The sequence below is a fragment of the Pempheris klunzingeri genome, chromosome 20, assembly GCF_042242105.1.
Source record: "Pempheris klunzingeri isolate RE-2024b chromosome 20, fPemKlu1.hap1, whole genome shotgun sequence".
Lineage (NCBI taxonomy): Eukaryota > Metazoa > Chordata > Actinopteri > Acropomatiformes > Pempheridae > Pempheris > Pempheris klunzingeri.
The window spans coordinates 10,518,199-11,094,914 of NC_092031.1; the positions used below are offsets into that span (position 1 = coordinate 10,518,199).

Below are 576,716 nucleotides of genomic sequence, written 5' to 3' on the forward strand. Positions count from 1 at the left end.
GGGTCCAACGGAATTAATGAGGGCAAAGACGGTGCAAAGGGAAAAAAGAAAGTACTCCCTTGAAATTATCCTCTCTCTTTTATTCTTAGGTTTAGAGGAAAAAAAATTTGCTACATGCATCTCACAGTGAAGGTACAAAATGTGCGGAGAATGATGGTTTAAGATTTGGTGATGGAGTTTTAACACTGTATGTGAGGATAAAGGCATTTTACTCTATACTTTTCATTTCCCACGATACACTATATCCATAGGCTATAAACACAAAAGAAGATCAACTTCACCGTTTTGAATTATAACAATGGCCATGAGGTTTGTGGATGGAAAAGCACAGCAGCATACGAGCCGAGTACATTTCTTTATTTATGCCTCATTTACGTCAAATTCCGTATCTGAGTTTCCTTCCTTTCAGGTTTGCAGTGACTGCTGGCAAGGTAAGTTCTACAGGACTTACAAATGGGTATTACTGAGATTTCTTCATCACTGCTCTGCAGAATGAAACTATCTTGACTCTATGAGAAGGTTTTTATGAAGATTAAAATGAACCAAGGCAGCTGCAAAGCCAAGATAAAATTACCATGAATAGAAAATATTTAGGGGTCTAAATACATGCAGTGACTAGACAGAATTCACTACATATTTCACTGAATTTTCAGACGTCTCCAGATTTACATACTGTATTTACTCTGCAGTGCAAGACCACAAAGAGAAGGTGTGCAATACAAATGAGTGTCAAAGTAAATTCGGAGTAAAAAAGTAGAGAACTATAATGAGCCTACAGGGCACTAGGTCTCACTGAATGGTTTGATGAGCATGAAAATGTTGTGAATGATATGTGCTTTGCCCTTCATAGTCACCAAATCTCATCCCAATTGCAAGACTGTGGGAGATTATAGATGAATACTATCATCAAAATATCACATAAGGGAATATCTTTTTAGGAAGATTGGTATTCATTCCTCCAGTAAAGTTTCAGATGGAGAATCTATTCAAAGGAGCACTAAAGCTGTCCTGGAGGCTCATGGTAGCCCACCTCGTTTCTAAGAAACCAACCACTATGAACACTCATTATATTACTGTCCATCCACAGCATTGTCTTTACAATTAGGATGCATGTTTGCATCATTGTCTGCTCCTGCTGTTTCGGATTAATTATTATGGTGAACCCACATTTTTCCTGGGTGACATCATAAAATGGTGGTAGGAGTCAGGTGTTGTCGTCTAAAGAGGGACAAAGCCCACATAGGGAGAGGGGCGGGGTGGATGGATAGGGCAAAAACAGGATTTTCACCCAGGATGCTGCTGTTTGTTCGCCTATGGAGCCAAAAGTCAGGTTATTTTAACTTACATCACATGCATAACATCACTTAGGTAACATAAATGTAAGTTTCGTCACATACGTGATGTAGCTCGACTTCTGTAACTAACATACTTATTTTAACCCAAAGTTTGATCTTTTCCTATGCTTAACCAACTACAACCCTTAACTTAAGTTTTCGGAATGTCTGAACAGAGTTTTTTCAGCTCTGGTTGAACCTGACGGAAGTGAGTTCACTGCGAACATGAAAAAAAAAAAAGATCATCATCAATGGAGCGCCAATATCAGAATTTGTCATGGTAAGAGGGAAATAAAAGGCAAAGTCTCCATTTTAAACCAATGAGCGCTGAGATATTGATGTACAATCCTGAGTCAGAGCAAAGAAAAGTGTCAGTAAGTTAATACAGTAAAGTTTTATTCAGTGTTGTCTATTAGCTCATCATTTACCAGACTTATATTTCCATAATGGATGATAAAGTAGTGGAAATAGTGGATGGTGTATTAGGACATAGCCTACATTACATTTTAAATATACTCGCTAGTTTCAATCTGACAGGGGCAAATCACAAGGGCCAGCAACTGAAAATGAAAAATATAGTTGAAGATTTAAAAATATATAGATCAAAGGCATAGAGACAATTATTGTAAGCTCACAATCTGATGCAGTAATAATGTGTTCGGTGATCTCCACTTGAAAAGGTGTCAAGGTTTAAACACAGATTTTTAATTTTTGACATCTATTTGGATCGTGGCTCAACAGCATTCAGTGGCTTTTTTTTCCCGCTACTTCAGCTAATATAGCAAAATGCTGTTAAAACACAACTAAAAAACCTACTTTTAAATTACACTCTGCAGCTGCACCACAATCATGCTCAATCAGAAATATTAACACGTAATCTCCAATATTATCGGAATTATGTTTGATCTGTGCGACCAATCACATCATGAGTGATTGAGATAATTATTCTTTGATCCTAAAGCTTCATACTGGTTTTTACAATTTAAACTGAGATTGCACATTTTAGTGGAACTGCTCTAACATACTGACAGCTGTCTTTTATACGTAGACTCACTGTTATTAAAAACAATGATAAATTCCACTTGCAAAAAGGACGTGCTGTGGTTTTGTTCTCAGCTGAGGCTTGATGCTGTGTAATATTTGAATGTGAGGGCAAACAGTGCTGTTCAAAGACAAGAGTAATAGCAAACAAAAAAGATAAATTGCGATTACCCTAAGTAACAAATATCCACCCAGGATTTCGACTCTGGCATATTGTTAACGTCTAATTACTGCACTTTGATACACACTTTGATATCGGCTAAATCGATGAGGAAATAAAGCAGTATGTCTGGCTCTGTAAGATGGAGGAGAGGGTAAGGTACTTCTCTTTCTGGACCTGAAAACCCAGAGTTTCAGAATTTTCACTAAAGCTGCTTTAGGCCCTGATATGTTACCCTAAACCTAACCTTCATCACCTCATGCCTAAACCTAACCAATCTAATGCAGGTCACAGAATCTGATGGAGGTCACAGAATCTGATGGGTCACCAATTGCAATGTAGCATCAGCACATAAGTTAAACACCGCCACACTGTAATGCAGTGTTAAGAGATCATAGTCATTTCCTGTATTTCTGTGAGATCAAGTCGACAAATTCACAAAATGACCAATTTGAAAGCACACCATAAAATATGACACATTCGTCCTGGACAGGACTGAATTGCAGTCAAATCTAAAAGTGGAAATGATGATATTATGAGAGATTCCTGTCAGCGCAGTCACTTCCTAGTGTGGCACTAATGAGAGGCTATGTGGATTTGAAAGAGAAGGGATCAGTGTTTGATCACAGCTCGCACTAAACGCTGGAAACACTGTTTGAAGCCCCACTCGAAAGAGTACCAATCTCTCCCTTTGCTGACTTGGTTCTCCTGCTGTAAAAGTGAGCCAAGACACTAGAACACACACACTTGCAGCCACAGTGGTTTGGTGAGCTGTGGCTGTTACTTTAATCGAGACTCAGAAAAGGAAAACATGGGCCGCAGCCAAGGTTCAGTCAGTGTCAAAACATGGCTGACGTCATTGTCACATTGTTACTGGGATTATCATCATAAACATTTTTCAGAAGATTACATTTTTGATCCAAAAATGGATTACCTAAAAATCATGTGATCACTTTGTACATGTGAAATTTTGCAGCTGTGTGAAGAAGTATGCAGATTTTACAAGCAACACACTGATTTTCAGGTAAGAGGAGATTTTTCTATCTATAACTCTATATTTTGATTACCACTGTTAGAATTATGTAACAGTGGGACTCCATGTGTTTGACAGGAATGAATTATTTGCTATAGTTGGAGAAGTGAGAAACACAAAAATTCAGGGAGTTATAAGTGTGGTCTCCCAATGTCAGTAGAGCATCGTAACCCACACTTACCAAAGGCATGGTGTGAGAATAGTGGGTCCATTTGTGGACACCATTGGAGGATGCTGACTTTGTGAGGGGGCTGCAACACACTTGAGCAAGGACAACAATGACGATGATTAAAAAGTAAGTATTCTCATTACCTGAAATGAGCCAGGTTTGTAGGAGGTGGGCCTTGTAGCCATTTGATTAATCCTCACTGGTGTTAACTCTTTTATGTTTCCCGGGAATGGCGCACACACACACGCATACATACTGGCCTCCCTCGCTCAGTGTGAGACGAATACAAATGTGCCAGAGGTGCAGGGGGACAGTGAGGTTCCCCACCAGATGGCATGGAGATTATGAGGACAGCAGGCCAGCATGTGTAATGCAGCACAACCAGAGTGGATGTCTGCTAACATCTCTCACCAGCTCCCCTCGACGTGGGATATCAGGTGATATTTAACATATCCAGTGACTGTGTTAATACAAGTGGCAATTTCTTTCACAAAATGAAATATGATTTGTTTGTGCTTCAGTGACAACTGCTGTACTCAGCCGACATGAGTACAGCATATTTATCAGTTCAAGCGGGGTATCCTAGTGTACAACCCAACCAGCAAACGCATCAAAGGCAGTGAAATAATAGGCAATTCTGTGGGCCCACAATGCACTGGTACGGCTTCTTTCTAACACTGATAAATGTTTAATGTGGTAGAAGTTTATTTTGTTTTTCTTGCTGCCAGCCTCATCCACTATATGTCTCATCTCAAACAAAAATAGAAAGTTGCATTAACTCTACCAGCTGCTCTGTCCAGTGTGGGAGGAGACGTGGGATTCTTTGTGTAGCTCCCTTAAAGCTGTTGGATCCTCATAGTGTTAAATAGTTGAAAGAACTGCAAGAGAGCAATGGTTTTAAGGGTTATAGCAATGCTAGCGGATTGGCTGTAGGGAAGGCAGGCGGCAAATATATCACAACAGTCAAGAGAGGGTCACAAAACTTAACCGATCTTGTGTCTGCACTGTCTGAGCTTTTGTGGCTACAGCTTTTCATACAAGAGGTTTCTCCTTGTAGGACTCTTGAAGAATTGTGCTTTTGACAGCTGACTTTTTCCCCTTTTAAATTCTAATATAGCTGCTTTGAAAATATCTCACTGTGACATCCCATTACACTCAGTCAATTGCCTATGCCAATAAGACAAGGGCTCATTTTTCCATTAGTATCACTTGCAGTATATGTCATATAGTGTTGGATTTAGATTTAGAGGGATTAGTAGGACAATGCACTGTAGTTAACATGTTGTTAGTGTATCAATAGAGCGATTCAACACTTCCTAACAATAGTCAATCTGCTCTATCCTGCTACAATACTGCACAGACATTGTGGACTGGAATCAATAAACAAATGATTACTAACAACAAAGAACGTGAATAGCTCACAGTGCTGCCATCACAGTGCTCAGTGTGGCACAACAAAGGAATATCACATAAATGTATCTGATCATTTGTTCTCTTGTTCAGAACTCCAAGACACAACTCTTTTAAATGCTCGCACTGTTTATCAAGCACAACGTAATATACAAACGTAGGCGTCTACATAGAAATGCACTGGATGCCTCAGAAAATGTATGATAATTTATGACAGTCAAGTATGCTTATTTTTCATAAGGTTTCTGAAACCACGCAGCAAAAACCCCATGCATCTTGGAACATACTCACATCATTAAGCACACCATTAAGAATCATATTTCTATCATTTTAACTATAGGCCAGCTCAGACATATGGACGAGTGAGAACTAATTAAAACCCTGTAGAATTATTTGGCTGTAAGGGTCTCATTCCTTCAGGTTCACATTTTGGAGTTTTTGCGACACCATGTTTTACCACCTTGCAAGCAGGAAATCTTGTGTGACTTGTTTCTGAAACACTAGAATCTACTCATACACACATCACTAAGTGATATAAAAGGCAGCTCATGTCTTAATTCATTCTTAACTTATTAAAACTGACTGTCCCACCATTGTTTTCTCCTCATGAAAATGAAAATGTTGAAAGCAAGAGCAAAGCATGCAGATCGTTTGTGTTGACCAAAAACAGCTGTAGTAGCCATGTCTGCTAATGTGTTTTTTGATCATGAAACCATGAAATCTATTTGGTCTAGTGGGACGACAAGTATCATTACATGAGACCTTTAACTGTTTGCCCTGTGGCTTAACTTGTCCTGTGCTTAATGACTCATTAGGTGGTAGGTAAGCCAGGCTTGTGCTATGTAGTGCAATTTTCACTCTGGGTGTTTATGTCAGTGAAATATAAACCAAACACGAGCCTCTCTCCATCATCACTGTGAATGCTTACATGTTCAGGGTCAAATCCTGCTGACCTTTATTGTAGATAACAATGTTTCCCTTCCTGTGTATTTTCTAAGTTTAATGGTGCTCAGTTACATGTCATCTTTGACCCAACGAGCCAAAGACATACAGTATAATGAGGACCAGATGCCTCGCAAGGATTGCTGTCAAAAGGGCTCTGTCTGGTATACAGTAATGATACTGGCACAGCCTGCTGGTGGACCAAACAGGTGAAAATGGGTCAGAAGCTATGTCACCTCCAGCAGTGTTGTTTAATGCCTTGAGAGTGTATAAAACAGACAGCATGTGCAGGACTGCCATTGACAACAGGCTGGATCAATAGTAAATAATGAGACAAATCTTTTCCTAGTGAGCACAGCGACATAGATGGATTCAGTGTACTACTTTAGGATGAAGATACTTCTTAATCTAAATGTATATGCTTGCAGAATGCTTTATTGTCTATTATGAGTATTTATGGTCATTGTTAAACAAAGCACAAACTTTTTAATGTTCCAACTGAGTGAAAATTTGAACTACATGTGCAAAATGAACACAAAGACAACAGATTTTCCGGTCCGAAAAAATCTTCTTTCCTCACAGAACAATCCTCTAAACTCGACTAAACTGCTGACACAACACATGTAAACCTTCAGGGAAACTATGATTGCTGGGGCATCCACAGGCCAAGGCCCCCTGATCCTCTGGGACCCAAGTCAGCCTGCAAGACAGAATGTGGTCCTGACCTCCAACTCCGTTTTGCACTCTGCTATAATCACGATGTTCCCCATGCACAGGCTGCCAAGATACACACTTCGGTGTTCTGCTTTGAAGGGATAAGTTAATGCGTCCATTGACGGTACATTTTACATTTTTCCAAATTCTGTAAGATTTTGTCAACAATCATATTAATGTCAAGGCTGCTTCAGTTCCATTTTTAGAATGTTGGACAATTCAATACATTTGAGACTAAAACTACCTTCTTGAATTATTGAGTCGTGAGAATTGTGATCATGGCTTGATCTCAATTTTAACAATTTAGCATATCAGAACATCAATATCATGACAGTGCATCTGCATTTTGCCCTCATGTGTTGGCATAATGTTAACATATTTAGAATATTTGATCTTTGTTGTTATAAAGGAACAGTTTTGGAGACATATTGGGAAATACGCTCATTTGGTTTTTGCAGAGAGATAGACAAGAAAATCGACACCACTGTCAAATCTAACACTACAACCAGTCACGCAGTTAGCTGACTGTAGCTTAATGCTAACCCACGAGAAGCTCCTGAAGTCTCCACTGGTTGCCTGTTAACCTCAACGAGCTTTCAGGACTGCTTCAAGCCAAGAAATAGTCCACTGCATAACCTCCCTAAAACAGCAACTTGCTGTTTTACAAGTCAGTGTTAAGCAGTTATAGCATGTTTATTAGGGAGCTTTTGGGGTGCTGGTAGGCAGATTCTTTTACCTTTAGGCAGAACTAAGCCACCAGTTGCCCACTTTTTACACTCTGTATGCTAAGATAACAGACTGCAGGATTTAGCCATATAATTACTGGACAAACATGAGAGAGGCATTGATTTTCTCATGTATCTTGCAACAAAGCATAACAAGCAACTATGTAAAACGGTTGTTTAAATATTAATAAGGGCACCACTGCCGAACTGTTGCCTTTTTTCTTTCTTTTTTTTTTTTTTTACACACTAGTACAGCTGGTGAAACTGTATTGCTTTGGCAGGCGGAGTCTACCTGGATTAACTACCATAACTTCACCTGCCCTGCATTGTCCTGATTACTCACCAGCTGCTCCCAATTGCTCCGGCTTGTTTAAAACAGAATCTCCCGACACCTGTTGTCAGTATGTTCGGTCCTCCTGTCAGTCTAACTGGAATTCACCTGCTCTGTTTCTGATAACCATCCTGCAACCTAAATTCTACCAACAGCTGCTCTTGCTTGTGCCTTCAGCCAGTTTTCTCCAGTCCCCAGTCAAGGGGTCATCTGTTTTCCTCAGTTCTGATCACTGGTTAACTAGTACCTCCAATCTCCTCAGTCCATCCGCCACTGCAGCCTGCTGATCTTCAATTTTCCACCATGCTTATCTGCCTTAAAGCCTGCATGTGTACGACATGAAACATTTCCAACAATTTTTGGGGACTCTTAGCGGCAGTCTCAGAACCACTGGTAGACACCAATGCCATTACTCTAACTCCTTCTTATCTAGCCCTGGGAATGTGAGGTTGAATTAGCTAAGGGCAATGGACATGCTGCAACAATTTTAACCAGTGTAGTTTATTTTCTACAACAAATATCAGAATAATTTAAAATATGCCATAATTACCAAATAAAACTTGGGCCTATTGGTCCAAAATTATTAACTTATAGAGAAGAGAGGAGTGAAAACACTCATCATTTACATTCAGGCATTGCATTACACTTTGAAATGTATAGGAGAGATTGAACCTAACAGATAATTAAAGTGATTTTAATTCTAATCTATAATCAGTGGTGTGGCTGGACTTTTCATTTTTATATTTGATAACTGACTAAACTGAATAATTCAGCGTGCTTGTCCAGACTCATTTGATATGAGAAAATGTTACTGTATCAAAGTATTACATTATTATTGCATTAGGCCATTATCCGCTTTTGAATGCAACTTTGCCTTTGCTGGAGGAAAAATGATTCTGCATTGAACTCCACAGTGATGACCAGATTTTCAGGGGTTTTTTAGAAAAATATGTACTCGGCTGAAAATTGGTTTTATGTGGCTGGGTGGTCAATTACAGTCATGATGCTTAAAGTAGGTCAGACACAGGTCTGGAGGGGTGTAAAGAGGGTTCATCTCATTCTCACCATCATAACTTGAAAAAGACAAAGTGAGTGCGAGAACACGTTACTGACACCTTTTTAGGTTGGTGACGTGGCCGCTGTTGCACTGGGCCGAGCCCAAGAGAGCTGAGAGGGAAAATCATGCAGAATCTGTTTGTAAAAATTCTCCAAGTGTATTGAAAGGTCTCTATTCTTATTATTGTAGGTCAGCAGGAGGGCAAAAGGCCTGATGGCCACTTTTAAACTCCTTTTATGAGTTCCATGTGTGCGTGTCAGCATTACAACCCTTCTCCCTCCCTCTTCAAGTATTTGTGAAAGAATTCCATCAGATGAGCTTCTCATTCAATCCCCCTAAGAGGGATCAATAGGACAGATGTTGCTCCTTTAGAACAAGCGATATTAGTGAAGATGAATGGTAGGATCAAAAGAAAAGCTTAAGCACTGGTCATATCGATGGATGTAAGAGCCCTGCAGTCCTGGACTCCAGACCTCATTGTAGTTGTATTAAGGTTTCTGTGAGCAACCTCAGTTTCCCACATGGTTGACAGTGATGTTACATGTGCGACACAGAACAAATTGCTGTTTGTCAGCAAGAGGAATCACATCCTGTGTAACAAATTATTTAGTAATAAAGTGCTGAAATGCACTCCTTGAATTGACCAATAGCCACGGAGTACTTAAAATTAAGTGCAAATGCAGTCCCACAAGAGGAAGACAAGAAATCAAGCCGTTCATGCACCAGCTGGATATGTTGCTTTTATAAATAAAGCACAAGCCAACCCTGAGACCCTGTAGCGTGAACTACCTAAGCTGTTCTCTTTTTCTAGGACTTAAAAAGCCACTACAACGGCAAATCAATCAGTCCAGGAGAGAGAGCAGCGGATGCCACTGTGCGTGAACTGAGGGCAATCAGATATAACCCAGATGGCACCATAGAATACAAGCTGTAGCACTGTCCCACATGGAGCCTCCGCCATTATAGTGGGATGTGGCACTCACCCAGCAACACAGCCAACACAAGTCACATCACTTTGTATGACTGATAATTTGACATGTTTGACCCTCACGACACCAGCCAAACGGCTAGTGGTTTTCAGAGCCACTATCCATTTTAACGTGACATAACATTTCAAGGACACTCAAAAAAATAAAAAAAATCCATTGCACGTTTAGCTTCTGATACAGTCATTTCTTTTCTAAGCTCCTCTTTTTGTTCAGTAGATAAATATTTAAACTGCAGGGACTTCAGAAAGGGCACTGAGTGATAATTCTCTTACATCTCAGATTTAGACACATTTTACACTATAACGCAAATTGTTCATTATTTTATTATCTTTTATGGAAGGGGTAGAAATCACATTCTTAAAAACTGCCATGTCCCTTTTAACTTTCCTTAGACACTCAGTTGCTTATCTTTTTTATTTGCTGATATACACTGTAGTACATTTTATTTGAATTACACTATATAACACTCTTTTTCTGAGCACATTATCATAATCTTATTTTTTACATCTCTCTAGGTCACTGGCATTCAGGTTTTCTATTACTATTCCTCTCATATATGCCTCAAATGCCTCCCATGTAATCTTAATTGGTAGAGGGTTCAATATTTGCACTTTGCTCAATAAGATTCGGTATGCATTGAAGAAATTTCACACGTTAAATATAAATAAATATATATAATGTATCTGATTCATTCTCCAGTTCCAGAAGAGTCATTACATCTTATCTGAAATAGCGGGTTTTATCATTAATTTTTCTTCTAGCCTTCTTCAGCCTGGGCCTGATATGATCTATTTAGCTGTATGTTTTCTTGAGGGTGTGAATAATACATGTGGTCTAGACGTTGTGGTTTCGTTAGACTCCGTATATCCGCCAATTAATTTGTATAAGAAAAGTCACGTTAGCAGGTTTACCTTCCTACTTTTACAGGAACTTTCATGTAGTATGTTCAACAAATGACATCAAAATCCTTCTGAAATACAACACTTTTCAACAAATAATTAAAAAATCTAAATTAACAATAATCAGAAGGAATCTCAGTATGTCTTCCTCCCCCAGCGTTATTTCGAAGCCAATCAAAGAAGCATTGGATTATATTTCTTTTTGACCTCTGTTGTGTTGTTAAAGACTTTTTCCAAGTCTTCCTGATGCTCCATGTCACAGATGGTCACGGCACTGCAGTGATGCCACAAGGTTCACTGGGTGGGATATGAAGAGCTGGTGGTTGCGAGTTTGGTTGTAAGCACCGACTGTTCCTCTGCTTCATCCAGGCTGTGGTTCAAGCCACACTGAACGGCAGAGAAGGGAAACAGAGTCTAGGTCTGACTGGTTCTGTGTCCTCTTCCAGAACACACTCATCTTTAAAATATTCATAAGGGTGGTTATAGTCTCGCCTCTTGCCTAGTGTCAGCTGGGATTTGCTCCAGCCCCCCGCAAACCCTTAAGGATAAATCGTATTGGATAAGGAATGAATGGTTATAGTGTCTGCATCTACCACACCTGCTCGCCTGGTGTTTAGGCCAGCAGGCATATCTGCAAAGCATTTAATTTTCTTCCCCAGTAAGCCTTCAGTCCAACCCTGTGATCTTTGAATGTTGAAAACAACGTCCACCGGTACAGTCAGAACCCTCTTGCTTTGAATTCAGTATCTCTCATCTCTGGTGTGCACCGCCCACATCAGCATGAGAAGAAGTTTGGCATCGCCATCAACAAAGTCTTCAGGTTCAAACTAGCAGAGCTGCCCTCTCAGGGTATTTTTGCTCCTGTTGACCAGCACGTCTGTCAAATCCTCAAATATGACCCCAGATGGAGCCGTGTTTTTCTTCTGAAGCCTGGTAGGTTCTGCCACCAGAGCAATCTGAGCCTTGGAAGAGCTGATGTGCCAGCAGAGCCTGTTCATATACTGGCATGCCCACCAGCACTCTGATGGGTGTGTAGATGCCTCTGCTCCCTTCAGTGAACATGAGTTTGAGGTAGATGTATTTCCATTTCTTTCTAGTCTGCTATGATTTGGCAGGAACTATTGCACTTTTTACTCAACTACATTCTTTAGTCAATTTTAATTCCTTGATACTTTGCAAAGTCAGATTAATAATACAGAATACAGTGTACTGTTTTGAACCGAGCAGGATATAAATTAATAAAATGTAACATTGCAGTGAGTACACACAAATTCATTGAAAATTATAATCCAATAATATAATGTGCATTATACTTCAATGGGCCATTCCACATAATTAATACTTTCACTTTTGGTGCTTTAAGTATATTTTGATGCTAATACATTTATGCTTAGTTGACATCGAGGTGATCTAGTTGTCATCACATGATTTGAATATGGAGTTTCAGTCACATGATAACAGGTGGATGATCGTAACCCCTGTCCAGCCACTAAGTCCTAGTTAATGACTTTGACCCCAATTTGATTACCAGAGCCATTGATTCCCAAGACTGACTCAGTCCAACATCCTGAACTCATTTTGAGATTTAAAGATGAAACACAACATCAGATTAGTTACAGAAGAAATGTTCTTTTTCTCACGTAATCACTTACACACCAACTTTGCCTAAGAACAAATAACAGAAATACAGTGCCAAATGAAAATTATTCATATGATTCAGTAATTAGGAGCAGGGCTGTGTGTTTTATTCTGGCTAAACTGATGATGCAGCAGTAAATGCACCCAAGTAAGGGTTCACATTTTATGTTCTGGCTGAAGCAAATTCACAAGAGACTTTCTTCTGTCTTTGAAGTACTGAAGTACTGGCTCAGACTTTAAAATTAATAAATGGATAACACTGGGAGAGGGGGGGCTGTTAAAGATATTCCTGCTTCGTAGTTTACAGAGTCAGACTTGCAGATTTGAGGGTTGTTTTGTCTGTTCGGAGACATGTGAAACTTGCCCATTATAATTGTCCCCAATACTTTTAGTAGAAAATACAAAAGGTGAAGTTTAATTTCTAGGTATAGCAATTCTTTTAGAGATTAAACATTTGAATGTCCAAGATACTTATGGAATAAGCTTATCTGTACATTAACTTGAGAGTAGTGTATAGTTATTTTTTTAGTAGTATAATTATTTGGGGCATGTAAATCATTGCTATAAACTCAAGTTGGTAGAAAAAGCTGAGTATAACCTGTTTGATTATGATCTAAATGTACTCTGAATATGTAACTTTTCTTAGTCTTGTGACAGAATAAGTTTCTGATCATATTTAGGAAGAACTCTTTAGTATTCAAGCACAAAATCCTTTTTTTCTCAAGAGTTCTACCCAACACTGGCAATATCCTGCCATTACAATATCCGTAGGGGTTATTGACAAACCTGAAAGAGAGCAGCATGTGTCTGTTTTCCAGAGGAAACTCAATTCTTGTCCTGGAGTCACACAGATGAGAAGCGCATCAAAACATGTGTGGTATGCAAAATGACTCCTAATGCTATATTTCAGTTACTGGTTAATCTACAGCTGACAGCAGCTAGCCCACCACACCCATCACAGCTCACTGCACTGATTTTGATCAATTAAAAAGCCACCATGCTCACATTCTGAAAGCTGATCTGCTCTGCTGTGCGTACTCCTGCTGCACACTAAGTGGGCTGCTGTGCAGCGTAAACATGTATATTGTTTCCATCTGGACATTGCTTATCAGAGGGATGGCCACAAATAGATTTCACATGATAGGTGTTAGGTGATAGGTGATAGGAATGGGCCCATGATGACCCATAGAAAATTCCATGTGACATTAGAGTGACATTGCTTTATCCTCCATGCATGGCTTGTATTTGGGATATCAGCAAGGCCATATGGTGGACACCTCTAGAAAATAGAAAAGCTGGAGCAGCTTCTGGGATGGGTTTCTTATCAATATTCTCTCAGATTGCACAACTATATAGAATGAACCAAGATAAAAATCACAAATCAAATTTGGATTCAAATTCCAGCAGTCTGTACGAAATCATTTGTCAGGCAATCAGTGTACATCCATCAGCATCAGCATCATCAAGTTCACAAGTACCTATTAAGGTAGGTTATATGATCACAGTGAGAGCAGACATGCTAAATAACAAACACTCTGTACATACTATCATTCACTCTGATTAGATTTGCTCGCATATACGTCAGCAGCATGACTAATTTATACACAGATCAGTATTCAGCATCAGTAAATCCACTGAAAGAAGTACATGGTACTCTGATCAGATCTGGGAAAAACAATATTTGTGTGCGACTGGAGCTACGCTTGAAATGGTATGTTTGCAAAGACTGATATGTTCTGATCCTTAACACCAAACATCAACATTGTACATGCTGACACTCTTTCTCAATAAATCTGTTCCTACGAGCTGTCACACTGCAACGCCTTTAGATGTAGTGCTACTCCCATACAGATCACCATAGCAACAGGTGGATGGTATGAAGATATAACATCCAGCAGAAGGTGTAAAGTACACCTACTCAAGCAACACAAGTACAATTCTGAGGTATTTAGGTTCTCCTTGAGTAATTCCTTCATGTGAACCTCAGCACCACATTTCACAGAAAAATATACACGTTTGACTTATGACTTGACATTATGTTACTACCTGCAGAGCAACACTTTGACACAAAATGATTGCCTCTTGAAATATGAAAGGTTCAATCAAACAGTATATGAAATAGTTACTTCCATCTGGTGTGTTACAACAACAAAATGCTGCTTACACTTGAATTTGTTGATACTTTAAACCCCCCAAAATGACCAGAAGTAAGTATGTTCATTTCTGATACCCATAAATCCGGCTGCTGCTGCTGCTACTAATTCTAAAATCAATAAGTAAACATGTAAAGCAATTTTTGATGGATTAGTGCATAATTTTTGACATGTTGAGAAAAAATGCGTACTCACTTAAATGAGAAGATCGACATCAAACTGCCATTCTGATCTATACAGTATAAGAAATACAAAAATATTGTTCTGTAACTGCTGCAGCTGACAGTAACATTGTAACCATATTTCATCCAAGCCTCCAGGAAGCTCATCAGGCTTTGAAGCCAATTTTACATAGTAGCCAAACGGCACTTACAGAGACTCCCACATACAGACAGTTACAGCAGTCAATGGATGTTATAAGTTATAAAAGCATGTAATATCTCCAAAACAAAGAAAGTTTTATTGTTGCTATCGATCTAACATGGAAAAAGCTATTGCCATTGACAGAATGAATTTGTTTGGTTCACGTGGATGGAGATAATTGGCTAGACCTTTACAGGAATATGCAAGTGACAGGGAAGCTTATCAGCAGTGACAATGGAGTTTTGTGTTCTTGTTTCTGGTCCTTGTGCAGAGGCCATGATGCTGTAGTCATAATTAGTCATAATTCCCATTTGTGTCATGGCTTGTACTTGTGGAAACAGACCACGTTAACTTATAAGATGAATGTCACGGAGAACAATGGAAAATTCAATTGATCGGCATCCCAAAATACAGTAAGTAGAACTTGATGTTCTTTATGTATATAGGCCATGATTTTGTAGTTAAATCTTTACTGTTAAGACCTAGCCTCTTGATTATTTAAAAAGAAGGCTTTAACCCTTAATACAGAAGGAGTAAGAAAAATATGACAAAACAACTGAAGAACATTTAGAGGTAAAGCCCACATCATGGCCTAGAGTGCAGCATCTCTATTTAGGCTGAAGTCTCTTTCCTGTGTCAGGTGTTGAAATGCCCTTGTCACATTAAGTGGCAGATCTCAGGACACTTAACATTCCTCCCCACCCCCTTGGCAGATGCAGTGCTTTTAATGACATTGTCTGCTTCCTGTCAAGTCAGCTGGGGGCTGATATGAGGAAAGTCACCTGTGGAAGGACAGTGGAAAGAAAATGTCTTGAAGGGCAGCACAGGAACTCTGCTGGGTTCTGACTTCAGTGTGAGTGCTACACTGACTGTAGAGCCTAATCAGTGCTGAAGCACGCTGCACTGCACTGCACTGCACTGCACTGGACAGCACTGCACAGACACTTAACCATAAAAATTTATGGCTGTGCATTTTGCCCGTCTGTGTGTTTTCTCTAACGTATGCTCAGTGTTCTTTTAACTGGCCTCATAGGAATTATTCCGTCACATGATTGAATAGTTTATGAAAACGTCCAGAGGGAAATCTAAAAATCTTTTCATCTGAGATATAAAAGGAGAAAATGTTCAGAAAGGAAGGTACTTAACTAGAAAATTGGTAAGAAAGACAGAGAGGGTTGAGGTTGAATCACAGATGTGTGTATGTGTGCATGGCTGTGTGCGAAGATGCTTGCACATAGCACCCACTTCACAATTCAGGTGTGCTTTGCTTGCTTAAACTCTGGTCAGTTTAATCTTCAATTCAAATGAATCTGCTCCCCTCAGGCACTTGTCTCACCTCTTTCTGTCATTTCTTTTTCTCTTTAATTTCCTCTTGCTGGTCATTTTTCACAGAGAATTTTCTACAAGCTTGGAAAATGTCTGCCAAGGTAGGGCAGAAATCTGGACAGGAGGGATGACGAGATGAGAGAGGAGCTGGTGGTGAGAATCCCATATATATTAGAGCTGACACACTAGTGACCACATGTGGGTACTAACGATTACCTGCACTGAGATACTGCCTCTTCGGTCTAAAATGGTGGAACTGTGTTCTTGTACATAAAGTTTTGGAAAAAATTAAGAATTATGTGGCATGGTAAATATTAATCAAAGGGAAGCCATTGCCATAGCCATTGCTGGTTACTTTGACATAACTACACAGACCTTTACATTAACGATTTTGACGTCTTCAGGACTGTCTCATCTTGATACCAGTCACAAAACACAGCAATCTTCACTTTGCTCTAGGGTTTTTTTTATGCATTTGGTCTTATCTTTAGCAAGTAAAACACCTCCTTAGTTTAAAAAATGGTTAGATGACTGATTTAGCCAAGCCTGAACATTCTCATGGCTGTATGAGGGACGTACCAAGCTCTTCAACTGCTGAAGGCTTAATATGTTCAGCAGATAGTCTGTAACTTTGTCTGTCTGCTGTTTGGTGCTAAGTAGGTATCATCTTTGAGGGTTTTGGGGGCTTTATTCGCTGCCTGCTGTGGCTGAAAATGATGCTGATAAAAGTGAAACAGAACAAGAGCTCAGGCAAACTGTGCAGTTGGATGATAATTCTCTGTTGGGTTCACGTGAGCAACACCCCTCACATACGAATGGTCATGTAATCCATTATTTATATAAAAATATTGATTAATGCTGCTTTAAAGCTGAAAATTGCTTTAGTGCAAAGATTAGCCTTTTAACCCCACAGTCATTGTTGTTAAAGTGGAATGTGCTTGGCTCCAGCAAAAACAATGTATAAAGTGTCACTAACCTAGAACTTAATGTACTGGACTGCACTATACAGTATATTCCACTTTAATGGGATTTTCTTCTCCCATATTAGGTCTTAGATATCTATCAGTTAGCAGAAGCTTTATTTATCTGTGTGTCATGGTCACAGGTGTAAAACATGTAGAGAATAAGGTTATTTCTGATTTATTATTATTTAGCTGTAAGATGTCAAGACACAGTCAACCTTTCAAGGACTCTTGGTGTGTGCTAGAAACTTAAAGCTGGGTTAAAGAAAAGACACCATGAGATGAAGGGACAGAGTGGTAAGAGCTGTGTGTGTGTGTGTGTGTGTGTGTGTGTGTGTGTGTGTGTGTGTGTGTGTGTTGACACTAACTAGCCTATTCTAGGAAAATTTCAAGGAAAGGAAGTTCACAGTTACATTGTCATCATCTTTTCAAACTGTCTGAATATCATGTTTTCAAAAATCAAATTTGATGATTATTGTTGAGGTGTAAATGAGCAATGGTGGGCTTGTGAAAAGTAAGTGAAATTTTGTTCATTTGAAAGCTATATTCAGGCAGGTGAGAGACAAGTGGACAAACATAAGAATAAATCACCAACAGTACTGGCATATGCAGATCACTTTAGAAACAATCTGTTATTGGTATCAAGAATTGTTTTATGCATTGTCATATGTCATGTGTTGCAATGTGTATATATGCAAATTATGTATAATAATTAAAAGCGTTAACAGCAGTGATTCACATTTGTCACATCTAGATCGCCTGACTGGTACTCGAAAAATTCATTAAGGGTTAGCAGATCTTCAATTAAGACCAGAGATTGAAATGAGCCGATTAGCACAGCGTGATCAGACATTTGACTCCTTTGACTTCATGTTGTTCTAAGATGTTTTTGTTTTTTTGTAGGGATTTATTCAGGCGCTGTAGGTATTATGCTTCATATCTGTGAATAAAAGATTGTAAATTAGTGTATTTCATAAATTACACTAATAACTTTAATTTGCTGATTATGTAACTTTAAAAAGTGTCAACAGAAAACAATGTTAATCCACACTTTTTCATTTGTTATAGTGAGAGATTATTTTCTGACAGCAAACCTAACTGACAGGTTAGTAAGCAAAAGGTAAAAAATTCAGGACTTTCTTAGTTTTATCACAAACCACATTTCTTCCTCTGTGCAGCCATCAATGGCTCCTGACGTGTGGAGACCTATTGGACTCTGGAACAGGTGCAACAGGGGATCTTATTACTGAGTTTGAAAAAAGCAATCATTCAAATTATTTTCAGTATCTATGTAAAGCAAAAAAAAAATCCTATGATCCTTCACTGCTTCATTTCAGTAATTATGATGGCAGTCACTTCATTTTTTTGTCTCTCTGCTGGTTCCTGCGTGGCTAGAATGAGGCTTCCAATACAAGACATAAATGACTAAATGAAATGAAGTCCATTAATCTCAATGAATAGCAGATTTTTGTATCCACAACAGAATTGCTCCCAGCACCTCAGTGGTGTTAATCTTTCTGATGATCTTTTCCATCCTGACAAGATTCAGCATTGACAAATAGGAATTCAAGATTGATGTAGAGGGAGTGGAAAAGTCATGCTGATGAAGAATATGCCACTGATGACGTGAGGTGGAAGTAGACCCTGCCAGAAAGAGTGTTAATGATGAAAATACCATTCCCTGCTCAGGGTTTAAACTGCTTTTTACTGGGTCTGAGATAACACAAAGCACAATTTAACAGCACAGTCAGTAGGAGAATATAAAACTGCTGTTCTATCAGGTAATGACTCTTTAACCCATCAGTTCACCTTTAACCTCATCAGTGTCTCAGAGAGTAATTTCCAATGTAGGGGATGAATGTGGTGGTTCATATTTAACCCACAACAGAATTTCACAGCTTCCCAAGTCATTCTCCATATAACCTGATTAAACAGCACATCCTCCTATCAAAACAACAGAATAGGTCAAACTCCAATGAGTCCCAAAACGGGACATATAGCTGTTTTCATCGCCCTCTGTAGGACGGATTGGGACCAACCGCAAGCGAGTTAACATTGTGAAAAGGCCACACGTTGGCCAAGTTTAGACACAACACTGCTTGTTTAGAAAAATGGTAATGCTTTTTGGGTGAAATTAGTACGTCAGTAAGGGAAGTCAAGTGAAGTGAGTACATGACGTTAATATTAATGGTTATGTTACATAATGATGTAAGTTGCATCATGATTTGGGGTAAAATAAGTTGTTAGTTGTAGAAGTTATGTTACAAGCATGATGTCGTTTCAGCTTATGTTAAATTATGTACGGCAGTTGCAGCAATCTCCTTGGTGAGAATGCTGTTTTTAATCCATCCAACGAACCTGACCTCCTCCCTACGTGGACTTTGTTGGTTGTTGTCTCTGATTTTCGATGTGAGGCCTCTGGTCAGTCGCTTACTGTCATTGCTTTTGAATGACAGTAGAGTAACGTTTATTTCACATACCCTAACCCAATATTGGAGCTAGCCTTCGCTAAAATTGCTCGGCAAATATTAGCCACTGTAGCCAGTCCACAAACATGTTTATTAGTAGAGCATGATCATGAAATACATTTTATAAAACTCCACATTATGGAACATTAATCGAGCATATGTATGGAATATTATTTGTTATTCATTACCATAATTACTTTGAATTAGTTAACAGGTTGCTACCATCGTTGTATCATACATGCACACATAATCATTATCAGACTATTTGAAGATAGATCCTAGTGAGAAAACACGGAGACGTCTATGCCAATAACATCTATACCAGTAGAAAACAGCTAAATATTATGCCACAGCAAGAGGAACTGGTTACTTATTCAAAGTATTTATGGTGAATAATGAATAATATAGCATACATTATGTACTGCAATATGGAGTTTTACGCTAAGATGATAGCAACCAGGTACTCATCATTAAGTCATTGTTAACACTCACTAGATATCATGAAATAAGCTATGAGCTAATGAGCTCATGTTAGGGAACAAATCAGAGGCGCACTGAAAAAATAGAAGTTCGACAAAGTGATACATCTGACTTAATGTTTGTACTGCATCATCCGACTTCCTTTGCTGACATCTTAACCAGAGGTCACCTGCTTAAACATTGTTCTTTTTAACCACAATGAAAATCAACCGTTTTCATTATGAGGACAGGCTGCTATTAGAGTAACAACAGAAGAGGATTGTGCAGTTTAAATCAAATATACAGAGAGTGATTCAAGGGCTCCAGATAAGTATCAAAAGTGTGGTGATTTAGCTATTAGATAGTATAACGTTGGCTCTGTGCTGGTGCTCCCCACAATTCATCTCTCTACACATCATGGCCGATCAGGTGTATAATCAATTAAATTCCACCAAATGTTTGGTTAAGGGCTAAGCCAAAAGGAAATGTTTGATCTAAGCAGTGAAAAATGTAAATATTGATTGATCTTAAGATTTTGATGAGTACACAGAAATTAATCTTGAGACAGAGGCAACACTGGTGTATAAAGTTTTCCCTGCATACTAAAAATATGTCAGAGTGATAAATATTATTTAGGTAAGTGGTGCATCTGGTTGGGAACACTGATTAATTAATGAGGCGACAAAAAATTAGTGGACAGCAAATTTGGTAATCATAGAGAAGAAAGGACAAGAAAAGTGGTGCCAATCTGCTTTAGTAAACATTACATAGAAGATATACAAGACAAATATGTTTGGCTTGGTTTTTATTTTATAACGTTCTAATATATTTATTTAACACAACATCAGACCTCAGAGAAAAATAAAGTTCTCGACTTATTTTCAGTGTCATCCCTCATGTTTTTAAAAACGGGCAGTTAATGTTATGACCGAAGAAATCCATATTGTTTGTCAAGGCTAAAGGTTTAGAATACAAAACCCAAATTCCGGTCCTCTCTGGTTATTCGTGATTCTTTCGACAATAACCAGCTGCTTAGGTGCTAAGGCCAGCTGCTATGCAAATGTGATGAATAAGTCAGACAATGTTTCAGACTGCATAATGTCATCAACAGCTGTAAAAGTTATCCCTTTGCAAAACTTCATTACAATTTTGTTGTGTTGTTCTGATGTAGACATGTAATAGTGTTGATGATCATGTGAAATAATTATATGGAATTATATGAAATAATTGTGAGTTTTGCTGTCTATTGACGCTTATGCCGAAACTATATTGGGTTTTTTTTTTTAAATCATTGTGGATAAAAAGGAAAAAATTCTGAAGTGTCCCAAAGCTGCCACATTTAATGGATGTGTTTAAATTCACATCCACTACCCTGCCTCTTAAAAATTAACCATCCAGATGGAGGAACTATAACTAGCAATTTAAGCCAAGAACACCTGAACAATACAATGAACAATCAAAATTCAAAGAATAATTTTTTCCTCTCATATCGCATGCTTATTTTTTATGCTTAAAGCTTGAATTACAAACTACACACAAGCGTGCTTGCATGGACTCCAACCCACACCTAATTGTCCTCTTTTGTGCCACTATCAGGCAGACTAACTGCTTTAAATTCACATTCCCTGCCACACACGTTCATGTAACCCTTCGGGTAAGACACGTAAATGAAGTTGGCTAAACTTTTAATCCTGTAGCTGTGATATGAGTGCGTGTCAGCGCACACAGCCTCCACAATCTTTTAAACAAGTCCTGTGCACTGAGAAGACAGCAGAGTTGTTAGAGTACATGGGAAGACAACGTCAGCCACAGAACACAGAGGAGGAACACAAAAAAAGATCAAATAAAATATCTTTTTACTATTCTTCACTGAAGCCATCTATCTACACCTATGCACTTTAGCCTAGGATGCGTTAGTTCTAGCTTGGTACTGGTGTTACAAATGCAACATGAGGCAGCTACGCTCACAGTTCATCCAAGCGTTATCAATACGTGAGCAATAGCGTTACTGGTGTGGTGCATGAACAAATCATACTCGAGAGACTTTGTAATCCACTTCTGGTTCAGTATTTTCATACCTGGTCATAAAGCTCCTGCTTAAGAAAACCCAGCACATAGTCACAGTGATGTAGTCAAGGCCCTCTGTACATTCTTGGCAGCTGGCCAATTAGTAATGGTAAGTCAGCACACAGACCGCCTCAAATAAAACGACAAGTCAAGGGATACGCAGATTTACACTCATCACAAATTCAGCTGACCTGGTGAAAGACATAGAGAGATGAACTTATAGCTAACTGAATACTGATTTCCATAATGCTGTGTCCATGAGACAGCAGCTAATTTACTGCCTGCTCCTCTGGTTCAATCAGGTATAGGAAACATTACATGTCTGCACAAAGGCGGCAATGATTCCAGTTTCTTTATTTGATGTAACCTGTGTATAGTTGTGTTTTTCGCATTTATGATCAACGATTGTTTCTTAATGTCATCAAACACCTCAGTATCACTTCTACAACAAAGCAGAATTAATTTGAATCGACTGAAAAACAAATGTTAAACTACATGAAAAATGCATAGGAATGTATTGGATATGCTGATGCACCCCTTTAGAGGTTAAAATAGATTGATTAAATATTTCTCTGGTGTTTTGCGCCTTCTCATGATGATCCTTCTTTGTTCCTCCATTTAATGAGGTGTTGTGAGCACAATGCAGCCTCAGAGAGCATCAAAACTGCAACAATCTCATTTGCATGACAGGTGTTGGTAATTGGGCACAATGTTGCATGCGAATCACCGTAGTGGTTTGAGCCTTTCTCAATGCACGCATGGAGTTCAGTTTCTTCTCTACCGTTAGGATTGTGGCCAAATGGCTGACCAACAGTTTTGCTACACTGTTCAGACGGGGAGAGGTTTGGCAGAGGAGAGGGTTTAGAGGCCTCAGTGATTGTGGAAGACTCACCAGACATGACACTCTGATGTAGATGATTCATTCTTTACACTAATGATGTCGACTGCTCAAGCTCTATTTCGTCTCTGGTAAGAATCTTACAATAATCTTTCATCCTCTTAAAAAAGAAAAAAAACTTTGCCTCAGAGAGTTTTTTAAGATAGATCACCATTCATACGACGTGAGATTATCCACTGCAACTTTGCAAAGGAGAAAAATGTTGTTAAAAAGAGGGAAAAGGGAGATGAAGAAACGTCGAAGGTCCTTAGTTCAACTTTCATATGATTAAAGTTGACTCACCTCAGACAAAGAGAAAAAAAAAAGCACTGAATAAAGTGTGAAGGTGCCGGAAAACCTTAGATGTCTAATCTCTGTAGAAAAATGCTTCTCCTTAATATTTGATCCTTGGTCTTTTGTCATATTTCAAGGTATTTAACTTCAATTTGTGTCAGTGAACAGTGCGATTGTCTCTGCAAAACTTCAAGAGTAAGACCACATTTCTCAGTAGTCAGGATTTGCCAATTGTGCCAATGTAAATCGCTCTTTTTTAACTGCCGACAGGACTGTTGATTACAGATGCCATTTACTTGACTCTCAGCTCTATTTCTGTGCTGCTCATTACAACTGTTGGGGAGTAATACAAACCATAGAGTAACTGGGTGCTGAGGAATTTAAGGACAGTCCTGAGCTAAAACACACCTCAGAGTTTTGTAAGTTATGAATGTGAATATCTTGTTTTACTCTCACACAAAACAACACGGCTAACTTACCATTGCAGGTGTCGTAAATCAGTGCTTTTTTTCGTCTGATATATTCTAACAGCCCCGGAATGCTATTTAACACTATTAATTATATGAAAGTCATATTGTTATAATAGTTTTTCATGCAATTTAACTGTCAAATTGAGGTCACTTTGGCCTAAACTTGTGTTCAGTGTACTATCACTCAGAGTAGAGGCTGAACATTTCAACCTTTAATCCAATACTTTTAGTTTTTGTACCATTTATCACTTACTTTTAGCTTACTATTTTTTATAATTTATCCATGCTTTTTAACTAACTATATGTCCATTTATCATCACTTTTACCACTTTCTTCACCATTTACTTTTAGCTTTTCATCATTTACCACATTTAGCTAATTCAATGTTTATTCATTACTTTTTTGATAGTTTTCACGCTCTTTAATTTGCAACACATTGCATAATTATTATTTTTAGAAGTTTAATCTGTTTGTAATGATTGTGTGATTTAATGGAAAACTCCAACAAAGCTACTGAATGGACCTTTTGTTGACACTGTTTTTCCTGGCATGAATAATTTGACTGTCTATTTTTGTCACCCCAGTTTCTGTGTTTTGGTTTTGCTAATTTATGGTCCCTCTTATTTTTGTGATTTGGAATTACTGTCATTGAATTTGCCTTGCATTTTTGCACTTGTTTCCAGTAAAGACTTCAAAGTTCAGCTCCACAGTGTATGCAACCTTCATTAGAAGAGAGTTTAGCTCACTGCATAGCTGCACACTTCAAAAATCAACATTCATTTGATCTTTATCTCTGTGTTGTGGCTTTGATCGCATCTTAGAAATACAATGCTGTTACACAGTGGACCTTTAAACCTTGGCTCTTAATGCTAACCAGCAATTGTATGCATGTTTAATTGTGTGGCGGTAATTCAAAAAGAATTACCTCATACCGATAAGGCAATACATATATTCACTAACAATCCAGCGGAAGCAAGTTACAAGGCTGTTCTGGCTGGTTTTCACGCTGTATGGAACTAGAGGAAGCATGGTGGCCTGCTGTCACCAGGAGAGACAAATTCATTGAGCAGTATACTTTTTATGTTATTGAAAAAAAGTGATTGACAAAAAAGCAATAATGTGAAGAGGGAAGCAGGAAAACAGGGGACACAAATGCAGATAACGAGGCAGAGCAGATGCACATCAATAGATTCTATTGTAAAAATAGAGGCAGGTCAGGGTCAAGCCCAGAAAAGCAGTCCAAAAAACAGGCAAGGGTATCCAAAAGAGAGCAGGCAGAAATCCAAAGTCAAACAGGCAACTGATCAAAACAGGCAGATGCAGTTTTACTCCAGGTTTCAGATAAACAGAATGATCAGATCAGCAGCAGCTAGAACACAAGCACATGACATGCGTCGTAATTCAATAATCAGGTAGAATGAAGGAAGTAGATCAGGATATGTATATGTTGTGAGTGGCTGATGAGGGAATGAGATGCAAGTGGAGCGTGGGTGGGGAAGGCTGTGTAACTGCAGGGCAGATGTGTAGAAACAGGTGTGCAGATGGGTGGGGCAGTCAGGTGATGGAGAAAGAAGGCAGTGACAGACTGGGAATGAAAAATGGTCCTGGGCTTTATGACTCAGACCAACCCACCAAATCCCCTCAGTGATCCACCGCCACCCACACAGCCTATGCAACACTTTATGTAAACAAGATTGCTTAACAATATTTATAACAATAACTTAAATAAAATAGATGTAAAATATAGCAAGGGCAATGTGTTGCTCTTAGTAGGAGGCTGACTAGAGAGAACACATATTGGCACAAAGGTGGCAAGAATCTCTGGAACCATGTGCCCAGCCAAGGAAATAATAATATTAATAACCTTTATTTGGATAGCACCTTTCATAGATAACACATAACAGAATTTGCTGTTGAAAAGACTAATGAGTACACAAGTCATAGAAGAAAATAAAAAATAAACATATTTCCTACCTTTTGTATTTTAGCAACTTCTACATCACAGACTTTTCGCACTTTTGTTGGTGGTGGAAACTAAAAAAACACATCTAGGTCCCTTCACCTAGAATAATTGTGTGGCTGTGGCTCATTCTGTGAACTGTAAACTCTCTTCCTCAACCTGGATGATAGATTAGTATAAATTAATGTATCATTATGACATTTAATATAAGTAGAATGTTAAAATAAAAGTATAATATTGATATAATGTTGATATGTCCGTTGTTTAATGTTAGCATATTCACATAATTTCATAAAACAATAGTATCTACCACTAGCAGTTTAAGAAACACACAACTAACATTAAAAAAAGTGTAGGTTTTGTTCTTTTATTAAATCCTTGTCCAAGAAAAATGATCCATATTAGTCTTGCTTTGCCCTCTAAAATAATGGTAAATGGACTGAACTTGTATGTCTTGTCCTTCCGACCACTCAAAGCGCTTTAACACCACAGTAACATTCACCCTTTCACGCACCATTCATACACTAATGGTGACTAATCATTCACACACACAGTCACTCATAAACATTCAAACATAGCAAGTTTGCTGTTTTTTTTTTTTCATTAATGTCCTGCTGTGATCGGTTGGTTCATGAAAATCAACGCCATGAGAAGTTGAACGTGTTTCAACCAAAGGCAACCGATATGGCTAAACAGCCAAACCTAAACCTTTGTCTAATCCCTGTTGTCTTCTGTCTTACCGCTTCAGCTGCACTTGACAGTTGAAATGGTGCTGCTGGGCTCAGCGGGTCGCTCTCTGTGCCCTGCTGCCTCCAGGCTCACTTGACTGAGATGACTGACTGCTAACGGCACTAAATGAATAATTTGTTATTTTATGAATGTACAATGGGGCAAAAAAGTACTTAGTCAGCCACCAATTGTGCAAGTTCTCCCACTTAAAAAGATGAGAGGCCTGTAATTTTCATCATAGGTACACTTCAACTATGAGAGACAAAATGAGAAAAAAAAAATCCAGAAAATCACATTGTCTGATTTTTAAAGAATTTATTTGCAAATTATGGTGGAAAATAAGTATTTGATCAATAACAAAAGTTCATCTCAATACTTTGTTATATACCCTTTGTTGGCAATGACAGAGGTCAAACGTTTTCTGTAAGTCTTCACAAGGTTTTCACACACTGTTCCTGGTATTTTGGCCCATTCCTCCATGCAGATCTCCTCTAGAGCAGCGATGTTTTGGGGCTGTCGCTGGGCAACACGGACTTTCAACTCCCTCCAAAGATTTTTTATGGGGTTGAGATCTGGAGACTGGCTAGGCCACTCCAGGACCTTGAAATGCTTCTTACGAAGCCACTCCTTTGGGATCATTGTCATGCTGAAAGACCCAGCCACGTTTCATCTTCAATGCCCTTGCTGATGGAAGGAGGTTTTCACTCAAAATCTCACAATACATGGCCCCATTCATTCTTTCCTTTACACGGATCAGTCGTCCTGGTCCCTTTGTAGAAAAACAGCCCCAAAGCATGATGTTTCCACCCCCATGCTTCACAGTAGGTATGGTGTTCTTTGGATGCAACTCAGCATTCTTTCTCCTCCAAACACGACAAGTTGAGTTTTTACCAAAAAGTTCTATTTTGGTTTCATCTTCTGGATCATCCAAATGCTCTCTGGCAAACTTCAGACGGGCCTGGACATGTACTGCCTTAAGCAGGGGGACACGTCTGGCACTGCAGGATTTGAGTCCCTGGCGGCGTAGTGTGTTACTGATGGTAGCCTTTGTTACTTTGGTCCCAGCTCTCTGCAGGTCATTCACTAGGTCCCCCCGTGTGGTTCTGGGATTTTTGCTCACCGTTCTTGTTATCATTTTGACCCCACGGGGTGAGATCTTGTGTGGAGCCCCAGATCGAGGGACATTATCAGTGGTCTTGTATGTCTTCCATTTTCTAATAATTGCTCCCACAGTTGATTTCTTCACACCAAGCTGCTTACCTATTGCAGATTCAGTCTTCCCAGCCTGGTGCAGGTCTACAATTTTGTTTCTGGTGTCCTTTGACAGCTCTTTGGTCTTGGCCATAGTGGAGTTTGGAGTGTGACTGTTTGAGGTTGTGGACAGGTGTCTTTTATACTGATAACGAGTTCAAATAGATGCTATTAATACAGGTAACGAGTGGAGGACAGAGGAGCCTCTTAAAGAAGAAGTTACAGGTCTGTGAGAGCCAGAAATCTTGCTTGTTTGTAGGTGACCAAATACTTATTTTACAGAGGAATTTACCAATTAATTCATTAAAAATCCTACAATGTGATTTCCTGGATTCTTTCCCCCCATTCTGTCTCTCATAGTTGAGGTATACCTATGATGAAAATTACAGGCCTCTCTCATCTTTTTAAGTGGGAGAACTTGCACAATTGGTGGCTGACTAAATACTTTTTTGCCCCACTGTATTTATTTACCCGGGACAGTGCACGTTAATCGACATTTAATTTTCCACATCAATGTAAATGTTCCAGAGTTAGCTAATTGGCTAATTTTCATCTGTACTCCCTGGGCAGGTTGTTACAAATGAATGGCCTAATGTTATCAACAAGCATTACAGTAAAACGGTATACAACACAACACATAAATACATTACAAAAGTAAAAAAAGAGGAGGAGGTATGAGTACTCATGATTGCAAGATTGCTGTGTGCCATCTCTTACATTTATGTTTAAAAGTGAGGTAATTAGTGTTCCCTTAATTAAGTAGGAAGACTGTTCGAGTAGAGGGTGGCTCTGACTGAGGAAACTGTTTGGCCAGACTTGCTATGTCTGTATTGTGCAGCACAGTCCCCGCTGCTAATTGCCCTCATGAACTGATTCTGTGCAAGTTGTGTAATTTGCTAAATGTTTAACACTATCAAAATGAAAGAAATTGTACTTTGGTACTTTGCTTTTGGCCTTTTCTCTTTCTGTTTGTCCATCTTGCTCCACTCCACTATTTATTCATACATCTATTTATCCAAACATACGGTGCCCTTAAAGTGCCGAAAGGTGGTATTTTTTATCTTGGTCAAACAGGTTATTTTCTCGCGAGCACAACATAATTTACCATAAACTCATATGCGTGGCAACATAGAGGAAAGAAGGCGGCCTGGCAGAGGTGACAGGAGAGGAGAGACAGAAGGAGATAGTGACATTAACTCAGCGGTAGGGTCTTTTTAGAAAAGCAAAGCAAAAGTTAGTATAAGTATAAGATTTACTGGATGCTTTCCTCATATTCTTCCACATAAAAACTATATTCAAAAGCAAACAATTGTATAACATGTATCATGTTCCTGTTTTGGAAAATACTGTATTTAAATTCAGCAGCATCCCTCTAAGTTTGATGAGTTGTGTCACAATGTGGACTTGACTGTTTACAGAATGATCATAAATTTGCATCTGATTATTCGGTGGGTAAAAAACAACATGAAAATAAAGCAGTTTTTTCATACAGAAAACATGAAATCATTCCCAGACACAAAATGACCATTTTATAGCTTTTAATGTGACACAGGTAAATGTATAATTCTGTACAGTGTTTTTAATTTGTTTCATCAAGGATATCTTGAGGACTAGTGATACAAACTCAAATGAAATGTGGATCTTAATATTTGAGTCTAAGCTGAGACTTACTTCTTGGTGATTCAGATTTGACTCAGCGGGGTGCGTGCAGCACTCACACACAGGGACACAATATAACTTTCTTTATTTAATTCCCACGCCGGCAAAAGTGTAATAAACTCTCAAACAGTGTGTGCCTGGGTTTTCGGCAATGGAAAGCGGAGCAGTTCATTAGCCTTATCTCCGTTAAATTTGCCCACCATGGAACAGCATGGGGAAATCAAGCCTGGAATCCATCTGAGTTGGGCTTGGCAGGATTTGGCTGTTTATTAATTACATTTTGTAATGAGCATTTCTGTTGAACATGATTATTACACTGGCGGGATAATGGCTGTTTATTTTATGGCAACACAAAAATATCCATCCCAGTCCTTTCCTAATGTCAACGGGTGGAACATTTAATCAAGGGTTTCGAACAGAAGTTTTATTTCTCCTTGAAACACCGAGACCCAGGGAATATCTATTAGGCCGTTAATAGATTGCAAACTCATGGTCTGAGTCACATCTCAATCTTTCCTGCTTTCTCTCACCCGGCTCTCTTCCACGCTGCCTCATTGGTGTGTACAGTGGGTCATAGCATACATGGCTATGGCTGGCTCCGTGGAGGGTGAAGAGCAATAATTTAATCATTAGACCAAGGAGGTGCGAAATAAGACTCAGGAGTTCACAAGGGCACATGCAAAATGAGGAGGCGTGGACGCAAATGTTTCTTGGAGAAGGATAAACCAATGTCATACAGACATTCACAGAGGGGGAAAAAAACTTAAATATTTAATAGCACTGTCCTAAATAGTGTGTAATCATTTCAGTGTTGTTTCAGTCCTAGTTCTTCAGTTGATGTTGCATGGTGAGCTTTTTTTTCTTTTTTTGTTGTGATTAGCCAGTAAAAAGTCATTCAGGCATTGAGGGAGAAAGTGATGGAGGGAAGGGAAAGATGTGAGAGCAAAAGCGATGAAAGCGACGGACAGAAAAACGGAGTGTGAGATGATGGGAGAGAAAGCTGCACCGAGGTAAAAGAAGAAGGGTGAGAAAGTGACAGGAACGGAAAACAATTATTTATTATAGTTATTATAGCACCTAGCTCCGCGCATTTACTTCCACTAGAGCTCCTTTATAACGCTTTGTTTTGTTAATGTTCATTGGAGTGTTTAATTGTTTTGTATTGCATTTATTCTAGATCTTATGTTTAATAAGGCCTGAAGATGCACCTAAATGACAGGATTATGAATGCGCTAATTGATGTAAATGAGTAGTGATGACCTGATTTGCTTGATTAATTAAATCCTCTGTTTGCTGCTTGTGTTCTTTGTAGTTTTCCGGATAACATTTTCCTTTTCGCATAAATAAAACATTAATTACAACACTAATTACGGATTTGGAACATCTTTGGGATCCTTACGTTTAACCCCTGACCAGATGCCAGTAGCCACAAGTGATTCTTATTAATGAATACAAGAATGTTAACAGCACCCAGCAAAACATAGAAATTCAATAAATGAATAAAACACAAGCATTTTTTTTGACAGTAGATCTGGTCTTCCACACTTGTTTGCAGTACATCTTTTTTCTAGTTACACATTATTCAGAATTATTTAGTTAGTTATTTAGTTTTTTTAATTATTAAGACCCAAAATATTGTTAATGACATCATAGCAATGACATCATTCCATCATAAAAGTATTGTGCATAGTGTAAACTAGGTTACTTGTCACTTTTATGCTGTGTTGGCCAGTTTTTACATTATTCGATTTTACATCATGTGTATTGTAACAAACACAAACACAGCATCCCAAACAGAAATCTGCCATGTAAAGCCATCAAACACTTTGGCATATAATTGTCTGTTCATGCAGAGCCTCGCAACTTGGAAGAAAGGAGTTTAAGAAAATAGGTTTTCAGTCTCTTTAAGGTTTCCTGCTTAGGCAAAATAGTGTCAAACTTTAAAAACATGCAGAGATAATCAGCCTGGTGTGCAATGTGTACTCCCGGTCAGAGAGAACCGCCTGGTCAAGCTGGGAAAGAAACAAATATTTGAAATAATAAATGAACAAAAAATTGAGAGCCGTTAAGGATGCTCAGTCATGCAGACAGGAAACGTCAGCAAATTAATAGAATTGTGCAGCTGCGAAATGTAACATCCTCCCTCATTTTTCGGGCTGTGCAGGCAGGCCACTGATCTGTAGGTGGATTTCAGCAGCAAAATGAAGTTTGAAATTTGCCATAGTCTGTCACAGTTGTGTCGATGTCACAGTCGATAGAGTCAGTGAAGTCTTTATTTCCGGAACACCAGTCTGCCATCTCGTTCTTTTATTCGCTTAAGCGTGAAAAAACACAATTTTGTTTTTAGTTCAGACACAGCCGTACATGTTGTTGTCGATGTGTATTCATGGCGAGCACTACCTGATGTGCCACTTCAAAGTGTTTGTAAACATCTGGAAATTTGTATGAATCTTAATGAAATATTAACAGCTTATGAATGTCATGTTGTTCTATGACGTCTTGCTGCTATGATTACTGAAGCACTGCCGCAGGGTTGCGCATGCTGTTAATGCCCAAATCTCTGTTTTGCATTAGTGTATTTTTTTTCTGTGTAAGATTTCCAAGTTGATGTTGTTCTTCTGCTTTTTTCTGTTACTTAACTTAATCCTTTGCGAGGTCACAGCAGGCAGCAACCTATCCCAGCATATGGGAGTGGAAGACATCATGCATAGACTACCTGTGCCTCAAACCAACCTCTCCTTAATGTGTTTTGAATGTAGGAGGAAAATATAGCAACACAGGAGAGCAGGCAAAACACAACTGTTTACCTGCTGCAGCCCAATTTCATTAAAGTTTCATCTGAACTGATCTAATCAAGGTGATTTGGCTTAGACATTATGGCTCTCTGCAGGGCATAAAATCTCTTGCTCTGATAGACTGTGTGCTCAGTGCAGTGCAGCGCTAATGTAAGCCATGACAGAAGTGCGCCTCGCACAGGTCAGCGACCCAACTCCAAGCAATAGGAGCATAGCCAGGCGGTGATGCAGGGCAGCAGGAGGTCTGCTGCAAAGTGGTAGAGCTGCTTGTGCTCTGCTGATGATGCGGACATGGCTCACCAGGAGGCTGATCCATGAACCAAGCCCCTCTGAGAGCCAGGCAGCTCTGCGAAGCAACGAAGACATGGTGAAAAGGAGGAAACATTTTTAACATTTTACCGTCCAGATAGATTATATATAGTCTTTCTACAGGTTTCATGCCTGATTTCAACTGGTGGTAGATTACTTGTCATGCTGTTGTCTCCCTGCAGTCTTTAATTAGCTAGCTGCACAAGCGTGTTTTTGTTTTTTGCAGACTCTGGAGCTTCGGTGCTCCATTTCAAGGAGTGCTCTCCATGTCTCCATCTCTCTTGCTTTGAATGTACAAGAACAAAATGCATCTTGGGATGCCCTTTGCCCAAGTAGGCCATTACTGGGTCAGCCATGAGACGACCTCACACTGATTCATGTTGTCGCTCCTCAGCTAGGAGCTACTGCTGAGCAGGTCAGTGAACCAGAGTGACTATAATTGCATAATAGTTTTACCAATTTTCATGAATTTACTCATTTTTGACTGTAACACTTATGAATAATTAGCTAGTGGAGGCTGACAGCTGCAATAATGGAAGATAGTGACAAATTAAAATCAGAGGTTAAAGGCACAAAGGAGCTTAGCATGTCCTACATATATAATCTGAAGTCTTTAGGTTTTGGCATCCAATTAAACTCAATTATATTGGCCAGACTTCCATGCATGAGTCCCATATTTATTCCAATTAAATTTCTTAAGTACTGTGTATACAACACTGACAACACATGAAAAAATGCAAAGCCAATTTTTACTTTTGATATGAACGTATTACAGATCACACAGTTCACAATTGTCAACAACTATCTACACCAAGGCCACTGACAAGAACACTCTGCTGCAAGCCGTTTTCATCTGAGGCATATCAAATATGGTCTGCCTCTTTGCCAGTTTTACAGATTGAAAAGAATTTGTTCCTCTAGTGAAGGATTTGAGGCAAGGTCGGAAGAACTTAAAAACAAGCTTTCAACAAGATGTTACTTTGGTACAATGGATTGATTGTGTTTACAACGAAGCCTGAGAGAGGTCTAGAGAAAATCTAATGCAGCCTGTGAGTAAGTCAAATAAAAACCATTCATGTGTTTTTACTATAGTTTTATACCTTTCTCGGATCAAATCAAGTCCATAATATTGAAACACTGGCATATCTTGCCCTCTAATGAATGCGAGGACGATATTTTCAAACACTACCGTTGAATACTAACAAAATCTTTAAGAGCTTTTTAGATTTATCAGATTTGCAAAGATGCTCCGCAGACCATAAAAGCCCAGTGAAATACCATTTTCAACATAAAGGAATTGAAGTATTGCATTCAGGCAATTGGTTGGAAATGCATTAGGTGTGCCACTAGTGGAGTTATTTATGTGCTTAAATGCCCCTGTGGCTGAATGTAGCGTATGTGGGGAAAAAAAGGTGACAAAAACTTGCACTTAAGAAGACATGAAGGCAACATTTTCTGGAAAAGAAACATGCTTTTTACAGGCAGAGAATGAATTCCCCAAACAATCTGGGTTTAAAGGAAAATACTTTTGGATGAATTAATTTTGCTCACATTAACAAATTGACTTTTGATTGTTATTACTGTGCATATATCGATCGAGAGACATTTAAGAGCTGCTATTGATTTATTTGACACGTTTTCTTGGCTTCCACTCTGATCCTATAAGAAAGACCATGCCATTAGAGGATGAAATGTCATACCAGTATCAACTGCAAAGTACACCACCTGACTCGCTAAAGCACACATGTGATTACTAAGATGCAAAATGAGGACATCAAGGTCAAGTCTTGTGTTAATTCTGCATTTTTTTCACACCGATTCATTCAGGTAGGGAATTATCATTGGTTTCACAATTGTTGAGAAATAATGAAACTCCCGGGCCTGAACTCCAATCCTGTATTCAGCATTATTCAAATGTAAGCCCGGTGTATTTTATGCAAAGTAATTACACCCTAAAATTCATCATAATTAGCCCGCATTATTCCACCATTATCCTTTCCTACAAGAGGAAAACGTACACCTCAGTCTCATCAGTCTTTCCCTTACTGACTCTCTTCACCTCTGGCAGCACACACCTGGAAAAAAACCTATGATTAATGTAGGCTCAAGTACACACACACATGCAGCCGGTGTCTAAAGCACATTGCTACATAGTGAGTGATCATGTTTAGTGTGCACATTCACAGTTTGTGCCACTGTTAAGACAGAGTGAGAGCTTAGACACACCAAGACACTTAAAGAGAGTGACACTCTGACCCAGAAAACCTGCTTGATGTAACATTACACACACTTATACATAACATTAATATACACTTAGGTTTCATACTTAATTATTGAAAATATGGGTCCAATGTTCTCAGCACAACCTCACCTACAATATCTTATGTCCCTTGACAGTGCGCTGGATTGTTTGCTATTATCAAACACCACACAGGATATCCTCTGAAACTAGCAGCATGATTTATTTAATAGTCTTTTAATGTGCTGTCTTCTGTCTGCAAAGGTTGTTAGCAGAGATGCAGACACACCACAAACCAGTCTGGTTGGACAACCCGGCGCTCCTCCATGTGTTCGCTTCATCTAATGCAACTGACAGTCCGGTGAGACTGATTAGTGGATGAAGACCAAGAACAAAGGCAGAAAGACCAACTTCCTAATTAATTTAATTGTTAAAGTTATAGTAAGTAAAGGGTAAACTGTCGAGTGGCGGTATGTTAAATTACCCCTGCTGAGCACTAAGCTATGTTTCCTGCATTGCTCCGCCCAACATTTTATGTTTCGAGACACCCCGGGTTACGTAAACAGACGCACCCAACCGCGCATCACGGATATGACGTCAACGCGCTGTAATTCAAACTTCAGGAAACGAAAGTCAGGAGGAAACGGTCTGTTTGTCACAAACGGACTAGTTTCACAGGATATCTTCACCTCGCTGCATTTGTAAGTGTAAAATATTTAGTGTTGCGCCAGTTTTCATATTGTTCTTTGGAAATGGACTGTGTGTAATTAAAAAGACGTAACGTTAGTTTATTAAATGCTGCCAAACTATAGGCAGGTGCAAAGGTGTATGTAACGTTCAGGAACTGTCTGTTTTATTACCGGTTTGAGCTGTTTAATCGATATTTCTCTTAAGCTAACGTTGAATTACCTCGGAGAATGAGGATAAATGATGGTGAAATGCGTGCGGATAGATGTGGCGTTAAAAATTAACGTTAGTTTTCAATGACTGGAAGTGAAATATCACACACATGTACACATTTATTTTCCCGTCAATTTACGCGAATAATTTGTAAAGCCTGTTGCATTATTTACTATTCAGTAGCACTAATTTCTATACCAGCATTTTTGAATTTCAGTTGGGATGTTTCAAGTAGTGTTTTGAACCTTACCTTCAGTTTGATTTTTTTTATTGTTCAAATGATCTTAGACAAAAAACATCTGAATTTTACATTCATAAACATCAGTCTTACATGAGTGTCTAATGTCTTGTCATGTCCTCATAAAAGTCTGGGCCACAACACCAACAACAAAGCAGCCATGACATCTAAAGGTGCCAAGGAGACCATCGTCACAAGGTTGGGTTTCAAATCCAGCAGCTCTGCCTCCAAAGCTGAGGCGGAGCTGGAGAAAGTCAGGAAGGAGAATGCTCACCTGCGGAGAAAGATTGATGAACTGGCCAAACGCCACATCAAACCACCCGACTCAGACAAAAGCAAGTTGCTGGAGGTAAAGGAAATTTTCTTGTCAGATGTATTGAGGAAGTGGAGAGTTAACTTCAGAATTTCTTGCATATCTGTCTGTCTCATGGCTGTTTTTTTTTTTGTATTTTGATGTGTATATGGTATCCTGTGCTGATCATTTCAGAGGATTCTTTCCCTTGAGACGCTGCGAGAGAGAAACAATCAGCAACTGCTTGTTAAAGAGCAGGAACTTGAAATGCTGAGACAGCAGCTGACAGCTAAAGGAGGAGAGGTGTGTACACATGACTCATCCCTGCAGAAATGTATGGTTAAAATTCACTTTTACGGAGGCACCCTGGCAGAGCGTGTACCATAAAGACTGAGTTCATATCCTCTTTGCTGCAGGTCATTTCCTTTCCCCCTCTTTCCTATAATAAAAAAAAATCCCACTTACAGTAAACTGATACAGATGATATCCATCTGTAAACACGGACACACAGATCTGGACATCTTGAGGGAGCAGTTTTCTAACCGTGATGATGAGTACATACTTGTGTCATTTAAGCCTACTCCTGAACTGCTGAAGATTTGTTACACTGATGGCATTGTATTGGTGGTGGCATATGTATTGCTGGAAGCTGACAAATGTCAGAAAGGGGAAAAAAAATCATACTAGAGAGCTGCCACGAAAACAGCTATGGGGGATGGGTTGGAGAGGGGGGTAGCTTCTATGCCATTTTGACAGCAGCTCAACTAAGTTTAGACAGCAAGCAAAAACTGTATAATAACACATGGTGTGTATGCTGTCCATTTAATATTTCTAAATCGGCTATCTTTCACTATAGTGGGTCTGTGTTTGCATTAGAATTCATGGCCTTACTGTTTATGATACTGCTGGGGAATTGGATGCTATCTGTGTGAGGATGTTGCTTATCCCTGTGAAATGTCTTTTTTATTGTTACAGAAATCATTTTCTAATTTAGGCCAATCAGAACGGCATCAGGCTCAAAAACTTGGAAATGGCATGCTGGTAAAAGGAATATCAGCAATTTGTTTTCCCAGACATTGTGATTTTGTTATGTCATTTAATCACAATTTAAAAGCACGCCTCTTCCTCGTTAACTTTAATCCCACAAAAGTGCTAAAAGCAGAGCTGCCCTGTGATCGGCGCCAGCAGACTGGCAGCCATGTGATGTCATTTGTGTGAAGTAGATAATTGCTTGGAGAAGAGCAGATTTCATTAGAAAACTCTCTGCATGAGCAAAAGTTTTAAAAAAACCAGGTCGACATAGTGGTTGTGAAGGCCAGTCAAGTGTTGTGTATTCCAGGTGGTAGCATCACTGCAGACCCAGCTGGAGCAGCGGAGGAAGGAGGCTGAGCAGAGAGACTTGTTGTTCCACAACTTGTCACAGGAGACGGAGAACCTGAAAAACCAGCTGGCCAGTGTTTCTGCCCGCTGCCAGTCCCTGCAGACGCACGTGGAGGTAGGTTGATCACCTCATCGCCTCCATAACCGTCCAGATGTTCTCATTAGTTGGAAAAGTTTGCACTGCTATTAAAGTTTGTCTCCTTTTCCACACAACCAATTATCTAATTGAGATTCTGTGATAATGTAGTTGGCTTTAAAATGTGTCAAAGCGAGTGCAGGTCATGCAAAGTGTTAACAGTATCATAACGCTGATAAAGTGCTTAGTTATTGATGACCTCATATTATATATAATTTTACTTCAGGATTTTGGTATGAAGATGTTTATTAGAATTCCTGACGAAAAAAAGGTAATTTTATTTATTTTTTTGTCAGAAATCATTGAACAAAGTTGGCTGAGGTTTTATTTATTCTATCTATTCTGAACCAGGATTAAATCACACCCCTCTGTCCTCTCCCTCCCGTTCTAATACCTTCCATCTGAGAATGGTTTTGCTTATCTGCACTGCTGATGCAGCAGACAGTTGTGTTGAATTATAATATTTTTGACAAATCAAATCCTGCTCAACAGATTCAACAGACCGCATTCGCCTCTGGTTGGGTTTTTGAATAGTCATGGCACCTGTTGAGACCAGTACCTTGTGCGCATAAGATCTGTATCATGTTCACCGTCACTGGTTTATTGTACGGTTCAACAGAATCTGGGTTTTCCTTGAGTCTTCTCCCGGGAGACGTGTTTGGAAATGCAGATGCAGGTATTCTTATGTCCACTGGGTGGCATTGTCTGACCTCTGATTGTTTTCCTCAGCTGCTGACGTTACCTTCTCGGTGGAACAGCCTTTCTCACCGACATTGCTTCAGATGACAGAACACAAATGCACACGTTATTCCGTGGTATTATTTCAGCAATCAATACAATAAGCCATCACTTGCAGTACTTTTGTGAAAGATGAAATATGTCCAACTTGCGCTTGCCTCGCATTTCCTTCACCATCGTCGATCGATTTCCTTATCAAAAGGCTGCACTGATTCCCGGTCAGCCGTTTGATGCTTTGAGCCCAGCAGGCCCTCACTGCACTCTTAGGAGCGGTCATCAGGATTCTCTTTGGCTTCTGGAAGGACCAAGGTGGCAAAATCACGAGTAAGGACTCCAACAATTCGGACTGCTGAAGACTGCGAGATCACATACCAATGGGCTTTTTGGGTCCTGTAGTGAAACTCAGTTCACTGTAGTTCAAACTTGATTCCTTGAAGAGAAGAATCTGCCTAACTTTCCTGATATTTAGTTTTCTCTGGAGCTTCCCCCAAATAGAAGGAGGGAAACTCCAAGCCTGTTCTCTTTTGATGCTTCTAAATAGTTGTGACTTGAACCAAAAGAAAAGAAAAGTTTAAAGAAGGTGAAGAGGAGATATTAACAAGAAAGGCACCAATGCAGTTTTTTTTTTTTTTTTTAAGTTCCCTTGTTTTTGTTCCTCATAAAGGTCACCACAAAGCTGGAAGGACTGTTTGAATCTAAATGCTTTCAGGTGGTTTGCATAACTCCTGTTTTCTAGTCACTACTTATAGACTCAAGGTTAGAAAGTATTAAAATGCACAGTATGTACTGAAATGAATAGGAATACTTGATACATGTGGACATTCTGTCCTCCTTTTATATGTCAGTGTCTTTCAGGTCCCATTGCAAGTGCATGTCCTTATCTCCATGACTTAATGGTACTTTTCCAGGAACGCTCTCCACTCCCCATGCTCTTGGCTTAGCTCCTTTCGCATTACTAGAAATAATCTGACCAACAGACCCTGACCCATGCTTTCCCTTGGTCCTGGACTCACAAAAGCTATTAGCGGGCTTAGCTCATTGGACATAACGTTTAAATCCATCTGGAAAAAGTTGACAAGCTCATGATTCTTGTCTGGTAGCGCATGAGCTCAAAAGGCCTTAGCGCAGAGATGATAGTTTAGATACGTGTGACTGTGTTTACACTTTGGGTAAGACCTGTTGACCTCTGGGTCAGGGGGTCAGAATTATGAGATGAGTGGCTGCCTTTGAGGAATGGATGCAGAGGAACTGGCCCTAGGGATGGCGTTCTAGGTCATGTGTCAAGTCGCTGAAAAAGTAGTACATGGACTGATCACTTCCTCCAGTGTTAGATGAATAATTTAAACCAGCAAGCCTACGAGTGAGCTTCAAGCCTGTGGCAAGCCTACTGTTTGTAGTGTCTGCCGAGGTTTTGCCCAGAAAACTGATGGCAAATAGCAATATTAATATTGTAAAGTAATAAAGTATTTCAGAACAACTTCATTTGTCTTGGATTTATGTCAGACAGGTCCCAAATCCCCCAAAGCCTTCAGTTCTGCCGTTTTGCTTGAACAGCATTATGTCTAGAATAACTATGTATAATAACAAAAAAGGCACAGTGGTGCATAGCATGTAGTTCTTTAAATATTAAAGACTTGCTAATTACATCCAATCTTATTGTTTCATTTATACCAGTCTTACTGAAAATAACTGTATTTAGTGACAGGTAAATCAGAAGTATTGATGCCAACACTGCATGTCAGACTTTGGCTTATTTCAAAACAGTTTTTTCTCCCTACAGAACGGACAGGTACCTCCTGCAGACTTGGCGTTGGTACAAGATCAACTGAGAGACGTGAGTCCAGTCAATTATTTACTGTGTGTGTTTCTGCGTGCCCGTTTGTAACGTAGGTACATACACTCTGAAATATCTCGCCCATCACCCAAGTATCTGAAAGCATTTTACTTTATTAGACTCTTTATTTTTACTAGACTTTATTAGACTGTTCAGATCCAGGGTGAATTAGATAATCCTCTGACCTTCATTCAATATTTCCAAGATACTTGGGTCCTTTTTTATGTCCAACAATGAGACATTTAGAATTCCTTTTTTGAATAAAACATTTTCATTATGTTGCATGAGTGAAAGCCGTTTTTCTACTCTATCCACATGGTAGTTTTGTCACACAACCAAACTCCTGTCATCTACACACACACACAAAAATAAGAAAAACAGGATCCCCCCCCCCCCCTTGAATTGAGCAACACTAATGTCTAAATACACAGAATACAGTAAGTCATTGTAGGGGCTGTGTATCTCATCACCAGGCTCTTGAGAAGAACCAGCAGTGGCTGATGTACGACCAGCAGAGAGAGGCCTACGTCCAGTCCGTCCTCACCCGCACGCTGGACCTGGAGCAGCAGCTGGCCCAGGCAAAGCAGCAACAAACCAAACAAGAGGCCAGTTCAGATGGTGAGAAATGCAGGAGGAATTGTAATCATGCGCTAAGTACTTGAAATGTTAAAGTAATTAAAATGAGCTTAACAAACAGTTTGCGCTCAGATGCATACAGTATGCGAAAAGGGGAAATTAGGAAAAAAATATGCAGATTGATTCAGATAGTATCTTTTTTTTTAGTCACAACATTAAACATTAACAAGGCGACAGGCTTTGAGTAGGAACAGGAGATCAGAAAGGATTAGGTAAGTAATGATCCAGCACTTAGAACTGTTTGGTTTTGGCCATTAAATGGCAAAAATCTTACATTTGGATTGCAATGAATATCTTAGATTAGCTTCTTAATTTGCTTACTACCTTTTCTCATCGTAGCTCCTGCCAGCTCAGCAGCACCAGAGAAGGACATTCAACTGAAGAGCCACTATGATCAGTTGATGATGGAGGTGCAGAAAGACCTGCAGAGCCAAAAAGATCAGGTCACCAGAACCCAACAGGAGCTGAATGCACAAAAGGAGCAAGTAAATACAGCAGGATTTCTTTTAATTACTATTTACTCCGTTCAACTCATTTTCCAGACTCCTGAGACACCTTTGAGTGTCCCTATTAAAGTATGTTTGCGCTGCATCTGTAAGCAACTGGACCCCAACCCCAATACAGTCCTGCATTCTTTAATTTGAGGCATTAAATTGTAGAAATATATTGGAGAAAAGATGAGGCAGACGGTATACAGAATTCTGAAATTTATTTTTCCTGTGGCTGTGCAGACCTCGATGGCTCGGGCTGAGCTGCAGTGTCAGAAGGAAGAAGTCGCCAGGCTTCAGGAGGAGACGTCAGCACTGCAGAGGAGGTGTGAGGACAAGTGCAGCGAGCTCGCGTCCTTTCTGAGGAAGTACAAAGACAAGAGCAAAGCGCTGGAGGAGGCCAAGATGGAGCTTCAGGCAGAGAAACTCAGCAACAGGTAAAGCAAATACGTTCTTGACCTAAATATCAAATAGAGGTGGCTCTCAGATCAGCTCTGTGTCGTATTTTAAAATGTGAACATCCCACTCCTTTGTCCTTGTAAAGAGCCATTTCCAAATGTGCTAACAATAGCAGCATACTACAAACTTTGCATTCAGACATGAAGTGAGTGAGGAGAGAAAGGCATCGTCAGAGCGGGCAGACAGGCTGAGAGTGGAACTGGACAGTATGGACATCAGACTGGAGGAGGAGAGGAAGAGATCTGCTGAACTCCTGCTGCAGGTAACACTCACATTCACTGTCATGTAGTATCATGAAAGTTATCCACTCCATATGTCAAAGCTCTATGATCCCTGAAAGGGAGCCTGCATTTTTAAAAAGGATTGGAAATGTAATCCATCAACAATTATGTCATAAATGGCAAAAGCTCAAAACATATCTGAGAATATTTAGATAAAATCCCATCGTATTTGAATAGAAAATGATTGCAATGCATCACTGGGTTTTACTGACAATTTGGCCTTTGCAGGTAAATATGCTGCAGAAGTCTCTTCTGAGCCAAAACGAAGAACCGAGGAGAATCACAGCTTTGGAGCAACAGGTAACACTGTGTGTTTTTGAAGAAAAGCGTTCACACAAGCAAAAATCAAATAGTGAAAAACCTGCATCCCAGCTGGGGCCAGCAAAACTAAACGTTACAGCATGTAGTGTGTAGCACACACAGTTGTAACTATACTATAAGTTTTTTTTTAAAGCAGTGAATTCCATACTGATCCCACTTGTGCAATTTAAGTACAATGAGCTCTTGGCTCTCTCCTTCTCATACATTTCTTCCTCTCCCAAGATCCAACTCTCTGCCAAGGACTTTGAGAATGAAAAGATTGATCGTCAGAACATGCAGCACCAATTGCATAAGGTGCTGAAGGAGCTTCGCAAGGCCCGAGATCAGATTAATAAACTAGAGTCTGCTGTAAGTGCACTTCATAACCACATGTTCACTGGTCAGAAATGCAGCTTCAGTCTGTTAAGTCAGTCGCAAACAACGGCTCTCACTGGCTTTCTTTCATTCATTTCATTTTCTTTCATTTCATTCACTCTTCTTCCATTCTGTGTTCCAGAAACAGCCAAATGCCCGTTTCTCAGAGCCCAGCTCCTACAACAGCCTTGAGTTTCAGCGTCTCACCATCGACAACCCTCCTGGTCCCACGTCTCCGTCTAAAGTCACCAGCCTCCTGGATGAGAGTTTCCTGGAGTGCCCAAAATGTCGGGCCCCCTATCCCACCAGCCGCCACAGAGAGCTCCTGGCACACATTGACTACTGCTTTGACTGAGCTGGTAGAGAGTATAGATCAGTCCCAGCCTGGGTGTCAGGACCTCTCCTCACCCAAAGGGGCAACAAGGTAGGGAATAAGGAAAAAATGTGGGAAAAAAACCAAACATTTATGCTACACACACTTCTTTCTCCAAACCGTTTTCAAATAAAAGGGGGGGAAAATCACCATTTGATTAACCTAGTCATATTGGCAAGCCGTCTGTGATAATGGCTAATAAGTAGATATTGGTTCCTTTTTTAATGGGACATAAACCAAAAGAGATGGACAGCACTAGACTAGATCCAGTCAGGGTACTCTAACACCTGCCTGTGTTAGAAGGAAGAATCTGAGAAGCCAAAACCAGGCAGGCTTAGACTACCTGATGTGTTCCTCTTTGAAAAACAGCACCAATTCCACAAACACAGCACACAGGCGAGCAACAAAGGTGAGTGAAATATATTTTTTTAAAGTTATCTGGAAGGCTCCTAACCTTAGTCTTCATTTAATGTAAAGTGGCATGAGACCTCATGCAAAACGATTTCTTAGAAATACTCCTGCTGTCATAGTGATCACTGGATCCACATTTACGACACATTCAGTAACAGGACATGCACACGTCTGAAGCATGATAGTGCTTCAGACATGTGCGTGTCCTGTCCTGTCCTGTCCTGGCAGGTTTATTTAATCGCTACAAAAGGCTGAAACATAGTGAATCTTTTTTTTTTTTTTTTGTCTTCTCTCCAAAAGATATGCAAATGATTCGTTTGCCTCAGGGTGGATTAAGGTCAAAGCTGCCCGAAGGCCTTAATTCATAGCAAATACACAAGTTGGGTCTTTTTTTCTATACATATATAAATGGAAACCAAGGGACGTTCATAAAATGCTGCATGTTTGATCTCCAATTCACCTTAAAACAAAGCACTGAAAAGTCTGCTTCATGCCAAATGAGTTTGACAGTATGAAAAAATAAAAGTGATTCCTTTTGCCCTTATAATGCCATCAGGCCAAAAACTGAGCCAATCGTGAATTGGAAAAGAACTATTATATTCCTTCCATATTTTAATTTCTGGGGTCTCTGTGCTTCATGTTTTTTCATTTTTTCGTGCTATGAAGCTCTTAGGATTCTGTTTTCTTTTTGTGTGTATTTGATGAAATTATTTATTCTTGGGTTTTTATAAGTGAGCTACTGTCTTTTTTTTTAGATAATATAAGCCTTTATTTTCCTTCAGTAAATGCTTGTTGATGTGTTTCTGTGCAGTGGTCTGTATTTATGATGGCCTTTTTTGTACCATGGGAGGTTTTGGGTTTTTTTAAAATAAAAGTTTACATACCTGTCTAATATGTTCCACACTCCCAGTTATTGATACTTTGGTGATTCTATGTAACATTTTCTGCATTTTGACAGTATTCAGCTGATGAACAAAATAATAGGGAAAAATATGTCAGTGTCTTCCGTCTTTTTGCTGGTTTGATTACATTCATATTCAGTCATAATTGTGGACAATCCGTCCATCTAATTTGCCTGTCACATGTTGCAGGCAAGTTAAATTCTTAGTGATTGTGCTCCGTTACAACGTGCAGTGGTGTTTCTCTGTCTGCTTTGTCTCAAACAGCTGGACAAACCTCACTGAGCCACGTGAGTGTAACCATGACCAAGATCTCTTTCTCTAACCCCAACCACATAGTTTAGTAGTTTACACTTAACCACACCACAAACATGCTTCGTCTGGTCACGTAGTTGGTCTCAAGGTGCCAGCTTGTCCGTGTATTCTTCCTTGTTCGAGTGAGGCTCCCTTCCACCTCCACCTTGACTTTTTCAAGCCTGCAGCCCTGTTGAGGCTGGAATGAGATTGTATGAGTTAATTCCTTGTACTAAACTATTTAAGGCAGGGGATTAGTGAAGGTCCTGTTGGTTAGAGAAAGGGGTTAAGGTGCATTTATTCCTGCAGCCTTGGCAATGTGACCAGATAGACAGACACTGCTAAACTCTCATCTTTTAGAGACTTGTTTTGTTTTAACTTAGGCCATGTGACTTTTTTTAGAAATGTGATCAGAGAATTACATTGTTTTGACCAGTATTTGTTGGCCGTTTTGCTGGGTTTTCTTTTGTTTTTTTTTTGTCTTTGATTTATTGTAATCATGTGCTCCAAAGTTGTTTTGCCCTGCCCTATACTGTACAAAAAATGTGCAATAAAGACTTAAATCTCCAAAACAGTCCTTTGTATACTTTTTGCCACATCAGAGTGTGCTTTGAAGCAATTGTTTTGACCTTTTTAAATATACTAAAATATAAAATGTATTAATATGGTTAAAATGATTGAAAATCAGTTTTACATGGTACCCTTAGCATTTATTGTAAACTGTTATGTGGTCAAATGTATATTTCAAAAGCATAGTACTCATGATGCTTATGTTACAGATGATCCACAGTGGAAGAATGAGAGCTGAGCTTGGTGTGTCTTGCCTTTGTGTCGTTCCCTTAACAATACTTGATAATGAAAGGATTAGGTGCCATCAGTATATTCCATTCACCATTAAGCTGATGTAACATGCTCTGATGTTTCACTCTAAAATTGATTTTCAGCTTAATCTACAGAGCAACAAGGTATTAATGTAGAAAACATTTTGTCAGTGTTTATGATGCCCCATAACCAATTAGATTCTCCAATGCTGAAGGATCAGCCATGAAAAATACAAGAATCCACAGTCACGTTATCAGCTCTGCTGGGCTGTATATGTCGCAGTGGTGGTTTGAACTAATTGCTAATGTCAATGTGGTAACATGCTGTTGTTGAGTGGGTATAATGTTGACCATAGCTAACATGCTAACATTTGCTAATTAGGTCTAAAGTGCAGCTGAGACTGAAGGGAGCATCGTTAGTTTTGTGTTAGTTTCGCTTTAGTTACTACTTGAAAAATTAAGAAATCAACTGATTACATTGCATCCTCAGGCAAAAATGAATTAATGTACCAAATTTCATGGCAATCAATTCAATAGTTGTTGAAATATTTCATTCAAAATCACTAATACCAACCTCATGGTCCCACTGGAGGAAAAGTCGGGGAAAGTCATTAGGATTCATCATCTGGGAACCACAAATGTCTGTACAAAATGTATCCAGCAGATGTTGAGATATTTCATTAGAAAGTGAAAACCTGGACTTGCTGCTGGCCCTAGATCAAAGTCAGAGGATCACAAAAGTCATTAGGATTCATCCCCCAGGGACCATGAATATCTGTGCCAAATTTCATGGCAATCCATCCAACAGTTGTCATCACATTTCACAGAATCTGATGGGAGAGCGGGAGGCCCCACTGACTGGAATAAAATCCAGCTGTTTGTGTGCAGATAATCCTACTCCACTCACACACTTCTTTACCACAGCTTTAGGTATTTATGCTTATTTTATGTGTAACAGGTGTGTTACACACTCAAGCATTATTTACTTACATGATAAAGTATAAATAATAAATATATAAATATGTACTGTAGTTCATTCACATTTCATTAACAACTTGTTACTGAAGTTATGTCAGGTGCTGAATCACAGTACAGGAAGCTGTTGCTCATCTCACCCCCATATATATATATTTATATATATATACTTGGATTTTGATGTATTCTGACTGACCGTATCCAAAGGCAAACAACATGAATTGATTATTTGCCATCCAGAAATACAAATACATATTTCAAGGCAATCAAAAATTTAATGAGCCAGCGTGGTATGAATGTTTTATTTCAAAAACTGGATCAAGTATACATCATACAATCAAGGAACAACCAACTATGCCCTTATAGTATATTACTTAATATGCATGTATGAAGGCTTATTAACAATATATGCCTTGCTACAGGATACTGTATGTCATTCAGTGTAAAAGCAAAGTCAGTGACTAGTGAACCTGTTTTTATTTTGTTTTAGTAAACATGGTGGTTATACTCCAAAGCTGCAGTGTTGCTGAGAGTTCAGCTTTACTTAAAAAGAGGTTTTCACAACTGACTATTTGTCACATAGGCCTGAAAAGTTCCAAAAGCTGCAAGGATGTGATATGTGTTTTTCTCACTGGAAGATCAGTTGAAGTTCAGTATCAGAATCGGCTACTTTCTCTATAAATATAGACAGAGACAGTAGAGGAGAGAGAGCTCTGGTGGGAGTCTGTCCAAGACCAGCAGAGGGGCACACAATCCCAGAGGTGGGTGCTTCAAATAGAAGTTCCCTCAGTGTCAACAGGTAAGCTGCTTTCACAGAAGCCTGCAGTGGACAGATGACAAACATTTTACTTACTACAAAATTCCACATGAGCATAAACACACAAAACATGTCAGTCTCACTAAAAACCTTAAATATCAATGCCTTCAAAAAATGCTAAAAAGTCCAAATGAAAATAGTTGTAACACTATTCGTGATTTTAAGCCTGTATTACTGATAAAGGGGTTTCTGAACAATGCCTATCTTACTAATCAGTCAAGGTAGACCTTGATCACGAGTTCAGTCAATCATTGACTTGGTCTCCCCTGACTGAATGATACTCACAAGAGGCATAAACAAAAGTTGAACTCACCGGTGTGTGCAACGCGTCTGTATTTGCCCAGCAAGCAGAGGTCCATCTTCTTTCTGTGGACTTTAACTTGGTCCTCCGGCCTCAGACCAGTTGGATGACGAGAGAATATGAAGGAGTAGCTGTCTAGGCAAGTGCCATCAGAGTCTAGTAGTCTGCAGGAGTAGTGGATGGCATAGTTATCGTAGTCGGTGTCCATCACCCAGTGGTCATCATCTGGGAGCAGGGAGGGGAGGAGAGAAGGGAGAGTGTGAGTGGGGAAGTAGAGTGTAGAATATGTACCAAGCCAAACTGTTACAATGTGTGAAACATGTTTCTTAAACTTGCATGGTAAGTGTAAGGCCAAAAAAGCAGAAAGCCGATCAGATTAAAATAGACATTTTGTGTACGTCTCACATCTGACTTTACTCTTTACTTTGATGTTTGTATATGGCAGCTTTTTTGTTCACAAGATAAAATCTACTGTTTCAGTAAAAATTTTGGTGAATTTTAACATTAAGACAATTTCACTGTCTTAAAGCAACAGTATATATAAACATGGACTCGTCTTGTGTAGAAGATCCCATCACCATTGACTTGTGTTCAAAACTCCAGACTTTGTGCTTAGAAATATGTGATTATCTCTATTTTATAACATTTTAGAGATTGCATGTCACGTTTAAAAGTTTTTTTTACTTTTGAATTCTATGAAAGTGTAGCTTAATGTGATGTCAAAGTTACAATCAATGGCATTCGGACCCCGTTTTCTAGACGCCAACAATCCTGTTTGTATTATGATGTCAGTGAGTCAAGCACAGAAACCAACAAATTCAAGTGAGACATTCACATTAGGTCCTATTATTAATGTAAATGTTCCACAACTTACATCCGGTCTGCAGGTAGGCTGCAACTCCCCAGTACTTCATCTTGAACTTGGCGGGGTCAGGGGTTTCCTCGAAGGTGGCCAACATGTCGGCACACATTTCCCAATTGCTAGAGGTCAAAGAGAGTGGAGGACGTTGGAGGAGGACATTACGTGACAAAATGGAGGAGCATACTGATTTAAGCACAGAACACGTAGTAAGTTGCACAAATTCACAGTTCAAAGTGGAGGACAGATGAGCCTTCACAGTAAAGAACAGCACTCACTTGAGGATGATGACTCTGCCCTTGGCAGTGGCAGTCATTGTGCCGTCTTCCCCGACAATGAACTGGGCCACGATGTTGTCAATTAAAAACAAACCCTCTGGGTCCTTCTTTGCTACAGCATACCATGTCCCTGCATACTGTGAGAAAGAAGTCCCCATCTAAGTCCACTTCAAAACGCAGTGATATTCATTAAGTAAAAGCAGGGACACATAGATTTTTCTTTAGGAAATTAGATTTAACAAGTCTTTGGAGCAGAATTGATATTCCTATATATCTCTGACCAAAACACTCTGAAGATAATACTACCAAGATACCAACATCACCATATAACGTTTTTAAACTTCCAACTCACCCTGTTCCTGTCAAAGTTCTGCATGACCTGGAAGTTGGACACCTGGCAGTCCTGTGCCCAGGACAAAGCCAGCAGGCAGAGGGCCACGGCGTAGTGCAGCATTCTACATCAGACGAAGGGAAAAACAGTCAGTAGGACAGAATTAAAAAAAAGCAGGAGCAAGAGGTGGGGCAGTTTTAGAGATTTAAAGAACAGCAACAGAGGACAGACACATTTGTGAGTCACATTGCCAGTTCATTTCCACTAAAAGTCTTCAAGTCAGGTAAAGTGGAGTGTAATAAAAGTCCACCAAATATTTCCTTACAAGCTATCTGTCAAAAAAGTAATCAAGATCTCTTGCAAAAGCACAAATCATTGACTTAGTAAAAACACAAGACTATTGTCAATTCATACCTGGTTACCAAAATGTGGACTGCTCACAGAGATCCTCTGCTTTTGTGGAGGTTGAGGCCTTATATACAGTTGGCTAGTATTGCATAATAACTTCTGGAGATCTGACCCTCCCCTGTTCTCCCCACAGCTAGCTTGACTTCCATTGGATAAAGATTTACATAACTGCAGGCCCCAGCCCTATTGATTTGTGTGCTCTGCACATTTGGTCGACCATCCCTCCGTATCCCCCCCCCCCAAAAAAAATGTGTTTTCATGTCAGAACTGCTGAGGTGTTCTTAGTCTTATGAAAGCAACCACCAGCAAAACCAAGAGGACCATCTGGAATAAGCTACACAATGCATGTATAGACACAGACACACATTTATCATACTCCAAGGTATACACACACGCTCTGAGAAAACATGGTGGTGAGTTATGCCCCTCGTCATTGGGGCTGAAGTTAAAGCTTCATGTGTGTGTGTCCATTCATGCATAGACACAAGACTCCACTTAACTGTCAGAAATCCCAGCAGTGTGAATGGACTCTGAACGTAAAAATGGATTTCCTTTCCCCTCTCTAAAAAAGTTACAGTTGATGCGTAGGTTTCCCGGCACCATCCAGATGATTGCATCACCTGTTGACCTTATTATGCTGTCAAGAGAGTCCTTTGTAACTCCAAGCACTGTGTTTGTATAAATGGTGGACCAAGTGCTCAAGTCCACTTTCAACAGACAAATAATCAATGTGAAAGAGAGCGCAAAGTCTGCAGTCTTGACCACCAGTCAGTGACGATGGGGTAACGTGTGTGTTATTTCAAAACGCTTGTGCATAGACACATTTTTGTGTCGAGTCCTTCAGAGGTCCAGGGGGACACAGCTTTTAAAATATCAACAACATGAATCAAAAGAAACAAGATTATCTGCCATTAACGTTCCATTATGTTAAAAATCTGTGACTAATCTACATCAAAGAAATGCATCCTGGTGTCTTTGCTTCTAAAACGCAGTTGTAATTTAAGGGATCGATCGGGGATCAATTGTGTATTTTTGTGAAAAATACTGCTACAGAAAGTTAGTTACCGGTTCCTTTGAAACTAAGCGAAAGCAAATGTGTCACCCATTCTGATGTAATCTCGTGTACACAAAAACTCTTCATTTCCTATTCAAAACATGCTGTTTTTTTGCCAAGACCAGGGTCAGAGAGCTTGTGTCAGTTTTCTGACTTGTTCTATTTATTCGGCTTTGCTTAGGTAAAATGTTCAGAAAACCACCTAAACTACTCTCCAACAAAGTCCTGTGTTTGATCTGCCTTAAATCTACCGTGGCTATTTTTTTTTTAATTGCTCTTGTTTTGTACTGAGATCATGTAACGAGTCCTGTGAGGGCTTGGTGGAATAAAAGAGCGCAGTACTGCCAAACATCTGCAGCTTGCATAACCACAGCCCTGGCCAGTCGAAAACAGCACAATCACTCATTCTCAGCAGACATAATAGCGTCTGGAATTAGGCCAGAGGCAGTGCAATATTTCATAATCATGAAGATTGGGCAAGAAACTATATATATCTCACTGCCGGGTTTGTGTTTGCATTTAACATTTGGGGTTTTATAGAGGCAAATGGAAAGCCAGTTTCTTGTTTTGATGGGGTGTGAAACTTAAGTAACTCAAAATCCCAAATGATCCCCTAAAAGCTGAGGTTTGGAAAAAGACGTCAGGGCTAAATACACTGCTTCCATCTGAGCTTTTGGGCTTTAGAGAGGTTAAACAGAGTGTTTTGTCCACCCACCTAAATATAATGCAATCACCAGTATCTCCAGCCTGAAGCACCAAAGCTGAATCAGTACTGTCAACAAGCTTTACAATGACAGCATTTCTGCAGAGTGATTGTATTCTAAAGAGATAGATCGCCCCACTGTAGTTTAGAAACTGGAATTAGCTTGATGAAGATTACACAGTGCTGACCTGGACCAAGTAACTTACATTGCTTGAGATGTTTTTACTAGCTAATTAGTTTTAAATAATGGGAGAATTGTAAATAAGGTTAAGTTTTGGAATTTTATATCCATTGTCTAAAGTGAGGCCATGCAACTGTGCAAGATAAAATACCACATCATGCCTCTTATAAATTAAAAGTTGAAATGTTGTAGTGGCGCAGTCTCACGTGGTCTAGTATGACCTTTGCAGGATAGTGTTAGCTAATGCGAGCAAATTTCAGAAATATTGTTGTGTAACTAATATGGTGTAATTTCACTTGCTCTTAGTCAAGTCGTCTATTGCTGGCATCCTCAAAGCAACTGAATTAAAGGATGCATTTTCTTTTTTTAACCTGGGCCCTATTTTTTTTTTTACATATTTTGAGTTTGAAATGAGTGGTAGATTCAAAACTACTGCAACTGGTTCAGTACATCGCCTCATTCAGCAGCTGCAAAAAAGAGGGAAAATGGCTGTAACGTAATCCTTTGGGGAAACTGCACGCAATCGATGTACGTTCACTAAGTGCTTGTTTTGCCACTGACAGGCTCAGATTGTTGTTCAAAGTGTCTGATAACATTACAAAGAGAATCCCTACAGAGAAAGCCACCAGACGCCATACACTATAACAGCAATTCTGCACAGCGGTTACTGGTTTACCGCTAGCTCAATCAATTAGTTAGTTTGTTTTATTGTGTGACTTTGGTGTTTCAAAGGGTTAGTTTGAATGCAGCACAATATTTCTGTGACATGCAACACAAATAAATGATCGAGGCAGTAGACAAGCCACTCCCTTACTCTCCATGGTAAAATTATCATCTTTGTCAGTGGAGTCTGGTGGGTTTGAATAGCGTGATACCGCTGTTGTTTCTGGGTAAATGGAAAGGATCTTATGGGTCTCTGTCTGTAGGGATCCTTTCTGTAATGTTATCAGACACCTTGAATAGCAATCTGAACCTGTCAGCGACAACAACAAGCACTTTTATTGCACATACTTTAATCTGGCACAATTGGCCCTGAAAGATTACATTTCTGTCATTACAGCCCATTCACAACCCATTCAAGCCGTTTTTGTACCGACTAGTGATTTTGAACTCAAAATATGTAATAAAAAAAATAGGGCCATGGTTTAGAAATGAAGAATTTATTGTGAAGAAAATCCAATGTGCTGTCTTCCTGTAATTGCTATTTGTGGCAACAGTCATCACTGCTCAATAAAAGTATTTTCAATTTAATACGGACCCAAAAGCATGCAAAATGAAAAAAAAACACTTTTTTAGTGCATAAATGTGTTAAAAATTGACACAAAAATGCTTTTTAGAAAAGCCATGAGTGATTCCATTTGGTTAGAAAAGAAACGCTGGAACTAACTACCAAAAATATTTCGATATTCCTCATTAAATTTCACCTGTCTGTCTCTCTGCCTCCGTTTCCTCTTTGAACCCAACCCCTGTGAAAAAGCTGGCTCTAATTTATATCCACTATGCCTCACATCCACACGCCCACAAACACACCTTTTGTAGTTCTCCCTTGTCAAGCTTGCCTTAATCCCCAAAGTAAAAAATAGAGGCCTCCTCGTCTTGCCAGCCTGCCAGCAGCTAACCAGACAGAGCGCTGAGTTAATAAAAGCCGACCATCTTTGTTTAGTTTCGGGCCTTGTTTTTAGACGTCCAAGTCTCACTAATTGGCCAATTTCCAGTTCTAGCACTGATACCTCCATGATGATGGTGATTTAATTAGAGCGCACAGGTAGGCTGCTCACACATTTAGAGTGTCAGATAGGCGGACCATTATGGCTCTGAACACAATCAATGCCAGTGGTTGACAACTATTTCGGTACTTCCTCCGCCATAGCAATGAGGACAGAATGGTGTAGGAGGTTATTTGAGGCTGGTATCAACTGTTTAATTAACAGGTTATGTAAATCAGGATGAAACGTTTAATGTCAGATTGGAAGAGTGGAGTACCGATGTGAGTCCACTAACAGTGGATGTTGAGGTGCTCTTTAAGGAAAGCACTCAAGGGTCCACTGTTGTGGGTTAAGTTGGACTGAGTGTGTCCAAGGTGTCATGGTGTGTGTGTGTGTGTGTGTGTAGTCATACATGGCAATATGGTGACCGTAACAATGAGGTACTGTTGTATGTTTCATCAGTGGTGTCTCCTCTAGTTTTTTGGGGGTGATTTTGTGACCCTGAGCCAGGACAGGAGTCAACTCTCCATCCTCTCCCGGTGTGCACCCATCCTGCCATCTGACCTGAGGACAGCTCTCACTCTCTCCCGCGTCCTCCCTCAAGATGGAGAGGATTGCCCGATATAAAATGATCAGCGTTGGGATTTGCGGGTTAAGGACGCTTAGAGCAGGGGTTTTAATGTCATGACGTCACATTAATTAGCGGCCACTTTGATCCTTTCAGCCTCTAAGCCGCAGTCCGACCTGCTCTGTCTGCCGGCGGACACGGGATGCGTTAGTGACTCCCTCGGGGACCGCGGAGGAGAATGCACGGATGCTACTGATCCACCAAACCCTGTAGGCCACAGCGCAGCTCCCCTCTCCGCTTTTACACCTCCAGGTGATGCTTTTGTGACATAAAAAAAAATATATATATATATATACTCGAGTTCAAAATGGCAGACAAGGGTAGCGTGGAGAAATACCTGGAGAACAACCCGCAGTTCGCCAAAGAGTACTTTGATAAGAAGTTGCGCGCGGAGGCCCTGACAGCCGCCTTTTCCGCACCCGTCGACGTCAAAGACACCGCTTCCTTCAAGGATGTTAACTCAATACAAGAGGCCGCCATCGTCTTCGAGCTGGTCCAGGAGCTGCAGAAGCCGGGGAACATGGAGCAGTCCCTTCACAAAGTGTTTCAGAGGGTTGCCCTCATCTTACAGGCCGACAGGTTGGGTTTTTACTCGTGCCGCGCGAGAAACGGAATACCTGAGCTGGCCACCTGCCTCTTCGACGTGACGCCGACGTCCAAGTACGATACGAACGTGGTCCACCCGCAGACTGAAATCGTCTTCCCCATCGACATGGGCATTGTCGGGCACACGGCGCAGTCTAAAAGGCCGCAAAATATTCCTGACGTCTCAAAGGTGAGAGGTGCTCAGGGAGCCTCCAAACAAGTGTGTGTGTGTGTGTGTGAGAGAGAGAGAGAGAGAGAGAGAGAGAGAGAGAGACCCTGGAAAAAATGAAAATAAGATAAAAATGAACAGAGATGTTTCCCTGTTTCTGCAAAGCTGAACTAGTGAAATTACCTCTATAGACCCGACGGGTCAAACACTGAGATTCCTGTAAATTCTTGTCTTACAAACATAAATTTGTAAACTGGAGGTCATTTTCTGGACTGAAGGCCTCACAAATCGTTGTTTCTAAAGTGGAAGCTGACAGGATAAAATTGGTAATAAATTTCCTCCACGTGTTTCTATTCACTGTACATCTGATAAAATCTTGCTATTGTTGCTTTTAAAATAGGAGTTTATAACTGATTTAGATATTGATGCTGAATCATATTAATGACAGAGACAAAGTTAGTGATACACTACTCTGTCATTAAAAAAATAAAAAAAATAAAACTATTGATGAGGCATGTAGGCGTAAAGGTTTTTATTATTATTATTATTATATTTTATCACTTGTTATTATAAGTATCAGCTTTAGGATGCAACAAGAAATATGAGAAGTCATCTGAATTATTTCTTAAGATTATTGGAGAATATGATTATGTGCTGACTCATCTTGTCAACTGACAAATACAGAATAAATATGACTGCAGAAAGTGAAGCCAATAATACAATATTAATATTAATTACCAAATGAACAACAAATTCTAGTTTTTTTTTATTTTTTAGAGATCAGACAGTATGTTGGCCTTTATTTGACAAAAAAAAAAAAAAAATGGTGTTGATTCTGAATATGAATCTTTCTGAATATGAATTAATGAGTGCATGAAAACACCACTGAGCCGCACAGAATGAAATGAATTGTGAATGTCTTGTTGTACACCAGTCGTGTCTCTTTATATCTCCCTTTGGATTCAGCCAAACCTGATGTGAAGTTTTTTTTTTTTATTATTCTTGATACAGAATACAAAGTTCTGTGACTTTGTGGACAAACAGACTGGATACAAGACTAAATGCATGCTCACTTTCCCTCTGATGGCTGAAAAAGAGTGCCTTGGAGTCGTCATGGCACTTAACAAAATAGGAGCTGATGTGTTCTCTGCAGAGGATGAGGCGGTAAGAAGACACACTTGAACATGCATATTCACTTTTATCCGTAGCGACTTACTGAGTCAGCTGGAGCATTGACTATTTCATAAATTGAACTTGAATTCCACCATTATCATATCCTTATTAGATATTCTTTGTCTTAATAAGTCACGGCTAAAATACACCCTATTTTTCCTCTTATCTGCTCATCATATCCATAGCTCTTTGTCTGCTATTTAAAAAGCCCGTGCTTGAAATTTGCAACTAAATAAAGAATATTGCTGTAATTACATCTTACCAGAGGGGTGCAAAACACTTCCATTATGTCAGTGGGAGCCAATCAGACCTGACTCACTCAATGCGATTGCTTCTGAGCATTCAACTTAAAATAAAAAAAAAAAAAGAGCATAATGATTTAACTGTGAATATGTTGTGTCTGTGGTCTATATCAGAGAACATTCATTACTGTCTCTTGTTATTCAGAAGCCACAAACTCACACTGAGGGACAAAGAATTAACTGGGTCACATGGAAATGATGTTTGTAGGGACTATTCAGGTTGAGTTTCGGTTATAACTGTGATTAACAGGAAGCTGAATAAGAGAGTAAAGAGGTCTTAGGGGAGGATTGGTGGAAATATTGCTCAGGACAAATGCTTTAACTACTTAAGAAGCATTACAATGTCAAATATCTTTGTATTCTTTGTGTCTTGTATATAGACTTCTCTTTGCCTTCACACATTATCTCTATTGGATAAAAGCATGTTGGATCTCCAAAATGTAACCTTAAGTATTTAAGAAAAACACACTTATGTTTATTTAATCACCTCTCACAGGGTTTGGTAATCAAAAGAGCAATGCATCATGTTTCTGTGTAAATCCGTATGTTAAATATGTGCAATTTGCTAAACACAGACTCATGAAGTTTGACTCAGTCGAAAGGGTTTTGTTGTAGTCAATATTGACTGATCTGTCAGATTTTTGCATGTGTGAACAATAGTCTGCGGATAAATACTCAGATATATTTACTCAGATGTAAATACAAACCCACCATATTCATTCATTCATGCAAATGCAGCGAAGTTACACCGTACTTTAAAATGTTAAATCTGCTGTTGTGTGCTGATGAAACCTTTAATCTGATTTGGTCCTTAGCTCTTCCACAAATACATGAACTTTGCTCAAGTCATCGCCCTGCAGCATTACACAGCCTACATGTTCAATGTGGAGTCCAGAAGGAGTCAGGTAAACACAACTGCCGCTGTTTGAAGAATTATGTGGGTGAGAAAAGTGGGTGAGAGTGGATGTGTGATACTGTGATGTTATCCAGTGGAAACCTCCCATCATTAAGCACTGATGAATGCTTTGGGCCCTATTAGTAACCTGTTGGCATTTCTAATGCACTGAACACAGCTCACATTATGTGCCATAGATAAACATTTAATTACCCGCTTTCATGCATAGGTGCTGCTCTGGTCGGCCAGTAAAGTGTTTGAAGAGTTAACAGACATTGAGAGACAGTTCCACAAAGCCCTCTACACTGTAAGGACCTACCTACAATGCGAACGATACTCAGTGGGTCTATTGGACATGACCAAGGAGAAGGTTGGTCTTGCAGAACACATTCAATTTTACAGACAGGATTGAATAGATAGCATTCATGGCTACAGGCGTGAATAACTTTAATCTATTATTGTCTGTGTTTCCTTCCCTCCAGGAATTCTATGATGAATGGCCGGTGAAACTGGGAGATGTGGAACCCTATAAAGGACCAAAAACGCCAGACGGCAGGGTAACAAACTCAATTTTTTTCTCCTCATTAATTCAGTCTTTGTCATTGGAGCACTTTAAATTCTTCTCTCTTCAATGTCTCTATTGTCTGATGTAGTTTGAAGACGATCAATCATTTCTGACGCTTCTGCTTTTTATACAGGAAGTGAACTTTTACAAGATTATTGACTACCTCCTGGAAGGCAAAGAAGAAATCAAAGTCATACCGTGAGCAGCATTAGCTTCATGTTTCAAATGCACTCATACTAATGCAACACATTTTAAAGGACAGCATAGAAAATCAGTGCAAACTGGTGCCAGTGACTTGGGATCAAACTTCATCATCATCATCGTCAAGAGCATTGTTCTCATTTTCTATCTTCTTATTTCAAAATAAAAGTCCAAAGTTAGTTTTGATAAGAATCCAATTTCAGTCAAACTAACAATTCACAAGGAATAATTTGCTCACTCCAGCTCACACAACTCTGCATGTTTCTGTCTTTCTTGCTTTTTCAGTGGTCCGCCTGCAGATCATTGGGCGCTGGTTAGCGGACTACCGACCTACGTCGCGGAGAACGGCTTCGTAAGTCTCTCACAGCTGCTGAAAGGGCGATTCATTATCAGAATCACTAAAATCATTAAAAAATAAAAAGAGAGTGGAAATAGCTTGTGGGATAGGCACAAGCTAGTGGTGTGTATCCGTTTATATGAAGTGACTTTATGTATCAATTTATGGCCCTGAATGTATGATTAATAAGTAATCAACACGTTTTAGACAAAAAGTTTTATCATTGTCATTCATTAAATCCGAACAAACCTTTTATTGTTGTAAGAAGTTGACACACAGCAACTAACATGTATACAGTCAATTAAACATGACTTGTGACTGAAGGTAGATAAACACTGAGGTCATGGTTATTGTAAAGACAGAAATAGCAGTAAAATTTACAAAGTAATAAATACTCATAAAGTTTTTGTCTGCCTGCAGATTTGCAACATGATGAACGTGGCTGCAGATGATTTCTTCACTTTCCAGGTGAGGACACTTTGACTTTCTATCCACATATTGGACACACCATTGTGCCACCTTGGTATCAACTCTACAGCCAAATGCACATAGGCCCACAATAGTTTACACGCCAGAATCAGCTTTATATGCCTGCACACATTAAGGCCCTTCCTTCCTTGCAGATTTTTCATGTTCGGGCGAAATGGAGTCTTGTTTTAACATCGATTGCGTGGTTCAAATATTTAATTTCAATGCCTTTCAGAAAGAGGCTGTGGATGAAGCAGGTTTCATCATCAAGAATGTGTTGTCGCTGCCCATCGTCAACAAGAAGGAAGAAATCGTGGGCATCGCCACTTTCTTCAACAGGAGAGACGGCAAGCCATTTGATGAACATGATGAACAGATCACAGAGGTCAGCAGCATGTGTTCTCTATCTTTTTATGCCCCGTCAGCATCACATAGTGTCATTTAGGGTATCATGTAGTTTACTGCCTGGGTGTAGACGCACTCTCGTCAACAGTCTATACACCGCAGGTTTTCCCCATAAAGTATAAGATTTGTTCTAATTTCTGAGCATTTTTCAGCATAAATTTGCTTGTTAATGAAGGAAAGGTTCTGAAACAACATAATAGAAAAGCTTCTTGAAAATATTTGTCACCATGCTTCTATGAGATTAATTAATAAGGTAGTAACAATAATTAGACATACATTTTCTCTCATTCTCTGTCACTCTCATTGTTCATACAGGCCCTGACACAGTTCTTGGGTTGGTCGGTGCTGAACTGCGACACCTATGACAGGCTGAACCGAATGGAGTACAGGAAAGACATCGCCCAGGAGATGCTGTTGTACCAGACCAAATGCACCACCACTGAGATGCAGTCCATTCTAGTCAGTATCAACTTGGCTTTCCTCCGCATTTTCTCTCAAGAAGCTTACCTTTCATCTCCCAGCATTTGATCAAAAGGCCACTCAAGCAGGAATTAAACGTAGTCAAAGGTTAATGCAGCATGAACAGCTTTTTGAGCAGCAGTCCTCCAACAGCAGCTATTAGAGGACTAATAAAAGGTTGTGGTGGATCACTTAAAGCCAACATTTGAGACGATGACACCACCGTTTACAAGGTTACTCCTTAGAACACTTATCTGAAGTGTTTGAAAATAGAATATTAGGATATTTTTGGATTTCCTGCTTTTTGCCCATGTAGAAATTCATCTGTAAACTGCTGTAGACAGTGGCAGCATGTTTATGGACTGAATATAAATTTAAATTATTGTTCTCTCTTTTAAAAACAGAACACCAAAGAGAAGTTTGACGCGGAGCCCGAAGACTGTGACCAGAAAGAGATGTACAAACTACTGGTATGTTTTGTTTAAACCCACAGGATGATTATTACATTGCAAACACAGACACTGGCAAACCAAATACATATGCGAATAAGATCATTTTCTTTACTTTGAGTCTTGAGTCTGACTTTGTAATCATGTAGTCATCTGTACTTTTAGAGCATTTAATGACTCATGGACGTCTTCTCTATGAATTATGTTGTGTTTTTGTTCAGAAAGCAACCTGCCCGCCAGCTGACAATGTCAACGGTGAGAGCCTGTACCTGTTCTCCTTCAGTGACTTCCCCGTCTCGGAGTTCGACCTCATCAAGGCCGGCATTCGCATGTTCTTTGAGCTCGGAGTTATTGAAAAGTTTAAAGTTCCCGCAGAGGTGAGTTGTGCAGTCAGACACTTATTTGGATCTATCTGCCTTAACAGGGTGCTCTTAGTGGTGCTGACTGCGCACTCCTTACAATCTGGAGAGCATCCCAGTTTTTTTCTGCAAGTGTTGTTCTTGTCCACCTGGAATAGAATTGTATGCATAAGACTTATTATTTTCTCTTTTCTTTTGGCCTGCAAAAGTCTGGGGTTTTGTTAATATTCATTAATATTTTAGAATCCACATAAAATCCATGTGAAATCTGGGTACTTCAACATATGGGAAGAACAGAAATGATGAGCCTAAGGGATGAATGTTCGTAGCATCATCTGTGAAACTTGACAGGCAATCTGCTGAAGTAGATTTGATCGGTAATTAGCCTCTCCAAGCATGTCGCGCTGTCGCTACAAATGTGAGTGATGCCGTGTGGTGTAGCTGTGAGGGGAGAGAGTTTCTTTGGGCACCAGGGGAAAAGCGTCATGGCTCATCTGAAAGCCCTCTGAAACACTCAAACTGTCCATCCTTATCACTTCGTCTCCTCTTTGTCTTCTCTCCTTCCCTCCATTGTAGACACTGACCAGATGGATGTACACAGTGAGGAAGGGTTACCGTTCCATCACCTACCACAACTGGAGGCACGGCTTCAACGTAGGCCACACCATGTTCTGCCTCCTGCAGGTAACGCCCGAGCAATATCTGCTGCATCCACAGCAAACCCCAACACTAAATTAGCTTAATTTTACATCAGAGCTTACTGTGCAATATTTAAGGCAGTACATGTGGTGATAATAATCTATGATTTGTCTCTTCTGCTTACAGACAGGCAGGCTGAGGAAGTACTTCTCTGATCTAGATGCCTTTGCCATGGTGGCTGCTGCATTCTGCCACGATATCGACCACAGGGGGACCAACAACCTCTACCAGACAAAGCAAGTCAAAATCTTTTATTGTGCTTTGTGTATGCAGGGTGTACGTCAATGTGCGTAACCGCTGTGCTGATTTGTTTTCTAATCTTTGTCTTTTTTTCTCCTTAGGAGTGCAGCTCCTCTGGCTAAACTTCATGGCTCCTCCATCATGGAGAGGCACCATTTGGAGTACAGCAAGACGCTCATGGCTGACGAGGTAAGACCCATGGTTTCACAGTGAAATGAAGAAATATCAGACTTAAGTGATGCTTGAGAGACGGCCCACACTCTTCATTGTCTCTCGCAGACCCTGAACATCTTCTGCAACCTCCAGAAGCGTCAGTTTGAGAACGTTCAGCACTTGTTTGACGTCTGCATCATCGCCACTGATCTGGCCCTTTACTTCAAGTAGGTTTTCAGAAGCTGGCAGCAGCCACAGTTAGCTGCAGCTTATCACTGTTTGTCTGTCCACCCGTGTCTTTCTTTTGACTGACTCAGGGGGATTTATGGAATCTGTTTGTGTATTTGCTTAGTTCAACTGGTCTGATTGATTATCTGCTATCTCTCTGTTTGTCCTCACGCAGAAAGAGAACCATGTTCCAAAACATTGTGAATGCCACCGAGCCAATGGCAGAAGAAAAGGAAGCCATTGCCTTTGTTTCCAACAATCCCACCAGGAAGGAAATTATCATGTATGTAACCAATTCAAGCGAAAGATATTACAGCCGTAGGAAATTTTGTCCAGTTTACTTTGAAATATATTTTTCTGAGAAGATGTCTGAAACAGCAGACCCTCGCAAATCATCAGCATCAGCGGGAGCGTGTCATCTTCTCTCCCCCTGACTCTGTGTCTGCCTCTTTCTTACAGGGCCATGATGATGACAGGTTGTGACTTGTCAGCTATCACCAAACCCTGGGAGGTACAGAGCAAGGTGGGTGGCCTTCACAGCCCTGACATGGGCTGATTAAGAGATATATATAGAAAAGCTCAAGGCAAACAAAAAGTACACAGAAAATGAAGGAGTGAGTTTTAGAAATAACAAGTTTTTCATACAGTTTGTTCTACTAAGACCAGCCGACTGGGTTTCACACATTACATTTTTTAATCAGGTTTTAATGTAAGATTTATTACATCAGGAATGATGAAGTTGAAGATGAAGTTATTCACTTTTTTAGAATAATAGTAAAGCATAAAGCCATGACATCAAAAACAGACTGAGTTCAATAGGCCATTAGTGTTACTTTGAGATCAAATGCTAAAAGCTTTGCAGAAGGTCAAGGACAAGTTTCATATTCATAGCTGGCAGAAGATATGTGGTCCTGTTCAACAAACAGACAAGGATTGAAAATATCTTGCGAGTAAACTGTGTGTATTATATGTATGTATTTTCCCATTTCTGAATGCTTTTTTGCTTTTTTGTTTCCCTGCATCGTTCCTCTCCAGGTGGCTCTGATGGTCGCTGCTGAATTCTGGGAACAGGGAGATTTGGAGAGAAACGTTTTGGACCAACAACCAATTGTAAGTGTCATAACCCTCTTGCGCCTTCTCTCGCCTTCTCCTCTGCTCAAATGATTTTTCTTAGGTTTTTCAGGATTGTCTTTCATCTGAAACTCTGTCACTTTCAGCCCATGATGGACAGAAACTGTGCCGAACAGCTACCCAAGATGCAGTGCGGTTTCATCGACTTTGTGTGCTCGTTTGTATACAAGGTAAAGAGCAGCTTCTTCACAGCGCAGATGTACCATTTTTCCTCAGAAAAACAATGAATGGGATTATTATAAACGATGAAGGGGAGTTGAAGATGAATCTTGGAAAAACGGAGTCTGACCTGTGTCTGTGCTGCTGTGTCTGAGAGGGGTGTAACGATTGACTCACAGCTTCTATTTGGTTTTGATTTTCAGCAAAGCGCCATAACAAACACATTCTCTCTACGAGCTGTATTGATTCAGTTCAATTTAATCGATTTTGATACTTGCAGAGAGTGTGAGCTCTGCAAATGCACACTGTAAAAGTAACTAAACTGAGCCATTAGCCTTTACTCCAAGGACCTGGTTTAAAGTGTGGCTTTCATTTTCAAACCATCACTGAACTGTGCAGTAAATACTGATTTGTAAAGCCTGGTGTATGTGTTGAAACTGATGAAACTGTATCAGAAAGGTCTAGTACTTTCAACTCTGTGGTGACAAAGCTCAATTCATAATGCAGTCTAATTTTATTTTTAAATTACCTGATTCATAATCTAGATAATTTCTCATTCAGTCTTGTAATTTATAGAGGTGGTGTTGTAGCTTCAGCCAACTGAGGTTGGGTAACAGAGTGTAAAGAGGTGAACCGGCTGAACTCAGCTGGCCCCAGGAGGAATGTCAGTCAGCTGTTAGTCAGGATGGTATTTGGACAAGAGCATGCACATCCACAACTATGAACATGTGTCCCTGTGGGCATCTGGTCTAAAAGGCATATTGTGTATTTGCAACACCAAAAATGTCTTCCTTGTATTTTCCACTACAGAATGTATCCTGCAAATGTGAGTAGCATGTGCTGCCATTCATGCGTTTTTATTTATTTTCATTTCATTTTACTCATTTATCAGGAGTTCTCCAGGTTCCACAAAGAGATACAGCCCATGTTTGATGGCCTGAACAACAACAGGTCACACTGGAACCAGCTGGCCGAGGTATACAACGCAAAGATGAAGGCCATTGAGGATGAGAAGAAGAAACTGGAAGAAGAAGAAGCCAAGAAAGGTGAAAAAAAAAAAAAAAAAAGGGTCTAGTTGATGGCCTGATAGAAGATCAAGTGTTTAGTGTCAATAATCATCCTGTGCCAATACATCCTTGTTTTTTCTGTGTTTCTCTAGGTGGTGGAGGAGATGGAAAGTCAAAAACCTGCACCATCTGCTAAGCTGCTCCGGTGCTTGGATCTGGACCGGTGCGGTCTGGTTAGGACTAATCTAGGCTACGCTAGCCTATTCTGGTCTGACAACTAGTCTAGTTGGAGCTTTGCTAGGCTTGCTTGGTCTGGTCTGATCTACACCAGCGTAGTTCTCTCTGGTTAGGTGCTGTCCACTCTGGCACAGTCCAGTCCAGCCCCGTTTGGTCTGGTCTGGTCCAGCCCGGCCTACTTTAGTCTAGTGTAGTCAGGTCTGGTGTGCGGCCCAGTCTGCAGTCAGCCTAACTACTCTCCAAGGAGGGAGGAGGCAGATCACCAAGAAGTAACGTTGGGACTCTGACTGCAAGAGAAGCTGTTTGACTCTGAAGATGTGATGTATTTGAAACATCCTCATCCCTCTGCTTCGTACAACACACAGCCACGAACAATTTAAAAGCCAACATATACATGAACAAGAGATATTTTCCTTTAACATAGCAATAACTTCTGACAAATAACATTTCTGACATACATGGTTTGATACAACGGTTGGATACGCTCATGAGCTGTAAGCACATTTTCCAAGTCAAGCTAAAGCACAGATACAAACTCTTTAGTGTAAATGGCTCTAATAGGCTACTGCATGTGCTATATGTGGGGTGTGTACATGCCAAAGCAATAGCTTTCACACTGTGGTAATCAGTTATCTTACAGTAAAGTAGTACTGTAGGCTGCACAATGCACTTAGCTGCTGCTGTTTTGGCAGCGGCAGGCCATGAATGGAGGGTGGGAGAACAGGCACGGACAATAACCACATAACTTTATACTTACTGGGATCTGGGTTTAACTTGTGTTTTTGGTGAACAGATAAAGTAGCGTTCCTCGGGACAAAAGAGCAGGAAACTGCGATCGGAAAGATTGGTTAATGCTGTACAACAAACCTAGAAGCTCAGATACTTCAGCAGTGCTCAATCAACAAGGGCTGATGTTCTCTTACCTCAAAAGGCGCTGATAAGTTGTGTAGGGAATATTTATTTTAATATGCAATCTATCTATAAACGTCTTTTTTTTTTGGATTCTTTGTCTGAGAATTTTGTACTTGAACCGTCTTCACGGATGAAGAGATTTGAGACGAGCTTTGAGAGAGGGCGTTCTGAATCTGGTAAATGTGTTGAACGTGTGCACCTTTGTTGTCACCTTTTAGAAAAAAAAATCTGTAAGCTGTTATCTTTATGTCCAACGACCTGGAAAAATAACAAAAAATATACATAATATAATAATGATAATATAAACACCAGTGTTTAGAGCAAAATTACAATTCCAAAATCGATTCAAAAAAGTCATGAGTTCACATATATATATAGTTTATTGCATAGAAATTGTAAAATGTAAATTGTGTAAACTTCCGAATATCTGAAGCATAAAACTGATTTGAGAAATGTACAGTAAAAACAACCTTTGCTTCTTCTAAGGAGACAAGATTCAGTCTAACAGCTCACGGTAGATCTACCTCTCCTGTAAGACGATTTCATAGGATTTGATTTGATTGCCAGCCAGCGAGGTCCACACAGCTTTAGACTTTAAATACCCTTCTTACAGAGCAGGCTACCAAAGCCTTGTATGTGTTAAAAATGTGGGAGATGCCACTATAGCATCACTGATTGTACGACTGTACCGGCCAAAGTCTGATTTGACGGTGCGCTCTCGCTGCACTTTCTGAAACATTTTTAGCAATGTCCCTGCTGGGTGCAAAGGCGGCTCTGAACTTCCTGTTACGCAATGTCATCTCCTCTAATCAACAGAGCATCAATCAAAGGCACTTAATCCTATCAGAATGGCTTTGGGGCTACTTGGAAACTCCTTTTCTGCTGCTTGGGACGAAGCAAGGTGCTGTTGTGAATACAAGGACCCTTTTGTGAATTACCAAATTATGCACTGTATAACTGTCCCCTTATCCCTATCAACTCATTCAGACATTAGAAATCTGTCATTTGATGTATGAAATTACCTCTACTGTATGTATGTGTCATGAGATGTAATATGTGTAAGCAAATAAAGGAATTTATGGAAGCGTAAGAAGAGAGAATCACTTTTTCTTACCATGAAAACATTGCAGCAAACGCACTTTTGCTCTTATTCACACTCGACACATGCACATGAAGGTTAGAAAGAGAGCGAACTTAAGGAACCCTGGGCTTAGCAGGGACAGCGCTCCGCTCTTAGGCATATATCGTGCACAGATCTTAGAGGCTCCAAAGCTGGATGAGCCTCTGGTGAAAGAGGATCAGTGGATTGGTTCTGATCCCTGCCTGATACAATGTTGTCTGGCTGTGGCTGTCTGCAGACTCCACATGCAGGAAGCTGGACATTGCGTGATGTTTTGCCGTCATTTTTACAGATATACAGTCAATTAGAGGACAATACGCTTCATTCCATGACAGCAGTAAATGGTCCCATTTTAATTTTAAAGTTCATATTTGTATTTGGAGGCCCTACTAGAACAGGTTTACATGGTTTATTTTAATATTCAAAATATTCATTATCTTTCTGAAAGACAACATGGCTGTTGCAGCTGTTTTCAGCCTCCGTCCGAACGCTCTGTTTTAGAAGAACAGAACAATCTGCTTTGTTTTTGCCTTTGACATCTTCGTGTTACCAGGAACAGGCTTTAGAGGGGGAAAAAAAAAACACTGGCGGACAGCGAGATGGGTTCAGGTGGTTTTCATTTGGAGGGGACAGTTGGCCTGCTGAGGGGCTGGAGGAGGTCACATGATCACAGATACACCTCACAAGGGGGGTCAAATCTCGACAGCATGTTTTCGCACACATTTACGAAAAAGATGGAGCATGAGAAAAAGAGAGAGGAGTTGAGTGGTCTGCAGGCACACCAGGGTCACATATTTATGTTATTAAAAACTGCATTTAGCATAATATTGGGCCTTTAAATGAAGAGCAACAGTGCTGCAGTCGTACACTCGAATATGTGTGTAGTTTGAGAGCAAAGATGCTGCTACATGACTAGATGGAACATATGACAAAGGAACACAGCACCAGCTCTATTTTGTGGGACACTTCATCTTGTCAAATTCTGCATGAAAATGACCTTTTATTCTCCAGACATTTTAGGGGTCAGTGAGCATCGGCTGCACCCCCTCACCTCTCTCCACAGGGCTTCACCTTAACATTTAAAGACCCTCCCCACTCAAAAACGTGTATTACTTATTACTTCACTTGGATGTTTCACCTTCACTCTGCAGTGATTCTTTTTTCTCACATCCATCTACTGAAGGAGGAAAGTTTCACTACACTCACCTTAAATCTAAGATTAAGACGTGCATGTCGATCTTGAAAGCCAGCCATGGTCCAGTATGAAATTTACAGGGGTGTGATGTGGAAACTTAAAACCTCCTTTGCACACATATTGCAAATTGACTTTTCTTTGTGTCCAGTAGTTTAACTTTTTTTTTACATGTCTACATATTCATATATTCAAGATTTTCCTTTTTTTGTTAAAAAAACACATGAAACAATTTTGTCCCTTAAAACATGGCAGGAAGTGGAGCTTTAAATTTCAAAAAATTGCTTTTATTCCCAGGAAATCGATAAGGGACGTAAATGTCACGGACTAAATTGTGTATCTCCACCACTCAAAAACAACAGGCTGTTATCACTCAATGTACCATCTACTGCACTTTACCACCTGCTAGCTTGCAATGCAGCGAATCACACAGTGAATGACCTCTCCTGAGAAAGCAGAGAAGAAAGTTACAACAGGACAGAGGACTAAGAGGTGAAGTAATTGTCTTTATTTAAGCCAAGGTCTGTTATCTCCCGGCAACCTCACGCAGCTTCCTTCTCTGCAAATAGAAGTAATGGCAGCGCTCCCTCTGCCCTTGGCCAGTGGGACATCTCAAGCTAATCCTTGTTGTCTTTTTTAAGAGCAGAGAGCTGGACTCATTTTTATTACCACTGATTTCTATTACATTTCACTGAGTTTTTACACACAGGAAACAGTACTGCTCTGGAAAACTTCCCAAAAGTACAGTGTACAGTCAATAAATAAGAGATCATGTTAAGTTTAGGTAAGTCTACAACAAATCACCCTGGAGGTGAAATCTTCCGCTGTGATAGTGGTGCTGTTGGAACAGAGATGCAGACTCTGACGGGTTCAGGGTAAACATCATGATTATTTTCTCTGGCAGTAATGAAACATACAGTCAGAGAAACCTACACACAAGACTCAAAGAGAACATGCTTAATGTCAGCGGCGCGCAGAGGGAAGCGTAGTCACAGCAGGGTTGCAACTGATACCAGCAGTCAAAGGAACATGTCTTCAAAGTACTCATCAAACACCTCTTCCCTAGACAGATAAAATAAACAAAATCACAGAAATGTTAGTTCCTGTCATGCACGGCACTGTCAAAAGCAGCATGTTAAATGCTTTGTATGGGTGGCCCCTGACTAAGTCTGGCAGTACTATGCTTTTTTAAATTTCATTTACATTTTATTGAAGCTCCAGACAATATGGAGTGGTAGAGACCAACATTGGTATAGAATACAAACAAATAAATAAATAGTGGCAGCAGAAGAAATCCAGAGTACTGACAATTTCAACAAAGGCAAACATACCTCAGAAAGACACTTAATTTGGCTGTTATCTCTGGCTTAGCTGAATGTACCAAAAGGAGCGGGTATGAATGTGATACTTGCGAAATCATAAAACCCTGACTGATAAAACCTGGTGCTGCCAGTGCCGAGTGTCAGAAGCACGACCTTATGCGTTTTGTCTTGAGGTCAGATTTTTGCTGGCATAGCACATAGCGCTAGAATAAACACCGTCTCCTTCTGTTGACTTTTTCAGTCAAGTCGTATCTTTCTGAGAGCAGAAACTCAAATGTCAGGAGGAACGTGACAGGCGAAGGTGGGAGGTTTTCGTGCTTTTCCCGACGGTTCAGAGCAGCTTTGTGCAGGGTATCTAAGTGGTCTACATATGGTGCTATATCTGTACCCTGTCTAGGTTAAAGACTGTCTCTGATGGTTTTACAGCAGCTTATTGGATGAGGTTTAATATGAGCGTTAGTCATTAACCTCACCTTGACTTTTCCTCCACAGCGGGGGCAGGTCCTCGCCAGTGGTCGGTCTCTGACCGGTCCTGTGGCTCATCTCCAGCCTCGGAGTCTAGTAGGAGAGTTTCAGAGAGCTGTCAGTTATACACTCCCCTCCGAAAGTATTGGAACAGTGAGGTCAATTCCTTTATTTTTGTTGTGGACTGAAAACATTTGGGTTTGGCATCAAAAGTTGAATACGAGACAAGAGATCAACATTTCAGCTTTTATTTCCAGGTATTTCCATCTGGATCTGATACACAACTTAGAAGATAGCATTATTTGTAACGGAACACCAAATGTTTAGGTGAGCAAAAGTATTGGAACAGATAGACTTCAAATAGATTAAAGTGAAGAAGACTTAATATTTAGTTGCAAATCCTTTTCTTGCAATAACTGCATCAAACCTGTGACCCACTGACATCACCAAACCTTTGCATTCTGCTTTTCCAGGCTTTCACCGTCTCCTCTTTGAGTTGTGGTTTGTTTTGGTAGGTTACTCCCTTCAGTCGGCTCTTTAGCAGGTAAAATGTATGCTCTAGAGCAGTGGTCCCCAAACTACGGCCCGCGGGCCGGATACGGCCCACCTCCACATTTGGCCCGGCCCCCTGAACAATACCAGAGACACATTATGATTTTTTTTTCAGTCTGGCCACACGATCGAGACTAATACACACATAGAACGTGACACTCTATTCCACCCTTCTGCAGTCTGTGCCCCTATCTGAACCCCCCCCCCCAGAAAAACAATCCTAGACTCGCCCCTGTCAAATAGAACGGAGTAATGGCGAAAAGGTTAGGTAAGAGAAAAATTGATTCAGAATGCAGGGTATTTAACCTGCAGTGGACAAACGATTATTTTTTTGTTCAATGCAAAGAAAAGGCTGTTTGTCTCATCTGTCAAGAGGCGGTGGCGGTATTCAAAGAATACAATCTGCGCCGACACTATGAATCCCGTCACAAAGACAAGTATGATAGCTTGCAAGGCCAAATGCGAGCAGACAAACTCTCAAAGCTAAAAAGTGGACGGTTAGCTCAGCAGAATACATTTGTACGCCAAGCTCAGCTGAACCAGTCATCCGTTGGGGCCAGCTTTCAGGTTGCTCAACTGATAGCAAGCAGCAGTAAACCTTTCACTGATGGAGAGTTTGTCAAGAAATGTTTGAATGCTGTCGCGGAGGAGGTGTGTCCCGAGAAGAAAGATGTCTTTAATGCCGTGAGTCTGTCGGCGAGTACAATCACCAGACGCATCTTTAGCCTTTCCATCACTTTGGTAAAGGTTCATCTTTGTCTCATCAGTCCATAAAACTTTGTCCCAGAATTTTTGAGGCTCGTCTCTGTGCTTTTTGGCAAATTCCAGCCTGGCCTTTCTATTCTTCTTGCTAATGAGTGGTTTGCATCTTCTGGTGTGGCCTCTGTACTTTTGTTCATGAAGTCTTCTGCGAACAGTAGATTGTGACACCTTCTCTCCTGCTCTCTGGAGGTTGATGCTGATGTCAACAGTTGTTTTAGGGTCTTTCTTTACAGCTCTCACAATGTTTCTGTCATCAACTGCTGCTGTTTTCCTTGGTCTACCAGTTCAACGTCTGTTAATTAGTACACCAGCGGTTTCTTTCTTCTATGGCCAATGTTTGTGCAATGACTGTGATTGATTTTCCATCTTCTCTCAGCTTCACAATTGCTTGTTTTTCACGCATAGACAACTCTCTGGTTTTCTTGTTGGTTACGCCTCTATCTATAAATGCAGTCTGCACAGGTAAAACCCTAATCTGAAACTGAATGTAGACATTCAGCGTGATTTATTGTTTGAATAATCAATGTAACAGGACACACCAGGGCAACAAAACACACCTGTCAGTCACATGTTCCAATACTTTTGCTCACATGAAAAATGGGTGGGTTCAAACAAAAGGTGCTAACTTCTAAGTTGTGTATCAGATCCAGAAGTAAATACCTGGAAATAAAAGCTGAAATGTTGATCTCTTGTCTCATATTCATCTTTTGATGCCAAACCCAAATGTTTTCAGTCTAATGCAAAAGTAAAGGAATTGGCCTCATTGTTCCAATACTTTTGGAGGGGAGTGTACTTCCAGGAGGGGAAAAACTGGGTCAACCAATAACCCTTCATCAGTTTTAATGTTGTCAAACAGCAGGAACTCATCTGACTGGCTCAGATTTTGCTGAGAGATTTAAGTCTGGAAATTGAGACTTGACTTACATTTGTTAAAAACATATCTGATCAATTAGCTTATGTTCACGTAGCGAACTGAACTAGTTTTAACGAATGTGAAATACCAAATGCCAATGACGGCTTTGGGAGTGATGCATTCATTCAGTTAAGTTATGTAAGGGTCCATTTGACGCTTTGGTGATTTTTTTGTTCAGTCAGTTTTCATACATACATTTACTAACTGGGTAAAACAGGCAGCTAACTTGGTGTCACTGACATCCATGAACCCAAAAACCCCCTGATTCACTGTGAGCCAGTTGGCTTGTGTTAAAGATATGTGGTCGATAGGGGCCCAGCAGCATATTTCTGCCCCCTAACAGAACAATCTGGCCAGGGCCAAGGCAGATCACATAGTGCAAAACAAAAATTATGGGTTAGCCTCGCCAGCTCCCCTAGTTGTGGCCCTGATACAAAGTTCGCCCCCGTTTTCCAGGAGACAAAGCTTCCATAACCTCTTTAGTTCCAAATCCTCCCTGAACTCGCAAATTAAATTATGTTCTAGGATCCGCACATTTAATCAAGTTCAGCCTTCTATCAACTACTTCAAATATGTGTGACGGAGAAAAAGAAAGACAGTGTGAGAGTGTCTGTGGATTCCAGTGCTTGTTGAACTCATTGCCATAACCTTTAGACAGCAAATGTTTTTTTTTTTTGTTTTTAAATGTATATCTCCACCCACCCACCCATCCACGTAGGCCTTGGAATAAACAGAATAGGGACTCGGGGGCAAAGACATACTTCATTTCACGCTGCACACACTGAAGGGCAAATAGACAAGGAGAAATGCAAAAAAGTCGAGAGGAATGAGGAGACAGACAGTTGAGAAAAAGCAGGCCTGCTGTCGGTCTGTTACTATTCACCACAGGACTAATGGATGTGTTTCCAGAGCGGGCTGTCATGGTGTTTTCACTCCACAAGTTTGGAGGAGAGGCCTGGGGGAGTAGATCATAAACTGGCCAATGTGTGTGTTTTTTTAAATGGGGGTGGTACTTCTGTGTGTGTGTGTGTGAGAGTGAAAGTGAGTTATGAAAGCTACCTTTGTCCGAGTCCTGCAACTCTTCGGAGCTGCTGGAAGAGGCGGAGCGATCTGCAGAGAAACAGAGAGCTATAAAATATACTTTAATGAAAAGGCGGTGGTTACAAAATAACGTCAAGACAAAAAAAAAAAAGAGAGTTATATCATTTCTGAGAAAGAAACTTAAACAACGCTGCTCCCACAGGCTGTCACCATCTGATGAGATAACTGCTGTAATTAATGGGGAAGTTTATTTGAGAGGAGAGGAGAGGAGTCTTACCTCTGTGCCTCTTCGATCTCTTCTTCTTCGCCTTCTTCTTCTGTGGCGGCTCGTGGTTCTCCTCCGATAACTTTTTAGTCTTTGTCTTTGCTTTCACCTCCTTCCTCCTACAAACAGAATCATACACTGAACAAACTGTATTCGCAGTATGAAGCAGCCAAATCTGGCACTATTTGGAAAACAACTTGGAAATCCTTCAGGGCCAAAAGCACCTTCAGATGTGCATGAATGAATCCTGGCTAAAGCTCAAATGGATGAAAGCTTTCTATACATTTTGTTATGAAGCCTGCTGGAACACTTTTAAAATCCCAACCAACTGTAAAAAGCCTTGGCATCAAATATCTAATGCCAGACTTCTGAAGTCATCTTTATTCTGATTTCTCTCCATAACCAGATCTATTATCACATTCAGTTATATCAAGATTACATTTGTGAAAATAAAAAATCTGATACATAATCATAACTGGCAAGAAGGTCAGGCAGGAGACAGAGGTTGTGGTTTGAATCCGAAATCTCTGCATGCTACAAAATAATGTGTGTTGATGGTCCATGGTGAGCTGGCCTACTTCTTGCAGACCAGTACGCTCTCTTTAAAATCAATCATGGGCAAAAAGATCTACATTATTAATGTGAAAATGTCGGGTGGAAAGGTGACAAGAATGTGAGCTTACTTGTGGTGGTAGTTGAGTTTGAATGAGCATTCGGGGCAAAGTCCTAGAGCAGAAACAACATGGTATCATGTACAATAATGGCAGCGGAAATGTTTTCATTGTTTTTAATGCAATTATTATTATTATTATTATTAATAGTAGTACAGCAATTATGAATGTGCTATAATATCAATACTTGCACTTCTTAAACTTATTGTTCTTGCATTATAAACGTCACATTAGATTAGGTCAAGGTTAAGCAAGCAAGAATTATTTAGTGTTCATGTTTATAGGGACAGATACAAGTATATAAATGTGTGTAGGTGGACATTTTACTTCAGAAACCTGTTCGATAGTTTTTCCACAAGCCTTAAAATGTATTCATTAATATATTACTAACTTTATTAATTTATTTTAAAAACAAAATTGTTAATGTTAAGAATTAGACATTAGTCTTACTTTAAATGCATGTTGTTACCAAATCTAAATGCTGCAAAAAAATTTAGATAAACTGAGAAAATTGTTCTATCAGAAACATACAGTGGGGTCCAAAAGTCTGAAAGCAAATTGAAAATCTCCAGTATTTTTCCCAAAAGCCTGTAAATAATCCAAAAATTTGAGGATTCAGAAACATTTGAAAACCCACGACTTTATGACATGTAAAAAAGGGGGAAACTATTAATGACAATTCAATTTAATTTTATATGTTTATTTGCTGGAAGTAGATATTTCCTCTTCATTATACATGCCACAACATCTTGTGTTTTTAAATGTTCATGAATTCAACTTTCAACCTTTCTAATTCATGTGAAAATATTCAATAGATGGCACATTTCGATGCCATCTTAGACTTTTGGACCCTGGTGTATGTAACAGTATCATCAACACATCATCTGGAAAGAGAAGAGGTCCAAGGAGAGAACCCTGTGGAACTCCTGTTTTTCTCTGACAGAGAGATGATTTCTCACCGTTTATAATAACGCACCAAGATTCAAAACTTGCTTAGGTGTTTTGAGAAATGTATCCAATAATTCATAGTCATTAATTGCAACAATGTCTCTGCCTATTACATTTCTCCAATGTGCCTTGCTCAGTTCACGCTCCAAGGTCACCAGACATTGTTTCATTACTGTCAAAACATTCAGGACTGTCAAAACATTGAATTTAGAATTAATACAAATTGGAAAACATTTTTAGTTGATGAGGAGAAACAACATGTCTGGATGTGACCTGTTGCACTTGCTTGCTAAAAGAGCCTGTCATTTCTTGCTTGACTGAGTTTACTATGACTGGTGAGTCTTCCAATTACGGTAATTATTCTTAACAGGATTTTCTGCATTATGATACCTGTAGGAGGATTATTATGAGCCGGGTCTTAGACGGAAACCCCCACCAGGCCACAGCCACACACACACATGCGCACAGACACACACACCTAAACCTTTTCAAAAGACTTACTGAGTTTGACCAATGCATTTCTTTTCTCGCCGTGTTCTACGTAGGCAAAATTCACCTCCCAGCTTTTCAGGCCTTCCTGCTGCTCACAGCGTTTGTTTCCACACTGAAACTGACCTGGAGAAGCAGAAAGCACATTTACCGAATTCATACACACATATCAATGACATCTCCAATCACATGATATTTTAGTCATCTGTGTCTTATCCGCTGAAATTTGAAGAAAAGCGAAGAAATTTCTCATTTCTTGATAATCAATTCATATGAGGTACAGATCAAGTGAATGCATAAATCTTCTTGTTTGTAAGTATGATATAGAAATTAGAAAATAATTAAAACACAACAGAATTGGTGCAAGTAGAGGAGAGTGGTTATAACAAAAAGGGAAATTTTATTTTAGGGTTGAGAACCGCAGACAACAAATCAGTCCAAACACTTCAGAATTTGTCGCGAAACCTCCAAACGCCGCTGCCCCCCCTCCATCTATCTCAACACCCCTTCCTTCTTATCCCCCTGCTCCTTCTCATCTCCCTTTCTTCACCTCGCCTCATCCCCTCAGGCCTCTCTCCCTCCAGCCGCTGCACAGCATGCCTATTATCCCTAGAGGAGCTTAAGGTGGAATTGATCTGGTCTCCGGGGGTTCCTCCAGATCGTAGCAGAGGGAGCGAGTGCGTCAGAGCAGTCCATTCTTGGCAAGACATGCTCCTCATTCTGTGAGAGGAAAGTGATGCCTAAGATCAAGACTCAGTAAACATTCGGGTGAAGTGACATTGGCTTAAGGCCACTTGGGCCATAAGAATGACGCTCTCTTCACGTGCTTGATTAGATTAAGGCTCTATGACATTAGAAAAAAGACACTCCTGGCTCCAGTGCTTGGTTGTGATGAGGTTAACTGGGCCTAACATTGCATAGCACTAAGTAAATGAAATCAGAAAATATATGAGCTCATAGCTGAAATTAAGAGGGGGGGGGGGGGCAGTCAATGTGCCAATGCAGCTGTAAAGCAGAATATTGAACTGTATTTATTTTTATTTTTATGGACCAAAAGAAAAATGATTAGGATTTTTATTTGATTTCTGTTGTTGAACACTTAGACCAGTGACTGTGTAAGCCATAAACATTCCATATTATTTTTCTGATGAAACATAATTTCGTCTGATGAACACAAACCGCCACCTTTTTCAGCTTTTAGATTTGCAAGGTGTTAATTCTCCACCTGAAGTGTTAGGGTGAACACTTTTAGTTTGTCAGTCATTTTTGCAATACGAGAGTATAATCCTTCATAACCAAAATGCAAACTACGGCCAGGTTTCTTATTCTAGAAAATTAGCGTGCTAACATTTGCACGTTGGTACTACATAAAAATCAAAGCCTGGGCTAATAGGAATGTCTCAAACACTTGGCATTTTTAAAACATTTAAGAAGCAGTTTTAATGTCTTAAAACTTAAAAAGTGAAGTGAAGTCCCAGTGTATCACTTTAAATCCTTAACGACCGGTCGACCGGTCCTTTCTGACACTACAAGGGTGTGACTTGGGCCAGATCCATCTTCTCAACTCTTTGCCAACATGACGCTATGAGCAGTGACCGGTGCCCGGAGACCAAAGTGAATACCGTCCTGTCTTCATTATCATCAGTGACGTCAGTTACAATCGCACTGGAATTCTCCCATGACACCCTCTTTGCATCACACACTAAACAATTCAATCAAACGCACCTCCTGTATGAACACACGTCAGCTTTTATCTGCAAAGAAAGGAGGCAAAAGCCTGTGCTTTGGCTACACAAAACTGAGCGCCCTTGAAAAAGGTACTGAATTCCCTTGCTGCTGCCGAGAAGCGGCTCAGTGTCAAATATGAATGAATGTAATGTAATATATATTCGAAGGTTACAACATGGTGAGTGTGAATGTGTCTGAACCCTAAGTTACTCGCAACCACGGCATTGGCAGAATGGAGTCAAAAGAAATCCATTTCTGTTCAACTTTTTTTCAAAATAAATGGCAAAAGCTGGATATAATCAAGGTCAGGGCACAATTCGTTGCTGATTTCTGAGTTTTCAGCCCCCCTTGGCCACACATTTCCCATGAAAGCTGAAAAACACAACTAAGGTCGCAGGTGCTGTGCTCATAAAAGTGCCGCACAGAGCATCCCTGCCTCTTATCCCTGCCTTACAAACTAAGCTTTACACATGGAAAAAAAAAGCTCCTGTATGGGTTGTATGTTGAACGTTGTGTTTTGTTGACAAGCAGTGGGTGCCCTCACACATCCCATCAGCCTCACGTGCTCCATGAAAAGAGCTGGCACCGGTTTGTCTGAGTAAACCCGTTAAGTGAGGAAACTCCAGTCCTCCTACGTCAATGATTACTAATGCCACCAGCCAGCGGCCTGAGATCAAGACGGATACACCACAGGACAGATGGCTGCACGATTAACATTCACTGGATGACGTCGCAAGGCAGTGACCTGAGCCAGTGCTCTTTGACCTCTTATTCAATCTCTGAAAACTGTGAAAATTCACAAAGGTCACGTAATTATGAGGCCGGGCCTGTTTTTTGAGGAAACTTTCAGCTTTAACACGTTAAGTTTGCTGGTTATTGTGCGCTATGGGCTATTGCTATTGATTGCAAACACTTGCTCATTATGTAGAAGGCAACTGTGAATATATCCTTATTTCATGAGACCTTATAAGACCAGAGATGTGCCCAAACAAAATGATTTCTTTCTATCCTTGAAGTGTTAAAGTGCGGACCTGATTTAATGCTGCATTCATGTGCGATAGTTGTTGAGCTTATGAATTCAGAGCTGTTTTCCAGCCAACTCTTGATACTCACCAAGCCCTACCACTGCCCCTCCTCAGGTTCGACCGCATTTAAAGATTCTATATGCAAGATCCAGCATCGCAGACCAAAAGGAACAGTTCGAAGAAGCTCGGATCACAACACACACAGACGGTGTGTGGCTGTCGCTGCTAAGGATGCCATGACTCCACTGTATGTTTACATGGCAAATAGCTGTTTGCTGCTACACTAATGTTGTGAATGTTGTATATAGGACTTTTCATAAATCCTCAGCCTGTGGGAAACACATAACGATTCACAATAACTGGCCCCAGGCAGGCTATTCTAATATTGGAAACGTAACTGGCATAAAAAAGCTTGATTCTTTTTCCAATAACAAAGTCCCACCTCTGACTCTGGATCAGACTTGGCCTTTTTATGTCTATTTTTCACATTGACAAGCGGCCCAGACTGCTGACCTGCTGACCAACTGTCTATTTTGCAACTTTCATTTACTCTGCAGCATCTCGTAAGTCTAAATAGACCAAAGAGCATTACATACCACTGAGATCATGTTTTATGTATCCAAAGATCTGCTTTCCCCTCAGTCTCCCCCTCTGTGGACTATTGAGAAATACTCATATTTCTTCATTTCAAAGTTCAACACATTATGCACACTCACAGACAAACACATTAACGCAATAAAAACATAGACATTGGCGGTCTCTGTTGTTGGACTATGCAACTCTGAGAGCCTTGTGGGCTGTGGGATAATGAGCTATCACTTCTAACACTTAAAATACACTCGAGTACTTCGCCGAGGTTGACTTATTTTGCCTGGCACAATGGAGCCCAGCAGGATATCCTTACACAGTACAAATCCTGTCTACAATGGGCTGCAGGCCAGGATAAAGCAACTGTTTAAAGCAAGTGAGAGGTTCTCACCTTTAAATTGGGTTATCCGTTTAATTTTAGTTAAAACAGAAAATGTCGGGAACGCAATAAGATGTGACGACATTCAAACTAAGCAGCCAGGCAAACAGAGGAAAAATCAGACTACAGCGAGTTGAAATATGTCAAAATGTTGTGTTGCAAAGAAAAATCCAAAAAGCAAACATCACCGCAAATAAATAAAAAGTCAGTAAGTCAATGGCTTACCAAAACTATGTCACATGGCAGACTTAAAGCTGGCTCACTCTCCAGCTAACAGTGTCAGTTAAACAAAGGCTGCAGGGATGGGCCAAACCCGATCCCTGCACTGCAAGTAAGAGTGTGGTAACAGAATTTTTTTTTTTTTAAAGATTGGAAAGTTACATAAGCCAAAACCGTACTCCATTTACTTTGACAGGATGCTCACCAAAACAAAACAAAACAAAAAAGAATACTGACCTCAACTACCTCTGGCCTTTGACTCGTCCTGACAGCAAAACTTAAACTCAATTTATACCATCAGGGAACCTCACAGGCACCTGCATGTTTTACACCGCACATGTAAGAAAGAAACGACCTGAACTTTGGTTGCATGACTTACAGGTACATGTGGCACCTTTAAGGCCTGTTTATGGTTCAAAGACTTCCTGGCATTCCCTTTTGCTCATACACAACTGGAAGAATTCATGGTAATATTTCAAAATGTTTCTGGACTAGACAAAAGGGAGGGGGGATGAGCGTGAAGTAAAAGTAAACCTCATTCTTCACGAATTCCTTAAGATGTAGGAAAACTTAAGACTCCTGAGGGAGGATAATGTGTGACTGGGCTCTAGCTGATTCAAGGACGTAATCTTTTCCTTCTCTTTCTCTTTAACTTTCTTTTTTTTTTTAAGGAAAAATATTTCAACCTCTAAAAGAGGAGGCGAGGAATTCATTTAATGCTGCACTTCCTATGTCCCATATCGCACTGTGGCCATGAAAAGAAAGGTCACCGCTCTTTGTAATCCGCCTGATTGGGTGAGGAGTAGTCAGCATTACCTAATACCAACATGACCTGAAGTGCACAAATAGCAGGAGATGATAAGGGGAGGATTTCCAAAAAGGTGTCCGTGGCCGGGCGGAAGTGTGATGCCCCTTAGAAGGAGATATAGGATCAGTTTCATTCGAGCTCAGTCTTGTCTAATTTATCTGTAAGCAGAGAGCAAGCCGGGCCATCTGAACCTGGACTAACAACAAGTGTAACTAAGTGAACAGTAAACCAAGGCTTTTGGTGATGTCTGATCAACAGTTTGTACACATTTTGTATTCAGATATCTGTGTTTGAATGATACTCTTATCAATTCAATCTCAGGTCATATGACAACTCACTTATTCCACCCAGAACTTGCAACACAAACACTTTTGAGTGTTTTCTCTGAACGAGGACGTTGGATCCACCTCACGGGGTTAGATTAGTATTGATTTCACGGGACAGTTTAGTGTCCCGTGCTCTAAAAAGTGCTTAAGAAGTATTTCTCAGGGAATCGTTAATGTACACAAATCACAGACGCGACAGTTTAAGTGAAGTGCCTCTGACCTGATTTAATCCCACTTTCTGTAGAGTATTACTACTGTACAAGGGGTAAACTGTCAGAGACCAGGATTACACTCCCTTAATCTGGAACAATATATTGGCTTAATCAGCTTTCTCAGACGTGGTGTGTATGTTTGCAGGGATGGTGTGTGTGTGTGTGTGTGTGTGTGTGTGTGTGTGTGTGTGTGTGTGTGTGTGGGTGGGTGGGTATGTGTGTGTGAGAGGGTCTGTGTCTGTGTGGCTCAAAGCATATCACTGAGCTGTCATGGCAGGTTTACCCTCCCAGAGTGGCTGATATTGTCCTTCCAGGTAAACCTTTAAATATCTGTCACTGCCACATGAAGAAGCGGTGGACAGAGACAGAGGTGTTTTACTAATCCTCCACAATCATGAGACACAATCAAAGCACTGTCAAACTGTCATGGTAGGCTCTATCACAAGAGCAGAGGCAGATGGAGGTTTGTTTTTGAGTTTGAGGCATAAAGAGGAAGCCAAATGTTGGGTTCAGGCGATCGTTTGCGTGATTCAACACTTCAATCGATGACGGAACGGCACAAACAGTCTCCCAAAGATGGCAGACAAGAGTAAACAAGCACAAATCTTCAGTGAAAGGTCAAATATTTGAAAGGTTTTTGATGCCATTCTGACAAGCCAGTAAACCAAAGTAAAATGAAACGAGCACATTTGTGTAATAGTCTTGTATAATAGGAGCGGTTTGTGTTAAGAAGTATCCACAGTACGTCATCCACTGCTTTATAACTTGTCTTTTTCTATGTTGCCATCTAGTGGAGAAACGTGTGAACTGTTTTCTGAGCATGTTAGTAGGAGGCACCTTAGCTGTGTCCTATGTCTATAGCGCATGCCAATTCTGTACAGAACGTACTGCATACTAACCATCACTGTATCCTTTGCATTGTGGGAGAATAGTGCCCACCAATAGGACACCATCAGTGCTGTATAATATTGGTATGTAGCATGGATTTGGGACATTACGCTTGTCCAATATCTTAACTAAGTAAAGGTGACTCCTGAGATAACAAAAATGTTTTGAGCAATTCTGTATGTCACGACTGAATCTAAATATTATACTGCATAGTGTTATGATTAAGCAGTGTACGCTAAAATATTAAAGAAATAAGGAAACTCAAAATTGCCATACCTTTGCCAGACACAACTTCATTCTCAGTCCGCCAACGGAATCCAAACTGTTGGGCACAAATTTGAGAGGATCCATGTAAATTAGCAAAATCATTTGCAATGAAACAGCTGGGCACACAAGCATAAATTACAGCTTTTTTCCCTTAAATTAATCTTCCAAACCATAACTCAGTATGTGCCATGTCTTTGAATGACCATTAGCTTTTAAAATCATTTGTTGCAGAGGAAGTATTCAGCGTGTCAGGGTCCTAATGCGGCTGCAGCACCCTAATCTCTCCATCAAAACTAATGTTACGCAGATAAAAATGTAATAATGTTTTCTTGTGAATGGATGCTTTGCATACACACTCATGCCTTACATTAAATGTAATTTTGGTTGTATGTATATAACAACAACAGGAACAGGAATGAATCGTCAAAGAACAGATAATGCAGTCCTGAGTATTTCTGCCAGTACCTTTACATAGCTCTCACAGCACGCTCTCTGTCTGTGGATTCATGTGCACGCTGTCACGCCTCAGTTGCCCGACACCACTCATCAACATTTGACTAAACTTGTGGGAATGATGCAACTCGCGCCTGCATTTGCAATAATTAACAAATATGAATAATTTGTGAGGAAATCTGGACTTGTGGAGCAAATTTGAATTCAAGTGGAGTGATTATGTCAGTGCTAGGTCTTAAGTTATGACAGTTTTCATTTTAACTATAGTGTCTCTGATAACTATAGTGCCCACTGGGGTATTGTGTATAATATATGTGTGTCATCTGTTGGAGTCTATTTCGTAAGAGTCTGAGACATCTGTGACTTTGAAAAGATATTTCAGTGCATTAGACCACACAGTGCAGCCATAGAGCCATAAGCGCACTGCACTCGGGTTTAACGTATTGTCAGTTTTAAAGTCTGGCCTCTGACCAGAATGGCCCAGTGGTCACTAGAGGCAGAGCACAGTGCCAAAGCACATCATACTCATTACATTTATCTAAAGTGGACCACTGGTGGTGGAGATTAGTGTCTGGGTTGCGAAATGTTAACCCTGACTCATGGCACCACCACTGGGACCAAATGGATCACGGTGTCTGGGATGGCTGAGCTGTCTGCACTCACTGTGTCATTTCCCTTCTCTATATCCTGCGCATGTGGTAACTTGTGTTTCACCTCATGAGAGATTGTATTTTTATCTCCTAATGCCAGCCTCCTCATGAGATACATCACATATGGCATGTATATAACATAACATATGCAATCATTTGGATTCTGTCATACTGTTTTTAGTGTGTCTGAATGTTTCTACAACATTGAGTTAACCTCATTGCACATGTGCACCTTGTCTGAAACTGGCCTGTTATTTCATTCTTTTAACTGGTGTGACAACCTCTAAATGAACTATTACATTAAAATTGGCGCTAATCATCAGATGACATGTGCCACCTGTTACTGTGCGTGCTGTCACAGTGTTTGATATTAGCTGAACACCTACTGCTGCATTTCTGTTCAATCTGGGCAATGAATCAATCAAATGAATAATTTCATCCACTCGTCCCACCTTGTTTTCCTTGTATCTGCTGAGGTCAGCTATGCAGTACTCTTTGAACAGCTTGTCGTAATACCTCTTGGCAAGGTCTTTTTCCCTGGAACAGAAGAAGTCCAGAAGTCGTGTTGAGCACGGCACAAACTCAGCTAAAACTAACCGATTTTTGTCATCAGGCGCATGCTACAGTGCTTGTGGGTTTGGACTTCCAACATACGTACGATTCCTTTACAGCCAAAACATTTTCAGAAGACTACAGAGCAATAACGAAAAAGCACAGTGTGGGTGATCACCATGTCATGTCCTCCTCATCCTCGTCCCTCCAGAGGAAGCGATGGTTCTCGCGCAGCACGTCGTGATCTTTTTTGTCGTTGGCTCTAAGGGAAGGAGAAGATTGAACGAGAAGGCTTATAATCAGATATGCACAAAAATGATTGCTAGTGTGATTTGTAGTTAAAAATATTACTGGTTGGAAACATAGGCCTGTTATGGTTAACATATTGTCTGTAGTTTTAGCCAAGACAGACGGCAGATGATTTATTGTCAAGTGTGACTGTGAGACACAATACTTACTGAGAGCGTTTGAAGTCTGCCATCTGTCCTCCATAATAAAGTATGTAGTCACTGACGAATTTCTTATGTCGCTCATACTGGAGACACGTGCTTAAGGTCAGTCTCTTTTTAAATGTTAACACTGTGAACTGCTAGAAGAGCTGAAATTTGCCGCAACTATTCTTAGTTTTAATGCCTTTAAATGAGGGCAGCTAAGCACTCAGACCAGCATGAAATGAACACACTCTGTGGGATGGTTATACAATAATTTAATGTATTTGTGAGACGTAATGTATGTATTTTCTTATTATCCGTTTGATCCTTTCACACTGAAATCGAGGGACTTCACTTAAACACTGTGACGAGTCAACTGAAAAAGGATACAGCGTTCAATGATATCAGGTGGGCTCTTCTGTTCCTGGCTTCCTCTCTGAAAAACAGAAAACAGAATAAGCATCATTTTCTAAAAGATGAACAAATACTGGATGATGCGGACGGCATATTTTGCTCATTTTTACCAAAGCATGGTTTAAAAAGAATAGCATGCCACAAGCCCCCCCTCGTTTTTTGAAACATGGATCAAAAGTGAAGGTGACAGGAAACTATTATAACACAAAAGAATTAGGGTCCCATTCGGTTTTATTAGAAGCATAAAATAAAAAAAACACACATCCTGTCTGGATGGTCGTGTGAGGACAATGGGGAAATTCATTTAATTTTGGCAGTAATGATGAGTTTTCAAACATGAAAATTCAAATTGGATTTCTCTCCTAATTGTGTCGTACATCAAGTTCACACAAGTTGCAAACAAAATTTCTGTTTGATTGAGTAATTTCATTTTAACATTTGCAATTCTTATATATATTATCAGAACTGCCATTAATCGCAATGTGAACAGGTAAAATGAGACTACAAAGAAACTACAATTATTTTGACATGAGATATTAAAATATACGACAGAAGTGAGCAGGAATCTCTGCCGGGATTATATTTAAACTAAATGTAAAACTTAATAACTGATATATTTCACTGCAATTCCACAGTACCTGTCAAGTTCATTCGAGTGTAAACTCCGATGGGCCACCTTAGAGTGCCGACCTTTCTGGAATGGCTTCTGTAAGATTTCCTCATCACGTTTCCTGACGAGGTACAAACAAATGAGGGTTAGTGAATGAGGATGGAGGATGTCTGCCCACATCCACCTAGATGTAAGATACTGCAGACTGATGTAAAGATGGTAGAATAAACACTTGTGTTAACCCATTTTAAGCAGCGCAGATACAAAATCCCCAGGAGTTCAGGGGAGCAAAATATGAACAAAATAACAAGCACAATATTGAGCCTTTGTACTTCTATAATGTTTAGTTTTTACCTTTTAAGGCCTCTCTCTGAGGAGCCTTCCTCTCCATCATCATCACTGAAGTCGGAGTCATAGCCGCCACTTCCGTGAATCTGAGGAAACACAGGAACTTATTTGTGTTGGTGGGCTCACATCCGACCACACATGACACACACACACACACACACACACACACACACACACACACACACACACACACACACACACACCTGCAGAATGAGGCATAAGAAAGCAGAGTAATTCAGAGACATGCGCAGTAATCTGTGACAGTTTACACGTTGTTTTTTTTTTAAATCCAATGCACACTTGTCAGGTTAGGACCCATACAATACATATAACAATCACCCCTGTCATCTGCTTCACATGGGTTTACCTACAGAAAGTTTCAGCGCAACCCCTAAATTATCGGCTTTTAGAAACCACGAAGCAGAACATCTGTAAGTTGCCATTTTGTGTTTTGTACTTAAGCTAAAGTATGGCGCAATGTGTCTTATTACCTTGAGCGTAACGTTCGAGTAAAGTTAAGAAGTAACAGAGCTAACCCTGTAGCTTAGCTTTAGGCTAATGTTTCATGCTAACTAGCTAGCCACCAATACACGAAACGCTAAATATTGATAAGATAAAATAGATTCGACTTGAAAGCTACAACACTGGCTACCTTCACGAGGTTATCCATGAGTTTCCTCACTTTTATCTCCAGCAGTCGGAAGCTAATGTTTACAAAATGAACAGTGATGTCGCCTGATGATGACGCAGCACCGCAAATCGCGGAATGATGACGTTTAGTGTAACTTCATGAATTATTCTGGGAGAAAAGATGAAAACAAGTCTTCTCGTCCTTTAACATGAATATTGTGACAGGAGTCGTCGGGGACACTTTGTGATTTCAAGTTAAGATGTTGTTTTTGGTGATTTTAAAGCTGAATACTTTAGATCTCTTTCGGCTACCTTTGTTTTGTTCTTCTCAGTGCATTATGGATAGCCATAGTCATCCATTCATCTATCAACCCATTATTTCCCCAATATATATTGGAGCTCAACCCATCATCACAAAACATGATTTAGTGACTATCTACTGGGGGAAAAAAAGGAAGAGTAAAACATCAAACACCGAGTTTTATTTTTGAAACAAATGCTACAATTACACGTTTTAATTGATAATTCAACGATCATATCGCCCATATCCGCTGTGGGACAATATAGAGAGGATGCATGTAGGCGTTCGACCAAGACTGGGAAATAAAGGGGGTATTTATGGTATGTCGAAGTTGGCTGCAGTCTGGGAACAAAAGTCCAGTGTTTTATGACTTTTCTACGACCCGCTGAACTCAACAAAGGGCTCAATGTGGGTCTGGAGAAGAGGAAGTGAGACACAAACGCTATAAAGACTGCGAATCACTCTCATCCTTTGTTGTAGAAACATTCAGATCAAGTAGAAATATTTATCAACTTCAGTGCTGTGTTATCTCATGTATAATGCATGTTCGGCTATTCCATATAGTATCAGATATTTATTTTCTAGGAGAGAAAGAAATTAACTTTAACTAAAGCTATTCATTTTCGTGTGTTTTTCCTCATGGTAACCTCCTGGTCCCACTTTACCAACCACCTCCTACGCCACAATATTCATGTTTCATGTTTTTTTTTTTTTGCATTTTAACCACGTTTTACTTTAAACTCGTCATCTTTTCGCAGTCACTGTCATTGTTATGGCAAAGCAGGGAAGAAAAGCCCCTGAATGAGTGGGGCAGGCAGGTGCATTTGCATAGAGCCTCATGAATAGCCGCTTCCCATTAACCCTGCACGGCTCAGACGCGCGCATAAATAATAGCTGGCACAGCTGATAAAAAAAAAGCGCACCTTGGGGCCTCTCACCCCCTCTCTCCTCCATCCCTCTCTTTCTTCCCTTCTCCGTCCCTCTCACAGGAATACACGCTTTTATTGTTGTCCCCCCCAACCCTCTTTAATGGCTGCAGCACTCAGTCGAGACAACTTATTTGTAAGCAGCAGACTAATAAGAAATAGACCAATTTTTGAGCAGTCGCGTGTTTTATTTGTACGGTTGAGATAATTTCCCTTTCATGCCAAAAAAAATCTGAGACTGGCCTCAGTCTGTGCTCATGTCCCGTCTGTCCCGCATTTGTAATCCTGCGCCTTGCAGAACGAATCCGCTGGACTGGTGCCTTCCTATTGAGACGCAAGAAGCATAGACACAAGCCTGCATCAGAGCGCAACAACACCAGCTTCACCCATCAAAACAAAAAGAAAAAAAGACAGGAAATTACATTTAAACAATCAGAAGCACTTAATTCTGCCTGTTAAATCAGGGGTTACAAATCGTGGAGGATTTTGCAGAGAAGTTGCATGTGCAGGAGTGATAGTACTCGACCGGGACAGACGGAATGGGATACCCGGGCAGATCAGCGGGAGGATGGAGAGGCAGGAGAGGATGGACGCTCCTGCTTTGGGTCGCCGCTGTCAGCCTGGTTTTAGCAGACGGCCGGAGGGTGAGGCAGCCCAGATGCCCCGTTGGATGCACCTGCACCAAAGATAATGCCCTGTGTGAGAATGTCCGATCCGTGCCTCACACGTTCCCGTCCGACGTCGTCTCCCTGTAAGTGGTCCTGCACCTGAATAGATTTTTATTGTGCTATTTGTTTTGGTGAGCTTTCACGGGGGGGGGGAATCTGTTGAAATATTCTTTCTCTGCCTTTCAGTGTGCTCAGATCTCATCTTTCTTATGGTTTCAGTTAAATTCCCCTTTAATTTGTGTTCTCCGTCCATTTAGATCTTTTGTCAAGTCTGGATTTAATGAAATCACAGGAGGAAGCTTTGTTCACACGCCTGCCCTGCAACTACTGTGAGTATCTATCTATCTATCTATCTATCTATCTATCTATCTATCTATCTATCTATCTGTGTCGAAGAGTCCATGTTCAGTGTTCAAACAATGAGACAGAAGGTCTCCAGAGGACCTGTATTGAGGCTGATATGCAGATTTAAAGGGGGATTCTCTGTAATGGTGTCAGGATTATGCAATAGACCACATGGCTACAGGGACTAACAGCAGGGGTTGGGGAGAGAGGGAGCTGTGTGTGTGTGTGTGTGTGTGTGTGTTTGCTGGAAAGATATGGAAAGGCAGATATAAATAATAGACGTGCAATTCTTTGCCAGAGATGAACATGTATTTTTTTTTTTTTTCTTCCAAAGATAGAGTCAAATTCGTAACATTGTTCTTGGCATCAGTTCTTCCATCAGTGTGGATGTGCATGAAGGCTTGTGACCAGAAGGAGGATAAATTTAAGTGGCTAAAAGTGAATGAGTGGCATCGCAGCCCTCTGTCATTATTTACTGCCAAGGTGACCTGCAGTATCTTAACCCCCATTAGAGTGCCACTAAATCAGTGGGGAGTTTCATTACAAAATCTGATTTTCTCACATTTTGACATTTTAGAATTATAAGATCTCAATGTCTTTTTTTTTTTACAGAACATTTAAGGGATTGAAATGTTCCACGTGCTTTGAAATAAAACCCTGCATGTTTTCACAACACGATTTCACGAGTAGCTGCAGTGAGGTGCACAATATATTACTGTTGTACTCTGTTCATACATTACCGATTTTAAACAGTGACTCAGAAACATGTGGGAAGAGGCATCCAGTTCTCTCTCTCATTCGTTCCATGAAAACAACAAAGGAGTGATCTGTCATTTCCCTGTTTTATTATTTTCATTGATCTTTAACCACGTACCGTGGGCAGAAATGCTGAATGAGTCTGTTCTCTGTTATCGTAACTCTCATATCTTTTCTTCTGTTCTGGAGTTAATGATGTTAATGTTGTTTCTAGGTGATAATAAATCACAACATGTAGCCCAGTAGTGTGAAGACACACTGCTAGATTTTATTTTACTACCAAACAAAATCTTGACATAACAAAGTTTGGGATTTCAGAGCACTTTAGCAAATAGGATTGTACTGTAGCTTTAAATCATACACTATTTTCCCAGTTCTCTTTTCTCTTCACAGATTGTTCACTGCAAATTCATTTGACCTAATTGATGAGGATGCGTTCCTCGGTTTACCGCATCTTGAATATCTGTAAGTATTTGTCCTCTAATTCAATTTCTAAATGATTGATATTCAAATTGCACACTTTGTTTAATAGGAAACAATGCAAGACATGGACCAGTGAACATCAGTCAAACACGCTCCCACTTTCACATTTCAGATCTTTACAGTGCACGTGATAAACATTGGATGCATTGTATTGTGGTACTACCATGTCCAAAAAAATCAGGCAACACTGGCATGCATTCTGGGATTTTAAAGCCCCCGCACACCCATGTTTCACCCATACATGTGTTTTCACTTTAGTTCCCTGATGAGGGGAGGACAACTCACATCTTCATGATGCTTATTAGTTCATAAAGTTAGCTGCCCTCATGCAACGCCCAGCCTATCTCCCCCCAACATCAAGCATGAGGAGCAGAAGACTAAATAGCTGGAATAACTGAAAACACCTGTTTGGTTGTGCTGGGTCTTTAAAGTATAATTCATTTGGACGTTTTTCTCCCTGTATGACTGTAGTGGATACACAGCCCTCCATAACTGCTGTCAACTGCAGGGATTTAAAGGATTACGGTGTCACAATATATTTAATATTTGTGTTGGATTGCTTTTATTGTGTTAATCTATCTAAATATATCAAAATACTAATAAAATACTTCTCATTCACAGATTTATTGAAAATAACAAAATTGCATCGATATCTCCATATGCTTTCCGGGGCCTGAAAACACTGATTCATCTGTAAGTCTTTTGGTCTTTACATCCTCCCTTCCCTCCCTCCTTCCTTCCTTCCTTCCTTCCTTCCTTCCTCTCCAGTTTTAAAATGTATCACTTTATCTTTACCCCTAATCATTATCTTCACAGCCACTTTCACATTATCTGCCTAAGTAGTTTCTCTTTGGGAGAGGTAATGGGATATTAGTATTCAAAGTATTCCAACATAAACTGTGCCTCAGTTTCCTGTTTGCTCCCTCTGTATCACTTTGTCACTGTCTGAAATGCAACGGTGGGCAGAAGTGCTGCTGCCAGTGGTGATTTCCAAGGTTACTGGCTGAAGGTGTCAGCTGGATCGTGTTGCTGAAGGACAGATCTGGGATGTTGTTGTAGTGGACCAGGAAAGCACATATTTGACATAAAATGATGAATGATTTTGTGCCTTTAAATGTCACATAGCTTTATGTTTAGAATATGTACTTGATATGTTTTGTACTTGAATTAACTGATAAGTTCACAAAAGTGACTATACTCTATACTGCTACTGTATCCTCTGGGGACTGCTGTGGGACTTAAGTGAGTGTGATAAGTAATGCGCATCTGTGTTTATGGTAACACTCATTAATAGAAATGACATGAACAAAATCTAGAAAAAGGAAACAACGAAACAGTTTTAGCAAACACTATTTCACATTCCTGACCTGCAAAGCTGTCCTAAACTAAAGATAGGTGAGAACGTGAGTGACCTGTTAGGTCAGGACTAAATATAACTTGTCCTGTAACCTTAAACCAGGAGACCTACAGTGTGTCTCTGAGTGTTTGACCGGTCGTTCCTAACACATTTTGAGTTTATGCTTGCAGCTAAATGCTTGCACACGTGTGCTTCCCATCATGCCTGACTTTGAACTCTCTCCAAACACATTTTCAAATTTATTCAAGCAACACATCCATAAGATGTTTTAGTCTGTTTGATATAGATGTCATAGGCTTGATAAGGATCTGTATCCATGTATGCCTTGAGCACCGATACACATTATTGACAGTGACTTGTCTGATAGGAGCTGTCAGCGAGCATGTAACGATCCACATCAGAGGGATTATTGCTTTGATGACCGTTGCAGCAGATATCTCATTAGTAGTCAGCCAACACAGGAGAATCCCACCAGGACTCTCTGAGAGAAAGCAGTGACCACAATCACACCAAGGAGTGCTGGATGATTTGAAATCAACAACTAATACTCTGAACTAATGATAAAAATGTATATAATGACTCATAGTTAAGTGCAGTGTTAAAAGCATTTGATATTTTGGGAAATACCCTAATTCGTTTTCTTGCCCAGAGTTAGATGAGAAGATCAATGCCACTGTAACGTCTTTATGGTTAGTTTAGCTTATCATAGAGACTGAAGACAGCTGGGAAAAGTTCACTAGTTAACACAGTATATCTAGTTTGTTTAAGCTGTAGAAAAAACACGACAAGTTGCAGTCATATGGGGAGTTTTGTGCCATGTGCAGTGCTATATGTGACTACTGAGAAGTCACTGCTCCGGGCCAAGAAAGTCCAGCCTATATCACCATGTAAAACCACAACTTGTCAATTTCTACATTGATTTTTGTACTAATTAAACATAAGAGATGGGGTGTGTGAGTTTTAGAGGTGGTGCTTTCTGATTTTTTTTTACCTTTGGACAGAGCTAGGCTAGCTGTTTCTACCTGTTTTCAGTCTTTATGCTAAGCTAAGCTAATCAGCTGCTGGTTCCAGCTTTACCAGCTGGAGCCAATCCCAACCATTCACACTCACACTCACACCTAGGGGCAATTTAGAGTCACCAATTAACCTAACCTGCATGTCTTTGGACTGTGGGAAGAATACCCGGAGAAAACCCACACAAGTACGGGGAGAACATGCAAATTCCACACAGAAAGGTTCAAGGTTCAAACCAGCGGTCTGCAGATTCGAACCTGGAACCTTCTTGCTGTGAGGCAACACATGCTGCCTATAATGACTATTAGGATAAGTCAAATCCAACCTAGAATATCCAATCTAGAATTATATCAATTTACAGGAAACAGTTATTAACCAATAATGCTATTAATGTCAACAGCTACAAAGAACATTACTAACATTCGTTTTTTAACAAGTCAGAAAATCATGCGCAACTAGATGGTGGGACAAAGTCCTCTTTTCTTGTTCCATGGACACTTTCAGTTGTTTAACAGAAAAGTAAATTAACCTTTATACAGAGAAATGATGAGTCAGTGCAGTATTAAAGGGTATTTTACATGTGTCATGTACACTAAATACATTATTAAAAGGCACAGGCAGGGCTCCCTCTGGAATCCTGACCACTCCGCTGCTCTATCCCCATCTGTTTGGAGAGTACATTTTTCCACAGACTCAAAGTAAAATGGCCTCTCTCCCTGGAAAATCGACTCTCAAATAAATAATGCAGCCCTCATGAATTACGCTGACAGTTCATTCCATTCACATCTCATTCTGGTTTCTGAGTTCAGTCCCCTGCTTGCAAATGAAATGTCTCCATAGGGCCAGTTTTGGTTGGTAGGTTTTAACTGGCTGGCAAAGATATCATCCACCTGACAGCCTCGGAGAAGGGTAGCACCGTTTCAGTAGGTTTAAAACAGTATTTAAGGATATGAAATATTACCATCCACATCTCCTCGTTAAGGATAATCTTGTGTATAAAATCTGAATGTCACCTTTTTCTTTTTTAACAAATAGTATTCCCCTCCCTGTACTCAATCTTATTGCTCTCTCTGAATTATTAATGATTTTATTCTCTTCTATTTCACCACTTTTTATTGTCAGGGCATTGACATTCTGAGTTGTGCCTCTCTTACATTTGGTTTCTTTTAATCTTGCTGGTATGAGAATGTGTTTGTTGTGCTCCTGCACAACTCAACATGGCTAAGAGAACAGATGAAAAGCCTGGACTGTAACACGATACAGTGACTCAGTGTCTATTACACATACAGAGACTGTCTACGTTTAATTCAATCACTGTGTCTGCTTTTTTTTTCGTTGATCAGGAGTCTGGCATACAACAACCTTGAGACACTGCCCAAAGATGTCTTCAAGGGTATGGATGCTTTGACCAAAGTGTGAGTTCAGTCTGTTGCAGCCCATTTCGGTGGATGTGTGTGTGTGTGTGTGTGCAAAGTCAAACAGTACAGTTTGCCCGATTCTGAAATAGCTAAGTGGGATAATGGAACAGTAAAAATCAAATGTGACAATATTTGGTGCTCTGAGAGATTCACGAGGGAGGGGTGGGAAAGAATTTGTGGCAAATATTCAAATATTGAAAAATCTTCCTTTGTCTTCCTCCACTGTGGGATTAGATACAGTAATATTATAAAGCCATAGTGCTATAAAGGAAAGGAGAGGAATACCCACACCAAAGAGAGAATGTAAAAGTAAGTTGACAGAAAAGGTAAGGGAACAGAGTGAGAAAATAAAAGATTAGTAGCAGAAAAATAACTATTCCCTGCTGAAAAAGAAAGGGGAGGTAAAGATCTAAAGGGAAGGGAAGAGGAAAGCTTGGGTTAATGATGCAGGAATGTCAGGGTAAATCGTAAACAAGCCAATTACAGCAAAAAAAGAACTGGATCCTGGATGTAGTCGCACTGCCACAACAGCTATTCAGACTGAGAGTGGGCGACGAGAAGACGACTCAGGAGATAGGATGCTTGTTGTTGTGGTGGCTTTTCTGGCTCGAAGCCAGAGAGCAGCCAAGGAGGGCAGAGACACACGGCGGAACAGTAAACAGAAACAGAACAGGAACTGGAAATAAGATTATATTAATAAATACAGGAAGTTTCCAATGGAAATGTTAACAATATTAACACATATATTTCTCTGTTAACTGATATCCTGTGCGATCCGTCCGTGCATGTAGGGATCTACGGGGCAACAACCTGATATGTGACTGCAAGCTCAAGTGGTTGGTGGAGTGGATGCACCACACTAATGCCACCCTGGACCAGATCTACTGCAGCGGTCCACCCATTCACCAGGGGAAGAAGATCAATGACCTGCTGCCGCACTCTTTTGACTGCATCACAGCAGGTATCGTCTTCCTGTTTCTGCCCCTCTGTTATGCTTAACAATAGCTCTCAGTTACCAGGTAACCGCCTCACCCCTGTCACACTTGTTTCCTTTCTTGCTGTGTTCTTTCTGCCTGATATTGTGTAGAGACAACGGACAGAATTCATTGTCATCTCACACTTTTCAGAGTTTGCCTCCTATCAGTCGCTGAAGTTTGAGTCCATTTCGGTGGAGGCCTTCACCTTCGGTCAAGATCAGTATGTTGTGTTTGCCCAACCGTTTGCTGGGACGTGCAGCTTCCTGGAATGGGATCATGTCGAGATGACCTTCAGAACGTATGACACCATTGAAAGTGAGCTCATAAACAAGCAAGGAGCAGCGTTAGTTAAGTGTTGATGATTATCTAGATTATCTAGATTGTCTAGTATTAATAATTCTGTTTTGACCTCTTTTCTTGTTCAGGCACCTCCACTGTGGTCTGCAAGCCTATGGTGATAGACAACCACCTCTTTGTCATCGTGGCCCAGTTGTTTGGTGGCTCGCACATTTACAAACGCGACACCTCCGCCAACAAGTTCATCAAGATCCAAGACATCGACATCCTTAAGATCCGCAAACCTAACGACATCGAGACGTTCATAATCGATGGAGAGTCTTTCTTTGTCATTGCTGACAGCTCTAAGGTTGGTGGCTTTTGATTTTTCCAACACTTGAAAGTACTTGAATTACTCAGGGCATAAACAAACATTTCATGGCGTCTAATTTCAGTATATTATGCAGGTGTTTCTGTTATTGTATCCTGTCCCTGTATGCATACTACTACTCTAAACCACTCCAGCCATTCCTTCCCCCTTGTGTCCTTTTCTGCAGTATGTCAGCTTGTGTCTGCTCCTTCTGATTACCCTGGCGTTGCCAAATGTTCACATATGCTCTCACATATGTTTGGGGACACTGAGGTGCACACACTGACCTACACAAGGACACACAGATACACACTCACACACACAGACATTTCCATCTTTGGAAGCGTACTCTAAAATTTGCAGTTTTTATATTTACAGTTTTTGTCATAAAATGTTTTTCTGTTTTCATACATCACAATTGTGGTAAAATGTGGTATTTCTAAACCTAAGCCCTATTTTTATTTATTTATTTTTTTTACATCTTTTGGGTTTGAAATGATCGGTAGGTACACAAAGTTGTGGACCTGGTCCAGTAGATTGCCTCAGCTGGCAGACGTGAATGGCCTGCAAACAACCTCTAATGGCAGTAATGTAATCCTTTCAAACAACCATGTCAGTCAATACATCCACTAAAAGTGCTTGCTTTTGCCATTGACTCTCTTGGTTGTTTGTTTGTATTACACAAATATTGTGCAGGATCCAAACTGACATTACAAAAAAACGAAAGTCACACAATAACAAAAACACTAAACTACTAAACTAACTGATCGAGACAGCGGTACACCATCAACCCCCAAGTTTTTTTTTTTTCAAGGTAAAATCACTGTTTTTCTCAATGGAGTCTGGTGGCTCTGACGAGTGATAAAACAGCTGTTTCTACAAACAGGATCTTACGGGTCTACAAACAGGATCTTAGGGATCCTACTCTGTAGGGATCCTCTCTGTTATATTGTCAGACACTTAAAATAACAATCTGAGTTTGCCAGTGGCATAAACAAGCACTTTTAGGGCATATGCTTTGACATATGTTTGCATTACAGCCCATTTGCAGCTTCTTGCTGTGCTTAAATACTCGACTAATTCCACTTCTTTTTCTATCAATCATTTCAAGCTCCAAATATGTAAAAGTAGGGTCTAGGTTTAGAAATACCAGAGTTGTCCTCTAAGCTCTTAATTACAAACCTATTTGTTACAGTAACTTGTACTTTAAGTAAAATAAAATTTTGTCCACGTTCCTCTCGTAGGCCGGCTCCACTACAGTGTACAAATGGAACGGCAATGGCTTCTACTCTCACCAGTCGCTCCACCCGTGGTACCGAGACACAGATGTAGAATATTTGGAGATCTCCACCAAACCCCACCTGATCTTGTCCAGCAGTTCGCAGAGGCCTGTCGTCTACCAGTGGAACCGGAGCCAGAAACAGTTTGACCGCAGGACTGACATACCGGAGATGGAGGACGTCTTCTCTGTCAAACACTTTCGGGTCAAAGGTGAGACTGACACACACGGTTTATTTTTGCACTGACTAAAACAGACACTGCACACACTGCAAACAACTTCAAACCACATCCTATCGCAATATCCGCTGCATACATTCTACATGTGCTCTATCAGGAAAGACAATGTCATTCTCCACCATTATTCAGCTTTCATTGCTAAAATGAAGAGATTAAGATTAAGGGTCGTGCTGTATGATTAACAGAGGGCTTTGATCGAGGGTCAACCTTTTCTTTGATTCAGTTAAGTTAATAAAAGCCTTTTAAACTCAGAATCTCAGCTGTAATTTATTACACTTTAGTTCCTCATTGCTCAGCATGCCATAGGAATTCGTTTGGAGGTGAGCTGCCATAAAACCTGCCCATAAATCATTACCGTGTCATATTCTCTGTAATTTTTCTTTCTAAAGAGACATCTTAGCTATTAGTGAATATTTGCTGAGTGGCTACTGATAACAAGCTATGAATTATTTGGGAATTACAAAAGCTCTTTTTGTGAGCTTCTCTATTTCAGATCCAGACTTAGTCTCTGAGCGTGTAAACTAAACACTCCCTTGTATCTTTGTCCTTTTCAAAGGTGAGCTGTTTATATGCTTGACAAGATTCATTGGGGACTCCAAGGTGATGCGCTGGGACGGCGCCATGTTCAAGGAGGTCCAGACATTTCCTTCCCGCGGCTCTATGGTGTTCCAGCCTGTCTCCGTCGGCAACTGGCAGTACGCCATCCTCGGCAGTGATTATTCACTGACGCAGGTCTACCAGTGGGACACCAAGAGGGGCCAGTTTGTCCCATCTCAGGAGCTGAACATCCAGACACCTCGTTCATTTTCTCTGGTTTCCATTGACGACCGGGTGTTCCTGCTCGCATCCAGCTTCAAGGGAAAAACTCAGATATATGAGCACCTCATGATCGATCTGAGTAATTAAACCCATCGGCAATTTGGGACAAAGTGTCTACACATTCAAATGCTCTCCTCTGTGATTTTGTTAAACATGTCAATCCCGTTAGAGTCCACCAGCAATTCCCACTTATGTTTTAAAACAAAGGAGAGTTTCATGCAGAAGCTCACACTATCTAAAGAGATATTTCAAATACGATTCACAAACTTAGGTTGGGACAAAGTGGTTTAAATTCATCCACTGGTCATGATCTTTGGGTTTATTCAAAGTCTCTAATGATGATGTCTGGAAACCTGCTGCAACCACTTCATTTTGATAAACTCCTTGCATTTTCATCTCGATTCCTTACTATTTGGGAAAGCCTTATTCTCCATTTGAAAAGCATAATTCCACTCAAAGTGCGAACTGACTATCTTTCAGGAAAAACAAGCTATGAAGTCACTGTTTTTGTCTCTTATTAAACCCTGCAGGTGCACTTGACGTACAGTTTGCTGTATGTACTTGCAATTCATTTCCATACGATGTTCTTATTTCTGTTGTAGGAAGTTTTATTGAAGGAAGGATTAAGAAGTTTTATTTTGCTAATGATCATGCAGTAGTAGGTAAATAGGGAAATATTTGTGAAGGGGCAAAATGTGTTTGAAAAAATTAGACACAAGAATTGTTTGTACTTTAATTTAAGTTTTTAATTTGACAAAGCACTTCAGACAAATGGACTCAGAGTAAAATGTCATTACAAGTGATTATTCAGGATGGAGTGTAAACTACTGTGAGGCACGTGGACGCTGTATGCAAATATTCAGGTTGTCTATGTAGGTTCATCTCACCTACTATTTACGATACTGAAGCTGAAAACATTTCACCATTCATATAGAAGGCTTCTTTGATTTTGTTTCCAAGACATTTTAAATCTCACAAGGCATTGTGACAAAGTTTGGGTTGTTAAAAAAAACCTTGTAGAAGATGGACAATCTCACAAATCTATAGTAATTTTCAGCAGCAGTAACACTGTACTGAACAATGTCAGGGTACATTTGTTACTGCAAAACTGGCGCTTTAAAAAAAAAACAGCAGCCTCCGACCAAATGGAGCAAAAATCGGACTACTTGCTGAGGATTCTGTCTGTTCTTCTAACACAGTATGGCAGCAAGTCAACCTGCGTTTCATCAGTCTTTAGTAGTTTCTTTACACTTAAAGAAGTGACCCGAATACATAAAATGAAGAATCCACTAACCACTGTGAGACACTGAGGGAAAAAAAAACCCGTCTCTGTCCCGTCTACTCTCTGACCATCAGCTAAGCAAGACTGTGTGCATGACACTGACCCTCATGGTGTCGGTTCCTGATGAATGACTCGCTAGAAGCGTCCCACTGTGTCACCTCGCCCTCCCTCTTTCACTGCACTCTTGCCCCTTTTCTCCCTCATTGACAAAAACCATTGTTGTCTTTACTCGGCGACTAAAAAGCCAACCACTGTGCGGCACCTCGTACCTGTGCTTTCACACGGTCCTCTTATTCTGACACAAAGGAAACAGAAACTCTGATAACAATTAACAACTTCACTGACAACAAATTTGCCAAATATTATGTTTACGTTTTTACAATACTGTGTAAAGTAATTTATAAGATACTGCTTTTGTATGTAGAGGGGACCACGCTCGATGTTTTATTTTTCATAGAAATAGAACTTAGTGTAGATTTTGGAAAACAAGGATCACCTCCTTAAACTCTGTGTAACATGCTACTTCTGCAAAACACTATAGGTTCACTTGTGTCTAGTTAGGAAAGGGTATTAGCTGTTCCTTTATCATCTCGCTTATTGTTTTTATGTACAGTAGAAATAAAGTACTAAAATGCTAAACCAGATGTAGTTCTTTTATTGTTGTCAAGTTAGGTTTTATTTCTCACACAGAAAATCTAAATTGGTTAGTGACAATCTTCATTATCAATTTGTGATCAATTTGATGGGTTTTCTTGACTTTAGAGACTTTTCTTCTTCTTGAGCTGAAATTAGAAGTAGCACTGGGTCAGTCAGTGTGTTGTGGGCACCCCTCTGTGGTGGTAAATAGGGGTTTTAACTACTGACACTACTTGTGGATCCATTGTGGATTATACACTCATGCCCCAAAGCCAAATGTAGTTGAAACAGACATGAAATGTTGAGAAAAAAAATCTAAATTATGACTCAAGAGTCATGATTTAGTTCAGCATATGTCCTAAAACCTTATTATTTTCAGCTACAAGACTTAATCATGCAGCATTTTGTCTTATGGCGCACATATTAAGCCCCATTTTGAGCTTCTTACAACGATGCAGACTACATATGTTATCTTTGTTAGTGTGTGCAAGCTGAGCTTTGGTTGGTTCTAACGTGCTCTGCCTCCCTCTGCAATGGGCGTAAACGTCGGGTAATGTTTTAGTTGTCCAGCAGAGTTGCTTTCGGGTTCAGTTCTGCCCCCCTGTGGGTAAAGTAACCACCGCATGGGAGTCAGTATCCTGCCACCAAGGTTAGTCATTAACCTTTCCTCCTCACTCTCTCAGAGCACCAAAGCAGGCGGACAGCACTCTGTCCGAGGCATGCGGTCGCCCAGCCGGCACATCTTACCATGGGTGACTGTAACCGCAGCACAGTCGAGCGGGCTCTGACCGCGGAGGACGACATTACCGTAGTATTTCACAAAGTTGACAGCCATGGCATGAACGGCGGCGACGACCACGACGAGCGCGGCGAGGAGGATGAGCGGACGGCGGAGAGGATTCACCTGCGGAGGAACTGCGGTGTTAATGTTAATGATGATGATGATGAGGAGGAGAGAGAGGAGGAGGAGGAGGAGATGGAGAAAGGGAGAGGTCGCGAAAATTCACCGGAAGGCAGCGAGAAGAAAACGCTTTGCCCGCCGGCGTTTTGCGTCAGAGGGAAGCCCACGTCCAGAGAAGAAAGCTCACGTCAAGGTAGAAGAGCGCACGTACTGAGTTAGTAAAAATTAAAAAAAAGATACGTGTTCCCATCCTCACAGCAGGGCCGACTCTTTATCAACTTTGTTGTGGGAAGGAGATGCAGAAATAAAGTGAAAAGCAGCCAGGGAGCCGGTGACATCCTGCGTAGCCTCGCGTTATACAACCGTGTAACGTCACATATCAGTAATGACCGAGCTGCTATCACGTGTCGGCTATTAGCCTATTGGCAGGGATTATAGCCCCAAGACACATCTCAAGTCACTACACAGTTTTTATCAAGTTTAGGCCCAGATGGTGATGGAATATGTAGAGATCATCTGCAGTGGAAAGGTGTTTTTGTGATTTTATTATTTCAGAATAAAATGTCATTATTTGATGGTGGTTGGCCTTAATTTAAGTTTGATGCCTGGTAATAGTTGAACAATGTTGCACATCTTCCCACTTTACAATGTTAACACCCAATATATCAACAACAGGGTTGCTGAGGTGTGTAGCCGATAAAGATAAACCGATGTAAGCCAGCTTAACATTTGCATCATCATTAAGGAGGATGGATGACTGTGCACTTTTAAAGCATCAGGGTCACCAGGTTTGTAGCGTATTACACATGTAAAAGAAAACAAGTGTAAGGCAACAGTGTTGATCTGAATACAGATCAGCAAAGGAGGTGTGAAATTATAGAAGGGTTTTCCCATTTGTGTCACTCCGTGTGGTTTTTCTTATCGAAGTTTACGAGGAAGTGAGAAATGCACAGAGCATGAGAAGAAGACAGGCCGACCGTAGTGCTGCAGTACAGACGCTCTTTGTAATTCATAGCTCTGCACACATCTTGACTTAAAAAAAAACATAATCGTTATTGTTTACAGACTTTAAGTGGAATGATAAAGTGATCACATCATGCCATCCAAAATTCTCTTGTTCAGGCCAATGACTCCAAGCAAATAAATGAAAACTAAAAGAAGAAATATACTCCAATATGCACATCCATGTCATCGGCCTGGTGCAAGGTTCAGACAACAAGTAGTGTGTGTGTGATAAATGCACTGACATTGTGGCAAATGCATAGAAAAAGCCTGAGTGACCTCAGGTCAAATTTAATCTCACAAGCTTATCAGTTTATTGTCTTTTGCAAATCTTTTCTTTGTGTGTTTTTTTTAAACTGAACTTTTACCCAGGCCACATGGAATTCGATAACACGCTTCAGCTGCGTTGCTCCAATCTTCAATTACTGTGTCAACATAAGCACAACAAAGCAAACAGCATTTTTTTGACAAAACGAGGAACAGCGATACTCCTCAGGGCCCCCTTCTCTCTTTCGCTGCCCTGCTCCCATGTTGTCGCTCCCTCTTCTTTGACTCTCTCCCTCTCTTTTTTTTTCTCCCCCCCCCCCAGGTCCAGAGAAACCAAAGAGATGTCCAGGTATTGGTTTGTTCTATGCTTTCCTGTCCACAGTTTTCTTCTCCATCATTGCCCTCTTGGTGAAAACCATCCAGGGAGTCCACGCCATAGAGATCAGCGCCATACGCTGCTTCTTCCAGATGCTCTTCGTTGTGCCGTTACTCATCTACCACAAGTAAGCACTCAAACATTTCGATTTCCACAATTAGATAAGCTGAAGACTTACACACAGTCTAAGACATTTACTTCTTCTTAGAAAAGCACCCTGGCTTAACAAAATATGACTGTTCAAACAAACACAAGTTGTCAAAATACTGCGAGAAACAGCATGTTATTATTGAATAGTGCCTCTCACATTTAATTATATATTTGCAATATACTCACGTGCCATTAAAAAGCACCAAACTTTCTATTTTTAAGTGTATAAGTGAATAACAGCATATTGTACCATTTTCTCCTCAGTGAAATACATTTAATAAACTACTTTAGAGATGAAAGACTGTGCAAGGTTTCATTTTAAGTTCACTAGAGACATGTGCATGCTTTAAAGATAATTTCCCCAAGGATTTTTTTTCCCACCAGAGGCAGTAAAGGAATTATAGTAGAGTAAATATATAAATAATCCAAAATAACAGAAGTACTAAGAGAAACTATATGAAGGGAAAGAAAACATTGATTCTAATAATCAGTGATTTTACTCTTTGTCTATTTACTCCTCTAGCTTACGATTCACATAGACACAAGACTTGAATCAAAACAAAACTTAATTCCCAAGATCCCACCAGTGTTTCTATTCATTCATTTACCTATTCATCCACCCATCCTCTACATTCCTCTTTGTCGTTTATTCATAACCAGCCCTCTTTGCAGCCATTCATCTGTCCATCCATCACTGCCATCTCCACATGACATTAAATCTACCCATCTGTCTATCCAGCCATCCGATCATTTGTCATCTCTCAGCTCACTTTGCCTCTCAGTTTTTATCCCTCCAATCCTTTCAAAGATTGTCTTCATAACTTCCTCTGTCCGTCAGTCTAATCATCCATCCATCCATGTAGTCATTCATTCATCCATCATCCTCATATCTCTGCTCCTCCAGGACAGGTTTCCTTGGTCCCAGAGATAAACGTATATATCTGGTGCTTCGGGGTTTCATTGGTTCCAATGCCATGATCCTGCTCTTCTATGCTGTTCAGCAGATGCCGCTGGCAGATGCCACTGTCATCATGTTCAGGTGAGACTAGGTACGAACTTAATTGATTGTGGTTCAGCAGATATTATGCAAACACTACAAACAGGTCCTGCCCTCTCTGAATTGTACGCCTGTCACCCTCTTTGTTTATCTCCCACTCGTTCTCATTATTTCCTCTCCCTCATCTCTTTATCTCATGTTCCAACATTATCTTTACTCCTCTTAATTATCTCTCTCTCCCGTGTGCTGTCAGAAATTAATTAAAAATCTGGGAAATTGGATGGAGCCGCATATGAGATAAATCTGTCGAGACAAAAATCAACATTTCTCTTTACCTTTCCCCCAGTTTCCCTCTTTGTTTTATTTATTTAACTGCATCCATGCGTTTATCTCTTTTACTACTGATTACTTATCATAAATCTCATTTTACCCCACAGTAATCCGGTCTTTACCTCCCTCCTGGCCTGGATCTTCCTGAAGGAGAGATGCACTCTCTGGGACTGTCTCTTCACCGTTTTTACCCTCACTGGAGTCATCCTCATCGCCAGACCACCGTTCCTCTTTGGCGAGCATCTGCGTGGCATTGAGGGCAATTACACCAGCCACATCAAGGGGACTATTGCTGCCTTTGCAGGTGATACAATTAATCAGCTTAATTTCATATGGCGCTTTTATGGCAGAGAAGTTTGTTTGACCATAACGAGGAGGAGGTAGGATGTAGGAGAATTTTGTTCAGTATAAAAAGGCTATTATTTTTCTCTGCAGCTACTCAGGCCATAGCTGTGTTCATTCCCCCTGAAGTTTTGTAGGTGCAACTAAATACTCCAAAAAGAGATCCTCAAATGTGCTGACCTCCACAATACGTCTAATGGCATTTCCCCATGGGGAAAAATTGCTGATTTATTTCATCATCTCGAAAAATCCATGAGTCAAGTGCTTGAGTAAAAAATATAAATATCAGTATAGGAAAAACAGTCCAAAATTGCATGTGGAATAGAGGATTGATTCACAAGTTATGAGGTTGTGGTTGTGGATCACACTGATCACCAGAACTTTATTAACTCATGTAATTCCTTGAGGAATTCAATAACAGGTAAGCTGTAGATTTGGAAATATATTGTCCTTTATGTGTCGTGTTCTTATTGATTTATTGTTGTTAGTCCTCTGATTTTGTATTAATTCAGTCTCATATTTTTTGATTCATTTGTAGGAGCTATTGGGGCCGCTTTTACATTTGTCGTCCTTCGCAAGATTGGGAAGAGCGCCCATTACTACCTCTCCGTTTGGTACTATGCTGTCATTGGTTTCATCGAGTGCATCATCACTGTATCCGTCCTTGGGGAATGGAAAATCCCATCCTGTGGCCGTGATCGCTGGTTGTTGATGTTGATTGCTGTCCTGGGTATTGCTGGCCAGTCCTTCCTCACAAAGGCCCTGCAGATTGAGAAGGCTGGACCCGTTGCCCTGATGAGGACTGTCGACGTGGTGCTGGCCTTCATCTTCCAGTTTATTTTCTTCAACCGCGCACCGACCATGTGGAGCCTCGGAGGGGCGCTGTGCGTTGTGGCGAGCACCACTGGAGTAGCACTTAGGAAGTGGTGCAACAGCACTCGCAAGAGCTGAGAAGGAGGAGCAACATAGAATACTTTGGTACAACTATCCTTTTTCTCACCATCATATGTTCTTGGTTTATCCTGTAGTTTACTTGTCATTGACATGCAAACCCGTGAGGAGGTCTGAGCTCTTTGGAGAGTTAAAAGCTGAAATATAGAACGATAATCTAATATGGGTCAGTTATGAGCGAGTTTTAAATTAAAAATTCTGTTCTGTACATCTATACATGTTGATTCCTGAGAGTCAACCTGTGTAATGTATTGTTACACCGTTATTTTTGTGTCACTGAACACATCTCTGAGAGAAACCTTATGATGCCCCAGACCACATCCTGCTCCCTGGAGCGTGCATAGCTAACTGACTGCCTATTTGACAGAGATTTCCTATTTTTTCCTCAGTAAAATGCAGCATAAATGGGACTGAAAGTTGAATTTCAACATAATGAAGCACTTGGATGAAGGATATCCTCAGTCCCATTTCCTTTTTGCTGTAACTTGAATGAAATCGCCAAAGAAAGAGGGTTACTGCACCGGGACCAATCATACTGTGTGTGGTAAAAAAAAAACTGTACATTGCACATTGCATATTTCATTTTATTGTGGTATTGTCTAGGCACCATCGAAGGAGTATCTGCAAAAAATTCTGTACTGTACTATTTGTGGTGCTGACAATCAAACTACGATCCCTCACTGGTCATTCACAATGTTTTTTTGTTTTGAAGACGTTACAAATATTTGAGTCAACAAAACGAAATCTCAAATCAGAAGATCCTGAGCGTTTTTACTTGAAAACATGGTCGTGCTGCAGGATTCTCTCAGGGACTTCCTGCCTAACTGCTTGTAATGCGCAAATTTGAATTACACCTGAATTCATTCATTCACAAAGAATTTATTCCTTTGTGACTGACTTTTCTTCCATCACCCCTGTCTTTTCTGGTGTAGTAAAAAATAATATGCTAATATCTGTTATTTTTCCGAGCTTATAATTTCTAAACAATTTCTTTGAAGTGCCTTAAGTAGGGAACTTTAACCTCTGGCTTCACTTAGTGGAGCTGCTTAGTAACCAGCAGCTTGTACTGGGTAGCTCTCAGGCGTGATTTTGCAAATGATTTTTATTATGAAGTAGGGTGCTTCTGATAAAAAAAAAACTCAACAAGTAATGATTTTTGAAATGCATGTATGACACAATCAAAGCTGAAGTCTGACAGCATTTTATATGAGGCACCCAGGACATGACCCTCATCCCCACCAAGGCCACACCGATTTCTTCATTATCTCAGCAGGAGGCGACTCTCTCACGGCGGCACTTAATGTCATCTTAGATATAAAGCATCTAATTAGTGTAAAAATATATTTTCTATGACACTCAAAGGGGAGTGTTGTTTGCACTCTGCCTTTGCTAGAGGGCAGAAAAAGTGTTAGTAACCTGCCACTATAATCCAACAAATGATGATCATCCAAACAGCTGCACACACGGATGGCTGTATGATGACTTCCTCGACTGATTCAAGGACCCAGAGGAGAAAGACGAGAGCTGAAACTACATCATAACAGGGCAGGTTTTTCATGCCATATGGATGACTTGAACTATTGAAAAAATAGTAACTGAGACTTATAATAATCTTAAAATATATTCTTTTGAAATATAATATTTTGTTGAGTCCGTTAGCACTGAAAGGTTCCACTGTTCTCAGCTCCAGTGTGAATCAAAGGTGATCTTCATGTGTTATTGCTTGTAGGAAATTCCCCAAATACCCTAATTTAAAGGGATGTAGGTTTCTGTGTGTGTTCATTGGTGTCTGGTATAAATCAAACTGTATTTTCAGCATTTGGCAAAGAGTTTCCCACTATTGTGACTGAAGATGTCTTAGCGCAACTGCAGCCCTCTGTTGAGGGAATGTTTAATTGGGTGCAATATAGCTAGAAAAGGAAGGCAATTAGTGCTGCTAGGGTGCCACTTAATATCCGGCAGTTTCTTCCTTGCTATTTTCCACTCACTGCTGTTTCTGTTCTCGTTCGACCCCCTCGTTGAGAACTGTGTCAGCACAGCTGCATCATCGCGCTTGCCGCCAATTATAATTCTTCTTTTTCTAAATGAAACCCCCTTTCACTAATAACTGAACTCTGACTTTGCACATATGACAGTGAGGTATGTTGGTTCCCTTAATTCTCTTCCTTATGAAGGCAAACGTAGTTTCCAAGAGGAATATTTCGACCCACAATAGTCCCACAGGGCACGGCACAGTGTGATATGTGAAAGCTGCACCTTTCTACGCAGGACAAAGCGCTCTCCTATGACACTTAATTTGCTATTTACTTCCATGTAATTTGCTGTGGTTTGAAATTCATCTCCACTGTGCACAAACATTATGCAAGAAGAGGTTAGAAGTTATTCTGATTAGCACAGATATGGTGTTATATTACCAATACCAAATATTAATAACAAATGTATCAGATCATGAAAAGCTACCTCTGATGCTACCCACTGGTTTTCAAGAGAAAATAAAATTTAAAATGAAATATTTCATTTGGATTCAACAAGCCCTGTATCAGCGACAGTATCCGTGTTAACACAAACATTTTACCGAATCTTTGTTCCTAGTATAGAAGACTGTTGTGGTCGTTTCAGATGTTCAGAATCAAATTTTATGTTCTTCTTGTTTGATCTGATTTTTACCCCTCCGAACAGTAGTTTAGTTGAATTGAACGCTGGTAGTGTAAGCACAATGTGTTGTATTTCCATCTTATGGTTGGGTAAACATTTGTTTCAGGACCTATAAGCCTTACAAACCTACTTAAGCTGTTTTTAAGGTTTTTAAACTATGCTTTAAGAGTATTTATTTTACTATTTGTGTAATGTACCACATCAACATATTACATAAGATGTATATTTCTGCACAGTGATTGATTATATTTAGTAAATTATGATTTAATAATAAATTCTCTATTAATTCATAACTCCTGCTGTCTGTAGTCTTGACTTATAATACTTAACAGATGCTGTCATACTTCTGCAGGTCTTTTTTTTTTTTTTTCATGAATCACTTGAGAAATCACACCTCATTACATTTTTCCAACATGACTGAAACTTGTGGAACAGACCCAAACTGTGTGGAGGCTTTGTTTGCACTTACATCATTGTCCCAGAGCCCATGGTGTCACCCCAGCTCCACTCATGAGTCAATAGGTTATTTTTTTTTTTTTACAAACCACTGAGTCAGGTAGCTGTTGACCGCAGGGCTCAGAATAGTACCTGGCTGAGTGGATTTGTGGCCATTGTGTGTTTGTGTGTGCACACGTGCATGCAGCTCAATTGTCTCTGTGAGCGTTACACCTTTGTTTATTCCCCCTTTTGTTTGTAAACAACACACAATTGTGAGGCTTTGTGTGTTCGTGCAGAAAGACTCATTGTGTCCCAATATTACCCGTATCTTGCAAAACAAAGGCTTACAGCTTCCACAGAGGGCGAACTCTTGCTTTTAGAAACCTTGCTCTGGTTGCAGGGTAATTCTTCAGACGAGCACGGAGCTAAGTGAAGTGTGAAAGTGCTGAACTGGAACAAAGCAGCTCTTTGTTGTTGGGTGGAATTAGCGCTAATTAGGACTAACTTGAGGCTAAAGATGTTTTTGTATAAAAATAGGTTTTTGGGTTTCTTCCGCATACGGTTTCAACACGCAGTCAACCATCCAGTTCCATAGTGTGCGATCACCTATCCAGTATATCCATATTGTTAACCCTTTATCGGGCAAGGGACCATATTTGGTAACTTAAGTGGGAGTTCAAAATGCCGCCCCTTGCCTCACCATGAGGCAGTAGAACTACGAGATTTCTCCAAGCCAATCAGTGACAATCAGGCTACATGACAGACCGGCAAGAAACCACATATGGTAACTTCATTGACCTTAATTTTCACCATAAAATTGAATTTTATTTTTGAAAAACTCTGAAAAGTCTTGTAATGACCACCAGTAATGGTCTAGGGTTGAAATTTTTAATTTCTAAGTATTTCAATGAGTGCTCTATAAAGGGTTAAAGGTCACACCATACACATAACACGCTCCAATAATTACAGCAGGATGTAGCTTGTTGATCGTGTGTATTATATGTAGTTGCACTAGTAAGGGTGCATCTGCCATGATCAGCATTATAATTATGAGTGCTTTTATTATTGTATCAGGCATCAGAATCAACAGCAGACACACAGTGGTGTTATGGTAGATCCCCACATATGTAATGAACCCTTACCGGCAGCAGAGGGCAGGATCCACAAAAACAAAGATTTGCTCTTGTTTGCTACCTCACCCACTCAGTCATCTCACCTGAATGAGGCCTAGCCTGAAGTGCAACTTGCTTCTAAGTTTCAACCCACAGAGCAGCGACAGACGTGTGCTGCTTTAAAATGACCATCCATTTATAATAAATCAATATATGTGTGAAACAAGTCGTATTAAGCCTAATATTTCTTGCTGTGTTTCTCTGTATTGGTGAGTGATTTATATCTATCAACCATATAGATTAATATTTTTAAAAAAAACACGCCTTTAATAATGAAACAGAAAAATCAAAGAAACAATGCCAATAGTAAGTAGTTTGTATTGCAGTTTGCTGTTAAGAGGCCCACTTTGGAAGATGAAATACAAATTTGTAGTTGTACTATCGGATAAGGTCAGAGGTGTGTGTGCAAGATAGCCTAACAAGACTGTGTTATCGTTATATCTACAGTACTTTATTCAAATTGCTTGCCAATGCTCTCACACACACATTTCACACATGTAATTTGTGTTTCAGATAGGCCTGGGCCTCTCAGTATGTGTGTGTGTGTACACATGCTGAACACAGCAGATTTGTACCTTCAAGCTTCAAGTCTCTCTGCTCACTCACCTACAGTCTGTTTTACATGCATAGTAATCAGCTCCTCTTTCCTTCGCCTTTAGTACCTCTTTGTAGATGTAATTTTGCAGTATGTAAAATCAGTTGTTATGGGGTGGTAAAAAAATAAGACATGCTGAGATATTGTTGATGCATGTTATTTCATGTCTGCAACACTGCAACAACAGCTCTGCCAGGGGCATAAGACTTAAGAAACAACTCACTAAAATGCCATAATCACTAGTAAGGAGGACCTTAAGCGTGTCACTAAGACCATAAAATGCAAGATAATGCTGGGGGAAAATACCCCAACCGGCTTCTCTTTTATCAGCGAGCTGGGCATTCCCAAAGGTTTGCGCGCTCCTGGGTGGAGGAGAGTTGGAGGAATGGAAGGGTTGCACATTCCTGCTGGATGGCATCAGACTTCCCATCAGTGGAGCGGGAGGGAATTGGAAAATAATCCCTCATTTTCCAGGTTGAAATAAATGAAGCTAGAGGCTGTGAGGTGGAAAAGTGCATCTCTCTCTCTCTCTCTCTCTCTCTCTCTAGCACGTGCTTTCGGTGTCCAGGGGGCGGGGCGGCGGTGCGTTCAGAGGCAACAACAGCAGCCTAACGTTCAGAAAAATAACAATAAGAGCATTTGCGCAACCAGGACAGCAGTGAAACCACATGGCAGGTATTTGCCTTTTTCAAGCCAAATCAACATAACATTGCAAGACTTATCACAATTATTATTTATCTGCCTATTTCTGCCTGTCCTGGGTAGAAATCTGTCTGATTAAGGTGAGGCACACTGGGAGATAATGGGCCAACTGATGGAGGATGAGGTGTCAACCTGCACTGGACGCAGTTACACGGTCAAGTAGTCACAGTTATTTCTGCGATTGGCCTCTGAGTTAAACCAAAAAGGCGGACATATAAAGTCAATAAAACACTGATCTCATTAACTTTTGTGTTTGTTGTTAATTCCTGAGTAACATAGATCATTTTGGGATTGAGGGAACATTGTATAGGATACCCTACATAAAGTGGATGACTGTGCTTTTGCAGCCAGACATTCCAATGTGGTGACACACACACACAGTGCACACACACACACACACACACACACAGTGCACACACAGTGCACACACAGTGCCACAAAGTAACCCAGAGCCGCAGTTATTGTCCTCCTGTCCGCAGCTCAGTTGGCTACTGGGAGCAAGAGATGCTGCATTCCGGTGCTGTCGGATATATCGCTATTAGGATTAACCCGTTATGAAACACCCATGACAAGAGAATGATTAAAATATCCATTTATCCAAAACTGAATTGTGCCTATAAGTAACTGGACTGATCTAATGTGCATTGCATATCTTCTCCTCCCACCCACTGCAGTGCACACAGCAGACTATACATGGAAGCTGCACTATATGCTCAGAAACCAGCCACCTCTGCTATGATGTAACAATAGTAACACTAATAATCTGATCCTAGAGTATTCTTGGTGTCAGCTAATTTGTTGTAATTTAACTATTTGGGATATTCACATAATAAAATAATTAAGGTCCCCTCTGCAAGACGGAGGCACAAGATTGGGTAATAGTGTAAGACCCACCTCAGTAGATACTGTATTCTAATATCTGAATTTGCAACATTTGCAACTGATTAAAGTACTAAAAACACACACAAAGTAGAATGCAGTTTCTTTTTTTGCCAGGTTGGTAAATGACACCGAGCTCGTGGTATCTGAGTGACAAGCCTGCAAGATTAATAAATAAATGTCATTCACTGTTCAACTATTTTACTACTGTAATTTCCAAACTGGTGTTCCACTACATTGGCCTTAATGCTCCAGAAAACGTGTCACGGGCCTTGATCCATAATGCCAGAACCTGCAGTAACCTGTGCTGATTTTGGAGTGCAGTATTCCGAGGAGCACCTGAAGGCATCAGTAAAGAGCGGTTTCCCCACCGAGGCGCGAGCGCTGCAGTCAGCGCTAACTTCATGTGCTGAAGTCGGTCGGTGTGCGGAGTTTCCACTGAGGCTAACAGCACTGGACAACAGCGGTCGGTAAGTTTGCGCCACCACATCCTTCAGACTGCAGCGCCAGTGTGCGTTTAGACACCTTTTTGTCTTCACGGGTCGCGTTTGCACGAGTGTGTCCGGAGTGCGGTTTGTTTGTGGAGCTTCTCAGAGTGTCTGTGACCCCAAAGCTGCTGAAAGTCCAAAAGTCACAGCAAATCAGCCTCAGAGCGGCGTTTTGTCCTGAAACTTACTTTTACCGAGTTGGTACGTTTCGTCTTTTTCTCTTCCTACGTTTTACAACCTCTGTTTTCCTGCTCTCACTTTGAGGTGCAGTGCTGCTCATGAAAGTTAAATCACCATCAAGGTTAATGGCGTTTATTGACTATTTATTGATTATTAGGTTGTTAGGTTGTGTGCTGGTGTTGTTAGTTTGACAGCGCAGGCCTCTGTTTACATACAGAGTCCCTGAAGCATCCCCTGGAGACTGTGACCTTTGACCTCTCTGCAGCCTGTGGGATGCAGCAGTGAGGGTTGCTTTAAAGTCAAGAGGTTGATCAGGGCCAAATGGAAATGAAAGGCTGTAAAAAATACAGATCAGACTAATCAGGAGCCAGATCAGAATCACTAACAGAAGTGCATGGGCAGCTTGGGAAACGTGGTCCATATGACAGGGACACACTGAAATGATAACAGGGACAAAGGGAGAGGCCACAAGGAGATGAAAACACTTGACCTTAACCTAATGCTCTGGTTGACGTGATGTTGACAGTGTTTTTTTTTCAGACTGGATCGTGTTTGTGTTGCACATGTTTATTCACCTTCCAGTCGTTATTCGTGCTCCGACATCATGTCAGTCGGAGAGAGGGTGTGGTGATGTGTTGTGGTAGGAATATGGAGCAGCGTACAGGGATGGGATGACTGGTTAGACTTGTTGTTTTTAAACCTGCTTTTCTCCGTGTTCGTGTTCAGCGGTGGAACAGCTCCAGTGTCGACGCAGTTTTAGCTGTGCGTCCGGTTTTGGAACAGTGTGCCATAACTGACCTTTGACCTGCTCGTTTTGGTACATGCTTATCAAGCTTCTGCTGCCCTTTGATTACTTATGCTTGGAAATTAAAGTTTTCCTATTGAGTTTTTTTTATATAGATAAAAAAGCCACTAAAAACCACGAGATGTATCAAATGTTCTGAACTCATGTCAGTTTAAAAAGTATTTTTAATCCTGTGTGATTACTAGCGCTCTTCACTTTCTCCTGGTGAATTGCTACTATGCATTGAATTCTTAAATTCAGTACTCTAATACTGTTTTTCTGGTAATGACGTTCTATCAGGTTTCCCCCAGAGCTATTCCCAATAACATATCCTTGTGCATTTATTTCATGCTGGCTTGCATACAGTTCAGACAACATGTTTAAACACGAACAGATTCTAGGCAACGGGAAAAACACTGAATAAAGCAATTACTGTAAGTAATCATCCAGATATGTAAACCAGTTCCCATGCATCGCAGTCCACTGGCTGCACGGTTGAAACCTTAGCTCCAACTTTAATGTGGACTTATTTTGACTTTGGCTCTGCAGCAACTGGGAATTGATCGATTAAGTGGCTGAGCGGAGGGAGTACTGTATTGAAATCTCGGTCATCGTTAGGTTGAGGCATATGTTCCGTGATTGCCATATGCTCACGTAATATTTAGTCTGTCCTCAAACAAGATCAATGTTTTATTGGAACAAAAAATTGCTGATTGTGCAGACCAGAGCTTTTTGATTTTAATCGGCAGCAACAAGACTGTTGTTTGTGATATGAAAACTCTTAACCGCTGGCCAAAGGGTCCATGTGAAGGTTTTGCATCGTTTGCTAAGTGTGATATGGGCAAGGCTCACCATTATTACTACTGGGTGGTTCACTTTTGTTATGCCTTAACACACTTTCTGTTGTTATAGACACACACACACACACATGTACACAAATACTGGCACACGATCCATTTTATTCTCCAAGTTCAGCAGTCACTCTCATTTTGAGTCATCCTCTTTTTCTCTATCGTTAGCACGCACACACACACGCACACACACACATCCACTGTGAAAATCACCTCTTCTTGAGTCAGCCTTCTCCTTCTGTTGTAACAGTAATGCACACACATACAGATACACACACACACACACACACACACACACACACACACACACACACACACACACACACACACACACACACAGAGTCTCTCTCTTTTTGTGCAGTTTCCACTGGAGTCTCTCTCTGCCCTGCCCTCTAATCAAAGCCATATGTTCTCCAGGTCCCATGCATAAACGTCTGTTCTGTTTGCAGCACTGTTCCCAGTGTAACCAGCCTCACACTTTATTACTGGCAGGAGGAGGCTGTGCTGAAAATGAAAGGTGACCTGCACAGGATTGCAGGTTGATGTTTCGTGCTTTTAGCTTTCCTTCCCTTTTCTTTTTTTTTTATTCTTTTTTCACAGTTTGATACAAATCACCATCATGTCCACGGTGATAAAAGTTAGTAATGGGAAGATGGTTTTCTCACACTTTTATCCTTCATATTCCCTGTTTCACATGTAGTTATTTCAGTATTTATGAGCTCTCCTGGTGGCTGGTAGATGGAAAGATATTTCAGTCGATCGTCCCTGATCATTCCTGACAGATCACAGATTTTTTTATGTGTGTGTAGGTCTGTGACGCCTCTTCAGATTAATCAGCTGTCACTCTTTATTATTAAGTCTTTCTTTGTCACGAGGCCAAAATGGGGCTCAAATTTATTAATCTAAGAATCACTGCCAGGTCGGCCTCATTATATAACCACGACTAATGTAAACATACCCAGCACTCTTGTTATGTGGGGACGCACCACAAACCAGCATGCAGCTCATTATAGGTCCCAACCTGAAGATTTAATAATACATGCTTTAGATTCCCCTAATAGGGGGGATGCCGTCCTGTTTATCTGGTTATGGATAAGGTGCAGATTCCTTTCAGCTGCATTTTCTTCACAGAAATGTACAGGCCTGCAGATGGAAAGCTGTTTTCCATCAATTCTTACCCACTTGAGCTGTGATTCTCTGCCCAAAGCTGGCTGGGTTTGATCCTCTGGGTTCGGGCCAAGCTCTTTGAATTTTCTCAGACTTGAATTAAGATAGGATTCAAGGCACAGTTTAGATGCCTCAGTTGTAAAAAGTGACAATTAACAAAGTATAGAGAATGTAATTACAGTTTTTACCTAATCTTCTGATATGTGACGTTTGGTTGGTTGCCATGATTAATTCAATTGATGAATGTATTTCGGATACAAATCAGGTGACTCATTAAATGCTGCAGTTGCCGAGGTTCACATTGAAACGGAAACCACACCAGATTTATTTCATCTAGGCCTCGTCCACTTTTCTCTCAGCTAGATGAAAACTCTGCCTCCCACAGTCATTTTGACAAGAATGCAAGAATCCAAATTAAGATAAGATTTATATATGGGGAAGGTCAGAAATATTCACAGGACTTTTTTGTTGTACATCTTCCCCTCATATTCTAAAGCAAGTTTTTTTCCCCTGCTGCACTGCTCCCTCCCTTTATCTAGGTCTTTGCACTGCATGTTAACATTCGTCACTTTCTGCAGCCAGTTTAAGGAATGTGATTCTATTGTAGTCATATGATGTGTCTTTTCTTCCCTGACCCCCTGTGTTTAAGGGGGGGGTTCCTTTACATGAAGAGTGTGTCAGTATACTGAGGATTGAAAGGGAACGGTGAAAGGTTTTGTGTTACTTGATCTCAGAGATGGCTCTATGCCACATTTTGATTTCCGATCCAACTCAACAAGACGGAGTATCTACCTACATTTAAACAACCAGATCCACATTATTCTGTGGATTATTCCTTTAATAAGCCATCGACATGCGCTCTGGTTTGATTACCGAGACCATACCTAAGATCATGATGAGTGTCCGAAAGTCTTCTTTACCGGTTACTGTTGTTTTCACATGTTGTTTCGTCTCTTTTTGCCAGCTCACTGTAGCTATATGATATACAGTTTTGTATTTTCATAATGTTCCAGGAATACTTGTGAGTAGTTAATATTTGAATGTAAGTTTATCTTCTCCAATTGCCAGTGCAGTGATTTTGGCAATATTAGTGTATCCCTAGTTGCATTAGTTGTGTAACGTGTAATGTTCTTTTGAGCGGATTGTTTTATCCTTATTTCCCCTTGTTGCTAGTAAACACATTTGCCTACTAAAAGGATTTTTTTTACATAATGCATGGCAAGTCACATCTGTGTCCATAACGAAGTGAATTTTTGGCCATTTCTCTACAATAACAGTCACCGTTTTGGCAACTCCAAAGTGTTTTTGCGGCTGAAAAGAAAGTCTAATTGAAATCTGTCTTTTTACTGCGTGACTGCTTCTTTGCAGTTGGGTGACACTAGTTGGAGTGTCACTCTATTGTGCTCACACTGCATGCCCTTTTTTCTTTTTTTTTTTTGTGTGGCCCCTACACAACAGAAAGGGGGATTCCTTCTCTCCCTGACCTGCTTATTATGCTGCTGGAATGCTAAAGATCCAACGCTGAATCTTAGTGTGGAGTAGTTTGGAGGCTCAGGAGGAAAAGTGGCATTTCAGCTCGGTTCGAATCCAACTCTCATTTTACACTCTCTTATTTTCCTCATCCAATGACTGTGTCGTATCAAAGTTAGCTCAGGAATAATCGTAAATGTGAAGCGTAAAGGTTATTACCAGTAATTCATGGTGCTGCTTTCTACCTCACTGATTGAGCTTTTCTGTTCTTGAGCTCCATGCAAAGTTGGACCTAATCACATACCAGACCATGAGTCATCGTTTGGATGAGTTGTGAAATAATCCCTCATGAATGAACATTAGAAAAAGGCTTTTATGAGAGAGAGAGAAGGCCCCCTGTTGGGGGGGGTAAACAATGATTTAGGACAGGGGCTCACAAACTGATCCAGTTCTGAGACTCATTAAAACAAATTGTCACTCATTTTGATTGACTAAAGGAGACAAAAGGGTATTACGCACAATGGGCGTTAGTGTTTAAATCCATAATTTCAATATCAATTTGGCTAAATGTCATCAATCAGTTATGAGCACCTTGATTTTATAATTGTATTTTCACTTATGCGTTAAAACTCACCAGTGAAACTTCACTGATGTGTGAATGTGTATATCAAAGCAAAATGACTATTTCATGGTGTAACTTAAGAGTTTTGCTCCAAAACAAAATACACTGTACATCATTTGAACTGATGTATGACCGTTTGGAAATAACCTCTTTTTAAGATGAATGAGGGAACAACTGACACGCTCTCAGATACAAAAGGAAAATACACACTTCTTTTGTTAACCATCTGATTCTGATTATATCCAGTTTCTTCAGGACCGTCAGAGGTGCTGAGATCATCCCCCTTTTGCTTTCATCAACATGTGTTACACTTTATTGCAGCACAGAATATATTGGATCTTATTAAAAAAAGAGTACCCAACAGTTCTCTTTTAAAGCACGATGGGCAGACAGCAGTCTGTCCTGAATTCACGAGGTTTTCCTGCAGTTTAGTTTTTCTCTGCTTCTTTTTTATACAAACTTTTTAAGGCCGTACAGCCTATGTTCAAATATTTGCCATTTTGGAAAGAACTCATTGCTTCAAGCATTTTGCAATATTTTTTGTTATTAAGTGTTCTTTTTTTCAAACAAGATCTAACATGCAAATTGAGTTTTAGAGGGACTGGTAGGGGGGTTGTTTGCTTTGGACAGAAACAAGTTAGCTGTCTCCCTCCCTATCAAACTACTAAACTGCTGTAATTGAGAAATAACCATCATTCTTTAAAAAGACATCCTTGTTAGATCAAGATAAAGTTATATGATTTGGGGCAGAAGCCATCCAGAAACCTTTCATCAAATGAAACATTTGTGGGTGTCACTGCAGTCAGTCAGATGACTGTCAAGGTGAAACATTTATGTTATCGAATTAGGCACAAACTGAAACCCATCCTGACTGGCTGCTGAACTTGCAGACTGACTTTAGAGGGCCCATCCTTCATGTCAGTCTTTGTCTCTCTCTCTCTCTCTCTCTCTCTCTCTCTCTCACTCACACACACACACACACACATCCCTTTCACTCTGTCTCTGTCGCTCTCTCACTTGACAAGAAGACAGCAAGCAGGGAACCGGAACTGGAAAAGCTGGAGCATTAGATTTACAGAACTTTTTACAAGGCTTGTTGCTTACAGAAATGTAAGTATTGTCGTGAAATGATACCAGAGTACTTAGATTTTATACCACCGGAGATACTGTCTAGGAAAGGAAGCCTGGTATAGCCTGGCCATGTGGTGGTGAATATTGTCTATAATACAACAAGTGAAGTAGAAGTGATTGAGGGTTTTCTTGGTCAATGCACTCCTCACTCTGAGTGACCTGGATTTCCTGTATGTGTGTGTGTGTGTGTGTGTGTGTCTGTCTGCGTTTTTGGCCCAAGGCTGAGATTTAGACTGGAAGAGCCGTTTGCTTTCCTGGCCAGGGTCACAGTTCAGCTGATAACAAGAGCCACTTTGAACTGTGTTTAGTTTGAGTGCGTGGTTGTTTTTAAAGGTTTGCTAACTAAAGAGATTCTATAATTGTTTTTGATCAGCAGTTTAGATAACCGCATTGCTGGCCTGTTATGTGCTTATGGCACTGAGAAGTCCGTATTTTACCATTTCATTCGCTATTTCTGTAAATCATAAAAACTGAATACAGTCATGACTCTTGAGGACAAACACGAAATGGATAGCTGCAGCACATCTATATCAAACCTTACTTTAAGTCTGCACATAGTAACCACATAGTGGAAATGCTATCCTGCTGCTAATTTCAGAGTGTTTTTAAATTAGCTTGATGGCAAACACAGCTGTCTATCATGCCCCCAAGCACATGGCTTCAGGATTTAAAGCTACAGTATTCAGCTTCTTGCCCGTGGTAACCAAAATGTTATGCTAGTACCTCCCTTCTCACCCATAATGGGACAGGTTCATGGCCTAACACGTGTCAGTTTGTGTCCTCAAATAACACGATAATGTGACAGCTAACATCTGCACAGCCGTAACATTAGCTTAAGCAGCAGATGATGAACACATATGGCTTCCAAATAGAGATGTTTTGATTTGTTTGTTTTTAATGTGTTTTATTTCACAATCATTTTTTAATTGCGCCCCCTCTCAAATCGTAGTAATTGTTATGACTTGCCTGTACTGTGGCAGCTAATCTCTCTTTTATAACTATGGCCAAGCTCAGTGGCAGGTTGTTGTGCATAACAAATCTTACATACTAAACTTGATTCAAGCTGTTCTAAAGATAGGCATGTACACGCAGGTTGACAGAAAGATAATAAAGTGAAACAGTGGCCATTTATGATGTAATAAAAAAAGGTTACAGTTTCATGTGTAGCAGGAAAGGCCACAACGAGGATGGATATTGCCTTACATGTAGTAGCTGAACGTTTTGCCTGTACTTCTTACAAGCTTTTGATAAATCTAGTTAAACCTGTTAGTTGGCTATGACACACACAGGTGAGATTCTTCCGGTTATGGATCAGAATGGGCTCTCAGCATCGTGAAGTACTCAAAAAATGCAATCCGACATGATTGCCAATAACTTGTTGATAGGCTTCTGAAATGTGCCATGATACTGAGCTGATACTCAGCTGCAAAGATTTTTCTCACAAACCTTCAACAGTGGAGGTGAAAAATGTTCCCCGTCATGTTTTGTCTGAGGTCTTGTGAGAGAGCTCAGTAGGTCAGAAGTCTTAAGGTGTCTGCTCTTAGTCAGCAGCATAACTCCAAGCTCACACAGTTTCAGTCAGAGGCATATTGTGCAACTGACACACTGAAATCTGTTTTTTTTTTGGGCTGACATACTTCATGTTTGTGTCTTAACATTTGGCTTTTGCTTTCGTTTTGACAATGTCATCATTTTGCAGCGTTGATGTACTGAAGGTCATTGTAATGTGTAATATTCATTTTTCAATGTGAAGGCAGGAGTTGGTAAAAGAATTAGCTGTTTTTCATCTAGTGGTTTTGCATGTTTTCCATGCCAAATACATTTTTTATTAGCTGCATTATATTGACCATTAAAGCCTATTTTCTATAAAAATGCTACTCCGAAATTTCATTTTTTATTAGACATTTATGAGTTTCTGGGAAATTCTGAAGCTTGGTGGCTCAATCTTCTTAAACTGTTTCAGCTACTCCAGTAAAACAATAATGACGTCTAGTGATCAATGCAGTTCTGTTTTGTTTGTAAAATGTGCTGAATTCAGTTGATTCAAAGTGCCATTGGAGATGTGCAGAGCAGCACTCTGACATTGAACAAAATGAGCATAAATCAAGCAGATCTATCTCTAAATGCCCCTCCAGCAAAGGTTATATTGTTTGAGCAATCAAATCAGTGTCCCCAACAGGCTACAGCTAAGCTGTAAGGAAGTCGTCTGAAGGTTAGATCTCTCTGAGTGCTTATGAATGGGGCACTTGTCTGTTTCATCCCTTTGGCTGAAGTTATGTCTGTGTGAATGTAGCACACGGCCTTGAAAAGAGGCTGCAGACATCCAACACAGACACCGTGGTGTGTGTGTGTGTGTGTGTGTGTGTGTGTGTGTGTGTGTGTGTGTGTGTGTGTGTGTGTGTGTGTGTGTGTGTGTGTGTGTGTGTGTGTGTGTGTGTGTGGGGCGAGCATGAGAATGTCTTGACTTCTTGATATACCAAAGATCAATGACCTGAGCCCTCTCCTCCCTATCTCTCTCTCTCTCTCTCTCTCTCTCTCTCTCTCTCTCTCTCCCACAAACACACATACACACACACACACACACTAAATGTGTAACTGGTCCTCCCTCTCTGGGTCGCTCCCACATTCCAACTGTGGCCCACGCATCTTGGCAGAGAATTAAGGGCTGTAGTCATTCTAATTGTGAGGTTTCGGGCACTAGTATTTTGGATTTATTCATTGCTGGCCACCATGACGATACCAGAACCACACAATTAGTAAGCGTGCATGTTGTGGCTGAGCATGTCTGCTATGATTGCATTTCATGCAAGCAGGGTGCATAACTAGTCCCTGCCCAGCTCTGATTTTATTCACCTACCAGTGTGCTAGATTGATATAGACAGAATGAGTGAAATTAAATCCATTTTTTCTGAGATATTGGATTAAAGACATGGTTTCCTATTTATTGTAGAGCTGTGTGTGATGAAATCCAGCTACTGAAAATGGATGGTTTGTTACCTTTTCTCTTTTCCAGCTGGCAGTCTGCTGAGTGTGCATAATAGTCCTCTTTTTAACAGTATGTGCTTTCATTAAAGACGAGCCTCGTATTTCAGGACTGCTGCACAATATCAAAATTGTGATAAATTGCCTCGATAACAGTAACGAGTGTTTCTGTTGGAGGAGGAGGGAAGTTTAGGGGGGTAGCAACGTTTTTATAAAGTTTGTACATATTGACTAGTTTTGCAAATGTTTCTTATCGTAATCTAAGTTCTTTTTGTTTCTTGTCTTTTTTAGGACATCTAATACCTTTTTATTGATAGTAGATGGCAGGCTGTTAATTATTGGTACTTGGTGTTGTGGTGGTGATATGACTTTTTCCACAGTGTTAATCCACCCTATTTGTCTAAGACACAACATTACTGAAGAGTTCAATTCAACCTCTGAGAGGTGATAGCTCAAACAAACTCAGTTATTTAACTATACCAAGCAGACAATATGTCATATGCTTAATACGTCGTCTCAGGAAATGGGGTTTATAGTTTTATTCTTATTGCCCCAGAAAGTTGGTAGTTCTGATGGGTGCTGGTTCACTCCCTCATTTTCCCCTTCCAGCTAAAATGTAGTATTTGTTGTTTCAGTCGTTTCGGTCACAATGGCTCATGCTCTGTGCTGTGATTTAGTTGAATAGTTATAGATAAGAAAGCTGCTGTGATGAAAGAAGAGCGCACAGAAGGAAATGAGAGAACATTGGAATCTTTGAAAGTTAGTAAAATGTGTTTCTCATGTGTCTTTTATTTTTTTTGTCCATGTCTCGTTTTGTATTTACTCAGTGTTGAACTTTCTCGCTGCCTCACCCTGTCCTCTTCGAATATGCCTTAATGAGATGGAAATGTGAATTTTTAAATTCTAGTGACATTATTTATGAAAACCAGGTAAATATTGATGTTTTCTCTCGTTTTCTCTCTCTCTCTGTCTCTCTCAGGGCCTGCAAGTGGATAACTATGCCACAGATTCATGGTAGGAGCAATCGGGGCTAGTGCACACAAGCACACACATGGCCTTGTAAGCAGTGACTGTGAACTGTACTATCAAGGAAATTCCTCAGTCCTCCAGGGTCGCCTCCGTGGGTTCTCTATCTGGTGGTTTGTACAGCTGCACAAGCTTCTGTTTCCACAACACAAACACAAAACACACACAGAACACACTCTGTATGGACGCTGAAGGAATGTTTTTCCCCAGCACAGGCCTGCTACCATGGCGGCACACTGAAATTGGAAGATAAGCTTAGATCTGTTGTATAGCATGACCTGAAGTGGATCTCTCTCATCACCTATGTAAGTATTTTGAACTGAACTTAAATAAACTGATGATCATTGACAATTTAAGTATTATGTATTGTATCATGCATCATTCAATCAATCAATCACAAGGTGAATCTGCAACTGAAAACTTTGCTGAGTAGAATTTTCTGAATATCTGGAAGAGAAGAGATCGAATGAACGCTCCGTTCAGCGAAAACTGCACTCACTATCATTAGTCATGTAGACCAGCTGAGTTGTAAACATGAGAATGCTGCCACCGTACACAATATGCAGGTTTTGAAGTCTGCAGATTTGGTTTCCTCAGCAAATTTCATTTCCTCTTGTTCTAAGTAGCTGCTAATTGAGATGAGATGAGACAGACGTCACTTCTCAAAAGCTATGAATTAAGAGAGTCTTAGACAAATGTATTTGACTGTTGCTTTCATCACAGATAGGGTATAATAAAAAACAATTCTAAGTAAAAGAATACAGTACTTATAAATCCTGCAGTTCTTCTAAATACTATTAGGTTTAAACTCCCCTGCATAACTGTCATCAATTATTTTCAAAGCTAACAAAACAAAGGATAAAGCAAGACGCTCCAGGCAGACGTGATGGCTACCCAAGAAAATCAGACACAGGTGGGGGCTGTAGTCCTGGCTCAACGTGCTTCGACTCCATCCACTGGGAGCAGACCCGGTAGAGAAGCCAGGCACGCAAATGACAGCCAGGAAGTATGGCGATACTCTGACCAGTTGTGGCAGTCAAAGCAGCGGAGCAGTCCCTCCCTCCTCTTATATAGGAAGTTGTCGTGTGACAGTGGAAAGGGGACGATTTTGGATGAGGAATGCGAGTGTTTGGAATACAGCTCAAAAGTGTTGAGTACTGAAGAGAAACCTTATCCAGAGCTGTCTACTGGCAAGAGAATTGAAAGAATAACTAACTCAGTTACTCCGATACCTGGGAAAAGTTCAGAGGGATCTCCGTGCCAGCTGGATACACCAGGAGAGGGTGTGGATGCAGGCAGAAACAGAACTGGCAGCACCCGCTGCTCCTGCACCACCTCTAGCCCTTACACGAGTCCAGACATCTATTGTTCCCACAGCCCCAGATCCAGTCCGAGCCCCAGCTCCAGCCCTGTTCACACTCCTTGCCCCAGCCCCGGCCCCTCTCGGCCCAACCAGCGACACATCCGCCGCAGCAGCCTGCCTGTGTCTATGCTGGCTTTCCACAAGGTAATAAAGGAGGAAGCTGCGAGCCCTTTTTATGTGCAATTTGTATTAATTTAGCTGCTACACCGAGGCTGTGCTAAGTGTTCTAAATTTTCTATATTTCTAGCACAAGATGAGAAAAACAAACACTGTAATATTTACAATGGAAATGTAATGTAATGCTTTACCCCATTAGACAAGCCTATTCAAGGCACTTCTAATTTAGCTGTACAGAAACATCATTAAGACAATTTTAATTTGCCATGTCCTCTGCTTCTAGACATCACCCTGCCTCTCATCTCAGTGCAGTCCATCCAGTGAACCGAGCTCTTTGGGGTCATCACCCTGTAGTTCCCCCCTTCCCAACCACCGACAGCATCACCAAAATGGACATGCGCCCCGGCACCATCTCAAAGATGGCTACTCGAGTTTGGAGAGGCTCAACCGAAGGCCCAGGGTTAACAAATGCTCCCTGGAGAAACTATTCCTACGACGGGCCTCTCTTGAAACCATGAGGGCAACCATGGAGAACTATGAGAGGTCATCTTCAGGAGTGACCAGGACCTGCAGCAGGGGCAGCAGCAGTGATGAGGGGGACGGAGAAGGTTTCCTACACAACACAGAGTTTATTAGGAACCGTAAAGAGCGTTCCACTGTCCTGGTGAGGCGCTACTTCAAGAATAACCAAAAGGTATTTACATGCAATATTTCTTTTTTTTAGCATTAATTTGATATCTTAAACAAATGTATTCCGTCGTAGCTGTTTATTTATTATCCTTTTATCACTCTTGACAGTGTTCATCATTTATATTGTGCTTCAAAACAATGAGACATACTGAAATACTTTTCCTCTTTCCATAAGGTGACCAAGTCAGTGTGTACCGGAACCAGAGCGATTGTCAAGACCCTGCCGTCAGGACGCATCTCAGAGGAGGTCTGGGAGGTGGTTGTTTGTCGCAGGACATGGCAGCCCAGCAAGAAGGATATATGGCCAATTGTGATGCATGGTTTGGGTGAAGAATTCCGAATCTGCAGGGAGATACTGCGTTTTGTTGGAGTTAAGCTACAGCAGGTAAGGTGATGGATATGCAGACTCTTTGGGTATAGATTTCATAAGTACGTTTTAAAAGTTGTGGAAAGCGTAGATTCAGGGCAGCAATGCAGTCAGTCTCAGGGCTTGAATAGTTTACCTTTCACACCCAGGCTGCTGTTAACAGGCTCCCGTTAAGGGAGAACTGTACTCGTGTATCTCAGAAGGAATTTGAGTAAGTCTGCAGTGTTAATCAGCACAATTAACATGTTTTCCATAGTCGTCCTCAGCCAAGGGTTATTAAGGTTGCCTTTTTACAAGTTAAGGAAATATGTTGCAATGGGAACTACTCAGTCTTTATGGTGTTCAAGGCCCAACATCACTGACGTTTTGGCTCAAGCTTATTCTTTAAGCGCCTTCAAATGACGTGGAATTTCCACAGATGATAAGGCATTGGGTTTAGATGTGGTTTTCCTTTCAAACTCTCTCTTCTCTGCCTCAAAAAGAAGTGCAATACTTCATAGCTGCAGTGGCACAAGAGTATTTACGACTTGATTGATTCTTTGTTCAGTGGAGAAAAATTGTTCTTGGCCTTTGCTTCCCTGTGTTTGGGTTGAAACGTTACGCCTGTTATGCATGAAAGATGAATAATTTGTTCAAGGAATATGTTAATAGACGAACACACTCACATCCTAAAAAACACATACACACAGGCTCTTTGTTCAGGGTAGGCCCCTGCTACGGAAAAATGATTTATTCTCTGTTAGTTCTGCTCCCCGTATTACTGACAGACTGAATGACTGAGCCTTCTGTGCGTGTGTGTGTGTGTGTGTGTAAATGGACTGAGCAGAGTTGGCATCTGCATTGAAGTTGCAGCCATGGAAACTAGAGCGAGGGTAAATGAGCAAGACAGAGTGAGAAAGTTAGAGAGAGTGATGGAGGATGGAGAAAAAAGAGATGGAAAGAGACATTGCCGCATTATTATCAAGTTTCCAAGCAAGGGAGAGTGATTTTACCAACCTCTCGCAGGGGTCGTTCAATTTGAGCAACCTTGGCAGCCGCAATTCAACCTTTCAGTAGAAGGCGTTTTGTCTGTCATAAGCCATGCTTTTCAGTCAGGGAGGTGCAAACATAAGAAGTGTGAGCAGACTAGGAATCAGCAGCATCACACAGGACGCTCTCCTGATGTTTTTTTTCTTTTTCTTATCTTATTCCTCCTCTTCCTGGAAAAACGCAAAACACATAGAGACGCAGTTCTCAAGGACACACATCCACCAAATTACGCAAGGCCCAAGTTTATTCTATTTTAATGGCAAATAGGATATTGTGTTTCTCTTTACTTTTCTGCTCTACGGTAGTTTAAATTCCAGTTATACTGTGTATTTGTAAGTTTATTGATACATCAATGTTAAAAAGCGCTACATTTACTACAGCTAACTGTCATTTCCACTGTGTCAACGTCAGCCATCATTTTAAACTGCATTGTGAAGTGTAGTTAACACTTTGGATTTTACCAGGAGAGTTCACAGGAGAAATAAGATTGAGTACTTTTAATTCAAATCAGGTTTCTACATGTATTGAAAGAGTAAGAGTGTGTGGGCACTTGACTGTGCATGTGACTTTTGTTTTATGTATCACATTTTTATGACGGGATGTTGTACTGTATATGTGTGTGCATAATATGCATGGATACGTATTTGTGTTTTTTATGGGTTCATGCATAGCCACAACAGAGCCAAGTACTGTCTAAAGTTTCTCACGTGTGGAGGGGGGATTGTACGCTCATGCCACACAAAAACACACACACACTCATACTCATGTGCATGCCGCACTGTGGTTTCTTACTTTGCCAAAGTGTTTTTATGAGTCCTTTGTGGTTGTAGAAATACGGGCTGAGTTAAGTCCAGGCAGAGCTGCTTTAATAATGAGCCCATTGAAAATGGGGGAGCTGCCAGCACTTCCCTTGTCAAAACACCATCTGAGCTACTCCTGTGAGGGGTCACCAGAGAAACCCAGAGAACACTGAGCAGCAGTGAATAAGTAGAGTTGTAGCGGAGTTGTCATCAGGATCATAAAAAACTATGAACACATCCCATTACAAACAAATGGGAGTCATGCTGTCGAAAACTTGCAGCCGCAAAGAAACATTATTGTTATTATATAATATTTTCTGTATATGTTTGTTTTGTATGTAGTTAGAAATATAATAATGGATGATCAGCGAGTACACAACATTGGATAAAAACATAAAAACAACAAAACAAAGAACCCCCTCCCCCCAGTCTTTTATACACACACAACCGTACTTTATGGTACACAGGCCCCCTATATGTGGCATGTCAGCCTGACTCTGCAGTTATCATGTTGAGGAGTTTTCTCGAGGTATCCTGTGGCCCGTGTGTTTATTGCTACAACTAATGAGGCGAGCCAAAGAACACAGGAGTATATGAAGGAGGGATTGGAGCAGGGCAACAACGGCAAGGAGAGAGAGGGGTGGAGAAAGGGGTAACACACTGGGAGAGAAAGAGGGAGAAAATGAGATTTTAACAGTGGAAAAAGAAGAAAATCTGCCATGGAGGCGAGAAACAAAGGGGTGGTCGGGGGGTGTCAGGCACCGACTATTTGCGTAAGAATAGGGAGAACGACAGAGCCGTGAACATATGTTTTATATAAGTTTTTACATAAGTCCATAATGGAAGATGAACATGCTGGAAAACATACAGGAGAGGGGGGAAAAGGACTTTTACTTTCTCTTAAAGAGTTTTATATTATCCAGGGCAAACCACGAATTCTGAAAACTGTGAGAAGTGTTTCTCAGGATAAATATTGGAGTCAGGGAGGGAGTGCAGTAGAAGGTTTTTCTTTCATTTTGCTTTTCTCTCATCTACAATGCTGTATTTTCCTCCTCGTCCCTTCTGGAGCCCTGCAATGGAGTCATATATTTAGCTGGGCTACTCAATCAGAGGACACTGTGCTTGAAACCAGAGAGAGCACATGATATTATGCTTTGTATTTGCAGCTTAAATGGTATCCATAACCCCCAAAAAGATGGATTTAGCATGAGAAATTGAAAATAAATTGACAGTGTTCCTATTAAACTTTGTCAGCTAATTCACACTGCGCGCAAGTGCCAGGGATGTAAAGAAGTGTTTCATTAGTTTGTGCAGATTAAATGGTGAAACACTCACATACGCACACACCTGGCCTCGGGATCAAACGGTGTCTGAAGCCTGAATCATTTTATTGTTTTCCTTTGGGGAGTCTACCAATTAGAGTCCTGCTGAGCCCTTTCATTTAGTTCAAAGTGGTGTCAGGCTAAGTGGTAAGTGACCAAACACACACAGGCATGTACATACACACTTAAACGCTTTTTTAACCTAGAATTTTTCAGCCGAGTGGGAGTGGAGATGAGAGAGGGATGCTTGTAAATATCTCGTCTTCCCATTGCCGGGATTGCAAATAGTCTTTGGGGACAGGAATACATTGCTCCCTTGAGGGACGCTCTGTGCTTTCCTGTTTCCCTCAGTGTGTCTTGTCATAACTGGATTTAAAGTCTGAATGTTGCCAGTTCAAACCCAGGAATATCTGTGCTGGGAAAGTGAGTCAAAAATATCTGTTTGTTCTTGTGTTGCTGTTGGAGTTATAGTTGAGATAACACTTTCCAACTTTTGTTTCTACCTTTTACCAATGCATCTGAGAAAAACCTCTGAAATAGGACTTTCCAACGGGCTGTTAATCACATGGGATGTCACCCCATTACTTTTTATGACTACGACTTCTTGTATGTCATTTGTTATGTTTCTTCTTGTACAATGGGTGGAGCTCGAAAAATGCAGATCACCAAAAACGAGTTGTTTCATTAGGTTTGATTCGCAAAAACAACAGTCCTGACCGCATAGATAATTTCCTGTCTGGGTGGATTGGTAGAGGAAGAGAGAGTGAGGTTATCAGCTCCTCTCTCTCTCTCTCTCTCTCTTGCTGTCTCTCACCCTTAGAGACACACACACACACACACACACACACACACTTAACTCTGTTGCTCACTCAGTCTCCCATGTGGTTGCTGTGCTGCTGGTGAAAATAACAGCCACACACACACACACACACACACACACACACACACACACACACACACACAATATCTCTAATCCCCTTTCATTTTTTTTCTTTCAGTTTGAAAGTACAAATATTAGAGTGCTTTTCATGTAAATGTAAGTAGCAAAGATATCCCTCAGCACTCTGTTGACTAAAGAAGCTGGTTTGTTAAACGTTGTTTATACTAAGATTAATCCTAAGAGTGCTCGTTGAGTCAGTGGTTGCCATTGAATATAGGGGAATGCCAGCCACTGAAATATCAAAGTAAGCAAATTCTCTGCCTTTCTCCATAGCCAAAATCGAAATTGAGTCTCGTCCCAAACCCACTCCGTGATGCACCATATATGAATGAACTGAGAATGATTGAAAACATGACTCTAAAAAGCTCCAGTTGATTTTCTGGAACAAATTTGATAACCACCCATATGTCTGTGGCTTTTGTCAGCGTGACGTGCAGTGCTGCACTGCAGTGCTGACTGATGGTGTCTAGCTTTGGCACCGGGACATTTCTATTCAGCATATTGACTGGGCTGTCCCAGACAATAAGATAAAAATGCAGCCTGCGACATGTGGTAATTGTTAAACTCATTCTTGTTTGCATTATTTTCCCTTTAGCCCTTTGCTAGTTCAATAACCATGCCTGTAAAATGGATCATTATATTTAAAGGCCGGTCATTTAGGAGCTCAGGTAATAACTTCAGCAAACACAGGCACATCTTTCTAATTTGCGCTCGTTTCAAAGGTAGCGTTTTAAGATGAAACGTCCTGCAAATATCCGCTTCTAAGATATCCATTCTGTGCCGTTGTCATGAGGTGACATCGCAGTGATTGGCTTTCCAGGTAATTGCTTCAGTAAATGGACTGCTGCGCTTCTTTGTTAGGGTCATCAGACAGCGAGCGTCAACAGTTTTCTTCAAGTGTATATTGGCACAGAGAGAGAGAGAGAGAGACATAGGCCAACAAACATACAGTCCACATGCACAATGGACTTATTTCCTTCGTGTTATGACCTTATTGAACGGATCTAAGAGTCACTGGCCTGCAATGCGAGATGTTAATACATGTGCACGACACACACATACAAACACTGTTAATTAACGCTCAACTGATATGGTTAGAGATACTAAAGATGCTGAAGTGAATGAAATTACAATTACAATCACAGTTTGTGGTATTGGAAAGTGACAAATGGCTTCACACAGCTGGAAGTGTAATGTAAGATTATGAGAGACATCACATCATAATGAGTACTCACACTCACACACACTACATGCTATGACAAATTACCCTCACCAAGCTCAGAACCTGAGATGTTCCCAACCAGCCGCTTGCTGTGTGTACGCTGTAATACACTATGGAGGAATTGTCTTGATAATAAAAGCAATCAGAACTAGATGAAGCCAGGCTGTGGTAGGTGTACATAGGTTGAGCATGGCGTGTACACTTATGCAAGGTGAACTGAGGTTAAGCAACATTGCGGCTTGCCGGTGTAGTGCAGGACAGCTACTGTTGGTTTTTGTGTGTGTGATCAGCACGTCAACATTGTGAATCAATTAAGCAACTTTAAACTGAATCGTTGCAGTGGTGTAGCATGGCACCGCTCTGATTTGAGAGTCTCTGGCCTGGACGATTTAAAGATTGAATCATTACAGACCTCACACTACCAGGTTGGTGAAGGGCCGAGGCTTAAATAAGTTATGTATTCATATAAGAAGTTCTTTCTTTGATTGCGTTCCAAGATTGTAAAATACTGTGATTTTATTAAGCTCTTTTCAAATCTGTATCTCTTCTTTCAGATTTCTCTTTTTATTACCAAAGAGCAATGCACTAAACTAACTGGAAAAATAAAAAGCAACAAATAAATACAGATTTTACATGAAAAAGATAGATCAGATTCAGTTCTGGATTATGATTGAAATATTGCTATTTAAACCCCACACACACACACACTCACACACATACACACACATACCCTCCCTATATGTCACACACATTTAACCTTGTGTCTAGCACACTCAGGTTGTGTGTGTGTGTTGTGCCACTATAAAGGAATGTGCCGAGCATGCCACTCTCTCACCCAGCTGGGTGTTGCAGTTTAGCCAGAGATTAGAGTGTGTGTGTGTGTGTGTGTGTGTGTATGGGTGTATGGGTGTGGGTGGATGTGTGTTGAGCCACACTCTTGTTTAGGCAGATGTCTGCTTACTCAGAGAAGGGGTAGGACAGCAAATATCTAGCATGCCTTTGTAAGGAGTACTGTTTTTCATGGTGACAGTATCTTGAACAATGTGACCTCTCCGCTCTTTAAACATGGCGAGGCTCCACTCTCAGCTCCATCACTGTTCATTCGTTTGCTTGAATCCGCTGCACTGGAGGCTGCTGCGCTTGTTTTTGTTGAAACACATTCCATCTGTTTGTTTTCGTGGAGTGACAGAAGGGTGTCAAAATTGCATGTGGGTGTGTTTTCGCTTCGTGGGGTTTAACTGTGTGTGTGTGTGTGTTAGTTCAGGCCTCTCTCATCTGTGTGATATTGTGGGTAATTGCGCTGCTCCAGAAACTGTGAAAGTGTCCCTACAGAGATCGAGAGCCAGGGTTGTTAAACTGTGGGTCAGGACTCGATGCAGAGACACACTCTCCTAATCAGTATTCCATAGCCTACACATGTCACTGTTTGGATGATGACCTTTGAAAGGCATCATTATGTGGCATTATGTGGAATTTCATCCAAATCCACAACACAAACTTTAATTACTTCCCTTTAGGAGCACAGACGATATGAGAAATGTAAACACAAGCACACACACTCAAACTTCCTGTCATGGTGACTAACTGTCTAACTTCTTTTGACCTCTCCCAGTTTCATCACCCTCATATGACATAGCTCCCTGACTGCATGGTCATGTAATCACACTTTTAAGATAACCCATTAATGTCACTAACACTTACCGGTTTAATTTAGAAAAGAGCACTTAGATGGAAATTGACCAACAATGTTCCCAAAAACGTATTAAATGAGAGCATGAAGCAGTTGCGGGTCGTGCTATTATTGTTGCACTCAAAGAATAACACAATTGATGTAAAAATGGCCTGCTACCTCCCCTTCCTAATGCTTTGACTCATAATTTGAAAGGTCAGCCAGAGGGGTTTTAGCCAAAATTAAATCCTTAAGCTTACAGGATGCTTTGCAGTAATAGTTTTAATTGCATGTTCTTTTGTGTTTTTGTGCAGGAGCATTAAAATGCACTGCCAAAGGCAACGTCAAAGCAGAGTGTTTGACAAACTCACTAAGAAATTATGCCTTAGTGTAATCCTAAAGATAAATACAGTGAGCTCAGGCGATGGGGCTCGTCTGACTAGTTTTGAGTAACAGGTTTCAAGATTATCTTTCAACCTTGGTGACCAGCATCTGGTCCACTGAAGTGCCGATGAGCAGGGCACCCTCCATCAACTAAGACCTAAAACTACAGTGTGCACCCACTCCTTAGGCTTTGATTTGGATTGGCAAACATGACTTTAAAGGCTACTTCTATTTGGTGAAAAAAAATCTAATAGACATAGGTATAATAAAGGTAGAGAGTAGAATTGAATTGGTGTGAATGGTGACATACTGTATGAAAAGTCAGCCTGTGGTGCCATCTAGTGGAGAATATTTAATGCTGCAGATGAACTTGGATGGCTGAAAATTGCACAATTACTTTATTTTGTGTCATTGTTAATTGAATATCTTTTGGATTTTAACTGTTTGTTGGACAAAGGATCAAATGACAGTGGTCACAGAAGGCTCTTTGAAACTGTGATTTTGATGATATCTTTAAAAAAAACCCAACTTTTTTACAACATATTGTACTTTGGCTTTTGCTCAATAAACACTTTAAAAAAATTTTTTTAATCTGTAATCTTCCAGTCGATAGGAGCGAGGTTTTACTTGTCTTGATTTAAGTTGACAGATGCAGTGGTTGTTCCTGCATATCCACCAGAGGGCAGCACACTTTTTGAAATAAAACGGGATCAGCGGTTTTTCTAGAATTGTCCTGGAAAATATTGTGCTGTAATATGAACCCATGCTTTTATAAGCCACTCCAAGCCACAGTGTCTGTGTTCAGTGGTTGAAAATGTGCACTGTCACAGACCAGGACAAGGCCACATCATACTGTATCATTCTCTTAATTAATATTGATTGGGGGACTTCCAAAGGGAAATAATGTAATAAGTGTAGTATAATACTCAAATCTGGCTCTCATTACTGGCTCAGGAGGCCGGTCTCATTAGCTGGGTATTGATCAAAGAAATGCAAAGCAAAGACGGAGGGCAGGCCAGCTGTTTGCTTTGTTCTGAAGATCACTTTGATGTCAACTGGGCATGAAACAGATTAATTTTTCCACTTGATTAGGACTATTCAATAGGACATACTGTATTCATTTAGACCTGTGACTGTTGCAATTATGCGTGTGTCCGTGTTTGAGGTAACACTGCATTTACTGGTTACAGAAGAAATTCCCAAGACTTTTGTTTTCAACAGAATTTGAATCTTTGCTAAAAACGATGAATTCAGTTTCTTCCTGGAAAGATTTGTCATGTGATAATTCAATATATATTCATTACTATAACTTTTATCTATTCTCTCTTCATAATTGTGCGTACATTTAAGAAAATGTGAAAGGCAGGTGCACCCTCCAAATAGAAAATTATATCTCCAAAAGGAAAAAAGTCTCAATTTCACACTACATGTTATTAGTGACCAGTGTGTGATGTGTCAACAGAGAGCGCCTTGGTTCATGTAATGGTGATACACAGTTTGTTGCGATAAACTGCAAGTGCTCGGGGCTACCACTGAGTGAACCGACTTAAACAGAAAAGCTGCAACACTTGTATTTGATAAGAGGTTGGCATAGAAACGCCTACCAGAGCCGAGCTAATAACGAGGATCAAGCGGCTGTACCTCATTCTCTATTGGTGTAATCGCCCCACAGGGTCACCTGCCTCCATGAAGAGCCAAGCTGGAACGTGGTCATTGTTCAGCCATTATAACACATTTTAAGGTGATTTCGGCTCAGTTAGACATAATGGGGCTTTACACAGGAGGGGACAATATGGAGGTTCCTGTTTTACTTCACAACAGCCGCAGTTTAGTGTTTTAGCCTGTAATTTACATAAAGGGAAGCATTGTAAGGACAATATCACATGTTGCACATAAGATATCAATATCGATCTGAACAGTTGTCATTGGAATTCACTGGAGTTCGACAAGACAATCCCAGCTCAAGGTTGACTTACTAGCTTTTTACGGAGCTTTCAGGCACATCACATGTTTACCATCAGTGGGTGGGGCTTGCTCGGTTGTCATGGAGATGGATTTGTTTACATCACTTGTAATTTTTTCTCATCCATCTTCAGAGTTGAGCATAAAAGTTCAGTCTTGACCACAGACCACAGTAGCTTGACAAACATTAGCAACTAATAGTCCACTTACTAGCTTTTTCCCAACTTTTCAGCCATATAGAATGGTTTTAGAAAGAAAATAATAATGGTGGATTAAGTGGGTCCATATCCACTTGGCTTGTAACATAACACAATGCTACATTAAAATGTAAGAGATTACATTAATTAACACGCTTTTTTTTTATGCATTCTTATTTATTTTTTATGCATTTTTTTCTTGCATTCATTTTTCACAACACAGTGTGTTCCACCACTGTATTATTTTCTTCTTGGAGTATTTTGTAGGCTACTGCACAGTTTAATTGGGTCACTGGGGGAAAGGTTTTTGCACCATTTCCTGACTTCAACCTGGAAGAACAAGTTGTACAACAAAAAAAAACAAGAACGGCGTTGTATTACAAAATGTAATAGCATTCTCTCTTTTGATTTTAACATGACTGTCTTGTAGCAAAATGACCTCTACCTGTCTTTGCTTGTCTGAACACACTCACAACTGGATGTCTTTGGTAGAAATTTGGATCGCGGAAATATATACGTGACTGATGCTGGCTTTGACAAAGATGCTCCACGGGTCGATTTTCAGGTCGTGCGTAATCGCTCCTAATCAAAACACAGAAGTCTTATTTGAGTTTTGTCAGATGTTGTTTACACACTGAACAGGCTCCTAGACGAGGATCGATCGAAATCTTGTATACCAGTGTCTCACCCCTCTGTGTGTTTAGAGTGTGCTCTGATAGAATCTCCCGTCTTCATCTGGGTTGTGATGGGCCTGTTGCCTTATAACCTAATATGGGGGTGCCCTCTTCATTAGGAAGAGATCTGTCTTTTCCCTTCGCTCCTGTCTGTCTCTCCTCTGTCTCTTTGCTCTCCATCTCTCCATCTCTTTCTCTCTATCTCTCCTCCTTCAGCTTGCTCTGCTGAAGTAGAAATCTCTCTCACACTCCCTCTCTTCCTCCTGCACTCCCCCCCCCCTCTCTCTCCCCCTCTCTTTCTCATGCTCTCTCTTGCTCAAGCCTCCTTTCTCACTATTGTAAGTGTACACAGACTAAGAGGGATTGGAGCTTGGCGCGTTTTCTTCTTCTCTCTTCAATATATCAGCCCTTTCTTTCCTACAGTAAGTAGACTGTTTACTACAAGTTCTTGTTACACTTAGAGAAAAACTTTCAGCCTCGAGCATCTTTTCATTCATTGTAACGAACAACACTTGTTGTTCATAGTCATAGCTCATAGTCTGATCAGTGTTAGAGCAGCGAGATTTGCTTGAGTTCATTAAGCTGAGTGTGTTGTGCAAAGTTGAACACAGAAAGTACTTGATGGTGTAGCGCTGTGAAAAGACGCTTGAACTACACCTGTAGGTCAACTTGAGAAAAAGGAAAAATGCAAACCAAGTTGTGCAGAAAGACATTTCAGACCCAGACCCACACCTAACGTAGTACAGTAACAGTAGCGGTAACTCATGTGATCCTTCGCATTGTAAATCTCCATAACATTCGAGCAAAAACAGTCATGCAACAAGTCTTTTCGTGTGTAGGTATGTATGTAGTATCAGGAGTTCTCTAATGCCTAGAACTTTAAGGGCTGAATTCATCAGGCTTATCTCTGGCTGTCTGACCGGGACTGTGTGCCGTTATGAAGGAGAGTGTAGCGCCTCGCTGTAGTATGACATCATGAGAACTGTAAGTGGGGGAGTGTGGTGGTGTGGAGGGGTCCCTCTGGGTGCTCTGGGTAATGGGCTCCAGGTTGTTTCGGCCCTCAGGATGACCCCACTCTTTTTTTTTTTTTTTTTTCTCTCTCTCTCAGACTCTCTAACTCCTCTGTCTTAATTCTTCTCTGTTACACTTCCTCTGGTATCTGCTGGTTTCTGTTTCCTTTTCCTTCATTAACTAGCCTTTCCCTATTAAGGATTAAAGCTAAATTATATTTCACCCCATCAGTTATGATTACATATTACTCACCGGCTACATTGCAGAGATTACAGAGACAAGGACTCTACTAACCAGCACAAGCCTTTTACTCTCTAGCCGTCGATATTCCTACAGCAACCAGATGTAGATCTGCAATCACGTGGATGATTGTAACAGAGTTATTGTTGTTTATCTTAAGTTTGACTCCGAAATGACTTTAGAAACCAATACAATACGCACGTTGCTTTAATTAATCATGCTCTTTTATTGTCTATGTGTATAATAACAGATTCCTTAAACTATGAACATAAGACCAAGGCCCAAAAAAGTAATAAATATGAGCTCATTAGGAATTCTATACAGTAATAATGATGCATAATATATGATAATATCTAATATTATTGTCTAATCTCCACAAAGCACATAGAAACATTATCCGCTGAAATGGTGACCTGGCATCTGACAAGTGTGACCAGGCACAACTTGTCATTCCCTTTCTAGTCTCTGCTCACTCTGTGTAAATCAGATTAGTTAGTCCTTTCCTGTAAATGCGTCTTTTCTGTTGCACTTTCCCCTCGTTCTCTGCTGTCTTTTCTCAATGAGCAGCAAACGTAGCCACCGGATGATAATCTGATGTTTTCATCTTCCGTCGTGCTGCCTATCTCAGCTAAACAATGTGCAGTGTGAGTGTTCTCCTGTCAGTTTGTAATAAATTGAGTGAGTTTGTTTTTTGAGTTTCCCCACTGCTGTTTACGTCTGTGCGACACACACACACACACACACACACACACAGACGCATTAAGTACACACAGTAATGCCTTAAGCGTGTTAAAGGCGTGAAGCAGTGCTCGGGAGGTGGGCCCAGCTCTTGGATCTTTGGTGAAACAGCTCCTTGTGAAATTCAACAGGGGATTATGATTCAAGTCACCCCTGGCCTCCCTCTCAATTTCCTTTGTCGTGCTCCTCTGTGTTTTTCTCTTCTCACCTCCCTTTTTAATCTTCCCTGCTGCGCTGTCCTTTTTCATCTCCTTTCCTCTCCCTCATGTATTTTTCACCTCCTCTTCTACTCCATCTCTTCCTCTAGTCTTCATTCTTCTCCTGCTGTCTGTTGAACGTCTCTTCCTGTTTTGACACACCTACCTCTCGGTCTGTTTTTTTTCTTCATCATCATGTCATTCCAATCTTTTCTACCTCTGTTGTCCATCCTCATTCGTTTTCTCCCTCCTCCCGCTCAGCTCCACTTATTCACTCATTTTCCTCTCCATCCTAATAGGAAATCAAATGTGTGTTAGATAAGTATACATAGGCTTTGAGATCTCCTCATTTTAATAATATAGAATTTCTATTATTTTTTCATGTTAATACTGTTCCTGTTTGTATTTATTCAGGCTAAATGAGCAGTGAATAGAGTCTCCCAGCTACTGGGAATCCCAGAGAAAAGTCTGCCCTAAAACTTTTGGGGGTTCCCAAACACCCACACGCTTGCAACACCCAGATTACATGTGCAGTTCAGTATTGCATGAGTATAACTCCTCGAAATGTCAGCACCATAATCCACCCTCTGAGCCACAGAGGGCCTGATACAAGACGTGAGTCACACAAGAGGGGTTTTCTTTCCAGGCTTAATCTGTAAAAACAGCAAACTCCACCGCTGTCTGTGTGATAACCAAGCGCATCTTATTTGTTAGTTTTAATTTTCTTCTCTCTTCTGTGGAGGTTCGCTGAGGTCATTTCTCTCTTGTTTGTCTTCTTCGCCTTCATTCAGACATTTCTTCTGTGTCCATCGGAGCAGATTTTGCTGTCTCACTGCAAACAATTCTGGTCTCCAGTTCGTTTTAATTTGGTTGACAATGCTGAATCTCCCACAAAGACGTTTTGTAATGCATTGAATCAATCCCAAGCATTGGCAGAGTTTCAGGGAAATTGTTCTGTTTGTGTTGAATAAAATGTGGTCATGTTCATGTGTGTGCAGCTTTGGCTGTGCATGGTTTGTGTTCATCTCTAAATGTCCTGTAGGTGCTTGATTGTTGCCAACCGTTGCTAATTTTCTCACCTGCTTGATTTCAAAATTCCTCATTTAATAACTTGAATTTTATTTGGATTGTGATCTTCTTACTAAGGGGACGTTGTGTATGTTATCCCACAGTGTGCACTCTTCTGTCTTATTCTCAGCAGATTCTCAGACATCAGACTCCTCTAGTCTAAGCAACACTGACTCGCAGACTAGAACTGCATGGACCACCAACACACACGCACATACACTATATTCACATACGCTCAAAGTACATAAATATATTAAACACATGTGTATACACAGGCCGAACAAGTGCACACACAAATAACATACATGTATACAGATAGAATCTGTATCTATGTAACTAATCACATTTTTTTTTTGCCTATGAGCTTGTATATAGAAATGAGCATTCAGTCAGCAGTGAGACTGTCCAGGCTCAGGCTGCAGGGAAGCAAACATTACCTTGTGGAGACAGAAACGGCTGAAGGTCAGAGCAGAACAGGACAATGCAGAGAGGCTGTCTGTTTCTTGGTGATGCAAGCCAGGATTAGGAGTCGGTGGGATAAAGAGAGAGGTGTGCTCTTTGTGAGTGTGCACGCAACGAATCACACACAATGCATATAGAAATAGACACCAGTGACTGAAGGCAGCACGTTTGAAGCACCTTTTCACGTGTTCAGCCTGCGAGGTAGGGCGTCTGCTTCGCCTGTTTGCATGTGCTTGGTTGATGCCTTTTGATTTAGTTTACTCTGTCCGGGGTGGGCGGGGTCAGAGTGTCCGGGTGCTGAGATACCAGAGCTGCTGAACATACCTGGCTCCTCAGCGACAGTCGATTTGAACAGACTCGTCGCGTTGGGTGGGCAGGAGCTTTTGTCGGCTCCATTTTCACTGCACTGAAGCAAACACACAGTCCAAGAGGTATGAAGGATTTTAGGAACATGGGACTGTCTCAGACCTAAATCTCCCACTGATTTACCATTTTTCCAGAATGACCCAGGCGGTGGATAGGTGCAGCTGAGTTTTATGGAGTTTATTTTGCTCTGCCAAAATCATTTTTTGCCAGGCAGGAACACGGAAAAGTAATGTGGAGGAGAGTTGATTATATGATCACTCTCTAAGTTGTTAATACTTTCAAATGTTATTGTTATTGGTATAATGTATATGTTGCTACAATATGTTTTATGTTCAATGTATCTCAACACAATCCATTTCAAGAAAACAGAATTGTGATTTTTAATTTTACATTTTTAAAAAGGAGTAAATAACAGCTTTATTTTGGCGATTTGCTGTTGAATGTTATTCATAGAGGAAACGATGATGTTGCTTTTACTTCACATTCAAATGGCCTTGCGCTGAAAAATAAGACCTTCAGTCTTTAGCTGCGGATCTTTTTAGGGAGGTGGAAAGACATTTCATGGAGTGTGAAAATTAATAGGAAATTATGCAACGTCCCGCAGCTTCTTCATGCTGTTCTGAACCCTTTTTCATATGCTCTGTTGCATCAAACTTTATGTGATTTTAGTTTCATGTACTATGAAATGAGGCACATTTCTACAATGAGAAACTGTTCCCAGGCCAGGACACTTGAATCCTGTGCAGTCTTCCGGAGAAAATCCACCCACGTATTATAAATTAACTTTTTAAGATCAAAATAACCAGCACACTGACGTATGGTAAAAGTGACCTCGGACTACAGACCAGAATAACAGAGTTCTTTTGACACTGACCCCCTGGTGACCTCAGCTAACCTCGACCCTCCAGGATGCTTCTAAAAGTAGAATTCAGTCGAAACGATGTATTTCTATTCCTTGAATGTCAGCTTCGTGGGAGAGTATGTGGGAGGTGGCAGAGTACTGTTGCAGTGATTTGTCTAATCCCATGTGAGTGCGTTAAATTTCATGATATCATTACCACATTAAACTTTGTGGCCTTGTGTGTGCATGTGTGTGACACAACGGCATCAGTGGGAGGGAGAATGTGCTATACAGTCTTATACACCATTACAGCACTGGACAGACAGCTGGGGCACATTGCATCGTGGGACCTCTGCCTTGGAGTACCAGAGAATGCTCAGAGTAATTGAAGAGGACTGTGTATGTGACTGAGGGACAGAGAGTGTTAGCGTGGGGAGAGGGCGTCAGTGTGGGAGTATGTGAGTGTGTGTGGTGGGCCAGAGACATCAAAGTAGAGAGGTCGGGAGGTGGTTGGATTTCAGGGAGACAGCCTCTCCAGTCTCCTGTGTGCTCATACAGTGCATACTGTATGCGTCTGGTATGATATACATAACGGCACGGGCATGAGTCAGACTCTGTGTGCATGTCTGTGTTTAAGCATGCGAATGTGGGTCTTGGCGTGTGTGCGTTCCAGCTCAAAGTTCAGTAGATCTGTGTGGTGCCCCACAGCGCTCCTTGCTAATCCTTTCCCAGAATGGCTGTTGCCAGGCAGAGAAATTACCCAACAGGGCGCTAATGGGCAAACTCATTGATAACTGTAGGTTACATGGACCGATTGTCCGTAATGTGAAAGTCATAACTTGTATGCACATTACTGCTGTGTGTCTTTATAATTACCTCAGTGACAAAACTCATCACCTCCTCCAGAGTTGTGGGTGCTTTATTTATGCTTAGATATAAAGCTTCTGTGAATAAATAAGAGAGGGTTGTGTGGGATATTATAAGTAAAATTAAAATGTCCTCATCACTCTGCTGTATTTACAATATGGACTATAGAATTTTGAAAGAGGAGTAATACTTTAGAAGTTACTGTAACTTACTGTAAGTGGAGCTCAGTCCGTGCAGCTGCCTTGTTATAATTTACTTTCACTGAGCTCAACCCATTGGCGCGGTATAACTGGCAGTTGACTCATACGGCCATAGTTCTGCTAACTGGCTGAATGGCAAGATCAGTACTGGCAGTATTAGCGCTGTGCCTTTATGAGGAAGGATAACACAGTGGATATATTGGTATTGGATGACTTGTACCTGTAATTGAGCTGAAATGCAATTATCACCCTCATGCCCGATGCGACTGTGGCTACATTAAACAAAAGAGTCCTTTTGTGTCTGCCTGCCTGCCCACATCCCTTGATGATGATCGTGATCTTTTTTTAATACTGAGACTGAAAAAGCATTAGTGTAAATAGACAGTTTCACTGATTTATTTCATTATTTCCCTTTTAATGGATTTCAATGTCAGTTAATAGCTTGCGGCCTCACTCCCCCACTCACAGCCTCACTCACTCACTCATTCCCTTGTGCCTTTTAATTTTTTATCCTCTACCAAACATTTTCATTCAGTCCTGTTATTTGTGGATTCACTTGTCTAGGGACACCTGCGAATCAGAATATCAGAGACTGAAACTTTTTTTTTTTTTTACATAAACACTCCACTCTTTGGGCTGTGCAGACATTTTTGACTATAATTTTCTGCGTGCATATATACACATACTACTTGTATGTACAACAAGAAAGTCTGTCCGTATGTCCCTGTTGTCGTGGAGTTTGAAGATGAGTTTGTTTATTTGTGTGTGTGTGTGTGTGTGTGTGTGTGTGTGTGTGTGACGACAGCTGCCCTGTGTCCATCAAAAGCAGCACCACATTCCCTGCAGTGTCCTTTGAAGTCAGGCTCTCTTTTACTTACATACACACGGCTTTTTCTGCTTCATTACTCACTTGTGTCAAACTCCTGGTCTGTGGGTTACAGTACCTTTACAGTCTGAGGAGAGTATATTCTTTTCAAATATCTTCATGTTATCTCATGCGGAGAAACTGACTTTTACATGTTATAGTAATTAAAGTGAAAGGATGAACATCAAACAAAAGTTGTCCCTTTTAGTAATCGTGGACTTTTTAATAGTTTAATCTGTTTCTTCTGTTTCTCAACTTCAATAACACAGCAATAAAGTGTTTTTCTGCTGCTTCATTACTCTTGGTTTCATTGTTTCAAAGGAAACTTACGAGGCAACAATATCAAACAAGATGGGAACAAATTGACTGATGAAAATGAGATGACAAAGTGTTAATGGTTTTATTTGTTTTTTTATTCAGACTGACTCCTGCTACTGAGGACTGAGCCTAGAGGAGTGATGGTTTGGAAAGTGCAAATGCAAAGTCCATATTAGCGGTTCTTTAGGGCCGTTTTAGGTTACTTATTAATTTCCATTGATATTTCTCTAGCTTTGATACTCATCACTGAAATATTCAGGCAATGTGAAATAGGACAGGACATTCTCTACCCATGATCCTTTAGGTTTTATTTGTTTATTAGTAACAGGAAAAATAGAAAATAATTGACTGAAAAAAATGCCCATCTAAATGTAGAGTAAATAGTAGAGGCATGAGTGCTATGTATGACCCCGGCCAAGTCCACTTCTTTTGCCTTTAACACCATACTAAATCTGGAAAAATACACTGTTGATGTAGTAGACTTTATGTCTGTTCAGTGGACATGCACAGTCTCTGGTGCTGATAAAAAATTGGGTCTTTTACCAGAAATGTGAGTCAGTGAATGTGCCGGAAAAGGAAAGAAAAAAAAGAGAAGCTATTAGTCTGAATGTGTTTAATCGTACTTTTTTTTTTTCTTTTTTCATTCTCATAATGTTTTTGAAAGTTTTGGCTTTAAGTTTGTCGCAGGAATGCAGGTCAATACAGTGTGTGCCTATATGTGTGTGTGTGTGTGTGTGTGTGTGTGTGTGTTTTTGTTCTTGGTGTCTCACCCTTTCCCTCGCTGGCTCCCTCGCTCTCAAAACGTGCAGGCTGGTATGTCTTCTTTCCCTCGGGATCACCCAGATCTGACAACAGCTAGGCCTACACCCCATGCAGGAAACCCATCCCACTGAGACAACTAGCTGGCCATGTACCATGTGTATGTTTGTGTGCCTGTAATGCCATGCCACGCTGCTGCCAGCCAGCACTTAATACAAACAGGACATTTTCTTAAGAGTGAACACAGATTCGAATGTACTTAAATATGAGAATTCACACCATAAGCGCTTGGTGGCCTTCATCTACCTACGTCCTGGCAATACAACGAAGCAGTGCAGAAGGACACTGCCACTGATGGTACATTTTCTCATTAAACTTGTATTGTACTCATCACCCACTCCGTCAACCATATTGATTTTGTCCAATTTTGTAATACCCAGCCCCGCTGAAGGCATTAGCGCCCACTTACAGCGCCAAAAAAATGTTGCCTTAATGGCTTTTCTCTGAAATTTGTGCTGGGAGAGCTCATCTGCAGGTTCACTCAAGGACAAAGAAACGAGCCAATTGTTTTGGATAAGTGTTTCCTTTTATGTCAGATGGATTTTGTTCCAGGAAGAGTGTGAACTGAAAGAGGAGGAGGCTTTCCTTTAAGGTCAAAACGTTCACCCTGTTAAAACTCTTCTCTTCTTTCTCCCTTGCCTCCAACCTTCTTATTCTCCATCTCCCCATTATTCTCCCCCTATATACCTACGTAGCTGTTTGTCTGGCTCTGAAGCTCTCTGTCTGGATGGATCCCCTTTTCTTCCTACCTGCTATGTGCCTCAGTGGTATTTCTCTCTATTACTTCTTTCTTTTCACGCTTTGATTTCTGTTCCGTCAAGAGGAAATTGCTTCCGATAATGACTGCAGCAGAGGAGCAGATGACAATGACCTCTGATTCAAATGTTATATAACAGCCTGAGAGGATGAAATTCTGCAATGGATGAAATGGAAGAGGAAAGGTCTAATGTCACTCTTTCATCTTAGTTATTCTGTTGATGCATACTTGAGGGCTGTTAAAGCGCTTTACACTGGATTTTACTGTTATTTTCTAAATGCAACTTTTATTTAAAGCCCCCGTAGCATGTGCAGACTTTTGCAAATAAATGACTTTTTTATCAATGACTTCAACAGATTACCAACTATGCGCAGGACAGAGAGGAACTCAACCTGATTCATCCTGCCAAAAAACTCCTGCTGTCTTGCCGTGGATGTGTGTGTCTCAGGGAGTCTTGTAGGCCATCGCACACTGTCAGCACCAGCTCAGTGTGTTGTTATCCTACTCATCCACCTCGGTTTGTAGCCATTTTCTTTTAATATGTTTTTTCTAGTCGTGTTAAATAACTACACCCATTTGGTCATGTGATTAAAAGATTGGCCTTGAGATGTTAAATTTGGTACATTTGTTTTGTTATTATGTTAATATGTTTGTTGTTTATTATTATCAGTTAAACATTTAGAAAATGAAGTAAAGGTAGCCGATAAATAATATCAAAGATGCTAGGCCTTAGGTAGATGCTAGAAGTGAGCAGACAGTTGAGTAGCCATTTCTTTCTGCCTTTACCGTGATGAAGCAATCATTAAATGTTCAGATTAAAGGCAAGCGTTGCTTTCTCGTTCCCACTTCTCTCTAGGTTCTATCGTGCTTGTGGCCAGAGGACGTCGGTGTGTTCCCTGCTCACTGGAGCCCTACTTGAGGCCACAGCCGCCCTCGGTGCCCGCACCACACTACCCTACCCTCTGCCTCAGGGCCCCAACAGCCACGCCGTGCTTAAAGGTGGGTGCTATACTTAAGCGTGGGTGTATTTATTGTTTAGTACAGTTTTGTTGTCTCATATATAAAATCTGTCTAAGCAGAGGCTCTGGGCAGACAGCCGGTATCTATTTGATTTTGAGGAGAAAAGGTTCTCACTATTCCCCTGTGGTTTACTGCTCCGCTCTTCCTCTCTGCTCTTTTCCCACATGGTTCCTCACCCACAGCGGGGCTTTGGGTCGGTATGAGCACGTCTGAAGTTGATCCCAGTGGTTGCCCTTTCCTTCTTACTTTCCTTTTTATTTCCTTTACTCTGCTGTCCTTTCTCTCTGCTCATAACACCCTCTCTCATGCATGTTGTATGTCACCCGTGTGTCTCTCTCTCTCTCTCTCTCTCTCTCACTTTTACTCTCCACATGACTTCATCATCCAACCAGTCGGGGTTGTCGGTCAGTTGCTCAGCTGGTTACGGTCTGTCTACCTTCTCTACAATGATGTTACGTATGACTTAAATGTAAGCCGATCCTGACATTAATTTCCACTGGCGCGGGGCCAGGGGACAGGCTGTCTCTGGCAAGATCAAGGAGACTCACACACACACACACACACACTTCACACACACACACAAACCTGAAGTTTCATATATGTTTTTTTGAGACTCATCATATTCATACTCATCAGAGAAATAGCAAAACTTTATTTTTTTGTTTACTTTTGAGAGACAAAAAACATTCACAGACACACACACATACACACACACACACACATATATACAGGCAGAGCGCATATCTTCAACATGACACCATGTTCTGTTCTAATGGGTGTTGCAGGAAACACACATAGCAGCTTAGAAGTCTTGGCAGGACTATGATTTCATAAGCGCTCACGCATACACACACACACACACACATACACACGGCATGATAGACTCCCTGTCTAACTTTCTCTGTCTCTGTAACCTAGTGCCAAAGCTACCCAGATACTGCACATGAACACATTACCTTCTAAGACTTAGACCCATTGCAGCATCTTTTCTGTTTTTAAAAGGTTATCTATTCCTGATTTGCCATTCACATCTGCCTTTGACACTCATTTGAATGAGAAAGCAGCATCCAAAGACACCAGTGTCCCTGACATGTACTGTAGTTTTGCTGTTTTGATTCCCTTGATAAACTAAAATGAGTGCTGAGTTGAAAAGAATCAAACAAAGGAGTAGAGTTTTATCTAAATAAATACTCGACCTTTCTACAAATTTCATTTGAAGTTGCGGTATAGCTTTTCGGAACGTTGTTTATAAAGCTAAATTAATTATCAGATGTCATAAAAGACACTTCATTATCCTGAGGCTTGGTGAAGGTCCAACTGAAGTTTCAAATTTGGATAGTGTTAGTGTAGTTTTTGCTCTCTTACCATTTAAGGTATTGTTCCTCTCTTCAGTGTTTCAACACAACAACCTGCTCTTATTCTGTCATGCTTTTGTAATAAAGCAGTCTCTCAATCTAACTCGTTTGAGTGAGTTTAAAATGAAGATAGTTTTTAATCTAACAGAACATAAAACCCCTAAAACTTGGCAGCATTCTTAGAATATCAGTGTAAATGGTAAATACAGTAAAGTACGCTTACATAGCGCTTTTCTACAGATAAAGTCTCCAGGATGTTCCTTGTGCCTGCTCAGTATAGAGACATATCATGAATTTTCGGTTCAGTTTTTACCAGCTTGGGCTAGTTTCTCATACAGAATCTAAGTATGTATTTGCCACATCAAACTGACCAGGTTTGAAACAGACATGGGACTTTAGAAACACCACCAATCAACCACCTTAAATCTGTTGAAGTGGTCCACCACCTCTGGAAATCAAAGGGTTTTTTTTTGTCCTCTCTGGTGAGGAGGGGTCAGCTTTGTGTCACCTCCATAGAAAAGCTTCTGTGTTCTCTCCCCATACATTTCCTCTCCTCCTTTCTTTTTGCCTTTGTCCTCGCAAAGTGAAAATGCACCTGCCTTACAAAGGAAAAGAGTGAAACCTTTATTTTTTTCCTTCCTCCTCTTACTTTCTCTCTGTATCTCAATCCGAGAGCCAGAACGTGTCCCCACTGTTCTTGCTGATATTTTTGTACGACTGTTCCTGTAATTTTGATCTTAGTTGAAAGTTATCGTCATCATCATCAGCTTTGCATTGTAAAGAAATCCTTTATTCTCTGATATTCTTGTCTGTATGCTGGATTGCAATTGCACATCACAGGTAAAATTTCAGATGGATTTGTGTGTTAAGGTCATAGTATTGAATAATACTTCACATGAAAAATGTTACCTTTGGCAAATGCTCTTCACGGTGTGTCGTATTTTATATTTATGGAGTATGTAGTTAGCAGTTTGACAGAAAGGATCTCGCTATCACAAGATACAGATCTCGTAATTATGTCTTGACATGCAAAGTAAAGAGATATAGAGGCCATGATTATGAGAAAACATCCTCAATTGTTGTACTTGGTGAATGCAGCGCTTGTGTATTCCTACTCCTATCCTGTCCTAATAAGGTATAAATTCTAGATACAGTATAGCGTTAGCAAAACTAGGGCTGAAAGAATAATTCAGTGAACTTGCTCAGTGGCTCTGGCCCAAATGCTTTCAAGGATTACCAGGATAATCACTTGGCCAACCTTGGTTTATTCTTAGGGTTTTAATGTGAGTGGTGAGAGGTGGAATGTTTTTCTAGACCTCCTCTTCGTGCCACATCCACTGTAATGATCTGAAAGCATTTCGCTGGTTCCTCTGATGCATGTGAATGATTTATGTTTTTCTGTAGCATAGCGATCATTTGGTTTTTGGTAGCAGGTCAGGAGGAACGTTTTGCAGATGGTAAATGGCATTTTGCAGGTTGAGTTGGCACATGTCTGGGTCAGTATGACAGGCTTTTGTTGTGAGGGTAAACTGACACCCATAAAGACAAATACTGGTGTTGGGGAAAAAATGTCAACTGGCTAAGACAAGGGTAAGTTCAAGGTGGCGTGTGTTCCACTTAAACACGGGTGTAGAGACACAGAGAAATAGAGAGGACATAAATCTTGGCTGAGCATGTAAATAATTAGAAGCAGTTGTTTTAGTTTCGTTGAGTTTGTCTTTGTGAAACGATTGAAGTCTGATGGCCGCCCAGTCCATGTCAGCCCAATCACTGTTGATGATTGAGGCTTTGGCAGCAGTTTTCACCAAAGCGCAATATGTGTGAAATATATATGTTTTAAGGATGTTTTGTGTTGGCATGGGGAGGTCTATTTAACTGACTGTGTTTCTGTTTGAATCCGCTTCTGTTTTAGCATGTGTAAATGTGTTTGTTCATATATCTATACATATACATCATCATTTAATGTCACCACTGGCCATTAGACAGACAAGCAGTAAAGTTTGCACCACAAAGCGATTAGTTTGACAAAAAAAAAATCAAATATGGTGAAAAAATGCTTCGCATTCTCATGTTTCAAATACTCAAATAAGAGAAGTTGCTGCCTTTGGAAGACATCACTTTTGTCAATCATAGATGAATCCATAATAACATAATCATTGGTTGCCTGCCTAGAAGAAAGTCAAACAAAATATTAATTTGTTCACTCATTGGGTTAACTATCATATCCGCACTGCAAGGTTGAAAGACAAACAAAATTACAAGCTGACAAAATTGACAATGACATTTATAAAAAAAAGATAGAAAAACAAAAAAAAAACCTATTATAATGAACAGTTATAAGCAGCACATCAAATTGAAGAGTATAGCCACTAACAACACCAAGCAAAACAATTACAACATGGTAATTTAACAAAACAGAGAGTTCACATAATAACCAGCTCTGATAGGAGAGCTAATCACAGCTCAAGCCACGGCAAAAACATTAACAAAATGAGTCAAATGATACATTTCAGCGTAAAATATTTGTGTCTCCTCTCTGTTGCTTCCTTCATTGGCACAGTATACGCAGTTGTAGTTATTTACGTACAAAGAAAAACTGTACTGAAAACCACTGGGATTTGGCCATATTCATGTGAACTATAAATGGGAGTGGTTTAAGTGCTTTTCTGACCTTGTTTCCTTTATAGCACTATTTGCTGTACTGCTAAAAAGGAAGTAGGCAGCTCAGTCATAGGCTGCCATCTTTCTAGCTCAATATTGGTGTTTCTCTTTCTTCCTCTCAGTTGTCATTGTATATTGTGTTGCCCCTGCCAGCTTTTAAGACCCATTGACAGCAGATGTGGTGGGGAATCAAACTGGAGGGAAGTCTCAAGGATCTCAAGAGCATATATTGTTAACATGCTAAAAATACATTGTTTGACTGGACTATGATTTTTTTCCACTTGTGAATTACCACATTTTTCCAGTATATACTGTACAACTGTACTGTGTATATGCATGAACTCTGGTGAAATCAAATGGATGGAAGTTTTGTTTTGTAACACGTTCTCTAAATGTAATGATACTGTAGCTAGCATCTAGCACTTAGCATGAAGCTCACTGCAGAAAATGTAACTGAAACTGTTACTTTCAATTGTGTAATACTTTCATGTACATGCTGAGTAACAAACATAGGGGAACTTGCTTTATCCAACTTGCATTTAAATATATACAATATACAATCATTGTAGGCCTGCCACTAACAATTATTTTCAGTGTTGCTTAATCTTTTAATTCTACTCTAGATTAATTGTCTAGCACATGTCTATATTGTGCCCGTACACCTCACTGTGACTTTACTTCTAATATAATGGGAAATGTTATCTGGTTTTCCAAAAATATAGAATTTATGGCATTTTTTATTCAATAATTCTGTGTAAAACAACTTGTTTCTATAGTTTCTATATTATGGCAGTGTGTGTTTGTGCAGTGGGATTGTGTGGCTGCTCTAACTCTAGCGCATGGCTGTGAACTATGTATGGTGAAGGGTGGGCGGGAGACACAGGGAGAGAGAGAGAGAGGGAGAGGGAGAGAAGAATAGTGAGTGTCGTCTAAAGAGAGATTAAGGACTGTTCGCTGACAAGGGAGGGGAGAGAAGGCAGGTGAGGGAAGAAAGAGCAATACAAACATCAAGATCAGTGTGAGTTAGAGGGAGTTTAAGGTAGGAAGGGAGTGAGGGAGAGAGAAATAGAGAAGAGAGGGAGAGAGAGGGAGAGAGCAGCTGCAGGAGAGACTGGACGCGACAGGCTCAAATGTGGACAAGTGTACCTCGGCCACCCCGGCACTGAACTGTCAGCGTGACCAGCTGTATCTAGCAACCATGAAGCACTCTAACAGAATGGACTTCAAACTGATCAGTGAGTAGAGGAAATGTGAGTTGCAGAGCGATTGCTGGTGTCTTCACACCGCTGAGTGAAATTGTAACTTTATTGTTAATGGTTTTGAATGACAGAGTAGTTTATTAAGTAAGCCTTTCTGAAATAGGAACTACTGTATGTTCTCTACTGTGGCCAGCACTTAGTTGTTATGCGTATGAGAACTCAGGGGGTACCTGAGCCGTTTGTTTACATGGTAATCAGGAAATCTGATTATAATAGCAAGCGATTTGCTCAGCTGCATGTTGGGTATAAGACATGACATATCAGTGAGATTAAAATCAGATCTGGTGATATCTTACAAATCTTTGCATAGGTTTCAGACTATAAAATGTCCACCGGTTATAGGTATTGATAGTCAGATTCTCACTTGATTACTGAAGTTTCATTAGTAGTCATTTTAAAAACTGCAGAATCAATGTCTTGTATCTGTTTTTCTCTGTCTGATTGGTGCCAAATGCAGGCTAACGGTTTCAGCACACATCTTAAATGTCTTGACAGGACTTGTGGTCTTTTGTGGTTGAGTTCTACCTTTTGCATCCTCTTACATTCTGTGTTTCAATTTATGTTTTACTGAATCAGTTTTTTTAGTGGGAAGTTTTTTATGTTGCTCTCCTTACTGGCGAGTAAACTCACACCTCAAAGAGTGTGACTCAGGAGTTTTTCTGTGAGGGTCAGCTGCACCAGCATGCTCTTATGTGCCTCGTTATTCGTTTTTTGCTTATTTCTGTTTCCTTTATATTTTACATACTGGATTGCAAGATTTATTCACTCAAAAGACATTTTCCACCAGCTCACTGTGATTGTAACTAGGATAAACTACATGGGGCAGTAACATTGGAATTGAATTTAAAACCTTAACATTTGATTTGATGGGTGATTGAGGTACAACCTTCATACCAGAAACCTGACAGAGTGACAGACAAGAATTGTTGGGTCTCTGGGTCTATTCAATGTGAAGTTACCCAAAGAATGAATGTCATATGGGGCTATGGATATGTTAAGACTGCAAGGATATAGTAAAACCTTACAGTAAAAAACAAAACCACCAAAATTACCCATCTGATTTGTATGAACTCACTGTGAAGTTACACGGAGAAAAAGTTTAAAGGTTTCTTTTCTGCAAACTGAATGGGCCTCATTCACAGAACAGTTTGACCTGATGCCTCTTTATAAAAAATCTCAAAATGTACTTTCATGTGCCTGAAGTATGTGATGTGTTTGATGTTTTATTTGAATCTTTGGTTTCATAACAAGCAGCCTTTCGCTTAATCAGTTTGATATTTTTATCCTGGTTTTTGTCGTAGTCCTTGTCACCAATGAAGAAAGGTCAGAAGAACCTAAATGTCATATTTACGTCTACACGTGGTTCCCTGTGTGCATGCCGTGTGCTCATCCGACCCAACAGGGAAACTCCCCATGATAAGTCAGTGTTGTCAGCCGTCAGACAGATCAATGTTTATTGCTTCTGCTGCTGCTATTTGGCTGGATCTGTGTATTTGCCTGTGTCTGTGTATTAGTAGTACTTAGACTATTTATTTATTTTGCTTATGTTTGCTGCTGTGCATGTGTTAGTTTGTGTACTATTTGTTGATTTTTACTCACACAATTGCGTACAGGACCGTACTTGTATGTACTCTCATGTGAATGTGTGTGCATGCCAGTCAGGACTGCGTAGGTCAAGATGTTATTCTATTATTTACTGCATGCTATTTATGCCTTGGAATCAAAGCGAGGCACTATCTTTCTGCTGTGGTCTAAAGGGAAACGGTCTGATGCTGCTGTGTTGTTGGAGTAATTATATTGTCCGAATATGGCAGATTTTAAAGGGACATTTTTAAGGTGTATCTCCTGAATATTTTATGACTTTGATTTTATTTAGAAACCGAGTTACACTTGTGGTGATGCTTATACTGCTACACTACAGTAGATCAGATTTCGGATGTTATTATTGTGGTGAGGGACAGTTTAATCCACATTTGTGGACATGGGTGACTCTTCCACTCAAACCCAGAAAGCAAAAAAAGATTGTCGATGTTTTGAATACAAAAGATTTTCAGTGTAAGATGATAATTATAGATTTACACTAAAGGCTAATTTATTAACAGTCCTTTGACTAGGGCTGTTTATGCTGCACCTGTTTGACTGCCCTACATACTCCATGGGGAGAAGTTGTCATCAGCTCTAAACGTGTTTGAGAGAACAGCTCACATATGTGTGTACTTGACTGGCAAAGAAAGATGGCAGGGTCTGTGTTCAAGGTTTCTGTCCTTGAACAAAACAAATCTGAAAGCAGCGTCAGGATAAGATTTCACCTATTTCCTATGATATTAATAAGTCATAAGTACAGTATAAATGATTTAGCTATTGGCTGGCTTTAGATAATTCTAAATGCACATAATTTTTGGATGTATGATGATAGATAAAGGGGCGGTGATGTCAGATATGTGGTCAAAGAATCCGATCATGACGGTGTTTTTCAGGCCTGAAGTTCATTTATTTAAACAACATACATATAGGTGTGGTTTTATGAATTGCACTGATGCAAAAATCTGTTTACAGGCTGTAGTTTAAGTTCCAAATCTTAACATGCATATTGTCTTATTCTAAATGAATAATGAATTATTTTCATTTTGATCAGACATCACACTCGACTCTAAAATGCTGTTTTTGCTACATCTACTGAACACGCACACACCTACGCAAACAAAACACACACACTTCTCACTCACCTGTATTTCCTGGCTCTCTTAATGGCATGCTATTTCTTAAAACATAAATGTCGTGAAAATGGTTAAAAAGGATGTTCAGCTAATCTACTCCATCCACCGCTGCATTCACCAAAGGTTCCATTATGTTCGCACACACACGCACATTTGCATGCCATACACACTCACACATACACACATGCATGCACACCCACAGGGTGATGATGAAACCTATGCATAAAAATCATGGGGACATCATGGTAAATTAGTCCAGGGTCTCACAGTAGAAGTGCTGCATACTTCATATCTCTATCTATATAATAAGTATATCAGTGTTCCTCACTCTAGTGTTTATTATCTCAGAGGCCTAAATCTCATGGGTCCCCAACAGATTATATTAGATACACTTATCACCATCAGTGCGATCCAAGATCTCGTTCCATCCAGTCTTCGGTCACAGTGTTTATTTATTATAGCTAGCTGCTGTCATTACTAATATTGGACAGTTTGCATGAGGCTTTGCAGGCAGAAGTTGAGGACATTATGAATACTGCACGATAAAGCAATCACTGAATTGTTTAACAATTTTTCTAATGATTTTTATCTGTTTATTCTAATTTGGGACCCATTGCTTCGACACTAAACCGTGGTTTACGACAATGTAGGTCTCAGCTTTCAGAATCACAAAATGATGCCTCTCTCATATCTTATGGTGTGGAGTTTTCTTTTTTTCTGCGTTCATGCACATTGGCTTTTAATTAATTCTTTAGAATTTCTTAAGACCTTTTTGTCACTGCCTGGTCTGCCTGTGGGTTTCCTTGTTTGAAGGCTGAATAAATGAATGATTGAGGCCTCTGCATGGTTATGAAATTCATATCACCGGCTTGATGGTGTCTCCATTTCCACTTCAGAAGCCTAGCATTTAAAAACAGGTCTGGGATAGAGATGAAGAGCTATTGGTTATATGCTTCTGAGATTGAAGATCTTGTAGTTAAACTGCACGAAAACCTTTGTTTGTTTCTAATAAGATTAAAACCCACAAGTTATGTCTCGTATTCTTCCACTGTTTTTAACGCAATGAAATAATCTACACAGAGTAGTAGTAGTAGTAGTAGTAGTAAAGTAAAAGTACCAGTGTTTTATGGAAAGCCAAGGAGCAAATACGAAGGTTATTTTATAGCGTGTATGCATGCCTGTGCAATGCAACAGCGAAGAAGAGAGGAACTGACACAGATGTAGTGAACCAGATGAAAATTTACATCTTGATGGTATTATGTGTACTGTAGGCTACTGCATTTTTCTTTATATATGTGATTGTTTTATATGTTGCAGCTGTTTTCTACCATAGCCCCTGTGTGGAATGACATGTTGAGGAGGTGCAGTATTCATGCATAGTGTTTTGCTGTTGCAGTGATAATTTTGTCTAGCATGCAACTTTCCTTACATGCTTTATACTCCCAGGACATTAGGCTCTCTGACACACATTTCCCTTCTTTAATTGTTTTTATTCTGTTTTTCATTTAATACAAATATCTCTATGAAAAATGTGCTCCAGGTCTGGACTGTCTGAACCATCCTTCATAACCTGCAGTCTGTCGCTCTGTGGGACATTTAAAGGATTTAGTGGATTATGCTGTCTCTCTAACTGTGATGGATAGCTCACACCTGTTGCATAGTGTAAACTACAAAATTTCCACTTATTTCCACTACTTATCCTTTCCTTCCTCTCTATCTTATCTCTGTCCTATCCTATCTGTCTTCTGCTCTCATTCTCCGTTTCTCTTTCTCATATTTTTTTCATGCTTGTGCAAAGAATTTTTCACTGATCTTGTCTCTGTCCAAACAACCTTTTCCTGCTTTGTCCTTAACCTAGTCAAGTTTATTTCTTTTTACTTTCTTCTTTTTTCCCTTCCTTTCTCTCTTTTTTGTGTTCTCAACTGTCTCTTATACTCAGTCTGTCTATGTTCATACACACACACACACACACACATACACACACGCCGAGAGTTCATTGCAGAAGCTGTGAGGCCGGATCTACAAATCAAACTGTGTAAATAAGTGATTTTTTTTTTTCCTGCAGAGAAGTCACTGCTGTTGCCATGGCTACCTGTTGCACATCTCAGGAGTTACCAAGGACAACCTTTAAGTGTGTGTCTTCTTATGTGTATTCATACACTATTTTGTGTGTGTGCAGGAGGGGTGTAGGTAGGTTTCTATGTGTCTAATAGTTCACAATGACCAGACAGAGTCTGTCTAATTCCTGGTGTTCAATCTATCTCCTTGCCTTCATGGTATTGTACTATAAACATTGTGTAACTCCTGTGTTTCACACACTAACTGACTTCTCTGTCATACAGTGCAGATAAAATGAAAAATTAATGAAAGCTACAAATGCTTTATTCACATGAATATAATTTTAGAGCTGATAGCAAAATATGCTACCTGGCTGGCACTTCAGTTTCGTTATTACTGCCTGCTCACCGCAATGTCCCTGCCTCAATAGAAGGAACTTTTTAGGAGGCAGAAACCATGTTCCAGTGATTAAAATTTACATATCTGCGATCAAAATGCAGGTGAAATTCCTCAGAGTCCTTCAAATGATTCCTGGCAAAGCTCCTGCACTGGAAAGTTTATGTGGCACTCATCCCGACAATGTACAGTATGTCTACCTGGCAGCTCCAGCACCGGCAAAGAAACTGTCCATTAGTCCTTTGTTAGCACAGATGAGGACGGGTTTGCATATGTGTGTATGTGTGTGTGCGTATGTGTGTAAACAGACAGACTAATGGACCGGACTGAAATCCAAACACAGGAACTGGCAGGTGATCAATGCTGTTTACTTCTAGAGGGGGAAGTGTGCTGGCTCCTCTTGGCTGGTCGAGGAGTAGAGAGTGTGTGGTATGCAGGGACCGATGGCTCAGAAGACTTGAGATATTCAATTTAATCCTGAAACAGCGGTGCACATTTCATTGAGGCTTAAAGCTTTTACGGTGGAAGGAGGTGAAAGGAGTACTGAAGTAGATAATGTCTCATTTTAAAAGCCTCCTCTCCCCGAGTTCTGTTCTCCTTCCATTCCTTTACTTGTATAAGCAACAGCGGTCTCTGCTGTCATTGTGTAGTTGATACTAGTGAAGGCAACTGTTTCTCCCCTCTCTCTGTCCATTAACTTTCTCCATATTCTCTTCATCTCCTCACTCTGTTTTTATGTGTTCAACAGCCTTTTCCTCTTACTGTGTACAGAAAATATCAGCTAGATGGTGCAAAGCAGGATCAGTAATGTAAAACGTATGATGTCTCTCTTCTGTCTCTTGCTCCTCTTTATCCGTCCATCCAGAGCGTCAGCTGGCCAGCAGTATGAGCAGCAGCAGCTCTCTTCCTCCCAATGTCACTGGGATCAGTAAGGACCTGGCAGAGGTGCGCCACCTTGTTCAGTTCCCAGAGGAGATCGCCTGCATCCTCACCGAGCAAGAGCAGCAGCTCTACCAACGGGTGGGAGGAACTCACACTCCACACACAAACAAATATTTGGGTCAAAAAATGTTTATCGGTTTTAATGTTTTTATGTGCTGAGTGGATGTTACTGTATAACACAAGAGGCTTGATTCCACAAAGACAAATATTTATGTTGGTGGCTCAGTTAATGCGAGTGACGTTTTCTAAGCCAGGGGTCTAGCTGATGCTCACAAGCACAAAAATTTATAAAAATTAACACGTCAATGCTGATAAAATGTAGCGTTTTATTGTGTCAGATTGAGCTGGACAAATTATTTCTGATGGAAGATGGAAAAAGATGAGGAGAAACGATTAGACCAAAAATAGAGTTAATAGAAAATAGAGTTTGGTAATAATAATTCACCCAACTGGTCCTTCATTGCCGTGTCTGTGTGCAGGTCTTTCCCTTGGACTACCTCTGTTTCCTCACCCGAGACCTGGGCAGTCCCGAGTGTCAAGCCAAGCGCCACCCGAACCTCAAGGCGTCGCTGTCAGTGCCCGCCATGCCTACACAGAGTGCTCAGCGAAGCAACGCTGTGGAGGACCTGGTAGCACGCTTCAATGAGGTGAGGAATCTGCTCATATAAGATGTGTGTATGCTCTCTCATAAACATACATTCATACTCAAATGTGTGTGTGTTGAATTATAATGGAAAGAATACAATACCGTCATATCCTGATTGCAAAAATATCAATTTTGATGCAAAGGAACAAAGAAAAACAGCAAATCCGCACAGCTGCAACCTGCAAATACTTGACGTTTCGAAAAAAAGTGGTCAATTATCAAAACAGTTTTGATTAGTTAGCCCTTTTTCTGTTGTGACTTTTTGAAGTCAGTAGTTGTATTTCAGCTTTGTTGGCTGCGAGTCATTACTGTGTATCTCACAAGCTCAGTTTTTACTACATGATTTAAATCTGGATGAGATCACTGGAGAATCCGTGATACCAATCAGCAAACTATGTGCTGTTGTTTAATGGTGTGACTCCTTAATGCCTTAAAAAAAACTTTTTCAGTTATATAGAGTTGTTATTCGTGTTGAAAGAGGGCACTTCTCAACTATTGGGAAAAGATTGATAAAAGCAGTGCTCGTCCTGATTTGATGAGCGTGTTGAGTGCCCTTTAGTGACCTCCCCTTAATGACGTCATCAGTGATTGCTGGTTGACATGAATGTGAAGGGTTGAAAAGCATAGCAGGCCAGTAATTGTTTTCCTACAGCTGGGTTTGCCTTGTTGTATTTGCCGTGCGAGTCATATCAACTTATCAGCTCGTGATTGAAGCACACACTGCACACTCACAGTGGTGTAAGTTGGCTAAAGTTACTCTCCTGGGCCTGGTGTCTTTTATGGTGAGTGACTTGGAGAATAAACAATCACAGATGATGTCATCTTTAAGTTGCATGCTTTTCACATCAGCTGGTTTTCATTTAAGTCGGCAAGAGGAGAGACGCTCAAAAACATAGTTTCTCAAATGTGCATTGTAACCATATATGGGCACAACGCAACAAGAGTCAAATGACAACAGTGTGTAGACACTGATGGCACTGATGGCACTCTGAGAAGAAGATGAGGTACTGCTGTGTTTTGTCTTAGCTTCGACTGTATGCCATCGTTTGGATACTCCTTTGTGATTCCAGACACTGTTATAATACATATTTATATAAGAAATATGTTAAAGGATCCTGGAATTTTTGTTACATTATAGAGAATTCTGCTTTTATTCTGTAACAACTCCAACAGACCATTATTGGCACTGTTGCAAAGAAAATAAAGTATTTTGATGATTGATTAATTTATAAATGATTTTAAGCAAAAATTCATGCATTTCAGCTTCTCAAGAGATTTTTTTTTTTTTCATCTTTATAAAAAATTTAAATATTTGAGACATTTAAGACGTCGCCATGGGCTCTTGAACTTCTGAATCATGGCACTTTTTGCCTGGCTGGGGCCTTTCTGTGAGCATTTTCCCCCTGTGCTTGCGTGGGTTCTCTCTGGGTACCCTGGCTTCCTCCCACAGTCCAAAGACACGCAGGTTAGGTTAATTGATGACTCTAAATTGCCTATAAGTGTGAGTGTGAATGTGAACCTTGAAATGAATGAATGAATGAATTAAATTATACAGACCAAATAGTTATTCAATTTAGCGTGAAAATAATCATTAGTTAAAAAAAATAAATAAATAAACAATGCAGCTCTTACAATAACTAACTCTTTACTGTATTTTGGTCTCAAATTGACTTTTTTTAGGTATTTAATGTGGGAAATACACTTCAAGTATGCTTTTTAAATAAGCTATGCTCCAAAATGAGATAAAAATTACTAAATTACTGATCTGGTTACGAACTGTCCACACCACCCTTGACTGATATTTTTATGTTTCGGGGGCTTATGTCTCTCCTCACACTTCAAAGACAACATTTTGTAAATTTAAATATTTTTTTTTCCCTAAAGTATTTAATGATTTCAACCCCTGTTCTTTTTCAAGCCATGTATGGGAGTGAAAGATTATGCAGTTAAAAAGGATAGCACGGCAAGAGAAAATTTGGAGGCAGGGAAGGGTGAGCAATTTGGGCCCCTTTGTGTCTGTCCGGAGTGCTTAGTTTTGACAGGGGGAGTACAGTGTGTGCTCATGCGTTGAGTTTGTAATAGTTCTCTGTCAACCTTGGTTATGTAATTCATGTATCAAGGAGAAACTGACCCTCATAGTTCAACTAATAGCACAGATGGAGACAGACAGACAGATGGACACACGCAAACATCAAAGGGGTATCAGTTTGTGCCTAGCTCTGGCTCTGTGTGTGTGTGTGTGTGTGTGTGTTTGAAATCTAGTCAAGCTGCCATTGATAACACCTATGCTATGTATGTAAGGGAGACTGTTGTTTGAGGAAACTTTTTGCACGATGCTTGTGTGTCCTCGTCTCCTGTTTGCTCTTTTCTGCTCCTTTGCACCCTTTTACGCTTCGTCTATGCATAGCATTTCCTCACATCCCTCTCTATTATCTCTCACACACCACACTGAGTACACACTTTCGCTATCTGGAATATCAGAAGAGACGCCAACTCTGTACAACACCCTGATCTGTGATTCAAAAAGCTACTTTGCAGACCGTTAGAGTGGTTTACATGGTGACTGTAATTCAACCCAGCTGTTGACTAGAAGTGACTGATAGCTGATTTTCACACCAGGTGCACACATCCTGGCATGCACAGAGCAGAGAAGCAGCAGATAAGAGACTGAAGCCATATAGAATAAGCTCCTGCACAGATGAAGCATAATAGACGCTGCATCGTCACCAGCTCCAGCAGTGAATTTTCTCTCTCTTTGTTTCTTTGACAGAATTTCTGACCGTTGTTAATAAAACCAGCCAATGAAAAGGCAATTTTCTTAAAGGAAAGAATGATTTTAATATTTTTGTGTCAATGTGTGGAGAGTGGTTAATTCAAGTTATAGAGGATGATATTGAATTTTTTCTTTTTTTTTTACCGATACGCAGCAGAAAAGGTGTAACAAAGGTCCCAGAATGGAATTGAATGGGGGGATTGTGGTTATACAGTTAGTAATCTTAACCATTATACCTTTACTACACCGTTATATCCCATTTTTAGTATGGAGGGTCATGTTACACTAAAACCTTTGCGAGTTAAATGACACACTCTTCATGCTTTACTAATGAGAAAGTTTACTCAAATGATCAGTGCAAATAGAAGCTGACAAGTTCACATTTAATTCACATGTTTAGTTGATCTCTCTGCTAGGGACAGTAGCAACAGTGATTATGTAAGATGCTCCGCCATATTTGCTGTAGTTCTGATCATCAGCTTTAACATTTCCTCCCTTTGATATACTATTACATGGTGGTCAAGACAACAGTCTCACCACAAGGTTCATTTAATAGCTGTTCTGGAGCTTTTGCTCATAACACATGATCATCTTCAACTACAGTTCCATGATAAATAGGTGAGCTCCAACTGCTGATGAAGATGATGTGATATAATTGAGAGCTCCAAAACAACCACTAAATGGATGGTGAGATTGTTTTCAAGGATGTTTGAGTGACACTCAATTGCATAATACATTTTGCAGGATGTAAAGTCCGTGTTTGTTAAATCAGTGATAACAGTTAAGAGGAGACAGTTAAGTTTTACACTGTAACCCTCCCAACCCTCTGCCCTCAGCTTGCCTCTGCTTCCGTCACACAGGAATGCATAAACTACTGTGCTTTCACTCTTATTGGATAGGCAGAAAACATGATACTTAACAAACCATAACACTATTAACATAAGTGAGTCTGACAAACAAAATTTAGCATTTTTGGTTGCATGTGTTATGCAGGTTATCTGCACTTGTTTCTGAATTAATCCACTGAAAGATCAGAGGTGATATGGGGAAAAGAAGGGAATTTCAGAATGGAAACAAAAACTCCACCTGTGAAACTGAGTACATTGTTACATGTTTTCGAGTATGTGTGTGTGTGTGTGTGCGTGTGTGTGTGTGTGTGTGTGTGTGTGTGTGTGTGTGTGTGTGTGTGTGTGTGTGCGCGTGCGTTTTGTGGCTTTATTTAGTCCCTGTGAAGTCAGCCTGTGGTGGGCTTTACAGATCCTTACATAACCCAGTAATAGATCTCTGGGCCAGGGGGATGTTTTTACTGCCTGTTAGGGGGTTAGGGAGTTTCAGTCGTGTGTGCGTGTGCTTTTATGTGTGTGTGTGAAAGCATTCATGAGGCTCTAACGCATAGAGACACTAACGCGAGAGAGCAAGAAGCTGCCAGATTGAAATCTGATCTTTTCCTGTATTGTGAGTTAGTGTGTGTGTGTGTGTGTGTGTGTCATTCGCAGAGAATGTAAAAGGAAACTGACCGTGATACATATCTAGCTCTTCTTTTGAGGGCAGTGCAGAGAGAGATAGGAGTGCAGACTGAGCGCAGATAGGTATCTGATCTCATTTTTCAGTGTGTGTGTGTGTGTGTGTGTGTGTGGCCAGCTGGCATGGCTGTGTGCATATATTGCCACTTTCAACACAGCTTGCCATACCAGAATTTAAAAGAGGCGACATGGGCACCAGTCATACCACACACAATGAGAGTGTCAGCTGACCTTCACTTGGCTGTGGACCTTGTCTCCTGCTCGGTTTAACACACCTAATAACGGCCTTGTAGTAACACACTAGCACACTTACAAGCCATCTTGTGATTTGGCACATGAAGTCAACTTTCATGAGAATTGTCCAATAAGAAATTTTCTCTACTCACGAGATGCTTTATCATAAGAGACGGCTCATTTTGCCATGTTAAAAATAAATGATATATTTATTTTGAATATTAGAAATGGATGTAAAATATATTTTAATAACAGGTTAATGGTATGGCCTTTTTACCAGGTACGACTTGTCTGTGTGTCTTGGGTGACAAAGCTGGCAGAGAACAAGGCTGGAAGAGTATGTTTGTTCATCATCTTTAACATGATAGTAACTGTTAGTAATATTGTATGTATAACTCTGTATGAACAGGTGAGCTCATGGGTGACGTGGCTGATCCTGACAGCGGGGTCCATGGAGGAGAAGAGAGAAGTTTTCTCCTACCTGGTCCATGTCGCTAAATGCTGCTGGAACATGGGAAACTACAACGGTGTCATGGAGTTCCTGGCTGGACTCAGGTTTTAATTCACTCTCAGACACTGACTCAAATGTGCTCACATACTCTACACAGAGATATACAAGTTAGTTTTATATGTTTTTTGTTGACACATAATATCAGGTTTCACTAATTTACGTTTGAGACTTTCTTTGCCCTCCAGGTCCCGCAAGGTGCTTAAGATGTGGCAGTTTATGGACCAGTCAGACATCGAGACCATGAGAAGCCTCAAGGACGCCATGGCTCAGCACGAATCTTCTTCTGAGTACAAGAAGGTTGTGACCAGAGCTCTCAATATCCCAGGATGCAAGGTAGGTCGCTGTTTATTCAGGTGACCTTTGGTTATGGTCTAATTTGTTGTAAATTACCATTTTAAGTCAGTATCTATTTGTTTCATAACTATAACAGTTCATATTATTTCTGACTAATCTGACCACAGGAATTAGAATAATAAGTAAAATCCATAATGGGACGTGCTTTTCTCTTTCCTGGCCCTACACAATAGGTGGTGCCATTTTGTGGAGTTTTTCTGAAGGAGCTGAGTGACGCGTTGGATGGCACAGCAAGCATCATCAGCCTCAAATCACCTCCAGATAATACAGAGGACTCAATAGAGGTACAGCAAACACGCACAGGCGTTTACAAACACACCCTCGCATCTCAGAGAACTGATTCAAGCAGTAAGAATCAGACATCACGTCAGTGTAATTCATCCTACTTTGTTTTGTCTGTCCTCTCTCTAGTTTGTGTCTGACTACAGTGGCCAGCACAGCTTCATGTCACGGTCTGGTCCAGATGGTCTACACGTCCCAGAGAAAGAAGCAACTGTCAGCAACATTCTTCAGATAATCAGGTGCTTTAAAAACATGCTTTCCAAAAGTTAAGACTTTTAAGAGTTAAAATGTTTGACACGCAACAATCTTCTGTTCTTCACTTTGTGTCTGCTTCAATTCCCACTGTTTGCGCCACTTTCAGCCACTCACCATTTTCTTTTGATCTCCTCAGATCTTGTAATCGCAGTTTGGAAGCTGAGGATCCAGATGAGGCCAGCACCAGTCCCTCTTCTACTGGCCCATCACCTGCGTCCAGGAACAACTCCTTCAGGGACCGCTGCCGCAATCAGTTAGTACCCTTTATTTCCCTCTTTTTGTGTGACACATGAGCTTTTTTTTTTTTTTACAGTTCGTTTACCCCAAAGACAGAGACAAGCTAATGAGACATACAGTAGAGTATCAATTGGCACATTGCATGTGAACCAGTTCACTGACCAAGACACTGGGAAATTTGTGTATCAGTTGATCACGCACTGCAGTTTACTGGTGTTAAACTGCGCTTCTTCATTTTGGCTTCTTGTCTCAGTTTTTTTGTGTGTGGTGTACAGGCCAAGTCTTTCATCCTGAGTTATTCTCTGTAATATGGATTTAATATGGATTTGAGGTTACTATATACCCAGTCTCAGTTTGATTATCAATAAAAAAGATGTCTTATTACTTTACAAGCCTCTTAAGTGTGATGTTAAGGCACCCTTAAACTATTTAAAATTTTTAAGGCAGACTGGAGACATTGTATTGTTTGACCCTGTGACCCTTCCTGTCAAAGATTCTTTATTTTGTTTTAGTTTGTTCACAGATAATGACTCAGCCAAAGTAAAAGAAAATGGTCTGTTATATACAGATTTATATCAGAACTATGAATGCTGCCATGCTTTGAATGGTTGGCATGGCTGGTCCCTTACTCTGGAAGAAAAACACACTTCCTGTGCTTCATCACTAGTTCGTAGTAAGCACTTTTTGTACAGGCTTTTGTGGACAGGCTACCACGGAAGTCTCTCTTGGAAGAATAAAGACAGCTGCTATAAAATGGACTAATAGTAGTCTTACTGTTCTGGGTCATTCCAATATTCTTTCACAGCACAATTGTCTTTGATAAACACTGGCGAAAGATGATGGGTTTGCAAAATAACACATTCGCAAATTGTTATTGAGATGAGATGATGTTCACATAAACTCCTGTGTCAAGATAACAGGTTGCTTTCCTGTTAGAACAGGAAGGAGCAGAGCTCTGGTGTGTTTCAGCACGCTGGTGGCAGGTAGTTAATAGCCCAAACTGGAATTTAGTTGTTAGAAGTGTTGTTTGAAAACTCATTTCATTTCAATCTCGGCCTGTAGTGTTTGTATTACGGAAACCTGGGTTATCTTTCTGTGTTTCTGGACAGTTTTCTCTGACTCTGAGTTATTATTTCATGTTAGAACTCCAGATAACGACTCTGTTTCATTTTGGCAAATGGTATGATGTTCATTTGTCTGTAATGAGATGCAGATAAATATTATCTGTCTTCAGAGGTTGAGGAGTTCTTTTCCTGTGTTCCTGATCTTTCCCACTTGTATCCTCTTTTTGCTATATTTCTTCTTCCTTCTGTAGAAACCTCTCTGTCCGCTCTTTACTTACACACACTTTCCTCCCCCTCCTTTGTCCCTGTCTCCCACTCTAGTTCCCATTCATTTAGGACACCACCAGAATCGAACCGTGTCTTGTAAGTGGTTATAAGATTGTCAGGGGTTTGGACATTTAAGTTGGAGTTTGAGTAGAAGCTTGTTCAGTAGTCAAGGAATGTGCAATGACAAATGCATGATGCTTTTTTTGCTTATTTAACCTATGCACTACAGTACACAGCACATTTTTGTGCTGTCTATCTGTAGATGCAGGTCATTTCTTACTTTTGACTGGACTTCAGTGAATTTTCTAAATAACTGCTTTTGCTGCAGTAGTTGAAATTGAGTAGAAACTACTTGAAAAGTAGAAACTGGTGCATTTGCAGACTCCCTTGGAAATCAGTAATTTTGGTTTTAAAATGTTTCCTTTGCTCTTGGAACCCAACTTCTGCCCATCTTCAGATTCATGGTGGGGGATTTGTCGGATTCAGAGAGCGACTTGTCGTCTGAGCCAGCCGTGAAAGAGGTTGAGTTTCAGGGGACTGAGGAAACGCACAGAGCTTTCAGCCATGGCACCGAGCTCATTCCCTGGTGAGAAACACACACAAACACACACACACATACACACAGTTAGCACAACAAATACCTCACTTTTTGTATTTTCTTTTTCTAGGTACGTGTTGTCGCTACAGCCAGATGTTCACCAGTTTCTGCTGCAGGGTGCTACAGTCATCCACTACGACCAGGACAGCCACCTCACAGCTCGCTGTCTACTGCGACTGCAACCTGACAACGCAACACTCACCTGGGGTAAATATTTGTGTGTCCTTAAAAACATTTCTATATTATTTAAATGACGTGGGTATCTCTTCTGCTGAGAACTTGCCTTCATAAAAAATGTCAATAAAACTATTCAGTGTCACAAAAGCCTTGTTATCTGGTGTTTGTATCATTCAGTTGTTGTATTTCCTTAATATATATAATTTCCAGGAGCGAATCAATGTACAATCAATCCATGATTCAATGATTATTTACAATAAGTGCGGGATTTTGTTTAGGTGAGTCTGTAGAACTGCTAAGATTTACTTTTGCCATTGTTACATTTAAAGATGAGTATGTTTATATCTCAGGGAGACATTTCCTCTTTCATTATTACTTTTTAAACAAATGGAAAACAGGTCATGACAATGAAATATCATATTTCCTGTGTCCATCATTATGCTTTAAACATATTGTAAAAGGTTTTATCCACAGAAGATAAGCACCATGTCTTCACACGCACAGTTTAAACTGGTTGTAAAGTTGCTTAATTTCCTATGAGGTTGCTACATGTCAAACATATCGTTAACGTGTTGATTTGTGGCAGGTAAGCCTCAGAGCGGAGGGGCTTCCACCACAGAGACACCTCCTGGATTAGGACAGACCGTAGCGGTTGGACTAGCGGAAGGCCTTTTGGATGTGGGAGTGATCAAGGTTTGTTGAAAAAAAAAAAAACAATATTTATCTGGTATTTACACTGTGAAAAGACTAATCTTTAGCCTTTTAATCTAGTGTAGAAATTTGTGTTGCATTTGTTTTAACACAAGTAAAAAATGTCTACATGGATTTCTCAAACCTGCATTGGAAGAATATTAAGATTGCACTCATAACATTCAAAGCATTGTGTTTATTTGAATGTGCAGGCAGTGTTTCTGGGTCACCAGGGAGTCGATGTTCATGTTGTATGTTTGCAAAACAAGCTGAGCCAGATGACGGTAGAGGAGAACGGTCTCAGCCTCCTCTACGGTCTCAGTACCACTGACAACAGGTTAGTGCCCTTTCACTAACAGCACTATTCTTTGAAATCCACTGCTCATTGAAGACTAGTTCATTGTACATGTCTTTACGTAATGTATTAACCAATCCTCTGCCATTAGACTCCTGCACTTTGTGGCCCCCAACCACACGGCACAGATGCTCCATAAGGGCCTGTCAGAGTTGGTGAATGCAACCAGGAAATATAAGAAGTTTCCTGACCAAAGGTTGCAGTGGCTGAGGAGGCAGTATGTCAGTTTGTATCAGGTAAACTCTGAGCTGGATGATGTTTCCTTGATACTTTTCTTCAGTGTCTGGGGCTGAATAGCCTTCAGCTAAACCTCACCTATTTTAACCTGTGTATTTGCTTCCTTCCCTTCATTCTAATCCCCCTTGTCTGCATTAGGAGGATGGCAGGTATGAAGGCCCAACACTGGCCCATGCCATTGAGCTGTTTGGTGGGCGAAGGTGGACGATGGGTACAGGTGGAGTGGAGAAACCTGCCTCCCAGAAAAACAGCCCTCTGAGCATCAATGACAAAACCAAGAAGAAAAAGAAAGTCCTTGTCAGGGTTAGTTGATAAAAAAAGGTCTGCTTCTGTATCTGTCATTGTGCCTTTCACAGTACATTCAGCTGAGACTCTGCTCACAATGAGCTCGCAGGTAAAACTTCAGTGTCTATGTCAAACTGAATTTTACCAACAGGTATCCTTGTGATCTTTTATTCGCAGTATTCATTAGGTCGGTTTGCTTTACTGTCGGCCTAGAAATAGACTGAATTTCCATCATTAAACCGGTCTGACATGATAAGAGCCCTTATAGAACTCTCTGTTCGCTGCTGTTTTCTCTAATAATACAACTGTTTACACACCGAACACAGGGCGACAGTGGGGATGCCACCGATGACGAGATGGTTTCCAGGAAAACACGTAGCTGTAAGGAGGGCCTGTACCGAAACGGACCAGAGTCTGACAGCATTGACCAAGAAGATCCAGGTAACATTTTACGGATGCATTAAGAATCCAAAATTTGTAGATGTATGCCAAGTGAGGATGTAGCTTTATTATATTAAGTTACTAGATTAGATCAATGTGCTTTTACTTTGTGTGGAAAACCCAGCAAAGATATTTTAGCAACCCAAAAGACCACAAGAAATAAAAAATAGAACCATCATCACAGGGCATTAAGATGTAACAGGTCATTTCCTATGGTACTGTACAGTCTGTATGATTTTTATTTACCCTCTGTCCTCTTTGTCTCCATAGAAGACAGCTTCCCTGGACCTTTCTCCCTCTCATCCAACAAAAGCCCTGGATTGCTAGCCTCTTCTTCCTCCTCCTCTTCTTCCTCCAGCATGGCGGGGTCCACCCAGTCCCGTCCACAATCTTCACCAGTCCTCTCAGGAACTGCCAAGTCGCAGCCCGGGTACGCGCTGTACTGTATACCAAGACTGGAGGGGTGAAATTCTGCCTTTCCCTGCTCACTTAGGCTGAGATATTTTGCCTTTTTTTTGTGGGTTGTAGGGCATGGAGCAGCAGATCGTGGCACGGCCGAGGTAAAGGCTGTTTCAAAGGCTTCCAGAACCTCATTATTTCTGACAGCACAATGAGCTTCATAGAGTTTGTTGAGCTCTTCAAGTCATTCAGGTAGATACCAATAATTATTCTACCAGATTTTATTTTTCCAGATTCACATACCATTCGTATATTTGTTTTATCTTGCCAAACATCGTGGATCAAACAGATTCTTCTGGTTATATGTAATCATGATATGTGTATATTGTATATGTTCTGTTCAGCATTTTTTCCGTCACTCTCCCTCTTTTTATTGAATTGTTGTGTTCTTATCAATAGCAGCTGAAGATAAAACAAATGCCTCTCGAGGTTATCATGCCTAGAACATTTTCTAAGGGTTCTTGTCTTTATAATATTTAGCTTCTATCATATTTTTCCCTGTCAAATAAAAGGAAGCAATGTTTTTCCTTGATAAGCAATGGATTATTCTCATACCAGTCCTCCTACATTTCTTAGATTGTTGTGCATCTGCTGCCCAGCAGTTTCCATTTAAATTCCACACTTGCAGATAAGATGGAACCACAATACTCCAGCAGATCAGCCTCTCATAAACGTTGCTCATTTTCTAAAGATGGTTCCTGAGATGTTTGTTTAGCTGTCTGACCATTGTCTGTGCGGTGTCTAATTAAAGTTTCAATTGCAAATCTAACTCATGAATCTCAAACATCTCTTGCATCAGTTTATTATCACAAACACTGAAAAGAACCGATAGAAGGTACAGCAAGAAAAATTATAAACAAAGTATAGATAAATGCAATAAAAGTAGATGCAATTGACTGAATTTGTGTAAGTTAATAAGTTGAAGTTAAAAAAAAATCACCTTTATTTAGTCTTCAGTAAGGCTTTAGGACATTTTATGATTGAGTTCTTAGTGTAACATAATGTTTCTGCACATATGTGTCTGTGGTGTAAAATTGGAATAAGATACTAAAATGGATTGTCTGTCAATCTAAGGTAGCTAAAATGGGTCTATATTCTCCTTTGTGTTGTTTCCTCCACAGTATCCGAAGCAGAAAGGACCTGAAGGAGCTGTTTGACACGTATGCTGTCCCCTGCAGTCGCACAAGTCCGGAGTCTGCACCTCTTTACACCAACCTCAGGATAGACGACAAAGACACAGGGCTACAGCCAGACCTCGGTAAAAGAACTAACAATTCCAAGCATTTACAGTATATAATGTTAGCAGGCAAAAACATGTGCACAAGCACCGCATTATTCCTCTTTTTTGTTTCTTCCTCCGTCTCGCCTAATCTCTCCCCTTCGTCTCCAGACCTGTTAACCCGTAATGGTTCTGATCTTGGCCTGTTCATCCGGACGAGGCAGCAGATGTCTGACAACCAGAAGCAGATCTCAGACGCCATCGCAGCAGCCAGCATTGTGACCAACGGGACAGGAGTGGAAAATGCATCACTAGGCGTCTTGGGATTGGCCATACCTCAGCTCAACGACTTTCTAATCAACTGTCAGAAGGAGCACCTGAGCTACGATGAGATTCTCAGCATTATACAGGTAGAGTCTGGAGCCTGGAGCTGCATCTATTTCACATGAACTGGATGGAGAGATGGTGGAGAAGGAGGCCATATACTGTATAGATTTGTGAATTCACCAAAATGAATGAATTCTAAATGAACAGAAAAAGGATGACAGAAACCTGAGACACAAGGAAAGCAAAGAGATCAATGTGGTAATTTTCTTCTCTTGTAGAAATTTGAGCCCTCATCAAGCATGAGACAGATGGGTTGGATGTCATTTGAAGGCTTTGCAAGGTAAAAATGATATTCACACCAAAACACAATTAAAGTAAATACTGAATCAATAATTCAAATCAAAATTACTGTACATACTGTAATAAAAAAGTGGCAAGATCAAATTTTAGATAAAACAATAATTTCCCTGTGTTATGAACTGAAGTGTCTGAAGTACAACATTTTAATAAACATATTGGTGATTACTTGCTAATTGTAATCAGTGCAGTAGCTGCATGCGTTGTTATCTAACCATCTCTTTCTCCATACCAGGTTCCTGATGGATAAGGAGAACTTTGCTTCTCGTAATGAAGAATCCCAGATAAACCCAGAGGAACTACAGTACCCTCTGTCCTACTACTACATTGAGTCTTCTCATAATACCTATCTGACGGGACACCAGCTCAAAGGAGAGTCCTCTGTTGAGCTGTACAGCCAGGTAAATGAGCCCATTTCAGTTTACATAGTATTTTAACGTCTCATTTGGAGCCATAACTCTTATTTTGTATGTTCATGTCTGATCATTGAATGTGATTTTTCACCAGGTGCTACTACAAGGCTGCAGGAGCGTCGAGCTGGACTGTTGGGATGGAGATGATGGCATGCCAGTTATTTATCACGGGCACACACTCACCACTAAGATACCCTTTAAGGTTAGAGAGCCACATCGCCAAACACAATTGCACTGCTGTAGGATGTATTGGTTTTGACAATCGTAGCCCAGGCAGGAATGTGTGTTTCAATAAACCAAACAGGTGACTTTTTAGAACACGTATGAGCTGACCTCCGTTCACCAGCTGGTTACTCTTGAGGGCCACAACAATACTATTCATCTTATGTAATCGCAGCACCTGTGTTTTATTTGATGTTGTATCTAAGGGCTGTTTTAGTAAATCTCATTAGTATCACTTTCCATTGAGTTTTATTAACTTTTATTTGACTTTGACTGCTCTTCCTAAGAATTGAATCTCTCCCATGATCCCCCAGGATGTGGTGGAAGCAATTAACCGGTCCGCATTTGTCAATTCTGACATGCCCGTCATCCTGTCCATAGAGAACCACTGCTCTCTTCCACAGCAGCGCAAGATGGCTGAAATATTCAAGGTATGATAGCAGTTATGTCTTTATAATTTTCACACGCATATTGCAGCTATGACTTCACTTATCAGTGTGTGTATCTATTTATGTTTTCCATCTGTGGTTAATTTGTTTCTGATGTCGCTGGTATTTAACTTTTAAGCGAGTCATAACAGAGACACAGAGAGTATTTTGTCATTCATGTGCATGTCCCAGATCACATGAAGCTCGAAATTGCTTTTCACATCCCATAGTACTACATTTTCAAGATGGCCCCTCAATCTGCACACATAGCGTTTCATTGGGAGACTGAACACTAAAATTTAATAGGTAGTTTACATGAGCACAGATGCCGCTTTTACAGCACTACCATGCAGCTACACCTTCAGTCTAGTCTCTAGTACAACAACATGTTATCCTCAGTGGCACCATAGCAGCACTTTCTGAGCAAGCAGTACTCCACTCATTTGTTTCCTTTGCCCAGATTTTGCTGTGGGCATTGGAACTGGCAGAGCTCCAGCCAAAGGCTTGCTTTTCTAATCTTCAGGTTACAACTGTCCCTTTCTTCTTCTTTTTCTTAAGTTATATACCATGCATATCTGGGCATGACAGATGCATCATGGAATATCATCTTGCTTTCATCTAACAAAACTTCCCAGCATCCTATCCTCCCTAGAGACTTCTGACTTCTGAGTGGCTTGATAAAGCAAAGGCTTTCATGTTCAGACAGCTCTGTGCCTCTGGCTATCTTACATCACCATGGACTTGTTTATTTGGAATGTTGTTTTGGGTTGATAAAACTTCTTTGATTTTCTTCTCCCCCTCTCATTTGACATCACGCTCTGGTCAGATTATTGGAAATCATTCACTGATGTCTGTCTGTCATGTTTGAATACTGATTAATCAGACGGTGTGTGGGGAACGTCTCGTGACGCGCTTCCTCTTTGAAAGTGACTTCAGTGATGACCCTCACCTGCCCTCGCTGCTGCAGCTGCGGGGGAGGATCCTCCTCAAGAACAAGAAGCTCAAAGCACACCAGGCGCCGGTGGACATACTCAAACAGAAGGTAGAGAAGAAAGATGGACTTCCTCTCCACGCATATAAACACTTATATACACTTATGTACATAATTTATATCTCATATAAGCCGTCCTTTAAATGGCTGTTGGGTACCATCAGTACAATAAGCACTTTTACATTTAGCACATTTTTGCATGTAACGCTGGTCATTAGAGTGCTCTTACACATAAATAATAGATGCTAATGTGCTCAAATGTCCGCCCCATTACACCATTTTCACTATATGTTTACCTCGCACACATAATGTGCTACAAGACAAACGATAGATTCTCTGCAAATAAGAACTTGTATATTTACAGTTAATGGGTAGATATAGATCTTACGTCCAATACAGGTACATCTCTGTAAATATTTTAGTGCGCACACATTTTTTTTTTTACATGCACTTACTCCTTCTGTTCACTTTTTTTTTTAAACAATATTGAAACCCTTTCTCAGGCTCACCAGCTGGCCCACATGCAGGCACAGGCCAGCAATGGATCACCGGGGGTTACTTCACCTGGCAACCACACCAACGAGGAAGAGGAGGAGGAAGAAGATGAGTACGACTACGACTATGAGTCTCTATCAGATGGTAAGGAGAACTGCAGTGGGGGTTTGCGACACTTCAAAAGCACAAACCTAACCTCGGCTAAAATACCACATACATTATACGTAGATTCTTATGTTGTAACGCTTGAATCACTTTCGGATCACCTTTATTCTGTCTCTCTTTTTTAACACTTGAGTCTTTGTTTAGGTTGACACTTTGTTCTTACTCTCTTCCTTTCCTATTTTATCTTGCCCGTTTTCCACTTAGCTGATGTCCTCACAGCCTCTACTGCCTCGTATGGCCTGGAAGGTAAATGCACGGCTCTGATGCACTTCTCTACGTACCAGTGTTTCCATCTAATTTTGTTTTGCTGTGGCAGCTGGTGGTCTGTCACTGATTGATTTTTATCGTCTTAGAGTGCTGCATGTAGCTATTGAGCCTGTAATTGGAAATTTGGTTCCTTGTTGCCAATCTATTTGCTATCTACCGCTGCAGAATAACTACAGAGGAAACACTGGTATGTAGATGTGCACAAGTGATCTGCATCATTGCTGTAGACTGTTTCCTGTATGTGCCCGCATACTTTAATAGCTGCTAGCTTTCTGCTTTTTGTATACGTCAGATTAACTTCTGCTGTACCGTGGCTATCTATCATGCACTTCACTGGTACCCATCAAATCCATTTGATGGTAAAAATTATTTTAAGTTGTCTTGTTTGACAGTTTGAGATTTAATTTTGAGAATTAATATGCTAACACTGAGGGTTTTGCTGATAACTTCTGTTGCAAGACAGCCTCCCATACTCTCTACTGTAGCTACATTTTGACAACAGCATGTTTAGACTGTACTTGTGCCATCCAAGTATTTTAATCACTACTAAATTGTTATCAGTGGGTGGTTTCTGACATCAGGAGTGTTTGTTATGATGTATACTTGTTTTATCACCATTATGCAATTGCAATAACAGCAAGTGTAACTTAACTCCCTGCTCACTACATCAGTTTTTCTCGTGCCATGTGCCAATGGAAGTGACGTTTGTAATATGCACTCTGTGTATCCATCACTCAACTATGAACACTGTGTTTAGAATAACATCGATATGTATTTTTTGAGCTTGTGTTGTCTTTGTGTGTCTTAATGTTTGGCCTGCCTGTTTGATACGGTACTGCGAGCTGCAGTATATTTGCCACATGGTTAAACAACCATCCAGATTATTTAGCTCTATAAATGCAGTACAGAGTCAGGGCAGGTTGGGACCATACTGTCTACGTCTATATTGGCTTCTCTTGAAAAATATGTAATTACAAATATTGTGTGTGGGTGTAGAAGAAAAAAACAAAAGAAAACATTTTATTCACTTTTAGCGGTCTTTTAACAGTATGCTGTCTGCATGAGCTGTCTTTCTCCCACAAACACATCACCTCCCTTCCTCCTCCCCTCCATACTGTATTTGTCTCTGACCTCGCCAGTGGCTGGGCAGGCTCATCAGGGAAACAAAACAAAGCCATCTGGTTTCTCAGGCCCTACACTGCCCCCACACTAAACAACAGTCCAGGGGAAACTACCCTGTCCCGCTCCCAGTCCCAGCATTGCTCTCTCCTAATTCCTGCCCTCTGCTTGTCCCTGTCAGAAGAACTTACTGGTCATAGACCTTTCAAAAACCACTTCTCCCATCTAAACTTCATAGAGTGGTTCCGTTTTGATACATACTTCCTACCTAGCTCACTAAATAAACTGCACTCTGCCTTCCACTGTCTTCATCCCCCCCCCCACATGCTTTTACTTTAACATCAGCTGTCCCAGTAAATACAAACAGTTGAGCACTAAACTGCCAAGTCGCCACCATCTCTTTTTTAACAGTAGCTCCCTCCGGTCACAGTCTGGTCAAACTCCCATCTCTGGCTACTGTCTACAGGATGACAGTCAGGGTCAGCTCTGCTGCCAAATGCTTTTCAAATGAAGAGATTCCATATGTCAGAAATTAAACAAGTGATAAAAAGCTTCTGCATTTTCAAGCTGATATGTTTCTTTGTGTGTTTTTGGCTGCGACTGATGCGTAGGAGGAATGGGAGCACAGCGAAGAACTTCCCTCTGTCGCTACTGTTTACAGTTGACATTGCTTTGAATATCAATACGGAGGGGCATTTGTGGGGTTTGGCCTGGGAATTTGCCCATGGGGTCTGCAAGTAGCAAGGGATATGGATAGCTGCTTTTCACTTTATAATTATCCTGAAAATGTCCCCACTTGTCCTCTATTAATATTATTATTATTACTATTATTATTAACAAACACGCTATAACTATGTCACTATCCTGTTAATATACTGTGTGCGTTCATGTATGCATGTATATACTATATATTCTATAAATATAAAGATTTCATTCAGATGTATTCGTTGACATCAGAAGTAAAAACAAAGAGCAAAGTGTAAACCATGAAATTGATAAAAAGGGGAGAAACACCACGGCTGAATGCTGAAGCTTTGAGCTACAGGTAACTCCAGTTGCCACTCAATGCTCTGACTTTATTGTATTAACAAGAAAAACCAAACTCCTCTCTTGAAATACGTAAAAATAAGTCAGCTTTTGACTTTGCATTTCAAGAGAGGAGTTTGGTTTTTACAAGAGGTGAAATTCCCAGATGCTAAATTTACATCGACTCATATGTGTCTCATTGGTGATTTAATGTGCTGTATATCATGAGCAACTGTCACACCGGCTTCAGTGCACATTTTTATTTAGGAGATAAATATTAAATCCATTCATCTTTGTCAGGCCAGTTTATGCCTCAACTATCTTGGGTAGCTATGCTACTATACATATGGTGGGCTGGACTTACATTCATTAACAAATATGTCCTTAAGGAGAAATAAAGCTTTAAAGAGAGGTAGATTTGGTTGGTTTGTTTGCTAGATTGGCAGGTATTTCAACCTGTATGAGCATTATGACACTACATCAGTGTTTTCTGCAGTTTGCATATGATTCATAATAATGCTAATTTTCTGCAGCACATTCAGCTGTTTGTTTTTGACACTTGACTCACCCACAAAACATTTCCTGAGGATGTGCGCTCTGTCAGACACTTCACTTAACTGTATTTTCTTAACAGATAACATCCTGGATGACAAGCCAGAGGGGAAGAGCTCAGCAGACAAAGAAGAGCACCCTGCTGATGAAATACCAAAGAGGATGAAGAAGTCTGATAGCACTACGCAGAGCAAAGGAAAGGTAGGGAGATACAGTATGATGTAAAAGTAATGTGAACGGAGGTTAAGTATGTGCCCTTACCACTTTGTTCCTACTCCGTTCTGCATGTGTTTCTATTAAGTTCTGCCCCTACTCCGCTCCGTCATTGTCTCTCTGAGTAATAGTTTCATGTCCTGTGTCTACCTGCACATGTAGGTGTTTGACATGGAGCTGGGCGAGGAGTTCTACCTCCCTCAGAATAAGAAGGAGAGTCGACAGATTGCCCAGGAGCTGTCCGACCTCATCATCTACTGCCAGGCTGTGAAATTCCCCGGTAGAGAATATTTGATCATTCAGTCTCTTTGTCAAATACACTTCTTTTGTGTTTCTTTGCTTTTCATTTTAAACATAAATTTTTCAGTGTTTCTTAATGTTCCTCCTCTTTTCCTTCTCTCCTTCACAAATTCTTTTCCCAGTGCAAATCCCAAGTGATTTATTCTCTGTCAAAATCTTTCTCCCTCTCCTCTTTTACATCAAACATGTCATCATTATGTCCTTTTTACAGTCTTGCCCACCCTAATCCACTCCCATGTTATATTTAAGAGGTCAAACCTTTCCCCATGTTTTTTGAATTTTTTCATTGCAAGACATTTAATATCCCAGCGTAACTCACCATTCCTCTCCCACACAGGACACCCACTGAGATGATGAATCCCTTTCTCCCCATGGGAGAGATATGGTTACCTCATTGTGTTGTCAGTCCCAGAGCAGTACAACAACAACAACAGAGTTGTTATATACTGTACATTAAGGAAGTGTTTTTGGGATTTCCTGGTGGCTGAGAATAGTTCAAATTTGACCCAGGCCCTTTATCACACCACCGGCCTTCCAGTCTTCCAGTTTTAATAGTCTTGCTATAAGCTGATGTGTGAAAATGAGAACTTGTGAAAATGCTCTGTGTTCAGCAGTTCAGGATGTTTGATCTTTGTCTACCCTCATAAAAGTTCTCCCATTTTCTCTTTATTGGGATTTGTCTTCATTCCATGCTACCACTAATCTCACTTATTTTTTTGTCCCTTAAATATCAACCTCTTATCTTCCCTTTCCTCCCTCGAGTGTCCTCTTCTCCACTTGTGTCCTCTTTTCTCTGCATGACATTTGCCCTTATAAACCTGCCCATGTTTCCACTGGTATTTTATTTGTTTACTGTTTCCAGGGACCAGAGATTTGAGAAAGAGAAGACAGGGCAAGTGGCCCAATTCTGACAGACAGCAGACTGGTTACTGCTGTGTGGTTGCAGGCAGAAATGCTACTTCTAAAAACTTGCCTAAAAACATTTAAATCATCTTAAGTAGTTCTCACCATTCAGAGAATGCATGGCACATTTGTCATCTCAGACACAGTGCTGTGAAAAAGTATTTTCCCCCTTACAGATTTCTTCTGTTTTTGCTTTTTTGTCACACTTACATGTTTCAGATCATCAAACAAATTTTAATATCATACAAAGATAACCTGAGTAAATACAAAAAGCAGTTTTTAAATGATGATTTTATTTATTAAGGGACAAAAGCTGAAACATGTAAGTGTGACAATAAAGCAAAAACAGAAGAAATCTGTAAGGGGGCAAATACTTTTTCACAGCACTGTATGTTTTTGGAAAGGAGACACAGGTTTGACACCAAATAAAAAAAGAAGGTCAGTATTAACAGTAGTTAAATGTGTTGTATGCAGCATTTAACAGCCTTTGCAAAGACGATTGGAAGCATCTAGCTGCATCGAAGCTGCATTTTTCATGTTATTATACCGATTTCTGGCAAAATCTGTGGATTGCTTTAAAGAACTAAAAGAGGTTTTCTTTTAGGCCAAAAATATATTTTTGGCCAGCATTTCTGCAAATAATACAAACTTAAAATCATTGCTATTAGGTCTACCCTTCTGCGCTAATTGAAACAAATGCCCTTGGAGTGATGCCTGGCAGGGAGACGACCAGCTTCCTTATTATGATAGAAAGTGACAGCATTAAGGGAAATGATTTCCGGAATTTGAGAAACAAATTGAGTCAGATAAAGATGACATCATTGTGGTGTCTCCAGTCTGTCTGTGTTGCACTACTGACAACTTTCTTTTCTGTCTGCCTCTTGTGTGTGGGAACCCAGGCCTGTCCACGCTGTCTCCAGCCGGCTCTAACAGAGGGAAAGACCGGGGAAAGAGCAGGAAGTCCATATTTGGCACAGCTCCCGCTCGCAGCACCACAACAGGGGAGGTGATGACACAGAGTCGCACCTCAGGGAAAGGTACGCAGGGCCTAGAGGTGGTAATTATTAGTATTAGTATCTGGAAAACAAAGATATATCAATATATGTATTTTTGCTTTATTTTTTGTATGTTTCAGAGATATACTAAGCCAATACAGGACTCCCACATTCTAAACCCATCTATTGTTAGTTGGTTCAAAGGTGCAGATTAAAAGTGGTGCAACTACATGTGGAGAATTTAATTGGATAAGCAGCCAAACACTCACTACAGTTCATAGCAGGCAAGATATGCAATAAAATGTGAAATATAGAGGAATAGAAGATAGAATTAGTTATGGCTGTATTTGAGCTAAAGAATACAAGGCTGTAGTTATAAATGACATAAGAGCTGCAGGACTAAAAACTTTACACGTACAAGGTGAATGTTAAATCTGTTTTAAAATCTGTCATTTTGACCCTAAATATTCAGTTATTCAGCACCAATGAAAGTTAAAGTTTGGGGAAAATTATTTTCATGATATTTATCAAGACTAATTAAAATATTACTAAATCCTGAGTGTTCTTTTTTTGTCTTCATGTCTTCAAGCTGATAGAGAACAACAGGCTCTAAATGTCTCTCTCCCCTCCCTCTAGGTGGCACCGAGCGGCTGAGCTGGGAGGAGCAGCAGACGTCTCCCGTCCTCAACCCCCCCACCTCCCTCAGCGCCATCATCCGCACGCCCAAGTGCTACCACATCTCCTCCGTCAACGAGAACGCAGCCAAGCGCCTGTGCCGGCGTTACTCTCAGAAGCTGATCCAGCACACAGTGTGCCAGCTGCTCAGGACTTACCCAGCAGCCACCAGGATCGACTCAACAAACCCAAACCCTCTGCTGTTCTGGCTGCACGGCATTCAGCTGGTAGCCCTCAACTATCAGACCGATGGTGAGGACAGCTTTAACAGCACTTTCTATGACTTTGTGTCAATCACAAGCAAAGATTTTTATTTCATTATATTACCTAGTCCCAAATAGTGGTTAGTGGAAGATAAAGGAGAGATGACTGAAGAATACATATCTTCCCCCCTTTGTTATGCAATTGAAAACATCTCCAAGGCCTCTTCTAATCTTCACTTGTACAGCCTTGAAATTTGCTGAAAGGCTTTAAATCAATGGTGAGCTAATGCAGTGTTTTCCATAGAGAAAAAAAGACCAAGAAATTTTTCTCTGTTTTTCACTCTGTTTCTTTTCTCCTCGTATTCACTTCATGTCTCACCTCTGTCTCTGCTATTCAAATATTTTTTTTTATCATTTGGAATCAAAGTTTAAAAATTATGATCACCCATTAGTGTGCAAGAAGACACAGTACATGGATTCAGACTTAGAAGTTTTCTTTCAGTCTGGTTGACCTACTTGACCTACCTACAGAACAAATTTAGCAAATTGGATAACCATAAGGTATAGAGCTTATTGATTATAGTTATTTATGTGCATCACATTTGACTCTTTAATTCCGTTTCCTCAATCCCCTTCCCCTCTGTCTTTGTTTTTTCCTCAGACCTGCCGATGCAGTTGAACGCAGCTTTGTTTGAGGCCAATGGCGGCTGCGGCTATGTGCTGAAGCCGGCAGTACTGTGGGACCGCAACTGTCCGCTCTATCAGCAGTTCTGTCCGATGGAGAGGGAGGTGGAGAAAATGAGCCCCGCCATCTATTCCCTCACTGTGAGTTAAGACGACTTTTGGAGCAGAATGGAAGACCCTTAGTAGTTTGTTCTCTGCACTTTCATCCTCAGTCGTTTTGATCCACATTTTCAGCTACCTATTCTTATATTTTCTTACCTTTTATACTGTCAGTTTCAAGTTCAGGTTGCATTAATTTTCCTGAGTATGGAATCTTAAATCATATCATAGTTGCATTTGAAAAGTGATTTGCAAATAATACTATTTTTTTACAAAAAATGTAAATGCAGATTTAAAAGTGTTCTACATATTTATAGATACACACACACACAGACTCCTAGGGACTTGTATTAGATCCATTAAGGTGTGTTTGGACAGTTTTACTGTGATGTGCTCTGTATGTGCTTTCATTATTTGACAGCAATGAAGACCACCCAGTTAGTTCCATATAGCAGTGAATTCCTCTTTCCTCAACCTCATAAAAGCTCCGCTTTGCAAAATGTCCACACTTTGTCTCCACACTTTATCTTTGCTTTTCATCACTAAGACAAGACATGTTACTGTCTTTAGCTGTGTTAAAAGTGAAACTGGGAAATAAAACAGTTCAAAGTGTATTTAATTTGCATAAAAGTGAAGAGCATATTGTAAATAACAGAGAACAATTTGTTGACACGAAGGTCTAATAATCCAATTAAATAACAGCTTGAATTGATTTTAGGAAGTACACCATGTTCATAATGTTGCTGCTGAAGATTCTGAGTCATCTGAACTGTTTATCCACTGACATTCATGATCATCTGTGAGGCTCAGATTGTCTTTTCCAAAGCACTCAGAGGCAACATGAACACTGATCTAGTTAAAAGCAGCAGTATAAACAGAGGGATGATCTCACACTCATAAAACCTGTGTGTGTGTGTGTGTGAGAGAGAGAGAGGGAGAGAGACTGAAAGAAGGTATAATAATGTCTTTGTTGGCAGGTCAGAGTGACTTCACTGACTTGGCTCAAGTGAACTGAAAATAAGCTGGATGTAGTGATGGTGGATAATGTCACAAGAATAATTAACTGCAAGTGTTCATACATGCTGTGACTGTTAATCATCACACCTCCTCTGTCCCCTCAGATTGTCTCTGGTCAAAATGTTTGTCTGGGTAACAGCGCTGGCAGTCCCTGCCTCGAGGTGGACATTCTGGGCATGCCCATCGACAGCTGCCACTTCCGTACCAAACCCATCCACCGCAACACCCTCAACCCCATGTGGAGCGAGCACTTTCAGTTCACGGTGCACTTTGAAGAGATGTGCTTCCTGCGCTTCGCCGTAGTGGAGAACAACAGCTCCCAGACTACTGCTCAGAGGACTCTGCCTCTGAAGGCCCTCAAGCCAGGTAGGAGTCTCACACACAACACATGTAACGCTTGATTGATCTAAGCTGTCTGAAAAAGCACTTGTAAATATTAAAGCATGTACAAATCAATGACAATGTCTGCAGTGAAAATATGATCCAAAAACACTCAGTACACGAGTGAACCCGTGTTCAATGCTCAAATGCATTCAATTGAGAAAAACAGTAAAAATTGTCTGGATTGCAGATAATTCAAATCTTTCATAGATAAATAAACATATAGATAAATAAATGTAACTGAAGGTTTTATCAACTTGAGCCGCTCTCAACACCAGCAGAGGTCTGTGCCTGCCTGTTTTTTTTTTTTTTTTAAATGAGCCCATTCAGTGTTAAAACATTTTGAATCAGTATTTAGCTTCTTCCTGTCTGTGTCTCAGGTTACAGACACGTCCAGCTGAGGACACAACATAATGAACCTCTCGAGGTGTCCAGCTTGTTTATCTACAGCCGCAGAACAGAGGAATGTCCCACAGGGGGCGCTACTCCCTCATCAATGGTAAGACTTGTCATCAGGGACTGAAGGGCTTGGGGCTTTGATAAAGCACCTCCACTATACTTTAAAAAACCTCTAAACCTGCCTTGCGATACTTAAAATATATGGAGCCTGTCTAATAAAGCAGAAAGGTCATGACAGTATGTTATATAATCACCACTCCTGCTCTCTACACAGCTCTTCAGTTCAGAGGAGACACGGGCGTCGCAGCAGCACAGGGTGACGGTGTACGGAGCTCCGGGCCCTGAGCCCTTCACTGTGTTGTCCATTAGAGAACAGACGACCGCCAAACAGCTGCTGGACATGGTTAGCTGTTTAGAAATAAAGATTTGTGATGCTTGAATAATGTGATTGCAGCCCGAGCAGATTTTTCTCCATCTCTTGAAGATTTTTCATTGGTCACGTAAGGTTTGCTCCTCCCACTTCCCCCGCAGGTCGTAGCATCCACAGGAAGCCCATCAGAGTACTTCCTCTGTGAGGAGAAGGTTCCCCTGTTGAAGGAGCGCTGTGAGGTGAAGCGCTGTGCTCAGTATCGTCCTCTGGCGCCCGAGGAAGAGGTGGGCCGACTGGTCTCCAGCTGGAACACAGAGGAGGGATTTGTGGGGAGGATCTGCCTCAAAACAAGAGAAGAGGTACACACAGAGAGCACAGACACCTACATTTAAACTGATCCCAGAGCGGATATTATTACTTTTAAACTCTATAACTGTTGCCTCCACCAAAAGTACTTGATACACACTTTTTGTGGTACCTATAAGGTAGACTATGGCTCCCCCTTGTGTTTGTCTTGTGTAACTGAGTTAAACTTGACAGAAAGGCATAAGAGGGACAGTAGCCACACTATAAACACAAATATTTATAGGTAGAAACATGCAAGAAATAGTTTCTTGCTTGAGACACTGGTGCTGGTTTACATCCGGGATTCTGCTCCATATTTTTACCTTTACTCTGTGCTTTTTTTTTCTCTCTCAGCACTTAGTTGAGAAGAACACGGCGCTGGAGGGAGAGGAGGAGGTGACTGTGGGAGGTAGAGAAAGAGCCGGAGGGGGAGGAGGGGGAGGAGGAGCAGAGGACGACATGTTCTTCGTCCAGATCCACGAAGTGTCTCCAGAACAGCCTCACACTGTGATCAAAGCCCCGCGCTACAGCACTGCTCAGGACATCATACAGCAGGTGAGGAGAGTCAAGGACGCGACACTTAAGTTTTACAAGACGTGCAGACTCACCTGAAAGTGGGTTAATTTGTTTTCCTGTACACTCTCCATCTCGGCCAGACCTTGTCCAAGGCCAAGTATTCCTACAGTATCTTATCCAATCCCAATCCATGTGACTACGTCCTGATGGAGGAAGTGACCAAGGACGCTGGCTCCAAAAAGTCTTCCACCGCCAAACCCCTGCAGCGGGTGCTGCTGGATCACGAGTGTGTCTATCAAGCTCAGAGCCGCTGGCGGGGCACGGGAAAGTTCATTCTTAAACTCAAAGAGCAGGTAGCTCTAAACATGGTTACTGATTTGCAAAGCTAATTTTTTATTTTTTATTTTTATGTGCACTCCTGTGAGCATGTCATTGTACTTAACTATTCTGTTAACATGCTTTTTATTCACATCTCAGTTAACCCATGTTGTTCTGTATTCGCCACTGCGTTTTTAACACCTGCATGATGGACTGTATGTGCTTTTAACACGTAGCTGCTTCCCTTGTTCGTAGCATTTTTGTTGCTGTATGTTTGTGATTTATGTGCAGAGTGAAGCGTTGTCTGCTTTTCTTGTTCTATTGCTTGTGTGTTCGTCGATATTTATTTTATTTATCATCCTTTCACACTCGAGGCCTTTTGTGCTGACACATTTGTAAATAAGAATGTGTTTAAATGAACCTTGCTTAATAAAGGTAAAGTTATTTTTTCAAGATGTGCTTAGTTTTTTCCTTTTTCAATAATCAATGCAGAATGAATGAGGAAAATTATTTGAGAAAATAGATCGACAAAACAGAAAAACATTAAAGCAAAATGAAGAGTCCGTGTTACGGATTGAAATTTATGGTTGGTCAGCCTGTATCTCTCTCAAAAACTACCTGCACATTTCCATCTGCTCTTTATGCATTTCAGTAACAGGAAGTTATTCCTCCTTACAGGTGGTGCGGGAAGACAAAAAGAAAGTGATTTCTTTCGCCAGCGAGCTGAAGAAGCTGACTAGCCGCAGCCGCAGCATGACGACTGGCGGTGGAGTGGACGGTCCTGCCCAGAGTAAGGATGATAGAGCTGCATGCTGTGTGGCTCTGACAGAGCTCCAGGAGTGAGGCTCACAGTCTGCCTGCTGTCTGTGCATGGGAAGGCAACGGAGGTACCGTATGTTGTCTCTAACATCTAACAGACACATTCAAGGTGCCACTCTGTTTTTCATTAATACAACTGAAATACATAAAATAAGTACATTGTGTGTTGCATTTCTCAACACTGTAATTTAGCAAGCAGGTTATGTGTGATGCAAGTACAATGTGGGAAACTAGACATGAGGAGGATTGGGGTAAAATCTTCAACATTTTTTTATCATTTCAGGGTCCTAACTTTATTTAGTGTAATCTAAAGTGTTTAGGTATTGTCTGAACCTCATGAAATTAATTCAAAGCCCTTATTTCTTTCGCTATGACGAGGTTATGCTGAAATGAGACTTTTCTTTCTTGTTTTATTGTGACTTTATCCTCAAAAGCAGTGCAGTGGGCCTAAAACTATGACAAGGGGAAGCCTCTGGAGATTTTAGGAAAACAAATCCTAAAGATTGAAAGGACATACAGTGTATGCAGGGAGCACGCAACTCTGTATGACTTGTGTTTGTAGAAATGTTTTCAATGTAATCTAACACTTCACTCCCAGAGACATTTCATCCGTTGTATTTAACAGATGGACTCACTTTGCAGTGTGGCAGCAATTCATTATATTAGTGATGTGACTAAATGTGGTGTTTTTGCTTTCCGCTGTCTTTAAAGCCCAAATCTGTAATCCTCTGCAGGTTATCTGTCTGCAGCTGCAGGTCTGAAGGCATGGGTGGCAGAGGGCAGGGTAGGGGCGGGAAGGTTCCTACAGGTCTCCTCCACCTTCTCCTCCTCCTCCTCTTCATCCTTTAGGGGGCAACTCCAACCTTTCCACCTGCCCACCTCCTCTCTGATCCCCCCAGCCAGGAAGTTTCACCTCCTCAGGAACTGGAAGATCCACAAATGATCCAGAGAGAGAGACGACTTGGGTTGACTGCTTGTAAACTTGGAGGATTCTCATTCCTAAGAGAGGCGACGATCCTACGCATTGTGGAATTCTGAAGAAGAAGTCTGATCCTGCCTTATGTGAGTTGAACAAGTGGGGGTACAGGATTCAATCCAAGCCCTGTACATGGGTTTGGTGACAGACGTTCAGCCCTTTTTCTTGGTTGAATGATGGACAGGAGTTTCACCCAGTCAGATTTCTCGATTGGAAATCCCACCCAGCGTCACTTTAGTGCAGTGGTGTCCATGTGGGTGAGTCGCTCTGGCTCGTCTTGGTTTATTGGTTGTATTGTGGCTCCACAGGGAGTCCAAGGGCAGCTGTTTTTATTAAAGTCCTCAGATTTGTAATCAGGGACACAAAAGCAGAAAAAAGCAGTCCATGTCTTACCAACAAATAGGGAGAATTTGTCAAAAAAAACAAAGGAATACTTCCTTGAATCACATTCGAAGGATGAAGACGTTTGCTTTTAGATGTGCCGGTTTTTTAATCTCCCAACAATTACAGCAGAAGATAATAAGGAGGGCTGCAAAATGACCCCTGATTGAATGAGTGAACCACAATTTGTCTAAGAGCTGATTCAAGTGCAATTCAAATACGGCTCTGCAAGAGATGTCCCGTGTCTTAGCACGGGCTTCTGGTTACTGTTGGAAAAACTCAAAGTAAGTCTATAAACTATTCCCCTTTTCTGGTATCACACACAGAAAGCACAGAGCAGATGGAGGGAGATCTGCTCAGAAAAATAGAAGGAGAGATGCAGGGGAGTGCGAGGGCTGACAGCGTACTCCTCTGCTTCTCAGGTGTGGGCTAAGGGCATTGCGAAGGAGGCTGACAAGCTGGCTTGTTTGGTTCTTTTCTTACTGTTTCACAGTACTGTAAGGGCACATTACGGGGCAGTGCAGATGGGCTTCGCTCACAGAAAGAGGCAACAAAGTGAGACAACCCATTCAGATGTTCTGCATCGAAAGCAGCAACACTTTAGGCCGTTTCTTAGACACTAATGTCTCTGCCCTAAAGGTGATAATACATCAACGGCATTATAAGGCAGCGTAGGTGTGCAAGAGGCAGCTTCTCATCACAGTGTTGATAAAGTTGCCCCTCTACGTTGCCTTAAAATGTCGCAACACAACCTTTATCTTTTGGTTAATGTTGTAGCTGTGTCTCTGAGGAAGGTCTGTGGCTCGTTTCACAAAGTGTTTTAGTTCTGTCATCATCCACAAATAGTCACATCCACAGGCAAGTTATACATTTTTGAAAGTAAGAATTATACTGTACATTTATAGTTATTTTTATCAATGAATGCCACCAGTAACAGGGATAGGGTTTTTGATGGTGAATCCTTTCCCATTTTTTACTTTGAGAAATGTAAACATGTTTTTCTTTTTGTTCGTTAAGGCAGAAAAGTAAGTTGTCGACTGGCCAAACAAGGCATTCACAAAAATAAACTACTGTATTAAATTGGCAAAATGATTTATTTTTTTGTCTGATGAAAGAAGTAATTAAGATGACAAATCTGACCAGACCTTCCAACTTTTGATCCACAGTTTCGGAAAATATTGAGCTAATATTTATGCTAATTAAGCTAGTGCTAATATTAAAGCAAAGCTCAAACAGGAAATATTTCCCTCAGTGTCATCCTTTATTTGAACAGTGATGATTTTAGCACTAAGATCCTTTGGAAAAACAGCCACGTCTTCTTCAAACAGCATTTTGCACATTTGTTTTTCCTTTTGCTGTCATTTTCAGTGTTTTTCTGTTACTGTCTGATAAATGACAGAGTTGATTGTTGTGAGATGGTCAAGAAAACAATTTTGTTATATTATGATCATCATATTTATTACTGTTAATTTCAGCCCAGTTGCGAAGTTAGTTTTGAGGAAAGCACAAGGTAAATGTTTGGATTGCTTTAGTAACTCTGTCAAACTTAAACGGCTACGTAGTCCAAGTCCAAACTTGAAATTCCATTCACAAAACTATTGTTGCTGTAACAGCAGAATGATTTGAAGGCCAACGTTTACGGCCCTGATTTTGAATGCAGTATCTTTATAGATAACTCGTACTGATTGAATGTCAATGAGGCTTTTGTTTATTTATACTCACTGCTCATTTCAATTTTCTTTTTGAATTTACTAAAACTTGATTTATTGAGGGTCATTTTCTCCTTTTCAATGCTTGGAAGTGTAACATTTCTATATTTTTCATTTTATTTAATTTTTTTTAATGAAGTTTAGATTATTTTCTTTCTTCAGTCTAGCGTAGTCACACTCATGAGGATCCCACTACGTGAAGTGAAGAAGAAATTATAGTGACAATAAGAGACAGAACTCTTCAACTTCATGTCCAATATTAAAAACTAAAAAAATAAAAAAATCTGTTTTGTCTAACTAAAAGTCTTCTGAACTCACTACGGTTACAAATAAATGATACAACGTTACACTTGCAATTGTCAGAAGCTTTTTAAAACATTCAATGTATAACATAAGTATAATGTTATTTAAAATGTTTGACTTTTATTTTGTAGCCACACTCCACAAAAAGGATTGTCCTTTATTGTCCTTTTACTTTCACTTCTGTCTTTCAGTAAAACTTTGCTCAGTGCCAAGTAATGATGTGTAAACTTTAGTGCAATAGTGAAGTTCTGTCACTTCAACTCTTTAGGTTTTTAACTCTTATTTTTAACTTTCTGACCTTGACTGGTTTAAATTTGTCAAAACTGACACGCAAAGATGATGTTTTATCGGCGGTGAAGCAGCAGGACGATCCTTAATGGCGATTAAGGTAGATTTGATTTTGATCCAAGAAGCCACAATGCTATGTCAGTAACAATGAGGCTGGTTCAACAGTCACTGTAATCCTGTACTCCAGCTTTTGTTGTGTAACATGATTATGCAAAAGGATTTCATTAACTACCATGCTGGGTAAAAGTGGTATCAGCTGATATAACTATGTGAAACCCACACTGACTTTAAACAGAAAGGGACATTTTCTGTTCTGTGTTGTAAATCTGTAATCCGCGAGTGCTTCATCACATCTTATTTTTCAGACAGAGCTGTTCCTTGTTTTCCTTCTTTCTAACCTGTAGACCTCATTTCTGAATGTAACATTTCTTAACGTGTTGAACCTGAGACAAATGTTATTTATTTTAATGTGAAGCCCTGGTTGGCAATTATCTGTTCTTGTTGTTGTTTATGTATAATTTCCTGTAAGTAGTTTTAAGTGTTTTTTATTTATTTCAATATGTGGGAGAATAAACTCTCCACTGCTCTAAATTTAGTCAAACTTATTTAGAAATATTTTACTTTATTTGTAAAATATTCAGTATTCATATTTCTGGCATGTTATTCTGCAGTACACAGCAGCATCTTTTAATGCCTTTTATTTTGTGAGTTTTCATAAATGTGGACAAAAGCTGACAATTTATCAAATAATGTTTTTGAAAAGACTTTGATGTACTCATTATATCCACTGAATATGACATATGTATCTGCTGACTGTGGGCTGTGTTTCATCTTTAGCACTCTGCTCCATAGGATGTGCAGTATACCCTTTAACATCCACTATCTGTGTCATGATGTGGCTGTCAAGTGAACATTTGTCTATTTACTTGAATTTTTGAATGGATGAACATTGGTGGATTTGTCATGTATCATGATCACAATAAAACTACAAATATGTAACAATGTTGCATGTTTTGGTTCAAAGTGTGTGAATCTTTCGGATGAGGAGAAACAAAAAAAAACAAAAAATCTTTAACAAGACCTTTTGTTGTGAGTACAGATCAGACAAATAAAGTCACAATATTGGCAGTTTAGATTCTGATGCATGTAGATTATACAACATGAAGAATTTGGATTCAGGAGGACATTTGGCAACTTCAGGTGTTGCCTAATTGGACTAATTGGACATCTGGAGGTGTTTTGCATTATTACACTCGTCCATGTTGCTGTATTTTTCCAGACTGCATTTTCTGCTGGAGCAAATGGAGCTACAGTACGGTTGCTCCATCAGCCGTGTTTGAAATCACGCTTTATTTAACCATTCGTAGCAAATCAGTCCCACTAAAGAGTCGATATCTAGACCGCTTTGTCAGATGACTCTATGCTTTTAGTCCTTATTTTGCATTCCTCACAGCTTACTTTTCTAAAAAGGTCGGATACATTTACAATACTGAATGATTACAGAGGACAGCTCACCCTGGCACCACTTAGATCCAGGCCCATGTTACACTGTCATAGCTTATTGGGACAATTGAATATAACAATGATTAGCTGTAATGTAATTAGTTTACACTATGATGAGTCAAAATGTCTGCTGTGTTAATAGACCGCTACAGATGCACCACAAGCAGGAATGTTTGTGCTGCTTATTTCTTTATCTGTCACATAAAGAAATAAGATAAATGCCTGCCAAAACTAAAAGAAAACTGCGTAACCGTGTCTTTACATTTGTTGTTAACGCAGCCCATCAGCAAACTTCATATCCAAACTGGTGCAAAATGAAACAAAAAAATAAAGTAATGTGCAGCTAAGATGAAGCAAACATTATAAATCAGCTTTGTTTTTTGGGTGAAATGTTCCTTTCAACATCATTTCAGCCACTAATCAAATGTTTAGTGGTCGTGTCATAGATTAATGAGCCCAGTTCAGTCTACCCTCTCCTCCGATAAAGCACAGTGGACTCAGGACTCAGTGACATAATCAGCTCATTTAGCAGAATCAATAACAGCGGCTCAGGCGTGCCCTTCCTTCCAGAAACCGTTTAAAACATTACTCTCCGGTACAGTCGGCTAATTCTGGGTAATAAGGAGCACTCGGTTTCAAATATCACCGCCGCTGTGGCACCCTCTGTTGAGTTCCTTAATGCAAAATTATACAGTTATCAAATTAAATGTGAGACTTTTAAAACCTGGTAATTCTGCAGCTTAATGGTCCGGCTTCTTTCAGACTTCAAATAAAACAATTAACTGTAACTGTGTGGTTCACAATTAAAAAGTTCTCCCACCTTTATCTTGACAAACTTTGATGCCGGAGAAAGATTCACGTGCTCTGTTAATTGGATCTCGTCTCAAGGGATCTGGTGGGATGAGGGAATTTAAAACAACCTCGTCAGTCCAAGCAATGAAAAACAAAATGCTCGTGTCTTGCCTAAGATGGAAATATAGTGAAAACTTTTGAGTTAGAGCTTTTATCTGCCTCCTTTTCATCTGCTTTTCTCTTTTACGGCTAACTGGCTTTCTATATCTCAACAACAGGAACTCATAGTTAAAATGTAGCTCTCAGCATTGACTTTTTTCAACCAATCGTACTTGATCTCATAAATACTTTTATAAACTGAAATTGGAGCAATTGTGGGTGGCTTGTGGAAACAATTTGATGTTTAAAAAGCCTTGGGCATATTAAATGTTTTTTGGAAAGTACACTTATTCGCTTTCTTGCCGAGGGTTAGATAGCTTGGGGTTATGTCGATACAGCTAACTAGTCTGTATGGCAGATATGTAGCTGCAGCTAGCATCCTGTTAGCTTAGCATACAAGACTACACGCAGCTATGCTGGAGCAACAATGTCACCTCCCCCCATGTTAAAATAAATGTTGTTACATTTGCACAGGTGTTGGTAGGTGGATTTTGTTACCTTTGGACAGAGTCAGGCTAGCTGTTTCCCCTGTTTTCAGTCGTTGTGCTAAGCTAGGCTAACCGGCTGCTGGCCAGCAACATACCGAGTCAATCTTCTCATCTAAAAACTGCAAGAAAGCAAAAAGCAAGAGTGTAGAGGACATGGTGACATTTAGAGTCTTTTCTAGCCGTAGTCATGTCTTTTTAGTTCTAGATAAAAGAGACAACACAGCACCAAGTTAGCCAAACTCCACGTTTAAATGGATGAAATAGTTTTTTTATTTGGATAAAGTTTGCCAAGCAACTTGACAAAGATAAAAAGGCAAGTTGGAACAATACAAGACTTCATGTGTCAATGCAAAGTGTCAGGCAAGTTCAAGATGAGTCGCACCAGTGGCCGTAATACTGAATGAAACAAGTGCGGTTCCAAACAGAGACACCAGTCGCTTAAAGGGCCATAAAAAGTTCATAGACTTTTTCCTCAAGTTTCCTTCATTATCTCTTAGCAAAGTAGAAATATAACATATAGGTCCGGTTTTCCAAAAGGTGCTGCAGCTCTGAGATCAGTTGGGCTCAAGGGATGCTCTGTCAAAAACACATTTTAATGAGTAAACTGGCATACAACCAATTAGAAGCCAAATTACTTGTTCTTTTTTAAAATATATTTTTATCTCCCGGCTCTCATTTTTAAACTAAAATAAATTCCTTTAGTCTATATGTTACATCTTAATGAAATTCAGTTTGAATACCAGAATATGCTAATTCATCATTTAGCCGAGTACAAATCTGTTAATTAGATTTCTTTTAATTGGATTGGAGCATCCCCATTAGTTCCACAACTAATGAACAGAAATGATGTCTGAGCGCTTTAATGATCTTGGCAATAAGGAGTGAGCACAGTGGAGTCACGATCAGTCAGAGTTTGGTCATAGGTATGTGAAGGCTGTTCCACGGGCCCATCCATAATTCTTCCTCGTCTGATTGCGTTCTGTCGCTCGGGCACTCCATCGGCTCCCTCATAACGAGTCCGTCGTTGCTGTCGTCTACCGTCGACTCTTTCTCGTCTTCTTTCAACTCATCGCTCTCCGCCGCGCTCTGAGGCTGCTCTGTGTCGCCCTGTGCCGATTTGAGTAGGTTCAGTTTAGGTGCTACACTTTCGGTGCCCGTGTTGCTGGTGCTTGTCGACCCTAAAGAAACGCTGGATTGTCGAGCGTTGAACACATTCAGCGTTTTATTGTTATCAGGGTTTGAGAAAGAGGAAGTGGCCGTCGCAGAGGTGGCCATCCCCGAACTTTGGAAGGTGCGCAGCGTGTTGCAACCGACTTCTGTTCTGGGGCTGTTCAGGGGTACTCTTTCCTCCAGCGTGGCAGCCATTTTGTCTAGTTTTTTAAAGTGCTTGGCCAGCCGTGAGCTGAAAACAGGCGACGTGAGTTTCAGGTTGTTGTTCGTGTTGGTGTGTGTGTGTGTGGGACCTGTGGCATTTACTGAACGTCGGGTGCGGATGATGGAGCCATTCTGGGCCACGTAGATGCTGCCGTTCACGTTGGCGTGGCTGTTGAGGGTGGAGGTTAAGCGGCTGCGTTGGGTCTCTGGCATGCTGTCCTCACCAGTGGAGCTGGTCTCATACTCTCGGTCCACCACCAACTTGATCCGACGTTTTTTGCCATGCTGGATAAACACACAAATAATATATCATTACACTTCTGACACAGTCTGAGAGAATTCAGTGGTGTTCTTTAAGAACGATTCCCTATTTGATCTTCTATAGACTTTAACTTCAGAAAACACCCACTTGATGTGACTAACTGCTGATGACTCATTTTAGTCTCATTTTATTACCTTGTAAGACGTTGAAAAATGATAACATCAAAAAAATAAAAGAGGGTGCAAAATAAAAATAGCACTTTCATCCACACTGCAAACACACAACAAAGCAAAGAGCGGTCAGTGCATCAGTGTTTACTCCAGATTTTTCATTTGGCAGGACAGCGATTTAAGCATACCTTCAATCATGTGGTGTTTTTGAAGACATCCCACATATTAATCACCATATTGGTTGTAAGTCTTTATAACAGAGGGCAAAAAGCACACCGACTGATTCACAGCCCTTGATTGTGAGAACAGACTAACGTCTCAGCAGTAATGTGTCTTCATCAGTCACAATGGACAAAGACATGGAGACAAACAACATGTGTAGACCAGATTGTCATTGGATAAGTGGTTGAAAGGGGGTTTCAAATCGAATGGATAATGAATCCAAGGCAAACCACGGCTCTGCAGTGCCATTAATGTTGGAAGGAAAAGGTTTTACCTTACCAGCGGTGGTGACATTTAGGGTTCACACTCTCAAAACAGTGGAGTTTAGGGCCTTAATGAAGAACTGAATTTGTCATGTTTCCTCTAACTTGGATGCTGTGCTGTTTTTACTTAACTGTGAGAGAGGTCTGTGTTGTAACGTTTCTGACATGGAGTTGGGGCTGGGGCAACTCCCACCCTTAGATTCATCATCCAATAGATTTGAAACCCTGTACAACCAATTATCCAATGAAAACAGTACGTCTGTGTATGTTGTTAGCCTCAAGTCTTAGTCCATCACAATTGCCTTTGCCGTCCTTGAGCCGAGAAGCTGGAAGCTGGCTGAGAAGCCCGTTTCTACTGTATGACCATTTGTTAGGACAGAGTAAACACTGCTGCACACCCACACACACACACTTTGGAGGGAGAAAAAGGCTGTTGTGGCAATAACTCTTTTTCCTTTCTCCATTTAATCTCGACACTATGGAAGAAAGAATATGTTCGCCACTAGAAAGAAAACATGTTTTCCTCCTGCAGATATCAGGTACAGGAAGAACTGACTGATACAGGAAAATGACCAATGAAAAAAGCTTGAGCAACAAGTGCAGCGACGAGAGGTCAGTGAATAACAATCTTTGAGCTGCATAGAAATAACGCGGAGCCTTAACAAATGTCAGCTGAGGAGAAAAAGCTACGGAAGTAGACCAGTCGACCACCTCCAGAGTAACGGAGCTGTTATGAAGGAAGGCGAGGCGGGCAGGGAAAGGTGAGAGGAGACAGGCTGATTGGAAAAAGGGGATTAAAGATACCAGCGGAAGAAAAGAGGCAAAGAACTACAGAGCGAAATATTCTGAGAGGGCAGCGGAGGACATGCAGGCAATTTAAACTCTGAATGTAAATCACACCAAACAGGGAAAAAGAGAGAGATTACAGTAATAAATTCCACCCAGGAATGACTGCACACCCAATCCAGGCATTTTCACAGAGATCTTACGCGGTGGCAAAGAATTTAATCTTTGGGCTGCTAAGGTGTCATCTGCATTTCAATCAGCCGACTCATTTTCCAAATCCCCCTGTTCTTCGTCCCCTTCTTCCTCGCCATGGCTGCTGCCTCCCTCCTCCTCCTCCTCCTCAGTGTCCTCGATGATGGGTGACAGGTCATCCGAGGAGTCGATGGCCTCCGAGCTCACGTCTGATTGGATGTGGCTGCTGGATCGCCCACTAGACTTTCGCGATCCAGCGCTTTTCGCCTCTTCCTCCCCTGACTCCTCATCTTCCTCGCTCTCTTCTTCTATTGTTTCGTGTGAAGAGCGGGAGTGTCTGGAAGTCTGGGGCCTAGACTTAGAGTCAGTCGAGCCCGAATAAGTCAGACTTTTGGAGTTGCTGCTGCTGTTTGTGGGGTGGCTGCTCCTTTCTCTCTTTAAGTTGGCACTTCTTCTACCTTTACTGCTAATACTGCGGCTACTGGCAGGAGTCTCACTAACACTACTTTTTGAACGTTTTCGGCTCGAGTCTTTCCCTTCATCCTCACTCTCTAATCCCGACCCCTCTCCCTCCTCATCTTGGCTTCCACTCTCCGACTCTCTGTCAGTGTCGGGAGCTCCCTCTTCCTTTTCTGTTTCGGACTCATTTTTTTCTGTTTCTGTGTCGGAGTCGGTCTTGTCTCGCTCGGCTGTAACAGATGAGCTAGGGCTACTTGCTTCGGAGGGACTAAATTCTGATGCAGACTCTTTGCTGCCGCTTCCTGTTTCTGAATCGCTGTTGTGAAATGGTTTTTCTCTCCTCCACCAGACCTCAGGGGACCTATTCTCCTCTCCTAACCCCCTCTCCCACCGCCTCCTCTCCTCTCCCACAGCTCGTTCAGACACTGATGCAGAAACACTCATATCTCCTACGGAGCCATACATCTTCCTACTGTTCTCCCAGCTTTCTCCATTGCTCCAATGTTCGTCCCCCACCCTGGCGGGTCCCTGGAGCCTTCTGGTGAGGGAGATAAGACTTAGGGCCTCGCTCAGCTTTTGTTTCACCGGCGGGGGTTTGCTGGCTTCAACAGACGTCTGGAAATAACTCCCGTCGATGACCATGCTGCCGTCCGGACTGACAATGTGGCCGGTGGAGGACAAGCCTGGGAGCTCTCCCCTACGCTCTGGCCTGACGCCTTCTTCTCCTCCAGCAGCATCTCTCATCCCATTGTTTGTCACGCCACCTCTGTGGCTTCTTCCCCAAGTTTCCATTTCTCCTCTGCTTCCTCTTTCCCTCCCCCATTCTGTTGCCTCATCTCTTCCTCTCCCTTTGTTTTCTTTTGTCCCTGCTTCGCCTCTCTCAAATCCCCTTCCCGCTCCTTCCCCCTTTCTTTCCTCCACTCCATCTCTGCCTCCTCCTCCCTCTTCCACTGGCCTGACTCTGGCTTTATTCCACGGCGGGTGGATGGCAGGAGGTTGTCCAGATGTTTTACTCCCAGAGGACAGCAGTGTGCTCCCTCTCATCGCGGCCTTCAACCTGGCGGCCGCACTCGAGCTCTTGTTCTTTGGGTTTATGCTCGTACCACCCTCTGACGGTTGGTTTTTGTCCCCCTCAGTTCTTGGGGCTCCTGGGGCCTTTCTTGAGGGCGGTGGAGGATGAGGAGGTGGAGGACGGGGCTGAAGGTAGGTGGGGTGTGGGGCTAATCTACCTCTTTGAAACTGTCTCCGCACCTGTTGCCATGATATTAGTCCAAAACCAAAAAAGAGCATTTAGGAAAAAATAACAACAAATAATACACTGTTAATGTCAGCAGTCACATAAGGAGGACTTTCACCTTGTACCACCTATTCAGTGAAACTGCTAGCAATATAAAGAACCTTCAGACTAAAGTTACATGACATGAACGTGTCTTAAATAGCTTTTGTGGTGTTTTTCAAAGAATGCCCTGTTGTAAAAACAATCCAGGAACAAGACATGGCACAGTGATTTTGGAAGGTATGCTCATTTTCTTTTTTTCACTGAGAGTGAGATGAAAAGATCTTTGGTCTTAGATGCCATTCAAAACAACACACAACTCGATGTGTCAGCGGCTAGCTGTGGCTTCGTATACTGTACCCTATACAGGCATGAGACTCAAATAACTCTCAGCAAGGAAGCCAATAAGCATATTGCCCAAAATGTTCAACTTTTCCTTTAATATGATGCCGTGTCTCAACCTTCAAAGCAGTCAAACAGTCTAGTAGTGTGCTAAAGTTTAAAAGACGACATGCTGTGCTGCATTTTAAAGGGTTTAAAGATCAAAATTTTGTCAATTTGTTTGAAAATAAGCATATCAGAACCAAAGAAAATGCTTCAAATCATGCTAGTGATCACTAAGAGAGCATTTTTTAAATACTTTTTGCTTGAACTGTACTTTAATTCAGCAATTTCACATTGCTGTTTTGCCTCCATTAGAATACTGTGCAAAATCTACTATGCAAAATCAGTAAATGTCTTTGTGATGGACATGGATGCTGGTACTCGCCTGTGCTAGTAAATATGTATTGGTGTCTGTCTCTGCAGTAATTTTCTGTGTTTACCTCGCCGTCAGACTCCTGTGGGCTGTAGTAGTAGCTGCCGTCGTCATCAACAACAACTTCTCCATATTCATCGTAGAGGCCGGAGGGTGAGATCAGTTTCCTGCGACTACCGTACTGAGGCAGGTCATACCTGGACAGAGAGACAGGCAGACAGGAAAGCATTACAGAGCATATAATCAAGCAATAACCAATAAGAGGCTGTGAGGAGCAGAAATTGTTAATTCCCAATTCTTCATTTCACTACTATTGATACGTTTTTAAACAAAAACAAAAAAAATCAGTAGTCATTTTTGAGTAATATATAAACGGAACGGGGTCAGTAGAAACCTTTATGTTGGGGAACTAAGGAAGTGATATCACTGTATGGTCTCCTCAAAGCTGCCAGACTCCATTGACAAATCCAGTCAATCTACCTCTCAGAACATGGGATTCTACAGCTGCCTGTATATATCTTGTGTTATTGTGCGACTTTGGTGTATTATTGACCAAAGTGCATTGACCGGGACAGTATAACTATAACACCCTGTGCGTTCTACTAAGCAAAATAGCTGTTTCTGCCAATGGAGTCTGGCGGCTTTAAAGAGAGCATTCCCAAATGAAAGGGACCATCTGACAACAGCAATATAAAACAATATAGGGACTATATAGTGAAAACATTCTAAATATTGTATACACTTAAACTGAACTCAAAATACATTTTATTGTTGCCCCCGTCCACAGCAGTACATAGCTTAGCACCCCCTGTGTGGGGGCCGATGTTTGCTTCTCCAAACTGCAATTTACTATAAGTAATACACCAACTATGAGTAAGTACCTCATATAAATCCACTGCAAAAAATCTGAACTATCCCTTTAATCGCAAGACGGGCACTTCGTTGCCAGGAGACAGTTTGTTAGCGGGAAACAAAAGATTGATTTCCCTCCCTTTTTGTCTCCTTTTGTTGCCTGTTGCTGGGAGCGCTGCCCGTCTCCACAGGCCAGAAACTGTTGTATATCACCACCTGGGCTGCATGCCCTGCAGCAAGAACCTGGAGAGCCAGTGGGTCAAAACACACATCTTTTCAAATGCTATCCTGGAAACCATATGTCCCTGTGCGATTAAAGAAACAAATCAGCTGGAAGTCCTTTGGAGCCGTACAGAGAAGTTGCCTTGTTTAATCACTCTGCTTACAGTCAACTGGTGGGAGAAGCTGCCCTCTTATTACATTAAGAAGCCAAGTAATTAACAAATGGAGGGGCCGAGTGGATGGCTGATATGTTTGGGTGAGAAAAAGGGGAGGTAGAGGTGAGAGGAGGCAGACAACAAGCGAACAATGGCGAAGGCAAAACAAGTCAGGCATAAATGTTACACCATTATAATCCTAAGAGTATGGCCTCTGCAAGCTAATGTAATTGGTCTTAACCTCCCACTAAAACCTGCTTATGGGATTTAACAGTTATTAACCCACAGAGTCAAACCGCACAGACAATAAAATTACTTTAAGGCAACCTTCCTTACATTTTCGGCCCTCCTCCATTTTCTCTACCTCCTTTCCTCCCTTTTTTTCCTTTTCCAACTTACTTTCTCACTCCTCTCCCTCTCCATGTCTCCACTAGGGGGCATTAACAAACTGGGAATCAGTTCATGCAGTTAAAAGTTGCCTGATCACTGACATTACAGCCAACACATGATGGTGTGTCCCTACAGTGCCTCCGTGTGTGTGTGTGTGTGGTCTAAAACTGGGTCACTGGCCTCTTTCAGGTGAGTCTCCAAATGCTGAATGAATGATGAGTGTGAGGACGTGTGATCACATTCACACAGTAAGGGGCCTTGGCATCACAAAGAGTCACTGGATGAGAAGATAAACCCCATTTTTTTCTGCCAAACAGAAACTAAATTGTTTAGTTTCCTAACTGCCAGCTTGAATTAATCTATTTTATAGTTTAAAAAGAAACATCAGAAAAAATTAGGACATTTTTGTAACTTGCACACCAATTTCTGGGCCAGCACACCCAAAGCAAAACCACAGTTTGTCATTTTTTCACACTTTATCCCTATTAACAGATTAAAGAAACGAGATATAAAGATTTAATTAGTGAGCTTCGGGGGAACGTTGTTACCTTTTGTCAGACCTGGGTAGCTTTTTTTCCCTGTATCCACACACTCGCTAAGCTAAGCTAACTGGTTGTAGCTTCATACTTTACATACAGACACAAGTGTGGTATCAACCGAACTCTTGGCAAGAAAGCAAATGTGGAACCTTTCATATAATATGTTTTTCTCCTTTGTAATGAATATCCCGAGACACCTTGCACCCTAAAACAAGCTAGACATGCACATTTCTCCTCTTCTCATCTTTTTGTTCTCACCTTTGTCCTGTTTCTGTTCACAAAATGAAAACTGCATCTTCAGTGAGCCGATAATGCCAGAAAAATATAGAATGAGGAGAGTGAAATCTATGTGGGTGCCCTAACTCCGTACCTATCAGCTTCATGACAGTCACACTGCTCATCACCCACGCCAGTAACGATTTTGGAAAAGCAAGATTTAATCCCTTACTCCGTGGCGTGTACGGGTTGAGTATTTTACTCTTAACTAGAGGGCAACATGTATTTTGTTGTTTTTGTTTTTCTTGTTTTTTTTCCACACATGCATCAAAACATCAGACCTGTGCAACAAATGGTTCAAGTTATTTTCTGCATCTGTACAAATCCAATCAGAATCATGCCAGTGGCACATGGCCTCATTCCCACATGCAGAGAAAATCCCATTTTGGTCTCATCTTTTGAAGACAGATGAAAGGAAAGGTCAAAAGGTTATGATCCGTCCTTCCAAATGGTTTCTAAATGGACTACCATTGCCATGGAATTAAACACTGGAAGAGCCATTGTCTCCATCTCAAAAAAAACAAAACTCACTGAACTCTGAAAACTTTGTGTTTGTCCTGAGAGGCGGTTTAGCATTTGTTAGCATTGTCGTTGTAATAATCCCACCTTTCATTTGCAACCGGGACAAAGAGAATGATTAGATCTGAGTCCCACCGGGTCACAAAGTCTGATTTCCTGCTCCTGTGTACGCACAGAGTCAGACATGAGTTTGTGGATGTTGCTCTAAGCCAACAGCATCTGGCCCATTGTCTGCTTCCATGGCTGGCTGTCTGATTAGCTGCTACAGTATGGCAATGCTAGGCAGGGAGAATTAGTCGCGTGCGTGTGTGTGTGTGTGTGCGTGTGCACGCGTGTGTGTGAAAGAAAGAATGAGCAAGAGAGCATTTCTGAGTGAGTGCATGAGTGAGTGAATGAATGTGTTTGCCATGACAATTTATGTGTGTGTGTCTGTTACTGTGTATTTATGAGTGAGTGTGGGTGAGCGCATAAAATCAAGTTCCCGGGAGTCTGCAGCTAAAATTATAAAAATTATACAATGCATCACTGATGGCAGGCTGGGTGCAGAATAACACACACAGGGAGGGATGCTATAAGTCTCCAGAGGTCTTATTCATGAAAGCTTTGATCTAATGTGTGTGTGTGTGTGTGTGTGTGTGTGTGTGTTAAATGAAGTGCCATTCCTATATAGTAATTCTTGTTTTTTCCAACAACAGGCATCACACATGCACATTACATGCACACGCACACAGACTTTGAACAAAGTCACTGTAAGATCTGCCAACTCCTGGCCTCCCCTTGTTCAAAAACACACAAACCATACATGACTGGAAGGAAGGACTGAGCAGGAAGGCTGGTTTGAGGCAGGTCACCGGTGTCGACATTTCACAGTAGCCGCTATACTGTGTGACTGGCAGGATCAGCTTGATATCAAAGCAGCTGCCACAGGGCTGACATGAGGCTCAGCAGGATAAAGTGCACACGGTGAACTCCAAAGTATGTCAGAGTAATAGGTTTCATCGACGTTGTAGTGAACCCTGTCGGCCACTTCTAAAGGTTAAAGATCACAGATGAAAGGTAGTGGAGAGGGGCTGTAGTCACTGCCTTCAGCATTTTTTGTACAGTGTGTGACTATTGGTAAATACATAATCTATTTCTATCTATAAATATATATGTATGCAAAATCTCTGATGTAATAATTTCAATATTGCTCACTATGTGACACTGCTTTTACTTTTTCTTTTTTTATGAACCAAAGCAAAATTTGTCAAACAATAACAATATGTAATCATATCGGCACAATACGAGTCAGTTTAACGTCAATAATGAATTAAAGGTGCAGTGTGTAGGATTTAGTGGCATCTAGCTGTGAAGTTGTGGACTGCAAAAATGTAATATCTCTTAGCTCACAGCTCCCTTTTCAAATGTCTAAGAGAAGCTTCTTTGTCTTCCAGCTGGTGCATTTGTGTAAATTCAAGCTGCCACTTCAGTATAAAAGCGGAAAAGGCTCCGTCTGAGGACCCCTTCTGTAAGTGGTTATACACGGTTTATTCTAAGATGATGAAAACACAGCGATTCTTATTTTCAATTACACACAACTGAAAACATAATTAGGAAAATTATATTCCATTCCTGCCAATAGATCCGACATCCGTAAATCCTACACATTTCACCTTTAAGAAATCAAATTAGAACCCAGCTGTATATATGAAACATACAGTATGTGTAGATTACAGAAAAGCAATGCGCGCACACACTATATATGTACAAACAGGCAATATGTAGGATGTGCAGGAAATTGTCCAGACAGAGAGACATACAAACCCTTGATCGTAGTTGTAATAATCCTGCGTGTAGTAGTCATGGCCGGGGTCAATGCCAGATTCCATTGATAACTCCTGTTAGATCGACAGACCATTATCAGCAGCTTTCCACATATACACACAGAGATACATGCTGTATGATGCACTAGTGCACCCACACAAATCTGTCAAACACACGCACATATACACTACTCACAAAAAGTTAGGGATATTCAGCTTTCAGGTGAAATTTCAGGATGAACCTAAAATGCATTCTAAACTTTCCAGGTGAACTTAATGTGACCTTCTCTAAACCTTTGAATGCACATGTCCAACTGTTCAGTGTTTCAGTACTTTTTGCACAAGTTGCTGTTCTCTAACAAGAAGCTTAACAGCAACATTCACAACAGGTTTGATCCATGAATCCACCAATACATTTCCTGCTTCAGTTAGAATTGGTATTTAAACAGTCCTCCTCATCCTGCTGTTCACATTCTGACATCATGAGACCAAGACGACACCTAACAGTTGATCAGCAGCACCTCAACACTGGAGGCTTCAAACAGGAAGTCCTCAGACGGAGGTGTTCACTGAGCTTAGAGGGTCACAGAGTGTCATCAGGAGGTTGTAACAGTGATACAGAGACTGGAAGAGTCACAGAAAGGAGAGGAGTGGACGTCCTTTGGCCACATCCCAATTTATTGAGACACTGAAAATTTTTTGTTGTGGTATACCCACCACTGTTGTTAGATTTTCTTTCAATAAATTGTTTAAGATGAATAAAATTACCATTGCATGCTTCTACTTAAATGCCCTACTTTCATGATATAATATCACTGTAGCATTCACTTTTTACATTTTCCACATATTTCACCTGAAAGTCGAATATCCCTAACTCTTTGTGAGTAGTGTATATGCATTTAAAACACATCCCTCGTGAGAAATTGTACTTTTTTTCACCTCTGATTACATTGACAGCACTGATCCTCAAGCTCGAGCAGAAACGCATGCAGACAGTAAAAGAAGTATTCAGAAAAGAGAGACAGAGTACCTCTGGTCTGAGAAGAGAAGGTCGGAGAAGTTGCTGTGTCTGCCAGAGCGAAAGAAAAGTGGCGAATGACGAGACAAATTAGGAGATAGGAGATGATGTTCCTCATTCAATATCGCAAGAACGCAGACGATCCTGTCTAAGTCTTGGTTTTCATTTGGTGTTGCCAATCAGTTTTGTTGGAGCAGGTATTAACTTCAATTCAGAGTGAATATCACTTTGGAGCTCAGTTTAGCTAAAAATGCAAACATTAAAATGTATGTGCTTGTATTACATATTGAACAATGAACATCTGGTAAACTTGCATGTCTGCAAACTGTTCTGGAATAAAGGTCCATTTATGTTTAACTGTATTCTGCACCACTAAAAGACAACTTTGTGGATTTTAAAAAAGATTGGTTGACTTTCTTTCATCTTTGTTTTTGTGTTTTTATATTCCAATAGCTCCGACAATGGACTGCAGAGGTCTTAAAATGGAGGCAGTCAATTATTTAGACACAATACATTATAAATACAAGGCACTGATTACATGCTGTTCTATCTTGATTACACCAACCAGAAGAGAGTCAAAAGAGCAGAAAACATTGAAGGGCACCACTCAACATCAGAGCAAAAGAAGAAAAAGTAAATATGAATCATGCAGCCAAATAGCATGCACAAAGAGAAAGACACCAACCTCATGTTGTCCATATCCGCGCCTGAAAGATCAAAGGGAGAAAAAGAAAGACCACAAACCAACATTACAGAGGAAACCTGTCATTATACATAATCCTTCTGATGCAGACGTGTGTTTAATGCATGTCAGCACTTTGCTGTGCATTTCCCTCACTGCAGAGGAAATGGGGTGTTTAAATTAAGACCTAGATAGAAGTGGCTGCACACGTATTGCAGAATTTAACCCAGTTTCTAACAAGACAGCAGGAAGATGAGACATGTAAGGATAGGTGGATGTATGTGGGTTTTTTTTTTAGATAAATGCAGACGCAGGGAGGGCGACATAAGAGAGGAAGAGACTAAAGGACAACACAAAAATGCAAAAGCTGAGAAACTACAGTAAACAATCCGTGGACCGTTATGCACGGTTAACTTTGTTGTCTTATTCTGGTAAATATTCTGATTATGGCTTCCTAAGTAGACAATATTCACACCTCATTTACAACCCAAATGAGCTCATGCTATTGTCGACAAAACTGTAGATGGGGTTTGTCAGTTTTTGCCAAAAACAAAAATTAAACCCTATTTCAATTACTCTGTAATTTGTGACTAGTTTAATAGGTGGCATGTTTTATTCATGAAAGATACTGAAATTTGAACACACTGTTTAGCATAAATCTGTTACTGTGCTGGTACACACACTCTCAACTTCAGCAAATAATTAACAGATGTCAGTTTGAGTTTAGTAGCACTTAACAATCAAAAGAATCCTGATGGGTGTGGTGAATGGTTGACCAGCTGGTCAGCATGAAAACATTTACTAAACCTTCATTCTCCCTGTCGAATTCACTCTGTCTGATATTTTGATGAATAAAAAAGATTCCCCCCCTGAAAGTTAAAGTTAAAGGGTTACTATGAACTGAAAGAAAGAAAACATGCAGTCAAACTAAGAGAAATATCAAGACGTATATATAAGATTATCATAAGGTTTCACAGGTGGAGATGTGGTAATGTAGTCATTATCAGAGCATCTCCAAACCAAAATTGTGTTCCTATTAATTTCAGTTCTGTCAGTATTTTTTTTTTTTTTTTACAGCCTGCATGCTCTTCCACCAGAGAAGATAGCACGATGCTTTGAATAAGCAGTAAAATACTGTAACATTACAGCGGCCCCAAGCAAAATGAAATTCTAAATATACGACCCTTTTTCCTGTGAGACGGGATCCTTCATTCAGTCTGGCTGATTTTTGTAACCATGAAGGCACTCAGACAACCTTTGCTCATGTTCTGTTCATCCATAAACACTGCTGGCTTAGTTTGACATCAAGTGAAGATATAAAGTTTAAAAAAAGATGCTCTCAAGTACATATCAGAGGGGCATAATTATGTCAGCAGGGGCTCTAGCCTATATATATATGAATGTATGGCCATGTGTAGCCTATTATATCTTTACTGTTACATGTAAATTATGATATTTACATGCAACATGATATAAATGTTTTTGTCTGACAACTGGCCATTAACTTCAACTTTGTGTGTAACTATGGTGCTAGAGCCAGGCAGTTAGCTTAGCTTAGCATAAAGACTGGAAACAAAAGGGAGCAGATAGCCTAGCTCTGTCTCAAAATAAAAAAAAAACCTTATAACCAATCTCTTAAGCTTCATAATGAACTCCTGTTTCTTTAATATGAACAAAACTCAAAATGTATGAATTAACTAGTGGCAACTAGCTGGCTACCACAGGCTAGCTCTTTCTCCAATTGTTTCCACTCTTTATGCTAAGCTAAGCTCCTCATCTGCCGACTCTGGCTTCATTTCACCACGAGATCGGGGGCGAGCCAGCAGCCAAGTTGATGATGATATGAACAAAATGAGCCTGATGCAGTTCACAGAACTGTTCTGAGAAACAAACTGCAAAGAAAGACACCAAGACATCAAGAGGAAGGAGAACTGAGAGAGACAGTGAGGCGGGAAGACACAGAGATGCTTCAAACAGTGAGAGAAAAACAATGGCTAGAAAAAAAGGTGGGAGAAAAAAAGCCAAGCGGAAAAAAACAAAGACATAAATAGCAGACTAAGAAAAATAGCCAAAAATCTCTCTGTGGATGCGTCTTAACTATGTTTTCAGCAGGACGTAATGTCATGTGAAACCAAGGTAATGAGCTGGCCAAATGAAGATATATCACAGAACAACAAATGGTTATTTTTAGAGGTCACAACAGATTCTCCTATATTACCGTTATTGAAGTGCAAACACACAGGCACACGCGCAATTTTTTAAACCACTTGAGCGTTTCATTAAATAAATTCAAATGAGAATATAACCCCTGAAACACACACACACACACACACACACACACACACACACACAGACACACAGTTGAATGATAAATGGAAGCTTTTCACTCAGCATCAAAATGCAGTTTTGAATGAATGGGTATGTTTCCTACAGACAAGAATATCTGGTCAAATAAAGGATGGGTAGATGTAGTAGGCGACACACCAGTGGATGAATAGATGAGGTTAAGAGGGTGAATGAATGGAGGGATAAATGGATGAATAAATAGATGAAAAGGCAGATTTTTGGGTGATCTACAGGTTAGACTCAAACAATCCTTTTTTTGCCATCACTGAGTGTGTAAATGTGTGTATGCTCTTCAGATTATAACTGCCAGCGGTATGTGCCTGGCATTGTGTAATCTGTGTTTGTGTGTGTGTCAGTGTGTGAAGATAAGTCTATCTCTTTGTCCTTGTTGCTCTAAGAGACACATTATTAGGTCCTCTCGAGACAAAAACACACTGACAGCTATCTGATTTCTGTCTCACACACACACACACACACACACACACACACGATTGACTCTGGCTCTTTGTGTCCTCTCCATCTTGTTGCGTGGTGTGTATTGGAAACAGAGCGACAGGAGAGAAATATTATTAGCTTTTACAGAACACACAGACTATAAACCCCAATAACACTCTCTTCTTCTCTCTTTCCTATTTTCCTGCTGCATTTTGTCTCTCACTTCTCTCTCAGAGAGCAGCTGAAAGCTCCCTCACCCTTTGCACTGTCACTCCTCCACTCATTTGTAACTTCCTTTTGCTCCTACCTGTTTCACTCTCTCTGCCTATTTCAGCCTTTTCTATCTTCAAAACCTTTTCTCTCTCATTTTTGTACATTCTCTCATTGTGGTTGCTTGCTATGCAGAAAATAACCAGGTCTCTCTTCACATTTTCAGAATAAACCCGTTTGAAGGAAGGAAAACCATCTCAAGTAGGTGCTCCTTTGTGCTGCAAATGTGGTGAGAGACCAGGATCACTGCAGACAAGTGGCCATGTTCCAGTTTAAAACAGATTTATTTTTATAAAGCACTCGTGATATATAATAAACTTTATCATGCGTTTCTATTTTGCATATGTTAAATTTTTAGTGGATACTCACACTTCACATATTAGTTCACATATGAGTAAGTGATACAATTTAGGTTTTATTTTTCAAGTTTTGGCCACAAATTCTATTGGTTATGACACTAATCAAAGTGAGATCTGGGAACATGACAACATTGGTCTGATGAGGCAAGAAACACAGAGGTCAAATAACAAAACAAGACTACCGCCATGCTAGTAGCTCTGTGAGGCACACTCATTGAGCTAAACTGCTGCTGCATCAGCATGCTAACATGCTCACAGAATGCATGCATGCTAATATGTCGCTAATTTGATGTTAAGCATTTTCACTGCCACAGTCTGCTAGCATGCTAATATTGCCAATTAGCACTGAACATAAGGTACAGTTGATAATGACCATTTTGACCTGATTATAGCCAGTTAGGCACAGTGATTATAATTCTTCCTGAGGGGATCATCTGTGTCCCAGATTTCATGACAGTCCATCTACTAAGTTGAGACATTGCACTCAAGACAACAGATGTCAACCCTAATGATGGCCACAGAAGACAAGTGAGGTGCTCCAAAATCATCAGGATACATAATCTGGATACCATGAATTTTGTGTCAGTCCATCAAGTTGATGTTGAGATATTTGACTGGTCAAGTAAAAAAAAACAACTAATCACCAAAGTCATTAGGACTCTGGTCACCCTGGATATCTGGACCCAATTTCATGCCAAACCATTCAATAATTGTAAAGATGTTTAAACCTGGACCAAAGTGATGGATTGACATAACCATCCCAGCCACACTGCCAACCAGGCAACAGTTTCGACATGTCATCTAAATCACGTTATCTACTGTAAATCACTTTACGTAGATGTCAAAGTGAAAGTAAGCACACTCAAAATGTTTAAATAATTTGTCATGGCAGCAATCTCAGCAATGAACTTACAATGTTAATACTGATAGAAATGGTTGCCAAAGCCAAATAAGATGAACGTTTTAATAAACCTGATGTATCCTTTAAGATTAACAGAGTTGCTCAGGTGACGTTTAATATGTAATCTGCCTACGAGAATTTGCTGCTTCAGATTTCCCATGATAATCTTTGCTGTAGGGAGGATCAAACCTGTGACTTCACAGTTACACGACAGCCGCTCTCTTGCTATGTCTTGTACCAGTGTTTTTCCGTTCATTTTCGATTAAATGCCTTTTGCTTTGCTGGATGTTGTGCACAAAACATATTCCCAAAGATGTCAAAAAGATGTCTGTTCTCTAGCAAAAGCACACGATAAGAACTGAAGGAGTGAAAGCAGAAGCTGTCTGTGAGACAATGAAGGTTCACTGAGTGTGTATGAGCGTGTGCAATGACATGCAGCACACTGAGGTTGAAAGCTAATCTTAACATAAAAACATTTCCGACCCAGTCAGATGAAACATTAGCACTGCCTGCAACCTCTTTAATGCAGCTGTGTGTTTGTACGTGTACGTGTTCTGACTCATGTTTATGCCGAAGTTCTTGTGTATATGTGTGTGAATCTCTGTGATAATGCTTTGAGTGTACGGATTTCACCTTTTATAAATTCACAGCTCTACAACACAATGTTTATAGCTTGATCATGATTTTGTGTATTTTAGGAGTGAAAAACATTGCTGAACAACTGCAAAGGCTGCGTTTGTGTGTGTAAAACCAGCTCATTCTGTCCTAACATAACGGCTCTATGGATTTAACTGGCAAGGAAATCCATCAACATATGTAGCTGTGTGTGTGTGTTTATCATCTGACAGCATAAATCCTCTCATAATGTCATCACTTCAGAGACATGACCATCAGGGTTATTTTTATTTGACCGCACATCACAATTTGATCCAATTTTCCAGATACTGTCGGCCCAGATCATTGGTGACATGCTGGTCGTGCGGGACAGACGTGATTCTGTCACTTCATGATGACAAAATGTATCTGGAGACAACTTGTTGAAACCGTGTTGGCGGATGGCAATGAAATCTGCTGCTGACAGTGCTGTATCCACAGGCTCTGGTTCCACATCACAAGTGAAACAACTTGTGATGCTTGCAAGTACATTTTTGGACACCTTTAAGGTAATGTCAGCACTTCAAAGTCTGCCACTTCTCTCCGTATCTGGTTAACGGTATGGATGTGTCATTCATTTTGCTATATCACAGCTATATGCATTTCATCGGAGGAAAATGATGGACCTGACATATTGTACGGGCAGTTACAGATGACATTCCTAGTAACAATGTCACATTAAAGTGACATATGCTTCGCAGAGGTTTATTTCAGCATGTATGATAAGATTTGGTCTGACAAGGCAGAAATTTATGTCAAGACGTGGTGAAATTCTGCATTGCCACCTGATCTGTCATATTATTATTTTTGTAAGTCATTTATGATGCTGGCAAATGTTTTTGCCTCTGATGCATGACACTCAAGGCAATTGCCCTGCATGGAACATCAATAGTACTTGTGTGTATATTTTTAGGTAATTTGTAGAAAAGCGTGTTCTGTGATGCCTTTGGCAATGAACCCCCTTGGATGAGTGGAAACATTGTTAAATATAATACAGTGGTTAGTTTAATTTTGACCCGATGTGGCTGTGTGACCTTCATAAAACAAAGTATCTCATATCTGAGGTGAGTGAAGCATTGTATTTCCTTATTAATATGCAACAAATGTAGGCAGATGCGTACACGACTCCCTCTGAATACTTTCCTGGCACAGTTCCATCAAGAAAAAACAACTGCACAGATGCCGTCATTGTCTTTCAGTAGATGATCCACTTTGCACATTCCCGTAACACTGCTGCTTCACTTCTGCTCCTCCGTGAGACAGTTTTTGAGAAAAAAGCACTGTAAAGATGCACAGCAAATATACAGGATTGGGGTATCTATCTTGATTACTGTACCAGTAACGCTAAAGTTAAAGTGACGCAAGACTGAGGACTAGTTAGTTCTAACTAGGATTATTACTATAGTAGCTACCAGGGATAAATACAGGATGGACAACTTCATTTATGCCATTAAATACATCCAGTATTCGAAAATTTCAATTTCAACTTTTTGGCAAATGAAAATTTTATTGAATACTCTGTCACAACCACATGTTTTATTGAGAAAAATGTTCATGGTCTTTTTGAAATTTTCATATTATTTCCCAAAATACCCGCACAATATCTTTAACAAAGGAAACATTGGGTAAAAGAAGAAATATAACCCTTCTTATATAACCCTAAAAAGTCCATAAAAATTTAGCACATATTGGGAATAAAAATACCACATTACATAAATGTTTCTGAATTTTTTTTTTTTTTTACACCTACAGTACCTACATACTAACATTTGTCTCCTTGGAAAAAAAAAATTATAATTAACGTACCTAACGTATCAAAAATGTTGATCTGCTTGTAGTGGCTATTACATTATCAAACTTTGTTATGAATATGTTTTTTTTATGGCAGCCTCAATTAAGGTTACGGAAACATCTGGTTTAAAACACAAAAAGTCTGCAACAATTTCATTTCAAAACACAATGGGATTGTGGCATTTAGGCAACAAGTGCTTTTGTTGCCTAAATGTAGTTACAGACGGGACTCGGGATTCTTCCTGTGACTCTGGTGCAGCAGAATAATGTAGGGGTTCATTGACACACACACACAAAAAAACACATTGCCTTGGGAGCACCTTGGTAGTCGAATGGTTGCAACACTCTCCACATGGTTGCATGGTCACAACCAGCGACCTTTGGTGCATGTCATTCCCCTCTTTCTCCCGTTTCCTGTCCAACTCTACTGTCACTATAATGAAAATGCCAACCTCCCCCCCAAAAAAAGGTTGCCAGTGAACATAATCAAGCCAGTTGTTATGTTTGGTAGCACAAAACAACTGGGGGAACAATTTTGCAATATATAAATGGAATTTCTGGGACACCAATACTGAGAAAGATACATTAATTGCACATTGACGCAAACTAGTAACAAAGATGGAAAGATGTTTGCAGACGGCAACCTACTGACAGACCAACAGATGGATTATGAAATTGTAGAGAAAAGAACCTGTAATCTTACAGCACGTCTTACAGCACTGAGTAACTACATAGCTGAGAATAATGAGAGTAAATGTGACAGTGATCATGTTGTAACTTTGAATAGTGAAATACTGCAGCCAAACTATCTATACTAAGAAAATACAAAGGCTCCATGTCCAGCAAGGTTCAGTCCATGTTGGCAGGTGTAACATTGCTCTGAAACATTCATTTTCCTTTTCACACCCAGTGTATCTAGAATCAGCTACTCTAGATGTCTAAAGGGTGTGTGTTAAAGCCACCCCCCCAAAAAAAGGTTCACTTCACACAACAGCATATGGGCCCATTAACAATCCTGTGTCTTTCATAATCTATTGTTGACAAGAATGTTGATTACTTGGTGTGGATGTAAAATGTTAATGATTGTAGTCAAACTGAGAGTTAACTAGGAAACATTTTGCCACTTGTAATCATTTGATTTCACTGCTCCCATCTGCAGCCATTGAAGCCAGTTTTCCTCAGTCTTAATTAAAAGACAAGTCCTTGAAATGTTGTTTGTGTAGAAACTAAAATAATGGCAGAGGCAGATAATGAGCGAGCCCTCCAAACAGCTTCTTTGGCGTTGGGGTGGGAAGCAGGCTTTTTAATTGCTCACTGGGTTCACTGCAACGGGAGCACTAATTAAAAACTGGACCTAACCTTTTAACCTGATTACCATTTCATCTTCGTTCTCGTCAACACTCTGAAAATCCTTCCTGTGATAGTCAAAGAAAAATAGTGTAGAATACAGTAACTGAAAGGGGAAGCACTGAATTTAGTTGGGCTATGAGAAATGTGACCTTTCTTGTACTAAGTACCATCATTTGAGAGAAGAAATTCTCAAATGTTCCCGTCCCCACAGACTTTATATTAGGCCTTGTTCTTTTTCTTTCTTTTGTTATGTAGAGAACAGGAAGTCATGTTGGAATAGCACAGCCGTAGCATGATAGAAATCACTAAATCATCACAGCATCTCACTGAGCTATTTTGAGCATCAAGTCCCTTGATAGTTCCATGGCAACTACACAACACTGTTAAGAAATTCCTCTCAGTGTGATTTCCATATCATAAAAGCAAAGGCTAGAGCATTGTAGATTGGGAGGGGAACCGTTTCTCAAGCTCCTCCACGATGGAGTTCATGTTTGGGTTGGGCTGAATCTGTTGAGGTAGAGTTGGAGGTGGAGCTGGAGGATCTTCTCCTCCTCCTCCTGCATCTTCTTTACCTCCCTCTCCTCCCTCCCCTCCTCCTCCTTCCTCCCCTCCTCCTACCGCTGCTGCTAATGCATCCAAGGAGTCAAGAGAATCAAGAGAATCAATGGAGGCTCGGCTCTTCATGACCTTTTTGAGCGGGATCTGTTTCTGATCTATCTGGCTGAACATGTTGGCCACCGACTTCTCAATGTCCGCAATGTTTTGGATGTTCTTTAAGATTCCTTTCAGCTCTTTCCGGGGAGGTTCGGGCTCCACGGGGAGGGGTGGCGGCGGTGCCCGGAGGGACACGGGCCGCAGGGCTGGCAGCTCTGACAGTGATGGGAGGACAAAGGTTGATGGATGCAAGAGCGAGGGCGACAAAGGGGGAGGAAGAGGTGGAGGCGGGGGAGGTGAAGGGGGTGGGGGAAGAGGAGCCTGCTTGTCTGTTTGGTTGGAGTTAGATGAAGCAGGAGGGAGAGGAGGAGATTTTGGAGGTGGAGGTGGAGGTGGAGGGGATGGAGGTGGAGGTGGAGGGGATGGAGGTGGAGGTGGAGGTGGAGGGGATGGAGGTGAAGGTGGAGGTGGTGGCGGAGTGGAGGGAGGATCAGGGATAATTTCTAAGTGGACCTGAAGTCTATCTTCCACACTGTGATTGCTTGTTAAATTTGCCCCGAAGCGCCGCAGCACAGGAGGAGTTGGCTTGTGACTTGGTGGAGGGGTCCCTCCATCACTTTGGGTGACAATGATACTCGGGGGACCCTCTTTAATCTGAGCAACTGAGACATTGTGGGTTGGGGTGTGCTTGTGATGCTGAGGAGACTCTGGGAAGACAGACAGTAGGATATCAGGCGACAAAGATCCTCGTGAATCTCTGTTTTGCCTTTGCCTCATCTCCTGGAGCGCCTGTTGCTCAAACTGCCTGGCTTGTTCTTTGACTGTCAGCTTGGGTTCCAGACTCGGGCTTCCCATTAAGTCTGAATCCAATCCACGGTCAAATCCTGAATCCAGACCTGCATCTTTACTCTCCTTGAACTCTGCCTTTAGTAGCTCCAGCTCCCACTGGATGGGATCCATAACCACTTGGCGTCGCAATGCATCATACATCTCTCTTCTGTGTAATCTTGATGGGAGAGTCCAGCTGTGTCCCCCCCCGGATCCCCATCCACTATCGCTGCCGCTGTACACACCGAATCCAACATCTCCTGCAGGGGAGCTGAGCCTCAGCCAGGCCTCTCGAAGTCCTTTCCTGGAAGGGGAGAAATTCCCAAGAAGGTCTCTTCTCCTCTGGCTTCTTCCCAGAGTTTCTGGACTACTCAAAGTCCCGTCCTCATGGTAGATGGGATTTTTAATAGTCAGTGGGTTTTCGTCAGAGAGAAAGGTGATGTTGGACTCGGACTTAGGCAGGTTGTTGAGCACCCCTCCGTTAGCAACGCACTGGCGATGGGCTGCAATCGCTCGCGTGGCAAAGTCTGAGATTAGACGCTGGCGGTCGGTTTCATCCAAACTGACACCACTCCCACAACCACTGTGGTTTGAAGGGCTGGTACGTGGATGAAAGAAAAATGAGAAAAAAAAAGATGGAATGAAGGAAGGAATAAAAGAACTATAGACAAAATATGAGAGAAGAGGATATAGTGAGTTGTAAAGATGTAATTATATAAATGAGAGCTAAATGAAATGGAGACTGAAAGAAATTTGGATGAATGAGCAGTTATGCATGAAATGATCAAATAAAGTATTCTATAAAGGGGAGTGACAACAGACGGTAACATAAAGAATGGCAGAGAGGCAGATAAGACAATAGAGCTGTTCTTTGATACTTGAAATAAAACGGAGACTTCATATTAAGTGATGAATGAGGGCAGGAATAAGAGGGAATGGAGTTGAGGTAACGCTGTTTTATTTCTGTGCTGTTTTTACCAGAGGGGTAAAAGATGGAATGCTAAAAAATAGTCTCTAGTACGTTTTAAAAGTGGTGTACTACAAAGACGACACTGCATCACGACTATAAACAAAGCCAGATCTGTTGGGGCAGGCATAGACAGCTGTGAGTGATGGAGTTCTGACAGTATGCAGATTTCCTTGCAACAAAAGACTGATTATATCCTCTTCTCTGGTTGAAGGTGCGCTAATTTATGAAAACATGGCTGCCTACTTCTAAGCTGAGGCAGCGTACCAGTTCATGACTGAACTAGAAGAAGCCAGAAACACAAACACCTTCAGCAACACAACTTTGATCTCTGATACACAAAAAGTGCAACTTAACCTGCACATAAAAGAAGAGTAACCACTAACAAGGACAGACACAAACACAAAACTATAGCAAGACAACTGTCACAGCATGACATCAAAGTCGACACGGATGTGAAGCAATTTTCAGCATCCTACTCACTTTTGTCTGTCAGTCATGGGTAAAGGTGGATGGATGAGGACAAGAGAAGATGAACAGATTAATGCATCAGTCAACATGTCAACCGGAAAAGTCGAGTGATGAAATGGTAACAAAGAATGATGTTAAAATGTCCAAAGCTGTGACAGAAAAGAGCTAGTAGAAAAGTTTTATACTGTATAACATTGTAACAAATCATCATGAATAAATTGGGGAACACTGGAATTAAATTTGTTTCAATATGTCAAAATGTCTTTAGGATACATTTGTTCCGCAAAGGTTAAATTTACAAAAATCCAGTCTTGCTTCATTGCGCTGCACTTTTATGATACGCATAGACATTCCTGGTGCTGCCAGATGTTTAATACAATGAAAACTACCTACTGTTGCCCACAGGAAAAAAGAACTTACACACTGAGAGAATTAGTAATTTAGTAATTTTTCAGTAAAAATAAAATATGACAACTGACAACTTTCAGGTCATAACTGAATTGCTTTACCTTCCGTCAGTATGATTATGTTATGAGATTAACAGTAGAATAGTCTAGAAGTGGTCTCAATACCGTTTCATGTAGTTTAGAGTTTTATATATATATATATATATGTATATATATATATATATATATATATATATATATATATATACATATACACACACACACACACACACCCACTGTCAATATTATCAGTTCTTAAGGCAATATTTGCAAAATTAAGCTTTATTTTGTATTTTATTTCATATGCTGGAGTTTTAAGGTGTTTTCTACCATTTAAAAAAGCACAAACAAGCCCAACAGTGGTCAAGTTTGCTGAAAAACAATGTCTGAACAAAATCCTGTTTAAGGCCTGGCCTAAAAAAAATAAGTAGCAAGGCCTATTACACACATTTAGATATTAACAGAACGCAAGTGAGGACAAAAACATGCATTATGTACTGTACTGCTAATTAACACAACTTTTAACTTAACTTTAAAAAAAACACACTTCATTGAATGTGTGGCTAATAAGAAGTTAAAGAACACTTAGTTTCTCATAGGTAATTGAAAACAGACATTAAAACCAAGCCTGTCAAGAGAACAGCCAAAGGTAATTAAAAGGAGAAAAAAAGCCTTGAAAATCAGTCTACTGAGCAGTTTGATAATGGACCTTAATCATGAATGTGCAAACTTTTGCACTTTGCCAGGTTTTATACTCTTTAGGGATTATTTAGTCCCTACAAGATTGCAGTGATACAGAACACACACACACATACACACAAAAGATCTTCCCCACTACAATTAAACATGCTCTGCAGCTTATCAATAGAATTAATTATCGCCCAGGGTGGTCTTTATAAATTACAGGCTGCATTTATTTCAATTATCTCATATCCAAGTTCATTTCCGCACACATTTTTCAGAGGATCGTTTGGGCTGGTTAGTCTTACTGTACCCAAACACACACACACAGTCGGAAATCCCTTGTTGTCACTTGGAGATAGCTCCTACCATCTTGAATATGAATTGCTCTCATGTTAATGGGAGTGTGGAGGCATATCAAGGACAGACAGGAAACCGGTGATGCATGTAATGCTGATAAGGGTTCCTCTCAACTTCGTCTTAACGCTCCAGTAAGGAATTATAAATTAACTATCTTTGCGTTGCCTTGAGTGGATGTGTGTGTGTGTGTGTGTGTGTGTGTGTGTGTGTGTGTGTGTGTGTGTGTGTGTGTGTGTGTGTGTGCAGGAGGTTGTTAAAACTTTAAGACAAAAGTTAACATGATGTCTCTACATACAGCCACTATTAGACTCTTGTTAAACTAAACCAACAAATATCAAACCAGTAGAAATTGGGAAGAAGATTGTACAGAATTTACCAGAGGATGCACAGAAACGAGGGAAGTTACAGTGAGTTTAAAACAGAAGAGGATTAAAGTGCACAATAATAAAGCAACTTTTTCAGTTAGAGTCGATGGACAATCATGTCCTTCAGCACTGATGGGAGTTGAGACGTTGAGAATTATAAAAACAGAAAGTAATTTTGCCATAATCATCAAAATGCTTATTTATATTGCCTCAATTTACTTGCCATGGTCCATGGCATGATTAACAGCACTAGAAATTCAAAAACAAACAAATTGCTTGCAAAGCAAACATTCAATAAACTCATTTAGGCGATCTGCTGTGAAGGCTGATTAAGAAAAAGGTCATTCTTAGAGGATATATTTGGAGCTCATCTCACAATGTTACTGAAAGCCTCCGACTGATGAAAATCTTGTGGTGAACTTGAGAGGATGCACTCAAAGTGAATATTGCTCTGCTGGCAGATCTCTGACCTTCGTTTTATCTTTGGTGTGGTGAGGACACTGGCATGCATTACAACAGGGAAAGTGAATGAATGTCGCTGAACTTTGGGAAGATAAAATTGCAGGGTTTATCTGCGACTGTTAATGCATTCAAAAATCAGACCTTTGTTTGGTGGTAGTCTGATGTGGGGTTACAGGGCCCTGCTTGATTAATCCAAAATTGTGTTGTCTCTACATAATGTTAGCGTCTTTGGCCACTGCAAAATGTGAAACTGGGGCAAGAAAATGTCTCTAGACTGCAAAAAAGCTTTGAGGCCGCACTCACAACAGTCTGGGGCTACTTTAGGAGACGTTATAACTCAGCCGATAAATCCTTGCAAGGGCTGCAAGCTTAGGAGTGATTTGGGAAATTTAATAAAGCAACTCTAGTGTGAAGAATCATCAAGTCTGATTCCATTGAGGGCTTGTGTTTGAGCTGCTGTCACTGGCTGATCAAGAGAAATCTCAGCATGCTTCAATCAGACTTCAGATTTTTCAAAATCAATTTTTCAATTAATAGTTAGAGCAGGATAATCTTTACAAGATGTTTGCGGACAGACTTCACGGGGGTGATACGTGCTGCCATTTTGTGTGAGCGCAGTCTTATCGTTTATCAGTTTGACATGAAACTGGCTGGAGAGTGAACAATTAGTTTAATTGCTGGCCTGTGCTGACAGGCCTTTAAATATGATTGTAGAACAAGTTTGTCGATGTGTGTCGATCAGTGGCCTGAAGAACACTGACAGAGTCCACTTTCCACATTAATATGCTATAGATGGAGTTTATTCTTGGGCTTGTAGGCACTGCACTTTTCATTTCCTGATTGCTTTTGTCAATACTTGATGGTAATGTTTTGTGATATGTTGTATCTGTAGGACTTCCTACTGTTTGTATTTGGATGTGGGGAACTACAGGCCTTTTGAGCTGCATTTCCCAAGTGTGTTGTACGACATAGCACAGGTTTTCTTGTGGTTTTTCTTGTGTCCAACATTTGCCCTGATGAGGGTCTCTGGTCCTCTTGAACGTCAGTATTTGGTTGTGAGAGTGATCAGTGGTCCTCTCCATGTGTGACATTTTATGGCAATAATTACCTACACTATTCTTAAGTATGAAGATGGTTTCATGGTACCCCAAATTACTCCAGATTTAAAAAAGATGTGAAATTGAAAAACATAATGGGTCTTGTGTTTAACACTTGTCTGCGAATAATAGCTTTGGTCTGTAGGCATTAAAAGATATAACTACATTTGCAGAAGTATTCTCTCTAGTTAAAATGTTGGGAAATGTGTTGTCATGTTGCAAAGGAGGAAAAGGCACACTGCCAAAGGCTCAGTTTAACATCCATAGAACTATGAGCTAATGCCTCTGCTTTGGCTCATAAATGTCAATTGCCACTTTCACACTTACATGGCGTTGTCTCCCAGCTCTTCATACAGGTTGTTGGCAGTGCCTCCCCCTGGTTTGCCCGTTGGCAGTGCCATCTGGATACGGGCTGTTTTGGCACACTCTGCCTGGCGTCTGGACACAGCAGAGAGGAGACAGTTAGTTATCTAAAGTTAGACTAAAAATCTGACCTCAGAAGAGGTCTAGGGTGGGTTTAAAACTTCTTCCTTTGTCCAAAAGTCTCAGGCTGGCTCAATTTACTATAGTATAGTCAAATGTATGTGTGTCTGTGTGTATGTAGTTTTTAGCCATTCTAATCTGTCCATCAAGTCACCATTTTGGTCCACACTGAAATATCTAAACTATTGGATGAATTACAATGAGATTCTGTACAGACATAATGCTTCCCAGAGGATGGAGGCTGATGACTTTGATGATCCGCTGACCTTTTCTTCAGCACCACAATGAATTTTGGGTTTCAGTGAAATGCCAATAATTATTAGAAGGATTAACATGAATTTTGTTGTGCAAAGATTTGTCCCACTCAGGATGATATGTTATCACTTTGGGCGATCCCTTTCCTCCATCATCATCACCAGGTCAAATTGTCAGTTTATCTAATAGTTTGGTTTGTCAATGAATACCTGCAAAACTAACGCCTTACCCACCAGTCACACTTGTATTAACAAATTAACAAATGTTAACATGCTAACATACTAAACTAGGATGGTGGACATCAGCATGTTAGCAGTGTCATTATGAGAACATGACTGTAGACTATCCTGAATGTCTGTGTCCCTCTCTCTTGAGCTTGAATACAGAATATAAAACTCTGTGAGTGTATATGCTGAATGGTGTCCACTGTGACCACATCACAATTGCAAAATAATGGCCCACTGGATGGGAACGGCCCCCCAAGCTGGAAACAGCAAGCATCTATTTCTTGACATGCTAAAACTTGCTAAAACACAAGTGGAGAGGAGTCCAATCAATCAATCCAATCAGTAATGTGAGTTATACGGCACAATATAGCCAATGCTTGCTAAGATCAGCCCCTGTAACATACTAAGAATGTTGTTTGTTTTCTAAAAAGTTATGATATTACTTGGCATTAGTATTTTTGTTCAGTCAACTTATTGTGACCTGAACTCCTGACCCCCATGACCCCCCCCCCCCCCCCCCCCCCCCCCACACACACACACACACACACACACACACACACACATCCACTAATAAAAGCATCGGCCTTAGACATTTACTGATTCCATGCTCTTCAGGATTCATTTGTTTGATTGTCCTCTGTCCTCTCTCTTTCACCGCCCTTCCTGATCTCATCCATTTTATTGAACAATGAAAGTCAATAGATTAATCGCAATGAAAGGTGTTCAAGACAGCCGTGACATTAATATTTTAGCACGAAGATATAAAGGCAGTACTCACTCTTTGAATCTGGTGGTGACAGGCAGCACATGAGAGACAGGGAAAGAGAGGAAATGATTAGTGACCATTTGTACCATAAATCACACATTACCTCTTGTTAGTCAGGTTTACTTATTGTAATTTACAAGCAAGTTGGACAATTGGTCTTCATTACAGTCATTTAGCAACAGAGACTTGTGATTAGTATTCTGGTGATTACTGCTGCGTTTTTCTTCAAATCTCCTCTCCTGTCCTCAGTCTGTTGTTATTTGTCTCTTTTTCTCAGCAGGATGAAAAAAGCTCTCTCCAAAATGCACTGATCCAGTTTAAATGTGTGTGTGTGTGTGCACTTGTTTGTGTGTTTGTTTGGGAGACGGATGAAATTAATAGCCTTTCACGGTGGTTAGCTAAACAAACTATTAGAATTGGCACTGTGGGATAGGCTGCCATGCTGGATCGTCGGGGGAAGTGACTGACCCAGGTGAAATGATAAATAGTGCCAAAGGACGTCCTGTGGGAGAGGCTGCCAGCTATGTCTATTTTTCTGAATCTCAGTCTCTACAATCTCTTAAAATGAATTTATGTTTTCTCCACGGCTTGATCTTTGTTGGTGTTCCCATTTAGAACCAAAGCCTTGTTCTTTAGCCTGACTGTTCTGAGGATCCAAATTCGTAGTTATTATAGTTTTGTTTTCCATCAATTTTTTAACTTTATTTTGTTTTTAATTTTTATTTTCAGTTGAGTTGAGTTTAAGTTAGTTTGTTTCAGTTTAGTTGTTATTAGTGTTAGTTTTAGTTCATTATAATATAGGGGGTATTTGTCAGTGGCAAGATTTAATAAGTTCAGAAATGGCATTACAATCCAAACACAACTCTTTGTGAAGGCAGTTGACACCCAGACCTGTAGACATCGCAGTCTCAATAGACAAAACCTCCTCATGCTCGCTGTGTCAACAAATTTTAACAGATTGGCATTTCCTGTATATTCTTATTTTTTTTAGTTTTGTAAGCAAACAATATAGTTCCAGTTAGTTTTCATTTTTCCCTAGAGTCTCATTTTTATTCTTTTTTCAGTTGACTAATGTTTTTTACACTAAGTTTAAGTTTTAATTATAATAACCTTGATTCAAACATATTATAAATAACCGGAAAAGGCTTTAAGAGACAGGATTTATTGCTGAGCTGTTACATTGGTATGCAATCGATTTAATAGCAGCATATGGCGTTTACACTTTGATGGGAGGCTGAGATTTAGTAAGGGCTGACACATTTGTTAATCAGGAAACACGTCTTTATCCTTTAAGCCTATCAGTGGGACATTAAGCACCTACAGCCTCATTCAGTCTTGTCTGTCCTGGATTGTAGTGCAATTTTTATTCAAAAACTCTTAAAAACAACACCACCACATATAATTCATACTTACTGTCTGTAGGTGATGATGACGATCAGTATGGCGGGAACACAGCAGATAATGATGATAACTGCAAGAGCCAACAGCGCTCCCTCTGTGTAGCCTACAGTCTGCACAGCTTTCTTTACACTGGTCACCACCTCAGGGGTTCGGATCTCCAGAATCCGCCCACCAGGAGGGAGGAAGGGCTGGAACTCTTTATTGATGTCCAAGAGTTTACCATCAAGAAACCTTGACATGAAAGAAACAATTATGTGACTGAGACTCCGAATTTTAAACATTAACCCTGTATCACTCAGTGTAAGTGATGCATCCAGCGAGTGTTAGCGCATGGTGGTCTGCCAGCAAGATGTCAAACAGTTAATAATGCAGCAAACCAGCCAGTTTAAAACTAAAATCACACACACACCCACTCACTTATACCGTTAGACTCAGTAGTTGCATATTTAGTAGTTTTCTATTTGTATTTCCTAACTCCTCATCCTCAAAGTAGCTCCCAGTCAAAGTGAGGAGTGACAGAACTTGGTAAGAACTTTTCTTCTTGTTTGGGTGAGCTGCCAGAAAGAATAAGATTGACTTCATCAACTTCTTAAAAACTTGTGTGTGAATGGCAGCGCTCCAAAAAAAATAACTGAGGCCAATTAATTTAGGAATGATTCAATTGCAATGTAATTTAGGTTAGGTCCCCTGTCCCATTTTATTACATAAAGCTATTGGAGAGCTGCCATTTTACTTTTCACGGATTTGTTGGCAAAGTTCTTACTTGTGGAGCTCCTGTCTAGATACGGCTCTATTTGTCAGAGGGTCGATGGCATAAATCATGAGGTCCGACTTGGTGTAGTCTTCCTGCTCCATTCCATCACCATGGCGATGGGGCCCGATGGTTTCCACGACAACTTTTGCTCCTGGTATCTGGTCCTGGACGTAGCGCTCCAAAATGCTGAGGATGAAGAATAATGGATTTTTGATTGATGAGATTGCACTATTGGGACGCCTACACGATCACACACAGCACACACACACACACACACACACACACACACACTGATCCACAAAGATAAACTTACAAACATATAAAGACGAAGGCTTCAGACCCTGGTCACACCATACACACCAAACGGACAACAAAAAAACAATTTTTTTTTTTTATCCTTTCAGCTAGACAGACTCATACTGTGCAATATTGATTTCTGTCCCTCCAGAAACACCTGCTCCCAGCAGGAATGGTCCCACTAAGGTGTGTTTGTGTGTGTGTGTGTGTGCGTGTGCGTGTAAGAGACACAGAGGAAGTAAAGATGGTCAGTACTTTACAACATCATTATCAAGTTATGAGCATGAGGTAAAAGAAAGCAGCAACCTGACAGAGCTGTGGTACAGTGTTGGCCTGTTGGTGCAGAAAGGCCCACTGGTAGAAGTATCATATGAATAATGCAGTTTGTGTTTAGCATTAACATGTTGCCTTTCTTCAAATAAATAATGATATATTTGGTAGACAGAGTTTGAACAGAGATAATTTTACTTAATTCAAGCTAATTCCTGAAACAAGCTGAGCTGCACTGGAGCAAAGTCAGAGTATCTAACGTTTAAGCTGCAACTGTGGTGTTGATAAGGCCATTTTTTTCAAGGCTCCAGCCCCAAATGTTTTGAACACAGCAAGGAATATTGTAAATTACTTGTGTTGGCTTCAAGGGACAGGAGGTGGAGAGGATTACAAAGGATCCAACTGGCATAAATAACAATAACAGGTAACAATTCAAAAATTGGATCCCAAAAAAACATGGAAAACATGTAGTCATGACATACAAGGATGTGGGTTAAATGTTGGATGTCTCAGTGCCACTACTCTCCAATACTGACAAAATAAGAAAAAAAACATGAAAACTGTAAAGATCGATAAACTGTGTAAGAAAAAGCACCTTGCTGTGTTTTTTTTAAAGACCCTGTTCTGAGGTGGTCTGATGCTTGTCCCTGTTACAGTCACAGTGTCGATTCTAGTACAAAAATGACAAGACTGACCACTATGATAAAAACTCCCTGTGGCAGCATTTACAGCTTCAGTCCTTTCTAGGAAGACACACCATAACTCAATCAATATAGAGAAATCGCAGGCTGATATTTAAGATGGCAGGAAATCATGGTTACATTTTAATTTCAGTACTTTATGACCCACTCAAATACACAGCTTTGACTTCACATCTATGACTGAATTGTACATATGGACAGCAGGATGTTTTGCACCTATATCAGTTCTTTTAAATGGCATATTCTGAGAAATTACAATATAAGAAGAGACTTTTCTTAAGATAAGTGGGCAACTCTTTGTCTATCAAATAATCTATTCTATGTAAGCAGAGAGTCAGAGGTGTCCATCAACAGCTATTCCCATTATGTATATATATATATATGTATATATATATATATATATATATATATATATATATATATAAATCATACAGTAAAATGTACGTTACCTGAGCAGCTTGTCTTTGTTTTTCTCCACATAAGTCGGAGGGACGTTTGATACGACCACCTGCATGTCCAGCTGGTTCACGACTGACACCTACACAATAGAAACACTTATTTCTGCATTCAGACCAAACTTAATAATGAAGGTTTTTCAGCTGTGAATTATTTCCCTCACCAGATTGCAGCAATAGTGCCATACAAGTTTGCGTTGGAAAAGATAACATTTCCGATCCAACCATCACTTCAAGTTTCTGACTATTTGAAATCGTTTTCACATTTGCATCTGCTTCAAAGACATTCTGGGAGCTGCACAAATCTCACTGCAGTTAAGTTAAATCATGTCATCCAATTCTTTTTTTACAGAAAATGCAGAATATGAGATGAAACAAACTCCATAGAGGAAAATTATAAACCTGCCACCAAAGCCAAGATTAAATATACACACCACTATCTCCGCTTTGCTGCTGTGTCCTTGACCATAGTTGTCTGTAGCAACCACTTCAAACTTAAAATATGATCTCCTCATGTTGCGGTACATGATTGCTGTCTTCACCACGCCGCTGTATGGTTCGATGACAAAGCCGTCTTTGCTATTTTTAGTGTCTTTACTGGCTGGGGGGGGGATGATCAGCCGGTATATCATAGAACTGAAGTTCCCAGTGTCTTGGTCCAGGGCCTGTACAATGAGGACAGTAAGAATCATTACATGCAGTGTCATTATTATAACCGTTATCACCACATCATCATCATCACAATCACTATTATGATGAAATAGCATCAGCATTATCATCCATGCAAACACTGTGATCAAGTCATTGCTGCTATTATCAGAATGATCAGTTCTCTGATCTATGATGATCATCGTTTGATTCCAGGTGTTTGAGCAGCTGATCAATACGCAGCACTGCCATGTATATTGATAGGCTCATGACTGATAACCTGTCTTGTCTTGTCCAAAAGGCCACATATTAGTGTTACTTTCTTTTTCTCCTGAGGGAAACCTGCTCTGAGACTCTCAGTTCTTATATTGCTTGATGTAGTACTGTGAGTCGGCAGTAGGGGGTAAAGTGGTGCTTTGAGCCTCACACAGGTCTATTCATCAGTTCTGTCATTCTGGCTAACTATCAAGTCTCTCTCTCATTCACACATACATGCAAACCCCACATTCGCATCCAGACACAGACACACACTCAGAGAGACATTGATTTATTGCCGGATCTTTACAAGGAGGACTAGGAGTGTAGACTACAGATTCAGCTCTGAGACACCCACCACATCAAAGGTAACATTGTGATTGCAAGAAACAAAAATATATTTTTCTTTTGGCCAGGGAATAAGGAAATTGAAGCAAAGGGGAAAAGAGCCATAAATATAGAAAGACAAGGGAGTAAGGGAGGTAGGGAGGACTGTGTGAAGAAAAGATGTATAGATCAATTTCTTTGTGTTCTTACTTGCAGAGGTGTGCAGCGCAGTTAGGATAACTATTCATCAGTGCATTAATACCTGCAGTAATACCAACCACCTGTTAGAATACAGCTGTGCATGAATTCCAAGCACGACATGTGCCCACACTGGAAAAGTGACAAAATAAAGGTGTACTTAAAACAGGATACTAAAAACCCTAAATTTAGAGTTGAGTTTACAGCCGTCCTGCAGCACTCAGTTTAAGGGCCTTTTCACTGTGAATATAAAACCATAAAACATGTTGATTTCTTGTATGCTAACATTGTATACAATTACTGTGAAGTTGGGACACTTGACCTTCAACTATCCTCCCCAGTATAATGTGCTTTGACTGATAGTTTAACATAAACAAAGTATGCAAGTGTTGCAAACATTTCAGTGTTTTTTAAAGTCCTTCCCCCCTATTTTGGCCATTTTGACAGGAACTCAACAACAATAACATTTATAAAAGCAACCACCAGTGCTCTGCACACCTCATCCAAAAGCATTTTACAAGATGACTGCATCACTTGGTATGTAACACCTTGCTCATACTGACAACAACATTGTGTAAAAAAATTGCAGGCTCCTCATTAATGTCAATGAAAGTACTGTGAGCTGCCAATGCAGAGCCCTGGCAAAACATGTGGAGGAGGCAACAAAACATGATGTGGCAAGGCACTGATCCGCTCTACTGGTGTGTGGTGCTTTGGTTAGTCTTTAAACTCATGACTATATGATTAAAACTGGACTTCCTGGCTTGTATTCTATCTTCTCACCAGTACTGTCACTCCCACACCGATGCAGTGATCGCATTGTATGAATTGTACTTTTGGTATGAATACCCACTAAAAAGGGAAGGTTGGAATTATTAATCAAAAGGGAAAGGAAAAGCTGGAGAAAAAAAAGGAAGGGTAAATTCCACACCTCTGCATTTGCGTTGGCTGTGGTGGGAAAAGTGGCAGAAAACGTCTTGGGAAGACTAAATGTGACGTAAATGTTACTCAGACGAACAAAACAATATTTGGAGGTAGGGAGCGGGTTTGCTAATGTGAGGCTCATTTGCAATCTAATCAATATCAGCGATCCGGCGTCCTCTGAGAGACAAAAAGACAGAACGGATGCACGTGCACTTGAACACGTACACCCTGCAGGCATGACAGCTCTGCATGAAGCAATACACATGGGTAACAAGATGTAGCCTGGTGCACACACATGCACACACACACAACTCATTAAGGCAATGCGCGTGCTTCAGACAGATGTGATGGAATTAGTCATATTTGAGTGAAACCATTATGATTGAAAATGCGCGTCTCAAACTTTCCCTCCATCTTTTGTCTCTCTCACTCTCTCATCTGTTTTGTGAGTATGCTGCCAGCATCCCTGTCCATCTTTCTAGTTATGCCCCCACTCGAGCTATTCATCCACCCATGAATCATGTATGTTTTTCCTGTCCAGACAGTTTGTCTCTCAGCAGGGTGGAGGTAATCTGTATCTAACCATCAATCCTCTCTTTTCCTTCCAAACTACAGATCTATTGCCTCTCCCTGTGGTGTTTGAACCTACCAGCAAGCCATTAGTTATTTCTGTCAGTCTGTTCAAGTATTTAAAGGGGTCAGATGACTGTAGAGCAGGTTACTGTAAACCAGCTCCAGATAGATGTAGTCATAACACTGAAAATCTGTATGCAAAACCACCACCTCAGGTGTTTGCAGCAGAGGAATAATAATTTGAGATACCACTTTTATGATTGAGAAAAGCACATTTTCTACACTTGTGAAACTCTGATTTTGAATTTGACTCTTTGTTGCATGCACCCCCTTATTCTCTCATCTTTCCTGTCACTCTCACTGTGTATGATCTAATGAAGTAGGAATATCTAAGAATCATCTTAAAAATTGTAATAAAATATTAAAGCACATACTTTTCTGCCGAGGACCCTGCCCGAGTCTCTCGTGGCATCCTGGCTCATTAAAACATATTGCTACTTCTCAGACAGAGGCTGAAAAAGACAGAGTCTGTGACCCATTTTGGGTCCTGGAAGGCATTTTAATAATGTGAGAGTCGCTCAAGTTGTTTACAGTGATACGAAATTCTCCTGGGTTAGGTAAAGAGAATGGGAAACTAAGAGATCAATTAACAGAGAAATAGAGGTAGATGTCGAGGGAGAGACAAAGAGACAGCCAGTTCATTTTTTTACTTACTGGACTGATGAGTATCTTCATTTAAAGCAAACAACACGAATACAAGCGCACAAATCCATAGAGGCAGTGCAAGCACCTTCATATTGAGCTTAAGTGAGCTGTGCTGGAAGCTGTCTTGGGCTACATTTTTGTCATAATACGTAGAGTCTCACATTGAAATCAGGGATGTTCTTTTAAGCAATGATTAGTGACACAAGAGGGGAATAGTAAAAGGAACATTGTAAAATATGAAGCAATCCATGCAACAAGTGACGACACTAACTTTCCCGCCCTAGGGGTATGATGGTCTCAAAGGTCTACAGGTGGATGCTGGGATGGAGGTGAGGCTTTTTAACATATAATATGATCAGCATTAGCAGCGGCAAGCATAGCAACACTATAGCTTTCAGGAGAGCAGTGTGGCAGCAGGCGTTCAGCCAAGATGTTCCATGTCAGTATAGTGGCAACTCGAGTTGGGCTGCCTGAACTGGTGCGTATGCTTCATTAATCACGCTGTATTGTCACATATCTGCACCCCTGCACTTTAATTGTATATGCATGCGTGTGTGTGTGTCTGTACCTGTACTTGCAAGACAGAGGTGAAAGTTTTGGCATCTTCTGCAACCCCTCCGATGTAAAGAGCTCTGGTGAAAACCGGTGGGTGGTCATTCTCATCCTTGATGTCAATTACCACCTTAGCCGTGTTAGCTAGGACACACACATAATTTACACATTATGAGACAATGCATTTGAAAATTACAAGGAGTAATAGTCAAGAGACACATAAAGTGTTTTATACAAAAGGAACAAGCCAAGGTGATAAAAAAACAAAGAAGGACAAACACTGTCAATGATGTAAATCACCTGCAAACAAGAACAGCAACAGCAGCCGTTTAGACCTGCAGATTTACAGGAAAGCCATATCCTTTCCTGCCATATCCTCTGCATGGATTGACATGCATTAGAGGTACACCAGGTATTACTATCTTTGCTTGCAGGTGATAAAATCAACATGTCTGCACCAGAGGTCTAAATTGGTGCTTCTGTTGCTTTCCGTTTCTAGAGGTTGTACAGGTTGGCAAGTGTCTGACAATGATTGAGCAGCCTCTTCTCGTAGAAAATCTGAGTTCCAACCCATCTCCATGAGGTGATCAGCACTCAGAGAACAAACATTAGCAGGGCCACAGCAGAGACACGGAGAGTTAGAAAAGTCCTTGAAAATCTTCTCTAAAACAGAAAAACACAAATACAAAAATCTGTCCTGGGAAATAACAAAAGCTGTTCTAACTTAGGGAAAAAATATTATTTTAATGCGGTACCCCGTTAATCATGGCGACATGCAGATAAACATAGTCTCAGGGCCCTTAAAGGTTTACATAGTGATCAAAAGGTGGGACGGTAGTGTGAAAAATGATTGTTAACTTCACTTGCAGAGCTGATAGAGGAAAACTTCTGAAAATGTGCAGTGAAAAATATAAGGATTTGTCAAATGTCTGGGGTTTGCTGCAGTAGAGGTGACCCCGCTCTGATCTGATTAAACTTTTGAGATACACCTCACAGATTATGACCACTGACAATACTGTAGCCTATATCATGGCCTGTCCACGTCAAATGTCATCAAAAAATAATGCCAGTGCCAAGTTTCAAAATAAAGTTCTGCATCAATATCTACTGTAAGAGGTATTTTGAATAACACACACAAAACGCATAGAGGAAATCTATTTTAAATGTAATTCAACAAGGCTGTACATTGACTTTAAGACAAAACATTGTGCCAATGAGCCTGACATTCATATTTCAGCCGTTGCAACTTGGAATGACTCACATTGAGTCTTATCTGCCCAAAAACAGGGAGTTGTGAATCACACCCACGTAAAACTGCAACACAGTACATCAACCAAACTCTGTTAAAGGGTGAATCATGTGTCAGAAAGAAAGAACAAATCCCAAGATTGTGAACTGCTCAATTCTACTCCAAGAAAAACAGACCAAAAAAAAAATTCACATAAAAAAACTTTGGCACATAGAAACAAAAACAAACAAACATTAATCTCCTTATCTCAAACAGCCAATGGCACACCATACCAAAATGTCTATTTACGATTCCAACCTTCACTTGAGTTAGAAAACCGGATTAACACATTGTTAGAATCCCATTGATTTTGTTGCCTGATTAAAATACGTACCAAAAAGGAATTGAAGGGGATTTGCTAATGACTACAATGATTTGTAGTTTTAATCTCTGCAGAATGCCTAAATTAAAATAGTTGGATGAAATGAGAGCAGCATGTGGTAAACGCTATAATTAAAGAAGAAAGGATAAACCTGGGGAGCTCAGCATCAATTAAGAAGAATGCAGATATGTTTTGAAAGAAGAAAGAGAAAATAGAGAAAGACCAGCAGAGAGAGAGAGTTTAAAAAAGGCAGAAAAAAAGAGACAGGAAGAAAGAAAGATAGAGGGGGAAGAGTTAGAGACTAATTAAAGCCATTTTCACTTCGGTCATAATTTCAATTAAAACCATGGAAACTTGTTCCAGTTGGTCTTTCCTTTCACATGCAACTGAAGGAAAATGCGTTTTTAGATGGATTGGTTTGAGAATAGAAATGAAAGAAAATTAAGACAGAACGAAGAGAAAACTACAGGAAGAAAGACTTAAGACTGCGTTTCAATTACAGCAGGTTCAGCACAATTTAACACTAACTTGGCCTGCACGGATCACTCTGTATGGAAAAAGTTATGGCTTTACAGACGAAATCTTCAATCTTCCCAACTGCATGCTAGCTTTATTTGACAGCTTTGATCACTGCAAACATTTTTGATGTTTGAGAGTTAAATTCTGGCCAGTTGCATAAATGGGTATCTGCAAAATCTGTGACAGCCAATGAGATGCAAAAATGTAGGAGGAGGAGGAGGAGGAGGAAAGGCGAGCATTTTGAAACAGCAACAGTGAAGACAACAAGCTGGTGTAGCATTCAGGTTTGATAGAGAGCCAAGAGAGAGGGAAAAGCTACGTGAAAGGTAACAACAACAGTCGAGGCCCGATAAAACATGTCTTTCTACACGTAGAACTGTAGAGACAAGGAGGAGAGTCGGAGAGAATCAGTACAAGGTAAAAGCAAAAAGAGCTCCAGGGAGCATTAGAGTGTGAGTGACTGAGTGAGACAGAGATAACTGTATGTGCTAGATAGCAGGCTCCAGCCTGTGGCAATTATCTTCACAATACATAGTGGGTAATGCACTGTTATTCATTAATCCTTGTGTGTGTGTGTGTGTGTGTGTGTGTGTGTGTGTGTGTGTGTGTGTGTAATTAGAGAGAAGAAACTCTGTGAAACCCTCGGTGATGTAATCCCACGTCAAAAGCAAGTCGTGTAATCTTCAGAAGAGGAGAGTTCATAAACGCAGCGACACACTTACTCTTAGAGGGAGCTCGGAGGTTCGAGGACACCACTCTCATGGAGTCCGCTTCTACCTTCAGAACGTAGCTGGAATTGGCCTCGTAGTCCAGGGGCTTGGCTGTGGAAATCACCCCTGTTGTTTCATTTAATGCGAACTCACCTGGAACGAGAGACCGAGAGATAAAAAAAAAAAAAAAAAGACAGCAAGAGTGGGGAGGGTCGGATGAAAGAAACAGGAGGCAAACTATATGAGAGAAAGGTCAAAAAGGGACACAGAGGAATAGAGCATTTCTTTATTGTACTTGTACAAAGCAGCACTAGAGAGTGGACAGTTTTATGGTCTATAGTTTTACTGAGTGCAAAGGAGGTAGTTGTTCACAGATGCAGGTATTTTGTGTGTTTGTTTAAATAAGAAGCTTTAGCAAATAACAGGGAAAACAAGCAACCTAACCTGAATCCTCTTACTCCAAGGCTTCATTCACACTTGTCACTTTGAGTGTTTTATACCCCGATACAATCCACATGCAGTTTAATAGTCTTTTGTTTACTCTTAGCCACATCCCATATGAATCTGAGATCCGATGTTGTTTTCCCAGGCTGAATGCAAGCCAAGGTAGACTCTAGGTAATGCACCTAAAGGCTGTTTGATTATGGCTAAAAAACACTGAGAATAACTTGTAGAGCTGTTTAGGCATAACAACAGTTCCATGACAGCTAGCCATAAACTTAAACAGTGCAAACACATGCATGACTCGTGTAGATGGACTAAAACTTTTACTCATCTTCACAGGCTTTCAGGCTTGCACAGATCAGTTCCAGGTCACTGATCGGGGGATCAGATAAATGTTACAACAGCAGATTATGGCTTTTATTTTACCACGTGCCAAAATTGCTGAAGATGCCTTCTTCCAGTCACTTTAATGAAACAGCGAGAAAGATGGGCCGCAATCAAAGAGGACAGACTCTGTTCGTGATCATTTCTACTGTCCCAAGTGTAAACCAAGAGTGAGCAAATTTTACACACGAGTCTTAGACAAATGGATCCATTTACACCTTTTGAGAATCTCACTAGGTTGTTGGTTGCATTTACACCTGAGGCAAGAGGTGTAAATGGGAAGTGATAGGAAGCGATTTTTGTAATTCGAGAAAGGTTTTGGTGGACATACACGCACTGTATACTGGTAAATAACCTAATAAACCCCCATATATAACTTAAATGATTTACGTGAACCAGTTACTTTATGGACAGTCACACCCGGGCTGTGAAGCCAGCTTACTCCACAACTAGAAGCCACAACAGGCACTACTCTGCATATAAAAAGAGTATGCTCACCTCCCTCGTTGCCTTCAATGATGGAGTAAACTATGGTTTGATTGACAGCAGCTGCCATGATGGCTCCCACCGGGGTTCCAACATCAGCCTCCTCGCTCACTGGTGGAAACCTGGGAATGGATCAGTCAATCAATATCAACTGATAAGAAAATTAAATATGTATATGTAGACTGTGGGCTCAAGGGTTGACTGCAATTTGGCAAGTCAAATGCAACTGAGAGCTGTATCTGTCAAACACATCCAACTTTTTTATTCCTTCACTGCTGACAGTTTTCTGTACCTTGACTTCACCCCAAAAGATAAAGTAAGTGTAAGCACACTTACAGAGCTACTTAAAGGATGTTGCAAACGGGTGGGAAGGTGGGGGGAACTGTGTGTAGAGACAAAGTGAGAGTTGGCTGCTGAACAGCAACCTTTTAAAATAGGCAATGAACAAAGTGACTTCAACTTTTGTCACAACATTTAGTTTTGCAGTCTTCTGCATTCATATTTTCCACAACATAAATCATCAATGTCTTGCGGTTGTCAGGCCAACAGTGTGTTGTAGGATGCTGAAGGTCAGTTTGACATCCAAACTGTCAAAATGGTCAAAGCCATTCAAAGCTGTTTTTCACAAATACCACACGCTGATAATGGAAGTTGGAAAGAATAAAGTAATAAAAAAGTAGTTCACTCTTTTCTATATATATTAAGTGTGCTGGCAGTAATTTTTTTTCCCAAGGATAACAAAGACAAGTCCTGCCTCTAGTCTGCTTCTGATTGGCCTGAACCTGATATCTTATACTAACCCTTTCCATGTGACCCTTATGCCTTAACTGTGATTGGTTAATAACGGTTCCCCATGCTTAACCCTAACCAATCAAGGGTCCCCATTCAATAGATGGTGTGATGGGTGGGACCTTCTTTCGACTTCCTATCAAAAACAATTTTGCCCACTGGCAGGCTATGAAATCATGTCATAAATATAGGGTCTGCTTTGGAGAATGTCTGGTCGTAAAAGGGGCTGCAACTAATGAATCTGTCAATCTTCCAATGCCCGAAAATAGTGACGAATAGCCCATTACAATTTCCCTGAGCCCAAGGAGACGATATTCAGTTTACTGTGGTTTGGAATAGAGAAAAGTAATTTTAGAAAAAAATAATTTTAGAAGAATTGTGCTCCATGGAAAAAATACACAAATAGTTGGTTAATCTATTTTCTGTTGATCAACTAGCGTATTAGTCAACTAATTGTTTCAACCCTTAATAGTAATATAAACTTACAAATTACAAATTCCCCTGCCTGGTCCTTTAAGATGATGTACATTATGTTTAGAAAAAACACTGGGGCTGATCCAAAACATTTGGAACAGGGTGTCTGACAGGCCCTATTAGTGGCCCGAGCTGGGCAGTGAAATTAAACCATCAACAGCTTTGAAAGAGAACCCTGGCATGATCTTGTTTTTGTCCACCTGCCTCTCATTGCAAGTGGTGGCCAGTTTTCCTTGCTTACTGCCCTGACAGATTTTCTTAGAATCTGGCAACGCTCAAATTTCCAGCAGATTTTTCTCCATTAAATAAACCCAGTCCAGTCATTAGGCCAGCCGTCACAGCTGGCTAAACATTATAACATGGGCTACCAACTGGCTAAGCTATCAAGTAATCACAACGTGATAAATGGGCCTGTTGGGGAGCGAATGAGACAGACAGAGAGAGAGAGAGAGAGAGAGAGAGATTGTAGTGAGTGTGTTTGTGTAGATGGTAACTTCCAGTCCACTCATTGCTTCTCTAACCACCTGCTTGACTCAAACCCTCCTCCAAGACAATTTGTAAGAAAATATGTCGAGTGAGTATAGATTTAAACGGGAAAGAAAAATAGTTTTTCTCTTCAGGGATGGAACAGTTGAAGTAAATCCTTCATATTCGTATATAATCAGAAAAAAGGAATTGGTTTTATTCATAGCAAATATTTTGGTGTTACTAATAGCATTAATGATGCATAAGCCAGCACGCACAAGACCCTGAAAGCTAAATAGCCATCATTACTTTCATTGTTTCAAGTGTTTTTTCCAATTGTGAAAAGTTAAAAGTCTTCCATTTACTTAGCAATCTTTTTCTTTTTTTGATGCATTTGTGGTAATTTCTACCGTAACTATAGATAGTATATAGTACGGGGCTGCAAAGAAATGATGGAAGAGATGAAGGGTTAACAATGGTCCCTGGCCAAACCTGGCATGTTCCATTTTCATGGTCAGCATCTTAAAACCCTAAGCCAGCAGAATGCTTCTGAAATGTTGAATTTCTTTTGTAATCAGCAAAGTGCCAAACTTGTATCACATACAAGTCTGTGGATAAAGAATGTTCCCAATGTTGAATAAAAAGAAAAAAACATTCACTGATATTCAGTAATAAAAGAAAGAAAATGTTCCTGCTCACATCCATGCACTTTTCAAATTATACTGAATGGCACTGTAATAGGATTCAAGAGGAGAAGCTTTATGAACTCGGCAAACATGTACATGACTGTGTCTCTATGGTCATTCACATTGTGCAGTTGGAGGTGAAAATGAGACGGTGAGGTATTATGTGGTTTAGATGCTGCAGCAGCTGCACAAATGTGGTCCATCAATAAATACGGGCTTGTTTTGTAGTAGTGCAATAACTTAAAAACATGAAGTTACTTTATCTCTATTTATATCTCCTCGTTCCTCCATCTTTCCCTTCACCCTTCCCTCCTCTCCATCCTCCCCCTCGTTCCCTCCGGCTGCTGCCTCTAGCCAACATCCCAGCAGACCTCAGGTACAATTGCTATCCATTCCTCCATCCCTCCCTCTCCACAATGGCTATTTGACAGGGGTGAGGGAGCACAATGGAGAGGATGCCCACACACACACACACACACACACACGCACACACACGTAAGCTGATACACTGGACTACGTGCACACATACAATACAATCATACCGATGCACACGACTACTTGTGGATGGGTCAGAGCACGTTCACAAGTATAAAGATGCACACAAGCCCTCCATGCACGTGTGTAACACATGGCAATATACAGATATAAACACACACACACACACACACACACACACACACACTTCATTAGCAAGCCCGTGCCCCTCCTCCTGTGCTCTCTAATCATTGCTGTCCTGACTACAGCAAGCTGGGCTGATACTGATAACAACTGAAACACACACAGATAACACACTAACTTGCACTACAATACTTGTGAGGACATTGTACTGACTTTCATTAATCCCCTGCAGGCTTACTCTAATTGAAATTTTCTTCATAATTTTAATACCAACCCTAAAACCATCTTTGTGGTCTTACTCCTAAAAAGATTGACCTTGTGGCGAGAAAATTTTTGAAACAGTGTGAACAGATTTTTGTCTGAACAAAGTATTGGGTGGCACACAAGCACACACACACACACACACACACACCAGAAGCACAATTTCAGACTAAAAGGACATAAACCTTAACAGAGCAGAGACACTATTCAGTGTTTAAGCAGTGTGAAGGGATAGACAGACTTATGAGGATAGTGACAGATGTTTAAAATGACACCCTCCTCATTGTGGGTCTCTCTCTCTCATAGCTACTGTCATTCGTTTGTCTCACTCATTATGTTCTTTCGCATTTTAGCCTGTCTCTTCTAGATATGCATCATTCATCATCTACCCCTCATCATTATTCTTTTGTCCCACCACTTCCCCCAACATGCCTGCCTTTCATTTCTCTCTTTCTCTAGTGCAATTCTGGTTTTGTCACTTCTTCTCATGTCTTTCTTTTTCTGCGTCTGATTGTCGACATCCAACAACATATCCTCTGTGGAGAGCAGTGCTTTGGATCTGTTGGGCTCTAGCATTGCCTCTTACTTTCCTCACATGACAGTCATGTCTAATCGACTGCATGGCATACTGTACTTGGCGTGGGAGGCCATGCCTGTAAGACAGCAAAACACACTCAAATAGGTCAAACAACCGAACCGAACGGCAACCGAACGGCAACCAAACAACTTCTATCTTCTCACTTTACGACTTGATCTACTTGTCATGAATCCCTGATTGGGTTTTTCCATTGACGGTTGACAGATTTGTGCAATTTACTTGCAACAGAAAGCAAGACACAAAGTTGTCTCTGTCCAGACTAAACAGCCAAAATATGTAAAAGAAATTACTATAATATTAAAACATGATCGTTGCAGTTTAAAATAGATTCAGAAATCAGACAGAGGAACTGAAGGAAGACAACTTAACAAAATAGACAATAATACATAAAAGACCAACAAGTTGGATCATTGTCCAGGTAATTATTCAGCTCCTCCAGCTGAACTGAACTCCTCAAAAAGATGTTTACATATGATTCTCCGAGCTTGTCATAGCTGTCTTTAAGGAGGTATCCTTCAGTGTTGTTACTGTAGCTCTTTATATGGACTTCCTTTGGTCAGTTTTTCTAACTTGACTCATTTGTGCGTGAGCCATCTGATTCTCCTCTTTCTTCTCCACTGCTTCAATGTCATCTATGCAGGAGCTTTCAAGCCCAGTATAGAAAGTGATATAAAATGTGACCACTTTGCTTGGAGTTGGAATATTTTCGAGCGGCACATCATGACAGCTAGTTAGCTGCCTCAGCTAACAGCAATGACCGCTACATGAACAGTGAAACGACAGCCTGCTGCTCGTTCACACCATCGCTCCATCTTTCACTGCACCTTCCTGCTCCTTCCTTCTCTCCCCTTGCAGAGGGTTGCTAATTGACAGTGGGATTTTCATTAGGAGACTTGAGCAAGGAGTCTTAACTGCCTGAAGTAACACTTTTTTGCAGACTGGCAGGAGTTCTGTAAGTTACTTCTTCTCCCGCTGTGGCCATTTTTCAGAAGAGTATGGCTACAATTTTCAGTTCGCACGTCCCTGCAACTTTAGGAGCTTGTAGAGAATGCTGGTTGAAATCCAAACAGTTTTCTGATAAGGCAGGTGTTGCAACTCTTTAAAATCATGTTTTTCAATCAGTTGCTTTTGGTTTGTTGAGAACACAGCATTAGCGCAGTAGGGCTGTAGTTAAAATGTTGTAGTTGTGAGCCAATATTGTTGATTTTATCACAGTTGCCAGGGCATGTAACTAATGTATTTTTTATTTCTGCTCAGCACTGTCTGAATAATCAAAATTCATTTTCCCTACCCTCTGGCACTCTCCGTCTCTCTAATCCCACATCTCTCTCTCCATTCTGCTATACTGGTTAACACACACACACACACACACACACACAGCCTCTCCATTTTTGGCACTCCTTCTTTCTGTCAGTCACCCTCTCTGGTCTTTACACCTCTCTCTGTATCTCCCAAACTGATTCCCTCTTTTTCCCCGTGTTCTGTCGGCAAGTGTTATTTTCTCTTCTCATGGCTCGCTTCTCACCTTTTGCTTTACCAGTCTCGTTGTAATTGTCAACTGACAGTCAAATGGCTTAGTGTCTCTCTCCAGCAGTCGGAACTTGAGTGGAGCACTGTTGAAGTACTAATACATTAAACATACGCGAGAGAGAGCAGGGAGAGAACGCAGGACCAGCAATATATACAAAGGCTGCTGACAAAAGAAGACAATGAGAGGGAAGGTGATAAAGAGATGAAGACACATGAAACTGGGGTAACAAAGAAGGAAAGTGAATGAAACAGTGAGAGAAAATGTAGACAACTCGTGTGTGCATTTGTGTGTTTGAGTTAAAAGACTGAATCAGGGGGGAAAAAAAGACCTCGACAAGCTGAGTGTGTACGTTTATGTGTAAGCTGTCATTCATTTAACGTTACTTGTGCTAAAAATCATTTGTCCAGCATATCTGTATGTCTGTGCAAGTTTCCATAGATTGATACAATCTTTTCATCTTCTTACAGTGACAGCACGCAAGCTCACAGTTACCTCTGCAGATATTTCCAGTAAAATTATATATGAAACTGTTATGTACCACCCCAATGAATAACAAACACCCTAGCTTTAATTTCACTACATTTTTTGCTTACATCCTTCAGCTACAACCAGCAGTAATGATTTGTTTTCACATCTGTCAACATAGTGTTGTGCATCAAACCAGGTGTGGGAGGAAACACATGACATCCTAATTATTTTGCTGAAACTTTACATGCTGTAGGTATAAAAAAAAAAGGGGGGGGGGGGGACTCATAGTTATAGCATAATTGTAATAAAAATGTAAAGGTTTGCATGCAAAACAAAATGTGCAAAAAATTCTCCTTTAAGTGCAAGATCAGACCTAAAGGCTTTCAGTCTATCATGTTTTACTAATTGTATCTGCTGCTGCTCATATTAATTTGTAAGATCAGTCCAACATCCCTTCCACACTAAAGGCATAAAACAGGTCATCTTTCAAAACCAACAAAAACGAATGCTGTGCGATTTGACAGGTTTGGTTAAGACTGAAGTTACGGTATAAGAAAGCAATGTTAAGCGTTGCTGCTACACAGAATATGAATAGTGGGCTGCTGGGTCAAAGTCACACGTTTTGTTTTGTTGTTCTTTATCTCACACTGTGCTTTCTCAGTCCCCTGTGGAACCCCAGAGAACAGTCTAGGGCAGAGAGTTTAACAGCTACAGCTGTCTTTGTTACTACTGTAAATGCAGTATACACATGGGGAGTTTTTGTGTACCTGGTATATTTCATCTTCTTTCATCTACACATGTGACACTCGTGATACAAAAGAGACTGCAGTGAATTAAACAGTGCATCTCTATCCACCTTTGTCTGCCGCTGTTTGTCAGTTTGCATTTTAAGTAGTTTCAAGGAATCATTTGTTTAGTCCAAGTGTGACTATAATTTCACATCTTTGTGTGTGTGTGTGAGTGAGAGAGATGGAGAGTGAAGAGACTTTAGGAGGTGGTAATGATTTTGCTTGTTATCATCATTAATCAAAGCCAATTCTATTGTGATTCCCCCCTCTCTCTCTCTCTTGAAACCACCCCATCAATCTTCCTCTCTATTCATGATCTTTTGTCCCCATTTTGTTTTCCATGAAAGTTGCAACCACATCTACAAATGAACAATGAACATCCACTTAAGAATAAGAAAACAATGCTGGCGTTGTAGTGTTATGAATAGAACTAAACTGTGTGTGGAGGTAAACTTGCTTTAAACTTTGTTGTCTCCAGCCTTTAATCTGCAGCTTAACAAAAGTCAGCTCTGTTGCCCCAAACCGTTCTCATTCTCAGGTCATCAAATGCTGCCGCTTTGTAGCCCCCTTTGGCGAGTGATACCGACAGCCTAGGCAATCTATCTTTCCTGTGTGAGACCAAAAGTGAAACTGAACTGAAATTTTTTCTAAACCTAACCGAGTCTTGCATGAAACCTAACCAAAATGCCGCCATCTCATGATGTTAAGCACATTTTTATTATTGTCACAATGAAGGTCTGGTACGCCTGTGGCAAGGTCAGGGGACAAGGTGTCAGTTTTTGTCGACCTGGGAATGAAAACCGTTTGGAGTGAAGGATGCTCTGTACGTCAGTATCAGACACTGAAGGGCATGTCAACGCTTTCAGGCAACAACAACTAAGCAAGAACTGACAAGACTTGACAAAATGACTAATTTAAGAGCTGCCAGCTTTTTTTCTTCCTTTGTCTCTGGGAGTATGAAAATGATTCAGTTTTGGTCATTAGGCTTGTGGGACAGTGCATGCATACATCCTGCTTTAAAAAAAAAGTCATCACATGTTATTCGGCTCAGATGTATTCATGCTGGGGAGGTCGACCAACATTAAATGACTTGAACTGAAAAGTAGTAAAAGTCTGTGATAAATTACAGTTGAAGTTCTTGCAGACATGACAAAAATTAATGAATGAGTAACTGTGGCTGCACGTTCCCAGTGGACAGCAGTAATACAATATCCTGTGCACTCAAATGGGACAAAATCAGTACACCTTGTGGGAGGATCTGGGAAATAATGGCTATATTCAGGCTCTGCTCGGTGCTGGCTGAAGTGAATCATAATTGTTCTCCATGTGTTTATATCCACACTAAACTGCGGCTGTATGTCGGTAACCAGAGATCAAGGTCATTTCAAGGGTCACGCAAACCTGCAGAAACAGTTGCGTGGCACCTGCTTTTAAAGACCTAGAGACACTGATATAAGAGGTTTGTTATTTTTCATAGACAAGCAGAAAGACGCTGCAGTCCTGAGCTGAAAGTGAGATAGCTGTCCATCTGCTGCGTCATGCACAATATCGTTCCTCATGTGATTCCTATAGCTAGCTATGCTGAAGATGATATTTTTATTCAAATTGGTTGGAATTCTTGAGCTGTTACTGAAAAGCGACATGTATTTTTTCTGCTTTTTGCATGACTTGGCTGAAATGAGCTTGTCTATGATATCATGCTTTCTAGCTCGTCAGCAGCAGGCAGCAGATGGCAAGAAAAGAGAGCAGGCAGGTTAAAGATGAAAAACATATTATATATATCATATTTACAGTATGTGAATAGATGTCTGTCCACCTGACTGACTACTGACTACAGTATCAGCATCTATCTATAAAGCTATCTGGATGTTCACAGTGTCAGTCTGTATGTCTGTGTATCTTCTCGTCCATCTGCGTCTCAGTGCTTCACTATTCCAGTCTTTACCTGCTTGTCTGCTTGTTTGCTTCAATCTACTTCAATCTGTCAGCCTGTCAGCCCATCTGCCACTTTAAAGACTTTTCTGCCTGTATGTTGATCTGTGTGTGTGCGTGCGTCTGCTGTTCTGTCTGTCGATCAACTTCAGTGTGTTTTTGAAATGGTGTATTCCAGCGCCTCGGCTTTCCGTACTCCCTCCTCTCTTTTTACTTTCTCTGTCTGAAACTCACTCCACATCTCCGAATAGCTTCTCCCCACTATCCTCTCCCAACATCTTCCTCTATCTGTCCTTCGCTCTCTCTTTTCACTTTCCCTTTCACTTACCGCTCTCGTCTCCCAGCTGCAAGCAGTCTTATAAATAACAACACCATGGTTGTTTGCCATTTGTTGTCACAGTCGTAACATTGCCAGGAGCGCTCGACGTGCACTTGCCTGTTTGTGTGCATCAACAAATCAAGGTAACCTTCAGCTGAATCGGTTAGACATATACAGGATTTATAGAGCCACAGATCGGACGTGCTTGTTTTGATGTACATCGGGAGAGGATGCGTTTATCTCATAGTTAAAATGTTTAAGGGCCTCAGGGACTTTATTCATTTTGGCAGAGGAGACGTTTAATTTGATGGAAGATAGTTTACAGCGGATCAAACAGGGTGTTGACTTTATAAACAGACAGGAGGGAAGTAACAAAAGGGGCAGAGTTGAAAATGGACTAAAACCAAATCCTAAGGAGAATACTGCTCTCTACACCTCTAAATAAGTATTAGGATGTGTGGAAAGACATGTAACAATCAGCAAATGTGATTCAAAGGAGGGTTACCTCAGATGGTTAGGGCGAAATAAAAGTAGAAATTAAGAGTTAGTTTCCCCACTGTGATCATTTTCATTCTTGTCTTTGCCATACTCAGCCGCATTTACATAATAATTTCCTCATGACTGATGACAGCTTTATATATCTTAGGTTTCCCACAGCTTAACCATGGCAAAGCCACAATGCTTTAAATGCATAATCTAAAATGCAGAAAAAATATTAGCAACTTAGAAGATTCTGTTGCGGGTGCTTTGAAATCAGAGTCATGTTGTATTTTTCTCTGAATACAGAGAGACAAGAAAGGAGCAACAAAAGGGGCAGAAGTGAGAAGAGGAATAAATATTTTACATCCAAAGGAGAATACTTGTCTCGAGCATTACACGTTAAAAAATGTAACCAAGAAAAAAAACCCGACAACAACAAAGAAACTCGATAAAAAAGCAAGATCCTTGCTCACATTGTTTACTGCTCACAGTTGTATTGTCTTATAATCAGCTTATCAGTCATCTGTAAATCACTTTGAATTTCACTAACGTGAAATGAAAGGTGATATACAAATACATTTAGATTGATTATAATTGATTGATTCTAGTCTAACTAAATGTGCGTGACTTCAAACCTACACAGAATTTCAGATTTGTTTCATCCAACTAAAATCTCTCCTTAAAATTAAGATCATTGGGTCTATAAAGCAAATCAATACTAAGCCCAGCTCAGTGTATCTCACAGCTGAGTGACATTGTCTTTGCAGTTATGCTGTAACACTGCATCAGTTATGCATGCATCTATTGTAAGTCTATAGCTCCTAACAAAAACTGACTAAAACGGCTAAGTTTTCTTGTTATTTCAGCTATGTTGATGGCAGGCACACTGGACTGTTGTCTTTCAGTGGGAAAATAGACAGCTCTGGGTTTGTAATTGTCCAGCTGGTTGACAATGATAACCTGACCTCCTGAGTGTGTACAGTGTATCAGTGTGGAGAAGCTGATAGATACGACCTGATTTACCTAAATCTCCTGCCACAGTGTTGTATTTTATCTCCATCTTTGTAATGACGCAAGACAAAGCAACATATTGCCATCTTTGATCGCACAGTTTCTTGATTAAAAGCAAAGCTTTGATGTTTAGAGGCGTTTTGGCTCTTCACTCTGTCATCACTCTCTAATTTGATTCATTAACAAAGTAACAGGCTATGAGGCATTTTGACAGCGTGGGAGGGATGCCTCCATTCACAGATGCACGATCACACACAGGCTCATACACAAAGAGGACGCGCTTACATGCTCAAATGCTTTGGCATGCATATACAAGCAAGGAAAGTGGTCAGAGGGGTTTGTAGATTTTAATAAGCCTTAAAAAAAGCAATATTTTCTTTCTGTTCACTTAACCTTGTGCTGATAATGGCCACTGGGTACTGATAACTATTCATGTGTATGTGATACTGACTGCATACTAATTCTGCAGGTGCAAGGATGGTCCTACAGTGAGCAAGACAGAGAGAGGAGGAGTGAGAGAGGGTGAAAAACTCTTCTCGACACATAGTTGCTACAACCATTTCACAAACTTCCTCTCTACCGCTTGTTTGCTGTTTTACTAGATTTGAAACCTACGGAGTGAAAGGGCACAAACAGCAGGTCACAGGGCCAGAGCTATGCTTCGCTGGTGTTCAGTCTTGTTGCACTGCGAGCATGTGTGTGTGTGTGTGTGTGAGAAAAAGTGTGTCTATGTCTCAACTCACTCAACTTTCATGCATTCCAAACACACAAAACTTGTTTGATCTTGATAAACATGAAGAAAATGTTCTAAATGTAAATATGTTATTATTCTAAAAATACAACCTGCTAAAATTCTTTTTTTGAGTATGTGATATAGCTTCTTATATTATTAAATAAGTAGAAAATACATTGGCAATTTCCACTTGTGTGGACTTGTTCTGTAAAGTCTGTAGAAATGAGAACAGTTTTGTTTTGGCTCTGTACTGCAGCCCATTGGATTTGAAAATTAACATTGACTATAAAAGGTTAAAGTGCTGACTTTCAGCTATTGTCATTCGATGAACCGTGTAGGAAATAGCAGACCTTTTTATACAAACCCCTGAGGGTAAAAATGGCAACTACAAGTCCTACGCTGCTCACCCAATATAGATATGAACAACCCAAACCAGCACTTTGAGCTCAGCTGTTTCATTTGCAGTTTGCTGTGATCAGACCCAACAAACACGGTCATAGTCATACAATACACAAAGAGTTAAAAGCGTATGCGTACTAATGCATTTCAGATTACACCATTTAAAACAAATTACTTCCCAATCCATTTCCCAATATTTTAAAAGTCAAATAGTAAGTGATTGAATTCTTTCTGGAATGTATAGTGTATGATTATGATTAGCTAATGTAAATATCACTCCTTGTCTGTGAGTATCTTTACAGTATGTTTTCAGAGTCCCTTAAAGACTTTTTACTTGGTCTGGCAATCTGGAGTGAGGAAAAGTTCTCTCAGTGGGTCAGTGGGGGTTACACCAACAAATCTTATTGAATGTCCAGGTTGGTTTAAAGTTTAGTGGTTGACTGCCCGCCTTCCTCTGTTGAGCCCTGAACTGTTCACATCTCATGGGTCCATGTTTTTCTGTTACAACTTCAGTTTTCAGTATGAGATTCAACTCTAGGCACTTTTTACTGCACATATCTTGTCAACAGGTTAGCCTACCAAATCAATCAATCAATCAATCTTTATTTATATAGCACCAATTTATGGCAAATGTCATCTCAAGACACTTTCCATAAAGGGCAGGTCTAGACCAAACTCTTTTGGTAATTTAGAGAGAGACCCAACGATTCAAGAATTAAAAATGAATAATTCAAGAATCCCGACACAGTGGCAGGAAAAACTCCCCTTTAACGGGTAGAAACCTTGAATAGAACCGGGCTCGGAGGCGGGCGGCTTTCTGTCGGGGTCTGTATTGGGTGTTGGTTGGACAAAACCAATCCATCCATCCTTTTTTCTTCAATTTTCTTCTTTTGCTTATCTTGGTTTGGGTCACACGTCAAAAACTTTAAAACTGAAGGCTCAAAACAAGGGTTAGAAAGTTTAAAAAGTTCATTTGCCCTTCATAATGTAACACTTATACAAATTCTTTTCACAGTTTGAGCATGTGCAAATAACTAATTCTGGACTGAAAAAACAACAGGACTTTTAACAGATCCTCCTTTCACTGTCCCTCTCTTCTTCAACACAGGAATCAGTATTACTAAGTTGTCAGTGGCCATTGGCCTGCCTGTTTGAACCATACAGAATCATTAAGCTGCATTAGTGAGCTCTTAAAACCACACTGGTACAATGGTTAGCTTTTATTCAATAAAGCTGGGATAATTCATTCAAAGCTGGCACACTGTACTCGTTAATGTACGTGTGAACACAACATGGAATTACAAGAACAAAAACACACACTAAAAAAAAACCAGACACACAAATGTAAAACTCAAGGCGCACATACGCACACACCCAAAGAGATGTACAAAAGACAACTACTCAGGGAAAGGAGTGTTCAGTGCACAAACATAAAAATGTGTACATGCAGGCTTTAATGTGAACTGTGTGTTGATTAGCAAATAAAATACAAATACACATGGATTCTAAAAAGTACACACTCACATACATGGGCGCACACACCTTTAGCTGGAGGCTATGTTACATATTCATAAATGCCGTATTATATGACTGGCTGACACCTCTCTATCTTGCCTCTAACCCTTTTCCTAAAAATAGAGAGGAGGCTTTAGTCTCTCCGCGTGAAAGACTAACCTTGACATCTTGAAATTTTATCTGTAATGATAGGGAAACATGTCTATAAGTCGCAATTACTCCCAAACAAGCTAATTAGCTTCGAGCTTTTGGTGCTCAGGTGTTTGAATAGAGAACACCAAAGGCAAGTCGAATAAAGATTCATTTCTTCATTAAAATCAGCATCAAAAGTGAGATTTTTGTTTAATTTAATTTCAAACACTGAGTTGTCAGAGAGGCAGGTGTTGTGCTTTGCCGCATGGCCAGACAAAGAGCGGCCTGCACGTACCTGAAAAGCCTATAACAAAGGAACAGACCTGAACAAAGGGCCATAAAATAAACAAGTGCCAAAACTTGTCGGCGTTGCCTCCAATAAACCCAGGTAGGGGGCGTGACCAGGATCCAACACCAGGAGTTCTCATTGGAGGAAAACTCCCCAAATCCACAAGGAACTCCCAGTACAGCCATGACGTCACTAAACGTTTATAACCAGTGAACACCTAAGACACACCGCCTTTTCACTGTAACGTAAAGTTACTACAGGAGCTAGGTAACAGCTTTCCCCCCACACTCGCTGGACGAGCAACCGGCTGTTTTCGCCCCCTTTTGTTTTTTTGGTTTCAGTTTCGTTTTTGTGTCCTTCACCGGACTCATTAGGATCCTGAGGAGAAATGCCGAGCAACCTCACGAACGTTCTTCTCCCTCTGAGTCAACTCCCGCTGTCACACGCGGACCGCGGGCGTGCAGGATTTGTACACACTAATCACTCGCGAAGCGATTGCGAGTTAGAGGCTCGTGTCTGGGCAGAGACAGATAGGATTTAAGTGTGCTACCTTTCTTATAAGCTAAATTGCCGAACCGCCGTGTCCCGTGTTACAACTGTGTGTTTGCTGCAGTTGTTTTGTCTCCTGCATTGTTTTGTGCGTAAGTCCACACAGGGACTTTGTTGTGTTTATAGCCAACACGTGGAGAGTCAGTAACGTGAGTCTATCAGGTCAAAGACCAGCGCCGCTATCGGTTTGCCGATCGAGCCGCTGAGTGATAGACATACGGTTATTGCGCTCCTGTGACGGTTAAAAACCATATTTGCAGTGTTTCTTCCTACTAACCCACATTACATTCACATACATACACGCATTCATTCCGTCTCTTACAGGCACGGTCGGCGCCATTACAGTCTAACTCTAGAGTTCAGACTTGTAATTACAGTCGCCATTACATTTTTAGCAGTCAGCCCCTAGTGTTTAAGCTCGTAACTACCGCCGTTATAACACCAGCATCCTGCCCCTAGTGTTAAGGCCGGTAATTACAGTAGCTATTACACACTCAGTAGTGCCCTGCCTCTAGTGCTCAGGGAAGGGATCTCAGCCTCCACTGTACTCTCGCGAGCTCGTCCGCAATATTGGAGTGACATATTCACTTACGTGATTGCTTCACCACTCTGCGGCCTCCTCCTCGCCCCCCCCCCCCCCCCCCTTTTTCCTTCACACACACACACACACACATGCTGGATGCTTGTATATATATCTTGTTTTGAGTGTTAACAATTTGTACTAATAGCTACTTTTAGATTGTTGAATAGCAGGTGCTTATTTGAACTAGTATGATTGATTACAAATCATTGTTCTTTGTTGAATAAACTCTGTTATGCATTTAAAGAGTAGTTGTTTGTGATTACTGTGCATATAGGTTGTGGTAACAGCTGGTTAAGATAGTCAGTGCTCGGATTCATGCCTTTCCACTCACTTTATAAATGTAAGATAGTGATTTAAATATCAACATTTCGAAGTGAATATCCCTTTTGAGACTGTATTCCAGTTTGTTTGTTTGTTACTGATACCAGGGTGGTGCCCCGATATTATTAATTAATAAATAATTTTTACTGATATTGATAAGTACACTGATAAGTGCTAAATCTTATTGATGATATTGCCAATAACTAAACTTGCTCCATCCAGTGCACAACACAGGTGGGAGATTCTCGCATGATGCATGACAGATGCCATGTAAGCAATGAAAAAGTGACATCACAGCAAGTGCCTTGACATATACACTGCACATAAAACTGTTGCTTTGACGTGTAATGAAGGTAGACAATGTAAGAGCAACAGGAGGATGTAAAACGCAACAAAGTAAAGAAAATCTGCAAGAGGGGATGAAAGAATGGCACACAAAAAGTAAAACAATTAGCCACAAACAGCTTGCTTTTGATTCACTCAAGGTCGGACAGTGTTTCCGCTCCAATCAGTCATTTCGAAACATTTGGGGAAACATCATGTTTAAAAGCATCCTCTTGTGCAATTTTCCTCAAAGTCCTGATAGACGACATAACAAGCAAGCGAGTGGAAGGAGACCAATTCAATGCCTTTAATGTCACTGTGGGGGACAAATGGACATGTAGACAGGCTGATAAAAACCAGCATGGCAGAAAGTGAAAATGTATCGAGACAGGAAGTTAAGAGCTACCTATAATGTGGGAATATAAAGCCACAGCAAGTTATATTCCCATTAACAACAGGGGAGAAAAGGCAGAAAAGGAAATAAGAAAAATGTCTGTATATCTTATGAAAGGTGAAACAAGACAGACAGAATGATGGATCATGATGGGGAAACAGACATAATAGCTGTAGATTAGAGACTAATTTCACATCTGACCTCAGTCACGCCTTCTTTCGACCCAGCCAATCACAGATGGGAACGCCTGATGTGACCCCCCATGACCTCATAAAACAAGCATCAGCTGGAAGAGTTGTAATGATGACTTGAGAGTGAGAGTGTGTCTGCACATGAGGTGAGAGTATAATTCATTGATGGGGTTGAGTTTGTGGTGTGTGAGCGCTGGCTGGGTTTCAACACACACACACACACTGACTGAAAGAGTGTGTGGAGTGTACTTATTGTTTCACAGCTTTGGCAGGGAGACATTTATGCACCTAAGGAATGAGGAAAAACACTTTTTTTGCTGAGTCTTGGATTTAAAAAAAAAAACCAATATTAGACACTAGTTCTTTATGATGTTTTTTAGCTTCGGGCATTTGATGTGTTCTTGTTTTGTAAACAGCTCTCTATGTACTTTTCCACTGCTGGGGGGCATGGTCGGTCACTTCTGAAAATGGCATGCAGAGGAGCTGAAAGGAAATTACATGCATTGGCAAGTCCACCAAACATTGATGGCGGGTCATGGGAAGCGACTCCCCGATGTGCTGCTTTGTGTTTTACATATCAGTTCAGATAAATTGATAGAGATTACTTTTCAGAGATTTTCCTCATTATGGTGCACTAAATCAATACCTAATTACCTACGCAGTGATTCAATGTTGTAAAAAAAAAAAATAGCATTTAAAAATTCAATGGAGGGTTAATACTTCTGCAGACAGTATACATCAGTTCTGTTACTTGGCTGATGACCTTATGACCTGATACACACTGATAGAAAACAATGAAAGCTGAATCCTCAAAGAAGAATCCACTGGCTTCCTTTTCTCTGGCTAGTTTATCTGCTAAATAAAAACTGGTGATTCGCTCTGTGCCAGTTAATCATAATGGTTTCTGTAGGTTTGTGGGTGTGGCAGAGCAGGTGAGTGTCTGCTTCTTTAACCTGTTTCCAGCAGATATAGGAAAAGTGCTGCTTCTGTACTTTGAATGGAATTATGGGATTTGAAACAAACTTGCCAAAGTTCATGCATTTTATTTTTATATGTCTCTAGAATCTGCTTGCTCTAAAGGACGCTATTTGAGTTGTAATCAAAACTGAATTAGGAAAGTAAACATCAATCGTGCAGTTTGGACTTAACACCTTCTGTTTCATTGCGTGCGTGTGTGTGTGTGTGTGTGTGTGTGTGTGTATGTGTAGCATCTGGTCTGAGAAAACCAAATTATCTACTGCACTATAGTGTCATTTCAGTCAGCCAGTTTATAGTGAACCATATTAAGAGGTTTTTTTTTACTCCATCAGAGAAAAGTTAATAATAATGATAGAACCTATCCTTTGCATGTTAAATCTTCTCTGTCCATATTTTAATGACACTCATTAATGCCACATGAAAAACAAATCCTCCATCTTAGTCAGGAGGTGCAACTAGGCACCATCCAAAATTTCACTTTTTTTTTGGTTGGCTGTATGAAATTGAGGTGAATGTGTGTCTCTCTCTATAAGTTTTCCACTCTTGCAACACCTAAATGGCTCATCTCATTTTCCCCAGCAAGTATAAACTGTGTGTGTGTGTGTGTGTGTGTGTGTGTGCGTGTGTGCACGCACACGAGTCGATCTGGAGGAGCGTGTGATATCAGCCCTCAGGTATATTGGTGTTATATTGGTATTGCACAGCTTCTACAGACAGATGTTCCGGTAGTAGGACATTTCTATCTGTTTTTTGGTCAGAAAGCATCATCAACAAGACAAACAACAAGTCTATTACTTAATTTTCTAAGATAAAACACTGCATATCTATGATGCTCTAACAGAAAGCAGGTGTAGGCTTTGTGTCACCATAATGTACCACACTGTACTGTACTTCATCCCTTAAATCCATGAGCAGTTAGCCACATGTAACCACTTACATGGGTCCATAGATAGCAAATCTGGAAGTAGTACAATCATGTACTGAAGCACATTTTATGATACAATCTGAATGTGGCAATTAAACATGAATTGTGTTAACCATCAGCATCTTTCTCACGATCAAGGTTGTTAACAATTCTGCAGTAAAGGTATAATTATTTCTTTCTCCAAGGCTTTCATCACATAAACTCCATTTTACTTATATCACTTATCACTACGAGTTATCTCTCCATTTAGTAGTTTTGAATTGTGAGTAACGGAGTGAGCTGACTTCAAATGGCATGCACATGCACAAAGTATTCACAGAAGAAACATGCACGTAATTAAAAATTCTGAAGACAATGACCAGCTCATGTGCACAATGCATGTAATTTGTGTCCCGGCCCATTCTGAAGAGTGAACATATTTGAGATGTTACAAGAATAGATACAGTAATGCATAAATGAAGACATCAAATCTTTACATACATAAGTTCCTCACACTTCTGTTGCATTTCTGACAGAGCAGCTGCACAATCTGCTTTCCTGACCCCAGTGAAGCATGAATGTGGCATTTCGAACAGGCCTCTGGCATTTGTATTACTATGATGTTCTTAATGTTATCACTCGTAACAGCAGGTGTTGCCATATCAACCAGAGCTGAAATTTTAAGGATTATAATAGCATGTACTCTGTGTGTGTTTGTGTGTGTGTGTACCTGTACTCTTCCTGAGTGAACACAGGAATGACAGAAGGCTGAAGGACTGTGATCTCCACTAGAGTTGTGTTCTCCTTTGCAGGCTCACCATCATCATAAGCCACCACCACCAGCTGTCAATCAAACACACGCACACATACACATACATACAGGTAAAGAAAGAGACACAATATTCAGCAGATATTCACATGCTTGCTTGCAACAGGGTATACTGTGCTCTGTTTATGCCCGCTAACATCGCACTGATATCAGTTCCCACCATTTCACAGTCTGTTGACAGTGGAGACAGCCAAATAAATTGATGCAGCTAATGCATGACAGGCCGATAATAAACCAAAATAAATGTCTACAGCTTTGTTGGCTGCATTCTAAAAGCACATTATTTGCATGGGAATTGGAGAACAGGATGAGTGTGTATCCCACTGGTGTGCTTATTTCTTCCTGCTTAGCCTCTCTTCATTTAATTGAGGGGTAACCACTGTTAACCGGACCCAAAGGAATCTTAATGAGGGACAAACTTTAATATCAAGGCACTGGAATATTGTGTATCCTCCCTCTTATTCACCCATGAAATTGTTACTGATGCTTCATTGCACCTCTTTATATCCAAATAGTAACTCAAGCTTTAACCAGCAACCTGCTAAATGCATAGGTAATGCTTTAACTGCAGGAAACTTACTAACTTTGATGGAAAATATAGTAGTTTAACTCGCTCAACAGGCTTTTATTCCAGCTGCACTGAAGAGGTTGATTGGTTGCTTTTTAGTTGGAGAGCTGTTTCTATCCTTGCACACTTGGTTATGCATTCTCTACTGTTCCAAAAATGTTTTTTAAAAAAACCTCAAGATGTGGTGCCTTAATAACGTGATGGAAGGAGATTAAGAAGAGATTTGCTCCATGTCAGTTGCTCTGTCTAACAGTGTATCTGTCCTTGTGATTATACCTTAGACGGTGTTTATTTCAGTCATGATCCAAACATTGTACACAGCGTTGGACCGATTCATTTTGCTCGAGTTATTGGGAGCAAACGAGGTAGAATTAGTCCCCTGAGTGACATCTTCAGAGGACGCTGAATCCTTGTTGTGTTAATTAAAGCCCAATGAAAAGATGAAATTAGCATGGCCCTCAGCCCCATTGAGGAGTGCAGCTGGGAAAAGGCAGTTTTGGAACTAATAAGCTACTGCAGTATACTTTGTACGGTGGATAGGGATTTATGAGACACCCTGTCCAAAGACACCTTCATGTATACAAAAGCTACAAGTAAGCAAATACAATCTGAGAGCGATGATCAAATACATTTTTAATGACTCTGTTCGTGTGATGTTGTCCCAGTCCTCCACCTACTAAATACTAAAATCCAAAAACATCAAAAGGAAAACAGGGATGCATCATCATCCTCGCAGTAATGATACTTCTATTGGAGTACAGCCCCGGTGTCAATGCGAACAGTTTGAATAGATCAATTTAATCGATTGGGAGTGCTGCATGCTGTATACATTATGATCTACAGTAGACTCACTGCCACATGGTTATGTGTAATACAGTGAATACACTGCTGTCTGAGGGAAGTTAATATTTTCCAGAAGGACTCTTCTTATTGCTGTTTTACTCCATTGTAGATGTGCATGTTATATAATGTCTATAATGCAAGTGTAGGATAAAAACAAAATTGTTTTCTGATTGCAAAACACTTGAACTGCGGAGCTGCTGTTCTGATCAGCGTCATGTAAGTGCACCCTTTACAAAATACGGCATACAACAGAGGTTACCAGCCTTTTTTGCGTGTCTAATACGATGTAGTGTTTACTTGCAGATGCACGTCTGTGAATTGTCTGCAGTTCAATCAAATTTGCCTGATTTTCCCTTCGCAGACTATTGTCTAGTGTCTATTTAATTTCAATAGACACAAAAATAAGCATTGTTTTGTGTAGCACAATTAGTTATTTTCTTATTTACTCCCCAGAAAATCCTGGCAACCCCTTTGTTTCATCGTTTAACCCCTTGTGGGAGTCCAGAACCAAGGTTAGGAACCACTGGCATACGAGATGTTGTATATTATGGATTACTGGTGACCTGGAAGTGTGTGTGTGTGTGTGTGTGTGCACACATACTTACACTGAACTTGAGGTTGGGGTCCTCATTGAGGTTTACTCTGGTTACCACATGTCCCGTCTTTTCTTCTACATCGAATATACTGGCAGAGTATGGAAAAGCCTCCTGGTCTACTTTATAGCGTACGAGACCCGCCGGGGTACCCTGTGGGGAGAACAAGCACACTTAGAATGACAGATTTAGATGAATGTAGCATTAGGATGAAATATATATCGTGCATACTTTCTGGAATGATGCCACCACTTAGAGACTTTTTGCTAAGAAGCATAAAAATTATAAGCATAGTGTAGTAAAGACTGTGTAATGAATGTTACAGTCTATAATATCCAAAGCAATTAGTTTGGACCTCAGAGTCAAGCAGCGTATCCCGGTCGAAATACATATGAAGCCGTTATGACACACACATCTCCACTTAGGATAAATGAGGTCCAACTTTAGGCACTGTAATGATCATGAATTAACCTCTCAAGTGATAATTAATGAGCGGCCATCAGCTGGTATGACTAATTTGACTCAAAATGTCAGGGAACATATACAATTAAATTGTACATGATACCCGGGTTGCTTTATCTTGATTACGGCCATGAATCTGCTATTATACCAACTTTTGTTGTTTATTATACAGTTGCAAAAAAGGCATAGTGCCAGTAAATAGAAAGATATCCAAGGTCATATTTCCATCAAAGACTTAATGGACTATAAGATTCACTGTTCAAGTGTCAGTCTGAAAAAAATCTCTAGAAACTGAATCCATCACAATAGATGGTGCTGTACCTTGTAGGAGTAATGATAGCCTTTAAAGTATGCAGCCTGGACAGTAAAATGTTACTTTTTGAACCAAGATGGCCATTTGCTTAAACCTCAAATCAATCATTTCAGCTGATGTTGAAGAACACAATCACGTTAGTCAAAGGAACAAAGGAACATGGGGCTTTTAAAGAGGCTTACAGGGTACCATTGCCAGTGTAGAAGATTTCACACAGAGATGGCGGAGTGAAAAATAAAATCATGGCTTCTTGAGAAGTAATGCAAAGTCAAGATACTTTTGTGTTTCTGTTTCATAAATATTTATTTGGTGATTTTACAGTAAAATTGCAAATTTACTAGCTGGTTTTTCTGTCGGACAAAGATGAGAGCTATTTTTGACACAGCCACTGCACTTCAGATATGCATTTAAACAAAAGGCTGTAGGACTCAGAAAATCTATCTCATGCTATATTCACACAGTACTAAGACCCCAGAATAAGCATTTCCACAAACTAAAACCTGGGGTAACTGCACCAGACTATCTAATGGTTCATAATGAAACTATCCTTCATTTTACAGCGAGCGGAACAAGCCAGCCTTTATGATAAAGATGTTTAAAGTTAAAAGCCCAACTGAGGTATCACTAAGTGCTACTTTGGGGTAAAAAAACAGCTCCACTGGAGAACGAAGTGCGCTCACACTCAAAACACACACACACACACACAAACCAGAGGCAAGCATCGTTGTCTTGCGCCATCCCCATACACATTTTTAGGAACAGACTGTGAAAAACAGCTTGATTGAATAGCAGCAGCTGAAAATTCTCACCGCAGGGTCAGAGTCATTGGCTATCACTGTGGTTACGATGGTTCCCTTGACAGCATTAGGAGCTACCATGCCTCGGTAGACTGACTGGCCGAATACTGGAGAAAAGTCATTCATGTCCTGGAGAGAGATAAACACAGTAATATGGCTTTGGCATTGTAAACATACAGTACACCAAGCTGTTTTTGTTTTCAAGTAAGTGCCTGAAATTGACTTTGTAGGCACGCTGCTTTTTTGCTTTCTCACCAATTCTTAAATTCAATTTATTTCTTATTTTCACTTCCTGTCTGCAGTCCCTGAAATTACTCACTTAAATCCATTCACTCGTCATGGGTTTGGAAACGTCTGGCCTCACAGAGGGAGTAAATGCAACAGCTGTTAACAGCACCAACACGTAATCCAGGTGACATAACCCCTGAGCCTCTAACCTGATGCTAACAAATAAGTTCTCTAAGATTCTGTTAGAGATTTTGGCTTGGATTTGGAGGAATACTCATTTGTCTGTGACTAGAATAATCACAGCAGTTATTTTCATAATCACAGCAGGTAGCAGCAGGACTAGAAAACAGCAGCAAGTTGAAAAGTGAGAAGACAGAATATATACTTTCTAATTTTCCCACGGGGTGGCTGAATTATGGATTTTAAAACTTGTTTCACAGCTGTCAAAGTGAGACTCAGTCTCAAAACAAGTAAACAAAGATTATGTGAAAAGGACAAGAATTGGCAGCTTATTGCTGTAACCATAACTCATAAAGTCTTGAATGTCAGAGCTTTGTGGAAAAGCCATAACTTTTCTCCGAATGTAGCAAATGTGCTAATGCATGCAAAAACACTGGTTTGGTCTCCGAGTGTCAATATACTGGATACAACTGTATCAGGAACAGCGAGCACTTGCTCTGTAGCCTTGGAAGGAGAAACCAAGCAGGAGAAGCTCCAACGTTTGCTTCTATTAAGGTGATGTCTTTCTTTAACTACAAATATGGGTCTGTAGTAATCAGATGCCAGTCATATTTGGAAGAAGCTTGCCAGTTGGCTCTGCCACAATGCCAGCTTCCACTGAAATACTTTATCACAAAACATTCCCTTAAACAGTGAGCAAAAATAGCGACATCAACCTAACTTATCTTTCTCTGTTCCTTCTTAGACGGACAAACCCACTCAACAACACACGCCCGCACACTCACCATGACTCTGACAGTAACAGAGGCTACTCCGGGAGGCATGGTCCCCTCCGTGTCCACGGCCTCTACCGCGAATGTGTATGTGGGCTCTGACTCAGTCAGCGCCTCGTAGTCCAGAACTTTGAGCACCGACAGCTTTCCTGTCACTGGGTCAACGTGGAATAGCTGAGAGATCTCCTGGTCCGAGCCTTCCTCTCTGATTCGATATGTGAGGTTGGAGCCGAGGTCAGCGTCTATCGCCTACAGAGGTGCAGAGAGAGGAGAGTCAGAGAACGCGAAAAAGAAAGTAATATCATTGCCTTGTGAATTTTATGGCAAGTTGAATTTTTCATATTTGCCAGAAGGACAAGCATCTATAGTTGCTGGAGCTGGTAACACACTGTAGTGTTTTCATTAGCTCCGTGTGTGTGTGTGAAATGCCTGTGGTAGCAACATTTAGAGTCCAGGTCTTATTTTTCCTTTTGTTCAGTTTCTTTGTGTAGTTTGATGGAAAAGTGTTTTTTTTTTTTCTTTCTTTCTTTTACTTACATTTCTACTATAGAGAACAACTATAAACAATTTATTGTCTCAATTTTGATTTGCCTGTGGTTCAAAGTGACAAACGTCAAGTTATAAGTTATTACCTACAGGTATCCATCACCAATACTACACAGTAAAATAGCAGTCTTTAGTAGTAGACAACTTGGGAAAGAAAAGAAAACTAAAAAACTTACTTTGTAAACTAGTTAAATGATCACAGTGGAAAACATGAATAGCAGACATAGAGCTGGAGAAAAACTGTGACTGTTTACATGCTCTGGGCACACATGTTGAATGCTGTGCATCATTCAGTCAGAGTGGATTTAGTAGTGGGTATATGCAACGCAGACTGAGAAATAAGTAGATATATGCTGTATACTTGCGTAAACCCTGCACCACCCCACTGAGTGAACATGCATACACATATAGTCAGGTCAGTAAATTCTTGGTTGCAGAAAGCGCTCGTTTCAACTACACAGTGGAACTCACCTTTAACTGTAGTATGACTGTATCTTTGGGGCTGTTCTCTGGCAGGCTGACATTGTAAGTTTGCTGTTTGAATATCGGGCTGTTGTCATCCACATCCAGAACAGTGACAGACAGTGTTAATCTGGACCGCCGAGGGTCCACTGCACCATCCCAGGCTTCAACGATCAAAAAGTAGTGGCCTTTCACCTTCAAGATGACAGAGAATCACGGTCAAACCTTTGGTCAACACTACAGCTACAAACAATATCCACAGTGTCAACTTCGCCACTGTTCTCCTGCTGTCCTTTGTTTTTCTTTTCAGCTATGACATTCGTGTGAAATCTGAACGCATCCATCACGTCCTCTGACCTCTCTGTCCAGTGGCACCAGAGTTCTGATTGCTCCAGTGGCGTTGATAGAAAACAGCTTCTGGTGGTTGACGAGTCGATAGTGGACCTGACCGCTTCCTCCCAGATCTGGGTCTGTGGCCTAAACACAGACACACAGAAATGACACATACACATGAGCAATAAGAACGGAGGACTAAAGGTTTAAATCCTCCGGTTTGAAATGCATGCACTTCATCAGACTGCCTTTGAGGCACACCATTCTTTTAATTAAAGGGGAATTTCATCTCAAATCAAGTTAAATATGTGTGTGTGAATTAAGGTAAAACTCTTAACATCTTCCAATTTTGTGAACATTTGCAAAGCATTTTTCTTGTGGAATGAAAATATTTGCAAGTGGGTGAGAGGGAGAGATATTGCGGAGTGACTACAAGGAGAGTTATCAGTGCCATCTCCTGCCTTACAGTTTAACTCTGGGTTCTTGTCAAATTGGGATGCATCCACAATTAATTTGTATTAGCTCTGACGATTTCAACTAGTATTTCTAGCCTAGCACCGTTTTATACATTGATCTCCAGAGGCCATAGTGTCATGCAAAGGTGACTGCGTAGATAAGTACTTTCTTTCTCTCTTCCTGTCTGCATGTTTCACACAAAAATTCCAACTTTTTGACAAGGTGGCAAAGACAGACCTTAGTGATCTGCTCTCCCTCTGACATTTCCCGCGGTGTCGGGTCATGTTTTTCTTTCGTTTTTTTCCTTTTCCTCCCCACCTTCATCGCAACTTGTCCAGAGGAATTAAACGTACTTTCCAACAGTAGCGATTGTTAAACTTTCTCATGAGTTAATGAGATAGTGGGTTCAATTTTCACTTGGAGAAAAGGTAGCACAGGATGTCTTCTTTCCTTTGTTGCACTTCTTACTATCTTTCCAAATTCATAGACTCCAATGAAACTCTTGACTCTGTCTCCACATCATCTCTTTCAACTACTAAAATAAGGTGTTGAGGAGGTGACAAACTGCTACCCAGTGTTCCTTTCACCCTGTCGGTTCATCCTGTCCAATCAGCATTCTGAAGACATAAAACAGATGAGACTAGAGCAGAGGAGAGCAGAGCTGAGGAAATATTATTATGGTTCCTGTGTGTGTATTTGTGTGTGTAAGGGTTGCTTACGCTGCTTTTTACTCTACTATATAATTGAGGGTTAGTAGAAAGTGTCAAAAATATATGCCTCACATCTGTTCCTATAGATAACAGTATGAAATCTGTGCATGTGAGTGATGTTATCGGAGCTTGATTAGTAAGGACTTTGCATAACAAAATTAGGATTACTTTGAAGTTAATTAAATGGTAAAAACATGGCCTGCCTTCCAATTAAGGATAATCCATAGGGTACTTGCATGCTGATAATGATCACTGAGGATAAAAACTATGGCAAAATCTATCTGAGATCAAGCTAACATTTATAAGAAGCACAGCCGCTGTGGGAGACGGGTAAAGCTTCAGTGGTGCTTTGAGCCAAATGCTAACAGCAGTATGCTAATATGCTCACAGTGACAATGCTAACATGCTGATGTTTAGAAGGTAATGATTACCATGGTAACCAACGTAGTTTAGCATGCCAGCATCCCTCAATTAGCACTAGAAGTGAAGCTGTGGCTTATTGGAATTAGTCTTGCAGGTATTTGATCATTAACCTAAGGAGTGGAAAAACTGTTTGACCTGATGGTAGAGCTAAATGAAAAGTTAAGGGGTAAACAAGGTTATTAGTATTCATCCTCTAAGGATAATGAATGTTTCACTCTAGTCTAAAGTGACAGACTAAATGCGTGACCGATTGCTTTAGAGTATCATCGCTAGAGTGGCTAAAAAAACAGTGAAAGTGAAACAGTGTAACAACAAAAATGATCCTATATTACAGTAAAACAATAAGGGCATTACGATAATGATGTCCTATGCAGAGGAACTTCTTTTTGGATGATTTGTTTAAGTTGAGCTGTTGTTTGCTATTTCAAGGACAAGGACAATTATGGCACAGGTGAAATTCTACTTAAGAAAAAACATTCTGGTGACAATTCCATCAATGCAGCAGGGAGAAAAAGAAGAAATGGTGTTTGGGTTCACTTCCCCTACAAAGACGGCAGAGTACAGTGTGCAGATGGGGAGAGGTCGCACACATTCAGCACAGAGAAAGTGTTAACAGCTGAAAAGCATCGGTGAGTGGAGTCAGTTTCATTTCGATACAAATGTTGTTGTGGATGTATAAAAATGCTAATATTGAACTACTGGATAACTGAAATGATGGAAAAACAAAACTGCATATGTAACTGACATTAATGCATTATGTTAAACTTGCATCCATTCTTGCTTTCAAATTCCATCTATAGATGAGGACCATGAAATGTAGATGAAATCTAGGGAGTGGACCTTTGAGTCAAGATTGTGTCAACAAACCAATGCGATTTGACTCACAGTATGTATATCATAATGTATGTAAGCTGTAATTTTCACATGCTTTATATAACTGGAACATTATAAAATGTTACTTTAGTAGCACTGCCTGAATTTCCAGCTTAATGTTTTTATCTAACCTCCAGTACTCAATTTATATTCCATTTTATTTGCTGTACTGTGTCAATTCTTGCTGTTGCAGTGACCCATTTTCCCCCAATTTTGGATCATTAAAGTTTCATCTTATCTCACACAGTGACTATTAGGATTAATAGGAATTAGGTTCTTGCCAGTGTTATGTAGACTGTAAGAGAGAAGAATAATGTCTTTTTGGTGTGATTTGTATTCAGTAATTCATCGATATATGGGTATAAAACTATTACTATACTATACTAAATTTAATGGAGCATTCAGATTTTGGATGATTATCTTGGGCTGGTTGGAGAAGCGAGAGAGACGGAATGAAACATGGACAATGAGACAGAGAGAGAGAGAGGGAGAGAGGGGTGAAGGAGGGAGGGAAAGAGGGAGAAAGGAAGAGGGCTGAGGCATGTGAGAAACATAATGTGGAGAAAGAAACAGGAGATATTATGTGAAGTGCAACTCTGTAAGTTTTGTAGATGGAAAAGAGCTGAAACGAATGTAATGACTGTGTTCATATGTTTGTATTTCTACAGTAACATCCATAGAAAGCAGTGTTGTAACTGAATGATATGAATCCTCGCTCTTAAAGCAAAAGTTCGACATTTTGGGAAATATACTCTCAAGCCTATACAGTGAATATATCAAAAGCCAGTTAGCTTAGCTTAGCATAAAGACTGCAAGCTAGAAAAAGTCTCTCTTGACTGTGTCCACGAGTAACAAAAAATGTACCGGTGCCTCTAACACCACGTTCTGTGAATGCTATTTACTCACATAACACTCACTATAATTAAAACATTATAGTATCAATTAGTCATCTTGGCTACTTCAGGAAACTATTGGTCAGAGACAAAAAATAGTTCAGTATATAACCCCTTGGAAAACAGCCAGTTGTCATTTTTACACTTTTGGTTTGGATAAAACGAACAAGATACAATGTGTTAATTGGTGAGCTTTAGAGGGAGCTAGTAGGCGACTTTTGCTGACTGTATCCTTAAGCTGACCTAGCTGAAACTTCATCTTTAATGGACAAATAACCGAGTGCTATCAATCTTCTCATTGAATGCTCGGTGAGAAAGCAAAGAATGCATTTTTCATAATCATTCCGATTATAACCAAAATCCAAAATGTTCCTTTATGTTACGCATTTTTTAGCTGTTACTAAGAGTGAATGTATATTTAGAGTATTCAGACCCCTTGGCTTTTTTTACGCATGCTTTCACAAGTATGTTTTAGCATGAAAAATGTAGCCCTTTGATGTTAATCAGATTGAACTGATTGAGAAAAATTGAAAGAATTATGAAAAGAGCAAATGTTTGATATACGGCAGGGAAAAATTGTTGTCCTTAAAACCTTCCTTTAAGCTGGTTACAGTAAAGATGTCACATCGTTGCATTTTAGACATGATGAAAGGATGAAATCCTTCAGATAGCAGACTGGATTAATCGTCTTGATGTCAAAAATATTGATGTCTGCAGTTCCTGGAGTTAGGTACTGTGTACAGCGTGTGTGCATATGCGAGTGACTCTCTCTCTGCCTCTATCCTTCCTCCTCTATTCACTCTTTCTCGTGTGTCTTATCCCTCCCTCACTGTCTTTCTCACAGTTCTCTCACCATAATTACATTGCCAGCCAGTTAAAAGCCAGAAATACAATAGGATTAATGTCTCAGCTGCGTTACGTCTGCTGCTTTTCAACACACACCAAAAAAAAAAAAAAGAAGCAGCTTAAGGCCTGAAATATACACTCTATCTCTACAATCGCTAGCTCTGCCTTTCGTGTTCGGGTACTCGTACCTCTTTTCTTCCAATTTCCCCATTTTTTTTCTTTTCTCTTTTCATCACTCTGTCGCCTCCACCTCTAATTTCATTCCCAGATACTGTGAGAGAAGTACCTGCAACTGAAACTAAATTACTGAGATTTTTTTTCCTCCATCTCTGAGCACATTTCTTTTGTTCCACCAATAAACCATATAGCCAGGTATTATAACAGTGTGGGAGTCTCTTCTCAGTAAATTACGCATACAGACAAGCCCTCACCCTAGTAGTCTTACTCCTACATCATATGTTAGTGTAGGATAGCTTCTCTATTTGAGTTATTTCTGCTTTTCAACTCAGTTTACTATTAGTTAAAATGTTGTACTCCTCCTGAACTGCACTTCTACATTATGGTGTAAGGTCACATAGGGACACATATATGCACTTCCAAATCACTTCTGTTCACTAAAGATGCATTTTTACCTCCTCTGCTATGTTTTATTGGTATGGTCTATAGCAGTGGGGGTCGGGACCCTCACAAGGGATAGCATGATGAATCTGAGAGGTTGCAAGATGATGAACAGGATGCCAACCAGGAAAAAACACATTTCTGCTACGCAAAATCATGTTTATTTTTCCAGGCTCTTTACTAATTTTTGCTTTTTCATGTAAATTAATGGATAGTTTCACCTCCTCAGGCCGCTAAACAGTGGAAAATCAAATAAAACAAGGAAAAAGGGCTTTTTGGCTAAGCTGGTCACAGTCAGACATATGTGAATAATGATGAGGGGTTGCAAATAGACCTCTCTTCATTTTCAAACCATGTCTCTGACTCATGAAAGTCTGATCGAGAATGCTGCCGTACTCCCTTAACTCTGTCGTCTCCCCTCTTCTCTTTCTCTCCACTCCTTTTAGCTCTCCCAAGTGTCCTCCCATTTCTCTCTGCCACCCATGCATGTCTCACATCCTCCCCCTCTTTCCATCCCTCTCTGCCTCACCAGCAGCGGCAAAACCAAGGTCAGGTCCATTCATTCTTCCGGAAATCTGTTTAATACCTACAGGTAGAGCCCTGGTTTGGAATGAGGCCCAGAGTCGTGCCTTGCACAGCCCGCTGAGGGATCACGCCGTCTGTTTTGGTTTGGAAAATATCCAAGGGTCCTTGGAAGGGAGGAAGTTCGGGATTGGAATACTTTCAAGTGCCCTCTCAAAAAATTAGGGTGGGTTTTTGGATGTTGAATTTGGCACACGCCCAAAGGTCTGAGTGAGAGTTAAACTTTGGAATGCTTAGAATGAAATGTCCTCTTTAAGGATAAGGTTGGGTTACAAACTTGGAATAGAGCCCAATTGTCCAAATAAGGAAGGGGATTGAACATTTGAGTTAAAAGTAAGACCGTCTCAAAATCCTAGAGATGGGTGTACAAGGGCCACATATCTATCTCTGGAGTAGTCTTAGTGTTCAACCAAAGTAGCATGATTAACATTTACAACCTGGCAAAGTGTCAAACTGATCAAAGACCCTCTGACACTGGTGTATAAAGGCTATGAATTAAGCTTGGAGCAAATCCAAGCAAGCATGCAAGGGAGGGAGCATCTTTAAAGATCAGAGCCTATTAACGTGTCAGATTTACCCATGACCCCTGTCTGGGGAATACACGAGTTAGTTATTAAGTCTGGAACAAGACCAGGAGTCTTTGTGATAAGTGGAGATGAGGCTGCTGATGCAGGTGAAAACGTCTCCCACACTGCTGACAGGAGATCATATTACTTACATGTGTGCTACATTTTTAGTATCTTTGTTTTGGATTGCAGTTTATTTGCTTCACATATCTATTTTTTTTGGGAATGTACAGTTTCAGTCATATTCTCCTCTTATACTAATCACCATTTATACATAGACAATGGGAGTGAATGGCGGAAATTAAGACCACAGTAAGCAGGAAATCTTGTAAGAATCTGCCCTCCTTTTCCTGAGAATTCTTAAACCCTCAAGAACACTATTATGCAACTGTTACAGGGAAACGCTAAAAAGTTCATCCATAAAATGTCATGATTATATCCATTTATATGGATCCTCCTTTCAGCTGAAGCACTTTCTTTCGCAAACTTTACATGCTAGAACGTCTGTGACAGTTAAGCAAATGAAAGAATAAAAGTAATTGTTGACATTTTGACACTTTTAGGAAGAATAGTTATTCTACTGAAAAATGAGTGCAGAAATATAAAAAGTGACATCGAAATGAGAACAAACCCCATTTTATCAATAATAATCTGCAATTCTGTATTAAAAATTCAGTTTTTCCCTCAAATCCTTGTTTTTTTCCCCACAAACAAATATGCGCACACACACATGGACACACATTCCTCTGAGTGTAATGACATACAGTCCTAATTACAAAGCTACCAAGGTTTACAGAGTTATGTTAGTGATCTCTGGTCCCCATTGTAAAAGATTATGAGAGCAGAATTTAATTAGAGCCTCTGAGAATCTTGGTGTGCTGTGAGTGTATGTGTGGTAAGAGACGAAGGGGAAGACGAAGAAATGTAGACAAGTCCTCCAGGCACCTTTATAGTTTAGGTAATTATGAATCTTACTCTCAAGGTAGTGACCTTATGTCAGGATCAGAGAAATGACACTTGCAGCAACGCGTGATGATCTGTGCCACAATAACATTAACTGTGTAACTAGTTTCAAACATGCCACCACCACAAGAGAAATAACAGAGACGAGTGTAATCTGTAATTAAAACGCCCACCACAGCGGGACAGCGTGTAATGGCAGATGCTCAGTCAGGAATTATTGATACAGTGAGATAAATTGCAAACTAAATTGAGTTTTTGTTCATGACACAACATTATAGTAACGGATTAGTATGAGGAAAAGCACACAAAAAGCTCACAAACAAATGCACAGTCATGAAAGAGTGCATAATAAACACATTAGCATACAAACACACACGCTCATATTAATGCTGCACTCATACATGTTCACAGACTAAATGCACTTAACCGTGACAACCATCAAACTGAATTTAAAAACATATAGTGAGTGTGTGTTTGCTGCTTCACTGTGCATGTTTTAGAGTGAGTGTGTGAGTGTGTGTGTGTGTGTGTGTGCATCATCCTACCTTGACCTGTCCAACGTAGGCGTTATCCTGCTCCTCGATGACAGTGAGGTTCACTGGCAGTGACGGATCGAACAGCGGGTCATTGTCATTAACATCTGTCACCACAATGTTCACAGTCGCAGTGGAGGTCTACACACACGCACATACACACACACACACAAATACACAAATTTGTGTTAATATTCTGCTCAGTTCAGTAAACATCTGACGCTGAATTCTGCATTGGATTTAACATGTTTGACTATGTGATGGATTACCAGAGTACACAAGTTGAATCCATCTTCAAATTTCACAGGTTTTATTTTACTCCTATCTACTATTTGTCCTTCTCACTAATAGCTCTTATGTAACAAACTAAAGGGCCCATTTTGCTTGCTAATTAGCTGCTCTCTGGTCCTGGCTGCCCCATCTCATTGTGCTTCCAACAACCATTCACTGTAAAAAAAAAACAAAAAAAAACAACAACAAAGATTTCAACAATTTGCGGTTTTGTGTCTTCTGTTGCTGTGTTAAAATGGATATTTGTGTTAAGATGTGCATAATTAGGAAAGAAGAGAGACATGGAAATTGCATAAGAAGATTAGCCAAGGGTCACAGGAGGACGTCTGCCCTGCATGAGAGGTTGCAGCCCCCTCAATCACTCAAATGGGATTGTTGTGTTGGCTCAGTGGGGTGCAGATGCCCAGGCAACAAAAACACCTGCAATACCGTTGAACCAGGCTCAACTTTTGCAGGAGTATGTGCTTACACATATTAGACTGGCTAATGCAGCGCTGTCTGGCAAGGCACTGCATTAGACAGTCTAATATGTGTAAGCACATACTCCTGGTGGTTTAATTCATGATCTGAGCTGCTTATTTCTGCCTCACAAAAATGGTTGCTGCCATGTTAATTTTGCAGAATTGTAAAATCTCACATAATCTGATCTGGAAACTGGACTTCCTGGGTCTTACTTTATCTTCTCATGGTACTTGAGAAAATTGCCTTTACAAAGGACTGTTTTCAGTATGAACACCCGTTTAAATATGCTTGTAGTAGGGATGGGCAGTAGAAATTACACATATACCAAATGACAAGCAATAGATATTGATGTGTGCTGGTACTTAAGCCACTCAATGTCCAATATGAAGCTGCTTGGGGCTGTATACGGTAAACCTTAAAATCTGTGCCAACTACAATGGGAAATACAACAAATTTGATCATCTGAAGAGTTAAAGCAGAAGAACATTGACAATCTATTTTCTATTTTTCACCAATTGTCATTGTTAAACAATTGAGAGTAAGTAAAAAGTAAGTGCAGAGGAGCAGAAAAGAGAGAGGAACTGGTAGGAGGTCACCCATTTCTTAGTTTGACTTTCATGAGAGCAGGTAGAGGGAGGGAGAGAGAGAGAAACAGAGATGTAATATTTGACTCTTAAAGAGGGAAACTGGAAGGAAGTGGTAAATGAAGGAGAGCTAACCGATTCACAACAGTGGAATGAAAAGAGAAAAAACAGTGTGCGAGGGTGTGTGTGGGAGAGTGACAATCACAGAGGTGACAACAGGCTATTGAGGTTGGCAGGGCACATGGTGATGCAAGTAATTTGAGGTTAAGAGCTCACAGTTGACAAAACAGTTTATCTGAATGCCAATATATGTAAAGCAGAATCAACTCTGATATAATGAAAAGAGAGGCTGTGAGCAACGCTGGCAAATAAACAGACAGACAAAGAGAGAGAAAGAGATGCTGCAAGCTCCGTTTTGCATCAGGTAGCTCCAAGCACATAATTTTTGAAAAACTGCACACCTCACACTTTATTATCTTGCTGATACCGTGGCCGTCTGCCAAAGTTTACCACCCACTCCCCTGAAGACACCATATTTTTAAGGTTTCAGCTGTATATTCTACGACACATTGTATGTGGATTTTTTTTTCACAAGAGTGTCCTTGTTGAAAAACAGACTAAAATATGAAAATCTGAACAATAAATCCATGTGGTACATATTCATATTCATGTGACTTTCCTGTGGTAGTACATGGGTGGTAAAAGGTCAAAATGATGAGTAAAATGTGATGTTGGCTTCTTTTAATCCCTGCCTGGCTCGACAATTGCTAAGCTATCACCAGCGATAGATGGGAGTCCACTGATGTCTGCCAGCTTTTAAAAACCTTTGCCAGTATCACAAACCCTAAACACTGAACTGCTTTGCAATTGAAAGATAACTGGCGATATTTTAGTTTTTCTCGTTGCCAACAAATCCTATGAAGGGACTAAATCCACAATGACCTGATTCTTCTAAAAAATACTGCCTGAGCCACCATAGCCTGATATAACATTCCTTTGTGCCACTGTATAATTACAAACATTAGTAAGCCACATTGCTGCATTGGGTGACATGTTCCTTTATCACGATGGACATGGGCACTGTAGTTTATTTTGAGTCAAATACTGACCTGTTGCTGGAAATACTCACTATTGCACCAAATATGGAGTTTAGCATTACTTAAGGAACTAACACACTGGAGGTATAATGAAACAGCTCATTAGCAAATGCCATTTCATGTTAATTTTTACCTTCATTAATATAATTACAGCTGCACCAATGCACGCTGATTCACATACCCATGCCATGACACAGTGCTATAATGTCCACTTGACGACTGACTGTCCTGCAAAGTTGAATCCTACAATGCACAGTGTCCTTACAGTAAAGCTGGTTTACTGCACCAGCATGTAGGATCCTCAATCTGTGGCAGTATGATGGATTCACTGGCCAAATAGCCAATTAGGCACTTTGTAGTCTGACAGTCTCACAACGGGACATTTAATAATAGGGGACACAGATGGGTGTGTACGTGTGTGCACGCATATGAAGACAACCCAAGGCCTTTCAAGTGATGCTGATTAATGGGCCTGTATAAGGCAACTACACCCCAATCTTCTCTTCTCCTTTTTCTATTTCTTTCTCTCCTTGTCTTCCTTTCTGTCTCCCCGTGTAGCTAATACCATTCCTCTCTCACACACCTTCTCACTCTCTCTATTCACTATTCTCCACTCCTCTTTTTTTCCCCCCTCTTGTTCGAAATATAATGGAGTGTCAAGCAGAAAAATGTCCAGACTACTTTTAGCTTTTCTGACTTAAAGACCTTTGGGGCACAAAGATAATACACTAATTGTCAAGGTCCAGAGAGCAATTGACTAAGTATATGTGTGCATGTCTGTGAGTGTGTATGTGTCAAGCCTTCTTTAGAATTGTGTATGAACACACAGTACAATTGTTAAGGTAATAAGAGCCCCCTGAATACCTCTCATCTCTCTCCTTTCCTCCCACTTGTTCTGTCCCTTCATATTGTATGCGAGAGAAGGTCAGAGTATTCAAATCAGTATTTTCTCTCCTCAGAGGGGCCTTAAACTTTACCTTTTGTTTTAAATGACACGTGGGGGACGGAGGTCAGTGAAAACGAGGAGGAGGAGGCCAGGAGGGAGGGATAAACTTCTATTAATGCTGGACTAATAGATGGATGATGAGGAGAGGAGAAGAGAAGAAAAGAGAAGAGAAGCAATAAAGGGAAACTGATGAAAGCCAGAGGAGCAGAAAAGAAGGAAAGAGGGTTGAGGGGAGAGCAGGGGGACTCCATCCGACGTCTTCATTTGACTTTCATGGGAGAGCGGCTCGAGATTTGACTTTTAAAAACGGGGCAGAAGAGAAGACGACAAACAGAGAGAGATAGAGAACGTGGCTCTGGTGACCTGTGATCAATTAGGTAAGTGAGAAAGGGCAAACACTCCTGTAGCTTGGCAAAATTGTTCTCGGAGTGGACTAGATTTTTCTTCTTTTTGCCATTTTATTTATTTACATATTTATTCAGACTGCTTCCACAGTAGGGTGGTGATGCCATCGTCCATCACGTCAGCGGATGCATTTGTCGATAACTCTGTCCCAGCTCATGATAGAGGGGCGGAGCTATCACCGAAGCGTAGCGCTCACTCCACCGGGGAGGAAGCGACTTAAGGGGGAGTCTCTATTCCAAGCTTTTCCCACTGTAAGTCGCCGTTGTTTTTTTTCCTGGCACTTCCATGTTTACTGGTTGATGTCAGTGATTGGCTTGGTTTGGCTCGCCGGGCTCTCACAACAGGACGGGAACACTGAACGCTGCCAAGGAAAAACCTCACCCAACCCACCCACTCCATTCCTCCCCCTCAGAAAACTGATCACACTAGCCATCTAAGTAAGGAGACGCACAAACAAACATAAGCCTGGTTACTGTGCAGAGTCTGTCAGCTGGTCAAATTTCTGTTCTGGCCCCTCAGGTCTGTTTTACATCCTGACCACGACCAGCCTCACTGAACACACTCAATGAGTCAGTGATGGCACAGGGTCTTGGAGCACACTTGCACATCACTGTAGTTTGCGAGGAGAGAATACAAGCCACTGGAGGAGAGCAAACCAAGATTTTCAGCAGGTGTTAAGTTACTCCAATGAGCAACACGTGTATTATATGATCAGTTTTACTGATCTTTTAGATGACAGAAGGAGGTTTACGGGCCACAGAAAATGGTTGTCTGAACTTCTCAACAGCCCCCTAGTATTCCTAGGCAGGCAGCTGTTTTTGGATTTATCCTCTTTTAAGGGTCTTCTTTGGAGCGTTTTGGACCACCTTTAACAGGCAACACAAACATTTTAAGGACAGGTGAGCCTGACCAAGAATAGTTTTTTTCCATGTAGTAATTTGTTATGCTCTTTTTCCATCCAGCCATTTCCTAAACTGCTTGCTCTGTTTATGGCTCTGTGGGTGGCACCTACTGTTTATTACCCATTATGTTTTCTTTTTCCTATTTCCTAAAGAATTTTGCTTACAAAATTATTGTCAGAAATAGATTTTGGCTTTTTATTTTGTTGATGATGGTAATTATGATGATTATTATTATTGATTGAGAAGTGTCACCAAAAAAAGTCCCTCTGTTCCTCTTTTCACATAATGCCACAGCTGTTGTTTGTGGCATTTCACTGTGAAAGATTTAGTTTCCCCTCTCAGCAGCCGCACAGTTTAATTCCACTGGGAATGTGAAACAATTCAAGAAAAGACAACCAGCTAATATCTGTGTGCACTACAGCTCTTTTTCTTACCCCATCTTGGTGTCCGTCTGAGGCTGTGACCACCAGGGTATAATAATCCAGAGACTCCCTGTCCAGGGGCTTGTCCAGAACCAAATACCCTGAACTGGAGAGAGAACACACAGACAGTTCTGTTGACACTAGAGAGTAAATCAAAAAAACACAAGAGAACCAAACAGCAGAACAGAGTACTGTGGTGTAGTTTGCATTGGTTTTCAAGAATTCTGGTTCAGAGGTCAATAATTACTAGCCTTGTTGATCATTGTGCTCATACTTGCAGCCATTTGTAAGTACTTTTTATTATAGCTTTGGTGTCATGGGGAAAATAGGGAGACCTATGTTGTTTTCTCAAAATGTTTATTCCTTTTTATATAACCACTTTGAAGATAACTTGCAGACAGTTGGCAAGCCCAGATAACCACTACATAAATGCCCATAGGTGTAATTTCACTGTGATTATGGGTACTTCTGTGTTGCAGCTCACACCTATCACCTCACCCACAACAATAAGGCGCAGACAGACATGTGTCATCAGAAAACACAATGTCAGGTAACAGTCAGTCCACAAAAAATACAAGTTAAACATGCAAAACAGTATACTAAGATCATATTTGAATACTGAATAATTGTATTGTAAAATAATAGTATGTAACACTGACGTGCTTAAAGGTTTGTAGAGTAACCATATGAAAGAAACAAAACAAGCAAAAAGCTGGAAAGCCAATAATCAGCTCCATGAATCATTTTTTCATAAAGCACATGGTGTGAGTTATTAGTGTGGTTCACTAGTCATATAATCTCAGACTCAAGTTACCCATTTCATACAATTCAGTAATCAAAAATGTCCAAACAGAAGTCAAGAGATAAAAGTCAGAAGTTAGGGCAAATGATTACAGCAGGAGTAAAAATAAGTAAAAGTGCTCTAGAAGATCAACAGCTTCAGAGCAGCCTGTCTGAGACTCCTGACCAATCAAAACCAGCAGAAATCTTTGATGTTGGCCCTGATTGATTACAATTTTTTATTTTCCGAGTGAAGATTTACATAATGATTGAAGTGTTTTTAATATTAGCCACTTTCATGAATTAGAAACCATCTGAAATGCATGTTCTCTAAATATTGACAGTGTGTTTGTAGGTGTGTGTGTATGTGTGTGTGTGTGCGCAGATGTTAAGTGGTCTACGCGGGGAAAGATGCAAAGCTGTTTTTTAAATAAAGTCAGTTCATGTATATTTATGGCTGATTCATGAAAAGCAAAGTCTAAGCAAAGTCTGCGAAACATCGTACACATACTTGGGCATGCACGCACAAACACACACACGTAGTCTTATTTTCTCATTACAGCACAAATTGGGACACATTTTCTTTGCATGCCTACTGCTCTCAAACATCTGCTACGACATGTGTGGAGGGCCTACAGTAAATCCCATTGTTCCAGATGAACCCAAGATAATTCAAATTTATTCACAAACTAATGGCAATAAACTCGCTAAAAGCTCATCTCTTGCATCCCACACTGATGCTGGCCCTTTTACTTCTGTCTTAAAGTAATCTGAATCCTTTGGCCATTAGTGTGTGCTCCATCGATGCCAGCCACCTAGCAAAACAGGAGAATACCACACCCGTTGGGTGCTCTGCTGATGCATTTCTGGAGTATCTAATGCAGCCAAATTCTGTACAAAAGCAATGAAAAATCGCTCCATCCTGTGCCAATATGGCCTGTGTGGCATACTGCACAAGAACACCTTGGCTTGTCTTCATTGTGCCATTATGCAGAAAACACAGCTAAGGGCGCGAAAGACTTTGGCGCATATTGGAAGATGTCACAATGTCATCAAATATTCCCAGAAATAGCTCTTCAATTCATTTTAATTTTTGCTGTTATGAATTTCTGTTCAGCAGATTGCTTTTTATCTTTTTACTTTTAAATCATCACTTGTCTGTCACTCTCGTTCAACTGTATCTCTCTGACGTCTTTTAGATGCATTTTTGCTTTGTTTGATAGTGATAGTAGAGAGAGGAAGAGGAGAGAGGGGGATGACATGCTGCAAAGAGCCCGGGCTGGATACACTGGATTCGAACCCAGTCCGCTGCAGTTTGGACTCGGCCTTGATACATCTTTTACTCTGTCCTTGCCCTGCTCTCTTATCTCTTTTCCCAAGCCTTTCACTTTTTCTTCCATCCTTATAATTCTGCCCCTTCTCTGGCTCTCTGTCTTTCACCACACTTTGTTTCTCTCTCTCCTCCTCCCTCTAGAAATGTAGATAGGATCTTTCTCCAGCATAAGAAATGCATTTTTAATGAGCAGTAAATGAATAAATACAACAAAAGCCCTCAGAGTCTGGATGTGAGTGTGTGGAGAGTATGTGCATGAGAGAATGGGTGTATTAATGTGAGGCCCTTGGCGGAGCCTGAGCCATGAATGATATAGTTATGGCTGCTTTCAGCCACATACATACTGTACATACATACACACACACACACTCACACACACACAGAGCTTATAACTACATACAGACTATAACTACATACACAAGATATAATTTTCACAGTTATTAACACAACTAAGAAAAAAGGGAGTGCTTTAGTTTCTGAAAGTATTAAATTGAACAAGCTCCACAGTTTTTATCAAACATTATGGAAAAGGAAAAGTGTGTGTGTGTGTGTGCACCATTACTTCTGCTGTAGTGCGAAATGTCCTTGAGGGTCTCCACTGCGGATTTTGTAGGTGATGAGGTCCCTCTCCCGATCCACAGCCTTAAGAAGCAAACAGACACAGACACATACGTTCTCACGCATTGATTCTTATTTCCATCAGCAAATTCTACAATTATATGTTTGATACAGAAGTGATTTCTAAGCAAGGCTAAGCACTTCTGCAGCTGCCAGGGGTAAAAGTATGTGAGGAGATTGTGGAGTAGCTCAAAATTAATATGAAAAAATAGAGATTACAATTTGATTTAAAAACAAAACGTCCACATATTGAGTCAGCTGCTAATGAAAACCCCTTAGCGAGTGACAAGTTGAAACTGTAAGCACAAATAATGACTAAACAGTTCAAATAGTTTGCTAAAAGTAATGGAGGCACAGTTGAAATACAGTAGTTAGCTAAAAGAAATGGATAAATGGGCGAAAACATCGAGCTTCTGCTACTCAGTGATAGTAGAAAGCAAAGATGACCAAACTCACCTGAACACTTTCTGATAGATTATGTGAAAAGATTATGTACTGGTATGTACTGTGTGTGTGTGTGTGTGTGTGTGTGTGTGTGTGTGTGACTGAGGCAGCGTGAGTGTACCTGCAGATTAAGCAGTGTTGCTCCAGTCCTCATGGCTTCGCTGATCTCCAGGCTGTATTGCTGCCGGGGGAAACGGGGAGGGCTCTGGTTGTTCGGGGGCAAAACTTCGATGTAGACGGTAGTAATGGATGACCTAAAGAGTGGGGGAGAGAGAGAGAGAGAGTAAAAGTGAAAAGGTAGAAGAGTAAAGGGGCTAGAAGGGGCCAGCCGGAAAGAGTTCAAAGATAGAGAAACAGCCTGTAACAAAGAAGCTTATAGAGGACGAAAAGTGGCAGAGAAATGTTGGAAAGAGACGGGAGGAGAAAAGGAGGAGGAGACGAGATGGAGGGCAGCACAAGTGGATAGTGAGGAAAAAGGCAGTGTCACAGAGGGTGAATGGTCTATTATTTAAGTTAAGAGCGGCTGGCTAGTGTTTGTTTCTTTGCACCTCATGAGTGTTTAACTAATCGATGCGAGCGTGGAGCCAACAACACTGTGAGCTTTAAAGACGGTGCTCTACTCGGCTTCAGGTTTCTATTGTCCTGTCTGACAAATGATCCTGCTGTTTCAATGACTCATTCATGTCAAGGCTGGTGCACTCACCACTGAGAGAAAACATTTATTTTTCTTTTCATTCATTTTAAGTGTAGTGAGTGACACTATCGTGAGAGGGAAGTGTTAGACTATCCTTCGCTGTGCCCTTTATTAAACAGTGTTATGAGCTTTATTAAGCAGCGTGGGATATTTGAAGACCTTCTGAATCTCACTTAAAAGGAGCCCTGCGCTAAAATACGTAAACCTTTCATGTCATAATAGCATTAATATCAGTAAAGTGGTTTGGACGTCCAAATTGTAGGTAAGGACACTTAAAATGTTTCTAGATGGAACTACAGACATAGCAGGCTATAAAAAAAGAGCAGGAAAATAGTCTTAAAAGCAATTAATTAAGCAATTATTAATTAGTGAATAAAGGCAAAGAAAAAGAGGGAAAGAAACATCAAGTTTCTTATTCATAAGGTGATGACACCAAGAGAAATGTGGATTGGTATCTGACGAGAGATTGTTTAACATTGCAACATTACACAGCGTTAATTTTGCCGCCTGCCAAACAGCTTTGGCCGTACAATAAGCTGCATTTTTTAATCAACATGCCACCATAATGACCTGCAACTGACAGAGCTTTTGTTTCCAGTGCTGTAAACAGCTTGTGCCCATTGTTACTTTCTGAAAACAATTGGTTGCCTGGGTCACAGTTGTCATGTTTTCGAGAACTACAGATTTCAACCCTCTGCCTTACATAATTGGAAATAACAACATATAACCGAAACTAGCACTGACATCTGCTGCACCAATTCTTTTAGATAATTAAGTCAAGAATTTTGATCCAGAGGGACTCCTTTCTCAAACGAGCAAGACACAAAAGAGCTGGGACTCTTAATAATAACTTCAAAATAAAAATGCTCCACTGGCAGCGAACACAACCTTCAGGGCACAGGTTACTTTGTGGGAACCACTTTTCTGTCATATATTACACCACTCCTATGAAATAATGCTGATCACTGTGTGGTTTCATTAAAAGTAAATCAGCTTTGGGTTTCTTCTTTTGATATCCTGACCAATCACCTTTGGATAATGTCTAATATGAATGAAAGTACATGAATAGGAAAGAATAGGTGGGACAAGTGAATGAAGAACCAAAATATTTGCATTGATAAAAGAAAAGAGAAATATAGATGCACCTTCAGACCTGTTAAGATTCATCTCATGTCAAAAGGAAAATATCCTTTTCCTCAGAGGTAAAGAACAAAGTACACATTATATTTAATATCTGTATTATTAAACCCCCTTTGACATACAGTTTCCACATATGCACTTTCAAATAGCTTTAAAGTTAGAAAATAATCATATTCAACACTGTATTGGTGTGGAATCTAGTGTATTCATTGAAGCTTTATAATGTTCAAACTGGCTTCAATGTTCAAGGCTTCATGTTCCTCACCAGCAGCCATCAAATAGAAAAATTCCAGGCATCTTACTGTATATGCATTTCCCAAAACGTATTTCACCATATTATCTAATGAAAATTTTGGGTTCACCACTTGAATTTAAAATACAAGTTCTTGGAGTTTGGCAGCCTATGGCAGCGCAGAAGTTTATATTGATTAACCCACCGGTGGGTCAATGAGATTTACAAATTCAAATGTATTGAATTATTTTGCTCCTGCCTTCTCAGAAAAAAGTCTTGATGCCTGATGCTGGCTTACATGAAAACAACGGTGGCTCGCAGAAGATCAACTGGGTGGAAACGTCACACGAGGAAGAAAACAGCGTACTTCTCTTCATGGTCATTGCTCACATGTCATAAATAAGGGGTTGGAAAAAAACCCAGTTACTCCCATTTCCCACTTTTGTCCCCACAGGACAAGACCACAGGGCTTTAGTTTGTGTTCCTACTTGGCGAGAGTTTCAGCGGGGAGAGAAGGGAGAGATTAACTCCACTCAAACTGGATCATCGACTGAAAAAGCCAAAGAACCTCGGGTCTAAACAATAGCCCACAAAATCTGTTTATGTTCACAACAATAAATAAATAGATAAAGGCTGGAAAAAATGTAAGCTGGCAGAAAGAGTGAAAGCCAGTGTTTTATTAAAACAATTCAGATGTCATTATTTATGAAAACCAATTGAGCGACTGGAGATTATTCAGTCGTGGTTTCTACTATGGCTAGGGCCTATTTCTCCTTCTCTATTTCCACCCTGAAACGCTCTGTCTACCAATGGAAGCAATTCCTTCTTTTAAAATGCTTTCTTATTTAACATGAATTATCCATATATAACTCTTCCCACTTGTGCTGTACAGTACACACTCAAATACAAACACACTTCAGTACAGACGAACACTACGTTGCACAACAAATTCTTACAGAAAAAGAATTCTTACAGAGAGGACGCAGAAAAAATGAAGTTGCTCAGTCTTGAAGTACAACACACTCACAGTTAAGGACATGTTTGGTTCTCTTCACATTTGAGTCATCGTTTGGCCCTACTGCACACACAAATAACTTTGTCCTCTCCAGTCATTTAGAGTTATTTGGTGGTCCAGAAAATCATTATTGGGTTAGATGAGAGTTTAACGGAATGGCTTTGTCACTGAGTGCACTTTGCCGTCCTGTTTTTATTTCTCTGAACTCTGAGCATTAAATTGCTGCTTCCTGGTCTACACTGAGTAATTTTTAGCCGTGTTTTTCAGTAAGCTATCTCACGAATGTCTCACGAACCACATACGTTTCAATTTCTTTCCGATTTTTTATGCAGCTCTCTACACCAGACACACAACAGCTCACCATTTATGTAACCCGAAGCTCACTTTTACATGACCAGTCTATTTTTCAACCTATTTATGTGCGGCACTGTGGCTGACTTGACCCAGTGTGGACTACTTTCACTATGGTGTCATGTAGACAAGGGGTTTATCTGCCGCATTTGTCGGTTGGTATATTTCATTTACACTTTATATGCTTCAGACAACTGCATTTTAGCAGAGATGTAGACTTGAGTCTTTAAGCCTTAAAAACTTACCTTACAAATCCATTCAACTAAATTAACTTGTAAAAGACTAATAAAACAGTTGACATGATTACTGCGACTGTAACTTTCTCTCTTAATAGAAAAGGAGGCACTACAACGTCTCATGTTACTACGACAGTTGAACTGTTGACATGCATTTTGCATCACATTTGGTCAAGCACAAGTAACGACTTCTTTAGGGCTACAACTTCAGGACTTGGTGTTGTGACTTGCTTGGGACCACATGTTTTGTCTCCTAAGCTAGCTTGCTAACATTTGTCACGGGTGAATCTACAATCAGAAATCTCCTGTACTTGATGTACAGCAAGCTCGTCATTATTGTGGTTAGGGTTTGAGGTTCGGATGATTCAGGATGATTTAAGATCCCTCCACTTCGCGCCGGCCTCCAGCGTCGCCCTGTCAGGGCTCATTTTGCTATAATGGCCGCCACTCGCTGTACATTATCCTGCTTATTACACGCTTTCAAAGAAATCAACAATTTGAAACAAACTACTGACTTGAAAATTATTTTATTGATTTGAAAATTATCTTATTGCTTCCACTATCACAGCTGCGTCCATAGCAGCTCTATACAGAAATAACAGACCTAAGAATGCCATGATTGACCAATCAGAATTGAGTATTCAATGCAGCTGTGCAATTATATGTAAAAATAATAACAAGTAACTGTAACTGTTGGCTGGCTGCTTGTAAACCATTAAATTGAGTTTTCCATTTCAACACAAGTGTCCTATTGGTGCAGAGGATTTGGAGTTGTTTAAAAGGCGCCTCTGACGGTGCTGGGCCAAGTAACAAAAGTGTAAAAGTAAAGTAAGTGATATGAGTAATATGTATTGAGTAACTGATTACATTTTTTTCAAATAACGTGCCGAACACACTGCTTGCAAAACACTGACAGTACTATCTCCATATTTTACTACATGCAAATTAAGAGTACAGTGCAGCATAATCTCTTTGTCTTGATCTCTATCAAGATTTTCTTCTAATTTCTTATCCTATCTTATCTGTTCTCTCTGGGGCTACTCTCTTTTCTTTCTTACTCTTACAGTTTGATGAAGGTATAAATGAGACCCCCGAGCATTAACGCTTTTCAGTATTCCGGGGTGCATCTATCTAGGCCAGGCAAAAGCACTTCTAATCTGAATGAAACATGTTTCTCAGGGGTCCTTCAACAGTTCCAGCACCATAACACTATATTAGTATTGCAATACCTGCACAAGCTGAGATCCAGAGCCATTAAAACATGCTGTCACTCATGTCTTGTTGATGTCCACTAGTGACAGGATGCACAGCTCATTTTGGGTCCTGACCCATAGTTTCAGGTAGCGGAGATAGATATTGATTTGTTATGCGGGTTATGTTTTCAGCTGAGATAAACAGGGGGTCTGGGGAAATTTGGGGACAATCTGTGAGCCAATCACTGGAACTACTTCAATCTGCTGGTTCACATTCTGTATTGATTTGGCAGCTATGAGGCAGCTGGAGCCGTGTACGAGACCAGGGGGGGAGAGGATTCTAGCTTTTATGGTGACTGACAAACATAGTTGGACAGATTCAAAAACTGCAGTTGTAACAAATAAAATATTTTAATACAGATATAAATAAACCCTGATGATGATAATTGTTGTTTTACACTGTTTTGTGAAACTGGTTTATTAGACACGGTAGATTGATTCAGGTTAACCTGAGGACAGCCTATAAGTCAACTGTTGAAGCAAATTTCATTTGTGCTGTTTCATAAAGCTTTGACTTTGAGAGCCCAAGAGCTGCAAGGTTTCATAGCATTTAATTATTAGTTTTCATAAGGGATGTCCTGAGCCGATCCAAAGGATTGGTTTTGGGCAGATCCAGGCAAACTTCAATGGATCTGTATCAACTAAAATAAAGCTGATCAAAATCCACCAATTAAATGTTAATTTTGTGAGTAACTCCCACTAGAATACCAAATTGTAAAGGACTGGGTTGAGAGTCCAAAAATTTCAGTGCAGTTTCTAGTTATTTTTTGCCTCCACCTCATCATTTTCTGAATGCAAATGACCAAGGACAGACAAAGACGGTGCTAAGCATGCAAAGCAATAGACTACCAGTTGCAACTTTTAATGACTTTTTAAAAATATATTGTTAAATTAAAGTATATAACACAACTTGACCGGATTCACATTGGCATTAAAATTGAAAGGGCAGCATAAGGTAAATTATCCATTATGAGCAAGACAATGTTACTCTTAGAGGGAAACTTTGACGATTTTCAACCAGCTGTTTATCATTACAATGCCAGTAGTGAACAATGCTCAACTTTAATGAACAAAGCTTAACTTGCCCGCAAGTCGCATTTTAAACTACTTTTTAAAATCAACAAAGTCTCCCTTTAATCAGTCTGCCTTTCTCACAGGAGAGGTAACTGCTAACGGACGGGCTGTTACATGCAAAGCTAAAAGAAAAAAATATTTTTCTTTTCCTTTCCTTTAACATTAAACCACGTGGCAGGTGAGATGATTTAATTTGATTACATTTTCATCACGGAAATCTCCACTGTTGTCAGCTGACAGCTTCAATTAAATAAATGACTGTTCACTGACTTCCTCAAGTGTGTTTTAGTATAAAATGCATCAATAATTGAGGGGGTGGATATTCCCCTTTGACCAGAACCTCCTCTAACATAAGTGTACCTGATCCTCGGTATTGCAATGTGCCTCCTTCTCAAACAGTGTTTTAGATAGTCAATCTTACCTATTGTATAATATCTGTAACTATGTCTTGCTTTTGTCCTGTGCTTCTTGTTCAAAGAGCAAGGACTTGGCATGTTCGTCCTTTCTCCAAGGACACTGAGGCGCTAATTTATCTTTTTGTTGAGATATTCCAAAGTGCAAAACACAAAGCACTACACCCAAGTGTGCTTCGAGTATCAGCAAACAACAGGCTTCCGCTCAAGCTGGTGCCATAGCTCAGTTTGTATGGCTTTTGTTCACTGATTCCAGTTTCTTTTTTTTCTTTTAGAGTTTTCCTTATGGTGTTTCTGTATTACACGATATGCATGTAAACTGACTCATCAAAGGAAGCAAACCCCTTTTGATGCATGTTCTTTTCTGACACCTGCAAAGCACGTGGCATGTTCCTACCGAGTCCCTGATTTATGATGTTTCTTGTATGGTGCAGCAAAACACATTAAAAGAATCAAACTCTTTGTCAGTGCAGCTGCTACATCAATCGGTGGAGCGATGTATGGAAGATTGACCATGTTCCAGTGGATGAGCGGTTCAATGACTGGATTCGCTTCTGCTCTCAGATATTGCACGATAATAGCTAAAACGAAAATTTCACAATTTGACTGCTCTCTGACATACTTTAGCTACCCAATCAATACACGGGGAGTTTATAAAATATAAGGGGTATTTTCCATGAAATAGCCCAAATTGGGGAACAGCCTGGGTTTGTGAGTTGGTAAAAGTTATGACTCCTCATTGATTTACTCCATGAAGGAGAGATGAGGGGCTGGAGATGGGAAAACAGGAGGTAGGGAAGAACAAAAATCTACAAAATGTCACTTTATCAAGTCAGTCCTTATCCTTTTGAATGCAACAGATACAGAGTGCATTAAATTCAGTGTCTCTTACCATCTGTGGGATCTACTCTGGGTGTCATGGGTACCTGCTGAAATGCAGACAGTATAATTTTCTTTCCATTTCCCCAGAAGAGGGTAACTAGAACTGAAGAACCCTCTCATTACGTATGATTCTGCTTTACTATTTTCCATCTTCTTCTTTCCTCTCACACTATACCATCTATTTTCTTCTCCTAGACTCGTTTCCTGGTATTTTCCAATATAAATGTGTAATTCAGGATGTATTTCTAAGCATGAAAAAGTACTGTGAAGATGTGGCAAGGAAAGAGAGACAAAGAAAGAGCTCTTGAGAGGAATGTGGAATGTCTGATTGAGTGTGAAAGCTCTGTTGACCATGCAAACCTCAGCTGCAGACAGACGGAGGAAGTAGAGCAATGAAGCAGATAGAGAGAAACCTTTACCTTCTGTGGGGTAGAGGCCCGTTGTCTATGGCCTCCACAGTCAAAGCGTAGCTCCGCCCAACAATGAGCTCCACGCCTGGTGCGACAGTGATGACCCCAGTGCTGTGAAAACAGTTCACTTAGGATTACATCTTGAGACACAGACCTCCATTTGTCTCATCAATGACCTTATAGTAGTTCTCTAGCAATTACTTATCATTGCAGTTTTGATAATGTGACAATTATATATGCGGATTTACAAATCCTATGCAAGTCATTAATAACAACAATACTAAGATCTCCAACAGTACCAAAGACACCTATACGTCCATTTAACTGAGGTATCTTTTTTTCATTTTGCAAGTGGATTTGTGGTCTCATATCAAAAACAAGAACAGCAGCACTGAGCTTTTTTACATTGAAGAGTCCGCTGAATTAATTTAAGGAATACTTCCACCTTTGGACAAATATGCTTATTCATTTCCAAGCCAGGAGTTAGTCTTTACCGGCTGCCTGGTGGGCTCAAGGTTGTGACAAAGCCCAAGGAGTAGTACTGCTTCCTGGAGTCGCCATATAGCTCCCACATTAAAACACATTATACTGGTTTTTTTTTTTAGATAAAGTCAAACAAGATATAACGTGTATCAGAGAGCGAATGCACAGGAGCTGTTAGTGCTGGAGCTGAATGGTGTTGAACTACAAGCAGTCCACTGGTAAAATTCTCCATGTGTCTGTGTAATGCTTTGCATGGATTCAGCTGCCTGCCTGCTTTCCTCAAGTTATTGATGTAATCGAAGAACCCCTGTGTTGAGTTTTTGTAGTAGCAAGATCATCCACTTCACCAGCCATCCACAGTCAATGATGGATAAAAACTAGGTGATCTTCATGTTGGCCAATATCTTTGCGGCGTCAAAGTTAAGTTATTTTTAGGCAGATAATTCTTGGCTTTTATTGTACAGGCTATACCTCAGAAAAAATACGAAGGTCCAGACTTTGGTGGCGTCAATGGTGGCTATGGCTATGCACAGAAGAGCATCTGTTCCATCAGACACGTGTGAAAAAGATAAATCGACAGCTACAGCTGAAACGTATCCTTTGTATGCAAGCTTTTAGTGATACTAGTGGGTGTTTTCATGCTAGCTGTGTCCCGCTGTTTTCAGTCTTTATGCCAAGTTAAGCTTAATGGCTGCTGGCAGTAGCTTCATATTTAACTACAAACATGACGGTCTTCGCGTCTAATTATGGGCAAGAAAGCGTATTTCCCAAAATGTCACACTATTCCTTCAACATTAAAATGACAATCTAAATACTATTACAATTTAGGTGATGTACTTACCTGTTACCAATAAGAAAATGTCCCTGGTCACCAGCTAAGATCCGGTAGGTGACCTGACCGTTGGCACCTGCATCAGAGTCAACTGCTGACAGCTGTGAAGAAATATAAAGTTTAATCCTTTAATAACGTGTGGCAAATACTAAACATGTTAAGAACTGTATTATTAAAGAATAGTGTGTTTGACACTGTACCTGTAACACAGTTTCTCCCGCCATCATATCGGTAAACAGGTTGACATTATAAGAGACGTTAGCAAAAGTGGGAGTGTTATCGTTGGCGTCCAATACAGTTATGGCCACGGTAACTGGAATGCTCTGCTGGACGCCATCTGAAGCTAAAAGCTGGAGAGACAGAGACACACAGAGAAAGAGAGAATTAAAAAGAATGTTTTCTGTATTTTTCTGACAAGACCAAACAAATAAAATGTTCCTTGTTGTTCCTTGTTCTAAATGAGCAACAAAATGTTGCCTTTTGAGAATCCTGAGGTGGGCGGGCTATGTGCTCAATATGTCCTTGAAATCTTGATAGTATCTTTTTTTTTCCCTGTTTCTTTTGTGGTAGAGTTGTTGTGTGCTTTTTTCGATCCAAACCTCTGTATTAGGTTTATTTATGTGTTTTTGTGGGTGCAACTGAAAACTCTTGAAACTCGTAAAACTAATCGGTCCCAGTTGTCTCCTCCATATTTAATTTCCCCAACATGTTTCCTTTACAGTGTTTGTTGTTCCATGCTGCCTTTAATAAACTCATAAAGTCAGATTATAATGTAATGTGTAAAATACAAAAAGAACCATAGACAAAAAAGATTAATCATAATGTCGATGTACCATTACTACCATTTGCTCCGCTTGCTACTTTTACCTTTTTACAGAGACACATCCACTGTTTCATTTGGTAATTTCAGAAACGTTGCAATGTGTCAATGATGATAAGATGAAACTCAAACACTCAAAGATAGGCAAACTGTCTGAGATCGCTTAGCTCCCAATCCAAGTTTGAAATGAAATGAAAAATGAAATCCAATTCTGCATATTTCTGTTATATTATAGTTATGTTATGATTTAATGTCAGCTTTTATCATGATCCCGGTCTCCTTTGTTCTCCACTTGGCACGCAACCTTAGCGTCCATTCTCCCGTATGTCACAAAACCAAGCAAATGTGTCCATTTAAAATGTTGGTTAAGCAGGCCATGGGTACTTTACATTCACAACAAATTTTGTGACTTTTGTTCCTGTTTTGCCCTCTCCTCCAGCGGTGACTCTTCCGTAAAGCAGTTTATACTACCAAATATCACTAAAACATGCATTGCTCCATCTTTTTGGAAAACATCCATAGTGCAAATCAACAGAAACGACGGAAGCTCCTTCACTGATACCAATCTTCTCCACTGGCTCATATGCCAAGAAGATGATTGACTCCTTTAAATGAAAATCATCCTCCATGTCTCATAGCACTCTCTCCTCCTTGAGTTTAATTTCTCCTGCAAGGCTTTCATGATGATTACTATACACCTCTGCCTTTCAATCAATACACCAGACCTTCTGCTTCTCCCATCTATAACTTCCAAATAGCTGTATGCACACAGGAAGGATGCATTAACTTAGACGATATGCTGCACTCCCACACGTGTGCACACGCTCAGAAGCAAACACTGCCAGTGTGACGAGGCTGAACCGGACAGATAACAGACTGCTGTATGAAGTAACAATGCTGTATGTCATATGGGGAAGAACACACAGAGAAATAGTCTGTGCCTGGCAGCGGGCATCCTCTCTGTCCAAGACCAATAAACTGCTGCATTTGACTGCACTGAAATAAAATAGAGAATAAGAGAGGCATAATGGCGGATTGAGAGGGAGAGGAAGAACAAATGAGAGGGGGAAGAATGGGGAAAGTGGACTAGAGGAAGACAACCACAAATAATACGAGAGGCTGATTGACAGGACAACTGATGGAAAGAGGGATAGCAACTACTATAATAAAGTCTTGTTTTCAACTTTTATTTCTGCACTTTTACCACAACAGTAGTTGTAAATTCTGGACTCTGAACACTGTTCCCTATTTATGAAAGGGTATAACTGTAATGCACATAACTTGCATCTCTTTTCGTCTATTCTCTTTCATTCTTTGTCCCTCCTCTCTCTCCTCCCTCCATTTATGCCGCTTCTTTTCTTTTATCTGTAACCTCCTGCTGGCTTATTTCTAAGTCTGTTTTCTCTCCTTTACCTGGCCGACCACCGTTTTTTCCCTGCTTCTCCCTACTTACTGGAAAAAATTGATACCTTGGGCTTGAAATTTTACTGACCCTATAGAGCTACCCATGCACATGCCTACAACTATCCATCTGCCCCCCTCTCCTCCTGTCTTCTTTTCTTCCTCTTGCTTCATTTTTCATTAGATAAGACTCTTTTTCCTCCAAGACCACCGCCACTCCATTTTATCGATGTTCCCTGATTTGAGGGTGAGTTATTCAAATGCATTCAGACTTATCTCTCTCTCACACCCACAGTGTCTTTATAATGCACACAAATGCCACGGCTCTAGAGTACCATGAATGTATAGGAGTCCTGTGTCTCTCTGTCCAGTGGCTGCACCAGGGTGAGATATCTTCTGATTCCAGTAGGAGACACAGAGAAAAGGTGAGAATAGCTGTCCAGTGATAGCTGAAGCTGAGGGTCCCTGGTCTGTTGGAGAGAGAGACGGATGTTTAGAGAAACACAAATGGTGATCTTTTCCCTTTAAGCTTTAATCACCCAAGAAAGGTACTGTTGAATATGTGGGGGGGAAACATGTCTAAACCTGGAAGCTGCCCAGTGCAACCCACTGAGCACCTCCACTGGTTCAATTGAAGGAATACAGTGAGATTTTATAAGACTGGAAGCTTGCCGAACATACTGACAATAATGAAAAGAACAGATAACAAAAGTAGCACATTTTAAGAAGGCAAGAAACAGGTGTTCAATTATATCAGTTTCTCTCTCTCTCTAAGTCTAAATTTGGTTACATATTATTGTATTTCACAAATTAAGGGAAAAGTGGTATAAATATGTGGAGGAACATAACAAATAATGATGCACCCATATGTAAAACAGCTGAGTGCTCAGATAGGAGAAGGTGAATGAAATACCATCTCCTACAAGGTTTTCTTGACATAAAAATTCTCCTAAGGCTGTGTGTGTGTGTGTGTGTGTGTGTGTGTGTATATGTATATGTGATACACTCAGTGATGGAGAGGCAATCCTCATCCAAGTCCTCCCCTGACATTACCCACACAGTCGCTTCTTCTGTGTGTGTGAGTTTCATTCCAGATAAGGCTGGCTCAGCAGGGTAGGGGGGCTGATAATATTGTCGATGTAGCCAGTGTGGATATTGAGTCATAAATAAACACACACACACACACAGACACTCAGTCGTATGCACACATAAATAAAAGTGATGGACAGCACATAAAAGCAATTAGGACTAATCATCGTTGTTGGTACTTAACGCTGAAAGAAAGACCAGGGTTAGCAATATTTAAAATAACTCAATGTATATCAACCACCACAAACACAAACACACACAGACACACACACACACACACACACAGTCTCAAGAACACACAGAAAAACACACATTATCCTCACTAAGCCCATTCCCTGCTATGAGGGCCTTTTAGAAAGCAATGAACCAAAGCTTGTTTTTGTCAAAACGCCTATGCTACATCTTAAACAAACTAAGCTCTTGGGAATGCATCTGCGATAACAATGCTGCAGCACTGTAAATTCTTACATTATCACTGAGAGGCAATTTAAGAGGGAAATGGTTTTACTATCCAGATTCGTGGGGAAATTAGATAGGGCACTTCACACACTGCAAGCAAGGCACAAAGCAGAGATTCACAGTCACCATGCTGCTGGTTTTGTTTACATGGTGATTTAATTGCGGTTGAAGACGGGAACTGGTTTGTTTACACACTAGAGACTTGCATTTCATATTATGGTCAGCTAGAAGTTCCAAGGTGCTTCTTTTCCTTCAGGCCATAATGTAAGGATATACCAGCACAGCGTTTAAGACTGTGGGTTAACCCCAAACAGCGACTGTCCAATCAGAACTTAGGAAATGCCACAAGGAAAGGCAGGCCTGTCAGGCAGCAGTCAATTTCTATGTGGTAAAATGTTTAATGACAATCAATTGCAATCTAAATCAAATCACTTTCAAGCCACCATGAAACATTGAGCAATTGGCATTGAAATTGAGTAAATAAATTCTAGTGAAGATTAAGTAAATACATTCTCTGCTTTATTAACATCAACCAGCTGAGGCTTCAGAGGACTCAGCAAAAAGAGGCAACGGCAGAATGAACAAACTCAGTTGATACCTACAGGCATCTCATTGGCCGTCAGCTATAGAAGAAGTAAATGCAACACATTATATGAGTGACTCCTCAGAGGTAAAGGGCTACAATACAACACACAAAAATTCTTGTGTTTGTTTAAATGTGAGAGAAAAAAAGTTTTCACAAATAACAAAAAATTCATTTTAATTTAATTAATTAAATTTTTTACACACAAAGGCAATGAAGTGATGTGTGTATTAGTATATTAAGGCTTTCAACAATGCTAATTAACATTTGGATAACCTCTTGATTTTTGCAAGAGCTTCTTCATTGTTCTCTGTATTTACAATAACATTATTCTGACTTGAGTGTTACCATTTTTTTTTAGTATTCATCAGTTTACAATGGTTTTAGTCACTGAATTCTGAATGCTCTCCTTACCTCTTCCACGTCGTTATCCAGAGCCACGATGGCCAGCGGTGCAGAGAGGCTGGCATTGCTTGCTATGGTGGTTCCCACTGGTGATGCCTCACTGACGTAGCCATGGTAACTGATCTCCAGGAAGTAGGGTGCCTGGTTGTTTTCATCCAGAACTTCAATTTGGAGGTTGGCAAAAGCTGGCAATGGGTGACCGTTGTCCTGTTCTGCCTAAAGGGAGAAGAAAATAATTGGTTTTTTTGGCTGTGATGTTTCACCTTCTGTACACCAGCCACTACACCTAGTGCTGAAACGCTAGTTAATGATAATGTTTTACATAGTAAGTAATAAGACTGCAGTTAAAGGGGAACTTTGCCTTTTTCAACTGGCTTTGCATCATTATAATATGGATAACATATGAAAAATAATCAACTTTCCTCCATGTTGTCCTCACCCAGTATCGCCACCCGGAGGCACAATGCATTCTGGTTGTTGTAGGTTTTCTAGGTAAGGCCATTGCTCTCTCTCGATTTTCTATGGTCAAAAATATTTGCACCTTTCTACAGCACAGACAACCCAGTTTTGTGAAAATACCTTTCCAGCAGTGAAACACTTCTGTAATGGAGCTCAACATTTTGGGTTTGATAATAAAACAAAGTCTGTGTGCTCTCTTGTATAGAAGGTTGAATTGCAAATGAATTGCAATATTTAGAGAAGTTGAGTTGATAAGTCACTAGTGAGTCACTTTTAGCAGTCTTTTCAATCACTTCAGTCACTTTTTCAAACAAAAACAATTTCCCTTCAGAGACCACATTTTATCAGAGAAAAACAGCAAATCTAGGGTTTCTCTTTGCTATATTTATTTATTTATTTATTTATTGTGAAGTAGACTAAAGCTATAAACAAATAAAACGGTGTGGAGCACAGCTTATACGAAGGTGGGCTTTAGCTCACAGCACTACTAAATCTGCATTTGGACTGAATTCATTTCTGAAGGGGAGGAGGGCTGATTTCAACATGACCTGCACTGGTCAGTAGTTTTAATGCTAGCTGGAGGATATATGTTCAGTGGGGCAAAAAAGTATTTAGTCAGCCACCAATTGTGCAAGTTCTCCCACTTAAAAAGATGAGAGAGGCCTGTAATTTCCATCATAGGTACACTTCAACTATCAGAGACAGAATGGGGGGAAAGAATCCAGGAAATCACATTGTAGGATTTTTAATGAATTAATTGGTAAATTCCTCGGTAAAATAAATATTTGGTCACCTACAAACAAGCAAGATTTCTGGCTCTCACAGACCTGTAACTTCTTCTTTCCTCCACTCGTTACCTGTATTAATGGCACCTGTTTGAACTCGTTATCAGTATAAAAGACACCTGTCCACAACCTCAAACAGTCACACTCTAAACTCCACTATGGCCAAGACCAAAGAGCTGTCAAAGGACACCAGAAACAAAATTGTAGACCTGCACCAGGTTTGGAAGACTGAATCTGCAATAGGTAAGCAGCTTGGTGTGAAGAAATCAACTGTGAGAGCAATTATTAGAAAATGGAAGACATACAAGACCACTGATAATGTCCCTCGATCTGGGGCTCCACACAAGATCTCACCCTGTATATTACTTATACTTATTTTACCGAGGAATTTACCAATTAATTCATTAAAAATCCTACAATGTGATTTTCTGGATTTTTTTTTTTTCTAATTTTGTGTCTCATAGTTGAAGTGTACCTATGATGAAAATTACAGGCCTCTCTCATCTTTTTTTAAGTGGGAGAACTTGCACAATTGGTGGCTGACTAAATACTTTTTTGCCCCACTGTATATGTATTTTCCACCCCCCCATCCCATTAATATTTACTGTCGCAATTATCTACTATTTTACCGTATTATGAACTTGCTGGTCCTCTGGAGCAACAGCCTTTTATTTTGAAGTGAAATTTTCTAGCGTGAAACTGTTTGTCCTTCTACGACTAACATATAGTATTTCACCATTGAAAGTATGTCAAATTAGCCATTCACAGTAACTGTTTGCAATGTATCCATGGATGTAAAAACAGTTGTCACTAAATTACTTTGATACTGAAGAAATCTTAAAACGGTCTCGATTCCCTGCCAAATTCTGAAACCTGTGTTTTTTTTCGATGACTTCTAAGCAGATTCATGGATATTTATTCACTGTGGATATCTCAGACAATGATATCCATGGTCACACTGAATAATATCAATATGTGTTTCATGTCCATGTCTCAAGATTTGGCTGAGTTACACAGAAGTGACTTCCTTTAACAACAGCAAAAGTGGAAGAATTCCATTTTCAATTTCAGTAGAGCAGAACCTGATGTTTGCTTGGTGGTTTAATTCCATTGCCAGCCTAATTGAGACAAAAACACTATCACACAGCATGAAATAGTTCTAGTGCTTTATAATTACTACCATTGAATATGTTTAGGGTAGACTACTTTTAGTTCACAGAAACTAGCAAGCAGGATGAACATTTAGTCTCTATTCAACCTCACAGATTTACTCATCAGCAGCCTATTGGATACTTGGGGGATACTTGGTGTGCATTTAGAAGGGAGTTTGCCGTCTCCAAAAGAAAAATGCTGGGAGAAAATTGAGTCAAACCTCCCCTGTTTGCAGCTCCTGTGTTTCTCACCTTGATAACCAGATCAAATCTGTGGTAGAGCTCTCTATCGATGGGCTTCAGGAGCAGGAGCTCCGCTGTGGTTCTGTTCAAGCTGAAATATTCTGCATAGGTCCCTGGTTTGCCTGAGAGAGTAGGAAACACGACACAGTAAGAACAGAGGAAAACAAAATATACAAAAACGCAGTTGTATGTGTGTACGTGTGAGAGAGAGAGCAGCAGGGGAGGGAGAGACATCAGTAATTGGTATAAGAATCAATATGTGTTTGTCTGGTGGGTGTCTAGGGGGAGTATAAAAGAGATTGGGGGGGGGTGTGGGGGGGTGCATGGCTAATGCTCCCAGTTTTCTCATCTCTGCTCTCTGCAGGTGGGGATGCACAAACACACATACATATATGGTGCTTTGGAATGCTGCATTGCTCAGTGGGGAAATCAAGTAGCAACAACATAGGCACACGTGCACAAGACAGCATGATTCCCCCTGCAGTACATCTGTGGATATCGATGTTTGTCCTTGTGCGCAAGAATCAAGGACTCAGTGAAGATGTGCTCAAAGTTCCACTTGCAACAATTTGTTATTCAAAAAAAATATTGCTGCCCAGAGCAATGACCAACCACTGCTGATGAAAACCATCAGAGCTAAAAACACAATCCTATGACGATGAAGCTTCCAAACCTAACCCTCAACTGCAATTAACTCATTTTTTTTCATTCTGAAATCGTTGTGTGGAGTTTCTGCCCTTTGTGACACTGTCTCTCATAATCCTTACGCAGACAGAGATTAGTTTCACAGGGGGAGGCTGGGAAATGTAATCAAATCTGTGTCAAGTCATGTCAGTAAATTTTACGGACTATGCAGATTCTTGTGAGGAAAAATCCGTCTTTTCTGTGACTGAGCTTTACTGTTACTGTTTTGACTAAAGTTATGGAGCCTTAATGGGCAGATAATTCCATCTCTGTGATTTTGGAAACATCTTATGCTTCGCAAACTGGCTATTAGCATCCTCTTAACAATTACTCTACATACAGTTTAACTCTGCTTCGTTAATCCTGCACCTAAACGTTTAAGTGCCTTCCTCAAAAACCTTATTATCCTTTTCCAACAATCAGGCCCAGGGCTGAGGAGCCGTGGGACCACAGATCTGCAGTTGACAGGATTTGGTTCTGTGAAGCCCTCTATGAACAGATGTGCTGATGTCACTCTGAATCACAGTTATCTCTATTGTTGTAGGTAAATGATGCTATAAAACAACTTTCTCTGTCTTTTGCCAATTAGGGTTATCACAAGAGGACAGAATTTGGGGATTTTGTATTTGTTTTATTTGCTTCAAACATTGAAACTCAATATGCAATGTATGGTATATGCAACTATATATTGCAACAAAGTACTTTTTTGGAGATGTCAATGAAGACACTGTTTGTGGACAGACACAATTATCTGCTTTGAGTAATACAACATATTGAGAACTTAAATTATGGTCCATCATCACATTTTTGCACATTTAACACAAATATTCAATATTGCCTTTAAGAAATCTTGCTCATGGATTTGCAACACTGCTTGCAATGGTTTAAATCTGTGGATGGTACATAAATGTACTTTATCTAACTACTTTATTGCCCAACACTAATAGTCGGAACCCAGAAATATCCAAACATACCAATGAGGATGGAGTAAAGAATCCCTGGCCTGTCAGAGGGAGGTTGTATGTTTCTGTCTTGGTCCACAGCTTGAACGGGTGGAGTCACATTGACAGGATTCACCTTACTCTGGCAACAGAACAAAGAAGAGCATTAGAGCTGAATATCACAACCATTAACTACAAACACAACAAAATAAATTAGTGTTTAATACATCAGGACTAGAAGAACAGGGCACAGTAATTGAGAACTGCACCAAATTGGTGTAACATTTTTACACCAACCATGAAAATGGCACAAGTTTTAGTTCTGTAATTTCATTATAAGATAAGAGTGAAAAACAAAGAAACAAAGCCTGACAGTAGGAAACAGAAAGAACTAAACTAACAAGCAAACCCAAACTTGTAGAACAAATTCAACTTTTCTCCAACAGTGCAGAACAGGGCTCATTTGCGTCATAAGAATAGATCACATCAATCTCTAAACTTTTGTAACCCAGCCTAGTTTACTGATGTGAATCGATTCGGAACAAAAACAGCTACTGCTTAAGGGGAAAAGCCTAAAAAAATGGAAACAGATATTTTAAAATAAATAAAAAATAAAAGAATTTCTTGGTCTGTCCCACTCAGTTGTACTAAGGAATAAAGAAAAGCTTTACCTATGTTATTTATGAGCATGCCAGCAAAGAAAGTGGAAGTTAAACAGAACAATGCTGGAGAATAGAAAAATCAATTGTTGGCAAAACACACTGTGGTATATTTTAAAATCGCACATTATATTCTATGTGCAGAAAGACAAAATTGTCACATCACAGTAAAATGAAAATAAAACAGAAAAATTGGGATCTATTTCTATCATGCATTGTTGTGCCTATAGGTGTTGTGCATTTATTGTACCCGTTTATCTATGTATCCATGTACATACACACACATACACACACTGTATCTGTACGAAGACCCCCAATGGGAGACAGTTTCATGCCAATAGAATAAAATCTACAATTGCTGCAGCTGTAAAATGTCAAGCCAAGCACACCAACAAGACTCCACGTATTCCCTGATGTGCTTGAATGCATCAGCACACATGTATGTACGCTCATACACCTGTCATGGTGCAATACTTTACCTACTGCATCTGTCATGCAGCACTTAAAATCTACTAGCCATCATAGAGCTAAATCTCCTGTTGCCTCTCACTGAGAGAGGAGAGGAGGGAGACGCAGGCAGAGAGGAAGTTATGGCGAGTAATGAAGTGGAGTAAAAGAGGGTGTAAATATATGGAAGGGAGATGAATCTGCCAGGGAGTGAGGGTAAACAGGGAGCAGAGAGAGATGTAAATGCAGCAAAGAAGAAAGGGGGAGTCAGAAAAAGAAAGCTGGGTCACTGAGAACACTGAGATACTTCTACCACAATGCTTATTATTAAAAATGACAATTATTTTACCACCAGAGCTCAACTCAAGATAAATGTATGGAAAATGAGAAGAGACATGATTTCTGACATTAGACAGTATCACCCGCCCTTACATAAAGGATGAGGGCGGTGATGTGGTTTCTGATACTTTAAATAATCACTATCATTAATAATGTGTTTAGACACACACTCAGCCTTTTCAAGATGGTTCTGCAGCAATATTCTTTTTTTAAGCAGTTATTCTTTTTTTTTTTTATGAATTCCTTGAATTCCATTTCCTTCCATGAAATGTCATTGAACAAAAACAGGCTGACAAAGCTGGTCAAGCTGACCAGTAAAAGTGACTGGTAACCAAGAAGCTCCGCTTCAATGCGTTTACTTTAATTTTGTCTTCAAAAATGCTACTTTGATCCTTTACTTTCCTGATCATCAACTCCATGAGGAGTTTCACCTCCTTCCTTCAGACCAGCACATCACAATGCTAAAGAAATACACTTAGACAGATCTACTTTACACTTGTACCAATTGTTGGAGTAAAGACAGATTGATATACTCAAATGTATCACTCCCAAATTTTATACGTTTTACTTGTTTTCTGACTCTAGTCAGAAAATCTAGTTAAAAATCTGTCTTAGTTGTAAGTCTGAACAATTTTATTTTTTTTCCTGATCAGGTATCCCCCCCCCCCCAAAACTTCTAAAATGGACACAGTTAAAGTTAGAGAGTAGGAGAGCCTCTCAAAAGAACTTTACATCATTTATCATCATTTCCATTCAGTCACATGTGAGGCTGATTACTCTTTAGCACCGGGTTTGATGAGTTCATTTAAGTTTTCCCTGAAACATTTAACCTAACAAACAACTACCAGTGTTCAAAAGAAGCCATAATAGTTTTCTGAGTTACTTAATTTCACAATCAGAATATCAATAAATACATTGGTAAATCACGAATAAACAATATAAATGCAATCATCCAGTAGAAATGGTTTCTGAGCAGGACACAGTATAACAGAGTACAGGTTGTTCTTCATGTGCAGGTGTTTGTTAAACAGGTAAAACAGGCTGCAGAGAGAAAACACTACTGCTCTGGCAGTGAGAACTGTGTGCCTTCATTAGTATTAGTATGGCACTGCAGGCAGACTACATTAAATTAGCTGTGATCAGCTGCCGCCGTCATCAGAAATGGACGTGCTTCACGCAACGCTCACGCTCTCCTCGGATGGTTTCCTCACGTCTCTCCATGCACCCTCGATGTGAGGGACTTAAGGGAGGGAGATGTGGATGCAATTTAAGAGACTTGGAAAGCACCCCAAGACCTCACAGCAGCCACAGCTAATGTTAGGAGGACATCACATGATCTTCCTCCAAGACACACAACAGCGTCCTCACGCTCTGGTGACAGTGACGGGGGGGGAGGGAAGAGGGCTGTAGGAAGGGAGGGGTTTTATTTTGTGTGCTGTATAAAATGGTCTAAAACAAAAGTGTTAAATACCAAAGATTTCAAATGTGAATGGTACCGAACAATCACAGCCACTAATTTTTATTTTCATTATCCATTATAAAATGTCCAAAACAATTTCCCAAAGCCCAAATTTTCTTGGCTCATTCCAATTTTTTTCAAAGTCAGACCTGCTGATTCTGTCTATAATAGGACTATAATTGACAGCACACACACGCTTTTTTGTAACTGTGCTTTCATGAAAAACTCAATTGTATGTTCATAAAACTGACTATTGCTCCAGGTTAGTGTGTCATTGTCACTCATAACATCTCAAAATTAAAAAAGAGCTCCATGTTAGACAGGGTGGATGAATGTGAATGATGAATGAGTGTTAATTCCTCCAGTTTATTTTGTCCTTACGGATTATTACATTCACATTTATAGCGTACAACTAAGCCTCCATTTCCATTTTAACTTATTCAGATATTAAGAGAAATATTATTATTTGAAGGGTAAACCTGAAAGATTGATGGTCATGGTTCACTGTTATTTGTTCTTATGATAATACTATTCACTCTCTAACCTGTTCATCAGCTCCTCTTTCTTTTCTTTCATGGGAAGTCCCTGACTCTTTATCTATATGAATAGATGATCTACATTAATTGAATTATATTTTGACAATCAATTGTATTTACAAAAATTTAGCTCCTGGGTCCTCATCTTGTGTTAACTGGATTTTTTTCAAATATCTGAGACCGATCGGCTGATCAAGCTGAAACTCATCTGGTCACTAGCCGATCAGTTGATGTATCCCTATCCCAGTTTATATATTCAAAAAAAGAAAACATTCACATTTGATGAGCTGCAACCAGGATTTTTATTTTTCGGGGGGGAATTTTAGCTTTAAAAAAAGATCAGTTATTTGATTAGGAAAATTGCAGCAACGATTAATTTTCTAACTGACTACTTGACTAATTGATTGGTCTTGATCTGATATTTCCTGCTTTTTTGTAATCCATTGTCTAAGTGTGCTTATTTTGCTGCAATGCTGTAACCTCCAACCAATCAAAGAGAAATACGCACAATTTCAGTCAACCGAGATTTTCTTTGGTTCCAAAGAAAGCTCAGTAATCCACAATTACCATCCTTACTTTGGTAAAACAAGATAACTGCAAAACCTGACCAAACATAAAACTCAACACTTTATGACAAAGGCGTAAAATGTGGACCCCGAAGCAGCTGAGCAGTTAATGTTAAAAGCCTCTTTTCTCACTGGGATTCTGAGGTTTACTGTCAGAAACATGCAGACAGGCACAATCAGGCCAGCCAACTCTGCAGAGTCAGCAGGAAGAATATCAGCAACAGGTACCAGGCCAACACAAATGACTCAGCCACAACAACAGGGAACACCACCTGGGGAAAACTGCCTCTTATATTTACTTGGGAGCTAATGAGCAAATGAGCAGCAGCTGTGTAGGCAGGTGGCTGATTCCAAGAGCAGCGAGGAGATCAATAGTGGAGGGAAAAACCCCCGAGGGCATCCAGTGGTCATGTGAAGCTTTGTGTCAACCACACAGCTAGACAAGAGCACATGGCAAGACGATCTTCTTGGTGCAGCAGAGATATCGCACTCTCCCATCACATAAAAAAAATAACAGATGGCTATTTCCACAGCGCAGCACACTGCAGTGCTGCAAAGTCGTAGTTAAAATGTTAAAACAGCTACAATATAAAGTTATAGCGTATAGTGTTGCACTCTTTGATGCTGGACTCTTTATTCATGTCTATGCAACTTGTAGCCAATTAATTGCCAGACCGACATAATGACACACTAGATGAATGGTCAAGTCTTGGGAGAGTTATTTACTATACTGTTCTACAATCTATTTTTCCCTTACAGCCATAACTTTCGGAGTTGCAGAGGCAGCAACGTTTTTGAAGTGTACGTGTAAACGTGGCCTGACAGCCAACTCCACGGCATAAATGACCAGCATCTTGGTGTTTATGTGTGTGTGTGTGGGAGAAAGACACAGAGAGAGGATAGTTATGTTGGCTCTGAGGCTCTGAGGTTGTCATATCTTATCAGTCTGATTAGGACTCAAACTATTATGGTGCCTTGACTCTCCCTTTCGTTCATTCCTCTCCTCACTTCACCTCCCCATCTTTATTACACCCCAGCAACAGCAGCTCTGTGCTGTCCTTCCAACTTGTTTGGTATTTCCACCTCTGTCATTACATCTCCAACCAAATTGTACATATCTACATATCTACATATCTATCTATCTACATATCTATCTATCTATCTATCTATCTATCTATCTATCTATCTATCTATCTATCTATCTATCTATCTATCTGTTGCTTATTTTATTTCTCTGTTGCTTGCTTATCTTGCCCTGCCTCTGTTGCTGCTGTAATATGTAAATTTCCATCTATGGGGGAATCAATAAAGTCTATCTTATCTTATGCTATCTATCTGTCTGTCTGTCTGTCTGTCTGTCTGTCTGTCTGTCTGTCTATCTATACCGAGGTTCATTCAAGCAGAATGTATCAGAGTACTTATGTTGGATGGCTTCAAAGTCCAGGCTTAATCAATCGAACAGGACCCCTGAGAGACAGCTGCTTTGAATTGATAGAGGTGCATTCAGGCGTACCTAATGGCAGAGATCATGCTGTTGGTATAAACACACATTCATTTAAATGACCTGAAATAGTTCAGTTTAAATATACTGTATTTACATTGGAAAAGAAAAAAGAAGCTTTACTTCTCTTTAGTTCTTTAACTTTTGATTTCATTGAATCTGCTGCTTCCTTCTCTACAGACCAACTACTGTTCAATGAGAGGAGGAGGTGTCACAGAGGACTAATGGGGAGAAGATGAAGACTTGCCTGGCACTCTGTTAGTCCCTCTGTAAGTATGTGTGGGTGTACATCCCAGAGTGAAAACTGTGTAAGGTATAGCCTCGTGCTAACTCTGATACCTTGGAATCATCAAGACGGAGAAGATAGTTATTGCTTACTATGGTATTCTAAATGTTTTCAAATCTTTTATCAAGCCAGCTTACAGACAGAAAAGAAGATGTTGGATACAGTGTTGGAGACGTCAGTCCTTTGAAAGCTGTTCAGTGGAGCATGAAGCCAAAAAGAGTTTGGGTTCTTGGCATAAAAGTACTCGAATCCTCAGCATTATTGGGCCCACAGAGCATGCGTCCAAGTGTCTGGGGCCTGCAGAGCCGGCTAACTTCCTGTTAGCCCTCCACTAACTTGAAAAGGGATAAACATTACGCTTAGCAGGAGGCTAAACAATTAGCAACATTCAACATAGCCACCACCACCAGCCGCCTGCTGTCACAGTAAATCTACTTACCCAACATATGGATGTATGATAATAAGTCTTATAGTATTATCACATCCATGACCCAACAACAAAACACTGCAGCATATTCAAATATGACAGGAAAATGAAGTTAGCAACTTCGTCATGAAGTTCTCTGCATTTCTGAAACACTTCGCCGATATTGACTCGTGCTTCATTGTGTTTATTGTCGGGCTTCCTGTTTGATAAGTCCGTCCTCCTTTGTTGGAGTTACTTTGCATTTAATTTGCAGAAGAAGTACAAGTGTACTTAATAACATGTTAGGGAACAATGCCTCTATTACCAGTGGTCAATTAAGCCATGACAGCGGCAGCATGTACAATGCAAAGGCCCTGCAAATGGCAAAACTAGACATAGCTATTATTCATTTTAAGTGCACTCGAGCTTTTACCTGCCACGACATCACTAAATGTCTGCTGTGAAAAAAGGTCATCAGGTTTCCTAAACATAAGCTTTATCTGACATCTGCAAAGTCTCTCCAACTCCTGTAGTGAACAGGGATCGCAGTCTCATTCAAAGGATGGAAACTGGCAATAGAAAGGAGAAACCGAGCAACTTCAGTTTTGCCTAAAAGATCCCATTTCTCTTTACGGCTGTCATGGTGTTATATATTAAATACTGAAGCATGTGGAGTCAGCAGCAGTTGTGTGGAGTTATTGGGGAGCAAACAATCTTTGTGTTTGATGTGTGTTTTAAACATTATTTTAGATTTGGAAAACCCCCATAACTTTTCTGCAAATCTGTCTTTACCTATTTATTTCTCCGTTTCATCCCCCGCCCCCCCCACACGCACACACCTTTTGATTGTAAACCCTGTCCTTGTCTTTGTACACTTGCTCCTTTTTCAAAACCACAAGGTGTAAAGTTGATTTACTCCTGTTGTTCCTCGCTGTGTCTCTCTCGGCTTTGAGAGGATCGTGTGTGTGTGTGTGTGTGTGTGTGCGTGAGGAGAGATAAGAGAGAGAGAGGTTTAAAGGCAGAGAAAGACTTCCCTCAGTGTGTCTGGAGTATGTGAACATGTGTGTGCGCGCTGTGTGTATATGTGAGTGTGTGTGTGTGTGTGTGTGTGTGCGCATGTGACAGAGATCTCAGTATAAACAAAGAGATGAAGTAGACAATGTCCAGTTAGGCATGACTGCTCTACTGGCTTGACACTGTTATGGGTATGTGTGTGTAGGTGGATGGGGGGGGGGGGGGTGCACTGCTAGCTTGTCACCATCAAGGGTGTGTGTGAGTGTATGGCTGTGTGTGGTAAGGGATGAATGCTCTGCTGACTTGTCAGAGTTGAGGATTTTGCCTGCAGCAACTTTGTCTCATTTACAAAGTGGGATTGTAAGTCGCTCTGGATAACAGCATCAGCTAAATGCCCGAGATACAAATGCAAAATTATATATACAGCTGTGTAAGCATAAATGCATAACAAAGTCGTGCAGACTCACTGTTAAATAATACTTACATACTTATAAAGATTTACAGCACAATCCGTCAGAAATAACACTTTAACTTCGACTTTTTGTGCGAAACAGTCTCTTAGAGTCATGTAATACGACAGCTTTCCTTTTAATTACATAGCTGAACAAAATAATATTAGGATAGAAATTGAAGTGACGTTATCAAACAGTATAGATCATTCTCAGGAGGACATTATCGCCAGGTATCTAACTATAAAGGAAGGAATCTTTGTCTGTCTGTGTCTGACTGCATGTGTGTGTTCTTGAGAAATTTTCTTGAGAACCACTCATCCGATCGACTTCACACCTGGCAGTAGAGAGCTGCATTGGGACCCAATGCAAATCTCGCGGGACAAGTAGGTTTGAACTTTGCAGTGGTCCGAAGCGGGCAATCAAAAAATACGGTGCAGGATTTTCGCAAGATGAAAATTGTAGGAATTATTCCCTTTATGTGTGATTTAATGATATCTTGAAGTACCTGCTGGTTTATTCAGAATAAACACCACGTGAGCAGACCAGATATTAAGCATTTCCTCGTAGATGACTGAATAAGAGGGAGTGAAGCCAAGCACATTTACTGGTGTTGCCATGGATGCACATACAAGGTATGGTGGCTCATAATGACCAAACAGGACATTTGGGCAAATGATCTATAAGAATCAAATCAAAGTGTTATGTTTTAATTCAGATAAGGAGAATGTAATTTTGTTACAGCAGTCTGGAACACAACTCGCCAACTAAAGAAACAGTCCTGAGCAGGACTCGACCTAGCAGGTGTACTACCGAGGACCCAAGTGAGTGCAGTGTTGTGTGTGAAGTCATTTGGATTAGTGCTTCAGTAGAAAACACAGACGTTGGTGGGAATCTATCAGTGCTGTTGTAGTACCAGTGCCTGGAGTAGCTAAAAAGGACAAGAGAACCCCACTATCATAACAGTACGAACAGAGGCCTATCAAATTCCAAGCTGTGGCTGCCTTGACTGCACCCTCACAAAGTTGCTAACTAGAAAGTGTCAAGTGTCAGTGTACAAATTTTTGCTGTTTGAAACTCCACTGATTTATTCTAAACATTTGTGATACACAGTGGGTACGGAAAGTATTCAGACCCCTTCACTTTTTCCACATTTTGTTATGTTACAGCCTTATTCCAAAATGGATTAAATTCTTTTTTTCCCTCATCAATCTACACACAATACCCCATAATGACAAAGTGAAAAAAGTTTTTTAGAAATTTTTGCAAATGTATTAAAAATAAAAAACTGAAATATCACATGTATATAAGTATTCACACCCTTTATTCTGTACTTTGTTGAGGCACCTTTGGCAGCGATTACAGCCTCAAGTCTTCTTGGGTATGATGCTACAAGCTTGGCACACCTGCATTTGGGGTGTTTTTCCCATTCTTCTCTGCAGATCCTCTCAAGCTCTGTCAGGTTAGATGGGGAGCGTCGCTGCACAGCTATTTTCAGGTCTTTCCAGAGATGTTCAATGGGGTTCAAGTCTGGGCTCTGGCTGGGCCACTCAAGGACATTCACAGACTTGTCCCAAAGCCACTCCTTCGTTATCTTGGCTGTGTGCTTCGGGTCATTGTCCTGTTGGAAGGTGAACCGTCGCCCCAGTCTGAGATCCTGAGCGCTCTGGAGCAGGTTTTCATCCAGGATGTCTCTGTACTTTGCTGCATTCATCTTTCCCTCTATCCTGACTAGTCTCCCAGTTCCTGCCGCTGAAAAACATCCCCACAGCATGATGCTGACACCACCATGCTTCACCGTAGGGATGGTATTTGCCAGGTGATGAGCGGTGCCTGGTTTCCTCCAGACGTGACGCTTGGCATTCAGGCCAAATAGTTCTATCTTGGTTTCATCAGACCAGAGAATCTTGTTTCTCATGGTCTGAGAGTCGTTTAGGTGCCTTTTGGCAAACTCCAAGCGGGCTGTCATGTGCCTTTTACTGAGGAGAGACTTCCGTCTGGCTATTCTACCATAAAGGCCTGATTGGTGGAGTGCTGCAGAGATGGTTGTCCATCTGGAAGGTTCTCCCATTTCCTCAGAGTAACGCTGGAGCTCTGCCAGAGTGATCATCGGGTTCTTGGTCACCTCCCTGACCAAGGCCCTTCTCCCCCGATTGCTCAGTTTGGACGGGTGGCCAGCTCTAGGAAGAGTCCTGGTGGTTCTGAACTTCTTCCATTTACGAATGATGGAGGCCACTGTGCTCTTCGGGACCTTCAATGCTGCAAAAATTTTTCTGTACCCTTCCCCAGATCTGTGCCTCGATACAATCCTGTCTCGGAGGTCTACAGACAATTCCTTTGACTTCATGGCTTGGTTTCTGCTCTGACATGCACTGTCAGCTGTGGGACCTTATATAGACAGGTGTGTGCCTTTCCAAATCAAGTCCAATCAATTGAATTTACCACAGGTGGACTCCAGTCGAGTTGTAGAAACATCTCGAGGACGATCAGTGGAAACAGGATGCACCTGAGCTCAGTTTTGAGTGTCATAGCAAAGGGTGTGAATACTTATGTACATGTGGTATTTCAGTTTTTTATTTTTAATACATTTGCAAAAATTTCTAAAAAGCTTTTAAGAAGATTGATGAGGAAAAAAAAGAATTTAATCCATTTTGGAATAAGGCTGTAACATAACGAAATGTGAAAAAAGTGTCTGAATACTTTCCGTACCCACTGTATGTTCATTAGCTGCAGTGCTAATTATTGCTATGTAAAATCCCATTTGATCTGTAATGGAATTAAGAACTACAGTCGATGTGCGGACTTCCTCCGCTATGTTGCTGTTATTTCTTTTTCTTTTGGATGCACTATTTGTCCTCAACTAATTGCTGCAGCTAGCGTTAGCTAGTATTCATTAGTTAGTATTTTTACAGTTAAGAAGGAATTAAGCATATTCTCAAGTCATTTTCAAATTCTTAAGTCAGTGACTAAATTTATGTTTATTGTGATTTCTATTATGCAACTTAACTATAGATTTAACTATAGAATTTTTACTTAAACTATTAGTTTTCTGAACTAATTAGTTTGGTTGATTCAGAATGAAAGTATGATTGTGAAGTCAGAGTAAACTGACTTTGTTGTAAAACAGAAGAGTGTGAATTGGAGCACTGGACTGATTTCAAAAACTCATAAGCTTCACTTGAACTTTTCGTGGGTCCAACCTGCTTATTACCTGGTTTACTGTTAAATACCTGCAGTCAAAATCTACAGCCATATGTTTCTATTTCACTATGGAGACCCATCCTCTTGGCTCCCACTGTCCCTAAATTCTTCAGAGTTTGGTCCAATCCTTACAGAGAACAATATTGTGAGCTGATATTTGATGTTACATTTTTACATCTTGCTCCTCATCCTTTATATACTGAATCGACAAGATGTTCTCCACAACAGCAGCAATACCAGGAAAAAACAAGAAATCATCTGTAACACAATAATGCAACCTTGTCCATAAAGTAGCTATGGTTATCTCATCTCTTTTTTGCTCTGCAGGCCACATTATGGGACTACTAACAACGTCTTATTATTGAAATATGAGTGTTCTTATTCCAGGAGATGCTAATTGCTTCCGAAATCTCATCATTGGTCCTGCTACAGTTCACAGACAGAACAAAGGTACATATTTCTTAAGGCTGTGTCTTTGTCACTCGTAGTTTAACAACTAGTTTTGACACAAGTTTTAAATGCCAAGTTGAATACATAATTGTTTCTTTTTTTTACCTTAACTGCAGGCTATCAAACCTGACACGTTATATTATAGTTGAAAGGTCAGAGTTTTGAATTCTAAACAGTTAAATACGAGAATGAGTTACTTAGCAGACACATACAAAATTGTGAGGATGAGCCGTATGAGATTAGCTGTTTAACCTGAATTCAAGCCTAATGGTGAGTACTGCGAAAACTATGTTATGTCACGAAAGTGCACTAAACAAAAAGGGTAAAACTAAAGACACCGCACATACAAGTGCACACACACATTACCACTGTCTGCTGATGGCAATGAATAATGCAGCAATGCACACAATCATACAGACACAGATAGAAACATGCACCATACAAATAAAATACATTCTATAACAGAGATACATAACAAGTACACACTTACCGGTTCTGTCAGCTCCAGCACATTAGCCCTGTACGTGATAGGACTACAGTCACGGGTGTTTCCCACAAGCGTACATGGTAGAAACATGGGACCCAAGTCATCACCATCCAGTACATCCACAGTAAGAGTGGTGGTGGCTGTACGGCGCTCACTGGGATAGGGGGCTCGGTCCTAGATAAACAGACACAGCTGTTATTTTATTGTTGGATGATACTGCATATATTTGCTTGTTATTATTTAGATATTTGCTTATTGTTATCTTCATGTCTTGAATAGAAAGTGACCACAACATAATCCTGCTAAATATTTTCAGAAAATCAAACCAACAAAGCTGCAGGGAACTCTCACATGCCTTCAAAGAGTGTCTGCTTTTACTGTCTTCATGTCTATTTATACTTCAACATGAGCAGATAAACAGACCTCTAATGCCCTTTTCTATCTGAATTCTAATGCAGTTGTCTGACAGGTGTAATTTAACAAAATAAGCATAGCTTGATTATCTCCATTTTAAAGATAAGTCATGCACATGATTGTTAATTTAAGCTTATGCATTAGTTAAACTGATAATGTCATGCCAACTTAGTCAGCCCAGGGAATCTTTCTACATTTAATTTCCTCCAGCGAATCTGGTTTACACCCGAAGAAAGCTCCAGATGTTTGTTTTGACATACTTGGTAGCATGTACTATAACAAGTACTGCTTTGTTCATATATGTCATTTCAGGACTGTGTAAAGGAAGTGTTAGGAAGTTAGGAAGTACAGCATGATCTTCCCATTTAGAATGAGAGAGACGATGAAGCAAGATAAGCATACTTAAAAAATTACTTCAAATATAAGGCGTGATATCTTTATATATGTTACTATAAATATACTAACTTGTATGTATTAATACAATTATGATAATTATACAATTATCTTTACTTATTAATAACTCAAAATGCTTGTAAGCTTTTTGGGTTTAAACCATATTAAAAATGGTGCATCCAAACAAAGAAACACAGGTAGCTCTTGACTTTTCATCTGAATGACTGGCACACCTGGTGGTCTACCAATATACTCTACTAGAGATGTTTGTACGGTGTAAATGTCTCAGGATTTTGAAAAAACTTAACACCAAAATGCATGTCCTTGATACACTCAATGAAAAATGGATGTGCTAACACACTATCAAGTTTTTATTCAGAAGACAACCTTCAGGAGACCTTAAGCTGAAATAGTTAGGTTTCAGTGAGGCCCTTGTAAAATATCAATACACCCCCCCCCCACAAGAAACACTGAATCCTAGTTAGATATTGAAAAAAAACGCTATTCATAAACTTTTATTTCTGCTTTTTTTCTTACTTTGTAAAGCTGTAAAACTCAGAATAAAATAACCAAATTAGGAAATCTTAGTGAATAAAAGTGAATAATCAATGCAACCATCACATGTCCACCCTTTTGCACATGCAAAAAATTCTCTAAAGATAGTATCTGCAATGTCAAGTTTGTGCAAATCATCTACTTCACATTACATTAAGCATATTAGGCAGCGTAATCAGACATATGAGCACCTGTTTCTCCCGTTTCGCAAGATGTGGTTTTCTGCCATTAAACTCTTTTTATGTTTCACAAACTTGAAAATTGGCCAAACGAGATAAGTAGCATAACACCTTAATTAAACATATACAAAATAACATTTTACTGCCATCTAATACCTGAACTGAGTGTTTCTCTATCACTGCATTACATTATGCTCTCCTTAGTGTCAATCACCTGACAGCAAAAGAAAGACATGAAGGTTTCTGCCAGGAAATAATCTCTTAAAAAAATGGTGCCTCACACGTTTTATTGTAACGTCCATGTTTTTGTGGGGTATCTGCCATAACCAGGGCAGCAATTAATTTCAAGCAACGACTGACACCATAAAAAATGTAATTATATGCTGAATGCATTGCAAAATAAACAGCTAAGAACAGCTTCTACAAAATAACACTTGTGTTGCATTTTGATTCTGAACTTATTCAAACTCTGCCCTTGTTGCAGGCATAGTTTTATTTAATCCCAACATATGTTATTTGCCAATGAAGCTACTAGAAAGGATATACTGTGACATTTTGGGAAATACTATTATTCACTCTTTTGCCAAGAACAACCCAGGAAAAGCACAGTTAGCTTAGCTTAGCATAAAGACTGGAATCTGGGGAAAAGGCTAGCTTAGTTACTAGCTTAGTTTATTTTTACATTTCAGTTTTTGTGCAGATTAAACAAACCTGATGTATTTTCTGATTTATTTGCTGAATAGCTGGTGGTACCTGCATACAGAACCAGGCTAGCTTACTGTTTCCCTTTGCTTCCAGCCTTTAAGCTAAACTATGCCAACTGGCTACTGGTTGTATCTATCATACAGACATTAGAGTGGTATCAAAATTCTTGTTCAGCAAGAAAAAGAACAAGCACATCTTCCAGCTTCTTCTTCTTTTCTTAGCTAATGACATGAACTTTCAATAATCACTGTAAAATGTAAAATATATGATAAAATGTAATGGTAATTAAAAGATATAATCATTGTGTTATTTAGATAAGGTCATGAGTCTATGTGTCTCAGTCAATTATTGTTTAATTCAAAAGGTCAGCCTGATTCCACAGGGGTTTTTCTCTGGTTGCAAATGGTCTTTGCTAAGAATTTACATTCAGCAAGTTCACAGCCACTCAAAACACTCTTAATATTCTATTCAGATGAACATGTCAGGCTTTCAAGCAGTCAGCAACACATTAATCTTTCAGTGTACTGTTGGTTTTTAATAATGCTTTCAGGGTAAATGGGCCTTGAGACGTGAATATTTGCCAGAATACTTTGTTAAGAACTAAAGGTTTTGTAAGCAAGGTTTCCCTGTCACAACAAAATCCTTAATGGTGCAATCAGCAACTTAAACAATATTCTGTCACGGCTCAGTTTAGATCTTTCAAAACCTCTACCATCATTCCCTATGAGTTGTTTTTTTTGTGTTGAATGAAATTAACTATATTGTAGATCACATTTATAAATAAAACATGCAGAGTGCTGTGAAATAAAAGGGAGAAAACAATTACATTAACAAAGACATTAGTGATAATTAAGGATGCGCTTACAGCTCTCATGGCAGACTCAACGGAGCAGAGAGAGTCCATGATAGTTACCATGTTAGTTACCATGATAATGAAAATTCACATAAAAATAACAACACTCTAGGCTGCAGACTATACACCCGCTCAGTAATAAGAGTTTGTTTTCTGCAGACATCCTTTATAGTGAGTCTCAGATGAAAACATTACCTTTTAAAAATGTTAACTTTTTATGTTATATGAAAGAATTTTAAGTCATCCTGATGATTCATCTTTGTTTAACTGTACAGTGAAGTGCACAAACAAAAACACACAAATATAGAAAGTGAAAACCACTTACATTCGCCTGTATGATGACCAGGTACCGTGTAATCTCCTCGTAGTTGAGTCTTTCTCTGAGAACAACTGAGCCAAACAGTGTCAGGGGGATGTCAAAGGTTCTGTTTGTTGTCTGAAACACACACAGATACATCACAAACACAAACATAGTGATTCACCTACAGGGTCAACAGTTCATTTTTCACTTTCTCTATAGTTTAGACAAGCTTAGACATGTAATAGAAGTGGGAGGACTGTAGAAGTTAAAGCAGTGAAAGTTTAGTATTAGAAGTGTGTTGCTCTATCAGTCTGCCGAGAATATGATTTCAGAGAATATGATTTCATTATTATGCTGAAGTACCCTGAGTAGAGAAGAATAGCTTAAGACCGATGAATTTATATGAGATTGGTAATATTGGGAAAAAAGAAACTAAAAGTGGCAAACTTACCTCGATAAGTGACAAACGTTTGACCTGCTGGTGGTACTACAACATGAAAGGTCAGGGGATCACCAAAGCCATAAGATTTATCCTCTTGGCACCATGAATATCTGAACCAAATTTCAATTTAATCCATATAACCTTTTTTGTTTGGTTTGCTTGTTACCCAGCACCTTCAAATTTTTATTAAATTAAATACGTCAAAGAGCAGGTCTATTTTTACTTCTAAGTGAGATTGATAGGAGGGCATAAAGGTACAATGTTAAATAATAAATGGTAAAAGCAGACACATATTTATGATGGTATAATATCAAATCCACTGTGGATCAAACACAACAGCTGTATTTTACCTCCAACAGTCTGTATCTGTTTTGGTGGATGTTCACATGAGCTCCAGTTATAACTTAGTTCCCTATGAAAACTAAAGCTCTACAGATGTTACATTGCTTGATGTCATAATTTTTATTGGAGATATACATGTGTTGTAAATGGAGAGAGGGCGATCTGTGCTCAGTGGTGGGCTCTTCTCCTTCCTCAGCTTTGGAAATTAAGCAAAAACCCCCTCCTGTTGTAGCAGGAAGTCTTTATCCTGGCAGTGGACCTCCTCTTACACTTTTGAATTCGTCTGTTGGAGAGCCTCCACAATGCCAATGGCCTCCAATTCGTAGGTCTCAGTCTGGACCCTCAAAACCCTGTCTGAGTCCAGCATCTAAAGGAGGACCACAATGTCTCCAACAAGAGCTTCATGCTTCTTTTTCTCATTTTTAAGCTTGTCAGCCAGTAGCTGGCTTTCAGCTAAAAGCTTCTTTGTGATCATTTGGTCCTCTTTCAATTTTTCTCAGAGTGCTTCTCCAATTTTGATGGACTCTAGTTTGCCTCTGCCTCTGTCTGTCTGCCTCTGCCCGCATTTTCTTCTCTTTTTTGGGTTCATAGTCAAGCTCGTTAAAAAAGGCTTCCCCGCGATCTCAAAGTCCTTGACATTTTGAGTCTCTTCCTCAAGTCCTTGTCTTTCTGGAGCATTTACTGCAGCTCCAGGACTTCATGATGGAGTTGATCCTCTTTTTAGACCCTCTGCATGTCCTCTGTTCTGTGGAAAATAACTTCAACGTTTTTCTGCCTCGGCCTGGGCCCTCAAGACTTTCTCTCTCTCTGGAGTTCTTTGTTGAACCTCCACGTCCTGTCTTGCCACAGTGAGCTCGGTGACACGCATCTGCCTGTCAGTCGAATGCTTTCTTTTTGCTTCCTTGAGTTCTTGACGCAGTTCCTCCACTGTTGAGGGGCAGGCCACCGTCTCTCTCTGCTCAGATCTTGACCCTTCATGGCTTCAGCTCTCTGAAGCTCGCTCTTTAGCTCCTCAATTTTTAGGAGCATGGCGTCTTGGTCCTTCCACTCAGCTGAGATGAGAGCTTCATAGTGAAGTTTTAGCACTTAGTTCTTCAGCTGAAGGGCCCCTATGTCCCTGGAGAGGACACTGATTTCCCCCTCATAGATATTATTGAGGTTCCTTAATCAAATGTCTTGCTTTAAGTTGCTCCATTCTCTGTGCTGAATACAGTCACTGAAAACGCTTGTGTCTGATACTCTCAGTGATTAATGTTTGCCTGTTAAGACATACTCAATATGTATATAAATGAACAGGGTGCCATCATCTACCCCTTGTAGAATTCAACAACTTTACACAACAAATTTAGACCTTATAGAATTCTCAAATGTCTTAATGGCTGCACTGGTGTCTGTTGTCTGAGAAGAGGCTTCATGTGTGTCAATGCTAAAACACTGTATAACCTGTCAAATGGATAACCTACCGGGTCTTTCGGGTTGTACTGGATGGTGTACTCTATCTGCCCGTTGGGACCGTCATCAATGTCTGTAGCCCCATTGTTCCCCCAGAAACCAGAGAAGATAGTGGTTCCTACTGGCGTCAGCTGAAAACACAATAGAGACAGAACGTTTCAGTATCTTTGTCTACAAGCTCACGCTACAAACACTTCCATACTCTGTACCCCTGACAAAAAACAGCTTCTCTCGTGTATCATTGTGCCTTTTCTTCCTGAGTGTGTCATGCAAACATCTACTGTCTGCATCTGGCAGTGAAAGGGAAGGGACACATTAAAAAACTCTTCACATGCATCTGGCCACAACAGATCTTGATACCCCACTGTTTCTACAAAACAAACAGCAAATGATTTGCAGTTTTATGTTTATTGTGCTCAAATGGGGCATGAGAAGAAAGATCAGCTTGTAGCTGTTTGCGCGCTTTCATTTGCTCTGGAAATAAAAGCACAGACAGCATGGTCCAGACTGTGCCACAGTCTTTCTCTCTGTCACTACTGTGAATGTTTGCTATACCTCATTGCCCCAACAAATAGAATTTTTTAGATATAAGCGGGACATTGGGCGATAGATAATCGTATATGCAATCAGGAATATTAAGAGCTTGTTGCTCTCAAGACATAAAGAAACTGTGGATGTCGTTGTTTTGGTCTTTGATTGAAGAAAAATGCTAATAGAAACAGAAATACATTGGACCCGAATACTCACTGTCAAAACAGATTACAGCAATGACCAAAAAGGTGTAGGCTGAAGCCACATCTTATTACGCCTACCCTTTTCACACAATAAAGTTAACCAAATTAATGAACTTACTACAAACAGCTCAATCTAATATGCCACAATGTGTTAGTGAACATCCTGATTCATTTTCTTTGCGTATGGTTCACTAGTTATGTTTGTTGCTATTATTGTTGATATTCAGTGTGATTTTTCATAGAGGACTTTTTAACTTGAACTCATGCCACAGCATGTGAAAGCAAGAACGCTGCCAACCATAAATTCTGTGATTACGTGTCAAAACATAATTCTAATCTCTAGACAGCACGGGAATTTGAGGTTAAGTTTAAATTAGCTGCCGCTCCAGTGATTTGTTACATCATTTCCCTCAACAGGGTTATCTCTGCCTCCCACTAATCCAACAATGGTCTTCAGAACATCTCATGCTGACACTTTGCCACTTTTGGATGCAGCTCTAATGAACCAACTCCAGACTCAGGCACCAGTGCCAACTCATGAAATCAGCCACAAGGATCACCTTGTACCTGGAAACTTTCACAGTGAACTCATAAATTGTGTCCTAGACGTTCTTGCCGCTCTTAATCTGTCTGCCTCACTTTCTTGCACTCAATAATTATTAGTAATAGACAACTAAAAGCAGGCTTAATGTAGACAAAGCTGGATGAACTCCTGAGCCATTCTCTCAATATTAAATGTACCGCATTAGGTGGTTGGAGTTCTGGGGGCAACAGAATTGAATTAGACAATAGCTGTCTACCCAATAAGCAGGCTTGCACTCAAATCTGCTTGCCTGCATCAGAATAAGTGTATTCAGTTTTTGTAAATTATTACCACCGCATTTACCATGGCCTGGCATGAGATTCGTGTATTCGTGTATAAGATGCATCTCCTAAATTGTACGGTGGTCGTTGAAGTGAATGGAGGGAATTATTTCAGAGGAAGTAATGAGAAACTGGAGAGTTGTAGGTGGTGGGATGGAGGAGGAGGAAGACAGCCAGAAATATATGGAGTGTGGCAGAGGAAAGGTGGAGAGGTTGAAAAAAGGTGACATAATGAAGAGATGGGAGTGGTGTGGGGGGCATGGAAGCGAGGGAGTGACGAGGGGGAGCTCCAAAAACAGAGTAGAGAGGCCAAGAGAGAGAAAGAGAGAGGTTGAAAAGACAGATTGAGTTGGACAGGCTGTGGAAGACTGTATAATGAGATATTCTACTGGGTATGCCTGGGTCTGTGCTGGCAGCAGGCTACATGTATCCTTGTCCAGTGTAAGTTTGAACCTCCTCTAGTTAAATTCTGCTCTCACAGACTCTGGAGGGCACACTAACTGTGGGATTGGCATCTTAAAGACTATTCTGGAGGCCTAGGAATAACAGATTTAGATCCTTTCCTTGGCTGCCCAAACACTCCTCCCTGCTTACAGTACTGCCCTTCAACTTTAGTCTGACAGCAAAACACCATGTACGATACTATTTGGGTGGACGGTTTTATTCAAAAGACATTGCAATGTGCACCTATGCCAGGCTATATTTTTTGAGTGCAGATAATCATGCTGTGTTGATATAGCCTCTAACACCAGCATTGCCAGAGCAGCATTGGAAAACCTCAGCACAGTACACCAGTACACACCCCCATGAGTCCTGTATCTGCCATCATGATGGACAGCAGCACTGCAGGATAAGTGCGATAAATGAGTCTTGATTTAGGTGAAAGACTATACAGTATTTCCATCACACTGAGTTTTATGGAATTCGTTTTGGCTTCAGTACATCTTGGTGTGAGACAGAGGGTGTGTGTGTTTATACGTGTGACACTGCACATGTTTGTGTTTGTGTTTGTGTTTGCGTGCGTGTTTTACCTCACTGACGGCGACGTAGTATCTTGGCTGTTGGAAATGTGGTGCGTTGTCGTTGCGGTCTCGAACAACGATGCGCACTTCGTGTAAAATTACAGTGCCTACCAGCTCATTGGTACACTGAACCTGTACCACAATGGACTGAATATATGAGGGGGGCTGGAAAAGGGAAAAGAAAACAGAGGGATAGGTCTATGGTTAAAAGCTACAAGTGTACAGTAGCATTGCATAATTAACCAGAAAATAAAACAAAATAAATAGAGCAATTGCACAGAAGACTGCCAGCCTCTCCTCTATTGTACGTTTTGTGCCAAATCAAACTTTCAAAAACATATGCTGGATTACTTTACAAAGCAAAGCAGCAGGAGGCTGGTTGTTTTCCAGTCAAGGTGGAGCTAAAACCTTCTGGGTTTCTCACTAAAGTAAACGCTGGGAAAAGTGAGAGAGGCGTGAAAATTTACTGATGCCATATTCCTCCTCTGTAGTCAAGTGAGAAACAAAATCTAGGACCAAAGAAACAAGGAGGTATTGTTTTCATCTGCTGGAATACCATTACAATAAAGGAACAACTAATTTGACATGTGTGATTGTGGGACACACCATTTGGATTTCACTGTCTACCAATCTATTTATGTCCTTCTCCCTTTGACAAAACAGAAAAGACTAAAATAAAACATATAAACTGCCTTACATCTCTATCCAGAAGCCGTCCTGTGCTGTTGAGGTAAAGGGCTTGTTTTGAAGGGTCAAGGATCACCCAGTAGTCATGGTTATCCCTTAGAGACAGAGAGATGGTACGATCGGGACCCTCAGCCACACCATTTATCTGCATGTTCTCCACCAATATCGTTCCTGGGAAAACATTGAAAACACGTATTAACTCAACAGCTAGAGTGTGTGTGTGAGAGAGAGAGAGAGAGAGAGAGAGAGAGAGAGAGAGATGCACAAAGTCAAGACCTTCTGGAAATAGAGTATGATTCAGAGAAATGGTCCTAGATCTAACATTATTACTGAAACAAAAGGAAACAACGGCAGTCCAGAGAGAACCCCCTGCTTCTCTTCATGTTCTCAATTAATTATATACCTGGAAATTATATTTAGGCTGTAGCCAAGATCAAGGGCATGAGATGGAGAAATAAAAAGAGAGAGAGACCGAGTAAAAAGCATGTGGAACTTTGAAAAATTAAATTAAGTAAGGCAGACCAGATGGGGGGCTACTCTGTTTGCCTTCTCTTCACCAGTACCTGGAATACTTAAGACCAACTGGAACACAAAATAAAATCAACATTTCGAAGAAAGAGGCAGAAGGCTGGTGTGCCGGGATGCAGCACACGCTTTAATGACTGCAACGTTTTCATCTGCATGATGTTTCACAAAATAAATAAAAGTAAACAAGACAGACGGCACAGATGGAATAAAACTTGATTCATTTAGAACAGCCAACTGTGGGCGGTGAAGTGATTTGGGAATGAGAGGATTACTGAAAGACAAGGAGACGGAGACAGAAAAACAGACAGAGAGGGGACGGCTGTATATTTTCACGTGAAGCATATTATCTCATAATCAACACAAACCCAGGAGAAGTTGTAGGTCAGGAACAAGAAGAATGAAAATGCACATGATCTGAGATCTGAGATGATCTGAGATCTGTATTTCAAATTGCTTCCATTAATATGTAAATATTACAACTCCCACACAGGCCAAAGATGTGAGAGATTTCAAGCTCAATTTTGCTGTAGGTTTTCAGCGCATTTTTTATTTTTGTATCTGGTGAAGTTCACATGCTTATTCGCATGTGCTTAACCACAGTTTCATGAACCAGTGTCTTTTCATAGTTTACTGGAAAATATTATAACAGAAAAGATGCATTTAATATGTGAGGAACAAAGAAAACAGTACAGAAGCAAAATGTTTAAATGCTGTATTCTGTACAGCTCCAAATCATATGAGAGCCATTACAAGGCCCTACACTTTGCATTATTAATCAATAGTAACTGTGTGTGAGAACAAAACTGTCCTTCAGCACATTAATTAAATGTTGTGAAAGACACTAGTTTCTATGTGTGTGTGTGTGTGTGTGTGTGTTTACATGTGTACAATATTGGATTGAAGGTGGGAAATTTTTTGGCATCTGCCCTTTAACAGATGCTAGCACACATGGGTCAATACAAGTGTATACTAACACACCCACACACACACATCTGGTTATAAGGCAGCTTGTCCTCTGCACCATCACCAATGACCCTACAAACCACTGTGTGTGTGTGTGTGTGTGTGTGTGTGTGTGTTTGAGACAGAGACAAACAGACAGACAGACAGACAGACAGACAGACAGACAAAGGTAGAGCAATAAAAAGAGCAAGTGAAAATTAAAAATGAGAGATTTTAAAAAGTTTGTGAGTCGAGCAGGATCGTGTTTGCTTGCGAATGTGTGTGTGTGTGCATGCTCGAAAAACCTAATACTTTTCTGCCATGTGCACACACACAACTGCACACATACAACAACATAAACACACACACACACACACACATACACACCGAACGATCTCATATTTGATCTGCCAGACATAAAATTGGGTCACGGCCTTCTGCGCTACCATGGAAACCGTGTCAAATGCCTTGCTGTGATTCGCTGATGTTAAATAAACGGGGAAATTTAATGAAATTGGTTTCTTTATATGAGAAATGGGATAGAAAATGGAATTCATTAGGGGAGATTCATCCCTTGCTATCTTTTGGCTATCTCTCTTCTAGTTTTCTGCTTCTGTCTTGCAAAATGAGTAAAAAAAAAAAAGTACAAGTACAGGCAAAGAAGAAAAAGGCGACTAGGGCATACACCTTGTATGACTGTATCAAATTTAATTCCATAGACCATCTAGATAAATGGGCTCTTTTCACAGTGACCTCACTTCATAGGATGTGTGACTGAATACTGCACTCAGCAGCACCTGATTAAATTGACCCGTGTGTTAAGGCACACAGGCAGAAACTCAGGAAGCCATGAATGCATGTGCAGCAACACAGAGCAGAGAGAAGCACCCGTCCAAGAACAAAGCAGCACAAAGAGCAATTAGAGAGCAGGAGAAATGAGAAAGACGACAGAGGAAAGTGAGGTGAGAAAAAAATCGAGCTGAATGAGAAGCTGATAGAAATAAAGAGTGAAGAGAATATCCGAGGAAGATAGAAGATGAGCATTATGGTGGCACATTAATAGAATTTTATAGGACATTAGCTTAACTGAATGTAGCAACGCTGCTTGGGTGTCTGCCAGGTACCAGCCATGGGCTGAAAAGTAATCATCACATCTACCTGCTACTTCAGTTGGTGAGGGGATGAAAGAGGGATTCAAGACATATACCAGTACACAGTGGTGACTGTGCTATATGCCCATATAGACTAAGTTTATCTACCATCTGACCTGACGTAATTTAATCACTGAAGTCTATAGGCCATGTTGAGGGAAAAGGAAGGAAGCAGCTATAATCAGCACTTATTACAATAACAATGGATCATATGATTACTTGTATGTGAAAGGTTTACTTGTACAGATGAACTCTCCAACTATCATCACTCTGCTCTTCCCCACAGCTCCACAGAGCCCTGTAGCGACTTTTAGCTCACTGTGTTGCTTTTCCAGTCTGCAACTTTAGTCCCATGGTGCACTCTGACTGCTCACTGTTTTCAGTCAATGAAACCAGAGTGTATGATACATAATCAGCACCAAACAGCAAACATAAAAGTAAGCGACTAGCTGGCAAACACTGTGGAGCATTTCGTAGCTGAAGAGCTAAAAAGAGAATGAATATTCACTAGTTGGACAGAAAGCCAAATGAATGCTAATGCTGCACTGTGTCTGTTTGAAACAAGTTCGCCATATCAACTTTAAAAGTTCCATATTTTGCTTGTAATCATCAATGTAGTCATACTTGTAATTGGAAGTCCTACTACAACAGGTTTCCATGGTTTGGTGTTCGCAAAAAGAACCACGTTATTTTGCTCATTGCAGGCATGGCTGCTGCATCACCTCCTCCAGCTCGCTCTGTTTTAGAAGAACAGAATGATCTGCATGCTTCGCTCTCACCTTCGACATGTTCGCACTGCCAGGAGCTGGTGTTGATTAGGGAAAAACAAAAGGGGACAGCAAGGTAGATTCAGGAGGTTTTGGGTGGGGACAGTCAATTTGCTGAGGGGCCGGAGGAGGTGACATGCTCAACAGATCCCCTTATGACATCATAAAGGGAGCAAAATCTGACCAGAGCGTTTTCACACACATTTACTGAAAGATGGAGCAGGAGAAAAAGAGAGAGGGTGGTCTTTTCTCAGTCACATATTTACACCGGTGACACTTATTTATGTTGAAAACACATAAAAAAATTGCATTTTGAATGTCATGAGTTTTGTGATGGCAACTTTTTTTCCACTGCCCCCAAGTGGCAAAAATCGGGCTCTGTTATCGGGCTCTCCTATCAGGCATGTGACAGAAAAGTGCCAGAGCATTTACTACCTTACATGCTCTCATTGTCACAAGTTTCTCAAGAGGGATGAAAAGATGAAAGAAAATGCACAGGGCAAGGCACGGCACAGAGAAATAAAAAATGACTTATAACGTCTAAGCTCTTTCTACTGACTAGCATTAGACAGGTCTTCTTACAACACACTAGCAATATGAATACAAATATCCCTTTTATCTGGTATGACAGAAGGTTAGCTAATGTTTTGTGTTCATACAACAAGCTGTAGAGGACTCATGACACATGTACTGTGGGTGTGAGTAGTTTGACCTCACACTCATGTGACATGTGAAGAGGACCAGGCATATTTTTTTTACAAGCAGACATACACTTTTAGTATCTCTGGTAAGCAATATATGCATCTTTTATGTTTCAACCTGTTTCAACTCTGGTGTTGATATCAAGGAGGCCTAGAGTGGCGCAAGAAGGGTTTGCTTCACTCAAGGTGTCTTCGTGATGTAAATGTTGAACACTATTTTGTGTGGCTACTTCTTTACTACAATCATATTGTCGCATGTATTCCTCAGCTGAAGAATAAGCTCAGCCTTTGGTCTGCATCTGTGTGTTCAACTTCTCATCCCGGCCCTGAAAACTCTCCTTAACAGTGGGTCAAGGATTTCCATTGGCTTCGCAACACTGAGGTTAGTCTTCAATCAAATGACAAGAGTACTCAACTAGGTCCTTCCACCAAACCAAACAAAATATACGTAGTGAATGCTGATAATGAATGTCTTTTATTTGGAGTGGCCCAGGGTCATGTTTTTCATCTCTTATGAAAATTGTAGTAGAGGTTAAAATAAGGATAAAGCCTCAGGGCTGTTTGACAGAAAAAAAAAGTGCACTTTTTTGTGAACTCATGCACACGTGTTATTTGATTATGACAGTAACTGACATATTTGTGTTTTGAATTTCAACAATGACCTTAACCCTAGTTGTAAAAGAGATTGTAAAACAACTTCAGCTGACAACCCTTTAGCGAACATATTTTGCTAGAAGAAGCAGCTGGGATGATTTTCTATCCATGTATGGAATAATAACTAGTGTTTTATTTGGCTTCGGGGACCCTTACAGCATTATCAGTGGTCAAGCTAGATTGGCAAAGCTGAGTATTCCTACAAGAGGAGACTAATAGTGTTAGAGCATATGTGAAAATGATTGTATACTATTAAATGCAATTTTGTATGCCGATGTAGCATGTATTATCTGCTAAATGATAAATTGAATGCATTGGGGGAATGTTGTTTGTCATGTTATTGTGAAGACCCCTGATAATAGTGTGTGTATGTGCCTGTGTTGCTCTATGCATGTATGTGTGTGTGTGTGTGTGTGTGTGTGTGGTTCTCCTACACCTATACACTCGTTCTAATCACCCTTTTACTTGATATTATTAAAATCACACCCCTAATTTTAATGTTATCTTCTTTTATGACATTTCCCTGAGGAAAAAAATCCCCAACTTGTATCTTGTTACTGCCCCCTCTCTTCCTCCCCTTTTCTCCCCCTTCCTCCGCCTCTTTTCTTTCCTGGAGTCTCTCTCCCAACACCAACCCAAGATAATCACCCTAAAGCGAGATTCTCTATTAAATCTGTAACACTATTTCACAGCCACAGAGCAATACATGGCATTATGCATACAACCCATTCCAATACTAAATTATTTTTTAACAGCCCTGTTTGGAAGATTACTGCGCAAACAGGCAAAAACGCACACGTGTACATACGGTCTGTGCACAATGAACACGTCAGTGCAAAGATAGACAAACCATGCGCCGCACACATTGTTGTTTGACAATATAATGCAGACTTACATGTATATGCACACATGCAGCCATTTGAGCACACTATGTAGCTCCCAATGCAAGATCCGTTTTCTGGAACTTGTGTCATATTCACACATGCACAATCACAGAAAAGCACATTCTCATATTTCCTTTAACCAATCTTCAAGGCTAAACTCATATTATGGATATTATGTTGAATTGACACAAACTTAACTATTTTGTAGCTGAAAGACTGAATTTCCACTCCAAATCTATTTTCTAAGTCTTTTACGTATTGTGTGTGTGTGTGTGTTCACAGCAGTATGTTTAACAGCAGCAGTGAGTGATATGAAGACCTCACATTGCCCTGGGTACGGCCTCTCAGGCTGCATGCTGGCTACTGCCAAACCCTTTGATAAGAGGAAGTTGCTCCTGCAGCCCGAGTGTATGACCTGCAAACACCACTCAGGGCTGAGAAAATACATCAGACTCCCCTGCATGCTTCTTCAGCTCACAATACTAATTGAATCTAGATGTTTTTTTTCCTAATAAGAACAAAATGAATCAAAATAAAAGATTAGACATAACAGTAAAGTGTATTAATAATACAGCTATTTATAAAGCATTTCTATCTTTTATTAGGCTTACCATAAAATTAGAAAGCATAATATATTTTGCAATAATGTGTTCATTTCCATGATCTATGTACATAGCATGGGAATTCACCACTGTCATTCTTTTTCTTTTTATGAAGAACCTCTGACCTTTTGTGTCTCCTAAGCATACAAACATGCACTCTTGTGTCAGTGTTGCCTACCCAGTGAACACTCCTCTGAATGAGGAATATAGATGAACACAGTAAAGATGAAAATATGTGAAGTAAGAGAGTGGGTAGCTTAATAGGATGCGGTAAGCCATCATTATGCCAGCTGGGTAGATGGAAGGCACGGCTCTCCACTCTGTCTGGTGTTGCTGTGCTAATCTTTTTATGTCAGTTAGGATTACAGGTGATCAGGTCTCACAATTTAAAACTTTGTTGAGAAGCAGACGTGGCAAACATCATGACAGGTTTCTGTTTCTGAACAGTAATATATAGGAGATAAGAGGTTGATTTAATCACACAGAACAGCTTCTCTGTGTACATTTCACCTTCCCCCTCGAGGCCAACATGAGCCTTAATTTACTTGTGACCAAAGTAAGGATTAAATCCATCAATTAAAATGTGATCCCTCCATGAATAACTTCCTCTGAACATCGCATACACACAAAAGTCTCCTCTAAAACTCCAAAGGAGCCTCTGGGATTGCATGCTTGTTTGTATTCGTCTATACAGTCAGCTACAGGAGCCACAAATTTGCTAACAAGGTCGAACAATTTGAGCCAGCTCTGGAAAGAAAAATACACAGAAGACATGTCAGTGTTCGGATAAAGTGTGCCTGAAAACTCTGGCAGCCTTAGTTTTGTAGTTTTTGTCAAGTGGTTTGAGAGGGTGGGGGAGAAAAGACCAGATTAGAAGACAAAATAGCTCCAATATTCAAATTAGGAGTTCTAGTCAAGCAAATGTCCACCATCCCATGCCATTATTTCTTTCTAACTCAAGAAGTTATAAGCAAGACAACCGCTTGACACAAAATATTAAGGGCTGGGAAAATTACTGACAATTCATAGTAATTGTTGACTAAATCATATTAAATGAATAGCTTAGGGATATTTTATTGGCTGTCTAGCTGAGAGTTTAGTGAGAGGATGAATACCCCTCTGTACCTGCCTATTTAATATGAGGCTACAGCCAGCAGCTGTTAGCTTAGCCTTGCATTAACAGGGAAGCATCTAGTCTGGCTGTGTCCAAAGGTAACAAAATATGCCTACCGACACCTCTAAAGCTCACTAATTAACACGGTTTATCTCGCCTTGATGCTTTCTAATGAACTGCAACATTTAGTAAGACAAGTATGCACACACAAACAGATGTAAATACACACATCTTTTTGTTGTTTACGCTCATACACAGTGATTCGGCTCAAACTGAATGACCTAATATCTTATCTCCTGGGTCTAGGATCAGGCTCTTGGCACCAACCTTATGAATATTAATGAGTACAGGTTACATGCCATTCCAGTCAGCATCTGCTGAAAAGGTCAAGATCATCTGACACAGATTGTTTAACATCCGGTAAAAGGTGATGACCATGTTCACTTGCTACATCTACATATTACACCTACTTTCCAGGATAGAGAGAAGAAGTAAAACTGCTGAATACTTTACCATTGGGGCTTTCTTCGTCTATGGCAACGATGGTAGCAGGAGGGCCCGACCGGGACAGTTTACATTCTGGGAGGGTGAAAAAGAAAAAGGGAAAATTAAGAATTCTTATCGGTGTCTTCTGGGGTTTCACTGGTTTATATCCATTTTAGAAAAAGGCCTGAAGTATAAAACTCATTTGTGAAGCATATGGATGATTTCACTTGATGAATGACCGTTTCCACTTTAGTGTAAAATCGTGGTTGGACAATCAACATGGGTTGCAACTAAAACAACAGTAAAAAATATTGGTAGAATGTGAAGTTCAGTCATAGGCAACCAAAAACTGTTGAATAGGCTTATTACAAAGGTACAATGTGCAAATTCCACAAGCATATGGCAAATGGCTCTATAAGATAATTCAACAATTTAACTACACTTGGGTCTAAAGCACCTTCCTGAGGGGAAGCTATTCAAATTGTGGGCACAATGGATGGGCATGGATGGGAGATACTTCTATCCTCATATGCCAGAAGGAGTGTGGTTATGAGCAGAAACAGCATCATAGTGTCCAAATAGAAGAAAGAGGAAGAGACAAAGACAGATAGAAAAATAAAATCCAACTAAAAACCTTGGCTAAGAAAAGCTGTAAGGACAACAGCAATAAAGAATATGCCTATTGACCTAGTTCTTCTCTCTACATTGAGATGAATTTTGGATTTTGTGAAGGAAAAGAGCAGATGAAGCTTATAACTCAAATGAAATGTCGGAGAAAAAGAGGTGAGGTAAGGGAGGCGAGACTTGACAGTGAAGACAGACTAATGTCTATTTTTTTTTTTTCAAAAATTAATGACAGGCCTAACAACCTACAACCATCTGTGCAGGGTTAGCGGAAGTTAATGAACTAGCACATTAACTGGACACACAGCTAACAGAGGAGGAGACAGTTCTTACCCTCATATTGCCAATCTGCAGTTTGAGACGTCCCACCAGGAAGGAGAGAGAAGGAGACGGAAAGGTGGCAGCCAAGGGAGGATAGGAGGAGTGAAAAAGCAGAGGAAAAAAAAAAACTTGTGAAAGAAAGGAATTATCCTTCAGAGCAAAGCAAGGCAGCAGCACAACCAATAGAGAGGGGAGAGTGGGGAGTCAAACATGAAATGCAGTAAGTGGGTTTGAAGTTTTCAAGAACATGAGAACAAGCAAATAAGAAATGTGCTGTGAGGTGTGAGTGTGTTTGTGTTTGCATGTATAGTATACAAATGCTGATGTGCTTATCTCCATAAGCTTTTCCACCTCCATTCACTGCCTCCACCAGCACTTACTGTACTATAAGGGGAAATAATTTTAACCCAAGCTGGAGGCTGAAAAATGGTGCCATTTAGTGGGAAAAACAGCAAGAACATTCAAGGATTCGGCTTTTTCCCTCTGTCCTTACCAGAATACGAAAAACACAAGCACACCCACATTTGCCAGACGGGGTAACATTATTGTACAGCTCTCAAGGATAGTTAAGAAATATCCCACAGGGAGGCTGGAAGACGGATATCTGCTCACCTAGAAAATAAACTTCATGCAACAATGATCACTTTCTCACACACGGTCTCTCTGTCTCTTTCCCTCCACGATTAAGCATTACAACTGTGCGACATCATAGATTATCTCAGGATTCATTGGTAACGTGTCTTGTTTCTTGCAATGAGAGACAGTATTGAATGTTCCCAAATATGGATTAAACTGTCCTCAGGCTCAGAATTAGCTTATCTTAGTGCTGAAAATGATTGCTTTTCTAATTTGTCATGCAGAGAAGGAGGAAAAGAATGTTTTGGCGTCATTTACAACTGACCCTCAAACCAAGCCAAATGCTATTTTGTTCACTTTACACCTCACTTTGTTGAATGCATTGGGAGGTTTATACATATACATATATAGGTTTATGAAGTCGAGCAGGTAAGTGTGTGCACTCGATTCTGACAGACACAACCCGCAGGGCGTCTCAGAAGCATCTGAGAAGCAGCTCAGATTACAATAGGCTTCATCAGTGATCAAGCTGCACAGGGCAGATGAGCCAGACAGGAAGTCATACAAAGGAAGAGCACAGAGCATCCAATCAGTTTTCATAATAAAATACCCCATTCAGACTCCTGATCGTATACAGGTCACTACATCAATATTACTTGAAAACTGGTGGCATGAGGCCAAAAAACAACCAGTCAGTGGATTTTATCACCATGGATGACGAGAGGTTAATCTGGGAAATATAACAGCACTTTTCCATAGGCTACAGCACAATACAGTAAGTAAAAAACCACAATGACCACAATTTGTTACCCTGTTTACCTATGAGTGAAGAACAAAAATCAAGGAAAAATAACCAAATCAGCTAAAGTAAACTAAATCAGCCAGGCGAAATGCTCTGCTTCTGAAAAACTCCTGGTAGGGCATGAAGCTGTGCAGAGGATGGAACAAAACCGGACCAAAGCTGGAACGTGACTCAGCCTCATCTGGTGGAATCAAGCGACAAAGGTGTAAATGGCAAATAATGCAAAACAAAAAGTAGATTACTGGCTCAAAAAACATACTTGAGTAAAGAGTGGAAGTAAGATTTAAAATAGGGGCATTAAAAAAAAATGTTTTTACTCGTGCATTACTTGTTACTACCCACTTCTGATTGATTCCACAAAACATATTAACTAATGCAAATTAGTTGTTTGTAAGAGGGTTGCATCAGCTGCTTCTTTTCACGGTTTAATGAGTGGGAGGTTCTATGCGCAAGTGACCACGATGTGAATTATCATCAGCTTTAAAACCACAAACACACGCTTGTGTGTTTGCCTACAACCCAGGTCTCTGTGGCAGAGAAGGAGGATTTCTCTCCTTCTTCCTTTTGAAGTTTTTCTGAGGGTGCATCTCAGGTTAGCAGTCCAAAAAGATGCATGAGCCATGGAACAATAGTCACTAGTTACATCACACTATACCAGCTGGCTTGTGTGTGTGTGCATGCGTGTGTGTGAACAGCAGATGACAGATGTGTATCCCCTGCTTGACTGCCTTTTTATCCTTCAGTGTAAGCTGATGCCCCTCATCTATTACTAACCAGCCATTTGTTCTCTATGGGGCATCTCTGTCTCTTTCTCTCCCCTCAGTTTTTTCCCTCCCCTGTCTCTTCTCATCTGCCTCTGTCTCTCCACCTGTCACCCTGCTTCCCCCATCAAATAACAAAAATGAAATGGGATGAAACCGTAAACAGTCCAGGTTGAAACTTAAAGTGACAGTTGAACACGATGAGATATCAAAATTAAATGAACTAAATCTTTTTAAAGGCTGAATATCCGGAACGGATATGTGATGCTAATTTAAAGTCCAATTTTTCTCTGTCTAAAATGAATTTGAAGAAATTGTTGGCACTTCTTTCAGGTTAAATCTTGATCAAAATAAATGCTTCCATGTATCTGCACGGACGTTAAACCGTGAAGATGAAGTCAAGTTGCCACATATTGTTAACAGGGGCTAAATTTAATCATGTGTCTGAGTCATTTCCTTTCTCTTTGCACCACAGTTAACTCAAGAGGTACAAAGTTACGGGAAACACATGAGAGACGAAAATCAGAATGAAGAGTCAATTGCATAGAAATGTAAATTCTCTGCTTGTCACAGGCATATTTCCTGACAAGAGTACAATTATTTCCATGAGATACCCACTATAAGGGCTTCTATACCATGACTAGTGTTCTCTTGTATGCAGGGACTTATCTTCGCTAAGTGTCTCTACTCATGCTCACCCTCTAAAGTTTACTTGAACATTTCTTCCCTCATTGATATGTTCTTGTCTTCCTGTGAGCCCTCACTTATACTCCCCTAAGCACACGCTTGTGCTCTCGCCTTTCAAAGTTTCTGGAAAAAATAATCACTGAAATGACTTTGTGCATAAGGAAGTGAATAAATCCATTGGATGCCAGGTTTCTGTCAAGGTGATGAAAAGCTCCTCGGAGAGCTGTGTGAGGGGAACGGAGGTAGAGCGTTAAAGGTGTGGACCACAAAAAATAAAAAAAAAAGACTTAAAACTATGAAATAGACCTCGCCATTCAGACAATATCACAGGCCGTGAGTGACCTGGAGTGTTTCAATCAATATCTTCTTTATTTACCATTCAGATCTTGTCCATCTAGGTTTGGCAGGCAGAATAAGCAGATACAGGTTGCCAAGGTTGGCAGAAATAAAGTCCATATTAAGAACGTTGACTGAATGGGAGGAGTTAGAGACCACAGCAATCCCCTAAAAACAGTCTTGAGCTAGATGCAAACAACTGTTATTGTTCCGTACACATAGCTTAGCAACTGTCTCCATGACACACTGCTTAGGAACTGTTTCCTCACAACACAATTCCATGTGCACGTTCACACCACTTCACACAGTTTACACGATTGTGCGCGTATGCCCGTCTGCACTCACACATGCTAGAGTTCCCATGAAATATACATGCGGAGACTGTGACTCAATAGGGCACCTGGACAAGGCCAATTGTGTGTTGAGCCAGGATCCATTGGATATGTAGAATGAGTCACTCCACGGGGAAAAGACGCTGCATTGCTGACAATCAAGATACCCAGCATGCTTAATGTATGTCTTCAGTGAGATAGATGCTTTTCCTCTGACTACAGTTTCCTTGTGATCAAGGTTTGTCTCCTATTATTGTACAATAATATCTTTAATCTTCAACCTATCTGGGTTTTGTGCATTATTTCATATGTGTTGAGTCCTTTGCAGACAGATTTCCTCCTCCACATGTATCGCATTCTTAAAGGAATAGTTCATCATTCCTTGAGTCTCTTTAAAACCACAAATTCTTCTCTGATATAAACTAATCAGATGCTGACTTTAACTTCATATTTAAATGTGGGGTATGACAGTGACATTCATCTGAACTCTCTACAAAACAGAGAATGAGACCAAAGTCTAAAATGTGTAACTACTCCTTTTAAGCCAACAAGTAAACAGTCTTTTAGCTGTTGTTGTTGTTGTCAGAACTAACTACTGATGATCGTCCTTAATCTCAGTCCACAAACACACGATCGCCCAAACTATTTTGAAGAGTTTAAGTGGCTTCCTGTTGAAGGCTGAACTCAACAGTTAAAACTCATTATTGTCTATAAGATTTTAGGTCTATATCCAAATAATTGTACTGGGTATTGTCATTGAAGGCAAGTGAATGTGAAACTTGAAACAAGTCAATCTAATAAGCAAAGAAGGGAGAAGCACATTTCTCCACACAAAGGCTGGATGAAATTAAATCTATCCATTCTCGGAATAGTGAGAAAAATGTGTTATAACAATGGATCGTGATTAAGGGCCCGTGTCTATATAGCATTTTTTAGTATTTTAGTGTTTTAGTTTTTAGTATCAGGGTCTTCCAATGGTTCCCAATGGGGAGAAAGTATATAGCGCCCAGCGTCTTTTTTCTGAGTGCTCTGCCTTTTTTTGTGCAGCCACACCGAGCATTTCTAGTTGAAAATCTCTGTACTTTTCAGGCAACCAATCATATATTAGATGGGGCGACTCATCATCCGATAACCAAGAAAATGGAGGAAAAGCTTGTTTTGGCTTTGACTGACTATCTGGTGCATTGGTTATATGTCAGACAGAAACTATCACAACACAGACAGAAAAGCCCATTTGTGGGAGCACTGAGGACATTGGATGGATACTGAATTGATGAGGCAAATATGACAACAGCAAAAAAAACGTTTCTTGCACAAAAATAATTTGTGTTTGGTCAAAGGATATTGTATAACTTCACCCAGAGCCTAAATTCAAAACAATGCAACAACAGTTGCATTTCAAACAAGTTAATTTTTTTCAGTGTAGGCTGGTCTAAACTTTTCTACCATACACTGTAGGAAATGTTTAGGAAAGAAAATCGGAATACTAAACATAGCGGCAGTACATATAACCCAATGAGAAATCAGCAGTGTGTCTGCAGAGGTGAACTCCATGGCATAGAATCAGACAACATGGATTAACAGAATGTATTGGCAAGCTGAGGATGCTTTCTCCCCAAATGACAGTGAAGAATACCACAGGCGTCACTGCCACCACACTGGCCTGTTTCCACTGAAATAATTGACTCGTTTCATCTGATGATGTTTCAGACTGGGCCTGTGAATGATGCGCTGTGGGCATCATTTCACAGGGCAGAGAGAGTAGCAGGCAGTCTTCTACAGATTATAATTGTTTCTCGTCCAGTGAGGCCAGCAACAGACAACAGAGTGATTTGCAGAATTAAGGTAGGGCCATATAGTTTACAGAATCACAGACAGAATCACAGAAGTGAGAAAAGCCATAGGAAGCTGATGCCATACGGTCCTGCATCAACAGCAATAGCTGAGTCTTACAAAGAACCTTTACAATGTGTAATCTTGGGGTGCTGTTTTTCCAACAACAACAAATGAAATTGAATTACATGATAATAGCTTTGAAAACTTGAAAAAACTTCTGGCTACTGATACTTACAGCCTTTGGAAAGGTGGGCACATTTAGACAACAACACATTAAACTAAAACAAATAACATAATAACCTTTCTGCACTCTAGAAAAAATTTTTATTCAAGTTTTGATTCGCTACTATGCTAGATCTACCAAGAGATCCAAACTGATCACTTGAAGGCCTTGCGTTAAATTTGCGTTTGGTGCATTCCACCTGCTTATAATGTGTCCTCTCTATCATAAGAACATTTAAGGAATCTATGAAAAACAGCTGCTGGACAGAGACAAAAATTTGGGACTATTTATCAAAATAGCCAGAAACAGGTTTTACCGTACCGTGTTCTGTCTTTTACAGCCATTCATTCAGGATTCCATTGAGTTCAGCACTATCCTTTACTTGAAATAACGTTAACATTGTGGATAATTGACTGTTCTTGTTCTAATGGCATTTAATGAGGACAGAGAACGTGCTGCCTGTGCTTCGCCGACCTGGGGCTTTGCTAACGTTGTTGACTTGTTTGAGCCATGAATGTTGACTGGGTGATTGTTTGTCTACGGTTTTTGGCTTTTATCATTCCTCCTTGAAATTCTCCCTTAATGTCACAAAGGAAGAATGTTTGGTAGCTAGCTAGCTAAGGTTGCTATGTAACATTAGCTTGCGATAGTTGGAGGCAGGAAGTGTTGAACGTCATGCTATACATAAAAAGGGTAAAGAATACTGATTTCAGACCTGCCTATAGTGAGTTAACGTTTTAACAAACAGATGTTGCAGCTGCACATTACAAAAAATCCTCATCCCTTAGGCCCAGTGGGCTGCTGGGCCACCAGGCCTGAAATACACTGGCCTGTAGTGAGTTTTAGCGTCTTTACTTTCATTTCAGACTCAACACGTTCTATCCAATATGAGTTCAAAATAGTTTCGAAAGCTTTTTAATCAGATTCTTTACTGTGCCATATTTGTTCTCATTTGAGCTGAAGTTGTACTTGACTGCGTTCTGCTTGTTGCCATCTGTTAAATACTCGCTTGGATACTTTGCCTGGAGTCTTGATTGTGAACGGGAAAACCCAATGATGGTGAACTCAAAAATATGGTGGAATAATATGTGAGCACAAAAAAAAAAAAAAAGCAAACGGAAGTCATCTCAAAGGCCGTCTGTGTTGATCAGATTCCTTAAAAGATTTCTTTATTAAAAAAAAGAGGAGTTTGGAAAAAGCCCTTTTCCCTGTTGATTGATGGCCACAGAATTTGTAAGCGGCACACTCAAAATTGATCATGTAACAAGAGAGAAGATGGAAGAGTCTGACATTCAATATGCAGTTACATCAAATGAAATGTAGAGACGCCATTTAAAAAAAAAAAAAAAGTGTCTTTTAGAATATCCTTTGAAGCAATGCAGCAAAATCTGCAGAAAATGTGTTTTTGGGTGTCTATTGCATATGCAAACAATGAAATGAATGAGGATTAATGGCATCACAGTGACCTAATATTGTGCACAATATGAGTATAAGTGTGTAGCAATCCCACAGTATGTGTGGGCGTGTAGCCATTAATAATGTTCCACAGGGTTTGTAAGTTAATTACAAATTGGGCCTTTTGATATAACTTAATTAACATGCAAAGAGACTCCTTGAGATAATTTACTTATTAAAAGCACATTATTAAAACTGTGTAAATGAAAATGTTAAAACACGAAGCCGCGCTAGTATTTTTTTTCATTCATTCTAACTGACGCCATGTGTCTAATCCGCAACATGGCGCACGATACACTCAAGCCCATAGACCAAACAGTTTTTCTACAGAACTGACTGTTTGACAGGAATGACGTCTAAAAATATACTGCACAATCTTTCAAACCAGAGGATTGAGAGATATGGTAGTAAAAGGTTGAAATACAGGAGTAGTCAGACAGGAGAAAGGGTGTTTTTTTTCTCTAAAAGTTCTCGTGTGTCATGTCCTTTTTAAGCTTCCATCAGCAGGTACACCAATCTACACCATTCCCTGGGGTCCGATTCCTCTCCGTCTTCCCTCCTCTACCCAACCAGCCAGCCATTCATCTATCACCCATTCATCTGTCCATCCACCCGCCCCCTCGATCTATTCATCCATGGAGGACAGAGGAGAAGCAGAGGGGACAAAATTGGAGAGGAGAGGAGACCATTCAGGGGGACAGAGAAGGAAAAAAGAAGGGGGGATTGTTAGAGGAGAGTTTAAAAGAAGAGAGGAGAGGGAGAGGGTGGATGGAGGACTGTGAGGAGAGGAGAGGAGTAAAAGGAAAGGATTGTAGAGGAGAGACAGTGTGACCTTGTGTTAGATTGATGTATCTCTGGAGAGAACGGATTGTAGACCCGCTCGCACACACACACACACACACACACACAAAAAAAAAAAGGCACATGCACAGAGACACACGTACACACATACACACACAATGCTGTAGGGATCACCACTTTGTCACTGTGCTGGCTTATCCATTATCCTGACTCTCTCCCCCTCTCACCCTCTGTCTCTGTCTCAGTGTGTCAGGTCTGTTCCCAGCCGGTGCGGGGTTGAACACAGCTGACAGCGGTAGTGGTGGTAATCAGACAGTAGTTGTTGTGAGGACACATGGTGGAAATACATAAACACCCCTCCAGTAACCCCAAATGCTCTTATTGAGCAGCAACTGTAGGACCCACAGTCTTGTCTGTAGGTATAGCCTGTAGAAGAGATGAGGGTCAAAAAAAATTCAAAAGGAATAGTTCATCATTTTAGGTAATACATTTATCAACGTTATTAACTATCAGTATCCATCTCATGTCTGGGGTGAGCGCTATAGAGTTTTTAATAGTGTAGCATTAGGAGCAATGTTTTAAAGGCACAGTGAAATGAAAACTTAAAATCCCCCTGTCCACTTCCTGTAAAAAGTATTTTTGCTGACTCATCTTCAATTCGGGGCAGTTGCATATATGCATCAAATGAAATGTTACTTGGGGTGACTTACTAATCCTGCCCATCATATAAAGCCACACTTGACTGTTGGCTAGGGTGTAGCAATCAAGCAAACGATATCATAGGAGTTGGGTGACTTGGCATTCAGCTGGCAAAAACGTAGTTTGCATTGGCAAAGAATGTGGGTGAGGTCTAATTTGTTCTTTTGACCCTTATACTCATCCTCCTAACAACGTGGCTCAGTGAGGTATGAATACAGCTCCATATCTGTTTTCACTGAGATACAACCAGGTTTTACCAATCCATCAAGTTTCCATTCCATACATTTTGACCAATTACATCTCAAGGAACTGATTTAAATAACTCTTAACTAACTCCACTTGGCCCATATATCTTGTTTCACTCAGACACCAGTCGCTATACAGATGCTCAACAAACTCTGAGCTTCTGTAATGTTAAAGAGCAGGCCCCTTTATCAACTCCTGGTGATGGTAATGTTCTATGAAATGTAACAATGTTCAAGCAAAGGCAAGAAGTAAGAGGACTGCTAGCTTGTAAATATGAAGTAAACAATCCTAGCTATGAAAATCAGCTTTGCAAATGTTTTATGAGGATGAGAATTTTCTTTGTTAGACCTCAAGATGAGAATGAGTGAATGTAAATTTAACTGCTAACTCTACTGGGTACCTTTAAGTACAGAGATAGACTCAGGATGTATTTAGACTGGAGGCAGAGTGAAACAGGTAGCCTGGATCTTTCCAACATACCACCAATACCCCTAAAGCTTACTAATGTCTCACCCATACATAAAAAATCTAAGAAGTCTGTTTGTGGTCTAAAGGCCCCCATGTTTTTTGAGGGCATTTTTTTTCCTCTGTTCTGTCTTCTCTGCTGCTTCCTACCTTTTCCTTTTTATCGGATACTATAACTGGACTCTTGTGTGAGCACCAGTGCACTATACAAATACAGACTGAGGATCTTCAAAATAAAGTTTTGTGCTGTATGTGTGTGTCAAGTCTCTGGTACAATTTATTGACTTAATGCAATAAATAAGCTGTGGTCTTTTGAAAGGGGTATACAGGGCACTGAGAGTGAAGCAGAGGAAGTAGAGGCAGCGCAGAGATGAAAGACAGCAATAAATGGTAGCGGGGAAAGGCTCCAGAAGCAAAAGGGAGGTGTGGAGAAATACAAGTCCACTCTGCATCAGACGGGGGGGTTTAACAGGGAGATGACAGGGGCTGATGAGAAGAATAGAAAACGGACAAAGACAGAGGATGAAGAGAAGGGATGGCTGAAGAGAGGACAGATGAGAGAGACATTCACTTCAGATGAAACATCTAACAACAAAGGAGATCAGTAATAAATATTAAAATCACCTTGAAAACTCCAACTCCACCCCCATCCACACAGCAACACACACTGACAACCTCACACATGCTGACACATGCACAAAATATGCCATAAATCTGCAGTACCAGCCCACCACACTGGCACAATTGACATTAGCAGCGTATTTGTCATGAGCACATATACTGCCTTCCTCCATCACACATACATACAAGGGGGTGGACTAATATCATGAACACCTGCACTTTAATGCCTCTCTGGTATAGTTACGTCCACGAACATTGCCCGACTGCAGGTGATAGAGTTCGAAGATATGATATTTTTGATGATTTATATCGCTCTACATTATGAGGTTGAAAGTACTTCTGACTCTGACCTAGCTTTTAATAATTTTAACACAACTTTTAACAACGTATTGTACTTAAAGAAAAGGCTCCCTATAAAAAGTTTTGAGTAACACACCTTTCTGATTCCTGGTTCTCTCCAAACATTTCCAAAGCTCTTCTTGTCGGAGATGCTGGAAGATCAGCCAAAACTACCAATCATCTGACTGACAGGCAGAATTTCAGGCACCAAAGTTATAACTGTGTCAACGGGATAACTTATTGAAAAGCCAAACCTGACTACTATTTGTCCTGGCTTGCAAATACCTCTGAAAATGCAAGTGGATTTTGAAAAATTATTGAATCCTTGAAAAATGATTCCCCTGCTTTGCTTGCCCCTAAAATCCACTTAAAAATAAATAAACAAATAAATAAATATTAATCAATCATTTCATTGGGTGATGCAATTAACAGATAATGCAGGGCTGCTTCCTTAAATGCTGGCTCTCCATCAACAGGTTCCTTACCAAATATTTTCCAATCTGGTAATACATTTTACTTTAAGAAAAGGTGGACAGTAAACTGGTCAGGTTAAACCCTAACAAATCTAAGGGTTAAGATACATTAGATGCTTCCCTACTTGGCCTCAGTGCTTTTTAATTTAATCTAAGTAAATTTAATTTAATTGCAGCACCTATAGTCCAAATTTCTAACTTATCATTGGCATCAGGTAAAATTCCCAAAATCTGGAAATCTGGAAATCATCTCTGCCACTTCAAATTGTAATGTACATTTTTACGCAGATGACACTAATTTAAATGTCACTGGCTCCTCTCTTAAGTCTGGCCAATGCAAATGTGCAGTCTAATTTTGATATATTTCCAATGTCTTTCATCAAATATAATCTTGTTTTAAATTCTGGCTAAACTATATGTATGCTATTCCCTTGGTCAACTAAGAGTATCCAGCCTACTGCCCATATCCAAACTCTTCAGGGTTATGAAACTGAAACTGTTGAGTGTTAAAAACAGTTGGTACTCTGGTTGGACATCAGATTCACTTTTAAGACACATCAAAAGAGAATTGTACAAACCACAATTATGTCTGCATTTGATTACAAATATGTGCATCACAGTGAGCTGAACTTCATCATAGGTGATACAAGTGATTTTTCACTCATGATTGCATCTTATATGAAAAGGTAGGAAGGTCCTATTTAACAAACAGAATGGAGTAGCATTGAATATTATCTATTTATAGGTCTGCTGCAAAAAGCTGCCTAGTTACCTCTTCTCTGTGGTTGCATTTAAACACAGCACTTATAATGTCAGGGGACATTTTAACATTAGCTGTACCTCTTTCTCACACTGAACTCGGAAAAAGTAGTTTCAAGTACTATCCTGTGTGTACAAGTGATTATACTTATGTAATCGCAATCACACTTGTCATTGTTTTTGTTCTGTTGGAAATTTGGCTGCAAAACTTACTGTGGCCAACAGAGCAACCACCAATACAAATCCTAAAAATATAAAATCACTAGCAGTCAGTGAAAAAGCTATTGCTTGTGTTTTACAAAAGTTCAAGTGCACCATTCTGGGCATTTGTTTTTTACTATTTGAAGTGCAGAAAAAGAGATGCAAGCAGTGATTAAGAAGTGGGCTAGTGTTTTTAGAGTGAAATATTTGGTCTAGTGCTATGTGATCATTGACTGATAATCAATGGATACAGTATAGGCCTAATGCACCAAACACCTTTGCCATATCTGCCTCAACACTCCCATTACCATGGAGGGTTTACCGTATTAAGGGCTAGCAAGTGTGTAGTGGAAGTACACAATACTTAAAATAAGTGGTGACTGAACCAGAGGCATTAGTGCTGGATAATGGAGAAAACATCGTATAGATTTTGAAAGTAACAGGCTATATCACTGACAATACTTTGGTTACGCACAAAAAAAACCTTTCATTCACTTTTGTTCAACTGAATTTTCATAATAGGATAAAGCATGCATGTTTCAGCCATGCTGTTAAACAATAGACAATACACAGTAAGCTATCGCAACAGCTGAACAGACATGCCGTCTCCCAGTATATATGACAGATATTTCCTTCTCATGGTAGATGTTGGGAACTGAGAGTTCATTCAGAGTGACACTCCGTAGTGAAGGGCTTGTGCGAGGGAATCGGTTTGGGAAAGGGTCACAGTCATGCTAGCAACTGACATTTACATAGAGCCAGTACATTTTGCAGAAAGCTGGCCAGCCTTACAAATTCATGGTGAGAGGAGTGATTTGGAGAAGAGAACGCTATCCGGTAATATCTGGTTAATATAGTGCTGTAACCCTCTCTTTTTGGTTTCTAATTTAACACACTTCAGCTGTGCCACATAATCACTGACATGTGATCACACACACAGTTTCATTGCCATGCAGGGAGTCTCATAAACAGCTACACAGGTGCAAAGGAATACATTCACAAGTACTTGGTCATTAAAAAGAAGCAGCGTGAACACACACACACACACACACACACACACACACACACAATCTATATGACAACTCAAGCATAACTCTTTTCATGCCTTCTGTTGTGTCTTGTTCATATTCGCTGATAAGTCACATTCAATTAAAACAACCAGTGAAACAACGCCTACACACAGCAGGCTTCAATTGAATTCATAATCAGAGTCAAGTCAAGTGCAGGAATTCACCAGAGCAGAGGGTTTGCATTTCACTCTGCTATTTTCAGTGATAGTAACACTGAGTAAGACTGAATCCAACTACAATAGCTAGAGAAAGCTATTTGTGTGCTACAAATCTAACTGCTTTCAGAAATGAGCACTAAGGCATTATGATCTTTATCGTTTGAAATCATGACAGGTTTGTGTGGGGGAGGAGGGTAAGAAAATAAGCAGGAGTAAAAGGGTTTGGAGCTGTTAAATTTTCAGCCCAAAAGCCTGATTTGACACGTTATGTGGTCTCGGTCTGGGACCGAGGCTCATTAAAAATACACTGGTATTCTTGTCACTTGGGAAACGAAAAGTAAGTAAATATAGTCTCTTACTATACCTTGGGACCTGGGCTAATTAAAACATCCTAGTACTCTTGTCATGTGAGGGTCCAAACAGCTAAAATCAACTGCTCATCCTGAAATTTGAGCTCATTAAAAACATACTCTTGTCATGAGGGGACCCAAAGTGAGTAACATATTGTCTGTCAACCGAAAAATCCAGGCTCATTAAAACATACTATTCTTGTTATGTGCAGTTCCACCAAAATAGTGCCTACACTCCTGTTTCTGAGACCCTGCCAACAGTTTAGGAAACATAGTTTCACAGGTATAATTGAGAGCAGGTGGTCATGTGTGAAGAGGGGAAGTGGCAGATGGGTCCAGAGAGATCTGATTTTGAAGGGATGTTTAGAAATGCATCACTTCACGAATTTCACTTGATGCTTATGCGTTTCTCCTTTGCACAGAAGCATGCACACTCAGAGACATTCACCTTTGGCTGCAGCCCCTGTCAGCCAAATACCAACTTGATAAATTTCAAGGACTAAAAGTTAAATGGAATATTAATATTCTGACAAATCGAGCAGAAAGTCAAGCGAGTAATATTCTGAGCTCTCCCATCGGTGATGACTTCATTCTTGTCTTACCTTGCTTCAGTTTGCTCTTGCTCAGAGGAATGTGAATGTGGATGTTTTTTCAACATTGAAATATCCTTGGCATGTTCTTTCCCATTAACTATTACAATTATTAAATTAATTGCTCTTTTTTTTTTTACATCATTAAGTGAGAGAAGAAACACTGTAACACACCAGGGTTGTCAGAACCTTAAACATTTATATTACTTGCAATTTCAGAGGTCTGTAAACAGTTTGGTACTTAAGCATATCTCATAAAATGACCCAATGAAACAGCTGGCTCTAGCTTTTAAAACTCTTTCATGGGCTGCAGTGGTACATGGTCAAGTTGGCATTCATCCGGTTTGCCAGAACAAGAGTCTGCAGCCATGCTAGCAGCTCTGTGAGGCTGCACGGAGACACAGCAGTGTTTTGAACCAGATGTGAACATCAACAAGCTAACATGCTGATGTTTAGTAGGTAAACGTTGCATGGTACACTGCATGCAAGCTGTCATTATTTACTTAGGTGCGGCCCAAGCAGAGAGTGGGTAAAAAGGAATATGAACTGGAAAAGACTGCAGTAAAATTATATCATAAGAGGTAAAACTGAATATATTACTTAACACACATTGACAACTTGTGTTGTGGCTGTTAAACAAGGCACTATTCATCTTCATCAATAGATATATTGCACATCAAAAAGGATCGATAATGAATCAGGAAAAACCTGTGACACACCACAGTTGACTGTGCGATGTGCTTACTATAAGCCTGCTGTCAGAAAAGTCATGAGCACAGTTTTGATATTAGACCCCAACTCAGCAGACTTGAATCATAAAACAGAGAAAAAAAGATAAAGACAAAGAGAAAAGACAAGACAGAAAGATCGACTGAAAAAGAGATTGATAAGTAGATGGAGGAGGGGACACAAACAGGGATTGCCTTTACCTTCTGTGTCTTGGCCGAGACAGGTTGATAGCAGTAGCAGATAAAGGACTCCTGTTCCCATTATACTCGGCCATTTGACCCGGCCCCGCGACAGCGGCCCCATTAAGTGCATTCTAACCATCTTCACCACCATGCTTCACCAAGCATCCAGCTGCAGAGAAAGGAGGAGACAGGAACACATAAACACACGTCAGTCGCAATCACTCGCCTCATTTTTAGCTGCGCAGTATGCAACATTGAAAGCAGTCACTTTCAGGTACTTCCTTTTCGGGCTACTCCACTTGTGCTCTAGCTTTCTGTTGAAAAGCGATGTGGAAGCATACATTAACATACTCACATGCTGACATCTGCCACTGAAAGAAACAGCAGCAGTCATACTGAGTTTGATGTAGCACAAGTGTATGCACTCCGTTCTCGGCCCGTCCTGACAGAGGTAAACTTTGACTGGAAATACGCCTTCCTTATTGACAGTGCACACCATTACATCCATAAGGTGACATGCCCACACTATTTAAAGCTTAGATGACATTTTATTTTGTGGCTGTGCTTCACGGATGCCACGCTGCCAATCTGAAATCTTTGATGAATCTTTGTGCTCATGCATCAAAGTAAATGTCTCACAGGAACTGCCACCCCAATGGAAATTATAGAAACCTGTGGATGACGATAGTGAGGGAAATATTTTGTCCAATATAAGATGCCACTGGTGGCAACAACAAATCAGGTGTTGCGGCAGAAAAAAATCACACAGTTGATAACAGATTCAACATTTTTAAAGATGCTGTACAGAAGACAGATTGGAGAGATACAATAGCTGACGTGTGTGTGTATGTGTGTGGGTATATATCACTTAGATTGAGACTAATTATATCTTAGTGAGGAGATGTACAGCTAAAGGGAAACTAGAGGGTTTCTTTGAAGCTCCCTGTCGAAGAGACATTTTGGTACAGTGTGAGTCTGTATGTGTATGTGCCTATAAAATGGTCATTGATTGCTTTGTGGTAATGCATCTCAAGCCCATCTAGCATCGATATTGCCCACTTAATCGAGCACAGATGACCTACAAAGGACAAAAAATCTTTCATCTTCAACACAAACACTCAAAGGATAGTGTCTATATGTGTGTGGTGAGTGCACAGTCACACTCTCCTCCACCATCTTCAGATTCAAACTGAAGATGTTTAATATAGTTATATACTTATATATGACAGACCCTTAGGTTCTCAAATGCTAATTTGTTTTAAAAGAGAAGCATAACAGCAAATCATAAAATGATGTGTTACGATCGAAAAACACTATTATTACATTTTTTATTTATGATACTGTACTATAGCCTAAGGATATTACTAACTATAGTTTTACTCTGTAATTACAAGACTTGCCTTTTATTTTCCTGTCTTGTCCATGCATCATGATCTAGTGAGGATGCCAACTTTTTGCTTGTGACATGGATTTTAGAATTTTAGCATGACATTGTGAGTGTAGCCATTATAAACACATTTTACATGTTTCTGGTGCTTTAAATGAATCAGCTAGATCAACTGTGCAAGCAGTAGCCTACACAAGCTATCAACAGCTGATCAAATCTGCCAGCAACATTTGGAATTTCAGCTGCTAAAATTCATCGGCGAGAAACGAGTAACCTTTTGTTTTCATCCGTGTGAAATTTGAAGATCATTTATCTCAAAAGCTACTGCGAATAACATGGTTAATCACTGTATACAGAATATGTGCAGTGCATGAACTGAAAGCCTGAGGTGAAGCAACAGTAACTAATGCTGCATTCACATGGATTCAAACAGATGGGTAACACCCTCTGGACTGCACAGGGAAAACAAACAAACAGTCCGATGGAATGGTAGGATGGCAAGACAAAACACGCATTATGATATTGTTTGCATCATATCATTACTTTATTTCTCCTTTGTGAGGTAAGATATGTGACATTTGGTTGTAAATTCCGTTGTGGAGGACAACAAAAAGTTACAATATTTTGGACGGCAATGCCATCTATCGTTGCCAGTGTTGATTTCCGGTTTACCATCTGCCTGAATCCAACCTCTTAAGCACTGTTTTCAGGATATGAATTATAATCTGAGCTTTAAGGGCGTCTGTTAAATAAATAAATACATTTTGATGCTGCATTGATGTTCATATTAGGACTACTGTACTTATTGTACTTCGCTTCCTATTTTTGATGCCTTGGCAACATTGTTGTTGTGAGTATGTTTCTTTTATCTAGCGATTTATCTCATAAATGTAAATAATGCTCAGTACATTCAAAAGTGCATTATAAGTGATTAAAACACTGGTTGTTGGTAATGTAAAAGTGTATTGAAATGATTTTACTGCTTTCAGTTACTGCTTATATGAGGTCACCTCCTTCATAACTTGAACCCCATACGTTTTGCTCCAGCCATGATGGCAATACAGAAAATGTTCTTTATTCTAGAGAAAGGAATGATCCTGACCTTAGCTGAGACTAAACGCAGCAGCTCTTATTCAGTCAGAACAACATTAGCGGCTTCAGAGCTGCCACGCACGCAAAATCTGCCGCCTGTTTAATTAGAACTGATTTATGAAGTTCCCATGGCAGAGATTACTGTGACAGAGTCAGATTACCATTGCCCTACCCCCTGAATGGAGATAGAGTTGGCTGACAATGAAAATGTAATTGTGATATTCTACCAAACCCCAGGGGTGATATCCAACAGTCACGGGAGCTTGGGGGCAGCTTCATTTGCGGGACACACTTTAGACTCACAATGCCACGGTGCTGCTCATAACTGCCATTAATTGAGAACATATTAAACTCTGGTGCTTCAATCTATCCATAATGGTGTGCAGGTGTGGAAGTCTGATCAAGATGTAATGTGGTGCCGGAAAAAGCCCGGTAAAGGAAGTTGATGACACCCCTAACATTGCAACAAGAGGGAGAAGCAGGTGGTTTTTTTCTCTGGCACTAATTTTTATGAATCACCAGAGATGCTCTATGTTTATGACTTCAATTTTTTTTCAGAGTCTCTAATGTCATCCTAGGCCTGTTGAAGAGATTTACAAGAATTCTAGGATATTGATATCGGCCTGGAGCTAATAGACACATGAGACTGAGCATCAGGGTCATTTGCGCTGGGGTTACATATTCAAACTCGCATTAGAAGCACAAAAACGGTATTAAATTCTGTCAAACATTATAAAGCTGTTTTATGTGAATAACATTGCAACAACTGGGACATTTTTTTCAATTGTCAAAATGATGGACGACTTTTGGTATAATCGGTTTAACCAGTACATTTTTCAAGCAATACTACTCCAGGTTTCGTTCTTGCTCATGTCCGGTTATACACAACGAATGACAAAATATCAAGCATGTAGTTGTAAATGTACTGCACACCATCAGGAAATCATCTTAACTGGATATCTGCCATGTTGAATGTATACTGATTCAGCAAGAAATAATTAAATGTATCATATTAGATTCTAAAATGTTTTGTTTTGACATTTATGACATGTTTCCTCATAGAACTGTCACAGAAAATAATCATAGCCTAAAGTGAAAAGGCTGGAAATTAGGTGATTTTAAAAAGTCAATATATAATAATACATTAACATAATATAGTATTTACATAATTTACAACTTATTTAATAAGAGCTAATTTTATCAGTAGTGTGGTAGGTGTTAGGCTGTCTAAGCCTCAGTGTGTGAATGTGTGTGAAAAAAGACTAGAAAGGTGCTATATTAGTACAGATCATTTACCATTTACCCAGTAGTCTATTCTCACAAGCCAACACAAAGCCAGATGGACTTTTGCTACTGATGAATTAGAATAGTTGCCTACAATTGAGATGTTCTCAAAAAACTAAATGTTCTTATTTCACTTTTATTCAAAAACATAAACGTTGTGACGCTAAACCAGAGATTTCCTTATCATATCTACACCACTCACAGAGGAGGAGATGGAGATAAAGAGGAGGAAACAAGTTGGTTATTATACTATCATATTAGAATTATCAAGCAAGGGAAAATAGAGGGGTTAAATGTCAATAAAGTTAAGGTGTCCTGAATATTGCATATTGAAGCTTTTACTTTGAGGGAGGTAAATTTAATTGGCAGTGCAGAAATGTAGTTTGCAAGCTGACTCTCACTGGAGGAATCTGTGCAGCTGCTTGCAACATCCACATTTGTTCACACACTAGTTGCTGCTAGCATTAGCCAATTCTGGGGCAGCGGAACTTCAATTGAGGGTATTAAAACATTGAATTTCTATACTATCTATACAAGATTGTCTTGTAGAGCAAAACTTGTACATAGGCTTTCCTGGTTGAATAAAGGTAAAAAAAAAAAAGTTCTCTGGCAATACAGTCCATTTTGTAAACACATGCTTTGACCCATGTTAGCAAAAAGGTTGTGTCTGCATAGCAGCCACATATTTGCATCTCTTGCAAGATTTGTATGGGTTGTTTCTTCATTGTGCGCGATGTTTGTCATTGTGTACCGGTAACCTTTGCCCTAACCATCGCCATAACCTATCCTAAACCAAACCATAGCCACAACCCTACGTCTAACCTCGACCCCAAAACCAAATTTCCCTAAAGTTAAGCAAATCTAGGATTACCATCCAAGTGAACATCCTAACAACAAGGACATTAGTTTTTAACAGAGTTGAACCTGCTAGTATTAGCTTATTCACTAAACACATTTTTTTTTACCATCCTGCATGAAAGCCATATTAGATGTAGCTACTGAAAGTATATTTGTTTTGTTAACATAACCATCTTGTAACATTTTACTAGCTAGCACCAGTGTTACGGTCCACCATATTGTCAACACTAAATTTGCTTTTGCATTTGCTTAACAGATAACTGGACCAGAAGTGCCATGAGTAAAAATGTTATTTCCTTGAATTAATGGGGAATGTGCTCACTGCATTTATGTATTGCACCATATATAGCTAAAAGCTCATTTTCATTTGAAGCCCCCTGGCAGGAGCTGCCGGTGATGCAGTTGCAAGTTGATGCACTGAAAGATTGAACTGTGTCAGACAGTTGCAGGGAATTAAAACATCATGGCTCAAAACAAGCATCATTATTACAACCAAAATAATTACAGGTAGCACCATATCATCACTTGTCTAAAAAATACTGGAAAAGCAGGATGATAATTTGAAAAAAAAAAACAGGTCCATAATATCAAAGCAGTATTTAACAGTGGCCATAATGAGCAGCTAAGGAATATATCATTTTAAGACCTATGTGTTTTGGGCAGAGTTGCTGCCTTATGTTTAATTCCCATGTAAAGTTCACAAAGCACTGTGGCACACTAGTAGGCCATGCTGTAAGCGTCAGTAATAAGGATGAAGTGTATTAGGGCTGAAGGCGCTTCTCCTCTGGTAGAACTTCAAAAAGTTTTATTTCTCCAGAGAGGAGAGGAAATACACCCGACAGAGAGAGGAACGCTCACACAAAGGAAATGAGGAGGAGAGAATAAGAGAAACATGGAGATGCAGTGGAAACAGAAAGGGGGAAACAGAGAAAGGGAGAGAGAGGAGAGAACAAAAGTAAAGACAGGGCAGAAGGTAAAAACTAAAATGTTTTTCGTTATAAAAGAAGAAGAGAAGACTGAGACTTTGTGACAGACAATACCAGACATACAGAGAAAGAAAGAAAAACTATGAGAGACTGTGACCTGAGCTTAAAAGGCCACTGCTTTTACTGAACATCAACAACCTCTTATTGATGTATACTGATCACAGAGTGAGGGAGAAAATAAGAAGAGGCCACAGCAAGGGTGAGGATATGATAGAAAGCAGGATAAGACTGACACAATGGTAATTTGGGGAAGACAAAAAGATTGACAAGACACAGCAAACAAGCATTTGCAACAAGTAAAAGATGAGGGAAACTTTGGAAAGGGATGAGACAAAACTTTGACCTCACAACAAAGGAGATATTGACAGAGAATATGTGTCTTTGTGTGTTAAAAATAGTGAAATAAAGACGCTAAATAACAAAATGGAGACTTAACCCAAAACAGTGAGTGAGAGTGAGAGATGTTGACATGCTGTTTAAAGTTGTTCACTTCCTTGGTGTTTGTGATCAGCTTCCTGTCATTGCATGTGACTGATAAGACCTTGTACCTGTAACTCTAAGCGACTGTGTGTGCATGAGTGCAGAAAAAGACAACAAATGAAAATATTTCCCTTGTACTGTCATCGCCGCCATCTGTCTATTTCTTTTTCTGTCAGTCTGTCTGTTTGCCTGTTTGTGTTGTGTTAGTGTCAGGGTGTCTGTCTGTCTGCCTGCCAGCCTGTTTGTCAGTGTCTGGCTGGCATCTTTCACAGCTCATCTGCTGCCAAAGTAAGACTATTTTGTTTTGTTTTTTTCATCTCATGCAGATGCCTAATAGCCTTATGCAGACGGACTTACCATGTGTAATATAGTGTCTTTCTCAGGGGTGTTTTTGCCAGAACACAAAGCAAGTGAACTGTGACTCTTACAGCATGTATATGTAATGGAGCCAGGCTGCTGTACAACAAGGACAACACTTGCAGTTTTACAGCACAATTCCCTTATTTTCCTGAGCAGGGCCTGAGGGGAGGTCAGAGGTGGCATGGGCCCTCCGCTGGAATCTTTTTAGCCTCCCATCATGCCCCCGCTATGGAGTCAGAAGGTGATAGGTAGTTGGCTTGTTAGTATCATAGATGGATTATTGAACTGGCACACTGGACAAAGGCCAAAGGCTGATGTATGAGGTGACATATCTTGTTGGAAAGTCACAACCACAAAGAGACACACAAGATCATTAAGAGATGTAAAAAGAAAAACAAAGAGATGGAAAACGACTAAAAAAGATGGAAAACGACCACACAAAGAGATATAAAACGACCAAAAAGCAAAAACAAAGAGATGCAAAACAACTATAGGGATGCAAGTCAAAAACACTGTGATACAAAGAACTACAAGGAGACTCAAAACAAAAACAAAGCGATGTAAAGCTACAAATGATCAGGCAGCCACGTCAGTTGTAGCTGTTTCGCGTGCCTTTCAAACTGTGGGCTGCAAGGCTTGTTTACTCTTCATATTTTCCCATTCCCTTAGACTCTCAATTTTTCATTTTTGTCTAAATGATAAGAAGATGAGTGGGCTTTGAAACACAGCACAAGGCAGTGCAGGCCAGTAGTTTGTCAAGTACAAGTTGACAAGTGTCGAGCTGAACATTTTACATCTGTTTTGTGCACATTACTGTGATAGCTTGTATTACACTGTCAGGATGAAGCAGACGAGGCATGTAGGTTACAACAAACAGTAGTTCCAAATATACATATCACTGCATCCCTGCATTTGGAATTATTCAATTATATATTTCTGTGTGAACTGCCATTAAACCAATTTTTGTGAACACACACACAACCACAAATAGTTGTGTTGACCAGGCCGTCCAATAAGCTAATGGTGGAGCACTTTGGTCGCCTCGTTCTGCCAATCTCACAGAGACAGTCAGCACCTGTGAGGGTGAAGAGGCGGCATCAAAAACAGCCCAGTTTCCCTGATTACACATAAGCAGTGAACAGAGACAAACACACCAAGAAAAGTGGGGAGAGAAACACAGTAAGTGAGAGATCGGAAGTGAACATAAATTATAAAACATCTCTTTAAAGCCTCAGGTCTTAATGCTCAAGTCTTACATTTTATCAGACTGCAGTTTCTTCAGAACGAGAAAGGGTAATGGAGACACAGCAAAGTTTTCAAGAGAATAGATTATGAAGGAGTATCAGAATAATAAAGTCAGAACAGTGCAACATGTTGGACCTGATAATCCACCTCTCTATCCTTCGAAATCCAACACGAACCCTTGATACTAGAGATAAAGCTGATTTTCACACAATGTGAACTAAATTCCACTTTTTACTCATTTACAGTTGTACAAGATGAACATGCTGCATTCAAATGACCATTTATAATAAAGATTCCTCTGTTCCCAAGTCCAAAAGAAGACATGTTGGCATCTGATGACCACCTACGGTTACTCAAACTAAAAAAGCAAAAGCAAAAATAACAGACTGAACATCAGGCAACAACCCAAACAGATGCCGAATATAAAAAAAAGTCATCCAAAAACCCACTTTTCCTATTATCTCACTATTAAGTTTCCAGGTTGTTTTGTACTCGATTGCAGGGTTGTTCATTTGCACATGAGTTCTAATTTGAATACTTTCAAGCAGCATTTGAATGCAGCATTAAAGCTAGAATACAAAAGTAGCGACATTATGCTGCTCCATGTTCATGTGACACTTGTTGCAGTTATGTTACCTCAAGTGCTTCCAAATAAATGAAGCAATTTGTGGGATTTGCTTGCATCTGCCTCACAGGTCTTTTTCGAATGCAATCAGTTTGCTGTTGCTGCACACATGGAAGGCACAATAAAACAAAATTTGTCTGCGGAAATAGATATATCGATCAGTTGTGCCACTCCAGAAGCAAAAACAAGCATATGAGCAACGCAGGATAGGTTTTGTGAGCACACAAGAAATTGACTAAACCAGAGATCAAGCAGGGAGCAGCAGCGAAAGTGAAGAAATGAAGAAGAAAATGAAAAGAGAATGAGGAATTGAAGCAAACTGCGAAAAGAAAGATAGAGAGGGAAAAGCTGACTGATTATAAAATAAAGTTGGGAACATAAAAATAAATAAAACATGGCTGGCAGAACACAGAAAGAGAATTATGGTGAAGGAGAGAGAGAGAGAGAGTGTATTGCCTTTCTGCTGCACGGAATGATAATGCAATAAGGAACTAAAAGGAATTGAGGTGTTAATAATTAAGTGTTTGTTTCATTCACAGATTTTACAAAACTGCCATAACAATATTCCTTCATTTAATAGTCATGCCAATGAATCATTTCAATTCAAAGCAAAAGTGAGAAAGCAAGAGAGATTTAAATTAAGAAAGAGACATGGTGGTGGTGGGGGGGGTTGAAAGAAGTTGGGTCAGACGAGGACAATTTAGCAGCGCTTCCACTGTGGTCGTTCCACTTAAAAGAATTTGCGTTTCATGTACGGTATCTTTTGAGGCCTTTTCAGGAATATGATGTAGTGAAAACTTACAGTACAATTGAACTTTTCAAAATGAAAATCGTATGGAAAGCAGACTTCTGCGGACAGCCTGACAGTGACAACTGTAAAATAAAGTGAAAGTACTCTATCGACTGGTGTCCTTTCAAGAAATACAGAAGAGGGCACACAAAATTATCCTCATCTCTCCATCATGGTGGGAAGTAAGAGTGTTGAGGGTGCCGCACTACTGCCTCCAGTTGGCCGAGCTAGACTGTATTTGTACGGCCCAAAAATATGCTGTTCTCATTTATATATCTCTAGGCTGAATTGCTTAATTCGAACATTCAATTCCAAATTAAAAAGTGTGATGTAATAGCATAGTGAAAAGATATGGGGGGTGCGCGGGTGTCTGAGGTTGGTTCAGGACAATTTTGAATGAAAAAGGAAATGTACTGAGTAAGTTCCTCACAGGTAAACATCAGGGACACTCAAAACTCTTTTATTTTGAAATCAGTGCATTGATTGTTTTGTCATATTTTGCCTTCTTCAACAAAATGCAACAAAGACAACAATCCTAACATTAAATTCACCATACTGCAGATGTCTGATATTGTACTGATATTATACTAAACCACAACACTGATATTAACGAATAAAGGTGCTCCGATCAGGATTTTCAGGGCCGATCTGATCGCTGGAAGCAACATCACCCAATACCGATCACAAGTCACAGGGTCTGTTTGAAGCCTTCTATGTATTGTGTAGCATTATATATTGATTTACCTATTTGTAACAACATTGTGTATGAAATGTTAAAAAATTAAAAGTCAAGAGAGGTTAGTGGAAGCAGCATGGAGCATGGAACAACTATAGCTTACATGTGGAATGAAATAAATAAAATTCTATAAAATAGAAATTACAGTAAACACTCAACGTGCGCAATGGCAACAAAAATCAATTCAAATAGATAGAACCAAGACAGGGCTTTTGTCAATTTACTCCAGCTTTACAGACCATAACAACTGGAACATAAAAAGTCAGTCAGCCCTGGATTTCTCTGGCTTATTGTGTTTTTATTTCTCACAACAACTCAACTCAACTTTCATTCCTCTAAAGGTAGCATGAGAAAAATGAATAATTTGATGTAAAACTTTAGAAGGAACTAGGAATTAAGCCCGCATGAGACCAGCAGAAGAAAGCTGTAGTTAGCGGCTGGACGTCTGCTTTCAGCCTCAGTAGCTAATTCAACAGGGCTGTCAGATCTGTCTAAAGTCTAAAGTCTGGTACAGTAACACCGGAGGATTTCACCAGGTAAAACCTCAGGCGGACCTCCTTCTCTCTGGTTTGTCTGCTATCTGTCAGGTGTTTTTTCCAGACTGGACTGTAGACACTGTGTACACATGACATGTTGTAGTAGCCTCTGAGGCTGAAATGAAGCATCATCTCACCATGCCCCCTGCAATCCCAGCTTACAAGAATGATATTAATAGTAGAAGCTGTGTGTGATTTATCACACAAACACAAATTCGCTGTTTTAAGAAAGCCAGATTTCCAAACACAACTAATATCCGGTCATAAATTAATAATTTCCCACAATGCATCTATTTGAAGGCAACCGACGCAAACACATTAACACAGCTTCTATTTCACTCTATGTAGTTAATGGTCCAGAAGCATATTTAAACTTTGACAATCTATTTCCTGTCCTCCATTAAGCCCTGATGACTCATTTCCTGTTCTATTCCTGAGCAGATCTCTCAGCCAGCAGGTGAAACAATATTAGGAAGATATTCAATGGAGGACACAATGGAGCATAGTCTATACGCATGACTGCGTGTGTGAAAGTGTATATATATGAGCTGGTGTGTAAGAGTATGCTCGCTCACGTGGTTAGGGATATATTTGCATGTTACCATTCATATCTGAGGGAATGAATAATGAGGCATGCCCTGCAGTTAACATGGTGTAAATAGGTATTAACTATGACAGATTGTGCTGCCACTGGTGACCATGGTTGATCAGTCAGATAGCCTTCACCTCTCTTCTCCTCAATTATTTCCCAGTCACATAATTGTATGGATGGCTATAAATCTCGTAACTTATTTCATGCGGTTGATTTCACCTCTAATGTCATGGCAGCTCCGATTTCAATTTGTCTGATAGTATTTTCTGGAAAAACTCCAGCTAACAATGAGGGAGCTTGGACACACACATGGGCATGGACTAACTGTTGTGTTGTTGAGTGTTAAGTTTAATTTTAGAAATGTGTTCCCAAGAGCGGTATCCAACATTTAAAAAGTGACATCTACAGTCTGTTTGCAGGGGTTGTTGCACATGGATCCCTTATATTTCAAAGTACACTAACATACTGTATGTTTCCTCCACTGACGAGCTTTTAAAGTTTTCACCCATTTTTCCACTAAAAGTATAAACAGTGAAGTTGAATCACACTTCAAGTGAAGTACACTACACTTGAATTCAGATTTGTATCAGGGTCAGGAGTTTATTTTTCATGACGGCTCAATTTTAGTCTTTTTTTTGGACTGAATATTAGTATAGCAGCGGTTCTCACTATGAACTATTTTGTGTGCACACAGAAACAAACTGTAAAACACTTGAAAAGCAAGGCCAAACTACATCTCAGGAGATCAGTTTCTGCAATGTGATTCAAATGCAAGTATTACAAATTTGATATGAATTATGACTGCATCTGTGTGCAATATGTTTTGCCTGAAATATTTTCAGTTTTGAAAGCGAGAAAAAAAAAATTAACTCTTTATACTGCATTACAATACATGTTATAATGGAAGTGGCCAATTTCACTTACATTTAGGTGTCAAACATCACAAAATTACATGGCAATCAATCTCAGTGTTGTCAAGATACTTCAGTCGGGACCAAAGTGGTGGACCGACCAACAGAGCGACGAATCAACTGCCATTATTATTCTTACAGACATGCAGGAATTCTCAAAGCTCAAAATTCAATCAAATTACCTGTACGGGTGCAGCAGCATTGAACATATCCTGAATATTAGTTCCTATATGGGTCAAGCTCCAAAACCACTGGATTCTACAATTCCAATAATGGTAAACATGTAAATTGCTAACATGCCCACAGTGACAATGTTAACATAACGATGTTTACATTCATTGATGGTGGTGGACCAACCAGCCAACAGATGGATCGACCGACCGACAGATGTTACCATCCCTACAGCCATAGCCAACATTACTTCATCACTTGAGTTCTTTTCAAAGTCTTTTACAAAGCCACAAAAGACATAATACAGTTTTTGCCAGCTGTTTAGTTCCTTCTGTAACTATCAAATTGACCTTGACATGTGTATTACCCCTTTAGCAACTATATATTTTTAAGCAAAGCTAAAACATTCACACTAAGGTCTTTTTTTTGGCAAAGTTGGCATTTAAGCAATATACACATTTCTAACACATTCCTCCTTGTACCTGACAAGGAATTCAACACTTTATCAGTGACTTCTCTCCCAAAAAATGTCTGACTCGTAAAATCTGCTTCTGTCAGCCTAGTGAACTAATTCTTACCCTTACTATGCAGGCCTGACATACTGCCCTGGAACAGGCATCAGAGCTTGCACGCAGCTCACAGCTGCCAACACCACTTAAACGTTGTTACCTGAGTTTGGCTGCAAATCTGCTGATCCAATGATCTGCAGGGCACTGGTCGGCACGCAGATGGCTGGTGCACAAAGCTCCTTTTTAGAGACCTCAATCATTATTTGATAAACCAATAAAGTGATTAATAGATAATTTAAAAAAATGTATGATTTGGTCAACACATATTAAACCAGCTAGAGACAGCGGCTCCTATTGTGCTTTGTTTGGTTGGATTGCAAGTGTTATAATGTTTCACGTGTAAAAGACGAGATATTTAACAAAAAAATGCATTAGTACCTAAAGTTTGCTTGATAATATGTTTTTTGGGATTTTTTTTTTCTTGACAAACAGATAATCAACAATAACACAAAGGCACTGCTGTCTCCCAGAACATCAACAACAAATGTGCTGTCTAGAATGAATCAACCAAATGAAAACATATTTAGAACCAGACTGATTTAGCTCCTCTCCGATATAGACCTGCCTCATCAAGGTCAGGGGCCTTCTAAGAAAAAGCAACAGAGAAAAACTTGCCCTCTTCAAAACACTTCAAAACTGACAGCTTCGTAAATATTAACGACAGCAGTGAGACTGAAGGATGGAAAAGGAGAGAATATACTAGAGGAATAATTGATGAAGGAGTGAAAATAATTGGTCATAATGTTGTCTTTCTTTGAGTAGTAGTGGTTTCACGCTCTGGAAAGGGAGCGGGCGAGAAAACACTGAGGAGAGAAGACAGAGTGCAAGAAAGACAGGAAGAAGAACAATAGGGGGAAACGGAAGGGAGGGAATTAGATGAAGAAGTGGCATAACAAGAAAGATGGTTGTGTTTTCAATTTCCCTTTTAGTCTCTGCCCAGTCAGCATGTTAATCTCTACAAATCCACACTTTTTGCCAACATACATCAACTGGCAAGATGTTTTATACATCAAAGTCCTTACTGCCCTAAAAAGAAAAAAAATCTACTATGTTCTTATCTCATAAACCACTGTGAATGCAAAACCAACATTGCTCTATTTCTTCGTGACACAGCTGATGTTCAGATAACAGTCTACTGATCCTACTAAACTCTTGCTGCTTGTCTAGGATTTAGCTCGCTGTGCAGTTGTGATATATTGTCATGCAAGAAAATTCTGAATGAGTCCCAGTTGGAGCTGCTCATTACATATGCAAAGCCAATTAAAATCCTTAAAAGGTATCTTTGATCTGGGATGTAAGAAATACCTGCCAACTCTGGTATTAAAGGATAAGACTAAAGGTCTACAGCCTTGCTAGTGGCTCTGTCAGGCTGTACACTGTGGTGCTGTGAGCTAAATGCTAACACGCTCACAATGACAAAGCTAACATGATGTTTAACGGGTGTATAATGTTTACCATGTTGACCGCCTCAGTTAAGCGTGATAGAATTTGGACATTTTCTAATTCAAATATTATTAATATTATATTAAAATATAATAGTTATGTTAGTGTGGCTGAAATATATACAGTCCAGAGACTACTCAACCTCTTTAGGAGTTGTTTCACATCCAAGCTGGGGGAAACGTTGCCAGGTTTTTAAAAGTAAAAGGTGAACATTCAAGTTAAAATAACTGACATCTAAAGTGGACTTAAACACTGTTACCGTAAGGAACGGATAAGTCTCATCAGTGGGCTCTGAGCTTTATCTTTCCCCCTAAAGGTTCAGTGACCCAAGAAAATCCTCAACCTCGATACGTGCATCAAATCCAGTCTATTACCTCCTGAGCTCTTCCAAATGCCAAGACAGTCTCCTCTCTGCTTCCAGTGCAGTGTTGTGTCATTGTGTGGAGAAGTTGTACTTGGGACTGTTGCTGGTTTTCTTCCAAACCTTTTGCTTTTGGTATTTTTTGTGGTTTTACATGTCGTTTACGATGGTGATGAGTCATTACTATTATGGAATGTGGCATGCTTTTAAAAATAGCCTCTCCTACCGACTTCTTTCCCCGTGTGTTACCTCACATTATATATTCAAAAGTTGTACCTCTTAGTTATTAATAATAAATGAGTTAAGCTAATTTTATTTTAGCAAAAAGGAGAGCTGCTGAGTTTATATAATACCACTCGGTTTGAGCAAATGCACAACAGCTACATTTTAATCATGCGCTACAGTGATTTTAAATGTAAATACATTATATTAAGCATTTCATGACACAGTAATATGATGAAGCCATCATCACCTGCACTAATTTTTGACTCTAAGTTTTATGATTGGAAAATTACATACAAAAGCAACACAAGCATCAATTTGTTGGCTAAAATCACAACTCTTTGTTTTTTTTGTTATTTTACGTGTTGCTGTACTGTAGCATATGTGTGTGATTACACCTGTATTTCTGTAAAGAATTTAAACTGGCTACAACCATTAAACCATGTCTTGTATGTGCTAAAGCAATGACGTCTCACACCTGTCTATCAAATATGACTCTACAGCTAGTATTCTTCTCATCTAGTGCTTCACCAGGAAGCCAAAAAGCGTATTTCCCAAAATGTCGAACAGTTTATGTAAGTGTTACTGAAACAGACTACCACAAAAGGAAAAGGCAACAAGTTTAAACACGACTTCGCAGTAAGGAAAGTCCAACATGTTGCAGAGCTGACTACACTTGTACCATCTTTCCTAAAAGTAGCTGAGAAAGTTAGTAAATCTAAGAGTGTGAAACTATTTTAAGCCTCCAGTGATCCGGTTTTAACTTTTCTGGAACAAAATTTTCTTGCTGAGAAATATTTAGCAAGCTAGTGTGAAGGGAGAGTGAGTGAAAGAAAGGCAGGGGAAGAGAGAGGGAGAGGGAGATGGTGGAATCAGTTTGATGCCAAGAGCTGTACGTTGACCCTGATTAAATGCCTCCCCTAACTCACTGGGACCACTGATAAGACCAATGCACTCTGGGCGGTGTGCGTGTTATGTGTGTGTATGTTCAGGAGCCAGAGCAGGAGATAAGGTGTGTCTACACATGTGCATGTACAAGGAGTGTGTGTGACTCTTCGTGTGTGTGTGTGTGTGTGTGTGTGTGGGTTCCAACACCAATTCTCCTGTGTAAACATGCTGACCTGGCACAACACCAGTAGACACTTTGAAGTTGGCAATAGCCTCTGTAATCTCCCCCCTTCTGTGGCTCTCTCTCACACGCATGCATCCCCGCACACACTGAGCCAGAGGCGAGACTTAACACTGGCAACCTTCTGTGGCTTAGCATGTGGCCACTAACACACACACACACACACACACACACACACACACACACACACACACACACACGCTCTGCCATTGTCACAGACAATAGCATCTTCTGTCTCCCACACAGAAAGATAAAACAATACATTCTCTCACACACAAACACACAAAAACACTGACTCTTTCATTTATATCTATGCCACTTAAAATGGAAATTTTGGCTGACAGTTATGCGTGAGTGTGTGCTCTGCTGCCTACCACCAGTGGCACTAGAATTAGTTTTAAAGTGGGGGGGGCATCCAGCGTAATAGTCTAGTGAAATTTTTCATGTCAAGTTAGTCTCATCTCAGCCTATCCTCGCGTTTTTGTACAACTAAAATATGGTAAAATACAGACACACTTCTTGCACGTTCTGACATTAGAAATAAAGGAAATGGGGTTGCCAACTCAAAAGCAAAGTCCTGACTCATGTTGATTCAGAACTTTATGTTTTTCTGAGTGAGAACTCCCTGGCTATGTAACCAACCAACCATCAACCAATCGGTGCGTGTATGTATGTATGTATGTATGTATATATATATATATGTATGTATATATATATATATATATGTGTGTGTGTGTGTGTGTGTGTGTGTCTGTATAGACATTAGCGCCAACGTTGTATAACCCCAAATCCTGGCTTAGATGTTATGTGAATGTGAGATAAATAACATAATATGGCTTTAACAGTTAGACTTACTGTGTCTTATCAACATTAGTGTATCAGTGATGCTTTGCTTTGTTGGTATTTGTGTGCCTGCCCATCACTAATCAGAACAGTGGAAACAGCATGGATGCACATCAGAAGGTTAAGCTTGCAATGTAATGTAGGATGAATTATAAAGACTTTCTGGCTACTTTGTGCTTGAGGCTAAAACAACGGATTTGTCATGCCCACAGACAACCTTTAAAGGGTTGGTTCATCAAAAATAGAAAATTAAAATATATAGTTTTATATGAAAACTGTATAACCTGTGGATAATCGAGAGAAACTGTGAAAATGTTCTGCTGCTCTGAGAAGAGGTGCTGTAGAATTAATATATATTCAAACCAGGGTTTGAGTTATAATCTCATCTTTGCGGGGGTCTCTAAAACAAGTAATGTTATTTTAACGCAGTAAGGTGTGCTGTCCTAAGAGAAACAGTGAGAGAGAGAGAGAGAAACAGTGTGTGTGTGTGTGAGAGAGAGAGAGAGAGAGAGAGAGAGAGAGAGAGAGAGAGAGACTTCACTGCTTATTAGGTGTTGCAACACTTTCACACACACAGCAGCCCACTACTTGCAACAGTTATAGTATCCTTGGTGAGTGCAGCCATACTGTCATTCATGAGACAATATGGAGCGTAGTGTTTATTTTACCCTATTTTTCCCCCGTCATTAGCATAAATAATACTCATTACATTTATATTAATATAAATGCTTTATTTGTAATTAAACAATGGTTGTTGGTAAAATAAAAGATTCATGGTTTTACTGCATTCATAAGAGCTCAAATCTCTCCTCATGGGAGCTCAGCTCCCACTGGCTCCCATGTAACTCGTACCCAGGGCAAAACTATGCAAAAAATATAACAAAATCCCACACATTTATCCTACTCTAGCCTTTTGAAGTTGATGGCTAATGTGATTGCACACGATTGCCTGTTTACACACCCAGCAGAGACAGCATCATTTCATTTCATTTCATCTGAAGTCATGTCTCTGGTGATTTGTTAAATTCAAGACCAGTCCTTACTCTCCTTTCAGCTTTGTTTTGGTCTCCACTAACTGTGGGGAAAATATCTCTTCAGTTGCTTAATGCTTTGCTATATTCACAAGTTCTATATTCACTAACTTTGTCAGCCATTTGACGATTGGCAAGCACAGATACAGTGGGATTTCTAGAGGGGTTTTTTTACTGAAAACAGCCACTTATGGCAGCAGGACATTAGGTTGATAAGACTTCAGAAAAACCAAAACAATTGGTTGATGTCAAGACACTCTAAAGAGATGGGGAGAAGAGATTCACCCTTAAACTAAGTGACCAGACTCATCCCTGGCATGTGTGTGTTTAACTGTCTTAAATCTTGTCGGTTATGTTGGGTCTTGTACTGTATGTGTACATTTGTGTGTGGGACTGTTTTGTTAGTATTATGTAGCTAAAACATATCAATAAATTATTATATTCCTTTTCGCAGTGCTGTCCATCTGACAATTCGCACAATACTTCCAAAAAATCATTTATATTTCTGACATGCAGAAATGAAAGCCATTATTTATGCCTTCTGTGACCCATCATCATCACTTGGTCTATCAAAAAATAACATAGGACATATCTGAACGTAAGTAACCGCAGCAGCTGTGCTGACTGTTGGTGGTAAAAAAAGGAGGCTGCCTTAGGTGGCTGCAACATGGGTGAAAGCCTGCTACTTCATTACCTCATTGCCCACTGGTTATGTCCCACTTTTACATTCCCAGCTACACTGAAGAGATTGCCATTGCACCAACTGTTGTTGGCCACGTATCATTACCTCAATATGTCATATTAGGAGTAAACATCCACAGTGGAGATGGTGAATAGACATGGCAAACATAGTGCCATGTTATAATATGTCTAAGGCTCATTGACAAATTCTTTTTTATTTGGGTCCAGGACCAAAGAGGTTTAGGAGCCCCTGATCAGATAGAAAGCTACTTAGGGTATTAAACTGGGGCAGGGGGTTCTCAGAACTTTTACCACACAGGATTAAAATTGAGTTCATTTAATCTCACCCTGGGACACAAGCGCACTAGTAAACTTCTCCTTGTACAGGGACTCACTACAAACAACCAAAAACTAATTTCCGACCCAGTTTTAGAAACTACAGGTCTGGGGAATAGAAATCTAGGGTGGGGTGAGGCATAAATTGCAAAGTAAAGGTGTTGATGAGGTGATGTTTAGTGTTTATCTCCTTTTGTTACAGTAGCAAAGACAACTGAAATTGTTTTGTTTACTTTATTTTTCACCCGTTCTCTTTTTCTTCTTCATTTGTTCTTATTTTGCCCTTTTTGAATTATATAAACTGGTAACTGACTGTGAACAATTTAATAAAATTTGTAATGCCCTTCATAAAATATACACAGAGTAAAGAATTTGGTCACAAATAAAATAAGTTAGGCAGCTCTTGCTAATTGGCCTCTTTGTTTCTCCTGCCTGGGTTGCCAGATATGCAGATCCCAGGCAGTGTTTTGGCCAGCAGGCAGATAATCTTGTTAGGAATAATTAACTGGGTTGTATTGTTGAATGTAAAGTCAATCCCTCACATAGAAGCATTCAAAACAGCACCTGGCACCACAACCAACAAACTCCAATAAAATGTCAATGAGGATCAACATCCCTGCACTGAAGTTGGAACATAACAGCCAATGTCTTCCACAGCTTCATCCAGTGTGAACGGACTAAGATTAAAAGAAATAAACTAAAGTAAACTCTTGCTCTTCTGCATCACAGATGGTGCTAGTCATATCTGTGTTTACTGCTGTGAGGAAATAAAACAAAAGACAAGAATGGTATCCCATACACATTTTGTGAAGTTGGGTGCCAGGTTGGATTTCTGAGTCAAAACAATAGTCAAAACAATGATAATAGTAACAATAATATTATTGTTACTATTACTATTATTGTACTTTGACCTGAATTCTTTGTGAGTCTGTTAACATCCTCACAATGTCAGTGCTAATATGTGGAAGTTTTACCATTAGCATGCTAGCATATTAGCTAGTTGCTAATTAGCATTTAACAAAAAAGACAAAATGAGAGGGTCACCAAGATTAATGGGATTCATCCACCGAGGACCATGAATATCTGAGCGAATGGTCAGCAAAAGCTCCATTGTATGACGAAATCCCTCACATGTTTAATCGTGTTTAATAATGTCCCAGAGGGAAAAAGGACAGTGTCAAAGAGCAACAAAATGCAGCCTTAACAACAAAATGTTGTCTTCATTTCAACAATTTTAGCAACAGCAAAACCATCCATCCATCCATCCATTACATTTACTGTGTGAGGGCTGTGTGAGGCTGGAGCCAATCCCAGCTGACATTTGGCGAGAGGCGGGGTGCACCCTGGACTGTTCGCCAGTTAATCGCAGGGCCAGCACATAGAGACGGACAAGCACTCACACTCACATTCACACCTACGGGTAATTTAGAGTCTGGGATAGAAGAGACTAGCAGAAATCTTCACCCTTATCTCACTCATGCATGGCAGCATTATGTACACGGGTAGCACAATGCTATAATGACACACACCTACTGATGCTCTCTGTAAGAACAGCGGAGCCCTAAAGCCTCTGAAATGATTAACAGCTATGCTGACAATTTCTAAAAAGGATGGTAGGCCAATTGTTTGGGTGTCGAGTGAGTTACCTTGAAAATCAGTTGCTCATGTATTTTAATGGAAAGTAGGCTAATAATTTCACCACACATTTTTTCATCTGACAGACACAGTTAAACTAAGTTCATAAACCAACAGAATATGTTTTTATCACAAAGCAGCTACTGTTGTTCACTGAGGCCTGACTAACTCAATAAGACATGTCTATGACAGCTTGTTGTGAGCATTAGGCCAAATATATATCTCCCAGCACAGGTAAAACAACACTGTCTAGAAAGGTTTGACAGAGGCATTCAAAATTATGAGTTTAGTTGAACAAAACAGAAGACAATTATAGGCTAGTGTATTCGCAGGGTGTATTTAGAAATGCACACGGGAAAAGCAGCAGCTTGTAGACAAGAAAAATAGGCCCTACTACATTGTAAATGCATACATTTGCAAAAAAATTAGAAGAATAAGAACAGAAAGGGAACATATGCTTTTCAGTCAAGTTCTACCATTAGATAGAGAGTGAAGAGCTCAGCCATAGCCTGCTGTCTGTCAAGAATAAGAATAGTTAGCCTTGCTCACATGAGTGTGGCTAATTCAGTCTGACATCTTTCTAATAGGTAGTCTGGCCACTGGGACGGAGGGACCAACACACAGAGAGTGCAGATATCACAGGTGGGGAGTAAGCAAATGTAAATAAAGCTATAATGAGGACTTAAAACACTCTTCTGAGTACACTGGGATCTGTTGGTAAAATCAAGAGGTGCTAAAAGAAGAGGCCCTCTGGACTTGATTTTCAATCATTTGCAAGCGTTGCTGATTAGGATAAAACAAGACGATCCCAAAACAATCTGCAGCAATAATGTGTGAAAATAGACTATTAGAGCAACATCATATTATTAGGTCTTGCTGGTATGTAAGACAGTTATTTCTGTCATGATGCAGTCACAGCAATTGTCGACATAATAGTCCTATTTTCTTATGTTCAGAGAAATGGATGAAATATGCATCTAACTCCATATTCAAAGACAAAGAAACATGCTTTTGGGTGCACAGACGTTCTTTCTCACAGTATTGATCAGATGATAACTGCTGGTGAACTCTTTCCCATCTGGACTCTGCACCATTATTACCATGTACACGGTCATACTGTAAGTCATGGAAGGCGAAGTTGTTTATATGATAAAACCCTGGAGACTGAGTGCTCCCTTTAAACTTTTTGACTTTTCAACAATGAAAACATCTGAATTTAGCAATGATTTTAGCTTACAGCATTCCTGTTGGCTTGCAGCTAACTATGCAGGCTAGATGGTGGTGGCTGGCTGGCTTATGTGGCACAAATGTGATTTGCATGAAATATGAAACTGTTCACCTTCATATTCTTGTGATCTATTTGTATCTAATACTTTACTCCATTGCATCCTATCTGCGAAATACATCTTGGTACTACAGGAAATATTTTGTATGGATTTTCTCATAATTTGAGTCAGACTTTTAATGCAATTAATCATTAAACAGTTTAGGTTGGATCCATGACCATTTTTTTGTATACATGTGGACTAGTATATTGTAGACAGACTGCAGAAAACAAATGTAAAATTGTGAATTCGGCACTTGAATGCATCCTGATGTTCATACAATATTAATAAATAGTTTCCTTTCAAAATACAAGATGATTGCAAAATGCATTAGAGTGACTAAAGCAGTTGTTCCTAATTGTGAACCTTGGGACCCAGATAAGCAGGGTTTACTACTCAGGTAGTTTATTTAGAATCCCATGAGCACCTCAGTCAATGAGCAGATGACTAAAATGACCAGCTGAGCTTTTAGTCTTAGGGACGCAGACTGAGAAACACTGGAATATAAGATGATGAAAGGCCTGATTTTTTGTAAATAACTCTCAGTACTGCTGACTTCTTACTCTAAAACCTCTGCCTTTTTTAGCATGTATATATATATATATATGTAGTGTATATAAAGAGGCATTTATGTGTGCTACATTACTGATAACTCATTATTTGTATCCAGGTTGCTTTGATACTGCACGCTTCACACGTGCATCTCAGAAGAGATCATGATTTGTTCTGTTTTAGAGCAAAGAGCACTAAGATATCAAAGAATCGCTACAGAAGTCAGTGCTGCTGGATCACACACACAGTGTTTTCATAATGTCTAAAGATGAGCCTTAAGTCATTAGCATTTTTGAAAAACACACAAGCGTTGAATGGAGTTAGCACTGTGTCAGACATAAAAGCAAAAACTTGTTTTATGAGTTAACTATGTTTTGATGAGTTAATTGGCATTCCAGGTCATTTTATCCATGCATTTGTATAATCAGTGCAAATATGATCAGTAACTAACAGGAAGCAAACACTAAGGTCAGAGTGTTCTGGCAAAAAAAGAACTTACTAAAGTATTAATTTGGTAACATGAACTGTTGTTCTCAAGATCAGGTAAAGGAGAAAAGTAAGAAAAGTGTTGTTTTTTTTAAATTGGAGGGATGGTAAATTTGCATTTCTACACTAATAACTAAGTAGCAATTTAATGAACATATCTTGACCACGTTGATCACTTCACAGACACACACAGACAATCTCCCTTTCAGAAGGCAAGGACTTAGCAGCAGTTATTTAAATTGAAAGTCCTGGTGCCTCTGTCATCCGGCATGGCTAACAGGATTTGACATGGTGACGAGTGGACGGGTCCCAGGTTCACAAAACACATTCTGTCTGTCTGACCCCTCTCCACACGTACACACACACACACACACACACACACACACGTGCTTGTCCATGAGACCACACACACAATCTCATCCGCCCACACACACAGGTAGAAAAGCACTGGCACATAATCCAATGGGTATTCTCACTTGCACACTCAAATGTAGTCTGGTTCATGCTTCATCATAACGCCGTAACACGCACTCACAGCAGTAACATTCAGCCATTTGCCACTGGTGGTTATTTAGCAGTAAATAGCTCTACCTGTGTGTACAAGCCAGTTTCACACACGACTGAGCATAGCTTCACATTATATAAGGGTTCATGAGTTGGCACCCGGTGCATAATGAAGATGGGCTATTGTAAGAGCATTAGAATCAACAACAAAAACAACCCTACTTTACTCTACATCACCCCCACCTCTTTCTCTCTCACCTTTGACTTTCCCCCCCTACTATCTGCTCTGTCTTGAGGAGGCGACAGCTTGCCGTAATTTAAAGTAATCGGATGACTCTCTCTCCCTCTTTATAATCCGAGACACACAGGCTGCTGTGAGGTAACCTGCTTTTGACGGGACCACAGACCACATACTGTACTGTGGCAGCTCACAAGGGCTTGGACTGTCTACTTGTTGAAACATAGCGCACTCTTGGTATTTCAGATGAGATGGGAGATCATTCACATGGAGGGGGGGAGGGGGGGGCGAGTGTGGGGCAAATTGCTGCCCAATGACATTATTATTTCACATGTAATGCATTTTAACCCCTTACGCTACGACCACCAGCCATGCAATTTGACTCAGTTTATATCAGATGGGGAATCCAGTATTTACTGTAGCACATGCACTGCAATAAAACCAGGATGCTGCAGGTTACATAAAAATGACTGAAGTTCGTGTTTATTATTATGATCCATCAGTGATAACGAGTAGCTCCAGGAGATCTGAGTGTTGCACATAAATGTGCTGAGTTGCCCCCGAGTTAATTCAAGTCAATTCACTGAACCAGCGCCAGTGATCGTCCTCAGCCCGGTTCAGCACCACGGACAGAGAATTCTCCCATTTAGCCTGAGACATGAGGGAGAGGATCTCAGCTCCAACTAAGCAAACTACTGTAGGCGATGCTCTCATGCAAGAAGAAGGGGGAGCAGAGTTTTTCAAAGCATGTGTCAGCAGCTGTAGCCTGCATCCATAGATGTGTCTTTTGTTTCTATTCTAGTAACAGGGGCAGCCTTTTTCTCTACACACAAACTTCTTTACCAAGAAGAAAATAGACCCCGCGGAGGGAATTGATGTGTAGCCCTATAATATTCAAGAAATAGTGAAGGATTAATACATCCAGGAGAGGATAAAAGAAATGGAACGAAAAGGAGGATGGGGGGGGGGGCTGCCTTTAGGTCACTAAACTCCGCACACGGGCACAACACGAGCTGATTCATTAAATAATACAGGTTCAAATGGGATAAATCGCACGACTTACCGCGTTATCCTCGTTGAAGCCATATGTTTAACATACAAATCTACTTTTCCACACACTGTTGCCGTCTCTGGGCCGCGGTGAGACACAGCCCGAGGAGAAAATCCAGGAAATAACATCCACACAACTCATCCACCCGCCCGGCTTCAGACCGACCCCACTTTTCTGGAGAGAGAGAGGGGGGAAAAATTCCGCCGTCCGCGCCTTTAAGACGAGGGGAAAAAAAAACGAGTTTATTTTCAAGTCACACACACACACACACACACACACACACAAAAAGATAAGACTGTTATGGCCTTTATGCAGAGAAAAATAGTCTCCCTCTCCTCTAGTCCTCTTTTAGTTTAAGTCTCCAGTGTGGGACTTACAAGGTAACTAGGAGCTCTGTAGGAGAGAGAGGCAGGGTAACAGGATACCTCCTCTAGTATTCCCCCTCTGCTTTCTCTACCACACAGAGGGAGGGAGGGAGAGGGGGAGGGAGGGGGGAGGCAGCGAGACTATAGCGACGTTAGCAGAGAGAGAGAGAGAGAGAGAGAGAGAGAGAGAAAGAGAGGCTATGCGGAGGAAGAGAGGGAGGTTTCGTCGTCAGGTAGCCGTGCGGTCTGTGCAGGAGCAGGAGGCAGCAGCAGCGACCGGTGCACCGCCGTAATCTAATTACGTCCCCGGCAAAAGGCGCACGGATTAGCGGGCGGCTGCTCTGCTGCGCTCCGCTCTGTGCGCCCCATGGCGGAGAGGGGAGGCACAGGAGCACTGTCAGGCTACCTTATCAACATTTAACCCGTCTGTGCCCACTCACGCTCTCGTCAGGGGGGGAAAAAAAGTTACCAAAGTCGAAATGACATTTTCTTTTTTGGTTTTCTTCCGAGTTCTTTCGCGTCTAAAAAGCAAAAATTACCTGGTTATGCGAGGGCGTGTTGATCCTTTGGTAATGTTGCCTGTAAAGCTGCTTCAGGTGCTCCATGCGGTGGCAAAAGGGTGGACCTTGTGATATTGTTGCAGACCAGGCGAGACACTGGCGGCCACTGAGAAAGAGATGAGACACCCGAGGTGATGATGTAGATGTTGTGCAATTAACTCTTAGATTTCATGCTTCTTTGGAGCTGTAGATCAACCCGATTCATTAGGGATTAACTGTCCCTCTGTGCTTACCCCAAGGCAGAAGGTGTATTTCCGAGAGAAGTCACCCATCAGACTGTTTTCCAGCAATGCCACAAAAAATGTCTCTCTTCAGAGGTTACTTCACATTTCCTTCACTGCTTACAGTGAATATACAACTGTGGCTCCACAGGTATCTTGATAGCTACATGGTAAGACAGTAATCATATAATAATCACCTGAATACATAAATAAATAAACCTACAGTGCACAAACATTTTAGTGTTGAGTCACATAGACAAGAAGTCAGTGAATTTACATGTGTGTAACGTGTACGTTAGTGGACATAAATGTAAAAACGCCAAATTATGGGTAAAGATAAAGACTTTAAAACTTGTGTAAAAGTACATGTGCATTATCAGCTAAATGTACTTCAGTGCAGAACAGACCCTTTTAGAGTTTGTATCATTATTGCTAAATAAAGCTCAATGTACCCATTTTATATGTTGTTAAATGGTCAAATCTGTAGGAAAGTATCATATTTTACTAACTGACCTTCCAGACCTTCAGAGGTCTGGTAACCACACTTCTCTCTGACTCCACACCCCCACATTTCTTTCATATTTTCCAAACTTGTAGTCAACCGACGACTTTTACACACCTCCCATAGGAGCCACTTCGTGCATATGCAGCAGCACTCCCCAAGACATGTAAACAGTCTTTGAAGTGTAAAATTGGTGGATTTCCCCTTTATGTACAGAGCTTGAATAAACATACTTATTTTCACCACTCTGCAGCATACATGACACACAACTTCTCACAGTTTAAAACCCTAATTCACACCCAGCACACACACAACACTACATGTATTGTAAAACTTTTTGACTGACGTTTGAATAACTATTATCACCGTAACTTCTTAAATTGTAGCTTTTATAAAAAATATATGGTCTCTACAAACAAATCTAAAGGTGTAATCAGTCTATTGGTACAGGGGGAGAACACACGGGCTACAGAAGCATCACAGCCAGCGTCTTTTAAAAGAATTACTTTGAATATGTAGATCAAGAGTTTGTGAAAAGTTGATTATACAGCGTGGCTGATGAATCTCTAAAAACTCTTAGAAAACTTTTATTTAATCCTGCTGCGGAGCTCTCACCATCTTTATAAAGATTATTCTCAGCCCGCTGATCTGTTTGTTTTGAAAAGAGATTACTTTCTAGGCAGTTGCAAAGGTTTATTTATTTTGTGAGCCATTGTACTTCGCCAAACTATATATTGGCACTTAAGGAGGAAAATATATCAACAGAGCAGCAGAAATAGGCTACTAGATCACAGTAAACATTGACGTAATTTACTTTGTGCCTGCTCTGTCAGCCTGTCTGGATGGAAAAGTACAGTAAATTGAGAGAGGAGGACCAAGAATGGAGTAGCCCTTTGCCCCGTTTGCTTTTAGTAAAGTCATCCAGCTTCACTTCCACATCTTTTTTTTGGCAATATCTAACGGAGACAAAGTAGACTTCAGTTGTTGACTGTTCTTTTAAGGAAGCAGCAACTATGAGGAAACTTGTAGCTTTTTCTTTGCTAGACCATCATGTAATTAAACAAACTACATAAAGTATAAGATTAAACCTAAATTCCAAGCAGGTAACTTCATGACTGCAAAAATTAAATTTATTAAAATTGGAACTTTAAGGAACATTATTTACTTATTAAATTAGCAATCTAGATGGTTAAGTTAAGAGAAAACTCACCTTAAGTTTGTGCCTCCTGCTAATCATAAAAGTTGATTTTTGTTATCATACTGTAGCTGAAAATATAAAAAACAGTTATCGGGGTAGTTTATCGCCAGTGTTTAAAAGGCTTGGTACCAAATTGTTCCGGTGTAAGGAGGTTAAATTCTGGATGCCAGGAGTTGTTTTAGATTGGAGGTAAGTGGTGCTTTAGAGATACACTGACAGCACTACAATAAAAGCACAATGCTGTTGCCATCACTCTTCTTAAACTAAGACGTGTCAGCTGCAAATCAGTAACAAATGCTCTTCTCGTTATTATCGCGATAAAGTCCCAACATTAAACTTCCGAAATGATGCACAGTCCCAAAGCAGTCACACAGCGGAGCACTACAGGTGTGGTAACACAGCTCAACAACCATTCTCTTTATCTTTTGCTGGCAAAATACGTGATAGGAAGACTGATAGCCGTCTTGTGTGATAGCCGACAGCCATCTGCTCGATGATGTGACAGCGCACCTAGTGATTGCTTTCTTCATTTTGGGATTTGATTGCAAATTCATACATGAAGGTTGGAGGCAGAGAGCCAGAGCAGCATAACTGTGAGCCTACCTGTCTGTCCATCTGCTCTGTGGGATTAAAGTATATTTATTGTGTCTCCAGATACTGTGTGTGATGTCCAATTCAGCAATGACTGTAACAGCTACATCTATTATATGTTGATTAAAATAATTTTTGAATTAAACATCCCTGTTGCTTATAAATTGACCTGGGCAATCACAGGAGAGTTACTCTAATTTGAAATCTGATTACATAATCAAAGGATTGAAATTACTACCAGTAAAAGGGGTTTGCAGGCAGAGGGCCAGGCCAATTATAGTCCCTATACCACTGTGATCTTACTTGTGTGTCCATCTGCTCTGCTCTGCTCTGTGGGATTACACCAAATCCTATTGGGCTCAGGGAATGGTAGCCAAGATCAGTAGGCCCGAACTTATCAAGACAAACCACCAGTGCAAGAGAGGTTTGTCTTTTCCACCAAAGCACAAGACGGGTAAAAGGGAACAATCACATGCTGATTAATAACACTGATCTGAGTCGGTACAATTAGTAGATAGCTTACTAAATATCTGATAATGCTATTATGGAAATAAAAAGTGGTGCCGCGTGAGGCACAAAGCCTGAGAGAGTCTGGTGGTTGAAAATACTATCACACAACTGAACACAGTTGATTGTTTTAATATTATTGATCCATAAAGGTGAAATTCCACTTTCCACTTGCTTGACTCCATGGAAAGTGAAGGCACTGCAGTGCAGAAGTGTTACACAAGCGAGCAGAAAGTTGAAATTTTTATAAAAACTCTTCTCGTCTTTTAATCCATGCTGTTTTTATTCACATATATATTCTCATTTTATTTATATAGTTCTATGGCTGCTCTTCTGTCACTCTCTCTCCTCTCTCCTTCACCTACACCAAAAGCACTAACCCTATGTTGTGCTTAATCTTATGGGTATTCACTATAACTAAATGGGGAATGACAGTAATTTAATATGTGCTTGTGCTTTCAGCTGTACTCCTACGGATACTAATGCAAGAAAAGTTAAACATTATAATCTTTAGTTTGAGATGAAGGCTGTGGGATAATTTAGCAGCATTCACATGGTGGATGATAAAGTGGGACAGCTAACCACACGCACATTTACAAAGCCAGTTTGTCCACCTCCTTCAGGTATCCCCGCTGGCCTTAGCTCTGTGAACTGGTTGAAAAATCTGTCCCTGACTGATTTTTCAATGTGTATTATATTGTGCTAAAAGACCGAGACCAAGGCCACAAGGTTCAGGGGATATCTTCACCACTGTAGGATCCATCAGAAGACATGGAAACATAGAAACAGCATAGCTCTTGTATTTCAGAGTAAAGGTCCAAATATAGAAAAATGTAAAAGAAGACAGAGGTTAGATGTACTTTGTTGCTGTTGAAGCTTCCAAACAGTTTGTTTCACTTACAACGTTACAAGAGGCTTTCAGGATGACACTCGGCCGATGGCTTCTAGCTCAGGTAGCGTCGCTCGGAGCGTGGTCTTTGCCAAACCCTATGAAGAGCAGGATAAAGTCAACAATTTGATATCCAAGCATCCAAGACTGGCTCCCACACAGTGTGAAATTTTTTTTAACCCTACAAAATAATGTGGCATGAAAGGCGCCTTGGCCTTGGAAGCATTGCTGTAATGCTGGGCTAGGTTACTACTGCAGCTTATGTTAGAGTAGAGAAACACACACATGAATTCTTTCTTTACAGTTTTGCTCTTGTGCTTTTGGTTTTGGTCAAGGCAAAAACAAAAGACACAACCCTCCAAACTCTATTCATACACAGAGTATGGCCCCCTCGCAACCCACTTCAAAATCTAGAGAAATACAAAGCCTTATAGACCTGCCGTGCCTAGTTACGGTTGCTAAGCTATGATTGGCCAATCTTTGTTCAGGTAGGGAGGTTTAGCAAACGTTCAATTATATCCTAAAAATCTCTGAGGAACTGTCCTTTGAGAGCGTGCATTGCCCTATTATTAATGACTGAATATCATACGGTTGCTTCACTGAAGAATCCGTGAGGCACAGAAATGTAACAAGCGCACGTGTCAGCACAGGTTTTCTAATATATATTCTTTTTGATAAGAGAAACAGTAAAGGAGTAATTCATCAATGAAATCAAACAATGCTCAGAGCGAGAGACAGTTAGACAATTACAAGGGCAGACAGTGAGATTTAAGGAGAAATAAGGACAGACGAGCAGAAAAAGCAGAAAAAGGGAGAACAACATGAAAGAGCACAATATATTTACTCTGTCTGCCATCGTTAAATCCATCCAGTGCTGGAACTCTTCCTCATTCATTTGGTAGAGCAGATGTTAATAGCGTAACAGGGCTAGGCAGTAAGTGTTTAATTAGGTCTGGGAAAAATGATTTATTCAACACATCTGGGCGCATAAAATAACACTCTCTGGGCTCTGTCCTTTATGGCTCTCAGGCTGGATTCCCTCCAAACCCTGAAAATATAACCGCCTGGTGTACGTTGAGCTTTCAGACTAGCAGACTCCCTTATAAATACTGTCTGTGTCTTGTGGTGTTGTCATATCCCCTGAAGGGAGCAGAGAACAACTGCACCTAGTGGGAGGAGAGGCGCAGTAGGGGGTGTGTCAGTGACGATCAAGCAGTGCGGTACAGTTTTAGTGTCGAGGATTACTGGGATTTGTGCATGTCGCCTGCCTGCTCAGACCACATCAAAGCCACATGGTGCTAGGTACAGTTCTGCTCTGTCCTTTTTATGGATGCTGGTTTTGACTTTTATTTATCTTTATAAAGTAAAGAAGGCACATTTTTCTTGGACAATGTGCACGTGTAGCTGGGAATGACCACCTCATGAACGCCCACTTAGCCACCATGATGCAGGATCGTCACGGTGGTCACTTGCTTTATACATATCAGCGACTGACTGGTGGATGCGGCTCTGCCTGGCTGTTCGCCTGATATCACTGAACTGCTCCCCACATCGGGTGATGGGTTTGTCTTGAACAGGACGGCCACATGTTTAATTTAATTTAAGCTGCCACATTTTTGGTTGCAGCTATTTTTGCACCTCCAGCATAAGGAACATCAATTTTTTTGGCAGATCTGTTCTCGGCTCCTCTTTTCGCCATTAAATTGTCATACTGTCATACTGCCATGGGACATGTTTTGTTAAAAAAGGAAAACAGGTGAGTTGATAGACTGTGGCTGAAACAAACCTACTAATAATGTGTTTCCAACCTCAGTTGGCCAAAACATTTCCACCAGTCAGTCACCAGGACCTGTGCGTTCAAACTATCCACCCTTTAGTTGTGATTTGTAACATGTGGCACTGGTTACACAGTTGATTCATTCTTAATACAAACCCACTCAATTAAAACCCATTCTCTGCCTTTGGCTGCATATTTGTGGTGCATTACACTCACACCTTGCCATTCTGCACCCTCAGAATAACAATATTATTTTTCTAGTTGGTTAAATCAGCTTGCACTCTCCCTACTCAATTAGGCAAGTCATTTTTATCACGCTCCACTGTGATTGGCACAGCTATTTATTAAAAATTATAAGATGAGGAATGTGACTAAGATAATGATTAATTACTACACCCTTCCAATTTATTTTGCACTTCAGTAAAACATTATCATACCGGATATGAGTAATGGTCAAATCTACAAAAGGAAGACACAGGATATAAAAATAAAGGATTTTGATTTAAGTTTCAGGTTTTTCAGATTGCTATCTGTTTTTAGGCTCAACTGTCAAACAGCTTTATTTGCTATTTCTGTTTATGAAGTGTTGATGCAATGGTCCACCTTTATTGCTATTTTGCACACGTTATTTCTGGACACAAAATTGTCACACTGACAAATTTGACATTGAAGAAATGTTTAAGAGATTATACATCTATTTGTCTGTAGATGTTTAGTTTAGATTATGATTATTAAGTTAAAAAGACAAAGTTTAGTGGATGTGTAGTCTTAGACTAATAGACCTAATATAGGCCTAATATAGACACTGACCACACATTCACTGAATGTCTGTTATAGGAATTAAGATGACTGCTAAATTTTAATTTTTCAATCTACCTCTTTTAGACATTGAATAAATAACACATATATGGCTTATCATTGTGAAGCATTTTATTTGAAAATTAATACACTGTTGCCCATAAAGTTGGAATAAAATGTTTTTTACCTCTTCTCATGGAATTATTGTGACAATGTGATTTATTCTTGATAAATAAAGTGTATGTCTTCTCAACTTTATTGATCAAACTCTTCCAAACATATCATAGTGAAACCTTTGCAAACTGTGTATTCAGGCTTTAAGAAAATTGGGGGTATTGAACAATTATTCCAACTTTATGGGCAACAGTGTATAAACTAAACACAAAATATGCTAATATGACAAAATGGAAAACACATGAAAACGTTGATGAAAATGAACAAAAGATTAATTAATTAATTAATAGCCAGTGCACTTCAGCAGAATAGTAAACTGAACAAAAACACATCACAAGGACAACAGGCAGCACGCCTTATTTAATTCATCCTCATCTGCAAATCTCAGGTCACCTTGCAGAAACAATTGAAAATAGATCCAATGTTGAATGACCGTAAACTCGTGCATTGCACAAATACACAGAAAAATGAGCATATCCCTTTTCCAGGGCTTTAACTAACAAGATCAAGTAGTGGTAGATTTCAGTCTCAGAAGTCATGTAGTGGATGACAATCTCAATAGGCTTAAAAAGACAAAACACCATAGTCACAATATGATTTATAGTGCTTGAGTTCAGGGCTGGACTGGGACAAAAAAAAGCCCAGCCCACTACAAATAACTGGTAATTACCCACCCCTCCATACACCCTCAATGCATATGGTGTTAACGGTTATGTCTTACCTTGTCAAAAAGAGGTATGGTGAATGAGGCACACTGGATCAAATCAGAGGCAGCTCTATTCCTCAAGCGAGTGAGGGCAACCTGTAAAAGAGAGACAGAGGCAGGGAGGATGGGAGAGGGAGATGGAGAGATTGATAAATGATTGAGTCCCACATGATCGCAGAATAGATTTTGAAAATTAGGTGCAGTGAATGCATTTTCCTCGAAAGTAGCGAAATATGAACCATTTGGTCCACAGAACACTTCTGTGCTACCTGTACGGAGTGAAAAAAGTGAGGTTAGTAGCAAGAAACGTTTTCACAAATTGTTGAACTGTAAGTAAATATGAATCCATAATGTTCTTTACAGAGTAGCTATTTTACTTGTCGTTTTCTGGTCTGTATTCACTTTGGAGAAGAACACTTCTGGTGAAGCTCTCATGCCTGGGACAGGGAAGGATTTAACAGACCCAACTTAGCATCACCTGTAGCTTCAGGAATGGAAAAGGTGGCATCAAAATGTTCCTCCACACCCCACTTCCTCTGCACAGTCAAAATCTGATACCAAAACCAAACCACTTCATATGGAACAGAGTTCTCCTTCCAAAATATATTGTAAACTGTAGGCCATTTTAAAGTTTTGTTTACTTTTAATTATTTACTACCACCAAATGAGATTCCTAATTAGACGTTAACACCATTGTAATCTTCCTTCCTCTCTCCTCTGTTACTGGACTTAGTAAATGTATCAGGATTTCGTCCTGCAATCAGTAGAACTATACAGTAGCTTTGGTAAAAAGCAAAATATAATGATTCACAGTGGTTTACTGTATTGCGTGGTATTACTTGTGACAAGGCTTAATTTAATCTACTTAACCCTTGAACACCGTCCGGTGATTTTCACCCACGCGATTATAAATAAATATCACTTAGTGGTAATTTCAAAGGGAATTCACGTGGTCAAAAATTGTTATAGTCATTTTTCTCCTCTCAAAAAATGCCATTTTTTGTTTATCTCTCACACAGTTGTCAGTGATGCAGGGAGACTGTGCCTTCACCGGACAAGACCCATGGCCCAGGAACGGGTGGCCCGAATTTTGTTTTTAAGGAATTTTTCTTGAGATGTTGTATAGGGGAAGATAAAAGAAGAGTACTTCAATTTGCCATGTACTGTTGTACTTCGGGTATATTATATCGGGTAACATATACCCGACGTTAGTGATGGTGTTACTCACTGTTAGGTTAGTGTTTTAGGGTTAAAATGTACCTAAATGCATCATATCATTGAACACGTATCAAGAGGTGTATTGAATTGGTCTCAGTTAGTGGAGTGTGCCTGTTCATATAGTAGTATTACATACCAAAATTCAATTGCTAAGGTAACACCTGGTTTAGATTTTGTCAACCACAGGTCCAGGCTTCACTCCCTGTACAGTAGAAAATCAGCAGGAATATAATGATAGCTGAGTGAGTGACTGGGTTTTCTGTGTTTATACACCTGTCACAAATCCCTCAAATCCAATTCAGATGTTTCAAATATGATAGCTTCTGTTTTGGCGATGTATGAACTAATTGTTTTGTTTGTTTCATTTATAGTTATACTGTACACACCGACCAGTAATGATCTTGACTTAAGCACTCAGCCACCAAGGGTAACCTCTGCTTCACCAATGGTTCAGTTGGGGTTTTTGCTTTAGCCAACTCAGATTTTTTTGTTTACCAATACATTTACAGAGTATTCCTCAAACTTACTGTAAACAGAAATGCTGTTTTTGAATATTGTGGCCTGGCGGAAGGGAGTAGATAGAGAAGAAGATCTGACCTTGTTTGGAACCTTGTAGGACACCACAGGACATGGTGGAAGAGGGAGAAGATGATTCGCTGATGGATCTGTTGAAAAAATAGGAAGAAAACCAATTAAAAGCAGAGCCCTAGATTCCTTCCCTTTAGTTTAGTTTGTGAATGAGGACAGCATGATCTACTGTGTTACAGGCTTCAGTTAGATCTATGAGCAAGAGGACGAAGCAGGTATGTGACTCAACATCCAGAAGGATGCTTTAGTTATTTTCAGTGGTGCAGATTCAGCACTGTAAAGAGCTCTGAAACCAGACAGGAATTCATCAAAAATGCAGTGTTTAGCCAGGTGGGATGACAGTTTGTTATCAACTACTTTTTCAAAGACTTTAGAAAGGCAAGGGAATTGTGAGATCTGTCTGTAATGATTGAGGACTGAATGATCTAGATTCTGTTTTTTAAAAGTGGCTGGACAACTGCATGTTTGAAAGCTTGGGGAACACGACTCGTTTCTTGGGAGCTATTAATGATTGAAAGAATGATGGAGCTAGTGGTGCAAATAACTTCTTTGACTTTAGTTGGGATAATATCAAGAGAACAGGCGGAGGTTTTTATAGAAGCAATAATATAATGAAATTCTGATTAAGTGATGGAATTAAGGGAATTTCGAGCCGCAGTGTTCTCAGGGATGATGGATAGGCTATTTACAGATGGGCTAATACAAGCTCTGATCTTAAGTACTTTGTCTCTCAAGAAGTTTAGAAAATCCCCACATTTAGAGACAGACACTTCTAAGCAGGGGGTGAGTGTGGAGGAGGTGACAGATTTTAACACACAAAAAGGCACTCTGGGATTATAATAGTTGTTGTTTATAAGACTGGAAAAGTATCGAGCTCTGGCATTTTCGACAGCCTGCTGGTATTTACCCTAGCAACCCCTCCCAATTTCAAATGATATTTGCAATTTAACCCGCTTCCATGTTCCCTCTGCCCTCCTTATCAGAGATAAGGAGAGCAAATACCATAATATTACTGGTATTAAGCCACGGTAAGGCTAAAGGCTTACATTTTTTAGTTTTGACCGTTTCGTTTTCTGAACGCGCCTCGGTACTGGTAGTGATAGGAGCACACCTAGCTGAAGTGGCAGTGGAAGAGTTTAGAAGGTGGGAGTGGAGAGGAGCAGGGTGGAAAGGAGAAGTTTGGGGTAATTCAAAGTCAAAATGATCGCCCTACGATCAGATAACGTTTTTAAAATATGGAATAATATTGGACTGCATGTAGCCAAAAAATCCTGGTTTATATCAGTGCTTAAGCATAGAGGCAATGTTTACATGATATCTATTGCTCAGTGGGCTTCATAACATATACTATACTTTTATACTTTTAATCTCTCACATTCACCAATTTTCCTGTATTTCAATTTCTCTCTCTCGCTCTCTCACAAAATTAAATATTCAACTTCACAAGCCACTGTGATTTCTGAATTAAATGCAAGTTAAAACGTGTCACAGAAATAAACTGAAAATAACAATAAATGGGTATAAATAATTAAAACAAATTATGCAGCCAATAGTATATCAGCCCAGCCATAAAAAAAGGCCAACAACACCCGTGCATTTCCTACTGTGGCCCACCAAAGTGCAGGTGGGGTGGCATTTTGAGCAAACCTCAAAGAAAAAAGCAATAGAAGTTTAGGATAACAATACAAAAATCTTCTTGCCTGAGGCTCTGATGAAATAAGTTCGTCACAATCAACAGTAAGTTGACTCAATTTTGGTATCAACTCGGCATTATTGTTGATGGTTGTGTCATCGAGTTAGGTTCTTACCTGTTTTATATACAGTATCTCAAGATGTATTTTTATCCTCCTGGAATTTTTTTGTTTATGGACCTGTCGCACTCAGGCACACACAGACTCTATTATGTATCAATCTTTGTCTTGTTCCACAGCTGGAGAACACACAGATCGACATTCTTTTTAGGGGAAGCTGAATAAAAACCACTGTTGTGATTATTGATTCTGTCATGGTGAACACATGTCCCACAGCTGCATTGTCCTCCATGGCTGCCTGCTCCATCTGTAACCAGCTGTATCCTACACACAGTCTGAAGATTGATGCAAGTTTCTGCAGAGAGGTACAGTAGTTGTCAAAAAAAAACTTATTACAGGCGTTATTATGAGCAGCAAGAATGGCTAGCCACTCTATTTCCATGATAATGCCGTATGGCCATTTTCTCAACGTACAGCAGCAAACACATCAGCAGGTACGTCCCATGAAGGTGAGGTGGCACTTTCTTTGTTCCTCTTTTTCCTTTTTCCATGCAAATCTTTTCCCCCTTTGTCTAACATGTCACACTCTGTCACACTCCCTACAGCAAGCACCAACGTTTGCATTTATTGTGTTTAGGTTTACATACTTCATACAGAACATTTCTTTGTCCTGCAAGACTGAAGGACAGTTGCAGGTCCCAAGAGGTGCTGCACAATAAGGTTCTAAAAGGAATCGCTTCACAGTGGATTTGAGGAAACACCAGGAAGAACAGGGCTGGTCCTTAGTTTGCTTCAGTAAGTGCAGCAATATGGACAATATGGAGCATCACCACTGACTTAACCCTTTAACCTTCTGCTCAACCATATAGTGGAGCACATTTTGACTCACTATATCTAATTGAAAACATGTTTTACTTACGACATCTCACCCGTTTGGTAGAGGCCAATATTTCAAAAAAATGTGGGGTCTGTTCATAAAAAAACATAGATTTTTGTAATTAGTGGCCCAAGGAAATAAAATATATAAAGAATACATTTTTTCATTGCTTTTTTCTTGGTGAGGAGGTTAAAGGGTTAAAGGGGCGATGTATGTCTTTTACCGTGTGTCAAATTTAAAATAATGTGGCGATACTTAATTCTTGCAATGTGGCCAACAGTATGAACTAGGTGTGTCAGTATGAAGACAATTTTGAACAATTTGTGTTTAAATAATCAAAGATTAGAACAAATGTATAAAGAAAAATGGAACTAATACATGTCAGTATTCAGAATCACAACAATGTCTCTGTGTCCTCCTCCTTAAGGGGGATGAAAAGGGAAAGGGGGCAACATCCTGTTTAACAGGCATACATAGGCATACTGTGTGTGCATCTCAACTTACATTTTCTTTCATTACAAGCTATTACCAATTTACATAAAAGCATCTTTGCCTTTCATCCTTATCTTTCATTACTTACTTACTGGTTGACAGTTTTTATCATGTTAACATCAAAACACCACCATGTCAAAGCGAAACTTCAGTACTTTTCAGACGGTCCGTTAAACAGCATATCAATTAATATACATTTTCTTTGTGTGAGTAGCTAAGTCATTCTTTTATTCTCTTGCAGTTGTTTTTGGACCCTCAGAGGATTGGTGCTAAGTGTTTCCATGCACTAATCTGTGGAAGCAAATTCACAATTCATTTAGTAATTTACTTTAATTTAACATAGCAATTGGATACAATTTACAACATTTCTGCAAGGTCTCACAATTGGTACCTCAACTTTATGTTGAGGTTCAACATTATGTTAAACATGATTTTTTTAAATAGTTTTTTCTAGTAAAACATTAATTAATTAATTAGTAAAACATAGTAAACATTTTATTTGGTGTGGTTTATTGATGCTTTTAGCATTAACTTAATCTTTTTTCTTTTCGATTATGACAACAGACTACTTTCTAGTTATTTGACAGATGAAAGATGAGAAAGACAGTGAAGTTGACAATATTATCCCGTCCATTGTGATGGGAAGCCATATTTTTCCACAGATTTTTAGGAAAAGGGACCAGGGCTGTAGATGGTAGATTGTCATTTGCAGCCACATGGTACATCATCTGAAACAGATACATCATCTGCAAATACTGTTTACAGTTAAGTCTTCATCCTTGCGTATGCTAATGCTAACTTTGTCGAAGAGGTGTCTGTCCTCTCCCCTAGAGAAACGTTAACCTAAACAATACAGATTTAACAGCACTGCTGTAGAAGTTAGCCCTCAGACCAACTGTTTAAGTGTGAGAAAAGGCTGCGCTGCCCTTTGGGCCACTTTTCTGCTTGCACATCGCAGGGCTATAAATACTGTAGGTCTATTCTTTTGGGTCTTCTTCAGTAAACTATGACTAACTTTAATCAGCAGCTGCCAAAACAATTCAGATTTAACTGTCGAGGTTGGCCAACACCAAAAGACCGTCAACTGTTTAACTGTGATCTTGAGGCCGGTCCCACCTTTGGGACGTCATTCTCAGGCCGTATATTGCAGGGCTATGAATACTGTACACAATGTGAAGTAAATGTGGAGCATTTACTACATATGCTACAGCCTTCAGCAAATGAACATGTACAGTGCTAGTCAGTAGTCTAAATCTGTAAAGTGCAAGCATTTCCTCAAGCACTGTATAGTCAAAAAAGACCATCATGCTGAGAGCATCCGCCTGCTGACTGAAGACATTCATTGATATTGGCATTACTGCTCAGTTTGAAATACACGGTCTAAATGCTGTTTCAAAAGAACCATGTTAGTGGATGTTTTAAATGAAGCTGATGCCATAGAAGAGTACTTTACTTATTTCAGTGTTTAGTACCCCAAGGTCTAAATTGAGTTTCAAACAATTTCATTAGTATTGGTTTCATTGGTCAGCTTTTGCGTCACATGGTCTAAATGCTGATTCAGGGGCATTTCCATCCCGCCAATTAAAGATTTTGCAGGGGAAAACAGTGATACACGATTCTGCACCAAACAGAGCCTGGAGGACAGCCAGTTAAATCAGCCTCAGAGCTGATTTATGGTTCACATTTCTTCTCTAACAAGACCAGACGGTAATAGCAGAGACCCAAAGCTGTTTACAGTGTAACTGAATACATTACATTCATATTTGTGTTATGCGTGTGTGTCTGTGCATGCGCTTGCATGCATATGTGTCTGAAAATTGGTTTCTGATTGCTTTACACTGATGCCAAACCCTTCTTCCATTCACACACATATACAATATACAGTATATATACACATACATATGACTTTTCCAGTCACGCGACCCATAATTGTGCTCTTGTTGCCACATAATCAGGACCACAGTGCAAACACATAAATAAAGCATAGAAGTTGTTTACTCTGAAAAAAGAGCCAAGGTAAGAGTAAATTAAATTAAAACAGCAGAAGGGCTAAGATTAAAGGCATCTATGATCGCACTGTAATCTGGTGCTGTTATAGATTTAGTAATATCTGTAAGTAAAGAAGTAAAACAGGCCCATGCTCTCATATTTTACAACCAGCACAAAACACAAAATTACGTACTTTCCATCTAAAGGTCAAATATGTATGGGCATAAATATACACTTAGTTATCTCACTTATTCTCACATAATGTGTTCAGTCAGTGGCCTTTCATACTGTAAGTTATTGACACTAACTGTACCGGGGCAGCCAGAGGTGAGAGTAGATTTAGCTGGCAGCTGGCCCTTCGGGAAGCCACTGGGCTCACAGTGGATATCCAGCTATTTTAGTTCAGCAAGCTTCATCAATTCAAGAGGAGGAAAACAAAAAGATGAATAATAGAGTTGGGAGAAAGGAAACATTAAATTCCCAAACTTTTGACCGTTTTGACAGTTAATTAATGATTTAATGAACTGGCACTTGTAACAGTCACTGGAAACTGTCCTTGGTGTTCTTGCTATTGTTGGTGCTGTGACCCCAAACTCTTGCCAAGGTGCGCTCCTCAGGTGTCACAGCACTGAAATCCATCTTCTTCAAATGAGGCAAGGCAGAAATCACATGATTCCTAAGTGCACACAAACACACACACTAAATTAGCTTTACATCCAAGGGGCTCCATGGATGTTTTGTCCGCTTCCATATAAGGAATCTAAATTCAATGCTGATAAAGAAGATATCTTCCAGTGTGTGCACAGTAGAGCTTGTCTGTATTTCCCTGGTATTTCACATAAATGACTGTATGAAATGAGATGAAAATGAAATCAAGATACTGAATGCATGAAAAATGTAACGGATGAAGGGTGACCATCTTTCCGTGTGTGTGTGTGCATGTGATACTCAGATGGAAACAGGATATGTACTCTAAAATGACCTTGATCTCCATTCAAGCACCCATTACAATGTACTTGCTTGCGAAGCGTGTCTGTTTCCAGAGGTGGAAAGTAGTTCATTACATTTACTCAAGTGCAGTTTTGAGGTACTTGCATTTGAGTATTTCCATTGTATGCTACCATATTCATCTACCCCACATTTTTGAGGAAAATATTGTACTTTTAACTCAACTTTTTATAGTTACCATATACAGTTATAGTCAGTAGTTACATTTATATAGTAATTTACATTAAAAAGTTTATAAAACACAATGTAATTTTTTTTCAAGTTGTTCCCTCTGATTTAATTTAAATATTGTTTGGGGCACTAAAAACTAATGATAAAACTAATATTTCATTATAGAGCAAATATTACAGAAAAGTGCAAAAATAAAATGATTAGACATCTGTATAGCAGAATCATTTTTTCTTTATCCTACCTCCTTAATCATGAACACCCAGACTTATCCTGTGACCCACTGAGGTTGGTAGATCCCCATTCACTTACTGTAACTGTAATGTAGTTCAGCTCCACCTTGACTAACTACAGTTTTTTGTCTTTCTGGTTCTGAGCCAGATTTAGCTCATTTTCTGGCCCACCAACACTGGCTACAAATACAAGCATGTTACAGTCAAATCTACCAACGAAGCAGAACGTGAACATAAGTAGGTTTGGGAGAGAAATTTGTGCAAATTGAAAGAAAATGAAGTCTGTACCTGTAGCCTTTGTGGCTTTCTATTGCACTTCCATGTAGCGTGATGGTGTGTAGATACTGCAGCTCCCCCAGCTTGTCTACCTCTGACAGATTCTGGATGCTGTTGCCATGAAGGTACAAGACACGCAGTTGACGCAGCTCGCACAAAACCTGGAACACACAATCAACACCATGTAGATTCATGAATAACACTAGCAGGTAAGAGCTGATAATTTGCAAAGAAACAAGAAATTACATCATCCTGAGAGGAGAAACTTAAATACTAATACAGCAAATATAGTGTCGTATAATCAGAATCAGAATCAGAATTACTTTAATAATCCCCAGGGGGATATTGCTTTTTGTTACACACAGCTCCAAAAGAATAAGAATAAACTTCAAACACGAAAGTAATAATAATGATAATAATAATAATAATAATAATAATGATACAAATAATACCACTACTACTAATAATAACATATAACAACATGTACACTCAGAGTGAGGAGCTGTATTATATAATAATAAAAATAATAATAATACAAATAATACATATACATACAATACATAGCATGTATTGGAGAAGGACCGTCTTAAAAACATATTACAAGCAAAAAAGTGAAACAAATAATTAAAAAGATAGTTAAAAGTAAGAAAAACTAAGAAAACGAGCAGGAGCAATCGTAACAGGCAGCATATACTTCCGCACATGCGCACTTAATACAGCTTGAATGTAGATGAGCAAATATTGTGCATTTAAAAAAAGTTGGAGATGATTATGATAATACTCACAATAAATGAATTATGGAACAAGAAGGACTAAAGCTGAGAAACAGAGGGAGCAAACAAATGAGAGAAGAAAGAGTCGTACTGGGTCTATGCATGTGATTTTGTTGAAGGACAGGTCCAGCCAGCCGAGCTCCAACGGCTGAGCCAGAAAGTGGCTGAGCATGTGCTGGAGGCCAGTCAGGTCAGCGATGTTGTTGTTATTGAGACACACGGAGCGGCTCAGGTACTTCATCTGCAAGTTTGTTTTCAAGGGCCGCAGGCCACTTCGAGGTAACTCTGCCAGTGCTCCTGAACCACAAACAAAGTAATTACTGAATTAAAAGTAAGTACTGGCAAGTTTTTGTTGAATATTTGCATTTCTATTCATGCTCAGAGTTGGTGCATTGCAGTCTGTATACTTTATGGCTCATACTACAGTAGAGAAATGGTTCATAGCATGTGGACAATACAGTACAGATGATTCTTTCATCACTGTACTGTACACATCACGTGTCAAGGATGAGATTTTCATTAACTAGAAAGAAAGATGGGCTAAAATTGACACCTTTCAATGGCATGTAATCCTATGATAGATGTTAGCATACTTAATAGATAATATAGTGAAGCTACATCCCCAGGACGGCTCAGATAACACAGAGAATCCTAAAAAGCAATCTTCTTCACTGTACAGTGAAGAAGATTGGACAGACGAAACCAAGAGAAAAAATAATGCTACCTGTAACGTGGCTGATGTCTTTAAACGACAGATCCACCGGAGGGCCATACATGTTCAAGCCTGAAGCTCCTCTCACTTCACAGCAGCAAAATATTTAGTTCAAACTTTGATCACTGAACTTCCAGAGACCTTTTTATAGTTTCAAATGTAAATATATGGATCCACATGAACTTCAAAAAACGTGGATCCAAACTGTTTCCTAGTAACTACAAAAGCAACTATAGATTTAATTTAGATTTTTTTTTTTTTCCAAATTTTTTCTTCACTTTGTTTTTTACTTTCAGACACCAAAACAGAACCAGTGAGGAGAGAGAGGAGAGATCTCATAGAGTTATTTGTTTAGTTGTTGATATTTGAAAGTCTATTTCACATTAGTTACATAGTTACAAGTAACAGAAAGACAAAAAAAAACCTTTTGTTTATGAGTCACTTACAGTATTTGTTGGATTTTTGTTATTTTTCACCTGCCCACCAGAATCACCTGACTGGTCGACATCAGCCACCTGCTTGCACATCTGCTGCTTGTTTCCTCATTATTTATTCAGGAGCTTTATAACTGTTGTCTGATCGCTTAGTACTGATGTCTCACCTGGTCGTGATATGTACCTGGATTTATTTGTAATGGCTACCTCATCTCATCTTGTCTGTAAACCTGGCCCAGTGTTGAGTAAAAAAAAGTTGCTTTTTGAGTCCGCATCACTCCTATTCACACACCAGGCAACAGGGAGGGAGAACTCTGGGCAGGTTGTCTGTGATAGAAGACAGTAGGTAGTCAGTTGGTAGTCATTCATTCTCCAAGAAAATGTGACCATAAGCTAAGAATCATGAAGTAATGAGGGACTACTTAGTAACTATTCAGAGCGATACATCATTGACCTTGGGAGTGCACTAAAAGAGTAACTAATGATTAAGTAATTAGTGATTAATGAGTCATTACTAGTTTGTGCAGCTACTGCCACTGGCTGATTCTGCATTTGGTTGTGCAACCCTGTGGTGTGCAATGACGAATAAATTAGCCTGTCGATGAATCGTGTGTAGTTAATTAGGAATGACTCGTTAAGAAAGAGATTGTTATTCCAATTCGCAGAATTAATCATTACCTGATGAGTCATTAAAATGTATCTCCTAGTCTGTTCTCTAATAAATCAGAATTATGAACTATAGAGTCCTTGATTTGGTAATGATCAGATCGTTCCTCACTTGGTCCTTAATAAATACTACCTGCCTGTCTATGCAACCACAATCACTTGGGAGGGTTAGGGTTAACTCACCTGGCCTGCTAGTTTTTAGTTTTTAGTTTTTAGTCTGTGGTGGGAAGCTGGAGCACACACATAAAGGCCCAGTTCCTACACCCCCCCCTTAACATTAAGCACTGAACCCTCTTATACTTAAACTGACTTCACTATGTGATGGCACTGTGAAAGAATGTCCAGAGTATACTTCACCTTTAACACCTTTACCTCGCTTTGTGTGCTGGGATAGGCTCCGGAGTCCTCGAATTGGACAAGCAGATTAAAGATAAATAAGTTTGAGATGGCAAATGGACGACGAGTTTAAAAAGAGGAGCTGAGAGAGGAAAGAAGCGGTGATGGAAAATTCCATCCATCATTGGGAGTTTTCTCTCACCTTGTCGCTCAATCAAGATGTCTGTGTGTGTATGTGAGTGTGTGAGTGTGTGTGTACGTGTGTGTTTGTGTAACTCCACTAATAACATAATAGCATCTCATTGAAGGAGGAAGGGCAGTTCTTCAACAAGATAAAGAAAAAGCGCACAAACAGAAAGACAGAGACAGAAGTGCAATGAGTTAAAGCCAAGGACACAGTCAGATACAGTCAGATATTGGAATCAGGGTGTTTGGGAAGATTTTTAGGGTGGCAGACTGTGTGAGTGTGTCTTCTTCTTGGCTGAATCTCTGAACTTCATAGACTGGGAAACAGGGTCACTTTAGTTGAATAAAATATCAAACAGGAGTCCCAGTGTCCCTCAAAATGCAGGCTTATGTCCAGACCAGATGGAGAGATGTGGATCTTTCCTCCCTCTGCAACTGCCATCTACTTGCCCTTGAGCGACGCACTTAACCCCCATTTACTACAACGAGTCTGTTCATTCCCAGACAGTATGAAACGTGAGTTAATGGACAGTTCAAAGATGTGATGTGATGTGTATGGATGGATGAAAAACACAATGTTTTTAACGATTAAATATGTATGGTGATGCGGTCACACTAGAAGATGTACTGTAGGTTACAAGATAATCAGCATATAGAATTAGACAAAAAAGTACTGTTACCCAGAGAAGATGAACACTCAAGAGCATGAAATCATCATTCAGATATTGGGGAGGGGGGGGGGAACCAGTTTTGGGGAGAGTAATAATGAGAAATATCCAAAGTTTAAGCACAGATGGTCTCAAAACCTAAAATCAACAGGTCAAAGCACGATGAGAAACTGTCAGAAAAGCTGAGATAAAAAATGCCTTTGGTGTGGAGCCTCTTGTCTAATCTAGTGTAACTCCCAATCATTGCAGCTCAAGTGCTCCCAGCTTTGCAAAAACAGGTAAGAAATCAGACCTTAACTATAGAAATTATGAATCTAAAAATATTGTCAAAATATTGGCACTGAATGTGACTTGTGGCTTTGCACAATAGTCCATTATCAGTGCTGTTTGGGGGTTGGAAATACAGGATCAGTGGAGTTGGGGCAGCCTTCAGTGAAAGCCTGCAGTGAATGACATTAATTTCTCTTTGCCCTTGCATTTGCTGCAACAGGTGGTCTGAGCAAGCAGAGAGGCTAAACACTATCACAGCTGTGTCACACCAACTTTCGCGGTCCGAGTGGATTACTTAGCAGCCAATAAAATAACCAAAATCCAGTAGTTTTCCCCCAAGTATATTTCGCCATGTTAAAATGTAGTGACAGCAATAGTATATGTCTGTCTGTGGTGATTTTTGAGCACCTAAAACAATAAGGAACATGGTACTACACACACTGTGTGTATACTGCTGGATTTTCCTTTTTGGTAAAGTGCCTGACAGTGGTTTCATTTCATGACTTTATCCTTTTTGCTGAATAAAGTTTTACACAATCATGTACACAACCTTGTTGCATGCAATATTGGAGAAAATACCTATTGCAGCCACAGCTACAGCAAAAGTGTTTTCCATTTGAGAAAAGTCACATTCCTTATTTAATACAGTGTCTCCTTCTTGTATTATGGATTGAGGTTACTGTCAGTGGAGAAAATAACGTCTCCTTTTCTGGTTGGATCTCTCTTTCCTGAATGTGTAAATTGGTAAAGTAAAGGACCCTCTCTTCAATTGACCTGACATTGAACCCTGACGTTTACCCTTTTTTATTTCAAGAATATGTGTTTGCAGTTATACCAGCCCAGTAGGAATTACATTCATATTGGATGAATCTGCACTGCATGATTTTCATCCAGTTCCCTGTGTCAATGCAGGAGGTAGCGATATGCAGCAAAGCAAAAAGTAAGAGTTTGTCTGACCGACTTTTGTTCAGGACACTAGATTGTGTCCCATCACAGTCTTACAGTCAACGTTAGCTTTTCAAAAACTGCACCCATGATCTTTCCCGAACCTTAACCATAAATATGCCAAAGTACCCAAGAAGTAGTTTAATAAAGTTTAATAAATGCTGCCGGTGGACCTCAAACAAGTCTGGGTTTTGCAGAATAGTCTGTTATCAGTGTTTTGTTCTAGGTTAATGGTGCAAAACAAAAAAACAAACAAAAAAAAAGCACATTTCTCCACTTAAAATAGCCCAAAATCCTAAAAAATACACATAGAAAATGGGACTGCATTCTATTGTGACACAAAAACAATTAATATCGCTTGCTCTACGTAGCCGACTAAAGAGTTAAAGGTTTAAGGCCATTTCTTCAGTATAAGTGCATTGTAAGGTTTGTCATTCTTACTGTAGCACCACGAGAGAATTCAAGAGCTTATGCCCTCTAGGAAACTCAGATTTGCCCAAGGGGACAAGGAAACAGACACTCACACACAAATGAAGCGCAATCACAAAAAATGAATCGGTGAGCACACTTACAGTGCAAAGATGTAGACACATAATGGCAATTGCCCAAAGGGACATAGAGGCAATGTTTTTCACTATTATACTTACAGGAACCCCTAAAAAGTCTCCACTCCACCACAGCTCTTCTCCCTTATCTTGCCTCTTTCCCTTCCTCCACTCTCCTCTTCTTGAGAGGTACCGATCTTTGCAATTTTCCCACCTCCGTCCCTCTTTGTCACCAGACTCTCCTCTTTGTCCTCTAATATAGGTGTGTGGCCCTGTCTGTCAGCTCTTCTTCCTGAATGGCTACAAGGACAACAGACCATGACAGCCTTTTAAAAAAAAAAAAAAAAAAAAAAAGAAATTCTGGCTCTTTTTTTATCATCATGGTTTTTTTCCCCCATTATCCGTTTTTCACTAATTTTCTCTTTCTGTGTAAAAATCCTCTTCTTTTTTCTTCATGCACACCCTCTTTCAGTCACCATCTCTCACTCTCTTCCCCCGCCTCCTCTCAATTCAGTGTTACTTAGGAAGTCATGCTATTACCCCGCTGGTCACTCAGCCTGTTCATGGCATGGACGCACATGGCTGCTTACTTAGTATTAAGAGCGGACTGACTGTCGCTGCCTCAGATACTTGGTTGTTTAGTCAGTCAGCCAGCCAGTCAATCAGTCAGTTAGCGGCTCTGTCAGATGGTCATTCAGCCATCACACACAAAGTATCAGTCATGTCAGTCAGTGTGACAGGCAGCGTGAGTCAGGCCGCGTTTCAGTCCATTAGTGAGGCACTTAGACAGCTGATGATGCACAGTGATGCTGTTAATTAGCTACTCACTCAGATGTACAGTTACTGTATGGTTGGAGACAAAAGCATACAATGTGAATGATAAAACTGTTTAATACAGGATTGTAATTGAGATTTTGAAAATAAGATACATGAAATTCTGTACACATATTCACTTTCCCCTCCAGAAGAGTGGTAATAACTTTTGTGATCTGCACCATGTAGGAGCAAAATCAGGTTCCATTTTCAATCTGTCCATTGCTTTGGTCTATGAACTAATACCAAGCTCATGCAATTCTCCTAAGACTGCTGAACTTTGTTTTTAGTGCTAATGAGCAAATGCTAGGATGAACTTACATGCTTAAAGGTTCTCTATATGATATTTCAGTATCTCAGAACAAAACAAATGTGTCCCCATCTCCCCTTCTAGGTCTTGTTCATACTTTTATTTTCATCTGGACATCCTCCTGTTGCATGAATTACCTCCCTTTGAAAAATGCAATACAGCCAAGTGAGTTGTAATACCTCATTTTCTGTCATTATCTTTCTTTTTTTCCCCTCTTAATTATACAGTGGATTTCCTTCCAACTGACTGACAAAAGAATGATGATGATGAATTGATGTCAGGAATTAAAAGGAAAGTTGGAATATCACAAAAACGTTTTTTTATGCATGACTCAGATGGAAAAGTAATTCAACAGAAACAAAATGGTCTGCCTGTCTGTGTAGCACCGTTCTAGTCTTTTCAAGGATTATACAGTGCATCCTTATATTATATCATAGGCCTAATATTCTTTCAGGAACAGTTGAGGATTTTCAGGACACCTCAAAGCACATTATCCTGCTTACATCATGGTCACTTGCCAAAGAAAAAAAAAATTAGGACCATTAATTTATATTTTCTCAGTTTTCCTGGAAACGACTGAGGGTTTGACTAATATGTGGAACAATCATTGCCATCAGGTTCTAATGCAATGAAAACGTTGTTCATTACTCCAGGAAACAGGACAGATCGCAGATACAACGTGGCAGTGGGAGACATTTAGTCTAGTCCGCTAAAAGAGTGACGATGTGAGCCAAAGTCTCAGTGAGTTCAGAGGGGATCAGTCTACTTCCTGCAGCGTATGTGTCTCCATCTTGTGATGTTCAGAGAATGAGATACTGAAGGACCAGAGTTACAATCACTGCAAGCTAGCTTGATAAGGTGCTGCAACAAATTGTAAACAGAGGCTCTGACTGTGTCGCTGTTAGACTTACTTAGACTTAGACTTTCTTTATTGATCCCCATAGGGGGAAATTCGCATGTTACAGCAGCAACAAGTAATAGAAAAAAAAAAAAAAAGAATAAAGAAAACAACAGTAGAAAATAAGCAATAGTGTTACTATGGTTACACCAGCCAGCACATTAATTTAGACGGTGAAGAGTCAGTTTCACCAGAAATACTTAATAGGTGTCCGTTATCATTTTTTAATGGACACCCAGCAGCCAATCAGAATCGAGTATTCACCCAGACCATGGTATCAGTCTGAATACAGATGTATCTGTAAATTTCACAGTTAAGTATTTTTGTGAAGTTAACAGATACACATGTTTTGCATTACTTCATGGTGAGAGCCAGCAGAGCACAAACAAAGTAGGCCAAGGATACATGTTAAAATTGAGCATTTACTCTAAAGAGCACCTAAAAAGATACAAAACATTTAAAGCTGCTCCGAATTATTACACAGCATAGTCTCATCATCCAGTCTGTTTTCAAACCTTTATTTAGCCATAGACCACTGGGAACACTTTTTTCAATACCACCCATTTCACCCTCATTCAATTCAAATACAAAGTGACTCCAGGGAGTTGTTCAATACAGCTACAGTGCAGCTCAGCTGGAGCAGGTGGAGTTAAGTGCTTTTGTCAAGGGCACCACCAGAGAGGCATGCTGAAAAAGAGTGATAGTGTTACTCACACACCTCCACCAGAGTTCAGAGTTGGAGAAGGGCACTCCAGTCACAAGCTAACATCTTCAACCTTAGATCATAAAAACTTAAGAGCAAAAGAAATTTCACAGATTTATTTCAAAACTCATTTTAAGATGTAAAATCTTAGTGTAGGTGCACAAGCAAATAAGCCACATAACCATACAGTGATCCTATTTGGTGCTTCTTTTGATGTTTTAAGTAACCTTGGTTTGTAAATCAGCAAAAGCGTCAGTTAATAAATTCACATGTTGCCAAGCAAGATCAGAGAGTGCTATATTTGAAATGAAATGTCCTTTTTAATTTGCAACATGGATTCCCAGGAACTAGATGATTAGCCAAGCTGTTAATCATCTCCCTCGAGGCGACAACGGCACTACTTTTTACTCAAGTATTGAAAAAATTATTTGGGGACTCCTTCATTTTTTAATCTTTCTGTTTGACAATGCAGTGCCAGGCGCCAAGTGTCTCTTCCTTTCCTGATTTTTTTTCTTTTTTAATGTTTTCATTGGTGACATTTAAGATGCCACTTTAAAACATGACTTTATAGGTACTACCAATAAAACCTAAGCATTTTAATCAGAATCAGTCATTTCAAATATATTATTATAATGACATCATTTAATAACTAGCCATGTACTGAGTACTGAAAAATGATTTTTCAGGTGTCCGCATGACAACAGGTCCCACAATAACACAATATAACTGAACCGAACAATATAACTAACAATAGCTGTTTAAGACAGCAACAGACCCACAACTACCATGCTAAATTGCTGTTTTTGTCAATGGAGTCTGGTGGCCGAGTGATACATCAGCTATGTCTGGTTAAGCAAAAAGGATCAGGTCTGTCTGTGATGATGATAATGATATTCAGACATTTTGAATAGCAATCTGAGCCTGTCAGTGGCAAAAACAAGCACTTCAAGTAGACGTACTTTGATCTGGTGCAATTGGATTACATTGAGGATTGCATTACAGTCATTGTAGCTTTTTTGCCGCATTCTCAGCTGCTGGCAAAGGTGATCGAATGGAGTTCCAAAAGTCTTTGTACCTACCAGTCATTTCGATCCCAAAATATGTAAAAATAGGGCTCCGATTTAGAAATACTGGAGTTATCCTGAAATGACTTTGGCAATCCATTACCCTTTCGTCTAGTGCCACCATAAGCTTGGCATGATAGTTTGAGTAAGATGTTTTAATTATGGGATGGATGAAATCTGAAATCTGGTACATACATTCATGTGCCTTTCCAATATATTTTAGCTTAAGTGATCCTTTGACTTTTTATTTAGCACCATCATCAGGTCAAATTTTTTCCGGTATTTTCGAGTCCAAATGACTGATTGATTCCATCAGTCTCAGCTGTACTTTGTTTAGTGCTAGTTAATGAAGTTTAGCATGCTCACACTCAAAGCTAAGGATATGAATATGGTAATTATTATACCTACTAAATAACAGCATGTTAGCATTGTCATCCTGAGCAAATTACCATGCCAACCATTTCTCATTTCATTACAAAGCGCTGTTGCGCCTGACTACAGCCGCACAGAGCAGCTAACATGTCTCGACTCTCTGTCCTCTGACTCTCTGTTGTGTTTTTTAAGTTTACAAGACACAGCTCATCCTAAATACCCTCGTCCTCCTATACTCCATTTGCTATATTTCTTGTAGCAGCAGCTAGGACTTTTTTCCATGTAAGACTTCGTTGATATCAGGACATGCATATGGCAGAACAGAACCAAGGATTAAAGCATTGAAATCTATTATTTAAAAGGGAATTATCTTAGGATACAGCTATCATTTTGCAGTGTCACTGTGTTTTTGCCATATTGTAAGCGCCGAGGGCTTAATTATGGAATACGTATTGCTTGAGGCTTGGTTTTACTGGAGGACTTCTTTGTAAAAGAGTACTGGGGGAAAGTATGTTCAAATATTTGCACTTGAATCACCACTTTTTGGGATTGAATTGTCTGAAAGTGTAATGAGAAAACCAAAATCAATCTCCAGATATGTGAGTTCCCCTGAATACACTGCAGTCACTTCCAGCTTTTGCCTTCGAAATAAACTAGAGCTACAAATAAAGAAAAGTATGTATAGTGACATTTAAAATCATTATTATGGAGAGGACTTACAGGTGTGCACTGGCTGACTGGTATACCGAAAAGATGAAAAAATGAAGATGAAAGTTGATGAACTTCAAAAGAGTGCATCCCCAAGAGTACGACAAACTTTCTGTGGCTGTAAGGTTTTAAATTTACAAGAGACAGACATGAAATTCTCTAAAATCAGATCTGGATTACAAAAATAAAATCAAACAAAAGCAGAAATATTTCATTTCCAGGAGTAAAAGTAAAACACAGTTTATGGTGGTATGTTTATACCAATTAGGATTAAAGTGTTAATCAAGTGACATATCTGAAGCTCTGTTTATCTACCTTCCTAAACATATCTTCATTAAGAGAAAAACATCTGCAAAAGAGGTATGAAAAAAAATAATTGTGCTGTCCCTTGAGAAAAAAAAACTGGAAGGTTCAAGGATCTGGGACAAAATATTCAAACAAGAAAGCCATTAATATGAGAGTGTAACACAAAAATAATTCCCAGGAGTAAAATTTAGTTTCTCAGGGCTTGAGAGCTCTTTTTTTTCTTTTATTTGGCCTTAACTTTAGGACAACGCATTACAACGCCTTCCTAAATCCTTGTAACAAATTTGTATGAATAAAAATGTGATCAAATATAATGAGTCTGGGTCACAGTTTATATAAAAAGGGACACAGAGATAAAGTGGGAATAATTGAGGCAAATAATGACTCAATATGTAAAGTTTAATAAGGAGAGGATAGTCTTTTTCACTATACCCCTTTTCAGTGTCAGAATCTTTAAAGTCTCAGAGGCCTGTGTGGCCTTCAAATTTCACATTTTGACATTTTAAAATGCATAGACTAATCTCAGGCAGCTGAAGAGGATTCAGAATTGATACAAGAGTTCAAAGGACAGCAATCAAGTAAAAAAGGGAATAAAGTCATGGTTAACATGCAGTATAAGAGATAATTAAGCCATGAAATATACACAATAAAGATTTGAAATACATATTCAGTATTAAAACAACCTCTCATCATGTGACATTATCACCAGCTCAAAGCCTCCAGAAAATATACATCAGTTTTGATTGACTTTGTAAAGGTCATGTGATTAAGAAGGTAATGGGAAGATATCTATCTTTATGGCCTGTCAAATGAACACTTGGCATCAGCAGATTACACACATGCGCTCACACACACACACACACACACACACACACACACACACACACAATCATACACAGTCATTTAAATGTGCTTTAACCCCCTTTGGGGTATTAGTGTGTGTGTGTGTGTGTGTGTGTGTGTGTGTGTGTGTGTATGTGTATGTATGTGTGCACAGAAGAACCATAATTCATTATTATCTACCACACACAGACAGTGACCTCTTAGATTTAGAGAAGTAGGTGATGGAGAGAGAATGTGCATGTCTACATGGATGGCAAAAAAAATTATGAGTGAGTATGTGTACGTGTGTGTGTGTGTGTGTGTGTGTGTGTGTGTGTGTGTGAGTGTGTGAGTGTGTGTGTGTGTGTTTCACTCCCAGATAGAATTAGGTTAAACATTTTCTGATGGTAGCTTTTTCACATTACACAGTGTCTGTGTGTGTGTATGTGTGTGTGTGTGTGTAACAGTGGATAACAGTGAATAATGTCTGTCTGTGGTGCAGCAGCAGAAGATGTTAGTGAAAGGTTTAATTAGCTGTCACACAACAGCCAATAGAGGGAAACACAATACTTACTGTAACACACCCACTACAGTGTGTGTGATTGAGAGAGAATGAATGTCCGTTTATTTACACGTATGTGTTTAGAAATGGCCAAAAGAATGTATACATGAGGACAGACATATTATCTATCTGTATGTTTCTTTCCTCATTTGTGTCAGTGCTTTTGTGGTTATCTCTATTTGCATGTGTGTGTGAGGGACTGTCTTTATTAGCTGGTGTTTAAAGAGAGCATCTTAGAAGATGATAAAAAAAATAAATAAAAAAAGAGAACATTTGCCCACTGGCCCATTTGGCAACTGATGAATTACAAAGCAAAGTGTCAGCGACATTAGATAGGGTTTGTCTCCAAAGTGCATGCGCAATGGCCAAGGGAGCTATGATTTTTGTCAATAGTGTACTCATCCCATTATTTACTCATACATTTATTGATGACAATGCCACTTGTCTATAACTTTTTACAGTCATTCATGCTCTGCAGAGGATGAATCCTTCAGACTTTGGTGATCCTCTGACTTTTCCTCGAGCAGTACTTTGGATCCAGCGCTAATTAGAAAGTGTTAGCATGCTAACACATTAAACTAAGATGGTGGTGAGCATTAAACCAACTAAAGCTAAATATCAGCATGTTAGCGATGTCACTGCAACCATGTTAGCATGCTGACATTAGCATTCAGCTCAAAGTACAGCCTCATAGAGCTGCCAGCATGGCTGCGGACTCTCAAATTATATCATGCTCTGTTTTTTGTTAGCTTTTCCATGATCTATTTGTCAAAGACACTTCAAAACAACTTTACGCCCTGGACCTAATTTCGTGCCGGGTAGCTCACTGAACAGTCTTGCTTAGCTGTGGCTCAGATTTTGGCGGCATTTCCTGTGCACCTAGCTCACTAGCTTTAACAATAAGTCTGCTTGACCCCCAGAGAATTTCAACAGATAATTTCATACTTTAAAAACACATAATTTACCTAACCAGCCTTTTTTTCTTGAGGACTGGTTTGAATATGGATGTTTTATAATCTTATTCATTTATGCACATGGTTAAAATATTATATATATTGTCAGTACCTAAGCTTAGATGCAAAAAAAGCAGCAGTTTCTTATAACCTTCGTGGTAGATGACACCTAATTCTGGCATAAATCTGAATACATAATTATTTCTGTGAAATAAATAGATACAGATAAAGGCTTTGTATTACACACCTAAAAGATGCATGCACTGCAAAGCATCTATAATATCCTTTCATGTGTCAAAATATTACTGGACCAAGCTGGCCCACAACTCTACTACACTTATTTGCCAACTAGACACAGATGTTGTGAATAAATCTACTCCACATACTAGGAGCATATGTTTTCATTTCTAAGAAACTGTTTACCCACAGGACAGCCATGATCCCATGATTGATTTCAGCTGCTGAATCAATTTCCTCCATTAGGGAGACACACAAATGAAGGTGTGATGGAACCCAGTATAATAAATACATTTTTTTTAGAAGTATAGATGTACACAGGGCTCAACTTTGACTCTGACAGCTCATTTTCTACACTCATGACAGGAACCCAAAGACATCTGTCCTGGTTTTGCTAAACGGTCCCAAACTCTGAAATTGCTTCAAATATCATCTACTGTAAGGTCAGCATCAGTCTTCAGTATCAAATTTGAAATGACCAAAAGAGTTCTGCCTGGGAATGTTTGGCTGGGCGCTGGTCCAAACTGTGCCTTATATGTGATCAATAACATTCTAAAATGAATCCTTAACTCCAAGTAGCAGCCACTGAAGTGGGGCTTAAAGCTCTCATCAGGAGTCTGATTGCTGCATTTTGGACCAACTGTGCTTGGGAACTGAGAAGTGCTTAAGTACAGTGAGCACTAAATATTAGTATTGTAAATCAAATGTCTTGTATTCTGGGGGCCCAAATCATAATACAAGTATAAATGCTTAATTTTACCATTGAGACCTTCATCTAAATATAATTGTGTTCATGGATAAAAAAAACATTTAATTGCTTTTTACATTTTTTTCTTTTACTGTATTTCGACAAACAAAATTACACCCCAAATGTTTGTATAACACTGATTATGCGCCTTAGTTGTAAACTAATTGTTTATTTTATTCACTTCATGGTCATAAGCAGGCAGGGGGTTGGTGTTTGCAGTCTGTGCATGACACAGGGATGAAGGAGACAGTCACCTTCATCTCTGATCCTTTCTAACAGACATTTTATCCGAGATGTGATTTGTCTATGACTTCATGCGACTGATGGCTCCACAGAGTCGACCTTTTCCCTTATTAACGGTTGTAATGGTTTGCGTTTTGTTTTGTATTCTCAGAAAGCCTTGATCGGACTACCAAGCACAATCCACACAATTATTAACTTGAAAACTTTATTTTCCCGGTGGTGTTGTGCACAGAGGCTTTGGGCCATGCTAATTTTCGTCTTTTCACAGAGCTTTAATTAAGACAACAAGGATTTAGCGTCCTCCAATGACATCACCTAGGGGACTAATTCTACTTCATTTGCTCTTATAAATCTCAAACAAAATAAGCCGATCCAAGACTGTTAGTTTTTGAGATTAAAATAAATTGGGCATAGCCTATTGATTATATTTCACTAAAACCCAGATGCCAATTTGTGTTGTGTGTTTATGGGGCACAATGTAACACAGCCGCATGATCAGGTAGAAACCTTGTAACTCAAAAAACATTCAGCTGTTCAGGAAGTTAACATAACTATATTTTCAGATTGACAGTTGTGCATTTTTTTTTATTATTTAAAAAGTGTTGAATACATTTTGTAGGCCCTTGGGTCATGAAGGATTCCACATGATGGCAGGAATACGGCTCCCAGCCCTGCTTTTGATCATAGCCACAGAACTTCAAAGACACAAAAAGAGAATTTAATTTAACATTTAATGGAACATTTTTAGGAAGAGTATACAAATCCTACCCGAATTCACCTTACATTACCTTTCTCTGAGTACCAAAACAGAAAAGGATGTTTTAGGTTTCATGATACCAAATTATCCGCTAATCACTGCGGAGCTAGTGAGACTGATTGTTAAACCACTGTTTGCTAGCCTGTTCCCAGACGTTTACTTGATGCTCACTTTTTTTTATTTTCAGAAATCAAACAGGTCTGGCATTGTGCTCAGAGGTTGAAAAAAAAGAATCAAACCAGTCAAGAGTGAATGAGGATGTCATGTTCTTATGAAAACTATGTTCTCCAGAAAACTAAATACATCCATGAAAAATAATGACAATAAAATGGCCATATGGGTTGGCTAGTGTAAATCAGCATAAATATTCCCTCTTCATGACAAATGTGCTGAGTAGGCACTTATGCATCTACTGTTTTAACTAAATATGTTGATGACACAAATATTTGATAGTGATTGGTTGGGGTAAAATATCAACTACTATCTCATTTGCCCAAAACAAGAAACATCCAACATGAACACATTGTAATTCTATACAATGCAGTGAAAACAAAATACTAATTCAGTCTGACTATCAGGTAACTCTAAGCTCCGTTTGGGCCAAATCCTGCAGGACAAAAGATGTATTTCACACTTACATGTCTGAACGAGCTGTCCAGACATGAATCACCATTATATGGGGAATCAACCAAGGCTCAACTCGAGGGACTCAATTATGTACCCTCCATGGTCCTTTTAGTAGAAATCCTGCAAGGCGAAAATAACTGTGATGCTATAGATTCACTATGTCAATGCCACTCAGTTACTGCACGAACAACAAACAAAATTTGCAGCAAGACAAAAGACTCACTGCTCGCCCTGCTCAAAATTAGACATTTTGTCTTTGTTTCAATGGATTCAGATATCTTCAGCAGCTGCATCAAGGCGATGACTAAACCTAACTTTTATGTTCTAAAACACAATCAAAGGTTTCGTGACTAGCGATTTGGAGAAACTTATCAAAGTCATCATCTCCAGTGCAGCAGGTTGACTCTCTAGATTATAAAATGTTTGTCTGTTCTTCCCAACAAACCTGCACTATGTTCACTGTGCTGAAGCAGGAAGACGGACACTTCTGCTAGTTTGTAAATCAGTAAATGGAGGAAAGCAAAACTACATTTCTGATGTTCTTGAAGGAGTGTAAACCAAAGAAGTCTCCAATTAGTGTCTAAAGTCAGGAACATGCTGCATTTCCAGTTGGCTACAATTCGGCACACAGATATAACCAACTTCCTGAAGATGTCAAAGTACAAATTTAGCCTCTTCCACATCCAAATTAGAAAATTCTTTTCCTGTGCTTTATCACTTTTTACTTTTTCACTTCTATATACATTATTAACTTATTACATTTTGGTCTTTTCTTCTTTTTTTTTTACAGCCCTGTCACTACATTAAAACCTTTTATTACTTTGTAATCATTTTCCTTTTCATGTCATTGTTAGAAAATGCTTAAAAAGCTGAATTGTCTTTGTGCTTTAAAAAAGCTATACAAATAAATTGATATATGCTGAATTTAGAGATCAAACTCCGATGCATGTTTTTCATTGTTGCAGTAAAAGACCAAAACAACTCTATACAGGCACAATTTAATTACTGTGGATTAATTATACATGGATATTATCTGAAATTAGAATGTGCCAGTTTTTGTTGGTTTCTAATACGGTCCTCCTTTTTATATTCTACTCAAGATCAGTTACAATATATTACTCATGTACTGTAGGTCCGCTTTATTTAGCAGACAAATTGGATCGGCCTTAAAACAAAAGAACCGAGACAATCTGAGCCTCATCTGTCAAACTTTTCTTTTAATTCTCTACTTGTTTCAGCTCAGATTTTTAACACTGATACCTGCAAGTAAAGGCAAAACATCTTTGCTCCGTGTATAAGTGTGTGTTGAGAGCAAAACCACAAAAATAATGATCAAGACCACAGTATGTACGTAAACATACGAGTGCTTAATGTGAGACAGTATCAATCAACATAGAAACTTAAAGTTTGTGTTTGTGTGTGTGTGTGTGTGTGTGTGTGTGTGTGTGTGTGTACAGTAGCAGTGTCAGCAGTGAGACAGCATTAGTGTGGGCAAGGGAAATGTCAGCCCATCCGTCAACATGACATTTGCAATCTCTCCTCCTCTCTGTCCATCTCTATCTGCTTCGCTCCCATTCACTTGGTTACACTATTCAGGACTCAAAATCTCTTACTCTTTCTACCCTCTCTTACATTAGTTCTCTCACACACTTTCTCTCTAGGTTTCTATCTACCACTCGGAATCTCTTGCTCCTCTATCTCCCTTACATTTCCTCTTTGTTATTCTCTCTCCCTATCTTTTTCCTCTCACTCTGGTTTAATACAGACATCCATCTCGCTCGTGTGTCCCAGAACAGAGGAGGCGCTTTTTTGCAGTGTGTGCGTCTTTTTTGTTTTTACATAGAAAACAACGGGATGCTCGGAATGTGGCTGCCCTTTAAAAAGCTACACACCAGGCTGCTGCTTTTTTTGGCTGAGCAGAGTGCTTTCAAAAGTTGAAAACAGCTGACCTTTTTCAGAACTGCACATATTGCATCAACTGCTGTTTTTATCAGCTGGCCAATCATTACAAAAAAAAATATTTTAAAAAGTAGGTGGAGATGGAGGATGGATGGCAGCTTCCTATGACAACAACAAAGATAGAGAGAAACTTGAAAGTACAAGTAGCTGTTCAAACATTAGGACGGACTACACGGCATATTCAGCACATTCACATGTATTGCTCTGAAAAATAAGTAGGACGAATGTAATGACCAAAAATATTAATATTCTATTGCAGAAGAAACAAAATACTAATACAAATTCAATACTCCACTAGAGTGGAAATTTGTGCACTTAGATTGCTAAACCACATGCTCAGTTGAGCGATTTATGTGCTCAGACTAATATACTGTGTGCATGGATTGATAAACAGCTTGTAAACACTGATAAACTGTGCAAATGATTTGCTAAACTGAGTGCACAGTTAAGGATAAATTTTGTAGCAAGAAGCAGAATATGTATCTTGCATTCAAAATATAAGCTGGGAATTTAAGTTTTGCAATGATTAGATGTTACACCACTTCAATGAAAGCCCACTAGAAAAAGGGTGTCAGAGAAACAGTGAATATACTTTAAAATCCAGCACTTCAATGACTGGAAAAAGGCAAGCTGCAGCAAATTAGCTGTTATACAGTTTCTGTTTGATTATTAAATCACAAGTCACTTCACCTGACACGTGTTTTATCCTCACAGTGCATAAACATCAAATAGGACTTGAACATAGTCAAGTTTATTCACTTGTAAGTCTTTTCAATGCAGTATACGAGACGCTGTACTATTATTATTATTGTTTTTACAGAGCTGTAGCCTACCTTAGCGTACCTTATTTTCAATTAACTACCTGAGCCACATACTGAAGGCTCAGGTCCACCAAATACAAAGCCAATTTTTGTGTGTCCTGAGACACAACACTGTCAAGTTCAGTAAAGACAAGATCTGGTTTTGATTTAATTTATTTCAGCCAATAATATTCCATTAAAATATGCCCAGATGAGCCCTGATACCAATATTTAGGATTATTAATCACTAATCTGTGCTTCCATTTAGTAGGTATAATGCTTACCTTACACACTATCATGCTATCTAACCCAACCAAACCTTTTATTTTGAAGGCTATACTGTATGTCCATATTTGATGTCTTGAACAAATCTTTACTAAGCGTGCCTCCAAAAAAATGTCACTGTTTATTGATCTGAATACAGAAACTGATATTCTATCTTATTTAACCCTTTGAATCCCAGTGGACTCAGCTAACCTGCCCTACATGTTTGCTTTGCTAGAAATCAGTTCAATACTTTATAATACTGACACTACAGTATGTATTACATTTTTGCTGAACAACTTACATGGGAACTTACACGTACAGGAAATTGGTTTTTCACACTTAAGTATTATACTTCACCTGCACCTCCACTTTCCTCTCGTCAGCTCATAGGCAGCACTTTGAAAGGCCAGCAGCAATCAGGGTCAGGGTTCAAATTGATTGAACTTTGTATGGAGTGCCTGGACGGCACGCCTGAGTGGTGCCCATCACAGAGTGCAGTGCACCAGCTAACGGAGCATTACTGCTCTCCTTACAAGAAAACAAGGGCTAAACTGACAATGAGGGATTGTGCTGCTTGGCGGGTGTAAGAGGCCCTGCAAAATCCATGGGCAAACAGTAATGTGCTCTGCTTAATGTTTGTGTAAATACATAAATGTAAGCTAAAATCTATAAGTCTGTCTGGAGAAGAATATTTAAGTGAGAACATATAGGCATGTCTTTGCAAAACCCCTTTATTTTGATAATAGAGGTGCCGCTACATACTTGAAACAACCAATCCTCCACCCTATCCAACTAGATAAGACAAATGTGTTAATAATTTCATGCTAGCTCTTTTCACCATGCACAAAAGGTGGTATGTTGAAACAAAAGAATATGAACTCTCTCTCTCTCACACACACACACACACGCATATACACACAATGATATGCCACCCTGCAGACTCAAACCACAATTGGTTTCAGTGAGTTGTCACATTCTGGCCGAAAGTCAATTTTACACTTACTTAGCTCCATAATAAGAAGTCATGTTGACAACCACACAATACATCTCTCCTTTCAGAGGGAGGGGAAGAGAGAGAAAAACAAGAAATAAGGATGACGGCAACTGTGGGGGTTAAGCAGCATTTGAGGGAGTTGATAAAGAGATGCTGAGAGAAAGTGAGCGACAGAAAGAACAAAGAGAAATAAATCACTATATATCCATATGTGTGGTGTGACATGTTTTTCATCCGTCGGGCTCTTGAAAGAAGGTGACATTTTAATGAGTCAAAAAATGTGTATAATGCATATTTTAATACATTGTATATTTTATATATCTATGATGGATTCTTACTTTTAGCAGTAAAATGCAATTTTGCCAAAATGTGTATTTCTAATCCTTAAAATCTGACTGTGCATGTGGTCAGCATTTTTTCTACAACAGTCATTCTCTTTACACCATGTCAGAGCGGTATTTAGTTACTGCTAATATATTGAAGATTTCATTCTGATGCTGCTTCGTTTTAAAAATGCCCACCTGGCAAAACGTGTTGGCTGGCATGTCCGTGCATGTCTGTTGTGTCACTTATCGGACCTAAGCAGCAGACTGCAGCAGAAAGCTCAGGTGCGCTTGAGCTTCATGTTGCTTGTGTGGACACTACTGCATCCATAAAAGAGCTAAGCTACTTGATTCAGAAAACAGCAAGCGAGAGATGTTACAGAGAAATTTAGTTCAACTAGTATCATGCTACTTATAATGCTGTTACTGTGGCGTTACACTGGTGAGCTGTTAGATAAAGAGCTACTGCAACAGGCTGCACATGCCCAACTCCTCAGCAAGGGAACCAACTTGACCGTGTCCTGCTGATAGGTGGAAATCCACTCCTGCACCATGTGCAGCATCAAATTAGATCACAGCTATAATTATTGTTGCCTAAAATCTTAATTAAAGCAACTTGTTTCATGCATTTATCTGGCTGCACTGTGCACCATTTGCTCCTCTGTTGTAATCCTTACAAAGTACCAGCATATAGAGAGTTTGCTGTAGTATTAACCTGCACTTGCTGTGTAATGGAAATTCTCCACTGTTGTATGCTTCTTTGTGTTTTTCACTCACTGACACCAGCACCACTTTGTAACAGATACCATCTCACAGATACAGAAATTTTCTCCCACACTGGGACTAACTTGCAAAACTCCCTTTTACGGTCATGTTGACCTGGACACTCGGTGCCTAGATCAGCAATTTATGCACCTGGACATTCCATGCCTGGTTCAGAAGATTTTATGTATCTGATTTACTTATCTGCTAACCCGCAGACTACTCTGTACTCTGTATTGTTTTTCCCTTGGTGCAAGAAAAAAAAACACACAAAAAACTCCTCACAGCAAAACTCTTTATTTCACAGAAGATTTCCACGACAGCTATGACCACGGTTTCCGTGGGTTTCAGTATTTTAGTGGTTTGGTTGTAATGCTTAAGATTACAGCAAAGGTGATAAATCACTGAGTTGATTAATCAATGCAAAGAATCTAAAGATACATGTAATCCAGTTGTGTAGTTCATGGTTGTAGAGGTTATCCAGAAACCCCATATTTTAATCCCTATACATAAATATAATGCTTTTCCAAGCGTTTCTATAACCTAGAACAACATTTTGTAATGCCAGGAAATGGTTGCTGTGTGATTGTTAAACATGGTTAAGACAGCTGATGCAAATAGCCAGTTGGCAGAGCAGCTACAAGGATTTCATCTGCATCAATTCACTCTCCCTTGCCAAACTGCCAAGAAAGGAGACACTGTTTTTTCTCTTGTACATTGTAGCGCTACATTCAAGTGCATTTGCACATTTGTCTAGCAAGCAGAAACACTTGCTCCGGTTCTAACAGGAACATTAGTGCTCATAAATAGTTGCTGTGGTGCTGGGCTGCTATGGTGCACACATTTTCTTTAGTTGGCTTGGCTGGGAGAATTTAACTCAGGGCATCATGCTGTGTAAGTGTGTGCGTGTGTGTATATGAAAGAGAAAGTTTGGAAGGAATATTGGAGCCTTACTTTAGTTGGGTTGGATTTTACTGTAAAACCTATTAAATAAAAATACAACGGAAACACAGTTAACATACAAGTTTGACCTAAGCGAACATCAATGGTGGCGGACTGTTCCTTTAAACAAACTTGCAAAGTTAACTACCAAACAAGAATTTTCACTTTCCTGTTAGGGCTTTCTGCATCCAAGTTTGTTTACGTTTGATCTTTTCTTTTTTTAGCCAAACATCAAAGGAGTGCGTGACATCAAACAGCCAATCCATGATACCACTTGTCATTATCATCTGTCAATCACCTCCTGAAATAATAAGTTGCACTTTGGCTCAACAGCATCAAACATGATAACTTTATCTCTGAATGCATTATTCATGCATCTGTATTCCTTGGTTGTTTCACAATAAGAAATGCCGTCAGTGACCTTCATTGCAAAGCAGTAATTTCACAACAGACGTCATGTGCACAGGTCTCTGTCTGTGTGTCTGTCTGTCTGTCTGTCTGTCTGAGAGGCACAAAGAGCCCAGTCTGTGATAACCATCATCCCCTTTCCCATTGCGCTAGCTAATCTGTATACTTGTATGTTTATGTCTCTCTGTAAAAACAGATAATGCCGACACTCGGAGAAGCAAACCGCCTTTTACTCTGCCTCTCTCTGTGAACAACAAAAATGAGGAGTGGACCTCCTGGCGTGCACAATTTGATCTGGCCTCACTGAGAGGACAAAGACAATTTTTAACCGCAGGGAGACTACAAAGCTGTCCTTCACAGAAAAAGAAATAAAGAGTGAGATGAATGCGCATTCGCGGGATTGTTTCTCTGTAACTCAGCTTTGGTTTTCTCCTCTTCATGGTTATGGTCAGTGTGTTTATATTCTTATTATTTTGTTGAGCCATTTTAAAACCTTTAGTAGGTAAGAAAAATGTATTTATTTACACCTATTTTACTGCAGTTTTATTGTAGTTAATTTTTGAAGTACTCTTGTTGAAACACAAGTAATAGCTGAGCCCTGAAGAAACGTCGCTTCTAACACAGTCCATTATTATGGCATGTTACATAACAATTAAACTTTATCAAAGATAAGAAACCACTTTAATTAAAGCGTTGGCCTGGAAGCACATGCATATGTGGGGATAGAAACATCCATACAGTCCACATGCACTTCCAAAAACACACACATCTCTGATATGGTAAAATGTAGCCTAAAGGGAAGCTGCAGACCACTCGCAAAAGTCCATTTTATGATTATCAAGACAATTAGAAAGAAGACACTACTCTTCAAAGCTGCTTCTTAAGACTTTAAGTATGTAACAGCTGCTTCCAAAAAGCCTTCATAAAATCAAAGTATTTTTTTGCAAATGCTGCCTTTCGTCCCCCACTCCAAAAAGATATTTTCTCAGTGAAAGATAAACCTTTGAAAGCCTGATAAGGCGGATGTGACAAATGGTCTTCCAGGATGCTTGGCAGAAAGAAAACAAACCCCCATTTTGTTTTGGGTTTACAAGATTATGTGTTCATTTGTTTGATATGATAAGATGATAAGAGTATTTTTCTACTAAATAAAAGAGTTGTCTCTCCAGAGGGATAATCACAACTGTGGTTACAGTGCATGCCGCATAGTTGCAACTGTCGCCAGTTCAATCCCAGCCGGCAACCGCTGTTGCATGGTATGTGCCCTCTCTCTCCACGAGTTCCTGTCTGCATCTTCATTATCCCAATCAAATAAAGCAAAGTCATAAATAATTAGAAAAGAAAGCACCACAGCCACCACGGTCCTGCTGCATCATGGTGAAGTCAGTCACATCATGGAAACAAGATTATTACACTCCTAATAAAGCTGTGTCCTCAGTCCTGTTTGCAAATCCGGTTTGCAGATTATCTCTAAAACTACCTGGCTGGTTTCAGTGATTTTTGGGCCAGGTGGTGAAGGTTTGATGCAGATAACAACACCAGGTACCAGATGCATAAAACTGTGTGTATAAAATCATGACTAAAACTCTCTGCAGGCACTAAGACATAAACATGCATATGAGCTGATGATACTTTGTTAGTTGATTAATCGTTCAAGTCGTCTTTTTAAAAATATTATATATATTTATATGGTAGCTTATATGGAGCATTTAATAACTTTGGTACCTTGATAACCTCAAGGACAGTAATGCCAGATTATTTATCAAAAAGAGGGTAAATTTAACTTTTTGTGCACTCAGCTTATCCACAGCGACTTAAAATGACTGTGCAGGTGAATATTCAGCATCTTGCTCAAGGACATTTTGACAGGACTCGCGGATGTTGATGTGCACACTGTCTGCCTCGGAGATTGAATCTGTAACCTTACAGTAATGGGATGGTCTCACTAACCACTAATCTGCTCTGCCACCTGAGGAAAAGAGACAGAGAGATGGATTGACGGAGAAATATGTGAGCGTGGATAAAAAGAAAAGAGGGGATGAGTAGAGGAAATAGACAAACGGACGGGGGAAAGGATGATAATAGAGCAGGAGCAGAGGCAGTGATGGTGGAGAGACAAACAAAGTGTGAGTGATAGTGAAGAGAGAGTAAATGAACACCGAAGGGGGAGGGAAAGATGGGGAGTGATTGAGATGACAGAGAGCGAGTTTTGCTGAAATTGCTAGAAAGAGAGGAAGGCCCATATTAAGAAAGAGAGAAATGAGCAGGAAGGCAAGTTGGATAAAGATAAATGGACATTAAAAAAAAGACAGAGGTCACATTCACAACTTGGTCTCTCCAATCTGGTCTCCTCTGTCTGTATGTCTGTTCCAAATACTCATCAGCCATTGGTCAGGTAGGAGGAAGTGGTTAGCACTGAACCCTGTAACCCTTCATTTCCTCAATGACAAATTCGGGTGTCCTTCGATTGCACTTCCTCTCTGTCTCACTTACCGACAGCGCTGTCACATATTCTCATTAGTCACTGTGGCAGCTAAGATGTGTGTACGTGTAGGGGTGTGTGTGTGTGTGTGTGTGTGTGTTTTAGGGCGAGTCAGAGAAATAGAAAACAGAGAGGGAGGTAGAGAGTGTGTGCATGAGAAAGAGAGAGGGATTATACACGAGTAAAATGATGCATGAGTTTATGAATCAGCACAAGAGTGTGTAGCACATGATGTGTGTGTGTTTGTGCGATAGATGATCTGTGTACTGTATGTGTGCATCTGAGCCAATATGAGTGACTTTATTTATGTGTATGCCAAAATCATAATTTCAGCATGCTGATGTTGAGCAGGTACAGAATAATGTCTATCATGCTCACTATGTAGTTTAGCGTGAGTTTAACGTGCAGCCATGCTAGCAGCTCTGTGAGGCTGCAGTGCTTTGAGCTAAATGCTACCGTCAACACGCTAACATGCCCATGATGATGATGATGCTAAAATGATGATGTTAAGTGTGTATATTTTTGCCATGTTCATCATGTTACTTAAGTGTGTTAGCATGCTAACATTTGCTAATTAGCACTAAAGTACAGCTGAGGGTGATGGGAATGTTGCCAGCTTAAATGCAGAGTGAGTACGATTTGTTGGGTGCTGCTTGCAAACACAGCATTCAAATTTGGCCTTATGCAATGTTTGTGTTTTTTTGGCACCATTTCCTCCATTTTCATAGCTTCCTCTTAGATGCGTGCTCACAATCTGGCTTGTGCGCTGTTATTGGCTTGGGACTAAACACCCACTGCCCAAAGGTTGATGCCCACAAAAGGTACCAGTAACACAGTAAAATAAGAAAATACAGGCAGAGAGTCTGTGCAGATACAGACAATGTCACACACTTCTAGCAAGTGATGATTGAGAGGGATTATTTTTTGTATGAATATGTAAATTTTTCATTAGGGAAAATCCAACTCATACCACTTTTAAATAAATTAATTGATTAACTGGTTGACAGAAAATTTTTTCAAACAAAAATAGCAAACAGTCACTGGCACCTTTCCAGTGTGAGGATTCTCTACAATATATAGGCTAATAGTAAACTGAATATATTTGGATTTTGATGGATGGCAAGGACAGACTTACAGTCAAAGCAAAGAGCACACAGACATAGTAAATCCCTCCACACCTCCTTCATTCATTCTGTGTACACTCTGCCCTTTCTTTTCTGAGTGCTCTCCATCTTTTTTCAGGTCTTTCTTTTCTATGTGACTTCTTGTAAGAAAAAAATACTACAGTTTTTCTCATGGTGAAAAAGTTTGATTTTTCACTTTTGGTTATTGTTGTCAAACCTTGTAAATGTATGGGTACATCTTTACAATCACATATGTGTTTATATGAAGTTTTATATTGGAGTTTGATATTGTCCTCCAGACTGGAAGGTTTTCCTCAGAAGCATCAGAGCATTGACAAGCTTACACAGTGACTACACAGAATTCAAACAGTCTGGACTGTGCATCTGTGCAGATTATGGTACTCCGCATTGGAAATCGTGATTGTAAGCAGCTGCCAATCCAGTTGGAGAAGAGACTCATCTACCTCCACAAAGCCACAATGCTGTCCATCAGGACAAGGGAATCTGGGAACACAATGGACTGCGCAGGCAGGGAAAAGCGAGATCCTTTTCCCAGTGTTTCACCGTGAAGGACCCAATCCAGCATGAGTCTGTTTTCAACTAAGAAGTACTGCCAGCAGTGAATGGGCAATGAAACCAACAAAATTAATGGACATGTAAAATTCATCTCTACTCTGCACTCTGGGGACACAGACTAAAGTTTTAATTGGCTGGTGAATGTTAATATCCATTGGCCGGGCATCCCTAAGCCTGAAACAATAAATTAGTGTATTCATTTTCTGTAAATTTTATTAAATGTGCCCAAGAATGTTCTCCATATTGTAGGGAATACAGTGTTGTTGAAGAAATGCGATTTTAATTCACCAGATATTAACTGTCACAAAAAACAGAATCACCCCTAAAAAACAGCTATCTGTTATTTGTCAGTAAACGTAGAGTGTATAAACAACATGGGCAACGAGGATCTCAAGTGACCTCAATGGAAGACGTGATCCTTATGACAACAAAAGGTTTAAAATAGCTGAAATATTTCAATTGGGATCCAGAGGGAGAGAGAGGAAGACAATGGCGGCAATAACATCAGACTGAGAATGGCAGGAATAATTAATACAGCACATATATCTCCATCTGCATTTCATTTTAAGGTTCTTTGTAGTACTGTAGAATCCTTCTGTTCAGAAACGTAGAAATTCTGGTTAAAAAGCAAGTTTTTTTGATTCACTTTCGTAACCACCTTTTAATTAAGCACACAGCCAAGAAAGTGGAGTCCTTGGCCTCAAGCACTTTATCTCCTGATGAGAACCACAGCAAGCGATTCACACGCAAACTGTGTATACAAGATCAACATGGCCTAATGTGGTTACTATAGCTGGTCAGGGCATCCAAAATGAGCCATGTGAGGATTCAGAAAATTAAATATTTGAATTTTCTCATCTACTGCCCCTGTAGTCATGGAGTAGTGTAGTGTAGGAAACTAAAACATTTTTTGTCTAGCCACAGTTATGGACCCTGGTCTCTGGTATTGAAACCAGACACTTTGTAAGCATAGTCATCTACCTCATCTTAGAGTACCTACTTAACTTCTTGCTATACTATGAGAAAATCACATTATTATATCATTCAGTATAAACACAGTCTCCATAGGAGCTGGGTTAATATCCACCTGGGTGCTGGGATATAGTACTAAAACTCTCCGCAGGATCTCAGCCTAAAATGGACTGAAAAGTTAAAGACCCCCCTTAGACATATAATGACAATGAACCGATTCAACTTTCTTTCACACACACACACGCATTTGCTCCTCCATTTCTGTGATAATGTAACAGCCGGGATCGGCGATAAAGGGAGAGCAGAGGGGAGATAACTTTGAGAGGACGGCAGAGGGACAGTACATGGGTGTATGTGTGGGAGAAACAGTAGCCACTGACTGTGTGCTGTATCAGATTAATATTCCTCTGTAAGAAAACCTCTACACCTAATTGCTGTAGTCCAGTAATTAGTCAACCTGGGGCGGTCCCTTAGGTTAGCATTCCAGTTGTGTTAAGGTGGAATAAGAATAGTCCAATTTTCCCATATCAGATGAAGTTTTTGGCATTTTGCCTTATCTGATGGGTAACAGAAAATATGACAAGAACCTGTGAAGCGTTTCTAGCCAGATTAGGACTGGGGTTGCCAAAAAATATGCATTGGATCTAATCTGTTTTAACCTTGTCTTCCAATAGTGCGTTCTTTCTGTAAAAGTGTGGTAGTGCACAGTAATCTTAAATTTTTTGTGTTTCCCTTACCTCTATATTGAGGGTGTGGCGTGCAACCTCTACCAGATCCCCTAGCCCACCTGACCGCCGAGGAAATATTTAAATTAATTTTATGGGATGAGCTCTAAATTATATAAATAATGTCCCTTAATCCTGTATAACACTGCGTTTCTGAATGCTCTCTTGGCCCAAAAATCCTTGTAATGCAATTAAAATTAGCATAATGTGTTGCAGAGTTGTATTGTTATTCACCTTCTACTGCGTGGTGATGTATCAACATTTATGCGCACCATTTGTGAACTACCTTCACCTTATAAAATTATAAATCTTATAAATCTGTGAAGTATTCCCAAGTGTTGAACCCTTGGTAAGTAGAACGAGGTGCATAATACTCAACTGTTGAACCAACTGATCAATTAAAATGTTTCCATCCAGTGTTATTGGAGGTTCCACTATTATATTATGTATCAGAAAAAGTCGCATTTGCAATTTGAGTAGAACTTAATTATTTATCATTGTCATTATAAATGTGTTTTGCTATGTTGGGTTGCGTAATAGATGATTTGAAAAGTGTTTAGCTGCATATGTTACACTCTAAAAAGAAGAGGATTGGCTTACTACAGTGTCTTGGGTAAAAGGCTGCATGAGCAGCAATTACATTTTTAATTATTATTATTATTTTTAGTTCTCATGGCCCTGAAATGTCAAATGTCATGAGCTGATCACAGGGAAATAAAATAAAATATGGGAAACCTTTTAAATAGGACTCCTTTAATTACTGTAATTAATTATTGTAACCACCCCCCCTCTCCATTTCCAAGAGGGTTGATCCAGGAGAAACACTGATTTTCATCTCAAGGTTTTCATTAATGTGGAGGCGGCTTGCCCCAGCATAAAATTAATAGACCTTTAAGAGTGAGACCTTAGAGACTTTCAGGAGTCAGGGGGCACATTTTCCTCCTCCACTAAACAATGTCCTGATGGACACCATCAGTGTCCCAAATTAACCTTCTGACTCATCAGCCATGGAGACTAATAGATGAAAAAGCATGCCGCCCAGCATATTTTTTACAGGCCAAAATAATAAATTGCCTTCTTGCGTCACACACACATTTGTTCCGGAACATTTTATTGAGATAACAGAGTATTGCGTCAAATGCAACAAGAGGCCAGAGAAAAATCTGAAGCAAAATTATTATATTAATAGAGTAGCTGATGCTCCATACAGTTAACAGAGCTGTGTGTGTGTGTGTGTGTGTGTGTGTGTGTGTGTGTGTGTGTGTGTGACACAGACAGCAGAGGACAAAAGCAGCATGCCTATAAATGCAACATGCAAATATTTACCTGCTTTACTCGCCAAACAGAAAATCTACCCACATTTTGCACTTGGTGGGAGTTAATTTCAGAACCTGGAAACCAAACATTAAACTCTGACTAATAAGGGTTTTCAGGAAAACTTGCCTAACTACAGAAAGTTGGACAGAATCAGAATAAATCTAAGCCCCCAATAAAGTCTTTTTAATGACATTTCACCCATTAACTTCAAAGAGTCCTTGATAAAAAACTTCCTAATGACTTGTATGGATTTGTGAGAACCTAGATTCTCTCTCTTCTGTCTTTGAGTGTCTCCCACAGCACCCCTTTCTCATATTTTCTCCCTCTCTACCTGACTCTTACCTTGTCAGTCAGCCCTATCTCACTGCCTCTGTCAATCTACTTTCTCTGTATTCTTACTTTCTCACATCCTGGTCCACTCATCGTCCTATTTTCTCACTCTCAGCCATCATGCAGTTTTATCTCCATCCTCCACTCATGCCTTGGCCTCTATGTATTCCTCTCTCTTGAATAAATCAGAAGACACGGTTGTGTTTTCCAAGTTCAAACACTGATCGTTCACTGATTCAATTAACATTTTAAATCATTTTGGGTTAAGTGTCTCTTCCTATTCCAGCTCTCTTCCTCTCTTCCTCTCTACCTCTGTGTTCCATTGTGCAAAAAAAATGCAACTTGGGTCCATGACATATTCCAAGAAAGATGTGCCTTCACTCATACACCAATCAATGCTTTCAATAACTTGCCAGTGCGAAATTAATGCTTTTGGGTTCTGGTCCAGAAGCGGAAAAAAAAAATTAACATCATGTTTAGATTTATAATGACAAAAAAAAAAAATCAAGCCCTGGCACATAATGGTACTCAACAGTATGTTATCTTGTTTAGACAGGGCTACAGTAATAGCAGGACAGAGGGGTGTGGTGTTTTTAGATTTGAACCGCAGCACCTACAGATTAATTCCATATCAGACCACGTGTGCTACCCAACTGAGTGCACTTTTCTAGTTTATCGTTGAATATAGATTGCAAACCAAGGAACACGTTTCACTTTTTCAGAGAGACCAATGAAAGATACTCTCCACTGTTACAGCAGGTAGCTGAACAACAGCTAGCTTAGAAGCTGCATTAATCTTTCTACAGGCTCTTTAGCCTGTGCTGCAAGCTGTTGCCCCATTGCTGGCACAGCCTAGCAAAGCCGGTGCTTTCAATGTGAAATGTGCCCAAAATTACATCTCTTCACTATTTCACCTTTTATTTTTTTCCCTGTCTACACAGTTAGTGCACGGCTCAGCTTCATTGCACATACACGCAAACCACCACTACCAACAAAAACAGCATTATATTCTGTGCATGCACGCACACACACACACACAATGCACCACCTCCCAATTCACGACATGATCAATCAGCCATTCAGACATTGAGTGGCTACACCTACAATTCCCCCAACACCCATCACTTATTGTTACAAGTCCTGTGTTATAGTGTGTTGAAATGTGTGTGTATGTCTACTTACAAAGCTGAAAATGTGCTTGTGCGTTTGTCTACTTGAGGACCTATTTGTATGAGAGTGTACATCCATACTTATATCTTGTATCTTTTTCTTTTGTGTATCTGTTTCTTTATCTGTATCTTTATCTCCCTGCGTGTGGGTGACATGAACTACGGCATTAGAATGCATCAGAGAACAGAGAGTCCAAGATAAAGACAAAGAAAAGGGGAGAAATATATAAAATGACAAGAAGGTGTAGAGAGGTGGTAGAGATTACAAGACAGACAGAGAAGGACAAAGGGGGGAGGAAAGGATACCAGAGGGGGGGGGGGAGAAAGGGATTAAGCAACTGAGAAAGACAGACAAATCATTAAATTCATACCCTGGCTATGAGGTAGACAGTAAATGAAGGTAGTGAAGGTGAAATTGTAACTGAGGGTGATACAAAATTCGATTATCTCCATTAGTTCACTTCATTATCCGGGCTCAGGTGTGCTAATGTTCCCGTTATGTTATCGTTGGAAAACTGTGCCACTCTGTTGGCTTCATCTATTTGTCTTTTTGTGTTTGTCTGTGTTGTTCTTCCCTGACGGATGAATGGGCATCCAAAGAAAAAGACGAGATCAGGTCAGTCAATCAGGCTTTTGGCACTTTATGGCAAAGAATTACAACATTTTCTCTTGGCTCACAGGATCCCTTCTGAAATTTTTCATCTACTACTCACTGACCAGTTGTGTGGCTACGCTGATGGAAATTCATACTGACCACATGGTGTGAAACTCATCAAAAGGTCCAATTAGTAGCCGTTCCGAAGATTTTGATCACGTCACACAATTTTAATCAGCAGATGGAGTTTGCACAGTTTTTACCCCAAAACCCAACCCTCTACAATTCAAAACTCAGTCTGTTGAAGATCATGTGATATGACGACGATAAAACGGCCAAATCAGCTACAAAATGTAGCTTGTGGTTACACTGTTTTCTTAATTGCTGTTTCCAAGGTCAAGAATTAACTTTGAACCTAAGCTTTTAAGCCAGCATGGTTAAGAAGACCTAAAAGTGCTCCTAAATAATGAAAAGTTGAACAATTATCTGCTCATTTGCTGAGGTAGATCAAAGCTTATAGCTTTTGATCATATCACACAGACATAGTTAATGTCTCAAATGGTTCTTAATAGTCTTTCTGATTTCTATTGAGCTGCCTCCATATTTCTAAACCACACTTCTTGTCTCGTTAGCTAATAGCAACATGGCTTTAAAGTTGATTTCTCAGGTGGTCAGTCAGTGCACCACGTTGGTTTTCACTCATCCAGTCAAATATCTCAACATCTACAAGATGGATTGTCACAGCTTTTGTTTTGTACAGCCATTTACGATCCCTCCCAATTAATCCTGATGACTTGTGAAAGAATCCCATTGACAATAGTGGTTTTGAGTGAAATGTCCTGAGAATTGTTGACAGACTGCCATGAAATTTAGCTCTGATATTATTGTCTTGATCGGGATGAATTCTTAGTTCTCTTCTTAAATCTTCTTAATTAGATCTGCATCAACCTCATTTGTACCTTACCTGAGCTAGTTAGCAAACATTAGCATGCTAACAGCTTAAACTAAGACTGTGAATAGGGTCAACATGGCTGTGCCTGCCTAACACCAGAACGTCACTGTTGTCATCAGTGTATTTGCATGCTGATATTAGCATTTAGCTGAAAGCACGACTGTGCAGCCTCCCATAGCTGTAAACTCTTTTTCATTTCAGCCACTGAGCAGCTCCACTGGGGCAGCTGCACTGCCTTGCCAGTCTGGCTGCAAGTACCCTTCAGATCTAAATGTATCACAAGGGTACTTGTTGAAGAAATTGAGCAAGTCCATGACCCTCTTCAGGTCTGAGATGTGACTTTGTGATAAGTAAGGCCCAAAAGGGACCTACTATCTGCACGGGCCAAAAACAGTAAATATATAAAAGGAGTGCAGACTAAAAGACTCGAAAAAACACCACCTGGAGACTCCAGGACTGCTCGAGGACACTTCAGCAGGGAAAATGATTTCTGTTAACTGAGCTTGAACCCCGGCCCCAGATCAATCACTTGCCCTTACTAGACCACACCACTGCCACAACACAGAAATCCACATCTTTTTTATGGGTATAATTTCATAAAATAACACCTCCATTACTTTGCTTGTCTCCCTCTATAATGAAGTTATTGTTCTATGAGTGAGAGCCCAGTCCAACTATGCTGCAAGGTCAGTGCTTATTGATTTACCATTCATCTGTTGTTGAGATCATTACCGGCCTGGTAGCTGTGATGATAATCTCGATTATGGATGGATAGTTCAAGTAGTGTTAGGAAGGAGGAAAGAACAGCAAGGGGGAGGCAAACTATGACTGGACAATTGCTGTTCGAGGTAGGGGGTTAGCAAACGGTCAACTAGGGTGGGTATTACACAACAGTAAATGAATGAACCATTCTAGCAGAATGTTAATCAATCTACACTGTCAACGCAAAAAAATAGGTGAAAAAACAGACGTTTTTGAATGGGGTCAGGTCAGGATTTTAGTGAGGCACTTGAATAAATTCTGTATGGAAGTAATTACACAGATAGAGCTGGGTCCATATGTGTAATAAAAAGGTCTGAAGAAGGGACTGAAAAAGACAGAGAAACTCAGGAAAGCAGAGAAATACCTTTGCTACAAAATAATTCCCAGCTCTTTGAGGCCATCTCTGTGCTGCTCGCCTGCTATGAGGAAGAGTCAACAACAACAAAACATCATTGACAGAACACTATCAAATATTTAAAAACTGAATGTCTAACTTCTACCCATTATTAATTACTCTAGAGGATGGTCCATACATACGCTAAAAAACTGAATGTGAACTGAAACTGAGCGTTTGTACACATTTATAATGTCTCAACATAGTGCATGAATCCAAAACAGCTCTCCCCAAGAGAAGATGATAGTGAACGATGTTTAGCAAATCAGCAAATGATGTTTTCAACCTTGTGTAGAGAGAAGGAGGGAAGAATGGAAAGTATGAATGTAATGAGCAGGGAAACAAGGAGAAGTGGCAGGTAAGAAGAAAAATGCAAGAGTGAATGCATGAGTTCATTTAAAAAAAAAAAAAAAAAAAAAAACTCGAGCCAGTATTTTTCTTTGATGTTCAGCAAAGTCATGGGAGAAAACAGACAAAGGGGAAGGAGTGACAAATAAGAAAAGAGAAAGCAGCAAAAAGGAAAAGTAGTGAAGCAAACATAAAGCATTAGGCATTTAAAATAAAAACTTTATCAAAAGTAAGCGCTAATACTGTTTCACAGACGTGATAACTGGAGGGGAAACAATGTGACTGTCTCAAATTCTCTCTGTGATAAAATCCTGGATCTATTTCCATCTCTGATCACTTTCATTTCTGACCAACTTTGTTCACCAAACACCATGACTGAAAACTAATTAATTGATATGAGAGAAATAATGAAATATTTCTTCTGTCTCAATTGTCTCTATCCAGTGCTTAAGTTCTCCAGGGTCTCCTCTCTCCATCAGCGCTGCATGCTTTTCAATTTGAACCTTCATTAAAATGCCTCAGAGCAATTAATGAGCTTGTTAGATTTACTAATCATATAATCATTGCATGGATAAGATATCAGACTTTGAATTTCAAATGGAACACATCAGACAAACAAATCAACAGCCGAGGCCATGAAGAAGGTGTCACTGTGAAAGACTGAACATCTTTGGCAGCGTATATGAGTGGGTAGATGGTTGAGCTAAAATTGAATTGCGCAGTGAGGTGAAAAAATGCTTGACAGTGAAGATTTACATGCCAGGAAGACATATTTTCCGGCCATATTTTTAAATAGCAATGTTTCCTACAGGCTGGGAATTTATTTTTGTTTACTTGCTGGGGGGACACTTTCGTTAAAAACAACATTTAAAATTTTGCTTTGCAATTACAAGCTTACTTCCGGTTGACCACTCGCTAAGCTATGCACCCCTCAGGTACTGCTGCGACATCAAGCTTTCCATTCCTGTCCACCACATGTGCAAATTATAAGGATAACAGTGGGACATTTGCTGACTACTTTCGACACATAGGTCTCTGATTTCAGACAGAGGTCGACTAAATCAGGTTTCTGATGCTAGTAGATTGTAGCTCTATCTAATTAGCTACTAATGCTGGCTAATAAAGGAGTTGGTTGAAATAATTATCTCTCGCAAAATGTTTCCTGACAATTCATTTTCAACGAGATCCCAATAAAAGGTATCTTGAATACATGAATGATGGCTACATACATGATGTTAAGACAAAAGGTTGACAGTAAAGCTGCAAGTTGTAAAAAAAAGTAGCATTTTCATCAGCTGATCATAAATGTTGAAGACACAGTTGAGGGAAAAATTAAGATCTTCATTTTATTCTAACATGGTCCTGTTTAAAAGAAGTTTTCTAGGAGTAACCAGTGTGTTTGGCAAATGCAACATTATTTTGCACGTGGTTTGCTGTTGGGTAAGTACTACCCAGTTGTGGTATTGTAAGCAGTATCCTTTAGTCTCACAAATTATGTGTCTAGCTAATTAAATTATCCTTGTACACTAATAACTCACTACTGTAAATAATAAGATAATTAAGTAATAAGATAATTAGCAGTAAACACTGTGCAGATTAACACACTGTTAAACCATTCCTTAGCCTTGTACTGTGTTTTTGACACCACCCTCCAAACTCGTGACACTAAGAAAATACGTGACAGTTCTTCTATTCTGTGTTCTTCTTCATGTATTCTCTAAAATCAACCTCTCCCTTCTATCCAGCATCAGTCCTCCACTAGTGGTGAATTATAGTATCGCACCATAATGTAGGAATACACGAAAATAATGGATTAAGAAGGCTTTTCTCCTTGTGTAAAGTAACATCAGCGATTGTCTGACTAATGGGAAATTGGTTGAGCAAGAGGACATCGATCAAACAATCGATCAGCATATCAGAAATCAGACCCGCATGCCACCACCAAACACAAAAAGTGCATAGTTTGTTTTAAATTAGCTGAATCAATTGTATCAATATTCATTTTAGGTTTTATTTAGATTTAACTGCCTGAATTGGTGGTTTTGCAGATACTATACTACACAGGAGGCTGACATGAATGGTTTTTTCCAGCTCTTAATTACAGTCTGAATGATATGATGTGTAAACGTAGGATTACCACAGCTCCAAAACCCAAAGTTTGACAGGCCTGCTACGCCTAGTTAGCAAGCTATGACTGGACAATGGCTGTTCAGAGAGAGGGTTATACAGCTATAAATGAATGAACCATTCACGCAGAGTGTTAATAAATCTACACTATCGGCTGAATTCCCTTGCATGTGTTTGAAATGAAGGAATAATGCTAAAAAAAAAAACACACACACACAAAACAAAATGTTTTTTAATGGAGTCAGATGTATTAGAATGAGCTGCTAAAATAAATTCTATATGGAAGTAATTACACAGATAGAGCTGGCTCCATATGTCTCACAATGTTCATTAAAAAAGTGCTGACTGCCAATATCATTCAGCTTTACTGACAGTGTAATAAAAAGGACACAAAGGGAGAGTGAAAAAGTCGCAGAGAAACTACATTTGCTTATACATTTGCTATAAAATCCTTCCCAGCTCTCTGTCCTGATCATCTAATATGAGGAAGAGTCAACAACAACAAAACATCAATGACAGAACAGTATCAAATATTTAAAAACTGAGTGTCTAACTTTACCCATTACTAATTACCCAAGAGGCTGGTCCACACATATGCTCAAACTGAATGCATGCAGCGTTGTATCCAACACATTTATACGGCATCAAAATGGTGCATGAGGAAAAACAGCTCTCCCCAAGAGAAGAGGGTAGTGAACGATATTTAGCAAATCAGAAATGCTTTCCTCTTGGTGTGAATTTGTAAGTTGGTGTGAGTGTGTTTGTGTTTGTAAGTGAAAGAGACAGAGAGAGAAAAAGTTTGGCGGTGGAGATGGCCGCAGTGGAAGGTGTGTGGCTGCATTTCTATTTGTAAGGCCTTTGGAGACTTCAGGCAGTAACAGGGATTATTTTAAAACTTGAATTTTACAAATAAAGGCAGAAAGGAAGCAGCATGAGACGCGTAATAGCTATGCAACACAGTGAGACAGAACACAAACATTTAAACAACCCTGAGTCCAGGGTTGCACAATATGGCTCGCCCGGGCCTGCAGAGAAGAGAGTGTGTACACAAAAACACGCACAAATGCAAAAACGTGCCTGCACACAAATCTTAGCCTTATATCGAAGGCAGGGTATTTCACAGGGCTGTCTCATCTGCTGTATACAGACCCTCTTTGCTAAGGGACCAAACCTGCATTCAGGTGCAAAGAGTGCCTGAGTCTGCATCTATTCTACATTAACAATAACACACAACATTTCTGTGAGAGTGCAGCAGCTTTTGTAGCATCTCAGAGACACACAGAAGACAACTCAGTGTTCTTGCTACTGACGGAGGCCAACAAGCATCAGGCCGAGATAATGTTGAGCGAGTGTTTAATTCGAAGACGAGAGCAGATTACGAGAAACTGAGTGATAAGCAGTCCCAATTAAACCAGGTGCTTTAAATGGAATTACGCTATCTTGGTATTTACTGGACAAACATGAGATGTAATCCATCAGGAGAGCCTCAAATCCTGTCTTAATGTCTCGATCTCAAGAGTTTGGTCATGGCATGAGATTCAACAGCTGTTGCAAATTGTGCAACATTATGTAACATTGTCAACACTGTTGGTTCTGTGCACTGTGCACTGTCAATCAAATAACCAACAATAGCATAATAGCAAGTTTACCGGATAATATTGCACAATGTAAACACAACAAATGGGAGAGTTGGCCAGCAAATACACTACTGATTTAACCTTTAACCCTTAGAGGTCCGCGATCATGCCAGCGTGATCAGATCATCAGATCACATGACGTTTTCAAAGCGCAGAAACAAAAATTGATTGTGATTTTTTATTTTATTTTATTTTTTTAATTTGATAGTACAAAAATATTCATGCAGGTGTTGCATAAAGTTGACAGCAGCGCTCCAGGTGACCTACGTTTTTTGTTTCAGCGCTTTGAAAACGTCACGTAATCTGATCACGCCGGCGTGATCGCGGACCTCTAAGGGTTAAAAAAAGGACTAGTTTCAACACAGTTGTGGTGATCCCAGCTGCACTCAGTACTGTATAGAGAGTCATCAATCTATCGAGAGCCTTTATTCATTTCTCAGTATAACAACTCTCTCACTGAGTCTGAACTAACAGAGACTCATATGGATATGCGTTTGCACATCAGAAAGCCACATATGGGAAATGTTTGAGTGTACAAGTGTCATGCAGGCTTTGTTGTGGTTGTCATTGACAAACGTCTGCTCGCATGGCTCTAGCTGTCAGTCGGGGGTGCACAAGGTAAGCCTCTCCCATCTGTCGCCCTGCGAGCAGGTGGCTTGGATAATGATGTGGCGCAACATGGCCCAGACAGGGCACCAGTCGACAGAGACGGACAGTGGGACTTTGTCACCTATACCTATGGAAGTGAGAGGACCATACAGGCTCCTGTAATAATGAGTGGTTTTACCTGGCATGGGCTGCACAATAACAGACTTTCTTTTAACACAAAGTCCTGTTATTCAAGCTACTTGACCTCAAGCAACCACTCATCCTATCAGGTCCAGTGGTGCTGCTCTGTGACTAATCCTGACCTCCGATGTCTCTAAGGAGGTAGATAAGAGCACTTGGTGCTTGATTTATCCTGTCGTGTGCTGTATTATCCAGCTCACTGTGCATTATTACACTTGGTAGACTCCCACCTACTAAAGGCAACATCTGAGACAAAATACTCCATAAGGAACAGTCATTAACATTTCAGCAGGACCATCACCATCTGTTTCAAACGTTAATGAACTGCAGCAGAACTCAAGGCAATATAAACAAATGTTTTACTTCAGAACTTTTCATGATATAGTTGTTTTTCACAATGCCAGCAGCATTGGCCATATTTAGTGTGTATGTGGACGTGACTTACAGGGTAAATCTTGCTTGTCGATTTCCATTTTCTAAATAAACCAAATGGTGACATTTGAGGAAGTTGTAAAGACCTCTGAGGAAAAAGCAGCAGCAACTAGCTCTATTAGTTTCTTTTACAAGCTTCCCACCTATGTTATTGTCATTTAATCAGTGTCTGCTGCTTCACTTACGTCACAGGTACGCAATATTCAGCCCTATGTACAAACTGTAAAGACATTCAAAAGCTGTAAAAGGTTACTGTTTTATATTCTCTGGTATCAGAAAAAGCCATGCTTGCCAACTGATCAGCACTTAATTATCTCTTATTGTCAATACACATTTGGTTTGTTATTTTTATTTGCTGAATAAGTCACTTATTGTGCATTGTACGAGTGTGTAACTGCAATGTATGAGGATGTATTTACAACTTTGCGTTGAGTGAAAGACTTAATAGAAGTGCTAGAAGTGATGCTGCTCATGTTACTCATCATGATGCCGGAAGAACAAAATGCAAAACAACACAAATGTTGGGAGCTGGTCTCTTGGAAACTGAATGAAATACTGGAGACCTGATAAATATGACTCTTTAGCTATTATTCAGTTAAAATGTGTAGCCCACCATCACACCACCACTTTTTGTCTAGTGGTAACGTCTGAGGACACACACAACTAACAGTGTAAAGCAATGCAAGATAAATGGAGAAACAAAAATGTTGTCATGAATGCAATGTTAAAAAGAAGCTTAAAAATGCTCTGAGACATTCAGTAGTTGCTAGCAATCAGAAGTTTCACTCCACTTTCCTACCTTATGTTCTATCAAAGTTTGTCTGTCAATTAAAATTCAAGTTAAGAGTTTAAACCAAAGCCTTGTATTATTGATAACCATAATCCCCATGCTAATGATAATTAAAGTATAAAAATATGAATATTTGCTTAAATATCTGCAGGCAGATGGATTCAGCAACTTGGACAGCGACACAGACAGGTTAATTGAGGTCCTGAGCGGCTCTGTTGGTCATCCCTACCCCGTCGACCAATCGATTTTCTCAAGAGTGGATGGTATTTCTTTGGTTCACTACAGCCTCCTTGAACAGCGACATTCAGCACGACAAAACTCAAATCATAGTACAAAAAAATGAAGGTTTCTCAAACAAGACGCATTGTTTCATGAAGTGAGAAAGGGCTCACACACACACTGTGTCCTAGTCTGGGCCTCTTGATGCTATTAGAGGATATCCTGTGAGGATTGAGCTTGAGAGCATCTCAGACCCTCTGTTCCCCTCCTCAACACTCACCACACGCCTGTATCACACACACACACACACACACACACACACAGAGTTGATCCCATGGGGATTATGACATGGAAAGTTCTAGACAGAACACACAGGCAAAGACACCAAAACACACACACACACTCAAATGCCGCACAGGGATTAGGATATTGACAACCTCAGACTTGACATTATATGTGACTCTGGCATGACTCTCTGGCGTACACATCTCTCTCACACACACACACACACACACACACACACACACACACACGCCGAGTGAAACTGGTCCCTCTCTGTCAAATCCTATTAAAGAAGAAGAAATGGTTGTAGGTTCTAATCCCCCTGCTCAAACCTGAGCTGCACTGCATGACAGACACACAGATAAACTGGCAGGCACAGAGAGAGACAGATACAGCAGACACGCAGGGAGAGAGACAGATAGATATGTGTGAAGTGCACACTCAGTGGCATTGCTTTTGAACAAAATGTTTTTTAAGTAAAAACTTAAGTATCACTTCTAAAAGAAAACTATGTGGTTCGTGCTGACAGCATCAATTTCAGCGCTACTTACTCCGGAAACTGCTCCCAGTTATCAAAGCTATTGCCTCAAAGGAAAACGGAGGCAATTTCTAGAAACAAAAGCTGTTCTGCCTTGTTGCCAGTGATGGATGATGGTTACATATTGACAAGAGTGTGTTACTGGAGAAGAATTCCACCAAATATAGGTTGTCTGGCATTGTATTTGCAGAGTGGACACTTTTTCCTGATATCAGGTAGCTCTTTTTAAGCCACAAAATGAGCCATGCTCATGCTTTCAACGTCATCAACGATTCATTAATAAGAATAACTCTTCGCAGATAAAGTGATAATGTTAATTCAGTGAGGCGCACCATGCTCTTGTTTTGCCAGTTTAGTTTTAACGTTGAGTTAACTTCTCATCATGTGAATTCTCATCTCATTCGTGTGAAAACGAAATATTCCTTCCAAAGTACCCTCTGAAACCAAATCACACCTTGAAAGCCTTCAAAATACAGCAAGATTTCCTCTCTTAGGCTCTAAACTCAAAGTTAAATGGGTTAATTGGGGATAATTCTCATCAGGATCTTGATTTGACCAAATTAAACCCCAATTAGGCAGACTTAAACAGATTTGGAAGATAAGGAAGATAAGAGAGATAATCTTTCATCAGCGTTCTTCCCCCCCTTTTTTCTTCCTCAAAGGCACTGTAGCACACATTAGGGGGGTTTCATAAACAGACTTTTCTTTTGGATAGACAGACAGATGGATGTATTAATGACTGAGGGATGTGTTTGCTGACAACAAAGAAACAAAGCCTGCGCAGTGATAAATGTGTTGCATGCGTCTACTCTGGAGCTGTTACACAAGAGATAAAGTTTGGTTTAATAATAAACATAGTCCCAGTTGATTTATTACTAGATAAAGTATTAAAGCACATGGACATTATAGAGATTTTAAAATGTATTAAGTCAAGGGCTTAAGGGAGAAGTTAGATGTAAATTGGGAAAAGTGCAACTCAGGCTATTAAAACCTACCGTGCTTTTTTCTTATTGCTTTTCAAGAGCCCAAAAACAAGAGCAAAAGTCTAAGGAATGGATTAAAGAGCGTGTTTGTCTGCTGTAACATGCAACTAGCATAATAATTACAGTAGTAAACTATTCTTGCTTCTAAAGCCAAGGAGCATATCAGTAGGTTGCTACAGATTACAGATTATGTGGAACATCCACTATGTGGGAGACAGTCATGGATGATAGTAAGGAAAAGGCTAACGTTAGCAGCTCTGTCCTGCTCTTTGTGTGTTTATATTCCAGCAACACTCAACACCCTCGACACACCGTAGCAACGGAAAACACCAGTGCAAAAGATGTTATCCGTTGTTGCCGAGCGTCGAGCTCTCTGAGCCACCGTACAGGCCAAACATCGAGATAGATTACGTCTCCCAACTCATCGCTGAATCCTCCTCCTCAAAGTCATTTTTTCATGTAAAAGGCGAAGCATCCTTTTTTGAAAATGCAAAAAATAAAACAAAAGTATAAAACTTCTGTCTGCACCTTGATGTATAATAGTCTATTGTAACACCAGGATAAAGTAGCTCTGCTTTGCAATAAAAAAAAAATATGCTGCCCCTTTATTTCCACATCTTCTAAACTGATCATCCACTTCTTAGCAGGGTCATGCTGCTTTAGCCTTTAGCCTTTTAGCATTAGACGGGGTTTAATCAAGAACCATTTGTGAGCCTGAGAAGTTATGCAGAAGGAAATGTGCACAACATATTGAATTAAGTATTATATGAGTTTGAAACTGCTCTATGGCACCTGAGAACTTTCAGCCCTGATTATTTTGATTGTAAACTGCATATGTGCCTTGCTGGTAACCAAAGATTGGCAGGCAGACTGTGGCAATTAGAGCCTAAACTTCAACACTTCTAGTGGCCTCCTTCCTACAGCGATGGATCGCCGTTCGTCTGATTGATATAAACAGATGCTAGTTGATGGATGGCTGGAGTGAAGTTGTGGGCATATACAAGATATCAATCATCCATGTGGGGCTTGTATGTTTCCTAAGAGGCACAGAGGGACAGCAGGCGATGATTCGACCCCTGAACCATTGACAATCATTCATCTAATAGACAAGAGAGAGCAAGAAAATAGCAACAAGGAGAGGGATACAAGGCGAAGAAGGAGAAGAAGACAGGAGGAGTGAAGGACTAAAGGTAGGAGTGGTTCCATAGGAGCTGCAGCAAACTTCGAAATGCCACATTAAAACTGCTCCACTGATGAAGAAGAAAAACAGTTCCCACTCATGTCATTATCTGGTATGTGGAGCGTAACGCTGATCTGATCAATGGATTTCACCCTAATTGATTGATTGCTGGACTGAGGGGGTCTGTCAGGCAGATCATTTGTTAGTGTGAGACCAGTTTGTCATCAACTAGGGATGATAAGCGATGATGTGACCTGTGAAACACTCGTTATTCATCCGACAAAGAAAAGTAGCATGGGCAGACAAGGATTATAGAGCAGATTTTACGATGTGGTGCCCAAACTGCCAACCATCCACTTTGGCACTAACAGATAGAAAGATTTAACTACTACTACTACAGAATCACATAACAACAGGATAGTGATATATAAAGAGTTATATATAGAGAGAGTAAGACACAGAGAAGATGATATAGACAGGCAAAACAAGCAAGTGGGTAAACAAAAGAGACAGACAAAGTGGCACTCGGTGAGAAGGAATCATTTCTTTCTTCCCTTTCCACCTTTTTCACTCTCTTTTGACACTTTTATTTCCTTCCCCTCTCTCTCTTTCTCTCCCCGTGTGCAGCTGAGGGCTATGATTATAGTCAGTGATGGAGTTCAGGAGGGCTTTGTCTTGCGCAGTCTGTATAATATGCTTCTTATGAGATATTACTAGTAAATAATTCATACACTCAGTCACACAAACAGGCACACAAGCACATTTCGCATTAGCATGCACTTGCCGTGCTGTAGTTGCACGCACGCAACTCACGCTCATGCATCCACATCCACTTATCCAACGGCAAGCCACAAAATAGTTTTCCAGTTAAAGGGATAATTCTGGCATTTTTCAAACCAATTATGCATGGTACGGCCCACTGGCAAAATTGCAATCTAAGCTTTATATTTTGTGGTTTTAGCCATTTTACTGTCTTAAAGTATTTTGCATTTTACTGCGTCATGCCTCAATGTGAGGAGAACTTGTAAAATCATCCAGGAAGGCGATGAGTATGTATGGGCCCTCACACGTGTGCATATGGAAATGCAAATCAAAGGTACGTTTACATCACGGTAGCGGCGCAGTCCTTTTGCATACACAGAACAATTGTGACAAAATGAACAGCAGGAAAATATACATGGCTGATCACTAAGTCCATTTAATGTGTCTCACTGACTTTCTTTCATGATATGAGTTACTACTGCATGGTGCTAATTTGATTTCTATGCTTTTTCCTTCTAATAAGATGAGGTTTTTGTCACATAAAGTGCAGGGGTGCTTGGCCTCAACAATACTTTGACTGGATGCTAATTAAAGGAATTTTTCACAGGATCTTACAGTAAGTATGATTAATTTAAATTCAGCAGAGGAAACCTTTCCCTTCAAGCCCCAACGGGTCGTCACCTAAGCATAGGTGGCATTTTAGAAGAAGAGACAAGGGACATTAATTTGGTCTTTCTCTCACTGGTTCTCTGTTACTAACTTACTCTTTTCCACTTTCTTACAAAGAGAAAGAAAGGAAGTCCTTTTGTTTGTATCAAGGTTTATTCATTCATTTTACATTTTTGCCATACCATTAGTAAACTGAACAAATAAGAATGGGGATGATGCGTAACAAAGGCCAGAAGCTCGTGATTTTGTCATGGATGGCATGACTGTGACTTTAAATTTGCACAAAAATGTAATTTATCCGTCAGACACGGTGACAGAAGCCGTGGGTGTTTAAGTGACAACAGTCAAATAAGATAATACAAAACAAAGTTTGCAAAATAAAAATAAATGAAACTTTTTTTTTTTTTTTGTTTAGCGCTGGCCTCCTCCTACGGCACTTTGTGAGGAAAAGAGCACCTGGTAATTATCCACTGGATTATGGCAAAAATAAGAGTTGCCCCAGTTACTCCAGTTGATCCAGTTACACATCACGGCTGTTAGACTGTTGACAAGAAGTTTAGAAAAAAATGACAACTTTGACAACTTGTTTGTTTGTCGTGGAAAGCATGAATGGTAGGTTACACTTACACAGAGTTCATTACTTCTTGACTTGCTTGCTTGTGACAGCAATTTGATTTGTTATTGAGCAATTTTTTAAGCATGACATATTTCATTTTTTTCCATGACAGTTTGCTGCAGGCAACCCGTTTGGTGTTGTCGTGAATTCTCCTGAGCATTTATTTGACATATCAACTACAAGACCTACTTTTGTTAGGATGTGTTTCGAGTTGTGAATGCTGCTATCAAGGACAGATCACGTCTGTCAAAGCCGTGGGTGTGTGCAGACCGGCGATATCTAATCTGCGAATCTGACCAAAGGAAATTTTAGTAATAAAGAGTCAGTTCTCTGCGTCTAAAAATGCACAAGCTTTTTGGGAGACTGGTCCATCAACAGATAGGAGACATTCAATTGCAGAAATGTAATCAAAGTGACACCTTCAAATTGCTTCTTTTGTCTGACCAATAATCTAAACTTCTAAATTATTGAGTTCATTGTAATTTGAGACATGAAAACACATAATATCTTTACATTTGACAAGCTGGATCACTGATGCTTTTTGCATGAAAAAAGGATTCTTTTCATGCACCCTTGTGTGTCCATGCAGCGCTAATGATGCAGGATGACAGTTGCCGGTTGATTGCTAGAGTGAGGGGGTCTGTCTGGCAGTTCATTTGTTCGTGTGAGATCACTTTGTCATCATCTAGGGATGATAAGCTATGATGTGACCTGCGCAACACTCGTTATTCATCCATCAGAGGGATTGTCAGATGACGAGACAGATAGTAGCATGGACAGAAAAGGTTTACTGAGCAGATTTTACGATGTGGCGCCCAAACTGGCAACCATCAACTTTGATACTAATAGATTTGAAAAATTTAGTATTTAACCCACAGAATCACATGACATCTGCCATAACTTTTCAATCAGTTACCTGTCAGTCCATATGACGTCTTGCTTACAGCTTCTAGTTTATTTAACTAAAAGGCAACAATGCATTTTTGGTCTTTGTTAAGCCCAAATAAAATGAACAACAGTAAGTAACACTTTAAAAGCAGGGATTTTGTGTAATACTCACTACAGTGAGAGCTCATAGAGCTCAAAGAGGGAAATACTTCCTGCTATTAAGGCATACGTTATAGTGCTGCAAGGGTTTTCATAAAATGAAAAGATATGAAAAGACACGGAGAAAGTCAGAGGGAGAACTGATACAGGTGAGCACTGTTCAATTCATTAGAAAGAAAGCAGCCTCATCACATTCACATTCACATTCGTTCATATTTTTTATCTTTATGCTGCCTCTCTGAATGCTATTTTACATTAATGTACTGTCCTCACAAAGACAGGGTAACTTGCACTGCTTTACCAAGCCCTGAGGACATTTTTAAATTATTAAACTGCAGACTCAGGCACACACCACCACACACAGTCTCCTGCACATCCACACACACCCACACTTTCACAGTCACACAGAGAGTGGGAAAGAAATGGAGAAAGCCTATATACAAGTGACATTATTTGGTCAAAGAAAACTAATTATTGGAAAAGGAAAAGTGCATTTTTATGAGGGGTTCAAGTAAAAAATGTGAAGCGAAAAACGCACGACTGAGCAAATGTGGTACGACCTGTAGCTTCTGTGAAACCAGTGTGCCATGTTTGAAGGTGCATAATGAAAGAGAGTGAGTGTGTGTTTCTATGTGTGATCTATCTATCTATCGATAAGGACTACAACTGATGATTATGTTCATCATCAATTAAGCTGACTGTCATTTTGTTAATCAAACAGAAAACACTGCAGAAGAAACGTAAGCAAGAACCAATTTGCCCTATGAGGATTTAATGGAGTTTTACAGTAAACAATAATAAAATGTTTATTTGCATCCATGTGTAAATAGCCAGACAGCCACTATTTAGTTATTTACACCCGGTCTGGTTGTGTAGTAAAAAGAACAGTAAAAACACCACATGTAGAGGGGGATTCAGGTGCTGAATGGTTCAGCACTTTTGGTCAGGACACCAGAGTTTGAGTACTGAGTTAAGTACAAATTTTTTATTCTTAGACTTAGCTGACTTAAATGTGAGTTTTCCTTTATAATTATCATTAGTTTTCGGTTGCAGTTTGGTTAGGTTTAGGCACCAAAATTACATGGCTATGGTAAGAAAAGTTAATGGTTTGGGTTTTTGAAAAGAAAGTCAAATGCAAACATGAAAGAAAACAAAACAAAATATACTCTTTCCTCTGCCTTTATAAAATAATTCTTAAAAAAAAAAATTTTATGGAGCAGAGGCTTCTGAAGTCTCAGTTCATTTCTCTAATAGTTTATGACAAGACAGCACAGTAAAGTCATCTAGCTGTCACTGAATACTGCTTTTGGATGATAAAAAAACATATTTCAAACATCTAAAAGGTTCTAAAGGACCTTTTTGACAATTTTTTGACAGAAATGCTTAAAAAGTGATAATCCTCTGCATACATTAGTGTTATAGGTGGGTTTTTAGAAATGTGGAACAACAATAAAGGTGGCTTGTTTAATTCCACGTACGACCAAGATTTGTTTATAGAAAATGTACAGGAATTATGAAACATTACAATATCTCATAGCCCAAGTTTACACATTCACTATCTATCTATCTATCTATTACACTAGTTTGTGATGGTTGACAATTTTACTGTGAAACCAAGAGCAATGATATGATGCAGGAATCTGACTGCAGGGATTTTCTCCTATTCAGAGCAATTAGGCCTGGCGCTCGAACAGCATTCAAATTCATATCAAAGGTGTTGGATGCTGTAGGGATCAAGGCTTTGTGCATCTATCTAAATAGTCTTGGTAGATTGAAATTAAACTTAAACATTATAAGGATAAACAGAAATCCAGCAAAACAGGCTGATGTCAGCCCTGCTGGACCCACTTGTTCGAGGCACCATCTGCGCGCACTCAGGGAGGTCAGCAAGAACAAAACAAACACACCCTCCAGACACAATTAAAAACAGTCCCTTTCTGAGGGAAACTTTTAATATAGACAGACAGACCCGTGGACCCTCTCTGGTTCTCGTTTCCCCTCTCAATCAGCCCCACACACACAAACTGGATGCCAACTATGTTGCCACTGGTGTAAACAGACATGGAGCAAGTAATGTGTGATAAGCTGTGACCAGATTGATGCTAAATTTACTCATGTGGGATTAGACCCTGGGATGCTTGGCATGCTGTGGTGTACCAGGAGGGACTTGTAATGCTTAATAACAGGTGATATGCTTTTATTTACGGGTTAGCAACCAAAATAATACCTTTTTGCCATCAGCTGTCGACAGGTTTTCCAAATGTTGCAAATATTTCACCTCCGTCTGCCATTGTCAGCATTTAAAAAATGGGATCCATGCTCTTTTTAGTCAGTTTGTATTAAGAGGTTATGTAATAATTATGTTTAATTAAATCCTAATGTGATACCTGGAAGACAGGGTTCGGAAGTTTCATTTGTATTTTGCCCTTCTTCTGTCTCATCAGTGCATGTCAGGGGATCAATCAGGCAAGTGTGAACTTGCATTTATGTGTGTGTGTGTGTGTGTGTGTGTGCGCGCTGGTGAATGTGTGTCTGAATTTGTCCTTGTTTCACCTGAAAACAAGTACGTCACTGATCCATCTTTCTCACCTTGTCAACTTTACTTTGGTACATTCTGTCTTGCATAAAGCCGGAGTGACAATGACAGGCTGATTGTGTTCAGCATTAATTATAACTGAGTCTAACTAATAAATGAACACGGGAAAGTGGCAAAACACATTTGCAGTGAAAATAGATCATTAAATAAATAAAAAAAACGCGCCCAGAGGCAGATGTGACCAAATGTCAAAAATTGATTCGCTTATTTTGTAGCAGTCAATGTGACAGGAGGGCAACAAGTGTCAGTTCTGCTGAAATCAATGTGCCGCAGCATAATCATGCCTCTTGCTACTCCTGCTATTATGGTGCCTTCAAGTGCTGTTGGAAACATTCTAATTTAAAGTCAAGCACATATGAATGATGCAATCAAAAGGGTAAATATGAAAGTGTTGTGCTTAGAGCTTCCAACTACAAACTTGACTCTTCACATTTGTCTAAAGAGGTTTTTCCTGAAATGAGACGAGAGCATTCATACTTCAGAGCAAAAAAAGTCATCTGAAGAAGACATCTGAATTGAGTTTATTGCATCCACTCGATATGCACAGTTTCCATTGTGCAGCTCTGTGCAGTGCTTGAAGATCAGATGTTAGACATGAATGCCTCAGTGAGACATGACAGTGGCACTGACTATTATGTCTTACATAACCGCTATAGCATAAAACATTCAGTTTTCATTCACAGAGTGCCAAAGTGTCAAAAGTTTAAATTATACAAAACTAATCTGCCTAAAGTACCATGTTAGCAAAGCACTGGTGTTAGTGAGGTCACATTGAGAGAGAGGTGGGAGAAAAATAACAGTTTTAACAAAACATTTTTTTTACTGTCATCCATGCAAGATTCAACCAGGAACATAAATGTCAATTAAAATTCAATTTCAATGGCTCCAAAAGTTCCAGTATCTGACACGATGAGAAACCTGTGAAACCTTTTAATTTCCACAGGAAGGCCAGCCGTAAAGTAATGCAAGTAAAACGTACATTGTAGACACTTGAAGGGCCGCTGTCTTTGTGCTGATGGTCTCATTCACTTAGAGTAATTATCCTGAAAACTCAAAATGGATGCGGTAGTGGTAATTTATTGATTTCTAAATGATTCCCATAGCACCTTTGAGCTCTGTAATGGATGAATGAGAGGAGGTGCAGTGAGTAACTTTGTGGGTGCGGAGGACCGGAGTGACAGCAAAATCCCCTGTGGTGTTCACAGCACGGGGGTCCGAGCTTTAAGATCCTCAACCACACAAACTGCCTGGTAGACAAACATGTTGTGAAGCTGTATGCGTGTGTGCTTGTGTGTGTATGTATGTATGTGTGTGTGTGTGTTTGTGTGTGTGTGTGTTTGTGCTGTGCGTGAAGGTCATACTCTGATTAGTTATTGATCTAAGCCAACTGTATGCTCTAATGTTTCCTCATAATTACTTAAAACAGAGACAGACTGTCTGCACGTGTGTGTGTTTGTCTGTGGACGTGTCATGTGTATAAAATAACGTCATGCCTTGAACTGCCCTTATTTTTCTGTCATAATTATCATCGAGACAGAACGTATAATAAAATGATTCATGACAGAAAAAGTCGAAAAATGGAAAAGGGAGGAGGACTTGAAGAGACAAAAAAAAAAAAAAACAGCAACAGAGCTCTCTTACACAAAACTTAATGATTTTTAAAAATAGTAGACAGACACTAACTAGTCAGATGCACCTTGCAGCGGTAACTTATACATATTAGCATAAAAGTGTTCCTCTGGATAACACCTACAATGTAGGTTTTTAAAAGACAGCATTTCACTTTTCTTCAAACACTCCCCCATGTGTGTCTAACCCATAGACTGTATATAAGAAGTAGACATAGCCACCGTGCCATCACCCATTGGTTTGTGGACCACCGTTTTGAGGCCTTGAGTTTGGCTTCATGGGCGTCACCATCTTGGTTTCATGGCCTTTGCCATCTTGCTTTTTTATTTAGTCACAAGTGACGTTTGTTTCACAAAGACTTCACTTCTGATTGGTTAGTCGTAACGTAGTCGCACCCTAAAGCATATCCTGCTTTATCATCCATTTTCCTCTAAATGGGAACATAATTTACTATATGAACATCGTGCAGTGTTGAAGAAGACTTTAAGCTACTGACTGGGACCATAAACTCATAAACAAGGTAATAAAATAAGTGAAAAGTGGGCTTCCATACAGCAGAGCTGGACATTAGAAAAAATGCAGGTTTAAGGCACTGCTGCATTGGCTTCACTTTTCAGACACGGAAACCATGTCCACTTCTTTTATACAATGTCTGGTCTAGCACCTTGCAGTTTTTTTTCTTGTGATATATGTGTGATTCTGAAGCTCTTGCCTACCTTCCTAAGCAAAGTTTGGCCATCAATCAGAAGGAACCAATCAAGAGGGGAAGCTTTAAATCTTGAGCCGGTTCAGCATCAGGGAGCCTGAATCTCTGAGTACAGCTCGTCTCTAGTCTCTTTGAGTCTTCTTTTGGTTAGAACTATTTGATGATTTTAAGAGCACTGGCTTGTTGTTACAGTCCGCCTCGTTCTATTAGTTTTTGTCCAACTTTGCTATGAAATACCTTCATTTTACCAAGAACACCTAGTTTTATGTTGCTTCCCTTTCCCCTCATGAGCCGGGTCGTAATACAAGCTAATAGGCTCTCATCAGGTATTTTACCAACAAAAGATATTTTTCAATGGCTTTCAAAAATAACAAAAATTCTACCAATAATTCAGCAGAATACTTTCTATAATTTGCAGTTGACGAACTGTTGCCTTCACAGTCTCACCCAGTGTAGTTAAACAGAATTTATGCAAGGCATAAAAGAAGTCCTTCAACATTCATATGTTTGTATACTGCTTTATATAAACTATTTTACAGCACATTAACTATGAGCAAAGGAGAGGTTGTCAGTCAGCGACAGAACTAGCTGCAGCGGCGGTGGGTGGAGATTTGAGGTTTAAGCATCCAATGGAGTTACTACATCTAGTCACAAGCTCTTTTTAACATTTTTCATGGTTAAAATTAGTAAAATACAGACAGATGTAAGGGGTGACTAGTAACAAAAAAAATGACAATGACTAAATATGGAGATATGAGGTTTCCACCCGACAACTACGATATTCAATCAACATTTCATATCTTTTGCGGCTCATCTCATTTCCAGGTTGTGAACATTTATTAGACTGCCACCCAAAACTGTTATGTTTCAGCTGATTAGAGATCTTTAATTATTTACAACTTTGGTTACTTGTAAATTTGTTGAGAGCTGAACCTCATTAGACTCAATGTGATATCCTGTCCATATGTCTTTAAAGGATTTACCACTGTAAATTTGAAATGTCCACTTTAAATGAAATGAATGATGATTTGCATACTTAAGTAATACTCTCACAGCACACAGCAGAAAAACAAAAAAAGTTTTGAAGAAAGACCTTGAATTGATGATTTGTGTCTGAGTGTTTTAGTGCATTTTTGTTGTTCGTTTCACATTTTTTGGCATTTGTGAACGCTTCTGTCATCACTCAAGAAATAGGATTAATTATAAACGAATAGACAGTTTTTGGTCAGTCTGCCAAAGAACAGTGTCTAGACACAGAGAAAACACAATCAGTCTCTCAAAAACTTCATCAAATCAAGAGTCCAGTATGTTGCCAATGATACTGACAAGCCAGCTAAACCTTAAGTCAATTTCAAACATGCCAGATATCTAAAAATATTATATTTTTTAAAGACCCCTGCAAAACAAAACGGTGCCACAGTATTTATCTTCTCAAGTCCTAGAAATTGGTTGTCTCAAATAAAAATTCAATGATCACACGGTTATAAACTGGAAGTTGACATTATGCTCCCACAGAACAAAACAGCACTATGAGTTGGGTATTTATTTCTGTGATGTCTGGTGATATATTAAAAAAAATGTAACAACAAAAGCATTAAAACTGGGTTGTAACCTGTTGGTAATTAACATTCAAATGAAAGAAATCAAGCAGGCAGAACCTGACAACCCAGTTCATCACCCAGACTCCATTTTACAATATGTCATGCAGGGGGCCAAAGTGACAAAATAGTCCCTTGCCAACCGACATCATCTCAAGTTTCCAAACAACAGTTTAAATTGATTATGAAGCAGCAGGACTTTAAATAGCTTCAATGAGGAGTTTGTTATAGATGATAATAACTTAAATGCCAATAAAGAGTATTAAATCAAATTGAAATGAATTGAATTGAACCAAGAAATAAGCACTGAGTCAGTGTTTTACACATCCTGACAGCACTTGGCCGCGTCATAAAACTAACGAATTCCAAATTAATCTGCAAACAAAACAACTGCCAATAACATCACGGAGCCAGGTAATATCTAGTATGTGTGTGTGTGCGTGTGTTTGTAGGTAGATACTTTCCTATATTTGCTTCCAGTAGCTTGTATTGTTTCTGTGTGTTCTCATTTCCCGCAGTAGCAGGTGCACAAGAGCCTTTGGGTGTATACAAGAGCGCACTTCCAATCAGCCTGTATTAAGTGTGTGTGCGTATGTGTGTGTGTGCGTGTGCACGTGCATGCGTGTGTGTGCATAGCAGCCTAATTATCGGTGTGTTTGTAATGAAAGAGCTGAATTATATACTCATACCTGATACTTGACAGACAAGACACACACAGACGCATATGCACAACAGATTACCTGGCAAAAGGATGCCTTTGATGGAGCTTTAGTTTGCTTTAAGCCTCATCTAGAATCTGTTGTTTGTACAATGAGAAATGTGAAGAGGGGATCTGAATAACAAACTCCAAATAGCTTCTGGACTGTGTAACCAGGATTGGCACCGAGACGTGTTTGGCTAAAATCAATCCAATTTAGGGTTTTTAACAAAATCTTGGGTAAACAAACAACAGAGCACCTGTAGAATGAATTATGTAGATCAAAATTGTTAAAATCAGCTTAAGATACTGTGTTTAGTGGAAGTGTATTGTTATCTCACATTCATACATTCAGGCTCCGGGTTTCGTATTCTGATTACTCTCTCCACCACCTAATATTAATCAATACTTGCTTTTGCAGGTTCTCTGCTGTCTCTTTATGCATTAAGACCTACAGTTATAAGCATTTCATGCATCAGGCTGGATTTGCATTTTTAAGTGTAGAATGTGGTCCTGCATGCAGCGATCTGAACAACAGAGTTGCAGAGAATAGAGGATGTGTGTGTTGCTGCGAGGCTTTTAAGGTGAAGCACCTGCAGAAATGTGTCTTCTTAAGAACGACAGCCTCAGAGTTTTGACCCTCGAGCAGCCATAGTGATTAGGATGGCAGTAAAGGAGGAAGTCTGGTGACGATGTTATGGAGCGATAACGTCCATGTAGGGAGGAGATTGGGGAGGATGATGGGTCAACAGAATATTGGTGTTTTATGTGGAAGGTCGCTGTTAATTCACAGTTTCAAACCATCAGTCGTCAGTTCCTTTTTTAAGGCATGACCACAATTCTTACCTCACCTTTACCATGTATTTATTATTGTAATCATGACAATAAAGCTCCAATAACCTAAACAAAGTATGTATTGTAACCCAAACATGATCTTTTCCTAAACCTAACCAACTTGTTTTTGTGTCTAAACCCAACGAATCCTTAACCACAGAGTTGTCACATCATTATGAGATCAGAAGGTGGCAGGTGACAAACAATGTACAATATTTTGCTGCTAAATTCTGAGGACTTCCTGGCCTGAGCAAAGCTGCCAAGGGATATTTGTTGCTGTATAAACTGATTTAAACAGAAAGGCTCCTAAATGTTTAAATCCAGATTTGCGATGTATACAGTCTGAATGACAGCAGCTCTTGAATCCTGCAAACGTACGTGCTGTTCTTGTGGTAACTGGTGGTTTGTTGATAACAAATTTTGAATCCAAATATAGAAGTCAGTTGTCACTTCAAGTAAAGGGACAACGACAGCATGCTTAGACTTGTCACTTAAAGCTTAATGTTTTCATATACAAACCCACCGTTATATCCATCTGTATTGTGTCCGTTTGATGAAACACATTTACTGTGCTGCGGATGCATGTTTTCAGACCTGCATATTGTTAGTTTCCACAACAGCCCAGCCACTCCTCTTACTCCCCTCAGGTCAGCCAACCAATTAACAGATGATTAATACCCTCCGGAAGGTTTTGCAGCACTTACACAAGAAACCATGCGGCATTTCGTGGTAACAGAGTTCTTGCCTAAATTCATGGCCCTTCACACCAGTGGTCCACCCACGCAGTTGTTTTCACCTCTTTTGTATGATTAGACCACGACTGCGCAGGCTTAAACCTGAGTTGACATCTAATCAACCTGTATAATTAAAAAGCATCTTTAATATAAATTATTTCATAGTAGAATCCATTTGACCCCTATTTATGTTCATTATGGCTTTGCAGGGTTCAGGTTCACCACACACAAGGCTTTACTTACTTTCCTCTAATATACAAACTGACTTGTATAAATGTTTTTCCCTCCCTTTGTCTCCTTTTCATCTCACTGTTCCTCTCTGCCCTCCGAAGCTCCCAATCTGTTTTGCAGACATAAGCGAGTGTTTGCTGATATAAATAACACTCTCTGTGTTCGCCAAGATTGCTTTACATTGACTAAGGAACTTGGTTGGAGTTCAAAAGTGTGTACATCTGGTGATAATTACTGAACTAAACTGGGGATTTTATTCAGATCAAATCCTATTTTGTACTGATTTAGCTTGCTGAACACACAGCTCTTTGAAAAATTAAAGTCTTAACTATTAGTTACATTTTTGTTGCCATTTCTGCTCTATGATTTTTATATCAATTCTTTGTATTACAATAATACTGAAATGTCAACGTAGTGGTTCTTTTTCCCAAAAGAAAGAGCAAACACAGAAGGTTTGAAGGTAATTCTCCTCATGAGTGCGGGTTGGTGATAAACAGCAGATTGCTGCAGGCCTGTTCAATTCATTGAGCCTGAAAAACCAAACAACAACAATCTAAATCTGCTCCCTGGGTCCTTGGTTTGGAAGAGCAGAAGAAACACAGGCAAGAAAGCAAACAGGACATAAGGAAGGAAAAACAGACGGATGGATGGACGTTGTTGCAATAAAACTTGGCGATGAAGTGAAGATTATTGCAAGACTGTTCAATCCACTGATCCTGAAAACCAGAAAAAACAACAATCTCTTTTTATTCCCCCAGCCAGGCCAGTAGTCCTTTATCTTTCTCTCTTTCTTTTTTTTACTGGGTTATCTATACCTTCCTCTCAAAATCTATTTTTCTTGATCCATCTGTCTTTACCACTTCACTCTTTCACTCTTTACCTTTTTTTTTTCCCTCACCTCTTTCCTTCCAAGAATCTTTTTTGTTCCCCTCTCCCTCTCTCTCTCTCGTTCTTGTCCGTTGGGAAATCAAAGAACTTGAATAACTTTCATATCACCACGGGAACAAAAACTCATATGGTCGTCATGGGAACACACTCATCCTGACACCACGGGAACCGCTTCATTCAGGGGAAATGGGACGATTTCATGTTCTTGACCCATTTGATTGGCTTACCAAAGAGGAAATGTCGCTGTAAGCAAACTTTTTGAGAGAGAAGATGGAGATACAGAAAAAGAGCGAGAGAAAGTTACAGTTACAGTCAGATAAAAAAAAAAAAGTGCTCACGTAAAACCAACAAACCTGTGAATTAACAGGCAGAGAATATAGCAATGAATGATTAAACTGAAAGTCAAAACGAAAAACAACCAGAAGGTTTCTATAAGTTTCACTTACAGTCGGATTTTGGATTTAATAAGTTAAAAATCAAGTTCAGATATTTCTGGCATATCATATGTGCACCATATGTGCAGTTTCTCTATGATAGGGATGGACAATTGATCGAATTTTATTTTACAATTGTGGCCAATGAAAACAAGATAATCAAGATAAAATGATTATGCTGCCAATTTCCGGTTCCCAATGATGCTGTTGTTTTGTTTTGTGTTATAAAACTGGTGCTTTCCGCCGTCCATTTGTGCCCATATTGTGCACATATTATTTAAATGTATACGCATATACTTTACATGACTTCATATTTATTTAAATTATTTTTACACATTTGTGTTTCAGTTGAATGATATCTAAAGTTTAAAAAAAAAGTACATCATGCAGCATTTAAAAAAACAAATACTGCATGATGTTTCACTGTGTGTGAATGAGTAATCATGTTTAATAATCATGATCTCAATATTGACTAGGATAATTAGGATTATGATTTTTGCCTTAATGGAGCAGCCCTACTCAACATGGGGATAAATGGACAAAAGGGGTGATTATAATGACCAACAGCTTTCTTAAAGTACTCATGTAAGGCATGTAAGTGTTGTGTAAAGATAGACCTACAGTAGTGAAATCTGAACCAAACATATGGTTCTATTTGTGTCCGGTAAATTGGTGTATAAAATGATCATTCTTCTTGCTTGATAACTGGTGGTGAAACTGCTCAGCAGAAAGATGTTACTTTGATGTCACATGACTTTCCAGCAAATTATCTACTACTATTTTTCATGGGCGCTAATGTTTTCCTCTCTCTTTTAGACCTGAATCTTATCAAATGATGACATGTTTGGTCAAGAACAGGATTTTATACAGTTAAGATGTCTTTCACATAAAGAAAGTGATATTCATACATTTGATCCCATGGTAGCTGTAGCGTTAAACGTCTGCTAGAATGTTGCTGTGACGCATCAGCTCTTTGACTGTGTCTTTGTAAACATGACGCTTCTCAATATACATCCATCAAATCGTCCTATGATGCATTAATGTGTCTCTCTTCCTCTTCTTTTCTCTCCATCTCATTATGTGTTGAATCAGCTTAAGACAGACACACACACACACACATGCCCACATCCAAGACTTGCTCTGTGCTTGAATACGTGTGTAATTATCAGTGTGATAATTAGAGCTGCGCTTAAATGGGAATTGAAAAGTCTGGAGTCGGTGAGAGCTGCTGACCTTGCCATGAACCCTATACACACAAGCACACACATACGCGCACTTAAATTGCCCGGGGCGACACATGCACACTCCTATGTACCAGAAACACACAATCATGTCCACACACACATACACATAATTACTTTGATTAATAGAGATAATTTCTGCGTCAGTGGCTCCAGCATTATGTGTCACAGCTATGTGTGTGGGTGTGTGTGTGTGTGTGTGTGTATGAGGATGTGCATGTTTTATGTGTATGTTATACCCAGAAACTCAGGCAAGAGAGAAAACACAGAGGTGCGAGCAGAAGGAGAATAAACAATTTACTCACGACTTCTGCTATGATCTCATGATCAAAACAACAGATGCAATGGTGGAAACAATTATTTAGATAAAGTGCAAAAGTGCAAAACTTAAATGTGTGTGTGTGTAACATTATTCTAAGAGAGAGCTCTTGTCATCTTTTTGCTGTGAAAGTACTACTTTAACTCTGCCGAGTGCAGTAAAGTAGAGCATCGTTCTTGTCTCTAGTCTAGAGACAAAAGCATTCCCTGTAAATTGTTGTCAGTATGTTGCAGCACATCTAAATGTGAGATGAGATGTGTGCTTGGTTATGGAAAAAGTGAGAGAAAACTATGGACTTTAAACTTTTCTCTAAGAAAAGAATGGCCACTTCATCCGTTTTGGGTTGCAGCTCTAATTTTATATCTAATAAAGAATGATATGTGTGTCCGTATTACTTGTTAATTTCTTTGGGATTTGCCAAATTTCAGCTAACACATGTTTGTGTAGTGCGAGTGTGTCTGTGTTGTTGATAAGGTGAGTCCTCTCTCTGACAGTGACTACCGTGGTCCCACAGAGACACACATGCACAGGTGACCAATTATTTAGCAGATGGCATTGAGAGGCCACAAACAAAAACACAGCATAACCCCAGCCTCCCAAACATACACACACTTCCAAAACCCAAATCTGCCTCTTGTCCTTGGCTGCCCTGTGAGATGAATTTAATATTTGGTGCGCACACACACATAGTCACACACACACACAAACAAACAAATACTCCTTAGCAGCTTTTCACATATTTACACTGTTAGCTACACGCACATACACCCACACTAAAGCCCGACCGGTTCTGGATACTTGAGGCCGATACTGACATCGATATTTGGGTAATGATAATGACCCATCTAATAATGATAATGATAACCCAATATTATTTCTTTTGACATGGACACATAAACAACACTTTTGACACAGAACCTTTTTGTTTTTTGAAGAATTATGACCAAGATATGTACTGAGTGCAACCTTTAACAGGGTGACAATAAACGTGTCGGAGCCCTCTGGTGGTCTAACAATGTAATGATGACACTGTTTCCAAATGATCTCAAACTTAGTTTAAGGTATTTTTCTACTTATTGGCTGACAAATATGCTGATATAGATATATCCGCGATAAGATAATATCGGCCAGGATATTAGCCCCAACCATCACATGTGCTGTTATTTGTGTGGAAGTTACCATTTAAAGATTATCAATATGCATCATTATTTTAGACTTGTGCATAATAATGCAAAAGACTGCATTTTTGAAATGCTTGTATTTTTTAAAACGCAATCAGAAGTCGAAATTGGTGACTTTCTCTCCAGACTTGTTAAACGAGTCTGTCAGAAGGATTACCTGCTGATAAATCTTGAAATAGCTTCAAGCAGATGCTGACATTCTCTACCAGGTGTCTCACAACCTAGCTTAAAGTGGAACATGTAAAAAATGAAATAAAATAATATAGTTTTACAATTAAGTGTTTGCATTACTGGAGGTGAATTATTTGGGTAGTTCACTGCACTGCCTCTCGCCTGGAGCAAGAACAGCTTTTGGCAGCAAACCAGGGACTGCAGAGAAGCTTGTGACTATTTGTTGCCATTTGTTTTTGCTGTTTGCTATTTGCATTTCTGTGCTTGGTATTTGTATTCCTGTGTATCTTTCTGTATGAGAGTGTACGTGTGTTAATCCTAATGTGTCTCCTCTGGCTGTACATGTTTGCCTATTTAATTGTACAGCTTCTTGCAGTGAATACACACAATATCACAACATCACCTCCCTCCACACAACCTACAAATACTCGTAAAACAAAACTGCAGGGAAACCGTATGTGCACACGCACGTACACACATATGAGTCGACACAGAGCTGAGTCAGCGTGAACATGCTGCCATTATTTGTTTGAAAAAATGCAAAACACAGAAACACAAATATCATTTGTCTGGTTTGTCAAAAACACAGCAGGAGCAGCCTGCAGTGTTTTATATAAGTTTGTTAGCAGATCACATTATGAAACTTTTAAACCCACAACAGAGCGATTTGTTGTGCATGATGATCAAGAAAAAAATAAATGACAGTGGTTGTCAGTCATTGCAGCTGTCTGCGTATAATCTATCCATTAGAGCTATATTTTATGACTGGTCCTACTACTTAACTTTTTTTTGTAGTTTTGTGTATGCATGCATGTACATGTTTACTGTAAATGCAATGTGATATTTTCTACATCGCTGTGGGCGAGTTTCTTGTTCCAGGAGGGGTAAGAGGTCATGTTTAACTGAAGTGGTGTTGTTCATAAATTACTGCATATCGATTATGAAACATTAACATACTTCCTGAGTTTTACTTCACAGCGAGACCAAATTCCAAATAAAGGTATAGAAACTATTTAATGCTGACTCTTTTACATTAGTAAAATACATAATTTCCCAAAGCGTACAACATTTTTGTTTTCCTACATTCGAGGCAGCCTTCGATTTGTTTTCATGATAATCACCTGGTGGAAACATGAAAATGACTTAAGTAATGCATCACAGTAAATTATTTATTTTCGTTTATTTTGTTAAATTCTCCAACAGTTGGTTGGAGTCTTCATGCTAAGCTAAGCTAACCTAAGGAGCGGCTGGCTGTAGCTTCATATTTTCCATAAAGGCATGAGAGTGTTGTGTTGGACTGATTAGTTATTTTTAGATCAGATTAGACACATTTTCATACAAACGAGCAGAGCTACAAAAATACTTCCTCTGGCTGGAGGTAGAAGGTCAAAATCAAGTACAGAAAAAAATCAAGTACAGAAAAAAATCAAGACATTCAAGAGACTCTGACGTGTTCATTTCTTTTTTTTCAAGGTAATAACCTCTTGGTATGAATAAAACACAGAGTGAGTGGCTAGTCGTCTATTCATCACCATGGCCGATTGCCAAGAGGCCCTTTTGGACTTCTATCTTATTGATTTTTAGCCATTTTGTGACCACAGTAACACTAAAGGAGATTGATGTGTAACACCAAATAGTAAGAGAGTGCTGTTCGTGGAGTGTAAATGGAGCTAAAGCTTTCACAGTTTCTCACAATGACAGATGGTAGAAGGAGTGAGAGGCTGAAATAAAAATAATTTGCTTCCAACATGTTTATTTATCCTCAATAAAGAGAAGGAGAAAAACGCAGGTTTTATGGGAAATGTTGTCTTATTTTTTAGGACCACATGCATCGTAATTATTTTTAATGGTGAGTTTTGACAGTGATGTACTGTCATTACTTAGAACAACGGTAAACCTTGAAATAGCTACACAGAGACGTACCATTGTTGCACAGAATATTACCAAATAGTCATGCAGGACATGGGGTTTTTTCTTGTTTTTTATGATGTCACTGACCTCATAATCGTCACACAGGGAAAAACAGCTTGGAAGCATAGGGGAACGTAATGTAATTTACCTGGAGAAGCATACTCCCATGTGGATTTCTGTTCTATTTTCTCTTTACTTTTGAACATACCCGTGCTGAAATGAAACAATTCGTCTTTTCTACCAGTTCCCTCATTTGTAAACAAACCTTTGACCCTAATGAACTTTTCCTCCTTTCTTGTTCATGGAGTATTTGTTATACTTTTATTCAGCTTTTATTCTATTGATCGGTGGCTTTGTATTAAGGTATGAAATGAATAATTTCTGCTTTTGCATCACAAGACTTTGTTTTGACAACTGCTTTTCAGGAGCGTGTTGGTATTTTTTTTACTTTTATTCCTCATATTTATGTTGTTGAGAAAGAGGGCAGGGGCAATTTCTGTGTGACTCACACACACACACATTTTAACACTCCTGCCTCAATTTATTTTCTTATTACAAATAAAAAATTAAGTACACTGGCCAATGATGCCAATGATTACAGAAGCAATCAATAATACTTATTTAGTGGAAGATCTATCTCAATCAAGTATCTGATTGGAAAAGGCCTGAAAAAGTTGTTGATGATAACACAGTTGCACAGCTGAAGTAAAAAAAAAAGTTTTTTTTCTAATATTTTGTGCATTAGATTGAATAGATGTGTGACCAGGGAGTGTGTATTTTTAACAGCAACATAACGGTGGCGTATGGAGTCGGACCAGAATCAAGAGTAATTATGCGCCAAGAGGGGTTCACAAGTGTATTTTGAGATTTATATATAAACGGTTCTCTCCAAAAGTAAAAGTATTTGCAATTTCCATCAAAAGCGTGTTTGGATGTTCATATATTTATATACAAACTGTTGAACCTGCAGTCACACACTGCTTGTCATGTGTGAAAATGAACTGTGTTTGTGTGTGGGTTTGTCTAGCCTCCCTGACTTGGCTCAATTCAAAAAAATGCTTTTATTTAAAAGGGAATTAAGTGTAGCCAATCACATGGCTCTTTCCGGTTCAGGCAGAAACAAGTGTAGATTCCAGGGTATCATTCAATGTGATCATGTAGCTTTACATCGATAGATATACACAGCGCACGATCCACAACATCGTACAAGAACTTCTCAGCTGTGAAATGTTTTTCCTCATTGCTTGGTTTTGGCCTTTCCTTAGTTAAAACATCCAAAAGCAGCACAAAAGTCTGACATTTTCTACTGTTTGAACAGGTCAGAAGACCTCAGCAAAGATGGCGGCAGCAGAGACACATCACGCAAGCTCAAATGCGGCTTCTACCCAGTATATCTACTCTATACATCTATGGCGTTACATTTAGCAGCAGGTCAACCTCAACATAGACTGTTAGCTGCTAGTATCCTGTCGTGTATTATCAAATATGTTTCAGTTATCAAATGGATGATCCTAGGTTGTCTATCAGCATTACATAGCTAACTTAACTCTAGTGTTAAATATCACTAGCATCCATTCATTACTCAATATTTAATGATGCCATTATGCCCTCAAATCTATGCTTTTTTTTGTATACACACACATTTGTACATGTATACATTGTATATTATAATCCTTCTGTGTGCATTCATTACTATTAAGTCTGATCTGACTCCATAGTGTTCAGTAATAGCAAAGTAATGCTAAAGATACAACAAGATCAACTTAATTTGAAGGTGTTAACAATATCCATCTATGTGTAATGTAAACAAAAGAATATTTCACCTTCCTAAGCTTTAGCGTGACTTATTGATGAACTATAAACCCTAACAGTCCCAGCAGCCTCCTGGTCTTCTGCCTAATGTTAAAGGTGATGCTTGCACATAAACTCATACACCCCCATACCAACAGCTCCTGACCTCATGGGCAAAATTAGCTGTTCTGCTTGGTTGTAACCCTTAGCTGCATGTTGTTTTTATGGCGCTTCAAGCTAGTGCAAGTCAAAGTTCCGTTGTTTTCTATTCTCTTTGGGGTAGAGGCTGCGAAATGTTTGCTTAATGCCTACGTGATTTATTGGTTATGATGATTTTGTGAAATTACATTCTAGCGGCGGAGCCTTGACTGCTATGAAGTCAGACAGATTAGTGACATGGTTGGACCTTGAGTAAATGTTTTTTTTTTTTTTTGGTTGGATTTCAGTCTTTGCTCATGATATGTGGTCTTTATGCTGCTGTTGTAAATCCACAATCAGTTTTACAAAAAAAAACAACACACTTTACAAGTGGATTACTAAGCTATCTTTTACACCTTAAGGATTTCCACTAAAACGCATTTTATGGGTTTTTCAGGCATATCTAAAAAAAAAAGTATAATCCATCATAAATATTAAAATTCAATTATTCACATTAAGATTTTCAGGATTTGCATTCAGCTCTGATCATTCAGAAAAGATTTAAATATAAGGAATATTACTGGTACAAGACATGATTTCACCTAATCATAATATATTATAGTAACATCCTGGTCTTGTGTAAGCTTAAGGCTATAGAGTCTACATTATTTCACTGATGTATTTTAAATGTATTTTATCAAGACATTCAAATGATGTACATACAATTAATACTGCCTACATATCTACTAATGCAACAGTCAGTTCATTCTCAATAACAGCAGAGCTAATGTCCCCCAGGCTAGAGCGCAGATATCGTCCATGTATCCCACACTGAGGGGCTCCCACATCCTTCGCTCTTTAATTAGATAGGAAGACAATAAAGAGGATTGAGCTCCATCCGACTTTCACCTCACTGCGTCTCAGTGCTTCCCAGACAAACCTTGCAACTGTTTTGATAGAAGTCAAATCTTTCCACGACCCCTGCCACGTGGAAAACAAAGTTCATGACACCGTGGCCACGAGAAAGCCAGCGTGGAAGGGTCATTTTTATTAAAAAAAAAAAACAAACAAAAACAAAACAAGAAAGCTGTTCATCTTAATTCCTCCACAGATACAAGGTTTTGACTCGACAGCAGCTACTCAGATCTTTTCCGTTCCATTTTAATTCGACGAGACAAAGATGATCCCTGTGTTAATATGGTTTAGGAGAACCAGCACTTGAGAGGATTAGGAAAGCAGGGAGCGGAGGGAAAGTGTAATAACGGGAGAGGGGGGGAAAGGGAAGAGAGCGAGACGGCAGAGAGACAGATGGAGAGTGAGGGGAAGAAGTGGAAGCGAAACAGAAAGCGAGAAGAGAGAAGCAAATGATTAGAAGGGGTGGGGTGAGGGGGTTTGGAGACAGACGGATCGCTCTGAGCTCTCTAATCTTGTCTTCCCCAAAGGTACCTGACATTTCACTGCATCACAAGCTTGTGCTGCTGCCCAACCAGGCTGAGTATTTGGGGAGACTACAGGATCAAATCAATACGGTACAGGAGAGAGGGACACAGATGGAAGGATAGTGACAGAAATAAAGAGAGGGGTGGATAGAACACAGAAAACGTGAGAAACATTAATGCATCCAGAGTCAATGTCTGGGGGAGATGAGAATGTAAATGAACGGAAAAGGAGCCAGTGAGAAGTAGACAATGTAAAACTCACACCAGACTGTGTGCGAGTTTGTACGACTGCTAAAATGCTTAAGTCAGTGATAAATGTTTTGCTCGTGGGGGGTGCTGACGAGTGACGCGGTGCCACCCTGAGTGAAGCACTGTGGGTATCTACAGTGGTTGAGTAGGTTTGTCGTATCACCTTCGAAAGAGCCTGCAGTTTCTCAAAGTTTACAGCTAGCTTTGGCGTAGGAAATAGCTGGCACCGCACGGCCAAACCATTCCCATACCGCCGATGTTGAGTTCATCTTCTGCTTCTAATCCGCCGCGCTGCCAGCTAGAACTCACGTTGCGTTGTTCGCAAGACAAGGAAGAGCCACCGAAGTAATTTGTCAACATGGCCATCTAGTCTGCTACATCGCTCTGTCAGTGAGGATATGTGAAGCTGGGAAGCAGAAATTAGAGGACGTTAAATATCGCAATCTCTATGAATGAAGCACCTGGAAAATACACAGTGGACACCTTCACGTCTACTGCGTGCATATGAAAATGCTTGAAGTTCTCCTTCCTGATTTATTTATCTGACAAAACTATGTTTGTTTCTTTCTGATTTATGCATTTACATTTCTCTTACTGTCGTTGCTGAAGTATTTTTGGACATGGTGAGTCACGGACCATATTAGGTGATGCTATATTCACACGTAGGTGTAACAGTGATGGAATAAAACCTTTCAGCTGTTGCTTAAGTATCAACTTTCATTCCCAGAGCTCATCTTAACTGCCTTAAAAGGATGTTTTCCACCTGAATGTGTGCATAATTTAGCAGAGATGATCTCATCCTCAACTAATCGTACAACTTTCTTCACAAAGGTCTAAAGATAAATGCAGCACTGTTTTATGTTTATTTCTGTAATCATCTTATCTCACTTTAAAACTACAGACCAGCTTGAACAAAACGGGCCAAATAAATGAACAACGTTTTTACGAACAAAAGCAAAACAAGCTAAAACTTCTGAGTACTTATAGGTACTGTTAAAAGCATAAATTAAATACCAGTTTGGTTTAATAGTTCAGACAGACGAAACTCAATTTCATGCATGGTTTGCAGTGATTTTTCTTCTTGATCATCCGTTACATCCATATGTGTAACCTTGCTAAGAAAAACATGGCCTCGAGTACATTTAAAACTTTTTTTGTTTCCTCCAGACAAAGTTTCTAATGGCAGGACATGACAGTGTTCTTTAAGAATTGATTCTCATTTGGTCTGCTTGTCATTTCTGAGACAGTGTGATTAATCTTTTGACCTGTAGCAAACAAATCTCTAAAAGTATTCGTTCTTCTTTATGTATTTTATGCTCTTCTGGATTCAAAACGTGGAAAGAAGTTATGATGTGAGAGTGGAGGTGGCAGCAGGCCAGGTAAGGTTGACTAGACATCCTTTTCACCAGTCGCTTCTTCCAGCTCTTTGTTCGCAAACCATGTGGACTACGCGGCAAAGCCAGCGTCTGTCTGTCTGTCTAGGGGCTTCTTCACTGTTGAACATGCCCATAACACCTTCATATGGGAGTGTATAGAAATGATCCTGATTGGATGCTTAACTCAGCTAAAATAGCTCCTCATAATCCAAAACTGAGCAGAAATGACTGCAAAGAAAACTTTAGGTTTTTTTTTTGTTTTGATTGTTATCGACTGATATATCTTCAGGCTCAGCTCCCTAATCACCATGGCAGGCTGGAACAAAGCGTGCATTAGTGCCTTTACTCAGGGCAGCAACTTGCTCCCTAACTAAAAGCGGGAATCCATTGTTTTCCAATAGAGTGCAGTAGCCTCAGATGTGGAGGCTCTGACCCTCATCCCAGCAGTTTCACACTTTGCTGCAAACCCCCTAACTGTGCACCTCAGGTCACGGTCCACTGAAGCAAGTGAAACTACCTCATCAGCAAAAAGCTTTGATGCAGTCCTGAGGTCACCAAATTGGACTCCATTCTTCAGCTACAGCGAGAGATTCTATCAATCACAGCAAGAATTTGTTTACAATCCATGTGTATTGAGTTCCAGATCACTGTTTTTTAACCCCTGAGTGGCTCAAAATATGTTGAATCCACTGGTTGTAACGCTCTGCTACTATTGTATCTGTCTAAACCAATGATACATGATATCTTTACCCCTTTATGTTTGTTTTAATGCACATGCTGTATGCACACACACACACAGTAGTTTGTGCTAGTACCCATTTTTCTTCATCTTTCTCCCATCCAGTGTGTGCACTGTGCTCTCTCTCTCTCTCTCAAAATAAAACAGGGATGATAATCTGTTTGGAGGGAAAGATTGACATTTGTCAGTCTTTTTGGACATTTGAGCCCTGAGCATTACACCGAGATTTCATCATTGTCTCTCAATTTCCTGTTTAACAGGGTGTGTTGTGTGTGTGTGTGTGTGTGTGTGTGTATATATATATATATGCTTGTTTGGGGGAAAGGGGAAAGGGAGAGTGTTTTTTTTTTTCAAAGAATAAAGTACATCTGTGTGTACACGTGTGCACAGAATGATAACGAGGGGTGAGATTTTGTCCTCAAGACGACGAAGCCTGGCAGATGTCAAAAGTCATGATGTCATGATGATGACACACTGTTTTCAGAAAATAAAACACAAGTAAAAAATAGAATCTCTTTGAACCCAGACATGACCATATTCTCTTGAACCACAGAGTATCCCCAAGGACTTGCGTTGACATCAAATCTCATAACTTATAACCTAGACCTGCTGCATCTGGAAACTTTTCTTTCACTTTCTGTGCTACTTTTGGCTGAAGGTTTGTCTTTGAAAAAAAAAAGCCTGAATGCCTGAATGATAAAGAAACCAGAATACCAAATCCAAGATAATTAACTGCAACAGTCTACCTTCCTCTCTTCCCTATGTGATCATGTGACAGCTCACCTGGCTGTATCAGCTATAGCCAGGCTTAAAGCTGCATTCTTTTTTTGTTTGTTTTTTCACTGGAGACAGCACAACAAGGTGAAAATATAACATATAGGATCATCTTTGGCTACTACATAACCTACATAACCTGCAGAAATAGAACAAAGGTTGCATTAATTTGGAGTCACGATTTTAAGTCCAATATCCTGATAAGTCAAGTTTTCTCTTTGCTTTAACTTTGTTTTGGTCTACACCTACTCATAAAATATCTTTCTCTTTAGCTGCCAAATATCCCACTATGTACATCAGCTAGGTAGGTATTGTACAGTGCATTTCTTAGCTAAAAACAGCAGCTGGAATGAGAGCAGTGTTGTGGGCTAAAAAAACCAAAACAATCTGCTAAAAGAAGCTGAAGGCTCAGTAGAGCTTCATAGATCATCAGGTGCACATTTTTTGTTGGTTGTCACTTGGAGCAACACCTCTGGCACATAGTTATTTGAAACACTGTTGAAAATACTGTTTAAATACATTGCTTAGTGCATTATTGATTTTAAATGTTTATGTATCAATCCATAGGTCAGTAATATAAAGTGCAAATGATTAGTTTGGCCCCTCCATTCAAATCCATAATTTATTCAACTTATTTATACCATCTATTGACTTGATATATACTATAGATACTAATTTCATTTTTTAGTAGGTTTCGAGTTGTGGTATCATAAACAATGATAATAAAGTTCACTTGAATCTTTAATGTCTTTAAACTATATACAGTAAACTGATATATTTGAATATTTGTCTTAACGGGAACTACTGAACATATGAAAAAGAAAACAAGATGAAGCGAAAAACCACTTTCATTATGCTAATTTGTTGTTTATACACAGTACATCACTGTCTTAAACCATCTACGTTGCTTCTCTGTACACACCTCAATCACTGAAGTCAAGGCAGGTATTTCCCTTTTGGCCCCATAAAACACTTCACTACCAGGAAATTGTTACTGTTCTCAAAAAGACATAAGTGATCCATCATCACAGACAAACTTTCCCTCCTTCTCTTCATCCCACTTTGAAACATCTTTCAAAGCAGAGGAGATGGGTTGAAAATCACTGGCATCCATCTGCACTCGAACCCAGCCACAGGATCGAATGCATCAATAGCTGCAATGCTGGCGGCCTAGAAAGATGGACGTGATATTGAAATTCATTGCACTGGATCCTCCTTTCTCACTGTAAATATTGTGTCACGGTGTCCAAACATCCATATATATGTCAATATAATTTCTTTGAAAAATTAATGGACTCCGCCAAATAGTGTCTCATTAGGATGTGTGAAATAAGCTTGAAATGTGAAACACATTTTGTCATGTTTCTCCTCCTCCAAATGGATTATGTGTGGCAGTAGTCATTTTCATTTCCACCCAAGTGTCACACTGATTTGACAGTCTAGTGGTTAACGGTGAACTTCAGGCAAGTATAGAAAATCAAAAGAATAGTTCAACATTTTGGGAAATATACTTACTGCCTTTCCTCCTGAGAATTGGGGAGAAGATTGATACCACTCTTGAACACTATTTTGTATAGTAAAATGACAGAGCAGCCGGGTAGCTTAGCCTAGAAGAAAGACTGGCAACAACTACTCTGACTTTGTCAAAAGGTGCAAAAAATCTGAAGAAAATAGTTATAAGAAAAAGACCTGAAATTTTTCAAGTCTCAGAATGAATGCTAAGCTATGTGGCTGCTGGCTTCAGCTTTATATTTACTGTTTAGATGCGTCAATGGTACCAATGTAACTCTGCAAACCTAAAAAGCAACTATTCCTTTAAGGCCAATCAGAAATTAAGTAATCATATAAAATGGGCTTTTAATTTTGCAAAACTTATCTGTCAACACTGGTGTATTGAAGTGTCAAGTAAGCATTAAATGTTGTCATTTTTATGTAGTTTCCATGTAGTTTCTCATTTAAATCAATAAAAATCATGAAACTACCTCCTTTTTATGCCTATGCCCAGGCTCCTTCTGCTTTGTGAATGGTGCAAAAGACCAACAGTATACAGCCATGCCAGCACCTCTCCATCTTAATTTTGTGTGTTACAATGCTAACATGGACTAGAAATAAAGTAAAGTTGAGGAATGTCATTAGACGTGCAAGGTTTTGGTCAAAATTAGACAAATTAAAATTTTGAGCTGATTGTGCAAGGGGGAAAGTTAAGGGAACACATACTTAAGGTTATTACAATCCTGAGGAGAACATGAATGTATTAAATTTCATTGTAATTTATCAAACATTTGTTGAGATATTTCACTCTTAACCAAAAATGTCAAACTGCTGCCGGGCATTTTAGGAAAAGTCAAGGGATCACCAAAGTCATTAAAACCCATCCTCCGGGCACTCAGAGGGGTTGCACAAAACTTCCAACCAATAGTTGTTGAGACATTTCAGTCTGGACCAAATTGGTAAAATGACCAACTGACCAAAATCAGCATCTGTAGAGCAACGCTGCAAGCATGGCTAAAAGTCATTACACATAACTCTCAAATGAATAAACAGTTCAACCTTTCAAAGGGTTCTTCGACATGCAAGCCTGTGTCTGCAGAAACTGGCTCATGCTCTAAGCTGAATAAACGATAACAGCCTCCTTTCCTCTTTAAGCCTGCAGGTTCTGCTAATATCCTCACTAAAATAAACTCCCACATACCACCTGCAACTCAACAAGTCTGAACCAGACACTATTTCTGCCAGAGCCCCCAGCATCTCCTGGATAAACCTGTTCAGCACTCTCAGAGGGGTCAATCCAGCCTGTCAGCCAAGCTGGCAAGTCAACCTAAGGAAATCCAGGGTTGCAGAGGCCCATATCCCATTCCTCTTAATCCAACCACATGCCACGCCAGATGTAAACAGTGTTGAGGGACCTGTGGTGTTGAAGTCCTCCTGCTGCATTAGGAAAAACTGGGAGTCTGTGGATGAACTGGTCACTGTAGCATCCTATACTGTCCCTCCAGCACATTTCTGCTCCTTGGTCCGTGCTGCCTGAGGCTGGAAAGCTGCCACCTGACTCTACAAGTCAATCAAGCTGTGACCACCCTCTTCGCCAGGACAGCAGCTCTCAGCCAAAGAATCCCAAACCAGAAGACGTCCACAAGCTTCTTCTGAACATCTGCCAGGAAGCTGCAAGGGGCATTGAGCATGATGTCACAGGCAGACAGCTGCCAAGTTGTTTATTATCAGCACCTTAGCCCTGTATGAGAGATGGGATAGCAGGTGCTTACACTTCGACAACCTCGCTTAGATTGCTTGAGACACACTGAACCTTACAAGAAGCCCATTACTCAAAACCCATTCCCTGTCAGTCTTCCCTGAGGCCTGTGGAGAAGAAACCTCATGCCGTGCCACACTGCAGAGCCTCAGTCTCACCAGATTCAGTCCTGGCAGATGCTGTCCTGCTGTGACAATGTTCCACTCATCCCATAATCAAAATTTCCAGGATCCCTGCATGGACAGTGTGAAAAATGTTATCCTCCCAGAAGTGTAAGTGAATCCTGCGAGCTCAATTTTCACGAGATATTAGTCTGGAAAAGATTCACTGAAAATCAATTGAGTCTGGCAGCTGGAAGTAGAACCAATCAGTGAACTTTGAGGAGTGATGTAGATGATGATGACAGCGTGTGGAGAATTTAAATTCAATTTGAGCGCCATATTTGGTTTGGGACTGACAAATTAATGTCAAAACTGACAAAAGTGTCATAATGATAACCTCGGTGTTCTCTTAGTTTTGGCCAGTATGAACATAATGCTGTGTTCGTCAGTGGTGTCATAGAGAAAGTAGACACTGAAATACAAGCCGTAGATGGACTTAAACTCCAGTCTTAACCAGACAATTAAAAGCAGAGGTCTAAAGAAAGGTGGACATTAAAAGTTACTGCCCCAGTAACTAATTATGACTGTCATTTGCAGTAACTCTGCAACACTAAAGAAACTCACAATGGAGTTCCTTCTGCTTTCACACAGTCGAACTCTTAAAGGAACTCTACTGTGCATAAAACACTTAGATCAGGATGTCCAACAGTGAGCACTGCACACACTGTCAGACTTGTCCTGGCATCAGACTGAGATTGAGACATATTGTACAGAGAGTGAGCAAGAAAGAAGGTAGGGGAGAATGTGAGGGGAAGAAAGCCAAGGAAAAAACAAGATCAGGAAAATATACCTAGAAGATAAATATAAATAAAAGAAACAATGAAGAAAAACCAGTGAAAAAGAAAGTAGACAGATGGGTGGATAAAGACATTAACGTTATGTTATGTAGCCCCTCCACTTTGTTGTCTGAGTGTAAGCTAATTGTAAAAGGAAGAGCATGGAACTGAATGGTCATTTAAGGTCACTCCAGCAGTTTTATAAAACCTTAACTACAAGACGACCTTCACCGCAGGAGTTTTGAGTGAGAAGGCCTGCACAGAGGATACCAGATGAATCCTAATGAATTTTCTGTAATCCTGAAAATCTTTGCTTATTCTCATTCTGCAGACCTATAAGACAGCATCAAGGTAAATTAAAAAGTGATAGTGTGACAACAAAAACAGCATGAATGAATCTGTGCATGTTTAAGCCTATATGTGCCTTCTTGTGTTATTGGCATCTGTATTGTGTGTATTGTAATCTGAGAAAATGACGTAATATGCATTTGATACACGAATGCAACCAAACGCAAAGTTAGTGTGAACATGTCCTCCCTCTCTGTACACAAATACATGTTTATGTGTGTGTGGCTAATTAATACATTCTCGCCTAACTTTTCATTTAAATTTAAGTCACTGCTGAATCCCACAAAAGTTCTCAGCTTGAATAATTCACTGTACTTTATACTAAGCAAACTCATTCTGTCCATAAAGAATATTTATGAGGGGACTAATTTGCAGTATGGTGGTTGTGTGAGTGATGGAAGAACAGAATTAATGTGTAAAAGAAGCAGCTCCATCTACTTGTGTTGCAACTAAAAGCCTGTATGTGTCTCCACTACGGCATGTGTTCAAATGTAAACGGTATCTACATGCTTTCATGTTTGGATAAGAGTGTGCCCATAAGCATGAGCACCTATTGCGTGTGTGCATTTCCGTTCGTATTTCCCACAACCAATTACACACACTCATACTGTCCTACTGTACACCATTAAAATCAAAGGGAAACTTTGAAAGCAGAAATTGTCTGTAGCTTATCATTACCAAGCTCACATTGTGGCAGAAACATCAAAGGAAATCCCTTTGGCTCGGATAACTATAGTGCATCTCTTACAGCCAATAAAAATGGAGTGGAACATGGAGGAGAGTGAGTGAAGAGACTAAAGGAGCAGGTCAGTGTTTGGAGGCAGTGAGAGGTAAATATGAAACCTCTGAAGTATCAAGGGGATTTCACAGAAAAATGGCAATTCTAAAAGAAGCCCATCTGGAACACATCCGGCATACATCTGGAACTACATGTACAAAATCAGTGATATAAAGGATGTCCAGCTATATATATATATAACAAAAAAGGTGTGAATGGCACTATCCAGAAAACAAAAGTCACAGCATTTATTCATCAAAGGTGTTCTAAATAATGCACAAAGACTGAGAATGAGCTTCTTTATTTAACACAACCTGGGCTGGCCCCTTACATGAAGACTGCCAGCGATGAAGCAGCAGCCATCTGGCAGTTTACACGCCAAAGACGAAGGGAAGGATGGGACCTTTGTGCTCGCTGGTTAAAGCACCTGCTGTTTACACAACTCCCAACGCTGGCTGAGAGTCTCTGGGCCAAAAAGTTCCCTTTCTGTCCAGCATGAAGGGATGGCATCAAAGATCACGAGTCAAAGATCCTTGTTATACATCACTGACAGACACAACGGGAGACTTGCAGAGTTTGGCCAAAGAATAGAGGAAAGAGATGAAAGACAAGAAAACTGAGAACAGCGGCAGCAGAAAAACAAGGGGGCAACAGTGGTGTGACTTCTTGCTGAAGGCACTTGCTAAAGAGCCATATTTTCTGTTGGAAAGATAAATAAACTGACCACATCATTTATCATGGTGTCAGTACTGCCATATATCTCATATTTGAAGGGGAGAACCTTTGAGGAAAAACCAGTGGTAAAACTGCTAAGTGCTCCTTTAAATAGGCTATAACCAATATTTCTATTTCTACAATTGATCAGATGACTGCATGTATGTGAAATGAGTCACCAATAATTACTATCCAAATCTGCAGCTTCCCTCCTCTGCTCTACGACTGTCTAGCATCTTTAAGGCTGTTGTTGTTGTCGTTGGTTTTATTGCCAACAACTTCACTGTTTAGGTTCACTGTCACGGTCCTCATTAGCACTGTTTTTTCACACAGCAGGAAAAATGCTTGCATTGAGAAAACTCTAAAAACCCATGATACACAATCTACCAAAGCCTCACCAATACTGGGTTTTTGAGCCCCTTAACATATATGAGTATTTGGGGTTTAAAACAAAGCAATGAAGCAAGATAAAATGCTAAAAGCAAAACTGACCTTGCTAAGTTGCTTCAGATTGAGAATTAAATAAATATATAAGCAGTTTACAGCCACATGGACAGTCCTAAACTTTATTGGGGGTTTTTTTGTGTGGCCTATATAGTATCAATGATTTCTTGGGCTATAGCTTGACTCAAGACCTTTTGAATGCCTTATAAGTAGGCAGAAGAAAAAGTTTTTAAAAGAACATCTTTCTAAAAGTGACAGATAAAGATGCTAAAACTTTGTTCAGCGGTATGATCCAGCTCCTGCATTTTAAACAAGCTTGAGATTAGAGAAGCCGGAGCAGCTACACTGAAACACGCTGTGAAACTCATACCTCTTTCACAAAAAGCTAAAAGCTATGACAGGAGGGAAACTTCTGGTGAGATGCTGTGCCCTCTAGAAATTGAAATGCGTTGAAATGGCTTCAAAACAGCTTTTCACAGCAGAATTATCGGCAGAGACATAAACCTGTCAGAGGTTAAGATCTAGAGTCTTAAGTTTTTGGTTGGTAAGAATACTAAAATTCTCCACATTTTTCTGGATAAGCGCCAATGTTATGATTAGAAGAGGAGCTAACAAGTTATGTTTAATGCTGAAAAGGAACCGAGAATTATCAAAACCTTTTGTAAAAAAAAAAAATGAAAAGAAAAAAGGGGAAACAGCAGCTTAAGCAGAAAGCGTGGTACTATCAGCCTTTCATTCATATTCCATATTTTGTCTATACACCAAAGGGTTTCATTTCAACATTGAAGCTGGTTCGTGTTCATTTAATTACTTCAATGAGGATTAAAGTTTAAGATGCAGGATTAACATTGTAAGTGTTGTTGAAATGATGGGCACAGCAGGTGTTGGAAGCTGATGAAAAGCCCTCTGATGAGGTCTTGACCTTTGAAGATGAGGCCATAGATGAGTGCGCAAATTGACGGTGATTCACTGATTCAAGAGAATAAGACAAAGAACATTAAAAAGACATACAACAAGAACATGTGGGTGAGTCAGGAGTTATCAAAGGAGACAGGAATGTATTAACAATCTCTTCTTTGGTTTATATTTGATTCTATTCTCTCCGTTTCTACTTATTTCAGTTCATTTCTATTCCAACTGACAGTTTGTATACAATGAGAGTGAAAATCCTCCCAGCTCTCATTTCTCTCTCCCCAACCGTGTGACAGATGAGAAATTGAACAATTGATATTTCTGACAGGAACTCAATTAAATCCTGTGGCCGCTGTCAAAAAAAGCTACATGAGAGGAACGCTAGAGTGTGTTTGTGCTCGTGTGTCTACGAGATGTGATCATTTATGTCTGCATTTTATTGCATTTCTTGAGTTGGTTGTATGAGAGACAGAAAACTGAATATGTAGAACACATAATTCAGACATTGAGTCAAAAAGACAATGCATTTACATTTTCCATGAAGTGTGACAGAAACAACTTGAGTTACATCTGCTCATGTGACAGCCATAATTATGATTATTTTCATATCTATCTGATCAGACACTACTTATGTCTGATGGGGAATTTTGATGACGTTAATTCTAATAAAATGAAGTTTTCCTATAAGCTGTTGGTTAAATCCACATTTCAGTATGGCAGAGAGAGACACAAAAAGAAAAAAGAGTGAAAGAAACTTCAAGAAAGAAAAGAAACACGGACTGTGCAAAATGCAAAGAGGGAGTAGGAGTGAGACAAGAGAGAGGGGGACAGTAAACGGGAGAAAGAGGGAGAGACAAGCTGCCCCTGTGGCACTATGTGATAAGGATATTATGTAGATTGAAATACTTCATGCAGGTTGAAATCAGCATAAAATATTGCAGCAATTTTCTTTTTAAACTCACGTCATGGCTTAACTGTCAAATTATACACAGACTCCACTCAGTGTGATCTGAATGCGAAAACAGTTTTTAATCTGAACTTGTATGGAACATTTGAACTCTGCAGACATACAGTACAAGTATTACAGAGTTTTAGGTTAACTCAAACGAAGGGTCAAAAGTGTTAGACCAAAATCTGAGTGCATATCTGCATGAATCCAAATTTGAATGCAACCGTTTGGTTAATAATTGTTTAATTAAGAATACCTAAAGTGTCCGGGATGTCGCTAAACTGAGAAACAGAATAAATGACTTCATATGCATCAACAAGACTAAAAGTCTACAGCCACGCTAGCAGCTCTGTGAGGCTGTGCCAATATCAGCATGCTAATATGCTCACGATGACAATGCTAACATGCTAAGGTAAAATGTTCAACATGTCAGTGTAACGCGTAAGCATGACAACATTTTGCTTATTAGCACAGCTTATGTTGACGGGAGTTTCATTGGTTTTTTTAAGGTATTTGGTGATAAACTAGTATTAGACAAATAAATAAGTTGACCTTAGGATAACATGGACGGAAAGTTAAGGGATCAGTTATTATAGTTCATCCTGAGAGGCGGTGGTTACCCTATATGCATTCGACAGCAGCGCCGTTGCTAATTTAATTCAATTCAATTCACTTTATTTGTATAGCCCAATATCACAACAGAGTGTCTCATAGTGCTTTACAAAGTTCACTGAAATAAACAAGTGTAAGCGAACAAACAATCTAATAAAGAGTCCAGCAGTCGATGAGGTCAATGGATCAGTCTGGTGGATCAGTCCGAGGCATCACCTGCCCTTTATGACCCTCCTTCTTCGGGAAGGAAAAACTCAAAAAACCCAGTGGGAAAAGAGAAACCTCCAGGAGCACCACAGTGAAGGAGAGATCCAGCTCCCAAGGACGGACAGGCTGTAGCCTTGGACAGACGCACATCCATTGGCTGATGGAGAACCACATCAGCGGGACCAGGACCAGGATCCATAGGAACCAGGGAACCACATCAGCAGAACCAGGACCAGGATCCACAGGAACCAGAGAACCACATCAGCGGGACCGGGACCAGGACCCACAGGAACCAGAGAACCACATCAGCAGGGCCAGGACCAGGATCCACAGGATCAACAGGAACCTGAGAGCTAAATGAGCACTGCAGCTGTATAAGAATCTCCCCAAGTGCAATGAATGTGCTGTCTCTACATTATGCAGAGTCGGAGACGAGCGAGGATTATAAATTGAACATCCCCTGACATTGCCACAATTTAACAATTTGTTATTGGGTATTGGTCGTTTGAACACGCAGGTGGTGGCAATGATGGCTCCATCGGGATGATAACACCAGGCCTACAGACATCTTGTCTGTCCATGTGCGGTCAGCTGTACTAGTTACAACAAAGCACACCAGAGTTAAAACAAAGACTCTCCAGTAGGGAAGTATAATTCCAAAACAAACCCTGTAACACAAATGGGGTTCACAATGTATGGCACATACAGCTCAGACCTGTACATAAACTCAAGAGTTCAAAATAGTCCAGTTTGTATTGAATTATTTAAGACAATTCATCTGTTTCTCACTTTAAATAGAAGAAAGTATTTTACTGATCCCGTTGATTTGATTAATCTATATCTCTGCGTGTAGTAGGGCTGCATCTGTATGGATTTTTTTTTCAAGGTAAAAAAGCAATCGATGCAGTTTGGCAGAGGGTGAGTAGACATGGAGGCCATGCAAAAATGAAAAACAGTCACAACAAGTCACATTACTTCAAGTTAAATGCACCTATATAATACGAACAGTATATAATGTTAAAGAGACACCCAGTAATGATTCACAAAATACTTTCCCATAAGAACATTTTAAACATGTTATGTCCATGCTGGTACACAAATTGTATCATTTTACTGTATTGCAGTGTGTAAAAAAAAAGCTAATGTACTCAGTGGGAATGGAAGACAAAGTTGAAGTGTTGTTGTAGACCGACGATGATTCTTCTCTACCTTTAATACTATTTATTATACAGCAAATGCATCATGTAGGTTTTGCAGGGTGGCTAAGTGCATTCCCAAATTGGGGTCCACAAGGGCTCCTAGAGGGGGTCTGACAATCCCCCCAGGAAAATGATGAATAATTCATTTTCATTATTTTTTCATACACTGCGCCCTAGTGTAGAGTTTTGCACATTGACAGAATGTTTAACTACAGATTTCTACTACAGAACAATTACAGATTTTGTCCAAAACATCTACACTGATTTTAAATTAGTTAGAGATTTGCAACCGTAGATGTTTCAAAACACAAGATCATGTTGAAACTTTACTATGAGGCACAGTTTTAATTCAGCATTATTCATATCAGATGTATTCTGCCGTATTCTGACTCTTTTTTCCTATTTACCATTTCTTTACTGGTTAGCTCCGTGATTTTATCTCTGTACCATCTATTAAAATATCAACAGAAACCAGCCTTTAAGGAGAGAACTATGACACGGATGTTTCATGCTCAATTTGGAACAACAAAAAAGAATCCCTAAAGATTTGCATTTTGCACTATGAAATCTTGAAAACATACTGATTACTGAAAGATACTTCATTTGACATTTAGTAAAGTGAATAACTGATACAATACTGATATACAGATAAAGACAGATAACTGCCTTTGACTGAAAACGTGCAAAAGAAGGGAAAAGAGCAGACGATAAACAGATGCACAGGCTGCCAGTCACAAGGAAAAAAGAGACACTAACGACAGAGGAAACAGGAGAGATTTAGTAATTACTGAGTTCCAGGGCCCCACTGTGCAGCCAAACTATTTCTGGGACCCCAATCTCATAATCCCCTGCCTGCCAACAAAGCATTTTCAAACTCATTTCCTGAGAGCATCACGTCAGCCATAAAACCACAAATGGAGCAGTAAATAGCCTAATAACACCCAACAGTTTCTTTTTACAGCTGCGTTTGTCTCCTCGGCAGTCGACAGCCTAACTTGACTCTGCCTTCTCAGAAGCATTCAGCCAATTGAATCAAAGGCAAGTGAGCAGGTATGGCGCAAGTGCTGTGGGTTGGTGTCTGGGCGGTTTGTGTGAGAGGTGGAGGACAGGAAGCAAGCGGCAAATCAGCATTCAGTTACACACTGAATGACTGTTAAGCTGCAGAATGATGTCTTAACTGATGAAGTGGGCTTGGTGATCAGATATGTTGTGTGATTTCAGTGTATGGTGGTGTCTGTGCTGTTTGGGTGAGAGGTGTAAAATACAAAACGCATCATCAACCAATAATAAAGGTAGTGGGACGTTCTGCTACTGCTGTCTTACTGAATGGAACTCAATTAAACAGCTGGATGAGTAGGCACTCTTCTGCTTTATGTTTGAATATCTTAGCAGTTGCACAAATATCACAGCACTAAAGGCTGAGCTCTCAGTGTTGTCAGGGGCACAGCATCGTTGGTAGAAACCGGTTGGGTTTTTGAAATGCATCTTGATGCTTTTAAGTGCTTACTACTGTAAGAGTCAGTGTTTTATTTTACATCAATCCTGTCTTGATTCATTTCCATCTATGTCAATCCCTGACAAGAACTGTAGGATGTAGAAGGCCCATTCAATATCTATTCACGTATTGCTGCTCCATGGACTGAATGTTTAATGTACCTATTGATTGTTACGATAAAGATCTTGCTGACTGCACTCACACTGGACCATAATGGGCAGTTAAACCCTCCCACAGACACACACACACACACAACCTCCATATTCATAAAGTACGAGTGGCTTCATCCACTCATACCTGCCAACATTCACAATCACATATCCTTACAAGTCCACCCTTCACACACTGAGAAACTTAGCCCATATATGAATTTTTTACTTTTTACTTTATATAACCTCAGTCTGCTTTATTACTACATTAATGATGCTCTTCATGTCAGTTTAACATCCAAACCCAGGACTCATCTTTGTGTTCATTTAATTTAAATTTAATTAGTACAGTACAGATGACAGTACAAAATGGCAGATTAATTACATATTTTTCATATTTTATATATATATATATATATATATATATATATATATAAAAATGTATAATTTTCTTTAGGTATAATAGCTGTGTTGCATTTCCTCCTTTAACTTGATATTACAGCAGTTATCTTCGGACCTGTATTAATCAAAATGTTTTTTTCTTGTTTACCATAAAATGTAGAAAGCAGTGACAGTGTGTTGAACAGTTTTTGATTCATGGGGACATAATTTTTGGGTGAAAAACTAAGAATTGATACCCATTATGTTTGACAATGTGTACATTGTTAATGTACTGTCAATCACTTACTGGTAGGGATTTAAAGTACTTGCAAACTTGGCTTTGCAAATGTTTCATGAGGAAGGAAATGTCCATTTAACGCATTTGTTATAGCTCAAAGGTAAATAACACTGAATGTAAACATCACAAAAATTCAAAATGTTAGTGCACATCTCTTGTCCTTGTCTTGACTCTGTTGAAAACATGTGTCTGTAATGAACCATTGCAAGACATTTTGGAAAAGCAGATTTTTTTTTCCCACTTTAAAGTATTCTATTTAAAGAATACTTTTAAAGTATTTATTTGTGTATTTTAGTATAAAACTGAATGTAAAATGTCAAAGAAGACAGATTTCATCACTTTTCATATGAGTTTTATATAAATTATTTTGTGCCCCAATGCTAGTTCAGCTATGAGTCGGTTAATTGCTCTCCCTCCTACCTCCACAGCCTGCCTGACTTGGCTTTAAAAAGCTGCAAAATATCAAAGACCTTATGACTACAAAGCCATACACCTGAACAACCATGCTGTTCACACTTCTCAGCTTGATTTTTTAAGACTGTGGGCATAGAGTGACAAGGTTCACATTATAGGATTTCAAAGGCTCAAAAAAAGAAAAAAAACAACACACCCCCGCACATTGATGCAATTAACTCGCACACAGCCACACACCTGCAAATCTGCACACATGCTCATGCATGTGCATGTCAAACACACACAGACAGGCAACTTACAATGGCAGCAAGCTCTAGAGATCCATGTGGATTCTCTTTACCAAAGCAGGATCAAGACGGATAATTTAATTAAAAATGTGTGCAGTCAGGACCAATTATCTCAACATCCCTTCCCCTCCACCACCTCTTGTCACACACCAAATCAGGTGTAAGCCAGGATTGGACAAACTAAATCCCCAAAATATTTGGGAGAAACTCCTACAGAGTCCCTAAAGGACCACAGTGGCACAGTGTTGCTTTACAAAAGCTGTAGTTACTAATGAGTGTGTGCTAATTACCATAAACATTAGTGTCACAATTCTTCAAATCTATGATTCATTTAGACTTTCAACTTTAAAGCTTTTTTTCATTACTGAAGGCTATGCCATTGTTAGACCATCAAGTTTTGATTCGTGTATTGCAGTACAGTATATATAGTAGCTCACTCATATTAGTGTGTCTGACATGAATGGGAAGGGACCCACACTGCTGCATGTAAGTAATAATCAGCACCACAGTGTGCTGTGCAGCTTCACAGTTTAATATTCCCCTCACCACTGGACTTCACTAATTAAAAAATTGTAGTATATTGCACAACAATGAGGTTATTTCTCTTTCCTGTAGGACATCTTTACAGATTAACCTTTTAAGCTTGAAAGTTCATTGTTGACCATGGAAATAGTTAGTTACTAGTTACTTGTCAACTAATCTACCCCCAGTGAGAAGTGGGAAAACTGCTGATGAAGATCACGCATGCATGCGATTATGCATGTGGTTGAAAGCCCTGGAAAAAGCTAGAAAGCGGACCATGAGTTGGGATTGTTTTGCTGATCTACTACTTCCGAGTCAGATTTTCAATTAATCAATCAGTTGACTCACAGAAAACTATTTGGCAACTATTTTGATAATTGCTTAATCCTTTCAGTCATTTTTCTAGCAAAAATGCTTAATATTCATTTGTTTCTATTCTAAAATATTAGAATTTGCTCCTTTTTTTGTGGGTTATTCAAATTTAAACTGAACTGGGATTTACATCTTTACTTTTTTCTCACATTTTATAGCAATTCAATTAATTGATTATCTTTTAAACTTCAGGATTAAAAGATGAATCAATTATTTGCAAAAACAATCGCCACTAAGCTTGTGCATCAACAGATCAATCTTTGTGTTAACTGAGCAAACAGCCCACATGTCTTTTGTCAAAGGAGTGTGGGTCATAGTGCGCTGCACTGAGGTTGACAAATGTCTGTATACAACTACAGCTTTGACACAATCTGTGTCCTCATGAAAGCATGTTTTTGCTACACATTCATCACTGGTATTCATGGATCTGGTGCAGGTTTTACCATTGAAAGTGCTTTGAATTAATTTATACAACAGTTCTTCTTGACAAGTCAAAGGCTGGAAGTCGACAACGCAGTAGATTTCCACTGGTACCATCCCCTCTCTCTCTTTTATACACACACACGCACAACGCTGGGTCAGACTGAATAGATTTAATCATTTATGAGTCTCCCGCCTTGCTAATGCAAACTGCACACCGATACCCACTTAATAATTAAAGCCTTGTATTGATTGTGGAATTACAATGCTTGTGTTGAGGGACATTAGTCAGTGCTGCTGATGATAATAACACTGATTCCCTACTATAAAATTGGCTTTGATTCAGCGGGTGAATGGAGATTGAGTTGAAGGGAGGGGAGGAAATGAAAGGATACAGGGAGGGATTTGAAAGCTAGATTCAAAGTCAGTGGGATTGAAAATGAGTCTTGAGTAAAACAAGAAAAACAAACTACTGAAAAAAGAGGAAAGGACGGAGACACGGCAAACTAGAATGGCAGATCCTTTGAACGCAAATTCAACATCCAATGACTTCATATTTAATGGGTTTACTTATTAAATTACAGAAGCACAACCGATCTGTCACTTTGAACCTAGTTTAGTCAACAATGACTAATGAGGATGTTGGGATGTTGGGCTCTGCTGTACTTTTGGATACATCAGCTCTAAGCTAGATGTTCAGTGAAGTTTTACATATACACTTTTAAACTACACTAAGAAGAACATATAGCTGTCCAGTTACCAAAAGATGGGTACTGTTGAGTTGCAGTCAGATAAACTGTACAATATATTACGTGTTTTCAAAGATGGTCAGTTTATCAGTGTTATTGCCACACACACACACACACACACACAGTTTGCACACAATGCACAGCAAGAAGAATCATGACGAAACTGGCATATGTACACACACACTATATGGACATATGGTACTTGAAAAAGCATAGCTACATGTGACACACTTTGTGTTACTGGTTAGATTCATGTTATGCAGTATTAAAATGAAGCACAGATACTTAACAGGGAGACATGTCGGTAAGGCTGAAATGATTCAAAGAGCCTGACTTTTAAGCCTTAAGATATGCATGGCTCCATCTGACATGTGTGCCACATAATTTCTGGTTGACACGATGATTCAAATGAGAAGCAGTCAAAAATATATACATTTAAATACAGCTGCATGACCGCATTTAAGAGCCTTGCCTCCAAACTACCAATCTCAGAATGATATGTCTGAGTATGTCTGATTTGGACTTTAAGAGGCAACCACAGATGGTCGAATAGCGGAGGAAATAGGGTGTCAAACTAATGACTCTGAACAAACTGCAACTTAAAAGAACATCATCGCAAACTTTGGATAGCATGCAAATGTCAGGCCATCATTCTGAGACATTACCTTGTGTATGTATTTCAATCATTGTTTTATTTTAATGTCTCTCAAAAGATTCTAATGTCTCGTTTTATTTTAATGTCTCAAAAGATTCTGTACTTCTGTGCTTTCTTAAATAGTCAAACAAAAAACCTTTTTTCCACAAAAAGAATTTTTTTTCAAATTTGACGGATGCTGCTTGAGTTTTTTTAATATCCTGACTTTTATGTACTTTTATATGCAAGTTCTGAAATCTACTAGAAATGAACTGACCACTTTGGATCCAGCCACATGACACAGGGCTGTTAAATAATCTGATGTGTAATGTGTGTTTGCATGTGTGTACTGGTAATGGATGGAGAAAGTCAAAGGGAGAGAGAGAGAGGTGGAAAGAGAGCATGCTTCAGATAAAATGTATGGGTCTGCACGTGCGTGAACATCTACGTATGTGTGTGCGCGCTGTCAGTTCTCTAATGAAAACATGGCATAGCCCCAAAGATGTGGTTTCTCTGAAGTTGACAGCCAGCTCTTACGCTGATGCTGGCCCTCTAGAAAGGCTAAATAAAAAATATTCCCTCAGTAACTGTACATCATTTATCATCATCACCTTCATTTAACGCCAGTAGGTTGACTGAGAGTGCTCCGAGGGCTTGGAGCCAGAGGTAAGAAGGGTTTGGTGAACTATAAAAGGGAGGCAGCACATAATGCTGGAGCTAATACCCAACAGTTGTAAATATGTTTGATGAGGATAATGTTGTCACATTAATACACAAATGATGAGGTTCTATGCTCTGATAAATACATTTGTTTTATTTAATACATAATGCAGAATTGGAGCCAAGTGGCTTCAATCCTTTGACTTACTCTAATTTTGGCAAATTTTAAAATTGGCTCATACATTTATATATTTAAAGTGAGAAATAACTAAAACCACAAGCTGAATCTTACTGAGTCTCTTGTTGAAGTGCACCTTGGCAGCAGTTGGTACTAATACAGCTCCTGTATGCTACTGGCCCCAAAGTGCCTCTTTAACGTGTTATGATATGAGCATCATGAAACTGAGTCACACATTCCCATTTGGGACCACATGATCTTTAATTAACCAATCCCAAAAACCCATTCCTTTTCAAATTCAAAAATGCAAAGAACACGTGTGTAGGATTTGAAAATGTCAGAGTTTGGTGCCACTGCTAGAAGTCACCAAAAAAGACAATGAGAGGAATGGCCTGAAGCATCGCATGTACTGCTCCAATTTTTACTAGAAATGCGAGCAGAGAATCAGAATAATACGGAAGATGCTTTAAGCACAGAAAACATGGTTCACTGTCACTGCTCTCATAGCCTTGTTTTCAGCTGCAGCAGGCAGCTGTTAACAGCAAAGAAAAGTCTAAAACCCTGCTGTACCCTACCTGCCCAGCCCCAAACAAGAAGGAGAGTGACTAACAGATGTACATACAATTCAGTTTGGGCAGTCTGATATTGCTCCACATCTACCATAGATTGAAATGTATTATGGTCAGCATATTTACATAATGGTGGCAGTGGTTAGCACTGTTTCCTCACAGCAAGAAGGTTCCAGGTTCAAACCCATTGGCTGGCTCCCACAGTCCAAAGACATGCGGGTTAGGTTAACTGGTGGCTCTTAATTGCCCATAAGTGTGAATGTGAGTGTGAATGGTTGTCTCTATGTGCCCTGTGATTGACAGGCGACCAGTCTAGGGTGTACCCCACCTCTCGCCCAGTGTAAGCTAGGATTGGCTCCGGTCCCTCCACGACCATGAAGGATAAGCGGGATAGACAATGGATGGATGGATGAATATTTACATGATTGTTTGTGAGTTTGTGTTTACAGCTTGTTTCTGCTGCCTCCCAGTGGACAAAAAACTGAAAAAGTCTAGTTTGATGTGATGTGATGGTCCTTTCATCAGGATTATAATAGGTCACAGTAAAAAAAAACTTGGCTTCAATTTAAAAAAATGTCAAAGAGAAAACATTATCATGCACCTATTTTCCTTAATAAATAGAAAAACACAACCACGCACCTTCTGAATTCTGAGGTGTCTCTGTTTTACCAAACTCAGACTACCTAAGTGTTAGCTAATTACCTTGTTATCCAACAGGACACTTCATTCAAACAACCAAAAATAAAAGGACAAAAACAAAGTACGACTCTCCAAAACCATCTTGGTTTACCTTTCCACTGCTTAAAAAATCATCAGCTCCAGCTTTGTTGGAATAAATCTTAATGTGCAGAGTTACCTGTGAAAATACTCCTTGTGCTGTTTCTCTCCGCTGCCTCTCTGCCGTTGCTGCCATCTGTCCTCTCTGAACTCTGCTGAGCTGGGAGGCCAAGGGACAGGTTCAAGTTCAATTAAAGGGGACTGTCAAATTCTCTTTGAAATAGGTAAATTACTAGTATTGACCTACCATAAAATCTTGCCCACCGTGCGCTGTGCCATCCTTTGATCGCAAGAGATAGGTCCAGAAAGTTCAACCATGAAAGGGTGGCAAAATAAATCAACCAGCAGCTGGGTCAAAGTAACCCAGCCTGCGATTCAGCTGCGAATGAGCCCATTACAGCCTCTTTGACCCAGCAAGAGCAACCCAGCAGTGTGTTTACAGTCCACCAAACAACCCAGAATTATGACCCAGAATAATAAACCCAACAATGTGGTTAAACCCTGCACTTTTTTGAGTTCAGGCTTAGAATTGAAAGTGTAATGAAATGGTTTATCAACAACAGGCGCATCTATCTATAGATTCTATAACTACTGGAAAGGTTTAGGTCAATGTCCCTCCTTTCCATTCAGAATCATCAAGCCAATCTACTGGACACCTTGTCTGTGTTGACTCTGTAGCCCCCCTTGGTCCTGGAAGTCGACCCAAATGTGGCTGTGCTTTGCTCTAAAGAATAAACTAAACTAATAATAAAACACTGCCCGATTCCTGAATCTCTGTAGAATGGAAAACCAGATCAATGAGGAACCACGAGGAACAATTACCATTTAACCGCATTCTTCATCTCTGATACTCTCATTATCATTCATCCATCCATGACAACAATTTGTTCATTTCACATTTAATTGACACATTTTTGCGGACTGACTCACAGGCAATGCATAGGTCATATACAGGCACAAGCACAAAGCTTCACCTGTCAGCTCTCTGGATGTGGCATTGTTCACCATCACTGACAGCTTTAATCATTCAACCATTAACGGCTCTCTTTATCATTCACACACACACATTTCGCATGTACAATGCTAAGACTTCCTACTTTTTGTCCATCATCAGTCGAGTATGAAAAGCAATCAGTCAGTACCACAAAGATTATAAAAATATAAACATGACAGAACGGAGGTCAACTGGAATAAAGAAGATCCTGGTATCATAACCTGACAGATATTTGGGTGGTATTGACCGACAGACCGACAGACAGAGTGTGGGTATGAAAGATAAAAAAGAGACAGACAGACCCCTTGCGAGACTCGGAGACCACTTGCAAACACTGAGTGTGTGTGTGTGTGTGTATGCACGTGTATCTAGTGGCAGCAAAATCAAAACAGAACATATGAAACCAGTCTGTTTGCCTTGAAGTCAAAAGAAGATGAGTTTATAGATTTTTTTTGACTGTGCCATCTGTCTCCAAAATATAAGGAGCACATGAGCAAGCATGCGTGCCCGCTATCACACACACACACAGTACAACATACATTTGCAGAAAATACTTTGTCTTGTGGTTCAAAAGAAAAGTCTTATGGTACAAATTCATTCTTCAGTTACGGCTCCCTGACATCTGCTTCAATGCAACAGTTGTTGGTCTTTTGGCCAAACACAAACAGAATATCTAAGCAGCTGTTCACTTCATCGGCATCAGAGAAAAATCAATGTAGTTCGTTAATGGCGTCCAATCTGAAACATCTCAACAAACTCTGGACAAATTTGAAAACATTTGTGTATTCTACCGACTTCCCTGGATTTTCCCTCTGGCACCACCATGAGGTTGACATTTGTGGTTTTTGGTGAAATGTCTGGACTGAACTATTTAATGGATTGCAATGGAATCTGGCTCCCACTCAGGTAGAACTGACATGACGACTTGTCGCAAAAGCCCAGTATTAAATGGGCAGCTGCCATGTTGTAAGTTCCGTTCTTGGTATTGAAGAAATTGAGAAAATAGAGAATTTCTAAACATAATTATACCTGCAAGGCAGAGGAGGGTCGTGCGCGTTTGGTCGTGTTCGTGTGTATAACTGCTTGTCTGTCTGCAGCTAATCTCCCAAAATACTCGACCAATAAGCCTAATGTTTTTTGCGCCAACATCTTCTCGTGGTTGTGATGATTAATAATTTTTGCAAGAAACTGCTTTATTGATTTTATTGTTTTATACCTTTATTGTTGACTACCGACTCCTCACTCATCTTAATCAGCTAATAGGGCCGCAAGTGATCAACAACTTTGCAGGCCACAATTTGGCCTTAGTGTTTATAATGCGAGGCTGGCCAAATTCCCAGTTGCTGTAGCAACTACAATTACGTTAATTAGCAAATGTTAGCATGCTCACAAACTACAATAAAATGGTGCACATGGTGAATATAATACCTACAAAAAACATATTTGCATGTACTATCATAATGAGCATGCTTGCCATTAGCTCAAAACACCACTGTGTTCAAGTACAGCCAACCAGAGCCACAAGCATGGCTGTGGTCTGGTTTATATCAGGGTATATATATCAAAATAGAAAGCAGTGGTAGATACAATAGTAAGATAATAGTTGATTATAAACTATTAGAATTACAAACCCTAACCCCCAGGAGAAGCATTCCTGTACTATTGCTAGTTATGTGTATGGAGCTAGTTGGATGTAACTACATAATTAGAGCTTTAATTTTCAAATATTGCATATATCAGTCCAACCCATACTAAGTAGTGTTCCAGCGTGGTCTGGATTAACATTCAAAGATTTATTGGATTGAAGGCATTTGTGATTCTGTCATTTAGCGTCTGAGGTTTTGATCCTGATATGTTCTGTATCTTGAAAGCAGGGACCCAGCTGCAGTCTGTGGAGAGCTAGATCACTGTCACTGCTCTGGCTGCTTGGACAGCAGATAGTCTGTATCTGGGATAGTCTGTACCTCTCTCTGAGGTATTTGAGATGTTCTGACCTTTTGGTGGCCACTTAAAACTTTTAGACAAGGAGCTTATTGACTGTCAGCAATGATTTATGTTAGTGAAGACAGGGAGGGAGGCAGGAGGACATGAGAAAAGGAGATGGAGGAGAAACAAACAGAACCTGTCAATGCCCAGTAGTTTTTCTTTTATAATAAAAATGCTACAACAGACTCACTTGTGTTATATAGCTTTACTTGAATCATAAAATTTCTTTTCACAGGCACCATGTGGCCGTTGTCTTTTTATCCTTCACTTGAAAAAGGCCAAATCTAAAAGTGTAGCAATCATCATCCTGTAGCAAGTACACAAATTAAGCTTGACTGGACAAACATGCTGACAGCCAATTAAACATGTACAGAAACTGAAAATTACATTGATCTCTGTTCCCCAAACGCTATTTATCTTTCTTTCTCTCCTTCTGCATTTCTTGCCCTCTGTCCATGTCCAGGTTTTTATGTAATCTGGTAAGAAGTTCACCAAAGAATAACATTTTCTCACTATACCTCAGATGTTGTCTGTTGCAACATATTGGGCAGCAGGGCTTTTTCTTAGATGTCTCCATAGCTTCAGAATGTAAAAAAACAAATAAACAAAAAAACTTTGAGTGTAACATCAGAAATTCTCCAGTGAGTATTTTTCGTTTTATTCATAGAATTATGTTATAAAAACTAGAATAAAAATGTACACTAAAGTTTAAGGTGCCATGGTTAGGGATAAGGATATCAATATTAAAGATCGTATTGGTCTGCTTCACTGAGTTCTGGCTCTTCTCTCAAAGCTCAAAGTACAAAACATTCAGGTAGCAGCTTTTCATTTTATCCAGTGCTGACTGTCACCTCCACTGGTGAGAAAAAATAGCTGCCGGTCATTTCAACTGTCTTTAATCAACATTAAATCAGTGAGTAGCAGTAGTGTGCTCTTTGCAGCCACGTGCCTGTTCTCTGCCAAGGCTTGTTTGTGTCCGCAACACAACTGTACAACAGCGAGTGGGCTGAGCGTCTCTGCAGTTGTCAAATTAATCGAGAGAAGAAAAAAAAAAAGAATCTCATGTGCTCTCCTTTTTGTCAGGACATTGTAAGGCATCTCACAGGCTGCAACTGTTTGTCTTCCACTATGACACATGACACGGCCGACGTTTGTCAGGTTGGGTCATAATAAAACAGATAAAAGGCCTTAATCATGTAGCCGGTGTTGCTAAAAACATTAATGATGGCTCCCAGTAAGGTCTGACAATGAGTAAGCAATGAGTAAGCAGCTAAATGGAACGCAAGTGGGTATTGAGGAAACAAAATTTCTACTGAATATATATATATATACATATATATATATATATACACATACACACACACATATATATATACACACATATACATACATATATATGTGTATGTGTGTGTGTGTGTGTGTGTGTGTGTGTGTGTGTGTATGTGTGTATATATATATATATATATAGTCATAGTTGTATATAACAGTGTTCAATAGAAACAGTACCTTTAGGTAAAGTTTGTAATTTAAAGCTTTTTTTTTTCATAACTTGCATTGATTCAAACATTTTTGCAGCATTTGTGCAGATGACCATCAAACAAAAGTTGAAATAACTTAACCTTCTTCTGAAATCTACACCATTTCGCATCAAACTACACTCCTTGCTCTCTCTGCTGATGATGGCCCATCTTGCAACGACTCTCTGAGAGACGTAATGACTGAGTTAACTTGTGCGTTGTTTAAGAATTGACCCCCCATTTCATCTATGAAGTAAACTAGCCTGTCTGTGTCTGTCTTCCACCAAGGCGCTCTTCAAACAGTCCGGCCTATTATATGTTATGCAGCATTCAACATATAACGCGTGTGCCAGTGTGCAGAGCGCGCCTGATAACAAGAGACAGACAGAGTAAAGCAAAGTCTCAGAGAGAAGAGCAGACGTAGTAACATAACTCGCAAAGCAATGTCTGGCAAATAATTTAAATGTTTTTTTTCCACTTTTTCGAGCTCTGGCACGATCAGGCAACTGGCTGATTCCACTTATCGGGCTGATGTAACTTTTTACTGGCCCCAGGCCATCGGGGAATCCTTACTGGTGGACCCTGAGGGCGTGCAGGGCATTTTCACATTTGTGTTGTTGACATGATCACATTTGGTAACGTCTTGCTAAAACGGTACAGTAACTTACAAAGGTCACAATATGGTCCTAATAAGTCACAATAAGTAAGCAAAGACAACAAGAGGTTACACATAACTACATGATATACACACACACACACACACACACACATAGCATACTAAGGTTAAGGTCAAATGAGTAGAAATTAATAGACATATATACACAACCTGGTTTGGCATTGAAATGTAAAGGTAATGCCATTGTCTTCCTTTGTGTATTATGTCTTCACTCTCAGCTCACAGCTGCACCATGTCTCTCCTTTTGTCTGCTGCTCTCTCCCACTGTTCCTCTTTTGTCTGACTTACTTGATATTTTTCCCAGTCTCTCAATCTCTTTATTTCCCTTTGACTGTCTATCCTGTTCTCTTTCTCCTCTTTCTTTCTCTCTCCCTATTGAGACTGCACTCCTCTTTCCTGGTCTCTCTGTTCTTCATGGCGATTGTTCTACACTTGTCTGAACCCTCTCTGAAACTCCCCGCAGGATGGGTGGTGGGTGCACACACACACACACACACACACACACACACACAGACTGTCGGCACATTTCCTCCTGTTTCATGTGCATACGACTGCTAGCCAGTGCACAAACACACAGGCACTGACACTTCCGCACACACACATAAACACACCCACACACAAACACACACAGCAGTTGTCGTGACATTTGTAATAAATGGTTTAATGGAATTTCCTCTGCTGGTTAAAAATGATTGAAATGCCACTGCAGGCATGATCACAAATCAATAACCCATTCTCAAAGCTGCCATTTTAGCATGTGTGGGTGTGTATGTGCGTTTGCTCAGGCCGCAACTGGCTGAATTTTGTTCTGCCTCTGCAGTTTTCATTTTGTTTTTCATTCATTTCATTTTGTCCCCTTAAATGTCCCTAAACCGTGCTGATAAGATAAGATGAACTTTATTGATCTTCAGGGAAAAAAAAAAACTGCAGCAGCAAAGAAAAGGATGTAGTGGGTTGGAGGGATTTGTTGAAATGTTTTTTTTGACTATTAACAGATTTGCAAATTCACATGCATTGCAGGGCAGTAACATTCAAGCAAAATTGGTGCAACTGCAAATTATTTACTGATTTCCAAAGATATTTCTATAAAATCACCTGGGTGATTTTCAAAGGAAGAGTACTTTAATGCGTGTGCCATCACCTCGCCGACTTTTGTTTCAGCAGTAGCAGTGTTATCACCACTTAGAGACATAATTAAATGAGTGTGAATTTGGGGATCCCAGAGAGGTTAGTAATGATATGGTAGAGGTGTGCAGAGGGACATGGATTAAAGTAGAAATCTGATTCATTTAAGATAAATCCACACTACCACACTGTCTCTGTAATGGCTTTCTGGCTTATATATATGATCCTCTTAGCTTGTACATGCTAAAGCAGTTTGTAAACTAAGTACTTAATTTTGGATTTTCTTCCGATACACTCTGGTATTCTCCTCAATTTCCTGCTGACTGAGTTCAGTGTGTCACTGAGCTCCAACATGGCAATGAACACCCTAATTTCCCCTGAGAGAGCTCTGTGTGCCCCAATAACAGGGCTTTCTCTTTTTTCCAGGCTCAAGTGAAGGCATGAATAATTCTGGCACTGAATCACACTTGATGTCCATGGTGTTGGAGAAGGCATGGGAGGTGATACATGCAATGCAAGTACAGGATAGATTTATTAGTTACGGCACCACAGCGGGGTGCTCTTGAAATACTTTTAATGGATGGTTCTTTTTTTTTTTTTTAATACTCCATCCAGTGTTCTGAAACTTGGTGGTGCCCACCGACAGCTGTAACCAGGACTGCCAGCTACTTTTTTTTTTCCAACTCTCTGTGCACTTTCAGCTCCATTCGCTTCTGGCTGGTTGTCCTGAGCGGTGCATGCTGCTTGTCCCTCTGCGTTTAAATATGATTGATAGCTCCCATCTCTTCTGAGAAACTCTAACCAAAGTCAGACTTTTATGTTTGAGAAAAGGGCCTGGCCACTTCTCTGTGGTTGCACTTAAAGACACAGTATAAAATCTGGCATGACACCTCTAACGGGCGGTTCGGGCGGGGGGTTAACACATATTCTTGCGGGTTTAGCGATGCCGATTGGCTCTCATAAGGTGGGTGCGGGTATTAAAAACATCCTGACTCACGTATCTAAGCACACGCATACACACGGCACACCATTAACTGTCATTGATGGCCAGATGTCAGGTAATTGAATTAACCCTCCTGTTGTCCTCGGGTCAAAATGACCCGCCACTGTGTTAAAAACCAAAAAAAATTCCCCTAAACGATATTTTTTCAACTTGAAATTTGATGACTTTTCCTAGATTGATCCCAACATTAGAAAAAGTGAATTGTTGCCTTTATTCACATTTCCATGTAAGCTGTACAAAAAAAGGTACAAAGATCGTCTTCGGGTCAAAATGACCCGACAGTCAAATTGAGTTGAAATCACAGTCACAGAGTTAGTTACACATCACACAATGTGAGAAGGTTTTAGTTCTGTCTCAGATCAATCAGTAGCAGACATAAACAAGACAAGACAGGTGGTCTTCTTGCAGACTGCACTGCCTTTGATCTGACCCAAATGTAACAATATTGCCCCTTTGTCTGTGGATTCCCAGAGGCTATAAAGGTGCTGCAGATGACAGTACCCCGAATTATCTCTGTGCTGAAGCCATGAGTGTGCGTCATAACGTTGAACAGGCTCTAGAGCTGATTTTTTCAGATGTCCAGCAAGACAACTGTGATTCAGAAGAGGAAGTGGAGGATGTATCAGAAGAAGAAGATGGGGAGGAATACCCTATAATACCCATAATCTTAGCATGTGTATACAGTCATGTGACTGCAGCTAGTCTATGGGATGCAGAGAGTGGAAGGCCAACTTTCTGAGCCACAATGCCACTCAAACTCTTTCACACCTATTCAAGACTGCTACGATTTGATAACCGGAAGTCAAGACAACAAGAAACAATAATACAATTGACAGTGTCATAGCAACGAGTGGTGTCTTGAATAAATGCAATCTTTCTGCCAGGTGAAGAGGGAAAACTCAGGTATTCACACAATTTGTGGTGAATGACAAGTTGTTTCTTCAAGCAAAATAAGATTTGGTGTTTCAAATTCAATTAAGTTGCTTATATTGGGGGTTTAACGAAGATGGGTCATTTTGACCCGGAGGACACGGGGTGTATACAGAATATGAGGACAACAGGAGGGTTAAGGTGGGTCACACTCTCACCACAAAATAAACAGGTAATTGATTAATTACTGAAAAGCTTGGCATGTAACTTTGTCACAAAGTCTCTATTCTGACTGACAGCTGCCTCACTTTTATTCCTGTGCCACAAAGCTTTTTAGCTCACACACTCCTCAATCCTATGCCACATATGAATTCAAGACTATTGTTTTTCATGGTGGCAGGTGGTTGTTATATTGATGCCATGAAATGTTTCCCTCAGTATTTATGTCAAATGGCTCTGGGTAGCAGTGTTATGTGTGTAAAAATATGTGCGTTACACATAGATTTATATATATATATATATATATACACATATACATAAATAAAGCCACCAATATAGCTGGCAAACAACCTAACGTAGCTTTGAGACACAGGCCTCAGGTCCTGGTGATTATTTAGTAGCATTGACAAAAAAAATTTAGTTTATTGGAGCATGCATGGGGTCTACAGTGGTATTCTCCACTGTACTCAATGAACTGAGAACATTACAGATATTCAGATATTCAGAGAAATTGCATTTATATGCATAAAGAGATCCTCCAGTTCAAACAAACTGAGTGGTTATTAATAAAGATGATTCTGAATTAGTCACTTTCTGTACTTTTAACTTTTAATATCTTGAAATAGTTGATCTTTTGAACCTCTTTTTTCTCATGTTAAGGGCTGATAAAAGTATCAAACCTCCTCTTAAAAGGCACCAGAATACAGGAAATAACATACACTCTGTTAAAAGTGGACGCCCCGACCCCCATTAGATTGTCACACCTACATTTTTAGTGCCTACTACATGCATGCAGTTACTTCTTCCAGCATCTCTGATTGAATATTTTTAGGTTTGGGACTGTGGCTCTGAGAATATTGAGGACTTGATGGGTCCTAATTCTGTTAATAAAAACCACACTGAAATAAATAAAAAGTATATGATGAAATGATTAATATGAAAAATATAGAGTGGATGACATCATCTTGGGCTAAAGAAAATTAGGATTTTTCACAGTTATCTATCATTTTTAGATATAATGATTAATCATTCATATAATCATATAAAATAAATGGATGAAGAAAATGAACACTAGTGTTATATACTTGATCAAAGTATCAAATCTGACATATTGTAGATAGGTTTATTAAAAGAAAACCAAGGTGAGACAAGGATCTAGGTTCTGAAGTGCTTAAATCAGGCAACAACAGCTTTAATTTCCACTAACCAGAGTTTAGTCAAGTGACATTACAGGTACCAACAAAAACAAAGTAGGAAAAATATGCATTTCACAGCAGGTGCAGCAGATCATGTGGCACCTCCTGACAGTTCACTCTCACATATGGTGCACAGCAACACCAATAAACAACACAAAGAGACTGACATGCACCAGAGGACAAGCAGCTAAACAGCTGTGTAACAGTGTGGCACAGCGGCCCAACACACACACACACACACACACACACACACACACACACCTGACAGAGGCAGCAGCATCCAAACACTCATTGTTTCTGACTTGCATCATCACTTAAACTAGCTTACATTACATTAGCTTAAATTACTCACCTTTGATGTCTTCACTTGTTATATTTCATGACGCAGGTCGTGTTTCATGCTGGGAAATCTTGTGTTTAGCGTCCACAGCAGGTGAAAGTTGGTGCCAGCAGGTGGTGTCAGGCCGAAGTTAGCAGCTACATTTGTTTACTAACAGTGATGAGGAAACATGGCGACACAACTTTTTAGCCGCGTTAAAGCTGACTGAGCTCCGTTAGAGGGAGCGACCGGGTATCTATGGTTACTGAGTGACAGCAAAGGATCACGGGCAATCAAACTGCTACGGAGGACTGACATCAGGTGATAAACAAGAGCATTTTATTTATTTATTTATTTATTTAGCATTTTATTTCCCAGCGAAAGTATAAGGAAGCCCATTTCAGCCGCTCTGATTTAAAATAAATAAGTAAATAAAATAAATAAAGTAAAGTAAATAAAAATCTTTAAGTCACAATAATGAGAAACTTTCTCAAAATTATGACCTAGTATCTCAAAATAACATGAAAACAAACCTTTTAAGACTGAGTCATAAATTTGAGATTCTATCATTATTTTGATTCACTAAGTCATAATATTGAGATACTAAATCAACATTTTGGGAGAGTGTCTGATTATTTTAAGGTGGATCTCATTATTTTGGAATACTATGTCATTATTTTGTGATAGCATCTCATTAGTTTTAAGATAGTAAGTTATCATGAAGTCATGATACTGAGATCTACACAAACTTGACCCATAAAACTCAAAACCCCCCCCAAAAAAAGGAGAAAATATTCACAAGAATGTTCGGCATTGATGCTGGAAAACTGATTAATCAACCCATGCTGCAGTTGGATGGAGCCAATCCCAGCTGACATTGGACTGGTCGCCTGTCAATCACAGGGACAGACAACCAGTCACACTCACATTTACACCTAAGGGCGATTTAGAGTCACCAGTTAACCTAACCTGCATGTCTGTGGACACGCAAGCACGCGGAGAACATGCAAACTCCACACAGAAAAGCTCCAGGCTCAAAACACAAACTGCATTTTCATACTGCGACTCCTGATGGTTAACATCTAGTATTCTAATCAGGCATATTGATAGTATTAAACAATTTTTTTAGCGTCAGAAAAATTATATTTTGTTTCTAAATGTGTTTTGCCAAACAGGTTTTTGGTCCTAAATTATTCAGTCTAAATAATTGTTTCTCTTCTTTGCCATTTTTCTTTCCACCACTCTTCAGCCTGTGGACCCCCAGACTACCACATCTTGGCTTGTTTTTCTCTACAGTTCAGTTCATTTTAAATTTCTGTTGGGCCTGTTTCTTGGCGTCTAAGTAGACCTTCTAATAGTCAGCATCCCCACACTACATGTAAATCTGACACATGGTGCTTATGGAGCTATGATCTGCGGAGCTGCTATTGCATCATTACCCAGCAACTAGTTTTCTCCCTGCTAAAGTGTCTAAATGTTGGTTGAATGCAGAAAACTGCCAGATCCGTGCAAAATGGCTTGGCTGCGTAGGTGATGCAAGAGTGATGGGTTTTTGGATCCTGTGCCAGCAATATTTGGCATAAATTAGGTCCTGATTCCTTTTGGGGTCATTTCAGAGGGATGAGGTGGGAAAGCGGATGTAACATGTGAATCCTGTATACACAATCCAACAATAACATGGTCTGGATTATACTTTTTTTGTGCGTGTAAGTGGCTCTGTGAGTAAGATCTCAGGAGGAAGAGGACAGAAGAGGAGAGGAAAGAGAATCAAGCACTAGAGCCAAAGGAGAGGAAGAATGAGCTGAGCCTGACCCCCTTTTCTGCATCAACAACTGCACACACACACACACACACACACACACACACACACACACACAGTGAGGTTGTTGGAATTCATGACCAAAAGTTTGGGAAGAGTGATTCACATATTCCTACTGATACTTTCCTCAAAGCAGTGCACGCTTTAACACGCAGCTCACCAAACCTGTTTTACCCCGTGGTGGGAAAACCAATCATGTCCGACACTTCAAACTCGCCCTTTGCCAGTACCACAAACGCTGCCCTGCTCGTCTCTTATGTTCAGCCATCTGTCGGAGGTCCCACAGTCACCTCAGCACACCATCATCACCTATTCTCCTCCTTGCAAGTCAAACAGACTCCACTGAGGGAGCTTCAGCATAAACACAATACATCATGAATGGCTTACATCATTCTGCAGCATCAGAGCCAGAGACATTCTTCCTTTTCTTCGACACCTTTCTGGTATCATCTTCTCACAAACAATACCAACATTTACAATGAGATTCACCTGCCTAATATTGAGTAATGCCCTCTCAGAGCACCATAATCACTACAGCTGCCAGGGAGCTTTGTGACTTGAATGGAAATGTGTTATTTTGGGGGGACTTACCGGAACGACTGATTCTGTCATTTTTCTTGTGAGGACAGCCTCCTCAGAGAACCAGCCTCTGCTTGCTCAAAGCCCGCCGGCCCTCACCTGACATGCTTTCTGCTCTCTCCCAAAACTTATTGTTGAAAATGATTTGCTCTGCTCTTAATGATTTGGTAAAGTCCGATAGGAGTCATCATCCCTCCAGACCTTTGAAGAGGTGGTCATGGTCATGGCTGTAGCTCATGGTGATGCTGTGCTTGTACATTAGTAGATTTTTCTTTTGAGATTTTAAGATGATGGCAATGGCAATTTCTATTTATACAGAACATTTCATTACAGGTAAGCTCAAAGGGCTTTACATAAAAAGCAAACATTAGAAATGACATGGTTGATTTTTTTATTTCTAAAGAGTATTGGACACTACAGATCTGACACCATCAGAGATAACATGGGGGGGCTTGATGTGCTTTTCAGCTGCTCCCACCTGGATCTACCTGCACTCAAATACTTACTCTTTATGAGTTTGAAATGTTGTCAACTGCAAACTCAACATTAGAAATCTAAAATGCTGCCTTCATTTGGGCCCATGTTGTCTGAATCAGCCAATGCACCAAGAGGACAGATGTTTGCTCTGGCTGCAGGAGCAACTCAGTGCACTGTACAGTATATAGGTTGTGTTTGGGAAAAACATGAATTTTTCACTCAAGAAATGTGTTTGGCTCATGCAGACCTTTCCTTTGATTTAACATAGACAAACGCTTCTCCTCAAAATTCACCTGGCGTTCACTACGAGCGTACCTCAAGGCCTTCAAACATCTTTCCCGAACAATTCACCTGAGTGTTGTCTGCATCTCCTCGTCACGACAGAGGTGGATTTAATGGACAAAGTCAAGTGAAGATCACAGCTTTGACCCGGATTCACAATAGTGAGTCTATTTCACGGTGAGGCGGATATATGATATTTGAGGAAGAAACTCTCAGTTTGAAATCCCTCCACTGTGGTCTCAAGAGGAGACGCTCTCAAAAATGCACATAGTGTAAACACATTGCTCTCTCAGTCTCTCGCCTTATACTTGTCTACTACCACCACTGTCTTCCATGCACAAGCACAGCACTGCCTAACTATCAATCAATTAACAGTGTGTGTTGACATTACTGTGTTTCTGTTTGTGTCTGTTGGCTGTCCCTGGCTATGTCCTGCTACTTGGACCGACATAAAGCTGAGTGCACAGTCACTGGCAAATTACAATGTCAGCCATTTCCGTCTGTGACTGTGCTGACAAAAATGTGTTTGACTGTGTGTGTGTGAGCCTATAGACATGCATGATTAATATTGTAATTTTCTGCATATATATTTTTTATGTTCTGGACGTGCTGTTGTGGATGTTTCTGCATAGGTGACTATGTGTGCGGCTTACCAAACTGCGCGCTGTCCCTTCCTGTTGTTCCTCTCCTCTTTATAATGTTTGTGCTCAATAAATCAGCCGGAAGCCAGAGAAGCAGCAAATCTTTTAGAAACTCAAGGATCCCTGCTCTCCTCTGTAAGAGGGAGTTCTGATTGCAGCAGAATATCCGTGCTGTTGCCACAAAACCTTCAGAGGGTCCAGTTTTTGTGTTAGCGCTACTTCAGTTCAAACTTCACAGGGTACTTGTTATCCACGTTAGCTGTGTCCTTTGGAACCGTAAAACCAATTCAAATCCTATTGTACACTTTCAAAAACTTGCCCCTCTACAGCCCTTTCCCTAAAGAGACAAAAACAGTAATTTATTCATCCAGCTAGCAAATGTGAAATTCAATTTGAGACAGAAATCCAAAGCAAACAAAATGACTCTTTTCAATAAGTGACATTTTATCTGAAATTGTGACAAATAACTGGCAAATCATCAAATTTTCAACATTTACCTTTCTCATTTGGTGTGTGTGGTGAAAAACCAAATTTTTTTTTGAGTGTAAACAAGTTTAAGTGACAGCTCAGACACCATTGACACCAACTCTTAATAGCTCCATTGTGGTAAAATCTTCCCAGATAATGTGGCATGGAAAGTACATGATGGACTATAAAGGTCACACTTTTGGGAACTAAATCAGAAATTTGAATAATGAAGTCGCAATATTTGGGAAAAAGGTAAAACTATTACAAGGATAAAATCGTAATTTAATGAGAATAAGGTCAGCGAATTTCAAGAAAAAAGGCATAATATTAAGAGAATAAAATCATGTCATTTTGAGAAAAAAAGGTCATAATTTTATGAGAAAAAAGCTGAGATTTCAATACTATACTGATGAGTGCAGAATGTGATTAAAGGTCAGTTGGCTTTATGTAAATCATGTGAAAGGCAGCCAGGACCTACCTGTCCTGTATTCTGCTGTGAATTACATTATTGCTCTGTGCTCTGCTGATATAGTCGTGTCCCATTCATTTAACGGGTACATGCAGGACCCAATAGCAGCACAGTTAATGGAAGAGCAGACGACTACCTGCTGGCTGGGTTGATAGGAGGCAACTGGACCAGAGAGGGACAGGCTAGACTCGTAGTTAAATCCAGAATCAGGGTCAGCAACAGGCAGGCAGACAGTGAAACAAACAAACCCAAATGGAGCAATCAGGCAGAGAATCGATGACAGGCGTGAAGTCAGGTAGTCAGCAGGCAGACAGAAGACCACCATCAGGCAAGCCCTCCAAGGGAAGACCAGACCCCTCCTGTTCCTGTGAGGGGGCAGACTCAGATTCCCTTGGTTTGTCAGCTATAGTGCCGGGCTGATCAGGATGGCGGCGGTGAAAATCAGCAATGAGGTCTGGATCCAGGATGTGACGAGCTGGAACCCAGGACCTCTCCTCTGGACCATAGCCCTCCCAGTCCACCAAATACTGGATACCCCTCCCCCTGCGACAAGACCGGACCAGGCGATGTACGGTGAAGGCAGGACCACCATCGATGAGGCGAGGCGGAGGAGGAGTTGCTGGTGCTAAAGGGCTCTCATGGACAGGTTTGACTCTGGAGACATGGAACGTAGGATGAATTCTCATTGAGCGAGGAAGTCTCAACCTCACCGCTGTAGGACTGATTACCCGCTCGATGGTGAATGGACCAACAAACTTGGGGGCCAACTTCTTGGACTCCACCCGGAGGGGAAGGTCCCGGGTAGAGAGCCACACCTTCTGGCCAACCAGGTATTCTGGAGCTGGGGAACGGTGCTGGTTGGCGGATCTAGTGTAGCGATCCACAGAATGTTGAATGTTAGAGCGAGCCTTAGTCCAAGTCCGTTGGCAATGCCGGATAAAGGCCTCCACGGATGGGCAGGAGGCCTCCTTTTCCAGGGCAGGGAACAGAGGAGGCTGGTAACCATAGGCACACTGGAATGGAGAGAGGCTAGTGGCAGAACTGGTTAGGGTGTTGTGGGCGTACTCCACCCAGAGGAGTTGCTGGGACTAGGAGGAGGGATTCTGGGAGACCATACAGCGCAGGGCAGTCTCCATCTCCTGGTTCTTGCGTTCAGTCTGACTATTAGACTGGGGATGGAACCCAGAAGAAAGGCTGGCAGTGGCTCCCAGCAGACTGCAGAACTCCCTCCAAAATACAGAAGAGAACTGTGGTCCTCGGTCAGAGACCACATCCACTGGAAGGCCGTGGAGGCGGAAGACGTGGACCAGGACCAGTTGCGCTGTCTCCTTAGCTGAGGGCAGCTTGGGCAGAGGAACAAAGTGGGCCATCTTGCTGAAGCGGTCCACGATGGTTAGGATGGCTGTGTGACCATCAGAGGGGGGAAGACCAGTAACAAAGTCCAATGAAATGTGGGACCAGGGGCGATGTGGGATGGGAAGAGGCTGTAGGAGACCAGCTGGAGCTTGACGGGGGGTTTTATGTTGGTTACAGACAAGACAGGCTTTAACAAAGTCCAGAGTGTCCTCTTCCACGGATGGCCACCAAAACCGTTGAAGAAGAGCATTCAGCGTACGCTGGGCTCCCGGATGGCAAGAGAACTGGGATGTGTGGACCCATTGAAGCACCTCTGACCAGGAGGAACAAACAGGCAATTAGGGGGACAGGCGCCGGGGCCTGGTTGACCCTCGTTGGCGTCTCTCACCCTCTCCTTGACATCCCAGGTAAGTGTGGAAATGACAAAGGGAGACGGAAGAATGGTCGAGGACCCATCAACTGAGTCCTCTGCTTTCTGGAACTGTCGGGAGAGGTTTTTGTGATCAGTCCAGACAAGAAATGGTTCCTTAGCTCCCTCCAGCCAGTGGCGCCATTCCTCCAAAGCCAATTTCACCGCCAACAGTTCTCAGTTCCCAATGTCATAGTTGTTCTCCGCAGGGGACAGACGTCGGGAGAAGAAGGCACAGGGGTGGAGCTTCTGGTCAGAGGCTGAACGCTGAGACAGGACGGCCCCTACCCCTGAATCAGAAGCGTCCACCAGGAAACCAGGAAATCAGTCCGAACAGGAGTGCTGGAAGGTCAGGCATGTGAGTGCAATTGAGTGCAGCTGGGGAACCAGGTGAGGGTGATTGCCACTGATAGGGAGGCGTGGCCAGGTAAGTAAGTCAGAGAGTGTGGAAAAATACCAGGAGCAGCAGACCAGCACAGCAGATTGTGACAATTCAGGCCGTCACAGTGACACGATACATCTGATGGACACCGAACCCCATTTGGAACCATTTTCAGATGAGACTAAGTTTAAGGAAGCAGCTGTGCGCTGCTTTTTATCAGAGGTGATAAAGTACTGAGACTAAGTGTTTGACAACACTTCTGATCTGCCATAAATCTCACAATTGTGTGGCTTACTGTCCACAAAAATGTGACCTTCACCTCCTCCGATAAAATGCAGCTCAAATCTGATTCCCTCAGTTTTTCATTGGGAAACGTCCTGGTATGGATATGTGACACTGCAGCCCAGGTTAAGTCAAAATAACTGTAGGCTACAGTAGCCTGCAAACTGTCAGGAAATGCATAAACATGAACAGCCAACCTATGACACAACTCTTCAAAGTTGTGTCATAAGAATTACAATTTCTCAAAATGTTGCAACTTTTTCTTTAATATTATTATGATATATTCTAATATAATATTATGACTAACTTCTTGAAATCAGTGGCCTTCATAATCCATTGTAGAAAATCCCAAACATCATCAATGCGGCACATTACATTACATTTACTTAATACTTACACATTTTAACACTAATAAACAACTGTGTTGCATTTTTACTCCTGGTTTAAGGAAATCGGAAATTAATTTTGCAAAGTAAAGTAATTTCTTAAATAATGGGTCACAACAGGTGGTCCTTCATTTGCGCTGTACTGCAGTAGACTTTACATATGCTCAGCCGGAAAAAACACTGGAGGTGAAACGGTTAAACCTGATTCACAGTATAATGTGATTTTCCCCTTTCCCTCTAAAATAATGCTTTAGAACCCCACTGTCACTGTTACTCCAGTGGATTCATTCAATCACCTTACGCCAATCCCACTGTCTCTGCCAGCCAGTCAACCAAGCATTGCCAGTCCCTCTGTGCCAGTGCTGGCTCAGCACACAAGACCTGCATGTACTGCGTGTGTGTGTGTAAATGAGTGTCCTGTGCCTGTTTACATCCATAGGCACACACACGCACGTCTTTGTGTCTCTACATGTGACTCATCTGTGTGAACAAGTGTGAGCGTGTGCCATTTCATCCTGTTATCCTGAGGTTTACCATCCATTTGTGTTGGTGCGTTACGGCAGATTTTAGCAAATGTAAGGCTACCTGCTCATATGTGATGTTTTCTTTTTAGAGCAAATCACATGGAATCTGAACTTTTCAATTCTGATTTGGTCTACTTTCATGCATGGTCCTAACTCAGATACAAGTCTGACTTTTTAATGACTTTTACATCGTTATAGTAAGAAGCCCTTGTTGCCAGTCGATACAAGCCAACTCCTACGCACTTTCTCAGAGAGGTGGGTCACTTTAACCGAGTCTCTTGCCTTCAGAGTCTTGGGGAGATGCACTGACAAATGTGATTAAAAGTAGTCCTCAGCATCCTGAACACACATACAGTAGCAGCCATTGCTCAACAATGAACCATAATTACACTGCAGTCCTAATTGCACTCTGTCTGATTAATAACAGCACGCCCAAAACACTAATGACCAAATTCCCATTAACTTTGCTGGCTATTCATACTGAGCTGAAATGAATGAATCAAACTGGTTTTATTCATACCTTTCCATTGGTGTTATGTTGGACTGAAATTCAAAAGTGGATTACCATTACATTCTCTAAATACACCTGTGCTCCCCAGAGGATGCATCCTTTGGATTTTAACGATCCACTGACCTGCCCTCTGGCGCCAGCCGCAGGGTAAACCATCAGCTTTTTGTATATATGTCTAATATTTCAAAGGCTGATAATCGTGTAATTTGAAGAGCAAATGTATGCCTCCCTCTGAAAGGACCATTTTCATATTGACGACCCTGTGGCCTTCCCACGAGCCATCATTAAACCATCATTTACACTTGTATGCAAACAACTTGATGGGATGCAGAACTGATACAGTAATATGTTGTGATACTTTGTCTCTTGATGCTTTATTAACACACCCATAACGATTTGATTTTAGGTGGTGTAACCATGGATATCTTTAGTATAAAAAGGTTCACTTCTCCATTGATCTGTTAACGAGCTATTCAAGCTCAATTGACAGGGAAAAAAAAAGTCTGATTTTCAAAACAGCCTTTTAGAAGAACTGTTACCATATTGCTCATTATTAGTTATATTCCCATTGTCAGTACTATAGTTGCTGTTATTATTTTGGTTGTTGTTTGATGTGCCCCCCCCCCCCTCCTCTCTCTTTCTCTCTCTCTCTTTCTCTCTCTCTCTCTGTCTTTAGACTTTGTCTCTTGGAACTGACCAGTGAGGATACGGAGAGCATGAGAATCCAAAATGGAGGAAGCTGTTCTAGCTTAATTGCTGTGCTGTGCTATCCCCTTTTATATAAATCCAAAGCATACATTATAAAGCGTAAGTTCCATAAAACAGGCATGGCTTATAGCCTATTATAAGTCAGGAATGGTACAAATACAACTAAACACTAAAACTGTATGAACTAACTGTTCTGTCAGTGACCGAGCTAATGAGCTCGCTGACTGGCATTTGTGAGTTTGCTCCTTGATATTTAGCAATAGGGCTTGGAATAGAATAGAGCACCCCCCCAACAACACTGCTTGCATTTTCATAGTCTATTAGAAATTAGCTCCCCAAGTCTCTGACACTGTTTATTTTTTCACCTGTTTCATGAATTTGTGCAGATGAATGTCACTTGGTGTGAACGGGCCTTTATGTAAAATATGCTTTTAAGAACAGTTAAAAAGAAAAGCTTCTGTGAAATGAAATACAACTGTGGTATGTCAAAGCAATGTTGGCAATAGCAACAGCTCTCTATGTGAAAATGTTACTTTAATTATAACTTTAACGTTACATGGTATGCATTTACAATTGGATTGTAAAGCTCAGCAAACTGCTGACTTGTCTTTACTCTGACCCCTCTGTCTCTTCTTCTCTTTGTCTTTGTCGATAGAGGTTACAGCTTGAAAGACCTCTCTTTGTCTTTGTAGATGTCAAAAACCACTCTACCTTATGCATCTGTGTTTTTACTGCTTCCTGCTCTCCTCTCCCTTTTCCTCTTTCTGTTTCTCTTATCCAATGAGGGAAGGAGGGCTGATGTCTCCTGCTCCATCACTCTCCGTCCGCCTGTCTGTCTTTGTGTGTTGCTCTACAACATCTTTTACCAATGTCAAAAATAGACCTGTTCGCTCCTGCTCTTTTCCTCCTTTTTTTTTTTTTCTTCTTTTGCCTCCTCTCGCCTCTCTCTTCCCCTCTCTCGCCGTCTTTCATAGATGTCAGAAAGACATTTGTGTGCTCTGAATGTGGAGTAGAGGTGATGTTTGGATGTTTTGAAGCAGAACTGTCTGTCTAACCGTCTGAATACAGACTGGGACCTATTGATTTCTGGTTTACGAAGGGATCAGAAGCTAATCTGTATGGCACGCACACACCATCATACTTCTGCGCAAAGTCCACGTGCACATGTTCAGGGACATGTTTTGCCCCCATTACAGTAAGTACATGTTCACGCAGACATTAAGAATACAAGCAGGCTTTCATGGAGAATCGTGACTCTTGCATTCAAGGAGAGACGCAGAGTTCACTTCAGGTCATAAAGGTGTGGAACTTTTTAAGGACAAGTCTTTCTTCTCGTTAGAGGAAGAGAGATGTCTTCATCTGTTTGAAACATCTGTTATAGACCTCCATCTTTCACACAAACACAATTTATGGATTTACATTAACATGCACACACACACACAAGCAATTGTATGAGCGCACAGTGCTGTATGTACACACAATCATCCATGCATGACACACACCCATAAGCAAACAAAACCAAGAATGATTGGATGAATTGTCTTATTATTTTCCAAGCAAAGTGACTTGGGAGGCTCCCCAGATGACTCGCTTGCAGCCTGACGCTCTCAATAACACAGCTCCTCTTTTATTAATTTCCCGCTCTCTCGTCTACTCACTCCTCCTTTCATTTCTTCATTTCATCTGTCTATCCTGCCTTCTGCCATGTTGATTTGTGGTGAAAATCGCACAGAAGGGATGGAGCCATCCAAACTACAACTTACACAGACTTGTATGTCCGACTCCAAAGTTTTCAGAAGACCGTGATCATTATGCTTAGTTTTTAAGCTGGACATTGGTGTAAAAACATATTTTAGCAAGTTGCAGGAAAGTGGGAATCCTTCATACAAGATGCTTGGAATGCATACAGTGTATTATTCCATCTCTAAGTACAGATCACAGTGAACTTGTGAGAGAAGAGGATTGATCGTGATGATCTGTGGGAAGGTGTAATTTCTGAAACAAAAGTGGAGAACATGAAAATAATAGGGAATAAGAGGTATGTCTAAGTGTTGCATCTTCTGTCATGGTGATTTGTGATGAAATGTGGATGAAACAGCCCCAAATGGAGCCAAACTGCTTCCAGAACTTAATCAGAGTGATCTGTTTGACCCCAAGGCTGCTGCTGCTGTCAGAGTGAGAGCTGTTTTCCTTCAGGCCTCAACTTTTCTGCTCTGGTATTCCTCAAAAACAGGCACAGCATCTTAAGTTAGGTCACCTGATTTAAAATGGCTTACTAAATTATTCTGGAGATATTGGTGTCAGACAAATTTATTTATAAAGTCCTTTTCATACACCGGCTTGTCACAAAGTTCTTTGCAGAGAACAAAGGGTTATAAATGCAGGAGACAAAACAAGAGATAGGACAAGAAATAGAACAAAATGCACACACAAAGAGATGGCAGGATGTTGTTGTCAGGTTTTAGTCTGCATGGTGATGTTGTATGAAGTAAGTGTCTGTTTCTATATTCTTTCCAACTCCATCCCGCATAAGGTACATCGCACACAATCAGTGTGGGAAAGTAACATGAGCCAACAGCCAATAAATGCTAGTAAATTTTGACTGCGGTTGTTAAGCTTCATCTACTTCTACTGGCCACTTTGGCAGGTAGCCAAACCAGCATATGGAGGTTCACATATAGCACAAAATGAGTTTGGCTGTGAGAATAATTGAAGTGAATGATGAATTTTGGAATACATAAACCACCATGGACAAAATCCAAAGGAAGATTTGTTTTCTGCACATCGAGTGGCAAATGGAGCTCATGTAGTTGCATGAACACAACACATACATGCTGGTAGATTAGTTTCCATAGTTGGTGGCAAATGTCTTCACAGTGGAAGTATGTAGAAAGCTGTTAACAGGAGGAAAACATTTAAACGGAGTTTGTTACCCTGAAAACAGTGGTGGCTCACACAAATGCAAAATTAACTCATTATTCATGTCTTTTTTTCACTTCCTACCTCCTAAAAACACAGTTACACCTCATTTGCTTTCTTTACAAGGGTTGCATGAGAACATCAGCACCTCTTTCATGTCTGTCCCTTATATATGGAGCCACAGCTAGCAGCCAGTTAGCTTAGCTTAAAGAATAAAGGCTGGACACAGTGGGAAACAGCCAGCCTAGATCTGTCCAAAGCTAACAAAATCCTCCTAACAGCACCACCAAAGCAAGTCATGGTTTCACGAGGCGATTATGTGCCAGGCTATTTCTTATTATTGCTTTAAATACATTTTTGTTATCAATGCCTGTGATCGTGTTGAAATAAAATGTATTTAACAGAGCAGTAGGGAGACAAAAACAGTGTTATGTTGATCTGCTGGAGGAATTAAGTTCAAAAATCTGTCTAGCTTCTTAATTTTCAGACCCAGTCCTGAGTCAGTGAGTCAGTGAGTTGAATCGTGCACTGCTTGCTTTTATTTACTGAACTTAAATTATTCTTGCAAACTGAGTGCCTGGGCTGATATAAGGATTACCAGGATGTAACAGCTAACAATACACTTTGAACAGGGACTTTCAAATGTGCTTTGAATCACACAAACTGTATCTCTATGTTCTGTACTTGGTAGTGATGAATTCTCTCTTCGGGATGTTTGCTGGATCTGCCCTTTATATGCACACTGCGTCCATTCTGCACTGCATCCCCTTTTCAACTTGACAAGAGGTTGGATGTAGAAAAAGTATCATTAATTTACTGTACAAACACAGCGATGCACTTCTATTGTACTTTGATTTATTGTGGCCTCGGTCTCGGCAATGATTTTTCAAGACAGATACTTGCCAGTTGTGTAGTTGTCAGAGAGGCAGTGCCAGAGGGTTTGGGCTGATTGTGAGAGAATATGAACAGTGAGCGCACAAAACGAGGCTCTGATTCAGTGTTGTGCCACAGAAGTTCCCCTCATAGTAAACTTATCCAAACACACTGACAACCTCAATTAAGATGAATAGTACATTCTCACAGTTAGAAACAAAAACAAGCTAAAACACTTGTTGAGACTCGAGCATGATTATTCACATCCATGACCGTAAAATGATGGTCTGCATGTAGACTAGACAGTTTGTTGTACAGTGCTCCTAGTTTATTCTTTGTATTTGTATTAAGATTATCTATGTCATTTCTCATGCCTTAGTTTCCTGACTTTGGTATTTCTTGTGAATTGACACTCACTTATATTACATGTTTTACATTATAGCCTTTGTTAATCGGCTTATTTTACGAATTTCATCATTGTATGGTGTGTTTCTTTGTCCCCTAACTGGATCATTTTAATCTGGAATTTGCTTGATGTAAAAGAGGTTGCCTGTGTTAAATATCATCTCAGGCTTATGATGATGAAATTATTGCCTCGAATATAAGCCCCGCACACTCAGGAACTGACTTAACTTTAACCATCATTAATGGATATTTAACCCCAACCCAAACCAAATGTTTAACTTAAAACTAAACTTGACCTAAAACCTAAACTTTAATGGTTTACCTCGTGAGGACCGGCTTTCGGATGCCAAATGGGAGAAGAATCCTCATGATGTCGGCGTGTAAGCAGATGTTTCTCCCACACACACACACACACACACACACAAACACTTACACACACACACTGCTGTACTTTCACAGCAGAGAGAAGAAAAGTGTAGTACAAAATACATTAAGCTGTGGTTAACTAATTCAGTTCAATTCATTTCAATTGTTTTATTGTCATATGTACAGATAAAAACAAGTTTCACTGCACAGTGAAATTCTTGCTTTGCCCTTTCACCTTCAATGCCGCTTCAGGATTAAAGAAATAAATAAATAGAAAAAGAAGGGAGATAAATGAACAGTAGCTATAAAAGAACAGCTATATACAATTCAAGTAATACTAATTATTACTAATTACAAACTGTAGGTGCTGGACAGACTGTAGTGCACCAACAGGACCGACATCTGAATATGAGCCCAAACAGCTTTATAGTATTTTTATCCCTCTTCCGTCCCGCAAATGTTTTAAAAGCAGTTAAGTATGATGAAATGGTTTTTATTTCAGTGTTTGTCGCTGTTGTCAGTTTTTTTTTGTTCTTTTAAGCCTGGGCCAAGAGAGAATTTTAAAAAGGTACAGTGCCAGACAGTTGACAGTGGTGTCTCTGTCTGTTTTTCTGTTCCGTTCATTGGCAGGAATAAAGCAGGAGAATAGAGAGTGAGAGCGAGGGAGATGGAAAAGCAGGGACGAAGGGTGAAGTGAAGGTTACCCTTGGTTGTAGATGTCATTATTATTAAGTCAATGTTCCGACATCCCACAACAGCCATTTTGTCCAAGAGTTGTCTCCCATGTCCTTGACTGAGGCATTGAATCCTATTTACTGACAGTTATGTCACTTTTAACCATAATGCCAGCTACATGCCTCAAATGTAAGATGGACAAAAGCGGTCAGAAATGACAAGTTGCCAAAAAACAGAGCCAGCTAGTTTCAAAGTTGAAAGCTAGACCTCTTCTACAGCTAAATCTGGCACAGAGAGAAAGCCAATGGCATTCAGCTCTGAGCTCAAGGTGAATGCAAATGCTGTTGTCCTGTCCGCCCATCAAGGCCGGCGACACGTCCAAATAATATCAACAAACAAGGACCTGCGATTGCATGATTCGAGAGGGAGGAACCACTAATCAGAACAAAACATCACCAGTAGCGCCCTGAAGTCTTGGATGAAAACATGCTGATTAGGAGCCAGAAAGCCCGGCCTGCTCTAATTCCACAGGCAGGAAAGACGCTGGTGCAGCCTGTTCCAGACAGTTAGACTCAGAATTCTGGTTTTCTATCATATTTAAAAAGTTTCAACCTTCATGGAATTGATCCCACGGGTTATGTTACTTGTAATCTTACAACATGATTTCTTTGTTGTCGTTGAGACAACAAAAAGTACAAGGACTGTACTTTTAGCAACTCAAGTCTGTTTGTTCATGTGAAAATCCCCTGTTTGTTCGTTTATTTTGTTTTTTCGTCACCCTTGAGAGGAGCCAGTTAGCTCAGCCGCAGGCCATAGGCACCTTTTTCAGTAAGGTAGACAGATGAGTGACAGGAAGTGTGGGATGGACAATGTACTTCCTGTCTTATGAGAAGACTGCGTTACTGTTTCCACATGCTGGTATTGTTAGATCCCAAATTACATTAAGTGGCCATATTGTTGAACAAAAACAACTGATTAATAAAGACACTCAGAATTTGGGAATTTTGGACACAGTGACAGACAGCAATGCACTCCCCCATCCACTCCCCACAGTGGGTCCAGCCAAGGACACTGAAATCAATCCTCAGTTTTAAAAACTAGGATTATCTCAAAAAAATAATGTCACCACGGTTTGAGTCTGAAAACTGAGCTCCCGTGAAAGCAGTCAAATCATAAACCTGTGGGTTCCGCCAATACATAGTACATCACACACTAATGCAACCGTTCTTTTAATCACAAATGATGCATTTTTCTCTGCAATGAGAAAAATATTATTATATATTATTTATGTCAAAATGATAAATAGGTTAAAATGAACATTTTCCAAAAGAGCTACCCACCATAATCTCTCATGAATGACAGTATGGCTGCACTACACCACCAAGGATTAGACTGTGGCGAGTAGCGGGCTGCTGTGTGTGTGTGTGTGTGTTTGAAAGTGATGGACCACGCAATGAGCAGTGAAGTCTCTCTCTCTCTCTCACACAGAAACAGACAGACACACCCGTAAGGCTATTATTTGTGTATCTATCCTGTCATTCGTTATCTTAGAGACTCCCACAAAGCTTTGGCTTGTTACTCTATCCTCAATGATCATGGTTAAAAAAAAAAGTAATACACCAGACAAAATCTGTTTGTAAGCTGCATAGTAGCACTAACAAATGGCATTGGGGTGTAAGTCTTGTTCTGCAGGCTGGCCTTTGTTTTCAAATTAGTCTGCAAAATTCTCCCTTTTTAAAAAAGGGTAAACTTGTCCATCCTGTTACACCTGAATGGGAGTTTTATGAGGGGTTGATGAATTTTCCCCCAACCCTTGGACAAGCAATTTATCTATTTATCTATCTTGAATCAGTGGTTTTCAGTTTAAATAATATTGTAGCTAAACATAATGAGAATAAAGAGACAAAACTTACAATAATCCATGAATACGCACTTTATCGGTTTGCTTTGTGTGAAATAAGTTGGTGTAATCGTAAAGCTAAATGCTAAGTGACCTCAAATAATTAAAAGTGACCAAAAAAACCCTTTCAAAATAAGAAACAGAGCTTTCTCTTCCTCCACTTCAAAGAAACACACCCACTGCTCCATTCAATACTCCCATTCGTTTTGCTGCTACAGCCTTATATGGTCTGGTATGACCATTAGTTTATAGTTGCTAATGTTAGCCAGTATTAGCAAACTTTTAGTACACACTGCTAAGTGTGTTTGCTGGCTTTATGACTCTCCTCTACCGGCGCTACAGTTTGTCCAGGTTTTATCTTTCTCCTGTTAAAGTGATAATGAAGGAAACAAACAGAGGTGGAAAAGAGAAACACAGAGAGGCAGAAACAGGCACTTAAAAAAGCAAAGGAAAGAGCTCCGACTCCATGTCAGTTATCATCCAGTCCACTGATTATTTAGGCCAAATGCCAAAAGATAAACAGACGCTGAATGGCCTAATCATTCCTTCGCACCTACTAGAAATATTAACGATATATGTGCAGATCGTGATGACTTATTTGACAGTCACGGCTGTCTAGAAGAATTCGGCTCAGTTAAATGCATAAGTGGGAGAGACATGAGACAAGGACAGAACAACAAGCTGAAAGAGAAATCTGAGAGCCAGTGAGTCAGAGAAGCTGAAAGACAAGAGTCAGCAGAGAGAAAGGGAGATGCAGAGATTGTTGCTCATTCATCTAATCTGGCAAACAACAGACTCACAGACAGTGAGACAGACGAGGGAGGTGGGGAAGAAGAAGAGAAAGCGAGGCAAAGCGAGGAGGATCTTGTTCGGCAGATAGATCACAGCGATACAGATCTATTTACAGATTAGTAATGGTTCTGACTGCAGGAGCCAGCAGTCACACTCACACACAAGGCTGCACGCTCAGCTCGACCTACACACACACACACACACACACACGCACACACCGACACACAGCAAATATACCTTTCCTTATATCCTCTGAGCAGACAGGAACAAATTGCCACAATGCAGTTTGTTGCTGATTGACTGTACCAGGAGTGTAGTTTATAATTGTAAGTGTTTTTGCACCATCTACAGGCCTGGTTCTGAACGTATGACATTCATTTATATTGGAAGCATTGAGCTACATACATTAATTGCAACATTGAATAATCCAAAACAAAATTTATCTCAATCTCAATCTCCATCTTTCCTCCGTCAATGTAAAGTCCTCTTCATTCTTAGAGATATAGGAGTCTCACATCAGACCTCTTGGAGTGCAAAAACCCTCAAAACTAACAAAGAAACAAGGCAATTGATATAGGATATAGAGTGGTTCGGTCTAGAGCACAAAGTTATATTTAGTTATAGTTATATTAAGTTATATAGTTATATTATATTTAGTTTAAAGTTATATTTAGAGGTCTTTAACACGGAGCAGCAGGAGGCAGTGACAGTGAAGACATTTAAACTGAATGTTTCTGTTCAGATGGACCCAAAACATCACAGAAACACTATAGAAATAACAGAAATCATAGAAAACAAGCATGTACCCTATACATATAGATATCTATAGATAGCATGCAGTAGTTATTAGCACTGTCCAAAGTGTGTATGTTTTATTCATGCTAAAGCTAAAATTCCAGTAATTATCAAAATCTCATTACATGAACAGATGGTATATTTGCTGTCAACATATGGAGTTTGACAGTAAGCACCGTGGGTGAACTGAAATCATTAATACATTCAAATCTAATTACTTACCATCTTGATTAAATGCGCGAATTATTTTTCCACATAGTGATGAACCTGAGTGACTCCTTCAGTAACTCAAGAGGGCTCCAGCACAGTTATTAGACTACATTTTAATGATATTTGGAGGATATTGAGAAAAAACTGACATGGCACACATTGACAACAAAGTTAAACAAAAATGACCACCCAATACATAGTTGGACATCAATACAGTGTTTTAGAAGCTGCATCAGCTCACTGGAGACCTGTTTTTTGTTGTGCAATTGGAAATTTCATTTACCCTTCACCCTCTGCCCCACTGCTGCCTCCAGGGTGTGCAGCTGAGCCGACAGTGTCACCAGCTCGGTCATCCTGCCTGCACCCCAGGACTTGGTGCTTCCTCTCCCGTGCAGTGGGGGAAAGAAAAGTGCACTGTGTCCAGAGTAATTGCTGGGACATGTACAATGGTGCATTGTGTTGAAACACCTGAGCCTCAAGAGGCCCTGTCTTGCGCTTTACCTCTGTGTTTTCCCATCACCAGTTGTTTATGAGCTTTGCAAAGTGCTTAATAGGTCTGCACAAATTCCAATACTTCACCCTGAGTGGTGACAGGTGTTAGCAGCATCCTGTTCTCCTATTGGTATTTAGCTTTCAGTGGCAGGATAATACCACAGTAGAACCATAAAGTGGAAACAAAAATAGCTCCAGGCTGTACTTTATAAATGAAAAATAAAATGCAGGCTGCATCATTTTTACATGTATATTTCAGTTAAAAATGCTCAGATCAAAGGAGATTGGACGATTTATGGTGCAAATGGTTATACTGATGTATTAGCCTCAAAGGGCTCAGTACTCATGAGGATGTTGTACGGATTGTAAAGCCCCTCAAGGCAAATTTGTGATTACTTGTGTTGGGCTATATGTAAATGAAAAACTGACATGCTCCCCAGATGAATTCAAGCAGCATGCAACAGACTCCACAGGGATGGCAGGAAACCTCCCGTGGGGTTTACAAAGGAGAACGTACACAGCACACTTCATCCTAATAGATGTCAGCACTATTATCATTATAAGCAATGAATGATCAGTAATGGATCATTTGGTCCAACTATTTCACTTGCAGAGTGAGCACAGAGCTACCAAAACAAATTGAAGATATGAGTATGAAAACACTTTTTGCAGGTGTTTATCTACTATTGCAACCCTTAATGGACTGAGCAAACATTATTGGGGTGGGGAGGACGCCTGAATCATGTTTTATTCAATACAAAAGAAGGTCCTCCCAATATTATTAATATCTATTTTAACCCTCCTACAGACTTAGAGCAATAATTTCTCTTCAGTGTTTCAAAATAATAGCCATAAAATGTGACTATTCCAGCCACTCCCTTTTCCAGCACACATGCAGACCCGAGGAGCACAGTGGCTCAGTAGTCAGCAGCTTCACAGTTAGATATGGCTTTAATCTCTTTCCTTATACAAGCAGAGATTGCAGGGTTGATTGGATGGTGGATGAAAGTTTGATTCCACTCCTGAGAACATGTTCAATTTTTGGTATACAGGTAAACACCTGTTCAGCACAAGTACAGCACAACATACAACATCTCCTCTTCCTTCCTCAGTAGTGTATAAAACAATATGCTGTGAATTAAAGTTGTATGCTGAGTTGTTATTTTTTTTAATTCTATTTGGGGTAAATATCATTTTATAATGTTTACTGAAGGAATATAGTGATGTTTATCAAAGGCTGTTCTTGTCAGAGGCCATTTCAGAGAAAGCAAAAAATCATCAAGTCTTTTTTAACTTTTTTAAGTCAATGTTGTGTTTCTGTGTATTTTATTTAAGATTATGCAATACCAGCACGCCATGTAAGCAGTTAATGAAAGGTGACCATTTGTACACCTTTTGGCTATTTTTTCTTTGTTATTAATATGTACAGTATATAATAATTAATATCATATGAATTAAAAAGGTTATCATCATTATCAGACAATAAGTCTGTGGGTTGTAAGTGTTAACATTACTGTACTTCATACTGAACACAGGCAATAATAATGAAGTCCACAAGAGACATAAAACTCTGGTAAAAGTGTTGAATTTTAAATGGAAGGCAATATGGGAACCCAGCAATTAGACCACCTCAACCAGTTAAGTCTGCTCCCCGGCTGAAGCAGCTGTAAGCAGTAATCCGCTGCAGTGCTCTTTTCAGCAGCTGTCTGACATATGGAGACCGTGAGAAGCCATATTTAATTGTTATTATTGCTCTAAGTTATCTTTCGGCTGGGTGGGAGCTGGGCTGGGTAACTGAGGCGGTCACTCTCCTCCCCGCGCTGCTCGCCAAGATAAGAGCTGAAAAACCACAAATGTGTCAGAAAACACCCCAATTCACCCTCAGCTTCAAGGACTCGCACTTGCGCTCCATAATGACTGATTCAAACTTGTCGTAAGTATGACATATTTTTCAGCCCTCTGTTTCCTCAGTTAGTAAAAAGAAAACTCATTCAGGAAAAGTGACCCGAACGTCAGCACATAAAAATGTCTTTTAGTGATAAGCAGGCACAGGATGAGCGTGGCAGTCCAAAAAGGAGCAAAAAGAAACAAAAGAAGGAAGATGCCTGGAGACCAGAGGGACCCAGGGATCCATTTGCTATGGTTTGTGTCTATGTACGAGTGTGAGTGAATAAATGTTGCACAATTTGTCCAAGGGTGTATCGTATGCATGTCACTCATGAAACAGGATCATGTGTTTGTTGAAATTATCGGTTTGGACTGTGGGGATAAAAGCTGACTCATCTGACTCTGTGTGACCATCAAACTTCAATCTTCTTGAGAAAGATTATAGAGTAACTTGTCCTTGCCTGTCTTGTTCTGTCCTAGCTGGACTCTCTGCCAGAGAAAAAGCAGCAGGAGATCCAAAGAGCCCTCCACCTCTTCTCCTTGGGCCCAGGTCTGCCCAAGACCCTGCAGCAGGCCAATAAACACACATATCATTTCTGGGACACACAGCCTGTCCCCAGACTGGGTAGGAAGTTATACCTCTTCCAGCAGTTATTTGCATTATTTGTTTATTGCATCATTTATTTGCATATGTAAATATAAAAGCATTGCCTCAAACTCATGATTAATGCCACAGTTGGGTATTTTAGTTAATACTATATGGGAAGATTTATACCACTTTTACATCTGTCTGTTAAATATAAGGCTACAGCCAGCAGCCAGTTACGACTGGAAACAGCTTTTAACTAAATGTTGAACTGTTCCTTTAAGTATAAAAACATATGCTATTAATTATGCAGAAATATTGAAAGTTTTGACTATTTCAAATCCTTCTTTTCAATAGTTTGAAAGCTAAATTGTTTACAACAGCTTTTGAGCTACTTCTACAAATTTATAGGCTCACTCCTACTTTTTTACAGCACATTACCACCAACATCTGTGGGCAGATGTGTTATCGTATCCCCCTGGTTGTAAAAGACAGAGCCACTTACTAAAACATTGCTTCTGTCCCTTCAGTGAAAACTTCCCCAGGATACCTTTATCTCTTCTGCTAATTACAGCCTCAATATGACACTGCATACTAATTTGCATACATGGATATAAAATAGACTTCTCAGGTCAACTTCAAATTATGCTGTAAAAAGAAGCCATATATATCCTATTTTAACATTGTCATTATTTAGATTTTCCCAGTGTACAAACATCATTCACTGTCATTACAATATTGAGAATAAAGTTTCTTTATACTTGTGGACTCAGGGGACAGTATTGTGACTCATGGCCCAGTCGTAGAAGGTGAACCCAGTGTCCGTACGGAGCCCTACTCTCTTCCTCAAGGTTTCTCCTGGGACACTTTGGACCTGAGCAACCCTGCAGTGGTAAGTTACTCTCTCTAGGTTACTGTGTGTACATCACTAGAAAGTTCAAGTCATTCAGAAGTAAAGAAGTATTTTGGAGTAGATGTTTGCATGGGCAAATCCTTTCTTAGTGTAAAGTTCAGGAAAAATGGACTGAAATCCAGGCAAATTCAAGGGTTATCATTTCAGCTGAGAGAGATATGTACTCTACTAAATGAGAACTACATGGAAGAAGATGACAACACGATCAGATTTGACTTCACTGTGGAGTATCTGCAATGGTGAGAGTTTTTTTTTTTACCCATTTATTCATCTAGTGGCAATTGACTGAGTGCTAATAGTGTTGATAAGATATGATCTGAATATAATCCAGCCGGCAGCCATGGAAGTATTAGAAGAACTGGATACCGGACTGCTGCTCAGCCTTGCTTCCCAGTGGCCACTCACAGTATTGTGACCCAAACAGTATTTTCCCCGCAGATCACCATAGTGAAAGACATGTCTGTAAAACTGTGGACAGGACACCTGCAACGATAAACACAGTCAGTTATTTGATTTTTTGCAAAATGGCATCACTGTTGTGGCACAAGTTATTCACCAGCACAACTGGGCTTGTCATGATGAGCTGAACATTACTGTACATATTCAGTGGGCTGCACAACCCAGAATCTTAACCGGGAATGCAGAAACTTTTTTGGCGCCAGATGAGCCATTCTCCATTGAACAGAGTGGGTGCTATCCTTGCCTTCTGTATCCAGTTCATTTAATACATCCATGCAGGCAACACATGGTTAGCTCAGCTTAGCTTAGCACAAAAACAGGAGCCTTGGAACCTTGGAGCTGTTACACCTTATATGTCTAATAATCACAGCACAGAGTAAAAACAACAATTTAAGGTTGTTGGGGGGTTTATGTACTGGGCTATTTCCTGGCACTAAGCATTTGCCAGGCAACCAGTGAAAACTTTAAGAAGTTACAATGACCAAGAGGTAGTCCAGCACATATTCTCCATAAAATGGCAAATTGGTGTTCATACACAATTTTTGTACAGATTAAACTGAGATATAATGTGTTACAGATCTTATGAGATGATGGAAGGCAGATTTTGTTCACGTCTATCTATCCAGTCTATTGTGCTAAGCTAAGCTAAGTTAACTAGCTGGAGTCTTATTTGAAACGCAAGTGTGAGAGCGGGATCTTCTCAACTAACACTCAGCAAGAAATGGATCAAGTTTATTTCCCCAAATGTCAAATCGTTCCTCTTAATGCTCATACACTTTCACACATTCACACCTTAAAACTGCTCCGCATAACTCCAACAGAGTTGGTGTCTGAGTTACACCAAAGGAACTAAGCCATTGAGAGCAAAGTAGTTAAAAAGGACAGCGTGATTCCCACTCGACTTTCCAGCCTGACTCTCGAACACAACATATCAGTTACAAACCAGCTTCTCTAATCTCTTAATACTGCCTTTTTTCTCTGTCATCTGCATGAACGGTATCTCCACCTTCTGGCAGCACTTACATCAAAACATAATAACATTTACTTTGAAACAAATGATTAACATTAGCATTCCAGGAACTGGCACAAGTCTTTGGCCCTGAGGTTAAAGAAAGCTGCTCTATTCATTCAGCCAAGTCTTCTTGTACAATTCTTTCATTGGAAACTGTCCTTAATCAGAATTTATTGAACTACCCCTAGATTTATTCAAAGAGTCAAGCAGACACTATAATTTCCTTTCCTCTTAAGGGCTTTGCAACCTCCTAACTGGCAGGCCCAGTGGCACTGTGGCGTGCGAGTAGACACCAATAAGAAGTTAGTTGGCTTAATTGCTGCTGTTCCTGCAGAGGTCCGCATATATGAGACGTGAGTATCTCATGAATATATACTAAGATGTGTGTTTATGTGAGATCTGATCTGATCTGATGAGAAGTATTAGTATTCAGAGCACTTGCCAGCAAAACGGTGGCAATTTTCTTGCAAATGTCTGAAAGCAAAAGCTCAAAACATGTGCTGCAGGGAGAAGCGGATGGTGCAGGTCAAATTCCTGTGTGTTCATAAGAAGCTACGCCTCAAGCGGATGACTCCAGTTCTGATCCGAGAGCTCACCAGACGGGTCAACCAGCAGGGCCTCTACCAGGCCGTCTACACAGCTGGCCTAGTGCTGCCCACACCACTAAGCTCCTGCAGGTAGTAGCTGCCACACAGGCTTGATTCATACTTGACTTAAAGGCAAAGAGAAGTAATAATTTTCACTTCTAAAGCCTCTGAAAAAACATTTTCTGTACAGTTCATAAAATGAGTTATGGGTTTGGATTTGAACACAAATGATACAGCTTCTTTTTTTTTTTTTTTTACTTGGCTAGGTAATGGCTTATTTAGTTATGAATATTTAATGTTATAGAGAAATAGCAGCTTACAAGGAATTTAATACAATGAAGAATTAAATGAAACATTACATTTTTTTATCTGCTTAGGGGTGTTGCTCTCTGCTCCCCTAATCAGCAGACATGCAGTCTTTGTTTATGGTGCACATATGAGATAGATACATCACGCATTTGGTATTTTTTGTATCAAGCTGTGCATACACTCACTGTCCCACCCAAATAAACAAACTCATTCTTTTAGATACTGGTTTCGCCCTCTGAATACCCGAAAACTGACGGAGGTGAGCTACCCGGGTCTGAGACAGGGCATGACCCTGCAGAGAGCTCTCAAATTCAACCGTCTGCCAGAGGTTAGTCTGTGCTGCCCCCTGAAGGCGAAAAACCACAAGTGCCACTACAACCAGCCATCGGCCTGACATGACAGAACTTTCATTTTTCCGTTTAGATACTGATTTTAATCCTCAGAAATCTGTGGCAGCAGGCATCCTCATAGCACTGACTGAAAGTGGATTTTTTTTTTTTTTTTCCAAGGTGACGAAGACACCAGCTCTGCGCCTCATGACCAAAGAAGATGTTGAGGGGATACGCTCACTACTCCAGGAAAACATCTCCAAGTTTCACCTCAGCCCCGTCTTGTCTGTGCAGGAAGTGGAGCACTGGCTTTTGCCGAGGGAGAACGTGATTGACACCTATGTTGTGGAGGTTTGAACTTTGTCAATTTCAGCGCCTCTATTTAATTTCTTCGGAGAGGGAAGAGCTTTTCTCTATATTTTCTGAAATATTAGAAAGCATACGATGAATTGGTTCACCTCCTGTCCTCCCACGCAGGGTAAAGATGGCACTCTGACCGACATGGTGAGTTTCTACAGCGTCTCCTTCAAGGTGCTGAACCACCCAGTCCACACTGACCTGAGAGCGGCTCACCTCCTTTACGCTGCCTCTACTGCCACAGACCCGGTCGACCTCATAGAGGACACCATGATCTTGGCTAAATCTGTGAGTATGTCAGCATAAAACTCATCATCTTTTTTTTTTCCATCTAATACGTGCACATGGTGCAGATTTGGTTTATTGTGGATTATGATGAAAGAAATGTCCTTTTTCCTTGCCAACAGAAAGGTTTTGACCTCTTCTCTGCCCTCGATGTGATGGACAACAAGAGTTTCCTGGAGAAGCTCAAGTTCAGCGTCAGTGACAAGAGCCTTCATTACTACCTGTTCAACTGGAAGTGTCCTAATATGAGCCCAGACAAGGTACTGAATACTGTAATTTCTCCGCCTGTCAAGACACATCACTGTCACTCTGTGCATTCAAAAGTCGCTACGCCATTTCCTCTCTCCTGACAGCTGCGCGCTTTTTGCCAAATTGCTATGAATTAAATCAGCATTTTAAGTTCATCATTTAGTCCAGTCTGGTAGAAAATGAAGCTCTTACCTCCAGTGTCTTCTTATTCGATACTGATATATTTCAGGAACGATATAAGCTTGACATGCATGACAGCAGTTCATTAAAGTGCAACCAGGGGGTAAGCTCCCTGAAAAACTAAATAACAAATCTAGTATTACCTCAGCAAAAACACTCCGAAATCCTAAAAAACAAAGAAGCATGTTTTAAAACAGTTTAAGATCAATGTGCAAAATCAAGGAGGGATGAGGATAGATGAAGAAGCCAAAATTAATTGTTTAAGCTTGATTAATGATATTGTGCACTTCTTATTACTGCCACACACTAAAGCTGGTGGGAATTATATTATTTCAACTTAAACACTGACTCACACTGACATTTGCAGCAAATCAGGTTCTGATGCCCTGATCTTCAGTCCAGAGCACGTTGCAGGCTCAGTGGGAACGTTTGTTGACTTTGATAGCAGCCAGTCATCCGTAACTTACAGTAATGGGTGCATGTCTTACAGGTGGGCTTGGTGTTACCCAACTAACCTGGCACTGACGGGAGGAAGAGTGGTGAAGATGGAAGGAGCAGAGTGACTGGCAGGACATCAAACTGCATCACCAGCAGGAATTTGGATTTAAAATGTAAACTGACAAACTGTAAAACAGACACGCACGTAAGAATCAATGACAGAAAATTCCTTTTGTAAATACATTCATTATCTGGATGTCAGTTATTCACTGGGTTCAGCATTTCCATGACAGGAATACATTGTTTCTGACAAGACAGACAATTGAATAAACAAATACAAGCAGTTGGGAAAATGCATGCTGTACATCCCAATACCAGTGTGTGTGTTTGCGTGTGTGTGTGTGCGTGCGCGTTGGTCTCTGGGTATTTCAACAGACTATTCACATAACCTCTGGTGACATGACACTTAATGTGAGTGCGGCCAGTACACAAATTTAATTAGAGGACACGATCATTAATCATTCCCACTCTTGCACATGTCAGACCACTCACACAGTCTAATACATGCCCATGCAATCCATTTCAGTGTGCATGCAGCAGATGCATAATGTCAGGCGTAAATGCAATCAAGTTAAATCTCCTATAGACCTGATATGAATACAAGATGTACTTTTATGAAAATTATCAGTAAGCATGTTTCTGCAGACTTAACCCTTTCTAGATGATTTATAAACACAGCTACGGTATAGATGGAGGGAAATGCCATACGGTCATTATGCCCTCACAAATCCAAATTCTATATCAGAGTAACTTGTCTTTCTGTCATTTTATCACTTTAATCTGAAATAGAAAAAACTTCTAATATGCATTTAATTCCAGAATCATTTGCGTATTACTGATTGCAATAATACTGCATTTTTTGTTTGGTTTAGACCACACAACAGCCGCTGATCACCACTCAAAGGCACACTACTACTTAGTCGACATAAAGCGTAATAAAATGTAAAATCACGACTTAAAGTCTAAATATGAGCAGCAGGGGACGCTGCAACCTCAAAATGAGCATTTTTGTTGTGAACAACTGCAGAGGGCACTGTAGATGCACACATCACCTGCTTTGTATTTTTTGTTGTTGAAAGTGTAAGAAAGTGACGCCTTCAAAACTGAAATTTAGCGCATACAAGTTTAGAGGAAAAAAAGGAGCAGTATTGCAGTAGTTGATAAATACTGCATTACAAGTAACAATCCAACATATAAGGACAGCACCCTTTTTCAGTCTCAGTATTGTACAGGTAATGTTTATGTAGCAGGTGCTAAATCTAAATCCTGTTTTGGGGTATGTGTTCACAGTATGGGTGTCAGGAGGCTCCCCAAACAGTCTCAAGATAAATTGAAGGGATTAAATGGTGATGAAAGGGGCAAGAAGGAGGAAAACCATTGTTCTGTTGCACAAATTGGATCCATTTGGGGATTTTTCTGGTCATCTTTGTGTTTATTGGACAGTTTTACCTGTTTGGGCCAATCGCTATTATTCATATGAAAGAATCTGGTGCATTTAGAGGGGAATAACTCTTAAATTACTCTTAGATTTATATAATCTGTTTGACAAATGTTTATCTGTTAATTATGAACTGCAGTCTCTGGGCTAACACAGTGTAGTATTAAAGGTCCCATATTCTGCTCATTTTAGAGCTCATACTCATGTTTGGAGGTCCTAGTGGAACAGGTTTTTCATTTTCCACCCTCTGAAATGAATAAAGGTGTATAAAATGGCACAAACAATGATTGCTTAACTAAATACCTAAAATGTACTAATGTGAATGTAATTCACCACTTTCCACTTATTTCATTTTCCTACTATACCTTAAAAAAATGCAAAACACTTACCAACAAGTCACAAATTGCACTCCTTTCTCGCAGCGGTGGGAGTTTTGAACAGACGCACTTGAATGCAGCACGGTGCAGAGTTTGGACCAATCAGAAGCGAGGAGGCGTTTTAAGTTTGAAGTTACCGGACCTGCCAGCAGCGCTCTGCCTCAGCCAGCGCTGCTTCGTGCCCGGGCAGGACACCCAGAGCCCCGTATCTCCCCTGAGGTTCAGCGGAGGATGAGCAGAGAAAGCCAGGCTGTTTTCTCAAGAAAACAAGCGTCGATTTATTCTAATTTTGTCTTTTTAATCTCGTCAAGGACTCGCTTTTACCGGCTAATTTGTCGGGTAGTTCTCCAGTGACGCGCTGCGGTTAACGTTAGCATCGTCAGTAACTTTCCAAAACAAAAGTTAGCTAACATTAACGTGCGCTTAAAACCGTAAGTTACTATCTTTTATTTTGTTTGAACAGCCGTCTGTAGGTCTCATACTAATATCTCCGTGGATGCTGTGTGTGCAGACGCTTGGGCAGACCTGCAGAAAGAATTACAGGTATGTTGTGTACAGTATTAACTGCCTGTTTGTGTCGTAACTCTAATGAGTGTGCAGCTGCAGTGTAACTCAGCAGCAGCTGTAGGCTTCCTCTGAACGCTTTGGTAGGTGTTTAAGGAAATGCTCACCTGTGTCAGTCACGTATTTGCGGACGAAATGTTAAATTCAAGGATATGATGCGTTGTTTTGTGTCTCAGCGCTGTCAGACACACACACTGTCTACACAGCTGTCATTGTGTTGCTCAGCCGTTTCCTTCCGTAATCATTGTCCTACTTCTCACGGTGACAGAAGACACTGCTGTTTAATACCACTGAACTCCTTTTGACTTGCAGATTAAACAGCATGTTGCTTGTATCATTTCAAGATCAAGACTTCAAGACTGTCAAGACTTGTGCATCCTCTGTAGAGAACAACACCTAATACTCTATTGTGTTTATTCTGTTTAGCTAAGCCAGTCCCTGTGTGGCATATCAAGTGACAGCACGTCCAAGCCAGCTGGTTTGATCCTGCCAACCACTGTCTTACTTTGGATAGATCGGTCAACCGAGACTAGTTGAGTCCAGCTTTTTCTGCCCTATTACCACAAGCAAGATTGGAGCCTTAGACAATCCCCGTTTGCAAACAGTGGCAGACAGGAGTGAGCATTTCTGCAAAACCACCTGTGAAAACAAAGTGATAAGCGAGTGTGAGAGCTCTTAAAACTGTATGTGCCTAATTTTTCAACTCTGCTTTGGTGAAAAGAGTTATAATAACGTCCCTACAGGCTAAATTATGTAAGCTGGTACAAAATAATTTGGAATCAGAGCTGTGTTTATATGTGTCAATCTACCATGGCTATGCAAATACTGACTGCTTGGGTAATGTGTACATCAGAGATGGATGACACTTGTTTCCTTTGAAACGTGGTGACTGTACTCTTTGTGAGGTGTAGCCTGTGTTTATTCAGTGTGCCTTTGTCTCAGCAGTCATTTTCCTATGGTTTCAACTGGGCCTGGCTCTTATCACCTGTCACCGGGCTGTAAGTTCAGATGTTTATGTTTAGAGTAATGTAACTCCATAGAGAAAATTGACATAACCTGAAGTTCATTACACTGTATCTTCAAAATGCACTGTGTAGCAAATGTGCCCCCCGAAGTAGAGAGTGGAGTTTGTGCCATCAATCATTTCAAGCGTAGCTGTGACTTTTCTCTCAACTGGTGAATAGAATGAATCTCATTGAAGCTTCATATAGCTACAGGCTATGGGCCAGACTGTAATTTTCCCTCTGTACGGCATCTGAGTGGCCTGTGACACAACAGGTTTCCCAAGACCTTCCTCAGCCAGTTGGCGTTGAGAAAGTCAGAAAAAGAAAGCAGATGCTCGTCTCGATAAGACATAGTCAGTGTCTGTGTGTCAGGCACCGAGCAGGACAGCACACGCTTGTGTTACTAATCTTGAAGTCATTGATAACAGGGTGCGCTGCTTTGTGTTACTATTGTTTTGCTGGGAAATAACAGAAAGTTGATGGACAAAGCACAGTGGCCATGAGCGACACGCAGCCTGTGCAGAGCAGCTGGAGAACGTGTCCGCTTTTTTTTTTTTTTTTTTCTTTTTCTCTCGCACCTACATAATTCTGCTGCTCTTTACCTGCCTCTTCTTTAGACCGTGTAAAGACCCCAAACAAAGAAACAGACGCTCTATTGTTGTTGGATAGAAGTAGGTGTTATGTGGTTGTGGTAAGTGTTATCATTCACCTGAACGGCTCGTGTCAGTCTGAGGGTGGCGTTTTGTCGCCCCTGCAGGGATCTTGTTACTTAATACTGGTAAAAGGGCTTTTGGAGGGCGGAGGAGCATGCATGGGTGAGGGCTTGTGCTGCAGAGACTTGTCCTGTTCTACACTGGAACATCAACTTGTTTTTTTTTTTTTTTTTGGTTTACCAGAGAGCGTTGTCATGAGAGTGCAACTTATTCCTGGATAGTATTACAAGACAGCTATAGCAAGGAATGCAAGGGTATGGATCACAGCCTGTCTGCTAGAACGATCGTGCCTCTCACAGTTTATAAAAACTTTAATGAAGAAGCAATCTACACTCAAAATGAGTGCGATGTTGACAGACTCTGCTGGGCAGGCGTCAGCACTGGATGACTCAACCCTCAAACTCTTTGTTGTTTTTCTGCTTCTGCGAGGACTTTCCCTCCTCTTAAAGCTTCGGATCAGTTACTGGTCTCTCATTGGGCTTTTTGTTTTGTGTGTCCTGCTGCTGACAGTTTTGTCAGCCTTCTGTCATGAAGGTGCAAGTTTGAGACTTTGTTTTGTGCTCTGAGTGAATGTACCACCCACAGAGTGTTACTAAACTGAAAAGTAATTGAAGGGATGTACAAATACCCTGTTGTTAAATTAGGATGGTAAATTGGATTTAAATGGGTAATTAAGGTTTTTAACAAGACTCTTAAGAGGAAAAGGCCCAAAATAAGTACGTTTTAGCACTTTGATTATCTCAGTTTATTTCAGAATTAGCAGGAATGTACTTTTATATCCACTGATTACATTGATAATTAGATGATTTGATTGCAATCCTGCATTATTTTGTAGAAGATTTTGTTTTTATTGAAACTCCCAATATGCATTTCTGCACCTGCAAAGCAAGAGTGAAGGAAGTTTTATTTTCTATTTCGCATTTATCTTCGTGGCTCCATGTTTGTGATGAAAAAAACTCCCCTTTGGCCTTATGTAAAAGCTCTACATAAGCATGGAAGATGTTTTACACAAAGTAATGGAGGCATTCATATATTATTGTAATCCATCTCATTTAGGATATAAGTATCTTAACTGAGCATTTTCAGTTTTCTCCCGCGTGTGTTATGTAAGAGTTAAGTAACATACTGCGGCTCAACTCCAAAACTTGGCTGCAAAAAGTCAAACACAAGATCCACCCACTCAACCCCATCTCTCCCCTCTCTGTAGGTCTGACCTATCCTCTCTCCTCGGCTCGCAGAGGGATATGATGTCAGCTGCACAGCCAAGAAATTCTGCGCTACAAATATTTACACAAAGCAGAAGGGATGTGACAATGTGAGCAATAGGAGCTCCACAGGGAAGAGTGCTCGGGGTTACCCTCACACTAATCTCCACTAAGACATATTTATAAACGTAGCTAGCAGTTAGAGTGGACCACTGCCAGCTTTGTCACCAAGACGCTAACTGTATTTGGTCAGCAGCTGCACAACCAAGGCCCACTTTAGTGATGTCTTTAGTGCAATATCTGCATGGCACATAAGCATATGGTTATGCTTCAGACTTTAATGTGATTTGCGCACACATAATAGTTTCCATGCGTGGGGGCAGCCCAAGGCCTCTCCCCATACTACATTTTGCTTTGTTTTAGCTCGGTGCCAGAGCAGGACTTCATCCGACACCGCCGTCAACTGAAAACAAAGCCATAGAGTAAAGTATCAGAGGGTTTTCATTCCATGTTCAAAACGAGTGAGTTTATGGGCAACCTTTTCTGTGCATGTCATCCAGGGTTTTTTGTCTTCGTTGCCATGTGAGCGACAGATGTTGCCATGAAACATCCATTAACAATACACGCACAAATAGAGTTATCTTTGTAAACCGTATGTAGGGATATAGTCAAAGCACTGTGCTTAAACACAGCAACATATTTAATGCAAACAAAAAGTGGGACGTAAAAGTTGCCTTGAATTTTCAGAGAAGAGAGTATTCAAATAGTACTGGCCCTCGTGCAGCTTATTCTTAGAGTTTTACTGCCAGTTAATTGTACAGCCTGTATATTGCACTGTTACTTTTGTAGTCCATAAATGTCAGATTCACAGGAATTGAGGAACCAGTTGTATATCTAAGGGTGAATCATTGTAGTAGTATCTGTTGAGGTGAATGGTCAGATGATTTTTCACGTTCAGGGGAAATTTCACCAGCCACCTGAAACAGCAACCACAAAACATCATTGACATTAACATTTATTTTAAACAATGAACTTCTTGGAAAATATGTTTATTTGCCTCCTGGCTAGGAGGTGATGAGAAGCGGGATACCTCAACTAGCCTAGCTCTGTCCAAATGTACCAAAATTTGCCCACCACACATTTTAAACCCACTAATTAAAATGCTGTAGCTTGTTGGTTTAATACCAACATTGACCAAGAAATACTTGGTCAGGTGACTGACTTGAGCCAGATACAATACGAATTCTTTAAGCCTGACACAAACCCACTCTAAAGTAAATTCTATGGAAAATATTAGGCAACAGATTATATTTATCCTATATATGAAACTTTATACCAATATTTATGACATAGAAAGGCTAATGGTCCCAATGCCCCCCCAATCTACTGCTTACCATAGTGATCTTCCATTTCAGTTTTTTCCACTTAAAAGAGTCTAGTTTGCATTAAATGGTTAATGCAACTACTGTTAATACTCCATCTCTCAGCCATAACCCATCCCCCTGCAACATAGGAGACCCCCATACCCCCTCCACCCCCTGCTCAGTAGCATTCCAGCTGGCCAGATGGTGTCTGCTCTGCACAGTGGACACCAGAGAGTCGGGAGAGAGAGAGAGAGAGAGAGAGAGAGAGAGAAACCCCGCGAGCAGGATTCTCCGGATGAGACATTCCACCCCGCTGATCTCTCTCCCTCCCCCTACTCATGTCGCCCTCTCTCTGTTCAGTCTTGTCTGTATCTTACAGCCGGCAATTCTGGGGATGAAGTCTATGTTGATAAGTTGTTGACAGGCGGTAAAATCGCATTACACTGTTTCTAGGGAGAGACAGCTCTGTAGTTATTCTGTGGTGAACTGTGAGCAACTGACTGTAGAAATTACTAATTTCTCTGCTTAGCCCTCAGTGTTTATATAGGTAGCTGGAGTTGTATCCTTTTGACACCCACAGTAGCAACATATACACTGGGATACGTGCACACGTAGGTACAAAAATGGCAGGCCTAGTTCAAGTTTCAAGTTGAAAAGTGCTTTGATTGAGTGTACTGATGAATGCCTTGGTCAGTTTGCTAATTTTTTACTCTCAAAAGTTGGCAAATGTGATGCACATGAAGTGTTGCTGGAGTGAAGCAAGATTTTCTGTGTGTCAAGAGTGCAACAAAGGGTAGCAATCAGTGTGAGGGTAGGTGCTTTTAACTGTAGCTACTACAGTACATCTGTCCCATAAAAAACTGTGTGGGTGTTTGTTCCTGGCTCCCATTAACTTGCTGAAAGGAATCCAGCATAGCACATTGTGTGTTGTGTATGTGTGAGTATGCATGCATACAATCCCCTAGCTAGATAAAGCCCCATAAACCCCACCCTTCCCACTCCACACCCCAGCTTCCATGACTGCAGCCTTGTTGGAGAGCCGCTGTGTATCTCTGTCGGTCCACCTTTGTGTCAGTGTGCGCTGCAGTGTGTGTTTCTGTGCAAATTTGCTTGTTTGCTTTCCCATACGTCACATGTAATGGCTCCTTTGAATGACGCAAATAGAAAGCCGGAAGACTGTGACAAAGAGACAGCCTGTAGTAAATAAAAAGAGAGAGAGAGATAGATGCACACAGATGCTTCTCTGTGTTAAACCTCATGGCTTAATTGAGTTTGAATGACATATGCTGCTGTACCTTTTGACATTGATTTCAAAGAGGGGAAGTAGCATACCATCTTTGCCTGGTGACAATGGTAGCTCCGCCTTAAGCAGGTCAGTACAGTTTTTACAGTGTCAGTTACTAAGGCAAAGCAGACTGCAGGCATGAGTACCCAGGGGGTTGTTATGTCAACTGCCTTTCGGGTGACTGGCTGCAGTCAGCAGGACTTCTGGTAAAAAGGATTTGAGGGAGTTTGTGTCTGTGTGAGAAAGAGAGGTGAGAGGGAGGGAGAGGGGGGGATGGATTAGGCTTAGGCCCTGTTTTTGCCCCATCCTCCTCCTGTTCCTCTGCAGCAGCAGCAGATCTTGTCTGCCCTCCACCCCCGTACCACCAGACTGGGGCCCCTTGGCACCCTGGAGACACATGCCCCACAAAGCCATCACATCCACCCCCACAAAAGCCCATTCTCTTCTCAGCCCTTTCCATCTTCTTCCCTCTTTTCCCCTGCTCTGACCTCCTCATTCTCCGCTTCTTCTGCTCTTGATCCCTCTTCCTTTTTTTTGTATCCTCTTCCACTCTGCATGCCCTTTTCTCTCCTTCCACTGCCCTTCTTTCCTGTCGCCTCATCCCCTTCTCCCCCTTTTCCTATTTTCCTTGCAGCTCAAAGCCGAGGAAGTGTTGAGTCATATGAATGCAGGGCTTTTGCCATGCTAGACAAACACACCCCTCCTGTAAGAATCAGCCTTTGAAGCTCTCTATTATTGGAGGCCCATTTCAACAGGATGAAGTGTTGTGAGCCTCTTTAATTGCAATTAAAACTTAATTCTGCCAGTGGTCACAGGCAGGGCACTTAAACCGCTTTAAGTGCTGAAAGATTGCTTTTTAATGAGGAACAGCATTGGCCACTCAGTATGTGGTTGATTGTTGTATGAGGGTAGCTTCAAAAAGTATGACACACCCTAGACCCACCCCCTCCCAAGCTGTTTTCTGATGCATGTGCTGAGTAGAGCAGTTACAAGTCAATGCTTAATGTACAGTACGTGGAATATAGGGTTATTGGATTAGGGACTGGTGACCCATTCTCTGGCCTATCTGCTTTCAATGGTTGGTCACATGACCCACTTGCAGTCATACACACCCATGTACACAAACATGCAACATAATCTATACTGCACAAACCACAGGGCACGTCTTTGTATATTTTCTGGCAATAATATAGTTATTAGTCAGCAGTAGTTTGGTGTGTAACTTTTTCTGGGTGCATATTGAGCTGAATCGAAGTAGAATTTACTTTCATTTAAATCCTTTTAATCTTATTGAAACTTTATTTGCATTGCAACATAGGAACTAAGATTTGGGAAAGTTAGGGGAACACATTATGTGACCAAACCTCTAAGCAAGAAAAACAAATGCTTTTGAAAGTCACTCAGATATCCTGTGCAGTGAAATTGTTGATTTCCTCTGCACTGAAGATCCTTCCTTCTTTTGTTGTTGCTCCTCTATGGTCCCTGAACTTGGCTGAAAACTACCCCGAGCTGCACCAGCTGAAGAACTTTTCGGCAGTCTGGCACCTGGTTTTCTCAGTGGAGCAAAGTTTCCACTCTCCACCCTCTTCCCTCAGGAGGAATGTGTGTCAGGAGCTGGCCGTATCTTTAACTGCCTCCTCTCTTTTTGTACAGCAAGGGAAACTTGATGTCTTAAAGTCTCTCTGATGCTTGCGGTTACTTTATGTGGATTCCTGAACGTTTATAGTGGCAAAATGTTGTCATAATACAAAGTTTTGGTGCTGAACAGATACCTTGTACACCATCCTTGTCAAATGGGAGTACAGCTTTGCAGAGGTCGCCATTTTAAACCTAATAAATGTCAAAATACTGGTAGTTTCAGGTGTAAATCTCTGCAGTGTTAAGTAAGAGTTTCAAGGGAAGATGAGAAAGGATAAAAGACTCATTGGACAAGTCCAGTGAAGCTGAACTGTCGCAATGTTGAGAAAATTTTTACAATTTATAGTTGGTGTCTGCCTTTGGTTGCTAGCTCTATACGTTCCATTGGGGTTGTAATGTCTGTTGTGATATGGAGAACTGTGGGTCCCGTGGTAAAGCTAAAAGACAGACTGTCTGTCACTCTAAATGTTTATCTAAACAGAACTTGCGTTCTCATTATCTCAACCTGGGCCGATGAAGTGACCGGGTTATCAATGGCTTTGAGAGAAAGACTCTGAATTGTTATACAGTCAAAATTTCCTACTTTTCTCATGCAAATCCACTGTTTATGAGTTGGGTGTAGTCTGCATTCCTGCTTAGCCCTCCTGTATGGACGTGTGAATTCTGAAAAAATACACAGACTGGTGGGCTACAGGTCAGCTTTGTGTCTGAGCTTTCCGTTCTGTCGGGCCCATGTCTTGGAATGAATCACTGAGTTAATGTGTATGTGCTCCCTATGGATCTGTGTGACGAGTATCCTTCTCTAATAACAAGCCTGCTTCTCACTGCTTTACCAATGAAGATAATGACATCAGTGGGCTGTGAGTAACAATGACATAATGACGCTTTTTTGAAATTTCTTCAGGTGCTTTTATTGACTCACCTCTATCACCACCGGCCAATAACGCACTGAGAATATAAGGACACCATAGATACTGTTAAGGTACATTGAGTAATTCCTAACCAGGTGCACTTGTGACCCTGGGGGTATTTTTGCAGTTGCTACGGGGTACAGTGGGTAAAGTATGTGAAAACTAGTGAGCAAAGGTCTAAGGTCTGAGTTCCTTTAGCTAGCTATTAAGTAATGGATAAACAGCTAAAATAAATTGATAAAACACATAGATAAACTGGCAGAAATGTTTGGGAATCACTGAGCTACAGGATTAATTGACAAACCATAGCTTTAAAAAAAAAAAAAAAAGGGTGAAAACAGTCTTCAAGTGTTTTAAATTGTCCTTGAACTGTCTTGGCTGCTGCAACTACTGCATTTGTAGTATATGGCATTTGTTAGTAGGTCAAGAACAGCTATTATGTAATCAAATAACTTGTTAGAATCACTTAAGGGCTTTGCAGAGAAGTAAATATTTAAAAAACAAAATCATCATGGAGTACTTATAAAAGGAGATGATGACACTAAGTCCAATACTGTTTTGAGTGCAAAGGTCTGGCTGTTGGCCATTCAGAGTTTTCGCTGCCCTTACCCATCCCGTCCCTCAAGAGAGTTTGGACATTTGTCAGGCATATTTGTCAGAGTAACATTTCCTGATTAATCGAGTATTTATGAAACAGGCACGGTCAGGAAGTGACACACTTGGCCATGACTTGGCCTTTGTTGAGACAGATTTTCCTCTCTTGTATCCAGTAACAACTCCCAAGGGGCAACAAAAGGTCAGGAAACACTCTAATGACTGGAAACGAAGGACTTGTTTCAGTTTGTTTACATGCCCTAGAGGAACAAAAATAATATCGCCTCTACGAATTTGCAGGTAGTTGTGGTATAACTCTATACTGAGCAAGGCAGATGCACTGTCGTCAGTCAAAAAAAACCCATCCACATACTTAGATTTTTTCTTTTCTTTCTGTCCATCAGCAGTCTCCTCACTGTGATAAATAGGACACTTGAGTGCCTTTAGGACAGTCAGGCATGAACAAGCTCACTTTTCCACTCTAATCTAATGCAAATGGAAGTGAATATGTCTTTTCCCCTCCAAAACTACATTTATCACCATGAATTTAATCTGTACTAGCACATCATATTCAAAGCCCTTTTCATGTGTTTTGGTCCTGCGCAGTTCTGCTTTCTCCACATGTATTTCTGAAGAAATAACCATAAATAGGTAAAGATACCTTGGGGTGTTTTGGCAGTGTAAATCGCTTACCAAAACAAATAATCTTGGGTGAGTTCACATTTGCTGATGGGGTGATGATTTTTACAGTATGACTCATAACTGTGTTTTCAGTCCCCCTTGTTGCTTAAAATAACACAGCAGCTTCCAAACAAAGCAGCCTCGATGTTCTGGGTCTCCATGGACAAGCTTTAGCGTACTGGTTAGCACTCCTTTTATAGGTAGTGACCTAGGTGAATTATGTAAGCGTGTGCATAGTCCTGAAATCAACATCCAAATTCCGGATGGGTTTTGCCTTCATAAGGCAATCAACAGGCTTTGGAGTGACATTCAGTTAAAACCCTGAAACAAGTCAAGTTAGGAAAATGAGGAAAATGGCTGTTTTCTTAAAACAGGTCAGGTAGCATCACAGCATTGCTGCTGTGTCAATTCTATGTTTAAAGTTTTAGCTTTTTACCATTACAGTTTATGGACTTCACAACCAAAATAAACCTCATCACCTTTTCTTATTGAGCTGTGGAAGCCTTGAACATTTGAGGCAGTAGTGGATTTACTGCTACCAATTGATTATGCCTGCTTATTTAATAGGCCCTTTGGTTTTTATACTATTCAATAAATTCCATTTAAAAAAAGCTTTAGTCTCATCTGATCCTGGTTACATTCCTAGAATACGTCCCAGTTTCTTTTTGGGCTAAGTTTAATTTGCCATGGGTTCGTGTAGCTGGACTAAATGGAATGGAAGCGATTGGTGCAGATTAATCTAACAAACAGATGATGAGTTTAACGTCATTTCGAGCATACATTTCCCAGAGCCTAAGTGTGTCGGACTTCTCCAGGTAGTTATAACAAGGAGCAGACAACATGTAATCGTCCAGCAGAGTTACAGTTTATGGTTAGACAAAATTTAAATTTACACAAGGAAGGCACTGTTTAGCTGAGCACTGTTATGTTAGGTGGAGGAGGAATAGGAGAGGTCATGGTGGGGACTGACAGCTCACACAGACACGTATCCCCCGACATATACACTGATTTCCTGTGTGGTATTTCAAAGCCATATTTTTCAAGAGGGAACAACAGTCCTGACTCTTGGTTGGTTTTATAGCCCAGCAGGTGGTCAGGGGTTAGAGGGGACGCACTTGAGGTTTGTCCAAACTTGTCATCATTATAGAAAAAGCTCTTGTTGTCAGCTCATTTATCCCACCTTATAACCCGACTCACCTCTCTTTTCCCTTTTGCCTTGACCCAATGTTCACTTTCCCTCTTTCTTCTTACTAGCATCGATGACCAAGTCCAGACACAGCACTCCCATTTATACTTTTCCCATAACCCCCTTTCCTGGCCATAAATGTGAGCCCAATGTGCTGAATTAACTCATGGCCTGTAATGTGAGGGATACCAGGAGTCTACTTTAAACCCCTGCCCCTCTCTGATATAAATATACCTGCTTTTTTTCATCTCTTTCTCTTCTCCTTGGCTGTCCTCGGACAGAAGCCCCAAAGCATCGTAAGCTCACTTGCACTGTGAAAAATGACTGTGGAAAAGCCCCTGTGCCTGGCGTGTAGCAATCAGAAACTGCACACACATAATTTTTATTGCTTTTGTCGGCTGGCAATGCATTTAAGTCAGTGCTGTTTTCAAACCTCTGCATCTAAGCCACGTGTGGTTTTCTGCTCTGTGAATACTTAATGGAACAAAATGAGCTCAATGCAGGCTCCTAATTTTTTACCTCCTAAATTTAACTCACTAGGTATTGAAAAGTCAGGAGTTATTAAATAGTGTGCTTGTAATTGAGCTAGATGTGGAAAGGGGATGTTATAGAGATTATCCTTTTTAGGGAGGCAGGAGGCTGAAGCCTTTCCTAGCATGCATTAGTTTAGAGGCTGTGAACACGATGAATACGTTGCAAGGCTACCACAGGGCTAACACATAGACAGACAAGCACACATTCACTCTTAGGGGCAATTTAGACTTTCTCATGCATTGTGTTTGATGTAAATACGGAATCATTATAAGATGGGATAATGCTTAAGGGGTGAGAAGCCCAGGCGCAAAGCCTCTACTTAATAAGGAATAAAATGAGATGAAGATGTTATTTGATGTGTGATTGCCACTTTCGCTCCCTTTCTCCTCCCTCTGTCCAACTGGCTCCAAGTGAGTCGATGGAATAGAGGTTATATGAGAGTCTCACTGCGGTGGTCGGCTGTCTTTGTGCAGAGCTGGCTGACATCATTCTCACAGGGGGGTGGGGGGTGTTAGCTGGGGCAGGGCAGGGCTTGGCTTGGAGCTCTACTGCTGAGCCAGTTTCCTATCAAAGCTGGGGAACTATATGTCTTGGTATATCCAGTTTTACACAGTTTTTGAGTGCTTGTCATCTGAAATTGTACCCCACAATCATGGTGTACTAACGATGTCTTCCTTTCTTGTTTGCAGAACTAGGGTTATTTTGATGGAGTGAGAAGTTTCTGTCAAGGACGACCCATAAAAAAGACGATCTACATATCTGGGTTAGGACTATTGAAGTAGTTCAAAAGTGAAGTTGGAATCTTCTCACTTGCATTCGAGCCCTAAACTGAATTGGCCTGCAAAATGGATGGAATAGACACCTTGCAGAGTTCGGCCCCAGAGACCAAGGCTGAGCGGATTGCTCGCTACAAGGCAGAAAGGAGGAGGGAACTTGCTGAGCGCTATGGCAAAACAGACGAATTTACCTCCAAATATGTCCGTAGGGACAGGAAAATTGGCGACACATCCGAAGCAGTGTCTTCAGAAACCAAGGAGAAGGAAAAGCACGACGATAATGGATCAGAGCAAACATACACCAGGAGGGGACTCAGGAATAAAGCAGCAGACCTTGTGGAGCAAACTCCTGATGAGCCCTCCCAGGACAAAGATGGTGCCACTCATGTCAAGACAGACACATTTGCATCCTCTAAATCAGAAGCCATCTCGTCCATGAAGACGTCCTCTCACTTCAGGTGCGTTTATTCACATTGTCACAAGTTACAGACAAAGCACACTTCTGTTGCCAGTAGTTTGGGCAGTGTGGCATAAACTTGGCAAGAGACACGAATCACAAAGCTTCCCAGGCATAAAGACTCAGAAAGCTTGTGCAAGTGGAGCCCAGGATAACATCTGAGGAACAGATTACAATGAAATAATTTATCATTTGGATAGTCTTGTATACATGCATCACAGTTTTGGCTCCAGTAATAGATCATGCAGAGTGCTGAACAGCCATTCAGTCCATACATACCATATTTACAGTTAAATCTGCTTAAACTTGGAGCACAATGTTCAGATTCCTAACTAATGAAATTAAGTTCTTAGGCATCTTTTGATTTAGTAAAGAGTAGCAGTTCAGCAAGTAAAGATGGCTATTAGATTACTGTAAAAGGGCTTGCTGGCTCCAAATGAGTGAAGAAGAGGCAGCAAGTCAGCACATTTGGAACACTTAGTGCTATCTCCAGTTTGAAGTAAACATGGCTGCTAACATTTCCAAAATTGGCTATGTGTTTAAAGCAGAGAACTGCCTCATTTAGTTTGCCATGGTATGCGTTGCACTGATGACATGCAAGCTGCTTGTTTTGGTTCACTTTACGGTGATATGGGGGAACTCGCACACATCTTAGAATAACAAACACAAATTGTCAGAATGACTTGGACGACTGTCTGAGTTTCTCAGTTGCCAGGAGTGTTTTCTGAGAATTGTACATAGATGGAGTAAAACACGAGCAGTCGGGGGATGTTTGAGCTGTAATCAAGACGGGGATTCTGCTGTGTGCACATAGCCAGACTTGTTTGTTCTTGAAAAACAGCTTGAGGGCTATGATGGGGAGAGAAGAACGTAGATGGACATGAGTGTGGAGATAGTGTCAGAGATGGAGGCTTGTGGAGGGAATAGGGCCATTGGGCTCTGCCAAATTTTCATGCCCTGTGCTTAATGAAGCAAGATTTCTAGATAGCTGTGATTGATGGCTTGTTCCTTATCATGGACCAATTATTTCATAAGGTTGGTGAAGACACGTCTTGCATTGTATGTGCAACACAACATGTTTCAGCAAGTCTCAGCTGTTAAATGCTCTACCTATTAATCTCTCATGGCAAAGCTTTGGTTTAAAAGGAGGCTTTCAACTGGTTTTCATTTTCATTCATTATATTTCTTTTTCTTTTTTATATATATATTTTTTTTTTTGCACCGTATGCAATGTGAAAGGAACTGTTTTTGTACTGTGTCAGCTTACCACAGCTGAAAGAATATTTGGCAAACTACAGAGTAAAGTCACACACAAAGTTATGGACTAAATACTTAATGACAGAGAGCACGAAAGCGGATCGTCGTTTTTTTTCTCGCATGCCTGTCACTTTGGCTACTAATCTTGTCAGTTTTGTTATGACGTTCGCTATGTGTCACAGTCCAGCTGTGCGGTCTTGTGTGAAGGCACGCTTATGCAACATACAGAGACAGAGGAAGTTGTATAGAAGCAGTTGTTGTTAGCCAATAACTTATCACTTGACCCCACAGATGTTAGTGGTTTACTTCTATATTATGCTTTCACCTTCATTCGTTAATTTGTTCATTCAATTCGAGGGGGTAATTGGAGTTGTCTGTGCGTTGTCTTTCTTGTCACCCAACCCTTCAAAGCATCTTCATCAATCATTCTGGATTGTTTATTAATATCTCAGACTCCTTGCTGTCTTGGCTGATGTGTTTTGTTATTAGAGCCTTACACAAATTTACTGAACCTTCATAGGCAACAGGTCCGTGTGTGTCTGTTACAGGAATAGCATAAAGGAAACTGGATCTCAGCTGTTCCTGTGATAATCAATCAATCAATCAATCAATCAATCAATTCACCTTTATTGATCCCCCCAAAGGGGAAAAATTCCATTTTTTACAGTGGGGGGGAAAGTGGGGAGGAAAACAGGAGGAGAGAGACTGTACTCATGTGGAGTGCAGTGTGGGACTGTTAAAAAAACCTCAGCACAAATTTTAGCACGTCACATGACAATAACAACGTTGCAACAGGGGAGGGGAAAAGGGGAGTGGAGAATTTCCAGCACTGCAGGAGGCAGGCCGCTGGCTACAGCCCCGATAGGAGAACCCTTGGGCCACGCCCCTCGTACTGGAGGGGAAGAATGAAAACTGTCTGTCAACGGGTTTATATGACACAGACACAAATCCATCTTTTGCTAAGTCACAGTTGAAGGGTGACATTCCACAACGCTGCGTTTTGACACTTGCAATTAACTGTTACTTAAAATTCACCACCATTAACTTAAGAAAATACAGATTCACCCTTTGTAATTCACCCTTAAAATTCACCCTTAGGGCTGTCTGAATATTCCACATTTAGCATACGCTTGTTGGGCCTTTTTAGGGGGATAAAATATGTTTTTCTGCTGACCCCGTCAACAGCAGTGTATTTATTAGCATCTGTGCCAAGACTCCTGACTGCTCCTTCAAACTGGAGGAGTGTTGACTACAGTCTACCAGAAATGCCTCACTTACTATGGATAAGTACCTTATCCAACCCCACTTTAAATCCAGACGATCTCTTTAATGTTAGGAACTGAGCTGTATTACGAGTAAGTAAACAGTGTAAGTACACTGTTTGTACAAAAGTGAAAACTTCAGTGAAGACCTAGGCAGTGTAAAATCTTGTGACATCATCACGCAAAAGTAAGATGGGAAAATGTGTAGTTATTTGCACACAGCACTGTATATGTCACAACATCTATGCATGTGGCAAAAATGCAGTTTGTTTTTGGAAGATTTTATTCATATATAATGTGAATGGTATATTGTATTTTTAAGCATTTTGGGTTTGATGTTCTCTGTGTTATTAAATGTGAAGTAAACAACAGTAATTGTGCCACTGGCACATTGGGGTTAGCCAAACGGCTTGGGTTGTAAAAAAGACTAAATGGGATTTGGGCTAATTATTGTTTACATGACTGAAATATTACAGACTTCCAGTAGCTGCCATATAAGGAACAGAGCTTGCCAACAGTTAAGCGCACAAATTAGAGACATTAAAATGAAATCTTTTAACTATTCTTCAGTCATGATTATATCCCCTCTGTACTCTGACTTCACCCTCTCTCTCCCTGTTCCACAACTCAGTTAATACTTGTGTCAATGACATAATTTAATAGAGCAAGAGAGAGGAAGTTTACTATAAGTGTTTGATTAATGACTTGCCTGCCTCAATTTGATTGTATGTTTAACTTTTCTCTCTTCAACTTCCCCCACTACTCTGTCTGCATTGCTATTGCTCTTCTTGTCCTCTCTGCGCACTGCACTCCATCCTTCTTCTCTGGTGAGTTTATGCAGCATAGGACTGACGCGTGCAGCCCCTCCCCTTCGGCCAGTAGTCACAGTGTGGGTGGGGTTGATGAAGTTTCACTGAGCCCTGTGGCTGTAGAGGGAGGCGTTAGCGAAGATCGTTTCAGAACTGGGTGGCATCAGTCACTGAGATCGCCATGCTCGGACTTTCCAGTAGCAAATCATTGTGTACTGCAGTGCTTTTACCCATGTGGCAGAAGTTAAGAAAATTATGTGACACTGTGTGGTCAATTTAAAGTTCATGAGTATAAACTGAGTACTCAGCCACAGACTGCTGTGGATTACATTACTTTAATTCTTTTTACTTACCATCAATTTGTGCTCTTCCATTAAATTTCCCATCTCCAACCTCACCATATTTACACACCATAAAGACCTTGGCCTGGCATGGCTGGATTCCTCACCCTATCACAAATCTGTACTGAGGCGTGCCAGCCCTAAACTGACAAAACGTTCTGTGGTAGCCAAACATAAGCCTCTAATTTCTCATAATAATATACTGCTGTAAATATTACTTTTCAACAATGTTTTGGGACTCAAACATGACACCAGTCCAAGGAAAAGTCAGACGATAGTCAGCTCCAGTATTTAAGTATATTTTATTTTTTTCCTATATAGTCTACACCATCAAAACTAAAGTGACCAGTATAGTCCATGGACTAGTAGTTCAGAACCCTGCCCCAACACCTTTCTGACTACAATTTTTAAATCCTTCTGAAATCGTCAATCAGGCATCACCCACTTCACATCAGTGACTGACCATGTGGAGGTGAAAGACTAAAGGGGGTTTTAACTTTTTACAGACACGTTTCATAGCTGAATAATCCTACTTTAAGAAATATACTACATCACAGCTCTCATTGATCTTTGCTGTAATATTTGATGGTGTGTGCTGCGGTATTTTGCATAATATTGGTTCACCTGCATCATTTCCTGATGCACAATGTCATATGCTTAATTGAAACTGCTGGCTGTTCAACCACTCTGCATTGTGAGAAAATGAGCTGTGAAGTGCATGGAGTTTTAATGGAACACAGTGTGGTATACACAGATAAAAGACTGACTTTATTTAGCCATTACCAAATAATCTATAAACTGCAGATCAGCATCTCCCCCTCCTCAGTAACCTCTGACCTCTCCCAGATGTCCAGCACGACTCTCCATTGTGTTTGAAGCTGTCCTCTCCCCTCCTCCTGTTACATCATCGCTGCTACCCCACAGGCAGCTGCTGCCTCCATCCATATTTAACGCCCATTACTTAGAGATGAGTGGCCATCTTCAGATGCTGCTCAGGCATTGCTATTATATTGCTACCAACGTGGGACTGGAAGAGCAGCATGAGTAAATGTTGTAGGATCCATATCATATGAAGCACAGTGGCTTCCTGCAGTCCTGTTTGCTTTACATTGCACCATTTTTACGTGGCTCGAGTGGACATTTTTCAATTATAGTTGTGTCAGTAAGACTTAATATTCTCATTTTTCTGTCTAGTTTGCAAGCCTCTATTGTTACAGACACTTAATTCCTGTCACCACCTCAGTATGTTAGAGAGTGACCTCATTTGTCTCTGTCTCTCTCTCTCCCTCCCAGGCTGCTGGAAACTGATGACACAGAGGAGCTAAAGGGTAAGATGAACTCTCCACTTTCACTGCACTCAGATCCTCACTGTTTGTTCCACTGACTGCTTCATCCCTGAACTCATACAAGTTCTCTTTATTACTCAGTGTTAAAGGAATACTGAGCTCATTGCTGATGTCAGATCACCTACCTGGTTTATAGATGTTGGCTGTTTAATACTCTGCCACTGAGGAGGAGTGAAAGAAAACAGATCTACTGATGCATTTGGTTCTGGTTTTGTTTGCTGTGTAATTTAAAGTGAATGTTTTGCTTCAGGCGACGGTTCCTTTTTTCAAAAAATTATCGAGATAATGTTTGGCACGTGTCTGCAGAGTTTTTGTTCAAAGGCTGTGTCTTTTAATGGGTGTGTGCTTACACGTGTGTGTTTCTGTGCAAATGTTTGATCATATGCAATTACACCAGAGGCCTGCTTCAGTCAGCTAGCATTATGAGCTAATTTTGGAGCCTGCTGCTATAGAGAGAAGAAAACGGCTAAGTTTACTCATAGGCTGCTGGCTGCTTTTCCAACTCCCATTCAGCCACCTGAGCCCACAGCCCGAGAGTCTTTCTGCTGTCTGGCCGTCTGTGTTCACGGCCTCCTGCCTTTTAACTCGCTGGTTGGCCTGCCTGCCTGTATGTGTTTGTCTGTGGCTATTTGATTTGGCTGCCTCTCTTTGTGTTTGCTCACTTGCCAGTTAATGATGTGTATGTATGTGTGTGAGTGCTAGCGTGCGCAATAGCATGAGAGATAGTGACAGAGGGAGATGATAGGAAGGTCCCAATAGCAAAACAGCAGGGTCATTTCAGTACTGCAGGACATTTGAAGCGGTGTTGTGTAACATGTCTTATTTGCACAACAATGTAAACGGACATTTCTTTACTTTTTAAGTCAGTCAGAGGTCTGGTAGGTATTATTTAATCAGAGGCACTAGAGTGAAAACTCAATCATTGATTAAAATGTTGCATTTTAACTAGACTTTCTCCATGTAAATATGCACAGCAAGTATAAACAGTAAATGACAGAGGTGGTGAATGCATGTGCAAATAAATCACGGGTTTTATCCAAACACTGATTAGTACATTTGACTGAAGTGCTTACTCACCTATTGCCATAGGTAAAGCTTTTTTCATGGCAGCAGGACAGGTTCTGCATTCTTTTCAGTAAAATGGGTCTGATCTATGACAAGAGGTTGTGAAATTTAAAATACCGCATGAAGACATAAATAGTCAGTGGCCACTAATCCTCTCCTCACTGCTGCTTATTGTCATATTCATAGCTAAATATATGACGCGCATTCTCAAATATTTAAGATCAAATACAACAATTTGATTAATTTGGGAGCGGAATGCAAATAATAATGAATGCTGAAGGTCTCCTTAGCTCTGAATGATTATCTGTCAGACATGGCTCGTAGATTAAGTGACTAGGGAAGGAAAATGGTCAGTGTATTTCTCTGGTTGGAAGACAAGAGTATAAATTCTACTTGAAAAAAGAACAAAGGCCATGACTGTTCATCTTTAATGAAGATATGTGCGTGTGTGAGAGCAAGAGCGTGTGAGATCGCTGGCAGTGCTTTCACATGGCTGATGGAGCTTCCTGTCCACACTGGCAGAGGATTCAGTGCTCTGAGCCAGACTGCCTCTCATGGTCCTTTCAAGGGTTTCCCCGACCCTTCTCCCACAAGCCAGCAGTACAAATAATAATTCAACTGGGTCATACTCAACTTATATCCATCACAGGTGAAATATGTGAATTTAAAGTTAATACTATAATACTATTAGATATATTTTCCTTGTAGTGGGGAAAGTTGATTCTGCTCTGACACATATTATGCAGATTTTATGAACTTTACAGTGTTCCTCAGAGTCTAATATTCACATTTGGTCATGCACACTCCAATGGCTGAGGTCAAAGGTCCATCCAATAAGCTCTCAGCAGCTATAACAGAGCAGTCTTGTGAGATGGATGAAAACACTTGTGGAAAAGTCGGTGAACTTAAGTGGAGGTTTTTCCATGTCTTGTGTTTTTCTTTTTTCTCTCTCTCTCTCTCCGTCTCTCACTTGGACGTCGGATGGATGATGATGTAAAAAAACATTGGACAGGAGTCAAAACTGAAAGAGTGCAGTCTGAGTGGAATCACCAGTTTGCAATGTGTAATGTTTCATCATCTGATGTAAATCAGGCTAAGTTCTGGACAGCAGGGGAGGCTGGAAACATAAATCAAAACTACAGTATTAGGCTAGTGTTTTTTTCCACTGGAAAAGGAGAGTTTGTCAGACGGTGTATTATTAGGATTTGTTTGTTCCTTTGCTTTCTTTGGAGGGGGAACAATTTTGGCTTGAAATGTCACATTGTCAATGCAATAAAAACAGATTTAGAGGAGGAGACTCTCGGTGTGCTGACTTAAGAAATTTGTGTTGTTTTGGAACACCATTAAATTTAATGGCCTTCTTTTTGTTCGGAGTAGAAGATTATATTCTTTGGGCTGTTTTTCATTAGACAGTTCCCATGAGGAATAATTCTCTTTCCCTCTTGTACATATGCACACACACAGTAATGGTTTTCCTTTCTTTAAAAAGTCCATTATATCACCATAAAGTCTTGACTCACTGATAGATTCAGGATGGTTTTACCTTCCCTGTATCTCTCAATCCCCCACAGCCCAGTGACTATTGAAACTCATCCGCAGACGACTTCCTTTTTCTGATCTGTAGACACCTTAGAAGCACCAAGAAAGCCAATAAGACGATATCCTGTCAGCTCTAATGCCTGCATTTTTCAAGCTGTTATCTCCAGCAAGAAAAACTTCCACTTCACTTGGAAAGACTTCTTTGTGAATATGTTTGTTCAGGCATGCACTGACTTGAGTTTTGTATTTCCGTGTAGTTGTATTGTCACGTTATAAAAAGCTAGTGTATGCTTGGTACCATGTCTGACCTCGCCATCTCTCCGACCATCAACAATGCATTATGTTGTGGATACCAAACACGCAGTGTCATGGCACCCTCACTGATCATATGATACTACACTGGCAGGAAGCAATTGTACTGTTTGAGCAAATGTCTCCTCACTGTTGTATTCATGGTCAACCTTGTGTGTGTGTGTCTTTTCAGTTGACGAGAAGCCTGTGGATTCAGTCAAGAGGACTTCCAAAATGTCTAAGGTATGATATTTCTGTCTCCCTCTATCCAATGTTGTGTATTGTTTATCATCATTTTGTGTGTGTGTGTGTGTGTGTGTGCTTGCCTTAATTATGACAAACATTTTGGGGTTTTTATGACCTCAAAATAAGGTTGGTACTCCAACACTAACCAACTGATTAGTAGAGTTCGCTGTCTTACGTCGGTTTGGCTGCCTTCTGCCTTTTGCTTCCTTCAGTGGATAGTGGGGTGAAGTCCAGGATGTTTGGTGCAGGGCCTGGAGTTGGGGGGAGGCGATTGGCCTCCACTAAGATAGAAAAAAAACTCCATATGATTCCAAAGTTATTTTATTCACATGTTCTTTGCCCAAATTTAAAATTCATGGCTGCTATGATAGCACACAATAAACCAAACCAAGCTTGAAAACATATATTTATAGAGGTATGAGTGATAGCACAGATGCTGTATCTATATTTTCCTACAGTCTATGGTTAATTCTTTTCATTTCCCATGCTGATTTCATCGCAGCCCTTTCCAGTGCAGCTGGTGTAAACTTCAACACCCCATTGGAAGTTTGCTCCATTAATAACAAATTGAGCTGTTCCACACAGCATTGAGCTGTCCTGCACCTGGATGCACAGTCATGACTTCACGCACACAGTCCATGGAGGTCTTTGCAGCGGTGGGAAGAGAACTCTAAAAAGTTAAAAGATCCATTCAGGAACAAAAATGCGATAATGTCCCCAATCCTATGGGAGATATACACATAAGTGCTTAAAAATGCTGAGATTACCGCGCTTTCCCAGGCTTCTTGAGTTTCAGAAGTGGTTAGGTTTCATGATATTGGATGTAAACAGCGGTTCTAACTTGGCCTTTACAGACCAGGAGCAGTGCCAAGGTTGGCCAAGTGAACCCAGATGGCAGCAACTTGCTCCAACCAAAAACCTGCTGGGAAAACAAGCAAGGCTTTCTTACAATCACACTACTTTTTTTCTCCATTTTTTTCTGTTCCCTCCATCTTTTGCTCTGTTCCAAATATCTGTTATTTTAAGGTGTCTCAGCAGAGGCAGATAACCTCTTCACTGTCTTCACATTTCCCTTATCACTCTTTTCTCCTCCACAATCCCCGATGAAAGCCAGTGAGTCAGTGTCTCCAGCAGGAGAGACAGAATAGGAGTGAGGTTACACTATGTCTGCTTTCCAGTAGAGGCAATAAAATGTGTACATGGAGACTTGTGGGGAAAGATACAGCTCATTTATATTTTGAATTTCCTGACTGAGTTTCCTGAGTGTATATAAAAATTTGTTTTTGCATTCACGCTGTGTCGAAAATAAGTTCCTTTTTTATCAGTGAGCATCCGAAACTTTGCAAGGCGCCTCTAATTGTGTAGCTTTGGTGTGTAATTTTCTGAAGAAAGAGCATTTTATTTCCGTTGCCTGGTTCACAGCTGGAGATCCACTTATCTTCTCCAGGTCACCCCAGGGCCTTGGTAAAGTGTTTACTGACTAAAGGTCTGACACAACTGCATGCTTCACAATCTGTGCATGTTTTGAAAAGCCTGATGTATAGACTAAAACGGAATAAATTTAAATTGGCTAAAATTGTGATGTTGTAAGGGAACAACCACACATTGTTAAAAATGTGTTTACCTCTTAGGTCTTAAAATTAACATTAAAGCAGTGTTTAAAGTCGGCCTCCACTGAAAAATGTATTTCGCTTCTTGTTACTTCACTGTGCAGAATGATTTATGTGCAGAGTTGGACACTAGGAAGCTGTTTTCACATTCACCTGCTGAAAGAGGAAAGCGTCTCAGAGCTCACCTTAAATCTGAGTTGGGCGCACAGTACGAGTGTGATTCACAACACCACAACTAGTTTGGAGCCAGATGAAGGTGATGTGGAAACTGGAAGCCTTTAGGGCGCATAAACTAAGAATGGACTTTTCAGTGAAGTAGGGCACATCTTATGTGCAGTTTGAAACAATTTGACACACATGCACATTATACATTTTTCTCTCTTTTGATAACCCTAACCCTATTACACATACATACATACATTAAGACTTATGACTGAGACTAAACAACATAACATTACCATCAAAAACACAGCACACAACTGTCCTCAAGAGCAAGATGTCCGAAAGAGATGTATTTTTAACCAGATAACTGATTTTTGTGGAAAATCACATCAGACGCAAATTGTCATTCAAGTATTTTTATGTAATGGAAGGAAGGTATCTTTGACTTTAAAGATGGTTAAAAAAAGAAATCTTAAAAAATCATAATGGCTCTCTTGTGGGCATTTTACTCCACTGGAAAATGCAGTGCTCTTCTCTCTCTGTTTTCTTTTTCCTCTATGTGCTCAGGGTGGATGGATTTCTTGTTCTTGCTCTTTGACTCCACACTCTGCTGGAGCATTCATGAGGGTTAACTGCTTTGCTTGAGTGTAGGGGTGGAGCCTCATTCATTCATTCACTTCCTTTATCAAGATTAGTTTTTTACAGCTGATGTAGGACTTAAAGTGGAGTTTCTTCCAAACATAATCCTAACCTGTAGGTTACGGCCTCTCTCTGCCTGTAGGACCTGGGGGAGTCGGAGGATGGAGGCAGCAGCCGGCATGCCAATGACAGAAACACAAAGTGTCAGCTAATGAGCACCGACGAAGAGGAATCCTCTATCAGGTAGGCAGCTTCAAACTGATTTTTAGTCAAAGCAGGACCTCTAAATGAATTACTCAGCACTGAATGGAGCTGAGAGCTAATTACAGACCAATTCAGAGGTCTGCTAATGATGTAAACAGCTGCAGAGGTAAACCAGATAAACCTGCAGAGCTTCTCTAATACCTCACACTCTCATGCAAACACGTATGCATACACACACAAACACTCAGGCCATGTTGTAGCCATGGTGATGCAAACCAGACTGAATTTGATAGCTGCAGCAGTGAGTGCCAGACTGTACTTAGCACTGTAACCACTGGAGTAAAAAGTCTGGACTGAGTTGGAGCATGTGTTGAATCTGAATAGGTTAAAGACATAAGTAAGTAATCTCTGTTGCCCACATGGACTTTGAACTGACCCACAAACTGTTCTCAGTTTCCACCAAAGTCATACAGCATGTCATTAACAAGTATTATATATAAATATAACAAGAATCTTTGAACCTTGTCGCTGATGTTTTCAGCAAAGCTCCATCACACTACATGCAACAAACTGATGAATAAAAATAAGTCCATTCTGAAGAACTTACTACAAAACAAAACGATCACATAAAAAAGACTTGCTCAGGTGCATGCTAAAAGCAAAAGTGAATGTGCATTCATAAACTTTTAAAGAAAACAAAAAAAAAGGTTCCACAGGTTAAAAAACATTCACATCAGGTTATGAGCTACTCAGGTTTGCAGGTGTATTAGTAAAATCTAAGTTTAATGTCTTCATTATTATGCTGGCTCAGTGCCTACATTGATTGCCAGGCACCAAATCAGTGACAGTCCGTTGATTTCGACACCCTTTGTCTTAATAAAAATAAAGGAAAACAAAAACATTATCTGTAAATGTGTAGAATACAATTTTGATAAAAGCTTTATCCAGATAGGTTAAGTAATGTTCAGTTCATAGTGGTTAACTACTGTTGTCTGCATAGCACATTCAGTGTAATAATAATTTATGTTCTAATACATAGAAATGGTAACTGATTATATACCTAACCACTATTAATGTATCTATAACGGCAGCAAGATGTTGTGGTGGCAAACTAATGATTGTTATACTTAGTTTGTGGCTTGAATTCACCTTGTGTCTCTTTCCTTCAATTATATTATGTAATGGCTCATCAAATTGATTAAAATTCCTTTTTTTCCTTTTTGATCTCTTTCCACAATCTTCACCCTTTTTTGCTGACATTTCAGCCTTCCCAAAGCTGATATAAGCAAAGTAATGGATGAGATAGACGCCACAACTGAACCTTCGTGGAAGGAGCGGCGTGAATATGCGGAAGAAGCAAAGGTCAGTATTTTTTTTTTCCATTTTATACAAAATTAATGTTTTCTAAAGATTTCACACTTCACAGTACTACTATAAAGGTAAAAATGTCATATGGCTTATAGCATATAAAAGTCATCTCCCTTTATTGTGGGAGATAAGATCATATTTTGGACCAGTTTGAAAAAATGTTACCACCGCATGCGAGCCAATTCCAAAACTCCTACTCACCTTAACTTTGGCTCCGTTTTCCTCAAGGTCTGGTTTAGTTTAGTCCTTTGGTTTTGAAGGTGACGTGTAAGATTGTAATTCATGTCACTGTCACACACACACACACACTCTCACACACACACACACACACACACACAAATGCTTTAACTCATCTGGACAAAATGTGATTACGTCACCCAGATCTGAAATTGATCCTCTCTACTAATGAAAGTATTTACATGCACTGTATACCACTCACATTATACTCTGGTGTTTTCCATTTAAGAAGACCACCTGGTTAGTATTGCACTTTCACACCCAGCTGGCCTCATGATCCGCCTCTTTCGTCATCTCCTAAATCAGTACTCCCTCATAACCTTTGACCTGTCAGTGTGTCATCCACTGTTGTTCCAGCTGCTCTTATATCTTTTAAGCAATACCATATTGACATGTTAAGTGTGTCATTTCATGGTAATGTTTGCTATGTGTGCATTTATTGTATTTTGAGACAAGTATTACTCTCTGATGTGCAAGATCGCGATCTTGAGTGTTAAGATTTTATGGTCTCTGTGACCAAAAGGCTCTCATCTTACAGTTACAACATTACTCAACACGACATGTGTTTCCTATTAACGTGTTTTTTTTTATTCTGAACTGAAGAAACGTGCGATGTCCCAAACATGTTTTGCAGATATATTGACAAAAGTTTGCTTCTTTTTGTTTTCACACATTAACACTTCCCTTTTTCCTAGTTACCACTATTTTGACAAAAACATTGTCTCTTTTTTGTTTATCTCCCTTTTTTGATCCGTTTAATTCCCTTACTCTGACACCTTCTCACCCACAGTCTTTTGATTGCAGTCACTGAAAGCAGAAACAGTTGTAGTGGTTTGTGTTTGTGAATGTCAGTCTTTGGGTTTTTACCATTAACATGGAAACTGAAATTGGAAAAAGGTTACATGCTGTTATCGAGTCTTGCAACTTTAATTGTCATTCTCCATATATTATTTTCCATATGTTATAAATATTATGGCTGGTATTAGAATAAGCTCTCTTTTTCTCCTTCTCAGCCTTCAAGTCTCCTCTCTGACAGAGCTCTCCCTCTCAGTAAGAACAGAGATATCTCTCCCCCTCCCTCCCCTCCCAGCCAGCTTGCCTCACTGCAGCGCCAAGACTCTGGGCCTCGAGGCATCAAGGGAATCCTAAAGAAAAGCTGCTCCACCAGCGTCGAGTCGGATCATAGCGAGGGCTCAGCAACAGAGAGCGTGCCAGCAAGACAAAGCAGTGTCACCCTTAGCCACCCCGAGAGTGAGGAGGAGATGGAGGAGATGGAGGAGATGGAGGAGATGGAGGAGATGGAGGAGATGGAGGAGATGGAGGAGGAGGAGGAGGAGGAGCTAGAGGAAGAGGTCAATGGGGAAAATGACAGAGCGGAAGAGTCATTAACCGATGATATCACAGATGGAGGGAGCTTCAGTGTTGACAGAAAACACAGACAGGGAAGCAGCAGTAGCAGCAGAGGGAGCTCTGAGGAGATGCGGAGCCCTTCGCCTGACGAGAGCCTGGAGCAAACGTCTACAGTGTCGGAGGACGTCGAGGAGCTGGAGAGCAGTTTGGAGGGAAGCCAGGGCTCCTCACTCAAACAGAGGTCACTGGATGTACACATACACGCAGTGCTTTTCCACAGTGTGTGCTGTGTAAGGCCTAAATGGACATACTTTTGTCTATGCAAAGTAACAGGAATTTAAAGGGCCTTCAATCATCACAGTCACTTTCTATCTTGAGAATCCTTCCACAGACTCCTCAAATTTAGATTATTTTTTTAACTTAAGTGCCCAATGATTAAATACTGTAGGTTAAGCATGATCACAGGCAAAAGTATGTTTGAATGTCACAAGTTCTTTAATATACACTAGCTATAACTAATATTACTATGAACCTGTGACCAAGTCATGTGCAAAAAGGAAAACCAGGGAATGCAACTGTAAAATATCTTTGATGCCCAAGCTGAGGCTTTCCAAATTGCAAAGCAAACATAAGTTAGACTCTCTTTTAATGCTGCCTTGAAAAATCAAGAGGAAAGAACCAATGCATCTTTTGCCTTTTGCAGGCTGACAGAGTTCACTGGTGAAGCTGAGAAAAAAGACAGATCGAAGGTCAACCCATCCGAGCTGATCCAGACGCCACTGTCTGATCGCTTTGGCCAGCTCCAAGATGCTGAAAATGCCTGGAAGAAAAAGGTCTGTTTTTTTTCTCTCTTTTTTTTTTTTAATTAGGCAAGCTCTTTCTTTGTGTTGTGGGGATTTAGTAGTCGGTTAGTATCAATAACAGGTCTTCAAGACCTCATAAAAATAATATGTTGTTGGAGTGCATTGTTTTTTGGACTGGGTAAAACGGGCAGTAATGAGCAGATACTGCCATGTGTTGAGGCTTCCCCTCAGCTTTGTGCGCAGGGAAAGAAAGATTTGGCTGCGGAGGCATTTCTTCCCCTGCTGAATCAGCTTATTTCCCTGAGCTGCTGCCAAGAGGGTGTGAGGTTAGGAGGGCTTGGGGGTGCAGCAGATTTGGGAGTGGTGATGCCAGAGCCAGAGATCCACGGCTTAGCTAGCCTCCCAAAGAGAGAGAGAGAGAGAGAGAGAGACACGCCCCTTCCCCTTGTTAAAATAAAATCCAACACCATGACCAAACACCTGCAAAACTTCCAAGCTAATACCTGCTTCCTTTGCTGGTTTTTGCCCTCTCCTCTCCTCTCCTCTCCTCTCCTCTCCTCTCCTCTCCTCTCCTCTCCTCTCCTCTCCTCTCCTCTCCTCTCCTCTCCTCAAAGTTAAAAAATGATTCCCTCCATAAGCAAGCTGTTGTGTTGTACAAAGACATTCATGTCTCACAAATGTACGTAAACATCCAGGTCAGCCTGTAATAGTGCCGATAGAAATGCACGCAGGCTTCGACTTGCTCTTCTCCTTTACAAAACAAGACCACCCTTGCTGAGTTTTCAAGTGGAAAAACAACACTACACTGTAATAACTAGTGCAAGTAAATAATGGTACCACAGCAGTGGAAAGCCCCTCTGTGTGCCACATGGATATCCCCAAAACAGTCAGTGGACACCAAGATCGAGGTGATGTCATGTTTATTTATACAGACCATCTCTTGGCTTGATGTCTGTTAAGATCAATGATCCGCTTGGGGGATTTCTGGTTTGGGCTCATTCTTCGTCCAAGGATGACCTAACTGTAGAATAAATCCAGTCTTGGTCTGGAAAAAGCCACTTTATTAGTAAGTACAGACAGCCAAAAATCTGAACAAATCCCCAGTCAACTAAATGCTAAAAACTGATGTCATTTTATATTTGTGTGGTCTATCTTCATTATCATATATCAACACAATATCCATAAAAATTTAGTGCAATTCCATTAATGGCGCAAAAACTACATTCTCAACACTCGCATGCACGAAAGACGGCCAAACTGGTTGTCCAAAAAGTCTGCGGATTTCCTCTTCCTCTAATTCTGTCTGAGGTAGTTGCCTGTGAATTGGTCTGGAACCTGCTGTGCACTGTGGCCGCTACTGTAGAGCTCTGGGAAAACGAACATCAGAGATAATACGTGGTTTGGCTAAATAATTGTCATCAGTGCCATGTCAGCATTAGCGATGGGGCCTTTATGTGACTGTTCTTGTTACATTTCCGTTTCACTCTTGAGGATACGCTGTTGGTTTTCACGTTTAGGCATGCAATTTTATCTCATACACTGCCAAGCTGGAGCAGATGTTGCTGCTCTTTGGTTGATATGTGGGAGACCAGGGACTGTAACATGCATGGTACACACCATGGTCATCTTCAATCGGCTCCAGATGTTTCCTGTCAGGCCTGCTAAGCTGGTCTGTACACCACTGTAGTGTTGTAAAGTGAGGCCTTGTTGTAAATTTCATTTAAAGTGGGTCTGTCTTGTCTCGAACAATGATTGTTAATCATAGGTTACATTGACTGTTTGCACTGTGCCACGAGTTAATGATTAATTGTATCTAAAACTGCTGCTTTGTTAGCCTAAATTCAGTTTTCACAGCACATTAGATTACACATTTTAAAGTATGCTGTCCACGCAGACATTAACAGAACAGATTGTGAAATGTACAGTTTGCTTTCAAATCCCTGAGGATTTGCTAAATGTCTAGGTTTTGTATTCCAGTGATGACTCATTGAAGACTAGTCTGATCCAGCCCATTAAGAGTAATGATGGAAAAGTTGTCCCTGGTGTGATGATTCCCAGAAAATATATTAAAGATAATCAACTAAAGATGAGTTGATTATCTCCAAGTAATATTGTGTGTGTGTTGAAAAGAGCTCTTTAAAGAGGTGATTTAAAAAGACGGCATCATTTGCAGAAAGTTAGCATAGGCAAACAAGTCAAACTTGTTGCATTCAATCCATCAGTGAGGTGAGACATTTTCACTTGATTCCAAATAAATCGTGGAGCTATTTTCATACTCTCATAAATAGGAATGATTCATACAGTTTATAGCGTTTGGCCTTGTTGCATGCACTGTTATAAACAGGGTATTTCCCTTTTCCTTTCTCTCCCATCCTCCCAACCTTTATACCAAGCTTTAAATGGCCCACATCTCCTCTGTAGTCTTTAGTCCATGCTAAAACCCACTCAGTCTAATGTCGCCCTGCTATGCTTTTTCTTCTTCATACTCCTCTGATAATTTTCCTTTCCTCTTCTCCTCTTTCTACTATTCCTCCTCCTTTTACACCCCAGTTTCCTCCTCCCTCATCTGCGGACTCTACCCTTTTCTTTGACTTTGACACCTTCCTGTCAACCCTTCCCAGTCCCTCCAGGTGAGTGTGCATACATATGTACTGCATGTGAGTCTTTGCATGGATTTAATAAATTAATTTATTTTGCCACTATTTCTCTATCAGTGCTCTGAACAACCTCTCACACTCTCTGAGTATTACCACTGAGAAATAAGAACTGTCAACACGCTTGCTGTTGCTACATGACTGTGGTTCGCTGGCCCTCTGTTGGTCCATATCTGTGTCAGTGGTTTGGCTGAGGTGCTGCCTACGCCATACAGTAAGGCGGGGCTGAGAAAAATGGTTTCCTGTGGGGATTTGAGGCCCTTTCCTCTCTCTAGGGTCCTGTCAGGCCAAGGTATTTCCCCTTTCTGATTGACTCCAGAGATGTGCTGCTAGCTGGAGGGGCTCTGTCACTGTGTGAGTGTGTGAGAAGGCTTTAGGCCTGTGAGATGACAGATATTATGGTTAGCATGCATGCACAGGCATTGTTGCACTAAGAAACTGTAATGTAAGGTAGTGTAAACGTGTATTTTTGAGTATTAATAGTTAAAAGCTACAAGAAACAGGATTTACTCAGTTCCATAGTGCATGAGTGTGTGGTATCAATGTATAGTATTGTTGAAAACTCACTCATGCTACCTTGAAGACATGCAGGAAAAGCCCTGTATGTCAGAAGATGTATCATTCTTTCATGTTATGAAATCAGCAAGAGTTCACTTTGATGTTAAGCCCTAGTGTGTTGTCTCTGTGTGTATGCCAGTGTGATTAAATGGGTTTCTTTGAACTTTTCTCTCATGTCAGGCTAATATTTGACCACACTGTGCAACATGGTTAACATTAAGGTACAAAAAAGAATGCGTGTGTGCTGAGTGAGAGACAAATGGTAGAAGGGAGAGAGGGTGTGTGTCTGTTATTGGAAGATTGTCAGGGGGAAACTGGTGTTTTTCCGCTTTGTTTCTACGTGGCTGTTTGTGTATTACAGCATTATCACATTAATTCAGGACAAATAACACATGGGGTTTCTCAGGCTTGTTAGAGTATTTAAATTTTACTACATTTTTGTTATATGACAGAGAAATTTCCAGCTCTTCTCTTGCCAGTGAAAATGATTGGTTAAACAGGGACGGAGAGTCTTGCTCAGGGACAGTTCAGCTGCAAATATATTGTTAAACACAAGGACTGTTGTGAAGATTAAACTTTTGACCTTCCAGTCACAGTCTTTTAGAGCGCCAGGTTATTTTTCTCCTGCTGTTCCAAGGAACCACTGACTTGTTTAACTCAGATCTGCTAAACTTTTTCTTCAAAATCAAATTTAATAGTAGGTAATCCAGTAGTTATATATAGTCAGTGTTGTTGATCCACAAAATGAATGAATCATTTTTGTAATTGATGAATGGTTGAGTAAAATATATTTGACAGTAGCAGTTAACATTGAATTAATTAGGTACTCAAATAAGCCTTTTGCCAAGCTGTAGAAATTTCTTTCACTAGCTGTAAATACAACCATAGCCAAAAAATGTGGTCAGCTGTAGCTAATGTGAGTTGGCAAAACTACAAAATGAGGGATTCATTTATAGAAAATAAAGTTTAAATTGTGATACTGGCAGGAGAAATTACAAGTACACATTTTTCTTACATCATTTAGCCTGTTAACCTCAACTTAAGGTAAAAAAAAAAGAATGAAAATAGGATAGATTGCTAATTTAGCTAGAAAACTCTTATTCTAACATCACATTGACATCAGTCTGGCTGCAGTTCACCACATTTATCCACATCTTTTTCGCTTTAAACCTGCTGACATCTGTGAATGTTTAAGTTGACTCCCCAGAGCTTATAGTAAGGATGATGCTATGAGTTACAGCATGACAGGCAGCAGATCACACAGATCATCGTTCACCCACAAAGAAAATTCCTCTATGACTGTATCAAGCTGTTCGGGTTTGGGAACCCCAATCATTTGCTTGTCATTTACTTCCATCTCCTGCAGCACACACTGCCCTGCTGTTGCTCTCATAGGCACAAGTACTTGCAAGAATATCAAGTATACACATAAATACATGCAACACCAACCATGTAGCCTTAGTGATATCTTTTGCTTTCTTACTGTGGCCTATTTTGTGCAGTAACTTTTCTTCATGCTGTTGTATGCTTGCAGTCTTAATGTGGAGAAAAGCCTGACTTAGCAAAACTACCCTGTGTAACCCGCTGTAGAAAAGGAGTCACCCCTCATGGTACATTACATGCATAGAATTGCTCATTATTAGTGAAGGAATACAGGAAGGCAGCCAGTAAAAACCCAAGCACGGCCATAAAACGCTTCAAATATTTAGGAGTGGAATATCATTAATTACTGTAACAGCTCCTGGGGTCCAGTGGGACCAGGTGGACCAGTAAACTTCTGCTAATTCATTTTTAATGGTGGAGCTCAGGTGCAAACATGGCAGCAGGAGTAAATCAAGTAAGGAAAGCTCTACTGAATAGTAGGTGATGGATGGTCTCAGTATTAAAACAGTAATTGTGGTGTTTTACTGTCAGGCCTCAACATTTTTCAGGTTTTTTTGAATAAGGTTTAAATAATTCAGTAAAACGTCTGGAAAAAGTTGTTTTTGGGAGAAGAAATAATTAGAAAGTAATGGGATCTTTCATCATTCCTTACTAAATTAATTTCTGCCTGTGTGGTTGCTTCACTATCTTCCTTCACTGTCACCAGTCTTCTCTCCTATCCTCATGCAACCTCTCTCGTGGTTACTTCCCCGTGTCCTCACAACTGTCTGTTTGAATAAATGTTCCAACAGAAGACGAGCATGGATGTGACACCCAAGATGTCCCTGGCAGACAGGATGAAGATCCTGAAAGACAAGGAGGAGCAGTGGAAAAGCAGGGGCAAAGGAGCAGCCAACGACTCCATCCAGTTCACTGTGGCCGGACGCATGGCCAAGAAAGGTAAAACTACACTGTGTTTATCCAGCGTGGCCTTAGACAAGCAGAGCGCGTTACTCACTGCTCTGCTCTGCTGTGATAGGCCGAGCCAATCTAACAAACTCTCCGTGCTGCTGCATGACTTTAAGTGTCTTTCAGGACGTACACAAACATTAGTCTTTTCTTTCATGTGCACGTGCAGTACAATTGACATGATGTATCCCAAAAAATAATCAACAACTAACTAACCAATATTATTTTGTGAAAATCATTGCAGCCCCAATAACATCATATGTAGAAGTTTTGCTGCACCACATTTGATCCTCCATGTTAGACAGGACAGGGTTTTTTCATGGTAGTTGGTCTCTGTATGTGGGACCCATGAAGATGAGACCTAGAAGTGATTTCCTTTAGAGCTGCAATGATTAGTCAATTAATCAGTTAATGAATTGATCCATGGCAACAAATCTGCTCCACTACTATTTTTAAATTATCAAAACTTCTTCCAATCAATTTCATTTCTCTAATGTGAGCATTTGCTGCTTGTCTCCTTCCTAAACTGAAAATGAAATGTAGATTTAATTAAACTGAATATGAATATCTTTGCACTTTGGACTGTTGAAACTAAACAAGACATTAGAATATACTCCCTCAGACTTTCCCTTACTTCCCTTAGATTTTCATTTGCATTTATCACTACGATCTGATATTTTAGACAAACAATGAATCAAGAATATAGTTATTAGTTGCAGCCCTGATTTCCTCCTTATGTTCCACCAGGTCTTGTGTCAGATACCGGAAAGGAAGAGTCACCTCTTATCTCTCTCAGGAAGTCTCATGCCACACCTGTAAAGCCGCACGAAGGTAATAGGCATTCCCCTTCAATTTATATTATCAGTATGTGAGTCATTCAACAAATCAATAAAATGATTAACCTGATTGTGACCTTGTGTGCAGCTAAATTCAGACGACATCGATTTCAGTTCAGTCTTTTTAGTAGTTTTAAACCCTTTGATACCTTTTAAAAACAATATGAATGCCAAAAATGAATATTGCATTGTAACTTTGAGTGTATTAAACAACTGTTAAACAAGCCTACATTTGGTTTTGCTCGACAGAAATCTCCAGTAGAACTGATGTCAAGGTGGAAGGAGACAAAAGGCTCGACAAGCTTGAGTCTTTCCTCGACAAGCTACACAATAAAGGTGCAATCCCCATGTTTGTTGTTGCATTTTATTGAGGAACCTACACTCACATGATTGGTTTATAAAACCCTCTACATCACTGGAAAGGATGTCCAACGTATTTTGAACGTATCTGAATCACCTTAACCTGTCCTGTTCACCAAATGTACAAGTCAACAAAAAAAGAGCATCATTAACAAGAGGAAAGTTCTGTGTAACACTTCCTGTTCCTTTGCGGATGGGTCAGGTGTGAGCAAAAGCAAGACATCCACCATCGAGGTGACGGCAGAGATGGAGAAAGAAGTGATGACCCTGGACGATGAGGAGACGTTTGGCAACTTCTACAAATCTGTCTCGCCCTCGGCACTCCAGGACTCCACTATAGTTTTGACAGAGGAGGACCTCAGCCAGATTCAGGCTGATACACCAAAGTAGGTGTCTAATCATCAGTGCATCATGTCTTTTTTGTACTTGTGTATTTTAGTATTGTCACTATATTGTCTCTGTTTTTGTTACCTGCCTGGGGACTGCACATTTAAATTAGCATTCTGGCTAACTCCTGCGTGTTTACATCTTGTATTTTTATACTGATGTTCATTAACGTGATCTGTCCTTCAAATAAATAAGTGACAATAACAAAAACCATTTGGCACTGTAATTGAATCAAAAATTATCACTGTTTTGTGTCTTTACGTCTTTAGGCTCACCTCAGCCGTAGCAGAGCACAAGCGAGCAGTGCGACCAACCAGAAGGAATCAGGGCTCCAGGAACCCTCTGAGGGCTCTGGCTGCCCGAAACGACATCCGCCAGGTCTACACTGAACAGAGGCTTAATGTAGCGACAGTCGAGACCAAGAGGATCCAAGTGGAGAGGAGTAAGGCTGCTCAAACGTAGTTACTGCAGTGCATTAACATTAACATTATCACCCTAACAGCTTACCTACCAAGATATGAAGCATCATTGGTGATAAACTTACAAGGTTCCAACAGCCTTTAGTGGCATCTGAATGTTGTAGTGTGTTCTGCCGGTGTCTGAAAATGTAACAGTAACATAAAGGGGGAAAATAAAACTTTCTCTAGCAGAAAATTAAGTGAGAAAATTGCTGTTTCTCTAATCTCCTACCCTGGTTACAGAGACTGGGTTTCTCATTTATATGGTGATTGAAAAATCAAATCATGGCAGAAATATGACAATAACTCGGTTCCTTAAGTGTATGCACAGTAAACTCATTGCATAAAAGCAGAAGTTTTGTAGCGGGACACAAGAACTGAAGCTGTTCTGAGGTTACAAGCGGCTGCACTTAGCTACCTGACATTCATACACTGTATTTTTAGTTTAGTCTACTGCTGGCAGATTTCCTATATTCAGTTCCTCCCTAATAGTCTTACTTACATAGTCTTCACAGACTAGTTTGACCTCAGTCACCTTCTCACTGGTTACACAAGAGGAAGTGAGCACCATAGCTCTATGTATTGTCTAGTATAGCTCACATGAAAGAAGAAATTACACTACATGTCCTGTCTGTTATGATTTATTGTGTGATGGTTATGTTTATTTATTTATCTCATAATCAGAGAGATGGCAGATTGGATGAAGGAATAGCAGTGCCTACAACACAGTGTGTCAGTTCAGTTGTGTTCCTAATTTCTAACTGTCACTTTTTTTCTCCCTTGAAGTGGCAAAACACTCCAAAACAAACCTCGCTGATGTGGCCTTGGCGGGTCTTGCCAGCAAGGAGAACTTCCGCAAGGTCAGCCTGCGCAGCGTGAAATCCACCGATGTTGTGACCAACAACAGTACGCTTCCTTTCAACAAGCTCATGCTCATTCGCATCAAAGGTCAGAAACACAAGAGAATGTGCTATACGTTTGTTTTCTGTAAATATCTGTTAAATGCAGGTGTCATGTGTTGTGGTCTATCATCCATAACCATTTATAACAAAGAGCAACTGACCAGATGTATCACGTGTGTTTTTGGTGTCACTTTTATAAGAATGAGAGGACTAAGAAATCAACGAACCACTAAAAAAGAGCATTTAATCACAGGTCGAGAGTAGTTTCAGATTAAGGCTGCTGAAATTTTTTTGCGAAGAAGTAAAAACAGCTTTGTCTGTAGGTCGAAGGCACGTCCAGGTGCGCTTGGTGGAGCCCACAGCCCAGTCTCTAAACAGCGGCGACTGCTTCCTTCTCATAACGCCAAAGCACTGCTTCATGTGGAGCGGAGAGTTTGCCAATGTCATTGAGAAAGCTAAGGTAATGAACCTCTCGCACAGAATGAAAACCCTCAACACCTCAGAGCCAGTTTTGGGATTGATAAAGCACGATAAACTGACATGTGCAATATGCTTTGTGTCACCAGGCATCGGAGATGGCATCCTTTGTTCAGGCTAAGAGGGACCTCGGTTGTAAGGCCCCCCAGGTGACAGTGCTGGAGGAGGGCATCAACACTGAGAGCAGATGGGCCAAAGAGTTCTGGGGCCTGCTGGGAGGACACAGCCAATACAGAGGTTTGTACACACACACTCAGCAGAGGCTAAATCACTACATACGACAGTAAAGTTTATTAGGGTATTTTTAGTGAAAGTGAGAGACCACTGCAGCCCTTGAATTCCTGAGATCTGCTGATACTATCAGTTTCTTTAAATCAGGGCTTAAAACATTGACTGTGGCTTTTCAATTAATTAGATACATAACTTCCTTCTCATCTGTAACTATCTTGCGTTTGTTTTTTGTGTCTTTTACATGCAATTTCGTTTTACTTTTTTCTTTTACTATGTATTTGCTTGTTTTCACCTTATGATTTTATGGTCTTTTGCATGCAGTTTTTCTGTCTTATTCTCACTTTATTTTTATGCCCCTGTAAAACACTTTGAATTGCCTTCCTTGTGTCTGAATGGTGCTACATAAATAAACTTGCCTTGCCTTGTTTTGTAACCCGTTTTTCTAATATGATATAATGCTTTTTGATAGAACTTGTTTTTGAAGAATTATCTGTCTAACAACTAGACCCCACCCCACGCCACCCGAAACAAATGCTTACCTCAGTCTTTGTGTGTGTGTGTGTGTGTGTGTGTGTGTCTGTGTGTGTGTCTGTGTGTGTGTCTGTGTGTGTGTCTGTGTGTGTGTCTGTGTCTGTGTCTGTGTGTAACAGGGGCCGGGGAACCAGAGGAGGATGAGCTGTATGAGAGCGGTGTGTCAGACTCTAATGGGGTGTACAGACTCCAGGGAGACAAACTGGTGCCTCATGAAGACGCCTGGGCTGCCATCCCGAGCGTCTCCTTGCTCGACTCCAAAGAGGTAACACCACCACTAGAGAAACGACCTCATGTGTCTGGGAGGTGTGAAAAACAAATTTGATCTATTTAATACCGGGAAAGTCTGGGAGCTGCATAGAAAGTAAAAAAAAAAAAAAAAAGGATGGTGTGAAAGTTGGAGATGTTCATAGTCCAGACAGACATTTAAAAGCACGTCATTTCAGTTGTTTTGCGCGTTGCAGTAACTGCAATAACAAATCAATCTTCATCATCTCTCCTCCTTCCCCCTTCTGCCAAAACACCAGGTCTTAGTGTTTGACTTTGGCAGTGAAGTGTACATCTGGCACGGGAAGGACGTGCCCTTGGGTGACAGAAAAGTTGCTGTGAAACTGGGCAAACAGCTCTACAGCGGCAGCTATGATTACAGCAACTGCAGAATCAACCCTTTAGATGCTTCCTGCACCAGCGGGGATGTGCCGAGGTGAGTATCACACGTGAATCCTTCTACTGTTCACAGCAGGGAGCGCAGTAGTTAAAGTACACAGTGTTGTACTTTTTGGTTTTCATTTTAGCTGCTTTGATGCAGCTTTATATGATATATGTGTTAGATTATCTGTTGTGTTATTGTAGCCCCTAGTGGTTTTATCATGCCAGTGCATCTTCACAGAGGAGACTGTTTTAAATGATCTCCTTGTGCGTGCGGTTTCCAGGCAGGGGGAGGGTCGTCCGAGCTGGACTCTGTTTGGCCGGCTGTCAGAGCACAATGAGACATCCCTGTTCAGAGAGAAGTTCTTGGACTGGGCCGAGAGGAAGAAGGAGGAATTGGCTCAGGCTGAGGAAATCAAGGTAGACGAGATAACATTAGCAGTGACCCTGTGATCATGGGGGCTTTCATAAATCTGTTTTGCATGTTTGTCCCCGTTTCGGGTTCATATATAGTTAGTGTTGCAGTCTGTTGATCTGTTTTAAATGGATACTTGAAAAGTGACTAAAAATGTTCTTTGCGTGTTCAGAGCCCAGTCTCCTCCACTGAACGCTCCCCATTCGACTTGGAACTGCAGCCATATGATGCCAAGGCCCTGTTGGACAATGAGCCGGAGCCGGTGAAGACAGTCCTGGAGGGCGTAAACGTCCAGCGGGGCCACGGCATGGTGAGGGCAGATGACGGAAGACAGGCAGAGCTGGCGACAGTGGCCATAGACGCCTGGCACATCAAAGAGCACGGTGAGGAAGAACTGCCCAAAGAGAGCCTGGGCCAACTGCACGAGGGCGACGCCTACATCATCCGCTGGAAGTACTCTATCACCACACTCGGTGAGTTGTGTAGTTGGCACAGAAGTAGCCTGAAGAATGAGCAGTGTGAGATGGGAGGCTTGAATGTGGCAAAGCAATAAGACCTGGAAGAAGATTAATGGCAGAGTGCAACTGAAAATCAGGAAAGAGATAAATATAACTGTGGTTAACAGGATATGGAAGAATACAGGCTCTCGCATTACATTTTAGTGTTACAACCAAGTCCTGATTTCCTCCAGTGGGTTTACAGTGGTTCTCTGTTTCATTTTTCATCAGTGGGGAAGCGGCAGAAACCAGGGGAGCTGAGTGCCGGCGCTCCCGGAAGAGAGAGGACCGCTTGTTTTTTCTGGCAAGGTTGTCACTCCAGCATCAGTGAGAAAGGAACCTCGGCTCTAATGACAGTGGAGCTGGGCAGCCACCGGGGGTCACAAGTCAGTATCAGTTCATCACAGTCACACACAATCAGGAAATTGTCACTATAAATAGCAAAGTCCTCAATCAGAACTCATCATTAGCTAGTGTTTCTTTAACAGCGTAACAAGTGCTTTATTCATTCATCTAATCATTTAAGTGGACATGAGCACATGAATGGCTGTGTGTTCAAGTAGGATTTAATCAAAGTGTGTCTTTCTTCCAACTGTTTGTATCTGATTGTCTGTCCAGGTGTTGGTGAGTCAGGGAAAAGAGCCTCCCTGCTTCCTCCAGCTCTTCCAGGGAGGTTTGGTCGTCCACAAGGGCAGCAGAGAAGACAGCGCCGACAGCACAGGTAAGAAGAATCGTCATTGCCTGTCCTTTTAAATGTCAAATAAATTCACTGAATTATCCCGGCATTAACACTTCTAACCACGTCTGGTTCCCCTCTCCAGGTGGCTGGAGGTTGTTTGTTGTCCGTGGTGAGACGGAGGTGGAAGCCTCATTGGTGGAGGTAGATTGCCAGCGTGCCAGTCTGCGCTCTCGTGCCAGCCTGGTGCTTCTTAACTCTCAGAAAGGCCTTCTCTACTTGTGGCACGGCTGTAAAGCACAACCCAGTGCCAGGCAGGTGGCCAAAAGAGCTGCAGACAGAGTAACGCAGAGGTGAGGCAGAGGATGGAGGGATAGATAGATGTCGAACAGATGGACACATGGGTACCAACACTCGTCTGTGTTTGTACCTTCAAGGTGTCCGTCGGAGTTGGGCCTGAGCAGCACCAGCAGCGTGGAACTGGAGGAGGTGGAGGAAGGATCAGAGCCTGCAGGGTTCTTGAAGGTTCTGGGCCCGCAGGACAAGAAGGCCTACGACTGTATGCTGCAAGGTGCGTCCCCACATTCATACACAACTTCCCCAGTTGCCAGCGAGGAAGAGGGGGAAACATCATTAATAACTGCTTCTGCTCAGTGAGCCGGTGTGTGCGTGTGTGTGTGTGTGTGTGTGTGTGTGTGTGTGTTTGTGTGTGTGCGTGCTGTTTCCAGATCCAGGGAAGTACAACTACACACCCCGGCTGTTCGGGCTGAGTGCCAGCTCCGGGGTGTTTGAAGGGGAGGAGCAGCTGTATCCAGCCAGGGTGACAGAGGGAGTCATGGCGATGCCATTCCTGCAGGAGAACCTCTACTCTGCACAACAGCCAGGTAACACACACACACACACACACACACACACACACACACTTGTAGCAATGATGCATTTCAGTGAATTATGTGTTTATTATTTGTCTGACACAATAATATGAAACTAACTTTATGTCACCACATCTGATATTTTATAGTAGAATAACGTCCACTGGCTACTTGGAGTCAATACTGAAACTTATCTCTAAAATAATGTATATAACACTTTTAGTTAGATGTCAGTGACTCTGCTGTAAATTCCTCTCTCCCATTTTTAAAGCTTTGCCCCGTTGAGTCATTCATCAAAAAATAAATTGTATGTGCAGCGTTTGTTCTGTTCTTTAGTCAGTTTTCTTATCTAGGACACACTAAGAATTACAACACAAAATAATACAAAGTGATTCAGTTACACATTGCCCCCTGTTTTAAGAGTAGACGGATTGAAACGAAACAAAAGACTCACAGCTATTGATAGATATTTGTCATTGTCACTGTCTAACTACAGTAAACATTAGCTGGACCATATTATCTCTCAGTGCTACTCATTCCCATGTTATTGCCTCCTCAGCCTTGTTCTTGCTGGATAACCGCATGGAGGTGTACCTGTGGCAGGGCTGGCAGCCCGAAGACACACAGTGCACCGGCTCTGCAAAGATGCGCTGGAACAATGAGAGGAAGTGCGCCATGGAGACCGTGCTGCAGTACTGCAAAGGTCAGAGTTCACAGACAGTCGCTGTAGATAAATAGTCCGTGGGGATTCAGTTGAGCACCTCCAGTAACTGATCAGGACTGGTGCTCTCGTTTGCTATCTTTCAAAATTATCTGTGGCAGGAATTGTAATTTATTTTTAGCAGTAGATATTGAATTTGAAGCTGAACTCAACTTCTCGATGCCTGCTTGCATTATGATTTCCAGAGAAGAACCCTCGACGCCCCCCTCTGGCCTACCTGGTCCTAGCAGGCTGCGAACCTCTCACCTTCACCAACATCTTCCCATACTGGGAGAAGGACACCAGCATCACTTCAAAGGTGGGAGGGATGCTTCTTTTTCCATCGTGACGTCCCTGTTTTTACTGTACACATGTCACAGCTCTGACATGGGCCTGCTGCCCTCCATGTAGGCGACAGTGGAAAGAATCCAAATCATCTCACTCAACCAGATCTGTGCAGATAATGTGCCATCCCCCAGATATGTCTATTTAAAGCTTGCATGCAGAATCACAGTCAGTGTGAAGTAAGTGAGGAGCTGTTAGAAAAAAGAACACTATAGACTTTCCTATAAAAACGATTTGATTTGCACATAATTTAAAGTGATTTAAATCTGTTACATAATTCATAATTCTAGCTTTAACAAACAGAGGAATGGAAACTACAGCATTTTAGTTTTGCATTTGATTACTTACTGTGTGTGTGTGTGTGTGTGTGTGTGTGTGTGTGTCTGTGTGTGTGTGTGTGTCTGTGTGTGTGTCTGTGTGTGTGTCTGTGTGTGTCTGTGTGTGTCTGTGTGTCTGTGTGTGTGTGTGTGTGTGTGTAGGCCGAGAGCTCCAAGAACAAGGTGATCTTGGTGAAAGAGGCGCTGTCTAAGCTTAGTAAGCAGCAGTACTCCATCGAGGAGCTCACCAGGAAACCGCCACCAGAGGGAGTGGACCCTCTACGCCTGGAGGATTACCTGTCCGACCAGGACTTTAAGGTGGGGCACAAAACCTTCAAGCATTCATTGTTATATCAACAAATTTCAAATTTGGTCCTAGCATGCTGCCAATAGAAACCTTCACAGAAACTGAGAGACCACCGTCCCATGTAACACTTGCTGTCCTCTTACTGTAATGTTTTGCAGAAACTCCTCGAGATGAGTCGAGTTGAGTTCAACGCCCTGCCAAACTGGAAGCAAAAGAATCTGAAAAAAAGCAAGAACCTGTTTTAAAACACTCTCAAAAATCTTGTTCACAAATCTGCCTTTTTGTCTATGTTCTCAGCAGCTTTTCTTACATTTTTTTTTATCCCATGAAAAAATGTCCTCGTTTTTTAAAGGACAAAGAAAAGCAAATGTACAATTTTGTTCAAATGTTGATCTATTTTTAATAACAATGCCATTTTTTGTGTGTCACTAAAATATGTTAGCCAACCATTATGTGCAATTGTTTATCTTTTTGATGGCAATATGTTTTCCTTGTAAGGTAAAAAAAAAGATAGCTACCCTCATATTATAAATATGTAATATACTATAAATGAATGTGTTTTTATGTTTACTCCAGACTGTGTCCATTTTGGTGTGAGATTGTGTTTTGTATGAAAACTGCCTGTGGTTTTGAAATTGAGGAATTATTCATCGATTTCATGGATAAAGCCAGCTCGGTGTAATGGGATTAAATTGTTGAGCAAAAATGTCTCCACTCAGAGGAAGACAAAGAAAAGAAACAAAACAAATGAAAGTTCAGAGAACAGATCCCTGTAATCTGTGGTCGTGTGAAAGAAGCGCGGTGGTCTTAAAACCAGGATTGTATTCTGGACGTCTGACTCGTCTCGGGTCTTTTTATGTTGTTGTGCACAGAGGTCGGTGTGACAAAGCAAACTCCTTAAAGTTTAGACGTTAACTCCGAATTTACAGCTGTTACATTTACACAGACCTGTAACATAGTTTCATCTTTGGTACTGAATACTTCCTGGTTCTCATAAATAACAGTTCCAGTGATGGTTGTTTGGGACCAAATTCAATCTGTTTGTCTTTTTATAAATGTTTTTTTATGAGTGTGTGTGTGTGTGCGTGCGCGCAACTAAAAGTATTAAGTTTGTGTGTGTGAGGGTTTGTGAGACAGCGAGAGAGTTACTGTGCTGTATAAATTGCCTTCATAGCTGTAGCTGACAACCACAAATGTATTCTAAAAGTTGTCCTCCTCGCAGTGGGATGTTCTGTGTAAAACATACTGTCATTACAACTGCCTGTGATATCTGAATTAGTCCATTCTGTATGTTCACTAAACTTTTGCCTAACAATCGTGTACTAATTTGTTGCAATATGAAGCTTCTTGTGATGCATATGATCTGTGTTACGTGTGGAGACATCCTTCAGGCCAGCTTTTATTTCATGGCACATAAAAGGAGACATTGGTGGTGGGGAAATGAAATTAAGTTCCCTTTTTAAATAAAGTGTTTTTAAAAATGTTTGGTTCTGATTTTATCTTTAGCAGCATGAGTGGACAGTGTCCTAATATTGCTATGGATCTTTCTGGCTCAGACATACAGGTATGAATAATTAAATTAACCTCAGTTTACGCACGACAATCGAATGGAGCCATTGTAGGTGTCATTAGTGACACGTGTGTGTTTTTTCTGTGGAAAACCCCATTTATGATCAATACTCCAGGTTGTAGTTGCTGCAGTACAGTTCTTTAACAGCGTAATAAGTGCTTCATTCATCTTCATTCATTCATCTAACCATTTATTAAGTGGACATGAGCACATGAATGGCTGTGTGTTCAAGTAGGATTTAATCAAAGTGTGTCTTTCTTCCAACTGTTTGTATCTGATTGTCTGTCCAGGTGTTGGTGAGTCAGGGAAAAGAGCCTCCCTGCTTCCTCCAGCTCTTCCAGGGAGGTTTGGTCGTCCACAAGGGCAGCAGAGAAGACAGCGCCGACAGCACAGGTAAGAAGAATCGTCATTGCCTGTCCTTTTAAATGTCAAATAAATACACTGAATTATCCCGGCATTAACACTTCTAACCACGTCTGGTTCCCCTCTCCAGGTGGCTGGAGGTTGTTTGTTGTCCGTGGTGAGACGGAGGTGGAAGCCTCATTGGTGGAGGTAGATTGCCAGCGGGCCAGTCTGCGCTCTCGTGCCAGCCTGGTGCTTCTTAACTCTCAGAAACTCTCTCTCGAACAGATGGACACATGGCTACCAACACTTTTCTGTGTTTGTACCTTCAAGGTGTACAAACACAACATAGGGCTTCTTTGGAATGACTGCACAAATTCATTTATTGTATTGGTGTGCGTATTTGTTTCCATGTTTTGGTTATTTTTAAGGAAGACTTTTTGCCGCACATACTGAGATCAAGTCCAGACTCCATAATGGATACAAACACTCTTACAGCATGTGGACATAATGACAGTTAAACATCCTGTAGGAGATTCAGAGAAGGTAATTGGTGTGGTACATGAAAATCCTCTTACAGTCAAACACAGAATTACAGAGGCTTCTTTTTCATGGCCGACATTTGTAAATGTCACGGCAGGAAGAAGCACAGGTGGAACTAATAACATTAACGATGGCTCCATTTAATTCAGCGGTCTGGGAGAGCTCTGCCAGCGAGCGAGCCGGCAGCGTAGCAGAGCCACGGAACGGGTCCATCTAAATTGAATACAGCCAGTATTCATGTTATTAACATTTGTGAAGAAAAAAGGGTCTGTTGTTGTTGTTGTCGCTGTTGTTTTGTTTTGATGGATTCTTTAAAAGTGAATCTAAAGGACTTCAAGGACCAGATCTGATAAGACTTAACACAACACGGGTAACATTCAGGAGCTTTGTGGCTCACTCTCACTTTTGTCATTACCAGGCTTTAAAATAAGGCTGCAATATTTTTTGGCCACTTGGGGGCAGCAAAAACAACGTGAATATAATTTTAGTGGCAATTTGTTTATCAAACATCTGTCTGCTCTGCTTTGTTAATTCCCCCCCACCACCACCTCCCGATGGAAATATCTCGAACTTTAGCAGCTAGCTAGGCTAACAACCTTTAACAACCTCATCTGTGTAGGATTCTGGAGCTCTTTTAGTTAATAACAGCTGGGAAAAACGCTACGAAAGCGATGTAAAACAACAGTAGTGGGTTGTGTGTTAAAAGATGCTGAAACACCTTTCTGGTGGTTTGTCACCAGGAGCAACTTACGCCATCTACAAACACTCATGTGAGCCGTTGATAGTATAATAGTGGTGATTATTGCTGCTTTTTTCTATTATCTTTGAAATGATTAGTTTACAAACCTGAGAGTGTAAATGCTGTTTCAAAGCCCCAAAGCAGCCAGGTATCAAACTCTGTGATTTATTTTATTACTATTATTATTATTATTATTATTATTATTATTTATTTGTTGCCCTAAAAGTAGTCAGATTCATGTAAAGTAAGTCTATAAAATATTCACAGTAGAATAACTCTTAAACCTTAAACAAATTCCCAGGGAATAAATATACAAAAGACATGACCTCAGTGTCCTTAATAGCTACAGCTGATCCCTGATGGTGCCACTGTGTGGTGACATTAGAAAAATCTTATTTCTGCTTTTTTCTTAGGACCTCCTGAAGCCTTTTCTAAATCAAAGTTCTACTTGACAAGCTAATGGATTCAGTATCAGGTCGGAGTGACAGTCATGTTAATGTTTAACCACCAGGGGGTGTTGTCTGTCCATTCTGTGGAGCTTCTTTTTTTTTTTTTTAGGCCATACCTGATCAATAAGTGATGAGTAGAAAATGAAACATTTAAAACAAAACTAAAAGCGCTCCTACACATTGTTCTTGTTCTGTCTTGGAAATCTTTTGTACAAAAACATTCATGAATACCCGTTCATGTTCTGCCTGAGTCATGCATTGCAGTAGCTGTTTTAAGCAGCACTTGCTCGGCTGGGATGCAGCACATCTGTGCATCACACACCCAGGGTCACTGACATACGGTAAACACACAGAGATAGACGGGTATCACGTAAAGGACACACTTATTAAAGCACAAAGTACCCCTGCGGCTCTTCCCTATACATCCTCCTGTCACGTTGATGCCTGCAAACATACAGCAGCAGCGTTATTTCCACAACAGATGGCAGGAGGCAGCTTCCTCCAACAGCAAATGTGCGGCCGGTTTGTTTATTTATTATCAACCCTGTTCTGCGAGCATTAATCACCTGCATCGCTCTGCCTCCTGGCTCAGGTGCCACAGCAGGAACACAATGCGGCTGACACACAGGCGAACAATGAAGCTGCTAATACAAGATTAGCTTGAGTGATACCACACTGGATATGACATGATGGAGCTCAATGGGCAGCTTTGGAAGGGAAGGTATTTGATCAGGCCTCAAATTTTGACTGAGCGTGAGCCTGAAGACGTTCTAAACTCAGCCTGAACTCAAGCAGTATTTTATGAAGTAAACCAAACTAAAAGACATTTCCTCATTTGCCATTCTACAAAGAAAAACACATCATAAGTGGCCCCATTCTGTTTTATGTTTTCCTCCACTTTGATTATCAGTTACAAGAAGTTATAGGCTGCAATTTCTGAAATTTCTTAAAATGAAAGAACCTGAGGTGTGAAAATATGAAGTTTCAATGTCGTTATCTTTAGACAGGGCCAGGCTAGCTGCTTCCCCCTGTTTCCAGTCTTAATGCCAAGCTAAGCTAAGCTACATACATGAGCGTGGTATTGATCCATTCCCTTCTACAGCTCAGCAAGAAAGTGAATGAGCAAATTTTTCAAAATGGTAAACTAAATAAATAATGTGTAAAAATGGTGGGAAAAGGGGAGAGACAAATGCAGCTAATGTGCACAGCTTTTACAACATGAAACACCCTGTGTGTGTGTGTGTCTGTGTGTGTGTCTGTGTGTGTGTGTGTGTGTGTGTGTGTGTGTGTGTGTGTGTGTGTGTGTGTGTGTGTGTGTGTGCGCGCCTTGTTTATCGCTCGCAGCAGCGCTAGACGTCTTGGACTTTTTTTCATCTGTCTTGCACCTTTCATTTCTTCAGCTTTGCCAAAATGTCATTGCCAACCCATTCGCTCTTTATGCTGATTTCAAAACTTACTGAGTAGAAAACATCGAGACAAAAGCAGGATAACAAAAGGAAAAACTTCAACAAACACCACATCTAGATGAGACACGTTCGGAGAGCCGATCTATTCTCATCTACTCTTTACATGTTTCCCAATGTGTAATAACTGTAATAACATATTTATTAGCTGCAGCGGCAGAGATGGACCCAGTCATAACTCACAAAGTAGTGCCTGGTTCACTTGGAATGAAAAGAAAAAAAAAGAAAAGAAGCTAAAGTCTTGTTTTTATGTGGGAAATCCAAAAGGCCTTGAAAAATTCATTGCTCGCCCTGAACGCAGCAGCCAATATTGAACCAAAAACAAACGTGCAATAACCTTGGATGCCTGTGTGTTCGAGTGGGAGCACTGAGGAGAATCAGTAGGAATGTAGGTGATAATGTTGCTAATCAATGTTGCTCTCTGGCTTCCCTCCCAGCAGTGCTCCGGCTCTGGATTCCTGCTGCTGAGATGAACTCGAAAGCTTCTGTCAGACTGCTTAAGAGCTGCAGCAGGATTAATTCTCTGAGCTGTACAAGAAGTGCACTTCAGAATATGTACTGATCCATTAGGTATGAGGTACTACTTTCTGAACTTTACGATAAACCAAATATTGTTCTTGTCATCTTTATACTTATTATTTTTGACAATTGCAATATGGAGGCTACATATAAAGCATTGCAAGAGACTTTCTGGCTGTCTTTTACTTCAGCTTTTCAACAAAATTGATTGGAGGTGCAGCTTTCCTGTTTCTGAGGAATTATATCTTACCAATAGTCGTCCTAGACGGCACTAATGACGCCCAGAAAATGGTTTTCTTTTGTGTGGCAAAATGATCTCGGCTCCATCTCAGCACAACACAGTGCCTTTTCAGTACTTACAAGTACATCTCATCTCCATAGCTGTGTCCCGAACCACAAACTAATGCTGTACAGTACTTGCTGCATACAGTGCTAATTGTCTTGTATACTGTTTTAGCAATTAGTGTGCCGAAATATCAGCATGCCAACCTACTTTAACTGCACTGCACCATTTTATTCTAACTGGGAATGGTTTTTGCAACATCAGATGTCAATCAAACTGTAACTTTGAAAGGTTGATTGCACCTAATAGAGCTCCGTTTTTAATTTAAATTTTTTTTTTTTACAAGATTTGCATTGAGCTGTTCCACCATTACTCACAATTTGTCTTCTCTCCCATTTCCTTTATCCATTGTAGGATAATAACCAAGAACTCCATTTGCTGACAAGTTACATCGACCTGTGAGTTGATATTGTCTCGTCACACATGTCATGCTGATCCCAGGTCAGCCTACCTAGTAGCCTAGTAGTATCCAACTGGTGACCCAAATGAGATGGAGGTTTTACCAGAACCTACGGTGCCTTCAGGCTCTCCTCGTCAACTTGAGGTGGGTGCAGACTAGTTGTTTGACATAACCTTGAGTTTAAAGAAACTTTTAAAAGCTTGATGTTAATACATCTTTAGGAATAACTCCATTACGAGGTGGCTTCTTGTATTTTTTACAGGTGAAGGTCCTGCTTTCAGAGCTAAAAGTTATTCCATTTAGTCTTAAATTTAACAGGTAAGAGTTTTTTAAATATTGCTGAGTCTTGTGCACTGATCGAAACATTCTGACTAAATTAAGTACCAACAGAGAGGAGGATTTCATCTTTCTTCTAAATTTGCTCTCTGACCAAAATCTTAAGCTTTTTAAGATTCTTGACACCCTCATTATTTGTCATTAGTCATTAGTATTTACTCAAAACCATTATATTTCATGTATACACTCTTGATCTCTAATGCACACTGATGTAAAAAGGGGTTTCTGACTTCTCAGAACAGAAAAGCACAGGTTTAACAATGGATCTGATCTGTTTAAGTGTCCCAGTAAGCCGTGACAGTGTGACAGTGAGCCAGAACGAACAACAATGGGACCCTGAAACCGAAGCAGCTAAATGTAATTCAGACACCATTAATTGTTATTATTGACACCTGATCTTTTCCTCCTGTGACATATGAAAATATCTTCAGTGAAAAAGGCCTATTAAGTAAAAAAAAAAATAGAATTTAGAGTCCTTGAGTAGGTGATCCTCTTGTAAGGAAACTTAAATGGAGAAAAGTAATAAGATCAAACAAGCAAACACTTGCGTAGCTCTCATGTTTGGGATTAGAAGAGCTGCTCCCACTGAGCCAACTGCTGAAGTGAGCATTTATATTGTCTGATGTGTAATGTCAGCGGGTATTTCCAGGCAGCAGATGGTGACAGTTTGCCTACTTAACTTCAGTACAACACACTCGAACACACACACACACACACACACAGTCACACACAGTCACACACCTCCACTATACAAACTTCCACCATACGGAGAGAAAACAAACAAATTCATGCCCTTCCCATTCCTACACCACCCTCTGACAAAAGCAGGTATTGTGCACCACTTGCAGGCATAAACTCCCCTTTCACAAACACACATACAAGCACACATCTCCCAGTGACAAAAGCCTGCACGTATCGACCATGACATCAGTCCTGTTTCCTGCGGAGGAGAGAGGAACTACGGATGACAGATTGATTGAAAGATCTTCCTCCGTCTCTCATCCATCATTTCAGGCTGTTTATCATCTTCGTGCTGTTCAATCCATCTGCTGGAAAGAGGGAGAGAAACCACTTAGGCCAGCCCTGACCATCGAGTCACCCGGAGGGGTTTTAGCCGACACACAGCTGGGGCTCCAGCCTGTGCACCCTTACAAAAGGCAAGAGGACCACGGTTTCTCCGGCTTCCATTAATGCAAAGTGACATTTACTTGACCTTGTCTGTCTGAATATCCAGGTAGCAGAACCCCGTCCTGATTGTGCCGTAATGTTATTGTGGCAGATGAGCTGCTCGATAATCTAATGCCCAAAGTTTTGTACCTGGGTGAGGTTGGGAGAAGCCCAAAATTTGATCTGAAGACATGGAGGGATTTCTCTACACTAAGATATGTGTCAGATGATGGTGGGGGATTCAATCCATCTCGCCATTATGGTTCACAGGTACAAGCTTCAGATGAATTGAAAGGGAGGCTAAACTCCAATGCTAAGTTCAACGTGTGTGTGTGTGTGTGTGTGTGTGTGTGTGGCTGCCAGAGGATCGCTCACCTGCAGATCATTCAGCTGTACACCTGATGCTCTTCCAGTCATCTCCCCACAGTATTTAAACCCAGTCCATCGCTCTGCTCTTCCGCCAGATTGTCAGTCATCACCCAGTGGCGTAGACGCTGTATCTATATCTGTAGATATAGATATTTACCTCCCGTCTACACCAACCACACACACACACCTCTCTTCAGGCCTTTATCTCCTGTTCCCTCCATTTGCTGTCAGTCATCCCATTTCTCACAGCGTACCCTGTCACTGTTGATGTCTGTACTAAATTTTGATCCCTTGACTTTTCATCTAATGCTCAGATCAGATTTCCAATATGTTTATTCTTTGTGTTATGACCAAACTCCGGTCATTTGATAAAATATATAAAACACAATCCTGTAACTGAAACAACGTGGACTCAGTTACTCTGGTAATCGGGTTGTGGCTAAAACAACGTAGTCTTAAGATCTCTCTAAGATCTAAATCAATATGATCAGAATAAGGAGCCCCAGGAGCAAGGAGCTGTAGGTCTGCACCATAGTCGTAGTCGTGCTTTGCAGATCTCTTCTTGCTACACGTCTCAGGGATTTTAGCAGGAGGCAGCAGCTTTGTAACTGAACCATAACTTCAGCATGATGATAGAACTCAGCTAACCCTGTTCTGTCTGTGCTTATTACAGCCAGTGAGAGCTTTTTTTTTTTTTTTGTGCTTGCCGTCTAATCCTCGCTAAGCCCACTGGGTTCTTTGGCAGCTAAATGGAGTTGTCTACTCTTTGATATGGAGTGACCTTCTCTGTGGCAGAAGGAACTGAATTAGTTCTGCGAGGGCTCCGTCTCTGTCTTGCCATCGTTTTCTCCTTTCTTTCTCACCTCCAGTTTGCATGTAATCCCTCCTCTCCTGCTTATTATACGAACAGATTTGCTCCACCACCACCATTATGAGTGTCAGTGAGCTACTGCTCACTGACTGATCGCAAGATTACCATCAAACTATGTAGAATGTACTAAATGTCCTAGGATGATAAAATGATGGCAATTTTATACAGAGCTCGATTATTTTCTGTATTTTAGTGCTTTTCTACCAGCATTCACTTTGTCTCTTTTACGTCTATTTCATCCTCACTCCGCTTCTTCTTCTCATCGTCAGATCATCGTGTCATCAGTCAATTTTCTGCAAGAAAGTGTGCAGTTTCTTGTGTAATTATTCCGAACACAAAGACCTTTCACTGAAATCGCTGTGATTTGTCTATAAAACTGAAGAATGACAAAAAAGAAAAGCTGAATTTGAGGTAATCTTAAAAGAAATCATAAACTTACAATACAAAAGCCTCACAGACATCCTGAAGAAAATGCATTGAGTTCATGCCTGCAGGTTGAATCCTGCTGACCTACAGGATTTTGGGTGATAATTTCACATTTGGGTTGTTACGGACTTTAAGAGCCTGCTGAAGTCCTCTGGACTTCTTGCAGGAATTCTGGAGGAATTTATCCTGCATGAAATTTGCTTTGATAGTTCAGTAACTGAAGGAATACTGCAGAGATACGACTCTTACTTGCACCTGCTGCAGTATTACAAAAGCAAATACATCACTTTTAATGATTTTAATCAGCAATTAAAGGAATAGTTTGGGGAAATGTTAGACAGTTAGATGACAAGAACAATACCACTCTCATGGCGGTAAATATGTAGTTAGAGCCGGCAGCTGGTTAGATTCTTTAATTCCATTATTATTGAATATACACCACAATATACATAATGCACGATCAACACCTGGTTTGAAAATTTGCATCAAACCAATTGAAGTTTTAAATGGCATCTGAAAAAGACACAATGTTCACATTTAAGGATGTCTAAACTAAAAATGTGGATTTCAGCTATCTAACTTCTTTCACCATTATCTTTCCTTTGGTTGTCAGCATGTTGGTGAGTCATTTGATCTCCTCTGTGACAAAAGTCTGGAAACATATTGAAGAGAATCTATCACAAAGCTGAAAAATTGACATGAAATGTTTTTGTACAAGTACAAAGATCCTTGATATTAACACAGCTGGCTCAATAGATCAAACTCTATGGCAGATTTCACATATAACAGAAAACAAACGCCACAAGATGGAATAAATGCAGAGACAATGGTGTCACTAAGCTCCATCACATTTTCTAATAACTATTAGAATAGAATAATAGGAGTAATATCCCAAAAGGTGAATTTCCAAAGATTCCCACAGACAAATTGGACATAAGACCTGTGCAATGAATCGACCTACCGAGGATCCTGATAGGTAGGCTCCTGGAATGATGTTATACAAAAACTACGGCAATCCAAAATACTTAGGTAATATTTCACCTCATAACAGTTATGTAAAATGAGCTAAAGGGGCTACACTAAGCGAGGAAAATCAGGTGTAATCTGTACTGACTAAATATATCTGGAAAGGGGCTCTGAGGCTCCACTGCTGATACATTTCGAAACTAATCTGAGCAAACAAAAAGGAGTAAAACTCTCACAACTACTAGTCGGTATGTGACAGTGATGCCACCAGACAGTCCATTACTTTGAGTGCCTGATTGTAAAAGGATGTGAGGTGTCAGTTGTTGGACTGCAGTAAAAATAAAGATGGTTGTTGGACGTAACAAAACAAGCGATGATTCGCACTCGTGAAGCACTCACGCCACGGTCATGTATCTGTCTCTCGTTATTATGTTTGGTCGGGAAGGCGGTAATTATGAATAACTGCATCACTGAAGCAATAGAAATCATTAAGTTAGAAAAGATAAAAAATAATGAGAGAGAGAGAACTATGGGTACTTAATGTCAACCTGATGTTAATGCGGGCTAGAAATGTTAAGACTGTGTATTTGTAGTTCACTCTTGAGTCAATACAATAAAATAAAAAGATAAAGAGAAATACCTCAATATCGCTGATATTAGACTCTACAGTCACAAGCCCCACGCAGTGCAGACAATCTATTGTGTCAGTATCTGTGTGTATCTGTGTGTGTTGTAATTAAAGTGGGAAGCTGCATATTTTTTCACCAAAACAACAACAACAAAAACCAGACAATGCACATTTCATTTGAATTGAAATCCCTCCAGATGCAATTCCTCCAGAAACCAATCAGCAGCTGAGGGTCTGATGAGGGGTTGATGCTGTCCCGAGATTTCATCAAGGACACTGTAAGGTCAGTTCACCCATGACACACAGCCTAACAAGAGGATATTGAGAGGTGTGTGTAATAAAGCTCTTGCAGTGTGTGTGTGTGTGTGTGTGTGTGTGTGTGAGAGAGAGAAGAGGGGAATCTGTTTTGTGCTCTGGTACGTTATGATATTTTCCCCTAGATTAGGCATTTTTCCAGGACTATCTGATGAGTCTTTATATCTTATCACTGTTACAAACGTATTTCTACAGTATTTGCACCTCCTGTGGTTTTATACAAACTCATTCTTTCTACGCAGCTGCTGTGAAATTGCTTTTATAAGTGTTTACCTTTGCCGGTAACACTGACTGCACTCACACGCACAAAGTACATGCACATACTCATACATACGCATACATGCTGAACAAGTACTTGAATATATATACGCCTAAAAAATTCAAAATATCTGTCCATCAGCCTGTTCTCAGCTGGGGTTCAGTGCCACCGCAGTGCAGTCGCTCTGTAAATGTATTATTTTTCAAAACTGGTTTTCTCTCTTTTCTTTTTTCTACCCCTTATTTTCCCTCTGTTCCCTCTTTTCACCTCTGCTCTTTCCCTCCACGTCCACCTTTTCTTTTATTCTCTCTCTCTCTCTCTCTCTCTCTGTACACGAGCCTCCATCCTTCCCCTCCCTCCCGTCCACCCTGCTGCCATTCTCCATCTCTTTTAAATCTTCAACAATCAGAGAAAAAAGGGCTATTTTCGACCTTGTATGCCAACACTGGCATCTGCAATTTGGCGTCAGAGGTGATGTTGCACACATATCAAAGCACCGTTGGTATAAAAGCCATGCGGGTAATGTGGCCTCGATGGGTTTCAGCACTGACTAACAAGCTACCAGAGGGATTTACTTTTACTTGCTTGAGAGAAGGTTATATATGATCTTTCTGACACTCTTCTTGCTCCCTCGAGATTTATCGATAGGTGTGTTGCTCAGTGTTGCCAAGCTTGATTAGTCTGATTTATGACAAAAAAAAAAAAAAAAAGTTCTCTAATTGTCTCAAACGGTTTCCCTCAACATGCTTCTCCCATTTGTGAAATGCATTTTCAGTGTCACAGCCTATAAACGTGAAAAATATCACAATTTGATTGCAGGCTTCTGTTGCAGTGCGGATGACAGGATCGCGGCGCTATTAAAAATGATGGTGACGGTGTAATTGTGATGAATGCCGCGTGTCAGCTTTTGCAGCACTGACGGAAACAACCAGCCTCTGTGCTAGCTGACCGACCAAACCTCCTCCTCACCGGACCCCGAGGTAGTAATGGACTCAAGCAGCTGACTCAAGCATGTGTCAGTGCACACACGTAGCGTGCACTGTCACAAAGGATTTATATGTTGCATGTACATGGAGGCACATCACACAGTGCACAAAAACACGGCTACGCTCTTTCTAAAGAAAAAATGAATAGTCTTCACATATCAGCAGAGCGGAGAGAGCCAAGTGTTTTCTCCGCCACAGAAAGCCCAAACTTTTATTTCATGACATCAAAGAGCTGCCTCTTCCTCTCAGTGCTCAGTCACCCTCTGTTTACTTCCTCTACCGAACTTCAATTTCCCTCAAGAGAGTCATTTTCCTGTGAGCAGCACGATGTCTCGCCTTTCATGTCTGCGCTAATGTTATTTGTAATGCCAATATGTGCGCTTAAGTTGAAGATGTGAAGGTGAAATGTCCAGAATATGATTTAGATTTTTCATTTGCTTTCTACAAATGTTCAAGGAGATTTGTTTTGGCAGCATCCTCTGTTGTTTCATATATTACATCCAATGATGTAATAAATGTGATACAACATCAGCAATTTTCCACCAGAAACTCAATTTCAGCTGAAGGGATTCTCTGCAGTGCTCGCTATAGCTGCAGTTTTGTTTTCCCCCCTCTTTCACGTCCCACCTCAGTGCAGTCCATTACAAGCATTTGCTATCAAGGGAATTTATTACGGGCAAAAAAAAGAAAAAAAAATCACCATGATCCCTCCACTTCCACCCGCTAGTGTGTGTTTCCCATAATGGCACCCATACGCTTTGACATGTTCGTAAAATAATCTGTGGTATGACCCCTCATGACAAGGGGTCGTGAGCAAAACCATTTTCCTGCTGTTTTACAGGCTCCCCGATGATTTCTGCTCCTGCCGGATGAGTGCATTTGTTGTGTACCCCTGATCCGTCTCAGCGTGACCCCGGGGTCGTCCTGTGCTGCAGCGTTTTCGTTTGCAGCTAAAAGCAGCCCAATCCTTGTGTTTGTTTGTTTTGGTCCGTCAGGGCTACCTTGATGGATGGGATACGAGGCTTAAAATAAGCTGTCAGTCTTGTAAAAGTGCAAACACCACGGTTGTGCAGTTTATCATTATCACCAATCCTCTCCGCGCACACACAGTCTGAACTCATTCGTTGCTACTGCTGCACAAATCTAACCTCACTTTTTTCTTTTCTCACAACCCGCAAGAGATTTCTTTGAATATTTTTTTAATAAGGTGAATTTATTTTCTACATCAAAAATACCTTCAGGTAACGTAGAAAGACCTTGATTTGCCAGACCTCAATTAGTCGAAACAAATTGGACATTCAAAGAGAAGCTTTGATGTTCCTGCTGCTGTGCAGAAACGTGTTTCAGGGCGCGTCAGCCGTTAATAAAGCCGACCAAGACCTCCAATATCACATTAGGAATTAGGATCCCTTGTACACAAGTCCTGTACCTTATACACATTTGGCTTACCTTTGTTTTTACTCTGGCATGATACATTTCCTTTTCACCAAAGGGAGATACGCTTCTTCACTCTCTTGAAGACACTCAGAAGAGTAGAAAGGCAGGCATAAAAATGACAGTAAACTTTTTAACGGGGCGTTATGTACCAAACCAGTTCTTGGTCAGAAGCAAGAGTGTCCATTGGTTGCCGGGCAAAACCTCACGGTGGCAACAAGTATTCAGGAAATAGTCCCACACACAAAGTGGCAATTTGTCATTTTTGAACTTTGGTTTTCTTACAGATCAAACAAACAATTTATGATATAATGATTAGTGAGTATTAGAGGCAGCTTTTATTATCTTTGAACAGACTAACTGGCATATTTCCATTTCCATTTTCATGAAAGAATCACTTTGTAATACTTTTATTTCAGCTGTAAAACAGTAACCTCTGACCTCCAAACCATACTGGACTCGTGATTTTTTTTTTTTTTTTTTCTTATAACTTCCGGTTTTAGGTGTCACAGATACCCAACCTCAAGCTGTCCAGGAAATCTAGTTTGGAAATCTCTCCAAGCAGCAGAACCATTTACATAACAACAGAATCTCTCTTTAAGAGATATGCCATATTTCCGTCTGTGTACACAGGGCCAATCCATTAAATGTCAGCGGCTCATGCATAAAATGCGGTCATGCTGGATGTAACTGACAGCTCTCATGGACACCTCGTCCCCTGTGGTTCGCCACCGATCCAGCCATGGGAGGTTCAGTCCTCCCACAGTACACCTAACACACACACACACACACACACACACACACACACACACACACACAAAATACACAAAACACACTTCACTGAACACTTCACCTCCTGTGTGGTTCTCCACTGAGGCTGCTTCTATCCTCTCCACGCGGAGATGCACACACACACACAAACACACACACACACACACACATAGAGGCAGGGAAGCATGCACACTGAATACAACTGGATGCATCCTGCACTGTACCTACATCACGTATAGTCACACATACAATCACATAAACACTTCCAAACATACATTTACTGCATTTAAATAGAGAAAGGCTCCCACATTCACACAACACATTCATTTCATACTGTTTTATAAATTCATGCATGTTTGCCCCACACATCTGGGAGTCGACTCATGAGAGGACGGTTGGCATATTCAAGAAATACACCAAGTCTTTAAGGGATTGGCCCATTTCCTCTGCTTACTGAGGACAGAGATGCAGACTCGTGCAGGTGCACGCTGGTAGCTAAGCCTAAACCCATGTTTTTTTAGCCATGCTAGCAGCGCGGCTCTAGGGAGGATAATGTTGGTAGGTCTGTCGATCCCTTTGAGCCAGACTGAAATATCTCAACAACAGCTGTGTGGACTGCCATTAGATTGTGTACAGACACTCGCGGTCTACACAGGGATGAAACCCTGTATGTTATGAAGGGTAAGATTTTCAATTGAGTGAAATTGTAACTAAATACAGATGAAGCTAATAGTCTGATTGGTTCTTTTAAAGGAACAGTCCTCCAATTATTATTATTTTCCATTGAAAATGAGCCCATCTGCATGTTAACATATCACTTGTTGTTCATATATTGTTACTGATGCCACTGTGTTCCCTTTCACAGAGCTCCATATGGACCTACAGGTGGCTAACACAGGCTAGTTAGAGCTCAGGTGACAGATAACTGCTGGGCTCCACACAGCTGCCGCTATTCAGACTGCTAAAATGGTACGTATCCTACATGATTTATTCATTTTTCTCTTATCCAATGTTACCCAGCATTTAGAGCTAGATTTCCTAAAACGTTTCAGTTATTTATATTACAAAGAGCTGCTCTCAAGGAGGGTCCAATTACCTTAGCTGCATGTCACTGTTCTTTTTAATCTTTGGGGAAAATAACCAAAGACATGTTTGGAAAAGCTGTTAATCAAGTCTAATCAGTAAGATACTAAAGTTGCCTGGAAAAACTCCAATAATCTTACTATCTTACTATTTCAGTTTTTTCTAGTTAAGTTTTTATGAGCGTTTGTCACCTGATGTTTTAATAGACTATTTTTTTAATCAAATATTATATGTGTGTTTTGTAAAATGTTCACTGATGACATGATGGTGGGTGTGACCTTTCACAGCTGACTGAGATCAGCTCATTACGAGTGGTTGATTAAACATAACCTATATAAGTTTCATGCGTGTGTTTCCTGTGAGAAACCCCGATGAAGCTAACATGCTTATCCAAGGACACTTCTAAAATATATTCTCATGACCAAAGGAGATGGACTGACAGGAAATATGAAAACAAAAAAACCTTTGGTTTATTCCTTTAAATGGATCCACTCACGTGGTAGCTGATGTGCGTGTCTGACATGTGACAGTGCTGGCGGTGCTCTCTTGATGGGGCCCCTGCATGAACAGTGACATGGGCAAAGTGTCAGAGCCATATGGTGGCAATGAAGGGGTTGATTAATAGCTCGGATGTGTGAAACGGAGGAGTGTTTTATGTTTGAACTACTGACTCAGAGAGAGCATGCAGTGTGCATGTTGGTCTGTGTGGATACTGAATGGTGTGTGTGTGTGTGTGTGTGTGTGTGTGCGATGTGTGTAATGTGTATACCAGATGGAGCTCTTGACAGTGAACTGTATCGAAGGGGGGGGCGACATTGAAATGATGTCACTCAGTCCTCTTCCTGTCTCCCCGTAATTAAATAAACTATCTCTCCCTGTTTCCCTCTACCTCACTCTCTCACTCTATCTCACTCTAATTCCATCAGATCCAAGGGGAGGTTGTGTGTGTGTGTGTGTGTGTGTGTGTGTGTGTGTGTGTGTGTGTGTGTGTGTGTGTGGAGCGCAGGGGGTTAAACATGCGGATAAGTCGGCGGGTGCAGTAAATTCATGGCCTCTGCCGTTTGACAAATGACTCTGTCAGCCTCTGGAAGGGCAGCGGTCCTCAATCGACCCTCAAGGTGCCCTTCCACACATTCAACTGCAACTGTTAGCATGAAAACCACGGGTGCAATGAACTTAATGATCAAATACACAGCTGGTGTCTCCGGAGAGCACAGTTAACACTTAGCAGAGTTAGCTGCAGAGGGAATCAAAGGATTCAGTTTATGCTAACTTACGTGAAGCATAGTGAGAGTACATGCCTTTGGCAGGGATTAAACCGCCCAGAATTAATAACAATGTTTTACTGTCAAAACTCATGTTTTCATGACCTGTTTCTCTCAGGTACATCCTTCAGTGAAGAAAGCTGATTGGTTGACTGAATTCCAATCTGGAGAAAGAAGTAGAAAGAAAAAACATTTTACAAGTTGTAGCTATGTAAACACTTATGAAAAAAAAAGGGTTTTATCAGCCTGAATCTGGAATTTTGTGTGACCATAACTACATGTAAACGTCTCTGCAAACACCATTTGCAAACAATGGTATTATACGTAGCCGCAGATTGCAGATGGTTATGAAGGAGCCAATGGGCACGTTCTCCAAATATGGCAACAAGGTGTTATGCAGACGCATGTGTCAAGGGAACTGATTGGTTGATTAAACTCCAGTTTGGAGGCAGAACAGCAGCCCAGAAAAGTAGGTTTGGCAACAAGGTAATTCATTTTAAAATAGAAATAGGTAATCTCCTATTACTGTAACATAAAATCAGTCTTTGATTCCTGTCATCCTCCTGTTAAACTGGCAGCATCTGCTGTCTGTTTGCTTTGTTCCTTCTTGAATGTCCCAACTTCATCCTGTCCCTTGTCTTCATCCAGTTGTCTGCTCTGTTTTCTCCTGCTGTCTACTAACTCTGAAGTCGTTTCAAATCCCAGCAGTAACCCCTTTCTCTCCGAATCCATCACCTGACCTCCCTGTCCACCTGCTCACCTGTTCCCCGTCCCTCTCATTAGTCTTGCAGTACATACACTGGTCCATTTCCACCCACATTTTGTCAGATTGTGTTGTTTGTATCTTCCCCCTTTCTGTCTCTATTTCGCCTGCCTGGCCCACAGCCTGACTCTTGGAATGATGATTCTCTGCCTAACCCATTTGGATGAGTCTGTTTTGGCTACCTTCCTGGCTGTGACCCTTGACCTTACCTGTTGACTCAGTAAATGTGATCACTTCTCTTAGCCTGACTGTCTTTATGTCGTGCTTCTGGGTTCAAGCGTGCAGTTTCTCTGAGCCGTTAAAGTGAAGAGGAACTCCACATTGCTTTCATTTTTTTTGCTGCTGAAAACCAACTCATATGCATCCACTCAGATCTGAAAGTTCAGTTTAGTCGAATTATCTCGCCCCCCCCCCCCTAAATGTGAGAGGTCAGAGGTCAAAGTAGCTAATACTGTACTTTTCTACCAAGAGTCAGTTCAACAAGTAGTGCAATAAAGTCTTTAGGAAGAAAGGTTGTTTTAATCACTTTCTATATTGAATTTGCATCTTGTCAATTTAGAGAGTTGCCCATTGCTGAGGAGAAAATGGCATTTTACCACGTTTTACTGCAGATAGTAAAAAATGGGCTAATAAAGTGAGAGTGGGGTTAAGTGTTCATGCACATTTTGAACATATAATGAAATCCAAGCCTTTACTTGTTGTCCCCAGAAAACCGCTCACACTAGAGAGCGTCATACAGAGTATTATCATATTCAATTACTGAGTCACAGTTCCAAAACACTATTAAAAAACATGTTTTCACTGATGACATTTGGAAATGGGAATCTAATCAAACTCATCAAACTGCTCAACTCTCTAATATTGACTTTTTACACCATTACAGAAAAACAGTGGATTGGATTTCCACAGCAATTTTGGAAGTGCACCATAACAGAATCATATTTAATGGCACAGTGGGGAGGGGGAGGGTTAGACGCTGTGTAACAGCAGGGGAAATGAGAGTTGGTTTCGAGTGGGCGGGTGGTATGTGACTCCCCGTGCTGGAAAGGGATGAGGGGCTCCGTTTGATAGAGTGTGGTCAAAGTGGGCTGGTGGAGTTGAGCTTCACAGTTATGAAAGCAGCTCTGAAATGGAAGCGTGTGGGTGCCAAGTGCCTCGTCGAACACTCGCTTATCTAATTGCATGTCGACAAGTAGGGGGAATAAGAGAAAATTAGCTTCGTGCATATGCATGCATGTGTGTGCGCGAATGTGTGTGTGTACTCGTTCATCCCATGCCTATTGTAATCCCACTATATAAAATCCATATTATTGCCTGTGTGTTTTGTGGTTTCCAGTGCCAGCTAGTGCATTTGTTGTCGCTTGCTTTGAGGATGTAATTAGGCTATTTATTAATGTAGTTACAGTGTGTGTATGTGTGTTTTATGTCCTCTCCCTGGGCTCATGAGTGTACAAGGAGTGACTGGTATTGGAGGATAATGGCTGTGGGGATTCAACACAACAGCTCCTCTGCTGGAGGATCCCAGGTCAGCATCGCCAAAGCACTGACTCAAATTTTACACACAGCTCAAAAGACGTTGTTTCACACTTTTATTGCTAAAACAAGACCAGATTCTAGCCCTGTTCTAGCTGTCTGCCACAGCATATTACCTGGCCCTCTGTCAGGGAATGGATGATTAAAGTAGAAGAAATTGTATTACTTTTATCTGGACCTTTTTATTATTAAGTGTCACTGCATAGGTAGTACTGGTAAAGTGATTTATTTTTGATTTAATGGCCATAACAACTTATGAGACTTACCAGCTACTCAGAGGCCACAACATGCCTGATGACTTTGATGAGTTTGACTCATTTTCCACCGTCACACGACTACATGGTCAAGTCAGCTCCGCCCAGGTTAGCCTTAGTCCACTTCTTGTGTTAAAAGCCGAGCTGCATTCAGTTTATTTATGTAAAGAGATAACCAAAATCCTGTAAGGATGAGGTTTATCGTTCATTGTCCATCAGGATCCCAATGAAAAGTTGCTCTTGACAGTCACCTGCAGCACGCCACTCGCATGCAACCTAATCTCCACCCTCTGGAAGATTGATAGCCAATCATAAATGACAAATGTGACCATGACATAACTATTTCCCACACCAGAAAAAGTAGCCTCCATAATGCAGAAAATTAGTGACAAGTTTTGTCAATATGGGCGTATTATAATGTATTATATCAGTGACAGTCCTCACACGGGTGCATAAATCTGTGTGTGTGTGTGTGTGTGTGAAGGTGGGTTCACAATGCTGTATATGCTATACATCCTCTGCTGTGATCAGTATGTATGGCACACAGTGCACCTGCTGCATTATTAACCAGCAGTGTGTATATGTGCACGCAAACACATGCATGAGCAACGCATGAAGATGAAAGACAGATTCAGACACGTGTACCCTCCACTTTCCTCTCCCTCCCCTGCCTCCCTCCTCTACTTTATCCGAACTTCAGTAATGAGACATTCAGGTGCCAATGTCAGCTGGAGTCCTAGTTTTTCACCTCCACTTGGCCATTTACCCCTCAGACCCAGCATGTCTGTCAATAATGTAAGATGCAAATTGAGAAGGGGGATTTCAGCATCCCTGTGTGAGGACGAACCAGGGTAGGAGGCGTGGATGTTTCAGTCAGAGAAATTAACGATGAGCTGGGACACCGTAGCATTCATGTTTCATTCATTACTACCACCAGGGGCGAACAGGAAGAGCAAGAGATCAGGTGTGCATCTATGTGCTGTGTATGTGTTTGCAGTTAAAGTTGATGCATGTGCTCTGTGCCTGAGAGAAAACTGTGTGCTTTATGTGCGCATGGATGAGCAGTGGTTGACAGGAGCTAACCCCTAAGAGGATCGCTTGTGTGCATGTATGTGTTTTGCATGAGTGCCCATTTGTGTGTGTATGGATGCACACTCACTACATACATATGCACAGATATATCTCAGTTTACCTCGGCCGTGCATAAGGAACACACATGCATGCTTGTTGTCTTAAGATTCATGCTGTGTGAGCAGCACTGCTAAGCACTCAGATCAGGCATCTTATGAAAGAGACAGGCCTTGATTCCTTTGTTTAATTAACTGCTGAAGGATGCATCTAGGACAAATCTCCAACTGTCGGTTCTTCATAAAACCCTCTGAGCAAAAATGCAGCATTGGATTTAAAGTGATATTCTACTGTCTTTCGAGCCAAAACCCTCAAAATCTATTGGCTTGGAAATGTGTGTTTTCCCTGCAGTGAGGAGTCTTTGGAAGCTGGTGGTGTCAAAACAAATCCTCTTTCACTTCAGCTTAGAACATTTAACCGCACTCTTTTATAATTTACCTCTTTAGTGTTCATACTAGTTTATATCAAAGGAAAAAAACTGCTGAATATTTGCATGAGTCGAGATTTCTCTTTGCACTTCATTTTCATTTTGTTTTGGATGAGTAACTCCAGGGTATTGGTTGTCAGCATTAATCTCATTACACCCCTGAATCCGTACGTTTTGGGGGCATCTCCTGAAGCCGACTGCTAAACTAATGGAACTCCTGAATTCAAGTAAAATGCCTCAAACTTGCATGGTGTGAATGTGCCTCCAGACTAACGGCTGCACCTCCAGCTGACAGCGGGGCATCCCGTGCTAAATTGCACCAAATACTGCTACAGTTTAATCGGGACGCGAGTGCTCAAATGGATTTTGTCTCCTCTCTCCTACGAGCTGTCCTGTACATTATGTCAAATAAAGCAAGAGACTGAGCTTAAAGCATCAGTTCATCCATATTAAGCCATTCACTAAAACATATTTTCTTACTTACTCCTAGTCGTAGCCAAGCAGATGAAGCAGTTTCAGTTTAATTTGTTCAGGTTTTGAAATATCCATCTGTGAGATATCAGTGAATGGACTTTACTTTGTGGTGGTCGGAGTGATGAAGAATTATGTGTTTTTCTTTGGTTGTTTTATTTGATTGTTGACACAGAGACAAACAGGCAGCAGGAAGCAAAGATCCATGAGGTCATGCTATTGTTTTGGAAGAATTTGTGTATTTTAGGGATATGATGAGGAACTTTGTATTATCTCCAGCAGGGCAATTAAACATACATATCTCAATAAAAGCACATGGGATACAATAACACAATAAGTAGTTAGAATGCTAAAAATCTAGGCCTCTAAATTACTAAAGTATCACAATCTTAGAGGGACTGGCCACACAACCTGTGAACGTGTGCAAAGCTTTGTTTTAAGGGCTCACATGCTAAAAATTTTGCACTGCAGCAATTTAGGCTCATGACCTCAATGTTTCTAATACCAGCTACAACCCTGGGAGAGAGTGAGAGTGAGGAGAGATGACGTGGGTCCCCAGAGACAATCAAACAAGATGTTGCAATTACATGGTGCGCGCCTTTCACCGCTACTCCACAGGAGCACCCTGAAAAATTAAACTCTTCAACAGCACTCTGTCTTCTTATTATCAGTGTCCCACTTACTCCGGATAATCCACAGAACTGGTTTTTTTCTGGAATTATGCAGAGTAACGGGAAGATTGTTTCTGGGGAAAACATTTTCAATATTGTGAGCAAGTTAGAGAAATTCATTCCATTCTGAATCTCAAGACATGAATGTCTTAAAATCTCAGTAGATTAAACCAAAATTATTTGCATGGCTAGATGTAATAAGAGGTACAGCAGAAGCAAACTGAGGTTTGTTCGTGTCCTGGTTGAACCAACTCTTCAATGTGTGTATCCACAGCTCACCATGTTTCAGTTTAACTGCCTGATGGTGACATAACACGCCAGAGAGATGGGTTGTTGTGTAATTCCCCTGTTCTGTGTCACCACCTTCACCTCAAGGAACTTGATATGAGGTACATCTTTCAGAAATGATATTTAACCTCAAATACTTCCAGTTCCAGGCCATTTCTGTGAGAGAGTATTTGATGTTTAGTTTCAGTCACTACAGCTCAAAAAGTCAGATCCAGGTTCGCCCGATCAATCCTCTGGACCGGTTTTTGTGCTGGTTGCTCACGTTATCAATCAGAAGCGTTGTCCACTCTCATTGGCAGTGGCCCTGACTGCCCTAACATATGCGCCCTGTGTTTCACTTTGCCACCTTGCAGAAACCCAAAGATGGGCTCACAAATAGATTTTCTTGATAGAATGAGACAAAACCAGTATCGGCTGAAATCTTGCTGCAGCCGTTGATTCGCTTGAGCAATCGTCTCTTATCTCCTACATGGCCCGAGCGGTGCTGCTGGCAGTAACCTCAGAGCAAAACACTTTTGCTTTCTCAAGGCCTGAGGTACAAAAGAACATGTTTTACTTTAATGGCTCATGCATTTTTTAAACAACATCTCTTGTACTGAGTGCAAGAGTCTCCGAATGTATTTGTTTTTTTTATATCTCGAGTCTCATCTGCGTCCCGCAGTCCAGTTCAATAATTTCAGACCTCGGGGGGAGGGAGGGGGAAGAGAAGAGAAGAGAGAGGAACGTTCTGTGCAATGTTGACACCACGCGTCAAGTGTTGTGTAAGGAGTGTGTGTGTGTGTGTTTGTGTCATATTTATACATTCACGTGCTGCATGTAAATGTGACGCTCTTATGTTGTCTTCTCTTATCTTTCTTCATCTTCCTCTTAGTGTTACGTGCTGCCTCTGCCTCAAGGTTCAGGATCATCAGTAAATCACTGCGCGTCTCTGCACTGCACGTTACTATTAACAATCAATTAGTGCAGTCGATTAGTCCAATATCTGGATGTTAACAAAATCAGTACAAACCTGCGCCATCTTTACACTGGCAGAAAGACTCTGGGAAAGGCACTGTGGGGCAGTCGGCCCGTCCTCCATTTTCACACTGAAATATTTCAGAATCTTTCACGGAAATATCTCAAAAAAGATATTCCTATCCCCAGACTATGAGCCCCATAGATTATAGCTGTAAGCCCTGTTGTGAGTCTATGGCTGCTAGCATGTCTGTACTCTGCTTGTTTAGTTTAGCTGTGACTCACACAGGTAGCAGCAACATGCCATTTAAAACCATTGCTAGCTTTATTTCTACTCTGCTTGCCTGATGAATAGGCGCACGATTACTGTAAATAACTAGAATTAAAGGCAACACCTTCATAAACTACAGGCTCAAAAGTTGATCACAGAGTGGAATCAGCACTTCTCTGATGCTGTCAACAAGAAGTGAACATTTTAATCTTCAGAAAAAGATGATTTATTACGCTACTCGGCACACAACAACATCCCAGAATCACAAAGTTGATTTTGGTACCCGTCTTCTGATTACAACCCTGCTTGTGGTGACCGGTGGCTGCTTGAAATCAAATATAATCTTTTAAAATTACACTCTGTCTTTCTCTTTTTTTGTCACGTTGTATCTTATCTTGTCCTGACTTTCCAAGCAGCTTTTCTCAAGGATGTCACAAGGTCTGTGTGCTCACCGGTATAGCGATTACAATATTAGCATGCTGCAGCATATTGGGATAAGGCTCAGGAAAATGAATAGTGGACAGAAATCACCAACTGTCTTCAGGCCTTAGGGGAGGAATCATGACCTTTCACTTGTTTAGCTGAACCAGGGAGTTTTACCTTGAAACAATAACAGAAATGTGCTATGTGAGCACTTCCAGAAGGTCAGCTGAGGCACAAATTCACTGCAGACAAAATTCTGCAAATGTCCCCTGACAATCAGCACACTGTGGTTTTATTCAAAAAAGGCTGTTTCTTAAATGACACAGCGAGGACACCTGGGGAAATCAGGAGCACAAAATTAAGACACTGATGAGGTGAGTCAGTACATAATATAAATACAAAAGGACTTTAATCAGGTTAATGAATGTTATGTTACTAAATATGTGATGCTGCATAACTTACAGACAACAAAAAGAGGAAGACTCGCTTTGATTTGACAGTGAAGGAAAAACAAAACAAATGAAAAGCAAAAGCAAGGCCAAATACTGTCCAGAGGAAAAGGAATGAATCCCCTCAGCAGAAAAAGTATTACGCCTTTAGTTTCATGGCTACATGATTAAAAATGTGCGTGTCATTTTTTGACCCTGATGGCCTTGAAGATCAGTATTTAATGAGGCAGCGTGAAGCAATGTGCCTTGAGTTTAAGGGGGGATTTATTCCCTGTCTTGTCAAAAGTTCAGACTGACCTCAGAGTCTGACCTCATATTGTATTCATTCAGTGGTGGCAATTGTAGTTCAACTCTCGTTTATCCTGAGTTGTGACTGGGCCCGAGCCATTCTCTTTTGACAGAGTGCTGTTGTACCAACGTGTTAGAGAAAGAAAGTTTATATCTAAGAGAAAAGTTCATCTAAGCAGGGGTGGAAATTACTAATCACTTTGCTGATTGTTTCATTCATTTAAAAGATTAGTAGGCATTGACCAGTAACAACTGGTTAATGTGCTTCAAATAAATGGCTGTATTATCAATGCACTTTGCCCACCTACAATCACACATGTTCTAACTGAGAGCGTCTGACACTTAATGATACTATTTACATTTTTACTGAAAAATTGGAAATTACACTCTTGTATATCAAGAAGCAATAGTATCACAGTGCGATGTTCAGCACCGACTCGGACTGTCTTCATAGGACACGTACGTTCAGTCTGTTGTTGGTTCAGTCATTGGGCCAAAACAAGCATCATTTATAAGATTAATAGCTCATCAGCCACCTATTTGCAAAAGAGCCATCACATCATAATTGTCTCCATGGTCTTTCGATAAGCTTTTGAATAGCAAGTAGCGTACGCCACATCGCTGCTCAGCTGCTTTCTGTTCAGCCTGCTGATTCATTCATGTAGTGAACACCTCTACATCTAGAGACTGCTGGCAGCATGGCTCTAGGGATGTCAGTCAGTTTGGCCCAGACTGAAATATCTCAATAACTGTTTGGTGTATTGCCAGGAAATTTTATTCAGTTCCCAGAGGATGAATCCTGATGATTGTGGTGATCCCCTGATGACTGCTGGTTGCCTAAAGTTTGGTTCAGACATTCATGTTCCCCTCGAGATGATTCGTAATAATGTTGTTGAGCTACACTCCTACTCAAACTTTTCCTCCAGTGATAGAAATATCATCTTGATTGTGTCTTTGATCTTTTCCCATTCTTTGTCTGTCACACAGCGGAATTGAATTCTGGATGTGATGCACACTGTCGCTGCAAATGAAGTTGCTGGCCCTCCTCACATTAATCTAGAACAGAAATACACATACAAGTATTCTGTTTATTGCCAACGGTTGGGTCGTGTAGTTTAAGGTTTAAATCAGGCAAAAAATAACTGAAGGTCCTCACAAGAATAGGAATACGTGAGCATTATGTTCATAGACACTCACAGTGAAAAGAGACTCAAGGTAAAGTCTCCTGAGGACAAAAAAATCAAACCCAATCCAATCATCCCGCTCATAAAAACGCCCTCAAAGCTTTGCTGCTGCTCAACAGTGTTCATGGGCATTTTATTGTCACAGCATTTTATTAGAGTTCTTCTGAGTTCTTTATTTGATGATTCTTACTTTAATCAATTATTAAAGGAAAGTTCAAGGCTGGAAAATGTGCGTTAAAGAATCAATTTGAGTTATAACAAGATTGCAGCCGCAATTTATTGATTGAAGTATTTGAACATACAGAACTGTAGCATTTATGCAGACTGTAGAGCAAATGTTTCCCATGTTCATGCAGATCTCCATACATATGTCTCTATTAGCTGCCCAAATCAGACAGTCCTGACCAGCTGAGTCAGAGTGCTAGTTCCTTAGTAGTTACTCTGTTTATCAAATCATTGAGTAATCAAATCAATCAAGCAATCAAATCTAAAAATTCACCCAATTGATGGAGCACATGGTTGTATAAGAGACCACAGACCTCCACAGAACACACAATCTGATTAAGTCCCTCTCAAACACAATTTGTCCTCTGTTAATGAAAATGAATGTAACCTGCCTCCACCCACTGTTTCAACAGCATGCTGGTGGGGATGGAGAGCCGCATAGTTAGTCCAGTCACCTTTACCTCAATGTAAACACATATCCCCGCTGTCAGCACAATGTTTCAGTGTCGATATCGTCTTGTTTCCTTTTTTCGAGTTTAGACATGAGGCCCTTGTGTGGAGCAGCTTACAAAGACAGCGACGGGGAGGAGGCCTTGCTCAGGATTATGTGACTTTTGATGCTTTTATGTTGTTGTAAGGAAATATACTGTTAGATTTCAGTTGTTGGATGATACCTTTAACCTCCCAGTTACCTTAAACAAATGTCTCGGCTTTGACAGCTGAGCTCAGCAGTTAGCTGTCACAGAGGGCATCAGTGTGTCAACAGCTGTAATGAGATTCATCCCTAAAAAGTGACATACAGGCAAGGCAAGACATGACGTGTGTGAGTCACTGACTTGTGTCTGACGTACTTCTCACAGTGTTGATGACACGCTTGCCAATCACAGGTGATGACACCACCCCGGGTCTTGACTGTCACACGTTACTGGTGCTATGCTGACTCCTTGACGTGAGGAATTACCTCTATGAGTTGTGAACTATGGCCTGAAACATAAGATGAGAACACAGGTCAATAATGCTCCCTTTTTTTCAGAAAAGAACAACAGCTCTGAACAGCTCTTTATGCAACTTGCACTCACGGTGAAACCATATTGACCTATCAGTGTGCATAAGGTGCTGAGCTGCAGGCTTATTTTATTATTTATTTATATTTATTTGTGCAGTTCTGCAGTGGGACCACTAAGGACTGTCATAAAACATGTAGAAAATCCATATGTAGCAGGGGAAAGAAATCTTTTATTATTTTTTATTGGAGCAGCAGTTACGAGTGTCCCTGTCAAGCTCTCCAAGCTCTCTCTTCTTGGATGGCACATATGCAGTTTGCACTGACAGCAGTGGCAAATTTACTACTTCATCACAGCAGTTTTCAAAACATTTGGAGGCAGACAGAAGGAGGAAGCAGTCGATTCTGCTGGATAAAATGACAGCTGTAACAGGCAGATTTCATCACCTGTGGCCCGCTTGCTAACTAAGCTAACATTAGCTCCTTGAGGTCGCTTTAAGACATTTAGTTTTTCCCCGATTCATTTTAAAATGATAATCTTAGTAGGCCTAAAGAGTCCCAAATATGTACTTGATGGCTACACATATAATTCATGCTAAAAGACTGGAGCTAACGATGGCTGTAAAGCCTGTAAACACCTGCACCAGTTAATGATGCATGTAAGGTCATGAAAATAAAAAAGTAGCAATGTTCTTTTTTTTTTGTTGCAATGTACAGCTACTTTTTCCTAGAAATTGGTATAATAAGCTCAATAAGGAAAAATGTAAGATCAAACAAGATCAGTTATTTCCTTCCACCACGACCATGTTCAGCTCTTCACTGACACACACAAATGAACTTTTTCATCATTTAATGTAAGAAAGTCAAATGATTTCAGGATGTGATTGCCAAACATCTTTGTTGACAAGTTTGGCTGACTGAACTTCCTTAAATCCAATGAAAGGCTGGACAGAGCTGCTACGGTTAGGCCACCTCCAAACTTTTAAAATGCTTTCAGCATTTTGAGAAGCCAAGCAGCTTGACAGGCTTGCGGTATCTGGTTGTGGCTGCCGAGCTATATTTGGAAAATGTGTGTTCAGTGGAGAACGGTCAATTACCACTGTCCACGTTTCACACTTCATGTAGGGTCATGTAGGGCTGCAGATAGTGATGGAAGAAATAAACAACCCATAAAACCCATGACCTCCACTCTTCCCCTCTGGATAGTGTTACATATTGCAGCGTTTTCAGGATTCAGCACTAACGAAAGATCGTGTAAACTGAACAAATGTCTCTCCTCTTGTGGCTGTGCAATAGCTTTAACCAAAGAGGTTTTGTTATCGCTGCTGTTTCTTGGCAAAAGTTCAAAAGGTCACCCTTGGAGAAAAAAATCAAACAAACAACTTTTTAGTGGAATATTGATTCGTCATGGCAATGATATTCTGAGGAGCAATTTCATCCGCCTGTTTCCCCTCTGTGGTAAATTAGAGCATGGCAAGTCTTATCAAGTGCATTTCAGGACACGGGACACATCGTGAATACTGATGAGAGAGAGGGAGGTGCAGCGTCTCCGTCCCAAAACTGGGGCTGAGTCAGTTAAAGGGTAAATCCACTCAATGTGGGAAATCATTCCTAACCAAATAGCCAGTACTTGCTTAGTCTGGTCTGCCTGGGATATATCTATCTTATTTGCCAGTAAGATATTGTACTTTTTCTGGATTGATTTCTTTGCTTTTGCATTCTAGCCCATTAGAAGCCAATATGTGTAATACACAAAAATGTTTGACTGTTAACCTCTCCTCACAGGCAAAACCGCTTCTTTTACAATCAGAACACTGAACTCAAGTTTTCTTTCATGTCTCCAGGTTGATGGAAGTGGTTATGAAAGATAGCTGACTCAATTCATAGAATTACACTGTACGTTATTAGTCATAACTTGAATACGTGCTGTAGGTCATGGCCGCACAATTCTAGTCTTGCAAACCATCCTCTGCTTACCCTAATTACGCAAACCTGCCTCTTTGAAACAATTATGTCACAGTTCGATAGAGCCAGATGGCAAACACCACTCTCTGGAAAAGCATTTAGCATGAAAAAGATCTTCATGAGATCTTTTCATCCTAACAACATCTCAGCTGCCATGTAGTCTCGTTATAAACTGACATGAGCATACATGCAACGTCTTTCCTTCTCAAGGGCACTATGACATATAAGCCACTCTCCTCCTCAGCTGATAATCACCATGACATGCAGCGCTGCAATAACATTGACACAAGACTCAGGAATGGGGAAGATTTTCATTAAATCCTGGTGTGAGCAAAACACTTGACCCACTTTACTGCCACCAGATATTAGACATTGTCACAAAAGGTCACCAAACCTCCCTAAGGACATACTTTTAATGCTCTTTTAAGTTTTATTAAGTCCCCTGTAATGATCGTGGTTTGACCTGGACAGCAGATACCCAGGGGCATACGTTATAGCTGCCCCATCTATATTCTGTGTTTTTATAATAACATATCTAATAAATCTTTATTTATTACTTGCATTTGCAGGATTTGTAGGGCTTTGTGATTAATGTGCTGCCTGTTTTAAATATATTTCCCAATAGCTCCATTAGCCTCTATTAAAAGAGGTCACTCTGCTCTGCTTTGTTTTTTTACAGAAATAACATGCAAACAAAATAATGAGTCAAAAGTAAAATAAAGAAAAGGAAACCTCAAAAAGTTTGCAAATATTGTGCCTACAGTTGGTTGTAACGTATGTTTCATAACACCACTGAACACATTAAAATTTCACAAGGGACTAATGGCATTCCCTCAAGTGCAACTCTTGCCACCACATTAGCTGTTTTAGCATGTCCCAACTCCACTGGTGGCAGTCCAGTCACAGATGGTCAGTAGAAGTGAACAGGGGGATTATGCGAACAACACCAAGCAAGGAGCAGGCTAAGAATTAAAAAATTAACTTTCATTTAAAGCTCAGAAAGAGTCACTGTAACTTCTACAAAACGAGTCATGAAGATAAATGCCACGACATGATTGAAATGTCCTGTGGGCATGAAAATCTTTTGATTTATTCATGCTCACTCTTTAATAAAAAGAGGGATTTTTAGATATTACTCTTCTTGGACAAAGTACATAGGGAATAATAAAGTGTACATGCCAAGCGGGAATCATGTCATAGTATAACAATAAGTTTTCCTGCCAGAGGCCCAGGCAGTGGACAAGAGACACAGTAATTGCAGTTTTCTGAGTGAATCCTGTAAGGATTTACTGGGTAAATAATGCAGAGCTAATTGATTGGAACTACTCCCAATTGATTGGGATATTGGAGCCAGTGTAATAAAGAAGTCATTGCCATTGCTGTGTAGAAAAGAGACACTAGGGGTTGAAAAGGAGTGCACACACACATGGACACGTGTACTTGAGTTGTTTTTTATTATAGTACAAAAGAGCAGTATTTCAAACGTAAATTTCATCCTTTTGCACGCCCACCTAATGTAACTTTATAGCCAACCATGCTTTTGAAATAAATAAGCAAATAGATTTTTTTATTAATGCCTGCAACATAGAACTGTCTGGCTTTGCAGTGGCACTGATGTACTACCAACAATTACCCTGATAAGTGAGTAATCTGCTCTGTTAAGTAAGACTAGGAAAAACCTTAACAATTTGTCCCCAACCATGCAGTGATTAACCTCACCCGGAGGCTCTAAATCAGACTGGCAGGAGTTGGATGAGAAAAAAAAGCTCAGGACACAGATGCAGCTAGCACTGCATCATTTTCCCAGAAGACAGACTGGCATTGTGGCCCCTCTGGGACATGTGCACTCAACATTTGTGTGTTTGCCAGATTGGAGAGCTTGTTTGTTCAGCTGCTGATTTTGTCTTGAAATGGTGAATGTGTGAGACAGCATTTTATTGGTCATTATTCTGCTGCACTTTCCAGCTTGGCAGCCAAACACTTGTAGTCATGACAAGTACTGTGTCCTCTGAAATAACTGTTTGGCCTAAATACCACATTGTTGGTTGTTTTCTTTTCAAATACTGTCAGATGTAAACTACAACCTTTATCAGTGATTTTCAAACAGGAGTACTTTTTAAGCAGGGGGTTCATGGAAAGATCAAGTAGCCCAGATAATTGGTCAAAATAGAATTTCCCATGTGATCAAAGAATATGTACATATTTTTAGTCTGCTACAACTTCTGAACAATGTTGGAGAGAGCAGAGAAGCAGTTAGCTTAAAGTAAGTTAATGGATAAGTGGTTTAAGAGTTAGCTAACAATAGGCTAGGCCAGGGGTGTCCAAACTACGGCCCGTGGTCCAATTTTCATTGGCCTGCAGGAAATTCTAAAAATGTATTGTAATACGGCCCACACATGGAACCTGCTCTGGACTGTGTTGTACTTCTTAGTCTCACCACTAGGCGGAGTAACTCTCTTGAATGAGGCAGCTTCTCTATAAAATGAGTAATAGAAGAAGAAATTTGCTACAGGTGACCCAAAATGGCAGAATTGGAAAAGGAAACGTAAGAGAGCAAGTTAGTGTAGAAAGTTTCAGACGTGGTGTGCGATGAGAGCTCAGCTAATAACTAATGACGATCACTTTTGCATTACGGAGGAGCTGCTAGAGCTTAGCAGTCTAAAGAGCAGCACGACGGGTGAGGATGTTTTTGAAGCTGTGCAAGGTGCAGTTGGCATGATGGGACTTAAATGGGACGAGCTGTGTGGAGGTATGACGGATGTGGCTCCAGCTGGGACAGGCGAGCGCAAAGGAATCTACGGTGTCCGCCGAGGGGCAAGAAAGTGGAGGTAAGGCTGTTAATTCGAGCACCAGGGCTCTAGCACAGACTATTTCAAGCTTCCCTCTCTGATGCTGATGCTGGTGTTGGAGGAGGGGGGGGGGGGGGGGGGGGGGGGGGGGGGGGGGGCGATATACATCACCTCTAGTGGATTAAAGTTAGCAATATAGCTCACTTCTAGTGAGTGGCCCAGCCCTTTGTATGTTTTTCTGTATGTGGCCCTCAGTGAAAAAAGTTTGGACACCCCTGGGCAAGGCCTATATGATAAATGATGTAATAGATAAAAGATTGCAGTAGCTAAAAGTAAAAACAGTTGAAATATTCAAAATTAGAGATCATAGCTTGTGTAATGGTCGACATGACGGCTCCCCAAAAGTGAAGCCAAATCATCTTGCTCGCCCCCCGGTGGCTGGCTGCAGGATAGATCAGAAAATCCGCCCCCTTCATGTTAGTGGATAGGACGTAGGCCAATCTTTTAAAAGAAAAAGAAAAAATGCATTTTTCCCAAAGATGGTTTCTGTCATTTTAAGTACTTCTTCTGACGTTTTTTCTAATAAGTGTGGTTTTAATTTAGTTTAGCATTGTAGTGATTTTATGCTATTAAAAAAGCGGGTGTGACATCACGATTGACAGCCATGCTTAAAGAGCAATTGAGTCGGGTGGATGTATAGGCATGAAAAATCAAATCAGCAGCTTTGCAGAATGATTAGTAAAGGAGTCAATCTGACAGGGCTGTGGGGGAACGTCAGACAAAAGAGAGTGGCAAACACTAATCATATATCATTTCACTTTTTTTTTTATACCATGTGAATTTTGAAGGAAAGATGTTATTTCTGCCTCCAAACTGAGGAGGTTCTCTGCAGGTCAAAACATACATGTTGTTTGTCTCAAGAGGCACTCGTCACCGCCTCCTCACTCCAGAGAGTTGCTCTGGCAGCCACTGTTGTCTCATCTCATCTCCTCTGAGAATTGCTTCCCAGCATCTGTGTATAATAAGTTTGAATTATTTATCAAATGTAGTGTGCATGAAACATCCAAAACTCAATCAGCTGTCACAGCACTGCGCTAAACAAGTCTGTGTGCACAGCTAATATGATTTATTTGTGTTGGAAGCAATTTGATAGGATACACCTGAACACAGCTCAGAAATACTGATTGGGTAGTGAATATTTAAGCCAATTCAATTTGGTAACAACATGCTGTGGGTTCATAAATCTGAGGGTGAATGGAAGCTGGAGTCTGAAGTTTGAAAAGCAACCAGCAGTATGTCTTGTAATATGTAATATCATGTGCACGTCTTGTAGTTTGCAACTTCTTGTGCTGAAGAATACTGCACATTTCTGTTGTGATTAGCTGACATCTCGTGTGTTGCAGTCTAGACAAAAAAAAAAATCCTATCTAAAAATTGTGAGGATGATGGAAATCAAGAAGCGGAGCTGAGACGCCTTCGTGTCCCAGAAAATATGTAAATGTTCTGAAAATATGTAAATTTCCTGGGACGTGAACAAGTCTTCATTCTCGAGCCTCTCTTTGAAGATTACTAAATTATCCCATATTGTATTTACTGAATATGCTACTAAGGTAATCCAGAGGGGTAAGATGAATTAATATGATGAAGACAAACTGTTTGAGCAATGCAAGGCCTTTTGGGAAGATGAAAGGTTTTAGTTTTAGTTGGCTGAGTTGCATTTTTCAGCAAATCAAAGACAGGAAAATGACGGCTTTGTAACTCACTGAGGGTCTCGTCTAAATCAAGGCTTGTAGCAGAACTGGCGTGTGAGAGAGTGACAGAATTTTATTTGAATGAACAATGAACAAAATGTACCTTGAAATGAATTGTTTACATCTTTGCAAGGAATCAAAAGGAGGCAGAGGACACCTCTTTTCTCTAACCATATTCTTAAATTCATCACTGATGAAGTAATCAAAAATCATCACTCAGTCTTTAATCCCCGCACCAATGAAGCCTGTAATGATATGACTCTCAGGCATAGAATGTAACCTCAAATATTTAGTTCATCCTTTCTGATGAGTCTTCTCCGCAGACAGATGAACTCACACATTTCAGCAGGGATGCCTTCCCCAAGCAGTGCTTTTCACTTATTAAAAGATCAATCAAATATTTATTAGACCAGAGCGCTTTTCAAAAGAGACGCGAACATGCCCATACATTTTCCCTCATGTAGCAGTTTCAATCGGACCATAAATTACTCTGTATGGTTCACTAACTCTTCACTAAAGTCACTAAGGCAAGGATTCCTTCCATTTTAAAGCAAAGGAAGCCCCGCGAAGACAATTACTCATTCAAAGCAGCAGCAGCCACTCCCGAGGTTCATCTGTGCTAATATGCACTGAGTGATTTCATATTCACAGTGGTAGGATTGTAATTCAGAGGGTTTGAAAAAGTCTTGGTGGGGAAAACCCAATTAGGATGCCAAGAAGGGGCATGTAATAAGATCCTGTCTCTCTGTAATGGAGTGACAGGGCTGGTAATAAGGCTGGCACATATTGAGCTCTCACTCTGAGCAGATTTCAATCAGGGTCGTCCTTGGAAACATGAAAAGAAGATACAACACCCTCCCCTGCTGGTTAGACAATTGTTGGAGACGATGGTATACCTTTTTAAGACATGTGATTCATTGTACAGTCTCTACAGCCCACAATAAATGTGCAATAATTAGCTGAGAAGGCTTAAACATTCCATAAGATATCCATTATCAGCTAATCTAATGCTGCAATGATTAGTTCCTAAATTAATAATGATATAAATTAGCAAATATAAATACAAATAAATACATAATGGCTATTTTGATAACCCATTAATGATTTAAGTTATTCATTCCATGAAAAACATTTGCTGACTTCAGATGCAGAATCAGAGATTGTTCTCTAACATTGGTTAATGTTTGGCTGTGGGAAATTGCCCTCTGCTAGACCACACATGGAGACTCCATGGACCCCACATCTGTCAGTGATGGACAGGTCAAAATGTGCTCAGGGCCACGCTCCGCCATCTTACCACAGTCGACTGATCCTTCCCAAATCAATCTCCCTGCCTCCCTTTGACTACACAGAGCTGCCCGAGCTCATATAGGCTAGCTTGGACATCTGCTTAAAAGTTCACAGGCAACACATTACGGAAAGCGTCGCCATGTGCAGTAGCTGTCTTCAGTCTGGATTTGCTTTGCATTTTTTGCTGCTACACAGAATAACTCTGAGAATCAATTCTCCAGTTATCCAGTATTTGCTTACTGGTGTGGCTAGTGACTGTCTGACTTACAGCGAGCCTACCAGTCTCCACTTAACATGAGCTTATTAGCTGATCCGAGCATCTGGAGTTCATCTAACATGTCACGTCAAGTCGACTCTTACAGGATACAGTTAGCTCAGGCTTAACCTCGTTTGCTGGTGCTACTGACTGACAGGCTAAGGCATTGCAACATGCCTAGTGTGGCTACAGATTTATATATTTCCCTTCCTTTCCACTCGTAATGGGATTTGAAGTCTCAGGTGAAAGTTCCCTGTGTAGCGTCTGAACGATAGTCTGGCTCTCCAACTGATGGTTTAGTTTTCCTTTTTAATACAATCTTGTACTAAACACACCGTAAGAGCTGATGAAAAAGAAATAAAATAAACAACTTCAATTTAAAGCATTACATCTTTTCCTGACCGATGCAAACTTTCAAACCGATGCTAGCAAGAGAGCTAGCATAACGACGTTACCTTAATTCACCATACATAGTATTCCATCTAATAAGTTACAAAACTAAACTAAAATGTGCAAGATATAAAATAAAACACAGACAAACCTTGTGCCCTCGTCAGCCAGGTGCTTAACAATACTTAATATTAACTTTAACATACATCTTTGGTTTTGACCGTAAACCGAACCTTTCCTCGTTTTCCGCCTTTTTTAACTTCCGGTTTTTATGGCCTTCAAAATAAAAGTACCCGTTCATGGTAAAAATGAATTTAACATAAAAAGAACATTGTTTGGGTCATTTACACCCTGTGGTTGAACAACCCTACCAAAGATCTTTTTCAGCAATCCCTTTACGGTCACCATGCATTGGTAGAACAGAGGACTCCGCTATGGTAGCGCAGATCAACCACCAGAGCGGCACTTGCTCACTGTAGCACAAATTAGCTTGGAAGATAATCATGTGGAGCAGCACCCAGCTCTTGTCTCTTTGAGTGACACATTAATTGGGCATTTTGAAGAGTGGTGCGGATCTTCTATCTCAAGGGAACTCCCCCATGGAGAATAGACTCTGCACCTGCAGGTAATGGAACAAATTTGGCAGGATTACGGCGGGGCAGCAGTCGATCTCTTCGCCTTATGGGAGAACACTTAGCGCCCACTGTTTCTCTCCCTGTCAGGTTTAAATGCACCTCTGGTTGTGGATGCTCTTGCCCACCCATAGCCAAACGTACTTCTCTATGCATGTCCACTTTCAGCCTGATCCAGGGTGTGTTGCTAATCCTGATAGCGCCACAGAGGTCATCCAAGTACTGAGTAGCAGTGAAATAATACATCCTCTAGCAGGCGATCTCTGGCTTTTCTCTATACACAGGGATCTTCTGTATTAGGCATGCAGGGAGATCTAACACCTACATCCAGACCAAATAGCACTCAGGGCTTGGCTTGTCAGAGGTGGAACCTGAACGCTGCAGGCCTGCCTGCACAGGTCACTGACACCATTCAGAGAGCAAGGGTCTCCTCCACTCATTTTCTGTCTAGTAGTAAGTTACAGCTTTTTGAGTGGTGCAACTATTCAGTGGTTGGCCTGCTATGTTTCCTACAAGAATTGGTAGACAAGGAGAAGGTGTTTTTTACAGTTAAAGTGCACTTAGCGACCATTTCTGCTTGACATATAGGTTTTGGGGATAAGCCTGCGGGACAACATCCTTTCGTTTGGTGCCTCATTAAGGATGCGTGTCACAAGCTCTCAGTGTCCAGGCCCCTGGTTCCTCTGTGGGATCTGTCGGTTTGTGTTTGATGCCCTCCATCATAACACTATTGAGCCTATAGATGTGGTGGGGAGGAAGTTTATCTCAGTTAAAACAGTACTGCTCTAAATCAACTCCTGAGAGTCTTTTTAGCTGCTAAATGTTCCACCGTGCTCCATCAGTCAGTCTATAACTTTGGCTGCAGGTAGTGTACACAAGGTTTGCAGTGATTTTTATATTAAATTGGCCGAAAACAAGAAACATAATGCACCCCTGCGGCATCACTTCGGGATCAAT

At 40.3% G+C, this 576,716-nt stretch overlaps 11 protein-coding genes, 1 long non-coding RNA gene and 1 pseudogene across 16 annotated transcripts; 7 read left to right on the plus strand and 6 right to left on the minus strand.

Moving 5' to 3' along the window:
• Positions 1 to 36,114: 36,114 nt before the first annotated feature.
• cep55l (centrosomal protein 55 like) lies at positions 36,115 to 45,414 on the plus strand. Its single transcript, XM_070851830.1, has 11 exons — positions 36,115 to 36,310; positions 36,449 to 36,556; positions 37,593 to 37,748; positions 40,288 to 40,341; positions 40,815 to 40,959; positions 41,317 to 41,462; positions 41,709 to 41,902; positions 42,063 to 42,186; positions 42,434 to 42,505; positions 42,749 to 42,874; positions 43,023 to 45,414. Exons 1-11 carry the CDS (start codon positions 36,122 to 36,124, stop codon positions 43,233 to 43,235), a joined length of 1,527 nt encoding a protein of 508 aa, XP_070707931.1. The 5' UTR covers positions 36,115 to 36,121; the 3' UTR covers positions 43,236 to 45,414.
• A 1,714-nt stretch (positions 45,415 to 47,128) lies between these two features.
• Positions 47,129 to 225,891, minus strand: rbp4 (retinol binding protein 4, plasma). Of its 2 annotated transcripts, none has more exons than XM_070851410.1 (6): positions 225,879 to 225,891; positions 49,261 to 49,363; positions 48,909 to 49,045; positions 48,646 to 48,752; positions 47,784 to 47,996; positions 47,129 to 47,473 (listed from the first exon to the last, which is right to left on the minus strand). In XM_070851410.1, exons 2-6 carry the CDS (start codon positions 49,360 to 49,362, stop codon positions 47,424 to 47,426), a joined length of 609 nt encoding a protein of 202 aa, XP_070707511.1. In that variant the 5' UTR covers position 49,363; positions 225,879 to 225,891; the 3' UTR covers positions 47,129 to 47,423. The 2 variants fall into 2 exon arrangements, with proteins under 2 accessions (XP_070707511.1, XP_070707512.1); XM_070851411.1 differs by lacking the exon at positions 225,879 to 225,891 and adding an exon at positions 49,654 to 49,676.
• On the plus strand, positions 54,227 to 64,099 carry pde6c (phosphodiesterase 6C, cGMP-specific, cone, alpha prime). 3 transcript variants are annotated; one of them, XM_070851770.1, is made up of 22 exons: positions 54,227 to 54,694; positions 55,685 to 55,837; positions 56,964 to 57,053; positions 57,273 to 57,413; positions 57,526 to 57,600; positions 57,742 to 57,806; positions 58,095 to 58,161; positions 58,567 to 58,614; positions 58,850 to 58,999; positions 59,335 to 59,478; positions 59,883 to 59,948; positions 60,149 to 60,304; positions 60,863 to 60,970; positions 61,112 to 61,221; positions 61,327 to 61,414; positions 61,505 to 61,605; positions 61,782 to 61,889; positions 62,066 to 62,129; positions 62,642 to 62,716; positions 62,824 to 62,907; positions 63,789 to 63,952; positions 64,048 to 64,099. In XM_070851770.1, exons 1-22 carry the CDS (start codon positions 54,227 to 54,229, stop codon positions 64,097 to 64,099), a joined length of 2,577 nt encoding a protein of 858 aa, XP_070707871.1. The 3 variants fall into 3 exon arrangements, with proteins under 3 accessions (XP_070707871.1, XP_070707872.1, XP_070707873.1); XM_070851771.1 differs by having other exon boundaries at positions 63,789 to 63,949; positions 64,051 to 64,099; XM_070851772.1 differs by having other exon boundaries at positions 63,789 to 63,942; positions 64,056 to 64,099.
• Positions 67,852 to 85,428, minus strand: fra10ac1 (FRA10A associated CGG repeat 1). Its single transcript, XM_070851273.1, has 14 exons — positions 85,343 to 85,428; positions 84,697 to 84,776; positions 84,371 to 84,463; positions 83,709 to 83,754; positions 83,346 to 83,422; positions 83,066 to 83,149; positions 82,788 to 82,872; positions 81,242 to 81,287; positions 74,805 to 74,918; positions 73,368 to 73,410; positions 72,697 to 72,803; positions 72,438 to 72,488; positions 69,160 to 69,244; positions 67,852 to 68,426 (listed from the first exon to the last, which is right to left on the minus strand). Exons 1-14 carry the CDS (start codon positions 85,358 to 85,360, stop codon positions 68,384 to 68,386), a joined length of 972 nt encoding a protein of 323 aa, XP_070707374.1. The 5' UTR covers positions 85,361 to 85,428; the 3' UTR covers positions 67,852 to 68,383.
• Positions 87,087 to 96,819, plus strand: lgi1b (leucine-rich, glioma inactivated 1b). The gene is made up of 10 exons (XM_070851270.1): positions 87,087 to 87,298; positions 87,473 to 87,544; positions 88,710 to 88,781; positions 89,421 to 89,492; positions 92,514 to 92,585; positions 93,380 to 93,549; positions 93,716 to 93,880; positions 93,991 to 94,211; positions 95,456 to 95,702; positions 96,286 to 96,819. The coding sequence occupies exons 1-10, from the start codon at positions 87,087 to 87,089 to the stop codon at positions 96,633 to 96,635; spliced, it is 1,653 nt and encodes a 550-aa protein (XP_070707371.1). The 3' UTR covers positions 96,636 to 96,819.
• On the minus strand, positions 98,479 to 99,660 carry LOC139219428 (uncharacterized). Its single transcript, XR_011585725.1, has 3 exons — positions 99,474 to 99,660; positions 99,214 to 99,370; positions 98,479 to 98,612 (listed from the first exon to the last, which is right to left on the minus strand). It is a non-coding gene; the product is annotated as an uncharacterized lncRNA (long non-coding RNA).
• slc35g1 (solute carrier family 35 member G1) lies at positions 99,195 to 104,705 on the plus strand. Its single transcript, XM_070851272.1, has 5 exons — positions 99,195 to 99,560; positions 100,959 to 101,139; positions 102,067 to 102,201; positions 102,597 to 102,793; positions 103,370 to 104,705. The coding sequence occupies exons 1-5, from the start codon at positions 99,215 to 99,217 to the stop codon at positions 103,780 to 103,782; spliced, it is 1,272 nt and encodes a 423-aa protein (XP_070707373.1). The 5' UTR covers positions 99,195 to 99,214; the 3' UTR covers positions 103,783 to 104,705.
• Positions 121,018 to 184,266, plus strand: plce1 (phospholipase C, epsilon 1). Its single transcript, XM_070852015.1, has 46 exons — positions 121,018 to 121,037; positions 121,135 to 121,229; positions 121,768 to 122,431; positions 122,688 to 123,098; positions 123,270 to 123,479; positions 142,766 to 142,926; positions 143,266 to 143,408; positions 154,741 to 154,895; positions 155,297 to 155,464; positions 160,403 to 160,548; positions 160,690 to 160,837; positions 161,032 to 161,142; positions 161,270 to 161,379; positions 161,532 to 161,648; positions 163,018 to 163,059; positions 163,421 to 163,549; positions 163,632 to 163,768; positions 164,325 to 164,431; positions 164,641 to 164,765; positions 164,875 to 165,019; positions 165,159 to 165,323; positions 165,632 to 165,746; positions 166,017 to 166,176; positions 166,275 to 166,397; positions 167,327 to 167,463; positions 167,596 to 167,834; positions 168,030 to 168,091; positions 168,344 to 168,509; positions 168,616 to 168,723; positions 169,058 to 169,174; positions 170,055 to 170,213; positions 170,666 to 170,801; positions 171,027 to 171,068; positions 173,869 to 173,987; positions 174,162 to 174,279; positions 176,102 to 176,239; positions 176,834 to 177,124; positions 177,737 to 177,900; positions 178,980 to 179,241; positions 179,637 to 179,755; positions 179,930 to 180,058; positions 180,187 to 180,384; positions 180,725 to 180,925; positions 181,027 to 181,239; positions 181,883 to 181,994; positions 182,758 to 184,266. The coding sequence occupies exons 3-46, from the start codon at positions 121,811 to 121,813 to the stop codon at positions 182,964 to 182,966; spliced, it is 7,188 nt and encodes a 2,395-aa protein (XP_070708116.1). The 5' UTR covers positions 121,018 to 121,037; positions 121,135 to 121,229; positions 121,768 to 121,810; the 3' UTR covers positions 182,967 to 184,266.
• On the minus strand, positions 188,950 to 332,019 carry LOC139219518 (protocadherin-15-like). The gene is made up of 40 exons (XM_070851409.1): positions 331,887 to 332,019; positions 317,190 to 317,204; positions 316,260 to 316,325; positions 308,414 to 308,574; positions 307,726 to 307,881; positions 305,108 to 305,227; positions 302,885 to 302,995; positions 299,464 to 299,634; positions 287,694 to 287,802; positions 286,045 to 286,157; positions 283,407 to 283,613; positions 281,197 to 281,331; positions 278,841 to 278,990; positions 278,650 to 278,741; positions 277,335 to 277,436; positions 269,747 to 269,879; positions 269,126 to 269,205; positions 266,463 to 266,556; positions 261,354 to 261,482; positions 253,903 to 254,022; positions 253,555 to 253,740; positions 252,550 to 252,786; positions 251,369 to 251,485; positions 249,797 to 249,937; positions 247,682 to 247,794; positions 229,232 to 229,341; positions 227,918 to 228,058; positions 225,083 to 225,210; positions 221,319 to 221,549; positions 220,879 to 220,967; positions 219,171 to 219,347; positions 218,420 to 218,638; positions 217,019 to 217,027; positions 215,603 to 215,713; positions 200,842 to 200,863; positions 200,169 to 200,207; positions 199,140 to 199,213; positions 194,451 to 194,580; positions 191,687 to 191,689; positions 188,950 to 190,281 (listed from the first exon to the last, which is right to left on the minus strand). The coding sequence occupies exons 1-40, from the start codon at positions 332,017 to 332,019 to the stop codon at positions 189,529 to 189,531; spliced, it is 5,427 nt and encodes a 1,808-aa protein (XP_070707510.1). The 3' UTR covers positions 188,950 to 189,528.
• On the minus strand, positions 209,374 to 211,893 carry LOC139220108 (protocadherin-15-like). The gene is made up of 5 exons (XM_070852179.1): positions 211,877 to 211,893; positions 211,661 to 211,750; positions 210,704 to 211,024; positions 209,606 to 210,649; positions 209,374 to 209,527 (listed from the first exon to the last, which is right to left on the minus strand). Exons 1-5 carry the CDS (start codon positions 211,891 to 211,893, stop codon positions 209,374 to 209,376), a joined length of 1,626 nt encoding a protein of 541 aa, XP_070708280.1.
• A 29,170-nt stretch (positions 332,020 to 361,189) lies between the features above and the next one.
• LOC139220184 (leucine-rich repeat-containing protein 51-like) lies at positions 361,190 to 374,764 on the minus strand (annotated as a pseudogene).
• Positions 374,765 to 489,555: 114,791 nt separating this feature from the next.
• On the plus strand, positions 489,556 to 495,659 carry LOC139220343 (glycylpeptide N-tetradecanoyltransferase 2-like). The gene is made up of 12 exons (XM_070852424.1): positions 489,556 to 489,634; positions 489,738 to 489,843; positions 490,069 to 490,213; positions 490,948 to 491,066; positions 491,235 to 491,326; positions 492,795 to 492,911; positions 493,065 to 493,235; positions 493,674 to 493,782; positions 493,964 to 494,134; positions 494,261 to 494,428; positions 494,548 to 494,685; positions 495,345 to 495,659. Exons 1-12 carry the CDS (start codon positions 489,615 to 489,617, stop codon positions 495,366 to 495,368), a joined length of 1,380 nt encoding a protein of 459 aa, XP_070708525.1. The 5' UTR covers positions 489,556 to 489,614; the 3' UTR covers positions 495,369 to 495,659.
• Positions 495,660 to 497,341: 1,682 nt separating this feature from the next.
• On the plus strand, positions 497,342 to 540,593 carry svild (supervillin d). Of its 2 annotated transcripts, XM_070851578.1 has the most exons (29): positions 497,342 to 497,710; positions 509,536 to 510,080; positions 515,042 to 515,076; positions 518,183 to 518,232; positions 520,789 to 520,889; positions 522,116 to 522,212; positions 523,469 to 524,046; positions 524,509 to 524,638; positions 529,995 to 530,142; positions 530,899 to 530,982; positions 531,237 to 531,323; positions 531,550 to 531,733; positions 532,004 to 532,176; positions 532,979 to 533,140; positions 533,418 to 533,554; positions 533,661 to 533,808; positions 534,453 to 534,598; positions 534,861 to 535,036; positions 535,266 to 535,401; positions 535,569 to 535,869; positions 536,125 to 536,279; positions 536,512 to 536,614; positions 536,715 to 536,922; positions 537,007 to 537,140; positions 537,298 to 537,453; positions 538,001 to 538,144; positions 538,348 to 538,460; positions 538,966 to 539,121; positions 539,269 to 540,593. In XM_070851578.1, exons 2-29 carry the CDS (start codon positions 509,692 to 509,694, stop codon positions 539,353 to 539,355), a joined length of 4,518 nt encoding a protein of 1,505 aa, XP_070707679.1. In that variant the 5' UTR covers positions 497,342 to 497,710; positions 509,536 to 509,691; the 3' UTR covers positions 539,356 to 540,593. The 2 variants fall into 2 exon arrangements, with proteins under 2 accessions (XP_070707679.1, XP_070707680.1); XM_070851579.1 differs by lacking the exons at positions 497,342 to 497,710; positions 509,536 to 510,080 and adding an exon at positions 514,829 to 514,906.
• The last annotated feature ends 36,123 nt before the right edge of the window (positions 540,594 to 576,716 follow it).

Excerpts from the sequence above, each read along its gene's own strand:
- cep55l (XM_070851830.1), top strand. The coding sequence starts at position 36,122 with ATGACATCTAAAGGTGCCAAGGAGACCATCGTCACAAGGTTGGGTTTC. Across the intron at positions 42,187-42,433 it reads CTGCTGAACTCCTGCTGCAG|GTAAATATGCTGCAGAAGTC; the intron begins GTAACACTCACA and ends TGGCCTTTGCAG. Across the intron at positions 42,506-42,748 it reads TCACAGCTTTGGAGCAACAG|ATCCAACTCTCTGCCAAGGA; the intron begins GTAACACTGTGT and ends TCCTCTCCCAAG.
- plce1 (XM_070852015.1), top strand. The coding sequence starts at position 121,811 with ATGGCTACCCAAGAAAATCAGACACAGGTGGGGGCTGTAGTCCTGGCT. Across the intron at positions 177,901-178,979 it reads CCGCCATCTATTCCCTCACT|ATTGTCTCTGGTCAAAATGT; the intron begins GTGAGTTAAGAC and ends CTGTCCCCTCAG. Across the intron at positions 180,059-180,186 it reads CCAAACAGCTGCTGGACATG|GTCGTAGCATCCACAGGAAG; the intron begins GTTAGCTGTTTA and ends CTTCCCCCGCAG.
- LOC139220108 (XM_070852179.1), bottom strand. Across the intron at positions 211,025-211,660 it reads TCTAGTTCAGTCATGAACTG|CCCTTCAAACCACAGTGGTT; the intron begins GTACGCTGCCTC and ends TCCACGTACCAG. Across the intron at positions 209,528-209,605 it reads AAGAGCCGAGCCTCCATTGA|AGGAGAGGGAGGTAAAGAAG; the intron begins TTCTCTTGATTC and ends AGGAGGGGAGGG.
- pde6c (XM_070851770.1), top strand. The coding sequence starts at position 54,227 with ATGGCAGACAAGGGTAGCGTGGAGAAATACCTGGAGAACAACCCGCAG. Across the intron at positions 57,601-57,741 it reads CAAAAACGCCAGACGGCAGG|GAAGTGAACTTTTACAAGAT; the intron begins GTAACAAACTCA and ends CTTTTTATACAG. Across the intron at positions 61,222-61,326 it reads AACAACCTCTACCAGACAAA|GAGTGCAGCTCCTCTGGCTA; the intron begins GCAAGTCAAAAT and ends TTTTCTCCTTAG.
- slc35g1 (XM_070851272.1), top strand. The coding sequence starts at position 99,215 with ATGGGTGACTGTAACCGCAGCACAGTCGAGCGGGCTCTGACCGCGGAG. Across the intron at positions 99,561-100,958 it reads AGAAGAAAGCTCACGTCAAG|GTCCAGAGAAACCAAAGAGA; the intron begins GTAGAAGAGCGC and ends CCCCCCCCCCAG. Across the intron at positions 102,202-102,596 it reads GCCACTGTCATCATGTTCAG|TAATCCGGTCTTTACCTCCC; the intron begins GTGAGACTAGGT and ends TTTACCCCACAG.
- lgi1b (XM_070851270.1), top strand. The coding sequence starts at position 87,087 with ATGGGATACCCGGGCAGATCAGCGGGAGGATGGAGAGGCAGGAGAGGA. Across the intron at positions 87,545-88,709 it reads ACGCCTGCCCTGCAACTACT|ATTGTTCACTGCAAATTCAT; the intron begins GTGAGTATCTAT and ends TTCTCTTCACAG. Across the intron at positions 95,703-96,285 it reads CAAACACTTTCGGGTCAAAG|GTGAGCTGTTTATATGCTTG; the intron begins GTGAGACTGACA and ends TCCTTTTCAAAG.
- LOC139219518 (XM_070851409.1), bottom strand. The coding sequence starts at position 332,019 with ATGGTGGTGAAGATGGTTAGAATGCACTTAATGGGGCCGCTGTCGCGG. Across the intron at positions 269,880-277,334 it reads GGGCCTCTACCCCACAGAAG|GTCATCCATTACTACCGTCT; the intron begins GTAAAGGTTTCT and ends CCCACTCTTTAG. Across the intron at positions 219,348-220,878 it reads AACAAAGACAAGCTGCTCAG|CATTTTGGAGCGCTACGTCC; the intron begins GTAACGTACATT and ends CTTCATCCTCAG.
- svild (XM_070851578.1), top strand. The coding sequence starts at position 509,692 with ATGGATGGAATAGACACCTTGCAGAGTTCGGCCCCAGAGACCAAGGCT. Across the intron at positions 520,890-522,115 it reads GAAGAGGAATCCTCTATCAG|CCTTCCCAAAGCTGATATAA; the intron begins GTAGGCAGCTTC and ends CTGACATTTCAG. Across the intron at positions 536,615-536,714 it reads AGACAGCGCCGACAGCACAG|GTGGCTGGAGGTTGTTTGTT; the intron begins GTAAGAAGAATC and ends TCCCCTCTCCAG.
- LOC139220343 (XM_070852424.1), top strand. The coding sequence starts at position 489,615 with ATGACTGATTCAAACTTGTC. Across the intron at positions 493,236-493,673 it reads ACACCACTAAGCTCCTGCAG|ATACTGGTTTCGCCCTCTGA; the intron begins GTAGTAGCTGCC and ends TCATTCTTTTAG. Across the intron at positions 493,783-493,963 it reads AATTCAACCGTCTGCCAGAG|GTGACGAAGACACCAGCTCT; the intron begins GTTAGTCTGTGC and ends TTTTTTTCCAAG.
- fra10ac1 (XM_070851273.1), bottom strand. Across the intron at positions 83,150-83,345 it reads GCAGACTTCAAACGCTCTCA|AGCCAACGACAAAAAAGATC; the intron begins GTAAGTATTGTG and ends TCCTTCCCTTAG. Across the intron at positions 69,245-72,437 it reads GTTGCAGGACTCGGACAAAG|ACTCCGAGGCTGGAGATGAG; the intron begins GTAGCTTTCATA and ends CTCTCCTACTAG.
- rbp4 (XM_070851410.1), bottom strand. The coding sequence starts at position 49,362 with ATGCTGCACTACGCCGTGGCCCTCTGCCTGCTGGCTTTGTCCTGGGCA. Across the intron at positions 49,046-49,260 it reads AGAACTTTGACAGGAACAGG|TATGCAGGGACATGGTATGC; the intron begins GTGAGTTGGAAG and ends TCTTTCTCACAG. Across the intron at positions 47,474-47,783 it reads CAGACGCGTTGCACACACCG|GCTTCTGTGAAAGCAGCTTA; the intron begins GTGAGTTCAACT and ends TGTCCACTGCAG.